The sequence below is a fragment of the Mastigoproctus giganteus genome, chromosome 10 (genome assembly GCF_048544385.1).
Source record: "Mastigoproctus giganteus isolate SK-2022 chromosome 10, ASM4854438v1, whole genome shotgun sequence".
Classification (NCBI taxonomy): domain Eukaryota; kingdom Metazoa; phylum Arthropoda; class Arachnida; order Uropygi; family Thelyphonidae; genus Mastigoproctus; species Mastigoproctus giganteus.
This window is the reverse complement of record NC_143584.1, coordinates 159352125-159928840: the sequence shown is the minus strand read 5'-3', so window position 1 is coordinate 159928840 and position 576716 is coordinate 159352125. Positions and strand designations below refer to the sequence as shown.

Here is a 576716-nt window from a genome sequence, read left to right as displayed (position 1 = left end):
TCTACTAATGTCACTTCCTGTGACTTTCCTGAACTCTTGGTTGACAGCATTCGACTTGGTCTGATTGAATCTACTTACCACTGTTCAGGGTGCCTTCTGGTTTCTTTCTCTCAAATTCTGCGGTCTGCCTGAACGTTTCCTGGCTGTAGTAGTACCATGTTTCCATTTGCTGACTACGTTGAGCACCATTAGTTTAGGGTGTTTCAATTTTGCCTCAATGAAAGTCGCTAAGTTCAAGCCCACGCGACGTATTCTGTATTTATACTTTTTTTAACTCACTTTTTTTCTAATCTGAACCCAGTTGCTTTTATACTTGTTTTTGACACATGGTGGGTATGGCTCATTTCTTTCAAAATCCCACTGGTTTCTGGATACTTTTGGCAACATAGTGTATATTTTAAGTAGGGTGGCTACAACCCTCCTTTACAAAATGAAAAGGTTATTGTGTGAATAGGATATATGACAAAGGCCTAAATCCTCTTTCAGGATGATAGAGGATATTTTCAAGTTTTAATTCGCCATCAGGGAAATATGGACGCTGCAGTAGATGGCAGATAATTGCAAACTGCAGTCATGGGGGAATGTATAAACAAAATTCCTTCCTCTGGGTTTTGTCGTTGATCGACAGTTTGGTGACGTAATATTTTACACCACTACAAAAAGAGCTGGCCAAGGTCGCCCGATGGCAATGTCAACCAGAATAGACGGCTATCTGGTTCCAACAGAAAGACGAAACCCTACGATGTCATGTCACCAACTGTCCCTTGAAGTTGCTACGGCCACAGGTGAAAACATTTCCAACTGGACTGTGTTAAGAAGATTCATTACACATCGTGGATCTTGAGATGTTAAGCTCAAGACTGGCATGTCGTATGGATTTACCTAAGCTTCGCCTCAAATTGACGCATAACAGCGTGGCAGATTGCAGTTCGTTCATCCAAAGTACACTCCGCCTTGTCGGGGTTGGTAAATCCTTCCACGATTACAGTTTTGCGATTATGCTGCCATCTACTGCAGCGTCACATTTTCCGGTTGGTGAATAAGGACTTGAAGATATGCCCTACCAACTGGACTTTGTTTCAACTCGTATCATGTTCACACAATAACGTTTTAGTTTTATAAAGGAGGTTTGTGGACACCCCGTAATTAAATAATAGAAATAAATTTATCAGTTAATGCACTGGTCGACAAAATTAACAGAACAACATGTTTTTTCATGAGTATTTTATTGTGAACAGTGTTGCCGAAGGCGAATATTTGATATAATAGTCATCCGGGCATGAAAATTCCGAATATCCAATAGAAATCGATCTACCACCTTACAGAGCCACACATTATGCAAATTATTCATGCTTATAAAAACACGGGTTGCGACCATATCACTTCATTCTCGTTTCGCTCAGTGGGTAGCCACATCTCCAGTACTCAGGATGGCAAGTCATCCTCTTTGAGATGGCAGACCCTTGGGCCAAATTGAAGCCAAGCAGGCGGAGGTGGCATGTTGGCTTAATGTGTTGTCTCGGCACTATGGAAGCAGTTTCAAGGGACAGAAACCACTACAAGAAGAGCTGGCCAAGGTCGCCGGAGGGCTACGTCAACCAGAACAGACGGCTATCTGGTTCCAACAGAAAGACGGAACCCTACGATGTCCTCTCATCAACTGTCCCTTGATGCGGCCACAGGTGAAAACATTTCCAACCGGACTGTGTTAAGAAGATTCAATTCAAATGGAGTCTATCTAAGGAAGCCAGTGGTCTATATCTCATTGAGCCCAAACCACCGCAGAACTCGTCAAAGCTGGTACCATAAACATGTGATTTGGAGCCTCACAAATGGGATATAGTTCTCCCTCTGACGAGTTCCGTTTTAGCTTACAAAAAAAATTGTTGTTTTATGGTCATCGTTGCTCTATGGTACACCACCATACCGAATTTTGTCCTTCTTCGTCGCAAGCTAAACGAATTACGCCACGTTTTCCATATTCCATTAATTTTGTCGAGTAAATTCGTCACTATTTAGCGCCCGCACATACACAAGCTAAATTTCTTCTGATTTCTTTTAATGCGCGTTAAAAGAAATCAGTAGTTGGAAATACCAACTAGAGATGGGTAAAAAATCACTCATCACTATCAATAGTAAACGATATAGGTGAGAAGTGTCTGCTACTACACAAAAGGTAATCGATGAGAGATTTTTCTAAACAGTTACACGTATATATACGTGTAACCGGTTACATGTGATACGCGTTAAATTTAACGTAAAAGGTAACTGATACTTTAAGGAGCAGTTACAATAGTCATGGAATCGCCATTAATACGAATATTTTCATCGACGAGTATGATAACCGAGCCGAACTAGATCCTGGCAAGATAAACCCACTCTGAAGGCCCCCCTCCGTACACTTAAGTGGAGGACTATTTAAAATCGGAAGCCTAGTGGGGGGAGGACCTAGTACAGAATATATCAAATGCTTTCCAAGTTAATTATCTTGTCATCAGAACCACCTGTTATGTCTGGCGCGCTCCACCAGCTGTCTGAGCTGGCTAATTCAGTGACGGTAACCATACTGCTACTAACCTCCAGGGTCCTCCGTTGCTCTTTAGCACACCTGTATTTTTGTGCTTTGTATTCCCAATGGCGCAAAGTAAAATTATAAAAAATGAGCTTATTTTCTAACCTTGGCAGGAAGGATTAAAGATTTGTGAGGAAGGAGTCAAATTTCATTTAAAGCAGCTCACTTACCAATCTCTTTCTATATGAATCTTCTAGTGCATTGTACTGGACATTTCTCTGTATGTATATTTTTAAATATAACTCGAACACGGGATATTCACAGGTGCGAGACCACAGAAATGACACTGGTCCCCCCACCCATCCCTCTTCGTTTGTCTGACCCGTACTTTGAAATGCTGTTAACCAACCTGCACTCGATTCTGAAGATAACGCCTAAGAGAAATCAAGACCGAAGGAGTCATATAGTGACATACGCTGTTACCAAAAGCATTGAAGACACTAACTCATCAAGATCATTTTATGCAAATTTTTGGTTATCAAATATTGTAGAAGGTAAAATGGGGAGAGGAGAGAAATTGGGAATCATTTACAATCGACAAGCCACTCAGAAACTAGTCATGAGATTAAAGATATTTAAAATTGCATCTAACTATCAAATTTCTTTGGATCCTTCCAGACTTATCACTGTGTGGGCCGATAATCCATAAGGGGAGTCCAAATTAAACATTTGGAACGATGGCTCTAGGATTCCAGTTTAAATACTAGTTTCGAATATCCAAAGAGAGTCAGGAACAGTATAGTTTTTGCTGTGCACAACATGGATACGTCCCTGCAGAAGACGCTCAAAGACTAAGTAGGAGTTGCTGTCTGTAACTTATGTCACCCAATATTCTTTAAATAGTAGTTTAAGACACGCATAAATTGTTTGCAAAATAAAGACAGAAACTATTCTAATGGGAAACATTTTATCTACAGATGACCAAGCCATTAACAAAGAACACAAATTATTTATAGAAAGCAACTTTCAGTTGAAATAAAATAGCAAAGATTACAACTTAAATATTTAACATTCTACATTTATCAATCAGAACATAAATTACTAAACGAATTATTTGGTAATTTATCTCCTACAAGATCTGTAGGGGATAAATTTTCTTACGTCAAGATCTGTTAGTGTGAAAAAAAGCGTGCGGGATGTGAAATATTACAGAGTTGCTGTTCACGAGCATGCAAAGTGGATCCACGTGCCTTTTTTTTTTTGTTTTTCTGGTTGGTTCATTTATTGGCATCTTTCAAAATGAATGACTAAGCAATCCATTTAGCTTGTTGCTTTGCCGGTTAATAGCAATCCTGAAAATGTTAATTGTGCTCTAACAAGAAAACTGTGTACTGTATTTAATGGAGTGAAATTTAGAATATCGGTAATAATGGCAGCCATGATTTTTATTACGTAGTTGCAGAGAGTAAATCATTCGAACAAAGAATCGGTTGACACAAAATATCGCTAAAGTACTTGTCGTTATAATTACAGAGTGGGCAGAGCAGTCAATTAGCTTTAATGTTTTCATTTTTTTCCCTCATAAATGTTCCATAATTCTTTACTGGAAACGAATTTCAGCATCTCTTGTTTCCATTTAAATGAAAAATGTAATGCGCTGTTGTTTACGTGAGGAGGGGAGGGAGGAGAAAGATTTATTTTCCATTAATGGAACGACGTAATAGATTCGGGGTGACATTCTGTACAAAATTAATATTCGGAAACGTTTTTTTTTCCTATTACTGCTAATGTACATTGTGTATACTGAGTAGTCAGTTTATTTGGTCCACGAACCTTCTATACAAAACTAAAACGTTATTGTGTGAATAAGGTACATAATACAAACTTTAGCAGGTGATAGAGGATATCTTCAAGTTTTATCGTTGGTGAATTCTGCCATGCTACAATTTTGATGCCATCTACTGCAGAGTGGCGATTTTTGTGTTGGGGAATAAAAACTTGAAGATATCCTCTATCAACTGGAAGTGGTTTCGGGTTTGTATCCTATTTCACGCACTATTTTTTTAGTCGGAGGTTTGTGGACACCTTGTATGTGTCTAGTATTTTCCTATCATTTTGAAAAATGTGACATTGCAGCAGTTTTCAGAAGAATGAAAAGATAAATGTCATCTTTGTAATCGAAAGATGAATGAATGCCTAATTTACAAATGGTATGGAAGTCTGGTTTTTAAATAATTGAAAAGCGAATGATTCAGAAGGTAGCTGGCTGCTTATAGCAGACTAGAAAAGTTTTAAACTGCACGGATGGCGTCCTTTTTTTGTAAAAAATGTAGAGACAGAGACAGAGAGAGAGAGAGAAATGCTATTAATAACATTGCTGTTCTCAAAGTTATTTAACTGAAAAGATGGAAACAACGTGATTGTACGTTCCTCATTGTACATAAAGGAATATAGCAGTGAACTAATTACCCTAAGGAATTAACTTTTTCTTTCTTTCTCTCTTCTTAAAGTGGTTACGAACTTTGTAAACAATGGCCATTTATCACAAATATTTCATTTTAGGTGAAGTAACAGTGAAAAATGGATTTTACTTTGTAAACTATGTGAATCGGTCTATTTGGGAAGGAACTTCGCACTTCTAATGTACTTGGCAAATATTTAGAATAAGTGGAAAATTAAATGCATTTAAAAAAGAGGAAAGTCTACATTTTCGTCTTCAAAATAAATGTATTAGGACCATAATTCAATGTTATAGTTACGACGTGGTGAGAAAAAATCCGTTAACTACTTTATTGTATTATATATTATTATTTAAACATTATAATATAAATATATATAATACACCGAGTTGGTTTTGCATAAACAACACCCCTTTGTGTAGGAGTGGGCTCGTCTGTGACGCTATTGAAAGCTGAAGGACGGGAACGGCTGATATAAGATTGTAGTTCGCACACGTGGCGATCAGTTTGTGTCTTCGAGGAAGACTGGGTCGGCATCCAGATCTTTCCGACTTCGAACGTGGAATGATCGTTGGGGCAAGGCGCGCAGGTGCCAATGTCTAGTTTTGTGACAGAGTAGCGTTATGTTCTGTTGTTGTCTCTGGCTTCTTGGTCGTAGACACAACAACAGAACATAACGCTACTCTGACGCAAACCACGAGTCATCACGGGTACTCATGCTCACTGCAAGACACAAGAAACTGCGCCTTGCATGAATACTTCAGCACCAACACTGGACCACTGACATGGAAATCTGTCGCCTGCTCTGAATCCCGCTTCCAACTCTATGCTGATTGGTGTATTCGTATTTGAAGAAAGCAACGTGAGGTCATGGAAGTGACCTGGATGCAGTATTGGTGTTCGGCAGGCCGGAGGCTATGGTTTGGAGACTGTTTTTGTGGCATGCACTGAGTCCTCCGATTACCATTAATCAACAGCGCGATGGGAACGTCAAATGAGAATGCTTGGAACCAGCTGGAAAAGGATATTCGATGCTATGATCATTCACCTGACAATGTATGGGTATTACTTGAACACATTGTGCAATGGATTGGTAGTACTGCCATAGGACACCCTGCAACACCATGTGGAGTCCATACCAAAAACGTGTAAGGGGAATAGGTAGACCCACGAGGAATTAGGTAGGTGTTGTTAAAGCAAAGCCGTGCAAACTCACTGCATATTATATATCATATGTATCAATAAATATTATCCTTTGGCTGCATTACACACTTTATCTTCGTCCATAGATACCAACCAATATTTGATAATAGGATGGGAATATTTTGGTCCACTCCTTTTTCAAGACAGCTATTTTTCGTCTGATCCTAAGCCAAAGTTCCAGTTCATCCAAAAGTCGTTCAGTGGGGTTAAGGTCATGGCTCTGGGCAGGCCAATGGAACTTCTGCATGCCCATATTTTAAAAATAAGTCGTTACAGACTGTGCAGTATGACATTTAAATGCTCAGAGACAGAAATGCGCTCCCATACTCTTAGTAGAGTGTAGAAAGAATGGAACTGTCCAGGATGTTAATGTGTCGCGTTGTATTAATTTTTCCAGGAACCACAATCAGTGGTCCAACCCCAAACAACGAAAAAAATCCTCAGATGGAGACATCACCACCGCTACACTTCCCAGTTGGAGAACACATTGAATAGTAAGGTTGTCTAGGCATCTGCGAGATCCCAACAAGGCCATCAGATTGGAAATCCGTGTGCTGTGATTACAGCTATTCAATATTCCAGGGCACAATCAGGACAATGGTTATTAACCAGAAAAATCTGATGTACTAATGATATGTATCGTCCATGCACTAATATCAGTTCCTGTAACCTCGCTGTGCTCCACAGTTCTCACAATATTCAATGGAGACTGACAGAATCCACGTATTTCTGCGCGCTCTCGTGTTTCTTTCCGTCAATTTCTGTGACCTCTCAGAACGTTTCTCAGCTGTAGAAGCACCTTGACCTTTCCATTTGGTGATTACGTCGGCCACCATTGATGTACGGTGTTGCATTTGCCGGAATGGCGCGGACAAATTGATTTCTGTGGCATCCTATGATAAACATCACTACGCTCAACCCTTTGACCTATCTGCTTGCCTCTATCGTGGACCAGTTACTTTTATACCTGTCCCTGACGCGTATCGTTCATTTTTACAAATTCCAGGGATGTTCAGATACTTTTGGAAATGCAGTGTACGTAAAGAGTGGACTTTGTAACGATGCTTATCTGCATTCGAACAGGAAATGATAAATTCCACTGATACAAAATTGATAATGATACTGTGATAGGTAAAAGCTTTAAAATTTGTCTATTAAGTTTACTGGAGTAATAAATATTTGACCTCCATAATTGTTTTCAATTTTTGGAAAGACATCACGAAAGGAATCTGTTCAGGAGATATAAAACCTTACATTTTTTATGCGTGCGAAGAGCCATTGTATATTTGCTGAAAAGATGGACTTTTTCCTCGTAATATATGATTTCAGAGGACCACACGCAGTTGCCAATAAAATGTACTACCTCGTTATCTGAAGGATACACGCGTTTCTGCAGGAAAATGAAATTCAGTTCTATCACATGATGCTTGTTATCCGGCACCTTCAGTATTCCCAGATGAGCTAAGTACCACAATGGGGCTATAAAATGAGATACCAATACTTCTACGTTTACACTAATGTTTCCCACTGAGTTCGTTTCTTTCTGTGTTTCGATATTTGACTCGCTTGAGTGTTCTGAAAATATTTCTTCTTCTACCTTTCAAGGTTCATTTAAAACTTACAGAAAAGAAAAGTAGTTGTATTAAATTGAATGATTTCACTAAATATTTCTGTTAAATGCATTCTGTGAACCCCAAAAATGTCTCCTTTAGACCCAGATGTTTACAAAGGCTACAGCTGAAGAATTTTAATTTGATATCTCAAAGATTTTTCTAGAGGAAAAAGTTCAATTCTTCCATTAAACCAAAGCACGAATTTATCAACAAGATTTGATATACACTGTCCGGTCAAAACATTATGGCCATCTCCGTGTTTTTGCAATTGGCCGTTCCTTCCTCCTGGTGGCACATGTGTCGCGGTGGGAACTAAATATAGCGGGCAAGGGACATGATCTGAGGGACTTCGAAAAAGGGATGATTGTCGAGTACTGGTTCAAAGATGGCAGTATTAAGGGAAACTGCGAATCTTGTGGGCTCTTTAAGGAGTTGTGCAGTTAAGATGTTCCAAAAGTGGATGGATTGTATCCTTGCCAATACCCCCTCGTCGATTGTCATGATGGAAGTAGGCTGTCCCGCTGCTTTGTGCGAGCCGATAAACCGGAATATAGTGGAACTGCTGACCATGGACTTTAACAGGGAACGACCACAGGTGTTTCCAAGAACTCCATCCGGCGAACCCTCCTTTGTATGAACCGCAGGAGTAGGCGCACGGTAAAGGAGACCCATGCTTACGGCTACCTATCGTCAACGATCCCTAAAACCTGCATCTGAAATGTGTCATTGGACCATTGACGACTGGAAAAAGTTGTCTTTTCCGATGAATCACTTTTCTTGTTATGCCGTGGGGCCGGTAGATGGAAGGTATGGCGACAAACTGCAGAGAGGAATCACTCCGATATCCTAATCCAAGAGAAAGAGACAGGTGGCAGTGTTTTGGTATGGACGATGCTTTCCTTTGACTCACTTGGAGCCCTCATACCCCTCGACTATACTGAATACTAAAAACTACCTATCCATTGTGGCTGATCAGGTAAATCCCTTCATGGTGACTGTCTTCCGAATGGCACAGGTGTGTTCCAGCAGGATAATGCGCTGTGCCACGTTGCCGGTATTGCTCGAGAGTAGTTCGCCGGATACAAAAGTGACTTCCAGGCGCTACCTTGGCCACAGAATTCGCCGAATATGAATCCCATAGAATCTGTCGATCCGCATAACTCAGATATTACGTGGATCAACAGATTCTGCGTTGGGATCCTTCACCACGAACTAAGGCAGATTCGCGGGACGCAATCCTGGCTACATGGTACAACATATCTCTTGCAGCTTTCAGAGCTCTAGTAGAAGCCTCGCCGTGTACCGGCGGTACTGGCGGAAAGAAGAAGACATACCCACTATTTAGGTAGGTGGTTAATGTTTTGACTGGACAGTGTATTTGTAACAAGAGGTAATTTCTCAATATCTTTAATAAGTAATTGTGTCGATCGTTAGTCTGTTCCTTTTCATGTTTAATTCTGTCTTTCACCCAATCACTCTGATGTGTAGTCACAATCAAAAGGAATTTATTTGTGTACTTCTGCAGCTAGAATTGGAAAATGTTACTTTTTAGACAAAAGCTATTTAGGGGAAGAGAACGTATATACGAGAAAGTACCTTTAGCTGCTTATCACATTAAAATATTTGCATTGTTACAATGGAATTGAATTTAATTCTGTGCCAGGGGGACAATTCTCCACAGGATGGGCGAAATCAATTAGCTCCTTGCCTAAACTCCCAAACACTTCTTGAGAAGGACCACCAACTAAAACACGCCTCCACACTTTCCAAACTTCCCAGGTAGGGAACATATTTACGAGGTGTTGTCGACTTTAATTTGTTGCAGCTCTCATTACAGTGATGATTTCAAAAAAAGTCCCTCGGCACCAATTCTATTTGATAAGCTTCATAAAGAACAGCTATAATGAGCAACACCAATTATCCAGTAGAACAATTAGCGAATTTGTCTCGTTAGATGTTCATAACAACTACAGTGAAAGTGTTGTTTGTATCACGGTTTTCAGTGTACCAATTAACTCAAGAAATTGCTGGATGAAAAGAATGTCAGTTAGGAACACGTGTTCGATATTTGAAATACATATTCTGTTCTCTTAATTTCACTGTAATTTCCAAATTTCATTCTCGTAGTACACATCTGTGGTCATACCAAAGTTCTCCAGTTTACCATTCTTAATTATGACATCTTTAGCTTTTGTTAAAATCAAAATATTCGATGCTCGTGTTTAGTTGTTCAGAATTTTAACTAGGGAAATAACGATGAGGATCGAGACCACATTCCCTGTCCCCCTTCACGAGAGCAATCAGCAGTATTTAGGGTGAGGCAAACTATTATAATAAAGTAAAAGAATGAAAGAAGTACAAACTGGTATTGATCGAACTTTTGTCAAAAACGACGCTAAGTTAAACAGTTAAATCCATCACGAATACCTTCGTGGATAGCAGAGTTTGAGAATCACCATCCTCCCCACAACGGGTGGAAAAGACCTGAGTTCGATTCCCATGGAGGACGTGAGGAATTTTTATGGGTCTTTTTCACAACGTGGTTGGGTTAGTCGATCTCAAGCAAGGAAAGTGGTTTTTCATCCAGCAAAACAGAAAATCGACCATAGAACACACGCAATTTACAGACAGTATACACGGAGCAATATGGCCTTAGTCGCTGATGCTCCTATAAAAAAACCCTACTGCAATAATCACAAATTAAATTTTATGAAATTATTTTTGATAATTTTATACTTTTACTATCCATAAAAAAAGGCAGAACACTATTAAAATGTTGGAAATTTTGAAGTTCATTTTGTCTTGGACGCATTTAATGTGTATTTATTTTACATTCCACCTAATTTGGATATCTCCGATTCTTTCAAGTGTTAAGATCAGGGGGAAATAAAGGGGTTGAATGTATCCACAACGTAAATGCAAATTAAAATCACACAGTTGAAGTCATCAACAAGAGTTGAATCGCCCAGCTGAAGTGGTTCTGCAAGCCATTTTATAATATCCGGAAAGAATACGTAATTATTCAACCGAAGAAACTGTAAATGACTGTAAAGATGATTGCTGAGATGTTCTCTGAAAAGACAAAAGGGTACAATTAGTATTGAACGTGGCCCGTTTCTTGTTTTGTTGGTTTTTATGGTTGATGGAACAAAAGTCACTCTGTTCGTTTTAATTACATTTACCACAGTTATATATTTGTAGTGGAACAAGTATCGAGAAACCAGTTTTTGATGACCAGTATGTTATGTAATAGAGATTGAATAAAGGAAGAAAAGAAGAGTTTCAGTTGACACTCCTTCGGCTTATTGGATTATTGTGAAATGATCAACTCTGGAAAGTTAAGATTGGATCTTAATTTTGTACATTTGAGCTATAATCACAGTTACTCCAAAATTGCTGTATTCGTATAAAAACAATCGAATGGAATATCCAAAAAGTAACTGCAATCGCTGTATCCGTGTAAAAACAATCTACATCTACTATTTCTATGACAAATGGATAGACCCTGTAATCAAATACTGACCACGCTATTGTAAATGTCTGTTTATTTTGTTCTTTTGTTTTGCAAAGCACTATCACCAAATAGTTCTGTCTTTCTCTTGAGGCCCTTAAGTAAATGTCCATGAAAGAAAGGGTGGAAGTTTAAATTCTACTTCTTAAAACAGACTCTAAGAAAAGGCGTACTTTTAAAGTGGGTATAAATCAGAAATAAAAAAAATGGAAAAGAGAAAAGGCAGAGAGAGCTCTAAACCTAAAAGAGTATCAAAAGCCCTTAGGTGAAATTTCGGATGTAAAGAAAATGGTTGGATCAAAGTGCAAGCACGAGAACTGGAAAGCTGTAGTTTTGTTTGTGACAAAAACCATACAATTTTCCCCCTTTTCTTTATCCAGACGACACAAGAGTAATCGAGGAAAGGTGTTGTTCTACCACGTACATTAACCTAAGAAGACTGTACGAAAGTCTGAATTGTACTTGTATTTTTACCTTCAACAAAAAGCGTTATTCTAAAACCTTGGCCCTTCGCCGAGTTGTGGCAGAAAGACACAGGAGATGGTATGCTGCGATGGAAACTCAGCTCTTATGTTAAAGAAAAGTTTTACAAGTTCAATTTCTACTGGAAAGGATGGAAAGTTCAAGAAATAATGTAATCGCACGAGCTACACAGTTGTTGTTTTTCTAGCCTTTTTTATAAATATTGTTTGAAATCTCAATATTTCACAACGTAAAATAAAATCTACTCACTGGAAATATAGTAAAAAATTAACCGTTTATTCGCCTAGGGAGAGGGGCTTTAAATAAACTGCAATAAACTTGAAGACATGTTACCTAAAGAAAGTTAACTTTCAGAGCTATCGTTCATCTTTTGATAGGATTGATTGGTTTAAGATGTAATTTAAACTTTGCAGAATCAAGAAAACACGCAACAATTTTCATGTAATGTCTGATATTGGTGAGTTGGGTATCATTTAACGCGTAAGACATGGGAACTGATTATTCAATCAAAAAAAGTATTCCACACTTGATCTCTGAGCTTCCAAGTTCATTCACAGACATCGACGATTTAGAGACTCTAGTATAAAGTCCCTATTCCTGAAGATTTCTGTATAAAGTTAGCCTTATGCCGTTTGTCTAGGTTTCCTCTTCTGTGCCCTAACATCGTTAACCTTGAAATTACGTTTTTCATGCATTTTAAGAGGGTTGTTTGACAAGTGAGGTTACTGATCTTTTTTTGGGGGGAGGAGAAGAAACCTTAACTTCCTTAGCAGAGAAACGTCGCCTGTATCAAGGGACAGAAGTTAAGCATATGTAACGTTTATTTTCTAAACCAAAATGGCTGTCCTACATGAGTGTGTGTGTTAAGCGCCAAATCAACTAAGGCTATGAGGCGACAGCATATTGTGTGTGTGTAAATTTGCCCGGATCTGTATTCCACGGTCGATTTTCCTGTTTACTGGACGAAAAACGTGAGCTTCTTGAAGAAACCATGCAAACCTCGCCTGAGACCGACTAATGTTTAGATGCAGTTGATTGGGAATGTCCCTGAATTTGTTGTCCTATGTGTGCGAACTAAAAAACTTGAATAACTTAAGGTGGAAATCGTACTTCCTCTTCCAGTCATAGATGGGAATCAAACTCAGACTCCTTCAAATGAGTGACAGAAGGCGAAACCAATATACTGTCACAGAAGACTACGATGATATAAAATGAATGAATGACAGAAAGAACGAGAAACAGAACTGTAACTTAAAAACCACGGGAAGGTTTGGAGTTATAGATGAAGTTTCTCATAGCTTATTAGGTTTTTATGGTAAAATTTCTGCCAACGTACAATCTCAACAGAGTCGTTAAACAAGGTGATAGAAAGAAAACTTCATAACTCACTTTCTAAAGAGGAAACTCAACCTCCCCCCCTCTTTCTTAACTCGCACTTTTCTGAAAAATAGATCATTATTACAAGAGACTATCAGGGCTTCACTTTACGCTTGCTTATTAAGCAAATATGGTTGTATAGAGTTAAATCATGCTTCATGCACGTGCTGCCCCTGGCAGAATTTATTTGTTACAGCGCATAATGGATTAGACTCGTGTTTTTATTTTGGTAAAACAGACAATTATCTCTGCGTTATGATCCACTTAAAAAAAGTTAATGAAGCGGTAACCACTAGAAAGTGATTTCACCATCCCTTAGCTTACGAGGCAGCTAACACAACCTGCAGTTCTTTACCTTGAGCTAATTTATCTTTTGTCCGGTGGTTGTGAGTTACTCTACCATAAATTAGCTACAAAATTAATCTAAAAATTTCATTATTAATAGTTTATTAAAATATAGTGTTCTCTAGCTACAATATTCATTAACACCACACTATATTTCTATCGAAAATATGGTAACGGTTACAGCTTTTTTCCCATGAGGGCAATTGCAAATTGAGTCATTATGAGATCAAATTCACTTGATTACGAATATCGAGCAATCAATTTTCTTTGTATTTCCTCTTAAGATAGAAAATTTCTTTCTTTTGCGTATCAACCAATTTAAAACGCAATGCTAACTCAATTGACTCCAAGATCCTAAAACTTTGGACTTTCTGACAACTGTGTATATATCTGTGGCTGGGAAAATCGGAACAGTTTAAGAGAAAGAGCTTCAGAAATACAGATGATCATAGTCCACGTAATAAATAAATGAGCAGAAAATATCCAGGGAATATTTAGCTAATTTTATTATGGGCACACTTTCTAACTCAATGGGATTTGTAATGAAACTTTATGGTTGTTTTGTCTGTTTTCGGGATGAAAATCGTAAAATTATGGGAGTTGTGTTTAAAATTTGAAACATGTGCTAAGGCTATGGGGAGTCCGCGTACTGCATTTGTAAAATGCGTGTAATCCATTGTTTATGTTTATTTTTAGGGATGAAAGTTGAGTTTCCAGTAGATAAAACTATATAACCCATCACCCGAAAGCGACCAATTCCACCACAAGTAAAAGCTTGTAGAACAATTGTGCGATAAAAGCTGTTCTCAAAACAACTTTTATTGCACCAGTTAATTCATAACTACTCATCAAATATAGGACTACATAATTTAACTTTAACTCTACAGATTATACGGAATGGTCTGGCTGTGGTAGTTCACTATTAACAAGCGTATTCTTTACTCAAGATGCAGCGTTCGCTTTAGATTCGTACGGTGTCTCTTTTTGGAGTACCCACTTTCTGTCGCATTTCTTTCTCTTAGAAATGCATTTTCTTTTCGCCATCCACTCATTGTACACTTTTGGGATGGTTGCTTTCGACACACCAATCATTTTCTTTATTTTGCTAATTGTGGTGCTTGCTAAACGTGCTCCAACAACAACAACTTTCTGAAAATCTCAGAGATCATCTGTTTTTCCCATGACAGAATCAACTATGAAGCCTCAGGAAAGCGTACAGTATTTATCTGGTACCAACGGACAACTTATATTTGCATACTGTACCTTTAATTATCTACTGATATATATATTTAATACAAGTTTATATATCTTTAATTACAAGTAATATACATATATATTACTTTTATTACTTGTAATAAGTAAAATTAAACGGGTACATTGAGCATTTTATTTCATCTTTAAAATATACTAGGGGCGTAAGAGCCTTAACAAATATATCAAGGGATAGGCTAACAAAAAGGATCGGTTTCTGACATATTTAATTATTTGAAACTAAAGAAAGTGCGATAATAAGATCATTTTCTATCATACAGTATCATTTTGATTTTGAAATATTAATATTGGGTTACAATACTCAATTGGGGTGGGTTACATTGCGTAGATTACATTTGAGTTGGATTATATTATATAGCAAAAGCACTAAATATATCCTTTGAACGAATTCATCACACCATCTACAAAGAACTGAACGTTAAAAAAATTAAGTATCCAAAGGTTCGAATGCAGACCAGAAGAGGGAGAAAGGGAATTGTGCAAAGGAACTTCTTGATTTTTCCCAAGATTCAAACAAGTTTGTTAGCCAATTGGTGATAGATGAAATTTTCATAGATTCCAGCTATAGATGAAATTTAAGTTCATTATTATGATGCAGAAACTAAACAATAGTTCAAGGAGTGGCATTGCGAAAAATCTATTCACCACAAGAAATTTTGAAGGTCTCCACCAGCTAACAAGGTGATGGTATCATGTTTCTGGGACTTTTTTTGTACTAAGTTGAACAAATAAGGGATAGGATTTATTGATGACTTTCAGATGGGTAAATCATGTCATATTTCAATTGTGTGAGCAAATATTATTCTTCTTTGCTATTGAAATTTCATTAATAGTTAAAGGTCGTATATCGTGCTAAACCCTTCAGAGTAATTTTCCATGCAAAACAAAGCTACCAATCACAGGCCTTCGACAACCAAGAACCCACTCAACGATTTAGATTGGTCACATATTCGTCACACGTACTCTATTTATCTTTCGGATTCTGCCAGTTTCCTGGACTAAAATAAAAAAATATTGAAAGGCGATAATTTCGAATAAATAATAATGTTATTCATACCACAGAGCCAAAGTCAGAGAGCCAGAGTCAGAGGACCAAAATAGTGCGTTAATGAGTCCTTTTGTACTAAGCTGAATAAAAGTTGATTAATTTTTAGTGTTTGCCTTTCATTCTTTCTATGGTAAGCCACAAACTTTTGAGATATTCCTCGTATATCACTGTCTATAAATGACAGCGATATATAAGTAAAAGTTTCAAGGGATTTCCCAATAATTGTCTTCGCTCTGTTTGGAAGAGTTCCATTTGCATCTGATGGATTTGGATGTAATCGCAATGGGGGCATGAGAATACACCCTATTATGGAAGAAATTTTCCATAATAGAAAATTTCAGACAAAAAATTGCCTAAACTTAAAAATAAGATAGATAGATGCACACCATTCTTTTTAATCGAAACGCCCTCTATATATGAATGTATATTATATCCGCGCATGCGTGAGTGAGTACGTTTTTAATTCTGATATCTTCATTTCGATCCGTTGACACGAGACATTTCATTAATGATTTGATCTAAAATTAAAACGAAAAGAGAGAGCGAGAGAGAGAGAGAGAGAGAATAAAACAGACAAGCAAAACAAATTCTGTATGCTTCGTGACCACAAGTTGCCTTAAGTAAACTTTAAAGTGAAAAATGCTTGCAGCAAATTAGCACAGTAGCTTATTTCGCTGTAATTTTTCCTGTTTTATTCCCCAGTTAAAATAGTATAAAAAATTACGAGCGAGTTAAGTTTGTTTTATTTTATTTTTTTCGGGAAGAAGAAGAGCAAATGTCTGTTTAACACACAAGAGATAAATCATTAGAAGAATCTAAGCAGAGTTTGAAAAGAAAGTTTTTTTATATCTTTTATTTAGAGTTTTTATTTTATTTTACCTTTTCAACGGTGGAGTTACAAGAAATTGCTAGCAACTGGTGTTGGAAATTGTCACGAGACAGTTCATTAATGATTTAGAAGAATAAAGTCTTAATTAACGTAGTGGCAACCAGTTCTGGTGGACAAAAAAACGTCCCATTACAGATAACGAACTTCAAACATTTTTAAAATTACAATTGCGAAGAAGTCCAACTGGAACTGTTAATTATCTAAGAAGAGGGTGCCTACATTGAACAATGGTCATTCTTTAAAGACAGTGCGTGGACTGCCATTTGAACCTAAAATATCTGAACGTACATACCAAAAAGAATAAAATAAATAAATCAAACGCTCAAACAAATTTCATACATTAAAGATCATTAATTTTAAATCAGAATTATTGATAGAATTTCATTCTGGCACTTTGCCATGTTTCAAAAGAATGGACCAGTGTTAAAAAATAAACTTTTTATACCAATGGCAAATAAAGAAATGATACATTAAATGAAAATTATTCATTCCACTGATTTCAAACACACGCATACTCAAAGTAATTTTGCCTTCGAGGAATAAATACGGAAGATTCAGTAGGCTTTTTTTTTTTCAATTCTCTAAAGTTTTGAGGAAAGAAATGGTAACAGAAGATCTAGCATTTCTTGATGTGAATAATTAACGCGAAATTAATAGGCATTGGTGAGGAAAAACTGAGGGCCCTACAAGAGAAGGGAGGATCTTCTTACACACAGCAAATTCATTAGAGAATTTATCTTCCACTTTTTATATCTCACCTATTTCTTTTTACCCTGATAAAGCTCGCCACCAGGAGCTCCAAATGAATCATGAATCACGTTAGGGGATCTATCCACACAAGTCATTAATCACACAAGCACACCATGCATTTAGAAAACAAAAAAGGAACACAAAAAATCTTATTCTTATATTTATACTCCCCTAAACACTGTCTCATTTCATTTCTTTTCAATATCAAAGATGTTTTTTCAAACCTAAGAAAGTGCAGCTAACCTCTTGAACGCCTGAACGCCACGAAATGACGGGACAGAAATATGAATCGTATTCCGTCACAGATTAAGAACTTGGCTTTGTAATTTTCTGGTCTTTAAACCCACAAATGTATACTCCTTTAAAAAAAACGTATTTTTCATAAATGATAGGCAATTACGAGGGTGATCCACGTTACGTGCACTTTTTTTCGGCCTCTTCATCTGATTAAGGATTGAGATAAATCACAAAAACCGGTATACCGATTTTAATCTGTGAAAGATATAAATGAATTTGTATATCGTGTTTCTATGTGCTCCTTGTCATTCGTAAACTGAAAATTATAAAATCGTTCATAAGGCTAGTGCATCTATTGTCTATGGCATGACGGTAGTCCAGAAACTTCTATCGACATAAGCAAAAGAGTATGACCACTATTGATAATGCCACAACAAACATTGCTGCCTGAATATGAAACGTATGGAAACTGGCGTAATAATTCCAGAAAAGACTGGAATTATTACGTTTCTTCTAAACATTCAAACTTTCTGAACTGAAGAAGACTGCGGACTGGAATGTCAGATTCCAAGACAAACTTTGTCTTGGTCAAGTCAAACAAGTCAAAGTCTGAAGAGGTTTGACTCTTCAGCCCTAATCAAAACTCATTGAAGAGGATAACAATGGCCTGCATCTCTAGGCTTCATGTGGCATGATGACAATATAACTGAACTGGTTCTGTAGTGGGTGGACTTAGTGGAACAGAAATCCCAAAGAGCTCGAGAGACGGCTAATGTTGTCATTTTACTATTTAGGCATTTCATTAAAGCTAGAATCCCATCGGTGTCGGCTAAGATAGCTCTCGCAGGGCCTTGTCTTGGTCTCATGTTGATAGCTTCCGTCTCTTGAATTTATGTCTTTAGATTAACGGAAGCTATCAGCATGACACCGAGTAAAAAATCCACCCTTAAACTTTTCGATTTTGACCAACGGGCTGTGGGAAATACTCCACAGCGTTTTGTATGGATTTCTCTATGATCTAGTAATCCCGGATATAGTAATCTATATCTCTAGGAGTAATCCCGGTAGCCACTGACCAAATGGCAGCATGAGCATTATTTTCTAATTTCTTTCTTTCTTAGCGCATTGAAAATTTGAACGTAATCATGATTAACGAGTTTTAGTTATCCAAACCATACATTGATTAATAAATGTATACATTAATTAGTGTGAGAGTGTGTGTATTAAGCACCAAGGCTGGCTAAAGCCATGAAAACAACTGTATGTATTCTTCGATCGGTTTGCCTCTTTCCTACATTAGAAACCCGAATTTCTGAGAAATAAAACCATGCAGACCTCGCCAAAGACCAACTAATTCGGCCGCGTTGTGAAGAAATCAGAAAAAAAATATTTCCTCCTGTCTTTCAAATGCTGAAGTGTTTGCTTATTTACGCTTTATATAATATTCACTAGGTCAAAAAATTATCCTTTTGCAATTGAAGTCAACAGATAATTAAATGTACGATATGTAAATGTAAGTTGCCATATGTTGTGATCATAAGTTCCTTGGTACCAGATATATACTGTACGCTTTCTTGTGGCTTCATAGTCAATGCAGTCATGGGAAAGACAGGTGAACTTTCCTATTTTCAGAAAGGTGTTATTGGAGTACGTTCAGCAGGAGTGACAATTGAGAAAACAAAGGAAATCACTGGTGTGTTGAAAGCAACCATCTCAAAAGTATACAAAGAGTGAAAGATGAAAGGAGAATATAGCTCTAAAATGAAGAAATGTGACAGAAAATCAAAACTCCAAGAACAACACTGCAGGAATTTAAACCGAATTGTGAGCCAAAATGGAAGGTCCACTGCGAAGTAGAAGACTGGAAAATTCAAATTAGCCAAGAAAGACCCATTTCCAACCGACCTATACAACAGAAGTTGAAAAAGCTGTTATTTCGTGATCGCGTGCCCATAGGTACGCAACATGCTTCTGTAAAAAAATCGAAAGATTCGACTGGAGTAGTGCCACCGACGACAAGACTGGACTCTGGGACAAGGGTAAAAAACATCATGCTGTCTGGCGAGTCTCGATTTACATTTTAATTTTTGCCCCAGTGGTAGGGTGAAAGTTTGGCCAGAATGTCTTGTGAGATCCAGAACGTCCAACAATTTTTTTTTTTAGGTCCTAGCCACTGAAGTATATAACTCACTAGTATATAATTCACTCTGGCAGGTCCTGCCAGAGTGAATTATATACTAGTGAATACCTGGTCTGCCTCCACGGGGCGAAAGTGGGACAACGTCGGGCCTCAGTAGGGGTCTGGCGGCTAAATGACCAGATGAACATCGGTACAAGGCATCACACATATACAAAGTCCATACACTTTTGAATCTCTGGCTTTTCCAGTCAACTGGTTCACCCACAATGTAAACTACGCGAAGATGGGGGAAACCCCTGGTGCCGCTTGACCCTAAACACACTTTACACTTTACTTTACACTTAAATAAAACTTTCATTCACCCCACACCTCGTATATCTACAAAAAAGATCAAAAACTACTCAGCCCTCATAGCAAGAGTCTCGCGAAAGGATTGGGGCTTAAGAAAAAGAACCCTGATCCTCTTTTACAAGGCTTTCTTCATTCCAGCCATCAGCTATGCAGCAGGGATCTGGTTTAAAAAAGCAACCACCGCAGTCAATAAAAGAAAGCTAGAAACGATACAGCGCAGCATCTTACTCACTGTCTCCAGAGCATGCTGCACGGTCAGCTCACATGCACTGCAGGCGCTTGTGGGGCTCCTACCCTTGGACCTGGAGATTGTCCGCTTTGGCATGCTATATCAACTATCAAGAGGGAACAGTGTAACTTGCATTGGCTTCACCACAGACCCGACCAACAACAGCAATGCAGAAAAGAAACGACTAACCAAATATCTTCAACAAACCTGGCAGTCCCGATGGGCGGACTCAACTAAAGGTGAGATAACCCGGAAGTTCATCCCGGACATTACCCAAGTGTATCCCGAACAGCCAAACTGGTTCTCACCGGGGCTCTACACCACCTTTCTTCTAACAGGGCATGGCTCTTTTAATGCCAAGCTGTCAACTTTTGGCATCAGGGATTCCCCATTATGCCACTGCGAAGAAAACCAAACATGGTCACACCTAATGCACGATTGTATCCTCTTTGAGGACATCAGATATCATTTCATCACAAAGATGCGCTTTAATCCGAAGGAACGGGAGCACCTTATATTACATGAGGAGCACTACAAGGCCCTCTCGTGCTTTGCACATGAGCTGTTTACCCGGCTAAGGGCAATGACCCAACCTCCCCAGGCCTGATGCAGGACCATGACCACGACCAAACTGGATGAGACCTTGATCCCATGACCAACGCCGGCATTCAACCGATCTGTGAACAAATCAGTAGAGACCTTGTCCCTGGATGTACCTCCTGGTGGTGCCAGTGTTGTGATGCTGTCCTGAACCTGCTGGCCTAGCCACCACTCTGCAGCCAGGCTGCAAACACGCCCTATTGGCGACCTGTGCCGGCTCCCTTGTCCGGCCCTTTCTATCCCACCCATACTGTTTCCTCCCCTTTTTTTGGTGTCAGCAGGGCATGGGCATGCCCTGCTGACACCAAATTGAGGCCTCCTACTCTATTGGCCTTATCCTTCCTCCTTTAACCCCCCAGTCTTCATTCTCCCCTCCCCTCTCTATCTTTACACAAGCGAATTCCCCCCCACACATAAATTCAATGAATCAAAATTAACTTACGCCCATATTTCGGTCTATCCTTATTCAAGCGACATCACCCTACACAATCGAGAGATATCACACATATATATATATATATATGTGTGACACATATATGTGTAAAAAAAAATTTTTTTTTTTTTTAAGGTCCTAGCCACTGAAATCTCAGGAAATTAGGTGGCAGGAATTGCCAGAGTGAACTAAAGACTATCGGGTACCTGGTCTGCCTCCACGGGGCGTAAGTGGGGCAACGTTGGGCCTCAGAAGAGGCCCAGCGGCTAAATGGCCAGAGGAATAACGGTACAAAACACCACACTTCCATAATCCATATACTTTTAAATCTCTCACCTTCCCAGTGAACTGGTACACCCACAATAAAAGCAACGCGGAGATGGGGGGAACCCCTGGTGCCGTTAGACACTGAAAACACTTACACTTACTTAAATAAATAGATAAGTTTTCTGTTTTTACTCTGGGACGATTTTCTGTTTATACTCTAAGGTCAGAGGAGTTCACAAGACAGAGAGAGAGAGAGAGAGAGAGAGAATATAAGAACATTATACTGTATTTAACAATTACGTGGCCGTGGACACGGTCACTTTGGACCAAAGGCGTGTATTTCTGTACCCTGGCGCTTGACAACTCGGCTACGGAGGTGTCCACCACACAAGCACCGGAGGTGGTATCATTGTAGGGGATACTCTTTGTACGGACTGGATCAGGTCACATCGTTAGAAGGTGGGGTTACCTCCAGGAATATCTCCCTGTCGTATCTGACCAATTTCGCTCTTCCCTGCTTCATGTTTATCAATATTGTGTGATGAATTATTTTAAAAAAACAACGCAACTATTCGCCGTGAAAAAATTATATCTGAATAGTTCGAGGAACATTTCCATGATTTCCAACATCTACCTGGCCGCCTAATTCTCCAGATCATAATCCAATTGACAGTGTCTAGGGGATATGTTGGAAAGGGTAGTTCGGCTTTGCAATTCTCTATCGACTACAATACAGTTGACCAACATCCTGATAGTCAAATATGGAGCCAGTCTTCCTCAGACACTTAGTGAAATTCATACCAGGAAGTTTATGGGCTATAATTCAGGGGGGGGGGGAAGGTGGTCTTACTAGATAGTGAATAAATGTTTCTAATTTTTGCTAGTAAGGAGAGAGTGGATTTTTCCTTTCCCTCCTCCACTTTCCTCCCTACGGAGGGAGTGGATATTTCCCATGAGTTATGAATGAGTGGAAAAGAAAACTTCCTATGAAATTTTTGTCCTTCCGTTTACGACAAGGGCGAAAGGAACTTTGATGGGCTCGTTTGGCCTCCACTGCGAGTTACTCCTTCTCCAATAAGGACAGCAAGGTCCCCTTCCGCTCTCCAAGAAAATTCTGTTTTTTCTGTACACGCATTTCAGAGACATAATAAAAGGCGGGTGTCTAAATAGTTGATCAGATAATTCCAAATGTGAATATTTGTCCTTGGTCCATATCTAAGTATTTCAGCTTCGCGTAGAAGATTAAAATCATTTTTATAAGAAAATTATTCACCTTTCCGATATTCATCGAACGGAGAGTTCTGAAAACTCCGAAGTTTGGAGTTTAAATAACCCAAAAAGAAATAAATTTAATACTTTCAATCCAATCAGGTTTCCTCGGAAAATGGGCACCTGCGAGATGACCTGATTGAAGTGTTTAAGTCCGAAATCGATTGAGCAAACTAAATGAGGTTGCAATCCTAACTCTTGCTCGGACGACACACACACACACACACACACATGAAGGGATATAGAAATTGATAAATTGATTGGTTAAAAATTGTTGGTGACGATTTACGTGTGTATTGCTTTTTTTGATGGTCACCAAGATCAGACAGAAAGACTATCAACGGATTATATCAAAATTAAGTGAATCCAATTAAGTAACCCTAACAGACATACATCAAATACTCGTATTAATTAATAAAGTTAACCACCATGTAGGGATTTCTAAAAGAAATTACAGCATATTTTTCGATGCCCAGGTCACGCTTCTGGTATGTGCCCTCTCCAAATATTCTTTTGCAAGCTCCCGATGTATTTAGGAAAAAGATAATCACAGAAAAAAACTGAAATAATTCGAAATTGATAAGAACTGATTTGAAAGTGGAAAAAAAACACATAAATCAGGTTTCAGACCACATCTGCGACTTCAATTTAATGTATTCCACGAGTTGGTATTTAATTTATATGTTTTATTTTTGTATCGAAGCAGCGCTGCGTGTAGTTTGAAGCCCTGGTTAAATACATTGGCCTCGTGGGATTTTCACTTCGATTTATCTGAGCCGTTATCAGAAAAGTTCTAATGTGTAGAAAATCCTTTTCATGCTGTGGTTCTCCTTAAAGATTGTAGCGTGCCTCGTGTGGAAATATTGCTCCTGGTTATTTTCGACGCTCCTTTTTTTTTTTTTTGTATGTCCTTCTGAAACGAAGATTTTCTCTTGATGTTTTCGGATACCTACACCGTATCCTAAAGCGAAAGCAATAAATTATTTGCGTCCGTCTTTATTATTATGCGCTCTTACTATTCCTTACGAATGTATATCCCCTACCACACTTTCGTACATTATAAAAGGGTAATAGGATTTAGTGTCCCTTGTTGGTGAAGCGTATTATCATAATAATAGCCCATTTATGGAATGAAGCTATAAATATTGTTTGAACCCTATAATCTCCGGATTAAATCCGCTGCAGCGATCGTTACCGTGAATAATATACTTGTAAATATATACTTTAACATCTGTCTCATTACAAGTTACAAAATGGCACGATTTTGTAACTTCCACAGACATAAAAGATTGGCTCTTTGGTGGGGTAATTCAAAACAAATAAAACACGCCAAATAACGTTTTTCTTGAACCTTCTGTGTTATTGTAGCTTGGACGGATTAATCCAATGAGAAAATATTTCTGTGCCTTATAAAACAGTAGGAGTTGATTGTTGAGTCAGCCAGTCTGACTCAAAGACTCCATTGCTGTTTGAGAGCCAAAAATAATCATTTTTTTATGCTGATAAGAATGCCGGTTATAATGATTAATAGTTGTTGGAATTTAGGTTTTATTTAGGAATAGGCAGTAGTATCACAAATATTTTTCTACATTTGTCTGTCATATTCTTCCTTGCCATAGCAACCAGTTACTGTGGTAACAGTGGGATGCACTGATAACCATGGTATAAAAAGACATCTTTCAAGTGGATAAGATACTCTAATCTAAAGAAATTGTGCGAGGCTACGAAATATGCAAATAGTTTCGGTATATAAAGTGTACGCGGTTAGACCAGAATTCATTTCAAATTTGCTTACCGAATAATGAATATATGGAAAGAAATAACACTTTCAGAAGGGATGATAGTTGGATGTCGTGTGGAGAAAATGGCTGCACGTACTATTGCTCAAGAATTAATGTTGCCCAGTCGACAACTGGCAGTTATTTGGAGAAACAGAAGTAAAATACCGGTGTAAGCCAGTTTTGTGATGGCTGGTTACCTCATCTCACCATCAGATCCTAGAGAATTACAGTTTACAACTGTAATTCAGTACAGCTACATGCCATGAATTTTCAGGGAAGGGCTGTAGCCAACAAGCCTTTGCACACCATCATATTGGTATGGTTCAAGGAATACTGAACAATCAATGGAAATTGGTCCTGTGAGCGACAAATCACGGGCTTCCAGTCTGATAGGAGTTTGGGTATGGAAGATGCCTGGAGAACGCAACTAATTGAGTATTGTCGTCCCAATGATGAAGTTTAGAGGAGATGATATGATCTTGGGAGTATTCCTTTGGTGTGGACTAAGTACGCTGGCCGCAGTTCATGGAACCACGAAGGCTGCGTTCTGCGTGGTGTCCTGAAAAATTCTCTTTGCGGCAATTTTATGAAAATTGTCCCTTATAATTTCTGAAGCGGCAACGCTCCATGTAACAAAGCATCAATAGTGAACGTGTGATATAAAGAGAATAACATCAAATTTTCAGTGGCCAGCGAAAAGCTCAGACCTCAACTCAATTAAATATTTTTCGAATGAAATGGAACGTAAATTTAGGATCGAATGAATTTCAGACGAAGTGAAACGAAGATGGCCCCTGGAACTTGTAAAAACGCCAAGGGATCTCGCAATTCTTTAAAGTTGGAGTGGAGCACAATACCACCAGCTTTCTATCAAAAATTAGTAGGTCTTCCACGAAGCGTTGAAGCCATCGTTACAGCCAAAAGTAGGTCAATATGCTATTAAGTTCTGTAAATAAATACGTTTTGTTATCACTTCAAATGTCCCTTTACCTTTTGGTAAGATAGTGTATACAGGGTCGCCGCATGCTGATATGCAGATTCCACCAAAGGTGTAGAAGAAGTCCATAAAAGATTTCTCTTCCTGACGGGAGTCGAATCCAATCCTTTTCCACACATGAGCAAGTAGTGACTTGACTCCATCCTGCTAGGACAGGGTGAAGACTGCCCTAGTGGATATGGAATTCGATTAGCTTCAAGGCGAGAAAAACTTATGGGCTACTCCCAAACGGTGGCTAAGTAACACTGCATTTTCCAGCAACATAGGAAACCGATCGTTGAATACACTCAATTTATTAAAAAAGGATTTAGATACTTCGATGGTTGATGTAGTATTTAAAATATCGTCCAAAAAAAGGAACGTCTAATCCCAATAATTTTCCATTTCTCTTTGAAGTAACCCAGCGTGGATATTGAAACAGCCCTTTATGAGTGTTCATAGTTAGGAATGATTTATAATCATGTTGTAACCAGTTGGTGTACTGTACTTGTGGTTAATGTAATGAAAAAACTGCTTTCCTTAAAGCGTTAAATAAATCAAAATAGTAAAAAGAAATCTATCACTATATGAAACTGAATTAAAGAATAATTTTATGGCCTCTGCAAACCCTTATCGATCCATCTACTCTGGAAAACAGTACAATAGAAGGTGCCCACAAACTACTCTGTACGTTAAAGAAAATATGATTGATTACACGCATGCTATCAGTACTGGGCTTCGAACGATTGCGTTCTTATATACCTCCTCTTTCCCACATAAATTGAATATTTATACTTCAACCTAAATTTATTTATATTTTCAACCGCTTAACTTTCTGGTAAGAAAGTTACCCGGATGACCTTCTTCTAAGACACGTTTTTTTTTCTGATAAATGACTTCGTGCCCACATGTTTTACATTTATAATCTTTATAATAACACTCGTGATGAAATGTGATTAGGCTTACCATAACAATAACAAACGTTGTTTTTCTTTAATTCCAATTTAGCGTTTGTGACATTTTTATTTCGTTTTTTAAGATCTCTCTATCCAGGAGAGGAAATATATTGAACATTGGTAGCCAAACTCATGCTAGCTAAACTTCGAAGAGTATTTTAAAGAATGTGTTTTATGCAGTTCTGTACATAAAACACGAATTAAGCCTTTGTATCCTTCTGATGCTATTAATGTTAATAAAATTGTCACATTTTTCTCGATCTTCATTGTCTTCTCCAATGAAATATTACTCCAGCCGTTCAGTAAAATGCCAGGAATGATAATCCTTAAAATCCTCGTTATCTTCTAAAATCCCACCTTCAGTAATTCCACGATAACCAAAAGGAGAAACATTACTTCGTGCTTTAATGAACAGATGCAAGCAAACTAAGAATCCACTCAAGATCACAATAATGCCATATTAACTGATGTTTTCTATTCTAAATAAATTAGCATTTATTAGTCATTTAAATCGTTAAACCCATTGTAACAGAAGAGAGTTAATAAGTAAGGATAATCAGTATAATTTCAAAAAAGATATAATTAAAGAATCCATTTTACTGTAATACCCTTTTATGCCTTTATTTCAACTTTTTGATTCGATAAAAGAATGTATTTTTTAAAATACATCTTTAGGCAATCTATAACATATTATACAATGCATTTTGAAATTCAGAAGGCTCAAGGTCAGATCTGTATGGGTGGTGAAGATGACTTATCAGCTTTTCAGTATTACAGTGAGCAGTGATGAACTCAGGATATTACTATATAAAATTATTTGTTCCCATCTAGATCTTCTTTGTATATCGTAATATAATTGTATTATACTTTGTTTTGAGCTGTACTTCCTTTTGTACGCCTACATATGTGCTTCCTTATGTTTAATTTATATCAACGTTCTCTGTTTATTATTATATTGTATTATCTCTGTTGACCCCTGGCCTGATGGCCGTGAAGGGCAATATTGCAATATATCTATTATAGTATTATTATTATTGCAATAACGATTTCTACTCAATGCTGTCACCCACGAAGAAGTTCGCTCGAAATATAATATAGAAAGTCCAGTGATTCTGTTGCTATGAGTATTTCCAGACTCTGGTTTTACGATCTGCTTAGTGTGTTTGCGATTTTCCTTGATCTCTGAAATAGAAAAAAAGAATTGGTAATAACCAGTCTTCAGAACTATATTTTTCAGAAACTTAATAAGACATTTCCAACATTGTTTCTAGAACTTTGTAGAAATATTTGTTGACTGAAGTGTCCAGTCAATATTAAAATGCACGATAAACTTGTTCTTGCCACTCGGGCAGAATTTTCCCATTAGCTTGAATGTGCGTTGATTTCACATCAAGAACAATATGACTATGAACCATCTGTTGCCGGTCCACAGATGGTTCATAGACGGAGATTCATGACGTTTCGGAGATGCATGAAAAATTGCAGGATGTGCTGAAAGGGATAAAAAAAAAAAAAGACTTTAGAAATGCTTCCACCAATAGCAGAATCACTGAACTCGCTGTATCAAGTTCCGAGGAAGGGGCTACTTCGAAAGTAACAGCATGGGACAGCCAAGTAAGAACACTCATTTTTAAATACAATTCGGAAAGGTTTTTTTATCATACCTTGTATACCTTATATGATGGAATTACAATTTGATTCAATTTCGATTTCCATCTAGATCTTTCCATACTTGTAAGAATATCTGATGAACCAGTTCCATGTCGCTTCTTTAACATCGACAGCTGCTCTCAAAAGGGGTGGTACCATGGTAATTATTTTCTCTATGGAATGATTAATTCTATAATGGACCAGCCGGATTTACTAAATACTGTCAAGTTCAGTTTCTCGACTGGTCAGTTCCAGTCTCACACCACGTTCCCTTCCGCCTCCTCTTTGTGGTACAAATTATGATAGGTAAGCAGACATCCTAAGGATCATATTAGCAAACAAACATACTAAGCTGGATTTCCTGACTGGTATGTTAGGAAACTTTCTCCTTTCAGAGAGAACTTTGAAACTAGCTGCAACAGATGCCATCTCTGCATTTTCTGTTTTCCAAAGCTGTTGAGATAATATTTTCATTTAAGGGGAAATATGCTCGGTAGTATGCTGCTTCTGTGCGACCAATTAGGAGCTGCATTTCCATGATTACACTGGCATTAAAGACATCTACAATTTGCACTTTACAGATTCCTCTTATAAATTAATACTATGCACACTTATTAAATTAAATAAAATTTTATTGCTCTGTAGCTGATTTTCACTTACCACTTGTATCAATAATATTTAGTTTGGCTAAAAAATAATTTCATGAACTTAGGAATTCCTTGAGCAGTATGGTGAGGATTATTAGTCAAGTTAGCTCTTGTTTATTTTGGTCAGTAGTTTTAAATGGCTTTATTAAAGATTTTCTGGGCGTAATTTGAATAGGGACGCCTATACTGGAGAGGGAGGAGACGCAAGCGATCTCTGACCACTCATTTTACACATTGAAAACAAAGTACTTTCTGTAAAACCTTACCAGGAAACATACTTCCTGAATGTGTTAATTTTTATAAGATCACATTTCTTTTAATACAAGATTTGATCAAAAATCTCTGGGGAGCGTTGAAAAAAATTAATTTAATTCAATGATAAATATTTATCATTGAACAAATTTATCATTGAACATTGTCACTGATCAAAATATTTTTGGAAATCTTTTTTGTCGATGCTTTTATGTGGTTCTGTCATGTCTGATTGGATTTCTTGAATCGACTCAAATTACTTTTCTTTCACGTGCTGTTTTAATTTTGGAGTAGAAGTCACATGGTGCAAATAAGAAGAATAAGGTGGTTGTGGCACAACGGAAATGTTTTTGTCGGTCAAAAATTGCCGGATGGTGCACTCACCATCTTGCAATATTTCACCGAATTATTTCTCCATTTTTCGGGTTGTTTTCAGTAGATTGCGTCTCACACACGATATAAAACTTCTTGGTAGCAGCTGCATTGACAGACACCTCGCGAAATGAATTCTGATAACATTATCTTCCCGTTGTCAAAACAAAAATCAATTGTTCACATGAAATTTTGATTACTGAGCCTTTTTTTTTTTTTTTTGGACTTTGAAACTATGGCTGACTTTTTAAGGTTTACATAAAAAACTTTAGGATGTTCATACGTTGTTCAAATTTTATCAATTTCAGTATTCATGATGAAACTTTCTGCTAGATTGGTTGGTAACAAGTTAAATTGGTGTGCGCACGCTCAAAATATGTTACTGTAAAGCCCTCTCACAATTTTATAGCTACCGCTATGCATTCGTGAATTATAACTCCTTCGCCGAAATTTTTGATCAAACCATGTAGATATTTCTTATAGTGGTCAATACGTGACATTCCACTACAAGGTACATTTAAAGTTTTCGAGAAATATATCATGATAAATCTCTTGGAGATGCGACATGGAAGATGCCATGTAATGTTTCATTCGCTTATCATGAAGTAGTTTGCAAGTTCTTATACGTTTTGTTCTGTGGTAGATTTTCTGTTTGCTGGACGAAAAACCCTAGTTTCCGGGAGAGAAAAAAAATGCTACCTTCGCCTGAAACCGATAAACTCAACCATGTCGTGAAAAAGGCCCATGAAAATTCCTCCCGTTATCGACGGGACTCGAACTCAAGTCTTTTACACCTGGTGTTGGGAAGACGGCGAATCTCCCAACGAGGGTCTGAGGGCTATGAGAACGCCGATACGTTGTACCTTCAAATCTTTGAAGGGCTTTCTGTTTTTCAGGATTGCATGAGACCAACTAGCTCGGCTGTGGTGTGCAAAAAAATCCCTATTAAATATTCTACCATGTTTTCCGAGAGTGAAAAAACTGCTACAGTAACGAGAAAAACCATAGGCGGCTCAAGGTCATTCGCACAATGAAGTGAACGGCTCTGAGCCGTCTATTTTTTTATATTTTCCTGTGAAAGGTTGTCGCTTCAAAGATGCTGAAGAAATGCAGGCTGCTGCGAAAAAAAGAGCTCCAGGTGGAACACAAAAATTATTTTAATTTTTCCAGCTGCTATGCAGTCGTTGGCAAAAATGTTCAAGAACGACTCTACTTTAAAAGAAACGTTGTTAAAGAACATTCACTCAAAAACAAAATCATTCCAAGAACGTTTTGAAAGTACTGAACGTATACATATTCTCAATTACTCCTCTATGATAAGACCATGTTCATTTCGGAACTGCAGTTCCCGAACCAAAATGGTCCACTTATCCTTTACTGGCTCTAGTAGTAATGGTAGACTCATTACATCTTAATCACTAGACGTTCTTCATTTATCCTCATTATACAAGCCACAAATTGTCATAAAAAGAGCATAGAAAATGTTTGTAATGCACATCCAACATCGTGACCACTTTGCCGATCTTTCCTAACTCTCAGTAATTTACACCAAGGCTTGCGGTGAAAATTTCCTTCATCTACTACTACTATTATGTAAATAAAAGCAAACGGCGTGCAATTACCCAGACATAGGCGCCTTTTAAAGAAGACGATATGTTTATGGGGTTGTACTTAAGTGTATGTAAAAATCGGATAATAAACAACCATTAGATGATCATCTCTTAGCAATACGCTTACCAACATTAACTACCCTAATTAATCGAACCTTTCAAATTCACGTGCTTCAGCACGACGCGTTCCCAGATAACCCATTAATCACCGGTTGTAACAGTGTCCGCGATACTTATAATAACTGAATAATCCATAAAGATGTGGTTTACGATGTCAGCCAGTCAGCTGAGAAACTAAACTGACTTTGTTCAGGTTGCTACTAGCACGTAACCTGGTTCTCTAGTGAACTACTTCTGCTTTTATTTGTTTATTTTTTGTGTACTTATTTATTTACTAAAGATAAACTGTATATTTGTGTTATATTCTGTAAGACAGATGTCGTCATAATATAAACGATCTTGTGATATTCGTTAACTTTAAAAATAAGGATTTAGTTTGGATTTTTTTTGCAATGTGGCCAAGTTAGTCGGTCTCGTGTGACCGATAAATTGTTTCTCCCGGAAACTAATTTTTCATTCAGCAAATAAGCAAGCCACCCATAGAATACATGAAACTTATAGACATAATATGCCCCCATGCCTTATGGTTGCCTAGTCTCAGAAATTATGGCTTTTTATCCGCACAACAAGAAAACAGATCACTGAAATAGTTTAAAATTACGCTCCTCTGTGTTATATTTCTCACTCGACCATCTGGGGACGTTGTTGTCCTCCAGTAACAGTGCTCAGGGTTAAGCTATTTAGAAACGACTACATATGTCCACGCAGTCAACCTAAAGTAATTAATATCGTTTTTAGTCGGATAACAACACCTCATCAAGAGAATCCGTCATTCATTAAAAACTCGAGACACTGCTGTGACTTCGGCCCTCCAAACTGTAAGGCTCGGCCTTACAGTTTGGAGGGCCGAAGGCAGTACGCTGACATCGAGCTTCTTTCCATATAGTTTATGTTGAACCCGGTTAACTTCCCTATGTATTAACTGTCCCTTGCAAAGGAGAACTATTTGGTTCACATTACTTTTGTCAAAAATTGGGTTTAAAATGAGCCAAATCACTGAATTTTTGGTAGCCAAGTACCAAGGCCAAACGATGAATTACTAATTTCAAAAATTAATAAATAAATAAATATAATGAATAATTCAAAACTACTTAAATCTGGAAAGTATAAAACTATGCATAATTGAAATTCTAATTTAATATCTTATAAACTAACTTTCGATCTTTACTTAATGCAAAGTAGCCTATAATTCTGCTATAATACAATTCACTGAAGACATCATTTGCAGTTGCAAAATATCAAGTTATTAGCAGTTCTTGAAACATCGTTGAACATATGCAAGTTTTTATGAGTTGTAGTTTCGAGAAACTTCTTTCCTCAGATGCTACATTGAGGATCAAGTTAGAAATACTCTAAGAGAAATTTAAGTATTAATCAGTAAATAATTTATGAACCATACACGGTAAAAACAGACCAGGATGTATTTAATTATACATTTGCAATTTAGATTCTGGGTTTTGTTTATTTATTAATTGATATCCTGATTAGAAGTCTGTATGGTTGACATTTCTTGGTTCTTAGCAGCAGCCCTTCTTGCTTCGTTCATTCCGTACGTTGTAGCCTGAGGATAGATAAATAAATGGATGTTCTCAAAAGCAATCCAACGAATGAACAGCAAAAAATGGACTGCTCTACTGGATGAAAAAAGGGGTAAAAATGAATAACATTGCATATCTATAAGAGAAAAGATGTAAAATTGAAGTTAAGCAGAGGTTCGGATCCAGTCCCCACGGAAAGAGCTTTTGTAGACTTTTTTCACACTTGTCGACTTAGTCAGTCTCCAGAGGCAGAAAGGGTCGCAGACTTTTCTTTTTCCCGTTGGAAGTTCTCATTTTTATTTCAGACGGTTGCAAAGGTTGAGCAGCTGGTGCTGAATGACAGAGGTGTGCAATTCATTTCATCGCAAATGCAGTGGGAATTAGTCGCGATGGGTTCCAAGATTGCTGACGCCTTTGCAGAAGCAATGTCGAATGCAATGTTCTCTCCAACTGTTAGTTTGTGTAATGCGGATGTCGAGAACTTTATTGATCGGTTGGTTACAAATACCCAATTCTGAGTGTACAATGAAGAAACCAATGCGTGAACGCCGCTTTGGTTCGTCTCAGGAAGTCATGAATGAAATGGAATCGGTGGTTTCAGGCAAAAAGTGGGAACTTCTATGATCAAGGCATTAAACAACTGATCCATAAATGGGAGAATTGTGTTACTAAAAATAGAGAGTACGTAGAAAAGGATTAAAGTTCCTGTGAAGTTTCATCTTTCTAGGGCTATTATTTCTAGGTAAGGGTACGAACTTTTTGATACCCCCTCGTTTAAATATATTAACTTCGAAAATATATGTTCATTACATGGTCGATACATGACCCCTTCTATCACTTGTCTCGGTCGCTTGTGTTTGATGTTGAAGCGGTGGTGGTTCTAAACGTCAGAATATAACCGCGAGTTATGTTGGTATCAGGTTCTTTAAAGTCTAACAGCAAAATGCCACGATGGTCTAAGAAAATGGTTGCCATAATCGTTCCTGCAGAAATCAGGAATCGATATTTTTTCGCAATTGGAAATTAAGTATGCTTTCAAAGATTAGACTACACTTCAACAGAGGTTTTTAATGTTCTGCTATGAATTTCTTGTGGACCCTGGTCCTTCATTCGGTACTTAAAAATATAAAAATAAATTCGTTTTGGACGCACTATCTCTTTCAATTGCCATTTCTTCCACTTCAAGGATTACACACACAACCATAACAAAGAGTAAACGAAAAAGTATGTCTTGTTATGAGCACGTTTGAAATAAAGCATATACGAGTTCGTTTCCTCCAACCTGTTGAGAACTTTCAAGCACATAGCGCGTTTAATTGATCTCTAGTAGTTAAGTTAATAACTAACTAATTATGTTTAATTATCAATAATTATGGAATTATGTTTTTAATTATCGATAACTACGGAACTGTTAATTCTGGAAACAGAGGAGAAATACAAGTTTCGGTTTTTTGACTAAGAGAAATAAGTCAAAGGAATTTTGAAATGATATTCAGTGCTTTATTCGTGGTCTTCAATAAATAAATTTTGTCAAGAGATAAAAGATTTCCGGTTTCAGCAGCTTTTCTCAATATCTAAAAATAGAAACACAATGAATACTTTTTTAATTACCCAACTTGATCGATGCGATGCAGATTTTTAATGTGTCCTCTATACGCTAGTTAAGAAACGTCTCGCTGAAGCGAAATCAATTATCCATCAAAAGCCAGAAGTTTCTCTCTATACAAATGCGAATGTACGATGAAAGAAATGGTGAACGAACTCATCAGAATACCAATGCAAGTTTAGTACATACTGAGATTATTTCATTACTCAGAGGAGTTAAGCGATTTTCAAAGTGCTTATGAGTAGGCAGTTAGCTTTAGTTTGCTCAAGAGACAGCTGTGACAATCGTATTTCAATGTGGAAATCAAAAATTCGTGGACATTAAAGGAACTGCGCTGATTTCAGTTTACTTTACCAAAGAACATAAACGAATTTATTAAAAAAAATCTGCGCAATAAAAAAAAATGTTCATTACAAAACTGTCATCATAAAAACGATTAGAAAATAAATGACGATGTTATTTTGCCATAGATTCCAGCTAAAACATCTTATTAAAATACTTTTTTTCATTAGATATGACTGTCCTCTAACACAGTGATGTGCAACGTGAGCAATCGTCTTAGAAGCGATAGAAAATCTGAAAAAGGAAGAATGAAAGGTTTCTGAATGAATTTGTACATAGCAATTATTAAAATGTAGAAAATGAACGTGCATTTTGAGAGCGAAATAAATGAATCTTGTTAATTAAAAACAATAAAAATCGCAGTGAGTTTCTTTCTGAAAACTTTTGCACAATACTATAATAACATGCTCACAGGAAAAAACTGTAAATAAGTAGCCATCCACCATGTTATCAAAAGTATTAGTATTCTAAAAATATTTCTTCCTTTTGCCTTCAATAGAGCAGGTGGCCGTGGCAAATTTCCCAACAGTTAGCAACTTTTCAATGAAAATAGCTCGCCATTCTTCGCACAAGAAATCTTTTAACGCGGCTTCTGAGGTCAGCCTCCATATTCGATTCTGCACACGCTATGCTCAATGAGTTTAAGATCAGAATTCTCAGCAGAAAATTCTAGTGGGTAGTAAGTTCTCTTCGAATCAGATCAGGAAGACAAGGAGCATTGTCTTTCTGAAACGTTCATTGCCATTCACTGTAAAATTCTATCAGAGCAACATTGTGTATAATATCACAGTAAGACAATCTGTTCATCATAGCTTCCACAGAAATCAGTGATCCAACACCATGAAAATCATCTCCACTGTAGCGTACTTTAGAGTTGTGAGGATACAGTTAGTACGGAAGCATTCTCTAGAATGTGGCCAGACTTGAATCCTTCCATCAACTAACTGCACACACTGTCAATTTCTTTTGCGGACATTGAATTTTGTGATCATGGATTTGAGGGCTGCAACTTGTCTATGAAAACATCCCGACATCCCGATTTCTAGCTTACGATAATCACACTGACAGACTCTTCCGTATGCTCTTGGACCTCCTGATTGATTTTCTTGCAGGTGTAGCAGCAATTCTCAGACCTCTGGTCTTTCGCCTTCCATAGCCATATTATCTCCCATACATTGGCCCGTCAGAACTTCAGAACCCCAAATCCGCCTTATACTAAATGTGGCACCAAGTGATCCGTTTTCTAATTTGCTGACATGGAATTTCGCTTGAAACTGAAAGATTCAAATCCAACTGTTACAATCTTTTTAAATTTTTTTGCTAAGGAAACATATGTGACATATATTTTATGGTTGTTTTGGACTTTGGGAGTTAAAATTTTATTTTTCGTAACGCTTTAAAACTAGTTAAAGCGAATGTCATGGTGGTTGTAAATCTAGGGGTGACTATATACAGATTATCGCATGGCGCGAGTATCTCTATACTTTTGATAGCATAGTTCATAAGAGAGTAAGAAAATAAAATGGCTTAAACATAAGAAATATTCGTGGCTATACGATATTCGTGCGTCGAATATTGTCCGCGCAAAAATGTTTACATAGAAAGGGTAAATCAGATTCCTTTAGGCTTATCGTAGTCAGCCATCCCAAAAGAATACCATTTCCTTCAGGAAGTTTTAAGCTGGTATGTATCGCTCACTAAATGTTTACTGTGTTCAAAGAAATGCAAGAGAATCCGTCAGCAGCTAAAACATTAGCGAATTCCATTACGTTTATCATAGTTCCATGATCACAGAATTGCTTGTACTTACAATTAGCGTTTCTGGATATTAAACAAAGTAAACAGAATTGAAGTGTATCCAGTATATATAAATATAGAGACAGAAACAAACTTATAAAATAGCCCTCCAAGGAGTGCTTCTAACTGCACTTGGGGAATTGGGAAATGTTGGTTTTCTGTCTGTTAAACTCGAGTACTTCAGAAAATGAAGCATTTTAGTCAGCATAATAGTAAATATTTATCGCATGGATGATGACAGAAGTGGGCAATTTGAAATTCTCTAGGGGGCTTCATCCGTTTATTTATTTTATAATATCCTCGAAATAATCTAAATCTCTTTTATTACGACTTTATGAACTCTTAGTTGGCTACAAAACAGCTTGTCGAGCATTTACAGATATTGAAGTAAATATAAGCTTCTTCGAGACATATCTTAATAAATGATATTGACTTAAAGTATTTCATCCAGGAAGCTGCTATGAAGTGGCATTCGAAATCAGTAATTTTCAGCAGTGCAATGAAAGTTTCTACTTTATGTGAGGAAAAAAATCTTGAAAATTGTAAGCAAATAAAATCTCAATATTTAACCATTTGTTCCACTTTCTGTCCATTTTGATTCCAGGAGAGTTAAACTTTTATTTTTTTAATAAGAGCAGAGACGTACTGCTTATAGTATTTAAAATATCTGAAGTCCCCAATAGAGGGAAGTCAAATTTTTTGGATCAAAACAAGTCCTTCGACGTTTCCCGGACGAAAGAATCTTTGAAAACGGATGCAATACCCCCTGTAGGATTCGACGGGATTGAAAGAATAGAGAGAAACTTTTTTTTATATACTTGTATTAAATAAACAAATAAAACACTTATGTCTTCTTGTCTTAAAATTGAAAAAAATATGTTCAATTTGCTGTATCAAATATGTGTGGTGTGGGTTCAATATAGGAACCCACATTTCACATATTTGATACAGCAAATGGAATCCCTGCATATGAAATTCATCCACTATCTTTCCAGAGTAATCCCATGTCTTACCACCGGATTTTATACCCGAATCTCTGCTCTTACTTCAAGCTTCAATCTTTGAAAACTCGGCGAACTATTGTGGATCTAAAGCAGTTTAAATCACATCTTCACTGGTTCAACCTACCTGCCTGACGTTCTGTGCCATATTTATCTTCACGTTCCAGTGGTAGCTACTAGACAGAGAACTATCTGGAACAGGTAAGCTGGTTGACGGATGTGTACAAGGTGGAAGTTGTTTTTTTTTAATGGTGTGTGGTGTCCTGCTACTGCCTACTTTCGGAGATTCTCTTCAGGATACTGGACTCATAATGTCATCACTTCCTTTGATTTCCTTGAATTGGACTTTTCCCGTCTGAATAGAACTACCATAAATTGTGTGTTATTCTTCTATTTATTTATTTATATACACTCTTTGTATCTTCATGTATTTTACTCCTCTGGGAACTTTCCTGTTATGTACATTATGTTAATAATAAATAAATAAACTGAACTAAATTTTCTCATAAACTGAAAACTTTTTGGTTAAGCTCTAATCTCGTTCGATTTATTTTTATCGGATAAAATACCCAGGACCAAAGCTGCAGGAGAATATTTAGCTTTCAGAACATTTCTCAAAAAAAAAAAAAGCAGCCATTATTTTAATTTAATATTTCCTGCAGAGATTTTACTGGAAGGGGTCTCAAACAGCATGAGATCTTGTGTACGAGTACAATGGATAAGTTGCTTGAGTTGGATAGTTTCGAGCTAGCGACAATATTGATGAGTCCTAACACTGGAACAATTCTTACCTGTACTAAAGAAGGTGAAAGGGTCTTACCACTTTCTTAGAAAGAGGTTATCTTAAAAAATTAAAGTTATCTTAATAAATTCAATTTCTGATTTCTAAGATCAGTTGTAATATTAGTTGTAAACAGCTTTTCAGCCGGTAATCATATAATTTATTTATAGGACTGCCTTCAAAAAATGCCTTTAAAGATTATAAAAAATGTTTAGAGTATCAGACAAGGTAAGAGACTTACCTGCTCAGCTTTCCTAAGCCAAAATTCGCTTTGAATTTATAACTTTTACAGGCTACTTCACGAATTAAGGTCAAACATATGTATTTTCTGGAGATAAAAGGAAGACCAAAGAAAATGGGACACCAAAATCCTTTATGTCATGCTTAAATTTCATGAAACGCCTTAAACACTATTTTATCGATTTTAGTAGCCAATGCAACGTTTTGTATGTTGAACTCGGTACATTCAATAGAATAAGCAGCTACCTTGAATTGCTATAGAAGCGGATAAAAAAAAAGGGAAAAAAATAGTTCACTGCAAAATCCTCAACATTTATCGGAAGTGATACTACATATGTAACAGAGAAAGAGACTGGTGCTGAATCTAAAGTAACGTGGCTGTATCGTGCATGGAGATAGATCCGTTGGATCAAGAAAGAGAACAAACATTGGAAGAATAACGAATCTGTAGTAAACGTTTACAGAATACAAAAAATTCTAGATGATTGCAGAATCCTTTTGGAATCATAAAAGGACTGGATATTTCATAACAGTCGCTACGTTTTATCTCTGCTCGTGTTGAACACTACAGCATTTCATTTTCAATGAAAGTCCCTCGGGGGATGAAACAATTAGCCTCGGAGTCAAATAAATGAGTATTAAAAGATATTCCTCTCGCAAAGTTCGCTTCCTTGCGTACCTCGAATTCTTCAATAAATAACAAAGAAAACCAACAGGTGTTATCCAGATTCGCTCAGGTATTTCGAAATGTACGAACGACTAACAGAAATTATGTTCCCGACTCTATAGGTTACTTTGCGAAGCAATTTTCTAAATGGGCTGTCTTGGAAAAAGAACTCGTAGTTATCATTCGTGATGCGCACTTCTCATCTTCAAATAAGGAAAAATTATCTTCCGCTGTTGTTAGGAATCAAATGACTACTAACAAAGAGATATTGGGGCAAGAGATTTCATTTAGAAGGAACATTTTCTCGTGTTCATCTGGAACAAAGAGCTATATTAGAAGCTTCGAGAAGAGATGGGGAGGTAAGATGACCAGCCATTTCCTTGAAACGGAAATTAATGTCTATTCACGAAGACCATCAGTGCATAAAGGAATATTAGCATTTGTAAGAGCTTTATTGTGATAAGTAAGGCTAGAAACAGCATGAAGTAATAACCACAAAAAAGGAGTGAATCTGATCGGAGTAAATTCTCAAGAGTGAAGCTTTTTGTTTTCCGGTAAAAGCTTAATGGTAGAATGAACACGGCCTCATCACTGTGGGATATGCAATAAGAGGATTCTAAAAATAATACTGGAATTTCTAGCACTTATGTTTAGATGCTCTCTCTTTCCCAAAGTATCAAGGCCTGGTTGTTACAATTCTACTCTACAACATCGTAAAATGGAGTGGGCACACTGATTTCACGTATATTTTGAAATATTGTCTTCTTTAAGCGTATTCTACTGTCGCAAAACGAACAGGAATATAAGTACAAGGGGAGGAGACAAAATAATGGAAACATCTGATATGAAGGTAATAGCTTTAAAATGGCTGTATAACGTATTTATGAACATGCAGTGATGATATTTTTCTTTCTTGGATGTAGTACTGTGAAGGAAATAAATAAAAGCTAATAATGTTTTTATTTAGAGTTGATCAACTCTAATTAATGTTTATTTAGAGTTTATATAAAAAGGTACATGAAGAAAATGGCCGACCTATTAACAACATCTTGCTATTCTTTAGGTCCTATCATCACCCTAAACGGGCGAATTATTGCCACTGATTATCTTGATATTCTGAGTAACCAGGTTCATCTCGTGGAGCAAACATTGTTCCGCACAAACGATGCCATGTTTCAAGATGATAATGCTCCAATACACACAGCCAGATGTGGCCAATCTTCGTTTGAGGAGCACGAAACAGAAGCTAAGGATCTTGCATGGCCTGTATAATCAGACTTAAACATCACTGAGCCACTCTGGACATATTTGGAGACGAAAGTGAGAAGTAGATTTCCTCCAAATTCACTACTCAATGAGCTTGAATGGTTCCGCCATTAAGAATGAGCCAATATTTCACTTAAGACAATTTATTTGGATCTATTGCACGTAGAATACAAGCTGTTTTAAAAGTAAAAGCATACTTTTAACTGTTATCACAGGTGTTTCCTTTATTTTGTCCACCCTCTGTATATATACCAGCTAATTTAGCGCTTTTATTTATTTGGAGTTGGAGCTTACATAGTAAAATATAGCTGCCTATATTTCCAAAAAAAGACAAACAGAAGTCTGAATGACATAAAACTGCCATACTGTAAAAGTAGTCAGATACAGCTCCTTGTACTCATCTCAAGTAATGCCTTATATTTTACAGTGGAATTGTAGAGGGACTTCGCAGCAATATTGATGATATCCATGACCTTATTCTTTGCTACTCTCCAGTGGATTTCTGCTTGCAAGAAATTTATTTAACTTCCCAAATTTCCACCTCCATAAAGAAGTATTCTATATATCGAAAAGATCACAATACATCAAATGCTGCCCATGGTGGTGGTGGTGGTGTGGCTATCTTGATCAACTCACAGATCCCGTCGAAACAGATTGTTCTTCAAACAGTAATCAAAGCTGTTGCTGTACATTTCATTACTCAGATTGCGATAACACTAGTTTCAATCTATCTTCCACCAAATTATACCTTCTCTTATCAAGATCTGGAAAATCTTCAAATGCAGTTACCTTCCCCTGTCTGTTTGTTGGTGGATTTCAGTGGTCACCACCCCCTATGGGGATCTTGTAAATTAGATACACATGGCCGACTGATTGAAACCTTTCTGGATAGGCAAAACCTTACTATTCTTAATACAGGTGAATCTACTCACATACAATTGCCAACTGGACAAACTTCTGCAATTGATCTCTCAATATGCCCCCCGGTACTGTTTCCAGTCTATAATAAGAACAATTCTGGAAATATTAAAACTTAATATTTCAAGCTTTTCAAGAGTAAATAAGCATAGATAAAAGCTTTAATTTAATGATTATTTTGTTAGCTATGTTACAGACTGTTTTTTAACGTTGTGAGTGAGAGTTGCATCGTTTTTTTTTAAAGAAAACTGGGGTGTTTATTTCAACCCCTCAATGCACCACAGAGTGCACCAATTTACAGATTCGATATACTAACGTCTCATGGTCTTATCTGCCTCGGGCGTATTCCAGGCATCAAATCATTCAATATAAATGCAATCTTTTCGGCGCAGACATTTTGTATCGATTGATTCACATAGCTCCAGTATAATTTCCTAGATTTATTTATTCATTCAGAGAAAAGCTGCAAAAGCTACCCACTTTTAAAAGCGTAATTCTTATCCTGTTAATTTTCCTTATTCTCGTCTAAAAACCTTTACATTCTCGTATTTTTTTTTTAAAGTTCACTTCAACAGGTTGTGGTAATTTCTGAAGATAGTATGGGATAACCTTAGGCATCCCGAAAAACTGCAAACTGGGGAAGAATTGGAGAACAGAAGTTCAACAACTGTTATAAATAAAGGAAATAAAGTATGACATGGCAGTTCACAAGCATTACAAATCTGTTCCACCAGTGAGAATAACCATACCCTCCGAAAAGTATCTGGATATACGTCGGTCCCTCTTTGACCACTATGACACAACCCACCCTCCTGGGTAGGCTTTCCACCAACGAACCGCAGAGGGTGTGGTAATTGTAGTAGGATTTTAGGAACATCAGCAACTGAGGCCATATTTCGCCGTATATATGTAATATGTGGGTAAATTTCGTGTGTTCTCTGGTCTCCGGGAGAGAAAAAAAAACATGCTACCTTCACCTGAGACCAACTAGCTTAGCCATGTTGAGAAAAGGGCCCATAAAAATTCCTCGCGTCATTGACGGGATTCGAACGCAGGTCTTTTCCACCTGGTGTGGGGAGGACGGTGATTATACCAACTGAGACCAGAGGGTATAGTCCATTCTCCATGCAGAATAGTGACCATTTAAGCTATTGATGTGGAACGTATTGGTCTGGCTTTCACCGATTCTCGTTCTTCCCATCGTTGTTCCATAGGGCTCATATAGGTACCCTGCGCCGGTAATTCCAACTTTTATACATTCTTACCCATAAGACATACTTCAGCAGTACTAGATACATCCTCCGTACTCACACGGTCAGAATTAGGTGTAGCGGTATTCGTCCCTCCACAAAACCGTCACAAAATTTGTCACTCCACAAATTTCCGCTGCTCTACGGACCAATTATTATTTTATCAAGCTAGATGAGGGCACTGATTTCAGTTGGTGAGGTTTGACTTATACGTGGCCGCTTTTCCATCAGAAACCGAGACTGAAAAGTTCAGTACATAGTGTGTTCGTACAGATCTAAACCCCTGTTGACGACTCAATTAAAATTGTTGGTTTATGTTATTCAGGGATGTCTGACAAAAGTGTATTACCCTTCTGAGAAACCTCTGGTATCGTGAAGTGAGCTTTCGCGGTCTCCTTCTGAGTTACTGGGCGTCATACTTCCATTTCATGATAACATCACTGACGGTCGACTTTGGATGAAGTAGGCCGTCAGCAATTACATTAGATGTATTTGGGTTTTAAAGAATATAAAAAAGCAGACCGCGATTATTTATAAACTAAAGCGTAGTAATAAAATTGACTAATCCGAAATACCAGTTATATCAGAAAATGCTGATAAAGAAAATATGGTGTCATTCTGATATACTGGATTCTATTAGCAATATGCAGAAATACAAGGCATGGAACAATAGGGTGACGAGTTACGCATTTAATGACTAAGCGCAAGAAGAGCGTGTCTGATAGCCGAAAACTGTTAAGTTATCAAGTCAGTCTGGTGTGATATAAACACTGGGAGCCTACAAATGCGCTTTAGGCCATGTGACAGCGATGAATATTACAAGCGTTTATGCAGCAGGAAAGCAGATGTGAATTATTATGGACAATTTAATTTTCCAACACAGACTGCAACTTGCAGATAGGTCACACGCTCAGTGACAGCGCATTTCTAGATCGATTAGATCAGAAGTGCTCAAAGTGAGGATCGCGGCGCGAGTTTGGCCCTCAATAAGGTTTAATCCTGACCGTAGAAGACCTTCTTCATTCGTTTTACTCAACCCTTTGATATTTTCTTCCCTTAGACATTGTCGTCAATATTATTTATGAAAATTAGGAAATAGATGGGACCCAAACTTGTTACACTCCCACCCAAAACTGACCATTTATGACAACCTTCCGTCTTCTATATTTTAGCCAGCCTGCGATCCAGCGTTGGATCTTACCAGTAACTCCAACTTCTTCCAGTTTATAGAGCAGCCTTCCGTGAGAGTTGTATCAAAAGCTTTAGTTGATGAGGTTTGGCTTATATGTGACCGCTTTCTCATGAAATACCAAGACTGGAAAGTTCAGTATGTGGTGTGTTTGCACAGGTCTCGATCCCCCCCCCCCCAATTGAACCCTTAATTAAAGTCCAAATATATCCCGACAAGAGGAGTCGGAGAAAATCCCTAATATGGCCCTTAGAATAAAACATTGGGCACCATCAGATTAGATGCTTCCCTCTTGTATCAACAGGTTGGAGATAACACGCGGGAGAACAATGTTGATATTGAGAATTAGCATTAGTAATGTAAAATGATGCAAGAAAGCAAGCTTATATAGCATTGATAAAAAAAGAGAAACAAAAACAATTCCCATTTCACCTATTCATTCCCTTCAATAATTTGTCTATTTCTTCCTTGAATTTATTTAAGCTAACTTTCTCAACAAACACATGGAAGATTGTTCCAGCAATCAACCACCCGCTGGCTAAAAGCTTTAGTTGGTGAGGTTTGGCTTATATTTGACCAATAATTTAAGTAAAAGGAGCATCAACAGGAAGGAATCATGGTGAATTAATGTGAGGATGTTCTGTATAATTAATGTATAATGAATAACAATTTATCAAATAGAAGGAGGGGTTTAAATTTTCGCAAGGTTCCCATCCACATCTTTGAGTTCAGTGAGGACAGCTAGAAGTAAATGAATTCAGTACAAGAATTCAGCTTTGAAAATCTGTAAAATTAATGTTTACGAGCAGACAGCTACAGTATATCTCTTAAAAACAAAATTCTTGGATGCATCACCCAACAATTTCACTGTCGTGTTATAAGGAACGATCATCCGATTTGGAATACCTGAAACTTTCAACTGTCTTTCTTCCACAGCGAAAACGACTGTACCACTCAAAATATTCATGAAGTAATGACAATGAATCAGAATAAGTTTGGCAGGGCTGGTTATGAGTGTCGGTTGTATTTTCTCTTCGCTTGAAGCAAAATTGAATGTTCACTCTTTACGTACCTTCTTGCATATCGACCGACAAATGCCAAGTGATGCATTGACGCAAGTGACAGTGCCTGTCCTCCAGAATGAATTACTTTATTCAAAACTTGTCTGGGATCGAAACCTGGGCTCAGTTTGTTTCTATATTAATGAATTCGGCAGTTCAAAAATCGATCCTGGAACTTTCAATACATAAGTTTGTAATACGAAACACACCTGTTTATGCTATACAAGTCGCTTTCTTTTAAACCAAGCAATGATAATTTTTAAAACCAATAAATACAAGAAAATGGTAAAATTACCTTTAAATAATCGAAGTTCTACTCAGAAGGCCATCAGAGACATTTTAGTGTGGCAGAACAAAGTTGATTAGTTGATACCAGCATTCTGGGCACGTGTGCAGGAAATAAATACCCATATCTCGTTTATGGCTTTGCATCTGTTAGTCTGAAAACGCAAATGTTGATATGCAGTAATTATATTTGACAATTGTACTCGATTGTTTGCTGAAATAAGAGATAATGTGTGAGGACATTACGTTGAGTAAATGCTGATGACATTTGATATATATTTGACGCTTGTTGTCTGTTCTCTGCCAATGCTTCTATCGAGTAGAAACATCAGCAGGTTGAAAGGGTGTTAAAAGCCAAATAATTATGTAATGTTTTCGAAAACACCAAGTTAATTACTGTTTCGATTTGGAAAACAAACTGTCCCCAAAAGTGCGCGTTCATCATCAGGCCTGGTTTATAAATAAGCAAGTGACTACAGGTACAAATGATTTTCACACTCGTTTTACACTGGGAGCGAGTTCCCCAAAAAGACTCAAAGCGAAATGACGCATATCAGAATGCATCTCCAACAAAGATCACTATGGAAAATGGTTTATCAGAATACCATTTTCCGTATTAAAAGTTGGAAATACCTGTTATTGGTTGTTGTAATAACATCAAAACATCTTATACCCTATATTGTGTACTATTTAAACAGCGATCTGAAAAAAAAAGTATATAAAACATACAACGTTAAAGAAAAATAATAAAATGTTTATTAACATTTTATTTCAAAGCAAGACGAACGACTCCATTAACTGAACAAGCATACTAAAAACAAGCGTAATATCGAAAACCTAATTTAATCCAATCTTGGTGAAATTAGGAACTGCAAAAAGTGTCCTCTTTAGTCTACTTTCATCAACTCATTGACTAATTCTTCACTGTGAGAAGCGAACAATTCGTTTTATTTCGACTGCCTCCATTATTTCAAAGCCAACTCACCTTCATAAAGTGGAAGTTTCTCGGAAAACGGCACAGTGTCATCATCTGTATGAATATAACCAACTTTATGAACATTCATTTTGAATATTGTAGATTCTGGGCATATTTTACTCCAACAAACATTGGCGCACTGCAGTGTTTTTCCTTTCCACAAATCTGCAGTGTTATCGATAGTCTTTAGAAGGTCACAATCCTTACGAAACTGGAACACAATTCTGATGAGGTGAATTAAAACAGCGCGGTATAATTTGGATGTAGCATCAATTGATGCTAACACTGCCAATCTCGATTGAGTCACAAAGATCGAACAAGGTAGCTAATGTATGCAGTGGGTTAAACTTCAGGCGCGTTAGCGATTAGTAATAATCCATGATTTATGAAATAAATAACGAGCAGAAAGAACAATTTTTATGCGCGAATATTCACCACAACATTGCCCATTCATTCCTTCAAACAGCGCACTGAAACAACCATTATATACAGTGATTCAGTCACAATACAGTATACGATATATGGATAGCCTATGTGATATGTATGAAAAAATAATGATCGCTGAATTGCTATTGGTCAGATTTTGATGAAATTAGGGGCGGCTCAGCAAATCGTTGTTAAAGAGTAAAGTATAAAATTTCATAAAATTACATCCACTGAGTCGAGTTATTATCCAAGTTTTCAAGGGGGGTTTTCGTCTAGCAAAACAGGCAAATCGAACCAGAGAACACAGGCAATTTACAGACACAATACACATGTGATAGTTGAAATAACTTGCTGAGTGACCCTTAATAGTTTCCTCTCCTGTTTTAAGCTTCTAATTTCCGAGTGAACTCGCTATGATAATTATTCACGACGAAAGCCGTAAATAGTCCACCTGGAGGTTCCCCATACCTACAATGAGGTACTGGAATGTATCTTTTGGCGAGGAACAAAAGTCAGCTCGTTCGTTGATGCCTGCTAACCATTTCGACTTTTGGATAATGCAGTAGTTGCAACTTTCGTTTGCCATAATGCAGTAGTTTGCGTAAAACGGGAAATGGTGGACTGAAAATCATAACTTCATCCTAACCAGCGAACATCTTAAGATTGCTTAGCACCTCAGTTTCAAGTTCGGAAGCAGCTACCACGAAAATCTACCTATTAACTTTGCGCCTAGGTCTCTGATATCCTAAATCCACCCTGATTTGTCCATAATGGAGCCCTTTGCAAATCCAAATTTTTCTTTGGAGCCTTTAATGCCTTTAATATAGTAATATGCGCTTAAAAACAAAATAAATAAAAAAAATAAAACAATAAATATTTTCGTGTTAGGAGTTCCCCGAACAGATGCTCATATAGTCATATCAAATGATTTTTATAATAATGTGTGCTCTCAATTTCATGTGTGCTATGATCAGTTTATGTTTTGCTGGATGAAAAACCCGAAAACTTGCGGAATTTAATCCGATAAAACCCAATACAAGAAACAAGTATTCGTAAGTTTCCACCGGTGTAACCCTAGTCCAAGACAGGTAATTGAGAAATAATGTGAAAAAAGGCGATAAAAATTCCCTCTATCTTTAGGAGATTCTTTAGTTTGACAATTAAAATCTTAAGTCCTTTCTTAAGAAATTAAGTGTGAAATTCATTTCAGTTACTTAAAAAAAAATTGACGAGATTCATTTGTAGGAAAACGTTTGAGAAAGAAAATGAAAGAGTAAGATTATCTAGTAGCAGAAATCCCCGCTCTTAACATGCGCACTACTTCCATCGTGTGTACATTTGATGTTCAATGCTGTCATTCTTCTATTCGGAATGGTGACAATTGAAATCACCACAGACAGCCCTAAGCGTGTTAAAGGAGGAGGTGCGATATGTCAGAGGAAATGGAATCATAGATGGCGTCGCCTTCAAGAGGCTTGTCTAAGGATAAAGAAGAAATAAACGCTTCTGAGACAAGAGTATTAGCCATAAATATTCATTTGTGTCACGAAACTTGTACATGGAAGAGTGGATAGACGAATGTACATAATCCACCGCAGTGCCGCTAAAGCTATTAGGATCACATCGATAATTTTAGCTAGAGAGAGAACAGAAATATCAGTGTCAGAAATATTATGAAACAGGAGGCTTTTAGGCAAAAATACTACTCGAAGAAACGAATAATATTAGATAACAAATCTTGTAGCAGTCCGTGATACTTTTTGAAAGTCCGGTAACAAACAAACAAAATATTTTGTAAACAGTTTCATGAATCTTGATTAAAAAAACAGTAAATACACACAAACAATTCAAGTTTTCTTCTTCCTCTCCACAATCCTTGATAAAATAAATAAACTTATATTCTTTCCGAATTCTAAACTATTCTCATTCTGCACTGAATCTTGAATCAGAGCGCTTTAGAATTGGAGATTGAAATGTTTGGATAGACAATTTCATTCAGGAATGCAAATTAACGTGAATTTTTAAAATGTACTTTTTTACTGGTAAATTTTCTCCTTCTCAAGTAAGGCCATACAGAGTCAGAGAATTTAATTTCACAGCCAGAATGATTACCCACACACAAACTACCTGGTAACTTCTTAAAATCGGAATTGCATATTAATTCCAGCAGGAAGAATAATGAACCTCTTAATAGATCTGATACTTTAAAAGAAATCCAAGAGAGTCCAGATGAAATACTTTAGTTGCACTCATTTAAAAAAAAACTGAATCACATAGATAGGCTAATTAACACTTTTATTTCACCCAAATTGTAGCCAATCAATGATACGCTATTCCCGGAAAAGACATAACTATAAAATCACAATGAGGAGAATCATGAGGCATGGAACAGGTTAAAAACGAAGAAATTGAAAGAAATAAAAAGATAATAATGACCTTGCCAAATTTCAAAATCTGAGCTTTCCAGAGATAAAACACAGAACGTGAAAATTAATCAGTATTTCAATGATTATTTATTATATTCATAATAGATGATTATGTTTACGTTGTCGGTTGCCTCTACTAATGCTAAAACTTCAGATTAGTCACTCCTGTACTGTAAAAGCTAATCACACTCTAGCCTTCGCTTCAACAAAATATCCAATCATTGATCAGGCCTCTTTGAAAGAGCTTACACACACTGTGGCCAAGTTAGTCGGTCTCGGGAGAGGACTGCATAGATTACACATTCCAGAAATTCTGGGTTTTTATCAAAAAATACTCAAACTAGTCAAAGAATATACTCAATTTAATGATGATATACTAAAGTCTCGTGGCTTTAGATTCCGTCAGTAAAGTAAAGCCACTGATGTTCTGCAGCAGAACAATACCTGTTCGTCAATGTGAAAAACAGTTGAGTTTTTCGAATCGAATTGTTTAGGCAAACGATTACACTTTTGTTTAATCAAAATATAATCTCCAGAAGTCACCAGAAAATACTTTGTTTATCCTGTGTGGAAAATATTTGATGCAACAGTGAAATATTTTTGAGACAAGATGTAAAAAAGTTAAAACATATTCTCTCAACTTGTGTTTTGTGACAACTGTAAAATAAATCTCAACAAATTTCTAAGACGTTAGCTTCTAGAATGATGGAAAGAGTTAGGAAAACTGAGGTGAATTTTATTTCTTAAAATAAAGCACGGGTGTGTGTTGGAGTAGAAAGCCTTGTAGGAGCTTTCAGGGTAAGTGTCTTCTTCATCGATCAATCGTAGAACGAAACCAAAGTGTGTTAGGGAATTGAGAAATGGAAGTCACCACTAGAGTGAACGGATTTTAAATTCACAAGAGTCGCTAAAAGCCATTTGAAATGTTTTAACATTACGAATCCTGTCTAACTCTGTTTAAATAAATGTTAAAAAATAAAAGGTTATTTTCTTCAGCGTGTCTTATAGGATTAATTTTCTTCTGTCTGATGGTCAAAGGAGTCTCTGTTTCTCTAAGGTATACTCTTACATTGTCTCTGGTGGGATCAGATCTTAGTCTGGAATAAATAAACATCATTCATGCAAATTTAGACAAAAGCCTCGAGCATGAGCAATATTTTATAGCTGTCATGTATCTACAACATTTACTTTAAATTTCTTATTGACAGCATTTAACATTCTCTCGTATTGTGGATATATTTTATCAGTAGGTTTATTAGATCTTTCGCAACAACGTCCTATCCTTAGGAAGAAATGGTTTTTTATTTGACTGCAATCGCAGGAACGAAGTAAATCTTGGTGCCTTTCTTTGCAATATGAGAACGTTGCATTTCGTAGTAAACTCTTTTGTAGCAAACTCCCATCTGAGAATTTTGCTAAATCATGTTCAGTAAACATCATCCATTGTTAGAATAAATAATTTTTGTTTATATTCCAGGGCGACCGCATTGGAACAGAGAAGTTTAAAATACACGACTGCGTGTGCGCGAGTTTTATCATGTAGTGTTCGTTTATGGTCCTGATAGTAATCACGTTGCCCAAGGGCGAATTGAAAAGTGATTACACTTAGTTCATAACCTCGGGGCTAGGTAGCACAGCAAGTTCCAACCAAATTCTACATGTTGCTAATAGTTTCTAGTCAGCACATGTACAGTGTGTCTCTGATTGTTCGTTTACAAGTTATAGTGTTTTAAACGAACATGCCGTTCAACTAAAGAGCAAAGTGATGACTGTTTCTGGGACACTATGGATGGTATACATACCAAATGTTTCGGACCACAATTAATTCAATCCGTACATTAGACATTGGATAGGCTTAAAAAATGAATCAAACAAGTAAGGCCTGATAATACAGCCATGCTTCTCAACACGAAAATGCGGGACCCCACTGCAGCCATTCAATTTTGGCAAGAGTTTCGCAGCTGGAATTCAAATTGTTTCGCATTCGCCCTGTTTACCAGATTTGGCCCCAAGCCCCATTTTAGTTATTTTTAGTAGGACAGAAATTTTTAGTAGGACATGGTTTGATTCAAGAAAACAAGTTTATAAAGCATCAGCCATAAAAAAAAAACAATTCCCTGATCACCTGTTAATCCCCTCCAGTAATATGTCTAATTCTTCCTTGAATTTATTCAAAAAACCCACTTACACAACAGATGGGAGTTTGTTCCAACAATCAATTACCGCTGGCTGAAGGCAAACTTCCGCACATCTGTCCTGCAACCATCCTTCCTCAATTTGAATTTATGTCTTCTGTCTCAGCAAGAGGATGGAGCCCATCAACATTAAGCTTGCTCAATCCATTCAAAGCCTTAAACACCTCAATCAGATCACCTTGCAGGTGCCTAGTCTCCAGACGCTGAAATTTGTGGAGCTGAAGCCTTTCTTGGTAAAAGTACCCCTTTGTTTCCCTCACCAATCTCGTTGCCCTTCTCTGCTCCCCTTCCAGCAGCAGATCTACAACCTTTCTGAAATGAGGCCTCCAGACCTCACACACCTTTTGTTCCCAAAGCGTAAAGAACATGGCGTCTTACAGGCAACAGATAATTGCGGTGAAGACCTTAAAGCAGCCGTGAAGAGACGGTTGGTGTCTTAACCAAAAGAATTTTACTTCAATGGTATACAAACCTTGTTAAACGCTGGACAAAACACCTTTTTTTTTTTTTTTTTTTTGTCTCTTTAATAAATGAAATAAATCGGCCTTAAATTAAAAAGACCAGCTTAATTTATTTTTTCGGTTATTTCACTTCTGACATTATCCAAAAATTTTAATAATGGAATGTATTTTGGAATTTTTTACCCTTTATGTTGATTTAATGCCTTTGCTATCACATATTTACATCTCACCTGCAATGCGTATGAAAATGTCCAATTTCGATTGCAAATGACAATTTACAAATAATAACTGTTTTGTAGAACTTAAATTGCCATATAAATATTTAATGTTTTGCCGTTTTCAAATAACAATGCTGCTAACCTTTTTCAAATTATGCAAATAGGTGACATTTTAATGAATTTTTAATGCTTCAACGGAAATATGGGAATCTGATTTTGTAATGAGTCGAAGTCCGATAATCACAGGAGACAGAGTAATCGATTCTCATTAGAGAAGTGATTTATTCTTAGATACTTAAAACTTTCACCTGTAATTCATAAACTGCTTAACTATTTTTTAAACATCGAGAGTGGATATTAAATAAAATAAAGTTTTGAATTCATCTCTAAAATCTATCAGCATGCGTCATAAACGATTTAATGGAAGGATTATTCTAAAAAATGTTTACCACGATTTAGACGGGATTGACATGTATAGACAATAAAGTTAATTATTATAATTATCTATTATAACAATACAAAAACGTTTGAAGAGGCCCCCAAGTGAAAAAGGCCATCATTATAAGATCAAATGTCTATAAATTGGATGTATTTTGTGGTCAATTCTCCTGTTTGTTGGACGCAAAAACCGAGTTGCAGGGATGAAAACCATGCTACCCTTGCCTGAGATAATTTCAGCAACGTTGTAAAAAAAAGGCCCATAAAATTCCTGACATCATTGACGAGATTCGAATTCAGGGCTTTTCTACCCGGTTTGGGGAGGACTGCGATAACATCAACTGTGCATCACGACCAGGAGTGTATGAGCGAATAATTTGTTACCGTTAAGGATAAAAAAAATCTCTGGAAGATGACCTTCACCCAGAACAAGCTCATATGGTTGTCATAGAAGAAAATGTTACCTGGAAAACAACATGATCAGAGCGGATCGGTGTATGATAGTTGATGTGACCAAGGGAACTGGAAAATAAGTCATCGGCTGCTTCCACCATGATGCATTATAGATTGCAGTATAGGATAGTCTGTGCAAATCCCAAATGTCTCAATGATGAACAGATATGTTGGGGTCGAGTCTGCAGCACCTGACGCGAGAGGAAGGAAATTACTTTTTAGTGGCATAAGGACTGTGTGACACGTTGTACGGGAACTTTGAACTACAGAGCAAGTGATGGTAGAAAAAATTCAATCATGGCAGAAGAAATTCAAGACTTAAATGTACTGGGAAGTTTATGTCCGTGCTGTTCTTTGATTTGCAGGAAATGCTGCTGCGCCATTTCATGTGTTGAGATAAAATATTAAAATTAAATAATTACACACGAATCCAGAAAAAATTATTTGAGAAATGCTATTAGGAAGAAAAGAACCAAATGTTTCATTGACGATATCAGTAAAATATGTGTCAATAATTATGGTTGTCAGTGATGGTTGCCACAGCGTGTGGTCGCGGACACACATACGCTATGACAACCATCTAGAAGCAATATTAGGAAGTTGTTGTAGGGAGAACGGCGATTCTATCAACTATGCTACCCACAAGGGCCATTAGAAAGTACAGTAATTGAACATCATACGTACAATCAGGACTTATGTTTTTTTGAAGGTGTAAATGGGATGAGGAAGGACATCGATTTCACACAGACGATGAAGGACCTCCACACGAACCTCTTTTGTAAGATTTGTATGGATTTGTATGGAGGTCCTTCAAAGGAAACCGTCAAACAATAGTGCAAATCCGGCAGTCTAAAGGCTTTGTGAACAGAGGAAAAAAAAAAAATGCTATTCAGATGGGATCGATGCCTTTTTTTAAATAAAGTGCCCTCGTGGTAATATAATAGTGTGAAATTTTTAAAAGGTATTGAAGAAATCAATCAGCATCCACTTGACCAGGCCTGATGTAGCCGAATGGTCAGGAACGCGAGTCCACTCAAAGAGTACGCTCTTTGAGTGGACCGAGGTTCGAGCCCGTGACTGTTAAATGCGATTAACGCTTGTATTGACGATTTCTTGTGAATTCCACAGAGCTGGTGGTCGTGCGGGAGTGTAAACAAGAAGGTTTTATTTATTTATTATTATTTTTTTCATCTCAGTGTGAGCGAGATGGAGTTTTGTACCCTACAATATACAAATTTAAAATATCAGACATGCTATTGATGTGTTATTTGTTTTTGCCGGACTAATTCGAATCGAATCTTTTCCACACGGGGGCGTGGAAGAAAAATTATAGCCGCTGTTCTACCGCGAGGGCTGGTTTCTTCACGGGTAGTAGCACAGTGGTATCGTTAACGCCCTCCTCCCCACACTGGGTGGAAAAGGCCCGGGTTCGAATCCCGTCGATGACGCGAGGAACTTTTAATGAGCTTTTTTCACTCCGTGGCCGAGTTAGTCGGGCTCAACTGGGATTTTTGGTCTAGCAAAACATGCAAACCGGCCAGAGAACACACGCAATTTTTAACTTTCCTGGTGACCCTAATGTAATAGTTTTTTATTATTGTTATTTTATTTTTTATTATTATTTTTTTTTTTTTGTAGATAGTTTACAGGGCATGCGAAGAGTAGCTGGGGCGAGGGTCATTATTATTATTATTATCAGCCATATAGTGCAAGGAAGCCTGAGGCTTTTGCTGCACCAGCCAAAAAAAAAAAAAAAACATTCTGAGTTACCTTGAGTGAGGGAGTCAGAAGTAGAAGGAAATCACCAAGGAAGAGAAAAATGATGATGATATCCAACTCAGGATCCTGGATGTACTAAGCCCATGCTCACCAGTGTGAGCCCCTGGGCCGTTATCAGAACTTTGGTGAAACGCTATGCATCTTCGTGGCATTCGTTCATCCGACGACGTGTTTAAGCCTTTATCCCAACCCGAGTGGAAGCGTTACTGATGAGAGGAGGATCATATTTCAGTGGGCACTGAGTGTATTTAAATAACGTCCTCCACTTATAGTCGGAGATATCGAAATTATGATCTGGAGGCGGAGAAGACATTTAATATTTCTCTCGATAGACATCTGACATCCTGACACAAATGGATATCGATTTTGGTCATCAGCTGCATTGACAGGGACATGCCTCACGTGGAGATAAGGTTCAATTGCTCCAATTGTTAAGTCTTTTATCCCACTGACATATTTTAATTTTTTGCGCAACTTTGTTCAAAAAAAGCAGATAATTTTGCACTAATTTCAAAGTTCCATTTTACTATTACAATTTTGTTGCAAAACTCAGAGCATGGAGTGGGCAGTGAAAATAATGATCATGTTTTCAGTGTACAAATTCAGAATCGAACAATAAGGAATAATCGTATTTTATTTCGGCACTTTTTAGGCGCGTTAGCATATATGCGTAATCCGGCCTTGTCAACACCACCATATTCGTCTTCGTCTTCTAGTGGATGGATTTTTATACACGTTTATAAAGATTTATCGAGCCTTCGTAAATTTCATTACAGTTGAACCAATATAGATTTGGCAATTATTATTTCTCTGTCCGTCCAACCTCTGTCCATATTCCAGCCTCGGACTATAATGTCATCATAGCAACAGCATGTCTTGCACAGTGGAAAGAACTATGGCACACCCAGACTAATAATAAACTTTTTCAGTTGAAACGGGAACCAAAATTTTGGCACTCGAGCATTCAGCCAGTGAGAAGGGAAGAAATGGTACTTGCACGGGCAAGAACAGGGCATACTCATCTGACTCATATCCATCTACTCACAGGTGATGATCCTCCTCAGTGTCGGCACTGCTCAGCACAACTAACAGTCAAACATATTCTTATTGACTGTCCACACAATCAACAGGACAGAACACCAGTCCTGCTTTCTTTAACAAATCTTCACCAACTGTGATCAGGCAAATATTAATGAACTTTTCAGTTTTCTGAAAAAAAACTGGAATATATCATCGATTCTGATTGAAGGCATTTCAATGAAATTGAAATGCCTTCAATTCTGAAATATTTCCTAACACATCTCTATGGACATGCGCACTATAGCCAGTGTAGTTTGTGCGCCATTAAACACCCATAACTTTTCATCCAGCAAAAAGAAAATCTTTTTGCAGACAGTATATACGAAGCAATATGGCCTTAGTCACTAATGCTCCTACAACGTCAACAATTGAAGGAGTGGATATTATGTTTGTTGTTAGCTGAAGGAATAAACGTACATTGAGGCGGATGCGCAGAAACGAAGTGTTCTGTTCCTGCATAAAAGTTGTTGCCTTTTGCTTTTTTTTTTTTTGGTTAAAAATCATGAATTATTACTATTTGCTAACGCGTCGAAATGTAAAGCATTGCATAGATTAACTAACTCGTTTATTCAACACTCGAGAGCAATTTATTTATTAGCAGGAAGAATCAATAAAAGCCGCATACGTTAAAAAAAAATAATTAATTAAATAAACAAACTATCAACGTCCTCTATTTTTTTGAGTTGGCTGACTCCAGATTATGGGTACACCTTGTCACCGCGTGGCGGGCATGGCCAAATTCGGGCCGGATTGAAGCAAAAGTAGTGTGGGTTTTTTAATAGACTAATTTTGGCTAGTTAAAAAAGATTATGTTAGTTTATGCCAGTAATTCGGGACAGATTCAAGCAAAAGAAGCCACTTTCTCCGGAGATGAACCATAATCTGGAGTTTTACCCCAGAGTTATTATTATTATTAGCCATATAGTGCAAGGAAGCCTGAGGCTTATGCTGCACCAGCCAAAAAAAAAAAATTTTCTGAATTACTCCGAGAGAGAGAAATAGAAGAGAATCACCAAGAAAGAGAAGAATGATGATATCCAGCTCAGGACACTGGGTGTGCCAAGCCCATACTCACCAGATGTCAGACTATGCTCAGAATTGGGTTACAGGCACTTATTGATCCCATATTAAAAAAAAAATATCGAGTTATGGCTGAATTGGTTAAACTATGATATAACATCATATTTTATAAACATAAGCCTCTTTTTAAACTAATACAATGTTTGAACAGCATTTATTCAAGTTATCTTTATCTAAATACTTGATATAAAAACAGTTCAGTTATCTAAGCTTTCAATTTCGCAAAGCTCTTCTACTTTGCGCAGTTGGTGCAGTAAAATACAGTATTACATTTGTGTTTTATTTTTTGGTGGGGGGAGGGGGGCTTTTAAAGCAAGCATTCTTTTTACAACATTCTGGCAACTTTCCAATTTCGTGGACAATGGGATTTAACAAGCCTTACTTAGTCCCTTATATCGAGGTTATACTATATTGAATTATCAAGTTAAAAAATAACAGAAATACGATTTATGAGATTAAATGGAATTAAATTTATCATAATGCATAGTTGCAAACTGATTGCATTCGTAATACGGTACTGTACAGGCTACTGGCGCCATCTGCCAACCAAAAACAATATTCAAAACAGGGAATGTGGGGGGGGAGTAATTCTCAAAGATGAAATAGCTAATTTACGTAATTGCGACATTTATGGGGTGTAAAATAAAGTTGCGCATTTTACCAATAAAAACAACTGAAGTGATCGATTTATGCGAAAAGACGAGCGAGTTCTTTTGTATATTAATTTTCACTATTGAAGGAAACACTTTCATCTGAACAAACTCAACCGAAGGTGGAAGTTTGTTTAAAGACAATTAATCTTATCAAACACGCACAGTTAGATGAAGAATGATTAAAACCAACTAATCGCATCATTATTCTGAATGAACACGTTCTTCAATCAATGCTCCACGTGAGCTAGACTGGCAAATTAGAATAATAGAAAGGAATAGAAATTCTACTCTGCGACAGCTCTGAAAGGCTAAATTAAAAGAGTCAGCTTTCGGGAGCCATTGTTTCTTTTATTCTTCCTTTTTTTAATTTAATGTCACGCGCCTACATGTGGTGCCTCAACAATAACTTATCGACTCGTTGCATAAATTTGCACCTGTTTACGATTAATACTGTTAATACAGGGGAGAGGGCTTTTGTTACGAAAAAAAGGAGACTTCTATGTCTACCTACCTCTACAAAAAAAGCACTTTATTTTCTCAATAATAAAGCCACTAAAGAAGAAATCGCGTTACTCGACATTTCATCGTCACTGTCCAGCAGTCAGGGTTTCGTATTAACAGGTTGGCAGTGTCCTCTAGCACCGCACACGTTGTGATATCAATGTGACACTTCTTATGAAGTCATCAAATTTTGCGTGTCACGAAGCTATCGATGAAAGATCAACGACATCTCTCCTATATTCTTCCAATAAAATAAAATAGAAACTGGGACAGATCAATAATTGCACCGCGATGTGGACAAGTAAAATAAATAGAACAAATGAATGAAGAGAGAGAAAAGAGGATTTGAAATCGATGCATCGCATCTGAGCCTCAGAAAGGCAGACCTTTTATTAAGAGTTTTTATTATTTAAACTACTTTACCAGATTCGGCATAACGTCTTTTCGAGGAACAGTTGTAGTAACTAAAATTGCGCCGATTTAGTGCTATTTGTTTTGAAATATTCTCCTGCATAAAAAAACTTTTAAGAGTCGAAAAAATAACTAGAAAGTGTGGAGTACGAGAAGAGCTGGTGTTGAGAAAGCACTTCCTATTTCAGATCCTGTAGAATATTCATTGAAGTGGTCTAATATTGTCTTGATAGAAACAGATGCCTATGAAGTTTTATAACAGAATAATCAGCCTTAACAGGGCAGCCAATGAATGACTTCGAACTGATTACAGAATTTGTCCACTGTATCGATTATACCTTCACAGGACGATGGTGTCATAGCTGCTTTACAACCTTATATTTCTTAATAAGCCGTTAACGAAAAACAAAACAAAAAAAAAGCTCTTTGATAATTTGATCCACCCTTAAGTAGTTAAACTCCTGTAAAGTTATAACGTAGTCCCGGCGTATAAATAAAAAAATATTTTGTAATTTAATTTTTGGGTCGTATATCTGAATACTTTAGAACTATATTTTATTACAATACTAATGCGCAAAGTCACTTGTATATTCATGGACAACCCCTTATTTATTTTAATCTCATCGGTACGTATATACGAAATTATTGTACAATCTTGACTCGCGTTTACTCAATACAAACACACACACACACACACAGAGGAATGCTTTGAGTCGAATTCACCTGCTGTGTACTCCATTTTCGGAGTTCTGTGGACAGATAAAAGAACTAAGTTGCTTAAAGAGAAAAATTCGTAACAGGTTAGGTAACCAATGATTTAAGATGGTAGTAATAAACGTTTCGCGATTTCTTACCTATTGACAGGGAACAAGCTTTTAGTCCTAAATATAGATGACCTCTAAAACTTCTTGGAAACTTTGGTGGCATAATGAAAATAAAGTACTTTCCCAGAGTGCAGAAAAAAAAGTTTGAAAAAGAATTTCCACTTACAAACCTCACTCTTTACCTGTGTGCACAGCCGAGACTTCTCTCTCCTTTCCTAATATTGGTACCGTGATGTCGACATTAGGTTCAGCTTGTGGTTCATTAATTTCGTTTTACACAGCACATCGTATAGGGAAAATATACAAAATCCGATTTTATTTTTAACATTTCTGAAAACATTTTTTTTTTATTTATTAAATTATATTTGAAAATGAAATGCACGAGCCATAATTCTTATGGGTTTTGGTATTTAACTATATAATATTGGTGTAAATACACCATAGTTAACCCATAAATTTGTACTAGATAAGTAGTATAGAAGGCATCGTTTTTAATTGTATCTTATATTGACCCATAAGAATTATGCCTTGTGCATTTCATTTTCAAATTACATTGAAAATTGGAGATCTCACCAATAACAAATTAAAGTTAAATGCTGAACATAGGAATATCTTAGCAGAAGTTCTAGTAAAGTTCTGCTCACAATGTCCGGAATAACATTTATGTCGTTAAATGTACAGGGTCTGAGAGCGGTTAACAAACAAAGGATGATATGGCAAATTATGATGAACATGGGGGTGAAGATTTGGTTTCTACAAGAAACCCACTTCGCAAGTTTAGCAGACATCCAGCAGTTTCAAAACAGATACCGGTTGTTAGGATTTTGGAGTTTCATCCGTAGGGGTGGGAATAGTAGTGGTTCCTCCAATTTTAGGGACTGTACGACTGGCGGGTAGGGATACAGAAGGTCGGGTTGTGGCAGTGGATTGGAGTTATGGGGGGCGCACAATTAGACTAATCTGTGTCTATAGTCCAAATTCAACTTTAGAAAGGAAAACTCTGTTTCAGGGACTGGGCAACTATATGAAGGGGATGCAGTGGGTTGTAATGGCAGGGGACTGGAACTGCGTTCCTGACTCCATTATGGACAAAATTCTGTGGGGGTACCCCTCATCATGGTATAGGGAGAGTTCGTGAATTAATCGAGATTTGTACTAAATGGGACTTGGTAGACGTCTGGAGGGAAAAAAATCCGGGGAAACGAGCGGCCACCAGAATAGCCAATAATATAGGAACTAGGATAGATCGCATTTATGTAACAAGTCAGTTGATGGATAAGATAACAATGATACGGCATGTTAAATTTGCGGGAGGTCGTGGAAGGGAGATTTATTTACGAACGTTAGTCTGGGAAAAGGCTATTGGAAGCTCAACCCAGCAATTCTGGAGAGAGAGAGGATTGGGACTTTACAACAGTTATTAAAAAGATAGTAGAGCAAGGTGGAAATGAGTGGGACATGTGGACGAAAATTAAAGAAAGTGCTAAATCATTTAATACTCAAAAATTAAGGAAAGAAACGAACAACGCAGACATAGACTAAAAGATCTCTTACAAGAAAAAAGAATTTACCAACGGTACGGGCATGAAAGGGCAACAGCAGAAGTACAAGCGGTTATTGACGGTATAATATTAGAAGAAGAGAAAAAAAGGCGCGAAAAATACAGCTGAAATTTAGGAAGGCTGATAGTCCTTCAGCTGCGTTTTACCAAAGAAGACTAAGGCTAAATAATTTAGCCAAAACGGTTCAGGAAATTAAAGACGATGATAACACACATTCAACAACGCTAACTATTATGAATAGTTTTGTAAATTACTGTACTATGAAAAAGACCTTGCTTTGCAGAAAAAAGAGAGAGACAACTCCATTTGGACTATTGGACAATTCACACCCGAGCAAAAAGCATTACAGGACAGGAAAATAATTATGGGGGATATAACTGTGGCTCTAAAATCGTGTAAATTACGACGCGTGCCGGGACCGGATGGTTTGGGGGTTGAATTTTATAAGAAATTTCGGAACCTGTTAGCGCCTATTCTTCTGGCCGTCTTTAACAATTTTTTTTCAGGAAGGGGTTGTACCCGAAGGCTTTTTAAATGCCTAAAATGCCTATACTACTTTCATTCCGAAGCATGGACGGGATTTAACGAAAATTGGTAACTGGAGACCTATAACGTTGGCTAATTGTGACTACAAGATATTTGCAAAGATTTTGACAGCTCAGTTAAAACGCGACGTAACCCAGGTAGTTAGAAGCACACAGTGCTACGGTATACCGGGGAGACGGATAGAATATAACCTTTGGCTATTAAAAGATATATTAGAATATCGGAAACGAAAGAGTTACAATTTAGCGTTAGTAGCAATCGACCTAGAAAAGGCTTTCGATAGAATAGACCACGACTACCTTTTCTCTATAATTAAAGATACGAACATATGATCTCAGTTGTTTACAGTCCTCAGAAATCTATATACACGTAGTAGCACACGACTTTTGATAAATGGAGAAATTTCGAAAAACATTAAAATTGATAGGGGAGTAAAACAAGGATGTCCGCTTAGTCCTTTGTTATTTACGTTAGCACTAGAACCACTACTGGGAAGAATAGACAGAACTGAGGCCATTCAGGGGATACTGTTGCCAAAGCCGGCAGAACAGTGTAAATGTATAGTGTATGCGGATAATCTTACTACCACTCTCACTACGAGTTATGCGGTGGAAGAATTTATGTTACTCGTTAGATCTTTTGGTAAGAAGTCGGGGTTAAACATAAACGAAGATAAAACTAGGATCAAATTGTTAGGGGAATGGGTACATCGGCCTTTACCACAACGAGAAGTGGAGTCGGATAAATCGATTCAAATATTGGGAGTTCCGTTTAGAGAGAGTCCCATGCTACCTGTAGGAGGGCTCACCACTAAAATACGGGAAAGTTTAAAAGAGTGGGAAGTTGGACAATTTTCTTTTGAGAACAAATCCGTTATTGTTAGAACCGTAATTCTTCCTATAATCTTATACACGGTGTTTATAACAGGAATCACAGCTAGGACAATGAGACGATTTTACGTTCTAACATTTCAGTTTGTATGGGGAGGAAAACGGCAAGAGATAGCCAAGAAATTTTTATTTTTACCGTGGGAAGATGGGAGAATAAGTATTCCAAAAATTAATTTGAGGTGTAGCTGTAAGAGACTGCTGGACGTGGCTAATATCGTGCAATCTAACCATTTAGTAGCGGTACTGATAAAATATTTTATGGGATTCAATACAGCCTTAATTAAAGGCGGCAATTATCTAGGGCCAAAAGCAGAGACAATTCCTATATATTACAAAAAAATTCGGGATATGTGCACGCAGTTAAGGGAGAAAGAGATCCTTTTAAGGGTGGTTTAAAACGACTCTACTGGGCACTGTTTAACTCAGAAAATCTAGAAAAGCCAAATTTAGGAAACCATAACATAATGCCCAGTTGTTTTTTTAAAAATCTAAAAATTGGCGGAAACTACCCATCGCGTATTGACTTTTCGTGGAGGGTTGGTTACGGAAACATACCAGTGAACGATATCACGTATAGATTTAGTCAGACAGGCAACAGATTATGCGAATTTTGTACCGAAATTGAGACAGTGTACCATTTATTTTATTACTGTCGATTCGCGCAGGAAGTTTGGAAGAGAATTTGTAGATTTTTGAGGATAAGACAGTTCACACTGGAGGAGGTAATTTACTTGCAATTCGATCATCCCTTGGGCAAGAAAAAAATGTTCACGATATTTTTAATTACAGAGGCAAAATATCATGTGTGGAAGCTTCGAAAACGGAAAAGGTTTGGGATCTTTAGGGGATCTCTTTGGGACTTGAAACAAACAATGTCTGCTTCCATGCAAAGGTTTTTCCAGTTGGAAAAATGGCGTTTAGGGTCTGATAAGTTTCTGAAAAGGTGGGGAGAGCCACCTCTTCTGTGCAGTTTGGTTGGAGATGAGGTTCATCTTAAGTACTGGTTTTAGTTATTTGGAGGAAAAAAAAAAAAAAAGAAGCACCTGGGTTTTTTTTCGTTTATTACAAAATTCAGTTTTCTTGATAAAAATGTAGATCGCTTAGGCTCTCATCAAAACAGTTCCATGATATAGGTTTAAATTTTATAACTCATTTGTTTGGATTAATATATCTGGTCAAATGGGTTATTTTTCACATTAAATTCACAAAAAGCTTTGAAATGATCGTCTGAATTAAGATTTTTCATGATTTAGGTTTGGAGTTTATAATTCATTTGTTTGGTTTAATAGATCTGGTCCAATGGTTTTTTTTTTTTCACATTAAATTCACAATAGCCTCAAAACGACCGTCTGGGTGGTGGTATCCTCTACTAGAGAAGTGTTATTTATTTGAAGTAGTGCAATACCGCTATATCCTTGTGAAGGCAACCAGAATATGAGATACAATTAAAACGATACCTTCTATACTACTTATGTAGTTCAAATTTATGGGTTAACTGTGGTGTATTTACACCAATATATAATTAAATTATATTGTACTAATGCATGCATACATTTTAAATATGTTTTTAGAAAAACGAAAGCTACGCGAATTGTAGTGAATGCTATGAAAATACAAAGAATAGAGTGAAGGGGGCTTCCCCCCCGTGCTCACTCTGCGGTTAGAAATCATTTGGAAAACGTGTACAAACTCACAGCCTAATATTATTACTAAATCTATTATTGGATATTTGCTTGTTACATGAAAATGGTATTAATCTGCAAATTAAACTGATATTGCAAGTGTCAAAATATCTATAGAAAACATTCGGTGTTTGTTATATCTGTTACTGTGATTTTTGGTTTTACAACAGCAAAAAAAACGTCATTAAGGTATTCATAAAAAAAGCCTTAGTTATACTAAAGCGACACCTACAATTATTATACTTTGTAGATTAATATAATATATTCATTTTCAGCACTTTCGATATCGAAATGGTGGAACTTCTGGACAGCTACTTAATGCTTAAATAATCTACTAGTGCATTTACTTATCAAAAAAAAAAAAAAAAAAGTCACTCCTCGGCTGCTAAGAAAAAGTACCGGAGTAGCGACACGGTTCTTCTCTTCGGAATTTTTTTGTAACATCGCGGCTACTCAGGCTGTAGTGATTCAATTTCTATAATATTCTAGTTCATTATGATTTTGTAGTGTATTATGTCTGTACATAAGTATGTTCATAGGCTGATTTGTACTGTGAAGGCTGAAAAACGTGGAATAACTCACAGGGAAAACCCTACTCCCTCCGTCTGAGTTCTCATAACTGTACCCCGATTGTAAAAGCATTTAAGAATTCCTGGTCTCCAAATAGATTTGAACCCAGACCTCCACAAATGAGTGACAAGTGGTTTAAACCACTACTTCTCACGGAGAACCCGTCCCTGTTTTTAAATTAAATAATTTGAAATAAAATTTCACAGAAGAAAACAGAACAGTATACACCCTCAGATTTCTGGCATGGTGCAGGCGTATAGCCAGTGACAATTGAACATCCTCCTGGGAGAAGGCGCACTACCTTGAAGGGAGAGCATAAATATCCATAATTACCACATTTTAGCATCAGCAAACCCCCGCGTGGTATACGCAGGTGAGACTTCAGTACTTCCTTACGCATTGGACCATTCCTTTTTGAGGGCATTCAGTCTGAAAGGTCTGTCACCTGCTTCCTTTTAGATCAGAGATATTGGAACATGCAGGAAACCATTGTCATTTTTGAGTCCTGGAAAGCCTGGAATCCAACTATTTACTCAAGATGGAACTTTAAGCGTCGGGAAAACAAAACTAAGGGTAGAAGTGGGTTATAAGTCTAATAATAGTGATTAGTATAACGAGTAACGGTAGACTTATATGAATGAACCAACAAATTATAATGTCTTATAATGGGAGATTTTAACTTTCCAGATATTTACTTACTTGTGGATTGGTTTCTCACACAATAGCAAGAAAAAAAGTTTGTAGATTTATTGGATGACTGTTTACTACATCAGCATGTTAGCGAAGCAAAGAGAAAGAAAGCAATACTCTTGATCTGCTTATCAGCAGCGATCCTTCATACATTACGAATCTGCAGAAAAAAAGGTCCACTAGGTAGCAGTGATCATGTGTTATTGACGTATGATTTACTTAAAGATGGAACTGCTGTCAAGCTGGAAGGGTTTTTGCTGTCGTAAAAGTGATTGCAGTGGCTTAAAACAGCTTTAAAATTCTGTGCATTGGAACCGACTGATGAAGTTATCAACAGCAAATTCTAAATGGGAAGTTGTTGATGTTATAGGGTTTTTGGTGCATCAGCAACTTAGGGGGTTACTGCGACGTATAAAATGTGACTGTAAATTGCATGTGTTCTTTGTTTGATTTGCTGGACTAGAAACCTGGGCTTCTGGGATGATCAAAAACCATGGTACCTTCGCCTTAGACCGACTAACTCGGCCAAGTTGTAAAAAAGGTCCATAAATTTTTCTTGCGTCATTGACAGGATTCGAACTGAGATCTTTTCTACCCGGTGAGGGGAAGACGGTAATTACGCGAACCATGGACATCGGACTGAAGATAAAAGGTCCAACGAGAAATTAGAATTTTAGGGACCTCATATATACGTAAACACGTGATATAAAGTATACTGCTCGATAAAATTAACAGAACAAAATATTTTTCATGATTACAGTATTTTATTGTGAATAGTGTCGCCGAAAGCGAATATTTGATATAATACGCATCCTGGCATACAAATTCCGAATATCCAATAGAAATCGATCTACCACCTTACAGAGGTGCACATTATGCAAATTATTCATGCCTATAAAAACACGGTTGGGACCACATCACTTTGTTTTTTGGCTCGCTCAGTTAGATGGCTACATCTCCAGTACGCAGGATGGCAAGTCATCATCGTTTAGATCAGTGGTTCTCAACGGGGGCCATGCTGTATTTCTGAGGGGCCAAATGTAAAATTGAGGCAATTTTACATGTGGGCCATGAAACTGTTAAGTGGGCCACGAAAAGTTCACTTCTAAAATAAAATTATTACTAATATTAAATAAAAAAAAAAAAAAAATAGTGAGATCCTTGAGGATCTCACTAAACTCAGGGACAATAATATTATCGTAATATTTTTTGTTAGGAACATAATTGTATATTGTGAATAAACAAAATATTATATGAGTAAAAATGCTATTATAAATAAAGATTGTAGTAAATAAACACCTTTTTTATTATTAATATTCCTTATATTATAAACAAATAATACATGTTATAAATAAAAAGTGCAGTTGATAAAGTACATATTTATTATAATTTTAAGTAAAATTAAATGCAACAAGGCATCATATCTTTAAGAGTATAATAATCTATAGAATATCAGTAAACATAACATGTCTATGGTGTGTTTACACCAATATTATATATTAATTATAAATATTACATTTATCATAATTAAACAATATGAGTGATTGGGCCACAGAAGTGAATGAAACTCAGAAGTGGGCCACGAAAAAAAAAATAAGAATAAGAACCACTGGTTTAGATGATTCTTTGAGATGGCGAACCGTTGGACAACTTAAAGCAGGACAGTCGCAGGCGGCGCATTGCTTAATGTATCGTCTCGGCACTGTAGAAACAGGAGACAGGAACCATTACAAGAGCGGACCAAGGTCGTCAGCCAAAACAGACAGCTATCTGGCTCTAACAGCAAGACCCTACGATGTCCTGTCATCAACTGTCTCTTGAGGTTGCTGCGGCCACGTGTAAAAACATTTCCAACCAGACTGTCTTATGTTAAGAAGGCTTAATTCAAGTAGACTCTAAGCAAGAAAGCCAGTTTGTTTCCTATTAACCTCAATGCTAGTCAAAACTGGTGCCATGCACATGTGACTTGGAAACTGACAAACGGGGTACAGTTCTGTTCTCTGTCCCATTTTAGCCTGCAAACAGATTCTAGACGTTATTTCATCTTGAGACAACGAGGAATGCGGTACCACTCCTCCAACATCAGAGAAAGGAGCACTGACGGTGGAGGCGGAGTTCTCGTGTGGGTAGGAATAATGTTTAACGCTGCACTCCTCTTCATGTTTTAATAGGGGTATCGTAAGTATTTTTAAGATGGCGCTGATCGCGATCGACCATCTGCACGCCCCTGCGTCATAGTTTTAAACTATGTCGTTGATAAGATCCTAAACTGGAAATCAGAAATCTGTACAAGAGGGTAATACAAAAGTCCTTTTACTAGTTTGTTCCTAATAAATAATATTTAACAAATTTATATAAATTTTTAATTATAAAGGGGGTTGAAATCTATTAGTAGTTTAGATCAATCAGGAGGTGAAGAACTTTCAGCAACAAAGTAACAGCATTTCCACATGAATTGTTAACAGAGTTCTACTTGGAAAAGGGCCTCAGCAAGTACGGTTAGAACTCAGATCATTCCAAACGACGAGTGACAATCCATTCAGACGAAAATAACCTCATGAGAATTAAAAAAAAAAAAAAATCAAAATAAACTATTCCACAGACCTTATCCGATCCCTACTTTCGATATTCACTGCCGAGTTTTAAGTTGGCTTTTTTCCAGATTAATGTTTTTAAAGTTAGTTAAGACTGCTTCTTTATCAAGGTTTCATCTTTTCTGTTTTTGTATCATTTCATGCTTGTCCAAAAATGCCATATCACATAGTATTACCTCTTCATCTAAGTTGATTCTCTAAATAAGTACAGCACAAGTAACTGTCCATTCTTTGCACTATTTTGACTATGTAGCGAACTAAGACCGACTTTCCTGAGCTCAGTGACAATAACGAAAGCAGATTACTGGAACAACGAAACATAATGGTTGAGCTTACTGGAATTAGAAGCGTCCGTAGCTATCACACATTAAATACTTTAGATAACGAAAGAGTAAATAGCACATTTTGATGTTCTACCAGATTTTATACGATTTCATAAAAACAAGCACGAAATCTAACTGATACCTAAATAATAATGATCATTCTCAAGTAATTCGTTCTTAATGACTGAATGTTAAAATGCGGGACCATTGATTTTAACAAACATGAAAAAATGGCAGAGCGATCAGATCTTTTGAAGTCTTCAATATACTGCGGTGGTTCTAAAGAACAGAGCAAGTGGAGAGGAAGGTGGATGCGCTGGATGAGGAGACGCATTCTGGCCCCAAAATGTTTCTTAATAATATAAGAAAAGAAAGGGGCGGGCCCTCAAACTAAACTTGAACCTGGGCACCCCTATAACATTGCACGTTCCTGCCTGTTTGGTTGATTTAAATCTTCCATTTTTTTCTCCCTCTTGTTTAATTGCTATAATTATTAATTTTAGGTTAAAGACCTTATTTAAATAAAGTGACTGTATTTTAGAATATTAGAGTAGGAAATGCAAGGCGAGATAATAAAAAATGCCTTTGTAACAACAGTAATTTCATGTCAAATGTAATACACAAAAAAAAAAATAAAATAAAATAAAAAAAAAAAGAAAGAAACCCGAAAACAAAAAGAAGTTATAGCAGTATATATAATATTACCTAGTTTATCTTAAAGTGGCCACACAAACTTTTATTCATTAACTTTAATTTAGAAAACGAAACGAAAAGAAAAGAAAGCCTACATGGTATAATTAACTAAAAAATATATATATATATAGTGAAGGTAGTACTTATCTGTACAAATAAATTAATATATCGGCCACCCGGAAAACAACAGATTGATGAATAATTGTAATTCTAAATTAATAACTCCATACACAGGGCAGACATTAAGAGTGGTGATAGCCGAAGGCGCTGACAATATTTAGGGACCATAGGGGAAACCTCACATTAGTGGTACTGATTAAGGAACTCATTACATATGATATTGAAGATGACACCGGCCCTATCCATACAATCCAAAATGCACATAACTATAACACTGTGTGCTTCTTTGAAAATTTTGCGATGTAGCACAGTGGTTGCGATCACTGTACATCTAAATGTAAAAAATGTTCATCATGAATCAGAATGTGAAAAACCTATTCATGGTTCAAGAGTATAAGAGGCGCGTCGAAAAGGTGTGTAAGACACAAAGTCTTACAAGTTAAATTAAATATAAAAATAATTAAAGAAAGAACGCTAGGTAGGGTGATATTGTAAACCTTACAAGAGAACACTTAAAGTCATAAAATTTAAGATAGTGGGTCTCACGTTAATGGAACTGAATTAAGTAGAGTTTGTACTTAATGTAGGGACATCAGAGGGAGAAATATGATCGGCGTCCACTCCCTAAGAGCAAGCGAAGATAGCTAGATGGAACAGTGGGTGGTCAGTGGATGGAGTTGCAAGGGACGGAGTGCTCTAGAGGTTACAGTAGGGGCCAGCGGGGAGCGGTCCTGGTTTACCGTTAACAGAGAAGGCTTGGTCAATTTTTGGGGCGAGGTAGGTCAAGTAAGTGGACACAGATGTTTTCTGGATGGTTAGGGAGAGATTCTGAGCTGCCGGAATTTCCGGTCACCTTTCTCCTATTGCAGGTCACGTGAAATAGGCAAGTGAGAATGGAGATGATGATGGGAAGATAGAAATGATTGGTTGAGGAAAGGAAGGGCGTTACGAAATTTTGAGAAATAAAAAGGGAAGAGCGCGCGAAGAGGAGAGGCGAAAAGAGGAAAGTTTTTTCGGGAGGTGAGGAAAGTTCTTTCAGAAAAGTGATGAAAGTTTTTTTTCGGAGGAGTGATGAAAGTTTTCTTTTGAGAGGTAGGCTAGGGAAACAACCCCTAGAAGTAATTCACCAGTAGGACCAATTATGGTGAGTCGTCTAAACTCTGAAAGTTAAGTAAAGTATGGTGAGTTGGCTAAACTCTGATAGTTAAGTAAAGTATAGATAGGGAACTTTCTCGAGATGGAAAGTAGAAGTCCTAAAACGCCCACCGAGAAATATATTTAGGAGGAAGGCGAGAGATGATGCTTACGAAAGTACACTGGGCAGCCCTGCAGTCTACACAGAGAAATAGAGTAAAAGGAAGCGACTCCTATTGAATGATCGGGCACAGCGAAAGAAAGTATGATACCAGGAAGGATCGGCAGAGTGGATAGTATCCCTGGCAGATGTTTACAGTTCCGAAGCTGAAGGAGAGAAATCTCAGACTGATGGTGGACTCCAATGCAGAGCGGAAAGACACAGGCGCAACATTTTGTTAGCGGAGGATTCAAATCCCAGAAGTAAGTTTCAAACAGTTTATGTACCTATATATATATATATTTGCAAAGGACTGTAGGAAGATTAGGAAATTTTAAATGAGATTGTGAGAGCACTTTCAGTAAACTCAGTGCATGTTCTGTAGTTGATTAAGGAAATATTTTGAACTAGTTTAACGTAGGATTGATTATAGTTATGGTATAATTACAGGCTAATTAATGGAGGGGAAAATAATAATTTTGGACGGGTAGAGCAGATAGAGTTGTATGTAAATTTATACAATGTTAATGAAGTAGAGAAGAGGCGCAATTAGTCGCCTAATGGTGAAATTTACTTGAGAGAATGAAGAAATATATAAACCGATGTACATTTCAATAACGGTAAATTGGTTGTGTTAGGGTGAGACTAGCCTAGAATAATTTGTGAAGTGGACATTAAATTCCAGAAGAATTGTAATAACCGTGAAGAAGAATGTAGGATTGTGCTAAATCAGTAGGAATAATAAACAAAAAAATGTCAATTGTATTTAAGAAAGAGTTAAGTTAAACTGATTGTAGGAGAGTGTTAGTAGTAGAGAGGCAAGAAAATGATGATGTATGGAAGACCTTAATGGCCAGAATCGTAGTATTAATGTAAAGTGAATAATGTGTAATGATTTGCTAAATAATCTATGTTTGTATATATGTAATAAACCAATTTTACATATATATATATATATATATATATATATATATATATATATATATATATATATGAGACGTGTCATACATATATATATATATATATTATAATATATATATATATATATATATATATATGAGACGTGTCAGTCATTTTGAACACAGAGCCTAGTGTCCGGGTGAGGAAATTAACATTACTGACCCCCCCCCCCCCGAATCTAGAATCTTCTGGGAGTTAAGAAGTCAGGTGCTACGTGGGAGTTGTGAAAAAAGGGGGGCAAGAAGAGTTCATTGAAGAATTGATTAAAATAAACCTCAAATAAAGCTTCAAATAAAAATAAACTAATAAGAAAATTAATATTAGATAAACAACACAACTCCAACCCCCACAGGTGTGTGAAAACACCAATCTCGTACAGTTTGGTGTTTTCACAAACTGTGGCCAAGGTACATAGTCTCGGACGAGGATTACATGGTTATTCCCAAAAAAACTTTTTTTTTTTTGTACAGCAAAACTCGTCATACCGGAGTACAATACATGCAGTTCACAAACGCTGTTACTTCATAGCCTTAATTTTAATTGCTTTGACGCAAAAAAAAAAAAAAAAAAAAAAAATTGCTGTAACAATCGCTCCTTTGATCTAGTCCTCAGCATCTCCTGAGAACTAGATCCAAGTCCTCATGGAATCAATAATATCTGGACGAATATTGAATAGTCCACTGGTTTAACCAGTGGACTATTCAATATTGAGTGGACAGAAATCACAGAGAAAGAAACCTAGTGACTACCCTACCTAGTAATGGGTAGACCCACCTTTCTCCCGGATAAGGGCAGTCACACAGCGAGGCATTGAGTCCACTAGTTCACGAAAGCATTCCACAGGTATTTCTATCCACGCTTGCTGCACCGCTGTCCATAATTCCATCGCATTCCTGGGTGAAAAACACGATGTTACAACGAACTGGTCAACAACTGGTGAAATAACGACGACGTAAACCAGGTGGAATACGTCGCTACAAGGCACAGTAACGAAGAGATTCCTCCCCGAGGTAACGTTTGCAATGACCAAAATCACAAGATCGGGTGCTCCCTCAGCCTTGAGATGTCCTTCTTGGTGACTGGCCATGGCTCCCTGAATGAAAAACTATACTAACTGGGGCTTCTAGCTACTCACTCTTTTGTGGAGCCAAAGAAAACTGGTACCATCTTCTTTTTGATTGAAACTTTACGAGGATCTCAGAGAAGATATCAACTTCGGAGAGGAATTCCCAACTTCACCCCAAACCAGGTGGACCAACTAATCCAGACTCCAGACAATCTTTCTTCCCTGCAGGCCTTTGCATCTGGCATTTTCAAAATAAAATTTTTTAATAATTATTTTATTTTATTTATTATTATTATTTTTTTGCTAAATTCGCCATATTTCTTCTTCTTATTATTTTTTATATATTTTATCTGCACCACTAGTTTTTTATTATTATTTTTTAAATTAATTAATTAATTATTTTATTATATTATTTTATTTATTTTTTTCCTGCACTTTTTTTTTTCGCAACCAGCACCACGGTGTTTTTTTTTTTTTTTTCTCTCCTCTTCTCTCTTCCCTCTGGAATGGGCCCCCAGAGGATTCTGGCCCACCTGCTGCAAACACCAAATGGGTCAGAGTCTCTTTTCAGATGTCATGTGTTTTTCTAGGACTGGCCCACCTTCTCGTGGTGTGGACGAGTACCCAAGTACCCAGAATCATCTGTACAGATGACTGTTGCATCTGGGTAGACAAGAGGCCTATACTAGACACATTTCTGGCTCTAGATACATTTATAGTGCTACTAATCTTCACAGAAATACGAGGCAGAGTTGAACAAACGTTCTAGGTGCCGCCCTTACATACACATGTCCATGTCCACATTCCTGGGTGGAGGATCCAAAGCTTGAACGGACCTTTCCACACCATCCCAAAGATGCTCCACAGGGTTCGTGTCCAGTGAACATGGAGGCCATTCCATGGTAGTAAAATATGCGAGATGCTCTTCGAGCCATATTCTAATCACCACAGATCTGTGGGGAGGCGTCTTGACGCATCTCAGAGATGCATCAAGACGTACCAGAAGTCCCATGTGCCAGTTGAACACGCCCTAGACCCTTACCGGCCGACCTGGCTAGCCGGGTGGGTAAAGTGCCTGCCTGGCAACCGAAAGGTCACGGGTTTGAATCCCGCCTCGGGCTTGGATCAAAGTACTGCAAAAACCTTGGGGGGTGCATTATGGCCACAGAAGCCTGAACATTACCTGAACAGTTCCTTGTTGATATGATGGGTGCATAGCTTCGTGCGGTTTCTGCCAGATACTCACCCTCCCGTCTGCTCAAAATAACTGGAGACGGGACTCGTCAGAACTGTAAACCTGTCTCCAATCACCTAATCATCCAGTGCCCACGTTCTTTCACCCAGTTGAGGCATAGAGTCCTGTGTCGTGGTATTAGCAACGGGACTCTGGTGGATCGGGAGCCCCCATAACCTATTGATCGCCTGATGGTCTTAGTGGAGATGTTTCTTACACCTCCCTCATTGAAGTCGGTGATTTGTGCCACTGTCGCTCTCCGGTTGGGTGAAACCACGCAAGACAGATGGCCACGTTCATCCACCACCTTTCTCCGCCCACAGCGCTGTCCATGATGAGATATTATTCCAGGAATGGCATATTCCCGTTACACTCTTGATGCCGACCGGGCTAGCCAGGTGGGTAAAGTACCTGCCTGGCAACCCAAAGGTAAAGTGTAAAGTGTTTAGGGTCAAACGGCACTAGGGGTTTCCCCCAAATCCCGCATTGCTTTCATTGTGGGTGAACCAGTTCGCTGGGAAATGCCAGAGATTTAAAAGTGTATGGATATTGTATAGGTGGATATTGGATATTGTTCATCTGGTCGTTTAGCCGCTGGACCCCTACTGAGGCCCAACGTTGCCCCACTTTTGCCCCGTGGAGGCAGACTAGGAAACACCAGTAGACTAAGATTCACTCTGGCAGGTCCTGCCGCTTAATTTCCTGAGATTTCGGCGGCTAGGACCTAAAAATAAAAAATAAAAAAAATAAAAAAGAGAAAAAAAATATATATATATATATTTCATTTTTGGTAAATTCGATGAGGAATAACGCTAAATTTTTGAAAGGCCGAGTGTATGGGCGAAAAACGTAATTTGGAGATGATTAAATCAATTCCGACGTGTAGGGCATTCGCTTGCATATGTGCAGGCAGAGTGGGTGGGGAGACTGAAGTTTGGGGGGAAAAGACAGAAGTATGGAGTCGAGAGAGAGGAGGCAACCCCAAGAAGGGAAAGTGGGAACGGCGCGAAGGGGGAGGAGACAGTAAGACCGTCTCCTCCCCTTTAATACCCATATCCCCCCCACCGGGGATATGGGTATTAAAGATGAAGGTGGCTAGGGTGCCCTCTTCAAGTCGCCAAATGGCGTTTGGCAGCTGTGCTGCGTTGTCTCTTTTCTTCAATGTTGAGTCGATTTCAGTCCAGTCGCTCATGGGGTAAGCCCCGTCCTTGTGTTTTTCACTTTCTTGTCTCAGGGTTTTCTCTGTAGTAACTCCATTGGATAGTATTTTATGGTCCTGTACAGTTTAACTTGTGGTGGTCTTTCGTCAGACACGATTTATGGTAATTAGCAGTTTTCTCCTCTCAAAGAGGTTCTGCGCATATTGAGAAAGTGCTCTGTATTCCTCTTCTGTGTCAGTGAAGTGGGATTCCAGTCCTTTCGGAAGGTAGTGTATTTTTGTGATCAGGATGCCTCTGAGATGTTCGTATTCTGGGCAGTCGTAGACCAAGTGGTTCCAGTTCTCGATCTCCCCAACTTTATCCAACAATTTCCTATAGAAATACAGAGGTCAAAATACCATTGTATGGGGCAATTGTAAGACTGCATTTGGAATACTGCATCCAAGTATGGAGACCTAATCTGAAAAAAAAAACAGGCATTGAGAGGGTCCAAAGATGGGGAAATTCACATAGTGAGATCGACAAAAGGGAAACCATACAGGGAAAGACTGATCATGCAGGCTACAAAGCTTGACAACCAGCCACTTAAAAACTCTGAGAGCAATTAGCAAAATGAATGAAGGTGAAATATTCACTGTTATAGAGAATTCCAGAACTAGGGACCATAAGTCAAATTACAGGGGTTAAGGTTTAGATTAGATTGTAGGAAGTTTTCTTTCAGCCAGCGAGTCATTGATTGCTGGAACAAGTTGTGCTTGCAGCTAGTTGAGGCTGACAGTTTGAATAAATTCAGAGGGCAACTGGACAGTTACCTATATGGGTAGGAAAGCATATAATTTGTATTTTCTTATCTACTTGGTGTTTTTTTTGGCAGCAAAAGCCTGTGGCTTCCTTGAACTATATGGTGAATACTATTACTATATTGAACAGATAATCTGATACAGTTGTATCCAATCCAAAGTAAATTAAATGTAGTTTGCCATATTTTGTATAATCCTCTCACTTTTGTGTAGCACAAATTTATTCATTTATGCAAACTAGTCTGCAATGAATAACTACACAGCATTGTTTACATTCAGTGAGGGTCCATGTCCTTTTTTGCATGTCTTGTACATTAGTCTTCGTCAAACTTATCACAAATTCTTACAATTTTTTAGCCATATTGGAGGTTTAGTTGTGAATTTAATCTGATAATGTATACCTTTATGTACCACACACATTCTGAGATCTCCAGTACCATTTCAAAGCTGCATTACATTGTTCACATGTCAAGCAAGTCTGTGCCATTTTGTGTTATGATCTAACTGATGGGTAACACACTGTCAGATGTCATTTGTTAAATACATGTCACCTGGAATATACACATTTGATGTTATACTGACATATGAAATATCAATAATTTATTTATTCACATAATAAATATATTTTAATAAAATGTGTATATATTTTTGAGACACTTTGTATATGTTTTAATAAATATATAAATTACTTAATTAACAAATAAGAAATTCCACACAGTTTGAGTTCTCAGTTTTATAAATTACTATTCATCTACATGAAAATAATCTCTGATAAACGGTAAAATTTACCACCTAAAATTACCATAAAAATTCAATTCATTATGCTGCTAAATTAATTCTAGCACTGGATATGTCGTTATACTGTATTTAGAAATTAGATAACACCAGTGATTTTTAACCAAGAAATAGTCATCATAATTCAAAAAGACTATAAGCTTTGTTTATTATTTAATGATATGTCTTAACGTGTATAGTCAAATTTAACAGACTTAAAATACTGGGAATCTCATTAACCTGTCAACAGTCATTTTGACCCCCCCCCCAACTATTTTACTCTGACTTTCACTCAAAAATATTCTCTTCACTTTGGAATGACTCACAGTGCTGTGCACAATAATTTTCTGCCAGTTTCTCTATTAAAAATTCAAGGAATCTCTTGAACTAATAGGGTGAAAATGTGTTACAAAGTTGGCAATATCAATGTTGATTTTTATGCAACAAATAACAGGATAACCATACTTACAAACTAATTTTGAATTGACTATAAGTTTAAAAAATATTTCAGATTTAGTTCAGTGCTATAACAGACTGATTCTGATCAGTACCAAAAATATCAGTACTTTTTGTCACACCATTTTTCACTTTATAAAACAAGATCTATAGCATACATCTCCTTTCTACAGATATACAAACTCCAACAATTTACTTGGAAAAGAGTGAAATGGAAGTTTTATTTTTAAAGAATAAAATTATTTCAACATTAATCTGTATCTATTTCATACACCTACTATTATGCTCTTATAGAGCACAGAAACAGAAGTTTATCGAACTGTTGTTATTCTTCTTTTTTTTTTTTTAGCCCTTTTTTGTAGCCCTGGCTATCTATATCACAGTTGACTAGTTGGCTATTGAGAACCATTTGGTGGGAGGGCATATCTCCATCCTTCCTTTAGTTTGTGTACAAGATCTGTTACATACTCAGAAAATTCTGGATAATCGGCAACATTTTTTTCTTCTGCAGAAGATGCATTGTGCAAATAAAGTTCATGTGCATAATAATTATTCCAATCAACTTTAAGTTTATGAACGTTGAAATGTGCCCACATCGTATATCTAAATTCACGTGTTCTAATAGAATATCCCATTATTGTTATATTTTCCATTGCAGGTTCATCGCTTTCTTCTGTTATATTTACTGATGGCCTTGGATACTGATTAAATACAGCTGTTTTCCATGTAAAAGGTGTTCTGGCATATGAATAACCTCCTATAACATTCTCTATTAAAGGAACAAGACTTACTCCTTCTGTACAAAGAGCAACATTAGAGGAATTAACAGGACATAACACAGGTTTTGGCAAACCTGCAGTTACTGCTATAGTTGGAAATAAATCTACCAGTTCAACAAATTGATCTGTTTCCAAAGAAACAGAACTACCTCTCAAAATTCTAGTGTCAAAATTATAAAAATACGTTGTATTTGAGTTTGCAGATTCTGCATGAGTCTTTGCATGAGGTATGTGTCTAAATTTGGCGTCATTACTTTGCTCTGTTCTCTCTGGAATATGTACAATTAGAGGAACACGAACAGCTACTTCAAAATTACTGTATTTAGCCCATTCTTCATGCTCCCCTAAAGACCAACCTGAAAGTTAACAAATAAAAAAACATAGATGAGAACTTTTCATTTTTTTTTTATTTAATATTTTTTCAAAAATAAAATATTGAAAGATTTCATATCTTTGGCAATTTTATATAAATATATATATAAATATATAAAAAAAAACTTAAATTTAAATTATATTTTCATGTTATCAATGCCAAGCTAGAATTATATCTGCACTGAAAAAAAATTTTTATGCAGGATTCATATAACTATAATACAGTTTCAAGAGAGGTAATGAAAAACTACAGGAATGAGTTTTATTCAACATTATAAAATTATAGTATTCACAAATGTCCAATAATTATCATGTATCATTTGTACAGCACTTTTCAGTTTACTGATTCTTGGAGCCTTCATAAATAAATTTTATATCTAGTATATACTATCACCAGATACTATGAAAGCAAATAATTCTTATTCAAATCAAGTCAAAACAAAATTGAAAAATTCAATATTAATATTCTGATTGAAGATCGATAACAACTATCAAAATAAATTAGAGGCCTGAGGGCTACACCATTTGCAAAATTTGCATTTTCGTTTGTTTTAATCATATGTTAATGATTTAACAGAGATGATAGTCACAGCTTAAGCCTGAATCAGAGAAAATCATATCCTGCCTGTATTAGTTTTACATTAAAGATATTTAGCATGACTGGCTGACTACTTCAGAGGGAACATCTGTAAGATCAGCATCAGGAATGGACTACAATATTTGAGGGCTACACTATTTTCAAACTTTGCATCTTTTGTTTATTTTCCACTCACAAAGATAATTAACATGGATTGTCAGAAACAAAGTCTGAACAACAAACCAACAGATAAGTATTAGTTTCACATTATAAAGATATTTGGTGACAAATGGCTGACTACTTCATGGGAAACAGCTATAAGATCACCATTAGGAAAGACCATTAACTCAGATCCATTTATTTGAGCACATGCCTATTTAAAAGTTATCAAATCAATTATTTCAAACTCAATACTGGAAAGATTGGTAGATTTTATATCTTTCAATCTTTCCAATGTAATTATTTAGGTTTGGTAATTATTATTCTTTTGGAATACATAATTACCAAAACTAATTTTGCACTTAAATACTATGTAAACTTCCAGTCCTTAGCCATGAAAGTTTATTTGTATTTTGTACTTACTAGCAAATACAATAAAAAATTGTTATAATACATTCTATGTAGGCAATGCAATCAAATATTGAAATCTTAATATTAATCTAAAATTTAGCACATTTTATGCTTTTCTTAAGTTTTTTTTTGCATGTAGTAAATATAATTGCATACAAATGGATTCCAGATCCCTTGCAGTCGTAAAGTAGACAGCATTGATATTCTATCTTACTTTTATGATTCCGACACCAACTTTTTGATTCTGGCCAGACAAGGTTGAGAAATATCCTATTGTATATTCCACAAAAGGAGCTTTTATGGGCTTTACTGCACACTGATGTGAGAGGTGCATGATTTTGGTTTTACTTCCAGAAACTCAGCAGTTTTCCTATTGCAAAATAAGAAAACTGACTATAAAAGTCATGCAATTTACAGAAAAAACCCACCCAGTGGGCCCCCAGAAAAGTATTCTCACTTGGGGCTCTGATAGTATAGTGAGAAATTCATTCTCTTGGTGAGTGCCTAAACATCAAAGGCCTTGAGCTACCAATACTATATATTCTGCCTGTAAATTGCATGCATTCTAGGCCAGAATGCATGTATAAGGGAGGACAACCTGAGTTTTTGGAAGGGACCCCCCTCCACTTTCATTCAGACTGGCTAGTTACAACCTAACTAGCCAGTCTGAGTGAAAGAAAACAACCTAACTAGCCAGTCAAGTGAAAAAAAAAAAAAAAAAAAAAACACCACTTTATGGCAAGATTCTCAATCTGTGGAATGAATCTGACAATTTCCAAATGATGCTGAACAACACAAACTATGTAACCATAGAGGCTACATTTTTTGTAAGTGAGAACATGAAGAAAATTATTGCAAAGCAAGCAATTTTGAATTGTAAAAGCTTGAACAAAAACAGTGAAATTGATCTGTTCAAAAACACACAGGTAAAAAATAAGAGCTCCTCACAAAATTAATCAGGAGTCTTCTTGGGGAAAAAAACATTCTTACCTTTAAATGTAGCCTACTATATTTAAGTACAATTACATAAGGCACTCATATACTTGCTTGTACACCAGACACCAATGACAGCAGTATGGTAAATAAATTTTATGAATTTAGAGTAATAGTGAAGTCATCAAATGCAAGCAATAGAGGAATGCTTGCATTTGAAGAACCCAAATGTAAAAAAAAAATGCAGTGAACTTTAAAATTCATGTTTTGCCATTCTGTATTTGAAATTGCCTTTTCATATTTGAAACAAAGACGAAGAATCGCTCTACTCTTAAATACAGAAGATTCTTTATGGGTGAAGATTTTGAAAGATGACATGATGACACAAACCTCACATAAATTAAAAATTTAAATAAGTATGAATTTAAAATAAGAATTCTGAATGGTATTTAATTCTAAAATTTGGCACCTCCGTAGCCAGGTGGGCAGGAGCAGTAGTGCGTAGCACACGCTTCTTGATTAGACGGGAGTTCGAGCCCGTGACCACCAAATATGGAGGATGTGGAAGGTCAGAGAATGACCACCGCATATCCCCAGCCTAGATAAAGGGTGAGGGTTGGCATCAGGAAGGGCATCCGGCTGTAAAAATTTCATGCCAAAACAATAAAAACGCTGACCTCATATATATGTAATGGGAAAAGGCAAGGAAAAAAAAAAAGGAATATCAGAAATATGGTGCTACTTAGACACAGGAATTGCAGAATTTGAATAAATAAATAAAGAAAATACAGAAAAGCAGTAAATACAGAAAAGGCAGAAAGAATGTAAGAGATCCTGTACATGTATCTACAAGTAAACCACTTGATAAAAAAAAAGGCATGTGAACAAACTACAGGATAAAGCTATTTTAAAAAAGTGAACTGATAAAAATTAAATGAATGTAAAATATCTCACCATGATCCCCAGTTAAAACAATCATTGTATTCTTAGCATGGCCTGTATTTTCCAGTGCTTCCAAGAGCTGACCAATGAGATCATCAACATATGTAGTACAAGCATAATAACCTTGTAAGACGTATTTCTGAAATTGAAACAATCTATATACAATAATTTTAGAGAGAAACTGAAAAAATTATATACATATTTAAAAACTCTAATATTAAAATTTTTAAACAATAAATTCCATACACCCACATGAGACCTTTACAAATAAATCTGAGGATTCAAACAGCTATAACACACATCATTACAATTACATGTCAGAGAGGAAAGGTTGTTGATGTAATTCTACTTGGCAATTTTTAACTACTGCCATTGACTGTTTACAAAAAAAAAATCAAATTACTAAATTAAAAGAAAGTGTGAAATACTGTGCTTTTGCAGTTAAATTTCTATTGGACAATACTGACAGGTAGAAACTGAAAATAACAGTCATGTTATTTTCAGTTTCTCCCATCCAGTAGTCATTAACTTTAGTGTTAGTAGGCATATTAAAATAACAAAATGTTTTATCTTCATTTATTTTATATGTGATCATGTGGATTTTACCTTTATTCTCTTCATGGCATTTCTGTGTATTATGAAAAAAGAAAAATTCGACTCTGAGAAAAGGTTTACATCTGCTAGTGCAATAATTTCCAATACCAGTCTTTTCTTAACAAAACAGAAGCTTTTATAATTATGATGTGTATTAACCTACTGACATAAACAGTACTTATGTACTTTTAAGTGAGGACAAACAAAGGTTTACACTAAAAAACAGTTTTTAACTAAGGCATTAATCTCCTATATCGAGAACCTATCACACCATGAATTGCCCCAGTGCTGTAAGACAAATATTAATTGCCCAGGTGCTGTAATAGCACCACTTTCCAAATGAAAACTATACAGTTGGACAAATAAAATTTTAGGAAAGAAAGCCTCAAACTATGAAAAATTCAACCTATGACATTGTTAGTTCAATTGCATCTTTACTACACAGTTGAATTTTTAAGACATATTGAAGGCATTATTATTACAGCATCTCATATTGTGAAATCCTCCACAATGAGTTACTGGCCTCTTATACTTCAAATAAATAACACTTCCCTATTAACAGAGGTCTACAGTTACTTTTCAGTTGAGTACTACCACCACCCAGATGGCACAGTTTTCAGTTTTGAAGCTATCTTGCCTCTCATCAGTGGGCAGGTAGGTATACAAAGATATAAGAGCTGGCTACCTAGTCGCGACTTATTTACACAATATAAAAGAGACCAAAAGGGGTACTTCTTAGACTAATAAAATTTTTGGGGAAAAACTATGAAAAATTCAACCTATGATATTGTAAGTTCAATTGCATCATTACTATGTAGTAATGATGCAATTGCAATAACTATATCACAGGTTGAATTTTTCATAGCTTGAGACTTTCTACCCTAAACTTCATCTTTCATATTGTGTAAATATGTCACAGAGTTGTTTGTTTGTTGTTTGTTATTTGGTTTTTAGGAGCATTAGCAACTAAGGCCATATTGCTCCGGGAATATGCGGTGGTCATTTCCTGACCTTTCCGCATCCTCCGTATTTGGTGGTGATGGGCTCGAACCCCGGTCTAATCAAGAAGCGTGTGCTATGCACTGCTGCTCCTTCCCACCTGGCTACAGAGGTGCCCTCACAGAGTTGTATCAGCTCTTATACCTCTAGGTACCTACCTGCCCACTAATGAGAGGCCAAACAGCTTTAAAATAATACTGTCTGGCTTGTAATACTCAACTGAGAATAAATAACAGCAAACTTCTAAAAGGGAAAGTGTTACTTATTTGAAGTACAAGAGGAAGGCAACTTGTAAAGGATTTCACAATATGAGATGTCATAATAATTATACCTATTGTACAAATTTCAATTCATCTTAAAAATTCAACTATATAGTAACGATGCCACTTCACTAACTATACAGTTATTAATTTCCAATGTAATACCATTACACAAGCATCCATTCCAAGGGTTAATGCACTGCTCAGTAGACAGGCAGGTGCCCACCAATGCAGGATTAAACAACCCAGTGACTTGCAAGAACTATATTGATGAGCAATTTGGAGAGTTCTTGTATTCTCATTGGTGAGATTGTAGGAACCCATCAATGTAGCACTTAACAAGTTTGTTTGTTTGTTTGTTTGTTTGTTTATTTGGTTTTTAGGAGCATTAGCAACTAAGGCCATATTGCTCCGGGGATATGCGGTGGTCATTCCCTGACCTTTCCGCATCCTCCGTATTTGGTGGTCACGGGCTCAAACCCCGGTCTAATCAAGAAGCGTGTGCTACGCACTGCTGCTCCTGCCCACCTGGCTACGGACTTAACAAGTAGTGATTAAGTGATGCATGTATGAGAAGACAAAATAACCTTCACAACAGCTATGTGGGTTGTGCCACCACATTACAAATGAAAAGCATTATATTTTTATATTTCCTTTTGGGAAGTGCACTATTTATTTGTAATGCAGCACTGAAACATTCACAGTGACAGCCACAAAATATCAAACAATAATGCCTTTATGAAAAGACATTCTTGTTGCTTTAGCTTACTTTTAAAAAATACATAAACAGGTAAAGCTCATGTTAGCAATTTAAAAATTTAGTTAATATCCTATATATGAGTATTTCTAAACTTCTTCTTATTGACATCCCCAACCCTCAAAATTTATTGGTGAATTCACTTCCCTTAAAACTATGTTTTTTTGCTCATGTCAAGATAACAAAATAAAACTTGAAAGTACTTATTAAAAATCTATAAAGCACAATGTCTAACATGTTTGCAGGAGAATTGAAATATTGGCTCTTTAAAAAAAAGTACTATTTTTTGTCACAAATATTTATAAAGCTGGTATCATCAATGGTATACTCAAGTTTGAAAGCTCTCTCACATGAGAATGTGAATGCAAAATATTTATTCATCTTATCAGCAACCAGTTCAGGATTATTGACACTATTACCAGAGATAAAGTGGACCAATATCGTTGATTTCTTTCTTTTACCTGTAATATGAAATCCTTGTTACTGAACTTCGCACCCTTTGCTAAGGATTTCTTTTAATCTGCCTTAGCTTTGCTAACCATCTGAGTAACTTTATTACAAATAATTTATATTTACTGTAGCATTCAGAATATGCTGATAATTTATAATCATCTCATGCACCTTTATTTTCTATAATCAATTCATGCATCTTTCTTCTGTGTCACTAAGATCAACAATTCTTTTGTCATTCATTTTGGTTTATACCTTAAATTATAGTTGTGTTGGAATTGTTCAAGGTAATTTGATAACTAACAGAATAACTTCTATAAATATTTCCCAATCATAATTTTTATTTGTTAAAGTTACTACCTGATCCAGCGGAAAAGATCTTATATGATGTCTAAGACCATTGTAATTCCTCCTTCTCTTGTGAAAACAAAAACCCTTTAAGAATTTACTTCTTTAAGAAGGTCCCACTTCAATACACAGTGATCACTGCTTGGCAGTGGTACCTTCATTTGAAGATTCCTATATATGAGGAACTCTGAACATTATCCTTTTCCTGCTCATAAAAAAGTCATCAGCAGGAGAAAATGAGAAAACAAAACCAAAACTGATTGAAAATTCGTTCAATTATAAACAAAAAAAAAAAAAAAAAAAAAAAGCCAGTCAGTCTTTAGGTAATCTGTTCTGCAGTATAGAATGATCCTTACAAGTGTTTTAAACATGTTGCAAAATGTACAAATTTAAATTTTGTATTAAAATCAGAAATACTTTTGAAATGTGACAGGCCAGGAAAAGCCAACATAGCAAAAGACTATGTAATTCTCCTTGCTCTTTATCAACAAAAACTAAAAACAGAATTCCAAATTTTTCTGAACTAGCCAAATCTTGAGGTATTGTGAAAAGAAAAAACAAATGTTTGGCCTGCCTTCTTGTATCCTGATGTTGAAGACTCTTTTGCAATGTTTCTTAGCAGCTAGAAGTGAGAAACCTAAATGGCCAAATCTAAAAGCACAATTTCATGACCTTGGGTTAGCCTAGGGACACAAAAACTATGAACCAGAACTGATTGGATGCAGCAATTCAAAGATTGACACATTATGCACTGTAAAGCAATAATTGCTGAAACAGATGTGCCAATGGAACCACTATTAGTGAGTGGATTTCAAACTATACTTTCATTATAAGTGGTTATCCTTTATTGGACATTTGTAATGCTGACTAAAGTCCATCTTAAAACTGTTTTAATATATTACCTTCCAAGGCTATGTTTCCAAGAGATATGAAGAGGGGTATAGCAAACAACACATTATGATTCTTCTTTGTATTAATATGGATGGCAATGACAAAATTAAGCCTCACCACAGAAAAATATACAAAGCCCCATTGTTTTAAAGAAGGAAATGTTTGGTTGATGCTTGACCACTGTACAGCACACTGTGTTCTCTTTGCATTGACTGCAGTGAAATCAGAGTTTTTGATGTGAAAACATCTATGGTGGCATTGGAGAAAACACCAATTGGTAACAAAATTTTCTTAAGAAAATGATGCAAATGACGTCACTTCCTATTAAGTTGCTGTTAGATTTCAAATTATGCAAATGACGTCACTTCCTAAAAATAACGAGTTAAAAAACAGAGAACAAAAAAAATGCAGACTTTAATAAAATCTGCTTCTCAAGATTTCAATCAACATCAACCTTCTAAGTAGTGTAAGTAAGAAAGTTTCGATTAAACTGTTTAAAAATTTAAACAGTTTTGATTCAAGAATGCAACAAAAAAACAATCACTTGAACAAACAACAATCACTTCTTGCTGTAGTTTTTGGTTATGACATCATACTAGTCTACAAATGGATTTCACTAACTGTAAAAATACCAAATCTAATTTCAATTGGATAAGAGTATTTCGAAGATGGCTAAAACTCCAGCTGAGCAAAATCAAGGAAAGTATGCAAGAATAAAAGCTTCAACGCCACTGAGGAAGCCTCCCACGTAGACAAAAGAACAAGTTCAGAAACATAGAGAATGAAAAAAAAAAAAAAAAAAAATGCAGAGTTTAATAAAATCTGCTTCTCGAGATTTTGAGAAGCAGATTTGATTAAACTCTGAAAAATGCATTTGGAGCCCGTTATTTCTAGAATTTCCAGCTGTAGACATAACGACTATGAAGTTTGTAATACTTGTTGAGCATCTCTCAAAAATGATTTCATTCCAACATTTTCGAAGAGCAACAGATTTCATTTATCCTGCTATTCCACCTCATCTGCCGTGATTGGATTTAGTGACAGAGGGGCTCATTTCTTCTCATAATACCATTCATGCAAATTAGAAGACTAAGATATGGTTTTGGCCAATACGGAATTTTGGGGCAAATTATAAATATTCCTGTAAATGTTAATTCAATGATCGATTATTTGCCTCACAGAATAGATGACAATTATTGCATTAACATGTAGGAGCTATACCTATTGAAGAAAGTTTAGTCACTCAATAACAAAGTCTTTTGTGGAGTGATGACAAATATTTATGAATAGCTCCTGGTGAACAAAATGTTCCACAAAGTTTACTTTTTGATGAACATGCTGAAGAATTGTCCTTTCCTAGAATTTACCTTGGTCAGTATCAAGAGTTTACAGATAATTTAAAAGTTCCACCATTTGTGATGACATCAAGTGAACTCCATCATTCAGATTGGTGTGGAGTGATGCCTTATCATCTTCTTTATATGGCCATGAAAATAATGAGACTACGAACTCGAGATTTGTTAACAATTGCTTTTAAATACATTGGAAAAGACACTAAGCTCACCAAAGAGCAAATTGAATCTCGAGAATATGCCAATAACTGCACTGAACTGAAAAGAATTTAGTGTTTTTGAAATCGATTTCTAATTCAACTTATTACTGAACACAACGTAACAGAGATCTGTTTGTGATGGTCAGACAACTGGCTAAACCTATGTTCTTCTTAACTATGAGTGCAAACAAAATCGGTTGGCCTAAATTGTTAAATATTTTATACAAATTAAAACAGGAGAGTTTGGATATCCCTGACGAGTGAACAGAAGCTCTTCATTTTATGGAAAAGACAACATTAATTAATGAAGATGCCATAACATGTACAATTCAATTTAATAAACTTGTGGATTGTATTTAAACTTTACTTCAGTCTAAGCATTTCGGTCTATTTCAACAATATTACATCGTCAATTATTTTCAACGGATGAAATTTAAACATCATGGCAGTCCACATGCTCACATTCTTTTGCGGCTTAATAATGCTCCATAAAGAACCTGTGGGAAACAGTATGAACGCAAAGATAGCTATAATAAATCAGCTCTTGTCCATTTCTACTACAAAAGCCTCTGGTAATATCAAACTCCAAACTGATAAACATAGTTTTTTAATTGTTTACAAGTTTTGAAGATCCATTTATGCCTTCGTGATCTACAATGATTTTAATTCCCATGCCAAAAGCAGACACTTGACGAGTCAAATATAATGCTGAATACAAGAAATTGTGGAAGAATTTAAAGGACAATGAATATATTAGCATCAATCACTTCTTTAAAGAAAATTGCATTAATTTGGAATCATATTATATCGATTTACTTCGAGCTGGTATTACTCGGCCAAAAGTCTTTCTGAAACAAGAACCTCATCAAAAATGGCATAACCCCTTCAATCCTTTCTGTTTAGCATTTTAAAGTCTAACATGGACATTCAATTCATGACAGAAGAATATTCTTGTGCTGCTTGTGTCATTGAATACATAAATAAGACCAATCGTGGGATTAACAATTTACAATGTAAAATTATTGAAATTATGAATGAATTTCCTGAGTTTGACATCGTTGAAATTACAAGAAAATTAAGCACTTTGCATGCTCAACTCTGTCGAATTTACTAGTCAAGAGGCCACTTGGTATTTGCTTCATCAGCCGATGGCTGAGAGTTCGGTTGTTGTAACTTATATAACTACTGTGTGACCTATCGAGCAACAGCATAATAGAAAATTTAACAAAGTAATGGAATGAGAAAACATGGGTGACAATTCTACTGACATTTGGAAAGAGAATTGGTTTGATAAGTACGAGAAAAGGATGATGAGGAACAAGTTCAAACAGGCAGGAATTAGCAACATCTTTGACCTTCCACTGATAAGTAGCAGGCTCATGCCCTCTACTTACTTACTCTACCAAATCAACGTTAGTGACAGCATTGACGTCATTTAGGAAGTGATGTAATTTATGTTATTTCCATTTCACATTTTCATCAAAGGTGTTTTCACATAAAATATCTTTTGTGTGTATGGGTACACACGGGCTTTTTTTTCCTACATGCAATACCTGAAAAATTCAGCTAATAGACCAAGTATAATTATAACTTACTTCTATAAGTGTTACAATCAATAAATTGATAACTAATTCAGTTCATGTGTTAAAGTAGTGAACACAAAAAAGGATATTACATAATCTAAGAGAACTAGCACCAAAATGTACAACCCATTGCAAACTGAGCACCAGATGTGATTGCTGCCATAACAATGGTAATGTTAACATGCACCTTATCATCATATACCTATCCCACAATATAAACAGAAGCACTTATTTAACTCTTAAACTGGGAGATTTGGTTAGCTGATCTCAGGTGGAAGGAGTTTACACCATGAATGATTCTGTGTTTTTAAGCACACACAACATGCAATTGTATATTATCTCTGTGAAAATATATTTCCACAGAGATAATACACAATTGCAGAATATGGACTAAGCTACTAATCTACCTAAACAACCACCACCAAAAACAATTATTAAAAGAGAGAGAAAAAAAAAAAAAAGTTTGGTTGAGACCAATCTACTAATCAAAGAAAAACTGAAAGACATTATATTTACGCTTCACATAGTTATGCTCATACCTGAAATTCATATGGCAGTGGCCCATATGGCATTGGAACAGAAAGATTTTTTACATCATCCCGAGATCTTATGTCCATCCAAGGATTCCAGGCTACACGTGGCAAATCATCAACATATTTGCTATGTGTAAGATTTATCTTATCAACTGGATAAAGATCTATCACAAGAAGAAAAACCAAATCTCAGTGGAAACTTTAATGAAAATTTTATGATAATATCTAAGAAAAAAAAATAATAATAAAACATTGGGAAACTGTAAACTCAATACAAAGACATAGTTTTTATAGCATCCTGAAATTTATACTGTAAAAACAGCTATTTAAATATTAAAACTTCAAATGCATTTCATAAAAACAAAACAAACAAACAAACAAAAACAACACTCCCACAGATTAAATCTGAACTTATGCTGTGAAATGTGGATATATATATATATATATATCCTACTGTGCTATTACAACTCAAATGAAAGTATGCACTAAAACGACAGACTGCTCAAGTCTGTCATTTCACAATTTAATGTTATTTTCTGTTTTGTTTTTTTTTTTTTGTTTTTTTGAATTGGGTACTTCTTATTTTTAACCTTAAAAAAATTCAATAATTTCTAATTAAACTAACACAATTGTAACCAAACGAACCTTCCATGATATAAACTAAGTACAGCTGTTAGAAACATATTAAAATATAAATATTATTACAAAGTTAATGAACCTCATCTAAGTAACACAAATTTAAAAAATGTGTTTAGTTCACACTTTAACTGAATGACAAAACCCCAGATAACTACACAATTTTTGAAGTTTTAATTGTGAGTCTATATACTCTTCAAAATGAATGAATTAAATTTTATTTAACAAACACGAGCAAAAATAAATTATAATATATCAGTTATTTTCCATCTGCAGCCTTCGAAAATTACAATGGTATTCACAAGCTGAGGAACAAACACATAAATGTAGCTACACTATCCTTCAATATGAATTGAGATACCTCAGACCTGTGAAGTGATGGTTAATTCCAGAGGTCTTATGACAGATAGATGGCAGTACCAGTTCATAACAGGATATAAAAGGGATGTACATTCAATGACAGGAAAGTGAAACACAAAAGGATCAAATTCTCTTAAAGAGATGTGTGATGGGTTGACACATAGCAGGCATGAGCATTTGCCAGATATATAAAAAAAAAAAAAAATAGGACACACAAAATCAATCTGTTTTTACATGATTTAAATTTGGTCAACTTGTTCTCATCAATGAAATGCAGCTGCCTATTGTAATCTTCTGAAAAATTATGTCTCAGCTGCATTGTGTAAATTCTTTGGAGCCATATTTACATACATGTATCAGCATGACAACACTCCATGTCACAAAACATGGTGAGTATAATGGTGGCTTGAGGAAATAATTATATGAACCTGCCATTTCTGGCCCAGAGTCCAGATATGAATCCAACTGAACATTTTTGGGATATTTTAGAACAACAATTAAAAGACAGAACAAGACATCCTGGTTCAAGCAGGGTCATGGTCTTACAGATAAGTTAAATTCAGACTCATACTATAAACTTGTATAGTGTCCCCAGAGGGTTATTGATATAATTAAAGTCCATGGCATCATACATGATATTAAAAATTTATTTACTAAAAAAATATATTTTTTCATTTGGTGTTCAATACACCTTCTTTATATGCCAAAATATTATTATACAGACTGCATTTCTTCACTGAAATGATTGTTTTCTCTCTTTGCAGTGATTTCAAGGCAACTGAAGATATTCCAGTTGTCAAGGAAAACTTCGCCACAACTGCCAAAGGTAGTGGGAAGTATTCAGTGTCCATCACAGGGGATCTAAATGCCTTTACTTTTATTCCTAAAAAATGTATAAAAATCATCTTGTCCAATTAAAAAATTGGCCCCTGCATTATTTTGTTTCTATTTATTTTTTCTCCTCATTATCTTAATTTTTTCACATGGAATATTACTGGAGCAAATTTATAGGTTGCTTTGCTAACTTCATGATGCTAAGTTTCTTATTTCCAAATTTTGATCAACGGCCTAAGGGATAAAAGAATAAATAGCACTAAAATAATGGAGTTAATAAAACAAATTAATCACATACATAGAAAAATTACTAAAAAATAGATAGCTGCATTGTTGATATGTTCTCTCTCTTTACTTGAATTTGAATTTTGACATTTAATGTTTAGATTCATTACACAAAAACTGGAAAAATCAAAAATCTGGCAAACTCCAGGTCTCAAAGTTGTTAGATTTCAGACATTACATCTATATAAATTTTCAATATAAAAAAATTGATTTTTCACAGTTGTGTTCATGTGAGAATGAAAATAAATGTGGCTTCAAAAAGTGAACAATTCTGAATTATTTCATACCTTTATTCCAAGAATAACAATGGTGGGAAAATAAATTTTTAAAATAGAATAAAAAAAAATCAAAATTGGAACAATTCGTACCTGCAAATGTTTTACTTTTAACACATCCAATAAAGGTTAATTAACCTTCAAGAGGATACTATTAACCTAATTTTTAATCTTGATGCCATTGATATTAAAAAAAACTAGAATTTTTTTTTTAAGTTTTAACATGAATATTATTAGTGGCAAATGATGTAAGAAGGCAAGTTTATACATATTACACTGTTGACTATTCCCAGAAGCAAAACAATGTAACATATGGATTACTACTAGAGTTTTTTTAAGATATGTGTGCTTACATTATTACATGGCTGATGTTATTGTGAGTTTATTTTATTTTCTAAGTTTAAGCTTTGCAAATAAAGTTGCAGAGCAAGTCCCAATTAATGATGTTAATTTTTATTTAGTGTATGGTCCCTTAAAATTAAGTATTATAAAGCCAACAAGGGGGTTAATTAAAAAAAAATCCAGCCTTTCAGGGAGTTCAAGGAGGTCTATTGAAATGCTGTATTTCGCTTCTTTTGTTTACCAAGCATTGTGGTTCCTGATAAGACGATCGGGCTAGAGAAGAAAATCCTTTTTCACACATGGTTATCTAATTAAAATGCAACTCGGCTTTCAATATAACAAATTTTATTAAAATCAAATACAGAAATTAAATGAAATTGTTATATGTTGGAAGTGACCATCTTGCTTGTGTAAACGTGCATTCATTTTCTTTTCGTATGTTTGATTCAAATCTATGAAGATTAGAAAAAATTCTGTACAACATGATGAACTGTTATCTTATTTGGTGCAGGGCTATTTGGATATTCATTGCTGAATGTCTCTTGGGCACTGCAAAAATAGTTTAGATTTTTTATGTTTTTTTTTTTTTTTTATGTAAACCCCAAACGAGAGGTATTAGAACCTATAGTACTTAGTACCATTGCCGACCGGGATAGCCGGGTGGGTAAGGTGCTTGCCTGGCAACCCAAAGGTCACGGGTTCGAATCCCGCCTCGGGCTTGGATCAAAGTACTGCACTGCAAAAACATTGGGAGTTGCATTATGGCCACAGAAGCCGATGCGCCAACAACTACCAAAAAAAAAAAAAAAAAACTTAGTACCGTGCTTGGGTTGGAGGTTGAGAAGACGAAAGAAGGTATTTGTTGACATTGGACTTGAACTTCTGTAGACTGTAATTTTCAGGAAATACGTATGAAGGAAGGTTGTTCCAGAAAACGACAATTGAATGAATAAATGAGGAAGATGAAAAGTTGGTTCTGTGAGTTTGAAGTTGGACAGTAAATGGATGTTGGCTGGTGGCGGCACGTGTTCGGACTGTTTTGAAAGAGAGAGCGGGAATTATAGAAGCCAATTCAGAAGAACAGTGCTCATGAAAGTATCTGTAGAAGAGGCATGCAGCAGAAACAGTACATCTATGAGACAGCGAGTGGAGAGACTCTGTTAGAGATGAATCATTAATTAACCTATCTGATCTCTTCTGAATGGAATCAAGAAGCCTGAGAGAGGTTTTGGGGGCACCAACCCAGATGTGGGAACAATATTCCATGGCAGGGTGGATTTGCGATTTATACAGAGTGAGCAGCTGTTTGGAAGAAAAGTAATGCCGAGAGCGAAAGAGAAAACCAAGTTTTTTAGATGCAGAGGCAGCAATATTTATAATGTGCTTGTGCCAAGAGAGATTAGAAGTCAGGGTAATCCCCAAAAGAGATATATCATTTTGCCTAGAAATCTCATACGCATAGGAGCAGAAGAATCCTTTTTGCGAGATATAAAACAAGACTGAGTTTTAGAAGGATTGAAATCAACTAAGTTGTCTTTGCCCCACTGGAGAATTACCTGGAGATCGGCATTTAAGGAATTGGTAGCAGATTTTTGAGAAGTTGAAGCTGATTGAGCAGGACAAGGTTTCTCAAAATGGAAAGTGGAATGCAATGTGCTATCATTGGCAAAACTATGGATAGGATTTCCAGTCAATGGAAGAAGGTCATTAATATACAAGAGGAAAAGAGTGGGGGAAAGAACTGAACCTTGGGGGATACCTGCATTAGTGGAGAAGTTAGAAGACAGAGTGCCATCTATCATCACCCTCAATGAGCGATCAGAGAGAAAACTGGATAACCAATTACTAAAAACAGTTGGCAAACCATAAGATGGAACAAGCATTTGACTCAGTCCCACATGAGCAGTTACTTTATAAGCTGGAACAAGTTGGAATTATAGAAAAATCTTTAGATGGATAGCAGGATGGCTTTAGGGCAGGAGGCAGAGAGTTGTGATAAATGATTATTCCTCAGATTGGGTTAATGTAAGAAGTGGGGTTCCCCAAGGATCAGCACTGGGACCGCTGTTGTTTTTGATTTTCTTAAATGACATTGATGAAGGGGTAGAGGGCATGATGTAACCTTATACCACCTAATACAAAATCAATGCCTCTGTATTACAGTATTTTTAATTCAGATTTGCCTTCAGAGATCAACTCTTAAAGTGATACTTCTCAAACTGTGGATTGCAACTCCCTTAGGGGTGGGAGTCATAATGATTGTCAAAAATTATGTACAAGTATTCCAAAACATCATTTATGTAGATAGGTAAAAACTGAAACCTAGGCTTGCTATTAAAAAGTGGTACAATATCAAAATTAATATATTCTGAAAAACATTTCTTAATTCACACTTTAATAAATTATACATTGATTACAAAAGTACTCTACTTAATCAATATTTGTGAATATAGTTGATGCACAACTTACCGTAATATTCTTTAGGGCATTTGAATGGTATATGAGGCTTATAGTAACCTACTGCTAAGAAAAATGGTTTGTCATTTTCTGTGTTACTCAAAAAATTTATTGCATAATTAGTACTTTCTATGTCTTCCAGATTTGCAGTTTTTGTAGGGCATATCAGGTTCTTGTGATGGCATCTGCCATCTGATGAATGACAACACTAAACATGATATCATAAAAAGAGCATTAAAATTAGTGAGAAGGATAAAATATCTTCTCTTAATTTGCTGAACTGATTAAGTTTATTATAAATACATGTATTTATTTGTACATTTCACATACATGGTTATCCAACAAATTATGGCAAAATCATTCCACAATATCTTGCTCAATAGAAAATATCCCTTCCTGGACATGAAAAATATACTGCCTATGAAACTTGATATAAATTAAATTCAAGGTCAGGAATATTATATAACAAATAATCATTTTCCATTGAGTTTTAAGATAACAATTATTTAATTATTCTCACAATCATACTTACATAAGTTTAAGTTTAAACAATTTGTATAAAGAGAGAAATTGTTAGGATGCAAGTTTCGTGAGGTCCAACTTATTCCTACAACAGACAGATGGATAACAATGATAAAACTGGTTATAGTGCTATCTAGCAAACCACTGGTGGATTTGGACATCTTGGGGTCTCTGGTGCTAATATATTTGTGGCCTAATATACAGTAGTATAGTCCTCAAATAAACAGTACTGGGTACACAGGATGAAGAGGGTGCCAATGGCTTCGACTGTGCGGTCACATTTATGAGTGCTCCTGATAAATAGTAAATTTTGTGCCAGATAACCATGGATTTATCAGTGACTCAATCTTAAAGAACTAAAGAAACTGGATCACCAGGTGACTTTGTAAAAATGCGTATTTAAACTTTGCATATGATAGCTTGTAGTTGTATGTAGAGCATATGCCTACAGCATATAATTCTGGACTTTAGCGTCCCGAGCTACTTCCCCCCCCCCCCTTGTTCAGCGGGCACTGTTCATAGACTGACTTACCAATGCAATATGCTGATATGGAAATTAATACTTGCTTGTTATCTCTGTCATTGATTTGCCAAACTGTATACAGTAATTTAAAATTTTCCTAGGTACATTTACAAGAACACCTTGCACAACAAAGAGGGTCTCCCTTTGCTGCCGTCACTGCCAAGTGCTTAAAACTCAGTTAAATTTGGCTGTGAGTTTGTGTATGCAGCCTTAACCAATATTAAACGTCCATATTTATAATTATAGATACACCAATAATGTACTTAGCAACAAGAGTGAGCATTTTTTCATCCTCTTCATTTGGTATTAATGCTATGTTAGCAACACGTGGTCACAACTCGAGTTGGGCCAGTGATCTCGACTGACTTTTGACCGATTTTCGGAACTTTGGTTCTCAGCTCCGGTAGATCGGAAACTTGCACGGAGCACATAAAACATAGCGAAAGGCCCCCTCTATTAAGGAATGGTTTTACCCTATTTGCACCAACAGCTTATGACCAAGCCGAAATCACTAAAAATTACTGAATTCTCGCCACGTATCAATTTTGATTTGTCTTGTGACTGGGTCTGCCGTTAAAAGCACCCTGTTCTAGAATTAGTGTGGCCTTTCAGCCACCACATCCGAACTTCACTTATTGACTGGGGATTGGTGCCCCCCCTGTGCTACTATAGGGTAGGACTGTGCTCTATTAACTCTGAGACATTCTGTGAACTGTATAGTGAACTAAAATGTGACTTGAAGATTCCCCTCCTTCCCTTAGACATTATATGGGCGGACTTCAGCTTCCCTGCTACTGCTCCTACATCAAAATAATTGTGATTTCTGTGATTGGCGCCCCTGAAAATCACAAGGAGAAGAAAATCTTGCTGCTCTAGAGCCCTTTTTAATCTGGGCTCTTTCCCCCCATGCGACCAGTGGAAATCAGCCCAAATCTTCAGCACAATGCCCTGTGGTCCCAAATCATCGCAGCTTCTTGCGGCGACCACCAAACATCATAATTTTCACTGTTCTAAAAGGATAAATAAAACAAGTCCCGATAATCCAGAACCTCGTCTTCCGAACTTTATGAAAATGCCTTCACAAGACTCAAACCGCTCAGAAGTAAGCATGGAAAACACCTCTGGAACTGTTCAGACTGTAGACATAACAGGTGATGTGGAAAGCCAAAAGCCCGATCCAGTTCCAAAAAAACACAACAAGAAGGTAGAAATCCCAAAACCTGAGAGAGAAACTAGATCTCAATCTGAATCCAAGGAACAAACTGGACAAAGGAGCCAGCAGCGCGACTGCATGGGGGAGGAGCATGCTCTGGACCCCCGCACTGCGAGTGGGGCCCATCCTGCAACAGGTGCTCACCCTTAGGATGGCATTAGAGACCTTGTTCAAAGAGCAAACGAACAGGGTTACAACAAATCTCCGCACTGAAATTGTCTCCTTATGGAGCAAATTGGAGACTATCCTCCTCTCTACACAATCGGAATATGACAAAGCAACTAACAAGTTGGAGGCCTACTTGGAGGGAAGGGCAAATCAAATGCTACCGCGTGCCCCTTCCTACGCACAAGCGCTGAGGACCACACCTTACCAGACGCCGACTGCAGACTCTAGTGCACAACCTGCCAAATGGAAAACACTCCTAAAGCAATCACATCTGGTTGTTCTACGCCCTGCGACACCGGACGAAACGCAATCCAGAGAAGAGCTCAAGACAAGTAATCACCAATCTAAGCAATGATCTCAAGACAACAAGGATAAAATCAGTTAGGAAGACCAGAAACACCGGCATACTAATAGAGACGGAGACAAAAGAAGAAGCAGAAAAGATCATCAATAACCCAAAAATCCCAGAACTAGGCCTTACTGCGACCTTGCCCAAGCGAAAAGGACTGTCCATAACAATATATGACTTAGAAAATGACCTGACACCAAACCAGTTGGAAGACAAGATCTACCAGAGAAATTTCTCTAACTCCCTACCTAACTCTGATGCCCAAAACCTGCTCACCCCAAAGTACTCCTACAAATCTAAAGATGCTAGATCCACCAACTGGATTGTGGAACTTACCCCTGTCACTTGGCAGGCCCTGAAAGGAGACAGACAAGGATCTTTGTAAACTGGAGCAGTCACCGCTTCTGCGACCACGTGGGTGTGCTCAAATGCTTCCGTTGTTGCAGATATGGCCACACTACACATACTTGCACACAAACGGCACCAATGTGTGGTCACTGCTCTGAAAAAGGCCATTATTATAACAACTGCCCAAATAAAAGCACACAATCAGTTTGTACAAATTGTAAAGGCCTAAAAATGGACTCTGCGCACTCCATAAGAGACAGCAAATGCTCGGTGTACCTTAAGGCTAAGAGTTTATACCAGGCAAGAATCGATTATGGGAACATGCCTTAAGGAGTACAACACCACTGAGATTAAGTTCATACAAAAAAACGCACAAAGGGCCAGGGCAGTGGCCGATCAGTTACAACTTAAAGCTGAAGAGGAGAATATTGACATCTTAATTTTGCAAGAACCATATGCCCACATGAAAATGGTCCGGAGGTATCCCCTGAAATACAAGATCATCCAGGCGGCAGATGAGACTCCCTGGGCAGCTATTGTCATCCGGAATCCAGACATCGCAGCTACTAGAATTACACACCTCTGCACTGTTTGGGCCGCATGTACCCACATTGTTACCGCCATGGGAGCCCTTTATGTTGTGGCCCTGTACTGCCGCCCAGGTGAGGACATCACCTTCACCATAAATTACCTTCACACGGTAATCAACACCTTTCCAAACTCGAGAATAATCATTGGCGCAGACGCCAACTGCAGGTCCCCGGTGTGGCACAGTCACACACCTGATCGACTGGCACACAGGACGGTCAAAAACTAGAGTTCCTGGCAAACGCATCAGTAACAGTATTACTTCCCACACAACCTGCCGACCTTCTGCAATACGTTGTGGGAGTCAACTATAGATGTCACCATGGCCTCCAGAAACATAGCCAGCAATATTACTGGGTGGTTGGTCCAAGATGCCTGGCCCACCTCCGACCACCATGCCATAACCTTCCAGCTTACCCGCTCACTAACTAGGAACCCGATACCAAGACAAATACAGCGCAGGTACACTATTCAGAATGCAAATTGGGCCACCTTCCAGACTGAAATCTCAGTCGCCTTACAGGAACATAATGCCGAACTCCAGACCACTAGCAACCCGGAACTCCTTCAGCGGAAGATAACAGCCCTCATCACTCAGACCTGTGAAGCTGCAATACCTAGGAAACACCCAGCCCCGGGTGCAGTGCCATGGTGGAACCGGGACCTGCAGCACCTTAGAAAGGAAACTCAGATCCGACACAAGGCTTTTCAAAGGGCCAGAAGATCTTGGCCAGCTGCAGACGTGGAGGCCTTATGGCAGCGGTACAGAGAAGCGACAAATGCATACACCACGCAGATACGTCACCGCAAACAGGAGACCTGGCAGGGATTGGTCACAACTACTGGCAATAACGATCCCTGGGGGGTGGTCAACAAGATCACCACAAACAAGCTCCCTCGGGGGGAGGTTGTCGCTACTACTAGAACTTCACAAGGTGCAATGACTACAAACTGGGAAAGCACCATAAACAATATTCTTGACGTGGTCTTTCAACCACCGGCTGAACCGCAGACTGACAATCAGAAAAAAATGTGCCAAAATAATGCGACCTACAATAACCAAGCAATGGTTATTGTAGGTCGCATTAATTAAAGCAAACTGCCCAGGGCCAGACCTGTTAGAACCAGAAATTATTAAAAAGACAGTGGAATATGCCCCTGACCTGATGCTAAATCTTTATAACAAATGCATCCAGGCAGGAACCTTTCCAACACCTTGGAAGGTTGCCAATGTCAAACTTATCCTAAAAAATCCTTCCAAGTATCCTAAAAAATCCTTCCAAGTCGTCGGGCGTTCGACACACCAAAGTGTGTCGAACGCCCCTGCAACAGAAAATACTTCTTGGTGATCTCTGTGGACTTTGCTGGAGCGTTCAACACACTTTGGTAGCCGAGCGTCCTGGCCAGACTTAGAGCGGCAAATCTTCCCAGCAACCTCTATCAGATCTTATAGAACTACCTATCCAACAGATTCATAGTAGTGAATGCGCCCTATCAGACCCTCTCTAAAAGCATCCACCGGGGCTGCCCGCAGGGTTCGGTCCTGGGACCATTCCTATGGAACGTCGTCTTGGACAGCTTCCTCGTCTCGGACCTTGGAGAAGTGGATGCTCAAGCATTTGCCGATGACCTCATTCTCTCTCTCTCTCTCTCTCTCTCTCTGTCTCGGCGAACTCAACGGCAAAACTGGAAGAATCTGCGTACCTGGCCTTGGAGCTACTGCAGAACTGAGCAAAACAGAATCACCTGAGAATATCACCAGAAAAAACCAACTCAGCCTTGCTGAAAAGGAACTTGGACCTACGACGGCCTCCTCAAATTAAGATAAACCAGATGACAATAAAATTCTCCAAACAACTCAAGTATCTAGGGGGTCATCCTAGACCACAACCCATCCTTCAAAGACCACCTACAAAACATCCAAACCAAAATTAGGAAATATGCTGCCCTCGTTGCTAGGGTGGCTTGAAGGGACTGGGGTCTTGGCTGGCGTACGCTACATACCTTCTACAAAGCCATATTCATACCTATCATCGCATATGCCTCTGGCATATGGTATACAAGGCTACTACCACAGTCAACCGACGTATCATCGACTCAACTCAAAGATCGATTCAACTATTTACTTCTCGTGCCTGCAGCACAGTGAGCACCCACGCTTTACAGATCCTGATCAGAGTTCTTCCCCTTGACCTGAAGATTGTGGGCAAAGGATTAATTTACCACCTAGCAAAGGGCACCTCAAGGACTTGTCTCGAACATACAACTGACCCAGCAAATAACCGCACCGCTGAAAAGAAGAGGCTCTACGCTCACCTGCTGCAGGTGTGCCAAGAGAGATGGACAAACTCCCATACAGGGGAGATAACCAGAAAGTTTATACCTGACGTCGGCAGGGTCTACCCTAAGTTCCCAACGTGGTTCTCACCTGGACTCCGTGCGGCATACCTTCTCACCGGACATGGCGCCATCAATGCCAAACTTTTCCTTTTGGGAAATTGAAGAGGACCCTACCTGTGTTTGCGGCGGTCTGTAGAGCTGGCAACATCTAATGTATGATTGCCAGCTTTATGATGACCTCCCAACATCCTAATAACAAAGATCCTATATTGTCCTAGAGGACGGGAGCACAACATACTGGACACAAAACAAGAGTACCTGGCATTCTCCTGCTATGCCCAAGAAGACGAGTGCTTGCTGCAATGGAGCACAACTGAACCCTATACATGACAACCAGGAATAACAACTGAACCTACTTAATAAAAGACAAGAACTGACTTGACTAAACTGGACAGGACCTGGTCCCATGAGTGATATCCCAAATGGGAACACCGATACTACTGAAGACTAACTGCAACTTGCTGCTGGCCATCTTGGCTCTCAAACCATGCTCCCTTGCATGGTCCTATCTTTTCCCCTCTCCCCCAGCAGGGGGAGTGGACAGTATTCTCCATCCCCTCACCTCCTTGCCACTCCTCTCTGCCTTGTGGGGCATGGGCCTGCCCCACTGATTATCTGGGGTCGCCTTCTCTATACGTCCCCATATTTCTGCCTTTTCCCCCCAGGGTTCTGTCTCCCCCCACTCTACCTAATACGCTAGTGTATACCCCACATAACTTAAAATTCAATGATTAATTCCGATTAATTGCATTCACACTAAACTCATTTGGCCTTTCTACTCAATTTTCTTAACCCCCACTAAGCAAAAATTTTATTTTATATTATTATATATATATATATATTTGTATTTTTTTTTAGGTCCTAGCCACTGAAATTTCAGGAAATTAGGTGGCAGGACCTGCCAGAGTAAATATTTCAATAGTAGTGTACCTGGTCTGCCACCATGAGGCATAGTGTGGACAACGTTGGCCCCTAGACCCCTGTTACGTTGTCCATAGTGTGGACAAAGTAGCAGGGGTCTAGCGGCTAAATGGCAAGAAGAGCAATGATACACAACACTACATTCATACAATATCCATACACTTTTAAATCTCTGGCCTTTACAGTGAACTGTTACACCCACAATGAAAGCAACACGGAGATGTGGAGACCCCTGGTGCCGTTAGACACGAACACACTATACAATATATACACAGGGTGAAGTGGGAAGTAAATTTCAATTATATATACGAGTGATTTAACTAATTAAGAAAATTAATACAAAAATTATGCATAATTAAAAGGAAATTAATATGTAATTAATTAAAAGACTAATAACACAATTTGTAATATTCAAAGAATGCATCATGATCACAATGCCATAAAGTCAATTAAAATAATATAATTATATTATAATATAATTAATATTTAATTAATATAAAAGGCATTCCAGAAATATGGTATGAAATTAAAAATTGATTACAAGAGAACTATTGTTCATATCTAGTTCTAAATATAAAGTACTACATATGTAAAGTACTACAAATGTTAAGTACAGTAAACCCCCGCTATTCGCGGTATCTGTATTCGCGGTCGCTGATTTAATATAAAATGAAACCTAAAAAAAATTGAATTTTAAATCGGCGTGAACATTTTACGTCAAAAAAAAAACATGGGCGTGGCTAAAATTATCTTTCCTGGTCAAAACAGCGCTCAGTGGGTGGGGGAGAGGGGTGACAAAATCGCGAGCGTGGATGTTTCTCGCTAATCTTTGTTCAGTATGTGCTATGCGCTTGTCATGGAAGAATTCGTGGTTTGCTTTTAATTTATATGCTTATAAATTGAATAAATTTATCAATTTATATATCAATTTATAAATTGATATGCTTACAAAAGCGAAAAATATACCGTTTTGCAGTGTGTTAGTGAAAACAGACTTTTTCGAGTGTGTTAATGGAAGAAATTGACGTTATTGTGGACAAATTCTTTTCTAACCCCTACAAAAATATCGCTGCGAATAACAAGGGATTTGTGAAAAGATCAAAGAAGGTGATGACATTAGCGAATAAAATTCAGTTATTAGACAAAATTTCTAATGGTGAAAGTGTCTCCTCAGTGGCAAAACATTATAAAATCAATGAGTCAACGGTACGATCAATCAAGAAATCGGAAGAAAAATCCGCCGTAGTGTCCGTGAAAATGCGCTAATTGCTTCAAAAATTTGCACTGTAACTCGTGATGTTAAATTAGAAAAAATGGAAAAAGCTTTAAATCTGTGGATAGAAGACCGAACTCAAAATAAAATTCCGTTAAGTTCACTCATCATTCGTGAAAAGGCAAAACTCCTTTATCAACACTTTAGTGAAACTGGTGATAGCACTGGCAGGATAAGTTTTTTAGCTTTAGCAAAGGCGCTGGTTTGAAAGATTTGTTTGAAATTTCTAATAAATATTACATTTAATATTAAATTGTTTCTTATTTTCATTTCGATGCCTTATGCTTGCATTTCACTATGTACTGTCTATGTACATAGTCATATTATGAAGGTACATATAATACATACATAGACAAAATTTTAGACTAGTTTTTCTTATATATTTCATACTTTGGAATGGAACCCCTTTATTACTATGGGAGCCATAACTCAGTATTCACGTTTTCGGTATTCGCGGCATTTCTCAGGAATGTAACCCCCGCAAATAGCGGGGGTTTACTGTATTACATATGGGAAACAGCAACTTAAGTATTACATATGGGAAACAGCAACTTAAGTATTACATATGGGAAACAGCAACCCCAGAGCAACGTATCAACTCTGTGGTACTACACTGACAGTGTAGAGAATGAAAAGGACCTGGGGATAATTGTGCAGGCAGATATGAAGTTCTCTGAGCAGTGCAAACGGGCTGCAAGAGTAGCTCATGGTGTCTTGTCAATGATATACAGGAATTTTTCTAGCAGGGATAAGGAGGTGATTATTCCCTTGTATAAGGCAATGGTCAGGCCACACCTTGAGTACTGTATACAGGTCTGGAGGGCTCATTTCAAGAAGGATGTAGAGCTGCTGGAACGAGTACAGAGAAGGGCAACAAGATTAGTGAATGGAACAAAGGGTTGCTCTTAGGAAGAAAGGCTTAAGTTTTACAAATTACAGTGTCTGGAGACTAGGCACTGGCGAGGTGATCTGATAGAGGTGTATAAAGCCTTGAATGGTTTGAGCATTCTCAATGCTGATGGGATTCTTTCTCTTGCTCAGAATAATCACCTGAGAGGGCATAAATTCAGAATAATCACCTGAGAAAAGACAAATGTAGGATAGATGTGTGGAAATTTGCCTTTAGCCAGCAGGTAGTTGGTTGGTGGAACAGACTTCCATCCCTTGTTGTGGAAGTTGATAGCCTAAATAAATTTAAGGGTCAGCTGGACAGGAATTTCAAACGAACGGAGGGGTGAAGTGGAAGTTTTTTTTTTTTTTGGCTGATGCTGCATAAGCTTGCTTTCTTGAATCATATGCCTCTACTAATGCTAATATCACAAGATGGTGAGACACTGTAGACACTGTTATACAAAATGAGCATTCTTTTAAAGTTACTTTAAAAGCATACCAATCAATCATTTTCCCTTAATCACCATGTTAATTACAATTAATGTAAAATGACTGATTGGTATGCCTGACCAAGTTCTGATGATTAAGCTGTACTACAAGAATTCTGAGTAGGTATCAGTTGCTTTATGGAAGTTTTATTTGAAAATACATGAGAGGTGGAAATAAACCATTGTCAGTCTGGATTATCCTGATTAGTTGTAAGATTTCAGGAGAAAAGATGTCTGATACACTAAGCAGGAGACCACCAACAGTTGGGCACTCATGAAGTTTCATGGCATGCAACTGCACAAACATGATGACATACCACCCATATTGTGCACCCAATAAAACACATTACTCATGACCAACCTTTGACCACAAACCACCTATTTGGCAAACATCTGTCAACATTAATGCAAAAGCAGCATCCCAAGATCCCCACACTTGTTTGTTATTTGGTTTTTTAGGAGCATTAGCAACTAAGGCCATATTGCTCCGGGATATGCGGTGGTCATTCCCTGACCTTTCCGCATCCTCCGTATTTGGTGGTGACGGGCTCGAACTCCGGTCTAATCAAGAAGCGTGTGTTATGCACTGCTGCTCCTTCCCACCTGGCTACGGAGGCGCCCCTCCCCACACTTGACATTAGCCAATATTTGGTTATGAGGATAACTCAAGTCACACAGAAGTAATAAAACATCTCAGCCAGTGAAAGGTATCTTATGTCAAGAAGTTGTAGGAATTACAAGATACATTACTTTCTATTGTGAATGGTAATACCAGGCTTGCATTCAAGTATGGTGAACACACTGAGCAATTACTGCTACAAATTTATTAAAACCATATGTCTCACTAGAAGTCCTCATACAATAAGAAGTGATTTTATTTCCTGGCAGTCGAACACTAGAAATAAGGAACTTTAGAAACTATATAGAATTTGCAGTAATTTCATTAAAAAAAAAAAAAAAAAAAAACCATCTTGCAGAAGCCTTCTGCCACAACGGAAGTGCTATTTAAACATCTGTTCATTGCCAAGTTAATAATTATTATGCCTGGTCGTGCAACCAAACAAATCTGCGATTGCTGCAGAAAAAATATATTAAAGTTTTTCTGATTTTTAAAGGTCCCTGTAAAAGAACACTGGGGGAGTGCTGTTCTTGGAGATTGATTCCAAAGATTAGTGCCATGGCTCGAGCTAGATACTTCTGCAGCCAGTGCAAAAGCAGCATCCCAAGTGCTGGGAAAAATAACGCAGAGAGATACAGCACAACAAGTGACCTAATCTCTCACTCCTGTGGCCTTGTCCGTCGAGGAGCCACGATTAGGCGAAACTGATAACCCAGAAAGTGGCAGGAAGCAAGACATTGAGACTGCAAGAAACAGCGACCCTGCAGAGCTTCAAGAGCAACCTTATGATACACCTTATGACAATGCTATGGCACTGGATCCAACACCCCCTGATGACCCTATCATGGACCGGGTCAAAACTTTCCGACCTTATGACTGGCTCCAGTGATCACAAAATTACAGCCCTCAGAGGAAAGATAATTACCATCTGATCAAAGATGGAATATTTATTGCTGAATATGCACATTGAATGCAAGAAGGCTGAAGCCAAATTAGAGGCTTATACGGAGGTACGAGGAAACCAAATGCAACAGCATCCTTGTTCATACGCAGATGCATTGAGGACTGCTAACAAGCCGAGTAATGAGGCCTCTGGCCCGACAACCAAAAGAAAAACACTAATAAAAAAAAATAAAAAAATTGAGTTATTCTAAAACCTATTGACAATGAAGAAATTAAGTCTGGCGAGGAAGTAAAGAATACATTCGTCAATAAACTGAAGGAGCACTTTAAAACTACAAGAATTAAATCGATCAGGAAGACCTGAAATGTTGGGATACTAATCAAAACTGAAATATCAAAAAAAAAAGAAGACATCATAAAAAATCCTGCCATCTCAACACTCGTCCTTACTGCAGAACAACCGAAGAAAAAAGGCCCCTCAGTAATCACATTTGATGTCAGCAAGGACTCCACACATATGTAAATCACTGAGGAACTATACTACCATAACCTGCAAGCGTCTCAACCTGACTCGGCCCCAGAAGAGCTTATTAAGCCAAAATTTCATAAAAAGTCTAAGTCAGATAATAATGTCAACTGGGTGGTGGATAATTGGGGGGGCCCAACTTGGAATACAATAAAAAATCAAGACAGAATATATATAGACTGGGGCAGCCATCATTTTAAAGGACACGTGGCTGTCCAAAAGTGTTTCAACTGCTGCAGGTTTGGCCACACCCCACGCACACCTGCACTCAGGCTGAGTCAACCTGTGGGCACTCTGCCCAGAAGGGACATCAGTATAAAGACTGCCCCAACAAAAACAGCGAGCCAAAAGCTCAAAACTTCCTCATAATCACTCAATAAGAGACAACAGTTGCCCAGTTTATCTGAGCATAAAGCGAGCACAACAAAGTGGAACCGATTATGGGCCTATGCCTTAAACAGTTCAACCCCCCAACGGATCAAATTCATCCAACTTAACGTGCAGCGGGCCAAGGAAAACTGCTAGCCTAGGAGGAACACACAGATTAACAGTAACCATGGGTAGAAGTGAAAGTGATTCTTGCACTGCTTCTATTGGGACACACAGCAGACTGAAAAGTGAGGTATTAGAGATAAGTCCTGCTGGTGGTCTTCATAAGACAATCAAATCCACAGACTGCATTAGGGTTACTAAAAGAAAAAACAGGTGCATATATACTTGCTTATATACACTTTTACTAATGCTCTGAATACATTAAACAAATCTGATGAATTTATAGTATTGGTTAAGTCATCAAATAGAGACATAGTAAGGATATGGGAAATGTGTTACTACTCAGACTTGAGGGCTGTGGAATTTGAATATGGTGAGTACAATGTGTACAGGAAGGTCAGTTATAACAGAAGATAGGATGGTTATGATCTTAGTTAAGAAGCAAACAGAATCTATGGCAGTTCATCCAGTTGAAGTAGGTGATCAAAGTAATGCTGAGTCAGTTTAGTGTGACATATGCACTGGGAAAATAAAAATGAGAGTAAAAGTATTAGTAATAGCAAATGATGCAAGAAATCAAGCTTATACAGCATCAGCCAAAAAAAAAACATCCCACATCACCTATCCATCCCCCCTCCAATAGTTCTCTAGTTCTTTGTGAATTTATTCAAACTATCCACTTCACCAATCAACTACCCACTGGCTGAAGGCCAATTTCTGCACAATTTATCCTGCAACAATCCTTCTTCAATTTGAATTTATACCTCCTCACGTGTATAGTCTGATGTATAGGTCAAATGACTGCGATGACTATAATGAACTGTATAAACAAATTAGCATTTTAACATTAGTAGGGGCATACGATGCAAGAAAGCAAGCTTATGCAGCATCAGCAAAAAAAACCCTCCCATTTCACCCCTCTATTCATTCCAAATGCCTGTCCAGCTCAGCCTTAAATTTAAGCACAGCAAAAGATGGAAGTTTGTTCCACCAATCAACTACCCGCTGACAAAGGCAAATTTCCACACATCTATTCTACAACTGTCTTTCCTCAATTTGAATCTGAGTCCCCTCAGGTTCTTAATCTGAGCAAGAGGAAGAATCCCATCAGCATTCAAGCTTGCTCAACCCATTCAAGGCCTTATACACTTCAATCAGATCACCTCGCAGGTGCCTACTCTCCAGGCACTGCAATTTGCAGAACTTAAATCTTTCTTGGTAAGAGCACTCCTTTGTTCCCCTCACCAATCTTGTTGCCCTTCTTTTTACTCATTCTAGCAACTCTACATCCTTCCTAAAATGATGCCTCCAGACCTGTACACAGTACTGTAGGTGTGGCCTGACCATTGCCTTGTATAATAGGATTATCACCTCCATCCCTGCTATATATCATTGACAAGACTCCATGACGTTCCCTGGCAGCCCGTCTGTACTGCTCAGCTAACTTCACATTTGACTGCACCATTACCCCCCCCAGGTCTTTTTCACTTTCCACTCCCCAGAATGCAGTACCACACAGATGGTACGTTTCTCTTTGGTTATTGCTACCCATATGCAGTACTTTGCATTTGTCAATGTTAAACTTCAGCTGCCACTTTTCAACCCATTTGCCCAACTTATCTAGACCCAGTTGGAGTAGCATACTGTCTTTACTGTCATTAACAATCCTGCCAACCTTTGTATCATCTGCAAACTTGGACATTAAACCTGATATACCTTCATCAATATCATTGATAAATATACAAAACAACAATGGGCCCAACACTGAACACTGGGGAACTCCACTAATAACATCTGTCCATGAAGAGCAGTGTCCATTGATTACCACTCTCTGTCGTCTCCCACTCAACCATCCCTTAATCCATTGTAGCAACTTACCCTTAACGCCATAAAAAAAAAAAAAAAGTAAAGTGCAGCCATTATCAACCCACTGCAGGATGGAAGCCTCCTAAACAATTCATGCTGAGGGAAATGGACCATAATCTGCCACGCTGGTCCAGTGGGGATTGGCAGATCGACCGTATTCAGCAGTCAGGGGCTTGAACCCCGGTCTACTCAAAGAGCGTGTGCTACTGCACTCCCGCTCCTGACCACTCGGCTACGGAGGCCATCTATACCTCTCCAATTTGTACAGCAGTCTTTGATGTCCAACAGTATCAAAAGCTTTCCTGAAATCCAAGTATATATCAAAATTATTTTTGGCATTCAGTTCCTTTGTGACCACATCATACACTGGAGTGCAAAACTTAAGGACCAACACTATTTCTAAAGGTTACAACCACAAAATCTTTACTTAAGGTACTCTTTTTTTTTAGCACTAGAAGGAAAGGGATGAACAATACTATCCTACTAGATATGAATGGCATAACTATTGATGATCCTGTTCAGGTTGCTGACAGACTAGTTAAATATTTTTCATCTACATTCAGCATGAAGACGTTTTTAGGGATGAGAACACTATAAATAGAACAAGTTATAACTGGGAGCTAAATGATTTTTTTATAACTAAGAAGAAAGTGGCAGAGAAATTGTTGAAGCTAAAAGTAAATAAGGCACTTGTGATCTATCCAGTTAAATTAAAGAAGCAAAAACAAAAAAGTGAACATTTGGCCATAATTATGAGAAATTTATTGGATTTAGGAGAGATTCCTATAGACTGGAGGTGTGAAAAATGTCTCTCCTATTCACAAAAGTGGATCAAAGAGTGACATAAGAAATTATTGACTTCTGTTTTGGGGAAAATAAGGGGTCACTTGTTAAAGAAATAATGCAGGACTATCTAAACAGGAATGCAGTTATACTGCAGTCACAACATGGATTTGTTAAGGGTCAACCGTGTCTGACCAATCTGACTCGATACTATGATGCAGTAACAAAGGAAGTAGATGCAAAAAAACAATTCTGATATCATATACTTAGATTTCAGTAAAGTTTTTGACACTGTTCCACACAAAAGGTGATGTACAAATTAGAGCAGTGTGGCACTGTAGCAAGTTACTACTATTGATAAAGGGATGGTTGAGGGCAAAAGACAGAGTGGTTATAAATGGGCACTGCTCTTCTTGGACTAATGTGGAGTCTCTCAGGGTTCAGTGCTGAGCCCCTTACTGTTTTTAGTATTTATTAACAATACTGATGAAGGCTTATCAAGACTATTACCTAAGTTTGCAGATGACAAAGATTGGCAGGGATTGGCAGATGATACAAAGATTGGTTAATGACAGGAATCAAGGCATACCACTGCAGAAAGACCTAGAAAAATTATGCAGATTGGCTGTGAAGTGGCAACTGTGGTTTACCACATAAAATATTTATATTTACTGCTTAGGGAGAGCAGTAATCCCAAATAACATTACAATTAGGTAGTACCATACTCAGTGTGGTGGAGAATAAAAGAGACCTAAGGGTAACTGTACAGTTCAACACAAAGTTCTCTGAGCAGTGCAGACAGGCTGCTAGAACAGTTCATGAGGTTCTGTCAATGATATATAAGAACTTTGTCTGCAGCAGGGACCAGGAGGTAGTTACTGTACAAAGCAATTTGATGTCATTGTATAAGGCAATGATTAGGCCACATCTTGAATACTACATGCAGGTCTAGAAGCATTATTTTAAGAAATGAAGTGGATCTTTGAAACGGGTGCAGAGAAGAGAACCCAGATTACAATGGCGGGGAGGGGGTACTCTTACCACAAAAGACTTTAGATCTGCAAGTTTCAGCACTCAGAAACTAGGCACTTGAAAGGAGCCCCTGATTGAAAAATTTAAGGCATTAAATGGAATGAGTAAACTTAATGATGATGATATTCATACTCTTTCTTGGACAATACACAAGGGAATATGAACTTAAATTGAAAAAGGACAGCTGCAGCATAAATGTGTGAAAATTGTTTTCAGCCAGAGAATAACTAATTGTAGGGGGGAAGTACTATCTGGTATTATGGGAGTGGGTTGTTTGAATAAATTTAAAGACAGACTGTATGTATTATTAAATACTACTGATCACAGACTTTACTGCAGATACACAAGGCTTACTGTCTCAACACTAGCCACTAGTTACATAACCAACTAGCAAAATAACACAGGAAAAAGTTAAGCTAATCTGGTCTATTAGGCAATAAACAATACGGAACTAACAACTGAAATTATATTTTAAGTTTGACAATTTGCAAGGATAGTATAATTACATCTTTCTGTTCTTCTGAAGGTGGATGATAAGGCTCCTGTGACCAGCTATATGGATAATCATCACAACTGTCTAGACTTCCTGAAAAACAGTAAAAAAATATATCCCAATTACCAGAAATTTCAGTTCTGTGTTAAAATACAAGTCCAGTTTTTTTATTTTTTTTTTTTTTATCTATCAACACTTCACTTACAATTTAAACAAATTCAAGTAGAATTCTTACAAATATGCATGTACAGTAGAGCCTCCCTAATTTAGACTAAAGGAGGTGGAAGAATTACTGAAAAGTCCAAGTTGTAGAATATAATTTGGACTTTTCACAATCTAGCAAAATATGTTGATCTGGACACAGATACCATGAAAAGAAAAAAAAAAAAAAATTTGATGGCAATATTTATATTTAAAGAAAAAATTTCAAATTAAATAAAACAAATAATGTTGTGTTAAACATTAATAGCTATAAATTTAATCAGGACAGTTTATCTCCAGTTGTATTGACTCCTTGAAAAAAATAGATGTGCCCTATTCAGTAAAGGTCTTATTGTATTCCCATGTTATAATGCTTTTCTTCATTTTTCTTAGATAGTAGAAATAAATTTTGAATTCATCTTCAGAATTAGCAAACTTAATAAGAATACTGAGGCAATTAAATTACCTTCATGTAATTTAAATTTTTATTTTTTGGTTTTCTTGCTCTTTTCTTCTTCTTATCCCACTTCACCTACACATTTTCATCTTGAAATGCAGTTGCACAGCAATCACATTTCAATCTTGCTGTATTCTAGCCATTCTCTAACATCACCCAAATTAATATCCTTTTCATCACTGTTGTGCAGCACATTTTGACACTTTTGATTTGATTCTGTCCTCTCTGACAGTATAGTGGTTTTGCCACATTACTAGTTAGAGAGGTATGGGCTCAAGTTCTATCACAGACTGGAGGAATTTCTAGGCCTCTTTAATTGGGGCTGTAGTTAACCACTCTCAGGCAGAAGGTGTGGGGTTCCCCCATGGGTTATTCTGGGTGGGGTGCCTCCGTAGCCAGGTGGGCAGGAGCAGCAGTGCATAGCACATGCTTCTTGATTAGACTGGGGTTCAAGCCCGTGACCACCAAATACGGAGGATGCGGAAAGGTCAGGGAATGACTATCACATATCCCCAGAGCAATATGGCCTTAGTTGCTAATGCTCCTAAAAACCAAATAACAAACATATTCTGGGTAGTTCAGCCTACACAAGATACAAATTGGCCCATGAAAACACACACACACACACACACACACACACACACACACACACACACACACACACACACACACACACACACAAAATGCCATAATATGGTATTAAATGGAATCCTATGACATGCCAAAAATCCAACAACATATTTTATTCCATCTAAATAAATATAAGAACATCATCATCATTTATAGCTTTTTTCTAGGCTACTGTGCACTACTCTACTTCATCCAACTTGCTATCCAATTGTAAATAGCACATTACCTTCTATATCCCCTAATTAAATGGAGGTATTCCATGCCCCAACTTCTTGTTTAGAGATATATACATATATTTTTTAATTTTTTTTCCTTGTGTGCAGGTAAAAACATTTCTTTGCAAGCAAAACTTGCTGTAGTTACAGCAATACATTCACATGGTAAAAAGCATTTAATTTCAATTTAATCATCTTCTGATAATTTACATATGTTCTTGTATAATTTTACATGCCTGCTTTGCAGAGGTACTGGCATCGTCTCAAAATTGCCACTAAATCTGCATGGACACACACAATTACAAAGGCGACAGTTTTCATTAAAAAAAATGCAGATTAATTAAATGATGCATGAGAACTGTGAGTAGCAGTATCAAATTTGGAATTAAATCTATAAAGATTATACAATGATAAGCAAAGCAAGCCCACTTAACCCATTAATTTAAAATGCAATTTCTTTTTCTTTATTAGTGTCAAAATGCAATTTCTTTTTCTTTATTAGTGTCAAAATTCATATCATTTTTAACACACAATGCAAACAAATTTAATGTTTGCATTGTGTGTTAAAAATGATATGAATTTATTAAAAAAAACAAACAGATTTAGATAAAGGACAAGGGTATAAAGTGTAATGATAAATACGTAATTTCATTCCTATAAATGAAGATCATTTTAGTGATTCAATTTGAGCTAGTTTTAGAATTAGGATATTTAACAACAGTACAACTGTCAGTGAGCATCTCCAGAGTTCTTCATTTTATATACAATAAGCTAATTTAAATCACATCATAAGTAATTCAATAGAAATCATACTACATTTATTATTACTATTATAAAGAATGTAAAGGGTGCTATGATCAATTGATAAAAATGCTTAAATTGGTCTATTAAGTGGACTGGCAATGGTTTGTTTAATCATTGGAATAAATATTATTAAACTTAAAACATTATAATGTTTTAACATTAACATTATAAATTTAACATTATATAATGTTAAATAGGAGCTTAGAGGGGAACAGGCATTCTGTGTGTTATTAAAACACTGATGGATCCAATATCTTTCTATTTTAGAAAATTTAGGAAAAGTCCGTTTGGCCTGCCTCCCTAAAATCCACTCATGCACACCTTCTTGATGGTAAGCCCTGTTATGTCACTTTGGTGGCAATGAATGTGTAGAGTAGGTCTCTTCAAGACGCCTGGTCAGTGTAAAGAGGAAAAGACCAAACCCTACAGCACATGACAACACGACAAAACAAATGGCCCTCAGTCCCCAATGGCTTTCACTCCCCCTCTTATGGCAGAGAGAGGATCAGAGTGGAAGCAAAGAGTGATAAGAATCTCTGGGTGCAATCAGGCTGCCATTCACAGAAACTGAACTTGGCCTATTACAATGTAAGGTCGCTCATCGGTGAAAATAGAATATTAGAGCTGGAAAAGGAATTAGAAAATGTGAACTGGAATATCATAGGCTTGGCTGAAACAAGAAGAAGAAATGAATCACTTATAAGCTTATCAAGTGGAAATCTGCTGTACACCAATGGAAACAGTGAAAAGAGTGAAGGTGGAGTTGTCTTTCTGGTCCATAAAGTTATAAAAAACAACATTTCGGAATTCAAGGGTACATAATCAAGGGTGCAAGACTACCACTCAGAATTTCTAAGGGGTACAAACTAAAGGTTATAATGATTTCTGCACCAACACTTAGCCATGATGATGAAGAGGATGAAAAAGAAATGTACACCGAAATTGAGAGACATCTAGATGAACAGAAAATTCACTACTCCATTATTATGGGGGACTTCAATGCTAAGGTTGGAAAGAGACAAAACAGGGCAGAAAGGGAAACTATAGGAAATTTTGGAATTGGTGAAAGAAATGAAAGAGGTGAAAGACTTGTGGAATTTTCAGAATCTCAAGGAATGTCAGTAATGAATACTTTTTTCAAGAAAAGGGTTAGCAGAAAGTGGACATGGAAGAGCCCAAATGGATTAACAACTAATGAAATCAACTTCATCCTTACTAATAGAAGATACTGTATATTGTGAATGATGTTCACATAATATCACAGCTAATGGAGAAAGAAAATGAATATAAAACACCATTATGCCTGGCATTTGTGGATTATGAAAAGGCATTTGACTCCATACAGTATAAGGCAATGTTTCAGACACTGGAAAGACAAAGCATAGATTTGAAGAAAATATATGAGAACGCCATCTCCTTTATCAGACTAGACAAAGACAATAGCAAATTTAAAATTGAGAAAGGAGTTCAACAAGGTGCCACAATATCTCTAAAGTTGTTTACTGTTGCCCTTGAAGAAGTTTTCACAAGATTGGACTGGTCGCAGAAAGAAGTCAATGTGAATGGAGAGTACCTAAACCATTTACAATTTGCAGATGACATTGTGATCATAAGCCACGATCCTAAAGAATTAGAGGAAAATCTTAATCAGTTATGCAGAGTTAGTAAAAATTTCTGACTAAAGATGAATATAACTAAAACAAAAGTAATGATGAATAAGTATGCCACAGAAAGGGAAATAATCACTGAAGGAGCATTAATTGAAAAGGTGGATTCATATACTTATCTAGGACAAGTCATTAGCTGTAACAATGATAAATGGCTGGAAGTCAAGAGAAGAATAAATTTCAGTTGGATAGCATTCAGGAAATATAGTCACATACTGAGGAGCAATATTTCAATTCATCTGAAACTTAAAATAAAGAACCAATGTATACTCCCCACCATGATTTACAGAAGAGAAACTTGGGCACTCACCAAAAGAATGGAAGAGAAGCTGAAAACTAAACAGCAAAGAATGGAATAAATAATATTAGGAATCAGACTGTTGGATAAGAAAAAAAACACATGGATTAGACAGCAAACACAAATAAATTACATTCTTATCAAAACTAAAGAACTGAAATGGTCTTGGGCGGGACACATAGCTCAAAGGCATGATGACAAATGGACTAAGAATATAACAGAAGAATGGTACCCAAGAGGAACTAAAAGAAAACCTGGAAGACAACAATGGAAATGGACAGATGAAATTCACAAGTTTGCAGGTAGTAAATGGATGGCCATTGCACAAAACAGAAGGAACTGGAAAGCTGCTGGAGAGGCGGTCATCCTACAGTGGATTGAAAATGGCTGATGATGATGATTTAGTTGTTGGTGACTCTATTGTCAGAGAAACAGGGAACATGCTTTGTAAAAAAGGATAGGTGGAACAGGACCAGGGTATGTCTGCCAGGGGCAAAGGTTGATGACGTTGTAGAGTGGATATCATCTTTTAAGGGCACAAAAGGTGATATAGTTGTACAAGCTGGCACTAATGATATCAAGAGTAGGAGACCGGCAGAATTACTTAACAAGTACAGGTCACTGTTGAAAAAAAAGCCATGAATTAGGGTTGAATTTGAGTGTCTGCAATTCTGCCCAGACACGATAGGAAGGAGTATATGATGAAAGCCTTGTCGATCAATTCGGCCCTGGAAAGACTGTGCAAGACTCAAGGGGTAGAATTTTTTTTCAGCCTGGACTGTACTTGTTAACAGGAGCGACTGCTTCTACAGGGATGGGATACACTTAAATAGAAAGGGTGCAAGAATATTTGTTGATGCTAACGAGGCAGTGTTAGGTGGTTCTGAAAACTGCTAGCTTGGGGGGGGAGACAAAGACTAATAGATTAACAGTAGCCACTGGCAGAGGGAAAAGGGATTCTTGCACTGCTTCTATTGGAATAAGCAGAAGCCTGAAAAACAAGATGCAGGATATTTCAGAGACTGTTGGGAGTCATTGCGGTACAAGTAAACACATGGGTTGTGTTAGGGTAGCTAAGAATAGAAACAGGTGCATGTATACTTGCATGTACACAAATGTTAGGAGTTTAGTAAATAAATTTGATGAATTTGAGGTATTGCTAAAAACATCAAAAGCAGATATTGTTGGGATATCAGAGACGTGGTGTCACACAGATATAAGGAAGGCAGAACTGGAATTTGAGAAGTTCAACGTCTACAAAAAGGATAGACAGGATAGGAAGGGAGGAGGGGTTATGCTATTAGTTAAACACATAAAATCCAAGGAAGTGAAGCCAGTCGACATCGCTGGACAGTGCAGTGTCGAATCAATCTGGTGTGACATAAGCATTGGGAGATCAAAATTGAGAGTAGGAGTGTGCTATAGGCCTAATGATGCTGATGAGTATAATAAGAAACTGTACAGGGAAATAGAATGGGCCAGTAAATCAGAGAGTCTTATAATGGGGGATTTTAATTTCCCAGATATTGACTGGAATTTGTGAGTTGGTCACTCACACACTAGCAAGGCTTTTGTGGATTTATTTGATGATTGTTTTCTAAATCAGCATGTTCAGGGGACAACTAGAGGGAGTAATATCTCTTGATCTGATTATCAGTAGTGATTCTTCATGAATTAATGGATGTCAGATGAACTAATCAGACATATGGCAGAGAAGAAAAATGCATGGGATACATACAAATTAACACGTGACAAAGAAGCCTATGATAGATACAAGTTGATCGGTAACCAAGTTACAAAGGAGGTTAGGCAGGCGAAGGCAGATTACGAGAAATCTTTGGCAAGGGATGCAAAAAAAAACAGTAAAGAATTCTTTACTTATGTAAACTCTAGAAGGAAGGGGATGAATCAGATTGGTCCACTTGATATTGATGGGTCAACTGTGATGATCCTGCTCAGGTAGATAACAAACTAAATGAATATTTTGCATCGACATTCACACACGAGGAGTTATTCAGCAAGGGAAATGCCAGAGGTGTATTCAACTCTGGCAGTAAGCTATATAATCTTATAATAACTGAGAGTAAAGTGGAGGAGAAATTGTTGAAGATAAACACAAGAAAGGCACCTGGGATGGATAGGATCTATCCAGTTATATTAAAAGAGGCAGCAAAGGAAGTAAGCAAACCCTTAGCCATAATTATGAGAGCTTCCTTGGACTCAGGGGAGGTACCCGTAGACTGGAGATGTGCAAATGTGACCCCAATTCACAAAGGAGGATCAAAGGCTGACACAAGTAATTATAGACCTGTGAGTTTAACTTCTGTTCCAGGAAAATTTATGGAGGCACTGGTTAAAGAAGCACTGCAGGATCATCTAGACAAGACTTCAGTTATAGCTCGGACACAGCATGGTTTTGTTAAGGGGAAATCTTGCCTGCCAATTTGATTGGATACTATGATGCAGTCACAAAAGAACTGGATGCAGGGAATAACTTTGATATTATATACTTGGATCTTAGAAAGGCTTTTGATACTGTTGCACATGGAAGACTGCTGCACAAATTGGAGCAGTGTAGCATTGGAGGCAAATTACTGCCATAGATAAAGGGGTGGTTGAGGGGGAGAAGACAGAGAGTGGTAATCAATGGACACTGCTCATCGTGGACTAATGTTATTAGTGGAGTCCCTCAGGGTTCAGTGTTGTATCCATTATTGTTTTCTGTATTTATAAATGATATTGATGATGGTATATCAAGCTTAATGTCCAAGTTTGCAGACGATACAAAGGTTGGCAGGGTTGTCAAGGACACTACTGACACTATGCTGTTGCAACAGGATCTGGAAAGGTTGAGCAGATGGGCTGAGAGGTGGCAAATGAAGTTTAACATTGACAAATGTAAAGTACTACATATGAGAAACAGCAACCCCAGAGCAATGTATCAACTCTGTGGTACTATACTGACAGTGGTAGAGAATTAAAAGGCTGTGGGGGTGGTTGTGCAGGCAGATATGAAGTTCTCTGAGCAGTGTAGACAGACTGCAAGAGTAGCTCATGGTGTATTGTCAATCATATATAGGAATTTTTCTAGCAGGGATAAGGAGGTGATTATTCCCTTGTATAAGGCAATGGTCAGGCCACACCTAGAGTACTGTATACAGGTCTGGAGGCCTCATTTCAAGAAGGATGCAGAGCTGCTGGAACGAGTACAGAGAAGGGCAACAAGATTAGTGAATGGAGCAAAGTGGTGCTCTTATGAAGAAAGGTTTATGTTTTGCAAATTACAGTGTCTGGAGACTAGGCACCAGCGAGGTGATCTGATAGAGGTGTATAAAGCCTTGAATGGTTTGAGCATGCTGAATGCTGATGGGATTCTTCCTCTTGCTCAGAATAATCACCTAAGAGGGCAAAAAATTCAAATTGAGGAAAGACATGTAGGATAGACGTGCAGAAATTTGCATTTAGCCAGCGGGTGGTTGGTTGGTGGAATAGACTTCCATCCCTTGTCATGGAAGTTGATAGCCTAAATAAGTTTAAGGCTCAGCTGGACAGGTATTTCGAACGAACAGAGGGATGAAGTGGAAGTGCTTTTTTTTTTTCTTCTTTTTTTTGGCTGATGCTGCATATGCTTGCTTTCTTGCATCAAATGCCTCTACTAATGCTAATGATAATGATGATGAATATTAAATAATAAATAAACAAAAAATATGTTAAAATATTATAACAAAAAAATAAACAAATAATATGATTTGAACTGGAGTATTCTGAGAAATAATAATGAACAGAGAGAGAGGAGGTAGATCAAAGCTGTCGTTAAAAAGTACTATTGAGGGAGTTCCATAAGTTTAAAAATCATGTTATTCATAAATGGCCACTAAATTCAACAAAAAAATTTTACTATTAGTGCATTTGCATCATAAATACATAGTTGAATTTTTTTAGACAAACCACAGTTTGCATATTAGTATCATTATTGGAACATCTCATAATATGAAATCCTTCATGAGTTGCCTTCTGTATACTTCAAATAAGTAAATCTTTCCCATTAGAGAAGACTATTATTACTTATTTTCAGTTGAGTACTTCCTCAGACAGCACTATTTAAAAGCCATTTGGCTTCTCATCAGTAAGCAGGTACGTACCCAGAGGTATAACGTGTGACAACCCAGTTGTGACTGAGGGCAGAAACACACTATTATTACTTCAAGTCATGTCACTGCTTAGTGTAAACTGTGAAGTTGGTCGTAGGAGACACATTACTGTAACGTTATATATGTGTTGTTCTCTTTGGGGAAAGCTGAAGCAAAATGAAGTGCTACAATTCATCTACTTCAGATTTTGAAGAAGATTTAGAAAATGCATGTGCTTAGCTTGAAAATATATGTGCTTATAGCTGAGAAAAGAAAAGAGAGTAAGCAATGGATACATGACATAAACTGGAAGAGAACAGAAAAAGGTGAATTCCATCATTTACTGCAGGACTTAGAAGAAGATGAAAATAATTTTAAGATGTAATTACAGATGAATAAAGAAGAATTTAATTTCCTATACAATCTAATTAAGGATGACATCCAAGGGCAAAACACACAATTTCAAAATTCAATCAGCGCTAAGGAAAAATTTGTTGTATGTTTAACGTAATTTTGAATAAGGATTTATTCTGTCAAAATACAAAACAAAATTTTTTATTAAATTTAATAACAACAAAAAACTACTTCTCAACACTAAAAATTTAAGTTGTAAGAAACTGTTATGAGTTGTACAAATTGAAATGATTGATTCGTTCGTCCCCTAAATTTGTTAACTGTAATACTGTTGGTCTATTTTCCTCCTTTGGCTATTTTTGAGTATCTATGTGACTGGACATTTATGGTGAATATGCTGAGTAGCTGGTCAAAGTGAAGGGTGCTTCGGAATAGGCACAGGAGCACCGTCCTTGATGTTGTTATTTGTTTTCGGATATTCTTACTTGGGCAAAACAGCATTACTTACTTGTAATTTAATTTTCTATTAGCATTTCCTCCATTTTTCTCTTGTCGTGCTATCACGTCTAATGAAATTTCTGTTCAGACAGAAATACAGTAAACCCCCGCTATTTGCGGGGGTTACGTTCCTGAGAAATGTCGCGAATACTGAGTTATGGCTTCCATAGAAATAAATGGGTTCCGTTCCAAAGTATGAAATATATAAGAAAAACTAGCCTAAAATTTTGTCTATGTATGTATTATATGTATCTTCATAATATGACTATGTACATAGACAGTACATAGTGAAATGCAAGTATATGGCATCGAAATGAAAATAAGAAACAATTTAATATTAAATGTAATATTTATTAGAAATTTCAAACCAGCGCCTTTGCTAGCAAAAAAACTTATCCCACCAGTGCTATCACCAGTTTCGCTAAAGTGTTGATAAAGGAGTTTTGCCTTTTCATGAATGATGAGTGAACTTAACGGAATTTTATTTTGAGTTCTGTCTTCTATCTACAGATTTAAAGCTTTTTCCATTTTTTCTAATTTAACATCACAAGTTACAGAGCAAATTTTTGAAGCAATTAGTGCGTTTTCACTGACACTACGGCAGATTTTTTCTTCCGATTTTTTGATTGATCGTACCGTTGACTCATTGATTTTATAATGTTTTGCCATTGAGGAGACACTTTCACCATTAGAAATTTTGTCTAATAACTCAATTTTATTCACTAATGTCATCACCTTCTTTCATATTTTCACATTTCTCTTGTTATTCGTAGCCATATTTTTGTACGGGTTAGAAAGAACTTGTCCACAATAAAGTCACTTTCTTCCGTTAACACACTCGAAAAAGTCTGTTTTACACACTGCAAAACGGTAGATTTATCACTTTTGTAAGCATATCAATTTATAAATTGATAAATTTATTCAATTTATAAGCGTATAAATTAAAAGCAATCGACAAAACCTTCCACGACAAGCGCATAACACATACTGAACAAGGATTAGCGAGAAACATCCACACTCACGATTTTGTCACCCCTCTCCCCCCACCCACTGTTATTATTATTATTATTATTTGGTTTTTAGGAGCATTAGCAACTAAGGCCATATTACTCCGGGATATGCGGTGGTCTTTCCCTGACCTTTCCGCATCCTCCGTATTTGGTGGTGACGGGCTCGAACCTCGGTCTAATCAAGAAGCATGTGCTACGCACTGCTGCTCCTTCCCACCTGGCTACGGAGGCGACCCCCACCCACTGAGCGCTGTTTTGACTGAGAAAGGTAATTTTAGCCACGCCCATGTTTTTTTATGGTGGAAAATATTCACAGTACTTTAAAATTCACATTTTTTTAGGTTTCATTTTATATTAAATCAGCGACCACGAATACAGATACCGCAAATAGCGTGGGTTTACTGTATCTTTTTTTTTTCTTTTTTTTTTTTTTTTTTTGTTAGTTGTTAGCACATCGGCTTCTGTGGCCATATTGCACCTGGGTTCCCAAGCAGGCACTTTACCCACCCGGCTAGCCCAGTTGGCACAGAAATATCTGAGCTCCTGAAAATGTCAGTCAGCCTTGAAGTGCAACATGTTATCTTGTGAATACAGCCAATGACAACAGTGCATCTCCAAGCAATAAATTAAATGAGAAATATAGCTCCCACACATTTGACGTTAGATATATATACATGTGAGTTCCCAGGATGTGATAATACTGTGTTTCCGTCTTTATTTACACAATATGAGAGATACCAAAAGGTGTATTTCTTAGATTAATAATATTTTAGGGCAAAAAGCCTCAACCTATGACATTAGTTAGTGCATTTGCATCATTACTACATAGGTGGGGTGCCTCCGTAGCCAGGTGGGCAGGAGCAGCAGTGCATAGCACACGTTTCTTGATTAGACCGGGGCTCGAGCCCGTGACCACCAAATACGGAGAATGTGGAAAGGTCAGGGAATGACCACCGCATATTGCCGGAGCAATATGGCCTTAGTTGCTAATGCTCCTAAAAACCAAATAACAACAACAACAACAATAACAATAACAACTACATAGGTGAATTTTTTAGAAAAACCAAAGTTTGTATATTGGCATCACTATTGGACCATTTCATAATGTGATATTCTTCACAAGCTGCTCCCCCTTACACTTTGGTGAAAAATGTTTTAAAATTGTGCAATTTTAAATGCTGTACTTTATTTTGGCACTTATTGGATACAAAAACAAAAAAAAAATACATTCAATAGCCACAGCTGTGTTAGCCAAAATATATTTTTCATTTACTTTGATTCCAACCCAAGTAGTGACACAGGCTGAAATTAAAACCAAATTCTAAGAAAATACTACAGAATGCCACTGCAAAAATCAGTTTCATACGTAAACATGCACTGCATTTGCACACTAACATGGTGGTTGCAAAAGAGTTTTAGATGCATCAGCAAATTGGACCACATTGCACTGTTTTGCATTATGTCTGTATAAGTGTGTGTGTTCACCAGTTGATTTCCAATGTTCAAGGTGAAAAATCCAGAATAACTCACAGGAGGAAATCCTATCCCCCAGAAGGGGATTGGTTAACTACAGCCTTGACTGAAGAGGACTTGAGAAATCCCTTCTGTCTATAATTACACTGTCATGGAGAACAGATTGATCTGGGTATTTTACAGTATTTTATAATATTTACAGATATTTACACTGATATTTTACAGCCATAATCCTCCAATTCTAACATAATCAATGATGCAGATGATCAAAATAATACTAAAGAATACTAAAATATCATTAGATTAATCAATATTAGTACAGATGTTTTTTTACCTTTAATTTTTTTTTATTGTCTAGGATCAACCAACTGCACCTACTGTACAGTAATTGAAATATAGCACATTAAAGCAACCACTAATTTCAACAAGTGTGGTGACGAATAATAGCAATAAATATTAGTCGATCAGTCAACTGCTCAAGAAGTATTACAAATGCTCCTGAACAATGAGAGCATCAAAAGAATAACTAATTCAGTAGTGACATGAAGGGACATGAGACTAAATATTTACACTGCTTACACGAAAAAAATGTTTAAAAATTTGTTAAAAGAAAAATATTTAAACATTCCTTTTGTTGTATATCATCTTATTTAATATTATTTTTATGGAAAAAATATATCATTCAAAATATAATACAAATATTATGCAAATTATAATAGAAATATCAAAATAAAATAACAGAAATGTTCTTTAGAATGCTAAAATGGAATGAAATAAGGCCTTACCAGGATGAAAAACTTTTCCTACACTCATTGTATAATATCCATGTTGTTTAAACAACTGAGGAAGAGTAGTAAAATTGTATCCTTCGGCTCTTTTGTACTTTCCATTTGTATATAAATGCGTTGTATCAGGCCTTCGACTAGTTAAAAATGAGAGGCGGCTTGGACCACAGAGAGCTTGCTACAAATAAATAATATATGCATTTGTTAAAATTCAATGAAATTTAATACACTGTATTATTCAAAAGATTTCTGATATTCTGTAGAATCAAACACCAAATACATACATATTTATTATAGATACTCAAGTAACAATTCAACTCTGGCCCCTAGTTTTAGGCCCCAGAAAGTCAGACAATGTAGTGATCCATGTATAAGTTGATATTAGAAAATGTACTTTGAGAGCACACAGCTGATGCTGCCCATTTTGTATATATTAGCATAATACAAAATAGGTGAAGTATGCAAAACTGTTTGATCCAAAACCTTTTTTGATAATGAATGACTGGAATATTGATATTAATGTATTTTATGAAATTAAAGGTAGTGTTTATCACTTATCTTACCATTAAATGATTAAACAACTGTGTGAAATTGTTTTAAAAATTCTTTTATTGGCAAAAACTTTGAAGAAGTAATTTTATTCAATTTAAAGCCAGCTTTGTGTGTCACTCATTTCTTATTATTTCATCCATACTTGCACTTTTAAGGAAAGAACTGATAAAATTGATTTTACATGATTACTAATGCTATCAACTTCACCTCCAATTAAAACAAAAGAACTTTAATATTAATTTCTGACTACTGTGAAACAACAAATGTAGGTAATAAAAGGTTAAGAAATACAAGACTGTCACCTGGATCTGTTCTATAAAACACTTCACAACAAAAAATTAGTAGATATGCAATAATCCATTCGTTGCACTCACTCTATAAAGAACTGAGAACAAGCTGGAATTTTCCCAGTAATATAAATTTTTCTCTGTATGTAGATACCAGACATGGCTCATATACAAAGCTATTCTGTATTTTATAAATTTGAAAACATCCTTTTTAAAAAGGTGCTGTTTAAACTTAGGAGTGAAAAAAAATGTTTTTGTTGGATCACGGAGGGGGAGAGAGTTAAATTTTGGATCATGGGAGAGAGTAAAGAAAAAACTGAGAAAATAAATACCATACTAACAACGCTAATTTTACACAAAAAAAATTATATTATACAGTACTATTATAGTACTTGACAAAAATATATAGTATGAGCCAAATACATAAAAGCTATTATGAAAAAATAACCTGCAATTCATTATGAAAGTAAATGTGCAGGTTTTTATTTAACATACAGCAAATGCCTAGTCTTATACATTCATAAATGCTGAAGGGCACAATATGGTCCTGGTATCCCTTGCACCAGAAATAATAATACCAATACCAATGGTGAAAGAATTTGATTCCCAATCCTTTTAATTTAAAAAAGTGACATCTTGTGGAGTTGCTGAAGTTGAGCAAAAATTCAGAAGATCAAGCTTTGATTTGTAAATTGAATTTGTGGCTTATAACATCAAAAGTTCATAAATCAGGAACGTATTTGTATATAATATAATACATTATGATATTAAACATACAACCCCAGGGGCTCACATCTGATGAGTATGGGCTTGGCACACCCAGGGTCCTGAGCTGGTTATCATCATTCTTCTCTTTCTTGGTGATTCCTTTCTACTTCTCTCTCTTTCTCAGGGTAACTCGGGAATTTTTTTTTTTTTTTTTTTTTTTGGCTGGTGCAGCATAAGCCTCAGGCTTCGTTGCACCATATAGCTGCTAATAATAATAAAAAGTTGCAATTCATTGATATCTAAATTGTACTATTCAAATCAGTTCATATTTATTGGCTTCCATAAATGCTTGTGAGCATGAGTTTACTTTATTTAAACAAAGCTAAACTATATATAAGAACTAAGGTGACCACTGGGGAAAAAAGAGGAAAGGAAGACGATGCAAACAAGAAAAAATTTCTGCTAGACTATAAGAACTGCACAGATTCTTTCTCTCATCTTTATTCCACTACTCGTCTTGCTCCATATGAAAATTATACAAAACTATGATACAAAAAAACTTTATTAATGCTATATTCTTTAGATATGGAAAACATATATTCATCAAATGACTTCTATGGTTCAGCTCTATATAATATATTTATATAGTTCTAAACGATAGCCTTGACTTACCTGAGCATATGCTTTATTAAATTTAATTCCTCTTGCAGCAATTTGATCAATATTTGGTGTCAAAATACCTTTATAGCCATAACTTCCCAATGCTGGTCTCAGATCGTCAACAATGATGAGCAAAACATTAAGAGGCTTTTTCTCTTCTAAAAATAAACAAGAAAAAATGTTCAATATTAACTATCATAAAGCTTAATTATCCAAAAAAAATTTAAACAAAAAAGCACTATTTTTAGATAATTAAACTATACATGATGATTACCTTATACAACTCATAAAATAAAAATTTGCAAATTACAGTATAGAAAATAAAGTACATGGACATATATTTACGATTCTTTTTTACCACCTTCTCAATGAAATTAGTATTAGTAGTGGCCAAGGATGCAAGGAAGAAAGCTTATACAGAATCAGTAAAAACAAAAAAAAAAAACACACACACCCAACTCATCTGTCTAATTCTTCCTCAAATTTATCCAAAATACCCACTTCTATGACATATGGTAGTTTGTTAAACCAATTACTCTCTAACTAAAAGCAATTTTTATACATCTATCCTGCAACCATCAAATTTATGTTCCTTTATATGTGTTGTCCAAGAAAGAGTATGGATGCCATTGATATTTAGTTTACTCAATCCATTTAAAGCCTTAAACACTTCAGCCAGGTTTCCTCACAGGTGCCCAATTTCCAAATGCTGAAATTTGCAAGACTGAAAATTTGAAGTCTTTTATGGTAAGTATCCTTTTGTGTCATCGGACTAATCTGGTTCCCCTCTCTCTCCAACCATTCCAAGAGATCCACATCCTTCTTAAAATGTGGCTTTCAGACCAGTAAGCAGTACACAAGATGTATCTTAACTGATGCCTTGTACAAGAGGATAATCACTTCCTTGTCACTGCTGATAAACTTACAGATTATATCAATGACAAAAGCCCATGAGCTGTCCTAGCAGCCTCTCAGCACTGTTCAGAAAACTTCATGGAATAATAAAATATCTATTAGAATTAATCAATATTAGTATAGATATATTTTAACTTTTACCATTTTTTTTTTTTTTTTTTTTGTTTATGATTAACCAACACATCGGCTGCACAGTAATTACAAAACAGCATGTTAAAGCAACTACTGATTTCAACAGGTGTGCTAACTAATAATATCAAATTCTCGAGAAACATTACAAATGCCAACCATTTGACAGATAGATAGTCCAGATAGATCAGTAGGATTACCTCTGGATTCCTTTTCTTTTGTTCTCCACTACCTTGAATCTGGTACTACCTAATTGATGTTATTCTGGGATTACAGCTGTCCATTTGCAGTGCAATGCATTTATCAATGTTAAATCTTAATTGCAACTTCCCAGTCCATCTGCCTAATTTTTCTAGACATTGTTACAGTAGTATGCCACGATTCTTGGTTAATGACAAGAATCGTAGTATGCCACGATTCTTGTCATTAACCACCCTGCCAACCTTTATATCAACTGAAAACTTAGACAATAAGCTTAACAGGCCTTCATCAGTATCATTAATAAATATTAAGTACCTCTTTTGCAGCTTCTTTTAATAAAATTAGACAGAACTCATAAGCTCTTGTTTACTTTTCATATGCAGTGAGCCAAAGTGTGCACATTAAAATGCACTATTTACAATTAAAAATGCCATTTACAATTAAGATATTCAGAAACCCCTCTACAAATACTGTAGAGGGGTTTCTGACATATACCAATAAAAAAATATTGTGGATCTGCTTATGCAGCAGCAACAGTATATTAGAAACCAGCATAAGTTGTGAATCAGAAGTTACAGACTTTCAACATGGAATAATGGTTTTATGCCACATTAATATTTTTTCTAGTGTGTGCAATTGCTACTTGTCTGATCCTCCCATATATATGCTATTTATATAGCTTGAACACTGTTGCATTAAAGGAATATTATAAAAATTTGGGTGAATCATAGAAGACAGAATGGCTATAAATGGCAATTGGTTTGTGTAATTCAATGTCATGGGGAGGGGAGGTCATTACAGGATTAAGTTGTTGTTGTTGTTATTTCGGTTTTTTTTAGGAGCATTAGCAACTAAAACCATATTGCTCCAGGGATATGCGGTGGTCATTCCCTGACCTTTCCGCATCCTCCGTATTTGTTGGTCACGGGCTCGAACCCCGGTCTAATCAAGAAGCGTGTGCTACACACTGCTGCTCCTGCCCATTTGGCTACTGAGAGGCCCAGGATCAAGTGTGGATTCCTTACTGCTCCTGATTTTCAATAACAATATCAAAAGTCTGCAGCCAAATTCTCTAGTTACACAAAAGTGAACAGGATAATTAAAACAGAGTAAACCTTACATTTTAACAAATTAAGATAGCTGTCTAAAGTTCATAATTAGGTAGAGTCCAGCCTAGGTTCTGTTTCACTAATTAAATTATTGTTCTAAATTAGCCACATGTAAGCATCTTTTTTAATATACTGTATTTCAAATAAGTTTTCTTTTTTGATTAATTAAGTTGATGCAAGTCATTATTTGAAAATATTTGAAAATACTTAATTCTGTCGAAGTAATAGCAAATGATGCTCCTACTTGGAAAATTTTTGAAATTTTTCTTCCAGATCCCTTCCCCCTCCAACAGAAGCCTATATATGAATATTTTGTCTGAGGCAGCCAAATTTATAAATCAACCCCTAGTTAAAAATAATAAAAGTAATTCATCCTAGTAGTTCATCCTATTAAGATAAGATTCAAACCCTGACAAGTGTTGTATAGAGGTTCAGAATTACCATTTTTGGAATTAAGTGGTTTCTAAACTTCTTGTGACAAAAGATACAAAGAAGAGGAACAATTTTGTTCTATAATTAACAGACTTTCCTAACTAATCTTGATTTTCCATATCAAATGGCACAAAGATCTTATTATACTATTTCATACTAGTTGTGAAATGGTAATGTCAAATCATGTAGATAAACCAATAAGTAAAAAAAAAAAAAAACAAATGAGTTAAAAATGGGGGCCAGAGCCAGCTTTGAATATCATGAGCACTGTGTGTATGGGATTCTTACAATTAAAAAAAATTTAATAATAAAACTTATAATAATAAGTTTTATTATAATAATTCTAAAAAAAATTAGAATTAAAAAATAAAAACTAAATTTTTTAGAGAACATGGGCCCAGTACTGTCACACTACTGGCAACACCAGCAAGCTGGTCCTGAATGGAATTATCTTCTCTCTCTTTTTAGCATAAACACAGGTATGCAGGTTTCAACTGAAAATGGGCAGGTGCAGACCAGATACAGGAAATTTTGCTTTCAAACAAAAAATAATTAGTTACTTAGCATTAGCATATGATGCAAGAAAGCAAGCTTATATACAGTGGTGTATAAAAAAACTGCATCACCTTAAAGTAACATTCGTAGTGAAACATATAAGATATTGTTTGATTACAGTCATTTTGTTTGTTGCAAAGCAAAGGTATTACATCAGATAATGCTTCTATTGCATCAAACAGTAATTGCAAGGTATTGCATCAGCTGTCTCAACAAATACGGTGTTGGAAGGGTATACACGCTCATTAGTATCCTGTCTGAGGAAGTGTAAGGCTCCATATGTCCAGCTGACACCAAGAAAAAAAAAGTGCAGCTGTTGCTCTGTCCCAGGAAGGGCTTTCTATGTGTTGTTTGTTTGTTTATTTGGTTTTTAGGAGCATTAGCAACTAAGGCCATATTGCTCCGGGATATGCGGTGGTCATTCCCTGACCTTTCCGCATCCGCCGTATTTGGTGGTGCAGGGCTCGAACCCTGGTCTAATCAAGAAGCGTGTGCTAAGCACTGCTGCTCCTTCCCACCTGGCTACGGAGGCGCCGCTTTCTACGTGTGCTATCACTGATAAAATAGGCTGCCACCAGTCAACAGTATCCCAGGTGCTGAAATTAAAGCATGAAACTAGTGATGTGAAGAGAAGACCTGGATCAGGCCATAAGAGAGTGACTACACTTTCCCAAGATCGATATTTGAAACAGCTATGCCTTCGCAAATGCCATGCTAGTGCTCCTGATCTAAAACTGGACTTTGAGATGGCCCTCAGGTGTTGAAACAAGTGCACAAACTATCCAAAGATGGCTTTCGGAATGTGGTCTGCATGCCTATCAGTCCAAGAAGAAGCCTTTGTTGACCCAACAAATGAGGAAAAAGCAACTTGTTTGGGCTCAAATGCATGTTTCGTGGACAATAGAGCAATGGGACACTGTCATCTTTTCTGACGAATCGAAATTCAACCTGCATGGCTCGGATGGGAAGTGATATGTCAGAAGACGAAAATCGGAGGCATACCATCCTGACTGCATAACACTGACTGTAAAGTTCCCGGTCAGATGGTCTGGGAATGCATAACACACAAAGGGATGGGGCAAATTAGGTTTATTAATGAAATGGTGAATGCAGAAACCTACGCTGCTATCTTGGAGGAGTGCCTGAAACCTGTTATTAGGGGTCACCACACAGATGTCCAAAACTATTTTTTAACAGGAGTCAGCATCTTGCCACACAGTAAAATTGGTAAGTTTTATGCTATTTAGATTTAATGATGAGTTTATCTTCTTGTCTCACAAGGCTTAAAACATACTTACACCAATGTTTTCCCTCGTTTTTCTCCCTTAAGGTGCAGTCATACTTCAGAAATGCTGGCATTACATGTGTTGGACTGGCCCGGCAACAGTCAAGATTTGAACCCTATTGAAAATTACTGGTATATAATGGCATCTAAAATTGCTCAAAAGAAGCCAACAAGTAAGAGTCGGCTGCAGGAGAGCATTGTAAGGGTGTGGTACCACAAAATTGGACAACCGTATATCCAGAAGTTGGTTAACTCTATGCCAGATCATTGCAGGGCTGTAATTGCAGCTCAAGGAGAAACAACAAAATATTGAGGACTAATTTTGCTGATTTACAGTACATAATACTATTACATTAACTTGTCATTTCAGTTAGTACATGTAATTGCAATAATATGTATGTTTTTTTTTCACTGAAACTATGCATTTTACCCTTTGGGAAGATATTTATGGCAATTAGGTATATCAGGTGGAGTCTTTTTATTAGATTTCATTCACAGAGATATATATCCCATCTAACAAATGCATTTCAAACATTTTTGCAACCCACAATGCATCGCAAAACAGATTATTCGCAAAATTCACAGCCAAAAAAAACAAAAAAACATCCCATTTCACCCATCCATTCACTCCAAAAGAAATTTGGACTTGCACAAACTTAGTGGTGAAACCACCACACTGCCAGGTCAGTCACTATGGGAGGGTGAGCCTCAAGGAGTCTGTTATCCCAATGCCTAGTTTGGTATCGTTTTTAAAGATCACTTGGGGGGGAATGAGGCTGGGGGGGCTAGAATCCAGTTTTTCATCTGCACAAACTTCCCACATAGTCTTACAGGTTAACAAGGTTATGCAAATTGCTGGAAATTAAAGTAAAAAACCACCCTACTGCCAGGTATGGTGGGGAGAATTGGTTGTTTAATTAAAGAGATTTAAATAATCGATTTGGATAAATTCAAGGAAGAATTTTACATATTATTAGATGGGATGGATAGACGAGGTGGGTATTGTTTTTTTCACTGACACTAACGTTCTAATGTGCGCTGCTTTGACCACTTGGACATTGCCAAAATTATGGGTATTGGCAAAATCCAAAGAAACAATGCTTCCTTGCATCATTTGCCACTACTACTACATAGTTCTGACCACTAATTTCCGCAGACTCTCTTAAAGCAAATGTTGCACTAGCATCGTTTCTTTGGATTTTGCCAATACCCATAATAACTAACAATAAAAAAATTGTCATATCAATTATAAAAAGGAAGTAAATTATTGTACAAAATTAAACATGCAAACTCACGAAATATATTTTCGATGAATGACAAGAAAACTATAGAAGCTGCCAAGGTCGATATGACTACTGCAACCACCAAAATACATATTACCATATTTCGCCGATAAAGTGCCTTCGCTGTTAGAATCATTTTAGGTGGAAAAATTTGTTCGCGAGTTTATGAAAATATAAAAATTAAAAAGTTCACCCTCGCATAAGCCCATTCCTAAGCACGCCTCTCAAGCACGCCTCCAGCAAAAAAGTTATCTGTCAACGATATGGACAAACACGTGTAAACGTAAACATTACGCTTGATATAACACGAAATGCAGATAAAAAAGTAAACAGATTTCGCTTTCACAAAAAACTCATTTGCATTATGATCGCAGCCACATTCACATCAACTGATTTTTCCTAAATTGCATATGCAAAAGTGAGCAGCAATATAAAACAAGTGTAAAAGTTGCAGCGCCTACTGACCCGGTAAATAAGTATTATAAGGTGTAAGGTCACTTAATTAGCCTTGACCCTTAGTACATTCGTAACCTAGTCGTAGTCTTTAAGGCAGTGGTTTTCAATCTGGGTGCCACGGCACCTTAGAGTGCCGCAACAACGTTCCAGGGGTAACACGTAATTTGGGTTAAGTTACTTAAACTTATTATTATTTTTTAAAATATATATGTTTATTTCATTATAAAAAGGTGTACAGTATCTTTTTAATTTTGTGGTGATTTATAATTGATGTTTATTTAGTACCTCTATATAAAGAATAAAATTATTATATAAGTACATTTAATTCGTATTATTAATTGTAATTTTGTTTATAATTATATTATTATAATAACTATCATATAACTTTTTTTAAAATATTAGATGTATATATAAAGAGAAAAATTCGGATCTAATAGGCAGAAAATTGAGTAGGGGTGCCACAAATAAAATAAATTACTTAAGGGTGCCGTTATTAAAAAAAGGTCGAAAACCACTGCTCTGAGGAGTAAAAAGCCCTGACCACGAAATAAAAAAAAAAAAATTCGAGTTAAAAAATTCTACAACGTTGATATGGGATTGGAGAAGTGGTATCATTCCTGTTCTATGTTTTTTGGAGCTTTCGCAAATGCGTAAAATGTCTTTTAGCTTAGGTTTGAGCGTCTGTCCGTCCACATGTAGCACTTCGTCTCCGATGAATTTTCATGAAATTTTATATTTCGCTGTTTTAAAAGATTTACCGATCGATTAAAACTGGACAAACAGAAATCTGACATTTTGATTCATATATACCTCGCGTTATTCAGTATAATCTCAGCAGAATATAAAGTTTAAGAAAGAAATTCTTGAATGATATAGCAATTACACATATGTCATTATGAGGATGATTTCAGGAACTTCGTTTACGCGCACTTGCCATCAAGATACCAGCATTTTCTGAAGTGGGAGAGACTAAAGCAGCGTTCCAAGGTATCATTATGCCTTAATTATCGTGTGGCAATAAATGAAAAAAAAAAAAAATCTATACTATGTTTAAATTTTCATACAACAATATATTATTATTATTAGCCATATAGTGCAAGGAAGCCTGAGGCTTATGCTGGACCAACCAAAAAAAAAAAAAAAAAAATTCTGAATCGCCCCGAGAGAAAGAGAGAGAAAACAAAAGTCAGAAGTAAAAGGGAATCACCAAGAAAGAGAAGAATGATGATATCCAGCTCAGGATCCTGGATGTGCCAAGCCCATACTCACCAGATGAGAGCCCCTGGGAGTTACCCTGAGAGAGAGAGAAGTAGAAGGGAATCACCAAGAAAGGAAAGAATGGTGATATCCAACTGAGGGCCCTGGATGTGCCAAGTCCATTCTCACCAGGTGTGAGTTCCTGGGGTTATTTTCATATTAGTTTCTATTTATTAGTTTATAAATGGAGGAATTACATCTATGTTTTCTATCATTATTAATTAAATAGTTTATATTTATACTCCAGCATGATCACTAAATCTAAGGAGCTTAAACAATAAATTTCGAAAATAATAATTTCTAAATTAAGAGTTTATTCATATTTTCGTTCTTTTTCCTGCTTTTAAACAAGGGCACGGGGAATATATACTATCCTAAAACGTATAATAATATTTTAATTATGAAAATTAAAATATTATTACTTTTTCTTTAAAATTTCCGCTTTTCTTTATATCTGTCAATCGCCAACTATAAAGGTAGTTCCAAGAGCGAAGCGGATAACTAAATGCCAATCATCCCGACTTTAATGGTAGGAAAGATTCATAAAGGCAATGATTAAAATTGCAATACAGAGTCATCTACATACGAGGGGTTTCCGAAAAGTAAGGTAACACATTTTTTCTCTCGATGATGTTTAATAATACGAAGTTGAAATTGCACACCAAGAAATAAGTGAACATGCACTACTTCTCCACAAAGTCTCCAGTTTTATTGATGCACTTGTCCCAACGATAGATCAGTTTATCAATACCAGTACTAAAAAAATCTGTGCCCACACGCAGTAGCCAACATCGCATCGCCTGATGAACGTCCTCATCCGTGGTGAAATGCTTTCCTGAAAGGTGTTTTTTCAGTGAGTCGAACAAATGGAAGTCTGAAGGCGCTAAGTCTGGGCTGTAGTGAGGATGTGACAGAATTTCCCAACGATTACGGCGTAACTACTCACGAGTGGTGTGGACAGTGTGTGGAGCTGCGTTGTCGTGCAATAAAATCACGTCGCTTGTCAGGAGTCCTGGTCGTTTGCGTCGAATGTTGTCTTTCAGTTTTTCCAAAATTGCACAGTAAAGCTTTGCATTGATTGTTCCTCCCTTCGGCAAGAAATCCACTAACAGAACGCCCTGGCGATCCTAGAACACTGTGGCCAAGACATCGGGCCTGCCCGCCCGATGTCGATCTTCAATGTCAACACGGCCCGCTTTAAATTCATTGCATTGACATATACTTTAAAGTTCATCCCTAACGTCACCTTTGCCACATTAGAATCCACTCAGAAATGGTTTCATCCTGGTCTGTACACTCTCTACTTATGCTCTGGTCATGCTCCCTTAATGCCAAACTTGCAACTTTCAACCTTGCTGAATCACCTCTCTGTTCTTGGTGACCCTGAAGACTGAGAACATATTTTATACCACTGCCATCAATGCCTAGATCTTTGGCAGAACCTTCTTTTCTCCACCAGTATTACTGTCCCCGGAAATGAACCGGGCTTCCTGAGCACCAGAGAAAATTTCCAGTCTCTGCAAAAATTTGCTCGTCATGCTTTTGATCGTCGGAGACGCCTTTTCACTCAACTATGGAATACCTCCTAGCCTTCCTAGTGGAGACCCCTGCTGGCACTGGCTTTTGGCCAGTGCGGGATCAGATATATATATATCTTTCCCCTCTTTGTTATTTTCTCTTTTGATTTTTTTCAATTTTATATTTTATTTATTTATTTTTATTTTTCTAAAATTTTATTATCTAGTTTTTATTATTTTCTTACACACATATATATATATACAGTGTATATATATATATTTTTTTTTTTTTTATTTATTTATTTATTTATTTTTATTATTTTTTTGTTTTGCTCTGAGGGCGGTCGCGATACATGCGTAGTTGTGGCCTACCTCTCCGTGTTGTAGACGGACACTGGGCAGGCTTTCCAGGTGATCGCCTGCCTGGTGACAAAACGGCCAGAAACAACAACAACATACACTGCACGAACATAATATTACACACATTTCTGGCCTTTTACGGTGCTTTCTGTAACCATCACAGTGTACAAAGGCGGAGATGAATTGACGTTCAGGTGCCGTCCTACATAAGATACTATACTATACATGCATTGACATATATAGTTTTCACTCTGTGGCTGAGTTAGTCGGTCTCAGGCGTGGATAGCAACGTTTCCCCCCCCCAAAAAAAAACTGGGGTTTTTCGTCCAGCAAACAGACAAATCGACTATAGAACACGTAATTAACAGACATAAGACACAGCACAGCAGATGAATTTAATTACTCGGGCGGCCTAAATATAATAGTTTGCATTGACATATAGTGGGGAGGAGAAGAAGAGAGGAACAGGGATCTTTATAAGCTGAAAAGGAAGTATTACCATCAGCAGATTTTAAAATGTAAGGTTAAAGCGTGACAAGATCTGTTGCATGATGTGGAGAATAGCGATTCTTGGGGATTCATTTTCAAGCTTACTAGGAATAAGTTCAATATAAGTAACTTGGTGTATACTGTGGTGGTGAATGGAGCGGAATCCTCTGATTGGCTAACAATGGTAAAGGCAATTTTCGTCCAGAAATTGTACAGAAGCTCTTTAGGAGAGATTGTCCAGAGGATGATAATGAATGGCAAAAAGAGGTCAGAAGGCCAAATGAAGAGTGTGTTGGGTAGTGGGGAGGGGAAATGATGTTGTTTAATACTGGTGAACTTGTGCAAGTCTGCTCGAAATAATATTTTAATAAGAGTCCAGGAATGGACTTGATTGAAAACAATTGTATTGTGAAAGCTGTAGATAATTTTCCTGTCGTATTTTTAAATATGTTTAACAAATGTGTTTTGGAAGGTGTGTTTCCAGATCTTTGGAAGATAGCTTTACTGAAGTTGTTGCTAAAGCCTTGGGAAAAATAAGAATGACCCAAAAGCCTTTCCCCCAATCTCGTTATTAGCGAATTTGGGGAAGGCATTTGAGCACCTGTTACTAATTAGACTGCTATCTTTATTTGAAAACAACAATTTATTGTTTCCTTACCAAAACGGTTTTAAGAAAAAGTTTTCAACCGACTGCTGGATTATAACAGACGGGCAGATAAAAAATATGTGTAGATGTGTTTATTGACTTTGAGAGCGCTTTCGATACTGTTTGGTACGAGAGCGTCCTCGAGGCTTTAAGGAGACTGGAGTGTCCTGATAGGTTATATAAAACAATTCAAAATTTTCTAAGCAGAAGGCAGATAGTTGTCAGATCACAACATTTAAGATATGAAGATAGTTTGAGTAGGGGCTGTCCCCTAGGATCGGTATTAGACCCAATATTTTGGAATTTGGTAATTATTTCTTGGTTGTCAATGAATCACAAGGATTGCCACAAAGTAGCTTTTGCGGACGATGTGGTCTTGGCAGTGCAGGGTAATTCCAGAAATGAGTTGGAACTAAAAATTAAGGGTATAATTGATACTCTGGTGTAAAAAAAAAAAAAAAAAAGAGTAAAGTGCAGCCATTACCAACCCACTGCAGGATGGTAGCCTCCTCAACAATTCATGCTGAGGGAAATGTACCATAATCTGCCACGCTGGTCCAGTGCGGGTTGGCAGATCGACCGTATTCAGCAGCCAGGGGCTTGAACGGCGGTCTAATTCAAAGAGCGTGTGCTACTGCACTCCCGCTCCTGCCCACTCGGCTACGGAGGCCGGTCTATTGGTCTACAAATAATAAATTGGTGGTTTCTTCGAGCAAGATTGTAATGATGTTGCTCAAAGGGAAACTTGATTATAGACGACCCCCAAGGATGCGCTTATTAATGGGAAGCAGGTACCATTGGTATCTCAAAATAGATGTTCAGGAATTCTGTTAGATGATAAATTATCTTTTTTCCCACACTTGGATTATTTAAGAAGTAAAGTTAAGAATTATACTGCATCTATTGTAAGATTGACAAGAACTGAGTGGGGATTAAATAAAGGAGTTCTAAGGCTTTATTATAAAGTTATTTTTATTCCAATTGTAACTTATACGGATTCGATATTGTATGGGAGAATATCCATTGTCAAATTTAGAAGTAAGTTGATGCCAATTCAAAGATCAATGTTGCTGTTAATGGTAAGAGCTTGCAGGACAGTGTCAACAAATGTGCTGCAAGTTATTGCAGGAGTATTACCGTTAGATTGTCAGTTGTTACACACAGCCTTTTTTTAACTATTTAAGGAAAAGAATATAGATATCATGTCTTGGAATAACTAATGATGTGACAGTAGGAATTAAAGAGGGAAAAAAGGAGATTGTTGGTAAACTCCTGGAAATATGGCATGACAGATGGGATGTAAGTGTAACAGGGAGGGGGGGGGGGTTACCAGATTATTTATTCCAAGAGTTTGTTTTACATACCAGAATAATTGGTTTTTTCCTAATATGTTGACGTCCTATACAGGGTGTTTCAGTTAAACGTTTCAGAACTTCTAAGAGGGGTAGGGTACATCCTGACAACTCGAAATCATATAGCAATGTGGGGTCGGAAATGCTTTCCTGAAGCGGTGTTGTACACAGAAGCACCATAAAGAAAAGAGACCGTAAGTGAGAAATCGTTTTAATAATACATGAAAAGAAGCAAAAGGTACATGGATTAAAGTAAGTGTTCGAAGTTTCTTCCACGGGCTACAATGCACGCCTCACATCTCCGACGCATGGACATCCGAACATTCTAAAATACTCCAGGCGAATTTCGAATTTCTTCGGCAGCTACTGCGATTCTTGCAACCAGCTCCTCAGCATTGTCAACAGGGGTGTCATAAACTAGCGATTTCAGATGACCGTGAAAATTCCTTCACAAGGGAAGGAATTTTCAACACGCATAACGACCATATCTGGGCGGTCGAGAACCCGCATGCAATACGACGTCGTGCAGCACAGATTCGATTTTCGGTCAATGTATGGGCCGGTATTATGGGAGATCACCTCATCGGACCTTACCTGTTACCGTGTCGTCTAACCGGACCTATCTACTTGATCTTTCTGCAGCAAGTATTGCCACAACTTTTGAGAGATGAACAGATTTCTGCATCGACGCAACAGACAATGGGTTCCAACACGATGGAGCCCCTGCCCATTATAGCGGAGATGTTCGTAACTACCTGGATGTCACATTTGGTCAACAGTGGATCGGACGTGGTGGTCCCGTGCGTTGGCCTGCTCGGTCACCCGACCTATCATGTCTTGATTTTTATTTCTGGGGTCATATGAAATCGCTAGTTTGTGACACCCCTGTTGACAATGCTGAGGAGCTGGTTGCAAGAATCGCAGTAGCTGCCGAAGAAATTCGAAATTCGCCTGGAGTATTCCAGAATGTTTGGATGTCCATGCGTCGGAGATGTGAGGCGTGCATTGTAGCCCGTGGAAGAAACTTCGAACACTTACTTTAATCCATGTACCTTTTGCTTCTTTTCATGTATTATTAAAACGATTTCTCACTTACGGTCTCTTTTCTTTATGGTGCTTCTGTGTACAACACCGCTTCAGGAAAGCATTTCCGACCCCACATTGCTATATGATTTCGAGTTGTCAGGATGTACCCTACCCCTCTTAGAAGATCTGAAACGTTTAACTGAAACACCCTGTATACTAACGGGACATGGATCCTTAAGGAGTAAGTTATATGATCTTGGTCTGGAAACCCAGCCAAATTGTAATTGTGGTCATAATTAGGAAAGTTGGGACCAAGTATTGTACGACTGTTCATTGTATGAGGAATATCGCCAATTGTTCAGGAATGAATTTGTTATATTTTGGAAGAGGATTTGAGTTTCATTACATAGAGACTAAGTCTAATTTTAATAAGTTTAGTAACTTTTGTAAGTTAGTATTTCGGAAGAGAAGAAGGTTGCAAGTGTTGGTGGATGTTTTTTAGGCTTTCTGTATACTGGTTGATGTTGTTGATTGTTGCTACTTCATGTGGTGTGACGGTTTAAGTTTTTGTTCTACTCTTAATAGTGTTAATATTGCTGTTTATATTATTATTATTATAATAATTGGGTTTTTTTTTAGGACCTCCGGGGTTAGGCCTCTAGGAGATGGGGAAAATGACGCCCATTGGAATTGTGCTACTTCCAATGGGTGTGGAGATGGTACTTAATACCAACAGAGCTGATCCAGGTCTGGCTACAGGTGCTAAGGGATGGGCACCAGGGGCAGTCATGCTTCAGTGTATGCCTCCTGGTGGCGATGAGGCTTTTCCCCCCCCCCTATTAGTAGTTCTTTTTTGGACATATGATATTGGATGGAGATGGGCGCTTGCCCGGGTGCTACCATATGCACATTAACATATGATGATGCATTGACATATACTACTACCAATTACTGACTTGAAACAATGAGAGAGAAATCAAACTGTTCGCTGACGACCTACCTTTGTTGAACAAGAGCGATCTTACAAGACCGTATGTGAAGTATATCGATCGGAAGCAGCACAGCCACTGGAGATGCACCATGGTTGTCCTTGGAAAATGGAAACTTAGACCATCAACTCCTAACTGTGATTTACTCCTATTAGAGGCAATTAATCTGGACCTGACCTCTCCAGACAATGACCATTGATAAGGCAAGGAAGACTCAAGAAACACCCGGAGGAGGCAAAATAAGACTAAATGCCAGCCTCCTTGAATGTATTTCTTGTCTGGGATAATGGATCCATTATCTGACAGTGACTGTTGACATTGGCGACCTGAACGGGTGCTCTAGCCCAGTTCACTTTTAATCCCCATCCCTTGGGCAGGGGAAGGGTACGGTTTTCCGTCCTATCCTTCCCCTCCTTGCTCCCCTCTTTTCTCCTGGAGGGGCTTTTCCAGACTGACCAGATTGGGGTTGTCTTCCCTATCATCCCTATGTTTTTAACTTGTCCCCCCCCTCCTTTAGACTCTACCCGTACTCTAACTTGTCACATCACTTTTTTTTTTACTTTATTTATTTTCATTTTTTTTATATTATTTTATTTTATTTTATTTATTTATTTTTCGGCCTTTGCCGCTGAAATCTTCGGAAATTAGGTGGCAGGGCCTGCCAGAGTATGTACTTAAGCGGTCCTTCTACTGCCTGACCTGCCTCCTCAGGGCTAAATGTGGGCAACGGGGGGTTCCACTAGGGCCCAATGGCTAAATGGTCAAAAGAACAACATAACACGACACTACACAACGCTAACACACACATTACACTTTTAAACCTCTGGCCTTGACAGAGTTCTGTGATACACAAACAAAGTACACAACACAGAGTTAGGAGGAACCCCTGGGGCCGTTGGGCATCGAACACTACACTTTACTTTTGCACCGAAAACACACCTGCTTCTTTATCACCATCTTTTCGCCACACACAGCAACCAGTTCACGTTGAATGTCACTTGATGAAGTCCCTTTTGCTTTCAAAAAGCGAATAACTGCACGAACACCTGTTTTGGACCACACTTCCATGGTAGCCGCCATTTTGCAACTGGAATCTGCTGTGAGGCAACAGTATCATAACACTACACTAGGGGTCTTTTTCAACGTTATTCACGGGTCTATCAGTACACCGCGTTTCATCATATGCCCTTTCACCATTATTAGGAAAAAAAAAGTGTTACTTTTTTTCGGAATTCGGTCGTAGAAATTTTCCCCAGGAAACGCAACACAGTTTTGTGATTGTAGCTAACCTACACTGAGTTTGCTTTGCATCAGCAACACTTAATACTACTCGGAGCCACCTCTTGCCCTCAGTGAAGCCCATACACATCTTGGCAAGGTCCACAAGGTGTTGAAGGGTATCCTGTGATAGTGCTACCCACACCTTGCATAATATGTCCAGTAATATCGGAACATTGTCATGTTGCTGGCCGTAGAAACGAATGTACTTTTCCAAACCAGTTTAATTGGGTTGAGATCCACTGAGTTTTTTTTTTTTTTTCGTGAAATAAAAAAAAAAAAAAAAAAAACAAGAGCGGTATTAGAACTTATAGTAGTTAGTACCGTGATTTGGTTGGAGGTTGAGAAGACGAAAGAAGATATTTGTTGACATTAGACTTGAACTTCTGTGGATTGTAATTTTCTGGAAATACGTATGAAGGAAGGTTGATCCAGAAAACGACAGTTGAATGAATAAACGAGGAAGATGAAAAGTTGGTTCTGTGAGCTTGAAGCTGGACAGTAAATGGATGTTCGCTGGTGCCGGCACGTGTTCGCACTGATTTGAAAGAGAGAGCAGGAATTATAGAAGCCAATACGGAAGAACAGTGCCCATGTAAGTATCTGTAGAAAAGGCATGCAGCAGAAACTACGTCTATGAGACAGCGAGTGGAGAGACTGTTAGAGATGAGTCATTAATTAACCTAACTGCACTCTTCTGAATAGAATCTATAAGCCTGAGAGAGGTTTTGGGGGCACCGCCCAGATGTGGAAACAATATTACATAGTAGGGCAGATTTCTGATTTTTACAAAGTGAACAGCTGTTTGGAAGAAATGTAACTCCGCGAGGGAAAGAGAAAATCAAGATTTTTAGATGCAGAGGAAGCAATGTACGTAATGTGCTTGTCCCAAGAGAGATTAGAAGTCAGGGTAATCCCGAAAAGAGATATATCGTTTTGCCTAGAAATCGGAGTGTCACTAAAGATAAGCATAGGAGCAGAAGAATCCTTTTTGCGAGATATAAGACAAGACTGAGTTTTAGAAGGATTGGAATCAACTAAGTTGTCTTTGCCCCACTGGAAAATTACCTGGAGATCGGCATTTAAGGAATTGGTAGTGGAGTTCGAGAAGTTGAAGCTGATTGAGCAGGGCAAGGTTTCTCAAAATGGAAAGTGGAATGCAATGTGCTATCATCGGCAAAACTATGGATAGGATTTCCAGTCAATGAAATAAGGTCATTTATATACAAGAGGAAAAGAGTGGGGGAAAGAACTGAACCTTGGGGGACACCGGCATTAGTGGAGAAGTTACAAAACAGAGAGCCATCTACCATCACCCTCAGTGAGCGATCAGAGAAAACTGGATAACCAATAATAATAAAAAAAAAACAATTGGCAACCATAAGATGGAAGCTTCTTTAGAACACCTTTATGCCAAACACGATTGAAAGCCCTTTGAGATGTCAAGAGCAACTGCTTGTTTCACCGAACTTTTCCATTGAATTTGTCCATAAATCGGTAGCATAAGCCAGAATATCACCAGTGGATCGACACTCACAGAATCCATACTGGCGATCGTTGATCAGACAGGTTTCTGGGTAGTTTAATAAGAGTTGGCTGTTAATTGATTTCTCATTTACTTTCGAAAGAGTAGAAGTAATTGCAATGGGACGATAATTGGATGGGAGGGATTTGTCACCCTTTTTAGGAATTGGCTTGATATGAGCAAATTTCCAAGTAGAAGGAAAAACACCTTTAGTATAAGAAAGTGAAAAAAGGCGGCAAAGAACAGGAGTAAGTTCAGAAGCACAGGTTTTGAGAACAAGTTGAGAAATACCACCAGGACCTGGAGCTTTCTGAGCATCAAGTTTCGTAAAAATCCTTCTGACATCCTTTTGAGGGAAGACCACAGGAGGCATTGAATGGAGCGTATTGGGAATGGTGGGACGCTTTTTTACCAAGAGAATTAATACATGAGTTGGAAGAAAATGGGATGCTACGAGGTCAGCTTTACCCTTGGCTGAAGACAATGGAACCATCTGGTTTTGACAGAGGTGGGAACAGAGACGGACAAAAGTTGCGGCCAATAGCTTTGGCAAGAGACCAGAATGATCGGCTACTATTAGGGAAAGACACAAGTTTTCTACTCTTACCGTGTTCAAAATATAGTTTGGACTGATTTATAACTGCTTTACAATTGTTGTGAGCTTTGTTCTGGGAAGAAAATTAACTGAAGAATTGGAAACAACCCAATTACGATATGCCACATTCTTCTCTCCAACAGCCTTAGCATATTTATTGGAAAACCAAGGTTTAGATAAAGGATGAGATTGTAAAGCTGAGCATGAAATAAAGGATTCCATTCCTACAAGAATCATTTCACTGACACGATCTGAGCAAACGTTGACATCAGAAGTTTTGAAACAGTAATCCGACAAAGGAAAAGAAATCTCGCAGGTCATCCCATTTTGAATTCTTGTAATGCCATACAACACGAGGTCGGGAACTGCCATGAGATAAAGGCTCCATTGAAAAAGAAACAATCACCAAGTTGTGATCTGAGGTGCCTAAAGGACCTCTCACTTCGACGGTGTACTGAGAGGGGTTGTTTGTATGTTTAAGACTGTCCGGTATTCTTGTAGGTAAATTGTACCCCACCCTCACTCTTCTCTCTCTTGGAGTCTACCTGTGGCATCTATATTGCCTTACTAGGGCAATCAGTTCAGACAATAACTCGAGCCCTTAGAAATCAGATGTTTTAGGGCCCTGAATTTCTGCAGCAACAGGTCGCATTGTGTTTTTAATGGAAAGGTCGCTTTTTGCACCTTTCCATCCCGCAAAGTCTATTTTCTAAGTTTATTTACCCTGGCGTGGTTTGAGACGTTTGCAGAGAGATTATAACAATTCAGGTACCAAGCTCGTGGCAGTGGAGAATGAAGACGACCTGGGGATAATCATGTATTCAGATATGAAGTTCTCTGAGTAGTGCAGACAGGCTAACAGGACAGCTTATGGTCAATGATATACAGGAATTTTCCCTAACCATTGCCATATACAAATATGGCAATGGTTAGGTAACATCTTCAGCAGTAGTAAATGAGGCTTCCAGTTTGGAAGCATCAAACGGGTGCTCTTACCAAAGAAGGCTTAAGTTCTGCAAATTGCAGAATCTGGAGATTAGGCATCTGCAAAGTCTTATTGAGTGTTTAAGCCCTTGAATGTATTGAGTAAGCTCAATTCTGATGGAATCCTTCCTCTTGCTCAGACTACACGAGGGAACATAAATTGAAATTGAGGAAGGATGGTTGCACGTTGGATATGCATCAATTTTCCTTCAGTCAGAGGGGTGGTTGATTGTTGGAACAAACTTCCAAATGCTGTAAAGGTTGATAGAATAAATTTAAGAAAACTAGATGGGATGGACAGGTGAAATTGGAAAAAGTGTTGACTTTTTTTCTTTTTTTTTTTGGTTGATGCTGTTTTTGGTAAGCTTGCTTTCTTGCAACATTTACCACAACCACCACTACTACTAATAATAATAGTAGTAGTAGTAGTGGTGGTGATTTCATTAATATTATTATTATTAATGAAATTTGTGAACCTTTAATAAGTATACTGATCAAAAGTACAATGAATTTTATGAATTTCAATGTACTTTCCAGTTTTTTTCAGTTAACTCAATTGAAGAAACTGCTTATAGCATTTTAAAGCAGGTAACACACATCCTTTTATTCTGAGTCAATATGAAAAAGATCTGTAGCCAATACTGAAAAATCGGATTGTATGAGGAACAATTAGTGTTCCTCACAATCTATACAATTATGTTACACATGCTAAACTAAGGCGATGAGGCACTGGTGTATTATATCTGTAATTGCACATATCCTATGATCAGTTTCCTGGATGAAAATCCCAAGTTTCTAGGAGGAAAAAACCATGCCACTCTCACTTTAGACAAATTGACTTAACCATGTTGTAAAAAAGCCCATAAAAATTCTTCACATCACTAATTGGATTCAAACTCAGACTTTTTTCTCACCATGTAGGGAGACAGTGATTATAACACCTCTACTACAACAAGGGCCGGTGTAAATAAATCTGTTCAGTTAGCATAATATTCAAATATGAAAAAAATTTGTCTGTATAATAATGCCAAGAGTATTGTAAATAAATTAGAATGAACTTGAGGTTTTGATTAGGCCAACTGATGCTGATATAACAAGACTAAAGATATGATGATATCAAGAGGTATGGGATGAAGAATTTCATTATGGTGAAAACAGGAGAGACAGTGAGGGTCAATATGAAGAGGAGGAATGTTTCTTAATCTGTGTGGTGCAAGATGAATTGCAGTAAAGGATGATTACAGACCAAACATGTTTGAGGAATATGACAAAAATCACTATTGGCAACTTGAATGGGCAGCCAAATATAACTGACTCATTATGGGAAAATTGGACTTGAAAGATTTTTGACCCATCTGGATGATTATTTATTCAAATATGTCAAAGTACAAGAGCAGTTAATATCCTCAACTTTGTTCTCACCATTTGACAAGGCAGTGACCAATAGTAGGTAGTGACCACAATGTCATAAAATAGGTAAGTATCCAAAGAAATTTCTATAGAAAAGAGGAGGGCATCAATTTCAAGAGAGGAGACTAAAAGATTGAGATATTTCTTGAGCTGTATTTACTGACAAGACAATTATGTGCTGTTGGATACAAATTTGCTGCACAAAGTATTCAAGAGATTTATCCTAGAATTTAGAAATGCATTTTTTTTTAGTGCAAAAGAAATATACCCAAGTGGATGACAAGACAGGTTAAGAGTATAAATGAGCAAAAGAAAAATGCATGGGACAGTTACAGACTACTGTAAGATACTAATTCAAAGAGTATTATGACGTGTATGAAGTTAAACCACTTATGGAGTAAGGCAGGCGAAAGCTGAATACATAAAATCACTAGCAAAGAGCTAAAAATGGAGACAAGGTGTTCTTTGCTTATGAGAATACAAAGAAAAGAAAGAATAAATCTGATAGGCCCTTACTTTATCAAAGTGTAAGAGCCATAGAAAGCCCAGCAGAAGTTGCAGAGTTGAACAAATATTTTGCAATGATCTTTCCAATTGAAAGACCTTTCAGACCCGCAAGGGAAGGAAAAGTAAAAGGTTGGAGAATACATAGGAAAAACTACTGGAGCTGAGCAAAGATAAGGCTCCAGGGTGGACGGTAAACTTAAAAAGGCTGTATACGATTGCATCATTTAACTGGGGATGATACTGAGATCATCATTAGACTCTGGGACTTCTCCTGGACTGGAAAAGCACTAATGTATTCCCCAATCTATAAAGGAGGTGTGATTAAGGCTACATTACAGGACTACCTTGATGGGAATAGTATCTTTAATGGATTACAGCAAGGGGGATTTTGAAAGAGAAAGCTTGCCCTGACCAACCTAGTTATTATGATGAATGCAAGAAACAATTTTGACAAAGGAAAAGTGTAAAGAATATTAGAGGATTCAGTCTTGCAACCCATTCCAGAATTTATACACTATATTTACAGATGTATCTGAGCACTTCTGGGATTGTGAAAAAATGAATCATTCCTGCCATTGATGTTTCAGGAATAGGTATAAAACAACTATGTTCACATTAGAAGCAAGAAAATCAACAAAATATAGCAGATGGGTTAGGCATTGAACTTAGTAAATTCCAATGGGGGTACACAAGAAGTGATATACAGGGTCCAGTCACATTATTATGACCACCTATCTAGTATCCAGAATATGCACCTTTCGCAGCATACACTGCAGCCAGCCACCATGGGAGGGGCTCAATAAGCAAGCGGAAGGTTGCTAAGGGTATCTGTGACCATGCAGACTGCAGTGCAGCACAGAGTTCCTGTAGGTTCCTTGGTGGAGGATCAATCCGTCTGATGTGTTGATCAAGATGGTTCCATATATTTTCAATTGGGTTAAGATCCGAGGAATTCAGTGGCCAAGGGAGTAGCTTGAAGTCTTCGTCGTGCTCCTCAAACCACTCACAGACAATTCTGGTGACATGGCAAGGTGCATTGTCTTGCTGATAAATACCATCACCCACATGGAACATGGTCAACATGTACAGGTGTACCTTGGGTGCCAATCGACAGGTAACCATTTGTGTTCAAGGTGCCCTCTAGAGGTATCAGCAGACCCAAGCCATGCCATGAAAACATTCCCCAGACCATAACGCCACCCCCAACCAGCCTGTCTTCTGCCAACAATCATGTACGGTGTCTGTTCTCAGAGGTTTCACGCCTAAAACACCACTGTCCATCCACTCGGTGGAGCAGAAACTGTGACTCATTGGAGAAGGCCACCCATTGCCACTTGGCCAGGGTCGGTATTGCTGTGCAAACTGACAGCGTTGTTTGCGATGAACGGCCGTCAGCATGGGTGCTGTCACCAAGCGTCTGCTCCGGAGCCCAATGCACAACAGGGTTCGCTGCACTGTCTCGTGTTGGAGACCTTTCTGGTGGCCACATGGTTCATATGGATGGCCAGTTGAGCAACAGTAGCACGCTGATCGGTCCTGACCAACCGTTTCAGCTGACGTTCACCTCTGGGATCAGTGGATGTTCAAGTGCAGTGGTGGTGAAAGTGTATCAATTCTTGATACACTTTCACCACTGCATTTCACAAAGTCTGCTGTTTCAGAAATGCTGGCATCCCTGGCCCAATAACCGATGATCATGCCTTTTTCCAGGTCTGATAGGTCGTGTGCTTTGCCCATAACAGAGGCTGTTACGGAGGCTGGATGCCAAACATCAAGCCTTATATGCTTGCAGTGTGTGAACTTGACATGTGAGCTGTATGATTTGCTAGGCATGTGTGATGTCTGAATTGGGAGAGTGGTCATAATATTGTGACTGGACTCTGTAAATATAAGGAGAATGCTGCATTGCATCAGATTTTATACAAGAACTACAGCATACAAATCAAACATTGTAACACGCAATGCACAGCCTCCACTTACCTGGTGCACAACTCATTATAATTGGTCCGCAGAATGTTGGAAAGCTACCTGCTGTGGAGTGCCAAATTATGATACATGATTTTCCAATACGATGGCTGTGTTTGGTTCAGGCAGAGGTGTTGTCATCAGTTGGTGACAGCACCTGTGCCAGACCCAAACAACCAACTAGGTTGTTTCTTGTAGTTTCAGCTTGGACCGCCATGGGCTGTCTTTAATGAAACAATAAATGTCACATGTTTCCGTACAATTCTGCTCCTCCTACAATGTTGCAACAGTAAGCAGAAGACCCTTCCTGTTTCAGCACAACAGTGCACCATGTATTATTGTACAGCCTGTAATAACTTGTTCAAAGACATGTGCATATAAAAACTCCACTAGCCTGCCCAGAGTCTCGACATTAACCTCAATGTACACCTTGAGATGAACTGGATTCAGGCCAGGCCAACATGCTTGTAATCAGTAGCTGAATTACCCACTGTCAAAAGGAGGAATGATTATAACAATTTAATGGCATCAATGGCAAATATTTTCGTGACAGTGAGATTCTTGTAACATTACCAGTATCAGTTTAATGTCAAAAATTTGTTTGTAGGGTACTGATAAGGATACAGTGCATAATTAAGGCAAAAGGGGGGGGGGGTGGCACATTAAATATTATATCAGTAAAAGGAAGGGGGGGGGTCATTTTTTGATACACACACAGGTGTCTAGTTACTTAGGCCAATAGAGGGTACATGTGACTACTGGGTCATTTTAATGCATGGGCGCACCTGGCAGACACGAGGGGCCTCACTTAGGGTAACGAATGCGACTAGGAGAGACCCAGAAAAAAAATTAAAACAAAATTTAAACTGAATAGGGGCCACATTTGGAAATTCGCCAGGGGGGCCCGAGAGTTCTGAAAACAGCCCTGTGTGACTACTGTGGAGTTTCACTATGTCTATTGCAACTTGCAGCTTCACTTGTTACCATCAGATTTCATGGGTGAAGAAAACTACCACATAATCTGGTCAAAATAATATGGTTCACTTATTATATCTATATGATATCTCTATAACTTCCAGAAATATTACACTATCCATAAATAATAATTTAGGTTTGTATTATTCCTTGTCATTCTACCATTACACTTGAACATCCATGAACATCCAGATTTAATGTAAATAATGTGAAAATAGTTGTACCTGTAAAACAGCAAGCTTTACATGCAAACTTCTCTCCTACACTGGTTCAAACACATTCCCAATATTACTATTAAAAAGATTTGCATACAAACTACCTCCTTGTAATGATAAAGATTTGGAGCAGACTTGCTTGAGGCTCAAGCAAGCAAGAATGTCACTCTTTCATTAATTTCTCTTCAACTTCATTGCTTAACTGCATTCTGTTAATCTTATTTTACTTTTTATATTATTGTACAGCTATCACTTTTAATACTTATTTCCCAGTGGTAAGCTATTTTTTGTTTTTGATTCACTAATTTTAGAGAAAAATGACTTGCCAAGTCATTGTTTTTCAAAATTAGTGAGTCTAAAAAGAAAAAAATAAAGATGAATTTGGGATGATAAAGGAAGAAATTTTAATATTTACTTGTTCAGCATTTTAGACAATGCAATCCAGTCACTGAAAGACAGGCGTGAGTTGTTCAAAAAACATAATGATTAATTCAAATTTCCATACAAGTTGAATTATGCCACAGAAATAAGGATCGATGAGCTGTATAAGAGTTTTTGGATTTAGTAATTCAGCTTACAGATGGTGATCAGAAAGATATCTCCAGCATTGACATATACAAAGAATTAAAATATTTGTGGAACCATTTCGAAGACAGGTATTCTTCACTGAAAATCTTGCAATTCATGTGCTCAAACAATTTAATGGCCTCATTGGCAAATATTTTCATGACAGTGAGATTCTTGTAACATTACCAATATCAGTGGCGATAGCGGAATGGAGCTTTTAAAAAATGAAGTTAATCACAATTTATCTCTATTCCACAATGCACAAGATAGTGATAGATTGACAATCTTATCAACCAAAATATACCACTGCCAAGGATTTAGACCTGGATGCTTGTATGAAATCAAAGATTTGTAGCTCTTAGGGCAGGGAAAAACTAATCTAAAAATTATCTATTTTTTTCATTCTCAGTAGGATTAGCATTCAGTTCCATCAAGACAGGAATTTTTTATGATCGCTGTCTGGTTTCTTCTAAACCCAGTTTTTCTTATGATATTGTATTTAAGGTTGTTTTTAACTTCATTCATGAAATGAAGTTTTCTTTAAAAGCTCCATCCTAAAATCATATCGACAACACCAAGTGACAGCATGTTTCTGAGTAGTGAAATGAAACTAAATAGGCAGAACAAAGCCAGGATGATAAATTATGTGACTGTATGGGTTTTCAGCAGAATGTGAGATATGAGAATAAGGCAACAGTCACTGTCTACATTCCCAGTGACTAATGAAATAATAATTATGTTCACATAATATTGGTACATTATAACTTGCATAAAAACATTTTGGAGATAATAACAATAAATAATATCTTTCATTAATAAAAAATGCAAAATAGACTAAAAAATAGAGGAAAAAAGTCACAAAATTATATAAATTATATTTTAATTTTCTAGAACTCTTCAAGAGATATAGCGGCTCTCATCAAAATATTAAATTATATAAAACACACATTATTTATCTGACAGTCCAACTTCTTTTATTTTATTTTGAAAAAATCTTTCCAAAATGTTGGCACACTTATAATATTCTGTATCTGGGCTATTGTAGGCTCGACAGTTATAAAAGATGCGTTGCATGTCAGCAGAAAACAGTCTTCTGTTGATATAGTATCGATTTTTTAAGCGATCTGTCATAGTCTTCAAGTCTGAAATGAATTATTATACATAAATAATCCAATTCAACTGAAATTTAAAGATTGATTAAAAATATAAATATTTATTAAACTATAGCAAAACCACTATTTTAAGTGGTTTTGCTATAGTTAATGACTATTATTATTGTAATTTTATTTTTTTTATGTAAACCCCAAACACGAGAGGTATTAGAACCTATAGTACTTAGTACCGTGCTTGGGTATTAACTTATTATTATCATTATTTTTTTCCTTATGGGATTTTTTCAACCATGTGACGAGTACTGATACCAGGGGCATGGAGTGATTGGTTATATGGTTACTATTATTATTATTACTGTTGGTCAAGGAACTCTCTGACTATCCTACCAGTGTTCAGAATCACATCCTTCTGGAATTCCATATAATTGTACTCTGGGAGACCTGATGATAGGTTGTTATGGAGGTTCTTTGGTGCCTCCCAGTGGTTAACACAGTGATCAGGATAGTCATTACTTGTTACACATGCCACATTTCTTTAATTTCCTGTCTTAAAAGTCTGTTTATTTCGTGATCTTTTCCTCATAGGTTTTCTGGAGGTTGCTGGTATTAGGTACCACTGTGCTGATCAGGTAGGTAGCCATTTCCTCGTTGTAGATGAGAGTAATGTCTGGTCTACTTTTTTAGAATCATCTTGTCCATTATTATGGCATGGCCCTAGTATAGTTTATGAACAGGGATCTCTAGTACGGCTTGAGGTTCATACTTGTAATGCGGTACACTTTCTTTGATCAACTGGTATTTTTGCACGAGCTTCTGATGTACAAAGGGTACTAGGAAAGTTTTGCAATACAGCTTTGTTTATTTAATTTTTTCAAAGTAATTTCCTCTACATTCGATACACCTCTCCATCCTCCGAAACCAATCTTTAAACCAGTTCTGCCAAGTTTCACTAGGGAGTAAAGCACACTCGTTGTCCCAAGCCCGTAGAAGGTCCTCATCACTGGAAAACCGCCTCCCTTTTAGCTTCATTTTCACATGCGGGAACAGTGCAAAGTCGCAGGGAGCAAGGTCTGGACTGTAGGGAGGGTGCTCGAGAAGTTTCAGTCCTGTCGTGGTCAAATATTCGGTGCAGGCTTTGGCGCGGTGAGCTGGAGCATTTTCGTGATGGAGGTACCAGGTGTCCATTCTTGACTTTGGCCGCAGGTTCTTCATAGATCCAATGACTTTAGGCAGGCATTGTTCAGTATACCACTTAGCTGTGACTGTCTTCTGCGTGTCCAAAACGACACGTTCCACAATTCCACTCGATTTGAAAAATACAGCTATCATTTTCTTCTTTACAGATCGGGATTTTCTGACAATTACGGGTGTGTCGTCATCATCAAAGACCCAAACTTTGTTTTGAGCGAGCCTTGGTCGGCAGATCGTAATAGTACAGCCAAGTCTCGTCACCTGTCACGATGTTGTTCACATATCGAGATTGTCCCTTATCAAACTTTTTTTAACATCTCCCAGCACCAAGTCACACGTCGTGTCATCTGCTCTTCAGTCAGTTGATGCAGCACCCAGAGAGAACAAAGCTTCTTCACGTGCAAATGATCTTGCAGAATCGAACAAATTGCTGGTGCATTTAGGCCCAAAGTATCCTCTATCTGTTGGTAGGTCACTCGCCTGTTTTCGTCAAGCATTTTCCTCACAGCAGTAATGTTTTCCTCCGTAACTGACGTTCGTGGCCTTCCCGGCCTCTCAGAATCCTCCAGAGCGAAATTTCCCCTTTGGAATTCTCTATGCCACCTGAATATCGTTGTACGATGTGGACAATCATCATCAGTGCAAGAGTCATTTCTTCTAAGCACTGGTCTATGGTTAAACCACGCACGAAATTATACTGCAAAACTGTCCTTATCTCATTTCGTGACCACGATGCCATCGCAAGCACTTTACACTCTCACTACTAATGAATAACTGAGCCCATCGACTTGGCGCGGCGGCTACTATGCACGTATGAACATGTCTCAACATGCAGCAACAAGCAGCTTCCTGTGATTCATTGTTGCGTCATATTGCAAAACTTTCCTAGTACCCTTTGTATTATCCTGGCTACCTGATCCTGTCTATGGATGTTTACCCTGCACCTCGCAGTGATGTGCTGAACTGTTTCTGGGGCCAGGTGTCATCATGATGTGTCATCTGTCACTTCAGTCCCTGGCAATGTATTTCTTGGTGTATATTACCTGGTGTTGGTTGAGAAACATGAATCCTTTGGCTTCAGGAAATAGTCTCCCACTTGTGAGCCAAGCATTGGAAGCCATCATATCTATGCAGTCTTGATGGAAGTCACTGTAGCATCTGACAAGGAGTGCCTTTCTTTGCCCACCTTCCTGTCTTTGTTTCTTCTGTCTGTGAGGGAGGGGATTGGGGTCTCTTTGCTGAGGCTGAGCAGTGTGTGCCATTTGTCTATCTTCATTATGGCTTGGTAGATTGGCACTGTTTACCTGGAAGTAATCTCTCAGGTTCTTAATCACTTTTTGTTGTTCAATGAGGTCTGTCAAACTTCTCCCTCCTTTCTGGGCTTTGGTCAGTCTCTCATTGTCCAACTTCAGGTGGTGTTGGTGGCTCTGGGCCATTATTATCCTGGTTGATCTCATAATCTCCTCCAGCTACTGCACTTCTTTCTGAACCCCCCATTCTGTCATCTTGTGTATCTCCTTTGTTTTCTTTAATTCTAGGTCTATCTGGGGGGGGGGGGAACACAGCCATTATGGCTAACATCACTGCTCCATAGATTGCCCCAGAACTCCTCAAGTGCCTTCTGGCTGGGGGAGGGATGGATCCATTGCCATCCTTCTCCTGTGTCCAATGTTCCTATAGAAGGCTCTCTGGTTTTCATCAAATATCCAATTGTCTGATTTCCTCTGGGCACTTTACCTTGCCAAGCGCAAGGAGGTTCTGCTTGAGAATGTCTGGACATTCTTCGATCCTCTGATTATAGGTCTGGTTTACTCTGGATGTTGTCTTCCTTTAGGATGGCCTTCACTTTTCTGGTCAGCTCCTTACTTCTGTTACTCCCTTCGTACTGGGTCAGTTAGCCCGTTTTCACTCTTAGCTCTTCTATCTTTGGCTGTAGCTTTCATTCCCAGACTGGTGGTTTGTGTTTTTGTGTTTCATTTTCTGTTGGCCTCCTGTTCCTCTTCCATTCATCCAATTTACTGTGCTGCAACAGCAGCACAGTAAATTGCTGTGCAGATGGAATCTATTACTTTGTTGTTGTTGTTGTTCAGGTAATTCAGTATTATTCCCCAATTGAGGGGGTCTGTAATTTGTCACAGGTTAGTTAGTTAGTTATTTGGTTTTTAGGAGCATTAGCAATTAAGGCCATATTGCTCTGGGATATGCTGTGGTCATTCCCTGACCTTTCCGCATCCTCCGTATTTGGTGGTGACGGGCTCAAACCTCGGTCTAATCAAGAAGCACTTGTCACAGGACTCTCTTTCATTGTAGTGTGGGTCTTTGCGGGGTCTATGCCCTCAAATTCTGATAGGGCCTTCTACCACTTATCTTCTATTCTAGATATTTTACCCTTGTCTGTTTCCACTTCAGCTACTTTTTGTTGCACTTGCTGTTCCTCCTCTAATTCAGGTTTGGTTATGTCTGTATTCTTTGTTCTTTGTAGTTGGTCACTCACATCCTACTTGATTTTTCCAAGACCGCAGGAGCTATCAAGTTCTTTATGACAATGGTCCATGTCCATTCTGCTATTCACTGCTCAGTGACCCAAACAATCAGGTACTGTTCCAACCACTTGGTGTGCAGTTTCATCTTGTATACTGTCTTATTGGTCTATAACTTGGTTACTTCACAGCATGCTTGCTTGATGAATACATTCATTTCAATGCTCCACTTCATGCAATGGCTTTTTCTTCCCTCCTGGGTGGTCATTAGTTCAACTGCCTTCCTCAGGAGACTGTCTCTTACTTTTCAAACCAACTCCACTGCCTAAAACCTGAATACTAGTGACTTTATCCTGAACCACACTCGATGCAGTACATTCAATATTTCTACTTGTCATCTTCATACTGCTGTGGCATTTCATCCAGTGGTGGTGGTTAGTAGCTATTGGTAGTTGGTAGTTCAGACATGTCAACCTTGGGGAGGTGGGTTCGATGAAGTGACTTTTGCAATCCCCCCCCATGTTATATATACAGGTAGGTCCCGTTTTACGATGGTCTATTTTACGACTTTTCACACTGTTTCAAAATATTATCTAAAAAAATTGAAAATAACAAAAAAATCGCAACTCAGTAACACATCACAGCAACACCTGTGAGTCCAAACACGCACTAGGCATTTCTTTTGTTTTTTGTGGTGCATTGTGGGTGGAATGATAGTGATGCCATGAGTTGTGCCATGTTGGTTTCATTGTGAATTTTTCCTCAACTGTTAACGGGTTACACAGTGTTATTATAGTGCTATTTCTCATTAATAATAATAATAATAATTTTTGTGTTACCATGAACTCTAAGCGTAGGGCAGTGTGCGGGGGGGGGGGGGGGGGGCAAAAAAGAACATAAAACACTAATAATTAAGGAGAAAATGGATGTGATTCATCGCATGGAGTCTGGTAAGTGTCGGTAAGATGTATGTAAGGCGTTGAGTTTAGTGCCTCCTACCATATCAAAGAATATGAACAATGTTGATAAAATAAAGTGCACACACACACACAGGAATAACAAGTGTGTCATCCTCCAGTACAACTTATTCACGCAGTGAGACAATGGAAAAAATGGATAAATTGTTAGTGTTGTGGGTTGACGATATATGAACCAAAATAACGTTCCTTTACACAGGCAGTAATTCTGGACAAGGCAAAGTCGTTATTTGATGAAATATGTGAGGAGTCTAGTAGCACTGAAACATTTACAGCCAGCAAAGGGTGGTTTTATTGGTTTAAAAACCATTCTAAAATTCACAGTGTGAAAGTGTCTGGTAAGGCTGCTAGTGCTGATGTTGCAGTGGCGGAAGAATATCCTTCCGATTTAAATGCTTAATAGAAGAAGGCAGCTACCACCCTGATTTAGTTTTTAATGCAGATGAAATGGGGCTTTATTGAAAAAAATTGTCAAGTAGGACATACATTGCCTGTGAGGAGAGGTCTTTCCCTGGTTTCAAGGCTGCAAAAGATCAGTTAACATTGCTTCTGGGTGGCAATGCATTGGGAACATTTAAACTCAAACCAATGTTGGTGTACCATTCAGAGACGCCTTGTGTAATGAAGGGCATGGTGAAGACACGACTTCCTGTGTTTTGGCACTCTAACAAAAAGGCATGGGTGACTCAGACAATTATTAGCAAATGGTACACCTCGTACTTTTGTCCAGAGGTTGCTCAGTTTTGTGCAGCAAATGGCTTACCTCCCAAAGTCATGTTGGTGTTGGACAATGCCTCAGGACACCCAGCCAACTTTCAAGAACTCCACAATGACCATTTGAAAGTTGAGGCTGTGTATTTGCCTCCCAACACAACTTCACTTTTGCAATTGATGGACCAGGGTGTAACTGTGACCTTTAAGGCATATTATTTGCGTACAACTTGCAAAGTGATTTTTGAGGCTGTGCAGTCTGATATAACTGTGAGGGATTACTGGAAGTCGTATAACATCCTGAATGCCATCACAAACATTGATTCTGCCTGGGAGGAAGTGTCACAGTCCAGCATGAATGGCGTCTGGTGTAAACTGTGGCCCGAAGCAGTGACTGATTCTGTAAGGATTGAGTCAGTTTCGGAAGTGGCTAAAGATGTTTCTGGCATGGCTAAGGATGTTGGCATTGACAATTTTGATCCAGATGATGTTGACCAGTTGCTGGAGAGCATGATGAGTCCCTTTTGAGGGAGGAATTGGAGGAACTGACTGTGCAACTTCAACAACATGAAGCTGACACGCCAGATGGAGTGGAAGAGTTGGAGCCAATCAGAACATTAAAAACAAAACATATTCAGAGTGCTCTTGCCAAAATTCATAGTGCATTTGACGAACTTTTGTGATAATGATCCTGATTGGGAATGTAGCCATGGCATCCAAAGAGGTGTCAACACGATGTTGAAGCCCTACTATGACATCTTGGAAGAAATAAAATCGTTATTAGTTTACCATTCAGAAAATCCGAGGGCATTAAAAGGTAACATAAAAATGAATTTACCTGTAATATGGAAAGCAAATAGAAAAGTGTGGGTTACCAAGGAATTATTTACTGATTGGTTTGTTAACCACTTGTGCTCTGAAGTAAAAAGGTATTGTCAAAAAAACAACTTTGAAGAAAAAGCTCTTTTGTTGTTAGACAATGCTCCGGGACATCCTACTGATCTTAACACGTTGGACACATGCATTCCTGTCAAAGTTGTGTTTCTTCCAGCAAACACAACTTCCCTGATTCAACCATTGGATCAGGGAGTAATACAATCATTTAAAGCTTATTATCTGCATCGAACATTAAGCAATTCAATTGAACTAGAGGATAAGGAGGAAATGACAGTTAAAACTTTTTGGAAAAACTACACCATTAAAAACACAATTGAAAACATTGATAGTTCTTGGAAAGAAGTCACTAAGAAATGCTTAAATGGAGTTGGGTGCAAAATATGGCCAGAAGTTGTACTAGAAGAAGAAAATAACATCCAAGAAATTAGAAATGAAGTTATCCAGATGGCTCAATCAATAGGTTTTGAAAATGTTGATGAAGAGGATGTTAGAAATTTATTGAATGCAGAAGATGATGGTTTTTCAGTGGAAGATTTAGAAAACCTTGTTAGCAACGAAGACAAAGAAAATGAAGACGAAGTTAAAGAAATTCCTGCCGAAAAAGTGTTAACAACAAAAGATTTAAAAAGGTGCTTAAATGACATTGAAAATGTTTTAAATTTTTTTAGTGAAAATGATCCTGATTTAGGAAGAAGTGTTATTGTTAAGCGATCAGTGTTAAATGCAATAATTCTGTATAGGCAATTGTTAAATGAAAGAGAAAAAAAGCATAAACAATCAACTTTAGACTCACGTTTTAAAATGTGATTTCACTCTGTATGTAAGTGATCTGTTTATTTAATAAAACTTTTCTTTGTTCGAAAAAAGCTTTTCATTTTCTTTACGTAGGAACTTCTTTAAGAAATACTATGGCCCTATTCTGGCCATAGTATTTCTTAAAGAAGTAATTTCGTGGAATGCATCCTATTCGTTAATCGAGGTATGACTGTATATATATTTTTTTATTATTATTATTATTATTATTTTAAACCATTATTATTGTTATTTTATGACGTTTCTTCATGTATTAAATTTTGAATCTTATTTAGCAGCAAAATAGGATTTATACTGTTCTGATAAATATATAGTTACAAGCACACACATTTAGTTAGTTTTATAAAATAAATTTTTGAATAAAATATAATTGTTCTAATCAGTACTAGTATTTACCACATATTGCAGTAAAAAACCATACTGTGTTTCCCTTTTCTTGCAGGTACCAATACAGCTGGATTTTGAATTTTTGTGAGCCATTGGCCTACCAATGGAAGCAAATTATTTCAACTAAAGGAAAACTTCCTACAATATAGTCTGTGATTCTTACTGCTTAGTTCCAATTTATGTTCTCTCATTTTACAGCATCATTTTATACCATTAAAATTTCTCCTCATTTTACTACTCCTCTCAGAGCTTTATAAACCTCAGCCAGATCTTCCCTCTAAGTTACTTAGAGAATTGGATTTTGTGGATTTCTATTTATGAATTCTTTCTGAAAGTGGCACTGTGTATGCCACAAAAATGCACACCAAAGTGGATCAATGATAAAGAGTGCAGGGTGCGGCATTCTAATTTTGGTATTCAATATGAGTTTCATTATTGCAGCTCATTAAGTCATATTTGTGTAGCAATGAGAGTCCCTTTGAGCACCTACTTTAGTACCAAAGTTACAAATGCAAATGGAGAAAATAGCATCAATCATATACATGTGTGTAGCATACATAACACACACATTCATTATATACATATTATAATTAGATAACAAATATAATGAATTACATTCCTGGCAATTAAACTCAAAGTTTGTCTCTTTGAGTTTAATTGTCAGGAATGTAAATAATTAAAAAATATCCTGTTAATAACATGCTTTTAGCTTTTCCTGTAAAGAGTTATGGCATTTTATAAGATAGAAATATTTTTTATTATTCAAGCCAAACGATAAACTGTCATACCCATTGGATACTTGATGTGATCATAATAATCAGGAGCTTCAGATTTCTCAACAGGCTTCTGAAATGGCCATGCACTATTATGGCTCTACAAAAATATAAAAAACAAACATATTAACATAAGCATATACAATGAGTGATCACTGAATTATGACCACCCCTATGAAAACTGAATGCGACCCGTTGACCACGTGAGGTACGAGTGCACAGTTAGTTGACCCAAGTAGCATAGATAAGGTGTCAGTGGTTCGGTAGGTAGTAAAATTCCGAGCGTGATGGGTAAAAGGAAGGATTTATCGGACTTTGATAAAGGACAGATTGTGGGTGCTCAACGAGCTGGTGCCTCGATTTCCAAAACGGCTGAACAGGTGGGGTGTTTGAGAGCCGCTGTAGTTAAAATGTACCAGGACTGGCATCAAAATGGTCAAACAATGACCCAACAGCAAAACTGCAAAGGTCAGCGAAAGGTTGATGTTAGAGGTGAGCGCCATGTCTGACGAGTCGTACAGGCAAACAGGTGCAGCACTGTTGAAGAGTTGACAACCCAATACAACATGGGCCAATCCAGAATCTGGCATGACCATGCATTGCACACTCGCACGTATGGGCTATACCAGCGAACAACCCCTACGGCATCATCTCCTAACCAAGGTTCATTGGCGTTTTTTTTTTTTTTTTTGTTAGTTGTTGATGCATCGGCTTCTGTGGCCATAATGCATCTCCCAAAGTTTTTGCATTTTACTCTGATCCAGTTCATTGGAATAAAAGACTCGCCTGGTGCAAAGAGCATGCAAGTTGGACGTTAGAAGACTGGAAGAAGGTGTGCTGGTCGGATGAGTCAATGCTTACAACAATATTCAATATTTCTACCTCCCGAATGCTTCTGAAATCTTGCTGAATCGATGCCACGTCAGATAGCTGCCGTACTGAGAGCAAAAGGAGGACCTACAAAGTACTAAGTAGGTGGTCATAATTCACTGATCACTCAGTGTATATATAGCAAATATTTCAATATACAGTTTTTGAAATTTATTTTTCTTAGAAATAATTTGATGTATCCAAAAGGGAGGAGAGTGGTCATATGTGCATTTTTAAATGTTATATATATATATATATATTTTTTTTTTTTTTTATAACAACAAATGAAAAAAGGGTGTTGAAACTTACTGTACTGCAGTACCATGGATGGGTTGATGGTTGTACACAAAATGAATTTGAAGTGGTTCGAAAGTAGAGAGTGCCCATAATTTTCATACCATACATGTATAAAAGGAATGTAGCAGAAACAGAATTAATGTTGCAAGGAGTGGGACAGAGGATCATTGATTAATGTGATGGTTCTCTTCTGGATAGAATTGAGTAGTTTTTGAAATGTTTGGGGGAATACTGCTCCAGATGTGGGAACAACATCTTATAGTACACCAAAACTGAGGTCCATACAGAATTAACAGAGAAACCCCTAATTTTTAGTATGCAGAAGGAGCAATGTTTCTAATATGCTTATGTCAAGAAAGATTGAAAGTTTAAATTGATTCAAGTGTTCCTATATTCCAATCTAGAAATCTGGATGTTATTGAAGGTAAGTATAGGCACAACAGATTCATTTTTTTTTGTAAGAAATAAAAGATTATTTTTTCAAGAGAAATACAATCTTCATCCCTCATTCGAGAATAATTTTCAGACTGGCACTGAACCAACTGGTAGCAAGTATTTAATTACTTTTGGTTGTTTGTGCAGATCAAGGTTTATCAAACTGGAAATAAAATTTAGTGTACTATTTTATTATATTATATTATCTATTTTATTATCTGCAAGTGATGGACTGGATTAACAGTCAACGAAAGAAGGTCACTGATGTACAAGAGCAAAACAACGTGAAAGAACATAACTTTAAAGCACTTCAGCAATGGTTGAAAAGTATAGACATAAAGCTGTCTACCAGCACACAAAAACTGGTTACCAAATTGCAAAACAAAATTGAAAAAGCAGAGCATGGGATGGAAGTTTTTATAGCAGGCCAGTTTGATGGTCTGTTAAACTTCTCTAATTCATTCTGCAAATGTCTGTTCCCCAAATGTAGATTTGCAGTGATTCAGTTTTGAATATAGTTGTTTAGAGGTATACACAGTCTTCTAAACAAAGAAGTAAATACACTAGAACATCTTAGGAGTTGAGACATTAGCAAAGGACTTCAATGGGAGAAGAGGTCATGACCAAGTTGTGATCTAAGACACCCAGAGAACAGCTGATATTAACTGTATACTTTGAAGGATTTATAATAAGGAAAAGATTAACAGTGTTAAGTGAATGGTTTGAGTTGTCCAACATTCTAACAGGTAAATGAACAATTTGTGTAAAGTCATTAGTGATAATAAAAATCTAGGTATCTTGACCAGTTGGGTCGATACAATTAGAGAACAGAAGCCAGCTAGAGGCTGAACATTAAAAATCAACTATGAAAATTACTTCACTATTAGGCAAGTCATTCTAGGAAATGTTAATAGTCACAAAAAATAGGTCAGAAAGTTCAGAGTGATTTGTGAAATTGGGAAAAATGATAAAGAGAGCAAATGAATGACAGAATGGAATAAAGAGATTTTGGGCAGAGAAAGTGAAAAAGAAAAGATTACTAATTAGGAAGCATCTGACAAGGAGTATAAAGCAGGAATTGCACATATACTATCTTTGCACAGAGAGGGTAATTACATCAAGTGAGTTATGATGCAGTGATGGCAATGCTTGACAAAGTTAAATGTTCTGAGTCACTGCAGTGATTAACCCTTGCTATTTCCACTTTTACCATCTGTAGTTGTTCAAATATTCCATCCACTGTGTACAGTTTTTCTGCCTAAGTAGAAAAAAGGTAAAGGTCACGGTGTACAGTTTTTCTGCTTGGGCAGAAAAACTGTACACCATGACCTTTCTCAAGTTATATGGAGGAGAACAAGACAACAGGTTTGTTCAATCAAGTGGAGTCCCTTGTTGCCAACTGCTCCGATGCTTGGCAGTAAGTCAAACTTAACATGTAGAGAATGGCACCAAATACCATTAATGCATATACTACCAATAAAAGAAAAAATAACAGTTTTGTTGGATTATGCTGGAAAAAGATGCTGATGTATTTAGATTATTTTGCTTAAAGTTAAGGTATACATCACAAATACACTTTTAGATTAGTATGGAGCTTAGGATCAGGTGGTGCCCTTAGTTTTTGAAAATTGTGCTTCCCATATGTGTCACAAATACACACACTGTTGGGAAAGTTGGGTGAGAGAGGAACGAAGAGAGGGGGGAGGGGGAAATCTACAACAGAAATGTTAAAAACTGTTTATGGTGATGAAACATTAAGTCACAGCAGTGTGTTTTAATTGGTATCAACAATTCAAAGATGGATGTGAGCATGTTTGTGTTAACCTAAGAAGTGTGTATCTGTCAAAATGAGGACAGAGTTATACAAATTCAGGAAATCGAGGTAAGAGATCATTGTTTGAACCCTCAGAATCATGGCTGTTGAGTTAGTTAGTTAGTTATTTGGTTTTTAGGAGCATTAGCAACTAAGGCCATATTGCTCCGGGATATGCGTTGGTTATTCCCTGACCTTTCCGCATCTCCGTATTTGGTGGTGACGGGCTCGAACCCCGGTGCTGTTGCGTTGGATGCGAATAAGGAGATGATGTAGCCGAGTGGTCAGGAGTGGCAGTGCAGTAGCACACGCTCTTGGAGTAGACCGGGGTTCAAGCCCCTGACTGCTAAATACGGTTGATCTGCCAACCCGCACTGGACCAGCGTGGCAGATTATGGTCCATTTCCCTCAGCATGAATTGTTGAGGAGGCTTCCATCCTGTAGTGGGTTGATAATGGCTGCAGTTAACTAAGGAGATGATTTCAAATTCTGCATGAAGATTTAGGGGAAAGGAAGATCTGTTCAAAATTTGTGCTGCACAGACTGAAAGATGGGCAGAAGCAACAAACAGTGGTCATTATGCTTCATTCAGACTTGTCAAGACAATCCTGATTTCTTCAACTGTATTGACATTGGAGATGAATTCTTGAGGTTGTCACAGACATTCTCTCAGATATGCCAAACAAGCTGTACTTGCTAGCTGGGAGTCTAAAACGCTGATGGAACTGACATTCGGGTGACACTCAAGTCAAGTGGACCCAATTTCGGCAAAGTCCGGACGGTCTGTGACAGCCAAATCTTCTGCTTGCACCTTCATAATGGTGGGACTGTAAGTAATCCTGAGTATAACCTCCATGCACAAGTACATGGTGGGTGCTCACCCAGGTGTGACCCAACGTAAGCAGGGGTCAAGGTGTGGGGCCCACACCACATGGAGGAATGCCACCCCTCTATGTTACCAGGCAGTACTAGGTGGTAGATGACTCTCATCAACCGGTGCAATCCCACCACTTTGCTTATTGGAGGCTTGAAGTGATGGACCCCCATGTTTAGTCTCTAGAGCTACGTTGAATACGTTGGCATTCGAGGTGAGCGGACGCGCTTAGACAGGGCTCCTCAGTTAAGTGGTTTACTTTTGGATAGTGCTTTTAAATATTTGATTTATTTAGATATTGTTGGATTATTTTGTTATAGGTTTTCCTGAAACTGTTTGATTTTAATAATATTATAGATATAATTTTTTAAAGTTACTTTCATTGATATTTATTTAATTTTATAATGGTAGTTACGAGATCTGCCTTAAACACGTCACAGGGTATCGTGACTCACACGGAAATAGCAGATGGCGATTTACGGGTGAGTCATGATTTAATCCATTGTGGGACCTGTGGAATGTTTTCCAAGGTCGACCTGGTGACTAATCCTACCTCACCTGGGGATTCTTTTCTTTGTGATCGACGTAAGGAGTGCACCGATCTTAAATTACAATTTGGTGCACTGATGGAACAATTTGAGTCCCTGAAAAAACAAGTGCTTGCCCTCGAAAATAATGCATCTGGGAGCTCGTCAGGGACTCAAAACTCCAGCAATCTACCAAGTGATGCACACCCGATTCGAACCTCAAAACAGAAAAACCAAGTGCAAACTACTCTGGTTAAAAAGGACATTGTTTTATTAGGAGACTCCATTGTCAGGGAAACGGGGAATATTTGTTGTAATAAAGATAGGTGGAGTAGAACCAGGGTATGTTTGCCGGGAGCAACTATTGATGATGTCACCAACAGATTGTCAGATTTTAAAGGGGGTAAAGAAAATATTATTATTCATGTGGGGACAAATGATATTAAACGTACACGATCTGACGATTTGTTGGAAAAATACAGGACCATGCTGAGGAAATGTCGCGAGCTAGGCCATAATGTCTATGTGTCTGCAATTCTGCCCAGACACGATAGGAGGGATTATATGTTAAGAGCCTTGTGGATTAATTCAAGACTTGAAGGAATCTGCAAGGCTTTAGGGGGTAAATTTCTATCAGCATGGCCCACACTTGTAGGTAGAAGGAATTTGTTTTGTAGAGACGGGATACACTTAAACAAAGGTGGTGCAAAAGTTTTTGCCAGTATTATCGAGGATACCTTAAAGGTTCAGGGAAACTGCTAGTTAGGGGAGATGTGGGTAATACTGACACGCGTTTATCTGATAATATTGGTCAATGTAACTCTTGCACATACTTTAAGAGTTCTTATCTGTTACCCCAACTGGACGTATTATCTAGATGTTCTGAGGGCAAAGACGTTTCAGTTGAGCGGGTAGCTAATATCAGGGAAGAGAGCCTAAAAAACTTCAAGGGTTGTGTTAGGGTTGTTAAATATACAAGAACAGTAAACCTTAATTGTTTATACAGTAACGTTAGAAGTGTCGTCAATGAAATGAGCGAATTCGAACTGCTGGTTAAAACAAGTAACGTGGACATAATAGGGCTTACAGAGACGTGGTGCCACCCGGAAATTGGGGATGATGAGTTTCAGTACGGCTTTTATAATGTATTTAGGAAGGATAGGTTAGATAGAAGGGGTGGTGGGGTAATGCTTCTTATCAGAAGCAGCCTGAGTGCGACGATAGCTTTCCCGGATTCAGACATTTCACATGCTAGTATAGAGTCTGTATGGTGTGAGATAGTTGGAAACAAAAGGTATAATGCGGGTAGGAGTAATCTACAGACCAGGTGATTGTGAAGATTATGACAAAAGCCTCTACAGGCAAATGGAATGGGCAAGTAAGCGTCAATGCCTTATTATGGGTGATTTCAATTTGCCTCTAATTGATTGGAGTAAATGGGAAGGAAACTCAACATGGGGAACAAAATTTTTAAATCAACTAGATGACTGTCATTTGTATCAACATGTCAGGGAAAGTACTAGAGAAAAGAATATCCTAGACCTCATCATCACACATGAATCAGATGACATAACAGGGCTGACAGTAGAGGAACCAGTAGCAGGAAGTGATCACGGAGTTCTACGGTGGATGATGACGAGAGAGGTAGCAGAAGTAAAAGGCAAAGGAATGGGTTTTAATTTCAGAAAAGGAAATTACGATGCCTTAAGGTACTACATGGCCTCTATTAACTGGGTACATATCGCGCAGAGAATGAATACAATTGAACTGTGGTACGCTTTTAAAACATTAATCACAGATGCCTTGAATGCGTATATACCATTAAAAAAATACTCCACGAGAAGGGTTCCGAGTTGGATGAATAGTGAAGTTGCCGCATTACTTGAGCAGAAAAAGGTGGCATGGAAAGGATACAGAGCAATAAAAAGTACTGAAGCCTATAGTAGCTACAAGGTGATGTGTAATAGAGCCACAGAAAAGGTTCGACAGGCAAAGGCAGTTTATGAGAAATCACTAGCAAACAGAGCAAAGAGGGGGGATAAAGAATTCTTCACATATATAAATGCCAAGAAGAGCAGGACAAACCAGATGGGACTTTTACGTAAGGGAAAGGGGATAGTAATAAATACACCAGCTGCCGTTGCAGATGAATTCAACAGTCATTTTGCATCGATATTTACAAATGAAAAGCCTTTTGTGGCAATGGGAAATTGTAGGAGCGAAATTAAAAAATATGTAATTAATGATATTGAAATTTTGCAAGATTATTTAATGAAAAAACTTTCGAGCCTACAGACCAGTAAGGCTCCTGGAGTTGATGGAATATACCCTATAATCTTAAGAGAGGCGGCAAGCGAGTGCATTGAAAACCATTGAGGCTAATTATGCGAGCATCACTAGACTCTGGGGAGATTTCCTTGGATTGGAAAAGTGCAAATGTATCTCCCGTACATAAGGGTGGCTCTAAAAGTGAAGCTGGAAATTATCGACCTGTCAGTCTGACTTCAGTAGTAGGGAAAATCATGGAGGCAATGATCAAGGGTGGAATTCGGGATCATTTGGATCGAATTGAAATTCTCAAGGATACACAGCATGGTTTTGTAAAGGGAAAATCATGTTTAACAAATCTGGTTCGCTATTTCGAAAGGGTCACTCACAAGCTGGATTTAGGAAATAATTTCGACATTGTTTATTTAGATTTCAGCAAAGCTTTTGACTCAGTCCCACATGAGCGGTTGCTTTATAAGCTGGAACAGGTTGGAATCACTGGGAAAATCCTTAGATGGATAGAAGGATGGCTTCAGGGCAGGAGGCAGAGGGTTGTGATAAATGGCTATTCCTCAGATTGGGTTGATGTAAGAAGTGGGGTTCCCCAAGGATCAGTATTAGGACCACTGTTGTTTTTAATTTTCATAAACGACATTGATGAAGGGATAGAGGGCGTGTGTCTAAATTTGCAGATGATGTTAAAATTGGTAGAGTAGTTAATGATCACTGTCAAGCTGAGCTTCTTCAGAGAGACCTAGATAGACTTCAAGAATGGTCAGAAAAATGGTAGCTGTGCTTTAATCCAACAAAGTGTAAGGTATTACACCTGGGAAACAGTAATCCCAAAAAAACTTATTCACTTGGTGGAGTTCAACTAAACCCAGTACTGGAGGAAAGGGACTTGGGTGTTACGATACGGTCAGACATGAAATTCGCTGAGCATTGTAAACAGGTTGCAAGGAAGGCCCATGGTGTCCTATCGATGATCTATCAAAGTTTTGCAAGTAGAGATAGGGATGTCATAATCCCGTTATATAAGGCTTATGTTAGACCACACTTGGAATACTGTGTTCAAGTATGGAGACCGCACCTAAACAAAGACATCGAGCTTCTTGAAAGGGTGCGAAGAAGGGTAACTCGTCTGGTGAGATCGGCAAAAGGACGTCCTTATGAAGAAAGACTTCGAATATGTGGGTTGCAGAGTTTGGAAACTAGACACCTTAGAGGAGATTTGATTGTGGTGTTTAAGGCTCTGAGAGGCATCAGTAAAATGAATGAGGACGAAATTTTCAAGATTATTAATGATGCTAGAACCAGGGGACATAAATTCAAGTTACGAGGGGAAATGTTTAGATTGGACTGCAGGAAGTTTTATTTTAGCCAGCGAGTTATAAATTACAGGAATAAGTTGCCTTCATGGGTGGTAGAGGCCGACAGTTTGGGGAAATTCAAAGGTCATCTGGATAGTACTTTCGAGTAAGGGAAGCACATAGGATGATAGGTTTAATTTCCTTTTTATTTTATTTTTTTTTATTTAATAATTATTATTATTTAGTTATTTATTTTATTTTATTATTTTATTTTGTTTTTATCATTGTTTTGTTCGGATTTTTTTTTTTTTTTGGCTGGTGCAGCATAAGCCATAGGCTTTCTTGCACCATGCGGCCGTTACTAATACTAATACTAAGTTCCGGTCAACCCTTCCCTATCTCTTCCATCATGCAGTATGATTGATGACTTTTGAGTTTATGATGAACATCGTGGTGAGATCCAATATTCCTTACATTTCGAGGGTACAGCTCTAAAATGGTGTTTGTAGATTGGCCGCTAGTTAGTACACCGGACCGGACCGAACCTATTGGTAAATCTCTAGGAGGCTTCCGGAACAGCTAGTGTATAATCTTGCTACCTCTACTCTGTTTGTTATTTGGTTTTTAGGAGCATTAGCAACTAAGGCCATATTGCTCTGGGATATGCAGTGGTCATTCCCTGACCTTTCCGCATCCTCCGTATTTGGTGATGATGGGCTCGAACCCCGGTCTAATCAAGAAGCGTGTGCTATGCACTGCTGCTCCTTCCCACCTGGCTACGGAGGCGCCTACCTCTACTCTGCCAGATAGTGACTGGAGGGAGTCCAAGTAGTGTGTATGCGGGGAGCATTGTCGAGGCCACGTTATGTCAAGGATCTGGGTATATTCTTACCACATGTACGCCATATCCAAAAATTTCATTACTTCATACAGCATATCCCACTCACTTTTTCTTACTATTGAATACACCATGAATTGTCAAACTAATAGAGAAAGCTTATCTGCGAAAAGATCTAAACCTCCCAAGCACTTCCTAATTCATTTCACAAATATACATGGTCTCAATTCTAATTTCAATGATGTCCATCTCCACTTGCAGTATGTCAAACCCCACGTATACTTTTTCTGACAGAATCTCAATTATCGGTTGATTCAACTACTGCTCATCCCAGATGCCCAAATTATTAGCTGTATTATTCCTTTAGCCTCAAAGATGGTACTTGGGCATATGCCCATTCTGATATTCCCTGTCAGAGACTTGGCAATTTGGGATTTCCTCTCTTTGATCTTCTCTGGCTTAAAATCTATCTACCTCATTGTGTCGAATTCATGTGTTGTATCTACCGTTCTCCCAACTCCATTAATCACTTGGAGCTCTTTGACTTCCTCTCTTTGCAACTTGACTTTCTCCAGTCCAATGTTCCTAATAGTGAGGTAATTTTAATGGCGATTTTAATGTTCACAATTCCAGTTGGCTTCCGTTTTCTAGTCACACCGACCCAGCTGGTCGAGATGCTGAGGCTTTTGCAATTACTAATGACCTTGATCTTTTCATTTACCTACAAGAATACCAGACAATCCTAATCATACAGTCAACACACTTGATCTTTTTCTCACAAACAACCCTTCTAAGTACACGGTCGAAGTGAGAGGTCCTTTAGGTACTTCAGATCACAACTTGGTGATTGTCTCTTCTCCAATGGAGCCTTTATCTTATGGCTATTCCCAACCTTGTGTTGTTTGGCATTACAAGAATGCAAAATGGGATGACCTGCGAGAATTCTTTTCTTCTTTTCCTTGGTCGGATTACTGTTTCAAAACTTCTGATGTCAACGTTTGCTCAGATCGTGTCAGTGAAATCATTCTTGCAGGAATGGAATCCTTTATCCCACACTCCACTTTAAAATCTCGTTCTTTATCTAAACCTTGGTTTTCCGATAAATGGGCTAAGGCTGTCCAAGAGAAGAATGTTGCATATCATAATTGGATTGTTTCTAATTCTTCACTTTCATTTTCTACACCAAAGCTCGCAACAATTGTAAAGCAGTTATTAATCAGTCCAAACTAGAGTTTCAACAGGCTAAGAGTAGAAAACTTGCTTCTTGCCCTAATGGTAGCCGAGCATTCTTGTCTCTTGCCAAAGCTATTGGCCGCAACTTTTGGCCATCTCTGCTTCCACCTCTGTCCAAACCAGATAGTTCTGTTGTCACTTCAGCCAAGGATAAAGCTGACCTGCTAGCATCCCATTTTTCTTCCAACTCATGTATTAATGATCTTGGTAACACACCTCCCACCATTCCCAACACACCCCATTCAATGCCTCTTGTGGTCTTCCGTCAAAAGGATGTCAGAAGAATTTTGACGAATCTTGATGCTACGAGAGCTCCTGGTTTGTTTGTTATTTGGTTTTTAGGAGCATTAGCAACTAAGGCCATATTGCTCCGGGGATATGCGGTGGTCATTCCCTGACCTTTCCGCATCCTCTGTATTTGATGGTCACAGGCTCGAACCCCGGTCTAATCAAGAAGCGTGTGCTACGCACTGCTGCTCCTGCCCACCTGGCTACGGACACGCCACGAAAGCTCCCGGTCCCGATGGTATAGCTCCAGTTGTTCTCAAAATCTGTGCTCCTGAACTTACTCATATTCTCTGCCACCTTTTTTCACTTTCTTATTCCAAAGGTGATTTTTCTTCTGCTTGGAAATTTGCTCATATGCAGCTAGTTCCTAAAAAGGGTGAAAAATCCCTCCCATCCAATTATCGTCCCATTGCAATTACTTCTACTCTTTCTAAAGTAATGGAGAAATCAATTAACCGCCAACTCTTAAACTACCTAGAAACCTTCTGTCTGATCAAAGATCACCAGTATGGATTCCGTCAGTGTCGATCCACTAGTCATATTCTGGCTTATGTTACCCATTTATGGACTAATTCAATGGAAAAGTTCAGTGAAATACAAGCAGTTGCTCTTGACATCTCAAAGGCTTTCAATCGTGTTTGACATAAAGGTCTTCCAAACAAGCTTCCATTTTATGGTTTGGCAACTGTTTTTAGTAATTGGTTATCCGGTTTTCTCTCTGATCGCTCACTGAGGGTGATGGTAGATGGCTCTCTGTCTTCCAACTTCTCCACTAATGCCGGTGTTCCCCAAGGTTCAGTTCTTTCCCCCACTCTTTTCCTCTTGTATATTAATGACCTTCTTCCATTGACTGGAAATCCTATCCATAGTTTTGCCGATGATAGCACATTGCATTCCACTTTCCATTTTGAGAAACCTTGCCCTGCTCAATCAGCTTCAACTTCTCGAAAATCTGCTACCAATTCCTTAAATGCCAATCTTCAGGTAATTCTCCAGTGGGGCAAAGACAACTTAGTTGATTCCAATCCTTCTAAAACTCAGTCTTGTCTTATATCTCGCAAAAAGGATTCTTCTGCTCCTATGCTTATCTTTGGTGACACTCCGATTTCTAGGCAAAATGATATATGTCTTTTGGGGATTACCCTGACTTCTAACCTCTCTTGGCACAAGCACATTACAAATATTGCTTTCTCTGCAGCATCTAAAAAACTTGGTTTTCTCTTTCACTCTTGGCGTTACTGTTCTTCCAAACAGCTGCTCACTCTGTATAAATTGCAAATCCCCCCCTGCCATGGAATATTGTTCCCACATCTGGGGTGGTGCACACAAAACCTCTCTCAGGCTTCTTGATTCCATTCAGAAGAGGGCAGTTAAGTTAATTAACGATTCATCTCTAACAGAGTCTCTCCACTCGCTGTCTCATAGACGTACTGTTTCTGCTGCATGCCTCTTCTACAGATACTTCCATGGGCACTGTTCTTCTGAATTGGCTTCTATAATTTCTGCTCTCTTTTTCAAAACAGTTCAAACACGTGCCGCCACCAGCCAACATCCATTTACTGTCCAACTTCAAACTCACCGAACCAACTTTTCATCTTCCTCGTTTATTCATTCAACTGCTGTTTTCTGGAACAACCTTCCTTCATACGTATTTCCTGAAAATTACAGTCTACAGAAGTTCTGGTCCAATGTCAACAAATATCTTCTTTTGTCTTCTCAATCTCCAACCCAAGCATGGTACTAAGTACTATAGGTTCTAATTCCTCTCGTGTTTGGGGTTTACATAAAAAAAAAAGTGTTTCAGTACAACCCAGACAGAAAGTGTCAGTGCATGCATTGGACTTCAAAATCATCACAAAAACCCAAAAAGTTTCATTTACAGATGTCCAGGATCAAGACAATGACAAATGGTATTATTAACAAAGAACTGTACCTGAAGGGAAGAGAGATAAATGATGCATTCTATGTACAGGTGCTTCAAAGACTACTGAAGCACATTTCCCAAGTGAGACTGCAATTTCGAGAGAAAGTCAGCTGGTTCTTGTTGCCCTCTGTTTGTTACATCTGCACTTGTTGTGAAGACATTTCTGATAAAACATGGCATTGAACAGATCAACCATCAACCCAACTTTCTCACTCTAGCACCAGTGGACTTCTTTCTCTTTTCCAAGCTGAAAACTGCACTCAAAGGAAAGAGATTCCAAGATATTGAGGTCATAAAGAAAAACATAGCCATTGAACTGAACAGTCTCTTTGGATGCCTTTGATGGCTCATTTCAGAAACTTTTCGAATAGTGTAATAAGTGCATTCAGACAGGTGGCAATTACTTTGAATAAAAATAAAACCATTTTTGAGTTCTTTAATTTTGTGTTCTTTTTATTGCACCAGTCCAGGAACTCTATTGCTGCACCTCGTATATAAATAAAATTAAATCTTTTATCTTGTATACAATCTTTAGTGCACAACTTTGTGAAATCTGCTTCATACTAGGGCACTAGTTACTGTTTTTTAATATATCAATGTGCATTTCTGCAATACAAAAATGCACAGAGATATGTTCATTTTCATATACTTCAACAAACAAAGGTTGGTGGGGTTGTTAACGATAGTAAAGACAGTATGCTACTCCAACTGGATCCAGATAAGTTGGGAATATGGGCTGAAAAGTGGCAACTGAAGTTTAACATTGACAAATGCAAAGTACTATATATAGGTAGCAATAACTGAAGAGAAACATACCAACTGTGCGGTATTACACTCAGGGAAGTGGAAAGTGAAAAAGACCTGGGGATAATTGTGCAGTAAAATATGAAGTTCGCTGAGCAGTGCAGAGGTGCTGCCAGGGCACGTCATAGAGTCTTGTCAATGATATATAGGAATTTTACTAGCAGGGACAGGGAGGTGATTATCCCGTTATACAAGGCAATGGTCAGGCCACACCTAGAATACTGTGTACAGGTCTGGAGGTCTCATTTTAGGAAGGATGTAGAGTTGCTAGAATGAGTACAAAGAAGGGCAACAAGAGTGGTGAGCGAAACTAAGGGGTACTCTTACCAAGAAAGGCTTAAGTTCAGCAAATTGCAGCACCTGTGAGGTGATATGATTGAGGTGTATAAGGTCTTGAATAGGTTGAGCATGCTGAATGCTGATGGGATTCTTCCTCTTGCTCAGATTAAGAACCTGAGGGGGGCACAGATTCAAATTGAGGAAAGACAGTTGTAGAATAGATGTGTGGAAATTTGCCTTTAGCCAGTGGGTAGTTGATTGGTGGAAGAGACTTCCATCTTTTATTGTGGAAATTGATAGCCTAAATAAATTTAAGGCTGAGCTGGACAGGCATTTTGAATGAATGGAGGGGTGAAATGGAAGGGGTTTTTTTTTGGCTGATGCTGCATAAGCTTGCTTTCTTGCATTGTATGCCTCTACTAATGCTAATGCTAATACAAAATATAGAGAATATAAGTAATATTTATAACTCTAAAAATCAACATGCTAATAATTTAATAATTCAGGTAAGCATACTAAAACATCAAGGAAAAAATATTACAGGAAACTCTTCCTTCAGTAAAATTCCCGAAACTGTAAACAGAATTAAAGACTGTAAAGTGCTGTTGAAATCCAGTGCTTTACAATCTAATTCTTTTTAATCCGACATATTTTACAAAAAAAAATCATTTTACAATCCAGAAATATTAAGAAGACAATCTGGCACTCATATCAAAGTGAAACAGTAAATTTCATAACAGCACAAACTGCTCTAACAAATTACAGCAGGAAAAATGCACACGACATACACAGTGATTATTGATCCATACAAACAACAGATTTAACTTTACACAACTAAGGTTTCTGCTACTGTTATAACTAGTCATAACAGTGGCACCATTATAACTTATTATGCAGCCCATCAGCTGCATGATAAGTTATAATGGTGGCAAAAGCAAACAGCAATCTCTGTTATTATATGCAAGAAACTGATAAAGACTGCATATACTTCATTACAATTATTCCTTAAGAAGAACAGTTGCTTCTTTTTTATCCTCCAATGTGAAAGCATTTTTTCCCCAAAACATCTTCATTGATATTCTATCTGATACTGCGATGTACTAGGCATACACTTAAAATTACATTATGTTACATAACAACATTTGCTGTGACTACTTATTGTCACTGTTTACATTAAACAAATTGAACTGTTATTTATATTTGTACCCACTAGCACAACTTTTCAGTTTTAATGCTGTTGGTTAGGTTTGTAATTAACAGCATTAAAACTAAAAAGGTAGTGCTAATGGTTACAAATATAAATAACAGTTATAGATAAGGTAAAGGTAGTTCTAGTAGTTAATATTCATTGGAGTGTGCTTCTCCAAAACTCTAGCCTCAACCACTAAGTATACTTCTCTAAAACTCAGAAAATAACTGTTAGAAAAATAAATTAAAATATACATGAAATGGGACACTTGACAAACTTAATACAATTAAGTACAAATGAACTGCTTTCATCTTATAAAGCCAGTAACTCACCTTAATTTGAGATAAAATATTTTTTAAAGACTGATATAACTGTTCTTGATCTACTGGTTCTTGTTTACTGCAAGGAAAAAAAAAAATTCTAACTTTGATTTAACAGTATTCTAAAGTATACCCTCAGATATATATGTTGAAATAATTAATAACACTTCACATTTTCTCTGCTAATAATATATTAGTAAACTGCCATACAGTGCAAGGAATTTGCAAGTTTTGCTACAGTAGCCAAAAAAATTAAAATAATAAAAAAGGGGCATGATGGCCCAGTGGTTATGACACTGGACTGTCAGCTTGATGGACCCAGGTTTGAGTTTCATCTTGATGGGACTGAAACCTGGTGTCCATCAAGCTGGGATATACTAATAACGGTAATAAAATAAAATAAAATAAAATAAATAATAATAATAACAACTTGTTCCATAGCTGCAGCATCAATTTACCACTGAAGCTGCAGTTATGGAGCAAACCTACAACAAGCACCATAACCTGTACACGGCCTACATTGATTATTGTAAGGCCTTTTGTGCCTGTAGCTGGCTAATAGAGACACTGAAGATCTACAAAGTAAGCCTGACATTGATATACTTCCTAGAAGCAACCATGGCAATATAGAGGACTATCATCAAGGTTGAGAACATATCTCCATCAGGAGAGGAATCTCACTAAGCCCATTATGGTTATGTCTAGCACTCAACCCACTGTCCACCATGCTCAATAACAGCAAGTATGGATATAATCTAAATAAAGGGAGGAAGAACCTGTACATCCTCTCTCATCTGATATACATGGATGACATCAAACACTATGCCACAATTGAGAATTAACTCTAACAACTACTCCAGATCCTGGAAGAGTTCAACACTGACATCAGGATGCAATATGGCCTAAACAAATGCAAGACACATCGATGCATCAAGGATATCCAGTCAGATGAACCTACCAGCTGAAGACCAGTGAAGAGATTGAAGCCATGATAGAGGAAGAGACCTGCAAATAACTGGGGATGATGCAGACTTGCCAGTTAGAACACAAGGAGATCAAGGCCTGCCTGACTAAGAAATTCCATCAGAGACCGAGAAGCCTGCTAAAAACTTATGCAGGCTAAAAACTTAACTGACATTAAACTTATGCAGTCCCAGTACTAACATACTCCTTTAAGATCATAGATTGGACCAACACACAGCTGGAGGAGATAATGAGATCAACCAAGATAATTATGACAAAGAGCTACCAAAACTACCTGAAGTTGGTGATCAAGAGACTGACCACAGCCCAGAAAGAAGAAAAGAGAGGACTGAATGATCTTATTGAACAAAAGAAGAAGGTGATTAAGAACATGTGGGATTATATTCAGAAAAACACAGCACCAATCTACCAAGCCATAAAAAAGATAGACAAATGGCACACAATGCTCAACCTTAACAAGTCACAGACCACCTCAATCAGCAAATAATACCAAATTATCTCAACAACAACAATGAAGCTACACTGGAAGTCATCCACACAGCCATATACTGTGCTGCTGTACTAGTCATTAAGACCAATGGAAGAGAAAAAAGAGACCAACAGCAGAAGAAATGGAAAAACAAGGAACTGCTAATATGGGAAAGAAGGCTACAACAGAAAATAGATGAACTAAGAGTCAAGATAGGCCAACTGACCTAGTACCAATGAGATAACAGGAGTAAGAAGCTAATTGGAAAAGTGAAGAGCATCCTTAAGAAAGAAAACATCCACAGCAAACATGAGACCAAAAAACACAGAAGAGGAAAGTACTTAGACACCTTGAAACAGAATCTTCTCACATTCAGCAAGAGACTACACCGATACAAGGAGAGTTCCCAAAAGAGAATGAACAACCGGATCTTTGATAAAAACCACAGAGCCTCCTACAGAACACAAGGAGATCAAGGCCTGCCTGACTAAGAAATTCCATCAGAGACCGAGTTCAGTTCCCAAAAGAGAATGAACAACCGGATCTTTGATAAAAACCACAGAGCCTCCTACAGAAGTATTAGACAAGAGAGAAAAGAAGGTAACTCACTACCTGGGCAGAAGACAATCAAGGAGTTCTGGGGCAACATATGAGGCAGTGAAATAAGACATAACAGCTGGGCACCCTGGAAAGAACTAGAACGAAAGAAAACCAAGAACATACAAGAGATGACAGAATGGAAGATTCATGAGGAAAAAGTACAACAGCTGATCAGGAAGTCACACAACTGATAAACTCCAAGGATAAATAATATTCACAACTACTGGTACAAGAAGTTCACTTGCACACACAAGCATCTAGCTGAGCAGTTCAACCAGATGATGAGTCACCCAGAAACAATCCCAGAGTTTCTTACTCAAGGAATCACTTATTTCCAGATTAAGGATCAAGATACAAGAAACCAAGCAATATACAGGCCAATCACCTAGTTCCCAACATGGACAAGATCCTGACGATGTGCATAGCCAAGAAGATATCAACTCACTCACAGATCCAGAACATCATGGTAGAGCACAGAAGGGATTCAAGCAAATGAGCAAAGGATGCAGGGAGCAATTAACCACTGATGCTTCAGATGTTACAGAGCAAGTCTACAAAAAGCACTGCAACCTGTACACAGCCTACATTAACTTTGAGGAAGTTTTTCACTGTGAGAGTGACTTTGTATATCTTTGGTGTCTCTGTTAGTCAACTATGAGGCATGGAGTTGAAGACCTTGCAGTAGCTGATGTAGGCCATGCCCACTGGGAGAGGAATCTTTCAGGAAGATGCCCTAAGCCCACTGTGGTTCTGTCTAGCACTCAAACCACTATTTACCAGGCTCAACAAGAGCAAGTATGGATATACTCTCAAGGAAAGAAGGAACAATCTGTACAATCTCTCCCACCTGATGTACATGGACATCAAGCTCTACAGGGCAACCAAGAAGCAACTTCAACAGCTATTCCAGATCACCAAAGAACTGAGCAATGACATCAGTATGGAATTTGGACTAGACAAATGTAAAGACCCACGGTGTGCATCAGGGAAAATTAATCAGCCAAAACTATCAGCTGCAGACTGGTAAAGAGATGAAAGCCATGATGGGTGAGAGACCTACAAATATCTGGGGATGATAAAGGCTCAGCAGTTAGAGCACAAGGAGATCAAGGCCTGCCTGACTGAAAAATACCATCAGAGGCTCAGAAGCCTGCTGAAAGCAAAGCTGAATGGAGGGAACACAGTTAAAAGCATAAACACCTATGCAGTCCCAGTGCTAACATACTCCTTCGGGATCACAGAATGGTCTAACACTGAGCTGGAAGAGATCATCAGAAAAGACTGACCATAGCTCAGAAAGAAGGAGGAAGAGGTTTGACAGACCTCATTGAGAAACAAAAGGAACATTAGAAAATGTTCCTAGTTTGATTAGGAACCCAGAGAGACAGATGAAACATGTTGACAATGCCATCTGGCCTCTGAAACAATTCAACGCATCATTGCAGGATGCAGATTATGCTCATAGATATGCCCAGGTCACTGGGATAATATATCAGAAGATAGCAGAGAAATACCAGTTGACCGTATTACAAGTACAAACTCCAAGCTATATTAGAAACTCTAACCCACAAGCTGCACTGTGAGGAACATACCATAATAACAGACAAGACACTCCCACACAACAGACTGGACATAACCCTCGTTGGCAAGAAGAAAAGGCTTCCAAATACCCCACACAAGAGACCCTAGCAGCGATAAGCCCTCCCAAAAAACATCTATAAGGAACTCCAGAAAGTTGTAATCCTGAACACCTGTAGGATAGTCAGAGAATACCTTGACAACAGTAACAGCCAGACATAACAACCACCCTGTGCACTTGGTAACAGTACCTATCATGAGGTGGAACTCTCCATGAAGGAGAAATAATAACATAATAATAATCAAATAAAAAATAAAAATAAATAATAATAACATTACAAAATAAACTATTTCTAAAATAAACCTGATATATTTCCTTTGTCATGTAGGTAAACATTCAGCTTACCTTAGAATTTACCCATGGAGGTAACTTATTCCTGTAATTAACAACTTGCTAGGAGAAAACTTCTTAAAATTTGAATTGTGACATTTGCATTGCTGCAAATGACACAAAGTTCAATCAGTGTGCTGATATCAAGCAGTTTTCAATTTCATGGACTAGACTTTACTTTTATGGCACTTGTCTATTGATCATTTAAGAATGACTGCATATGTGCATCATGACATCACTTTGACATGTATACATGTAAATGGCAGAAAACACATTAAGCATTTGCAAATGCTTTGCAAAAAGTGCTTTGATTAATGATAGTATACATTATAAAAATAAATCAAAATATGTATGGAAAAATTTTTTCTAAAAAAGCCAAATATAAAACTTATTGAAAATCCAAATCACTAAGGGTTGATTTGTTACATGTGAATAGATGAGCTGAAGCTAATATGTTCATTAAACAGTTTCATGAAATAAATTAATAATAAACTGGATAATGCAAATATGGATTTTTTTCACAATTTATTTTCCTGAGTTTGCAACTTTTAAACACTTTGCTGAACATGATTGTAATCCTTATTCATATCTTAGAGAATATTTTTCACTAGTTTAATAATGAGCGCAGTTTAAAACAGTTTGGTGTTTTATCAAATATCTTTAAGGATTTAAAGTAAGTATTCATGCAAGAACTTACATTTTCTTATCACATTTCCACCCTGCTTCCGCTGAAAATAAAATATTTTTAGTATTAAATTGTGCAAACGTTTAAATGCTAAATACATACAAATCACAGAAACTTTATACATGTATACAAAATGCAATATTAGTGTATATGTACTTGCTACCTGGGAGTCTAAAACGCTGATGGAACTGATATTCGGGTGACATTCAAGTCAAGTGGACCCAATTTCGGCGAAGTCCGGATGGTCTGTGACAGCTAAACCCTCTGCTTGTATCTTCACGATGGTGGGACTGTTAGTAATCCTGGGTATAACCTCCATGCACAAGTACATGGTGGGTGACCACCCAGGTGTGAACCAACATAAGCAGGGGTCGAGGTGTGGCTCCCACACCACATGGAGGAACGCCACCCCTCTATGTTACCAGGCAGTACTAGGTGGTAGATAACTAATCAACTGGTGAAATACCACCACTTTGCTTATTGGAGGCTTGAAGTGGTGGAACCCATGTTTAGTCTACAGAGCTAAGTTCCAGTCAACCCTTCCCTATCTCTTCCATCATGTAGTATGATTGATGACTTTTGAGGTTATGATGAACGTCGTGGCGAGATCCAATATTCCTTACATTTTGAGGGTACAGCTCTAAAATGGTGTTCGCAAGCCGGCCGGTAGTTAGTACACCGGACCGAACCTATTGGTAACTCTCTAGGAGGCTTCCGGATCAGCTAGAGTACAATCTTGCTACCTCTACTCTGCCAGATAGTGACTGGAGGGAGTCCAAGTAGTGTGTATGCGGGGAGCATTGTCGAGGCCACGTTATGTCAAGGATCTGGGTATATTCTTACCACATGTACGCCATATCCAAAAATTTCATTACTTCATGCAGCATGTCCTACCCACTTTTTCTTACTATTGAATACACCATGAATTGTCAAACTAATAGAGAAAGCTTATCTGCGAAAAGATCTAAATCTCCCAAGGACTTCCTAATTCATTTCACAAATATACGTGGTCTCAATTCTAATCTCAACGATGTCCATTTCCACTTGCAGTCTGCCAAACCCCATGTACGTTTTCTGACAGAATCTCAGTTATCGGTTGATTCAACTACTGCTCATCTTAGATGCCCAAATTATTCGCTGTATGATTCCTTTTGCCTCAAAGGTGGTACTTGTGCATATGTCCGTGCTGATATTCCCTGTCAGAGACTTGGCAATTTGGAATCTCCTCTCTTTGATCTTCTCTGGCTTAAAATCTCTCTACCTCATTTGTCAAATTTATCTGTTGTCTCTACCGTTCTCCCAATTCCACTAATCACTTGGAGCTCTTTGACTTCCTCTCTCTGCAACTTGACTTTCTCCAGTCCAACTTTCCTAACAGTGAGGTAATTTTCCTTGGTGATTTTAATGTTCACAACTCCAGCTGGCTTCCGTTTTCTAGTCACACCGACCCAGCAGGTCGAGATGCTGAGGCTTTTGCAATTACTAATGACCTAGCACAGATGGTGCATTTACCTACAAGAATACCGGACAATCCTAATCATACAGCCAATACGCTTGATCTTTTTCTCACAAACAACCCTTCTAAGTACACGGTCGAAGTGAGAGGTCCTTTAGGCACTTCAGATCACAACTTGGTGATTGTCTCTTCTCCAATGGAGCCTTTATCTTAAGGCTATTCCCAACCTCGTGTTGTTTGGCATTACAAGAATGCAAAATGGGATGACCTGCGAGACTTCTTTTCTTCTTTTCCTTGGTTGGATTACTGTTTAAAAACTTCTGATGTCAACGTTTGCTCAGATCGTGTCAGTGAAATTATTCTTGCAGGAATGGAATCCTTTATCCCACACTCCACTCTAAAATCTCGTCCTTTATCTAAACCTTGGTTTTCCAATAAATGTGCTAAGGCTGTCCAAGAGAAGAATGTTGCATATCATAATTGGCTTGTTTCTAATTCATCAGTTTCATTTTCTGCTAACACCAAAGCTCGCAACAATTGTAAAGCAGTTATTAATCAGTCCAAACTAGAGTTTGAACAGGCTAAGAGTAGAAAACTTGCTTCATGCCCTAATGGTAGCTGAGCGTTCTGGTCTCTTGCCAAAGCTATTGGCCGCAACTGTTGCCCATCTCTGCTCGCACCTCTGTCCAAACCAGATGGTTCTGTTGTCACTTCAGCCAAGGATAAAGCTGACCTCCTAGCATCCCATTTTTCTTCCAGCTCATGTATTAATGATCTTGGTAAAACACCTCCCACCATTCCCAACACGCTCCATTCAATGCCTCCTGTGGTCTTCCGTCAAAAGGATATCAGAAGGATTTTGATGAATCTTGATGCTAAGAAAGCTCCAGGTAATGATGGTATTTCTCCACTTGTTCTCAAAACCTGTGTTCCTGATTCTTTGCCGCCTTTTTTCACTTTCTTATTCCAAAGGTGTTTTTCCTTCTGCTTGGAAATTTGCTCATCTGCAGCCAGTTCCTAAAAAGGGTGACAAATCCCTCCCATCCAATTATCGTCCCATTCTACTCTTTCTAAAGTAATGGAGAAATCAATTAACCGCCAACTCTTAAACTATCTAGAAAGCTTCCGTCTGATCAACAATCGCCAGTATGGATTCTGTCAGTGTCGATCCACTGGTGATATTTTGGCTTATGTTACCCATTTATGGACTAATTCAATGGAAAGGTTCGGTGAAACACAAGTAGTTGTTCTTGACATCTCAAAGGCTTTTGATCGTGTTTGGCATAAAGGTCTTCTAAACAAGCTTCCATCTTATGGTTTGCCAACTGTTTTTTGTAATTGGTTATCCAGTTTTCTCTCTGATCGCTCATTGAGGGTGATGGTAGATGACTCTCTGTCTTCTAACTTCTCCACTAATGCCAGTGTCCCCCAAGGTTCAGTTCTTTCCCCCTCTCTTTTCCTCTTGCATATCAATGCCTTCTTCCATTGACTGGAAATCCTATCCATAGTTTTGCCGATGATAGCACATTGCATTCAACTTTCCATTTTGAGAAACCTTGTCCTGCTCAATCAGCTTCAACTTCTCGAAAATCTGCTACCAGTTCCTTAAATTCCGATCTTCAGGTAATTCTCCAGTGGGGCAAAGACAACTTAGTTGATTTTAACCTTTCTAAAACTCAGCCTTGTCTTATATCTCGCAAAAAGGATTCTTCTGCTCCTATGCTTATCTTTAGTGACACTTCGATTTCTAGGCAAAATGATATATCTCTTTTGGGGATTACCCTGACTTCTAATCTCTCTTGGCACAAGCACATTACAAATATTGCTCCCTCTGCATCTAAAAAACTTGGTTTTCTCTTTCGCTCTTGGCATTACTTTTTTTCAAACAGCTGTTCACTCTGTATAAATCACAAATCTGCCCTGCCATGGAATATTGTTCCCACATCTGGGGTGGTGCCCCCAAAACCTCTCTCAGGCTTCTTGATTCCATTCAGAAGAGGGTAGTTAGGTTAATTAATGATTCATCTCTAACAGAGTCTCTCTCCTCGCTTTCTCATAGACGCACTGTTTCTGCTGCATGCCTCTTCTACAGATACTTCCATGGGTACTGTTCTTCTGAATTGGCTTCTATAATTCCCGCTCTCACTTTCAAAACAGTCCGAACACGTGCCGCCACCAGACAACATCCATTTACTGTCCAACTTCAAACCCACAGAACCAAATTTTCATCTTCCTCATTTATTCATTCAACTGCTGTTTTCTGGAACAACCTTCCTTCATACATATTTCCTGAAAATTACAATCTACAGAAGTTCATGTCCAATGTCAACAAATATCTTCTTTCGTCTTCTCAACCTCCAACCCAAGCACAGTACTAAGTACTATAGGTTCTAATACCTCTCGTGTTTGGGTTTCACATAAAAAAAAAAAAAAAATACTGCATCAATGTACAGTAATGGGCTTTTTTTTTTTTTCTTTTAATTTGTGCTTAAGCAATTAAGGGCAGATGGTATAATAAGTACACATCATAAAAGTCCAGCTATCTGCCATCCATCCATCTGGAAAGCTCATGTAATTGGCATATTTGAAATATTATATATATATATATATATATAAAAAAAAAAAACAGAATAGTTTACTATTTTCCAACCTACTAACAGAGAATCTGTGAATTAAATAATTACAAAGATATAATAATAAAAACAATATTTTTTAGCAAACTAACAATTTCTCTTAAAAAAATTATTTTAGAAAGTTGAAAAATACTGTATTTACTATTTACATTTTATCAATAGGGACCACCAGAAGCACAGGAAGGAAAACTCAAAACGTCCAGGCAAAAAAAAAAAAAAAAAAAACCCGTTTCTTGAGGCTGCTAATTTGGCCATTAATTAAACTTAAAACTATGCACCTCTCATTTTGTTAAAATTCTGGTCTTCATTTATAGGTTGTAAGTAATAATTCAAGGATCCTGCATGCACAAATTCAGATTTACTTTGAGATTTGTTTTCACGTTTAAGAGAAATGGGAAGACAGACTGCTACGATTGCCATTCCAATCAGAATGGCAATTGTCTAACTGTGTGTTTGTTCTTGTTAGAAATTATTCCATCACTTGTCCATCCCCCTTCAATAATTTGTCCAGTTCTTCCTTGAATTTATTCAAATTGCCCACTTCCACAACAACAGATGGAAGTTTGTTTCAATGATCAATCAACTGCCACACATCTATCCTGCAAAGGAGGTGATTGTCCCTCTGTATAAGGCAATGGTCAGGCCACGCCTTGAGTACTGCGTACAGGTCTGGAGGCCTCATTTTAGGAAGGATGTAGATTTGCTTGAGCGTGTACAGAGAAGAGCAACACGATTGGTGAGGGGAATGAAGGGATCCTCTTACCAAGAGAGGCTTAAGTTCTGCAAATTGCAGTGGCTGGAGACTAGGCACCTGCGCGGTGATCTGATTGAGGTCTATAAGGCCTTGAATGGGTTGAGCACGCTGAATTCTGATGGGATCCTCCCACTTGTTCAGAATACGAACCTACGGGGACATAAGTTCAAATTAAGAAAGGACAGATGTAGAATAGATGTGCGGAAATTTGCCTTTAGCCAGCGGGTGGTTAATTGCTGGAACAAACTTCCATCTGTCGTTGTGGAAGTTGATAGGTTAAATAAATTTAAGGAGGAACTGGACAGGCATTTGGAGGGTATGGTGTGATTTTTTTTTTTTTTTTTTTGGCTGATGCTGCATAAGCTCCTACACTTGCTTTCTTGCATCATGTGCCACTACTACTACTACTACTACTACTACTAATCATCATTCCTCAATTTCAATTTATGACCCCTCACATGTGTAGTCTGGGAAAGAGGAAAAATGATTTCAGCATTGAACTTGCTCAATCCATTCAAAGCCTTAAACACCTCAATCAGATCACACCTCGCAGTTGCCTAGTCCCCAGATGCTGAAATCTACAGAACTGAAGCCTTTCTTGGTAAGACCGCCTTTTTGTTCTCTTCACTAATCTTGTTGCCTTTCTCTGCACTCATTACAACAGATCTACATCCTTCCTAAAATAAGGCCTCTAGACCTGAGTACACTATTCAAGATGCAACCTAATCATTGTCTTATGGCACCTCTGTAGCCAGGTGGGCAGGAGCAGCAGCAGTGCATAACACACGCTTCTTGATTAGACTGGGGTTCGAGCCCGTGACCACCAAATATGGAGGATGCGGAAAGGTCAGGAGATGACCACCGCATATCCCTGGAGCAATATGGCCTTAGTTGCTAATGCTCCTAAAAACCAAATAAAAACATTGTCTTATATAATGAGTAAATCACCTCCTTATAACTGCTACAAAAGTTCCTGTATATCACTGGCAAAACCCCATGAGCTGTCCTGGCAGCCTATATGCACTGTTCATAGAACATCACATCTGACTGCACAATTACCAGATCATTTTCATTTTCCACTACCCTGAGTCTAGTACCACACAGTTGGTATGTTAATCTGGGATTAACTAGGACTTACAATACCGTTCAAAATCTTAATACCGGTATTTAGGTATTTTTAATTTATGAAACCGGGATACAGGTATTCCAAAAACAAACGTTTTTTTCAATAAATTTTGATGATAATTAGGTGCAATAAAGTAAGGAAAAAAACAAGTACTGCAATTACTTGAATCCATGTCTTAAATAAACTTTTATTGCAATAATAAATATTCTGAAAAAAAATCATTAAAATACAGTTATTCTAAAAAAAAAAAAATACATATTTTTACTGCAAAGTTTAGTTATGTTCAAGCATCCACACTACCTGTCCGAATAAAGGGAGCTCTTAAGAAACATAAGCAATCAATAGTATGATTGTTTAAAATGGATCTAATTTTGGTACATATTTGATTAGTGGCAGAAAGGTGCCCCCGTAGCCAGGTGGGAAGGAGCAGCAGTGCGTAGCACACACTTCTTGATTAGACCGGGGTTCGAGCCCGTCACCACCAAATACGGAAAGGTCAGGGAATGACTACCGCATATTGACGGAGCAATATGGCCTTAGTTGCTAATGCTCCTAAAAAAAAACAAATAACAATAACAACAATAACAGCGGCAGAAAACGCCCTTTTGGATTCTATGCTGAATGGTGCTATTGTACTGAGATAATTGTAGATGATCTCAGACCATATTTTATAGGCTTTGAACTTTTTTTAGAAAAAAAAATAGTTACAAAGTATTTCATTAATTTCAGACTCAAGTTCATCTTTTAAAATCTCATTGGAGTCAGGCAATTTCTTATTTTGGAAAGAATTTGTGGAACACTGATGTTCTGTTCCATGTTGGTCTTTCATGGTTGAATTATGTTCATCATTTTCTGCAGGAGAAAGATGTTTTATTCAGCGAAGTATAATTTTCACTGTAGTGTCTTTGCTGAGCCTGGGAGAGAGCAAAGAGTGGTGATAAGGAATAAAGAAGAGAGCAAAGAGTGCAGTTAAGAAATTCTTCACATATATAAATGCAAAGAACAGAAGGACAAATCAGATTGGACCCTTATGTAATGGACGTGGGATAGTATTAGATACCATAGCTGAAGTTGCAGATGAACTCAACAGTTACTTTGCATCGATATTTACATAAAAAAAAAAACCTTTGTGTCAATGAGATATTATGGAGGTGAAGTTGAAAAAAAATGTAATTAATGATGTTGAAATTTCAAATGATTATTTAATGAGAACTTTTGCACCTACGGGCGAGTAAGGCTCCTGTGGTTGATGGCATATACCCTATAGGGAGGTGATTATTCCCTTGTATAAGGCAATGGTCAGGCCCCACCTTGAGTACTGTATACAGGTCTGGAGGCCTCATTTCAAGAAGGATGTAGAGCTGCTGGAACGAGTACAGAGAAGGGCAACAAGGTTAGTGAACGGAACAAAGGGTTGCTCTTATGAAGAAAGGTTTAAGTTTTACAAATTACTGTGTCTGGAGACTAGGCACTGGCGAGGTGATCTGATAGGGGTATACAAAGCCTTGAATGGTTTGAGCATGCTCAATGCTAATGGGATACTGCCTCTTGCTCAGAATAATCACCTGAGAGGGCATAAATTCAAACTGAGGAAAGACAGATGTAGGACAGATGTGCAGAAATTTGCCTTTAGCCAGTGGGTAGTTGGTTGGTGGAACAGACTTCCATCCCTTGTTGTGGAAGTTGATAGCCTAAATAAATTTAAGGCTCAGCTGGACAGGTATTTCGAACGAAAGGAGGGGTGAAGTGGAAGGGTTTTTTTTTTTTTTTTTTTTTTTTTTTTGGCTGATGCTGCATAAGCTTGCTTTCTTGCATCATATGCCTCTACTAATGTTATGCTAATCTTAAAGGAGGTGGCAAGTGAGCGCATTGACCCATTAAGGCTAGTTATGAGAGCATCACTGGACTCAGGAGAGATTCCGTTGGATTGGTGTAAATTGGAACGTAAAGGCGGTTCTAGGAGTGTAAAGGGAAATTACCGACCGGCCAGTCTAACTTCCGTAGTAGGGAAAAATCATAGAGGCAATGATCAAGGGTGGAATTCAGGATCATAGATGGAAATGGAATTCTGTAGGATACACACCATGGTTTTGTAAAAGGAAAATCATGTTTAATTAATCTGGTTAGCTATTTTGACAGGGTCACTCAAGAGCTGGACTTTGGGAATAATTTCGACATTGTTTATTTGTATTTCAGCAAAGCATTTGACTCAGTCCCGCATGAGTGGTTACTTTATAAGTTGGAGCAGGCTGGAATCATAGGGAAAATCCTTAAATGGACAGCAGGATGGCTTGAGGGCACCAGGCAGAGGGTTGTGATAAATGGTTATTCCTCAGATTGGGTTAATGCAAGAAGTGGGATCTCCCAAGGATCAGTATTGGGACCACTGTTGTTTTTGATTATCTTAAATGAACCCCAGGGGCTCACATCTGGTGAGTATGGGCTTGGCAAACCCAGGGTCCTGAGCTGGATATCATCATTCTTCTCTTTCTTGGTGATTCCTTTCTGCTTCTGACTCTCTCTCTCTCTCTCTCTCTCAGGGTAATTTGGGAATTTTTTTTTGGCTGGTGCAGTATAAGCCTCAGGCTTTCTTGCACAATACGGCTAATAATAATAATGAGGGATGGAGGGCGTGAGGTCTTGCAACTTGCAAATGATGTAAAGACCAGTAGAGTAGTTAATATCGCCACCAAGCAGAGCTTCTTCAGGGTGACCTAGATAGACTTCCGAGATGGTCAGAAAATTGGCAGCTATGCTTTAATTCAACAAAATGCAAGGTCTTACACCTGGGGAACAGCAACCCCAAAATAACTTATACACTTGGTGGAGTTGAACTAAAGTCAGTAGTGGAGGAATGGGACTTGGGAGTTATAATATGGTCATACATCAAGTTGTCCGAGAATTGTGGACAGGTTGCAATGTTGCATGGTGTCCTATCGATGATTTATTGAACATTTGCTAGTAGAGATCACATCATAATCACATAAAGGTGGTTTTATAACCTTTATGTGATTAAATTATAACAATTATTTTTTTAAAAATTAGTACCGAAAAACCGGTATTTTCTGTATCAATACCAGTATTTCAATACTAAAAAAAAATGACAGGGATCCTGGTATTGAAAGCCCTAATTGCTACCGACATGCAGTTAACATTTGTCAACGTTAAACTTCTCAGCCCAACTGCCTAGGATTTTTAGATCTTGTTGCAGTAGATTACCCTGATTGCTGTCATTAAACACCCTGCCAACCTTTGTTTCATCTGCAGACATATACATTAAGCCTGACATGCCTTCATCAATATCACTAATAAATATAGAAAACAGCAACGGGCCCAGCACTGAATCCTGGGGATCCCACTAATAATATTAGTCCATGAAGAGCAGTATTCATTAATAACCATCCCTTTGTCCATAGCAGTAGATTTCCCTCAATGTCACACTGTTCCAATTTGTACAGCATTGTTTTATGTACAACATTAAAAGCTTTCCTGAAATTCAAGTATATATCAAAATTATTTATTGCATTCGTCTGTTGTTCGCTGAATCATAGTATTCAATCAAATTAGTCAGAGAAGATTGTCTCATAACAAATCCCATGCTGTGAATGCAGTATAATTGCACTGTCTAGATGGTCGTGCATTACTTCTTTAACCAGTGACTTCATTATTTTTCCTGAAAGAGAAGTTAAGCTAATAGGTCTGTCTTTACTCGTGCCACCTTTTGATCCCCCATTGTGAACTGGGGGATTCACATAACTATATTCCATAGGGACCTTCCCGAGTCCAAAGATGCTCTCATAATTATGGCTAAGGGTTTGCTTGCCTCCCTTCATATAATTAGACGGATTCCATTCACCACCAACATCTTTTTTATGTTTAGCTTCAACAATTTCTCTTCCATTTTTGTCTGTTACCAGTCATTTAGTTCCCTGTTAGAGTTTGATAAACTTCTGGCATTCCCTTCCCAAAGAAGTCCTTGTGTGAATTGTAGATGCAAAATACCTATTCAGTTTGTCAGAAACCTAAGCATGATCATCAACAGTTAAAACCATTGATATCAAGTGGACCAATGTGGTTCAACCCCTTCCTTCAATTGTTAATATAATTAAAGGAGTCTTTGCTGCTTTACTTGGCATTCTTTGCTAGAGATTTCTCATAATCTGCCTTAAGTTGCCTAACCTCCTTTGTGACTTGATTATATACTAGTTTATATCTACCATAGGCTTCTGTATCTGAGAGATTACGGTGATAGATTAATTAGATATAAGGACCTGGGACTGAAGATATGTGTAGAGCCGAAGTGGCAAATGTAGAACCAAGAACATTAACCAAACTGAATGAAAAATTAAATTTCCCAAACAAATTTTGGAGAGGGGAGAGAACAACCATAAAGTTTATTGTAGGAAATAAAATAATAGGAGCAAATTATTAAATTATTATAAAAAAAGGCTATATAAATCACATTATTCTTGAGTGTCCAAGACTTCTTAGATTATATAGTTTTTCATTTTTGGAAACCCTAAATCGGGAAGGAAACACAGTTTTATTGGTTTTGGCATTTAAATCCGTTTTTTTTATTTAACATTTAAACATTTAGTTATGTTTCCTGGCTGGTTGGTAGCAACAAGAATTTTCCACTGGATAGTATATACCTTCCTGAGGGTATGATGCTCATTCTACCTGGGGGACTGCAATTATCTATTTCTACGGTTGTAATATCTCTATCTGGAGTTCTACTGTTGTTGTTATATCCTCTTTGTTTGGGAAAAAATATTATGCTTGAACATATTTAAGTATTCCATTCTGATGTTCACTCCTTTTCTATTAATAGTTTTTTCTGTTTAAGTTAAAAACTCTTTCCAAAAGAGGTCACAACAATGACAGCAGAACTCCAAGTAGAGATATTCCAATCTTAAAAACAGATAATTGCAATTCACCAAGAATACCACCTATACCAAAGACTTGCACAAACACCGTCCCACAAGAATTTGCTGCTATAGTCTATGACGTCTTGGCATAATTTCTGATGATTTATAAATTAATTTCTACATTAATTTAGAAATCATGTAAATTGTACATTCACAATTTCTTAGTATGAACCAGAGCTGTAATGCTCAATATGTTCAACGTTGATATCAATATTTGTAAAATAATAAGAGAAGTTTACCTCAATATAGTATGTAGAACACTTCCGTATGATACTCTCCAGAAATTAAAATGAAAAAATCGAAAAACTTACATTAGTTTAAAAAATAAAAATCAATTTAACGTAATTAAAAATAAGAAAATAAATTAAAAGAATTTAACGATAAAAATTGCAAAACGATTTTCCTTCCTGAAGCTGACAACACTTTGTCGTCATCACAGGAATGAAAAAATTTCGGGCATAAAACAACTAGTACTTGCCACATCGCGTAATATCATTAAACTTGCCTTAAAATCTCGATATACTAATAAACAAAAATACCTTTCTGAGGTTAGGAAGCTTTGTGATAAATTAAAAAAATTATCTAAATCCTAACGATGTTCTGTATTGAAGACCTCCATAGATTTGCGATGGGAAGCACAGACCTCAGATATAAAAAACAGACACATTAACAAATTACAAACATTATCGGGGGGGGGGGGTCAAGACACGTTTGGCCCTCTGCTGGGGGTAGCCTTCTGTTCTGCCTACCCTTGCTTCCTTCCCCTTTTCTTAACTTTCCTATCCAACTTGCTCCATTCTTCTAACTTGGCCTCTCTCCTTTCTTGCTTTGCAAGTGGGGAGAGCCCGTCAGGTGTTCCTTCTACCTTCCTCGCCTGGCTCCTCGTGCTGGTGGATAGATGCTGAAAGCCTCCTTCCATGGTGATCGAGCCTCCCAGTAACTAAGAGGCCAGTCAAACAACACACTACTCATACATAACCCACACTGACTGGCCTTGCAATGTTGTGCATACATCACAGAGTACTCAATGCGGATTTGTAGGGAACCACAGGAACCGCTTGACAAAAACACTATGTCCACTAATTACATCAGCATCAAACATTATTTCATTTGCATATTTATTGTTTGAGATCTTGTTCACATATATTATGCATTTGATTGAGGAAATTCAATGAAGTGTGGGAAAGTGGTGGGAGCAAATCCGGTTCTCAAATTCTTCAAATTTTTTAAAATATCATTTTTTTAAAACAAGTGTATGATTAAAGACTTATCATAAGACTTATTTTAAAGTTTTACTCTTAAATTTTCATTTAAAATTTATTCAAATAAAAAATATATTTAAATATATTTTTTTAAAAAATTTAAATAAAAAAAATTATTTTTGCTATACATGCTTAAAAGATATTCCAGGGTATCTATGTGTACATTTATATCTTATGAAAACATCTTCTAGATGTTGGCATGATTTTTCAATCCTGTCTGATGTTAATTTATAAAAAAATAAATATTATTCCTTCTCATATCCGCTACACAAGGAGGAATAATATATATATATATATATATATATATATATATTTTTTTTTTTTTTTTCTTATACTGGCAGAGTTTCTAGAAAAATTGGCTGGGATTGCCTATTATAGCAAAAAAAAAAACAACAAAAAAAAACAGATATATATATCCATTATACTGTCAAGATAATAAATATATTAAGAAGTGCCCAATTTTAAATCACTGACTGCCTTTACTCCAAACGTTTTTATGATATCATGGAGGAGTCAGATGCGCTAGCCAGTGTGACTTTTAGGGATGTGCCAGCTAGGGGATTAATGACCTATCTCTCTACAGTGTCTCTACACTTCTGTGTTATAGATCATTCAGTTTCTGCTACATGACTTTTCTATAGATACTTCTATGGGTACTGTTCTTCTGAATTGGCATTTCATTCCTCTACTCATTTCCAAACCAATCCAAACACATGATAACCAATCAGCATCCATTAACTGTCCAACTTCACACTCACAGAGACAACTTTTTCATATTTCTCATTTATCCTTTCTACTTCTGCTCTCTGGAATTCTTCCTTCACACGTATTTCCTGAAAATGACAGTCCCCAGAAATTCAAGTCTAATGTCAATAATTATCTTTTGTCTTCTTATCCTTCAACCCATATCCATGTTGTCTCTCCATTATTCATAAAAATAAATACATAAAAAAAAACAGTCCAAATTACTATTCCAAATTAGTGAGGTTTTACTGTATTGGGAAAATAAAAATATATGACAAAGGGCTTGTAATGAAAGTTTTAGGAAAAATAATATGGTTATTATGACAAAATATCACAAATGAAATACTAAAACAAGGGAACATTTAAAAGAAATAATATTCAGATGCATTAAAAAAAACTTACTGATGCCTGGAATGCTTTCAACTGGTATTTCTCTGACACCATCTTTAAAGCATGTTAATCCTGGATAAACTTTCTGCATCATTTCTTGCTGTCTCTCTATTAATTTTTTGATAACCTAAATGAAATATAATGAGATATAAATTTGTTGTTATTGTTACTGGTTCTATGGAGCATCAGCATTTTTGTCCATATTGCTCCAGTCTGTTATGTCTGTACATGAGTGTGTTCATGGACAGATTTTCATGTTGTGTGTGCTGAAAATCCAAGAATAACTCATGGGGAAAAATACTACCTCCTCCAACTGAGATCAGCTAACTACCTGACTGAAAGTACCTCTAAGAATCCCTCTAGTCTTCAAACTCATGAAGGGGCAAAAGTACTATAAGTATACTACTAAACTATTATAAGTAAAACCACTATGAAGGGGCAAAACTACTATAACTACTATAAGAAAGGGGCAAAACTACTATAATGATCAGTTAAATTTACATCCTTTACATTGAGGATGTAAATTTAACTAATCTTTCAAACTGTTACACATGAATAGATATTATTAAGTGGTGTATGAAAGCAATTTAAGACTCTTCCACCTATTTCAGTGAACTATGTAAGTTATGTTTGATTTATGCAAACAGAACTACTAATTTTTGTTGAAATATGCATTATGCTGCCTATTACATCAAATAGGCAGCCACAAGACTGAGAAGATAGGAATAGTAGACCACTTTGTGATCCACTATTCCTATGTATATATGGATGAAAATATTATTATCAGTGTATTAGGTGGTGGTGCTGAACTGTCAAATGTAATTACCATGGAAAAATTGAGAACACAATGCAAGGTAAAAACAGAATACCTGAAATAAAATAAAATTAAAGTTTAACATAAAAATAAATGATAGTAGCTAAAACCGTGGGTCCTAGGACTTCTTAACTACTTCATCAAGGGGGTCAGCAACATAAAGGGGCAAAACTATTATAAGTATACTATTAAATTATTATAAGTAAAACTACTACAAAACTACTATGAAGGGGCAAAAACTATAAGAAAGTGCTCGTCATGAGATGACAGTGCAAACTACCACATCAAATGTGTGAAAGTGTGATTTGATGAACACAAAATCGACTTCAAGTATCTGCCCTGGCAGCTCAATTCCCCAGTTTGTTATGTCAATGGTTCAATTTTCTTCATATCACTTTTCAACAGCTTTTTGGCTCTGTGCCATGCCATGAATGAGCAGTGATTTGGACAACGGTAACCCAATATGCTATTAACTCATGACTCTAATAAAGTGGGCAGGCAATTTTGTGTATATATTGTATTTATGATTTTTAAAATTTTGGTTTTAATAAATAAATGTTCTTGCAAAAGATCATCTGTTTTAAACTTGTTGATAAAAAAAATTCAAATTAAGTTGTTTTTGTATCACTCCACTTACATTCATGTCTATGGATTACAAGCATGAGCATTCACAAAGCTTATCCTGTCACAATGAACTTGATGCAGGAATAGAACTCTTAAACTTGAATAATTTATAGATTCAAAGCTTTGGGTACTCATTAAAGAATTATTTTTCATATATGACAGCCTGTAGACTAATCTGGTGGTGCCGCCACTAGTTTACAAATCTAGAAAGTAATTTTTGTGAGTACAGAATTTGCAATAGAATCTCTAGGATATCTCAATCTTGGACACTTAAAGCCTTGAGAAATGATCCCACTCTGTCACTATATCATATATCATCAAAATATAGGAATATATTCCAAAGCATTAACCTCAATTTGAGTAGTCCAAAAGTAGAAAACTACCTCATATCCAAATAATGCTTGTCTTCTGATCTCTCACTAAAGTCATATGCTGCAATGTCTCTCCCACCACATCTTGATTCTGATAATTCTATTGCTAATTCTTCTATAAAGCTGACCTACTATATGCTACGTTCTTTCAATCCTTGCAATGATTGTGGAAATTTTTTTTACTATTATACTGAAAACATTCAATGAGTCTCTTAAATTTGATAAGAAATAGATTTTTAAAAAATTTTGTATCAGATATAATCTTGACACACTCAATTCCCCTGATGGTATTCTCTGCTGAATTCCTCATTTTTTCTCATTTCAGTGAATTCATTCCAACAATGTACTAAAAATCATTGTATTGAATACAAGTAATATTCCAACAGGAATCCAGAGCACAGGTGTCAAATGCTCCAGTTTTTTGCTGCCACCTTGCAATCTCTTATTCTACAGTTTGGAAATTTGTCTATATCCAGTTGATTCTTAAGAAGGAAAACAAATACTTTCCTTCCAGTTATCATCCTATTGCCTTTATTTCAATTCTTTGTAAAATAATGGTGAAGTCATTTAATTACAGTCTCTTTAGACTAAACTTAAACCTTTCGTCTAATTAATGAGTGTTTTATTTATCACTGAACCATCAGTTTCTTGAGTTTCTCCTGACTCGAGCAACTCCAAATGGTATTCTCCTCTGAACTCTTAATTTTTCCCATTTGAATGAAATTTCAATCCAACTTCCTTGTCCACTATGCAATTTGTTTATGGGCAAGGAAATTGGTAAATGACAGTAATCAGGGTGTGTTTCTTCAACAAGACATAGATAAATTACTTGGATAGGGTGAGAAATGAGAGCTCTGATATAATATTGGAAAATGCAAAGTCTTGCATCTCACTAGCAGTAATCATAGAGTAACATACCACCTGTTTAGCAACAAACTAAAGACAGTTGATAATGAAAAGGACTTAAAAAGTAACTATACAATTTGATAAAAGCTACCAAAAGATAACAGCTATCATTTTTCCATTAGAGATAAAGAGGTTATTATTCCATTACATAAATAAATGGGTTAGGCTGAATCTTAAATATTAAATGTCTTGGAAAACACATTTTAGGAAAGGTATGGACCTCCTGCAGAGGGGGCAGGAAAGAGTGCTAAGGGTACAAAGGAATATTTTTATCAGGAAAGAGACTTGAGTTCTGTCAAGGTTACAGTGTTGAGAAACCGGGCATTTATGGGGCGACCTGACAGAGAGTTAATAACTTTAATAGGCCTGAGAACTGAATAAACTAAATTCTAAGAGCATCTTTAAACTACATCATGTGACATACACAAGGGGCATAAAATGCTGAGATGGCCAAAACAGTGACAACTAATAACAGGTTGTGGTATCTGCTGATCACATGTTTATGTATAGCATAATATATGTATTTCAAAGCTGCCAATTTTTTACTAACAAAATCCTACAAATTTGGTAACCATAAGCAGGAAGAAAGCAGACTTTTTTATGATTCATAGTTTGCCCCTGAAATTAAATTTCCCTGAAACATTTTATATTAAAATACAGTAATATGATTGTTTATAATACAGTATGCTTTCATACAATGGCTTATCTAGAATTTTTTAACATGTGGTTTTCTATGTGGAATGTCTGTTAGATATCACATGATTATGAACTGCTTCAAGAAAGATACTGTTGCAGATTTTGCTCTCTTCAGAAAGTTGTTTATGGCAGTGGCCATACTCTCTAAACTTTCTGTTAAGAGCCTTCCCAAAGTTTCATTGGAAAGAGATCTGAAGTGCATTTTTGCCTTTTTGTGTTTTTTAGCTTGCTGAATATCCCTCTCACACTTATCATTGCTATTAGAAATTGTTAAAATGCCAAGCATGACTTACTACATTTCATGTTTCCCTATGCACTTATCAGTTCCAACACCAAGGACCACTGCACATCAATTCCTTTTCCTTTCATAATAGCATCTGGTGTAGGATGTCACACTGAAACCAACAGAAATGATGTTGCAAAACACTTATTGGTTCATCTATTTCTTTATCTTTAATGATATGAAGTACGGGAAAATTCTCTAAGTTTGTTGATGATACAAAAGTGACAGAGCAGTTGATGACAGTATACTGAACGCTACTTCAACAGAACTTAGATAAATTATTTGGAGGGGCTGAGAAATGGCAGTTTAACACTGTAAAATACAAGGTCTTGAATCTTGGTAGTGTTAATCCTAGGGTACCGCTTGGGTACCACAAATTCAAGATTATAAATATTGAAAATGACTTCTGAGTAACTATACAATCTGATATGAAGTTTACTCAAGAGGTGGGTGCAAGCTGCTAGAGCAGCACGGGAGCTTCTGTTAATGATATAAAGGAACTTTGCCTGAGTGGCGATTATTCCATTATATGACAAGTGATCATTTAATTATGGACTTGTGCAAGATCTTATCTTAACTGTCATCATCTGAATCTACTGCAGATTTCTTCTTCTTGAAATACTCTCCCTTGAACTTTACACACGTTCGCCACTGTTGTATTAAATGCTTCTTGCAACCCAATTTTCAAAAGACTACGAAATGCTTTTATTGTGGCTCTGCGAGCATTGTTGTTGGACACGAAATGCTTGCCTTTTAGAGTTTTCTTCAGACACGGAAACAGGAAGAAATCACATGGGGCTAAGTCCAGTGAATAAGGGAATGTGGTAGAACCTTGGCACCTATGGCAGTGATCACTGACTGCACAATATTAGCCATATGGGGCCTGGCATTGTCTTGATGGAGAAACCATCTCATCCTGCAAAGTTCTTGATGTTTCTCAAGAATGGCATGATGAAGTTTGACTCTGAGAACCTCAGAGTATGGTTCCTTATTCATAGTTGTTCCACAAGGCACAACACAAGTAAACAAGAATGCCTTTCATGTCAAAAAACACAAGAACCATTTGTTTGTCCACCAAACAAGAAGCTCGAAATTTCTTAGGCCTTGGTGAATCAGAATACTTTCACTCACTTGATTGTTGTTTTGCCTCTTGATCACTGAAAAATCCAAGTTTCATCACAAGTCACTATTCGAATTAAGCAGTTCTGACCCTGTTTTTCAAAATGATCAATCATTTCTTTGCAAAAATCTACTCTACTGTTTTTATTCTGGAGTCAAATTGTGTGTAATCCAGCGGGCACAGATTTGCAACATATTCAGGTGATCTTTCACAATATTGTGAGCACTACTGTATGAAATGGACATTCTAACAGCTAATTCAAAAAGTGTAATTCACCTGTCTTCATCCAAGATTTCCTGGACTTTTGCAATTTCCTCAGGAGTTGTTGAGGAAGGCTGACCAGGTCTTGGATCATCTGCAACAGACTCAGGGCCTTCACTAAATCGCTTGTGCCATTTAAATATGGCTGTCCTACCAAGACACTCATTACCATATACGTCACTCATCTCTTTAACTGTTTCTAATGCATTTAAGCCCCATATGACACAATAATGAATCACATATCGCTGTTCAATCTGTATGTCCAACATGATACTTGCTTCAAAACGAGTGTCAGTGATGTGGCTAAAAAAACTCTTCAAGCAACACTAGCTCAACAAGTACTGGTGTGCACACACAGAGTCTGCTCAGAAGCTATCACAGAGAGCACCTATAGTGGCAGTTATAGAAAGTTTGTGCAATAAAAATAAAATCTTGCACCAGTCTGCGAATTAAATAATCACCCCTTGTATAAAGCAATAGTTAGGCTGTATCTGAAATATTGCATACAGGCTTGGAGAACTCACTTTAGAAAAGATATGGACCTGGTAGAGAGTCAGCCAGCAAGATTGGTTATGAGCCAGCAAGATTGGTTATGAGCACAAAGGGCATTCTTATCAAGAGGTACTTGAGTTTTGTAAGCTATACTGTTTGGAAATCAGACATCTATGGGGTGATTTGAGGTGTTTAAAATCTTGAAGGGTTAGTAAACTGAATGCTGGGAGAATTTTTACACCCAATCAGATGAAACATACAAGGGGGCATAAATTTAAATAGAGAGAGAATAACTGTAGACTAGATATCTAAAAATTTCCTTCAGTTAAAAGAGTGATTGACTGTTGGATTAAATCTCACCTACCACTAGTGAAACTTGGAAGATTATCTGTTTTTAAAAAGATGTTGAATAAATAAATACTTCCGAGAAATGAGTAAATGAAGTGAGAAAAATGACATTAGTTACTTTATTTTAATTTTTAATTTAATTTTTTTAAATTAATTTTTATTATTATATATTTTTTTTTTTGGCTGGTGCTACATAGGCTTAACGTGTATCACTTTCCAATACTAATACTGATTCTAGCTTTTCCACAAAAAAATTTCAAATTTGAGAAAGATGCACAACCAAATGATGAAATTTGTGCTACTGTGACATTTATAAGAACATAATTTTTCAATGCGAACTTGTGTGCAGTATAATCACAGGCAGTAACTCACTCAATGGAAAAATAACAGAATCTTTCCCTCTTATTTTATATTCATGACTGCATATCAGTAGAAATGCCTATATCAGAGTCACATGTCCCTTTTAAATTCTGTCTAGTTTGGTAACCTACTTCCCAAATGAAAGTGGAAGATTTAAAGACTGTTGGTATAACAAATTTACACATCATATTCTTTAATATTTATAAGAGTAAATGGATGTGACCTAAGTAAATGGATGTGAGGTACATTCAACCGAATAGATATGTTCACATTTTGAAACATTAAAACATTAAAATTAAAAGAAACAAGAAAATTGCTTTATTCACTCAAAAGAGAGGATCATGAACAGACTTTCCACACAAGCAAGGATCACATGCTTGAATTATCAGCTTGCTTGGCATATTCAGTATTAACTTTCTTTAGGCTATTCAAAGGTAGAATGTTGCATATTGTAATTGGCTTGTTTCCAATTCTTCAGTTTCATTTCCTGCCCAAAACAAAGCTTGCAACAATTGTAAAGAAGTTATCAATCGGTCCAAACTAGATTTTGAACAGGCTACAAGTAGAAAACTTGCTTCTTGCCCTAATGGTAGCCGAGCATTCTGGTCTCTTGCCAAAGCTAGTAGCCACAACTTTTGCTCATCTCTACTCCCACCTCTGTCAAAACCAGATGGTTCTGTTGTCACTTCAGCCAAGGATAAAGCTCACCTGCTAGCATCCCATTTTTCTTGCAACTCATGCATTAATGATCTTAGTAAAACACCTCCCACCATTCCCAACACGCTCCATTCAATGCCTCTTGTGGTCTTCCGTCAAAAGGATGTTAGAAAGATTTTGATGAAACTTGATGCTAAGAAAGCTCCAGGTCCTGATAGTATTTCTCCACTTGTTCTCAAAACCTGTGCTCCTGAACTTACTCCTGTCCTTTGCCGCCTGTTTTTCACTTTCTTATTCCAAAGGTGTTTTTCCTTCTGCTTGGAAATTTGCTCATATCCAACCAGTTCCTAAAAAGGGTGTCAAATCCCTCCCATCCAATTATCATCCCATTGCAATTACTTCTACTCTTTCTAAAGTAAAGGAGAAATCAATTAACCGCCAACTCTTAAAACTACCTAGAAACCTTCCGTCTGATCAACGATCGCCAGCATGAATTCCGCCAGTGTCGATCCACTGGTGATATTCTGGCTTATGTTATCCATTTATGGCAAAAATCGATGGAAAAGTTTGGTGAAACACAAGTAGTTGCTCTTGACATCTCAAAGGCTTCGATTGTGTTGGGCATAAAGGTCTTCTAAACAAGCTTGCATCTTATGGTTTGCCAACTGTTTTTAGTAATTGGTTATCCAGTTTTCTCTCTGATCGCTCACTGAGGGTGATGGTAGATGGCTCTCTGTTTCCTAACTTCTCCACTAATGCTGGTGTCCCCCAAGGTTCAGTTCTTTCCCCCACTCTTTTCCTCTTGTATATTAATGACCTTCTTCCATTGACTGGAAATCCTATCTACAGTTTTGCCGATGATAGCACATTGCATTCCACTTTCCATTTTGAGAACCCTTGTCCTGCTCAATCAGCTTCAACTTCTCGAATATCCACTACCAATTCCTTAAATGCCGATCTCCACATAATTCTCCAGTGGGGCAAAGAAAACTTAGTTGATTTCAATCCTTCTAAAACTCAGTCTTGTCTTATATCTCGCAAAAAGGATTCTTCTGCTCCTATGCTTATCTTTGGTGACACTCTGATTTCTAGGCAAGATGATATATCTCTTTTGGGGATTACCCTGACTTCTAATCCCTCTTGGGACAAGCACATTACAAACATTGTTTCCTCTGCATCTAAAAAACTTGGTTTTCTCTTTCACTCTCAGCATTACTTTTCTTCCAAACAGCTGTTCACGCTGTACAAATCACAAATCTGCCTTACCATGGAATATTGTTCCCAGATCTGGGGTGGTGCCCCCAAAACTCGGTCAGGCTTCTAGATTCCATTCAGAAGAGTGTAGTTAGGTTAATTAATGACTAATTTCTAACAGAGTCTCTTCACTTGCTGTCTCTTAGATGTACTGTTTCTGCTGCATGCCTTTTCTACAAATACTTCCATGGGCACCGTTCTTCTCAATTGGCTTCTATAATTCCCACTCTCTCTTTCAAAACAGTCCGAGCATGTGCCGCCACCAGCCAACATCCATTTACTGTCCAACTTCAAGCTCACAAAACCAACTTTTCATCTTCCTCGTTTATTCATTCAACTGGCGTTTTTTGGAACAACCTTCCTTCATACGTATTTCCTGTAAATTACAGTCTACAGAAGTTCAAGTCTAATATCAACAAATATCTTCTTTTGTCTTCTAAACCTCCAACCCAAGCACGGTACTAAGTACTATAGGTTCTAATGCCTCTCTTGTTTGGGGTTTTCATAAAAAAAAAAAAAAAAAACCTCAGTGGATCTCAACCCAATTAAGCAGGTTTGGAAAAGTACATTTGTTTCTACATATGGCAATTTTCCGGTATTACTGGACACATTATGCAACGCATGGGTAGCACTATCACAGGACACTCTGCATTACCTCGTGGGATGTGTATGGGCTGCACTGAGGGCAAGAGGTGGCTCCGAGAAGTATTAGGCAGGTGTTGCTAATGCAAAGCAAACTCAGCGTAGGTTAGTTACAATCACAAAACTGTGTTGTGTTCCCTGGGGAAAGTTTCTACTGTACAACTCCAAACTCACAGAACCAACTTTTCATCCTCCTCGTTTATTCATTCAACTGCCGATTTCTGGAACAACCTTCCTTCATACATATTTCCTGAAAATTACAGTCTACAGAAGTTCAAGTCTAATATCAACAAATATCTTCTTTTGTCTTCTCAACCTCCAACACAAGCACGGTACTAAGTACTATAGGTTCTAATACCTCTCATGTTTGGGATTTTCATAAAAAAAAAAAAAAAACTTTCATCAGAAGATTACGATTTTAAAATTCCTTTTCTTAAGAAACATTAATTTGTCCTCTTTCAAAACCAATTTTGGATCATGACCTGGATTTGTACACGAGTCAACAGCTACATAAGTAGCTAATGACTAATGATTGTTTGTTGTACTTTTCAATTTGATGACTTTGAAAAGTGCTCATACAGCTTTTATCACCACTTGTAACTGTAAACTGGGTGTCTAAACATTTCCTGTAGTCAAAGAATAACAATGTTGAATTAAATCTCATCTACATTATTGGAACTTGAAACTATAGATTTGTCAGAGGTTGCCACTTTTCTACCAAATCTATGTTGTTGTAGAGTTTTTAGGCATAAGAGCAACTTAGGCCATATTGCACCGAATAAGATATACAGTAGACTCTTGATTTTCTGGGATAGATGGTTAAAAATAAAATCCCGGTTAATCCAAAAATATCGAAAAACTTTCAGCAACGTACCTAAAAAATATGGCAATAGATAAAAAATTTAAAAAATTTACCACACAGCTTTTAAACTTTTGAATAATTTAAAGTTTTTGTTCAATTAAAAGCACAACTCTTTTGTGTTTACCCATCATTTTTGCGATTTCTAAACAAAAAAAAAATATTTACTATAAAAAAAAATTTTGATACTCTAATTAACACAAATAACGAAACAAAATTTGTCTTTTTGCGGTGCGACGAAACACAACAATCCCGGTAATGCACTAAAACAAACTAGACATTTGTTTTCTTTCTATTGTTTTTTTGAGCGACGGTTGTGGGGGCTTGAGGGATAATAGGTACAATCATCTCCCAATCACGACTTATAAAGACACTTCTTGTCGCTTCTTTAGAACTTTCAAAACATCTGTTTGTGCCTATTCTATTTAATACTTGAATTTTATGATTTCCGGTGGATATTTTCTTTTTTACCTTTGGAGTCTTGAAGTGTCCCAGTTAATAGTTGGAAGTTGATAGCCTAAATAAGTTTAAGGCTCAGCTGGACAGGTATTTCGAACGAACAGAGGGGTGAAATGGAAGTGGTTATTTTTTATTTATTTATTTATTTATTTTTTTTTTTTTGGCTGATGCTGCATAAGCTTGCTTTCTTGCATCAAATGCCTCTACTAATGCTAATCTAATCCCAGTAAATCGAGAGTCTGCTTATGTGTAAATTGCATGTTCTGTGGTTGATTTGCTGTTGATGGACAAATAACCCAAATTATCAGAAGAAAAATCATACTTCCTCACCTGAGACCAACTAACTTAGCCACATTGTGAAAAATCCATAAAAATTCGTGGTGTCAAACTCAGGTCTTTTCCACCTGGTGTGGGGAGGACAGCAATTCTACAAACTGTGCAACCCACAAGGCTACCAGTCTAGTTAAACATTTACCCAAAGACAGACAACATGTAAATATGTTTCAAACACTTTTTTTTTTTTTTTTAACTTCAGTGGCATGCATTAATTGAAACTATTTAAATGTATCATTTTTTTAGCACTTCTTTCTAGATAGCAGTAAATATCTACCAAATATTCATCCACTTTCACAGGAAAGCATACAGCCACCTTTTCAGCACACAAATTAAATTAAATTTGAATTAAACTATTACCAACAAGTGCCCATTCTCTTCTTTTAGTTTCCTTGCTACTCCTATCATGTTGTTGTTGTTGTTGTTGTGGTGTTTTCTGGCGCAAGAGCTACTTTGGCCATATTGCACCTTCCAAATTAATTGGGTTACTTATGATAACTGCACGGTGGACAGTTAGAAACGGTCATACATTTTTATTTGTTTTATATAGAAAAAGAATTCAGAGAGATTTGCTTCTTTACCTATTATGCTATTCAGAGAGAGAGAGGTTGCTGTAGATCTGAAATGAAACTAAAAGACATTCGTCGGGCATTGCTGAACAAGTTACATTCAAGAAGTATATGTTTTACTGTAAGTGGTTGCGAGCAGTGTGCACACTGCGGAGGATCATTTCCTATAAGCAAATAGAGATGTGTGAGGTGAGTGTGACCTATACGAGTTCTGGCTAAGATTACTTCTTTTCTATTTTTACGAAGGCTAGAAGTCCATAATTGTGGTTCCAGTTTTATTTGAAATAGCTTGTTATTTGTTTGCATTTTCCACAGAAGTGTCCATTGTTCCATAGATGTTCTCCGTATGTTATGTCTATAATCAGGATATGGGACTAGGTTATTTGTTGAGGATATGATGGAAGGATACTTAGCAGCACTGTCTGCACATTCGTTTCCTGGAATACCACTGTGGCTAGGGATCCATGAAAAGATAACAGTTTTCTGATGCTCATGAAAATGCATCAGCTTATGTTTTACGAGTTTTAATAAAGTATTTTTAGGTGGGGAAGTCCTTTTTAAAGCTAAAATAGCACTCTGTGAATCAGTATATATTATACTTTTATTTATTGACATTAGCGAGATGTTTTCCAGAGCAAGCTTAATGGCATGGAGTTCAGCAGTGTAGCTGCTGCATTCGGTCGGAAGTGAAATTGAGACGGTTGTATTAGGGAAGACGGCAGCTGCACCCACTCGACTGTCAGACTTCGAACCATCAGTATAGATCTTTGTAAAGTGGGGGTACTTTTGTGAGTGAGAAATGTGTAGTTGTTGGATGTTAATTTCTGCTATAGAGCCTTTACCCCATTGCTCAAAGTATTCATCAGAAGAAAGTGTGAAGTTAGTCCACGGGGGTATCCGGATCTTTTTTTCTCTGATGATATTATCAAGCTGAATATTCCAGCTTTCTGTTAGATTCTGCAGTCTGATACCAGAAGGGCGAATTGTTCTAGGTTTATTTGTATAATGGGTTTTCAATTGAGGATTATGCAACAGTGGCCAAACCGGATGAGTAGGCAGACTTTTAATTTTAGCTGAGTAGTTTATCAGCAACATCTTTCTTCTGATGCTAAGCGGAGGTTCGTGAGCCTCAACATAAAGACTTTGAACTGGCGATCTACATGCATCTAGGGCTATCCTAAGAGAAGAATGTTGGATGGGTGCAAGAAGGGCCAAGGTGCTCTCCCTAGCTGAGTCATAAACAGGTGCTCTGTAGTCTAACCGAGATCTAATTAGAGATTTATATAAGTGGAGTAGGGTATAACGATCGGCGCCCCAAGATGTACTGGAGATGACCCGGAGTATATTCATTTTCTTTGTGCAAGTGGTTCTTAGATACTTGATGTGCTCCTGGAAGTTTAACTTCTTATCAAAAATTAGCCCTACGAGGCAAATACTGTTCACAATTGGTAGTGGATGATCGGCCAAGTGCAGCTCGGGTTCAGGATGCATTGCACGCTTCGTGCAGAAATATATAGTTGTAGATTTGTGGCTTGACAGTTTGTATCCATTTTGCGCAATCCATAATTCAATGTTATTAATAGATATTTGTAGATGCCTCTCAATATAGTTCATATTCTGGGAATGGCAGGATATGGTAAGATCATCTGCATAGAGATACGAGTCAACGGTATTTGGAATGCTGTTTGTGATGTTGTTTATTCATATTGCAAACAGAGTGGCACTAAGAACAGAGTCTTGTGGGACTCCTTCTTCTTGAATGTATGTTTGAGATAAAACCTGCCTTTACCTCACTTGGAAAGATCTGTGCTGAAGGAAGCTTTGAATAAAATATGGTAAATGGCCTCTCATATGAATAGAATGGAGATCTCTTGGGATACCGTAGCGCCATGGGGTATCAAAGGCCTTCTCTATATCAAGGCATATCATGACAAGATGTTGATTTCTGATGAATGCATTTCTTATGTTGGATTCGGCTTTGGTCATGAAGTCTAGGGAAGATCTATTCTTTTGAAAGCCAAACTGATTATTACTGATTATGTTTTCGGATTCGAGGTACCAGGTGAGTCGACGGTGAACCATTTTTTCCAAAGTCTTACTCAGGCAGCTGGTTAGAGAAATTGGTCTATAGTTGTTAGGAATCGAATGGTCTTTTCCAGGTTTAGGTATGGCTATTACATAAGAATGTCGCCAGGAAGTAGGGAATATATGTTCTGAGAATATTCTATTGTAAAAGTTTAGCAATGAAATTAGTGATTTATGATTGAGGTGTTGAATCATTATATTTAGATTCCATCAGGGCCAGGAGAGCTGTTTCTTGAGGTATATATAGATTCTTTCAGTTCAGATATTGTGAGTGGTTGGTTATAGATAAAAGGACATGCAGTTTTGAAGTTTAGTTTCCTTTTCTCAGCTTCAGCTTTGATTTTTTGAAAAGATGGTTGATATGCAGTTGAGGCGGACAATTCACAGAACACCATTCCTAGGGCATTGGCAATTTCATCAACAGATGAGATCTCCTTCCCATTCCAATTAATAATAGGAGAAGGCAACTTATGATATTTACCATTTAGTTTCTTTATTTTTTCCCAGATTATTCGGGTATCAGTATCTTTGTTGATTGAGGAGGCAAATTTTATCCACGAGTCTTTTTTCGCCTTCCGCCGGATATAACGAGCTTTGGCTCTCGGTCTCTTGAAGTTAATAAGGTTGGCAGTGGTGGGATGTTTGCGGAAGGTGTTCCATGCTTTGTTTTTTGCTCTCTTCGCTTTATTACAATCACCATTCCACCAGTGATTGGTATGCCGATGGTTTCTTATTTGAGACTGTGGGATGGCGGCTTTTGCTGCTGTTAGTATCTGCATTGTGATATGATCGGTGACAGTGTCAATAGCAGAAGACTATGGTGTCATCATCAAAAGATACATGACTGGTAAATTTTGTCCAGTTTGCATTGGAAAATTTCCATTTTGTTTTTGTTTCAGTTTGTTTGGAATGGGTGGTTTGAATATTACAGATCAGCGGATAGTGGTCACTATTTAGAGGATTGTCATGTACTGCCCACTCTATAGTTGGGAAGAGGATCGGAGAGCAAATTGAGAGATCTATTGCACTGGTTGACCCAGTAGGAAAATGGATATAGGTCGGTAAGCCATTATTCAATAATGTCAAATTTTCTCGGTCAAGTAACATTTCAATGAGTTCACCACGTCCGTCTGAGACCAGAGATCCCCATAATGGATGATGCCCATTAAAATCTCCTAGTAAGTAAATAGGAGGTGGTAATTGAGAAATTAGATTTAACAGTTGCTGAATTGTACATGATTGATTCGGCGGAAGATACATTGAGGCTAGTGTCAGTATGATACCGATTACTATACGGGTAGCAACAGCTTCTAATGGTGTTTGCAATGGAATATGCCTGGAGGGGACTCCTGATTCCACTAGTATAGCTACTCCTCCATGGGGGCTATTAGTTTCAGATCGATCTTTTCTGAAGATAGTATAGTTTTTGACTGAAACGGATATTTTTGTTGTTAGATTTGTTTCTTGCAAGCATATGGCAACAGGATTGTAACGGTTAATTAATTCATAGATATCATCAATATTGCTGCAAAAACCTCTGCAATTCCATTGTATGATTTGTTCTATTATTTGGTTTTGTGAGCGGAAGAGGAGTCTGTTTGCTTTTTGTGAGAGGCTTGTTTATATCTGTCGTGTTTTGATTTTACTTTTCTTGAAAAATTTGGGCATCTTGAGTCATTGCCTTCTTCCATATCATCATCTGCATGTATTTCAAGCAGATCTTCTGAGTTGGTGGTATCATCGGTGTCCATGCTTCAGGAGTGAGATTGCTTCACCTCAACTGGATCTAATTTTTCCACTGCTTGACAATGGGGAAGTCTCTGGGATGGAACTGTCAGTGTCGTATTACTGCATTGATCGACTGCCTTTGATGGATGTTGGACTGAGAGGACTGATCGAGCCCAGTCTGAGATCGATGTATCTGGAGGGATGGACACTTCTGTCTGGTGACTATAAGTAGCAGAGGCATAAGTGCATTTTGGATTATTTAATCTTACTTGTTTTCTTGCCTCTCGGTAGGAAACTTTATTTTCAACTTTATACTTTTGTATCTTTTTCCCCAACTTCCAGAGGTCACAGTCTTTGGAGTATGCCGGATGGCTGCCCTTGCAATTTGGACTGTGGGGTTGGTGCCTTACATTCTGTTTGTGTGTGAGTTTTACACCCACAGTTTGCACACGTTGCGTCTCCACGGCATGCTGTCTGGGAATGGCCAAATTTCTGGCATTTAAAACATCTTAGGGGGTTCGGAATATATGGCTGAACGTGACAGTTTAAATATCCTGCCTTGACTGAAGCTGGTAAGTTTGGAGAACTGAAAGTTAATATTATACTCCGGGTAGGAACTAAACTGCCATCTTTTCTGATCATGATCCTCTTTGCCTGAGTGACTTTTTGTTCTTTAAGTTCCTGGGCTATTTCATCTTCAGGAACTTTTAATAGATCCCATTCAGTGATCACTCCCTTTGAAGAATTGAGGGTGTTATGTGGTGTGATTTGAGCTGGGATTCCACTCAAAGATGTCAAACTTAATAATAGTTCAGAGTGTCGAGGATTGGTGGTCTCTATTAATAAATCTCCAGATTAGAGACATTTCACCATTTTTGGTGAACCTGCGGCATGTTCGAGGCATCTCTGAATGATAAAGGGGAGAGCTTGCCCACAGGTTGTGTTGACAGAGAATGTATTATCAGGAATGCTGGTAATTCCTGTCTGCCAATGTCTTTCTTCATTCTCTTCGATAGAGAGAAGTCATGGTCAGTGTCATGAATGTCATTTGCTTGAGAGCTCTTCGGCTCTAAGCATGGAAAGTCACTTGTTTCCATCTCTGCTCCTTTTAGCCCCAGGGGTTGTCTTATCCGCCAGGTTACCTGCCCCGCCACGTGGAGGCAGGAGCGGTGCCACCAGTGACCAAGCAGTTGTTGAAGTAAATAAAGGATTAGTAATGAATATATAGAATGAAAAAGAAAGGTAGATTTCCTCTCTCGGTTCTTACTTTTGTCCTTTAAAGTACAGAACCTCTTCAAGTAAACAAAAGAACAGGTGACGCTAGAAAAGAATCAAAACTATAACACTTTGGGAGATCACTATATATTCGCAGGAAGAAAATCGCTTGGCACTCGGGGCCACTCCTATCATAACAAAGAAATTAACAATGTTAAGTGACAGAAAGTGTTTTAAAGGGGTTCCATATAATTTCAGGTTATTCAAATGATGCCCAATATTACACCCTATAAGTCACCTTCCAATAAAAACACTGAGCAAGCTAATTTTGATTTTGTGTTTTTTTTTTTGTTTTTTTTTTTAAATTAGGAAAGGTCACAAATGAGCAGTTTGAAATCAGTTTAATTACTGCCATCTACAGCAATTAAAAATGGCACATATTTCAAAGCCATCATTACATCTCTGTACAATTTCAAAATAATGTCTGCTGTTTTTGTTATTCTGCATCCACAGTTTTTTTGCGGCGCCTCCGTAGCCAGGTGGGCAGGAGCACCAGGGCGTAACACACGCTTCTTGATAAGACCGGGGTTCGAGCCCGTGCCCACCAAATAAGGAGGATGCGGAAAGGTTAGGGAATGACCACCGCATATCCCCGGAGCAATATGGCCTTAGTTGCTAATGCTCCTAAAAACCAAATAACAACAACAACAACAGTTTTTTGCTATTCCACTCATATTTTTGAATAACACATATGCATTGTTAGCAGGCAATTATGTGCTAGGATAAAGAATGCAAATAAACATCCAATATGTAGTAGTAGTAGTAGTGGCATGTGATGCAAGAAAGCAAGTGTATGAGCTTATGCAGCATCAGCCAAAAAAAAAAAAAAAATCACACCATTCCCTCCAAATGCCTGTCCAGTTCCTCCTTAAATTTATTCAACCTATCAACTTCCACAATGACAGATGGAAGTTTGTTCCAGCATTTAACCACCTGCTGGCTAAAGGCAAATTTCCACACATCTATTCTACATCTGTCCTTTCTTAATTTGAATTTATGCCCCCTTAGGTTCGTAATCTGAACAAGTAAAAGGATCCCATCAGAATTCAGTGTGCTCAACCCATTCAAGGGTTGAGCACGCTGAATTCTGATGGGATCCTTCCACTTGTTCAGATTACATGTATGACAGTATCATCTTCATTTGAAATGTTACATCTATTTCTGAATTTCCTTGACTCAGTAAATGCTGTTCTTATGCTTATTTATTTACAAATGACTAATCATTTGTAAATACTATATACAAAAAAATATGATAAATGCTTAATGTAACAGAAAACAAGGCAAAGTGTTAAACATATTCCAGATGAATTATCTGGAATTATCATAGAATGTAGGCTAGGACACTGTTACTGAATTACTAGTTACATTGTTGTTGAATTGGCTGTCAGCCAATTCAATAACAAAAATTTGCAGAATTTTTGCTGGAATTTAATAGAAACTGTAGTTTTACTATTTTTTCCTGCAAATAATGGAAAAAGTCTGTTACTATGGCAAGAAAAAGAAAGAGTCAAACTGAGTCAAAAAAGGAGTCTAAATCTGGAGAGTTTGCAGGTATGTATTTATCATTAATACCAACATAAAGAACTTTAAATGATAGTATTACATTACATTCAGTTCATGATAATGTGAAATTCAAGTGGTTTCTTATTAAATATATATATTTTTTCTCCTCATTCTGTAAATAGGCCTTCTGTGGGTGTAAATCACTATGAAAATTTAAACATATCTTACTTCACTGTTTAATTCTTTTCAGGTGATAATGTATCTCTCACCTTAAGATTTATAAGGGGATTTCATCTATTTTTGTCACTATGAAAATTTGGACATATCTTACTTCACTGTTTGAAAAGAAAACGAACACGATACTATTAAATTACAAACATTTATTATGTTTTTGTAATTTATTTATATATGATTTATTCAATTTTTACAGTAACATCAAAAATATTATTATTTAGGTTCAAAAAGTTGCATTCATCAAAACCAATATTTTTATGTTAAAAAAAAAAAAAAAAAAAAACTGTACAGTAATGAAATACTTTTATTTTTTCTTTTCCTTTTTTTTTTTTTTATTTTTAAGACTATCTGGGAAGTAAATCCCTGAGAATATGATGGAGAATTTACATGATGATTGTCCCTCATATAGTACAATTATGGATTTGTTTCCCAAAAAAGAGAAGAGGGCAAAGTGTACAAAGATTTGGAAATTTTTCCAGGAGTCACAGTTTTACATGTGACTGTAATTAGCATTAGCATTAAGAGAGGCATATGATACAAGAAAGCAAGCTTATGCAGCATCACCCAAAAAAAAAAAACCTCCCATTTCACCCCTCCATTCATTTCCAAATTGCCTGTCCAGTTCAGCCTTAAATTTATTTAGGCTATCAACTTCCACAACAAGAGATGAAAGTCTGTTCCACCAATCAACTACCCACTGGCTAAAGGCAAATTTCCATACATCTGTTCTACAACTGTCTTTTCTCAATTTGAATCTATGTCTCCTCGGGTTCTTAATCTGAGCAAGAGGAAGAATCCCATCAGCATTCTGCTTGCTCAACCCATTCAAGGCCTTATACACCTCAATCAGATCACCTTGCATGTGCCTACTCTCCAGGTGCTGCAATTTGCAGAACTTAAGCCTTTCTTGGTAAGAGCCCTTTGTTCCCCTCACCAATCTTAAATGAATGTCTGGATCATAATAATGAATCCACGTGTGGATGACACATGGATTCATTATTATGATCCAGAGACCAAACAAGAGTCCATAAGGTTATCATATAGGATTTCCTGACCAAAATAAATTTTGAAGGATACCAACATCTATCAATGTAATGGCATTAGTTTTTTGAGAAAAAGAAGTGATATTCATTGACTTCAGATAGATGAACTGAACCACAATATGTCATTATGGTTACCCCTGTGGGTCTTTATTACAAAATATAGTGTCATTCTGGAAAAATGCTGCATAGTAGGTAAAAATGTTATTGGGTTTGCAATTCTGTTCAGGTACAATAGGAGGATTCACACAGCAGTTTTTACAGGATTGATTAAAAGTGCTGGGGAGGAGATACTTATGTTTTAATATGGGTCTCTCTCTTTTTTTTTTTTTTCAATGGCTGGATTATTTTTAAGGTTGAAACACATTAAGATATGTGAAATAATTTTTCCATGCTATAACTAGTCCTTCAGCTTGAATAAAAGTTTTCACACTTCATTATTCTTATTTACTGTATTCATCTGTCAAGATGAAAAACCCACTAATGTATATATGAGTAGAATGGAAAACAATTTAGTAATCAGTGTAAGCAATATTCTAAAGTTTGTAAGAAATGGCAGTAACAAGTAACCATTACGTAAAACACACTTAAAAATATCACTGAGGTTTGCAAGGAAGTTAACCAATAACAAAATCACTTAACAATTAATATTCCTATAAAGGTTAGGATTTTTGTAAATGCCATCTAATATAAATAACTTTTAACAACAACATACATTAAAAGGATAAATAAATAAATGCAAATAAGAATGTTCTCATTTAAGAACTCACTTCTTTCTGTTTTCTTATGACTGATGTAAACTCTGTATAAATGATACGAGGGTTCAGCTCACAGCCCATTAATGTGGCACCTTCATAATCTTTAATATACCCTGTATATGCTGGCTTGGAAAGTTTTATGTCTTTTGAAAAACCCTACAAATGAAACATAATTAAGAACTACAAAATCTTGTAAGTAAAAATCTTTTTTGCTGTTTAAAAAGATAACATGGAGAAGAGATGTGGGGAACAAGGGGAGGAGGAAAATGGATATAATTACTTATATGATGATAGATAACAATGTGGGGAAAAGGCAGATAATGGATGTTTCTTTTATCTAGTGAGTTGTAAGTAACTTATACCAGTAACAGCTTGGAATAATTCAAAGCTCTGAATTGGAAACTATGTGAGGAGTAAAACACATAAGAAAGTGGTTTTTTTTTTTTTTTCCGGCTGGTGCAGTAAAAGCCTAGGACTTCTTTATACCATGCGGCTAATACCAATGCTAAGTTTGATTCATTTCTTTCACTTCAAAACTATTTTCAAATCAATCTAACTAATAACAATATTAATGAAGTAGTACAGATTTTGAAAATGGATGTCATGTAATGTAATATATGGTGATACTAACCAACCTGCAAAAATTTCCAAAGGAAAAAAAAAAATAATAATAATAAATAAATCAATTTCAAAAATTTATTTCATTTCACTAATGAATATAATATGGTATTTTTCACTGAAATTGCCCTTAATCTGGGATTGACAGAGCATCTCCCCTGAACCTAATTTCATTAATTGACAACAATTAAAATGAATGTTTAAAGTAAACCCCCCATGAATACTGTTCACAAATATTAGATATTTAGAGATAAACATCACTCATTCTAAATAAAAATTTAACTATAATAACCAAGGGGCAGTAGCAGTAGTGGCATGTGATGCAAGAAAGCAAAAAATTTACAAAACAATTCCCTCTAAACGTTTGTCCAGTTCCTCCTTAAATTTATTTAACCTATCAACTTCCACAATGACAGATGGAAGTTTGTTGCAGCAATTAACCACCCACTGGCTAAAGGCAAATTTCCACACATCTATTCTACTCAGTGTGGTCTAAAGGAGCATGGTCAATTATTGGACTCAGAGTTGAGAACTAAATTAAAATTAATACATGCAAAGTCTTTAAAGTAAGTACACCCAATGATATACTAAAATATATTAACACATGCACTGAGTTCTATGAATATAAAGCAAGAATGTCTAATACATTATCCACTATGGTAGTCAAATAGGCAAATAAAGAGTGTGAAACAAATAAATGTAGGCAGTTGAAAACTTATGAAGGTTTTACCAAGTAAGAGGGTTAATCCTGCACACACAATATAAGATACTTGAAATTTGTGATAGTTCTAAAAACAATGTTTGTTATTTGCCATAAGGTTTTAGAAGTAAACAGAAGGGATGCAGATGGTCTGCAAGGATGGACACGTAACTGGACCGTTCAGAGATGTGTCTAGGCATACCAGAGATCCCAATGTGTACCAGTAGAACATGCCCCAGACCATTACCAACCATCCACCTGCCTGAACAGTTCCTTGTTGACATGACAGGTGCATAGCTTTGTGCGGTTTCTGGCAGATACGCACCCTCCCGTCCTCTCAAAATAACTGGAAATGGGACTCTTTGGACCAAGAGACCTGTCTCCAATCATTCAAGGTCCAGTGCCGATGTTCTTTTGCCCAGTTGAGGCATAGAGTCCTGTGTTGTGGTGTTAGTAATAGAAGTAATGATCGCTTGATGGTCTTGGTGGAAACGTTTCTGGCACCTCCCTTGTTGAAGTTGCCAGTGATTTGCGCCACTGTCGCTCTCCAGTTGGCTGAAACAAATCGAGACAGACGTCGATGGCCACATTAATCCACCACCTTTCTCTGGGCACAGCGCTGTCCACGATGAGATGTTATTTTGGAAATGGTGTATTTATTCCTGACACACTCTTGATACTGTCATAGGGGGATAGTGCAATTTTTGTACCACCTCCACGATACCACTCCATCGGGCACCCAGTATCATCCATCTTTCAAAGTCGGTTAACTCATGACGTTTATCAGTACTGACATCAAATTACTGTCTGCATGATTGCAGTAATGCAGAAACCTATATACCTGCCAAGTGGTGGGTTTGTCCACTAGTGAGATGGGTGACAGCGTCACATTGCCTAGGAACCAGGTATCCCATGAATTCTGCCTTTTCAGTGTCTAATGTCCACATTATAGGTAATAATAATTTAAAGCAGATCTTTAAAACTACTGATCCTTCTTCCCACAATCTCTTCTACAAACTAAACTTAGTTTTAGTTTAATTTTATATAGGAAAAGAAATTTCTCACTGAAATTTCTTTTCAGTGAGTTGCTGATTACTGGAACAAGTTACTTCCATGGGTAGGTGAGGCTGACAGTTTGAATAAATTTTTCTCTCTCCTTTTTTATATATTTTTTTATATTTTTGATTTATTTATTATTATTTTGTTATGACTGTTGATTATTATTATTATTCTCTTGTTATAACTGTTGATTATTATTATTATTATTCTTTTGTTATAACTGTTGATTATTATTCTTTTATATTTTTATTTTATTTTGTTATATTATTATTATAATTTTTTGGCCTATGGGTTCCTTGCACTATATGACTAAAATTAATACTAATTTCTTCATCAGGTGAAGCTGAGAGCAAAAGAAGACTTGAGATATGCAACCTTCAACCAAGTGATCATGCATTTCATACAATTATGAATATCCTCAATTTAACCAACCTGAGAACTAAGCCCAGGGGTTAAAAAAAAAAAAAATTATTAATCATTAAACTTCAATCAAAAAATCATTAAATTTGTATTGCTTGAAAAATACACTGCACTCCACTACTTTCTACAATGAAAGTGACCATTTTGTTGCTTACATTATATACATATCAACTATCAATGAAACTTGTAAATGTCAGTTAACAATAAATGCACAAAGTTATAAGCTTACAAAATTGCGAAGCTACTTTTGAATTACCCAGTAGTTTTTAAAACAGAGAGTTTCATAATATGTGAAACTACATAATATGTGGTTCAGCTACATAATATGTGAGCCATACTTTCAAAATTGATTCAGAATCTGAAAACAATAACAAAAGTTCAGGCATCCAATTATGAATGGTTATGGAGCTATGGCTGTTTGAATTTTTAAAAAAATGGCTATAGAGTTTTCAGTGGTAAAAAAATAACAAAAATAATAAGCAAATTAGTAAATGTATGAAGTGCATTACATTTCAGTTACATTAGCAAATAGTAATAATTCATCATTAATAGCAAAAAAAAAAAAAAAAAAAAAGCAAAAATCATTGACTTTTATGCATGAACTGAGAAAATTTGGTTTCTGTGCATCTGCAACAGCCATTCATTCCTCTAACCAGCACATGATAACAAACATAATATCCAGTGCACCAGCTACAATATACAGTAAATGGAGAGTCTATGTGACATATATGAAAAAAATAAATATCAAGTGCTGGATTTCTGTTGGTCTGCTTTTAATGAAATTTGTAATGGTTTCACAAATATTTTTAAAGGCCAAAATATTAAATTTCATTATAAAACTGTCCACTGGGAGTCAAGATGTTACATACAGATGGATGGATGGATGGATGGGTGGGTGGGTGGGTGGGTGGACACATGAAGACAATATGCACATTATGCAATATGCTAACATGCCTAAAAATAAATAAGAACAAGCAAATGTGTAGCAAGTATGAAATAAACATTTACTAGGTACACAGCTGCTAATTCTTATTTATAATTTTATTATTTTTTACTACTGAACACTCCATAGTCATTTTTTTAATATTCAACCACATATTTATATAAACTGTTTTAATATTTGTCAGGTCCTGAATCAATCCTGAAAGTATGGTCCATATGTGAAGTTTACTGTATATAAAGTCCTGTAAGTAACATAAGTAATTAAAAACTTACCTGTTTTTTAAAATAACCAATAGCAAATTCATCTGCAAATGTGAGAAAATGAAGGATATTATTCTTTATGTGATAATCCTTTAAATGATTCATAAGATGTGTTCCATAGCCCTATTTAAAAAAAAAATAAAAAAGGGGGATAAAAAACAAGCATATTAATCACACATTCACATATATACTATTCAACTTCAGAGTGACATAATGTAAAACTCTTAAACACTCACCTTTACTTGCTCATTAGAAGTAACAGCACAAAACACAATTTCAGTGAATCCCTGCATTGGAAACATCCGAAAGCAGATCCCTCCAATAACTCGACCATCTTTAATTAGGGCAAGAGTTTTATGCTTTCTAACAGTTAGAATTACAAAAATAGGAACATAAGTGAAAGGTCTCATTACATCATTATATCTACAATACAGGGAGGTTTCTGGAGGACTGTGTTCAGATATAATGACACACAGTACGTTGCTTGCCAGCATTTTTGTGTGATTAGCTCTACTGACAGGCATGACAAACTGTGATCAATGGGCACTTGAGAGTGAGTGAGTTATAAATCAAAAAGAATATGATACCTTTTGCCACGAACCATAAGGGAAAACAGGAAACTTTTCAACAATATCAGTAGCACACTCTCTTGGAGCTATGTTGAGTGCATCAGGAATAAGCTCTTCAGGTAACTCAGGATCCCAAACCTTCACTTTAATACAGATTTTTTGGCTTTTGTTATTGTTATTTTTGTTTGATATTAGTGTGTATCAGCAAAACTTAATTCTTGGCAAAGTGTGTCATATTACTATTGCTACCCTTCTAATCCAATCCCTAAACAGGAGCAAATAGGTGGTAGATGACTCTCATCAACTGGTGCAATAACACCACTTTGCTTATTGGAGGCTTGAAGTGGTGGAACCCATGTTTAGTCCCCGGAGCTAAGTTTCGGTCAATCCTTCCCCATCTCTTCCATCACGCAGTATGACTGAGGACTTTTGAGGTTATGATGGACATCATGGCAAGATCCAATCTTCCTTATATTTTGAGGGTACAGCTCTAAAACAGTACCCTCGAAATGTAAGGAAGTATACTGGACCAAACCTATTGGTAACTCTCCAGGAGGAGTCTGGATCAGTTAGTGTATAATCTTGTTGCCTCTACTCTGCCAGATAGTGACTGGAGGGAGTCCGAGTAGTGTGTATGCGGGGGCATTGTCGAGGCCACGTTATATAAAGGATCTGAGTATATTCTTACCATGTGTACGCCATATCCAAAAATTTCATTACTTCATACAGCAAGTCCCACCCATTTCTTTCGTCTCAAAGGTGGTACTTGTGCATATGCCCATTCTGATATTCCCTGTCAGAGACTTGGCAATTTGGGATTTCCTCTCTTTGATCTTCTCTGGCTTAAAATCTCTCTACCTCATTGTGTCAAATTCATCTGTTGTCTCTACCGTTCTCCCAACTCCATTAATCACTTGGAGCTCTTTGACTTCCTCTCTTTGCAACTTGACTTTCTCCAGTCCAACTTTCCTAACAGTGAGGTAATTTTTCTTGGTGATTTTAATGTTCACAACTCCAGCTGGCTTCCGTTTTCTAGTCATACTGACCCAGCTAGTCAAGATGCTGAGACTTTTGCAATTACTAATGCCCTTGCACAGATTGTTCATTTACCTACAAGAATACTGGACAATCCTAACCATACAGCCAACACGCTTGATCTTTTCTAAGTACACGGTCGAAGTGAGAGGTCCATTAGGCACCTCAGATCACAACTTGCTGATTGTCTCTTCTCCAAAGAAGCCTTTATCTCGTTTCTCCAAAGAAGCCTTTATCTCATTTCTCCAAAGAAGCCTTTATTTCTTTTCTTCTTTTCCTTGGTTGGATTACTGTTTCAAAACTTCTGATGTCAGCATTTGCTCAAATCGTGTCAGTGAAATTATTCTTGCAGGAACGGAATCCTTTATCCCACACTCCACTTTAAAATCTCGTCCTTTATCTAAACCTTGGTTTTCCAATAAATGTGCTAAGGCTTTTCAGGAAAAGAACGTTGCATATCTTAATTGGCTTGTTTCTAATTCTTCAGTTTCATTTCTGCCTACACCAAAGCTCACAACAATTGTAAAGAAGTTATTAATCAGTCCAAACTAGAGTTTGAACAGGCTAAGAGTAGAAAACTTGCTTCTTTCCCTAATGGTAGCTGAGCATTCTGGTCTCTTGCCAAAGCTATTGGCCACAACTTTTGCCCATCTCTGCTCCCACCTCTGTCCAAACCATATAGTTCTGTTGTCACTTCAGCAAAGGATAAAGCTGACCTGTTAGCATCCCATTTTTCTTCCGACTCATGTATTAATGATCTTGGTAAAACACCTCCCACCATTCCCAACATGCTCCATTCAATGCCTCCTGTGCTCTTCTGTCAACAGGATGTCAGAAGGATTTTGACAATTCTTGATGAAAAAAAAAAAAGCTCCAGGTCCCGATGGTATTTCTCCACTTGTTCTCAAAACCTGTGCTCCTAAACTTACTCCTGTTCTTTGCGGTCTTTTTTCACTTTCTTATTCCAAAGATGTTTTTTCTTCTTGGAAGTTTGCTCATATCCAGCCAGTTCCTAAAAAGGGTGCCAAATCCGTCCCATCCAATTATCATCCCATTGCAATTACTTCTACTCTTTCTAAAGTAACGGAGAAATCAATTAACCGCCAACTCCTAAACTACCTAGAAACCTTCCATCTGATCAACGATCGCCAGTATGGATTCCATCAGTGTCGATCCACTGATGATATTCTGGCTTATGTTACCCATTTATGGACTAATTCAATGGAAAAGTTCAGTGAAACACAAGCAGTTGCTCTTGACACCTCAAAGGCTTTCAATCGTGTTTGACATAAAGGTCTTCTAAACAAACTTCCATCTTATGGTTTGCCAACTGTTTTTTGTAATTGGTTATCCAGTTTTCTGTTTTTTTCCCCCACTCTTTTCCTCTTGTATATTAATGACTTTCTTCCATTGGCTGGAAATCCTATCCATAGTTTTGCCGATGATAGCACATTGCAATCCCCCTGTCCTGCTCAATCAGCTTTACTTCTCGAAAATCTGCTACTATTTCCTTAAATGCCGATTTCCAGATAATTCTCCAGTGGGGCAAAGACAACTTAGTTGATTTCAATCCTTCTAAAACTCAGTCTTGTCTTATATCTCGCAAAAAGGATTCTTCTGCTCCTATGCTTATCTTTGGTGACACTCTGATTTCTAGGCAAGATGATATATCTCTTTTGAGGATTACCCTGTCTTCTAATCTCTCTTGGCACTAGCACATATATTGCTTCCTCTGCATCTAAAAAACTTGGTTTTCTCTTTTGCTCTTGGCGTTACTTTTCTTTCAAACAGCTGTTCACTCTTTACAAATCCGCCCTACCATGGAATATTGTTCCCACATCTGGGGTGGTGCCCACAAATCCTCTCTCAGGTTCTTGATTCTGTTCAGAAGAGGGCAGTTAGGTTAATTAATGACTCATCGCTGTCTCATAGACGTACTGTTTCTGCTGCATGTCTCTTCTACAGATATTTCCATGGACACTGTTCTTCTGAATTAGCTTCTATAATTCCCGCTCTCTCTCTTTCAAAACAGTCTTAACACGTGTCACCACCAGCCGACATCCATTTACTGTACAACTTCAAACTCACAGAACCAACTTTTCATCTTCCTCATTTATTCATTCAACTGCCGTTTCCTGGAACAACCTTCCTTCATACGTATTTCCTGAAAATTACAGTCTACAGAAGTTCAAGTCCAATGTCAACAAATATCTTCTTTCGTCTTCTCAAACTCCAACCAAAGCACGGTACTAAGTACTATAGGTTCTAATACCTCTCGTGTTTGGGGTTCACATAAAAAATAATAATAATAAGTAAATAAAAATAATAAGCCTTTCATGGCTACCTTTATTTCTATGGTTTATTACCTCAATTGTTGGTATCCCAGACCTTCATTTTTTCACATTAAAGTTAGGCTTTTTTTTTTTTTATCATTATTAATTTTTTCCCGATATTGAAGCACATCATTTTGATAGAAGTTTCAAAAATGTTTTAAAAGCCACTTGTGAGAAATTTTTTTCCTCTTAAAATTCACAGCACGAGCATCAGCATTTTGGCAGGGTATCATGTTCTTTTTGAACACACAGCTAGAATGGGAAGATGCTTAGGTGTCAATTATGATTAGCAAAAATCAACAAGAACAGACATCAGCTACATCATATGATGTGAGAGCCATGGCAAAGTTTTCTATAACAGTAAAAGAGCTGCCGCTCTTGATGTATCTGAGTATAATCCTCAAAAAAACCTCCTTGTATATATTTAAGAATATGCTTTTAAAAAAATATGGATTAGGATAGAGAATAATTTATTGAACAATTCATGAAAGTGTATAAATCTAAACTCTACCTGTAGGTAGAGTGAGAATTACTTTCTGGCCATGAAAATCTAAGAAGTTATCATGAACACAGCTTGAATTAACATTTAAATTCATACAGGTACCCTTTCTGTAAAAAAGTAAAATACCCTTTCTGTAGATCTCACCAAATGGGTTATCCATCTTTGAACCCTTTCAAGAAGTTCAATGTCTTTTTTTTTTTTTTTTTTTTTTGTGTTGTCTCTATACCTGAACACATTATTCCAAATGTGGTGTTACAATTTCCTTATATAGTGAATCATGACCTTCTCTATCTCTAAAAGCAAATGTTCATTAAACCATCGATAGGACATCATGGATCTTCTTTAATATCTATGTAAACTGCTCTGAGAACTTCATATCTGACCATATTGTAACTCCCAAAATACCTTTCTTACCTTTCTTCTTCTATTGTTTTTAATTCAACATCAAATATAAGTAGTATTATTAGTAAGGCCAAATGATTCAAGGAAATGAACTTTTTCTGCATCAGTCAAAAATAAATAAAATAATAATAATTTACATAAAACTTCATACCATTCCCATGAGGTAATTATCTAATGCTGCTTTAAACTTAACTAGACTTACTGCCTCCACCACATTGGGAGGCAGCTTATTCCAACATTCCACAACCTGCTGCCTATAGGTGAACGTCATGAAATCCAATCTTCTGTTATTCCCTGAGATTTTATATTTGTGTCCCCTGGTTCATGTCACCCCCCAACATGGGAGAACAGACCTTCCTCATTCATTTTACTCAATCCCTTCAGTGTCTTATATATCTCAATCAAATCTTCCCTTAGATGTCTAGTTGTTAAACTTTGCATTCCACACTTTCTAAGCTGTTCTTCATATGTACATTGCTTTGCACTCATCACCAATTTGGTTGCCCATCTCTGAATGCTCCAGAACTTCTGTCTTTTTTTTAGGTGTGGTCTCCACACCTGAATACAATATCCCAAATGTGGTGTAATGTATGCTTTGTAAAGTGAGATAAGTTGGAACATGAAGAAATATGTTGCAGTAGTTAGAGGTAAAGGCACAGGTTTTAACTTCAGAAGAGGTGACTATGACAGCTTAAGATGCTATATGGCATCAATGAATTGGGCGAATTGCCGAAGGAGGACAAAAAATTATGGAATACTTTAAAGCAAAAATCACAGAAGCCATGAACACATACATAGCAATAAGAAAATATTGCAGGAGGATACCAAAATGGATGATGGAGGAGCTGGCAGTCAAACAGAGCAGAAAAAGATAGAATGGGGCAGTTACAGAGCAATATAAAGTACTGAAGCCAACAACAGCTACAAGTTGTTTTGTAACAGTACCATGATAAGGTTAGAGGCCAAGGCTGCATGTGAGAAAGCACTGGTTAAGAGAGCAAAGAATGAGAACGAGGAATTTTTCATGTATGTGAATACAAGGAAGAAAAAAACAAATCAGATTGAACCCTTGATCAATCTGGGAGAAAACGAGTGCCATGTTTTTCTCCCAGAATGAAAACGGGAATAGGGGATGATGAGTTGAAAAACGGAAACGTGGTGCCACCCGGAAATAGGGGATGATGAGTTTTGGTACAGCTTGTATAATGTATTTAGGAAAGATAGGGTAGATAGAAGGAGTGGTGGGGTAATGCTTCTTATCAGAAGCAGCCTGTGTGCGATGATAGCTTTCCCGGCTTCAGACATTTCACATGCTAGTATAGAATCTGTATGGTGTGAGATAGTTGGAAACAAAGGTATAATACGAGTAGGAGTAATCTACAGACCAGGTGATTGTGAAGATTATGACGAAAAGAAAATGACAAATGGAATGGGCAAGTAAGCGTCAATGTCTTATTATGGGTGATTTCAATTGATTGGAGAAAATGGAAAAGAAACTCAACATGGGGAACTAAATTTTTACACCAACTAGATGACTGTTATTTGTATCAACATGTCAGGAAAAGTACTAGAGAAAAGAATATCCTAGACCTCATCATCACTCATGAATCAGACGACATAACAGGGCTGACAGTAGAGAAACCAGTAGCAAGAAGTGATCACAGAGTTCTACGGTGGATGATGAAAAGAGAGAGGTAGCAGTAGTAAAAGACAAAGGAATGGGTTATAATTTCAGAAAAGAAAATTACAATGCTTAAGGTGCTACATGGCCTCTATTAACTGGGTAGATATTGCACAGAGAATGAATTCAATTGAACTGTGGTATGCTTTTAAAACATTAATCACAGATGCCTTCAATGCATATTTACCATTAAAAAAATACTCCACAAGGAGGGTTCCAAGTTGGATGAATAGTGAAGTTGCCACATTACTTGGGCAGAAAAAGGTGGCATGGAAAAGTTGCAGAGCAATAAAAAGTACTGAAGCCTATAGCAGCTACAAGATGATCTGTAACAGAGCCACAGAAAAGGTTCGACAGGTAAAGGCTGTTTATGAGAAATCGTTAGCAAACAGAGCAAAGAGGGGGGGGGGATAAGGAATTCTTCACATATATAAATGCTAAGAAGAGCAGGACAAACCAGATCAGACCTTTACGTAAGGGAAAGGGGATAGTATTAAATACACCAGCTGCCATTGCAGATGAACTTAACAGTTATTTTGCATCGATATTTACAGAAGAAAAACCTTTTGTGGCAATGGGAAATTGTGGGAGTGAAGTTGAAAAATATGTAATTAATGATATTGAAATTTTGCAAGATTATTTAATGAAAAACTTTCAAGCGTACAGGCCAATAAGGCTCCTGGAGTTGATGGAACATACCCTATAATCTTAAGGGAGGCGGCAAGCAAGTGCATTGAACCATTGAGGCTAATTATGCGAGCATCACTAGACTCTGGGGAGATTCCATTGGATTGGAAAAGTGCCAATGTATCTCCCATACATAAGGGTGGTTCTAAGATAAAGTGGGAAATTATCGACCTATCAATCTGACTTCAGTGGTAGGGAAAATCATGGAGGCAATAATCAAGGGTGGAATTCAGGATCATTTGGATAGAATTGAAATTCTAAAGGATACTCAAGCATGGTTTTGTAAAGGGAAAATCATGTTTAACAAATCTGGTTCACTATTTTGAAAGGGTCACTCATGAGCTGGACTTAATGAATAATTTTGACATTGTTTATTTAGATTTCAGCAAAGCTTTTGACTCAGTCCCACATGAGCGGTTGCTTTATAAGCTGGAACAGGTTGGAATCACTGGGAAAATCCTTAGATGATGTTATATGCAAATGGGGCAGGAGGCAGAGGGTTGTGATAAATGGATATTCCTCAGATTGGGTTGATGTAAGAAGTGGGGTTCCCCAAGGATCAGTATTAGGACGACTGTTGTTTTTAATTTTCATAAACGACATTGATGAAGTGATAGAGGGTGTGATGTCTAAATTTGCAGATGATGTTAAAATTGGTAGAGTAGTTAATGATCACTGTCAAGCTGAGCTTCTTCAGAGAGACCTAGATAGACTTCAGGAATGGTCAGAAAAATGGCAGCTATGCTTTAATTCAACAAAGTGTAAGGTATTACACCTGGGCAACAGTAATCTCAAAATAACTTATTCACTTGGTGGAGTTCAACTAAACCCAGTACTGGAAGAAAGGGACTTAAGGTGTTAAGACACGGTCAAGGTGTTAAGACACGGTCTTAAAGGTGTTAAGACACGGTCAGACATGAAATTCTCTGAGCATTGTAAACAGGTTGCAAGGAAGGCCCATGGTGTCCTATTAATGATCTATCAAACTTTTGCAAGTAGAGATAGGGACATGATAATCCCATTATATAAGGCTTTTGTTAGACCACACTTGGAATACTGTGTTCAAGTTCTTGAAAGGGTGCAAAGATGGGTAACTTGCCTGGTGAGATCGGCAAAAGGGTGTCCTTATGAAGAAAGACTTCGAATATGTGGGTTGCAAAGTTTGGAAACTAGACACCTTAGAGGAGATTTGATTGAGGTGTTTAAGGCTCTGAGATGCATCAGTAAAATGAATGAGGGCGAAATTTTCAAGATTATAAATGATGCTAGAACTAGGGAACATAAATTCAAGTTATGGGGGAGATGTTTAGATTGGACTGCAGGAAGTTTTATTTTAGCCAGCGAGTTATAAATTACTGGAATAAGTTGCCTACATGGGTGGTAGAGGCTGACAGTTTTGGGGAAATTCAAAGGTCATCTGGATAGTACCTTCGGGTGAGGGAAACTTATAGAATGATAGGTTTAATTTCCTTTTCTTTTATTAATTATTAGGTTTTTTTTTTTTTTTTGTTTTTTTTTATCATTGTTTTATTCAGATTTTTTTTTTTTTTTTGGCTGGTGCAGCATAAACCATAGGCTTTCTTGCACCATGCGGCCATTACTAATACTAATACTAAAAAAAGTGGGGTAAGGCAAACAATGCACATGCAAGAAAAAAAAATCCAATTATTATTTTAACTGTACCAGGGTGTTTAATAGCCAATTTGCTTGCAGTGCAAACTGAAAAAGCTAGAATAACTTTTAATAACTAAATAAAATAAAGACTGGAATAACTTTTTTTACCTATTTTCTTCACCAGGATTTTCCTCTGTAAGATATGTTTCTGACAGTAATTTAGTTTCTAACACATAGCTTTGGTTTTGTTTACTGACAGTGTACTGTGAAGGATGGGTGAGAAGGAGTCAAATATCCCCAAAATTTGTTGTGATGTATATACATATATATGGGTGGCCTCTAGGTTTGTTTGAAAAAGAAAGTTCTAATTGATAAATGCAAATGCTAAAAGAAAGGCTGATGTCAAAATTCTGTACTTAACATCAGCATAATTGTACACCTAAAATGAGAATATGAAAACTCAGAGGATAAAACATAATGAAATAAACTCTACTGATCTCTCATTTTCTTTTGATGATTGTCTTCGTGGTCTATTTCATGCTTTTTAGTTAGGTTTTTTTAACTCTAAATCTCTCAATCAAGCACCTTTTAAGCAAATTTATAAAGGCAATGCCAAATTGGGCAAGTGATGAAAAAAAAAATTAATTAAAAAAAAATATGTTGGCATTCAACCAATAAAGTTAATCATGAAGACATCTTTGGACTCTGGGGAGATTCCTTTGGATTGGAGAAGTGCCAACATATCACCAATACATAAAGGCAGTTCTAGGAGTGAAGTCAGTAACTACAGACTGGCTAGTCTGACTTCAGTGGTAGGAAATATCTTAGAGGCAATGATTAAAAGTGCAATCCATGGACATTTATATACATATGGCATTCTGAAGGACACACAACATGATTTTGTTAAGGATAAATGATGCTTAACTAACTTAGTAGGCTATTTTGACAGTTACTCATGAGCTGGACGTAGAGAACAATTTTGAGATAGTTTATTTGGATTTAAGCAAAGCATTTGATTTGGTCCCTCATAAAAGGTTACTGTATAAGCTTGAACAGGTTGGGATTATTGGTTAGATTCTAAGATGGATTTCTGGGTGGCTGCAGGGCAGAAGGCAGAGGGTTGTGATTAATGGACATTCTTCAGATTGGTGTAATGTCAGGACTGCGGTCCCTCAACGAGTGGTTCTTCAACCACTGTTGTTTCTCATTTTCATAAATGACACCGACGAAAGGATAGACGGTATGATGTCAAAATTTGCAGATAACATAAAGATTGGCAGAGTCATTAATGATCAGTGCCAAGTATTATAATTCCTTCAGGATGACTTGAACAGACTTTAAATATGGTCTGCGAAGTGGCAGCTATGTTTTAATGCTGCTAAATGCAAGGCTGGAAAAAAACAAGCCACTCGGGGAATAAAAAGCCACAAATAAATTATGCACTTGGTGGGGTTGAGATATGAAAAAACTTCAGATATGAAGTTTTCTGAACAGTGTAAACAGGCAGCCAGGAAAGCCTAGTGTTCTATTGATGATTAATTGAATTCTATCCTGTAGAGATAGTGGAGGTCATACCCACTGCATAAGGCAACTGTAAGACCACATTTGGAATACTGTGTTCAAGTATGGAGACCTCATCTGAAAAAAGACATTGAGCTTCTTGAAAAGGTCCAAAGACAGGCAACTTGAATGGTGAGATTGAATGGTGAGATTGATAGAAGGATGACCATATGAGGAAAGGCTCCAAATATGTGGGCTAGAGTTGCCAACCAGGCACCTCAGAAGTGACCTGATTGAGGTTTATAAGTCTCTAAGAAGGATTAGTAAAATGAATGAAGGCAAGATTCTCACTGTTATAAAGAATTCCAGAACTAGAGGTCATAAATTCAAATTACAGCATTGAGGTTTAGATTAGATTGTAGGAAGTTTTCTTTTAGCCAGCAAGTCATTGATTGCTGGAACAAGTTGCCCTCACAGAGAGTAGAGGCTGACAGTTTGAATAAATTCAATGGTCAACTTGTACTATAGGGTGAATGCTATTACTATTATAATTCCCCCTGCCTCAGATCCACTTACTAAAGCAACACTGCATATCATGGCTTTTGCACTTTGCATGTTGCAATGCATAGAACAGGCAGATGGCATTCTTAATTTCTTAATTTCTTATGATTTGATATTATTATCATTCATTACATTATTATCCTCTACTTTTCAGCAACCGCTTTTTAGTTTCATTATCTTGCATATTTAAGTTATAAATTCTACCCTTTTATACAGGATATTCCAATTAAAATGTACTAGGGCAGCAGTTCTCAAACTTTCTGAGCCCACGTCTCCCTTGACCTGTAAAATTTTCCCGGCACCTCCCTTGAAATAAAACATCTATAATAGTGCAATTTCTTATTTTTAATATGTTAATACAATAATTATTAATATATGAAATAACCGGGATATTATTATATTATTCCTAAAAAATATTAATGTGACGTTTGTGCTTGCTTTTTATTGCATAATTCATCAAAGTTAGGCGTCATTTTTGAAATGGCGACACACTTCTTTTTTAACATTTAATTTTTATCTGTACTTAGATTTAATGACTGCCAATGCCAAAAATCCAACTTCACAAAGGTAAGAACTTGCAAATGGCAGTAGTATTAGCAAAGCTTCATTGCTACCTTCTGGGTATTCTTGTTTTGCTTAACACCAAAATTCATAATCAAAATAAACACCAAAATAACATGCGAAAATACCCAAAACAATCACTCATAATAACCAGATCCAAAGAATACTGTCAGGGAACATGATCCATTCTCTTTGTCAAAAATACCCCAAATATTTTCTATAATTAATTACATTAATAATACAAATCAAATAGTAATAGATATCTAATAGTAAAAAAAATCATTCTTAATACATTTTTAATATTTTCCATGGAAATGTTACATAAACTATTACATCATCCACAATGCCCCTGGTAAATTATGGCACCTCCCCAGGGTGTCGCAATGCACAGTTTGAGAACTGCTGCACTAGGGTCTATATCACTTAATTTTAGGTTTAGGCAATTTGTCACATGGACCTTTTGTCATATTTCAAAAATTTTTGAATTTGAAATTAAAATTGTACTGAGTACAAGCATTTAGATATTACTATTTCTAAACAAAAATCCTTCCTGCCTAATCCTCTGTTTTTTTTTCTCAATAGGAAAGTTGAATCTAATCCTCAGTTTAATCTAAAAGTATCATTGGTGTACATCTGAAAACAGGATAAATTATTCATTTGAAGAAAAATAAAAAATAATAACAGTTTTAGTATGTAGATGTTTGACACATACTGCCAAAGTCAAGTGTATCGAAGAGCGAACAATAGATACAACTGTTGTGCTTGTTTTTAGAATAAAATGAAGACAGGAGAAAACTTTCCCATTGAGAAAAAAAGTTGATTACAAAAATTTTAATTTATAAATATCAAAATCTAAATGTATGTTGTTTGTTTGTTTGTTATTTTAGGAGCATTAGCAACTAAGGCCATATTGCTCCGGGATATGCAGTGGTCATTCCCTGACCTTTCCACATACTCCGTATTTGGTGGTGACGGGCTCGAACCCCGGTCTAATCAAGAAGCGTGTGCTACGCACTGCTGCTCCTTCCCACCTGGCTACGGAAGCGCCTCTAAATGTATGTAATAATACTTAGTCCAATTTTAACAACAAATTCCAAAATTTCAGCGCACAATAAATATGACAAAAAAAGGTCCATACAACAAATAGCCTAAACCTAAAAACAAAAGAGGCCTCGGTGCCTTTTAATGTTGTGGGTAAGTACCCATAAGTTTTTCATATTATCCTTTTGTATACTAACTTTTGTACATTATATTTTATGCATTTTCTGTAGATCTATTGAGGTATATATCTTAATATGATTATCTTAACATGATTATCTTACTATAATCTCCATAATATTATAAAAATACTATATATATATATATATATATAAAAAACTAAGATTAAAACAAATAAAATACATGCCAGTAGCATGGAAAACCAGTAGATAGTGTCTGTCTCCTCTTTTTTAGTGATATTTCACATAATTCGGACCTGGTGCCATCAGAGGGGTGCTGCCAAATTTTCAATTAATTGGCATTTTATAAAATATATTTTTGTACTTTACATTTCGGCCTTTCTAAATTATTTTAGAATCGTTCCAAGAAGGTGGTACAAGCTATGTACCAAAACAAATAAAACAAATAAAATACATGCCAGTAGCATGGAAAACCAGTAGATAGTGTCTGTCTCCTCTTTTTTAGTGATATTTCACATAATTCGGACCTGGTGCCATCAGAGGAGTGCTGCTAAATTTTCAATTAATTGGCATTTTTTTTTGTATTGTATATTTCGGCCTTTCTAAATTATTTTAGAAGCGTTCCTTCTACAATACCCTTTGTGTCCTCCCCTTTTTGTTTTGTTTTATTATATATAGCTCATTTATATTTTTGCTTTACTGATTTGCCATGCTACTGGCATGTATTTTATTTGTTTTAATCTTAGTTATTATAAGTAGCAGGTAGTGGAATGTGCATTAATGCAGCCACTAGTGTTTGCAATACTAATTTTCTTTATCTTTCTCTTTTCCGTTCCTTTTATGATAATTAATTAGTTTAAGTTTTCATTCTATTATTCATGGTAGTAGTAGTAGTGAGTGATATACTAAATAAAATACATGCCAGTAGCATGGAAAACCAGTAGATAGTGTCTGTCTCCTCTTTTTTAGTGATATTTCACATAATTCGGACCTGGTGCCATCAGAGGGGTGCTGCCAAATTTTCAATTAATTGGCATTTTATAAAATATATTTTTGTACTTTACATTTCGGCCTTTCTAAATTATTTTAGAAGAGTTCCAAGAAGGTGGTACAAGCTATGCTTGTACCACCTTCTTGGAACAAGCATAGTGTTGCCATGTGAGCGCTAGTTTCTGTTCTATTATAATTTTTCACTGCATAAGGGCCATCATTATTCAAATCTATTGCATTCGCAGATCGATCAGTGTATTGGTTCATGTATGTGTGGATTTGTCTAATGTTCGAAATGCAGTAATTCCCTGATCATTATTGGCCTTGTGGTCATCCATTGAGATGGGACATAATGGTCAATCTATTTTATTTTATTTACTTTTGTTGGTCCATGTGTTGTGTCTGTCTCCTCTTTTTTAGTGATATTTCACATAATTCGGACCTGGTGCCATCAGAAGGGCACCCCTAAATATTTTCAATTAATTGGTATTTTATAAAATATATTTTGGTATTATACATTTTGGCATTTCTAAATTATTTTAGGAGCGTTCCTTCTACAATACCTTTTTGTTTTGTTTTATTATTTATGGTTCATTTATATTTTTGTTCTACTGGTTTGCCATGCTACTGGCATGTATTTTATTTGTTTTAATCTTAATTATTATAAGCAGCAGGTAGTGGAATGTGCATTAATGCAGCCACTAGTGTTTGCAATACTAATTTTCTTTATCTTTCTCTTTTCCATTTCTTTTATGATAATTTCCCTTTTTTAATTAGTTTGTTTTCGTTCTTTACATATATATATAAAGGGAGAGGGGGGAAAACGAGGAAGATAGTGAGTGATAGAAGGAGGACGGGAGATAAAAGATAACAAATAAAATATGCATAATAAGAGATAAATAATTACAAAATTAACAAAATAAGGATATTGACACACAACCTATAAAACCAGCTTCTCATCAGGTGTCAACGGCCAAGATTGCAAGCAAAAGAGCAACATGTGTCTTCATTTCTGATGTAAAACACAAGGCAAAGGGTAAAAAGCATAAAGATAAATAAAAATCAGAATAAAATTTTGTTATCAAAATAAATTATATTAAATTATAATAAAGTTAAACATAAGAAAGGCACCTGGGGTGGATTGGATCTATTCAATTATATTAAGGGAGGCTGCAAAGGAAGTAAGCAAACCCTCAGCCATAATTATAAGAACATTCTTGGATTCAAGGGAGATCCTGCAGACTGGAGATGTGCGAATAAATCCCCAATTCACAAAGTGGAATCAAAGGGTAACATGAGTAATTACAGACCTGTTAGTTTAACTTCTGTTCCAAGGAAAATAATGGAATCACTGGTAAATGATGTAATGCAGGATCATCTAGACAAGGCTGCAATTATACTTCAGACACGGCATGGGGTTTGTTAAGGGAAAATCTTGTCTGACCAATTTGAGTGGATACTATAATGTGGTCACAAAGGAAATGGATGCAAAATGTAATTTTGATATCATATACTTGGATTTCAGGAAAGCTTTTGATATTGTTGCACATAAAAGACTGCTGTACAAACTGGAGCAGTGCAACATTAAGGGCAAGTTGCTGCTATGGATAAAGGGATGGTTTGGTTTCCTTTTTTTTTTTTTTTTTTAGGAGCATTAGCAACTAAGGCCATATTGCTCCGGGATATGCGGTGGTCATTCCTTGGCCTTTCTGCATCCTCCGTATGTCGTGGTGACAGGCTCGAACCTCGGTCTAATCAAGAAGCGTGTGCTACACACTGCTGCTCCTTCCCACCTGGCTACAGAGGCACCATAAAGGGATGGTGAGTGGTAATCAATGGACATTGCTCTTTGTGGACTAATGTTATTAGTAGGGCCAACACATTAGTAGGGTGAATAATATTGATGAAGGCATATCAGGCTTAATGTCCAGTTTACAGATAATACAAAGGTTGGCAGGGTGGTTAATGACAGAAATGATGTATGCTACTTCAATGGGATCTAGAAAAGTTAGGCAGATGGGCTGAGAAATGGCAAATGAAGTTTAACATTGACAAATGTAAAGTTCTGGATATGGGTAGCAGTAACCCCCAAAGTAATGTACCAACTGGGTGTTACTATACTAAGGATAGTAGAAATTGAAGAAGATCTGAGGGTAATTGTGTAGTTAGATATAGTTTCTGTGAGCAATGCAGACAGGGTGATCTGGAAGCCTCATTTGAAGAAGAATGTAAAGCTGCTGGAACGAGTACAGAGAAGGGCATCGAGATTGGTGAGGGGAACAAAAGGATGCTATTACCAAGAAAGGCTTCAGTTCTGTAAATTGCAGTGTCTGGAGACTAAGTGCCTGTAAGGTGATCCAGTTGAGGTGTTTAAGGCTTTGAATGGATTGAGCAAGCTCAATGCTGATGGGATTCTTTCTCTTGCTTAGACTACACAAAGGGGATGCAAATTCAAATTGAGGAAGGATGGTTGCTGAATAGATGTGAGGAAGTTTGTTTTAGCCAGTGAGTGGTTGATTTCTGGAGAAAAAAAAACCTCTCAGTTCACCTATTCATCCCCTTCAATAGTTTGTCTAGGTCTAGCTTCAATAAATTCAAGGTAGAATTAGACAAACTATTGAAGGGGATGAATAGGTGAAATGAGAGGTGTCTCTTTTTTTGTTTGTTTGCTGATGCTGTATAAGCTTTCTTGATGCTTTCTTGCATCATTTGCCATTACTAATGCTAAATGAAAATGAAAATAAAATTTTTGTAAACAAAATAAAAAACTTACAAGCATTAAAAGGATTTTTTTTTTTGAAAATGGCTTATGAACTTTACAGTTGACACTATGAAGACAAGAAATTAAAACTGGAATTGGCAACAAAAATTTCTAGATACAAATATCTTATTAGTCTAATCCAAACTACAGTGAAGAGATATGAAAATAATAAAGTGCAAGTACACTTAAAATAGAGCAAGAGACTTGAGATAACACTTCAGCAATGTCACAAGCAAAATACCTGCAGAAAAAAGTGAAATATAGATATAAACCTAAACAATAGTGGCATCCGGAAATTAGTTAGGTTCAGTTAGAAAAAGTAAGGCTTAAAAAATTGTAAATGAAAATGGACTTCAGTGAAGTTAAAACTGCTAACACATAAATTTTTTAAGTAAATATGATGGTTTTTTGACAGCTTGAAGTGAAATTTTTCCACAAAGTAATCTCATTCTGTAACATTCTAGTTACAGAATGATATTACTTAAACTCTTCATGCTTCTTTGGATAAATTGCACATGGGCTGTAATACCGACACATCACAAGGGATATGATTTTTGAGTTAATACTTAATTAGATAATAAGATGCTGGTTTACTCAATTTTGAAGCTGGCACTTATCCCATTCAACTGTAAAATAATCTGACAATTATTTTGGACTGACTTTTGATGCTACCAAACGAAATTTTTTGAGGTGTGCCAGTACTGCAACTCACATGCAAAATATTAAGAGAAACATGGCAAATGAAGTGATGAAATTTTTAAGTATGCCATATACATGGAAAAAATATACCAAACATCAAAAAACATGGTTTTTAGGCAATGTCACTTGCATGCCTCTCTAGGATATTTGGTACTCACAACGATGATTATTACACCTGGCCTATTATCCTCCAATTCAAATATCCAATTTATAGAAATAATGTTTAAAAATTTCATACCATTTCACAAATTTAAAAACAGAAAATGCATTATTACACAATGAAAGTTACTATTACTTACGGGTCAAAGACAAGACGTGTAATGTATTCTTTTGGCATTCTTGGTAACTGATGGGAGAAGACATTTTGCAAACCAACAAGCCAAATAAGAGCTTGATCACTAACTCTCCTTGTAAGCGAGTTCCCTACAACATGAAATTCTATTACACCTCTTCTCTCCTCAGCTCGAGCAGCTTCATCACGGGCTGAATTTTCCGAGAATGTGCTTGCCTATGGAGATTTTTTAATTCAGTTCAAGATGTCCAAGTCAATTTCATGATTTTTATAAAAATGGTAACATTTTTGTTCTTTATATTTCATGTCTTTATATTTCATGTCAATTTCATGATTTTTATAAAAATGGTAACATTTTTGTTCTTTATAACATTCACTACTAACTTTAAAATTCTTAAAGCATAAAAGGCTCTGACAACAAGTCAATTACAGATATCCCCCATATATGTATAGCAGTACAGCCTAAATAATATGGGTAACACCATAGTTTACCCATAAATTTAACTACATAAGTAGTGTAATGGCATTGTTTGATTATATTTCATATTGTGGCTACCTTCGCAACGAGATACCAGGTATTGCACTACTTCGAATAAATAATGCTTCTCTAGTAGTGGAGACTACTGTTATTTATTCTCAGTGGGCACCATGACCCAGACGTGTTTCGGAGATTGTTGGCTCACTCATCAGTGGGTGGGCAGGTACCCTGATAATGCAGACATGCCATCATGGTTGTGAAGTTAATTCCACAATATGAGAGATGTCAAATTGTGAAGGTAGCCACAATAATCGATATAATCAAACGATGCCATTACACTACTTATGTAGTTAAATTTATGGGTAAACTATGGTGTATTTACACCAATATTACATTTAAACCCATAACATATTATGCCTTATGCATTTAGTCTTCAAAATATTATCATTATCTTCACAATTTGGCATTTCTCATATTGTGGAATTAACTTCACAACCGTGAAGTTAATTCCACAGGTACCCTGATAATGCAGACATGCCCACCCACCGATGAGTGAGCCAACAAGCTCTGAAACACATCTGGGTGGTAGTGCCCACTGAGAAAAAATAACAGTAGTCTCCTCTACTAGAGAAGCGCTATTTATTCAAATTAGTGCAATACCTGGTATCTCATTGTGAAGGTAGCAACAATATGAGAGATAATCAAACAATGCCTTTACACTACGCATCTATGCAGTTAAATTTATGGGTAAACTATGGTGTACAATGGTGTGAGCTATTATGCTTTTCTTCTCCAGAGTGATGGAAACAATCTTGTGATAATCCAGTGGATATTTTAAGCATTTGTAAAATATAGAAAAAAAAACAAAAGCTCTGAATTTCTTAAATTTCACTCTTACACAAGATATGCAAAAAAATACAATTTAGCATCTAACGAAAACCCACCAATACAAGGATGTTCCTGCACTACAGAAGTTATCATCCGTTTACTTATAAAAGGTCTATATTATTTAACCAGTTCCTTAACGCTCAAAAATATTCTACTTCTGAACCCACCTTAGATTTAAAGAAATTTAGAAATTTATATACTAACCAATAGGTTTTTAAATAGGGGCTATCCATTTTCCATTATTAATCAAATCAGATTACAAGCTAAAAATAAGTCAGAAAATACAATAGCTATTAATGAAACCAATAAAAAATACTTTATTTCTATTCCATACGTCGAACGGTGGTATAGGAAACCCAATAAACTCTTTAAAGATACAGAATTCAAAATTGTAGCCAGGCCTATGCAGGAGCTCCATAATATATTGAGAAATCACACAGTTCTTCCTTCTCTCTCGATACAAGTAAATGATCTTGTATACAATATACCATGTGGCCAGTGCGATTCATCGTATCAAGGGTCGACTCGGTGTACTCTTGACACGTGTGAAACAACATGCTGCTTCAATCTGCACATTGCCTGCAAAAAAAAGCCCACAGCAAAAACCCATGTAAAACAATGTTCTCCGATGTCCACAGATCTCAATCTACCACAGTAACAGATGTCGATGGTCAAGGATTTTTGGGAATGAAGTTTATCACCCATAATAGTAACTTTCATAGCTGGAATATAGTCTTTGGGTTTGAAGCTTTAATACTTGGTTTAAGTCTTGTCAAACAATATTTAAAGCAAATGTTTCTTTTAAAGCCTGCTGGTGTAAAAATCATTTCATTAATTTCCTTAGGCTATAAATTATCACTTCCTGTATGCATTCAAATATTCTATAATTACTGCTAACCAGATGCAAGGTACTGAATTTGGGTAACAGTAATCTCAGAATAACATACTATATGGCCAGCAACAAACTCAAGGTAGTTATAAGGAAAAAGCCCTATGGGTAATATTACAGTCCAGTATGTAGCTATGACGTCTGAGCAGTGTAGAGCTGATAGAAGAGATAATGGGGTTCTGCCTATAATATACAGGAACTTTGCCAGCAAGGAGGAGGTGATTATCTCATTGGATATATTCCATTGATTAGGCACATCTGGGATGTTGCATACAGGTTTGGAAATCTCATTTTAGGACGGACATTGATCTGTAGAAAAGGGTGCAGAGAAGAGCAAATAGATTAGTGGGGGGGGGGATTATAGTTTTACCAAAAAAAGACGAGAATTTTATAAATTGCAGCAACTGCACAGGTGACTAAGTATATACGGTGTTAAAAAGATTAAGTATACTATACACTGATGTCATCTTTACTCTTTCTCAGATGACTCACACAACTGGCACAAATTTAAATTGAAAAGGATGGTTGCAGAATACATATGCAGAAATTTGCATTCAGTTAAAACATCTGATTGTTGAAAAAATATTACTTTACACCTAGTGTTAGGAAAGTGGGTTTGGATAAATTTAAAAAAGGAATGGGCAAATTCGTTGTGTGTCTTTCATTTATTTATATTTTTAAGAATAATGATAGTGTATAAGTTTTGCTTCTTTGCATCATTTTGCCAGTATTAATATTTTTAGGCATCCACAAGACTTTTCTGTTACCAACACACTTATTGTTAACTAGACTGTTCAAACTTCTTTTTGGACATTTTTATGAGTTTAAAGTAAGCAAAATCTCACTTTAAATCGATGCTGCACTGTAACAAAACTGAAATTTTGATAAAACCTTTCCGGGGGGGGGAACATGTCAACCAGTAGTCATTTTGTGAGCCTTGATCACAGAATTTTTCTGCTAGGTTGCATCACTAAAAAAAAAAAAACCCCTGCAGTGTCTTATATATGTTTAATGACACCAAATTCAGCAATGTTAGCCCATAAACAGAATTTTAGCCCTATTCAAGAAGGAAAGGTGACAAGACCTTCAAAGTTATTTTACAATACTTGGGCTGAAAGAGGTATCTCGGTAAGTGAACCATGCTACAGATAACATATATTACAGCTTATCTGGGGGAACAAATACAGACATCGAGAAAGATATAACGAATCAACCAACATCAGGGGTACAAAGCTAAAGTGGTCACTAGTCTTTGAGACAAAATCCTTTGTCCTTAGTCTCTGTGTTGATGCAAATCCTCCTGGAAGAAGGTTATGGAGGGGCTGATTTATGTACACCAGGCCTCTGCAAACTTCCTTTGCAATTTTCTGTTGTGGATTAATGCTAGTAAGTTGAGATGGTGGTGGTGTGTGTTTGTGTGTGTCAGCTGAATGCTATTCAGAGATATAGTTGTGTGTTATGTCACTTCTTCAAAGCCACCCAACTTGAGAGCCCTGGATTGTTTCACATTAACCCCCCACTAGGCACCAGTGAGACTACTCAATGTAGGTTTTCAAAGACCTTGCCACCTTTCATTCTGCTTCTGGGCTAATGTTTATAAATAAATAAACAAAAATAAAAACAGCCCAAGTATTGTGATTTACTTGGGCTGAAAGAATACACACACACACACACACACACACACACATATATATATATATATATACACACAAATATATTTGATCAGTGTATTGAGTAGGGTTGCTGACCTGTCAAGTGTAATTACAATGGAATAAATTGAGAATGCCTGCAAGGTAAAATCAGATTACCTGAAATTAAATGAAACTAAGATTAACTTAAAAATAACATAAAAATAATAAAAAAAGGTACCTAAAGCTGTAGGTCCTAAGACTTTAACTACGTCATCAAGGGGATGGCAGCCAAAATTGTAGGAGTCACAGCGATAAGCAAGGTCTCTGTTTCTGTTATGAAGTATACGTACGAAATGTATGCATCATAGCCGACAGAGACCAAAAAGAAAGGAAGGAATAAAAAGAATATAATTCAAAAATAAATAAATAAGTAAAAGAAAAATGCTAAAATGAAACTAATAAATTCTGTCAAAAGAAAAAATGCTAAAAGAGTGAAAGTATGAAAGAAGGCAAAAGCCCGGTTTTAAATTTAAACAAAGTAAACTTAAGATGAAAGAATAAAGTTAGGTTTTTTTGACAACTTCTATGAACTATTAGCTCATTTCTTTGGTCTCCCATACAGCTCTACGTTTGCTACGCTCTGCTAATTTCACTGTCTCCAGTCTGATCCTACAATAAGTTGTCAAAAAGCCCTGACTTTATTCTTTCACTTAAGTTTACTTTGTTTAAATTTCAAACCAGGCTTTTGCCTTCTTTCATACTTTCACTCTTTTAGCATTTTTTCCTTTAACAGAATTGATCAGTTTCATTTTAGCATTTTACTTTTATTTATTTTTCAATTATATTTTTATTCCTTCCATTTTGGTCTTTGTCAGGTCGGCTATGATGTATACGTCCAAACATATACATCATAACAGAAACAGAGACCTTGCTTATTGCTTTGACTCCTACGATTTTGGCTGCCGATCCCTTGATGACGTAGTTAAAGTTCTAGGAACTACAGCTTTAGGTACCATTTTTATGTTATTTTTAAGTTAATCTTAATTTCATTTAATTTCAGGTAATCTGCTTTTACCTTGCGGGCATTCTCAATTTATTCCATTGTATTACACTTGACAAGTCAGCAACCCTACTCAATACACTGATAAAATACATTTGTCTATATTTCATTATGGTTGCTGAGTATTTCTGCTATAGCTAGTAGTGTCCCGGATCCATAATCTGATTAAATAAATTAATAACTTTTTCTTTTTTTTTTAGACATTCAGTTTTATCAATACACCCTATTATTTTTATTATATATATATATATATATATATATACACACACACACACACACACACATGCACACTTTTTTTACATTTTTCTGTCTTTTTTTTTGTTTCCTAGAAAGCTACTACTTCTTAAAACAATTGCAAAACTAACTCAACATTGTTTTATTTAGTTTTGGTCAAAATGGAACCATTCAGAGGCTTGCTGTTTGTTGTTTGTTATTTGGTTTTTAGGAGCATTAGCAACTAAGGCCATATTGCTTCAGGATATGCGGTGGTCATTCCCTGACCTTTCTGCATCCTCTGTATTTGGTGGTGACGGGCTCGAACCCCGGTCTAATCAAGAAGCGTCTGCTACGCACTGCTACTCCTTCCCACCTGGCTACAGAGGCGCCTTCAGAGGGTTGCAAGAAGCTTTCAAAGCAAAATGCCTCTGTTTTTAACAGTGGGCAGCATAAATTAATTTAAACAGCACAGTCGTGTGGTAGAAGAATCCAAGACAAGACAATATCCAGGAAAAAGGGGGAATCAAAATGGGAAGGAAGGAAGGTAAAAGGTAAAAAGGAAAGGAGAGGTGAAAAGGAAAGAGAAGGGAGAAGTTTAAAGTGGGGGCACAAGAACTAGTCAGGTGAAGGACGACATGTATAAACAAAATTTAAAGTGCACTAGCACTCATCATATTGTAAAACAGCAGCCCCCATAATAGGATGCATGCATGCACGTCCCTTTACTGCGATTAATATCATGACCTGCAGCAAAAATATGAAGCACCAAGCTATAATCACAGCTGGATATTATGTGAATGATGGTAAATACAGTTAAATGATAATATTTGCCAAAATGAATAGTTTTAATTTCTTTGGCCTATGTAGTTGTGTTGAAGGGAACATAAATCCTTCCAATGGTTTATGTTCCCTTTATGTTCCCCTATGTACCCTCCAAGGGTTAAAAATGTAAATGTATCTATGTACCCCTCCAAGGGTTAATAGAGAATCCAAAGATCAGAGACTGTTCTTAAGAAGTACCATGGGCTATTGCTGCATGAGAAACATAGTCAAAGAGGAGAAAGTTCTATGTTGCTAGGGACCTAAAACTTATTGACCATCATGCATCTGCCCATAAATCAAGTTGGTTGTAGAATATTCCAAAATGTCCATTTTATTATTTAAATAAGGCCAAGGCAAAGGGAGAGCTTAGTGTTCTAAATTTTTATGCTTTATAAAATTAATTACCTCTGGACCCAACATCTTCTGAGGATCAGTAATAGTTTGCATCACTTCAATTATAACATCCTCAGGAATATCACCTATAAAAAAAAATATATATATATAATATTGTTAGAATGAGAAAATATGTTTTAAATCAATATTTATCTACAAATATAGTGATGTTTGTAGTTTGATCACTATACAGGTGACTCCCGCTTAACGCTGATCATTCGTTCCGGAAAAACAGAGTGCTAAGTGAATCCGCGCTAAGTGAGCGCCGCTTTCCCATAAGGTAACATATGTATTTATGAGCTGGGGGTCGGTGCCATAGGCATTTCCTAATCAATAATAAACAGTAATGAAAAGATGCACAAATGTCGGTCAAAATATTTAATATTCAAATATTCTGCATTACATACGTATAATTATGTGGTAACTACTTGCGTATCAAACGTAAACTTAAAATTCGAAGTAAAATAATGAATTTAATTGATTTAATTTAATGGATGAATTTAATCATGAAAAATGTGTGGATTTTGAGTTGAACTTTGGCCCTCTTCCAAATAAACTAAAAGGGGTATTAATTTTAAATGGCCCGCAGTTTAATTACCACCCAACAATAAAGTCAACTGATCCTTCGCCGCTTTGAAACTTGGCATGTTTTTTCTTCTTTCAATATGAAACTTCTTTTAGGCATTCGTTTCCACAAAAGTCATGCTTCATCTATGTTAAAAACTTGTTGAGAAGTATAACACATAATACCCCTCTTCAATAATTTTAACAAGTTCTTTTTTGAAAGTTTCGGCTCCTTGATCTGCACTAGGCTTCTCCCTGGATTTTAAATCTATTCTACCAGCCCTTACCAGTTTTAAATGGTTCCACTTTTTTTTTTTTTTTAGGCGAGTTTTCTTCAGATCATCATATTGGCTAATCTCTTTCTCTCTCTCTTTTTTTTTTTTTTTTTAATATTTAACTTAACTGAATTCTGCATTGGAATATTATCTTCAATAAAATTAAAGTCTTTCCATTTCAATCCTAATAGAGGGCCTAGCCCTAGTTGCTTGCAGTGGAACAGCTATGTTTCCTGCTGCTAAAATTAATTCTTTATTTTTTTTTTTTTTATAATTGTTCTTACAGTTAAAGTTGCAAGTCCTAAATTATGGCACACATCCGCTTGTCGTTGACCGGAATCGATTCGCTTCAAAACGTCTTAATTTTCAGATTCAGGCTTTTTCTTACATTTATAGTCTTCTTACTGCGCCCAGACGTTGCTTTTTCATTCCTATCGGTCATTATTAGCTCTTCGAAAATGTAACTGTGTTGGTTGAATTAATTATGATACAATGTTCAAGTAAACTTTCCGTTACGCACGATGTCTAATACTGTACTGAGTGATGACTAGACTTCGGATAAATGCATATAACACAAATATTACAAGCAATATATTTGATCATTTCTTAAAATGTTGATCTCAGAACTACGTAACAAGTCACTTACTGCAATTAAATTTCACTGAGCGTGGGAAAATTTCTCAAGTCGGCGTGGGAAACATTTTAATGCTGTTTTGCTATTCATTTTCAAGCTATCGACTCCATCAAATGAAACGATATCGTTAAATATGTCAAAAATGTAATCTGTAAAAGAGCGTTATAGTGATCTGTGACAGCGTTATAGTCAGATACGGGTTATAATATAAAAGCAGCGTTATAGCGAATCAACGTAAAGCGAACCGCGTTATAATGGGGGCCTGCTGTACTGTAGAACTACAGATATAGTTCTACAGTATAGTGATGGGATCCTAAAAAGGATTGAATCCTGGGTCTGGGTAGTGGTACACACTTTAAAATAAAAGGTAATGCAGGAATACCTTGCATAGCGTGGTTTCGAACAGTGCAGGTTTCGCTATAGCACAGTTTACAAATTGAAAAAAAATTAACTGCATTACGCACCAATACATTTGATATGTATGTATGTATTATAATGCTAGCATGTCTTAAACTACCTAGAAACCATCCGTCTGATCAACGATCGCCAGTATGGATTCCGTCAGTGTCGATCCACTGGTGATATACTGGCTTATATTACCCATTTATGGACTAATACAATGGAAAAGTTCGGTGAAACACAAGCAGTTGCTCTAGACATCTCAAAGGCTTTTGATCGTGTTTGGCATAAAGGTCTTCTAAACAAGCTTCCATCTTATGGTTTGCCAACTGTTTTTTGTAATTGGTTATCCAGTTTTCTCTCTGATCGATCACTGAGGGTGATGGTAGATGGCTCTCTGTCTTCTAACTTCTCCACTAATGCCGATGTCTCCCAAGGTTCAGTTCTTTCCCCCACTCTTTTCCTCTTGTATATTAATGACCTTCTTCCATTGACTGGAAATCCTATCCATAGTTTTGCCAATGATAGCACATTGCATTCCACTTTCCATTTTAAGAAACCTTGTTCTGCTCAATCAGCTTCAACTTATCGAAAATCTGCTACCAACTCCTTAAATGCCGATCTCCAGGTAATTCTCCAGTGGGGCAAACACAACTTAGTTGATTTTAATCCTTCTAAAACTCAGTCTTTTCTTATATCTCACAAAAAGGATTCTTCTGCTCCTATGCTTATCTTTGGTGACACTCCGATTTCTAGGCAAAATGATATATCTCTTTTGGAGATTACCCAGACTTCTAATCTCTCTTGGCACAAGCACATTACAAATATTGCTTCCTCTGCATCTAAAGAACTTGGTTTTCTCTTTCGCTCTCAGCATTACTTTTTTTCCAAACAGCTGTTCACTCTGTACAAATTGCAAATCTGCCCTACCATGGAATACTGTTCCCACATCTGGTGGTGGTGCCCCCAAAACCTCTCTCAGGCTTCTTGATTCCGTTCAGAAGAGGACAGTTAGGTTAATTAATGTTTCATTTCTAACAGAGTCTATCCAATTGCTGTCTCGTAGACGAACTGTTTCTGCTGCATGCCTTTTCTACAAATACTTCCATGGGCACTGTTCTTCTGAATTGGCTTCTATAATTCCAGCTCACTCTTTCAAAACAGTCCAAACACGTGCCGGCACCAGCCAATATTCATTTACTGTCCAACTTCAAACCCACAGAACCAACTTTTCATCTTCCTCGTTTATTCATTCAACTGCCGTTTTCTGGAACAACCTTCCTTTGTACGTACAGTCAGTCCTCATATAACACGTGTTTACACTACACGAATTCGATCATACACGATTTATAAATAGGGGAACGATATCTTATATAACACGAACCGAATTTGCTTATGCAAGATTCGCCTTTGTGTTTACAAGAAATGGAAGTCGAGCGCGGAATCACCCCAACTGAATGCAACACGATAGGAATGAAGAGAAGATTCTGAAAATGTATTTGTTTTTTATATCAGTGAAGGGGAAACACATTTCACCATAATAACCTAAAAACCAACACAATTCCAGCTATCGATATTATGGAAAATGCAATTAGATCAAGTTTACTACCAGTTTATAACAGATTCCACTAGCAGAAACACAACTGGAAATTGTTTTTATTGTTTTATGGCAGTAACCCCCAGAAATGTGCTTTAGTAAAATGTGAGGTGTTAATAGTGTATCTCTGCCTTTACAGTGTTGTTTATTCAGTTGCTACACGTGCGCAGCTTTGTTTATGTGTATCAAGCGTGCCTCCGCGTTTTGTAATTGTGCTTTATTCCCTAAAAATGAGTCTTCTTCTTTATCTTCGCCTTCTTCCCACGTTTATATGGGGTCAGCATTTCCGTCCTTAATTCTTTTCCTCCATTCCTCCCTATCCTGGGATTCCTCTCTCTTTTAAATCCTCTGCCACCTTGTCCTTCCATCTCAGCTTAGGTCTCCCTCTCTTCCTCTTCCCTATCACCTCCAACTTTTCGCACCTCTTCCCCAAATACTCCTCACTTCTTTGTTTCACATGTCCAAGCCGCCTCAACCTAGATTCCTGCATTTTTTTACTCAGAGGCCCCACCTTAACTGTACCTCTGATTTATTCCCTAAAAATGAGTAAAACACTTAAAAGGTGTGAAAAGGAAACGTCCTGGTGAAGACACTGCAGATTCACAGAGAAAAACAAAAGCAATATCGATAAACAGAGGCGGACTGGATCAAAAATTCTTACCCGAGAAAACTCATAGTGGCCTCATACTATGGTTTATGGCCAAAATCACACTGGCCTCCGGCCCACTGGGGTTTCCCCGGTAAGGCTTATGGCCAGTCCGCCTCTGTCAATAGAGAAAAAATATGAAATTGTGAAACGCTTTGAGCGAAATGAAAGACCATGTGATATTGCACATGCTACAGACCTAAATGAGGCAACGCCGAGAATTAGAAAGAATGCAGAGAAAATAAAAACAACTTTCATAGCAGGAACAACTCAAAGTGTAATTAAAATCCATTAGATTAAGACACAGAATTGGAAGAGATGGAACGGCTGTCATCTGTTTGGATAGAAAATCAAACAAAAAAGTTTGCTTGCGATAAAAGCAAAAGCATTAGCAATATTTTATTACGTAATAGTCGTAATAAAATACTTAAGTAATTAAAATTCTTACATATTATGTATTTTATTACGTATAATAATAATCGTAATAAAATACATAAGTATTTTATTACGATTATTTATTGTGTTTGGTAATGTTTTGGTTACAAATGTGTGTTCAATCTTGGGTGGTCAGCACCTAACCCTATTTTTCCCATAGGGCCTGTTGTTTATATTGCACGATTTTGCATTGCACGAGGGTTTCTAGGAACACAACTATCATGCTATACGAGGACTGACTGTATTTCCAGAAAATTACAGTCTACAGAAGTTCAAATCTAATGTCAACAAATATCTTCGTTCATCTTCTCAACCTCCAACCCAACCATGGTACTAAATACTATAGGTTCCAATTTCTCTCGTGTTTGGGGTTTACATAAAAAAAAAAAAACATAGGCCAATGCATTATGGATTCAAGGCCACGCTGACTGTTGTCGCAACTCCCATTATATACGGACTCTGCTAGCTTTGGTAGATTAGTAAACACTCTAGATTCTGAGCGGCGAGGTTGTTGATTGTGCGTAAGCTGTACAAATATTTTTCGCCGTGTATTTTTATTAAAGATTATTTTTTAAAAACGTTAGACCTTTATATGCAAATATGAGTGGAAAGAAGAAATGTAATGGTGCCGAGTGTTCTTCTAGATCCAAACATCGAACGAGGCAGGGTAGCAAAATGACATTCGATGTTATAAAGAGATGTATGCAGATAAAAAGAAGAAAAAAAACTGTGCAAACTAAGCTGATCAGTTATTTTTCAAAATAAAAATACAGTACATACTTCACTTATATTCTTTTGGTATCTACATACTGCAATAAAAATCATTTGTACTGCATTTACTAGTATTTTTCATTTTTAGTATTTTAGTTTCTTTTTTTGCAAGAATTTCATGTGCATCAATTTATAGTAAACAAACACCTATATATTTTTGCAACTCGACCCATATAATCAAATTGTTGGAACACATTACATTAAAATACATACTAATAATACCTCGATCAGCGCGGTTTCGCATAGCGCGGTATTTTTTTGGCATGAATTAACCACGCTCTGCGAGGTATTCCTGTATACTTCTCCATTGGAGCATTGCTTTTTATTTAGATTAGTGGTGTAATACCCAAGAAACGTATGGTGAAATACCTCCTCAATATGAGATCAATGCTCTAAGTAGCAAAAACTTTATTAAAAACTATATAAACTATGCTTAAATGTGAATAACGAACAATGACTTTTTATAGTTTTCATAACTTGAGGGTTTTGCTCTGAACTTAATTATGTCTACTTTGCTTACTGCACCATCTCACATATTGTGGGATTTCACCATTGGGTTATTCAAGCTTTCGCAACATCTACCTGCCCGCTGACAAGGTTCCAAAGACGATTGAAACCCAGATCTGGGTAGACTTGTCGACCCTAAGATAAATTGGGTTTGATGGTTTGTAGTGGCCTCTTTTGTTTCAATGGGTGCTTTGTGCCTCGTGTCTGTTACTTTTCTGCCAACCTTTTGCTTTTGTCTACTAACTATTGGAAGCCTTTTTTGAGTTTGGAGTTCCTTTTCATCCCAAAATGAAAACCTAAGTCTGAGTAGACTTGAAAACATCTGAGTTAAGGTTGTGGTTCAATGGCTCGTAGTGGCCTCTTCTGTTTTAACTGGGCATTTTACACTCGTGTCTGTCTCTCTTTCCTTTGTATCAACTTTTTGCTTTGAAAAAAAAAAAAAAAAAAGATCCCTCTATCAGGGATCTTTTTTTTTTTTTTTTGAGATTTGGAATTCTTTTTTATCCTAAATTAAAACTTGTGTCTGGGCAGCAGCATATACTTTAAATAAAAAACATACTTCTCCACTGGAGCAGTGCTTTTTATTTATAGTGATGCAATACCAAGGCAATCAGTGGTGAAGTTCCTCCACAGTATGAGATCAATGCACTAAACAGCAAACTCAGTTTGCTCAAAGCTATGTACAGAAAGAGTTATGCCTGGCATATACAATGCTTTTGAATATTAATTTGTCCTTATTCAGACTTGAAATTTATTTTTAAAAAATTTATTTTAAAAAAAAATAATAGAAAATTTTGCAAAAAAGAAACAATATTCACAGTTTTTTGTGTTTTTTTATGCAATAATATTCTCTACTTCTATTTATTATCACTTCATTCAATTTCAATAACATTTGGATCTGACTTCCAGAGAATTCTGGCTTTTTGTTAAGCCCAAATCAGACAACACGGGCGGGAGACAGCAGCACTTACTGGAAGTTTCAAGACAATGCATATTTGAACATGTGACATTATTTAAATAAAGCACCCCTGAAAGGGTTATTAATGGAAAGAAAAGATAGAGCAATTCTTCCCTTTAGCTATCGGTTTACAACCTTTCAGAAAGAAACAACAGCAAGGGCGCTGACTCTATTTAAAAGTTACAGCTGACAGTTACAGGCTCCGCAAAAACGATAAGTGTTTGCCTTTTATTTACATGATTGTTGTTTTATATTGTACTTAATACGTAGTCATATAGTTATAGTTACGCTGGTTATTTTTTATTTTAATTTAGATAAAGAGTTTTTGTGGATTTTACTTACGATAGGTAAAACCGTTATTTTTGTTCGATTTTTGTAGCCATTGTTTTTGTATATAGGGAATTCAAAGTTTTTGTAGGGAATTCAAAGTTTTTAATTGAGGTAGCTAGGTAGCTCTAACGCATAATTATATAGTAATACGCTTCACTGTTTCTATTTCATAGTTTCTATTCAAATACTACTGACATTTAATTTATTGATTTTATTAATTTAAACTACCATGCCCCGAACTAGAGCAGCAAAGCAACGGGCACAAAGTGGCAGGAGTGTTGTGACTCGGGGGAGAACTGAGGGGGGCGATTCTCCAACGCGTCACAGCCTAACAAAATGTACAACTTGTGAAATGTTTGCCGAACTCTCTGGAACGGAACATGATATTGCCATGGGGGATGTCTTTGTGTGTGCGCGATGTAAGGAGTGTAAGGAAATCAGGCGACAACTCAGCGTTGTTATGGGCCTATATGAGAGTTTGAAGGACAGGGTGGATGCCCTCGAAGGAAATAAATTGAGGGGCCCATCAAGCTCTCAGCTGCCCACATCAACGCCAGAGCGTGCACTTGGCCATCACGCAACACAGCGGCAACCCCCAAGGCAGAATGCGCTGGTCCCTCAGGAACTATTAGTTGTTGGTGACTCTATTGTCAGGGAAACGGGGAACATGCTATGTAAAATGGATAGGTGGAACAGGACCAGGGTATGTCTGCCAGGGGCAAAGGTTGATGACGTTGTAGAGCGGATATCATCTTTCAAGGGCACAAAAGGTGATATAGTTGTACACGTTGGCACTAATGATATTAAGAGTAGGAGACCGGCAGAATTACTCAACAAGTACAGGTCACTGTTGAAAAAAAGCCGAGAATTAGGGTTGAATTTAAAAGTGTCTGCAATTCTGCCCAGACACGATAGGAGGGAGTATATGATGAGAGCCTTGTCGATCAATTCGGCCCTGGAAAGATTGTGCAAGGCTCAAGGGGTAGAATTTTTTTCAACCTGGACTGTACTTGTTAACAGGAGAGATTGCTTCTACAGGGATGGGATACACTTAAATAGAAAGGGTGCAAGAATATTTGCTGATGCTATCGAGGCAGTGTTAGGTGGGTCGGAAAACTGCTAGTTTGGGGGGATACAAAGACTAATAGTTTAACAGTAACCGCAGGCAGAGGTGAAGGTGATTCTTGCACAACTTCTATTAGAATAAGAAGCGACCTGGAGCGAGGGGTGTTGGGGGTTTCAGGGACGGATGGCAGTCATCCTGGAATAGTTGGGTATATGGGATGTGTTAGGGTAACGAGGAATAGGCATAGGAGCATGTATGCTTGCATGTATACCAATGCTAGAAGTATAGTAAATAAATTTGATGAATTTGAAGTGTTGGTCAAGACATCAAAGGCGGATATTGTTGGGATAGCAGAGACGTGGTGTCACAAAGATATAAGGAATGCAGAACTGGAATTTGGGGAGTACAATGTGTACAGAAAGGATAGACAGGACAGAAAGGGAGGAGGTGTTATGCTGTTAATTAAGAAAAACATAAAATCAAGAGAAGTGCATCCAGTTGATATAGATGGACAGTGCACTGTTGAGTCAGTTTGGTGTGACATAAGCACTGCAAAAGCAAAAATAAGAGTAGGAGTGTGTTATAGGCCTAATGACTCGAATGAGTACAATGAACAATTGTACAGAGAAATAGAGTGGGCCAGTAAATCAGAATGTCTTATAATGGGGGATTTTAACTTCCCAGATATTGACTGGAACTTGTGGGTTGGTCACTCACACACTAGTCAGACTTTTGTGGATTTATTGGATGATTGTTTTCTGCAGCAGCATGTTCGAGAGGCAACCAGAGAAAGTAATACTCTTGATCTGGTTATCAGCAGTGATCATTCGTGTATTAAGAATTTGCAGATAAAGGAACCACTAGGTGGCAGTGATCACAGTGTGCTGAAGTGGGATTTACTCAAAGAGGTAACTACCGTCAGGGGTAAAGGAAAGGGTTTTTGCTTCCGTAAAGGGGAGTACAGTGGTCTCAGACAGTTTTTAAATTCTGTACAGTGGGATCGACTGACGATGTTCCAAACAGTAAATTCTAAGTGGGAAGCATTCAAGGAATTAATCGTGGAAGCTACTAGACTTTTCATACCGATGAAGAAATATTGTTCAAGGTTTAGGCCTAAATGGTTATCAAATGAACTAATGAGACTCGTGACAGAGAAGAAAAATGCATGGGATGCATATAAATTATCAGGCGACGCAGAAGCCTGTAGCAGATATAAGCTAGTCTGTAATCAGGTCACAAAGGAGGTTCGGCAGGCAAAGGCGGATTACGAGAAATCTTTGGCAAAAGATGCTAAGAAAAACAGCAAGGATTTCTTTACTTATATAAACTCTAAAAGGAAGGGGCTGAATATGATTGGTCCACTTGACATCGATGGTTCGACTGTTGATGATCCTGCTCAGATAGCAAACAAACTGAATGAGTATTTTGCATCTACATTCACACGTGAGGAATCATTACAGTTTGAAAATGGAAGAAGGTTATCAAATTGTAGCAGTGTGCTTAATGATTTTGTAATAACTGAGAGCAAAGTGGAGGAGAAATTGTTGAAGTTAAACATAAGAAAGGCACCTGGGGCGGATGGGATCTATCCAGTTATATTAAAGGAGGCGGCAAAGCAACTAAGCAAACCCTTAGCCATAATTATGAGAGCATCCTTGGACTCAGGAGAGGTTCCCACGGACTGGAGATGTGCAAATGTATCCCCAATTCACAAAGGAGGTTCGAAGGGTGACACGAATAATTACAGACCAGTTAGTTTAACTTCTGTTCCGGGTAAAATAATGGAGTCACTGGTTAAAGATGCATTGCAGGATCATCTAGACAAGACTGCAGCAATAATTCAGACACAGCATGGGTTTGTTAAGGGAAAGTCTTGTCTGACAAATTTGATTGGTTATTATGATGTGGTCACAAAGGAACTGGATGCAAAAAATAATTTTGATATCATATACTTGGATTTCAGGAAAGCTTTTGACACTGTTGCGCATGGAAGACTACTGTACAAATTGGAGCAGAATGGTATTAAGGGTAAGTTGCTGCAATGGATAAAAAGATGGTTAAGTGGGAGAAGACAGAGGGTGGTAATCAATGGGTGCTGCTCTTCGTGGACTAATGTTATTAGTGGAGTCCCACAGGGTTCGGTGTTGGGGCCACTGTTGTTTTGTATATTCATCAATGATATTGATGAAGGTATATCAGGCTTAATGTCGAAGTTTGCAGATGACACGAAGGTTGGCAGGGTTGTTAATGACAGTAATGGCAGTGTGCTACTGCAACAGGATCTAGATAATTTGGGCAGATGGGCTAAGAAGTGGCAACTGAAGTTTAACCTTGACAAATGCAAAGTACTGCATGTGGGTAGAAGTAACCCCAGAGAAACGTACCAACTGTGTGGTACTACACTTAAGGTGGTAGAAAATGAAAAAGACCTGGGAGTAATTGTGCAGTCAGATATGAAGTTTTCTGAGCAATGTAGACAGGCTGCTAGGGCAGGTCATGGGGTTTTGTCAATGATATATAGGAATTTTGTTAGCAGGGAAAAGGAGGTGATTGTCCCTCTGTATAAGGCAATGGTCAGGCCACGTCTTGAGTACTGCGTACAGGTCTGGAGGCCTCATTTTAGGAAGGATGTAGATTTGCTTGAGCGTGTACAGAGAAGAGCAACACGATTGGTGAGGGGAATGAAGGGATCCTCTTACCAAGAGAGGCTTAAGTTCTGCAAATTGCAGTGGCTGGAGACTAGGCACCTGCGCGGTGATCTGATTGAGGTCTATAAGGCCTTGAATGGGTTGAGCACGCTGAATTCTGATGGGATCCTCCCACTTGTTCAGAATACGAACCTACGGGGACATAAGTTCAAATTAAGAAAGGATAGATGTAGAATAGATGTGCGGAAATTTGCCTTTAGCCAGCGGGTTGTTAATTTCTGGAACAAACTTCCATCTGTCGTTGTGGAAGTTGATAGGTTAAATAAATTTAAGGAGGAACTGGACAGGCAATTGGAGGGTATGGTGTGATTTTTTTTTTTTTTTTTTTTGGCTGATGCTGCATAAGCTCCTACACTGCTTTCTTGCATCAAGTGCCACTACTACTACTACTACTACTACTACTACTACTACTATTCAGTCACCTGGTTAGCTGCAGTTGGAAATTTAAATAGTTTTTTTTTTTTTTGTTTATTCTCAACAATTTGGAAACAGCTATACGTATATAAAATAAAGTGTGTGTGTGTGTGTGTGTGTGTGTGTGTGTGTGTGTGTGTGTGTGTGTGTGTGTGTGTGTGTGTGTGTGTGTGTGTGTGTGTGTGTGTGTGTATGTGTGTGTGTGTGTGTGTGTGTGTGTGTGTGTGTGTGTGAGAGAGAGAGAGAGAGAGAGAGAGAGAGAGAGATTTACCTTCTATTTTTCTTCTTTTAGCTTCTGGAAGATTACTTTCCTCTAGTGATCTCTTCTCACCTATAAATTAAAAAATAAATAAACTGATATTATTATTGTAACATTATCACTCATAAATGAGTCTTAATAAAATATTATGAAAATCATAAGCCATTCCCAAACTACTAGTTATATAAAGTTTATAAGCTATTACAGAGGCGACAAAGTAACAAATACTTAAATTCAAGAGGAAACATCGAACACTACACTGGTTAGTTTTAAAATGCAATATTCGAAGTCACTGGTGGCCAGTGACACCAGCATACACTGTTCCTATCAGTCAAAAGCTGTGGTATAACAACCAAAACATTATGGCAGGGCTGTGCAAAGGTACCTGGGGACCGGATGCAAAAGGAGTCTCTTATGTCCAAAAATTTGATGGCTCCCTCGATTGGGGGCCCTCATGCAGCACATCCAATGCATCCCCCATTTGCTCAGCCCTGCATTCTGATATCATATTTTTTTTTTTTTTTCAGAAAAAAAATTAATAAGTACTACAATAAAATTATTTTATTTTAAAGTCTAAAACTTAGCGCTTTACTTATTTTAAGGATGCCTTCGTAGCCAGGTGGGCAGGAGCAGCAGTGCATAGCACACGCTTCTTGATTAGACCGGGGTTTGAGCCCATGACCACCAAATACAGAGGATGCGGAAAGGTCAGGGAATGACCACCGAATATCCCCAGAGAAACATGTCCTTAGTTGCTAATGCTCCTAAATAACAAACAAACAAACTTATTTTAAGGGAGTTAACTTAGTACTAACATTTTAAATATTGTAACTGTGCAAGGTAGAATGAAATAGAACATTTTAAAATTAATCAATGCAGCATCTAGTGTTTCCTCTCAAATTCAAATTACAAAGGCTAAGGCTGATTAATCTTTTTTTGCGATTTAGATTAACAGAGTATGCCCAGGTATCTGTTGGCAATCACAGAGGTTATGGACTAGCAAACCCTCATGATCAGAAAAATCATGAATAGCAAATACTAAAGTAATGGGAAAAGAGAGGTTACAATCCTAGCAATTTAAAAATACAAAAATATAATGTTTAAACAGCAGAAATAGGAAAAATTAGTAATGTATATTATACAGTATGTATATATAGAATGATTATATTTAAAATGTATCACCTTTGATTGTAGAGGAGACAAACTATGAATCATCCACAGATGATTCATAGTTTGTCTCCTCTACAACCATAACTTATGAAAGCAATCTATGGGACATGATAATAAAGCTTTTTTGCAGCAGGCAATAATCCTATTAACAGTGATGGAAAATACAGATTGCCTATAACAACCTAATGAATACTACATGTGTTAAGTATGAGTACATACATTGCATTTAGAAATGAATAATGCTCTGATAACCCATGTCCTTGAGAAATCTCCACAACCAGATCACAAAGATTAAATTTCTGAGAGCAAGGTAGCTAAGCATTGGCAAAATGTTGGTAATGATGAAGTTGTTAGCATTAGTAGAGGCATATTATTTAGGCTATCAACTTCCACAACAAAGGATGGAAGTCTGTTCCACCAACCAACCACCTGCTGGCTAAAGGCAAACTTCCGCACATCATCCTACATCTGCCTTTTCTCAATTTGAATTTATGCCCTCTCAAATGATTATTCTAAGAAAGAGGAAGAATTCCATCAGCACTGAGCGTGCTCAAACCATTCAAGGCTTCATTCGAGGCCTCCAGACCTGTATACAGTACTCAAGGTGTGGCCTGACCATTGCCTTATATAAGGGGATAATCACCACCTTATCCCTGCTAGAAAAATTCCTGTATATCATTGACAAGACACTATGAGATACTCTTGCAGCCCGTCTGCACTGCTCAGAAAACTTCATATCTGCCGCACAATTACCCCCAGATCCTTTTCGTTCTCTACCACTGTCAGTGTAGTACCACAGAGTTGATATGTCACTCTGTGGCTGCTGCTTCCCATATGTAGTACTTTACATTTGTCAATGTTAAACTTCATTTGCCACCTCTCAGCCCATCTGCAAAACATTTCTAGATCCTGTTGCAGCAGCATACTGTCATTAGTGTCCTTAACAACCCTGCCAACCTTCGTATCATCTGCAAACTTGGACATTAAGCTTGATATACCATCATCAATATCATTTATAAATACAGAACACAACAATGGACCCAATACTGAACCCTGAGGGACTCCACTAATAACATTAGTCCACAATGAGCAGTGTCCATCGATTACCACTCTCTGTCTTCTCCCACTCAACCATCCCTTTATCCATAGCAGCAATTTGCCTCCAATGCCACACTGCTTCAATTTGTGCAGCAGTCTTCCATGTGCAACAGTATCAAAAGCCTTTCTAAGATCCAAATATATGATATCAAAGTTATTCCCCGCATCCAGTTCCTTTGTGACCACATCATAGTGTCCAATCAAATTGGTCAGGCAAGACTTTCCCTTAACAAAACCATGCTGTGTCCGTGCTATAACTGAAGTCTCATCTAGATGATCACTGGTGCTCATCTAGATGAGAACTGGAACAGAAGTTAAACTAACAGATCTGTAATTACTTGTGTCTCCCTTTGATCCTCCTTTGTGGATTGGGGTCACATTTGTACATCTCCAGTCCATGGGTACCTCCCCTGAGTCCAGGGAAGCTCTCATAATTATGGCTAAGGGTTTGCTTACTTCTTTTGCTGCCTCCTTTAATATAACTGGATAGATCCTGTCCCTCCCAGGTGCCTTTTTTATGTTTATCTTCAACAATTTCTCCTCCACTTTCCTCTCAGTTATTACAAAATCATCCAGCTCACTGCCAGAGTTTAACAAACCTCTGGCATTCCCCTCCCTGAATAACTCCTCATGGGTGAATATGGATGCAAAATACTCATTTAGTTTGTTAGCCACCTGAGCAGGATCATCAACAGTTGAACCATCAATATCCAGTGGACCAATCTGATTCACCCCTTTCCTGCGATAGGTTTACATAGGTAAAGAACTCTTTGTTGTTTTTCTTTGCATCCTTTGCCAAGGATTTCTCATAACCTGCCTAATCTCCTTTGTGACTTGGTTACAGACCAGCTTATATCTATCACAGGCTTCCATGTCACCCATTAATTTATATGTATCCCATGCATTTTTCTTCTCTGCCACATGTCTCATTAATTCATCTGACATCCATTTAGGCCTAAACCTTGAACAATATTTCTTAGTTGGTATGTAAAGCCTAGCTTCCAAGATAAATTCTTTGAATGCTTCCCGTTTTGAATTTGCTGTTGGTAACATCGTCAGTTGGTCCCACCGTATAGAATATAAATACTGTCTCAGACCACCGTAGTCACCTTTACGAAAGCAAAAACCCTTCCCTTTACCCCCGATGGTAGTTACCTCTTTGAGTAAATCCAACTAGCCGACCGGGCTAGCCGGGTGGGTAAAGTGCCTGCCTGACAACCCAAAGGTCGCGGGTTCGATTCCCGGCTCGGGCTTGGATCAAAGTACTGCAAAAACCTTGGGAAGTGCATTATGGCCACAGAAGCCAATGCGCCAACAACTACCAAAAAAAATAAAATAAATAAATACAACTTCAGCACACTGTGATCACTGCCACCTAGTGGTTCCTTTAACTGCAGATTCTAGATTATTATCAAACATGACCTGAAGAAACTGTTTTACTAGCAGTAACCACATTGTGTGCGTTGGGGCTCTAGCCTGCATAAAAATAGTTGTGCCCAAACATTCCCCCCCCCTTCTCTCTCTCTCTCTTAAAAAAAGCAGAAATTGTATGGTGGGATAAGGTTACAGTAAAAGTAAAGTTTATCCTGCTTTGGAGCCACATGCTCAAAGAATGGTCCAATTATGAAATTTGCTGCAAACCCAGAGAAAACACTAACATGGGAGCACTGTAGATTATCTTGATCAATAACATGTAGAGGTAATCTTTCCCACACCCAATAATTATGCGTATTCACACCAATGCTTGGCCAAAAATGAGCCTTACTGATTCATAAGATGCTCCAAGGCCATGCTTCACTCACTTCCATGCAAGCCAGAAACCAAAGAGTGAAATCAGGGCACTGTTGTAGATTGTGTAGAGTTAACAAATGCAGCACATGGATATTATAAAGAGATCACTACAGGAGGAAATGAAACACCTTTGCAGACCATTGTTCGTGGTACATCCAGTTGTCAAGACACTTTTCTGACACCAGCAGATGAGTGTGCTAGTGTGATTTGTATCGTATCGAAGGCCACATAAACTGCAATTTTGTCAACAAGCTGTCACAATTGGACATCATGTATCTTTGTCGGTACATATCTTTACTGGTATTTTTATTAAAAATAACTTATTTGTAAAATTTGTAAAATTTTACAAATAAGCCAGATATTTTAGCCAAATAAGCCATCTCCACCAATATTTTCATTTTTTTACTTGTAAAAAATTCTGACATGATAGAGAAAATTTCGAGTCACTTTTGAAACTTCCGTTAAAAATATAGTTCAGATTTCTTATCAGCAGTAAAACATCAGAGAACTTTTCTTAAAATGCAGAACAGCATAATCATTCATATAAATACAGCTTAATAATCAATCTCTATCCTAGTGTGTGAAGTTGACTGTATAACATGGACAACAATTCAGGTACATTGGTAATTTTTGTTATTTATTAACATTTGATCTATGAATATCATTCAATTAACTATTCACCCCAGGGGCTCACATCTGGTGAGTATGGGCTTGGCACACCCAGGGTCTTGAGCTGGATATCATTCTTCTCTTTCTTGGTGATTCCTTTCTATTTTTGACTCTTGCTTGCTCGCTCGCTCTCTCTCTCTCTCTCTCTCTCTCTCTCTCTCTCTCAGAGTAACTCGGGAATTTTTTCGGCTGGTGCAGCATAAGCCTCAGGCTTCCTTGCACCATATGGCTAATAATAATAATAATAATAACTATTAAATATTATCTATTAGTTAATAACTGATCTATTAATATTTATCTAGGTCAGGAAAAGACAGATTTACCTCCATATGAGGCATTTTTTAAACATTAAAATTCAGTAAACACGAAACAACTGAAAGCATGTGAATCAGGAATATTATCACTGGTATGGATGCCAATTAACCTGGAGTCAGGTATATGGAGTCTTTGAGACCCCACATGAATTTATTCATTTCATGCTCTTTGTCTACTTGATCCACACAGCTAATACTCCCAACATCTGTCAACAAAAATGATTTCTTTAATTTCTCCCTTGAAAATTCCAAATCACCATTTATTATGTAGAAAAATGCAGACTGAGTTTGAAATACTACTAGTCCATCTTTAGTTTATTCCTGACATAAAAAAGTGAGAGTTACACTCAGTAAGGCTTACCACAAATCACATAGCTCATTTTGGAAAGGAGCTATGTCGTTTTCTGGATTTTTTTCAGTATGTCAGGCAGAGCCTGTGCAAGCTTGTGGTAACCACACCTCATTAGCTCAGCTAAAGCAGCTGCATTCTCCCACATGTTTAATATGCAACAGAAAAGAAACAGATAATAACTGTTTCTTTCATGCAAATAAAACAAAGAAGTGCATGCTCCTCACAAATAATTGTTTTTTGAAAGCAAAATTATTATATATTGCATCTACCAACAAAATTTCAAGGAAATTCATCAACAACTGCATTACAAACTGCAAAAAACTAGTGTCAAACACAAAACACTACTTTGCACACTGGATAAAAAAAATTGCTTTATTCACACAGAATTGTTTTTTCAAAAAAAATATTGCCACAGCACCTTTCCTGGATGTGTATCTGACCTTTTAACAAACTCTCAAAAAAAAATCTCTATTGGCCGCCACATCATACACTTCCAAAATGAAGTGTCTAATCTGAAATCTTCACAATCCACTATTACCTTGTGAACAAGAAACTTTAGCTTTGTGAACTAGACAATACTACTACCATGATAAGAAAAAAAAAAAAAATTAAGAAATGGCGGCACATGGGCGAATTTATAAAACTGCATGGATACAGGGTCACTCGCACCTAGATGTATAACTAGATCCTGCGAGCCATAACAATCCTTTGTGCACCTGATTACAGGTTCAAATAATAATCTAGTCAAACAACCAGTGCATACAACTTCTACTGAATTAAGATCTATCATTACAAATACCCTCTCACTAAATAGCTATTCATACAGTGATTTGTTTCCTGATTAGACCAAATTTATAAGAAATGCATTTGTTCAATTTTCTTAATATCAGAGTTCATTTGACAGCAAACCTCTTGAAATCCTGTTACATACCACACTTTGGGAAACAATAATTTACAGAATATCAACTCACCAAATTCTTCTTAAATAAATAAAATCTGCTTGGTAAATGATGAGGCTGGGAATTTAAAGGGATACTGAAAATAAATATAACCCTGATCAGCAAAAGTGGTGTCCAAAAAAGAACCCACAAAAAAGCAAAACTGTGATCAGAGATGGTTATGATCAGTGAGGGATACTTGTACTGACCGACCAAATTTTTAAATTTTTTTTTATTATTATTATTAGTCACATAATGCAAGGAAGCCAGAAGCTTATGCTGCACCAGCCAAAAAAAATTTCAGTACCCTGAGAGAGTGAGAGAGAGAGAGAGAGAAGTAGGAGGAAATCACCAAAAAAGAGAAGAATGATGATATCCAGCTCAGGACCCTGAGTGTGCCAAGCTTATACTCACCAGATGTGAGCCCCTGGCTTTTATCTGTGTTCCTCAATGTAAATGTGCGTCTGGGTCTGGCAATTCCAATATGCACATAAAATTCAGCCTACACATTATCACTAATATGTGCATATGAAGGGCAGTCAATAAGCATTTACCCTCACATAGAAATATTTCAGTTAGGTATTTGATATTATGTATATACATTGCTAAGTCTCATAAGTTAATGTTAATTATTTATTTTTTTCTTTTTCTAGATCATTGATTACTGAACTAGAAGTAGTATGGTGAAAAAGTTTGAGGTCTGATCCATTATAAAATTTCTTCATTTGCAAGACAAAGAAGCAAAACAAATTCACAAGGAGGTGAAGCTGTATGTGGGGAGGACTGCCCAACATATGAGACTATGAAAATTGGAAAAGATGGTTAAGGTATGGGCAAAGCAGTGTGAACAATGACCAACAGAATGAAGAAGACCCATCTCATCCATAGTCCTCCCATTGTTACTAAAATGGAACAAGCTGGTCCTTGAAAACAGAAGTGTGACACCAGCCCCCCAAAAAACCAAGGTTCAATTGCCTCCCAACAAGGTCCTTACAGATTATCTCCTAAAAGGCAACAGCATCACTAGGGAGTACTACAGAAACCTCATTGGAAAGTTAAAGGAGAGGCTATGAAATTGAAGAGATGCAGTAAAATATCCAACGGTGTCCACTTCCTAGTCAACAGTGCTCCTGCTCACAAGGATGCTCTCACAGTGGACTTTGCAATCAGGTGTGGTTTTGAAAATCTGCAGTACCCACCTTATAGGTGGGTACTGGGGCTTAGAGGGGAACAGGTATCCTGTGTGTTATCAGACACTCAGCCTAAAACACTGATGGATCCAATATCTCTCTATTACAGAAGATTTGGGAGAAGTCCGGTTGGCCTGCCTCCCTAAAATCCACTCATGCACACCTTCTCGATGGTAAGCCCTGTTATGTCACTTAGGTGGCAACAAACGTGTAGAGTGGTTCTCTTCAAGACGCCTGGTCAGCGTGAAGAGGAAAAGACCAAACCCTCCAGCATATGACAGCACGACAAAAGAAATGGCCCTCAGTCCCCAGCAGCTTTCACTCTCCCTCTTAAGGCAGCGAGAGGATCAGAGTGGAAGCAAAAGGTGCTAAGAATCTCTGGGTACGACCAGGCTGCCATGCATGGAAACTGAACTTGGCCTGTTGTTATGTAAGATCACTCATCGGTGAAAACAGGATATTAGAGCTGGAAAAGGAATTAGAAAATGTGAATTGGAATATCATCGGTTTGGCTGAAACAAGAAGAAGAAATAAATCATAAGTTTATCAAGTGGAAATCTGCTGTATACCAATGGAAACAGTGAAAGGAGTGAAGGTGGAGTTGGGTTTCTGGTCCATAAAGATTTTAAAAACAACATTTTGGAATTCAAAAGTACATCACCAAGGGTGTCAAGACTAATACTCAAGATTTCTAAGAGGTACAAGGTAAAGATTATAATGATTTATGCACCAACATCGAGCCATGATGATGAAGAGGTTGAAGATATGTACACCGAAATTGAGAGTCTTCTAGATGAGCAGAAAACCCACTACACTATTATTATGGGGGACTTCAATGCTAAGGTTGGAAAAAGGCAAAACAGCACAGAAAGAGGAACTAGGAAATTTTGGAATTGGTGAAAGAAATAAAAGAGGTGAAAAGACTTGTGGAATTTGCAGAATCTCAAGGATTGTCAGTAATGAACACTTTTTTCAAGAAAAAGGTGAACAGAAAGTGGACATGGAAGAGTCCAAATGGATTAACAACTAATGAAATCGACTTCATCCTCACTAACAGAAGATATATTGTGAATGATGTTACCGTCCTGAATAAGGTAAATGTTGGACGTGATCGCAGAATGGTAAGATGTTTTTTTTTTTTTTTTTGATTTGGTAGTTGTTGGCGCATCGGCTTCTGTGGCCATATTGCACCTCCCAAGGTTTTTGCAGTACTTTGATCCAAGCCCGAGGCGGGAATCGAACCCGCGACCTTTGGGTTGCCGGGCAGGTACTTTACCCACTCAGCTAGCCCGGTCGGCATGGTAAGATGTACACTTGATATAGATGTAGGAAAGGAAAGGAAAAAAACTGACTCGAGTAAATAATACAAAGGTCTTTGAGATAACAGAGGAGGCGAAAAAGCAGTATGTACTGGAACTTAAGAACAAGTTTGAGCTTCTGCAGACTGCTCAGGACCAAGATATCAACGAGGAATACTACAACTTTCTGAAAGTGATAAAGCCCAAGAAACCTATAGGGAAAAAGAGATCCAAAGAAGAAAAAAAATTAGTCAAGAAACACTTGTCATGATGAACCGAAGATGACAAATGAAGAGCAAGAAAAACACTGACAGGGAGAAAATTGAGTATACTGAGTTATGTAAAGCCATTAGAAAGACTCAGAGAGGACATAAGAAGATTTAACACAAGAAAAGTAGAACAAACATTAAGGGAAAACAGAGGATTTAAATCAGCAGCCATGAGCAGTAATACAGAAAGACAAATGATACTGAAACTGAAGAATAGCGATGGTGTACTTATAAACAGCAGAGAAGGCATAATTCAAATAGCAGAAGACTACTATAGAGAATTATACAAGAAGCGAGGGGATGATGCCAGCAGTGGGGAAGATGGATTGGAAAGTAGCAACACATATGACATACCCAATATTCTTCCTGATGAGGTAGAACATGCATTGAAGAAAATGAAGAATCAGAAAGCCCCGGGGGAAGATGAAGTTACTGTAGAGTTGTTAAAATTGGGAGGAAGAGACATAACACAAAAACTGGCAAGGCTCTTCACAAAGTGCATTAGAAAAGGTGTGGCACCTAAGCAGTGGAATAATGCAATCATAGTTTTGCTGCATAAGAAAGGAGATAAGTCAGAAATTGGGAAATTATAGACCAATTAGCTTGTTATCCCACATCTACAAGTTGTTCACAAGGGTCATTACTAACAGATTAGAAAGAATACTTGAGGAGAATCAACCGAAAGAGCAAGCTGGCTTTAGGACAGGATTCTCAACTATGATCACCTTCACGTAATATCACAGCTAATGGAGAAAGCAAATGAATATAAAACACCATTATGCCTGGCATTTGTGGATTATGAAAAGGCATTTGACTCCATACAGCATAAGGCAATGTTTCGGGCACTAGAAAGACAAGGTATAGATACCCCACATATTATGATTTTGAAGAAAATATATGAGAGTGCTACCTCCTTTATTAGACTAGACAAAGACAGAGGAAATTCAAAATTGAGAAAGGAGTTCGACAAGGAGACAATATCTATGAAGCTGTTTACTGCTGACCTTGAGGAAGCTTTCAGAAGATTAGACTGGTCGCAGAAAGGAGTCAATGTGAATGGAGAGTACCTAAACCATTTACGATTTGCAGATGACATTGTGGTCATAAGCCACGATCCCAAAGAATTAGAGGAAAATCTTAATCAGTTATGCACAGTTAGTAAGGATTTTGGACTAAAGATGAATATGGCTAAAACAAAAGTAATGATGAACAAGTATGCCACAGAAAGGGAAATAATGATTGAAGGAGCAGTAATTGAAAAGGTGGAGTCATATACTTATCTGGGACAAGTTATTAGCTGTAATAATGATAAATGGCTGGAAGTCAAGAGAAGAATAAATTTTGGATGGACAGCATTCAGGAAATATAGTCACATACTGAAGAGCAATATCCCAGTTTGTAAACATAAAATAATGAACCAATGTATACACCCCACCATGACTTATGGAAGTGAAACTTGGGCACTCAACAAAAGAATGGAAGAGAAGCTGAGAACTACACAGCAAAGAATGGAACGAATTATATTGGGAATCAGACTGTTAGATAAGAAGAGAAACACATGGATCAGGCAGCAAACTCAAGTAAAGGACATTCTTATCAAAACTAAAGAACTAAAATGGTCTTGGGCAGGACACACAGCTCGAAGACATGATAGATGGACTAAGAAAATAACAGAATGGTACCCAAGAGGAGCTAGAAGAAAACCTGGAAGACAAAGGTGGAGATGGATAGATGAAATTCATGAGTTTTTGGGTAGTAAATGGATGGCCAGTGCTCAAAACAGAAGGAACTGGAAAGTTGCTGGAGAGGCCTTCATCCTGCAGTGGATTGAAAATGGCTGATGATGATGATCCACCTTATTCTCCAACCTTTCACAATTTTTTTCCCTTCCCCAAAATGAAAGAACCATTATGGGGTTGTGGATTTAAGACTGATGAGGAGATAATAAATGAAGTGGAAGCCTGGTTTTCTGCTCAAAGTGAGGAGTTCTATTCAAGAGGCCTGAAAGAGCTTAACCACAGATGAGAAAATTGTGTAGCTCTTAAAGGTAGCTACATAGAGAAGGATAAAACTTCCAGAATTTTTCAAATCCTTACCTGAAATACTGCTAGGTGATGGTAAACACTTACTGACTATCCCTTGTATATAAAAAATTAACTCACAGAAGCTGACAACACGTTACTTAATTTTAAGATAATTCATGATAATAGTAAACAGGTTCTCACACTAGTAGAGATCATCATTAGCCTAAAAGTAGTGCAGTTGCAAAAATGTTACTTTGCAACATAGAGATAAATCAGTCAGACAATATATACAAAAAATAATAATAATCAGATTTCTATTAATGTCCATCACATGAAATGGAAAAAAAAACAATAATAATCTCACTCCACTCCACTGCTTATCACATATTCAGTTTCTGTTGCATACCTTTTTTACAGATATTTGCATGAGCAATAGCATTAGCAGAGACATATGATACAAGAAAGCAAGCTTATACAGCTTCAGCCAAAAAAAAAAAAAAAAACTTTCCCATTTCACCCATTCCTTTCGCTCCAAAAGTCTGTCTAGTTCTTCCTTGAATTTATTTAAGCTGTCAACTTCCAAAACAAAACAAGATGAAGTTTATTCCAACAATCAACCACCCACTGGCTAAAAGCAAATTTCTGCTATCTATTCTACAACTGTCTTTTCTCGATTTGAATTTATGCCCCTTCAGGTGCGTAATCTGAACAAGAGGAAGAATCCCATCAGCATTGAACTTACTCAAACAATTCACGGCCTTATACACCTCAATCAGATCACCTCACATGTGTCTAGTCTCCAGGAGCAGCAGCGCCTCTGTAGCCAGGTGGGCAGGAGCAGCAGCGCGTAGCACATGCTTCTTGATCAGACTGGGGTTCGAGCCCATGACCACCAAATACGGAGGATGCGGAAAGGTCAGGAAATGACCACTATATATCCCCAAAGCAATATGGCCTTAGCTGCTAATGCTCCTAAAAATCAAATGACAACAACATCCAGATGCAGCAATTTGCAGAACTTAAGCCTTTGTTCCCCTTCCCAATCTCATTGCCCTTCGACAGCTCTATATTCTTCCTAAAATGAGGCCTACAGACCTGTATGCAGTACTCAAGGTCTGGCCTAACCACTGCCTTATACAAAGGAATAATCACCTCCTTATCCCTGCTAGCAAAATTCCTGTATATCATTGACAACATCCCATGAGCTGTCCTGGCAGCCTGTCTGCACTGCACAGAAAACTTCATGTCTGACTGCACAATTATTCCCAGGCCTGTTTCATTCTCCACTACACTGAGTGTAGTACCGCACGGTTGGTACGTTACTTTGGGTTTACTGCCAAACTAACATTTACAAAAAAAAAAAAAACCTAACTTGCCAAACTGACATTTCTTTACCTCTGATCCTTTCTATCTATCTTATTTGGAAAAAGGTCCCTTCTCATGTATTTCCTAAAAATTACAATCTACAGACATTCAATCTAGAAATGTCAACAAATAACTTCTGTCATTTTAAGCCATACATAGTAACAGAAAACTATAGGTGCAAATAACCTTTCATGTTTGAGATTGCTGTTAAAATATAAATAAGTAATTAAATATTTATTAAGTTTGAAAGATAGGGTGGATGCTCTAGAAGGAATTAAAATAGAAGATCCATCAAGCTCTCAGCTGCCTAACTCAATAGCAAAGGGTACACTTGTGAATCGGGCAACAACAGCAGCAATCCTCAAGGCAGAATATGCTGGTCCCACAGGAGGTAGTTATTGTCAGTGACTCTACTGTTCGGGATAAGAGAAATATATTGTACAAAAAGTACAGGTGGAATAGGCCCAGGTATGTCTGCCAAGGGGAAAAGTATATGATGCTGTAGAGCAGATATCAACTTTTAAGGGCACAAACGGTGACACATGTTGACACTAATGATATTAAGAGTAGATCTGAAGACTTACTTAACAAGTATAGGGCAATGTTGAGAAAAATTGTGAGTTAGGATTAAATTTGAAAGTGTCTGCAATTCTAATCAGATATGATAAGAGGGAACACGTTGAGAGCCTTGTCAAATAATTCAACCATCCCTTTATCCATTGCAGTAACCTGCCCTTAATGCCACACTACTCCAATTCATAGTCTTTTAGGTGCAACAGCATCAAAAGCTTTTCTGAAATCCAAGTATATGATATCAAAATTATTTTTTTGCATTCAGTTCCTTTGTTACTACATCATAATATCCAATCAGACTCGTAGCCAGGTGGGAAGGAGCAGCAGTGCGTAGCACACGCTTCTTGATTAGACCGGGGTTTGAGCCCGTCACCACCAAATACGGAGGATGAGGAAAGGTCAGGGAATGACCACCGCATATCATGGAGCAATATGGCCTAAGTTGCTAATGCTCCTAAAAACCAAATAACAACAACAACCAATCAGACTGGTCAGACAAAATCACCCCTTAAATCCATGCTGTGACTGCAGTATAATTGCACTCCTGTCTAGATGATCCTGCATTAAACCTAAATGGATGTCAGATGAACCGATGAGACTTGTGGCAGAGAAGAAAAGTGCATGGGATGCATATAAATTAGGAGATGATACAGAAACCTGTGGTAAATATAAACTAGCCTGTTATTTGTTATTTGGTTTTTAGGAGCATTAGCAACTAAGGTCATATTGCTCCGGGGATATGCGGTGGTCATTTCCTGACCTTTCCACATCCTCCGTATTTGGTGGTCACGGGGTCTAATCAAGAAGCGTGTGCTACACACTGCTGCTTCTGCCCTGGCTATGGAGGTGCCGACTAGCCTGTAATCAAGTCACAAGGAAATTAGGTAAGCTAAGGCAAAGAATGCAAAGAAAAGCAGCAAAGACTTCTTCACGTATATTAACAGCAGACAGAAGTTGAATCACATTAGTCCACTTGATGCAGACGGTTTAACTGTTGATGATCCTGCTCAGGTTGCTGACAAACTGAATAGGTATGTTGCATCTACATTCACACAAGGAATCCTTTAGTGAAGGGGATGCCAGAAGTTTATCAAACTCTAATGGGAAGCCAAATGATTTTGTGATAACTGAGAGGAAAGTGGAAGAGAAAAGGTGTGGTCTTAACAAGAAAGGCTTCAGCTCTGCAAACTGTAGCATCCGCAGACTAAACACCTGTGAGGTAATCTGATTGAAGTGTATAAGGCTTTGAATGGACTGAGCAAACTCAATGCTGATGGCATTCTTCCTCTTACTGAGACTACATACATTTTTTTTTTCTGGCTGATGGTTTATAAGCTTGCTTTCTTACCTTAATTGCCACTACTAAAAGTGATTAATTAAAAAAAAATTGCAATAGCTCCAAATGATTGTTTTTAGCTAAAACTGTTTATATGATGTATTTCAATTTCACACTTAGACAACTAAAGCCATGAAGCACCACATATATAAAAGTCATTGGAATTACCATGGTCATCAGATGTAGTTGTAGCCTTTGGAGTCCTAGGTACACTCAAAAGTCCTGGACTAAGATTGAAAGTTGTAAAGCCTTCACTAGAGCGATTTGGAGAGGTAGATACTGACAACTTCTCAAAGGTTTTTGCCTGTGTCTCACTATTAGCACAACCAGAAGCTGCTGAAAACAAAAAGTTACTTTTATTTTTAATAATAAAAGTACATCAAAATTTACTGTAATGAATATTTTTAATGTAACTCTTATCTATGGCATAATGCCAAAACTAATTTCATGCAGTGATAAATATTTTCAAAAATATTTTTGTATTGATATTTAATTTAATCTGAGGCTACTTTATTTGGGATTTTAAGTGATAAAATTTTTAATAAGTAATAATCACCTCTGAGTATCCCAAGAAATCAGAACTACTGCATGACTGTTTGGCAAGTTTGCCAATTATATCAGATAATATTTAACTTTCCAAAATGAAAGAGGTAGGGAAAAACTGTATTCTTTCATTACCAGGAATATAAGATATGAAGTCTAGGATGCTTTAAACCTGTAGACATATGATTGTCTGACAAGCCTCAGCAAAATGTCTTTTCCATTCTCTACCCCACATTTTAACAGCTGCCTATAGACAACTGTTAAAAAAAAAAAAAAGTGTTTAACAACTTAACATGACTAAATTATATATATAACAATGCAATGAGAAATAAGCTGTTAGATCTTTGTTAGTGATTTTAGTTATTCTAAAATACTCTACACTACTGAACTGAGCTAAGCTGGATAATGGCTTATGTTTTTCTGGGTCAGTTGATGCTGTACAACCAGGACACCCAATCAAAAACCTCTGACCAGGTGGGCTGGTTATACAGCATCTAATGATACAAAAAAACTGAATTTTCAAAAAAAAATTGAAAATTTTAATATTCCTCAAGTATGATAAAAGCCTCGCATTTACATCATTAATTATTTTTTCTCCAAAGGATAGCTGCAAAAAATGCTTTAGGGTTAATAAAAAAATTTATACTTAATAATCAGTAGTGTTAATTATCCATTGAGCTGTCAACCAAGAAGTGAATGAAAACTGTCTTAAACTCTGTAGGAATATTAACAAAAATTTACGTTTTATGTGTGTGAACCCTGGGGAACATGTATGTACATAAATTTATGTTTTCTAAAGTTGCTTTATATACGAATCAAAGAAATCATGTGTTAAACAAATTGTTTTGAAATCTTCCAGTAGATGCTGTCATCTCCTATTTGAGTTGTCAACTAATGTTTATTAGTTGGAATCACAATCTACAACTAAAATAACAGAGCCAAATTTAACAGACAGGAGAGCACAAAAATAGCTTTCAAAATCAACTGAGGAAGTTGCACTTATCAGCCATTATTGTCCAATTTGGTCTAAAAAAGCTGTAACTCCAATTGATTTCTAACAAAGATTCAGATTTAGAAATTTGTAAAATTTCTAAATCTGAATCACAGACGAATGGATTAAGGCAGGAAAAAAATTTTTTTTTTAGATTACAAGACTGCTGTTTCTAAATATAAGTTTTGATATTATTATCCAATATAGTGTCAGAATGTAGAATAATTTTTTAAAGTTTCTCATTTCCCACATAAACCTTAGTGGCAATTTTTGTATACCAACACACCTGCTGCTGTGACTTTAAAAACACACCTGGTTGAAAGTTATATATATATATATATATATATATTAAACTCTGCTAAACTATGCAGATAGTTCTATTCAAGATAATTCTTTATGGGCATCTCCATAGCCAGGTGGGAAGGAGCAGTAGTGCATAGCACATGCTTCATGATTAAACCGGGGTTCGAGCCCGTCACCACCAAATACGGAGGATGTGGAAAGGTCAGGGAATGACCACTGCATATCCCAGAGCAATATAGCCTTAGTTACTAATGCTCCTAAAAACCAAATAACAAACAAACAAAAGTCTTTATACTGCATAGGGTCTTGGAGAAATTACACTAAAAGCTTCTGTTTTATTTCTGAAGTCATGACAAGTTTCTCATGAAAAATTAGCAATCCTTGTTAATTTCATTATAGTTTCATATGTAGTAGCACTGCTAAGAGCTCTATTTAAGCCTAAATTTTTCAACAAGGATTAAAATTTGCTTTTTTCTGAATGCTTTTTATTTTTATTCATATGTGGTGTTACTGACCACAAAATTAATGAGAAATGCTCATAAATTCCAGGTATATATATATTTCTGCACAGTCAATTAAACTGCAGCCACTAATTGAACTAAAAATGGATTAACTGCTAATAGGTTAAAGGCTGTTGGATATTTTTGGGCATCATAATCAGTGGTAAGTATTACCACTGAAACAGAGTTAATAAGTTAAGAGCAGAAAACGTCTTATTAGCAGGTTACTGCAGAAATTCAATGTAAAATCTAGGCAAGTATTTTAGAGACGACGCTTGAATGTTCTGGGAAAGAACAGTAATATTTTAGGTCAAACAGGGAATGTCAGATTCAAATAGTCAAAAAGGCAAAATTATAGTGGTCGTGGAATATAACAAGAGCCTGTATTTAGGATCTGCTGATCTTGAAAAAGCATGCAAAAAAAAAAAAAAAAAAAACCTCGAAATCTGTTCTTTGGAAAATTTTGGGAAAATATGGCAAGGATAAACTTTTAAGCAGAATGTTTCCTCCCCCCTTCTTAAATGGCAGATCTGCAGTGAGGACTGAAGAAAACACTTAAAATGGTTTGAGGTTAAACTCAGTATAGCCACTTATTACCACTTCTTTTTATCATTTTTATGGGCCATTTAATAAAAGAATGTAAGTTACCGACAAAATTAGTGGTAGATGTAAAAACTGGATCATTATTATATGTGAATGATATTGTGCTGTAAAATATTACCTTGCAAATTTATCAAGTATTTCTGAATAAATCAGACAGAGGTTATAGAGAATTTGAAATGAAAATTAGAAAATTTAGAGTGCAGATTAAACAACCAAAAGTTGGAAAAATTCTGTGTAACACTGAGAGCAGTTTTTAATGATATGGAATATTAAAACATGGAAATAAATAATATAACTAATATAACAAGTAAAGCAAGAAATGTTGGGATGCCAGTTAAATTTTACCTCTATCTGTAATTCACATCAGAACAAACCTGAAAACAAAACATAAATATTTTATTTGTTCCAGATGAAAATAACTTCAGTTCAATCTACAAAATGTTAATATCCTATTTCCTTTCTCAAAAAACATATAATTCTAATTACAATGATTTTTATGATTGATGCATATGTACATAGCAGACACAAGGCTATTTCTTCATATAGTCCCTATCAACTGCAATTCACTTTTGTGAATGAAAAGTGCTGCACTGATTGACAAATTAAGTGAGACACTTCAAAATTACTACATCAAAATTAAAGGCATAACTACTGTCAGGAGTAAAGGGAAAGGGTTTTGCTTTCATAAGGTTGACTACAGGGATCTCAGAGAGTTTTTAAATACAGTGCAGTCAGACCAACTGATGATGTTACCAACAGCAAATTCTATATGAGGAGTATTCAGGAGAGTAATTAAAGTTACTAGGCTTTTCATAAAAACAAAGAAATAATGTTCAGGGCTCAGACCTAAATGGATGTCAGATGAATTATTGACACAAGTGGCAGAGAAAAAAAGTGCATGGGATGCATACAAATTATCAAGTGATACAGAAGCCTATGGTAGATATAAATTAGTCTGTAATCAAGTCACAAAGGAGGTTAGGCAAGCTAAGGCAGATTATGAGACGTGTCTGGCAAAGAAAACCATACAGACTTCAATGTGTATATCAACAGAAGAAGGGGTTGAATCACATTGGGCCATTTGATATCTATGGGTTAACTGTTGGTGATCCCACTCAGGTTGCAGACAAACTGAACAGGTATTTTGCATCTACATTCACACATAATCAATTCTTTAGGGAAGGCGATGCCAGAAATTTATCACACTCTAGCGAGGAGTTAATGACTTTGGGATAACTGAAAGGAAAGTAGAGGAGAAATTGGTGAAGATGGACATAAAAAAGGCACTTGGGGTGGATAGAACTATCAAATTATATTAGGGGAGGCAGCAAAGGAGGTAAGGAAATCCTTAGCCATAATTATGAGAGCATCCTTGGATTCAGGGATGGTCCCTGTGGACTAGAAATGTGTAAATGTATTCCCAATTCATAAAGGGAGATCAAAAGGCAAGATGAGCAATTACAGATTAGCTTAACATCTGTTCCAGAGAAAATGATGGAATCACTGGTTAAAGAAGTAATGCAGAACCATCTGGACAGGCATGCAATTATACTGCAATCACAGCATGGATTTGTTAGGGGACAGTCCTCTGTAACCAATCTGATAGGGTAATATGATGCAGTGAACAAGGAAATGGATGCAACAAATAATTTTATCATATACTCAGATTTCAGGAAGGCTTTTGATACTGTTGCACATAAAGGACTACTGTACAAAATTGGAGAAATGTGGCATTAAGGGCAAGTTACTGCTATGGATAAAGGGATGGTTAAGTGGAAGAATACAGAAAGCAGTTATCATTGGGAATTGCCCTTTGTGGACAAGTGTTATTAGTGAAGTTGCCCAGAGTTCAGTTCTGGGCCCATTGTTGTTTTCAATATTTATCAATGATAATGATGAAGATATATCAGGCTTAATGTCTAAGTTTGCAGATGACACAAAGGTTAGCAGGGTGGTTAACAATGGCCTCCACAGCCGAGTGGTCAGAGCATGTGTGCGGTAGCACATGCTCTTTGAGTAGACCGGGGTTCAAGCCCCTCACTGCTAAATATGGTCGATCTGCCAACCCGCACTGGACCAGCGTAGCAGATTATGGTCCATTTCCTTCAACACGAATCATTGAGGTGGCTTCCATCCTTTAGTGGATTGATCATACCTGCAATTTACCTTTTTAACAACTGTCATCAGGGTGATCTACTGCAACAAGATCTATGAAAATTGGGTTGATGGGCTGAGAAATGGTAGTTAAAGTTTAATATTGACAAATGCAAGGTATTGCATATAAGTAGCAGTAATTCCAGAGTAACTTATCAACTGTGTGGTACTACACTCAGGGTAGTGGAGAATGAAAAATACCTGGGGGTAATCATGTAGTCAGACAAATTTGTCAGACAAGACCTTCCCTTAACAAACCCATGCTGTGTCTGAATTATTGCTGCAGTCTTGTCTAGATGATCCTGCAATGCATCTTTAACCAGTGACTCCATTATTTTACCAGAACAGAAGTTAAACTAACTCGCCTGTAATTACTCATGTCACCCTTCGATCCCCCTTTGTGAATTGGGGATACATTTGCACATCTCCAGTCCGTGGGGACCTCCCCTGAGTCCAAGGATGCTCAATATATTTATCAATGATATTGATGAAGGTATATCAGGCTTAGCGTCGAAGTTTGCAGATGATACAAAGGTTGGCAGGGTTGTTAATGACAGTAATGGCAGTGTGCTATTGCAACATGATCTAGATATTTTTTTTTTGTTTTTTTTTATGAAAACCCCAAACACAAAAGGTGTCAAAACTTATAGTACTTAGTACTGTGCATGGGTTGAAGGAGAAGCATGGGGGGAGGGGGGATGCTGGAAACTTTGCTCTAGAGACTAAACATGGGTTTCACCACTTCAAGCCTCCAATAAGCAAAGTGGTGGTATTTCACCGGTTGATGAAAGTCATCTACCACCTATGGACAGATGGGCTAAGAAGTGGCAACTGAAGTTTAACCTTGACAAAAGCAAAGTACTGAATATGGGTAGAAGTAACCCTAGAGAAACATATCAACTGTGTTGGTACTACACTTAAGGTGGTAGAAAATGAAAAAGACCTGGGAGTAATTGTGCAGGCAGATATGAAGTTTTCTGAGCAATGCAGACAGGCTGCCAGGGCAGGTCATGGGGTTTTGTCAATGATATATATGAATTTTGCTAGCAGGGAGAAGGAGGCGATTGTCCCTCTGTATAAGGCAATGGTCAGGCCACGCCTTGAGTACTGCGTACAGGTCTGGAGGCCTCATTTTAGGAAAGATGTAGAGCTGCTGGAACAAGATTGGTGAGGGGAATGAAGGGATCCTCTTACCAAGAGAGGTTTAAGTTCTGCAAATTGCAGTGGCTGGAGACTAGGAACCTGCGCGTTGATCTGAATGAGGTGTATAAGGCCTTGAATGGGTTGAGCACGCTGAATTCTGATGGGATCCTTCCACTTGTTCAGATTATGAACCTAAGGAGGCATAGATTCAAATTAAGAAAAGACAGACTAGAATAGATGTGTGGAAATTTGCCTTTAGCCAGCAGGTGGTTAATTGCTGGAACAAACTTCCATCTGTCGTGGAAGTTGATAGGTTAAATAAATTTAAGGAGGAACTAGACAGGCATTTGGAGGGAATGGTGCAATTTTTTTTTTTTTTTTTTGGCTGATGCTGCATAAGCTCATACACTTGCTTTCTTGCATCACATGCCACTACTACTACATGAAATTCTCTAAATAGTATAGATATGCTGCCAAGATAGCTTATGGGATTTTGTCAATGATATACAGAAATTTCACTAGCAGGAATAAGGTGATTATCCCTTTATATAAGGCAATGGCTGGGTCACATATTGAGTACCACATACATGTCTTAAGGCCTCACTTTAGGAAGGATGTAGATCTGCTGGAACATGTGCAGAAATGGGCAACCAGACTGGTGAAAGGAACAAAAGGGTACTCTTAACTAGAAAGACTTCAGTTCTGCAAACTGCAGTTTCTCGAGACTAGGCACTTGCAGTGAGATCTGATTGAGGTTTTTAAAGCCTTGAATGGAAATGGAAACCTTGCACTTGCTGAGATTATACACGAGGGATCATAAATTCAAGTTGAGGAAGGATGGTTGTAGGATAGATGTGAGGAAGTTTGCCTTCAGCCAGCAGGTGGTTGTTTGTTGAAACAGGCTCCCATCAGTTGTGGAAGCAGATGGGTAGAATAAATTCAAGGAAGAAAGCTATGGATGGGTGAACTGTGTAGTGTGTTGGTTTTTTTTGGCTGATGCTACCTAAGCTTGCTTTCTTGGAGCATTTGCCATTAACTACTACTACTCGCTAAGGCTCAATATCAAGACCTAGAACCCATGACATTGAGACTTTTGCTTGCATTGTATTTCAAAGTTAATTCATTTAAAAAAGCATTATGGTTTGTGTAAATTCATATAGTTGTGTAGTTTTATATCACACTGGTAATAGTATTGTAAAACTCCTTGTCACAACATCAGAACCAATCATAAACTATCATCATGTCCTCATCCATAAAATGTTACTCATATAACTCATCCTTTAGCAGGGCAGAGGAATGGTCATCTGGGGGTGTGAGATTAAAACTATAAGCAGGATGGGGAAGAATGATTCACCCTATGGCTATGAATGCTTCTTGTGCACACATGCTGCAATGTACCAGTGCATTAATCATAGTACACTTTTCTATGAAGTTTCTAATCAGGATACCCTGTTTATCCTGAAACATGCCTTGACTTCTAAAACTACAGAAGGCTGCATTCTGAACTTTTCTAATGTCTTATGATTAATAAGAATATTACTTTACATTCTAACAACATCCTTGGGTTCTATCACACACATATTTTGCTGCCTAATGCTTATGGCTGCTTGTTTACCAATTTTTTCTGACATCACTGCAAACTGGAGGACTGTCACTTTGAGAAGTGTTGGCAATTTCAATTTCACTTGCCAATAATTTCCTTTAGAATTTCTGATGTATATAATTATGCATATTGTTTGGTTGCTGATATACAATAAAATGATGCTGTCATCTTGATGAATGTAAATTAATAAAGGCAATAACCCCTCAACTGTTTATACAGGCTTTCATTAGTCTGAGACAGAGATAAGAACCTCACATATAATTGGAATTTAACAGATGATAATGTCCTTCAAAACAGAACTGATGGGGTTGAAGAGCCCACATGGTTTCGCTAGAAAGACTTATCTCACAAAACATATCAGAATGCCCCAGGGAAAAAATTTAATTCTCCACTGCAGTGTCCAATGAGCTGATAAATTTATTTATTAGTTAGTTAGTTATTTGGTTTTTAGGAGCATTAGCAACAAAGGCCATATTGCTTCGGAATATGCGGTAGTCATTCCCTGACCTTTCCGCATCCTCCGTATTTGGTGGTGACGGGCTCGAACCCCGGTCTAATCAAGAAGCGTGTGCTACGCACTGCTGCTCCTTCCCACCTGGCTACGGAGGTGCCATTTATTTATTGGACAGTATAAAATGGTGCTGTCAGTGCATTGCAAAACAGTTAGCAATAACCACACCCTTAATAATATGCTTTTCTCATATTTCAAATGGATTCATCAAAACATTTAAGCATTTTTATTATTTAACCAGAGCGACAAGCTAATCAATAAAATATTTATCCATGCCCTTATAATTTTAGCATTAGCATTAGTAGAGGCATATGATGCAAGAAAGCAAGCTTATTCAGCATCAGCCAAAAAAAAAAAAAAAAACACACCACTCCCATTTCACCCCTCCGTTCGTTCGAAATACCTGTCCAGTTGAGCTTTAAATTTGTTTAGGCTATCAACTTCAACAACAAGCGATGGAAGTCGGTTCCACCAACCAACCACCCGCTGGCCAAAGGCAAATTTCCACACATCTATCCGACATCCGTCCTTCCTCAATTTGAATTTATGCCCTCTGAGGTGATTATTCTGAGCAAGATGAAGAATCCCATTGGCATTGAGCATGCTCAAACCATTCAAAGCCTTATACACCTCTATCAGATCACCTCGCCGGTGCCTAGTCTCCAGACTCTGTAATTTGCAAAACTTAAGCCTTTCTTCGTAAGAGCAACCCTTTGTTCCATTCACTAATCTTGTTGCCCTTCTCTGTACCTGTTCCAGCAGCTCTACATCCTTCTTGAAATGAGGCCTCCAGACCTGTATACAGTACTCAAGATGTGGCCTAACCATTGCCTTATACAAGGGAATAATCACCTCCTTGTCCCTGCTAGAAAAATTCCTGTATATCATTGACAAGACACCATGAGCTACTCTTGCAGCTCGTCTGCACTGCTCAGAGAACTTCATATCTGCCTGCACAATTAACCCCAGGTCCTTTTCATTCTCCACCACTGTCAGTGTAGTACCACAGAGTTGATACGTTGCTCTGTGGTTACTGTTTCCCATATGTAGTACTTTACATTTGTCAATGTTAAACTTCATTTGCCACCTCTCAGCACATCTGTTCAACCTTTCCAGATCCTGTTGCAGCAGCATAGCGTCAGTAGTGTCCTTATCAACCCTGCCAACCTTTTGTATCATCTGCAAACTTGGACATTAAACTTGATAATACCATCATCAATATCATTCATAAACACCGAAAACAACAACGGACCCAACACTGAACCCTGAGGAACTCCACTAATAACATTAGTCCACGTTCAGCAGTGTCCATTGATTACTACTCTCTGTCTTCTGCCACTCAACCATCCCCTTATCCATAGCAGCAATTTGCCTCCAATGCCACACTGCTCCAATTTGTGCAGCAGTCTTCCATGTGCAACAGTATCAAAAGCCTTTCTAAGATCCAAATATATAATATCAAAGTTATTCCCTGCATCCAGTTCTTTTGTGACTACATCATAGTATCCAATCAAATTGGTCAGGCAAGACCTGCCCTTAACAAAATCATGCTGTGTCCGAGCTATAACTGAAGTGCTGTCTAGATGATCCTGCAGTGCTTCTTTAACCAGTGACTCCATTAATTTTCCTGGAACAGAAGTTAAACTAACAGGTCTATAATTACTTGTGTCAGCCTTTGATCCTCCTTTGTGAATTGGGGTTACATTTGCACATCTCCAGTCTATGGGTACCTCCCCTGAGTCCAAAGAAGCTCTCATAATTATGGCTAGGGGTTTGCTTACTTCTTTTACTGCCTCCTTTAATATAACTGGATAGATCCCATCCACCCCAGGTGCCTTTTTTATGTTTATCCTCAACAATCTCTCCTCCACTTTCCTCTCAGTTATTACAAAATTATCTAGCTCAATGCCAATATTTACTTTACCTACGTCATTCTCCTTCCTGAATAACTCCTCATAGGTGAATGTAGATGCAAAATACTTGTATAGATTGTTAGCCACCTGAGCAGGATCCTCAACTGTTGAACCATCAATATCCAATGGACCAATCTGATTCATCCCTTTCCTTCTTGAGTTTAAATATGTAAAGAACTCTTTTCTGTTTTTCTTTGCATCCTTTGCCAAGGATTTTTCGTAGTCTGCCTTTGCCTGCCTAATCTCCTTTGTGACTTGGTTACAGACCAACTTATATCTATCATAGGCTTCCATGTCACCCATTAATTTGTATGTATCCCATGCATTTTTCTTCTCTGCCACATGTCTCATTAGTTCATCTGACAACCATTTAGGCCTAAACCTTGAACAATATTTCTTAGTTGGTATGTAAAGCCTGGTAGCTTCCAAGATTAGTTCCTTGAATGCTTCCCATTTTGAGTTTGCTGTTGGTAACATCATCAGTTGGTCCCACAGTATAGAATTTAAATACTGTCTCAGACCATCATAGTCGCCTTTACGAAAACAAAAACCCTTCCCTTTACCTCTGATGGTAGTTACCTCCTTGAGTAAATCCCACTTCAACACACTGTGATCACTGACACCTAGTGGTTCATTTATCTGCAGATTCTTAATGCATGAAGAATCACTACTGATAATCAGATCAAGAGTATTGCTCCCTCTTGTTGCCGCACGAACATGCTGATGTAGAAAACAATCATCCAATAAATCCACAAAAGCCTTGCTAGTGTGTGAGTGACCAACCCACAAATTCCAGTCAATATCTGGGAAATTAAAATCCCCCATTATAAGACTCTGATTTAGTTGTTTGTTGTTTGTTATTTGGTTTTTAGGAGCATTAGCAACTAAGGCCATATTGCTCCGGGATATGCGGTGGTCATTCCCTGACCTTTCCGCATTCTCCGTATTTGGTGGTGACGGGCTCGAACCCCGGTCTAATCAAGAAGCGTGTGCTATGTCTGATTTAGTGGCCCACTCTATTTCCCTGTACAATATCTTATTATACTCATCAGAGTCATTAGGCCTATAGCACACTCCTACTCTCAATTTTGATTTCCCTATGCTTATGTCACACCAAACTGACTCGACACTGCCCTGTCCATCGATGTCGACTGGCTTCACTTCCTTGGATTTTGTGTGTTTCTTAACTAATAGCATAACCCCTCCTCCCCTCCTGTCCTGTCCTGTCTATCCTTTCTATACACATTGTATTCCCCAAATTCCAGTTCCGCATTCCTTATATCTGTGTGACACCACGTCTCTGATATCCCAACAATATCTGCCTTTGATGTTTTGAGCAATACCTCAAATTCATCAAATTTATTTACCAAACTCCTAGCATTGGTGTACACGCAGGTATACATGCACCTGTTTCTATTCCTAGCTACCCTAACACAACCCATTTTAAATATATTCACATTATAGCACCTTGTTGTAATTATTAAAATCATCACATAATGCATTTATCAACCACTAGGAAGTCACATCCCACCTTGAAAAGATGTGGCAAATACTCTGCTAATATTAAACATTTCTAAAAGGAAACATTTTGTAATGACATGGCACTTAAAAATCATATTTTGCATGCTGTATACAGAATGAAAAGTTTCTGTATGTATGGATGTTGATAATGGATACTGCTTCAAACAAGTCTTCCTCCATGGTTAAGAATAATGACAAAAAATATAAAGGACTCAGAAGTAATTAAAAAACTACAATCACAAGGCTTTCATTAAACTAGTCTCACTTACTTCAGCACTTGTCTGATTTCACTGTCTCACATTGACCTTATATTTTTAAGTGACGCTGGATTAAGAACCTGAGAACTGTGATTGGTTACCTTCGGAAAACTGGAGTTTTCTAAAATCAGACACAAGCTTTTGGCATTCATTATGCATGCCAATAATAGTTTTAACCCTCAAACAGTCAGTGCGGGTGTGTGAGACCCATTAACATACCTTTTTATATATCACTGTCAATCTTATTGCTAGAGTTCACATAGTTTTGATACCTTTGTATGACATGTTTCTATTTCAATATAAATGTCAAGGATAAAAGGGAGGCATTCAAGGGAATAATCATAGAAGCCACTAGGCTTTTCATACCAACTAAGAAATATTCTTTGAGGATTAGACCTAAATGGATGTCAAATAAACTGATGACGCTTGTGACAGTGAAGAAAAATGTATGAGATGCATATACATTAGCAGGTGATACAGAAACCTATGGGAGATATGAACTAGTCTAAACAAAGTCACAAAGGAGGTTAAGTAAGCTAAAGCAGATTAAGAGAAGTCTCTGAAAAAAAAAAAAAAAAAGCAGCAAAGGCTTCTATACTTATATTAACAGTAGACAGAAGGGATTGAATCACACTGGGCCACAATATCAATGTCAATGACCCTACTCAGGTTGCTGGCAAACTGAATATATATTTTACATCTATGTTCACATATGAGGAAGGGAATGCCAGAAGTTTATCAAATTCTAACGGGGAGCTAAATGATTTTGTGTTAACTGAAAGGAAAGTGAAAGAGAAATTGTTGAAGCTAAACATAAAAAAGACGCCTATAGTGGATGAGATCTAATTATATAAAGGGAGGCAACAAAGGAGGTAAGCAAACTCAATCATAATTATGAGAGCATACTTGGATTCAGAGGTTCCTGTGGATTGGAGATGTACAAATTATCCTCAATTCACACAGGGCGAATCAAAAAGTGACATGAGTACTTACAGACCTTTAGCTTAATGTCTGTTCCAGGGAAAATAATAGAATCACTGATTAAAGGAGTAATGCAAAGGCAATCTATGCAGGAATGTAATTATACTGCAATCACAGCATGGATTTGTTAAGGGGCATTCTTGTCAGACCAATCTGATTGCATACTGTGGTGCGGTTTGCAAAAAAAAACAGAATGCAAAAAATAATTCTGATATGACATACTTCGATACTGTTGCACATAAAATACTGCTGGACAAACTGGAGCAATGCGACATTAAAGGCAAGTTACTGCTATGGATAAAGGGATGGTTGAGTGACAGAAGACAGAGATTGGTTATCAATGTGCACTGCTCTTTGTGGATTCCACTATGTTATTAGTGGAGCCCCCAGGGTTAAGTGGTGTCCATTGTTGTTTTCAATATTTATAAATGATATTGTTGAAGGTATATCAGGCTTAATGTCTAAATTTGCAGATGATACAAAGGTTGAAAAAGTAGTTAATTACAGTAATCAAGGTACGCTACTGCAATAAGATCTAGACAATTAGGCCAGTGGGCTGGGAGTGGCAGTTGAAGTTTAGCATTGACAAATGCATGCTCTCATATACTGCATATGGGTAGCAGTAATCCCAAATTAACTTACCACACTCAGTATAGTGGAAAATGAAATAGATCTGGCACAGGGGAATAATTGTGCAGTCAGATATGACATTCTTTGAGCAGTGCCAAAACAGCTCATGGGGGTTTTGTCAACAATATACACGAATTTTTTTTTTTTTTTTTGATTTGGTAGTTGTTGGCACATCGGCTTCTGTGGCCATATTGCACCTCCCAAGGTTTTTGCAGTACTTTGATCCAAGCCCGAGGCGGGAATCGAACCCGCGACCTTTGGGTTGCCGGGCAGGTACTTTACCCACTCGGCTAGCCCGGTCGGCACACGAATTTTGCTAGCAGAGATAAGGCCATTATACCTTTGTATGAGGACATAGTTAGCCCACATCTTGATTACTGTATACAGGTCTGGAGGCCTCGTTTTAGGAAGGATGTAGATATGCTGGAAAAGATGCAGAGAAGGGCAACGTGATTTTAGAAGAGAAGGGTGCTCTTACCAAGAAAGGCTTCAGTTCTGCAAACTGCAGCATCTGGAGACTAGACACCTGTGAAGAGATCTGATTGGTGTTTAAGACCTAAATGGATTGAGAAAGCTGCTGTCATTCTTTCTCTTGCTCAGATTACTGGATTGAAACTGAGGAAGGATCGTTGCAGAACAGATGTGCAGAAGTTTGCCTTCAACCAGAGGGTGGTTGATTGTTGAAACAAACTTTCATCTGCTGTTGTGGAAGTGGGCAGTTTGAATAAATTCATGAAAGAACTATACGAATTCCTGGAGGGGATGGATGGGTCAGGTGGGTAAATTTTATTTTATTTATTTATTTTTTTTGGCGAATGCTCTATAAGCTTGTTTTCTTATATCATTTGCCACTAGCAATAATAATACTAAATCATTACATTCAGAATAATTGCTTACATAGTTAACATTCAAATCTCACCTTAGCCAGTGAAACCCAACACAAATATTTGTGAAGTATAAAATTACTTTGAATGCATTTTGTCTGCTGTTTCTAACTGGCTATTTTTTTTTAGGAGGAAAAAAAAAAAAAAAAATTACACACACACACACATATATATATATATATATATATATATATATATATATATATATACAGGGTACCTCAGAAAGAAAAATCCAAACTTTAGTGGTTGATTCCTGGAGTTATTTTAAGCAGAAAACTTCATATATGTGGGTGTGATAAGGTTAGAAAATCTAGCTGGCTAAAGTTCTCAACTAACTGAATGGCTGGGATAGTGATGGTTTCAGGTAATCAAAAACCTATCGGAAAGAAATGCATACCTCATTGCAATATTAGACATCTCCAAAAGACTAGCTTATTTTCCAAAAAACTAAGGTATGTTATCCTACTAAGGTAATTGTACAAATATGGTCTGATTAATTGGTTCCCAACAATTTTGCATATTGTATTTATTGAAAACCAGAATTGGAAATTGATTTCAACTATTGCATTGGGATCGTCACCAGCCTATAAATGCTCATTACAAGTATTTTCGCTCCATTTCAAGTAAATGTCACTTCATCAGTATCTGCATGCATCAGGATTGTTGAGAATCCAACAAGAAAAGTTCACTCACGGCTCATATTCTTCTTTGAGGTGCTGTACTTGTTATGGATATAAACATTCATTGCTGAATGTTCATTCATTATGAATGGAAGAAAATTTCTCAGACTTGAAAACTATGGAATGCTAGTGAGACAATGTTTCCTTGCATATGGCTAAAGCCGTCACCAAATGAAATGAAATGAAAATTTTGACAAAGTAAAGTGAATAAAATGAAGGCTGCATAATGAAGAATAATTGAAAATACTGGGAAAGAATAGAAGAAACTGAACTGTTGGTTGAATAAGTGAAAATACTGGGAAAGAATAGAAGAAACTGAACTATTGATGACATGCTCATTACAAGTATTTTCGCTCCATTTCAAGTAAATGTCACTTCATCAATATCTGCATGCATCAGGATTGTTGAGAATCCAACAAGAAAAGTTCACTCATGGCTCATAATCTTCTTTGAGGTGCTGTACTTGTTATGGATATAAACATTCATTGCTGAATGTTCATTCATTATGAATGGAAGAAAATTTCTCAGACTTGAAAACTATGGAATGCTACTGAGACAATGTTTCCTTGCATATGGCTAAAGCTGTCACCAAATGAAATGAAAATTTTGACAAAGTAAAGTGAATAAAATGAAGGCTGCATAATGAAAATAAGTGAAAATACTGGGAAAGAATAGAAGAAACTGAACTGTTGGTTGAATAAGTGAAAATACTGGGAAAGAATAGAAGAAACTGAACTGTTGATGCACTCCCCCCCCCCAATTTTCTTCCATTCATTTATGTTTTTCATTTTTGGAAACCCTAAATCTGCTCGAGACATGCCGTCTCACTGGCTTTTAGCATTTTCTGTCCTTTCCTATCATTCTTTTTTCTATTTAGACAGACTTTATTCTACTACTCTTAATTTTTTTTTTTTTTTTTTAAGTCAAATTTTCAGTCTGATGGATGCTGACAAGAATACTGTTTATGTTTCACTCCTGACCCCTGAAAAAAAAGGGGATTATTGTTTGAAGTGGATGTCAGCATACTCCTCATTTAAAAACTTAAGCCAACATCTTTAAAGTAAAAACACACTGTTAAACACAGTCAACCGAATAACACAACTAAACACTGCAGTTTACTAGTTCCAACAAAGCTAGCAACTAAATCATGAAATGGCCTTGTCTCCTTGCTGGTCCCATTGATATGAAATTTTTTGTTTAAAATCACTTAGGGAATAAACTACCTGTAAGTTTGGCAGATGGTTCTCTTGGGATCCTGGGAGATCCTATATATACACAGGGTGGCTCATGAGTTTATGCTATAACTCCAGGTAATGATTCCTGAGGTCATTCAGAGTAAAGTATATCAACATGTGTTCAATTCTGAGTAGTTACTGAGCTATGGACATTTGAAATGTAGCTTGATATAAAGGAGTTTGGTGCTGGAAAAAAGTTTTAATGGGAAAAACTAGAGTAAGGTTCAAAACAATTACATTACCGAACACAGTACACTGGACAAACCAAATACACTATATGTTTACATAGTTTAATGTACAGTAATTGTTCAAAATGTCCATCCATTGTCAGCTTGAATACAACCATGCTTGTATGACTACTGTGTAATATTACAAATAAGTAGTGTAATTCACATGCCTTGTGACATCAGAAATTTTTTTGAACAGTGTTCATCCCTTGTCTGCTTTGTATTCATATGGCATGTTTTTCATACAACCTATACGTAGTACAAAAGGTGGTCAAAAAGTTCTGAGTATACAGCATATATAAAATATTATTAAATTACAAAATATGTTATTTTGATAGTTTAACATCTTATAAAAAATATATGAAAAAATTTAATATCAATGTCTTGTTGCAGTTTCTAAATTTTAATTTTTTATGTTGGTGGAGGAGAATGAATCAAGCTTCATTCAGTAATCAAATTTTTGACCAAAGAGGGCAGAAATGCTACGTAAACCATAAAAGAATGACTATAGTTTGGGAAAGCAGCAACCAGTTATGCTAATGTTGAAAATGGTCAGAAGAGGATGGAGTCAGTTAAAGATGATCCAGGGTCTAGTTGGCCATCTGAAGCAATCAATTCTGAAACAACTGACAATGTTGAAGAAAAAAATTTAGAAACCAGAATTAAAATGTCTGACTTGAAAAAGTACTTAACATTTCTCAAGGTAGCAATTTAACAATAATACATGAGCATCTGGGAATTTCAACAGTTTGTGCAAGATGGGTGCAGACATCAGTCACCGAAAAATATTTTCAAATTAATTCTTGCTAATCCAGATATATTTCTATCCCGCTTGGTGACCGATGATAAAACTCTGCTAAATTTTTATGATCCTGAATCAAAATTAGAAAGCATGTAGTGGAAGCACAAGGGATCTCCAAATCCTGAAAAGGTTTCAAACCCAGCCATCAGCTGGAAATGTTTTTCTCTCAATTTTCTGGGATATGATAGGATTACCGATCACTTTGAGTTATGATGTTTGATGTTTTGTTTTTAGGAGCATTAGCAACTAAAGCCATATTGCTCCGTGGATATGCGGTGGTCATTCCCTGACCATTCCACATCCTCCGTATTTGGTGGTCACATGCACCTTGGGATATGAAAAGTTAATTGATTACCTTACACCCAAAGCAACCCAAAGCTCTGTATAAATTGCAAATCTGCCCTGCCATGGAATATTGTTCCCACATCTGGGGTTGTGCCCCCAGAACCTCTCTCAGGCTTCTTGATTCCATTAAGAAGAGGGCAGTTAGGTTAATTAATGATTCATCTCTAACAAGAGTCTCTCTCCACTCGCTTTCTCATAGACATACTGTTTCTGCTGCATGCCTCTTCTACAGATACTTCCATGGGCACTGTTCTTCTGAATTGGCTTCTATAATTCCCGCTCTCTCTCTTTCAAAACAGTCTGAACACATGCCGCCACCAGCCAACATCCATTTACTGTCCAACTTCAAACCCACAGAACCAACTTTTCATCTTCCTTATTTATTCATTCAATTGCCGTTTTCTGGAACAACCTTCTTTCCTACGTATTTCCTGAAAATTACAATCTACAGAAGTTCAAGTCCATTGTCAACAAATATCTTCTTTCATCTTCTCAGCCTCCAACCCAAGCAAGGTACTAAGCATTATAGGTTCTAATACCCCTCGTGTTTGGGGTTCACATAAAAAAAAAAAAAAAAACCAATAACAGGAGAATATTATGACACCATAATGCTAAAGTTAAAAGCTGCAATTCGGGAATAAAGATGAGGAAAGTTGGGGCACTGGATTTTGTTTCTCCGCAATGTACACAAGGCACAGGCTAAAATTCGTGGATGTGAATTAGAATGATTAAACTACCCCTGTAGAGTCCAGATCTGACCCTAAAATTAGCATTAGTAGAGGCATATGATGCAAGAAAGCAAGCTTATGCAGCATCAGCCAGAAAAAAAAAAAAAAAAAAAACTTTCACTTCACCCCTCCGTTCGTTCGTTCGAAATACCTGTCCAGCTGAGCCTTAAATTTATTTAGGCTATAAACTTCCACAACAAGGGATAGAAGTCTGTTCCACCGGCCAACTGCCCGCTGGCTAAAGGCAAATTTCCGCACATCTATCCTACATCTGTCTTTCCTCAATTTGAATTTATGCCCTCTCGGGTGATTATTCTGAGCAAATGGCAGAATCCCATCAGCATTGAGCATGCTCAAACCATTCAAGTCTTTATACACCTCTATCAGATCACCTCGCCGGTGCCTAGTCTCTAGACACTGTAATTTGTAAAACTTAAGCCTTTCTTTGTAAGAGCAACCCTTTGTTCCATTCACTAACCTTGTTGTCCTTCTCTGTACTCGATCCAGCAGCTCTACATCTTTCTTGAAATGAGGCCACCAGACCTGTTTGTTGTTTGGTTTTTAGGAGCATTAGCAACTAAGGCCACATTGCTCCAGGGATATGCGGTAGTCATTCCCTGACCTTTCCGCATCCTCCGTATTTTGTGGTCACGGGCTCGAACCCCGGTCTAATCAAGAAGTGTGTACTACGCACTGCTTCTCCTGCCGACCTCACTACGGAGGCACCTACCCCCACCAGACCTATACAGTACTCAAGGTGTGGCCTGACCATTGCCTTATACAAGGGAATAATCACCTCCTTATCCCTGCTAGAAAAATTGCTGTATATCATTGAAAAGACACCATGAGCTACTCTTGCAGCCCATCTGCACTGCTCAGAGAACTTCATATCTGCCTGCACAATTACCCCCAGGTCCTTTTCATTCTCTACCACTGTCACTGTAGTACCACAGAGTTGATATGTTGCTCTGGGGTTGCTGTTTCCCATATGTAGTACTTTACATTTGTCAATGTTAAACTTCATTTGCCACCTCTCAGCCCATCTGCTCAACCTTTCCAGATCCTGTTGCAGCAGCATAGCGTCAGTAGTATCGTTAACAACCCTGCCAACTTTTGTATCGTCTGCAAACTTGGACATTAAGCTTGATATACCATCATCAATATTATTTATAAATACAGAAAACAATAATGGACCCAACACTGAACCCTGAAGGACTCCACTGATAACATTAGTCCACGATGAGCAGTGTCCATTGATTACCACTCTCTGTCTTCTCCCCCTCAACCACCCCTTTATCTATAGCAGTAATTTGCCTCCAATGCTACACTGCTCCAATTTGTGCAGCAGTCTTCCATGTGCAACAGTATCAAAAGCCTTTCTAAGATCCAAGTATATAATGTCAAAGTTATCCCCTGCATCCAGTTCTTTTGTGACTGCATCATAGTATCTAATAAAATTGGTCAGGCAAGGCTTCCCCTTAACAAAATCATGCTGTGTCCGAGCTATAACTGAAGTGCTGTCTAGATGATCCTGCAGTGCTTCTTTAACCAGTGACTCCATTAATTTTCCTGGAACAGAAGTTAAACTCACAGGTCTATAATTACTTGTGTCAACCTTTGAGCCTCCTTTGTGAATTGGGGTCACATTTGCACATCTCCAGTCTATGGATACCTCGCCTGAGTCCAAGGAAGCTCTCATAATTATGGCTAAGGGTTGGCTTACTTCCTTTGTTGCCTCCTTTAATATAACTGGATAGATCCCATCCACCCCAGGTGCCTTTCTTGTGTTTATCTTCAACAATTTCTCCTCCACTATACTCTCAGTTATTACAAGATTATCTAGCTTACTACATAAGTAAAGAACTCTTTGCTGTTTTTCTTTGCATCCCTTGCCAAAGATTTCTCGTAATCTGCCTTCGCCTGCCTAACCTCCTTTGTAACTTGGTTACAGATCAACTTATATCTATCATAGGCTTCTGTCACATGTTAATTTATACGTATCCGAAGCATTTTTCTTCTCTGCCATATTTCTCATTAGTTCATCTGACATCCATTTAGGCCTAAACCTTGAACAATATTTCTTAGTTGGTATGTAAAGCCTAGTAGCTTCCAAGATAAGTTCTTTGAATGCTTCCCATTTTGAATTTGCTGTTGGTAACATCATCAGTTGGTCCCACTGTATAAAATTTAAATACTGTCTCAGACCATCGTAGTCGCCTTTACGAAAGCAATAACCTTCCCTTTACCCCTGATGGTAGTTACCTCTTTGAGTAAATCTCACTTCAGCACACTGTGATCACTGCCACCTAGTGGTTCCTCTATCTGCAGATTCTTAATGCATGAAGAATCACTACTTATAATCAAATCAAGAGTATTACTTCCTCTAGTTGCCTCCCGAACATGCTGATGTAGAAAAAAATCATCCAATAAATCCACAAAAGCCTTGCTAGTGTGTGAGTGATCAACCCACAAATTCCAGTCAATATCTGGGAAATTAAAATCCCCCATTATAAGACACACTGATTTACTGGCCCACTCTATTTCCCTGTACAGTTTCTTATTATACCCATCAGAGTCATTAGGCCTATAACACACTCCTACTCTCAATTTTGATCTTCCAGTGCTTAGGTCACACCAAACTGACTCAACACTGCACTGTCCGGTGATGTCGACTGGCTTTACTTCCTTGAATTTTATGTGTTTCTTAACTAATAGCATAACCTCTCCTCCCTTCCTATCCTTTCTGTAGATGTTGTACTCCCCAAATTCCAGTTCTGCAATCCTTATATCTGTGTAACACCACGTCTCTGATATCCCAACAATATCAGCCTTTGATGCTTTACCTCGAATGCTTTACCTTTGATGCTTTGAGCAATACCTCGAATTCATCAAATTTATTTACCAAACTTCTAGCATTGGTGTACACACAAGTATACATGCACCTGTTCTTTTTCTTAGCTACTCTAACACAACCCATATGTTTACTTGTACCGCAATGACTCCAAGACAGATGTAGGATAGACGTGTGGAAATTTGCCTTTAGCGAGTGGTTGGTTGGTGGAACAGACTTCCATCCCTTGTCGTGGAAGTTGATAGCCTAAATAAGTTTAAGGCTCAGCTGGACAGGTATTTTGAACAAACAGAGGAGTGAAGTGGAAGTGGTTTTTTTTTTTTTTTTTTTTTTGGCTGATGCTGCATAAGCTTGCTTTCTTGCATCAAATTCCTCTACTAATGCTAATGCTAAAAGCAGTCTCTGAAATATCCTGCATCTTGTTTTCCAGGCTTCTGCTCATTCCAATAGAAGCATTGGAAGAATCACTTTCACCTCTGCCAGTGGCTACTGTTAATCTATTAGTCCTTGTATCCCCACAAGCTAGCAGTTTTCCTTCATGAATGAAACTCAATCTTCATGAAACTCAATTTTAAAGATGGTGAAGAGCTAAAAGCAGCTGTGGAAACTTGATGCCCAACCTAAAGGATTTTTTTTTTTTTTGAATAATTAAACTCTAAAACACAATAAGTGTAATGAACTTCATGATGAATATGCTGAATATTAAAATACAGAGAATTTTGTACTTGTTTTTTCTATGCTCCATTCTCAAAACTTTTTGTCTACACCTTGTTATCTAAAAGATTGAGATCTAGTGAATGCATTGGCCAATTCTGCATACCACCATAGCCTATCCATGGCAATATGCTTAACTGCTGAATGCATTATTGGCAGTGTAGGCATTACCACCACAAAACCCACACAAAGAATGCACACATGCATATTTCCCAAAGGAAAATGTAAATAGTTACATTACATTTTTAGTCACTTCTGTTATGACACAGCATGATCTGACTGCAGTGTTTACTATCTTGCATACTACTGGTGCACTGGCTTACATTAACCCGTCTATACCTACTACTCTCGTGTGCATATATGCTACATGAGAGTAGTCGGTATAGATGCTATACTTCAAATATCCATAGCTTCATAACCATTAAGAAAATGACCTAAGGAATCACATCTGAAGTTAAAACAAAGTCAGAGGGCTCTGTGTGTGTGTGTGTGTGTCAATACTGATGCACATAAATGCATAACTACACATACACTCACAAATATATAATCAGTATACATAGAAGTATATAAATTCATCAATACACACACACAAAAAGTCAATAAACATATATATACACACACAAATATACAGATAAATTCATTCTTAGTATATCTATGCATTTATGTGCATCAATACACATAACCCCAGGGGCTCACATCTGGTGAGTATGGGCTTGGCACACCCAGGGTCCTGAGCTGAATATCATTCTTCTCTTTCTTGGTGATCCCATTCTACTTCTCTCTCTCTCTCTCTCTCTCTCTCTCTGGGGGTGACTCAGAAATTTTTCTTTGGCTGGTGCAGCATAAGCCTCAGGCTTCCATGCAACCATATAGTTAATAATAATAATAATAGGTGAATGAGGATCAAAGTGTGTGTACCATATACACTAATTAATGCACAGTATTTATGTGTATGTTTATATATCTCTGAAGTTTTGTATCTTCTCCTCATAAAGAACTATATAATTTATTGAAAATAAATTATACCCTCTCAATGGTGTAATTTTTAACTTGCAACATTTGGCAATGGCATTTGTTAAATTAACATTGACAAAGAATGCAAGTGTCACTCCTAATACCTGTGTATCAATATTTCCATTCATCAAAAAAGTTGTAAATATAAGTGTTCTTGTGCATTCTTAATTGTATTTTTTTTTTAATTATTTTGTTTTTTGTATGTTCTAACAACTTTATATATTTTTATATTTCCACTTCTAGCCAACACTGCAGAGCTATATATAACTTATGAGCAATACACTTGGTTACCAAGGCTTCCTTGTCATCAATTTTTCAGCCAATTGCTGATGGGTAAAAGAGAAGGCATATGATCTCAGTTGTGAATAAATTAAATTAGTGTCTGAAGCATAATCTGATGGAAGAAATGAAAAACAAATTTTGCAGGTATGTTCTTCAAAGGATGTGAAAGAATTACATGGAATATCAAAAATTAGTTCTGAAAATTCCAGCAATGGGAAAATATTTGATGTGAAAAATTAAGCTGTTAGTGAACTACGTACCACAAATGAAGAACACTGTTAACACCAGTTGTTGCTTTATTACTTGACCTTTCATTTAACAGCATTATCGATAACAAATGGCATGGCTGTTATCAAGCATGACATTATGGTACAGTACATCCTGTTCTGAGTGATGATACTGAATTCAACAACCAGTACTCAATATATGCCTCTACGTGCTCACCATTGTTGTCTAGCAGATTCTCAAACCAAGTAGCAGAATGGTCAACTGCAGAACATATCAGGTCATGCCATCATTCAGGACTGCTAAGTCAGGAACATTGTCAAGATACACATCCACTTTCAGGTTTCAAGCCAAGTTTCAAGGCGCAAAGTCAGGCAACTGAGGCAACCATGCTGTGAGAAATGAACACCTGATTATCCCCTTGATGGTAAAATGCTGCTGCAGCAGCAGCTCTTGTACAGTAGTGCTCCACCTTGCATTAAACTGCTGTTTACAGGCATCCTTGATGTTGCAGTTGTGGAATGACAACAGTTGCTAACAAGTCTCAGTACCACTGAGAAGCAACTGAATATACAAGATTCTATAGGTCAGATTTCTTCAGAAAAATGATGGGCCAATGAGGAAGGTAGCCATTAAACTACATCATGGCTATACATATGACCTTAGGTCACTTTATATGTCCTTGGTATGTATAAAGTACTAAGGTCACACATACAGTCTACTGTTAGTAGAGGTGGGGAGTTCTATGGCCCAAATCCTGCAGTTCTGAGTTCTAAAAGTTCCACTGAAGTGGAAAATTGGCCACATCTCCCCAAAGGATGTGCCATGGCTAATGGTACTTAACTCAATTCATGACAAGAAATTAAAGCAAATGTCAATAGAGTTTTGGCATCACCCACTTACAACTGTTACTTGTGGTGGAGTTTGCATAAATAGAACCACAAAGTACCACAGATTTTTCCACAACTACAGGTAGCAATAACCCCATTTGCATCGTCTTCCTGGCTTCACTGCCAGGCTGCCTGTTTCGTTAACCCATAAAATCATTTATCTGAGACCAAATAATATCATTGGACCTCTATGCTTGCAACTGTAATTCTGAATCACTGCTTCTGCATTGCTTCCATCCTGGCAGCCATCAAAATTCACTCTGATAAGTGTGAGGCAGTGTTCACACTACAGTATCCTCATCTGCAGCATCTTATATCTGCCATTCCACACATGTGAGAATGGAGTGGGGTATATATGTTCATGGCACAATTTTCCCTGCTGGTGGTGATTTTTGTAACTAATTTAGTTTTTCATATAACTCTCTTCTTCAGCCTTTGACAAATGTACCTTCCAAATTTGGTTGTTCCTCCTTTAGACTGCACTTGAGATAGCTAAATATCTTCAGTTGCAGGGCTTCACCACATTGGCTCAGGAGTTATCTGTACATATAATTTTATCCACAGATAACCTTGTGTATTTCCCAGCTCAGAGAGACCGTTACTTTTCAAGGGTAGTGTGACAGATTTTCTAGTGAATCTATGAGAGCTACAGTCTGAAGTCAAGGATGCCAATGACAAATTGTTGAAAGGAGGAAATGTGTATACAGAAACTAACTGCTGTTAATTTAGAAAAATGGATTCACACAAGGTGGGTGGGGATTTTTAAATACATTTAGTGGACTTCACTTGAAAATTAAACCAGTATATGGGCTAACCTGTCTGTTGTTATGCCTTATATTAGTTAAGGTAATCATTGCATAGTGCCATCTGAGGTAGTCTCCAATGTTGCTTTGGCACTAGCACCACAACGGCCAACCCCTGCTGTAATTATTATGAGGGAGTTAAAATGCGAAATAATGTCAAATACTATAACCTTATCTGCTCTGATTAACTGCTATTGGGTAAATTCAATGAACTGTACACTGTTAAAAGTATGCTTTTAGCACTGCAATAATAGTTGCAATAAAGCTAGAAAGCCTATAAAATACAATAAGTAGGACAAAGTAAATGTCCTACTAAATGTAAAAGTAAATGTGAAGTTAGATCAACTGATTCAGAATCATGACTTGCTGGTGTCATTTCTTAATTTTATCAGGTATCTTGACAGGTGTTGTCAGATGGTAGTACCTTGCTATTGAGGTTCAGTCAAGAGGTGCAACTCGATTTCAGCTAGTTCAGATAAAATCAGTATTTCTATTTTTTTTTTTTTATGCAAAAATTACTTCTTTTTTGTACTTCTTTCTGATCGTGATTGAGAGGCCTATTTTTATTTTTTGCATAATTTATCGAAAAAAACAAATTCATTAATTTGTTGAAAGTCAAAAAATAAATTAGTATAAGTATTTAAAATATCTCCATAAAAATTTCTGATATAAAGAGAGAGGGGATTGAATGCATTGTCCAGGACATCAAAATACCTTGGGTTCCTACTGAGCTCTGTGCAGGTTGGAACCTGGTGACATTAACTTTACCATAGTGAAGTCAATGCCCAGATGTTTGCAGCATACTGGATGACCGAAGGAATGTATATAATGGTAGAAACAATGTCTGTCACAAGTAAATGTCACTACCTCTCTGCAGATCAAATCCTCTGGTCAGACTCATGTACAAATTCAGACTGCAAGACTGCATTCATATTTGATTAAAAACATGCAGGAGAAAAGTTCTGAAAGTGAAAATGAGAAAAAAAATGCAAACATACAGCATGTAAATGAATGAATCTGCAAAGCATTTGAAACAGCATGAGTGTACATGTCAATCCATGCAACAACCATCTCTCCCTAAACTAAGAGATTGTACATCTTCATAAACTTGCTTACCACCAAAATATTGCATCAATTGATTTAACATTAATTCACTCTACTATGCAGTGCTTCATTCTGGTTAGATGACAAATTTAATGAATGTTTTCTTTTTATGATATACTTATTTAGGGTAGAAAATGAATTTTCAGAAATCATATAACTCATAGTTTTTTGCAAAAATGAAAAAGAATTTGATCACTGATAGAGAAATAAGGTTACTGTGAAGAACTTTATCATGAAAATGATGCAAATTATATAATCATTCACTGGTAGAGATTAATATATAGAGGAACATGTAACACACTGGCAGGATATCACTCATCTCACCAAAGATGTAGCAAAGGCTACCACTGAACAATCTCCCCCCCCACTTGCTTTTATTCCTTTATCAATTCTCTCATAATATTACAGTTTGGCTGATATTTATTGAAATTCTAAGAGCATACTCATTAAAACCTGGGCAATGCATCATTAAATATGGACAAGTAATGGCAGGACAACACTAATGAAAAATAAATTGTTACTCATCAAAAGTTTACTTTTGGCAGGCATTTATTGTTCAGAGTACAAGAACTTTGAAAAAATTTCGGGACAAGAAATGATCTATACAAAAATTATTTCATGTACTGTTTGTTTTCATTCTGATATTATTAGGCTACAAGCTTTGAAACTTGTAGCCTAATAATAACAGACAGACTACAAAGAAAGCAAACAGTAGCTACCACCAGTCTGGAACTAGCAATTTTCCACCTCACGTGTTGAATTTGTCATGAAGTTACATCACCCTATTCAGAGAACTTTCTGCAATGTGATTCTGTAGTGTGCCTCTAGCTAACAATTTAGTGAAATAAAAGTCATCACATTTTTGGGCATATTATGGAAAATGAAAGAGAAACTGTCTAATGAAACTGCTTCTTAGCATAACTAGATAATAAATGCTTCCTAACATTTTTTCTGTTTTGTTGTTGTGGAGATGCTTTCTTCCCTCTAGCGAAGGAAGCAACAACTCACAGGTCAACCTAAAATTACTAATACTGTTTTCAACTGAATAACATCAAAAAGAGGTGTATCTGTTATTTGTTAAAAATGCAGGCACCGCTGTTATGAGTTTCAGAGCTAACTGGCAGCTCATTAGACAGCAGTGGCTTCAATTAGCAACCATGTTAAATGATGAATTAGCATATTGATTAGACACTCTTTTTGGTTAGAAACAATGCTTCCTTTGTGTATCATGAAACAAAGTGCTGCTGCTGTTTGGCTTCCAGGACAACTCCCCGTAATCAAAACAAAAAATTTCAAAGACTATATTTATATCACTGAGGAAGATGACAACTATCAGCTTTGTAAAGAACAACAATCAAGCCTAAACACGGCAATAAGCATCCATAGTCACCATAACATTTTTTCTGAATATTCTGATATCTTATAGAGTGACTATCCATTACTCTAAGGAGGGAAATGTTTAGCTTCCAGAACCATTAGTGATAATGAGCTATTGCTTTCTTTAAAACAGTGTATTTGCATTACTTACATTATATGTAATACTTACACTAAATATACACTTACATTTAAATATTTTTTTAATTTTTTTTGGTTTATCATATAGAGCAGTGTTTCCCAAACTGGTTTGTTTGTTATTTGGTTTTTAGGAGCATTAGCAACTAAGGCCATATTGCTCCAGGATATGCGATGGTCATTCCCTGACCTTTCCACATCCTCCTTATTTGGTCGTGACGGGCTCGAACACTGGTCTAATCAAGAAGCTACGCACTGCTGCTCCTTCCCACCTGGCTATGGACTGGGGTCCGCAAAACATTCAGAAGGGATATCAGGTAATGTGTGTTTTTATATATGTAGGGGTTTACAGATATCAGTAGTTTGGGAGCCACTGATATAGAGCATACAGTGTTACAAAGCCAACTGATGAAAAATTAACCAGAAGGGGTTACTGACAATGCTATCAAGATTTACATTAAAAAAAAAAAACTCATACAGACAGCAATTTTTATTTAGAGACAAGGAAAAACACACATAAATGAAGAGGGATTGTTGTTGTTGTTGTTAAATTTGTTGGTGCATCAGCAACTTAGGCTATAATGCACTGATTACTGTCTATTATCTTCTTAGTTTGTCTTACGCATGATACGGTTCATATATTGTGATATTTATTTATCAATTTTAGGAAGAGAAAAACGTCATCCATATCCTCACGATCTCCTAGAACACATTGTAATGATAACTGTCTGTGATGAAGAGGGATGCTCCATCTACAAATACATTTACAGTGAAGGCACTCCCTGAGTTACGCAATACTCAACTTTATGTAAGTTTTTGCTGGCCGGTGTAAACTTAAAAAAATCGTGGAAACGCATTTTGCATCCCACAGGAATAAATGGAGGTGGCAACTATCAACTTTGGAAAGAACAACAATCAAGCCTAAACATGGCAACATGCATCCATAGCTACCATGACATTTTTTCTGAATACAGTAAACCCCCGCAAATAGCGGGGGTTATGTTCCTGAGAAATGTCGCGAATACCGAAAACGCGAATACTGAATCATGGCTCCCATAGTAATAAAGGGGTTCCGTTCCAAAGTATGAAATATATAAGAAAAACTAGTCTAAAATTGTCTATGCATGTATTATATGTACCTTCATAACATGACTATGTACATAAACAATACATAGTGAAATGCAAGCATATGGCATCGAAATGAAAATAAGAAACAATTTAATAATAAATGTAATATTTACAGAAATTTCAAACAAATCTTTCAAACCAGCGCCTTTGCTAGCAAAAAACTTATCCCACCAGTGCTATCACCAGTTTTGCTAAAGTGTTGCTAAAGGAGTTTTGCCGTTTCACGAATGATGAGTGAACTTAACAGAATTTTATTTTGAGTTCGTCTTCTATCCACAGATTTAAAGCCTTTTCTGTTTTTTCTAATTTAACATCACGAGTTACAGAGGAAATTTTTGAAGCAATTAGCACGTTTTCCCAGACACTACGGTGGATTTTTTTTTCAGATTGTTTGATAGATCGTACCGTTGACTAATTGATTTTATAATGTTTTGCCATTGAGGAGACACTTTCACCATTAGAAATTTTGTCTAATAACTCAATTTTATTCACTAATGTCATCACCTTCTTTGATATTTTCACATTTCTCTTGTTATTCGTAGCCATATTTTTGTACGGGTTAGAAAGAACTTGTCCACAATAAAGTCACTTTCTTCTGTTAAAACACTCGAAAAAGTCTGTTTTACACTGCAAAACAGTAGATTTATCACTTTTGTAAGCATATCAATTTATAAATTGATAAATTTATTCAATTTATTAGCATATAAATTAAAAGCAAACGATGAAACCTTCCATGACAAGCTCATAACACAACTGAACAAGGATTAGCGAGAAACATCCACGCTTGCGATTTTGTCACCCCTCTCCCCCCACCACCCACTGAGCGCTGTTTTGACTGAGAAAGATAATTTTAGCCACGCCCATGTTTTTTTATGGCGGAAAATATTTACAGCGCTTTAAAAACAGATACTGCGAAGAGCGGGGGTTTACTGTATTCTCATAATTTTGTGGAATCACAAAATATTGTGTAATCTCACAATATTGTGAAAACATTGCAATGTGAACCCAATAATACATTGTTTTTTTTTGGTAATTCATTCCAAAACCTCGGAAGTTGAAATTTTCACTATACAACTAAGCATTTATCTCTCTAAAAGGTCATTTTTATAATAGAGCGCTACTGTTTCATCGTTATTATATGTTCCGTTATAAGAATCAATTTTGAACGCCTTTGTTGATATTTTTCTAAAGAACATTTCTGGATGTCACAACCATAAAACAATTCGCACTTTCCAGTTTATTGGGCTTTTCTGTTAGTGCAATCTATTATAAACAGGTAGTAAACTCTACCTTATTGCATTCGCAATAATACCGATAACTGGAATTGTGTGGGTTGTTATTACGGTGAAATGTGTTCCCCTTCACTGAAATCTTCAATCATATAAAAAACAAATTTTTGGAATCTTCTCTTCATTCCTATTTACTTATTACAATGATGAAGGAAAAGCAACCAATAGAAAGTGCAAGTGGTGGCAGTACTAGAAAACCAAACAAAATTGATTTAGAAATGAAGACAAAAATGATTAAGAATTAAGAAGCAGGACAAAGTTTGTCACCTATGCACGGGAATTTCAACAGTGCATACTATTTCAAAGGACAATGCATATATAAAAGAACATGTAAAAGGATCAATGCAGTTAATTAAGATCAACAGTGATTACAAAACAGTATTCAGGTGCTATCTCAAAGATAGAACAGCTATTAATAATACTGATGAAAAATCAGATTCAGAAGCAAGTGCCCCTGAGTCTAATGGCTATTCAAGCAAAAGCAAGAGGTAGTTATAAAGATATTAAGGATAAGTACGGCAAACCCAAAGTCAAGTTTATGGCAAGCAATGGGTGGTTTCATAGACTCAAGCATCGTGCTGGTTTCCACAACGTTAAAGTATGCAATGAAGTTGCCAGTGCCAATTCTGCAGCAGCAGAGGTATTTTGTGATATGTTGGGAAAAAAACCTAAATTTCCACAGCTCTCAACTTCTGCAGCAGCGTACTTATCAGCTGGAGACATTGATTCTGGCAACAATGCTCAAAATGTAAAACTTTCTGAAGTTTTGCCTGTCCCCTCCTTTTTTTTTGTAATTTTTCCTACGCCCGAGATAAAAAAAAAAAAAAAAAATTGAATAAATAATTCTATTTACATGTTCGTCAAACATTTCTTTTTTGCTTCAATCAAATCCAGCAAGCATAGTTTCGAGTGCTGCATAGGCATTTAGGGAAATTCCAACTTGCGCAGAGTTCCACGGACCACAACCCTTACGTAAGTTGGGGAGTGGCTGTATTCCAGTAGACTGACAGCTATAAGAGTAGGCATCATTAGTTCATCACAAAATGGTTTACCTCTTATAAGAATTGAGCCCTACTCATGATACAAAGTCAATAGTGGATTTATGAGCAAGTTTGATTGTTGGGATAGGATAGATTTCATCTAAGTCACCTTGCCAGGATATTTGTCACCTTGTCAGTCACCAGCATATTTTTCCTGGGAGGGACAGATATAATTTCACAAATAGATTTTTATTCCATCAGTTTGTTAATAACAGTGCACAAACAAAAGCCTGCTATACATTAGCAATTGTGATCTAATGTAAGGGTTACAAAATTTCATTATTTTAAAAGATATTCAGCAGACTGCACCAGTTTTAGGTTATTCTTCACATTTCAAATACAGAATGAATCTGAAAAAACGTCTTTGCAAATTTCATTATAGAACTGGCATCAGAAACTTGCATTAGATACTGTTTTTGAATTCAGCTCAAGAAGTCATGTTCATTTTAAAACTTTTAAAGCTTAGCTTTGTATTAAATGTTACACTTAAAGTCCTTTGGCACCTGCTTCTGAATAGCTAAAGGCAATCTGAAAGGAGTAGGTTTAGTTATGGATATGTGTGATTTTTCAAGATGGAAAATCATTAGAAATGAGAGAAATTACTCTGCAGTTTCAGGTTCAAGAACATTAGTCATAAAAATGTTATGATTAGCTTCCTAAAGAGGTAGTAATCATCCACACCTTTGGATGTCTGAATATGAAATTATAGCAATTTGTTTTTGTAGCATGGGAGGAATTAAAAAGAAGTAGAGCCCTCCAGATATACCAATTGACAGAACTCTCAAGATTCATTTCATATATATTTTTATTTTTTTGTAGAAAATATCACCATGAACTGAATAGTAATTTTCTAGCAAAGATAGTAATTTTCTAACAAACATTGGGTTATACTGGATGCTGCAATATCCAGATAAATTATATCTAGTTGACCACTAATATTGTTAAGGCTAATGATTTCAGTGGCAATAAACATCTCCAAAAAAAATCAGTATGTCAACAGTCCTATCTTTTCAGAGTGAACATGCTAATCAAAATTTGCAATGTGAGAGATGGCAAGTATTCTTTGGAACAATTTCAACAGTAATGATAAAGAGATTGGTTTCCAGTCTTTCATATTTGGGTTATTAATCTTAAGCACAAGAAACAATTTATACTTGGGCTGCTTTTGACAGGAGTCTCACATTAAAACATCATATAAAGTGTCTAGCAATTGGTTCATTAATATAATAACAGTTCACAAAGTTCTGAATAAGATCGGGCCTTGAGGCATCGGAAAGTGAAAGACCATATATAATCTTTTTAACAGCATCTCAACTGATTGTCATTGTAGAGATAGTTGATGAAATGGATTGTTCACCTAGAGCTATAATAATGAAGACTCCCCTATTCTTGTCCAAATGTAAATTTAAACCATTTTTGTGTATCTGGAAGTTGATTGGCATTTAACCCTCAAGTAGTTTGGAATATTTGAAAATTTTTGTGACAAAAATAAAGTCAATGTGTGATCCAATGAAATACTGACTGTCTGGAATGGTTTTTGAACTTTCATAGCTCAGGCTAAACAAGCTTTTGATCTGATCCATTTTGAAATTGGTTTTTTACAATTGAGTAAAAGTAAAAAAAAATTTCAAAAAATGTTCTGAGCAATTAAAAAGAAGACAATTTCATAGTTTTGTCATCACAATCAACAAATCTCAAGGTCAGGCTTTCAACAAAGTTGGAGTTTTTGCTCAGGGATACTTTTATGCAGAAGTTTCCATATCCAGATAATTTTTGTGCAATAACTAATTTTTTTTTGAAGGATGATAGTCATACATGTAAAAAATTATCAAATTGCATTTTTACCCAAGTCAGTCCCACTGACAACCTTAACTAGCAGCGAAGGGAGCAGAGGGAAAAGTTTTTGTAATTACTTAGATATTAATCTTTACTACTTCTCTGAAACAGTTTTGGTGACATATCTACCACAGGTATTCTAGTATCTGATATTTTCTGAATTGAAAATGGTGTTCTATTAACCTTCCATCACTTGCACCTTCAATTTAAAAAAGTGCTTGCATGACATCCGTGTGATATTCCTTTTTGTTTTAATTGTAAAAAATAAACATTTAGCTTTTCTACTGAACTGAAAATGGTTATTTATTACATACAATTTGTTAAACTCGTTTAAAAAATATTGAACAAAAATAAACAAGAGAAACTAATAATAATAAAGTTTTTGCTGTATGTTTTAGAATTTAAGGTCACTCATCCTACAGAGTGATACCCAGACACTTGTGGTGTCTGGCAGACAACAACACAATGTGAACATTTGCATTTTTGTCAGTGGTTTGCATTTTAGATGGAAAAACAAAAGCTTGAAAGCATTAGAAGTTACAACATCAAATGTGTGCAATTACCCTGCAGGAACCTACGTTCACTTGTCTCCAGCGTGAAGACCCCTGTCACACCTGTCTTACGCAGCAATGTGGTATATCGCATCACCTGTAGAGACTGTAACAGTTGCTACATAGGAGAAACATCAAGGCGTCTCCAGGATCGCCTCACGGAACACGACAGAGCAATCCGGCTTGCCGAAACTGACCAGTCCGCGGTCACGGAACATTTTTGGGCCACCAACCACGATCTTGACCCCAAACACGACTTTGAAATGGTGGACCACTCACGACACTTTCGCCACCGCCTATGACTAGAGTCACTCAACGTAGTAAACAGTCCAAAGGCATTAAATCGCCAGAAAGGCACATGTCTACATCCCACATCCTAGAGACAACCGTTTTATTGCTGGATGATCAGTGGTGTAGAAAGCAGCGCACGTCCATGCAACAACAATGACGCATGATTAACGTGCCTCACTCAGCTCGTTGTATTTTTGTATTTAATTTGTCAGTTGACAAAGAGACACGCATCTCGAAAGCTACTGATTTTGTTAGTATATATATTTGTATTAAACTGGATTATAACTAACTTACGTATATTATAAACTGTTAATGGGTACTTCATTGCTGTACATGTTAAGAGATATGTGAATGTCATCATCCAGACTTAAAACCTCGCTGATTATTGGTTGTACATGTTTTGCAAAAGTTTTTATCAGCTTCTTCCCTGAATTGTGACTGTTAACGACCACTATCCTTAGTTGATAGCTGACATTCAGGATTGTCTGAGTTTATCTGAACTTTCAGTCTGATGAAATTTTAACTGTTATTTCTAAGGTCAGTGACCATATCCACACAGAGCCTGGGGACTACCAGTCATTCTATTTAAAATAAAAAAAACTTGAAAACATTACTGCCTATTTTTTACTAATTGGTTCAATTTCTTCATTTCATCTGGTATTTATCCTAATGCTTTCAGGAGTTCATACTGAATTCCTATTTTCACAAATCATGGAGCTAAATCTGATCTCTGTAATTATTAACCCACAACCAGGATCTTTGAAACGACAATTCTCAAGGATCTGAGTCCATACACCCATCCTTTTACCCATGAATTTCAATGCATGTTTAAGCCCTACAGGTCAACCTGCTCTAATTTGTCCTATTTTTGCTCTTCACATGTGTTAATCTGGATAAGGGTCAATAAACTGATTGAGACATTGCCAAAGCTTTTGCCACTGTTCATCCTAAAGTTCTTCATTTTAAGTATAATCTTATAGTGTTACCACCTTTATTTGATTATATAATTCAATTGTTAATAACAATAACAGTTCAGCAAAGGTTGTTTTTGAAGAGGTTTCATCCATCACTGTTTTTCCTTTTGTGGAGTCCCAGTACTCTCCTCTGTGCCCTCTATTATTTATCATATATTTCATTGACCTCTCATTTGCTCTTAACTTTTGACATCAAATTGCAAATGTTTTCCAATGACTTTAAAGTCCACAAAGTTATTAATTCAATCTCCAATGCTCATATTTTAGTCTTGTCTCCAATTCGTCCCACAATAGCTCAGTGAAAACAATATTTAAATACAAGTGCAAGCTGTCAATTTTTTTACCCAGATGTCAGCTTAAACCTTTAATACTATTGAATTATCATGCAATCATGAAAAGGTTAGAGTTGCTATCACAACTCAAGACTTTTTCAGAGATTTTGATATTGCTATATGTTATGGTCGTCATCCAGTGGCTCACATAAATAATATTGTTTCCAAAGTTTTTCGGTTTCTTAGTCTCATTAAACATTACCCCTGCTACTGAGACTGCTATTGTGATCCTTTTTAAAGCAATTAATTTTACCTGTTGACTATTGTACCATTATTTGGTCTCTGTGCAAGAAATATCTTTCAGACTTAACTGAATGCACTGAAATCAAATTTCTTTCAAGAAACAAAAGTTCCACCACATTTCAGAGATTACAATGCCCTATACAACATGTTTCATTTAATTCCTCTTTGACATATCTTGCTTTTTCACTTTTAATTCTGTTCCTAATTTTGACTCTCCTAACTCTTATTCCGTGGCATGTTCCGCAAGCAAATTTCCATCTTCAGTACACATTCTCCTTATCTCTTTTAAGATTGAACTATTCATCTAAAAGTCCAGTATTTCATGGTATGAAACTAATTAATCTTCAGAACGTTTCTGTTCCCAAAAATTTGTTCAGGAAACTGACCCTTGGTGTAACTTAATTTTATTTTTAAAATTCTATCATTCACCTATTACATTCAATTAAGACTATGCACGGGTATTTAGCCTCTCAATTTTTACATTATTATTCATCTATCGTTATATGTTGTTCAAAGCTGTAAGCAGTTAAATATTATCGATTATTGCACATTCGTGTTAATTTTTATTTTGCATTTTTTTTCCATATAGGCAAACTACTGCTTATTACCATAATATTTGCATTATTCCAAATAAATAAATAAACAAACATGACCCAAAAGAAGTTGTGCAACTAAAGAGGACAATCCAAACAGACAGTGAAATGTCCTGCAAACAGCTTTCCTCTGCTGCTCATAATTTTATTATTTAAATGGGAGTTATTTATGCAGAGGGATGACATTCTGAGCAACATTTGTAGTCATCTTAACTGAGGCCCAACACTAAAACTTGATTATATTTTCTTATATGAGGATTAATATTTACATCAAAACCTTTGCATATTTTATGTTCTTATAACCATCCTGTAGACAAGATATAGGTTTTGAGGAGAACTTTTAGATATTGGATGAAAAACTATACTTATCAGCCAAAACAATCACCTAAGAGCATGTTGGGACCCCTTTCCCATTACAATCATTTGCTTTCAGCATGGCATCAACTCTGTGAGACAACGTAAGGTGTCCCAGGTATCCTGGACCAGCCATACAGAAGGATGTTTGAGTGCAGCAATGGAGTAAGGCACTGGTATGGACTGAAGAATGCTGAAATCTACTGCATCCCACAAATGGTTGATGGGAACATTTGTGGGCCAGGGGAGCACATGAAATGCAGGGATGCAATCCTCAAAACATTCCTGAACAATGCAAGGCTTGTGACATTGGGCACTGTCTTGTTGAAAGAGACAAGTGCCATCTGGATACATAGTCACCATGCAGGACTAAATTCAAATCAATGCTAAGGTAAGGTCTAACTGTGAGAGTGTTCAATGGGGATGAGGGAACTCAGTGGTGTCCATGAAAACATCCCAAAACCGTGATACCACTGCTGCTAGCCTGTTTTTTCAATTGTGCAGTCTAGCTGTAGCTGTTCACCAGCTTGCCATCAAATACACACATCCATCAGCATGATAGAGCTGGAACCTAATCATCAGACCAGGCAACACTTTTCCAGTCATCTAACATTCAGGAACAGTGCTCCCATGCGACTGCAAGCAGGGTGTCACTGATGGTCAGTCAACATGGGCACATGAACAGTTTGCCTACTCTGCAGGCCTATCTGCTGGAGAGTGTGCTTGGAAATGTTTCTCAGTGTGCACTGATTGCAGTCTGCCATTAATTTAGAGACTGAGTCATCTGCTGATTGTACAGCACATGCCCACCACCATTCATTGACTCAAATAATAGTGGTCTCCCCATCCTGGCATGTTGGAAGGTTGTGTGTCTCCCTTCAGACCACTCCCGCTACACCTTCACACTAATAACACCTACAAGTGATGCTGACCCCCGGCCTTCCTAGCACTACAAATCATTCCCTGTTTAACTCCATCAGGTCCTTCCCTTTCTCCATTGCACAGGCTTCGTACTGACAACCCAAAGCAGTACCCATGCCATCACTAAATGTGCCGGTCAGTGATGCCACTGCTAGGTGCTGTGAGAAGCATCCACTTGTGGAAACAGGGGTGGTCAATGTTTTGACCCATGACAAGTGTATTAAAAAAAGCAATCCTGGCATGTGTGCAACTTAAAAAAATAATTTTGGATTATCCATGTTTCTTAATTTTGTGCTTCTTTCCTCACCATTAGCCAGAAAGTATTCCCTAAATAATAATTACTTTCACTTAAATAAATTACTCTTTAAATAAAGGAGATAGTATATAATAATTACTCTCTCCTTTATTTAAAATTTTTAAGTTCAAGGTTTCATTACAAAATACTTAATCACTTTTATCTTTTGCTTCTGAATGGAGCAATAATGTTCAAGCAATGAACTTCCTTTAGCCACTTTGGGCTTCCCAAATTCCAAGAGGAGTTAATATCTGAAGAATTAAGTTCACTTCACCAAATGTAAGTATCAAACTAAGGTGGAACCACATGCTTATTCAAATTATAAGAACAAAACATGAACAAATGTTCTTCACAATTTGAAATAAGATTTATAATTTTTAAAAACTTGCTGTTCCTTATATGAACATGTAACAGCAATTTTCTTTCTACTAAAACCAGGCCCATAGCCAGAATTATATTTGCTCTATTTCCTCATAAGAATGGCAAGAAAAACAAAGGAAATGGTAGTCAGCAGAGTGTGTTACTGTTCTGTAGATTTTTAAATCTGCATATATATATATATATATATATAAAATAATATATGAACAGATAGCCATATCAAAAAAAAAAATAGTAACAGAAAAATGTCAGAAACCTTCTATACATAAGAAAAAAAAATATATCATTTTTAGCTTTTATAATAGCAATTCAGTTATCTAAAAAGATATTAATCCAACTATGCAACATATCCACTGTAAAATATAATTTCAGTTTTTTAATAATAAATGGCATAAGGATCTCTGTAGTTTTGCCAATGTTAGGCTAGATCATATCTCTACTTTATCAATTTGTGGAAACTAAAGCATGTGAGCACAAGAAAAATCAAGTGGTGCCATGGATTAAAACTGAACCAGTCTTTCTGCACAACCCTCCTCTGTAATGCAGATACTGTTAATTCTTCATTAAAATAAAACAATGCCCTACTTTTAGCTTTTGAGACCATTAATTCTAGAGTTTAAATGCATTCTAACAAGTGAATGTGTTAATCAGGTGCTATTTATTTACAGCTAATTCCTCCTTTCTATAAATACACTAGTTTATTGGCAGTCAGTTTCTTAGATCTAGTTCAAAGATCGGAAAATCTGTAGCTAAGGATTTTCCCACTAAGTTTCTCATTTGTGTGTGAATCAATTTAAATGAAAGTTGTTAATCACAGTTAGGAGTTAAACTAACTGGCAGATATGCATAAAGACTTATTATCATGTAAGAAGTTTATCAATCCAATTACATCCCAGAAAGTTTGACCAAGACTGCAAGAGAGTGCTTTTGCAGCTATGAACAAGTTTCCCAAGGTGAGTGATAAAGTGTAATTGTCACAGCTTCAACACTCCAAAACATTGTATAATCTTTCTACATTGTAATAATCTGTGTGCTTTACTACCAGCAGTTTGACAAAATATTAGGTTACAAAAATCTGACAAGGGTTACAATACTGTCATATCTATATTCTGTCTTAATATGTACTATAATATTACAGACCGTAATTTGATGACATATTAGATTCCCATTTTACCACTGAGCTCATTATTTACAACAATGTACTAATATAAAAATCAAGTCTTCTTAAAAAGAAAGATTTATTATCATGTAAGAAGTTATGAATCATAATCCACCTGTGTGTGTGTGTGTGGGAGGAGGCAAGGCTGGAAAGAGAATTAAAACTTTGGCTCCAACAAGTGAACGTGATAATCACATTGTTTATTTACAGCTAATGTAGTTGATGTGTTTATAAAATTGCATTCATAACAATAAGTACTGAAGCAAATTATGCATGTATGCTGACTACAGCTATTGTTACCAGATGCCAGATCAGTTTCTGCATAATTTACCTCCACATTTATAAGATTATGCAATTCATTTATTTCTGCAATTCTTGATAAATACATCAATTTCAAATGCAGTAATGTCATTCATTAAAATTAAATTACAAATCAAATTGCAATCTTAAGTTTTGTATTAATTCCTGTAAAACCTTACCAATGTGTGCGTGTATGTATGTAGGGATGGGGGGGACAAATATAAAATATATAGCACAGTAAAGCTGCTGTTATATGTATAAATCCTTTATTGAGACATACAAAATTAAAATATAACTAAAAGTCAAAACCCCTATACAGGTCTCCCTAGCAGAATTTACATGACAAAATTAAAACAATTAGATTCACAGCAATTGCAAAAAAATAAAATAAATAAAATAAACTAAACAATGAGTTCTTAATCTAAGCATTATAAATTGGAGATAATTTAACAATACAAGATACATTTTATCTAACAGATTGTGAATAGGACAAACATTATTTCCAAAAATCTAAATTAACTCCATTTCATGGCATGCATTAACATATTAACATGCTACTAAATTTCTTCAATTTATGTAATTTTGAGATTAACTTTTTTTTTTTTTTTTTTTTTTTTTTTTGATTTGGTAGTTGTTGGCGCATCGGCTTCTGTGGCCATATTGCACCTCCTAAGGTTTTTGCAGTACTTTGATCCAAGCCCGAGGCGGGAATCGAACCCGCGACCTTTGGGTTGCCGGGCAGGTACTTTACCCACTCGGCTAGCCCGGTCGGCTAGATTAACTTTGATTTAGTTCTAACAGCCAGGGGTCATACTTCCAGCAATCCACTTTTATATAATTATATGGATAAAAATATCAGACAGGTGTTGAAAACTTATTTAATTGAAAATTAAATAAAAGTATAACTGAGATATAACCCAAAGCATTTGCAAGATCGGATCTGGAGGCAGCGAATGGCAAAGAGAGACTTTTGATATTGTATCATTTCCAGATCCACTGTTTATATGCACTATTTAATTTCATCTGAATAAGAAAGAATTTGATCATCGATAAAGATTACGAATGCGCAATTATTTGTCTGGGAAAAGCCAACAAAATATGCTTATGAAATATGCCACAAATTCAAGGTCACAGTATTAAAAACTATAAATAATTATGTTTTCATTCACATTTATTCTTATTTTCTCTGTGTGTGTGTGGGGCAGCATTTACAGAAGCACACATATGTACACACAAATTTTCAATTTTATTTGTTTATCTCTATGTCTACATACATATAATGCATAAAGAGCATTTGTAAAATGTAAAAAACTGCTTTATAAAAGACTACAAAAACTTAAAAAACTAAAATTTAAAAGCGTTGTAAAAAGTTGTATAATGTAAGAGCTTCATAAAAAACTGTAGGGTAAAAATTATAGATGTAAAAAAACTAAAATGTAAAAATATTGTAAACAAATTTTAAAATGTAAAATTCACAAATGAATGTAACTGAAAATTTTGTTGATTAACGTAGCACTTCCCAGTTATAGAATGTGTCCACATTAATAAACTACAGGTAACCCACATTAAATTGCATTGCATGACACTACTTTACCATAATGCTCACTTTACTAATGTGTCCAATTCTTATATAAAATATGGAAGCATTTAACACTACACTGATTCATTTCTGACTGGATATTTGGAAGGCAAAGAAAATATTCCAAAATAATCTTTCAAAAATCAATAAAAACTTGCACTAAAATACCAACCCTAATTACAGAGTTTATTTTAATGAACATTATACATTAGGCAGCAACATATACAGAAGCACACAGCCTAACTTGACATCAGTTTGCCACAAGCTTGGTTTTACTTTTTTTTTTTATGATACTTTGTCTATATATATAAAGTTTAAAATTTTATTTAAAATTCTTATATATAATGCATAAAGAACATGTGAAAAATGTTTTTATGCATTATATATATTTGTAATAATTATACATTTATAAAAAAAAATTTGTAAAATGTACAAAAAATAAAAAATATCTAACAATTCAAAAAGGACAATATTGTTACCAAGCAATTTTTTTATGCCTAATTTGTATATTTGTTGAAGACTTAAAAAAAAAAAAAAAAAAAAACTGCAAAGGAAATTTATAGTTAAATTTCAAATTAACTATACTGCAAGCATGGCAAAAAAGTCACAGGAGCAAGTATGTTTTATTGCATTGCAACACAAGTATTTTTGGGAAAATAAGCAAGAAAGAGCTTAAAATTTCAGTCTTTATGATGACACTATATTGGATGATGAGAACACATCTTCAGTAAGAACAATCTATAACTTGGTGGAAGCGAGAGTGAATCTCCTTGTTCAGGGAATAGCACATTTGCACTGCTCAGGGAAATTGTTGCTTTGTCTTTCTTATTTTTATGATTTTATTTTATTTTTTTATTAGGGTATCTTGATACTCAAGTTAGCAAAATCACAACTTGCCAAGTATAACGCTAATTGTAGCATTAATTTGCCATATTAGTTTCATGGTATATTTAAGTGTTCCTTTTTCCAATATAGTCTTGGAGACATAACTGCATTTATCTTTATAGTAATTAAGCAATCATGTGGGGGGGGGGGGAACAATAATAATCATTATTTCCCAGCAACCTAACTTCATCATGGAGTGAAATAAATTAAAGCAGAAAACCAAAGCTTTACAGGGACATTATACATGGTGGGAGCCTCGTGCATTTTGTATGCCGAAATTGATTTTTTAATCATTATACTTTTACAATAAAAAGTACTCAATTCTGCACAACGAATTGAAGAAAATAATGGGCACATGTTACAATTCACACTGATATAACTGTAAAAATATTTTAATATTAAAGTTTTGGGTGGGAATAACCAGGATTTAAATAGAATATTCTTTGAATAACTTAAAAAAAAAAAATCAGCTCCATGTTGCAAGCAAGAAAGAAGAATGAATTTATTTTACAATGGAATTTGCACCTGGGTATTTTAATTTTACAAAAGTTAAATTAAATTATACATACAGTTATTTTGCTATCCCAATTTTCATCAACAAATACATTATGTTGTCAGTAATAGACATGTTGATACCACTGCTGTGATAAAAAATATTACCATGTTCCCAAGTGTGATTATGAATGCTTTGTTGAAGAATCACTATTAGCCAATTAATATCTATATCATGACTGCACAGCTGAACAAGTCAGTCATTGTAGAGATGAAAAAGATGTCTTTCAGGAATTGCTCGATGGATTGTCTACAAAAGTGGTTTTTCCCCCCACTTCTATTCTATACCCCTTAATTATTTAAATACAGTTTTGTCTTTTCAACTGTTGATAATTTTAGTGTGCTACTGCATATGTGGACATATATATTTGATTGGCAGATCAAATTCAGCTGTAATTAATCATTATGAAGGGCCAGTATTCAACACATTAAACTCCACCCTTTTTATTATATATATTTTTTTTCTTTAGTTTATTATGCAGCCATCATTCACTGAAAAGAAAGGAAAACAAATTAATACAATCCGATAGTGTGATCAAGTGATGTGCAACTTTTCTGGCTAATTTATATATAATATATATATAATTAATTTAAAATTTTATTTTCACACAAGGCTTACTTTTTTCTGCAGAAAAGTTCTGTGGTATATTTGAATGAATCTGCTTAAAGTCAGGATCCCAAATAGGAGAGTTTGCTCCATACACTTCCTCCTCCAACATAGATAAAAACCTATACCAAACAGTTCACTTTGAGAGAACATCCTTTTCTAATTCAGATATAAATAACATTAAGTTATGAAGACAAAACTAAAAATGTTAATTCAAGTTAAGGTTGGAAAATATGGATTTATAATTCTAACCATGCAAAAAAAAGATATATATAAAAATAATAATAACATGAAATCAAAGTATTTTCAGTATTGTAACACATTTTTGTCCTTATTTAATAGAGATTTTAATTTTAAGAGAAACTATGATAACAAAATTACCTCAGAATACATTATAAACTACGTTAGAATGTACAGAATGGTTTCAGTGGAGTCAAGGAAATAAAAAAGGGATTGCAGTATACACCTACCAGTCAAAAAAAAGTAATTATTAACAATCACTATTTATTAGTTTTCTTTTATTTTCTTTTTGAATGTTTGATTCCATAATAGAGAAGAACATACTTAGCTCCTTAATAAATTAAAACCTTTTGAAATATTTGAAAGAAAAAGTTAAAATTGGTGCACCAAACTACCTTTTTTCATGAATACAGTAAAATTCCATCATAGTTCTTTCAAAGTGTAGTATAAATGTAATTCCTTTTTGGAGGCTACAATTCATTTTTCATCACTATTTTGGTAGATAGCATAGATATTTATTTATGCTTTTTTTTTTGTTATTCTTTATGAAGCAATTATTTATGTGTAAACTAGAACTTGCACACTCAATATACTATGCTTTCTTTTTTGGCACCTTCAATCTATCTTTGCATGCTCTTAAAAAAAATTTTTTTAAATATTTTATTAAATTAAAAATACACATCTTGAGTATTGACATACACACATGCCAGCAGAGAGTATAAAGGTAGGTATATACTGTTAAAGTGCTAACATAACTGAAATTGTAATTGTGGAGAACAAAGAAGAAAAAGATGATAATATATAATTAGAAATAATTGATACCATATGTGTCCTGTGATTTCGGCACCTACAACAGAGGCCAGCTGTCGAAATCAAAGGAAACAACAGCAAGAAGTACAGCCTCCATTTCTGACATTAAATATATGCAGCAGCAGCAGCACGTGGTCCATGTGAGAATTCAGTATTGAAGATCAGGGTTAATTTTTTAAATTTAAGTGATATGCCATACATATATTTCATGGCTGATCTGACAGAGGCAGAATGCAAAGATTAATAAGATGTAGGATACTACTTATTGAGGTCAAATAGGTATATAATTGTAGATAAGGTTTTACTGCAGTGGAAGGTAATAAAAAGTATAGTGTAAATCTGTAAGAAGTATTTATGGTATATGATAGCGAACCTGTGTGTAAGAAACTGGAAGGAAATGATCAAAATTAAAATAAAATAAATTAAATTATGCTGGCTACTTAAATCACAGGACACAAGATTTGGATCCTACCCTGTGCAGCAGATTTCTCCAGCTAACAATCTTTTTAAAATTGTTTTAAAACAGTGAATAATGTATTTTTAGGAATGCTAAACTGTTTAGGATTGTTAGTCTCAGAATGCATGCAATTATCATGCATTGTAAAATCTTAATTGTCAGCAATTGGTATACCAATAAACATATAGTCTATAATACTGTATAATGAAATGAACTTCTAGTTGAAGTTAATTTTTATTGCACCAATGAGTGTGAGAACTGCTAATGGGTATCAGAAATTGCCAATGAGTGATTCTCATTAGCCTGCAAGCTCATCATTAGTTTAAATAAATTAGTGTTCTTTCATTTTGAAATGAAAATACTGTAATAAAAAAGTAAAAAACCAAGACAGTAGTGGAAATTTGAGTCATTAGAGAAGCTGTTCATTTTTCAAGGTCATTATAATGAATGTAAAATAGGGTCATTGAAAATCAACCAGGACCTACCAGTAAGTTGTTATAACATAAGGATATTAAAAAGGATTACTATAGAGAACTACAACTGTATTAAGATATACTAAAAGTATTCGGATTATCAAAATTTGATCACTAATGCAATTAAATTCCATTAAACTCTATATATATAGAACTAATCACATTTAGCATTTCCCTCCATGATGGGGATCCACATGAGATTTAATTATTCTCATAACAACAATTAATGCAAATGTTAAAAAAATTCTAGAAACAATGAAAAACCAACCAAAACTATTCAGTAAGCTGCCAGATGAACAGTCCTGACAAAAAAAAATCTGAAGACTTGTATTAACATTACCTAGGAAAATGTGTCAGAACCAGAGTACGCTTGTCCTGTGGCATTTTGTCCTTTTCAGCACGAAATTTATCTAGAAGTTGCCTTCTCATTGTTTGAAACACTGACCTCAGTAAAGTTCTTCCAAAAATCACTGTTGTCTCATAATGAGGCAAACTGTCACAAAATGCAGGGACATGACAGTAACACAGCCATCTGAAAAATAAATGCACCAAAAGTCTAAATATTAGTAAATATCCTAGAAATTAGAAATACAAAAATAAGACAAAGTTAAAATTCATATTTATTTTGCATCAGTATTCCACTGTACTGAGATAGGATACCATATTTAGTTTTGACTACTTTATTAATTTTTAAAACTTTTACATATAAGATAACCTGTCCATATACAACTCATGTCAGGTTTCTAAAACACATATGTAGTCAGTCAAGAGGTATTCCAATTCTGGCAGTAAGCTAGTTAAATTATTTATTATTATTTCTCAATCATTCACACTGGGACATCCATGGTCACTTTACTGATAATAATCTTGCTGTGACAGAAACAATGTCTGGGAGTTTCCACAGAAACAGCAGATGTTCTGCAGCTATGTTATCACTGTAATTTCCCAAATCTTGCTGTCTGCTACTTGTTTAGATTCTGGGTTAGATTCATTTTTGAAAACTGGAGAAATTTCTAAAGTCCTCTTCAATCGAGGCTGTAGTAAGCATACTTAGAGTCAGGGGAGTTCCCCCATGGACTGGAGGTATGCAAATGTATTTCCAATTCACAAAGGGGGTGCAAAGGGTGACACAAATTATAGACCAGTTAGTTTACCTTCTGTTCCGGGGAAAATAATGGAGTCACTTGTTAAAGAGGTGATACAGGATCACCTAGACAAGACTGCAGTAATAGTTCAGACACAGCATGGGTTTGTTAAGAGGAAGACTTGTTTAACCAATTTGATTGGAAATTTCAAATTAAATAATGGGAAGGGATTTTTTTTTTTTTTTGGTTGATGCTGTATAAGCTTGCAACATATGCCTCAACTAATGCTAATTAGTAATGGAGGCTTTCCCTGCATTATTCTGGGTTTTTCAGTCCACACAACATACAAATTTATGTGTAAACACACATTTCTACATTTTAACAGCACTGGTGCTGTTAAAATAATATTCTGAATTGAATTTTGGCGGCGCAGAGATGGGATTTCCTGGGCAAAGGTTTCACTTCATCTTTGCAGGATTCCATACTGTCCTACTTCCTTAGATTAATAATGGCTTCTGCTTATGAATTCTGATTTTTAATTTTTCATTTTGTACTTTCATAGTTTTATTTACTTTAACTGCTTGGCTGCAGATCGAACCTCTCAAGTATCACTTTGGCATTTCAGAACAACCTTCACATGTAGTATAAAAGTGTTTAATTAAAATGTCATTAGAAAATTTTTTTTTTTTTTTTGTCATATTCATATGTAAGGTTAATCACTTAATTCACATACTGGACACACTATTTTCATCTGTGAAGTCTTGCACTACTGATGAACCCACTCATAGAAGTATTTTGAATCTTTGAGAATGGTCATTGTGACCGCAGATTCTCAATATTCTTTATTATACCTGTGCCACTTAAATTGCAGTTTTCATCAAACATCTTTGTAAACTATTGACATTGTTTTCGGTCTCTGTAGCACTCATTCTACATAAAAAAATAAAATAAAATAAATAAAAATATTGCTCAGCCTTCAGATCTTCCATAATGCAACTCACAAAATGGTTTGCACTATTACATAACTTTGAAACTAGTTCCTAGTGTGCCTAACCACCTTATGAAATTGATATTTATGTTGCTAGTACAGCCACCAACAACCAACAGAATTCGTAATGTGAAATTTTAAGCAACAGCTCTGAAAGGATAACTACCTAATGTATTTATATGAAATGTTTCAGTATTATTCATGTATAGTAAATCTAACACGTAGAATGTCTAATTCTTGTATTGGGTTCTCATGGTTTCAGATGTGTTCTCTAGAGTAGTGCTACTCTACAATTTTGGCTGGCTGGGCACCTTTTTCATATTTTTAAGAAGTTGGAGGGTGCCTCAAAAAATTGAAAAAAATAAAATAAATAAAAAATAAATAAATAAGTCAAATTACCAAAAATAAGCATATGCATATATACAACTGGTGATCACTGAATTATGACCACCTACCTAATATCGTATAGAATCACCATTCACACTGATAACAGCTGCTATTCGCCTAGGCATCGACTCCACTAGATCTCTAAGACGTCTGTAATGGATCTGCAGCCATTGTGCTGCCTGCAAGGCTTTCCACAGTGTCGAAATAGATGATGGCTGCATGTCCATAAGTTTCACTTCCATTATTCAATTGGACTAAGGTCAGGCAATTTGGAGGCCAATCAAGGTGCGTGATATCTTGACTGTGTTCCTCAAACCACTTAACCATTGTGCAGGCATAAGACAGAGCGCATCATCGTGTTGGAAGATAATTTGTGTCCAGGAAAAATGCAGCGTGGCAGGGTGCATATGATCTCCTAAGAGTTGCCAGTATACCTCAACCAGTAAAATATTAGTCCATACGCACACCAGGGATCCTAGTTTTTGACAGCAAAATATGCCTCATTAAGCAACCATTACCACCTGCCTGGATAATGGGTACCATGCACAGTGGGTCCATGGACTCTTGTTGCTTGTAGCACATACATGGAGTCTGTTGGCATGTTGCACCAGGTATTTGGACTCATCTGACCAGCATTCGTTTCCAGTCCTCCATCATCCAACCAGCATTCGTTTCCAGTCCTCCATCATCCAACCAGCATATTGTTGATACAACATGCAAATTGTCATTGGCATTGATCAGCAGTGAAGAGGGTGTCTCTTGGGTCATCCGCTGTGGAACCCCATACTTCTGAGTGCGTGGCACATCATCTGGAATAGTTCTTGCATTCCCATACGGTATTGTAATATCAACTGTTGCAAAGTGACCTGCCGCTGAGGCCATACAATGCACTACATCCTTCACTTACCACAAACATCCACCTTACATAATCCTTCCCAGTTCTGTTGGTGGGAGATGGTTTGACCCATTCTACGTATTTTGTGCACCTTAACCACAGTGGACCATGAGCAACTGACAAGACATGCCATTTCTGATATGGCAGCACCCGACACAAGCTCCCACAATCATGTCCTTTTGAAACTCTGATATTTTTACTATGTCCCATAACTGCTTCTTTATCACTTACTTTGCAACAGTTGATACAGATTATGCCACATAGCTTGCAGTATAAAAAGTAAAACAGCTTCCTATGCCAGAGCAGTGGTAATTATCTGTCAACAGATGGGATGGTCGCAATTCAGTTATCACTGAGTATGTGTGTGCACTACTTCACTGTTTCTTACATTATTTTCTATTTTATATAATCATCTGTCCAACTAGCACGTTATGCAAATTTATAAGATTTGCATTGCTTGGGCAAATTTATAAGATTTTTTTTAGTATGAGTTTTACTATTTTCAATAATAGATGATTACTTTAATAGCACAAGCAAGGGAAAGAGAAATTTAAATGCTCAAAAATCATGCTTACATCTTCACTGATGCAGGCATGACTTTTGACTCCAAACACATTCTTAGAAAAGGTTGTTGCCAGTTTGTGGACCATCTAACTTCAAAGCCCCTACTCTAGGACTCTCCAGTTCAAGAGGAAGCATTAGAAAATCTGGTATTCTATATGCACTAAGAAAACTGTTATATATTTTTTATAATGGGGATTAATAATTAATTTGCAATTCTATATTATAAATTCACCAGTATATATTTTAAAAAGTCCATCACTGTATTAATATACCTGCTGACTTTTGACTTTCAAAAGCTGGAGATCAGGCAATTTGTAAGCAAAAGGAAAACAGGACATTGTGGGCAAAGAAAAGGCAAAAAAAATAGAAGGGTTTTCTGTAAGAAGGTGCTTCTCAAGAAAACAAGAGGGAAAAAAAGTTTTTTTAAAGTCCACACTGCATTAGAAATTAATTTTGCTGGAAAATATACTTTTAAACATTAGTTTACCTAACACTTTTCAATCCATGGATTTCTGTTAGACAGCAACTGATTTTGATTGCTTCAACAAATATACTATTGCAGACTGCCCTCTTTGGAAATATTGAGTCCAAATTTTGTTAATAACAATTGCACTGCTGTTCAGCCTTAGCTGTCAAGAGCATTTCACCAGAAACGGAACTAAACTCTGTGTTTTTTTTTTTTTTTTCCATTTAGTTAAGTCAGCACTGCTATGAGGAACTATTACAATTCCAAGAAGGAATTGGATAATCTGCTAATGTTTCAAGCTTCCTTGTGCACTTGTCAGTTCCCCAACCAAGGAACACCGTACATCAATTCTTTCATAACAGCATCTGGTATTAAACTACAATTAAAAAACACTTATTCTGCAATGCAGGAATACCTCACATAGCGCGGTTAATTTGTGTCAAAAAATACCGCGCTAGGTGAAACAGTGTTCATCGAGGTATTATTAGTGTGTATTTTAATGTAATGCGTTCCGAAAATTTGATTATATGGGTTGAGTTGCAAAAATATATAGGTGTCTGTTTACCATTTCAGTATGGTGAGGAATAGGAGAAGAGTTGGTGAATGGAGCAAATACTTGATGGATGAGAATGAGAACCTAATAACCAAGGATGAAGAGATAAGAGAAACGAAGAATTTTGAAAATCTGGTGAACGTGCAGGACAGCCAAAAGGGACAAAAGGTAGGTTGATCATAAAATAGGAGATGAAAGAAAAGATACGGATAGAGACCAGACAGACTCGGCATGGAATTATGTAGTGCAGGCATGGAAATACATCAAGACAGACAAGTATGCTGGTATACATGAAATAAACAGAGATGCTGAAAGCTACAGGCGAGGCAGGGATAGCATGGACATACAGACTGTTCCATAACATCTGAGATGAGAGACAGGTGCTGAAGGATTGGAAAGAGAGAGAGAGAGAGATAATCTTTTATTACCCTTCACGGCCATAAAGCCAGGGGCTTACAGTTTCCCTGAAAGAAGGTTTGATCATCCCACTGTTCAAGAAGGAGAATAGGAAAAAGTGTTCAAATTATAGAGGCATCACACTGACATCACATGTGAGTAAGCTGTATGAGAGAGAGAGTGTTAGAGTGAAAGATAAGAGGAACAATTGAAAATAAGATGGCCGAGGAACAGTATGGCTTTAGGTCTGGCAGATCGACGGCATTTTTGGACATAAATGCATTCGATGCCAGAGAGAGAGAGAGAGAGAGAAGGAGGTTTTGAGAAACTTGGAGATAGATAGAAGAATATGTACACCAATACAGTGAGCAAAGTAAGAACAGTGACAGGGTTGACTGAGAGCTTCGAAATAACATCAGGTTTGAGGCAAGGAAGAGGTTGTTGTTATTTGAATTTTAGGAGCATTAGCAACTAAGGCCATATATTGCTCCGGGGATATGCGGTTGTCATTTCCTGACCTTTCCGCATCCTGCGTATTTGGTGGTCATGGGCTCGAATCCCGGTCTGATCAAGAAGCGTGTGCTATGCACTGCTGCTCCTGCCCACTTGGCTATGGAGGCACCGAGGCAAGGAGGCGTCCTGTATGTAGAGTGGTGGAACGATTTGGACTGGACCAGAAGAAAGTCATGCTCTTCGCAGATGACCTCAGCATATGGGGAAAGACCGGGAAACGAGTGCAATGGCAAGTTGATATATGGGCTAGTATGGCCAATGAATTTGGACTGGCTTTCAGTCAGAAGAGTAAAGTAATGGTTCTAAACAGGAGCAGTGAGCCTGACAGATACATTACAATGGTAGAGAAAGAGCTAAAAATGGTTAATAACTTCATGTATCTAGGAAGCACCATTAAAAAGACTCGGGGGATAGACAAAGAAATAAGTAGAAGGATACAAGTAGGCATAAATTTATACAGGCAGACAAGAGATCTGATCTGGAACATACCACTGAAGTGTAAGAAGGTATCAGGCCTATTACATACCAATTCTGACCTATGCATCTGAAACTTGAACTATGAGGAAAAAGGATGAAAGCAGAATTCAGGGGGCAGAAATGAGATTTATGAGAAGCATAGCTGGAAAGACAAACGCGACAAAATCAGGAATGATGTGATTAGCGAGAGAATTCAGGTTGAAAAACTCCAGAATAGAATTGAAAGGTCCCATTTGAAATGGTTTAGACAAGTCAAGAAGATGAATGAGAGGCATTTGCCAAGAAGAATGTTTGATTTACAATTAAGGGAAAGACCAAGAATGAGGTGGCAGGACACGATAAAGACCGATGTCATTAAGAGAGGAGGAAACTGGAGTGAAATCAATTAAGGAGAGAAGTACACGGACAGGGCATGGTGGTGAGGCTTCGTACATCGACCTGCAGAATAGCGGAATGATGGCGGATGATACTGCATATCACATGGATTTTAAGGTGGTAGATGACTTTCAGCAACTGGTGAAATACCACCACTTTGCTTATTGGAGGCTTGAAGTAGTGAAACCCATGTTTAGTCTCTAGAGCAAAGTTTCCGGCATCCCCCCCATACTTCTCCTCCTTCAACTCATGCACAGTACTAAGTACTATAGGTTTTGATACCTTTCATGTTTGGGGTTTTCATAAAAAAAAAATTTATTACCTCCCTTGTTTTTCTCTATTACATAGTAAGGCTACTGAATTTTTACATTTGACACCTTTTATTAGGTTTGAGAAGAAATAATTACAAATAAAACATAGTATGTCAAAATGAAAAACAAGTAGTGAAATTAAAAATTTTAATTAAATGAAAGCTAATATAAATATGCAAAATATCAGATGTGACTAAATCAAAGAGCCAATTTTAAAGCTAAAGAAGGGATAGGATGACCTGAATTTCATCCTGTTTATTCTATACTTCAAAATGCCTTGCTTTTGTCTATTTGATTTATCAAAACTACCCTCCCTCACACACACAGCACTGATACTAAGTGTAATTTGTAGGGAATTACATAACAAATAGCATCTTGAATGAGAAATAATACTTTCTCCACAAAAGAAAATATATGAAATGGAATAATTTCTGTTTTATTCCAGAACAGGTGTTATGTACCTAATGTACTCAGATAAAACAATACCCACAAAAAATAACTGGAGGATTAACCTATAAAAATAAATAAAATACAAATGCAAAATGAATCAGAAAATGTGGGTACACTGCCACAGCCTAACAGAAAAACCAAACCTGCAATGTATAAACATTCATTTGATCTTAGTAGAACATTCACTGTTCTCTGATAAATATGAGCAAAGCCACAACCTAATGACAGTTTAGGGTCTCTATTGTCTATTCACATTTAAGAAAATTAGCCTGGAATAAAAGTAAAATTTTCCATAAAACTAAGATATTTTTAAAAAATTCCATGAAAACTAGAAGAGCTGACATATGCATGTGCATCTGAAAATTACAACATACAGAAATTCAAATTATTGCTGCTTTCAAACCCCCAATGCAGCTAATATTGGCCTGATTATATCAAAGAACTCAGACCTAATAAGTGAGGATTAAAGTAACACCAAAAATACAATACCAGATACAATAAAATAGCTGACTTAAAAATAAAAAGTAAATAGCAGTCGCAATAATTAGGTTATAGCAAGGAGTCCTACCTGGTATAATTAACCTTATATGCAGAAACATCTTCATTAGGAGAGTGCTGTTTTCGAGCGGATGGAGTTTCCAATTTCCAGTGGTTCAAACAGTGAAGAAAGAGTTTAGCTAATTCATACATTGTTTGCCATTCTTTCTTTGCTAAATGACCAAACTTGTAAACAACAAAATTTGTTACACCCTATAAAGCAACAGCACAGTATTAAAAAATAGGAAATTGCCATTAATTTAAAGCAAGACAATTAGAAAATTGAAGGAAAAAATGTGGTTACTCATAATAAATGACATCATTATACCACATGCAATTGTTAAATAAATTTAGTGAAATGGATATAAGCACACCAAAAAAAACTTAAATTTAGTTAAAAATTTAAAGTAGCATAATAGTGCCTTTCCTCAACAGCACAATATAAAAAATAGGAAATTATCATTAATTTAAAGCAAGACACACAGATACCTGATTAATTAAAATGGAAAAAATGTGGTTACTCATAATAAATGATATTAACATAAAAGAAAGACACTATTATACCACATACAATTGTTAAATAAATTTAGTGAATGGATACAAGCACACCATAAACTTAAATTTAGTTAACAATTTCAAGTGGCCTTTCCTCTGCATTAATCTTACTTACTAGAGAGAAAGCTGTCATGATTAACATAAACTTTAGCAAATCTACCAATTAGAAAGTTTGCCCTTTTAAAAAAAAAAAAAGTGCACGAGAGAGAGACTGTAAAAGCCCAAAATCCAATAAATCCTAGGTTTTACCAATGTGCACTTGTAAAAGTGTGAAACTCAGACAACTTTACCAAAGCGATTTGGTAAAAGCAAAACATATCAACCCTTTTCACCTTATTTCTGACTTTGACTACTCTGATATGGTAAAGGCTTACAATTACAAGTTTGTTTTGCTAAAATCAGTGGTTCTCAACCTTTTTGCCCCACAAATTCAAGTTTCAATGATTTCTTTCAAAATGTCTCATCAACAGAGAGAGAGTGTCATACAGTTATTGCTGTTTCTGATTTGATTCTGATGAGCAGAATCAAATCACAGAGGGATTTCATTCTGCTCATCACCACAATAATAGAATCCATATTTCAAATAGTCATTTTGATATAGTCAATTTTTTTTTGTTCTCTATGTGAAGCTGATTTGCTCACAGACTGACTTAGTGAATGGTCATGATTACATTCCCCACTTTTTCTGTCATATTGAGATGTTCTCGACTCATCTCAGAATTTTCTGTCCTCTCTGCAGAATCTAACTTTCTCTTTGTTCCTCTTATTAAAAATTTAAAATTATCCATGGCTGAACAGTGCAAAATAAAAATTAAAAATAGTTACACAGAAAAACCATCACATCACTCCAGCACAAATTCACAACACGAAGCATTTCCGAGACACTTATGAACTATACATCCGTATTTGCAAGAGGGTGGAAAACAGCTAAAAATTGGCTGTACATTCACTTTGGTATATTCAGTTGAGTAATTTTCGTAAACAACATGACTCAATGAATAATTACTATAAATGCCCAGTTTCTCTCCTCAGCTGGAGATGCCATAAAAGAGTATTTCAGTGGAACACTAATTACAAACAGCTACCTCTGGAGGGGAATACAGCTACTGTTCGTCAAGTGCAGTACATTAGTAACAGAGAATTTTTATTAATAACAGAACATGACAACCTTTCATAGACTAGACGTTATACTTAGGACAGCAAAAGCTGCTAAGGGGTAAACTAGACAAAAATATGCGTGAACTAACCAAGTAATTTATGTTTTATGTTTTCTAAACTTAGCCCATTCAATTTCTTTTTACAACTGTATTTATTACTCTAACTCTCTCTCTCTCTCTCTCTCGTGTGTGTGTGTGTGTGTCCCCTGTATAACACTGTAGTTATATAACACGGTTTTGCTCTAACACAGAAAATTGCGGCAAACCTCACATTACTTTTGAACTTTTATACAGTGAAATACCCTGCTGTTATGTTCGATGTAATTTTTCAACTTTTCCATTCTTTTTTGTGAATCCAAGCTGTTGACTTGCTAGTCGCTATGCAAAGAAAAAATTTATTGGGAAATCCTAATGTTAGGTTTTGTGCTATTGAACTTTTGCTTGTTTGAGACCATAAAAAATTGTGACTTCGAAGGTTATTTTGGTTTTTATTGATAGTGTATAAATTTTTTTCCGAGTAGATATTACTAAACTTTCTTAAGAACTGTATTGGGATAATTTCTTTTGTTGTGAATTAAATTCCAGCCCTAAATTATGACTAAGGAACTTAGTCATATTTTGGATAATGGCTGATTTATAAAAAAAAAATTATGTTTTTAAAAAAAACACCATTTAAAACTCTGTTTTAAATGGTTTTCCAAAACTGTTTCGGCAAACTCATGAAATTCTTTATGGTTATCCCTTCTTTTAACTGAAACAGAAAAATGACCATATATTTTCAAAACAAAATTTTCAATATCAATATCTAAATTACTGAAACCATATTTAGCTAAATTATGGATACTTTGAGCATGGCAGTTTGCTTTAATTATAAGTAACATGATAATGGACATCACAAGTCAACAGAACTACCTTTGCCTTGTGCCATTATAAAATGCTTTGAAATCATTTATTACTGTGCTTTTTAACTACAGGGTCTAATTTCTGAAAATGCTGATGAACTTGATTTTTGACCATGTATCAGGAACTGCATTTCTATACTTGTCCATGGTAGTGGATGAAAAGTAAATGGCCAAAACAACTCATGATAAAGAAATTTAGCACTTTCTAATACAGTATGGACAAGGTAGTCCCATTAGGACTACCTTGTCCCTAATGGGACTACTTTCTTCTACTACTATGGACAAATATAGAAATGCAGTTCCTGATACACGGTCAGGTGTAGTCCCCTGATGAAATCCTGGTCATGTATCAATAATTATTTCTGCTGACAACAGATCATGCATATTTGCATTACCTATATTCGACCATTTTCTAAATGTTTCCTCCCCCCCATATCTGATGACAGCTATAACATTTTCATTTTAATATTTATTTCCATTTTATTTGCATTATATTAATGTGCTAATTTTCCTTTACAGTTCCCCCATTTTACATTGGTTTGGTAATTCAGCCCATAATTTCCTTAATTTATCATAACCTCTAGGATTTTAACATTCTTTCATATATGTACTACACTTTTTCTACTTTCCTCACCCTGTTAGTTTCTGGCACTTTGTATAATTATCACATCCATTTTTGCATATTTATATATATATATATATATATATATATATATATAAAATAATATAATATATAAAAGATTGTATTAAAGAGTAAAAACAGAAAACATCAGAGAGTTAAATAAACTGGATATGGCAAATGTAATATATATATATATATATATAACTCAGTATACCGCAAGCCTATGTGGTGCGGTCAATTCACTAACTACAGATCCAGCCACGCACCAAGCCATCTCAATAGCACTACCCGCACTCTATTCTCTCTCTCTCTCTCTCTCTCTCTCTCTCTCTCTATATATATATATATATATATATATAGAGAGAGAGAGAGAGAGAGAGAGAGAAATAAAAAAACTGATGAGAAAAAAACACAAAAGACAAAGAAAATTAACATCCGCAATTCTATGGATTACCAAAGATCCACAAACCGGGTATTTCCCTCAGACCAATAGTGTCGTGCTGCAGTGCCCCAACGTATGAACTGTCCAAACATATCGCACGTCTCCTCTCACCTCTTATAGGTAATACCTCGGACACCGTTAAAAATAGCAGTGAATTCATCCACCTCACAACACTGTCATGGCATCATTTGATGTGGTTTCTTTATTCACTTCAATTCCCGTCCAACAGGCCGTGCACTGCGCCAGAAGGCTCCTCAAGAACGACTTAAGCCTCCAATCCAGGACATCACTATCCACTGATGACATCTGTACTGCCCTCAACCTATGCTTATCAAGCAGCATCTTCACTTTTGAGGTTTCACTCTACCAGCAGGTACATGGCACTGCTATGGGTGCCCCTGTCAGTTCCGTAGTAGCCAACATCGCCATGGAAGATCTAGAGGAGCAGATACACCAGAACCCACCTACACCTATTACAACATGGTGTAGATACGTTGACGATATTTTTACTGTAATACCACGTGGTTCTGAAACTGCACTGCTGGAATACCTCAACTCCCTATCTAATTTCATCAAGTTTACCATAGAATCAGAGGTGAACGGTACGCTCCCGTTCCTAGACGTCCCATCGCGTAGGCCCACATCTAGAGACCTCAGTATACCGCAAGCCTATGTGGTGCGGTCAATTCACTAACTACAGATCCAGCCACGCACCAAGCCATCTCAATAGCACTACCCGCACTCTATTCTCCAGGGCTTGGAGCCATTCCAGCACCGACACAATTAGGTGTAACAAGATCTCCCGTGTGAAGGCAGACCTAACCAAATGTGGTTATCCATCCCATATACTAAGCAGATGCCTATTACAGGCAGAAGAACTCGCATCCAACCCAAGAGCACCGAACCAAGTCGGTATATCGTCCGCCTACATTCCCTATTATCCAGGCGTGTCAGGACGGATCTCGAAGGTCCTTAGAAGTTACAACATCAAATGTGTGCAATTACCCTGCAGGAACCTACGTTCACTTGTCTCCAGCGTGAAGACCCCTGTCACACCTGTCTTACGCAGCAATGTGGTATATCGCATCACCTGTAGAGACTGTAACAGTTGCTACATAGGAGAAACATCAAGGCGTCTCCAGGATCGCCTCACGGAACACGACAGAGCAATCCGGCTTGCCGAAACTGACCAGTCCGCGGTCGCGGAACATTTTTGGGCCACCAACCACGATCTTGACCCCAAACACGACTTTGAAATGGTGGACCACTCACGACACTTTCGCCACCGCCTATGGCTACAGTCACTCAACATAGTAAACAGTCCAAAGGCATTAAATCGCCAGAAAGGCACACGTCTACATCCCACATCCTAGAGACAACCGTTTTATTGCTGGATGATCAGTGGTGTAGAAAGCAGCGCACGTCCGTGAAACAACAATGACGCATGATTAACGTGCCTCACTCAGCTCGTTGTATTTTTGTATTTAATTTGTCAGTTGACAAAGAGACACGCATCTCGAAAGCTACTGATTTTGTTAGTATATATTTGTATTAAACTGGATTATAACTAACTTACGTATATTATAAAATTAACATCAGTACGATACCTTTATCAACTATTAAAAATTAACTGTAACAATAGTCATAGATAATATGTGATAGAGGATGACAGAATCATCACGAGACATACTAACCATTTCAAGTATGTGAAAGTAGGGGAAGGGGATGCACTATAGAGATATGTTCAAAAGTCAGTTTTCTTAAATTCACTACAGAAATTGAGAAAGACCATGCCCTGCCTTTTTAGATGTTACAGTAAAAAGAATGAGCCCATGCTTAGGAAACTTTCTCAGATCAACATGCTTGTTTTTTTTTGGTTTTTAGGAGCATTAGCAACTAAGGCCATATTGCTCCAGGGATATGCGGTGGTCATTACCTGACCTTTCCACATCCTCTGTATTTGGTGGTCACGGGCTCGAACCCCAGTCTAATCAAGAAGCGTGTGCTACGCACTGCTGCTCCTGCCCACCTGGCCATGGAGGTGCCAGATCAACATGCATGGGTCAATACACCTGCTATAAGTCATTTCATGCACTCTCAAATCAACATAGTATACATCAGTATATACAGGCTGTTCCCACTTTACGAGTTCCTGGGTTTAAGAGTTCTTTTTTTTTTAAAATTAACTATCAACAGAATCAAAAATATGAACATTAATTCCAATAAATAAATTGTTAAAATTCATAAATATGGCATTTTTTTTTTTTTTTTATGAAATCCCCAAACACGAAAGGTATCAAAACCTATAGTACTTAGTACCGTGCATGGGTTGAAGGAGAAGTATGGGGGAGGGGGGGGGATGCCGGAAACTTTGCTCTAGAGACTAAACATGGGTTTCACCACCTCAAGCCTCCAATAAGCAAAATGGTGGTATTGCACCGGTTGATGAGAGTCATCTACCACCTATTGATTTCAAATCATTTGCATAACTATACAATACATTACTACTATGCACGAGTTTATTTGTTCAGGCAGAGACAAGGAGGGAGGTCCAACTCTTAAAGAATTTTGGAAAGAATTCCATATTTTAGATGCAATAAATAATAATAAAACGAGCCTGGGACAAAATTACAGAAGAACATGAAGGGTGTTTGGAATAAACTCTGTCATCAGTTTATTGATAATTTTGAAGGATTTCAAGAACCAGCAGAGATCGTACAAAATGAAACAGAAGCGGTCATTAATATTGCTAATGTCATTAAACTGCAATTACATCTTGAGGTGTCTACAACTAACATCACTGATCTGCTTCAAACGCAACAGAGAGCTCACAAATGAAGAGCTTGAAATGGCAAAATGTGAAAAGGCTGAGGAAGAAGATTCAACAACTGAAACTCCTGTTCATTTCTTCACTCTCGAGGGGCTTGACGAAGCTTTAACACATAGAAAAAGCAAGTGAGATTTAAGTTACCAAGGTTCGAATTTCAAGCACACTAGAAAAGGTGCAACAGATTTTAAAAAATACTTATGCATGCTATCATAAAATCTATAAAGAAAAGAGAAGACTGTCTTGGAAACAAACTACTAAGCATTTCTAAAGGCAATGACGTCTCCTTGTGCTTCCAACAAACCAAAAGAGTGCTCAGCCAACTATAATAGTGAAAAACCCTTCAACGAGTGTGCATTTAGTTGAAAATGATACAGAATAAACATTTGTATGACATAAATAATTTATTAAGCATAAACTGTTTTGTTGACCTTTATTTAACATTACAATGGTCAAATTTCATTGTTAAGAATGTAATCCTTGTTTTTAACATTACGTCTATGGGAAATGAATCCCTATTTTAAGAGTTTGCTTTATGAGCACATGCTAGGGATAAATTAACTCAAAATTGGGAACTACCTGTACATTAATTCACAGGTATGGTAGGATTGTCAGAATGAAATAGACAAATGGAACAAAATAAAAAAGGTTATACATTTTCAGAAATATGACTTCACTAAACATGCTTTGGATTGTTAGGAATTATTTTCAACCCATAAAAATCATTTCTTAAAAATCGTGCCGATATATCACCTACATTATCCCTCCCCCACCAAGATCATTTGTGACACTGAGTTTTGCTTGCATTCCTTTTTAGCCAAGTGTGGCACAGCAATTTGCAACACACTACATTCATACTCTGCAAATACGAGACAGAAAAATTACAGATAATGTACATCATTCTACTCCTCGCACAGGTTGAATCCCTATTTGGATATCAACCTTCATTATTGCCAGTCTCTAGAATTTCTTATCATCTGTCAATAGCTCTGAAAGCCTGTATTCTCCTTTAGACATTGGAGCCATTTCTCTTTTGGTTCTTCCTGGTGGTCTCTTCTCCAACTCTTCCTGTCAGTACTACATTAGGAAACTGTTGTTTCATTAGGTTCACATGTCCAAACCACTGAAGTTGTTTTTTGTACATTAGTTTATGTTGCATTCATAATTTAGATCATTTCTTACTTGTTCATTAGTTGTGTTCTCTCCAATTTGTTTTATTAATTTTCCTTAGACACTTCGTTTCAAATGCCATTTTGTCTTTCTTTCTTGCTTATTCTCCATGTCTCTGTTCCATAAGTTGCTGTGGGTATGATGACAGTTTCGTATAGCTTAATTTTTTAGACTATTTGAGATTTTATTGCTCCTTCACATTTTTTGAGTTTGTTCATCCAATGTAATGTTTGTCCATCCAATGTTCAGTCTATGATTAATTTGGTCACTATTACTTAGGTTTCCAGTTAAGAAGCCCAGGTATACATATTTTTGTACTTGTTCTATATGTTGATTTTGATTGTTTGTCTTCTATGGCTGAAGGATGCTAAAGGATGGTTGCACATCCCCTTGGCCTCTTGGGGGGGGAAGGGGACGTGCAAGCAGAATACATGAACCCACCAATGGGTTCACTGAGCCTCTCCATCCCAATTCCACTCTCACCTCCATGGGGTGGTCCCCTGGATCTGAGCAACCTAGAGGAAGGTTGGAATTCAATCCCAGCAGGAATATAGGTCAGGTGCAGACTAGAGAAGGAAGGACATGTAGGGTCTTCCCTTCTACATGCTATGAAGACAGGGCCTACATATCTGGTTACCAGTAGGTAGGCTGGTCAGAGTTTTGGTGGCGGAGGAACCTTAACAGGTCAACAGCAACAAACGTAGCTTCAGTTAGAGGAAGCTGTTACCAACAGGGAAAGCAATGGGAAACTATCTTGTAAACATATCCAAAGAAATCCAATGATGAGCGAGCAAGAGAAGACAAAGGTCTGTAAAAGACAAAGGTGGAGACAGCTCAGAGGAACTGACCAGTCACAAGACTGAATTACTGGATGGATGTCTTCTATGTTTTTTCTGATTTACATTACTTTGGTTTTATTTATATTTATTCCATAGTTGTTGCTTATTTTATTGATATTTGTTAGTATTTCTAGAAGTTTTTTTTTTTTTTTTTTTTGTTTCTGTTAATATCAAATCATTTGCAAATTTTATGTGGTTTAATTTTTGCCATTTATTATTGTGCCTCTTTTTTCTTCAACTGATTATTATTTCCTCTGGGTAGATATTAGATATGGGGATAAAGGCCATCCCTGCAAGACTCCTTTCTCTTTGAAATTTCTTGGTTTTAAAATTGTTGAATTTTACTACTGTGTTTTTTTTTATAGTAATTATTTACAAACATGATTATTTCTTGATCTAGTGGTTTTTTGTAGTTTCATTAAATATTCTCTGTTTACAGAGTCAAATGCCTGTTTGAAATAAATGAAGCACAGATAGATTTCTTCCGATTCCAACATTTTTCTGAAATGTTTAGTGTGAATATTTGGTCTATTGTTGATTTGTCCTTTCTAAATCCTGCTTGTTCTTCCCCTATTGTTTTTTCATATATTTTAAGTATCCTATTTTATAAGATATAAATATTTTATATTTATGGTTTAGAAGGGTAATGGGTCTATAAATTTGACAATTCTTTATCTCCTTTTTTTTGTAACCCCAACAATGTATCCCCTTTTAAAAACCCCTATCCCAATGATTCAAAGAAGTAGTGTTATTTACCACATACCATATAAGACCTGTAGCACAAGCTATATGATTGGTGAGGCCATCATCTGGAGACCACCTAAAAGTGGTCGTAAATATATTAAGAACGCTGATTAGTCCAAACAACAGTTTCTAAGGAATACTGACAGCAGTGATCAAAAACTCATGTATAAATAAGTTATCATTTATGCATTAGATTTTAGAACCTGCTGCTGCTGCTGGTTGGCATCGGTCTTCATCTGCAACAACAGGGTTGGTCTTAACATAATGGAGTTATATTAGACTGAACACAATGGCATTAATGGAATATGTATGTGTACCCTTACACATATATATTTTCTTTTCTCACTTCATACCCCTCCACTTGTCCTATTTTGTATATTTTTCTTAAAATACAGTGGATTCCAGTTATTTGGGCCACCGGTTAATCAGAGCGAATCTTAAAAAACAGAAACCAATCGAGAAAATAGACAGGGTTATACTTCGCTTAATTGGGACAGCATGCCATTTAATCAGGGCAGGAGACCACAGCACTGGAGATTACCCTATAATTGTCTCTGACAGCACCACGTGGTTCGGTCAAAATTCTGGAGGTCGCAACCATAAAACAATTAGCAGTCGCCTGTTTATTGGGCTTTTCTGTTAGTGAAATCTATCATAAACAGATAGTAAACTCGATCTTACGGAATTTGCGATAATACCGACAGCTGGAATTCTGTGGGTTATTATGGTGAAATGTGTTTACACTTCCATGAAATCTTCAATCATATAAAAAAATTAATTTTCAGAGCTTCTCTGCATTCCTATTTTTAATGCTTTGTAACTTGTTACTTCATTCTCACTTGCACGTATTGTGTTACTTGCAATTTGTGTGTGCCATGTTCTTTGTTATTTATTGATTGCTTGCTTATTTTTTTACTGTTTTAAATTTTAACCCCCACCCACAAATGTCAGTGAATAGAAATTGACTAATTTGTATGTGGATAATATTCCTCCTATTTTCGCTAATTAGAATCGCTGCTTAATAGAATTAAAATTGAATTCACAAACGTGATCACAATGACCGGTGCTTACTGCACATCGTATAGTGAACGATACTTTACTATGTTGAGTTCGTCGTAACGCGATTTGATTGTACCATGAACCAATTGTAAGGGGGGGGGGTTACATTGTATTTTTAACTATTTACGTGAAACTTCGGATAACTGGGGCAGCCGCTTAATCGGGCCAAAATGCACTAGTCCCGATGTGTCCCAAATAACCGGAATGGACTGTATTAGTTCTTTCTTTTACTCCCTATCCACTCATTCTCTTGATATACCTTTTGTGGCAATGGGAAATTGTGGGAGCGAAGTTAAAAAATATGTAATTAATGATATTTAAATTTCGCAAGATTACTTAATGAAAAAACTTTCGCGCCTACAGACCAGTAAGGCTCCTGGAGTTGATGGAATATACCCTATAATCTTAAGGGAGGCGGCAAGCGAGTGCATTGAACCATTGAGGCTAATTATGCGAGCATCACTAGACTCTGGGGAGATTCCCTTGGATTGGAAAAGTGCAAATGTATCTCCCATACATAAGGGTGGTTCTAAAAGTGAAGTTGGAAATTATCAACCTGTCAGTCTGACTTCAGCAGTAAGGAAAATCATGGAGGCAATGATTAAGGGTGGAATTCAGGATCATTCGGATCGAACTGAAATTCTCAAGGATACTCAGCATGGTTTTGTAAAGGGAAAATCATGTTTAACAAATCTGGTTCGCTATTTTGAAAGGGTCATTCACGAGCTGGATTTAGAGAATAATTTCGACATTGTTTATTTAGATTTCAGCAAAGCTTTTGACTCAGTCCCACATGAGCGGTTGCTTTATAAGCTGGAACAGGTTGGAATCACTGGGAAAATCCTTAGATGGATAGAAGGATGGCTTCAGGGCAGGAGGCAGAGGGTTGTGATAAATGGCTATTCCTCAGATTGGGTTGATGTAAGAAGTGGGGTTCCCTAAGGATCAGTATTAGGGCCACTGTTGTTTTTAATTTTCATAAACGACATTGATGAAGAGTTGAGGGCGTGATGTCTAAATTTGCAGATGATGTTAAAATTGGTAGAGTAGTTAATGATCACTGTCAAGCTGAGCTTCTTCAGAGAGACCTAGAAAGACTTCAGGAATGGTCAGAAAAATGGCAGCTATGCTTTAATTCAACAAAGTGTAAAGTATTACACCTGGGAAACAGTAATCCCAAAATAACTTATTCACTTGGTGGAGTTCAACTAAACCCAGTAGTGGAGGAAAGGGACTTGGGTGTTACAATACGGTCAGACATGAAATTCTCTGAGCATTGTAAACAGGTTGCAAGGAAGACCCATGGTGTCCTATCAATGATCTATCGAACTTTTGCAAGTAGAGATAGGGACGTGATAATCCCGTTATATAAGGCTTATGTTAGACCACACTTGGAATACTGTGTTCAAGTATGGAGACCGCACCTAAAGAAAGACATAGAGCTTCTTGAAAGGGTGCAAAGATGGGTAACTCGCCTGGTGAGATCGGCAAAAGGGCGTCCTTATGAAGAAAGACTTCGAAAACGTGGGTTGCAGAGTTTGGAAACTAGACACCTTAGAGGAGTTTGATTGAGGTGTTTAAGGCTCTGAGAGGCATCAGTAAAATGAATGAGGACGAAATTTTCAAGATTATAAATGATGATTATAAATGATAATTTTCAAGATTATAAAAAAAAGAACTAGGGGACATAAATTCAAGTTACGGGGGGAAATGTTTAGATTGGACTGCAGGAAGTTTTATTTTAGCCAGTGAGTTATAAATTACTGGAATAAGTTGCCTTCGTGGGTGGTAGAAGCCGACAGTTTGGGGAAATTCAAAGGTCATCTGGATAGTACTTTCGGGTAGGGGAAGCACATAGGATGATAGGTTTAATTTCCTTTTTCTTTTTATTAATTATTATTATTTTTTTTTTTTTGTTTTTATTATTGTTTTGTTCGGATTTTTTTTTTTTTTTTTTGGCTGGTGCAGCATAAGCCATAGGCTTTCTTGCACCGTGCGGCCATTACTAATACTAATATAGCTAAGATAGCCCATGTTTCCTACCACCCTCCTAGCTATGCATATACATGACCACTGCCTAAGTCAATTTTTCAAAATTGATAAAGGCATTATATTGATGCTGAAATTTACCTCTATGCATCTTTGTTTTTATTCACATCAAGTTTCATTTTATTTTATAATGTGTACATAAATGTATCTCATTTTTAATTCAGTATAATTTTTATCAAGTTTAATTCCCTATTTTGTTTGTAACTTTAGTGTAAAAATTATCTTAAAATTGGTTGATGTATGCAATTACATATGTATCCTATCTCAGACCTCAAAGGATCTTTCTAAAATAAGATGCTCAGAATCACGCTAATACCCAATTTTTACTAGTTAAATATTATTCTCACCTTAGCAATACTTGGTTTTTCAAATGGTGGGTTGCCTAAAGGGCTTTCTACAACTGGCCTTGTCATCTGTAAAATGCTTTTTCTCAAGAGCTGCAAAGAAATCAATCACTTGAAGAAAAAAGCTATACATATAAATAAAAATAAAGCATTTAACATTGTTTGAAAATCAATATAGAAGGGGGGAAAAAATCAAAATACCAGAAAGCCACTAAAAATATATATATATAATTTGTTAAATAGCAAAATCAAATATAAAAATAAAGTATTTAGGAATAAGTAAGAAAGCCACACAGCATGTTAATTGCTATTTTAGCATACCACTTCCTATTATTCACTGCAGATGAACGATATAATATCCCTAAATTGTCAGGGTTTCTTTTTCTAATGGCAACTATTCATGTAATTTCTTTTACAGTAGAATCTCACAAACTGTTATGAAGCACATATCATTCTCCTGCTAAAGGAGACGCTTTTCTACATAAAATATTCATTTATTGCAAAATCTAATTAATATGTATCATGAAGTTCACTTTTATCTGTGAACAATAAATTGTACTATTTTGTATGATTAATGCAATTACTGATTTCTGCATTTTTTTCCAATTCAAGTGCTGAAGAAGATATGATGGCACCGAAGATTTAAGAGAAAACACAGTTTCACAAAATATTTGCAGCAAGTCTGGCTTAGTTGACAGAAAATGCTAGGGACTGGTTGGATTCAAGTACAGTCCAATCTTTTTCTTAAAAAATAAGTGACAAAGGATATTTTTAATCTTGATTTATAAGCATATTTTATCATTTTCTCTCAGTTCCAACTATACCAATATGCTGCAATGTGCAGATGGCAATAAAAAAAACTGCTTTGATGCATAAATAGTTTGATGTATATTATTAAATTGTATAATATTGGTGTAAATACACCATAGTTTACCCATAAATTTAACTACATAAGTAGTGTAACAGCATTGTTTTGATTTTATCTCATATTGTGGCTACCTTCAACAACAAGATACCAGGTATTGCACTACTTCGAGTAAATAATGTTTCTCTAGTAGAGAAGACTACTGTTATTTATTCTCGGTGGGCACCACCACCCAAACGTGTTTCAGAGCTTGTTGGCTCACTCATCAGTGGTGGGCAGGTACCCTAATAATGCAGACATGCCATCACAGTTGTGAAGTTAATTTAACAATATGAGAGATGCAAAATGAAGATAATCATAATATTTTTAAGACTAAATTTCTTCACCATTTGGCATCTCTCATATTGTCGAATTAACTTCGAAACCGTGAGATGGCATGTCTACATTATTAGGGTACCCGCCCGCCCACTGATGAGCGAGCCAACAAGCTCCGAAACTTGTCTGGGTGATGGTGCCCACTGAGAATAAATAACAGTAGTCTCCTCTACTAGAAGCGTTATTTATTTGAAGTAATGATTTATTTGAGGTATCTCATTGTGAAGGTAGCCACAATATGAGATAAAATCAAAAACGATGCCGTTACACTACTTATGTAGTTAAATTTATGGGTAAACTATGGTGTATTCACACCAATATTATATAGTTAATTTTAACCCATAACGTATTATGCCTTGTGCATTTAGTCTTAAAAATTATTAAACTGTAATAAAATCTTTAGCAATTTGCACAGTGGTAATTTCATTTTAAAAATGGGTAGCTGATTTGCCCAAATCCTCTACAATAGAATAATTGTAGAGGATTTGGCATTGTCTCATTATACACTAATGTACATGTTAATTATTCACTTGATACATTATGAGATTTAATTACCAATGATTCCATAATACTGAATAATTTATCCAGGTTACCAAAAACTGAAATATTTTATTTAATCAGATTTCTCATTCAAGCCAATTACAGTACACTGATTTTCAATCAAATATTTATAGACAAATTTTTGTACTCCTGATGGGATTAAGCTTGAGTGGCTTTGTCACGGAAATTTACCTTAACAACATTGAATAATTACATTTAAATCCGTTTATTCCAAGCTTAACATTTTATGGTAGGTACCTTGAAGATATCCTGGTCATTTCTCATAAAGATATTGTAATTAATCTCGTGGATTCGTTTAACAAAATTCATATGAGACTTATGTTCACTTTAGAAGATGAAAAACTGGGAGAGAAATCTATAAATTTTCTTAATTTTACATTAACTAGGGTCAACGATAATATACAATTTAAAATATACCACAAACCAACAAACACAGGAAAATTTTTACATTATCCAAGTTATCACCCTTTTACTTATAAAAGAAGTATCATTTTTAATCAATTCTATAATGCTAACAAATATAGTTCTACAGAGGAATCTCTAAATAATGAACTTAAGGAACTCTACAAGATTTTTGAACAGGGGATATACATTAGGTACAATAGAGAATATTCAACAACAGGCAAAACAAAAATTAGAATCGGTTTCACTTAATAATAAAAACATTACACAAAAATATTTTATTAAAGTTCTTTATGTACAACGGTATAAACAATTCATAACTATTTTTAAAAACACGGAATTTAAATTTTTGCACAACCCATAAGTAAACTCCACACAGTATTGAAGATGAGGAAGAACACTACAGTTGTTAATATGGAGTGCCAACATAGTCTATAACATTGCATGTGGGGAATGTAACTCTTTATATTGGTTCTACCCAAAATTATCTTTCAATGCGACTACAACACCAGGCATCCGTAAGGGCAAAAAGAACAGGTGCATCTGAACTTTCCTTTCATGCCATCCATGAGAATCATGTTTCTTTTTAATGAGGCTAAAGTAATAAATACAAAACATGAATATACAAAACTCCTAAGAGCTGAAACACTTGAAATGAAGTTAAACCCTAAAGCTATAAATGTACGTAGACCATACACAATTTCGGAATTGTGGACTTTTACGCGCATGTGTAAATAACATTATTTACATTGGTTAATAAAAATAATCTCATCGCGGTACACTAAATTGAATTTTATTATTAGTTATGTTATTTGATTTTTAGGAGAATTAGCAACTAAGGCCATATTGCTCCAGGATATGCGGTGGTCATTCCCTGACCTTTCTGCATCCTCCGTATTTGGTGATGATGGGCTCGAACCCCGGTCTAATCAAGAAGCGTGTGCTATGCACTGCTGCTCCTTCCCACCTAGCTACGGAGGCACCGATTTTATTATTAGTAAAAAAGAGAGTGGAGTTGTTAAGTGTCACTTTACTTCTTGTGAGCACGGACCATCACGAAATAACTTTGTCCCTTATTAAGTTTAGTCTAAAATATTTTAGCAAATTTGACAATTGTCTTCAATTTCCTGTCCATTATTGCTGGGTGGTTTAGTTTTTTTTGGTGGGTAGATGTGCATAGACTTCGCTTTGCTCTTCCTTTTGGCAGTGAGTAAATTATGGAAATTGAATACAGGATTATTTTTAAGAAACCCGTATATATATTAACAATTTTAAATCATAACATCGTGTCATAAATTTAGTTTCATATACAGTAATACCCCGACTTACGCTACCCCGACTTACGCGAACTCGGAGTTACGCGGTTCCTGATTTTTTCGTTTGGCAACGCTGCCGCCAACTATCTTCAAGGTCGTTTTTCATATGTTATCGATATACGGTGCGACGGCGGAGAATGAGAGCGAAAGATGAACAAAATTCAACTTTGCTGCTTTTATGTTTTTTATGTCAGTGAAGGGGAAACACATTTCACCATAATAACGTAAAAACCAACACAATTCCAGCTATCGGTATAATCGCAAATGCAATTAGATCGAGTTTACTACCAGTTTATAACAGATTTCACTAGCAGAAACGCAACTAGATTTTTATTGTTTTATGGTAGTAACCCCTAGAAATGTGAGGTGTTAATAGCGTATCTCTGCCTTTATGGTGTTGTTTATTCAGTTGCTACATGCGCGCAGCTTTGTTTATGCGTATCAAGCATGCCTCCTCGTTTTGTAATTGTGCTTTATTCCCTAAAAATGAGTAAAATACTTAATTAAAAGGTGTGAAAAGGAAGCGTCCTGGTGAAGACACTGCAGATTCAGAGAGAAAAAGAAAAGCAATTATCGATAAACAGAGGCGGACTGGGTCAAAAATTTTTACCCGGGAAAATTTATAGTGGCCTCATACATACTATGGTTTATGGCCAAAATCACACTGGCCCACCGGGGTTTCCCCGGTAAGGCTTATGGCCAGTCCGCCTCTGTCGATAGAGAAAAAATATGAAATTGTGAAACGCTTTGAGCGAAATGAAAGACCATGTGATATTGCACGTGCTACAGGCCTAAATGAAACAACGGCGAAAAGCACATGGAACGAAGAACGCGTTACAGCTACAAAGTAAGGAATAAAAAAAAATATTAGCTTGCTACGAAGAAATTCTGCGTGAAAAAAAGAACGCGCTGTGTCGTCAGACGAATTTGTTAGATTTTATGAAGCCATCGACATCGAAATAACTTTTTAACGTAAGTCATTTGTTTTTTTAATACATATTTTGTATTAATATGTATAAAGAACTGCAATTTTATTAATATTTTTCTTCTAAACTAGTGTTTTTGTTAGTCCTTGGTCCCAATTAAGCAAAATTTATATGTATTTATATGCAAAGTTGTACCCCGACTTACGCGAATTCGACTTACGCGATTTTCGTCGGACCCACCTATCGCGTAACTTCGGGGTATTACTGTAATGTATTAATTTGATGTGAGTGTCAGGCCGAAGCAATTCCTATGAAAAGGTGTGAGTTAAATCTCTTATATTTTTCAAACAATAGAATAATCAACTCTGCTCCTTCTGGAAAAATTCCTGCCAATCATTTACTGAACTCCACGAGCTAGAAAACCTCTCTGCACTGTTGAAAGAACTTCATGTCAGACTAACAGTTACCCAAAGTCTTTTTTTCATTTAACTGTCTTCAGTTTAGTATAATCCCACAGTAATAAATTCTGGAATTACTTCCACCAAAATACAGTATCTTGAATTTATCAATGTTAAATCTCAATTGCCATTTTTTAGCCCATCTGTCTAATTTATTCAAGTCTTGTTGAAATAAGATACCCTATTAATGTCACTAATATGTTAATGTTAACATAAAATAGATTTCTAGGGGATTAATTATAAATTCATTGTGTTAAAGAACATGCTGTCTCTTACTCTGCAGTAGCCATAGTGCTTGATCAATGAACTGTGAAATAAATGTTGCCCTGTGGCTAATGCATAAAATAAAATCAGACAAACATTGTCTCATGGCAATTAGCATGTTAACCACCTTTCCCACCACTGCATAAGCAAAATTCTAAGTTAAATTTCTGATATATAATTAATAAGCATTAAAATACAGTAAAGGGATCAGACTTCAAACCCTGTGGGATTAGTCCACTCCATGAAGAGCAGTGGCCATTAACTTTTTCACAAGCAAGTTTCCCAACATCTAGGGCTCCCTGTAGTAAGTTTTCAATAGAAAACTATCACGGTGGCACTGATCTCATTTTGTGGGACCACAAGTTGCTTCAGTTTTATACCCAAAATAAATAGAAATTCTAACAAAAGAGGATAGTATTCATTTGTAACATGGTCTCAGACCCAATTGCATTTTGATGGTTACTACAATCTCACCATTATCACAAGCACTCCAACAGTGCTGTACTTGATAAAGAGATAAAAATAGACCCATTTGGTATTGGCAACTTCTTAATGAAGGCACATAAAAAGATTTTCTATATTTACCACTATTCCAAACAAATGATTTAGTTCCTCATGTTTGGTATCCCAATCTACAAACAATTTAACTCATAACAGAGAAATGCCAAGTGGTATATGAAACCTAATTCAAAATCAGCAACTTAAAAACCTTCATATCTATTTCAATAACTTAATACCAATACCAAAACAATTATTTATATCGGAACATGAAAAAAAAAAAAAAAAATACACACACACACACACACACACACACACACACACACACACACACACACTTTTGTTCACTGATAATTCTGCTTTAAGAAAACAATATAATGACAAAAGCAAACAAAACTTACCTTAAAGAGATAAAAATAGACCTGTTTGGTATCAGCATCTTCTTCTTTATGAACACACATAAAAAGATTTTCTATATCTACCACAATTCCAAGCAAGCGATTTAGTTCTTCTTCTGGTTCAGTATCCAAATGGGACACATGAGCACCTATAATGTAATTTCGTTTTAAGACCTATTATGCAATTCAGACATTCCTCTGGATCAATTACAAACTCTATATAATGGAATTTATGATTAAATAAAAAAAAATTGTCAACTTGAACATTTTTACATTTTTTTGGTTCTGCACTTCACAATCTAAGTCATAAGAATAAAGATGCAAATGATAAGATCTTAAATGTAAGATCTCGAATGTTTCATCTATTCAGTTTACACTTAATAAACTGAATAGATAAAACATGCCAAAGATACTATCAATCATAATGTTACTTGTATGGCAATTCTTACTTTTAATAAAGCAGGGATAAGTATTAACATTTCAACATTTCTATTCTACATAATAGGTTTTATCCGAACTGTTTCCTAATGTGTTTTTCTTCTAAAAAAATAAATAAATAATAACTCTTTCGATTTTATTTTTCTAAGGTCAAGTCACTTAAATAAATGATTATAACAAATAAATGAGGCATGAATGAATATTTGCACAAGCATATATAAAGTTGCATACTTAACTAGTACATGTATGGTCTTAGCTTTATGTCTAAACATGATTTACTGCACAAAATAATTAAAAAAAAAAAAAGATTATTGTATATTTCAAAACCTTGCTATTTTGTTTATTTTTTTGGCACTGTTTAGCATGTTCTGTGTCTAAACGATGATGGGGGTTTCTTTCTGTCATCCATTGCAAAAACAAAGTCCTTGGTGTTTTACTTTTTACCATAAAAAAGTCTGAGGTTTCCTTTTTTTTTTTTAACTAAGCACTCTTTATATTCAAAAAATTATGTGGAATGATGTTTCTGGGTTCTAAATCTGAACTTAAAAATTTACTACAGAAATGCATTTTCAACACTGATGTACAGATACTGTATGAGAGAGATTTCTTCAATCTCATACTCTTGTTCAAATAAAGTGCACCACCCCTTATAATTGTCGTCCAAATAACACAAGTATATGGCAATATTTCTTATAGATTGCATCAGATAAAATTGACACGCGTAGGTGATGACGTAATATTGCATCAGCTGTTACTTTCAGCTATATAAGCACGCTCTGCAAGAGTTGCAGTCATTCCTTGCTTGTGTCAGGATGGCAAGTTACGTGCAGTTGACGCCACTAAAAAAGAGTGTTATTGTTGCTTTACATGAGGAAGAATGTTCTTCTCATCATATGTTTGTTATTTGGTTTTTAGGAGCATTAGCAACTAAGGCCATATTGCTCCGGGATATGCGGTGGTCATTCCCTGACCTTTCCGCATCCTCCGTATTTGGTGGTGACGGGCTCGAACCCCGGTCTAATCAAGAAGCGTGTGCTACGCACTGCTGCTCCTTCCCACCTGGCTATGGAGGCGCCTCTTCCCATCATATTGCTCATGTCTTGTAATCAGTTGACAGCAAGTAGATTTTTTTTTCCAAACTCAAGAATACTGGTTCTGCTGATAGGAAAAAGGAACTGGGCACAAACAAGTCTCTATGCCAAAACAGGACCAAGTTTTGAAGCGCTTATGCCTTAAAAACCATAAAGCTTCTTCGTCTGAGCTGAAAAGAGAATGGGAAGAACATACAGGAGTGGTAGCAAGTGCAGCAACAGTCTGAAGACTGCCTCTTCAAAGATGGACTTTTAGCCCATCGTTCTAAGAAGAAGCCCCTCCTCACACAAAAAATGAAAATGGCCTGATTAATTTGGAGTTAGGAGCAGGGGTGGCTCATCTATAGGCATAGCAGCACCCCCAACTATTTAAATCTAGATATACAGTGAACAGTTATATGAATTTTTGTGAAGAACAATGCACTGCAATGAATATTTTTATTAACAGGACCCATATATAGTAAGCGCATCCTCTATTTCCAGTAATCATTTCAATAATAAAAACATGAAATCGTTTCCAACTTAAGTTTAATTAACCACAGGCTTCACTGTGCACCAGGCAGTGACACATTTTGCATTCCAGTGAATATCTGGTAGTTGGATGCCATTGGCAACCAACATATTGGCAACTTGCCAACATACATTTTTTACAGGCGAAACGAATCCAAGTCATTGTAAAGTGCACAGTGCAGATTTCATAGTTGACAATGATGGGTGTGTAGCTACAATGTCTGTCTTTTCGTTATTCACCCGAATTCCCATTGAGTAACTAAATAATATCAGTGTTAAGTCAATACTCAACATTCAACAGTGTAATTATGTGTAACAGCTTAATTGCAAATTAAGCTTGAACTTGGTAAGTTGAAGTTATATTATGAGGTGATGTGCAAGTAAAACATTATTTCTACAACACACGATTTTGTGAAATTTGATTCGATCGTGGCCTCCCTCCATGCTTCCCCATGAAGTAAATCGCGTGACAGTGAATAAACTTCAGCAACTTAGTTTTTCACAATTATCTCTCCAAGAAAAAAATGCGATTAAAGAAACCCACCCCACATCAAAGATTCAAATTTCTCAGGGGGAAGTAAGTAATAATAAGAAATATATTTGCAGTTTTAAAACTGAATGGTACCAAAGGCAAAGTTGGCTTTGTGGTTGTGAAGTTAAAAATGAATTGTTTTGTTTTCCATGTTTACTGTTCGGAGGTGACTTAACGTGGACAAAAAGTGGCTTTACAAACATAATCAGAAAGAAAAAAAAAAACAAAAAAAACTAAAACACGAGTTCGAAGAAACATATTGATAATGCGATTTCACTATCACTTTTAGGAAGTGTAAATATTAAAGAACAGCTTAGTGAGGCCTACAGACTTTCGATCTGTAAACATAACAGAAAAGTTACCAAGAATTGTGAGATATCTAAAATGTGTAAATTTTGTGGTCAGTTTGAAATTCCTTTCCGTGGACATGACGAAAAAGACGATTCTAAAAATTCAGGAGTATTCAGAGGATTAATAAATTTCACCTGTACATTAGATTTCAATTTAAAGAACCATTTAGAAAGTAATATAGCATTTAAAGGCATTTCAAAAACTATTCAGAATGATATTCTTGACTGTTTGAGGCAAATATGCCAGGATGAAATAAAAAGAGAAATTAAAGCAGCTTCATTCGTAGCTGTCATGGCTGATGACACAACAGATGCTTCAGAACATATACAAATGGTAATTTGTTCTGAGATATGAACTGAATGGGGACATTTGAGGGTTTTTTTTTCACTCCGGAAAACCAAATGGCAGACGGAATATCGAAGTGTATTCGAGATCAGTTAAACAATCCTCAAATGTCTGAGCAACTGAAACTGGTTGCTCAGACATTTGATGGTGCAAGTGTGATGAAAGGCAAGAAAGGGGGAGGGTTTAGGCTAAAATAAAAGAAGTATAAAAAATGCACATATTATTCACTGCTGTGCACACCAACTGAATCTGATGATGAGAAATGTAGCAAGTAGTACCTGAGATTCAAGAATGTTCTTTTTGAACCTCATGTCGATACCAACTTTTTTCTCGAGATCACCACAGCATCTCTCCGTTCTCAGAAAGCATATGGACAGCCGTGTTGCCCGACCTTCCCCTACAAGATGGAACTTCAATATATGAAGCTCCAAGAACAGCATTCATGAAAATTTTGAATCCTTAAAAAGTGCATGGAGGAACTACAAGCGACAACAAATGCACATAAGATTTCAGAAGCAACTGGAATTTTGCACATCTTGAGTAATGAAAAATTAGAGTTCTGGTTAGAACTTTTCCATCAGATAATGCCTCACATGGAAGTTATTTATAATCAAATGCAATCTCAAGAAATTGAGGCAGTTAAAATACATGGATATATAGGAAACTTTAAGAATGGCATTCTAAAAATCAGGAATTTAATGCACTGTGAAAATCCTTCAAAAACACTCATGATTGAAGCAAAGGAAGTATGCGACTATATAAGTGTTGGACTTAGGCAAGAGATATTCTTTTACAAAGCAATTAATTGCTGCTAAATTGTTTAACAAGGAGAACTTGATTATTTTTCGTACAAAAATGCCTACGGAAGAGGTCCGGGAGACTACTGAGGCATATCCCATGATTGAAAGAGAAAAACTTCTTACGGAATTACAAGCTGTCCATAGAAGACATGTTCTACACAATTATTATTGCAAATTAACTGACTTGCTGAAATTTCTCAGAAAATAATCTAGCTGAAGTTCTTGGTGAACTTACAAACTCATAAAAGTTCTTTTGACTATTCCGATGATTACTTCAGAGCTTTTAATGTCATTTGACATTAAAAAGAATAAAAACATTAAGGAGCACTATGAATCAGGAAAGTCTAAATGCTCAAGCAGTGAGCATTTAGACTTGGTCAACAGTGCAACAAACTTGAATGAAAAAGTTATAATTTATTTTCAACAAATAAAAACAGAAGATGGATTTTGTTTTTAAATAAAAGTTTAAGTCTGTTAATGGTAAATGTCTAGTTAATGTTCTGTAGTATTTATAACTTGTTTATTATTAATGTGTATGCTACATGTCTTATAACCAAGGCAATTTAATGTAACTTTAAGACACAGCACCCCCAAATGAGTCACGAGCCACCACTGGTAAGGAGCATGTCAAATGGACCCCTGAGCAATGGAAGTCAGCTATTTTCTCGGATAAGAAGAAATTCAACCTGCATGGCTCTGATGGGAGACAACCAATTCGCCGTAGACATGATGAAGAATACCATCCAGACTGTATAGTGTCTACAGTGAAATTACCTGCCAGCCAAATGATATGGGGGTGCATTTTGTATTGCAGAGTAAGTCACCTGCAGTTTATAAAAGGTTCCATAAATTCTAATGGATACATAGCTATACAGGAAGGCAAATTGCTGCGAACAATTAAAGATAATTTGAACCTGCCAAGTAAATGCATCTTTCAGAACAACTCTGCTCTTGTCATCGGAAAAAAGTGTAAGTAGGCACTTCTGTAGTTACTTTAGCTTGATATCAAACCTCTAATGCAGAAATGATTCTGCATTAGAGGCTTGATAGTAATGTGTTTACATTTGTTACAGGTGAAAAAAATGGTTGGAAGAAAAGTTCATTATAACTTAACTGGCCAGGAAACAGCCTGGACCTGAATCCTATAAAGAACTTTTGGCACAGTGTGGAATCTGCAGTTGCCGGAAAGAAACCAAAGACCCTTCGTGAACTTCAGGAAGCCATAATTTGTGTTTGGAACCACAAGCTATCAGTTGATTATCTTCAGAAATTCATCTTGTCAGTGCCTCGGTGTGCTGCTGTCATCAGGGCCAGAGGCGGTTCAACTAAATATTAGTTTACACCTGGTGAACTTTTCATTTTGTTTTTCATTTAAAATAATAAACAGAAGCAAACTGAGGGCTTTTGATAACATTTCAGTCATAATTGTAGTGTTTACCAAAACTGCTGTATAAAGGTTGCAAATGCTCATTTTGGAATATTTTGAGAGCACCTGTCAAATATTATTTAGCTTTGCCTTAACTATTGATAAATATCTTTTATTTATATTTCTATTTGTGATATACTTCTAGGTGATGTACTTTCTATTTATATTTCTAGGTGATGTACTTTCTTTGACCACCACCAGTGTATATACAAATAATAGTTTCATGCTTCTCTCAATACATATTATAAAATGAGAGATCTTTGACCACCACCAGTGTATATACAAATAATAGTTTCATGCTTCTCTCAATACATATTATAAAATGACAGATCTTTGACCACCACCAGTGTATATACAAATAATAGTTTCATGCTTCTCTCAATACATATTTATCCCTTCTACACGTTTAATAGTGTTTAATAGATTTATTTAAAGTACACTTAACATATAATTGCAAAAACATTCTTGCTTTTCTATTTTGAAAGGTAAAAACATGGCTCATGGCTAACATCAATTGAGTCAATTCTGCTTCTTACATATTTATTTTCCTTTCCATTAGGTTATTTTCCTATAGTTTAGTCTCTAGAGCAAAGTTTCCGGCATCCCCCTCCCCCCATACTTCTCCTTCAACCCATGCACGGTACTAAGTACTATAGGTTTACCTTTCGTGTTTGGGATTTTCATAAAAAAAAAAAAAAAATCCATTCATTTAGCCATTTTCAGTCTCACCCCAAACATGTCTAAGTACATATTTTTCTTTAGCAGTTTTCTACCACTTTCAAACAGCCTTCGGCAGTTACGAATAGCGTCACAAAACAGACGGAATATATTATGCAATAAGGATAAATGAAGTAGGACCAGTGCATAGCTACTGGAAGTTCAAAAGTTCCAGATATTGTATAATCCTGATATTTTTATAATTCTGTCAAGGCATGATAGGTATACAGTTGAGAGTCTTGTCAATTAACTGACTGTGCTTGTTAACAGAAGGGAATGTTTTTTTATTGAGGTGGCATGCAAATGAATAGAAAGTGTGCAAGAACATTTATTGATACTACCAGAGCAATGTTAGGTTGCTCAAAAACTGCAACTTGGGGCGAGGAACAGACTAATAGCACTGGCTGAAAAAATTTAAACTTTTCTCCCTCATAATAAAACATTACCCACATTTATTTTTTTTCTGTGCACAAAATGTACTCATGTTCTTTGTTGACATCATCCAAGTTTTTTTTTTGGGGGGGGGGGGGATAAGGATATGAATGTAGAATTTACAACCTAGTTCTTTATACATACTCAAGATTTGGTGAAGTTCCCCAGTTTTCTCATCTTTCATTACCTAAAAAGTTTTGAACTGAATACCTTGAACACATTCTACCCTGCTATTTTTTTTGTGTATGTTGAGAATGTCATCAAAAGAACTATCTATCATTAACCTCTTGTTCTGGGAACAAGATGAATACTTCCTATTTTACTTTCACATCACTAATCCAAGAAATTTTTGTTTCACATAATAAAAATCAAGTGTTTGTCTTTACTTTTACAAAATTTTTTATTAAACCTAATTTTATATGAAGAGAAGAAAATAAAATCTTTTCCCTATCAAATAATGATAGATGGGTGAAAGTTCTTCAATGAATATGCTGTTTTAAATAATCAATTCTCGACAACATAATGGGAACCCATTGCTCTACTGCTCCATTCACACAAGAAACAACAATTTTGTGCAACAACTTTCAAATTACAACAAATTTCACATAAAATTTCTTTTGAGGATATTCAAAATTTTCACAGGTTTCCTTCAAAAGGTTAATACAGTGGATTCCGGTTATTTGGGTCACCGGTTAATCGGGGCAGCCATTTATTTGGGGAAAATCTTAAACAGAACCCAATTGAGAAAATAGCCTGGGTTTACTTCACTTAATTGGGACAATATTTAATCGGGACAGGAGACACAGCATTAGAAATTACCCTACGATTGTCTCCGACCGTACCACGTGGTTCAGTTAGATTTCTGGAAGTCACAACCATAAAACAATTAGCAGTCACCTGTTTATTGGGCTTTTCTGTTAGTGCAATCTATCATAAACGGATAGTAAACTCGATCTTATTGAATTTGCGATAATACCAAAAGCTGGAATTCTGTGGGTTATTATGGTGAAATGTGTTTACACCTCTACTCCGTTCTCACTTGTGCGTATCATGTTACTTGAAATTTGTGTGCTGTGTTCTTTGTTATTGATTGCTTATCTTTTTACTGTTTTAAATTTTAACCTCCACCCACAAATGTCAGTGAACAGAAATGTTACTAGCTAATTTTATAACTAGCTAGCATTACAGTATGTATTAATTATTCCAATTATCACGTATATTCTTCCGATTTTCACGTATCATTTAATTTTTTAATTGGTAAGGTAATAAAGGGTAAATTTGTGCTTAATATTTCTTTATTTTTATAGCCTATGAATAATATTCCTCCTATTTTCGCTAATTAGAATCACTGTTTAATAGAATTAAAATTCAATTCACAAACGTCATTACAATGAACGGCGCTTACTACACCATATAGTGAACGGTACTTTACTATGGTGACTCCATCGTAACATGACTTGATTGTACAGTGAACCAATTGTAAAGCGTGGGGGGGGGCCCATTGTATTTTTTTTGTTTTTTTACGTGAAACTTCGGATAATTGGGGCAGCCGCTTAATTGGGCCAAAATGCACTAGTCCCGATGTGTCCCAAATAACCGGAATCAACTGTATATCCAATTGGTATGAATGGATATATATATATTTCCATTGTGCAATAGCACAGCCTTTAAGCAGAATCTTGACAAGTTCATTAAAGCCTCTAATCTTCCAAGTAATGCTTGTGACACAGAGCATCCATTAAGCCAACACCACTGCAGAAAGTGAAATTGCTTATCACAGAGAAAAGCTGTACTAAATCCTTCTGGCAACTGCAATATCCAGATATGCTCTATTCAGCTTGACTCTAGAAAGGTCTTGAATAGAATCATTTAGTTCCACTTGAGTAATTAAATGAAGCTGACTCTCTCTTAGGTTGGTATATACTCTGAGTTCGCTTTGCATTAGCAATACCTACTTAATATCTCATGGGGCCACCTTTCACCTGTAATATCTTGGCATGGACTCCACAAGGTGTTCGAGGTGTCCTATGGTACTGCTATCCATGTGCTGCAGTGTATCCAGCAATGCCCGCATCATGTCGGATGATTATAATGTCAAATGTCTTTTTCTAGTAGGTCCAAAACATGCTCAAGTATATTGAGATTGGGTGACCTCAGCAGCCATGGGAGGATGGAGAATTCTTTGCTCACAGCATATCTAGAATTGTCTAGATACACTGTCTTCGTGAAGAGGCAATCAGCAATGTCAGAAAAATTAACATTCTCTTTAGCTCCACGGTCACCAACCTTTCGGACCTCACGGACCACTAAACTCAAAAATTTGAATCCCGCGGACCACTACCATGATTTTTTCCATAAAAGTAATATTCTAAATATGAAATGGTACTTACACTTGTTTTTGCACTCCAAGTTATTTGCAAAAAATTGGATATCATTAATGTTAATATAATTAATAATATAATGGCCTTATAATGATAAAAAAAAGTATAATAAATAAACGCAAATATGTTTATTATGAAAAATGCAAAAAAACATTTAATTTCATTTTATTAAAAAAGAATTAACAGAAACAATTAATATTAACAATTATCAAATATCGAGTGCACCTCGACATAGAGGTGTATAAAGGATTAATTACAGCAAAATAATCAGTGTGACATTTGTTGCTGCTTGTTTGAAATAAGCTGTTGGATTCTTGGCTCCAATGACGTTACTGCAACACTGAGAGCTGTTTGTATTTCGAGCCGACAGCAGTACTTGTTTTTAATTGCCATAACTGATGAAAATGTCTTTTCACACATATATGTAGTTGAGAATGGAATTAAAATTTTGATGGCCTTTTCACTCAGCACTCGGTACTCGCTTTTTATGGAAAGCTAAAAATGAGATCTTGTTAGGGACTAGTGGAATTTACCTTTGAGACTGTCGTCAGATGATAGATCGATTAGGCTTTCTTTTATGTTCAAATTACTATCCTCGATTTTCGCTGAAAATGGATCAATTATCCACGTAATTCCGTGTCTGGGGTCCTCTTCCTTTAGGTAATAATGACCAAAAGAGTCGGCGAGCGATTGTAAGTGCAATCGAACAAGAGTTATTACCTGTCGGTTGACGTCCTCCTGTTTCATATAATCATCAAAATTTGGGAACATTTGCAGATCTTCTTCAGCCAACTGCTTTGCCACAGCAATATCTTCCTTTGAAATGCATCCATTTTGCCCCGCGATGTGAACACGTCTGTAAGCTGTCCTTGCAAGGATGTGTTCAGCTCGTTTAACAGAGAAAAAAATATCTACCAGGTATGCAAGCTTGGCTAGCCAATCATTGTCAGACAAGAGATCATGGAACCTCAAATTATTTTGCTGCTCAAAGAATAACTTGACTTCGTGGTGCAGGTCGAACAATCGGGTTAGTACTTTGCCCCACGACAGCCATCTCACCTCAGCGTGAAGAAGAACATGAGTATGCTGAGAGCCCATTTCTTCACAACGTGCCTGAAATATTTGAGAATTGAGCGCTTTGTGGTGAATTTCGTTTACAATTTTAATTACATCACAGAGTACTTCATGCAGTTCTGGAGATAATCTTTTTCGCCACAAGTTGCTCACGATGTATAATACAATAAGTAAACAAGATGTCTGGGTGTCCAACATCTTTCACTTTTGCAACAACTCCTGAGCGATGTTGAGTCATGTTTGCGGCACCGTCTGTGCATATCCCAACACATTTCTTCCATTCAATACTGTGTTTCAGGAAATAACCATTAAGTGCATTGAAAATTTCAGAGCCTGTTGTTCTACCCTACAAGATTAGTGAACAGAGGAGTTCTTCCTTTAATTCTCCTTGGCAATCAAACCTCACAAAACAAATAAGAACTGCCTTGTTAGTTATGTCTGTTGATTCGTCAAGTTGAATTGAATAAAACGTAGAATTTTTCATAAGTGCAATCACTTGATTTTCAATATCTTCGGCCATGTCTTCAATTCTGCGCTTCACAGTGTTAGCAGACATAGGAATTCCTTTCAGTTTCTGGACAGCCTGTTTCCCCAAAACCTCTTCACAGGCTTGTAACAAGCAAGGCTTAATTAATTCTTCTCCAATTGTATAGCTTTTTACATCTCGCAATTTGAAGTGGTATCAAATAAGATTTTACTAAGGACTTATCTTCAACAATCATTGTTGCTAATGAACTTTTTTCTTTTGAAAATTTTCGCACATCCTTTGGAAGTATTCATCTGACTTTTTAGCCAAATCTGGGTGTTTTGACTGCAAATGCCTGCCGATTTCGAAGGTTTCATGGCATCATTGGATAAATGCTCAGAACATATAATACAAAGTGGCTGTGGATCCAGTTCACTTCCAGGTTCTTGAATAAATCCAAACTTCAAGTAGTCCGCATCATATTTTCTTGAAACTTTGAACTTTTTCTTCTCTCCACCTCCAGTTATAATGTCCTTCCTGATGATGCCTTGCGGTGGCTGCAGAGGCTCTGATTCATTAATCAACTCATGACAATGCGATGTATTACCTAAGAAGTGCAAAATGCTTGCTTGTTTTTTCTCACTCATTGGGGTTATTTTATTATATAAAACCAAACAAGAAATAAGATAGTTATCCAACTCAAGCTCTTTGATGCCATTAAATATCACACTGTGCACAGTTAAAATAAAAATGTCACTTACCTAAGAACTTCGAACCGCACCGTGCCCAGGCTAGGCCATCGATAAGAAATAGCCTTCTATATTTTTTTACAATAAAAGCATCGCTAATACCGGATATTGCACTGGACCTTTTATAAACATGCAACGTAATAAGGCGAAAATTGCAAAAAAGTAGAATCAGAATATAACGAAACATTTTAATAAACACGAAAATTGAAAATATATTCAGATTAATCTACAGACCACCAAAATTCTCTCACGGACCACTAGTTGCCGACCACTGATCTAGCTGATGATTAATAGTGGTCAGAGGACCCAAGACATGCCACAAAAACAGACCCCAAACACGATTATACCACTGCCTCCAATACTGATGAACACCAAAAGTGCATCCAAGTGCCATGGCCTCATGTTGTGTTTAGCAAATGCTGATATGCCTATCATTATGACAGAATTAGAAACAGGATTAATTAGACCAGGAGACAGATTTCCACTTGTCAGTGGTCCAGTGTTGATGCTGACAGGTCCATGCAAGACAGCTTCTTGTGTCTTGCAGTGAACATAGCTACCTGCAATGGCCATCGAGTGCCACAGCCTATATGAACTATCGCCAAGGGCTCACATCTGGTGAGTATGGGCTTGGTACACCCAGGGTCCTGAACTGGATATCATCATTTCTCTCTCTCTCTCTCTCTCGGAATTTTTTTTTTTTTTTTTTTTGCATAAGCTTCAGGCTTCCTTGTAGTTAATAATAATGTACAGTGCACAGTTCTTGCTATTCCTACACTGTATTGGGTTGTTAGCTGGGCCATTGCACTGCACTGCTTCTGTGTTACAAGACACACACACAATTGTCACAGGTGTAGACCACATGTGGCTATCCCAAATGTGACCTTCCACCGTTGAACCAGTCAAGGTAGATTTGTGACACCACACAATGGAAGGCACTTAACACTTAACCATGTTTGCCATTGTCAAGATACCGGCACCTGTACATTTTGTCCCCACAAATCAATCCACATTCAAAGTAGGAAAGATCAATGGTGACCCATTCTTCCTGGCAGACACTCGAAAACTGATTGATACATGAGAACTACAATCTTATATCAGCCATCCCTAACTTTTAGCCTTCACCAGCATTACAGACTACTCCATTCCTACACAAGGGGGATGTTGCTAATGCAAAGCCAACTCAGTGTAATTCTTCATCCTTATCAGATATTTCCATTTGTTCATAATCTTCACAGGCTGGCATGTCTTCATGTTTACAGATGCTTAGAAATTAACACATCAGAATGAGCTACTGGCCACATTGCAGAAAGCAGGCTGAGGTATTCAATGGTTGGTATCAGTAAACAAAAGCACACGTCCGTAAAATGGCATTTTTGTTTCCACCATATCATTCACACTGCAAATGCCATAAATTTAATGTTTTCATTTAGCCATCCTTAAAGTGTCAATGCTCGAGGCATACAACAGATAGGTGGGGTCCAAGGTCTATCTTGATTTCCTATTCTGCAGTCAAAATACACATTTTAACCATTCTTGATCATAGCAGAAATTGTTCTTTTTGCTGTTCAATTACATATTTGCCATAAATAACAGAAACTGTCAGTTTTATTAATTAATTTCCTGTTGTGTTATTAACCCCTGGCCTTCTGGCCATAAAGGACTTGTATAACAGTAGTGTTCATTTTTCTCATAGTGCAAAAAGAGTACAGTCCATTCCGGTTATTTGGGACACATCGGCACTAGTGCATTTTGGTCCGATTAAGCGGCTGCCCCAATTACCCGAAGTTTCACATAAATAGTTAAAAATACAATGCACCCCCCCCCCTTTACAATTGGTTCACTGTACAATCAAATCACGTTATGACGAACTCACAATAGTAAAGTACCATTCACTATACAATGTGTAGTAAGCGCCGGTCATTGTGATCACGTTTGTCAAATAGTTCGTATGTACATATGAACTAGTTGACATTTCTATTCACTGACATTTGTGTGTGGGGGTTAAAATTTAAAACAGTAAAAAGATAAGCAATTAATAACAAAGAACACGAACACACAAATTGCAAGTAACATAATACACGCAAGTGAAACGGAGTAACAAGTTACAAAGCATTAAAAATAGAAATGAAGAGAAGATTCTGAAAATTAATTTTTTTATATGATTGAAGATTTCGTGGAAGTGTAAACACATTTCACCATAATAACCCACAGAATTCCAGCTGTCGGTATTATCGCAAATTCAGTAAGATCGAGTTTACTGTCTGTTTATGATAGATTTCACTAACAGAAAAGCCCAATAAAACAGGTGACTGCTAATTGTTTTATGGTTGTGACCTCCAGAATTTCGGCTGAACCAGGTAGTAATGCCGGAGACAATCGTAGGGTAAATCTCCAGTGCTGCGGTCTCCTGCCCCGATTAAACGGCATGCTGTCCCAATTAAGCGAAGTAAACCCTGGCTATTTTCTCGACTGGTTTCTGTTTTTTAAGATTTGCCCCAAATAAACGGCTGCCCCGATTAACCGGTGGCCCAAATAACTGAAATCCACTGTATTTATTTTCAGTTCTGATACAATATTTTATTTGTACATGTTACATTATAAAAGCACACAGAAACAAGTGACTACAAGTTGTATAATAAATATCAAATTTTTAATTTCACACATACAACTTAACATCATTCCATTTTGTAGCTTAGTACTATTTACATTATAACAACTGAACTAGCCAGAGCATATTTTGGCATGTCAACTTGACACACACTGATGAGTGCCACCTAAAATAATTAATAATTCTTAATGATGTAAGGCCAACAAGTACAGGAACTTCCCGACTTACATAAGGGTTCCATTCTGCAGAACGCTACGTAAGTCGGAATTTCCCCCATGCTTGTGCAGCACTCACAACTGTGCTCGCCGAATTGATTGAATCAAAAAAGAAATATTTGATGAACGTGTAAATAGAATTATTGTATTTATTCAATTTTTTAACTCGTGTGCAGGAAAAATTACAAAAAAAAAAAGAGAGGAGACAGGCATAACATCAGCAAGTTTTACCCCTAGAGCATCATTGACAGAATAGATGTTTGCAGCTGAAAAGTATGCCGCTGCGGAGGTTGAGGACTGTGGAGATTTAGAAGGAGTCAGCCGCTCAACCTTACAAAAGAACATTAATGGATGGCTGGGTGGTGACTTTCTTTTCATCGTAGATTTCTTTGTAGCAAGCAAGCATATCATTCACCCCTCAACTTTTAAGAATTGTTTGCTGTCGGGATCCATCTTCTCAAACCTCGCTATTGCCAATGCAATTTCACAAAATTGCCATTGCCATCTCTCTGGTGATGAAGCTTCTCGGCTCCTCATTTGGTTCATCTTGAACTTCGTCAGCATTTTCTTCTTTCACAATCGCTTCCTGCAAGTCAATAAGTTCTTTGTTAGATAATTCCTTTTCTTCCTCTTAACTCCTCCAAGTCTTTGGCAACAACCTCCAACTGAAGTAGCTCTGCAACCATTACAATCTTATCTGTAACCTCTTCATATGATTCATCTTTTTCAAACCCTTCGAAGCCTTTCACGTGCCATTGGCATATTTTCTTCCATGCACCATTTAAACAACTTTTAGTAATTTCCACTCAGGCCTTATTAATGTTTAAGATGGCATGGTAAATATTGTACGATTTCCAAAAGTCTCTTAACTTAATTTTTCTCATAGTTTACTGCAGACAATGACAGAGCATATGTTGTGCGTAAATAGCATGCTTTAAATTTGATATAACACCCTGATCCACAGATTGGATGACTGAAATAGTGTTTGGCGGTAAATTATTTGGTTTTTTAGGAGCATTAGCAACTAAGGCCATATTGCTCCGGGATATGCGGTGGTCATTCCGACCTTTCCACATTCTCCATATTTGGTGGTGACTGGCTCGAACCCCGGTCTAATCAAGAAGCGTAGGATGTCCAGGAGCACTATCTAATAGAAGCAAAATCTTGAAAGGAACGTCGTTGTCTTCACAATATTTTTCAACCTCTGGAACGAAGCAGCATTTAAACCAATCCTCAAAGAAAGATATTGTTATCCATGCTCTCTGGTTCGATTGGAAATGCACAGGTAGGGCGGCTTTATTGATGCCCTTAAATGTGCAAGGATTTCCAGAGTGGTACACAAGCAGTGGTTTTAATCTGTAATCTACAACTGCATTAGCCACAAGCAAGAGCGTGGCCCTATCTTTTGGCACCTTGAAACCTGGCATTGTATTTTCCTCTTTGGCAATGCATGTTCGATCCGGCATTTTTTTCCAATACAGAGCAGTCTCTCGTCAACATTAAAAATTTGCCGCATTGAATAGCCAGCCGCCTTCATCAATAATTTTTTCCAACACATCACAAGATTTCTCTATAGCTGCAGAATCAGCACTGGAGACTTCACCGCATACTTTAACGTTGTGGAAAACATGATACTTAAACTTATTAAACCACCCTGTGCTTGCCACAAAATTGGGTTGGGGTTTGCTATACTTATCCTTAATATCATTATAAATACTTGTTGCTTTTGCTTGAATGGTCATTAGACTCAGGGACACTCGCTTCTCAATCTGAGTTTCCATCCATATTATTAACAGCTATTCCATCTTGGATACAGCACTTGAACGCTGTTTTGTGATCACTGTTGTTCTTAAGTGTGTTGATCCTTTGACATGTTCTTTTATACCTGTGCTGTCCTTTAATAAAACAGTATTCACTGTTGAAGCCTAATTCCCTTGCAATAGTTTTGACAAGCTTTGTCCTACTTCATACTTCTTTATCATTTTCATTTCTAAATCAATTTTTTTTTTGTTTCCTGGCACTACCACCACTTGCACTTTTCATTGGTCGCTTTCCTTTCATCATTGTAATACGTAAATAGGAATGAAGAGAAGTTTCTGAAAATTGTTTTTTGTATGATTGAAGATTTCAGTGAAGAGGAACACATTTCACCATAATAGCATAAAAATCCACACAATTGCAATTATCGGTATTATCGCAAATGCAATAAGATCAAGTTTACTACCCGTTTATAATTAAATGCACTAATAGAAAAGCCCAATAAATCAGAAAGTGCAAATTGTTTTTACTGTTTTATAGTCATGACCTCCAGAAACGTGCTTAAGAAAAATATCATAAAGGTGTTCAAAATTGATTCTTATAACAGGAACATATGATAACGATGAAAGGGTAGTGCAATTTCCATTATAAATGTGACCTTTTAGAGAGATAAATAGCTTATCAATATAGGAAAATTTTCAACTGTCAAGGACTTGGAACGAATTACAAAAAAAAAAAAAAAAACCCAATGCGTTATTTAGTTCACATTACGATATTTTCATGATACCTCCATTTATTCCTACGGGATGCAAAATAAGTTTGCACTGGCCGGCAAAAGCTTATGTAAAGTCAAATTTCCGTAAGTCGAGTATTATGTAAGTTGGGGAGTTCCTGTATTGTCATTCTTCTAGAAAATGAAATTTTCAAGCGCAATGGTATTCATAAAGCTTTTAATATAAAATGAACTTTTTCAAAAATCTTATGTGACAGGAATATTTTGAAATCATTTTCAGAATCAAAAAATGTGTTAAGGTTTTATTTTATCAGAAAAAAAATGTTTAATGGTGTCATATCAATACATCACAGTGTAGTATTTTTATCACCAGAATTTTATCAAAGAAAATATCCTGATTAAAACAATTCATCTTAAAAAGAAGAAAATAATAATAAAATAATGCATACCTAGCACATGCCCACAGCTACGACAAGGATCACTCAAACTAGCTGGCTGTGCTACATCTAGCCTAGGAGGAGTTGGAGGTGGATTAGGGTTTTTCCAACCATTACATTTACAACCATCTTCAGCCTATAAGAAAACCCAATTTTAACAGCAAAATATAAAATGATCTTAAGTATAAAATAAATAAAGTTTGTTGTTTCTGTTATTTAGACAATAATAAGAGCAACAAAAATTTCTTTTCGATAATCAGGCAGTAATCTGTAGTATTTCATGTTTAATATAATTTTTTTCATGTTAAATATAACAAAAATTTAATATATAGGAAACATTTGCACAAAATTTAAGCACAAAAATTGTTGTTGTTTATACTCCGGCACGACCACCAGATCAGTAGAGTTTACAATAAATCAATACAAATTGTTAATCATATTTAGCAATCACATGCTCAAACCCCGGTCCACTCAAAGAGTGGATGCTGCCGCACTCGCGCTCCTGACCACTCAGCTACATCAGGCCTAACTTGAAGGAGTGAGTTATCATAGCATTCAAGAACAACAAAAAGTCCTTTGAGGTAAACCAATATCAAAACCCTTACCACAGCACCTCCGTAGCCAGGTGGGCAGGAGCAGCAGTGTTTAGCACATGCTTCTTGATTAGACTGAGGTTCGAGCCCATGACCACCGAATACGGAAAGGTCAGAGAATGACCACCACATATCCCTGGAGCAATATGGCCTTAGTTGCTAATGCTCCTAAAAACCAAATAACAAACCCTTACCACATCATTTGATAAAAATCAACATTTGGGCTCATCCAATATAAATTGTTTTAGGAACATTTTAAATGGCATTTTTTTTTATTTTGCAATAAACCTTTAACCTTCTGCGACTCACATTGCTGCCTAACATTCTACTGTTGGCATTCGTAGTGAGCAGACGTATTGCTTCTAGGTCTAAAGTGCAGGGAGAGCATGATGATTAGAGAAGTTAGATAATTGCTTTTAATTAATTTCTTTAATATATTGTAAAGTTTATTTTGATATAAGTTTTTTTTCCCTCCTGTAATAGTTTATAAATTTAATTTTTATAATATTATAAACTAAAATATTATAAAATTAAAAAATAATATTATAAAATTTATAATATTTTTATAATATTATAAAATTTATAATATTTTTATAATATTATAAAATTTATAATATTTTTATAATATTATAAAAATATTATAAATTTTATAATATTATCACAAAGTAACTTTTTTTAAAAGTTACTTTGTGATATTTAGCAAATTTAACAACGGTTGTGACAAGATCCACCTTAAACACTTGTCAGAGAGTATCATGACTAATACAGAAATAGTTGATGGCAATTTCCAGGTGAATCATGATTTCATCACATTTGGCAAACCTGTGATATGTATTCCAAGTTTGACATAGTGGATAATCAAAGCACACCTGGTGATTCTTTCTTTGTCACCATTGTACAAAGTGTACCAATCTAAAGTTAAAATTTGGTGCATTGCTAGAAAAATTTTGAGTCAGTGAAAAAAATGGGTGCTTGTTCTTGAGAAAAATGCAACTGAGAGCTCGTCAGGAACTCAAGACACTAGTAACCTACCAAGCAATGCACTCACGATACGGGGCCCCAGAATAACCAGTAGAATAACCAATTAAAACAGAATAACCAATGCAAATGCTCTGGTTCAAAATGATTTGTTATATTAGGAGATTCCATTGCCAGGAAAATTTTTTTTTTTTTTTTTTGGATAGGTGGACTAGAATAAGGGTGTCTGCTGGGAGCAACGATTAATGATTTCACCAACAGACTGTCAGATTTTAAGGAGTAAAAAAGAATATTATTCATGTGGAAACTAATAAAGATATTAACACACACACACACACACACACACACACACACACACACACACACACACACACACACACACACACTGATGATTTGTTAGACAAATATAGGACCATGCTGAAGAAATGCCACAAATTAGGCCAGAATGTCTATGTATCTGCAATTCTACCGAGGCGTGAGAGGAGGGATCATACACTGGAAGCCTTATGGATTAACTTGACTTGAAGGACTCTGCAAGCCTTTTGGAGGAAATTTTTTTACCAGCTTGGCGCACACACTTGTAGGTAAAAGGAATCTGTTTTCTAGAGACAGGATACATTTAAACAAAGGAGGTGCAAATGTTTTTGCCAGTATTATTGAAGATACCTTAGAGGTTCAGGGAAACTGCTAGTTTGGGGGGGGGGGCTAGTTAGTTAGTTATTTGGTTTTTAGGAGCATTAGCAACTAAGGCCATATTGCTCCAGGATATGCGGTGGTCATTCCCTGACCTTTCCGCATTCTCCGTATTTGGTGGTGACGGGCTCAAATCCCGGTCTAATCAAGAAGCATGTGCTACGCACTGCTGCTCCTTCCCACCTGGCTACAGAGGCGCTGGGGGGGGGGGGCAAAGGGTAATATAGATATGAGTTAATCTGATAATATTGGTCAAAGTAATGCTTGCACATACCTCAAGGATTCTTGTTTGTAACCGCAAGAGAACGCTACAAGATATTCTGAGGGCAAAAATGTTTCAAATCAGTCGGTAACTAATGCCAGGGAAGTAAGCTCAAATAACTTCAAGGGGTATGTATCAGGGTAGTTAACTATACAAGAACAATACATCTTAAATTGTTTATACAGCAATGTCAGAAGTGTCGTCAATAAAATGAGTGAATTTTGTAAACTCCAAAATTCACTCACTTGGGGTTTCCAAACCTGTATGCAGTATACAAAATGTGGGCTAACTATTATTTCATACAATGGAATAATTATCTTATCCATGCTGGCAAAATTTATATATCTGAATTAAAGAGCTATATGAGCTTAACCCCACTGGACAAAATGGCACAAAAACAAAAAAACTAACTCAGGGGCACTCCTGAAACAATCTTACCAAGTAAAGTTTTGCATTGTGGAATCACACTGTGAAATCAAAACAGGATTACAAATGTAAAAATATCATAAGCAGAACCATCTGTTTTCAAATTTTTATTAAAAACTTATTTGTACTCATATTTCAAATTACAAATATGGTAAATATTTTAGTTTCAAAATAATTTTATTCGTTGTATGAATTTTACATAAAACATATCCAATCATTTCTGAAAGAAAAAAAAAAAATCTGAATCTAAAAACCTGAAACCAATAATGTGGTCGAGCTCAAATCATGAATAAAGATAAAACTGACTTACCATAAAACATTTGTACACTACTCTAACGGATATCTTTCAAACTGAAGGCAACAATAACAGAATGCAAATATAACCATGTTTTTCAGTAAAGGACATGAACAGAGTTCTACCACAAGTACACAGGCGCCTCCGTAGCCAGGTGGAAAGGAGCAACAGTGTGTAGCACACGCTTCTTGATTAGACCGGGGTTAGAGCCCGTCACCACCAAATACGGAGGATGCGGAAAGGTCAGGGAATGACCACCGCATATCCCAGAGCAATATGGCCTTAGTTGCTGATGCTCCTAAAAACCAAATAACAAACAAACAAGACAAAAACAAGTACATAAGAACAGGATTTTAAACATTTTGAAGTTGCATCCAGAAAAAAAAAAAAAAAAGCCCATAAAAACAGATGTCCAAATACTTTGAGTTTCTTAGGTGGAAGAGCCAGTCCATTTATTGTGGGTGGGAGAAGGGGAAAAAATTGAGACAGATGTAGGTAGCCTTGGTAGGATTAATTTTGGGAGACCACAAATGAGAAAATAGCGCTTCACAAGCTCAACAGCATTATTAATGGATGTAATTGCAATTTTTAGATGCAAGTCTCTACTAAAGTTCAGAAGTTACCCAGATTTTATACTGTGTATGGCCACAATGACCATATTCACTGTAATGAAGTTGTAAATACTGACTGCCTTATTGTAGTTAATATTTTTATACAAGTGCAAAAGTTAGCAGTGGACAATGCATTTTTTTGTGGCAGCATATGGATCTTGTCTCACATGTATATCGATGTTTAAGTACATTTCACAAAAACTTGGTACTGTAAAGAATATATTTTTTTTAACATAAGTTTTAACTATAAAAGTTTTCCGATTAAAAAATAATGTAGTCCAAAAAGAATATCAATACTGGAGAATACTAGAATTTGGACCACTGTAATTCTAATAGATATTAAATTAAATTTTTCGGCATGGCTAGTATTATTTTTTTTTTTTTTTCTCTGTAGAGTTTCAAAGAATCTCTCAATAAGCTGAAGGGGGATATTACCATTGATACCCCAAGTAACTCCTGATAGGTGCCACAGAGTATATGATAGGAACTAAATTTTATTGTAATGTCTGCTGCACCACTTTTGGCATGAGCACCTGTAAATGATATATTTTTCTCCATTATAATGCCATTTGTTTTCAGTGTGTGAAAAATAGTCATTCTAAGCGCATGAAGTTGTAAAGGTACTCTGTAATCATCATGTAGTTAATCAATGGATGCAACTGAAAAATTATGCTAATAAACAAAGAATATCAACATGGAATGCAAGAAGTATTCTAATAACTTTACTTGCATTATAAACTTAGCAGCATCAAAAAGGCAACAAAAATCAGCAAACACCAAATCAAGTAAGTGCTTTATGATTAATTTCCCCAGTGGCAGGAAAATCTAGTCCTCTTTCTCCAGAAAGAGGACTAGATTTTCATTTAAGAATTCTTAAATGAAAGCAACATTATATATATATATAAACTCATTAAAAAAAAAATAAAGGTTTAAAACAGAATATTTGAGAAATCAAAACCTCTTGAATATTACTGCATCTCCACAATAACTGACAGAGCACCTCTAATTTTGTTGCTGCATCCACTTTTTTGCCCATGAAGCTGCTACACTGTCTGAGCATTGTAAATATAAGAACGTAAACTTAAAAAAAAATGTTCAACAAGAAATTTATATTAATATTATAAAAACATTTTCATAAATAAAAAATCTATATAATCTTTTTAAAAACAACATACTTTACAAGAAGAGTATATTGCTAATTTCTCAAGCTTTTTATTTCTTGGCCAGTTTTTCACTTGTGCTTTCTTATGGGCAATTCGCTGCAAATTGTTCTGCCTGTTAGATTCTCCACTTCCAACTTGAGTCTGTCCTTGAGTGGTAGAAGGAGCATCTTCTGATCCAACTGTACTGGCCATTTCTATATTAACAAAACTGATTTAAATAAAATTCATAAAAAAGTATACTGAATATTTTTTAAAAAAATTAGTTTCATTTTCGATTTTAAAAAAATTGAAACATCTAATTAAACAACTAAAGTGATTTCTAAAATGAACTCTTATTCTCCATATTGCACAGACAGTGTAGAGAATAAAAGCTTTGTGAATCAAGTCTAAATTTTTAATGGTCATTTTTACAAATGAATGCAACAATAGACATTAAAAATTTAGAAAGCACAATTCAAAGGATATATGCAAGTGGTTGTTTGTGATAGTATAAATTTATGCATTAATTCTTACAAATCTCTCTATGAATACAGATTTTGTATTCAATGTCAGTGAAATATCTCATTCAAATATTGTTCAGCTCTAGATCTATATATTCAAAAATAATTTTTTTAAAAACAATTTTCAATAATTACAATGCAGCAAAATATCACACAAACAAGGATGACATGTACTGTGTGAAACACTCAATATCTTAAGAAAACTAATGGCAAGAAATAGTTTATAATGGTGTACTTAAATTATATTCTTTATTCTAACACAATATTGGATAATAAGAACAATTTAGAAATGTCTTTTATCTGAAAAAAAAAAATTTATATGGGGGGAGATAATAGGAAGCAACAGCATATCTGGCATAGGGTTAAAATCCAAGTTTGTGCCAGAGGAAGGGGGAATGCCTAAATCAAAGTACAGTATTTATTATAATTATGTTTTAATGTGTGCACAAAAATCTCAAATTATTTTTTAATAATATAAACTGAGGAGAAATAGTAAACTTGTCCCCAGTTCTTCTGGATCACAAGCCAATGAACCCATAGATATTATTAATTTACTATATTTTCTGGCATATAGGTCAACCTCTTTTTTGCCCTTGAAAATTCATGCTTGATCATATGTGCAGCATCAACATAAGTTGAACCCCACTGCCTTCATCTTTCATATTTTGGTATATTATGGTGAATACCTGTATTAACAACCACTGTCCACTTTTTAATTGAACTATTTCTTATTAGGCAAGTCCACATATATACATACACATTTATTGTCTTCACCATGTCTGTTCATAATGACTCCTAGTGGGCAGATTTTATGAAATTATTTTCAGTTATGTTAAAAAGATTTGAAGAAACATCCCAATTTTAATTCAAATCAGATAAATCTTTTCCATACAGTTCGGTATAGAAAAAATAAATTCGTATATTAAACATGATTTATAGTTTTATCAAGTTTACCCCCAGGGGCTCCATCTGAAGAGTATGGGTTTGGCACTCCCAGGGTCCTGAGCTGGTATCATTCTTCTTTCTTGGCGATTCCCTTCTCTCTCTGTCTAATTCAGAATTTTTTTTTTTTTTTTTTTTTGCCTGGTGCAGCATAAGCCTCAGGCTTCCTTACACCATATGGCTAAGAATAATAATAATAGTGTTGTGTAAAGTTATAATCTTAGTAATTAATTGATAAGATCATAACTATACTTTTCACTTCTATTAAGGCACTTCTATCGAGGCAGTGTTAGGTGGGTCAGAAAACTGCTAGCTTGGGGGGGGGATACACAGACTAAAAGGTTAACAGTGGCCGCAGGCAGAAGCAAAAGTGATTCTTGCACTACTATTAGAATGGGGAGCAGCCTGGAAAACAAGGTAATCAAGATTTCCAGGACTGATGAGAGTCATAGTGGAACAAGTAAATACATAGGCCGTGTTAGAGTAACTAAGAGTAGGAACAGGTGCATGTATACTTGCATGTACACCAATGCTAGAAGTATAGTGAATAAATTTGATGAGCTTGAAGTGCTAGTCAAGACATCAAAGGCAGATATTGTTGGGTTAGCATTAGCATTAGTAGAGGCATATGATGCAAGAAAGCAAGCTTATTCAGCATCAGCCAAAAAAAAAAAAAAAAAAAACCCACTCCCATTTCACCCCTCTGTTCGTTCGAAATACCTGTCCAGTTGAGCTTTAAATTTGTTTAGGCTATCAACTTCTACAACAAGTGATGGAAGTCGGTTCCACCAACCAACCACCCGCTGGCCCAAGGCAAATTTCCGCACATCTATCCGACATCCGTCCTTCCTCAATTTGAATTTATGCCCTCTGAGGTGATTATTCTGAGCAAGATGAAGAATCCCATTGGCATTGAGCATGCTCAAACCATTCAAAGCCTTATACACCTCTATCAGATCACCTCGCCGGTGCCTAGTCTCCAGACTCTGTAATTTGCAAAACTTAAGCCTTTCTTCGTAAGAGCAACCCTTTGTTCCATTCACTAATCTTGTTGCCCTTCTCTGTACCCGTTCCAGCAGTTCTACATCCTTCTTGAAATGAGGCCTCCAGACCTGTATACAGTACTCAAGATGTGGCCTAACCATTGCTTTATACAAGGGAATAATCACCTCCTTATCCCTGCTAGAAAAATTCCTGTATATCATTGACAAGACACCATGAGCTACTCTTGCAGCTCGTCTGCACTGCTCAGAGAACTTCATATCTGCCTGCACAATTACCCCCAGGTCCTTTTCATTCTCCACCACTGTCAGTGTAGTACCGCAGAGTTGATACGTTGCTCTGGGGTTACTGTTTCCCATATGTAGTACTTTACATTTGTCAATGTTAAACTTCATTTGCCACCTCTAAGCCCATCTGTTCAACCTTTCCAGATCCTGTTGCAGCAGCATAGCGTCAGTAGTGTCCTTAACGACCCTGCCAACCTTTGTATCATCTGCAAACTTGGATATTAAACTTGATATCCCATCATCAATATCATTCATAAACACCGAAAACAACAACGGACCCAACACTGAACCTTGAGGAACTCCACTAATAACATTAGTCCACGTTGAGCAGTGTCCATTGATTACCACTCTCTGTCTTCTGCCACTCAACCAACCCCTTATCCATAGCAGCAATTTACCTCCAATGCCACACTGCTCCACTTTGTGCAGCAGTCTTCCATGTGCAACAGTATCAAAAGCCTTTCTAAGATCCAAATATATAATATCAAAGTTATTCCCTGCATCCAGTTCTTTTGTGACTACATCATAGTATCCAATCAAATTGGTCAGGCAAGACCTGCCTTTAACAAAACCATGCTGCGTCTGAGCTATAACTGAATTCTTGTCTAGATGATCCTGCAGTGCTTCTTTAACCAGTGCCTCCATTAATTTACCTGGAACAGAAGTTAAACTAACAGGTCTATAATTACTTGTGTCAGCCTTTGATCCTCCTTTGTGAATTGGGGTTACATTTGCACATCTCCAGTCTATGGGTACCTCCCCTGAGTCCAAAGAAGCTCTCATAATTATGGCTAGGGGTTTGCATACTTCCTTTGCTGCCTCCTTTAATATAACTGGATAGATCCCATCCACCCCAGGTGCCTTTTTTATGTTTATCCTCAACAATCTCTCCTCCACTTTCCTCTCAGTTATTACAAAATCATCCAGCTCACTGCCAATGTTTACTTTACCTACATCATTCTCCTTCCTGAATAACTCCTCATGCGTGAATGTAGATGCAAAATACTCGTTTAGATTGTTAGCCACCTGAGCAGGATCCTCAACTGTTGAACCATCAATATCCAGTGGACCAATCTGATTCATCCCTTTCCTTCTCGAGTTCAAATATGTAAAGAACTCTTTTCTGTTTTTCTTTGCATCCTTTGCCAAGGATTTTTCATAGTCTGCCTTTGCCTGCCTAATCTCCTTTGTGACTTGGTTATAGACCAACTTATATCTATCATAGGCTTCCATGTCACCCATTAATTTGTATGTATCCCATGCATTTTTCTTCTCTGCCACATGTCTCATTAATTCATCTGACAACCATTTAGGCCTAAACCTTGAACAATATTTCTTAGTTGGTATGTAAAGCCTGGTAGCCTCCAAGATTAGTTCCTTGAATGCTTCCCATTTTGAATTTGCTGTTGGTAACATCATCAGTTGGTCCCCACTGTATAGAATTTAAATACTGTCTCAGACCATCATAGTCGCCTTTACGAAAACAAAAACCCTTCCCTTTACCTCTGATGGTAGTTACCTCCTTGAGTAAATCCCACTTCAACACACTGTGATCACTGCCACCTAGTGGTTCATTTATCTACAGATTCTTAATGCATGAAGAATCACTACTGATAATCAGATCAAGAGTATTGCTCCCTCTTGTTGCCTCACGAACATGCTGATGTAGAAAACAATCATCCAATAAATCCACAAAAGCCTTGCTAGTGTGCGAGTGACCAACCCACAAATTCCAGTCAATATCTGGGAAATTAAAATCCCCCATTATAAGACTCTCTGATTTACTGGCCCACTCTATTTCCCTGTACAATATCTTATTATACTCATCAGAGTCATTAGGCCTATATCAGAGATGTGGTGTCACACAGATATAAGCAATGCAGAATTGGAATTTGGTGAGTACAATGTGTACAGGAAGGGAGGAGGGGTTATGTTGTTAATTAAGAAACACAAAATCTAAGGAAATGCATCCAATTGATTTTGATGGACAATGCAGTGTTGAGTCTGTTTGGTGTGAAATAACCACTGGGAAAGGAAAAATGAGAGTAGGTGTGTTTTATAGGCCTAACGAATCTGATGAGTATAATGAGCAATTGTACAGAGAAATAAGAGTGGGCCAGTAAATCAGAATGTCTTATAATGGGGAATTTTAACTTTCAAGATATTGACTGGAACTTGTGGGTTAGTCACTCGCACAGCAACATGTTCAAGAGGCAACCAGAGGGAGTAATACTCTTGATCTGATTATCAGCAGTGATTATTCATGCATTAAGAATTTGCAGATAAAGGAACCACTGGGTGACAGTGATCACAATGTATTGATGTGAGAATTACTTAAAGATGTAACTACCTACCATCAAGGCTAAAAGGAAGGGCTTTTGCTTTCATAAAGGTGATTACAGAAGTCTCAGACAGTTTTTAAATTCTGTACAGTGGAATCAACTGATGTTACCAATGTTGAATTCTAAATGGAAAGCCTTCAGGGACTTAATTTTGGAGGCTACTAGGCTTTTCATTCCAACTATGAAATACTGTTCAAGGTTTAGGCCTAAATAGATGTCAGATGAATTAATGAGGCTTGTGGCAGAGAAGAAGAATGTGTGGGATGCATATAAAGTATCAGGAGACACAGAAGCCTATGGCAGATATAAACTAGTCTGTAATCAAGTTACAAAGGAGGTTAGGCAGGCAAAAGCACATTAGAGAAATCTTTGGCAAGGGATGCAAAGAAAAACAGTAAAGAGTTCTTTACTTATGTAAACTCTAGAAGGATAGGGATGAATCAGATTGGACCACTTAACATTGATGCATTGACTATTGCTGATAAACAATGCGTATTTTGCATCTACATTCACACATGAGGAGTTATTCAATGAGGGGAGTGCCAGAAGTTTATTTTATTATTATTAACCATGTGGTGCAAGGAAGGCTGAGGCTTATGCTGCACCAGCCAAAAAAAAATTCCCACATTACCCTCAGAGAGAGAGAGAGAGAGAGAGAGAGAGAGAGAGAGAGAGAGAGAGAGAGAGAGAGGAGAGAGAGAGAGAGAGAGAGAGAGAGAGAGAGAGAAGGGAATCACCAAGAAAGCAAGAAAGAGAAGAATGATGATATCCAGCTCAGGACACTGGGTTTGCCAAGCCCATACTCACCAGATGTGAGCCCCTGGGGTATCAAACACTCACAGGGAGCTAAGTGATTTTGTAATAACTGAGAGCAAAGTGGAGGAGAAATTGTTGAAGTTAAACATAAGGAAGGCACCTGGGGTGGATGGGATCTATTCAGTTATATTAAAGGAGGCAGCAAAGGAAGTAAGCAAACCCTTAGCCGTAATTATGGGAGCTTTCTTGGACTCAGGGGAGGTCCCCGTGGACTGGACGTGTGCAGATGTATCACTAATTCACAAAGGGGGTTCAAAAGGTGACACAAGTAACAACAGACCTGTTAGTTTAACTTGTGTTCCGGAGAAAATAATGGGATCGCTGGTAAAACATTGCAGGATCATCTGGACAGGACCGCAGTAATAGTTAAGACACTGTGGATTTGTTAAAGGGAGGTGTTGTCTGAGCAATTTGATTGGATACTATGATGTGGTCACAAAGGAACTGAATGCCAAAAATAATTTTGATGTCATATACTTGGATTTCAGGAAAGCTCTTGATTCTGTTGCACATGGAAGACTGCTGCTGTACAAATTGGAGAGGTATGGCATTAAGGGTAAGTTACTAAAATGGATAAAGGGATAGCTGAGTGGGAGACTACAAAGAGTGGTAATCAATGGACACTGCTCTTTGTGGACAAATGTTATTAGCGGAGTTCCCCAGGGTTCAGTGTTGGTCCCATTGTTGTTTTGATTAACCCCAGGGGCTCACATCTGGTGAGTATGGGCTTGGCACACCCAGGGTCCTGAGCTAGACTCATTCTCACTCTCTCTCTCTCTCTCTCTCTCTCTCTCTCTCTCTCTCTCTCTCTCTCTCTCCTTATGCTGGTGCAGCATAAGCCTCGGGCTTCCTTGCACCATATAGCTGCTAATAATAATAACAATGATATTGATGAAGGTATATCAGGTTTAATGTCTAAGTTTGCAAATGATACAAAGGTTGTTAACGACAGTAAGCTACTCCAACTGGATATAGATAAGTTGGGAAAATGGGCTTGGAAAATGGAGAAGGGGAGTTTTTAGTGTAATCAAGGCCCTAATGAAACGAAATGATAGAGTGCTAGAATGGAAGGATAATGGTAAATATTTGCCTATAAGGAGAAAATCGTTGGGTTGTAATGAAGCTGTTTAGGGAACCAAGAAATCCAGTTCGAATATGCCGGTAGTGGCCATTTCATCAAATGCAGCATCACCAGGATGTATGCCACCCATGGATGCCAATGATCGTAATCATCCTGAAATCTGGAACCCTTGCTATATGAGAACATCTCAAACTCCAGAAGGAACTGCTAGTTGAAATTCCAACAAGTGTGGAAGGGTATCCCAAGTAAGTGAAATGACTTTAAATAGTTATATTAGGGTACAGAACAAACTATTAAAATTGTAAGAGTGGAACAGTAATGAGATGGATTATGATGACAGAAATTATAAAGTGTAGCATCCAAAGTAATAAGATCTCTACAACTAACAAATTGATTACAATTATATACATACACTTCATATATGTACCCAAAGAAGAACAAATAGCAGAGTATATGACGGATTATGTGAAAAAAAAAAAAAAAATCAATGAGAAGTAAGATATTCTTAGAACTAACCAAGTGTATGACTAATTAAAAGCATATGATTTATAAAGGGAAGTTCTTTGTGAAACAGATTAATTGTTATGATTAAAGGTCACCTGATCGAATATATTGATGTATACTTACCATTATACAAATGTTAATTGTACACATAATAGGTACTGTGTATGATATAAGAGTCAACCAAATGAGACTGAACATTGATAATCGAGAAGACTGTCTAATTAATGAATAAATAATTACTGCTATACTGTTGTTGATAATTGATTAACTTTAACCCTTCAAGTACGTGAGATCCTATGAAATTGTCAAATGTATAGATATGTATCTACATTGTAATCATTCATTAGTGTATTAAAATTGTTTTTTTTACTAAATTTATTGCTTATAGTTATTCACAGATACTGACACTTGCTTGTTGCTATAAACACAGATTGAATTAAATCTGAGGGGGAATACTTAACCCTCCTAGAGAAAGTAATCCCTGAACTAGCTTAGAATTCTGCAGTCAGATAGTGAAGAGGAAATAAGTCAGAAAGAAACCAAACCCCCACAGTTATAATTAATAAACAGGTAAAAAAAATAATGCATTCTATTCACACCCATTCCTAAGTCTTATGATATATTATTGTGGTAGTACAATAATTTTCCAATATTTTTTTTTTCTTTTTTTTTTGGTACATTAACAAAAAATGGCTGAAGTCCCCTAACATAAGTAATAACATTTTATAATTATTGTAAATATAGAGCATTAAGTAGTTGATTTAATGCTCCAATGCCCAAACAAATGCATTTATAAAGATGAATATTCAAAAAGGAGGAAGGAAAACCATCGTGAATATTGTGCATTTAACTTCATAACAAAGTTAAATGCATGATATTCATGATGGTTTTATGGATGTGACTTGGTGGCTATACAAACATGAATAACCAACTAAAATAAGAAAACTTAAGCAAAAATGTTACTGGAGGTTCTTCAAAATAACCTGTCCCCCCGCCCCTCACCTGCTGCTAACAAACATTTCAATGAAAAATTAAAAATAAGTATTGCCAATTTAACTCAAACTTCAAAATACTTTCACTTTACCTGTGGCAGAGTTTAGAAAGTATGGCTAAGGTAAAGAAAGCCAACAAGAGAACCACGGCAAACTTCAGGAAAATTACCAGACAAACTGGTTTGCTGCTACCACAGTTTCTCCCTGCATTCTCGGTAAACAGACTGATGTGTCATCAGTAGTGGCAGTACAAGTCGAGAACAATGTATTGACTGACATGTAGGCATTACAGACCATGTAACGATTAGTTTTTTCTCATTATTAAAAGCAGATTACTGGAGTTCCTGAGTGTTTTTGTTATTAAAAAAACCATATTACTCATTTCTTTGTACGTTTTTAAGGTTAGGTTTTCTAACCTAACTTTAAAGGATAGGTTAGGAAAAAGTTTATTTTTTGTTATATTTCATAACCTGACCCTTTAAGGTTAGGTTAGGAAATAGGAAAAGAAAGATACTCTCTCTATATATATAGAGGTATCATAACATCAGTCGATCACTTAATGCTATTGTTAGTCAAGCCGACGCGTCAATCAATATCTCATTCTCAACTTCTACTGCCACTACCGATAACAAGCACTGTCTGTATACTGAGAATGCAGGGAGAAACTGTGGTAGCAGCAAACCAGTTTGTCCGATAAGTTTCCCGTAGTTTGCTGTGGTTCTTGTGTTGGCTTCCTTTACATTCGGAAAAAGTATTTATTACTAATAGTCAAACAATGATATATTTCACAGATGTTTTTCTCCTCCACTTCTTCAGCGATTGTGATCTTCCTGTTACACCATAACAAAAGACCAAACTGGCAAAATTAGCATTAGTTAAACATATGATGCAAGAAAGCAAGCTTATACAGCACCAGCCAAAAAAAAAAAAAAAAAAAAACCCTGTCCATTTCACCCATTCAGTCAATGTGGTATTTGGTCAAATTGGCTTTCATTTCAAGTTTTTTTTTATCTAACCTGTGCAACAAACATTATAATAACTGAACCTTATCACTGCAATAAAATGTCATTCTTTTAGATAACTTGACTGCAATAATAATTTAATGTATAGTGCTTGGAATTTGTGCCAAGGTTAGATTTACTATACAATGGAAAAAGTTTAACATGAAAAAATATTCTAATCCTGACAAAATGCTATGTGATTTTATACATTTATTTTCTTTTAATGTGAAACAAAAAACGCTTAACATGAAAAGATTTCGCATCTCAGAAGAACAGAAAAATATACCGGCTGCCACGTTGTCACAAAATTTTTAGTGTTTATGACTTTATTACTCAACTTTCTATTGACTAGACAGTTATCTGATAATAAACAATATGTAGATAATACAGTACGAGGATTCCACTTGCCACACACCACCCTTATTTTAAACAAATGGAATTACCCGTCGGTGGGCAAAACATTTCATTTACAGTCTTGAAGTGAGTGATACATACTGTATAAAGTGGCAAATTTCGCGTTTAGTAAAAAATCCGTAAATTTATCATCATGAACTGTACAATGGAGTTGCTTAAAGCAGTAGATGTAGGGGATCCTTCGAAAACAGACATTTGTAAAAAGTTCAGAATCGCTAACTCTACGTTGTCGGCAATCAAAGAACAGAGACCAACACTGCGATGTTTGAGCCGGATAGGAAACGGATGAGAATGGCCAAACATGAAGATTTGGAGGATGCATTGCTTGTTTGGTTCGAACAAGCTAAGTCTCAGAATGCTCCAATATCAGGTCCTCTATTAATTAATGGAAAAAGCGAATGTGTTTGCAATTCAAATGGGGATTAAATTCACTACGAATCCAGGCTGGTTAGAACATTTCAAGAAAAGAACCAGCATAGTTTTTAAAAATGTTTGCGGTGAAACAAACCAAGTTTCACCGAGTATGACATCGGATTGGCTGCAGTCTACATTGCCCACAGTGCTTAAGGAATATAGCACGAGAAATATCTTTAACACCCACGAAACGGGGTTGTTCTATCGCTGCTTACCCGATAAAATTATCATTTAAGAGACAGAAGCGTTCTGGTGGCAAAAAGTCCAAAAAGAGGATAACGGTAATGGTGGCTTGCAATTCGGATGGATCTGAAAAGCTGCCCTTATTAGTTATTGGGAAGAGCATGAATCCACGCTGTTTTAAAAATGTAAAAAAAATACCAGTTGAGTACACAGCAAACAAGAAGGCGTGGATGAATGCGACGGCATTTACTGATTGGCTTTTGAATTTAGATAAGCGCTTTTTATGCGAAAAGTTGCCATGATTGTTGATAATTGTCCAGCTCACTCTGAAGTGAGATTAGAAGCTATAGAGTTCATATTTTTGCCTCCAAACACTACAAGCATTTTACAGCGTAATACAGAATTTAAAATTTTATTACCGAAAACAATTGCTAAGAAAACATTTGGTTGCAATTGAAGCAAAAGAATATTTCTCTGTCAACTTATTGGATGTATTGCATATGTTGCACACTGCTTGGAATCTTGTAACACCAAAGACTTTCGAAAATTGTTTTCGTCATGCGGGATTTTCCAAAATGACGAATTTAATACCTACTCAAGAGTCTCAAGACAATCAAGAAGCCAAACCGACATTCAGTGAAATGTTTGGGCATGTTTCAACTCTTTCAGAAAGTTGATACTAATTTGATAATACTAATTTGTGTACAGCGCCGACTTTAACAGATGGTGATAATTTGGATGTCGTACGGCCTACAGAAGTGGATCTCGTGGGTGAAGATAATAATGATAATGTAGACAATGACATCTATTTGTTATCTCATGTTCCTACTATATCAGAAATACGAAAATTGATAAAAAGTATGCACAGATATTTAGATGTACATATGAGTGGTGAAATGAACCAAATGATGGACGATATTGAACAATTTTAGATAAGATGATAAATAACACAGTGCAAAAAAAATATCAGAAATTTTTTACAAAAAATAATTAACATTTTTTTTAATTTTTACATATTGTATGTGCTTTTTTTTTTTTTTATCTGATGAAGTCAATGAACGTGTTAATAAATTGTTTGCAAAATGCCCTTTTGTAGTGTTATATAGTACATAAAATGTTAACTTGTTTAAACTTTATCTTAACACTTGACTATTATGACATCAAAAACATTGGAGTATTTTTTTTGTTTACTTCTTTTAACACTAAAAAATTTCTGTCCCCATGGTTTCGTGTTAAACGATTTCCACTGAATTCAAAATGTAATCCCAAGCTTTAATCTAAGAAGACACGTGTGCATACACATAACAATAATTAAATAAATACATGAGGAATAATTATTGATATCACCAGTAAAATTGTCAAGAAGCTTGATCAAAATGGTTTGTTATTCTAACCAACATGTGCAAAGCAGCAATGATATAAATGTAGCAAGGAATATTATGAACAGAATGTATATCTAAAGCTAGTAAAATATAAAATGAAATCTAAAGCACAAGACATTTTTTATATCTGCTTCAGGACCATTTTTCAGTTTATCTAAGACAGAAGAAGTCAAACTTTTCATGCAGTGAGATCCAGCAGCTACTAGAATCAACTACCCCCCCCCCACCACCACCAGTGGTCCATGCCTTGTGCCACTAAATGTTTTAACTACCACATATTTAGACACTTATAAGAATCAAATCCACCAACTTCACTCAAAAGTGCTACGGGCCTTCTGGGGCATGAAACTTGACCTCTGTAGGTAGCATAATAAAGAAACATCAAGAAATTTCTCTTCTACTACTTCGGCTCAATTATCAGTTACGGTATTGAAGTCTGGTCTGCAGCTCCTTTGTCCAGCCTTAAGATGCTTTAGGGTCTAGAATTCTGGGTACTGAAGTGGGTTCACAACATCAAGATCACAGCTCTGTAAAAATCTAAACTACAGCCCAGCCCAACACTCGGCATATGTGTGGAAGCTCATAATGGCACTCAATCTGTACTCCACAGTTCACGATTTCATCAACATCTGGGAATTCGTGGGCTGGAAAATCCAGGGTAAGAGCTATCAAACTCTCCAGTGCTCTGCTCAAACCTGTAAACACTTGCCATATGTGTGGAAGCTCAAAATGGCACACCATCTGTACTCCACAGTTCACGACTTCATCAACATCTGGGAATTCGTGGGCTGGAAAATCCAGGGTAAGAGCTCTCAGAAACTCTCCAGTGCTCTGCTCAAACCTGCAAAAGCTCTCCACCTTCAAGTGATACTTTCCCAACAGCATCATTGGTACACTGAGCTCCACCGATATTGATTTATGATCCAATGATTCAACCTACAGAGTAAAAAAGAGAAAATTGATATTCACATGGCATCAGCATTACTGCAACTGCCATTAGAACTAATACTGACTCCAAGTGAAAGATGTCCACACTCAATCTGTTTGATCAGGTTATATCCAGCCATAATCCATGGTACAGCCATATATCAGTATCTTAGAAGAACCAGTTCACACTGCACAATTTCCCTGGAGATGGGGGAACACCCTGGTTCCGTTAGACACAAATGCACAATCCCCCCCGCCGCCAAATCTTTAATTTTCTTCTACCTCAAGTGAAGTAGCACAAAGTTGATAAGTTACTCTGAGATTATTGCTATTCATAAGTAGTATCTAGCATTTGTCAATGTTAAACTTCAACTGCCATTTCTTAGCCCATCCACCTAAGTTTTCTAGATCTTGTTACTGTAGCAATATCTTCGTATGTCATTAACCACCCTGCCAACCTTTGTAATCAACTGCAAAGTTTGATACTAAGCCTGATATACCTTCATCAATATCATTAATAAAGAAAGAAAACAATAATGAGCCTAGCACTGAACCCTCAGGAACTCCCATGAAACAACAATTCATGCAAAGTAGTGTGCATTGATAACCACTCTGTCTTCTTCCACTTAACCATCCCTTTATCCATAGCAGTAACTTGCCCTAATGCTACATAGAACAGAAGCAAAGCTAACAAGTATGTAATTAATTACTCGTGTCACCCTTTGGTCTCCCATTGTGAATTGGGAATACATTCACATATCTCCAGTCCACAGGGATCTCTCCTGAACCCAAAGATGTTCTCATAATTATGGGTTAGGGTTTGCTTAGCTCCATTTCTGATAATAGATCCCATCCACCCCAGGTTCCTTTTTTATGTTTAACGTCAATTTCTCTTTCACTTTCCTCTCAGTGATCAAAATTTTATTAGCTCCCTGCTAGTTTACTAACCAGTCTGGCATCCCCCACCTAAAGAATTCCTATTGTGTGAACGTATATGCAAAATCAGCAACTTGAGCAGGATCATCAACAGTTAAAACATCAACATCAAGTGGGCCATGTTGTACATGCCCTTCCTTCTAGTGTTTACATAAGTGTTTGCTGTTTTTCTTTGCGTTCTTTGTTGTCCAAGATTTCTCAATCTGCCTTGGCTTAACTAACCTCCTTTGTGAATTGACTGCAAACTAGTTCATATCTACCACAGGCTTCTATATCACCTGATAATTTATATACATCCCATGCATTTTTCAGTGCTACTATAGCGTGCAGTCTACCGGACACTGTGGTGTGAGAATACACTATAGCATGTAGTCTACCGGACGCTAAAAATATGATATGAATAAATATTAATGAGATAGAAACACAACATTATGTGCTAAATGATTTTTAATAGGTAGTATTAAATACTATCATTTATGAATGATACACAAACAGGTTAAATAGTACATTTAAATTAATGACTTGCACTTCTTAACAATATACACTTCAAATATCATTTAAAAATGCCACAAATAAATCAGCCGCATCTTTTCTTAGCACTTTCCGGCAAAAGTGATCAAGGTGAGCAATGAAAAAAAAACTTACTGCTAATGCCTCTCATTTTCTTTAGAATACGTTTCGTAATCCATGACTGTTCAATCACTTGGGTATTTGCTCCTGTCGCTGGATCCACATAATTTTCTTGATGGTTCACTGTAAAATGGCAGTAACCCATGGCATTTAGACTGCTATATGCAGGCCATACATTGGAATGAATCACTGAACCAGGTTCACATTTCTGTTCAATGATGGGGATCAAAGTGCCTGCCTCTGTCACACCATCGCACATAAAATTACCAACAATCAGAGCCTTGCTTGAGACCAAAAACTCAAGGCCCATCAATTCTTGGTCCATAGTTCCTGTTTTGTACAACTGCATTACTTCGGAGAGAGGAGCTTGGACATCATTCAGTATTCTCCCATGATTATATTTACGCCAACCAGCAAATCTTGATTCATCGATTTAAATGGGGTTAAGCTCTGTGCCAACCATCCTACCTCATGCATTGTCAGAAACAGTGGCTCCACACACTTTTCTGCATATGCTATACCAGTCAGTTACAATATCGTAAGACTTTCCTCTCAGAGGAACTACCATGTCCATTGGCATTTCCAGTATGAAAAGGAATGACAGTTCTAAAATTTCACACAAACTCAGATTGCAGTGCAATTTGTTGTTCATATCTGTATAATGGAAGAATGCATTGCCTTTCCGGACAGAACGTGAAGAATTCATGTGGACAACAAAGTATAGGGATATTATTCTCCACCTCTGTCACGTTTTCTTTTTGCATGACGCTACCACATTGATGACAAGGCTTGGGGTACATCCAGAAGATGGTGTTCACATAGAAATGCAACTGCAGTGTCTTCTGTCAAGATGACACTTCAGTAGAACTCTTTCAACACCATTGCTGAGGGTAAAATTTTTAGACGTCTATTATCGAAGTTCAGGTAGATACTAACGTTTGTCTTCATTGATCCTCCTTTTATAAAGTCCTAACAATTCCCATATCCCAAAGGAATAAGTTGTCCTTGGCCGAAAATCGGAAACGCTGAATCGTTCAGTTTTTTTTCTTATTTTTAGTTGAAGGCAGACTGCATGCTGTAGTGTAAACGTGGCATCAAAAATTGATTGTAAATGAAATTTACAATTAAAAATTGATTTGATTGTAAATGAAAACCGGAGGCCCTAGCTAATGAGATCCGGGTTAAATCTGCCGTTATTTTGAGCCAGATAAAGAAAGTATCTCCAAATCTTAACTTTAGTCAAAGAAAAGCCTTGAATGAACTGAGAAGAGACAATGGAATTGTGGTTTTACCTGCGGACAAGGGCAGATCGACGGTTGTCCTAAACAAAGAAGACTATCACAAAAAAGCAATGGACCTTTTATAGAACAATAATACGTATAAAGTTACTCAGAGAAATCCGTTGGTTGGCCTAGAGCGGCACGTTAATAAACTGGTACAGGATTGGTTAAAGGCAGAGATTTCCAGGGAGACCTTTTGGTTCTTACATGCTACTGGATGTAAACTCCCTAGGTTTTATGGACTTCCAAAAACTCATAAGACAGAAGTCCCACTCAGACCTATTGTATCATTTATAGGAAGCCCCACATATGGTTTGTCAGGGTATTTGGCTAAATTGATTTCGCCTATAGTGGGCCAGTCCAACTATGTCATAAAAGACAGTAAAGAATTTGTGAATTTTGTGAAAGATTTGATTGTAAATGAAAACGAGAACATGATTTCTTTTGATGTGGTGTCACTATTCATATGCATTCCAATTAAACATGGAATATATTGTGTTAGAAAATCTTTGAGTAATGATGTCTCTTTGGGTAGTAGATCACTTTTAAATGTAGAGGATATTTGTTCTGGTGTGGAACTTTGTCTGGCCAGCACCACTATGGTGTACCAAGGTGTTATGTACAAACGGTACAGCCATGGGATCTCCTATTAGCGCCATCGTGGCCAATCTGGCCATGGAGGAGTTAGAGGACAGGGTTTTTAGGGGATGTCAGTTTCCCATAAAGAAATGGAAAAGGTATGTTGAGTATGTTGATGATACCTTCACCGTGGTCCAGAAGGGGAGAGAGGATGATGCACTCCATTGGCTTAATAGCTTCTCCCAATTTATACAATTTACCTCAGAGGTGGAGACAGGAGGTACCCTTCCTTTCTTGGATGTACTGGTCTCTAGGATAGGCCCTAGGCTCAAAACTTCTGTGTTTAAAAAACCTATGTGCAGAGGCCAGTACAAGCTGGGCAGCATAAGAATAGTGTAGTGAAAGCTCTACTAGATAGAGCAGGGTCACACTGCACCACCTCTGAGGACAAAGAATGTGAAATTAGACGAGTCACAGCAGACCTTAGAAAATGAGGATACCCCCAGAGGATCATAGACAGGTTTAGTAGAGGAATAGTCTAACCGTCAGGAACCGTTTGTTCCTGTGGCTACCGCATACATTCCTTACTATCCGGGTGTTACTGAGCATCTCACTAGAGTTTTGCGGGGTTATAAAACACTCTGTGTGCAGCTTCCCGGGCGGAGGTTGCACACAGTGTTGTCTCAGGTAAAAGACCCAATAGCAAAGGACCTGAGTAGTGGAGTAGTATACAGGATAAAATGCCCGGATTGTGGGGAATGTTATTGCGAGACAAAACGACGGCTCAAGGATCATCTGGGGGAGCATGCAAATGCTATAAAAACCGCTGATTACAATAAGTCTGCTGTGGCTGAACATTTTTGGGAGAAGCAGCATCAAATCTCTCCAGAGGATGCGGTTATCGTGGATCGAGCGCATGGGTTCTGGAACCGTAAATGGCTCGAGAGCCTACGAATCTGTTCATCCAACCACAATATTATGAATAGGGACAGAGGTATGCGTATGCATACTCTGTTTGAAACTATCATCCTAAGTACGGATGAACGGTTTTGCTTAACACGTTCCCGAGCTATTTCCGCTTCCAGTTCAGACCATGTGCCAACTGCACCACGTGTATAAGTACCGTGAGCCTGTTATATATGGACATGCTGCAGGAAGTTTTGTTACTGCTGAGGAAGGAAGCCGATGCTTCCGAAAGCTCCAGAGATTTTTATCGTTTTTATCGCTTTTAATCCGGTTTATTTTAGTGTATTTTATCTCAAGGATTTTATCACAGTTTTAATTTTTTTACATGTATATAATTTAATTTAATATAATAGCAGTTTTTGTAAATATTTATTTTATTTTAATAAGTAAATATTTTAGTTACAGTAAATACTTATTCTTATGGTTGGTGTGTGAGCTGATTTAATGCTAAAATATCAAAAATCATTCAGCACATAACTGTGTTTTTACCATAATACTGCACTACATAAAATTAGAGTAGCTAATATTTAAACTAATATTTAGTTGGTGCTACTAAACAGTGCAGTCTATATATTTATTCATATATCATATTTTTAGCATCCACTGTAGCGTCTGGTAGACTGCACGCTTTAGTGTCGGTAGCCATATGCTATAGTGTATTCTCATACTATAGTGTGCGGTCTACCACACCCTACAGTAGCGCCCATTTTTGTACACTGCCACGTGTCTTATTAGTTCATCTATCATCCATTTAAGTCTAATCTTAGTATTTCTTATTTAGTATGAAAAGCCTAATAGCTTCTATGATTATTTCCATGAATGCTTCCCACTTAGAATTTGTTGTTGGCAACAACATTAGTTTGTCCCACTGCATATAATTTAAAAACTGCCTGGGAGCATGGTAGTCACCTTTGCATCCCCCCTTAGAATTTGTTGTTGGCAACAACATTAGTTTGTCCCACTGCATATAATTTAAAAACTGCCTGGGAGCATGGTAGTCACCTTTGCATCCCCCCTTAGAATTTGTTGTTGGCAACAACATTAGTTTGTCCCACTGCATATAATTTAAAAACTGCCTGGGAGCATGGTAGTCACCTTTGCATTCCCCCGCATTGGTCCTGATGGCTTTCCTTTGTTCATGGTTAAAGTGTGCAGATCAATCCCAACAATGTGGAATCACTACAGGGTACAACCCATACCCAAAAGAAGAAACTCTAAGAACTTCAGAACAATCTCAGTGGGCTGCTCTCTATTAAAAGTGTTTGAAAAATGTTTTATCAGCACTGATAAACCAATGCTTCTCTCATAGGCCTAAACATCTCCATACTGTGATCTACATATACAAACCTACTAGACACCCTATTTAAAATTCAAACTGCTCTCAACAGTAAATCTCAGCTGGACATCATCTTCCTTGATATTTCATCTGCTTATGATAAGCTCTCAATTCCCGCTCTCATCTACATTCTGGAAAAATACTTTGGGCATTACAGGAAGCCTGTTAAAAACCATCAACCTCATCCTTACACCAAGACAACAAATCATCAGCCATAAATCCTCCCAACTGGAGCATGTTATAATGTGGGGAGTACTGCAGGGAGGTGTCTTGCGGCCCTCGCAAGGTACACTGATTTCTCATCATATGCAGATGACCTCAAATTATACATAAAATCCAAAGACCCTGAACAAACCCAGCTAATAAATCAGCAAGTCGCTGTCCTGATCAACAGCCTTGTAACCTCTATCTACTGCAGATAGGTCTGGAGCTAAATATATCGAAATCAGTCCAAATCACATTTACAAAAAAGAGAATCAAAACTGATATCAGAGCCTATCACAAGGCAGTGCAGATAAGGAAAGTGAAGTCTCACACCAACTTTGGCTTTGACTTGGGATGAGGGCCTCACTTTTCAACTATGAAAACAGACTTTCTCGGGGATTTGTGGGCAATTCGACAAGAGCTGATGGGATTACTCAACATCGATGTAGTTGGAGAATCCAGCAGTGCCTACAACCTATCGCACTATACGCATCACCAATCTGGTCTTCTGCCCCGATGTTGTACATAAACAGATTCCAGGAATATTCTTCTTATGTTTCAGATGCTTACCAGTGTGATTGATGCCCCCAATCTTCATGGAGTTATCGCTACTCCACGTGCTGGCGCAGTAATGACAATCCCTACTTACGTTTCATTCTACACTGTCCAACCTGTGCTGTCTGAAGAACTTCCTTCCAAACAACGCAGTCACCCCTTTCAATTCATTGGCAATAGACCCTGTAAAATACTGTGAAGGCAAGCAGTACAGAGTGAAGAGCCTCTCTGAAGCTTATAGCTTGCTTGAACTATAGAAGTATAAAGAAGCTTGAACTAGAAAGAAGCTAGGAACTTGAACTTTATAAATAAGATGGAATGACCAAAATATAAAATAACTATTGGACATTACCTTTATATGATATTGTGAATAATTACCTCTTATAATGTTGTCAATAATTACATTCTGTAAATAATACAGTAAATGATTTGCACTTTTGTAAACATGTTTTGTAAATACTGTATTGTAAAAATTGCCATTCCTACATTTTTGTACACCATTCTAGCTGGACGGATTTAATAATAATAATAATAATCCATGGTAGTCCAGATTTGTGATTTATACAGTCAACAACCGTTTGGAAGAAAAGTAATACTGAGAACAAAAGAGAAAATCCAGTTTTTTAGATGCAGAGGAAGAATATTTGTGATGTACTTATGCCAAGAGAGATTAGAAGTCAGGTAATCCCCAAGATCTTGCCTAGAAATCTAAATGTCATAGAAGATAAGCACAGGAGCAGAAGAATCCTTTTTGCAAGATATAAGACAGGCGTGTCATTCCATGTCAAGTGGCCTAGGGGTACCTGCTCAACCAGCTTCAATTTTGTTGAAACTTGGTATGGATGTTTAAACCGGTTTCAAATGAAACTGTGCAAAATTTCAGTTCAAAATATAGTATGCTCAAGGCACCAACACCTTTTTTGTGGAGGTCACTTGTGTTATACAGAATAAATCACAAAAAATTTTCAAAGTTTTAAGTGTTACTGTTGCACAATGGTGAGAGGTAGTGCTCTGAAAATTGGTATACTTAGTTAACTTTTGGCAGAGAATGCAAAACTTTTGGTGTCCAGGCTCAAAAACCTTCACATTTTTTACAATGTGGTCTAAAATTGGCACCAAAAATTTGTTACGACAAATTTAAGCAAGATCTTTGAAAGTCATAACTTTGAAACAAAAACCTTTGGTACCTTCTTTGGACATTCCACTTACCAACAGCATGAATTCGGCCTAACTAAATATCAGCTCTTATACTTGTTTTCTGGCCGCAATATTTTCCTTTAAAGATTGACTCAAAACTTAAAAGTCAAATTTTACCTATCTTAAGGGGCAAATATATTAATGTGGGACACCAATTCTCTCATTTTTTCCAACACTGGAAAGAGCAGAATTTCAGCTACAAGGATCATGGTTTATCTATTTTGTGTCTTTGCACTTAAGGCCTTAAAATTAAGCCTAAACATCAAGTAGTTTTATGTGCCATATTATTATTTTGTGAGATCTTTTTTGTTAAAGAACACTTCCTTAATCCTGCCTAATGTTTACAATAATCTAGAAATAGAGTACATTCCAGGATTCTGGAATATTCTAGAATATTTTTTAATTCCAAAAAAACTTATGAACATTCTAGAACTCTGGAATATTCTAGAATCATATAAAAAAAGTATAAATAGCTGATATTTGAACCATGCTGTTATTAAGTGTTTTATCTTCATGATGAAGAGTTTATTTTGTTCCTCTATTTTTTATTGTTTGACCGTAATAAAATTAAGTTTTCATTGCTTGCAGAAACATCACTTATTAGTCAGCACGAAAACCATGGAATCAGAAGATTTTGCTGGATATAAGCTGGACTCATGCACCATCAGTCATATGACTAATTCTAAATGTCATGTGCTATCCTATACACGCAAAACTGGATTAAAATTATTTAAAGAATTTGAATAACAACAGCTCAAAGGTCGACGTTGTGGATTAAAACTGGGTGAAGAAGACAATTTGTCTCCATCATGAAGCTTTGCTTTGCTTTTGACAAAATTTGAATTTTTGCAGCATTCATGTTGCGATCCTTTCCAGAAGAAAAATTATATGGTGAAAAAAAGTTTACAACCAATTGATATGTCAATGGCAGACTACCTGAAAGACCTAACAAAGGCAGACATAAAACCAGGCCAGAAGCTGTGCCCATCATGCCAAAAACAGTCTAACAGCCAAAAAGCAGCAAAAGGAACATCACCTTCATCTGGATCAGACCAGGATGACAAAATGCATGTGACTGAAAGCTCGAACACAATTTTGATGGCTATTGGTATTTCTCCCCTGAAATTTCAGCAAATGATTAAGAGAGATTCACAAGGCTATGCCAAAAGGAATGCAAGTCAAGTACAAGATGTAACTGCCAATAAAATTGCATCTATTGGTGGTGTGGATCCAAATGACATCATGGAGCCAAGTGCAAGTCATCGTGTGGAAACTGCTCTGATTACAATGAGTTGCTGAAAGAATTGAAAGAAAAGTTGATGGTATCAAGTCATTCATAAATACTTCAAATATTAACACTAGCCCTAGTTAGTTGGTCCATAAAGAAAACAATGGAAGAGTTTAGTGTCTCAGAAAGAATGGTCAAGAAATCTAGAAAACTTAAAGCAGAAGAAGGAATCATAGCCACACCTGGAAAAAAGCTTTCTGAGCAAGTAAAGCAAAAGGTGATGGAATTTTTTGAAGATGAATTTAGTCAGATATGCCCTGGAAAGAAAGATTACATTTCCATTAGAAATGGAGATGGAATAAAAATGAAAATGCAAAAGCTACTCAGCAACCTGAAGGAAATGTTTATAACTTATCGAGATGGAAATGGATCTGACATTGGATTTTTCTTTTGTGAACATCGACCCAAGTGGTGTGTCACAGTTGTGCACCAGGAACACATTCTGTATGCATATGCACAATCCATCAACATGTCAAGTTAATGCTAGCAGCAAGTCCTGTTGAATGGATTACAAGGTTCAACTGGTAACAGTCTGTGATTTGGAGTCAAAAGACTATGCTTCATCCGTGTGAAAAATGTCCAGGAATAGATGAATTAAAATAGTTTCTAGAGAATATTTTTGAAAATTATGAACCAAAAGATATTACTGAATTCAAGCAATGGATACACGCTGACAGAGATGCACTGGACACAAAGCAATTAACAACAAAAGATTTTATTGAAGAGTTGAGTACAAAGATATTTAACCTTTCTGTCATCATTACATTCTTAAACATCAAAGCTACCATTTGAAGTCAACAAAGGAAAGCCTAATGACAGGAGAATTGGTCATCTTGATGGCTTTTGCAGAAAATTATTCATTTGTTGTGCAAGATGCTGTTCAATGATTCCAATTGGAGAATAGCCAGGCTATATTGCATCCATTTGTCATTTATTACAAGGATGTTCAACTTCAGAATATAAGTTTCTACATAATCAGTGACTTGTCTTTGACATGACAATTGCAGTGCATGTTTTTCTAACCAACTTAACTGAATATTTGAAGTTTCATGACAGAAATCAGGCACATTTACTACTTCAGTGATGGTTCTGCAGCTTAATACAAGAATTTCATTAACTTGTGTCATCATTCAGAAGGATTTTGATATCAGTGCTCAATGGAATTCCTTTGGCACTAGCCATGGCAAGTCACCATATGATGGAATTGGTGGAACAATGAAATGATTGGCAGCACATGCAAGTCTCCAATGCCCAATTGAAAACCAAATCTTGATACCAAGAAACATGTTTGAATTTTGTGACAAGCATGTGACTGGAATAAAATTCTGTTTTGTTTCTAAAGAGGAAATTGAGCAAGTAAGGCCATTTCAAGAGAAAAGATTCATAGACTGTCATACTATTGCTGGAACAAAAGAGAATCACATTTCATTCCTATTGATGTAAGACAGATTTGTGTTTCCAGAGTATCAAATGGCACCATCATTTGTAGCTCATGTAGATGAATTACCAATGCTAAGAGTTTAGTAAATAAATTTGATGAATTTGAGGTATTGCTCAAAACATCAAAGGCAGATATTGTAGGGATTTCAGACGTGGTGTCACACAGATATAAGGAATGCAGAACTGGAATTTGAGGAGTACAATGTCTACAGATTTGCTGGACAGTGCAGTGTCGAGTCAGTTTGGTGTGACATAAGCATTGGGAGATCAAAATTGAGAGTAGGAGTGTGCTATAGGCCTAATGACTCTGATGAGTATAATAAGAAACTGTACGGGGAAACAGAGTGGGCCAGTAAATTAGAGAGTCTTATAATGGGAGATTTTAATTTCCCAGATATTGACTGGAATTTGGGGGCTGGTCACTCACACACTAGCAAGGCTTTTGTAGATTTATTGGATGATTGTTTTCTACATCAGCATGTTCGGGAGGCAACTAGAGGGAGTAATACTCTTGATTTGATTATCAGTAGTGATCCTTCATGCATTAAGAATCTGCAGATAAATGAACCACTAGGTGGCAGTGATCACAGTGTGCTGAAGTGGGATTTACTCAAAGAGGTAACTACCATTAGGGGTAAAGGGAAGGGTTATTGCTTTCGTAAAGGCGACTATGATGGACTGAGACAGTATTTAAATTCTATACAGTGGGACCAACTGATGATGTTACCAACAGCAAATTCAAAATGGGAAGCATTCAAAGAACTTATCTTGGAAGCTACTAGGATTTACATACCAACTAAGAAATATTGTTCAAGGTTTGGCCTAAGTGGATGTCAGATGAACTAATGAGACATATGGCTGAGAAGAAAAATGCATGGGATACATACAAATTAACACGTGACACAGAAGCCTATGATAGATACAAGTTGATCTGTAACCAAGTTACAAAGGAGGTTAGGCAGGCGAAGGCAGATGAGAAATCTTTGGCAAGGGATGCAAAGAAAAACAGCAAAGAGTTCTTTACTTATGTAAACTCTAGAAGGAAGGGGATGAATCAGATTGGTCCACTTGATATCGATGGGTCAACTGTTGATGATCCTGCTCAGGTAGCTAACAAACTGAATGAATATTTTGCATCGACATTCACACATGAGGAGTTATTCAGCGAGGGGAATGCCAGAGGTGTATTCAACTCTGGCAGTAAGCTAGAGAATCTTGTAATAACTCAGAGTAAAGTGGAGGAGAAATTGTTGAAGATAAATACAAGAAAGGCACCTGGGGTGGATGGGATCTATCCAGTTATATTAAAGGAGGCAGCAAAGGAAGTAAGCAAAACCTTAGCCATAATTATGAGAGCTTCCTTGGACTCAGGGGAAGTACCCATGGACTGGAGATGTGCAAATGTGACCCCAATTCACAAAGGAGGATCAAAGGGCGACACAAATAATTATAGACCTGTTAGTTTAACTTCTGTTCCTGGAAAATTAATGGAGGCACTGGTTAAAGAAGCACTGCAGGATCATCTAGACAAGACTTCAGTCATAGCTCACACACAGCATGGTTTTGTTAAGGGGAAGTCTTGCCTGACCAATTTGATTGGATACTATGATGCAGTCACAAAAGAACTGGATGCAGGGAATACTTTGATATTATATACTTGGATCTTTGGAAGGCTTTTGATGCTGTTGCACATGGAAGACTGCTGCACAAATTGGAGCAGTGTGGCATTGGAGGCAAATTGCTGCTAAGGATAAAGGGGTTATTGAGGGGGGGGGGGGGGGAAGACAGAGAGTGGTAATCAATGGACACTGCTCATCGTGGACTAATGTTATTAGTGGAGTCCCTCAGGGTTCATTATTGGGTCCATTCTTGTTTTCTGTATTTATAAATGGTATTGATATATCAAGCTTAATGTCCAAGTTTGCAGATGATACAAAGGTCGGCAGGGTTGTCAAGGACACTACTGACACTATGCTACTGCAACAGGGTCTGGAAAGGTTGAGCAGATGGGCTGAGAGGTGGCAAATGAAGTTTAACATTGACAAATGTAAAGTACTACATATGGGAAACAGCAACCCCAGAGCAATGTATCAACTCTGTGGTTCGTATCAACTCTGTGGTACGAACATACCTTATACAAGGTATACGGTATGTTCGTGTCAGACGGCACCTGGGATTTCTCCCATCTCCGCGTGTGTTTCGCTGTATTGAGGACAGTACACTGTCAAGCCAGAGACTTGAAAGTGTGTGGGTCGTGTCTGTGCAGTGTGATATGTTGTGCCCATTGTTTATCTGGCTTATTGGCCGCCAGGCCCCTAGTGGGGCCCGACGTTGCCCATACCCTGCCACGTGGAGACTAGCCGGGTGTATCCAGTATCACAACAATTTGCTCTGGCAGGTCCTGCCACCTAGTTTCCTGGGATTTCAGTGGCTAGGGCCTATTTAAAAAAAATAATAATAAATAAAATAAAATAAAATAAAAGTTTATGCATTTGACATTAATGCTTAATGGGATTGCTGTTAGGAAATCGCTGATTAGGGTTGAACACTAAAGAGATGTGTTAAAGGCCAAATAGGTCGGTCAAAATTTTGAAGTTATTAAATTTAGACATGTAACGCTAGATAAAAGCTGATAGTGTTAGATATCTTAGAGATTTGCACAAAACCGGTAGAATTTAGACGTTGGTTATAATTTGGCGGCATTATTAAGGGGTGTACTCGGTCGATTTAGTGAGAGAGAGAGGGGGGGGAGATTGAAGACTGGGGAGGAAACAGATAGAAGAATAGGGACGGATAGAGTAGGCATCCCCAAAGACGTCAGTGGAGACGAGCCCCACCAGGCGAAATATGGGGGGTAGGCAGGGAGGAGAGGAGACAGAGATCAGTCTCCTCCATTCCCTGCCTGGGGATGGGGTTTTAAAGGGAACCAGGTTAGAGTACCCAGTTCGGATCGCCAATGGTGTGTTGGCAGCAAAGCCGCAGAATGTCTTCGTCGGTGTCTTGTCCAAGGAGTGTCGAATCCGGTATGAAGGTCCAGCTGCCCATCCCGCTCTGAGGGTGGGATATGTTAGCTGGAAGTGGGGAACCTACCAGGTGAAGGGGGGGAGACGCACACATTCATTTCATTCGGAATGTGCATTCTCACTCTACTTGCATTCTTTTTTTTTTTTTATTTTTTTTATTTTTTTTTTTTTTTATACTTTTTTCTTATTTTATAATTTTTATTTTTTATTTTTTTTTTATTTATTTATTTTTTTTTATACTTTTTTCTTATTTTATATATATATATATTTTTTTTTTCACTCAACTCATTCATCTTTTTCTCACACACCAGGAGGGGATGCAATGATGGGTAGCGTAAATTTAAATACTAATTAAAACCAGGGTTAGTGTGTACTTAACTTAGCATTTGTGTTCTTTTCTCTCACGCTTGCACTTTTATTCATTCTTCTAGTTCTCATCTCATTTATTCGCCTCTTTCTTTCTGCACTGCACTCTCTGGGCACCGCAACTTACTGTTATTCTTCAGTTGTGGTGCAGGCCTAGCTGCAAGGTTTTTTTTTTTTTTTTTTTTTTTGCAGGCCAGGGGAGAATGCAGTGATAGTGTTTATGTGGTTTGTAAATGTTTGTTGGTACAGTATATATAAAGTAATGTAAGTTATTTTTAACTTTGTATTCTTTCGGCCAATTACATTTGCTCTTCTGCTCACTCCCATTCACTTTCTCTGCATGCATTCCCATCCCCCTCCCCTACATTGGTTTGGGGCCCCAGGTTCCTACACATGGCATGGTAGTCATGGGGAGTTTTGTTATGTCAGGTTTCTGTCAGGGTGCAGAATACTGCTATCCTAACAGTTTTTAAGTCATCATCTGGGCGTGGTGGGAAACTTGGGCAATTTTACTATTGATTATTGTTTAATTGCTGGGGGGGCTGAAATTGCTCTGCGCATTTCGAAAACTTTCTGTGTGAAAGTACTACACTGACAGTGGTAGAGAATGAAAGGGACCTGGGGGTGGTTGTGCAGGCAGATATGAAGTTTTCTGAGCAGTGCAGACGGGCTGCAAGAGTAGCTCATGGTGTATTGTCGATGATATATAGGAATTTTTCTAGCAGGGATAAGGAGGTGATTATTCCGTTGTATAAGGCAATGGTCAGACCACACCTAGAGTACTGTATACAGGTCTGGAGGCCTCATTTCAAGAAGGATGTAGAGATGCCGGAACGAGTACAGAGAAGGGCAACAAGATTAGTGAATGGAACAAAGGGGTGCTCTTACGAAGAAAGGCTTAAGTTTTGCAAATTACAGTGTCTGGAGACTAGGCACCGGCGAGGTGATCTGATAGAGGTGTATAAAGTTTTGAATGGTTTGAGCATGCTCAATGCTGATGGGATTTTTCCTCTTGCTCAGAATGATCACCTGAGAGGGCATAAATTCAAATTGAGAAAAAACAGATGTAGGATAGACATGAGGAAATTTGCCTTTAGCCAGAGGGTGGTTGGTTGGTGGAACCGACTTCCATCCCTTGTCGTGGAAGTTGATAGCTTAAATAAGTTTAAGGCTCAGCTGGACAGGTATCTCGAACGAACAGAGGGGTGAAGTGGAAGTGGTTATTTTTTATTTATTTATTTTTTTTTTTTATTTATTTATTTATTTATTTTATTATTTTTTTTTTCTGGCTGATGCTGCATAAGCTTGCTTTCTTGCATCAAATGCCTCTACTAATGCTAAATCAGACTAGTGAAACCAATATTCAATATATGCCAATTGTTAATTTACAACCTGGCCAATATATTGCCTGTATTTATGACAATAATTGGTAGGTTGGAAATTTGTGAAATTTCATTTGAAGAAAATGATGTATTGGTAAATTTCGTGCATTCTCATTTTTTTTTTTTTTTTTGTAGTTGTTGACGTATAGGCTTCTGTGGCCATAAAGCACCTCCCAAGGTTTTTTGCAGTACTTTGATCCAAGCCCGAGACGGGAATCGAACCCGCGACCTTTGGGTTGCCAGGCGATCACTTTACCCACCCAGCTAGCCCGGTCGGCTATGCATTCTCATGGAGCAGCTCACTCATTTCACTGACCTGCTAGATTCTTGAACAACAAATTACTGCCAATCTTCCAGCTCCAAAAACAACAATGGGATGACAATATAGCTTGCCTGAAGTCAATCAATGAAAAATTCCAGTCCATTACAAAGCAGTGATTAATATCTTCACACTCACTTATTTCAATTGTATTAAGTCTTAAATAAATTTTGTTGCAGTTATAACTTCTTTCAAGCTTAGAAACCAATAGAACATCATCTTTATGCTTGGAATCTCAAATAAAGACCAATTTTCAGGCTTGGAAACTTGCACTAAAGAAACCCATGCAATTTCTTTCTTGCCATTTGCACCCCCATTGTAAAAAATATAGATCTTTTGTGCATTAGCAATATATCCTTTCTCCCTAAACCAAAGGGCAGAGTAATTGCAGAAAATTTCACTCTTGTAAATGCAATAGTTCTGTCCTTATTGAGATGTGAAACTTCACCATCAAATAAGTATGCAAATATTATGTGGAAAATATAAAATGTTTAAGGCCATTTTTTAGGCCTTAAGTAGTTATTAATTAACTGTTATTTATATTTTAACCACTAGTTATATATCCTTTATTCAATATAAATAAGTTCATTCTGTTAGTTTATATTAATTGAAATGTGCAGCCAAATCTCCAGGGGTGGAGGACTTTAAAGAAATTTACTAAACTACTAATAATAATAAACAAATATAACATTCACTCCAGGCACACCAAGGGTCCTGAGCTGGACACACACACACACACACACACACACTCTCTCTCTCTTTGACTGGTGCAGCATAAGCCTCAAGCTTCCTTGCACCATATGGCTAATAATGATATTAATAATAATTTGTATTTCCTGCATTTATGACCATTCAATTCTCTATACTTTAATATTTGTAAAAATTTGTAAGCAGACTGAAAACTAACTTTTTGTGAGCACAGCCGAAACCAGCTAATATATACATTAATACATTTGCATTACTAATCAGTTGTGATAGTAGAACTTCCAACATCAGTAGGAGGGGAGGGTTTTGATATGACTACTGAAGCCCACCTGGGTAGCACAGTTGATAGAATCGCCCTCCTCCCCTACAGAGAAACATTTTATGGCTCCATTTCACAAGTAGTTTTGTTAGTTTTTCTCTCAAAAACTCTGGTTTTTCATCCAACAAAACAGAAATTCGACCTAAGAACACACGCAATTTATAGACAATATATGCAGAGCAACATGGCCTTAGTCGCCAATGCTCCTAAAAAAATAAAAAAATATATGATTACTGAAGACATTCAAGAATTACTGGTAGAAAAAGAGGCTGGCAAAGCAGATTTGGTGGAAATGGCACTGGAAGTAAAACCAAATGAATTCAGAGGATGATATACAGATGAAAATTCTAAACGTCCAAATTTTATGCTAAAAAGCATACAGGAAGGCATAAAGTTAGCCGAGCAATTAGAATCTCATTTTTTGAATGCAAATTCTTAAATGAAAGGAGCCAAAAGTTCAAAAGGTAGCTTCAAAAATGCTTAGTTCTATACAATGAAATTCAAAGATTTATCAAGCAAAAGCAAACAAAACCAGATTACTGATTTTTTTTAAAGGGGGGCAGAAGATACACAAAATCAAGAATGGTGTATTTTTGTTAGTTCTGTTAACATTTTATTAACAAAAGTGTATTTTTGTTAGCTTTTGGAACGTAACCCCCTTTTTGTACTTTTTCTTAGTCCCGTATAACATGGTTTTGCACAACACGACATTTTGTAGAAATCTAACTACTGTGTTATACGAAGGTTACTGTACTTCAATATTTTTAAATGCATTTGCTTTTCATTTATAGTGAATGATTTGAATTCACATTACCTACAATTATTATCATAAGTAATGTGGGAGGACATCCCAATGCAAGCAATGGAAATGAAGTTTGTGAAAAGAACAGGAGGAGAAAAAAATAAGAATCACGGCCATTTGAAAGTTGGAAAATAAAGATTTCAAGAAAAGATTGGGAGGAACAGACTGAAATGGTTTGGGCATGTAAAGAGAATGGAGGATGACTGCAAAACAGGATAATGGAAATGACAGGTAAAAAAAAAAAAACATCTCCTCAGCCTTGTTCAATGAAAATAGCAAAGATGGGGAGAAGTAATGAAGAGAAATGTGGAGGGAAGTTATTTGGGAGGAGCTAGAGAGAGAGGCAGAGAAGAGAGGAGAGGAGAGGAGAGGAGAGAGACACGAAAGGCAGAGATGTATATCTAAATGGAGAAAATTGGTTTCGTTATCAACCCAGCAAGAAGCTGGAATTACAAAGGAATGATGTATTTGACAAGCACATGTATCTACATTTAAACTTTTAAATCAAGACTGGACCTCATAGTATTACCATTACTGGTAGCAGTAGAAGTAGTGCTGGAGGTGGCAGCAGAGATGCCAAACTATGTAAGGAAGCAAGCTTGTTTTCCCTTAAATACAATACAGTAAACAACAGAATACGATCTTGCTACACAAGAAAGGGGCCTCAGAATGCAATCATCTACTATGACAAATGAAATAATAATAATAATAAAAACCACTTTTCAAGTTCAATTTTTTTCGAAGTATACAGAAGTGTACTGGATAATTTATTTAAAACAATTTTCTAATTTATTACACACAATTTCCAGCACCAACTTTTGTTATTTTAATTTATTACTTGAATAGACCGCCTATTATTTCAAAAAAAAATATTGTTTAATAAGGTTTAAATAATAATAATTATTATTATTAGAAAAAACTTGTCATGTAAATCAAGTGTGCGTGCTTGTACATTTCATATCTTTATGTTAATCACAATACGATTCGATACTCACCCTTCACAAACAAAAGCACGAAAATGGCATTATCTTATACATATCCCACGGTTAAGAGTTCCTCAGAAAAGTTTAATTTGGTGTGTTATCGAGAAAACAACAAATACATTTCAACAACCTTCAAACTAAAGAAAACTTGTTATTTCCATGACCAATTAGACTTAAGTTGTTCAAAGAACGCCATCTGGTAAAAAAAATAACAGGAAGGACGCATATACCGAAAATGGAAATCAGAGAATTCGCTATAAAAAAAAAGCAGAAAAAAAAAAAAAAAGGCAATGCCATATTCTACTACCAAGATGAAACCAGGACATGAATACACATGCAGGAGTCTGATAAGAGTCAAAGCAACTAAGGATACGGGGATGAGTATAATATGTCTGTAATAGTGTATTCTTCGGTTAATTGCTTGTTTGTGGGAGTGAAAACCCAACTTTTATCAAAGATATAAAACCAGGGGTGAAACTAAATATTCTGCCTTCCCGGAAGAATTTCCAATGCACCCCTCACCTAATATCCTTTAACCCAACTATCAGTACGCTTGAATAGATTGTGTGAGTCTGCACGGGCAGTACAGCGGTATCGTCACCGTTTCCTCCCCCACATTGGGTGGAAAAGGCCCGGGTTCGAATCCCGTCGGTGACTCGAATAACTCTTATGGGCTTTTTTTCACTCCACTAAGTTAGTCGCTCGCAGGGGTAGATAGCAAAGTTTTAATAGGAAAAAAACTAGGGGGATTTGTCCAGAAAAGCAGGCAAATCGACCAGAGAACACACGCAATTTACAGACACAATACATATGGATAGTTCACAGTTCCTTTCCAATTGACCGTAATATAATAGGTTTTTTTTTTTTTTGGTTTTTTTTGTACTCTTCCGAAATGACTTCTCCACCCATGGAAATACAAAATAAAAAGAAATTTAATGTAGTGGAAGTTACAAAGTGTGTTGAGCTAACAAAGCTCAAAGCTGAAAGAGAAATTACTTGCTTAACCTCTACTAATACAGACATATTCAAGAAGATAATCACAATCGGTCATATATTAGGCAGCTAAAGTTACCCAATAAACACACTACATTGATTACGACTTACCCACGCAAAACCCAGTCATCCCATTTTAAAAATATACACATGGTTACATTTTCAAAGAAAATAATAATACAAACTGATAAATGTTGTATGGAGAAACTGATAAATGTTGTATTGATAGAAAATAAAAGATTTAAGGTCAAAATGTATTTGCATCAAGGATGTATTGAAGAATTAAAAGAAACACTCACTCGTACAGAGCTTTTTGATCGCTATTTTACTTCTGTTTCAAAGAATAGGGCAGAATAGAAATTGACTTGGGTGAACAAGATTTAGGGGGTACAATCGTCCCCTAAACCATGGCGCAAATTAATAAAATTAATAAAATTTTAATAAAATTAAAAAACGAAAATCATCACATCGGCGAAAGAGGCGGCATCAATGTCCATATACCTGTCCATATATCTACAAACATTATAATTCCGCGTCTGCGCGGATAGCTGAAAAGATCGTCACCATATCCTCGCCACACCGGGAGGAAAGGCCCGGATGCAAATCTACTAAAAGAGATTCGAACGCGATGACGCGAGGGAAATTTTTTGGGCTTATTTCACTCCATGACTGAGTTAGTCGATCTCAGCGGTAGATACCAAGGTTTTCACCAAGACACTGGGTTTTCCTTCCAGCCAGCAAAACAAGCGAATCGGCCAGGGAACACACGCAATTTACAGACACTATACACATTGGTATATGTAATAAAAGAGAATGGTCACGGAGTGACTCAGATCCGATTTCTAGGGTCTTACACAAATACTGGGTGAAGTGGGAAGCATTAAAAGAACTTATCTTGGAAGCTACTAGGCTTTACATGCCAACTAGGTGATCTGATAGAGGTGTATAAAGCCTTGAATGGTTTAAGCATGCTCAATGCTGATGGGATTCTTCCTCTAGCTCAGAAAAATCACCTGAGAGGGCATAAATTCAAATTGAGGAAAGACAGATGTAGGATAGACGTGCGGAAATTTGCCTTTAGCCAGCGGGTGGTTGGTTGGTGGAACAGACTTCCATCCCTTGTGGTGGAGGTTGATAGCCTAAATAAGTTTAAGGCTCAGCTGGACAGGTATTTTGAACGAACAGAGGGGTGAAGTGGAAGTGGTTTTTCTTTTTTTCTTTTTTTTTTGGCTGATGCTGCATAAGCTTGCTTTCTTGCATCAAATGCCTCTACTAATGCTAAATGCTAATGCTAACTAAGAAATATTGTTCAAGGTTTAGGCATAAATGGATGTCAGATGAACTAATGAGACATATGGCAGAGAAGAAAAATGTTTCGGATACATATAAATTAACACGTGACAAAGAAGCCTATGATAGATATAACTTGATCTGTAACCAAGTTACAAAGGAGGTTAGGCAGGCGAAGGCAGATTACGAGAAATCTTTGGCAAGGAATGCAAAGAGTTCTTTACTTATGTAAACTCTAGAAGGAAAGGGAAGAATCAGATTGGTCCACTTGATATCGATGGTTCTACTGTTGATGATCCTGCTCAGGTAGCTAACAAACTAAATGAATATTTTGCATCGATATTCACACATGAGGAGTTATTCAGCGAGGGGAATGCCAGAGGTGTATTCAACTCTGGCAGTAAGCTAGATAATCTTCTCATAACTGAGAGTAAAATGGAGGAGAAATTGTTGAAGATAAACACAAGAAAGCCTCTTGGGGTGGATGGGATCGATCCAGTTATATTAAAGGATGCAGCAAAGGAAGTAAGCAAAGCCTTAGCCATGATTATGAGATCTTCCTTGGACTCAGGGGAGATACCCATAGACTGGAGATGTGCAAATGTAACCCCAATTCACAAAGGAGGATCAAAGGCTGACACAAGTAATTATAGACCTGTGAGTTTAACTTCTGTTCCTGGAAAATTAATGGAGGCACTGGTTAAAGAAGCACTGCAGGATCATCTAGACAAGACTTCAGTTGTAGTACGGACAGAGCATGGTTTTGTTAAGGGGAAGTCTTGCCTGACCAATTTGATTGGATACTATGATGCAGTCACAAAAGAACTGGATGTAGGTAATAACTTTAATTTTATATACTTGGATCTTAGAAAGGCTTTTGATACTGTTGCACACGGAAGACTGCTACACAAATTGGAGCAGTATGGCATTGGAGGCAAATTACAGCTATGGATAAAGGGGTGGTTGAGGGGGAGAAGACAGACAGTCTTCATCAACGGAGACTGCTCATCGTGGACTAATGTTATTAGTGCAGTCCCTCAGGGTTCAGTGTTGGGTCCATTATTGTTTTCTGTATTTATAAATGATATTGATAAGGTATATCAAACTTAATGTCCAAGTTTGCAGACGATACAAAAGTTGGCAGGGTTGTTAAGGACACTACTGACGCCATGCTGATGCAACAGGATCTGGAAAGGTTGAGCAGATGGGCTGAGAGGTGGCAAATTAAGTTTAACATTGATAAATGTAAAGTCCTACATATGGGAAACAGCAACGTATCAACTCTGTGGTACTATACTGAGAGTGGTAGAGAATAAAAAGATCCTGGCGGTAATTGTGCAGGCAGATATGAATTACTCTGGGCAGTGCAGACGGGCTGCAAGAGTAGCTCATGGTGTCTTATCAATGATATACAGGAATTTTTCTAGCAGGGATAAGGAGGTGAATATTCCCTTGAATAAGGCAATGGTCAGGCCACACCTTGAGTACTGTATACAGGTCTGAAGGCCTCATTTGAAGAAGGATGTAAAGCTCCTGGAACGAGTACAGAGAAGGGCATCAAAGTTAGTGAAGGGAACAAAGAGTTGCTCTTACGAAGAAAGGCTTATGTTTTGCAAATTACAGTGTATGGAGACTAGGCACCGGCGAGGTGATCTGATAGAGGTGTATAAAGCTTTGAATGGTTTGAGCATGATCAATGCTGATGAGATTCTGCCTCTTGCTCAGAATATTCACCTGAGAGGGCATGAATTGAAATTGAGGAAAGACAGGTGTAACATAGATGTGCAGAAATTTGCCTTTAGCCAGCGGGTCCCTTGTTGTGGAAGTTGATAGCTTAAATAAATTTAAGGCTCAGCTGGAGAGGTATTTGGAACGAATGGAGGGGTGAAGTGTAAGTTTTTTTTTTTTTTTTTTTCTGGCTGATGCTGCTTAAGCTTGCTTTCTTGCATCATATAACTCTACTAATGCTAATGCTAATGCTAAAAGTGCTTACAACGTCTTGGTAGAATTTTGCAATCTCTAGTCTAGAGAGTAAAAACACCCATCACCCCATTCTTAAACAGCGATATTGTATACCGGATCACTTTCCACGATTGTGGCAGCTGCGACATGGGGGAAAACTCCAGATGACTCCAAGAATGCCTTGCTGTACATTAGCATTAGTAGAGTCATATGATGCGAGAAAGGAAGCTTATGCAGCTTCAGCCAAAAAAAAAGAAAAAAGCACTCTCATTTCACCTCTCCGTTCAAAATACCTGTCCAGCTGAGCCTTAAATTTATTTAGGCTATCAACTTCCACAACAAGGGATGGAAGTCTGTTCCGCCCACCAACTACCCGCATGCTAAAGGCAAATTTCCGCACATCTAACCTACATCTGTCTTTCCTCAATTTGAATTTATGCCCTCTCAGGTGATTATTCTGAGCAAGAGGCAGAATCCCGTCAGCATTGAGCATGCTCAAACCATTCAAGTCTTTATACACCTCTATCAGATCACTTCGCCGGTGCCAATTTGCAAAACTTATGCCTTTCTTCGTAAGAGCAACCCTTTGTTCCAATCACTAATCTTGTTGCCCTTCTCTGTACTCGTTCCAAAAGCTCTACATCCTTCTTGAAATGAGGCCTCCAGACCTGTATACAGTACTCAAGGTGTGGCCTGACCATTGCCTTATTCAATGGAATAATCACCTCCTTATCCCTGCTAGAAAAATTCCTGTATATCATTGATAAGACACCATGAGCTACTCTTGCAGCCAGTCTTCACTGCTCACAAAACTTCATATCTGCCTGCAAAATTACCCCCAGGTCCTTTTCATTCTGTTCCACTGTCATTGTGGTACCACAGAGCTGATACGTTGCTCTGAGGTTACTGTTTCCCATATGTAGTACCTTACATTTGTCAATGTTAAACTTCATTTGCCACCTCTCTGCCCATCCGCTCGACATTTCCAGATTCTGTCGCAGCAGTATACTGTCAGTAGTGTCCTTAACAACCCTGCCAACCTTTGTATCGTCTGAAAATTTGGACATTAAGCTTGATATACCATCATCAAAACAATTGTTAAATACAGAAAACAACAATGTACCCAACAATGAACCTTAAGAACTCTACTAATAACATTAGTCCACGATGAGCAGTGTCCATTGATTACCACTCTCTGTCTTCTTACCCTCAACTATCCCTTTATCCAAAGCAGCAATTTACCTCCAAGTCCAATGACACACTGCTCCAATTTGTGCAGCAGTCTTCCTTGTGCAACAGTATCAAAAGCCTTTCTAAGATCCAAATATATAATATCAAAGTTATTTCCTGCATCCAGTTCTTTTGTGACTGCATCATAGTATCCAATCAAATTGGTCAGGCAACACTTCCCCTTAATAAAACCATACTGTGTCCGAAATATAATTGAAGTCTTGTCTAGATGATCCTGCAGCGCTTCTTTAACCAGTGCCTCCATTAATTTTCCTGGAACAGAAGTTAAACTCACAGGTCTATAATTACTTGTTTTTTTGGTTTTTGGTTTTTTTTTTTTTTTAGGAGCATTAGCAACTAAGGCCATATTGCTCCGGGATATGCGGTGGTCATTCCCTGACCTTTCCGCACCCTCCATATTTGGTGGTGACGGGCTCGAACCCCGGTCTAATCAAGAAGCGTGTGCTACGCACTGCTGCTCCTTCCCACCTGGCTACGGAGGCGCCTATAATTACTTGTGTCAACCTTTGTTCCTCCTTTGTGAATTGGGGTCACATTTGTACATCTCCAATCTAGGATACCTCCCCTGAGTCCAAAGAAGCTAAATATGATAGGTGAATCCGCCTAAGTGACTGTGCGCCTTCTGCAATCGCAGAATATTTATTGTCAATTCAACATGACCGCAATCCCAGCTGCGACAGTGAGGTGATTGACCAATCTCAGCACTATTGTTAAAGCACGACAAACGACATCCCATATACATGCCGGATACGAACAACAATCACCTGATCTGAAATAGTAAGCTTCTGAACACTCTCAAGTTCATGTGCGCGCTCTCCCAGCAATCTGAGCAGGCACTGCATATTTAGTTTATTCCCTTCCTGTTTTATGTTATGGTTACATTTCTGTGTGTATGTACTTAGCTGAAGAAGGGGTTCCTGACCTCAAAATCTTCTTTACCGTATTAAAATTAATTTAGTTACCATATCCACTGGTTCTACTGTATTCTTCTTTACATACAATAACTTACTTAATTTATTGAGTAACCCTATTGGGTAACTCATTTATTGGGTAACCCTAATATAATAGTTTGGTTGGTTTTTTTTCCTCATCTGTGCAAACTGCTCCTGTCAAACAGATTGACGATCCTATCTAAATGACTATCCAGAAAAAGGCACAAACTCTATTTACAGGTAGAGCTTTTGAAAAAAACAAAAATCTTGACTAGCAGGTAGGTGAAAGTCAAAGTTATCAGTAAACTGAAAAAGAGCCTAATGGAGGCAAAAGTAAAAGCACTCGTTTTGTGAAAAACAAGGGAATTTTCAACGAAACGTATTCAAAAGGTGACTTAAACTCAAACGTTTCCTTAAATTCTCTCAGAGATAGGTTATGATTCCCTCGAAGAGACAAAGAATCCCATCAGAATTCAGCGTGCTCAACCCATTTAACCTATACATCTCAATAAGATTACCGTGCAGATGCCTAGTCTCCAGCCGCTGCAATTTGTAGAATTTAACCATCTCTTGGTAAGAGGATCCCTTCATTCCTCTCACAAATCTTAATACAAAGTTTCTACCACCTTAAGTGTAGTACCACACATTTGGTACGTTTCTCAGGGGGTTTATGAAAATGTTTTTATTTCTAGCTCTTTCGCTTGCCCATAAGAAGTATTCTATGCTACAAGATGCCCAATACTTTTGTCAAGGCCTGTATATTTAGAATTTCACCACTCCCTCAGAGAAAGCTGCATTTCGCTTCAGTTTTCATTAGTTTCTGCCTGTGCCATCAACATCGCCCCAGGGGATGCGGCCTTGGAAACACTACACTACCCTTAAGTGTCCAGTCAACTAATGATGTCAGGTCGTTCTCCCGATCGTAATGGGCAAGCATCGAACGCGTAATATCTCCAAGAAGGGTGAAAGCAGAAGACTATTGTCAGCAGTAGGAAAATTAGCAGAACAAGAGACGTGATTTCTCGCGTAATCAGAATCCTCATCATCATCAGCCATTTTCAATCCACTGCAGGATGAAGGCCTCTCCAGCAACTTTCCAGTTCCTTCTGTTTTGAGCACAGGCCATCCATTTACTACTCAAAAACTCATGAATTTCATTTATCCATCTCCGCCTTTGTCTTCCAGGTTTTCTTCTAGCTCCTCTTGGGTACTATTCTGTTATTTTCTTAGTCCATCTGTCATCATGTCTTCGAGCTATGTGTCCTGCCCAAGACCATTTTAGTTCTTTAGTTTTGATAAGAATGTCCTTTACTTGAGTTTGCTGCCTAATCCATGTGTTTCTCTTCTTATCTAACAGTCTGATTCCCAATATAATTCGTTCCATTCTTCGCTGTGTAGTTCTCAGCTTCTGTTCCATTCTTTTGGTGAGTGCCCAAGTTTCACTTCCATAAGTCATGGTGGGGAGTATACATTGGTTCATTATTTTACGTTTCAGACAAACTGGGATATTGCTCTTCAGTATGTGACTATATTTCCTGAATGCTATCCATCCAAAATTTATTCTTCTCTTGACTTCCAGCCATTTATCATTATTACAGCTAATAACTTGTCCCAGATAAGTATATGACTCCACCTTTTCAATTACTGCTCCTTCAATCATTATTTCCCTTTCCGTGGCATACTTGTTCATCATTACTTTTGTTTTAGCCATATTCATCTTTAGTCCAAAATCCTTACTAACTGTGCATAACTGATTAAGATTTTCCTCTAATTCTTTGGGATCGTGGCTTATGACCACAATGTCATCTGCAAATCGTAAATGGTTTAGGTACTCTCCGTTCACATTAACTCCTTTCTGCGACCAGTCTAATCTTCTGAAAGCTTCTTCAAGGGCAGCAGTAAACAGCTTTGGAGATATTGTGTCTCCTTGTCGAACTCCTTTCTCGATTTTAAATTTGCTACCGTCTTTGTCTAGTCTAATAAAGGATGTAGCACTCTCATATATTTTCTTCAAAATCATAATATATGGAGTATCTATGCCTTGTCTTTCCAGTGCCTGAAACATTGCCTTATGCTGTATGGAGTCAAATGCCTTTTCATAATCCACAAATGCCAGGCATAATGGTGTTTTATATTCATTTGCTTTCTCCATTAGCTGTGATATTACGTGAAGGTGATCCATAGTTGAGAATCCTGTCCTAAAGCCAGCTTGCTCTTTCGGTTGATTCTCATCAAGTATTCTTTCTAAGATCAGAATCCTAGGAATCCTAAGATCAGAATCAGAATCCTATATACACATTAATTATCATTTCAACATTCCGTGCGTGGTAGTGAATCAATTTATGTCTGACAATTCCCCTGAAAACAACAGAAACTGCCCTATACAAATATTGGATCTTCATTCTCCACATAACATATCAATTTTTAGTACTGTCTAGTCGCAATAGGGAACAGATCTTAAAGTTTGTTCTATGCCCCACGTGGTTAACCCGTGAAACCAAACAGCTCATGATAACATAGGAAGGGGGGCACGGAGGTATATATATATGAAAAGGGGATAGCAAGAAAAGATAACTTTTGGGTGAGACTTGTTAGAAAGGAGAGATCAGTGAGAGATTTGGGTGACTTTTCGAGGGTTTGACAGCTAAGAAGAGAAGAAGGGAAAAATCAGAAGGGAGAAGATAGAAGAGAGTTCACAATGAATCTCTGGTCCAGAGCTACGGCCCCTGAGGTGGTGCACAATTATTCGGGTAAGTCAACCCTTTGTTGCTTAATAACAAACTGTACTAAATTGCCCAGAGTCGAACCTACCCTCCTCTTCTTGTATTGGCATTTAATGACATCTCTCCTCATGGACACATCTAGACAAATGTTGTATCAATTCTTAGTGCTCAGGTTTTAACATAAACCTTGTTTTGTTATTGATTTTGCCTTGTGACAATTCTCTGGTACACATAACTCACTGAACAAAGTGTTGAAAAGGGTACCATAATTTTGCGGTGCTTTGGAGCCCAAAGTATAGACACAACGTGAATCCTCGATGCTGCAAGCTTGCTCTCAGTGTCAATCTGAGTAAGTCTTGAGGGCACAGGATTTATTGTCCTAATATAAATTACTAGCGGATCATATGAAACCAAGGTTTTCTGGATGCAAATATTAGTGTCTGGTGTCGACAGAGGCCGTGTGGTTCACAGAGGACGTTGATTGACAAGCACACACTATAAGAGAAACACCTGTGGAACACTGGTGCTATATCGCGACCAGGATTTATTGTGCTATTGCGGGATGAAAATCCGCTTTTTGCGAATACCTGTGATGAATTCCAAGTGTTGTAACCTGAGATGAGGCGTGACAATAGGAGAAACTAGTGAACAGAAGACGAAATAAAGGGGATTACTGCTATATAGAAAGAAAAGAAAAACGTCCAGCACTAGTGGGTTAGAGGCTTTAATTTTTCTCTTTCAGCAATACACACAACACAAACGTCTTCAAGTACATGCATATCAGTTAATAGTTAGCAACTTGTAACATTTTTACCTAGAAAACTTATCAAAATTAAGAATAAAACGAGTTGCTATATGTTGAAACACGTTTTTAGAATTGTTGATCCCTAACGTTATAATTCTATTTCAGCTCAACGGAAAGGTTAGGTTAGGTAACCTAACTTAAGTCACACCGTTTTGGAAAATAGAGTCCTCCCAAATATAGATAGGCTTACCACAAATATTAACAGTGTCACCTAATTTTACATAGACACCAATAAAATTCAAAACGGAAGGACAGAGCTCACAGACAGAAGTCGAAGTCGATCTTTCAGCTCCGTTTTTCGGGACACAACAGACACAATCTGTTGTGTCCCGAATCTGGCAGACCGCATTTGGCTAAAATTGCAGGCTACCTTGGCTTTGGACCAGTCAGTTTTGGCAAACCTGATGAAGGCCCGTCTGTCCAGTTATTCTTTGAAACGGTAGTGTGTGGGAGAATTAGTGCTCTGGCAAGACAGGGAGCTGATTGCAGTTTTTAGATCGAAGTTTCGTTCTTTTCCTCAGTTTCTTGCCGAATTACACAAGAAAAAAGTTATAACATGTTTAAAAATGCCTTTTTAGCTCAGTTTGAAAAAACGGAACCCAGTTTGGAGGGCGCTGACTCTATTTAAAAGTTACAGCTGACAGTTACAGGCTCCGCAAAAACGATAAGTGTTTGCCTTTTATTTACATGATTGTTGTTTTATATTGTACTTAATACGTAGTCATATAGTTATAGTTACGCTGGTTATTTTTTATTTTAATTTAGATAAAGAGTTTTGTGGATTTTACTTACGATAGGTAAAACCGTTATTTTTGTTCGATTTTTGTAGCCATTGTTTTTGTATATAGGGAATTCAAAGTTTTTGTAGGGAATTCAAATTTTTTAATTGAGGTAGCTCTAACGCATAATTATATAGTAATACGCTTCACTGTTTCTATTTCATAGTTTCTATTCAAATACTACTGACATTTAATTTATTGATTTTATTAATTTAAACTACCATGCCCCGAACTAGAGCAGCAAAGCAACGGGCACAAAGTGGCAGGAGTGTTGTGACTCGGGGGAGAACTGAGGGGGGCGATTCTCCAACGCGTCACAGCCTAAAAAAATGTGCAACTTGTGAAATGTTTGCCGACTCTCTGGAACGGAACATGATATTGCCATGGGGGATGTCTTTGTGTGTGCGAGATGTAAGGAGTGTAAGGAAATCAGGCGACAACTCAGCGTTGTTATGGGCCTATATGAGAGTTTGAAGGACAGGGTGGATGCCCTCGAAGGAAATAAATTGAGGGGCCCATCAAGCTCTCAGCTGCCCACATCAACGCCAGAGCTTGCACTTGGTCATCACGCAACACAGCGGCAACCCCCAAGGCAGAATGCGCTGGTCCCACAGGAACTAGTAGTTGTTGGTGACTCTATTATCAGGGAAACGGGGAACATCCTTTGTAAAAAGGATAGGTGGAACAGGACCAGGGTATGTCTGCCAGGGGCAAAGGTTGATGACGTTGTAGAGCGGATATCATCTTTCAAGGGCACAAAAGGTGATATAGTTGTACACGTTGGCACTAATGATATTAAGAGTAGGAGACCGGCAGAATTACTCAACAAGTACAGGTCACTGTTGAAAAAAAGCCGAGAATTAGGGTTGAACTTAAAAGTGTCTGCAATTCTGCCCAGACACGATAGGAGGGAGTATATGATGAGAGCCTTGTCGATCAATTCGGCCCTGGAAAGATTGTGCAAGGCTCAAGGGGTAGAATTTTTTTCAGCCTGGACTGTACTTGTTAACAGGAGAGATTGCTTCTACAGGGATGGGATACACTTAAATAGAAAGGGTGCAAGAATATTTGCTGATGCTATCGAGGCAGTGTTAGGTGGGTCGGAAAACTGCTAGCTTGGGGGGATACAAAGACTAATAGTTTAACAGTAACCGCAGGCAGAGGTGAAGGTGATTCTTGCACAACTTCTATTAGAATAAGAAGCGACCTGGAGCGAGGGGTGTTGGGGGTTTCAGGGACGGATGGCAGTCATGCTGGAATAGTTGGGTATATGGGATGTGTTAGGGTAGCAAGGAATAGGCATAGGAGCATGTATGCTTGCATGTATACCAATGCTAGAAGTATAGTAAATAAATTTGATAAATTTGAAGTGTTGGTCAAGACATCAAAGGCGGATATTGTTGGGATAGCAGAGACGTGGTGTCACAAAGATATAAGGAATGCAGAACTGGAATTTGGGGAGTACAATGTGTACAGAAAGGATAGACAGGACAGAAAGGGAGGAGGTGTTATGCTGTTAATTAAGAAAAACATAAAATCAAAAGAAGTGCATCCAGTTGATATAGATGGACAGTGCACTGTTGAGTCAGTTTGGTGTGACATAAGCACTGCAAAAGCAAAGATAAGAGTAGGAGTGTGTTATAGGCCTAATGACTCGAATGATTACAATGAACAATTGTACAGAGAAATAGAGTGGGCCAGTAAATCAGAATGTCTTATAATGGGGGATTTTAACTTCCCAGATATTGACTGGAACTTGTGGGTTGGTCACTCACACACTAGTCAGACTTTTGCGGATTTATTGGATGATTGTTTTCTGCAGCAGCATGTTCGAGAGGCAACCAGAGAAAGTAATACTCTTGATCTGGTTATCAGCAGTGATCATTCGTGTATTAAGAATTTGCAGATAAAGGAACCACTAGGTGGCAGTGATCACAGTGTACTGATGTGGGATTTACTCAAAGAGGTAACTACCGTCAGGGGTAAAGGAAAGGGTTTTTGCTTCCGTAAAGGGGAGTACAGTGGTCTCAGACAGTTTTTAAATTCTGTACAGTGGGATCGACTGACGATGTTACAAACAGTAAATTCTAAGTGGGAAGCATTCAAGGAATTAATCGTGGAAGCTACTAGACTTTTCATACCGATGAAGAAATATTGTTCAAGGTTTAGGCCTAAATGGTTATCAAATGAACTAATGAGACTCGTGACAGAGAAGAAAAATGCATGGGATGCATATAAATTATCAGGTGACGCAGAAGCCTGTGGCAGATATAAGCTAGTCTGTAATCAGGTCACAAAGGAGGTTCGGCAGGCAAAGGCGGATTACGAGAAATCTTTGGCAAAAGATGCTAAGAAAAACAGCAAGGATTTCTTTACTTATATAAACTCTAAAAGGAAGGGGCTGAATATGATTGGTCCACTTGACATCGATGGTTCGACTGTTGATGATCCTGCTCAGATAGCAAACAAACTGAATGAGTATTTTGCATCTACATTCACACGTGAGGAATCATTACAGTTTGAAAATGGAAGAAGGTTATCAAATTGTAGCAGTGTGCTTAATGATTTTGTAATAACTGAGAGCAAAGTGGAGGAGAAATTGTTGAAGTTAAACATAAGAAAGGCACCTGGGGCGGATGGGATTTATCCAGTTATATTAAAGGAGGCGGCAAAGCAACTAAGCAAACCCTTAGCCATAATTATGAGAGCATCCTTGGATTCAGGGGAGGTTCCCACGGACTGGAGATGTGCAAATGTATCCCCAATTCACAAAGGAGGTTCGAAGGGTGACACGAATAATTACAGACCAGTTAGTTTAACTTCTGTTCCGGGTAAAATAATGGAGTCACTGGTTAAAGATGCATTGCAGGATCACCTAGACAAGACTGCAGCAATAATTCAGACACAGCATGGGTTTGTTAAGGGAAAGTCTTGTCTGACAAATTTGATTGGTTATTATGATGTGGTCACAAAGGAACTGGATGCAAAAAATAATTTTGATATCATATACTTGGATTTCAGGAAAGCTTTTGACACTGTTGCGCATGGAAGACTACTGTACAAATTGGAGCAGAATGGTATTAAAGGTAAGTTGCTACAATGGATAAAAGGATGGTTAAGTGGGAGAAGACAGAGGGTGGTAATCAATGGGTGCTGCTCTTCGTGGACTAATGTTATTAGTGGAGTCCCACAGGGTTCGGTGTTGGGTCCACTGTTGTTTTGTAAATTTATCAATGATATTGATGAAGGTATATCAGGCTTAATGTCGAAGTTTGCAGATGACACGAAGGTTGGCAGGGTTGTTAATGACAGTAATGGCAGTGTGCTACTGCAACAGGATCTAGATAATTTGGGCAGATGGGCTGAGAAGTGGCAACTGAAGTTTAACCTTGACAAATGCAAAGTACTGCATATGGGTAGAAGTAACCCCAGAGAAACGTACCAACTGTGTGGTACTACACTTAAGGTGGTAGAAAATGAAAAAGACCTGGGAGTAATTGTGCAGTCAGATATGAAGTTTTCTGAGCAATGTAGACAGGCTGCTAGGGCAGGTCATGGGGTTTTGTCAATGATATATAGGAATTTTGCTAGCAGGGAAAAGGAGGTGATTGTCCCTCTGTATAAGGCAATGGTCAGGCCACGCCTTGAGTACTGCGTACAGGTCTGGAGGCCTCATTTTAGGAAGGATGTAGATTTGCTTGAGCGTGTACAGAGAAGAGCAACACGATTGGTGAGGGGAATGAAGGGATCCTCTTACCAAGAGAGGCTTAAGTTCTGCAAATTGCAGTGGCTGGAGACTAGGCACCTGCGCGGTGATCTGATTGAGGTCTATAAGGCCTTGAATGGGTTGAGCACGCTGAATTCTGATGGGATCCTCCCACTTGTTCAGAATACGAACCTACGGGGACATAAGTTCAAATTAAGAAAGGATAGATGTAGAATAGATGTGCGGAAATTTGCCTTTACCCAGCGGGTGGTTAATTGCTGGAACAAACTTCCATCTGTCGTTGTGGAAGTTGATAGGTTAAATAAATTTAAGGAGGAACTGGACAGGCAATTGGAGGGTATGGTGTGATTTTTTTTTTTTTTTTTTTTTTGGCTGATGCTGCATAAGCTCCTACACTTGCTTTCTTGCATCAGGTGCCACTACTACTACTACTACTACTACTTACACCAATTCTCAAATGCTGTTCAAGCGCCTACAGAAAGTGGCAAGTTTTAGTGCCAGAGTTAAGAATTTAGCTAGATAGGCGTTTAAAACCCAAAGCGAATCACAAGAGACATTTATGATTTCGGATCAGGTGATGCTGGCCCATTTTCTGAGGGTTGTTTTCAAATAAAATCAGGATAATGGTACTTTCCCAGAATAACTTAACTTTCTTTCAGGCAGTCACAATTGCGAAACTTGAAGAGACGAACAATGAGCTTTTAGAAACGAAACATAAGCCAATTAATGTTATGTTAAGTCAGACTAACAGCAATGAAGCCTGTAGTCAGCAGGCAAATTATTTTAAAATATTAACCTTTGCAAGACCAAATATTAGACTTGCAACAATCAGTAAATGCATTAGTAAACGCAGACTGAGGGTACGTAAAACTGGGCGCGCCGCACCATTTTACGTATCCTGTCTCAAGAACATAGACACTATGGCCTCAGGCGTCAAGGTCAATGAACTCGCCGCTCTGGGAGACGCTATTTCAGTCCGTGTTATGCTGGTAAGCATGTATACCGAAATCCCGCCGACGGAGCAAGACTTGGGGAAAGATGCTAGGCTGATAGCGGCCGTCCTAGTAGCTACAGACCGATGCCAATTTCTTCTCCTCGTTGGTGTATGTACCATGCAGCGAGAGTACACTGCATTACCAAAAAAATGGGTTGTGCTATGTTAACAGGCAGGGTTACAATTTTAATGGAAATAGGGTTATTATTAACCCTATTTCCATTAAAACAGAATGTTTCCTTGTATAAGGCAATGGTCAGGCCACACCTTGGGTACTGTATACAGGTCTGGAGGCCTCATTTCAAGAAGGATGTAGAGCTTCTGGAATGAGTACAGAGATGGGCAACAAGATTAGTGAATGGAACAAAGGGTTGCTCTTACAAAGAGAGGCTTAAGTTTTGCAAATTAGTTGCAAATTTGCAAAACAATTGGGAGCAATATTGGGAAAAACAACACCAGATCTCCCCCAACAACGCTGTCATCCTTGACCGGGCGCATAGATTCTGGGACCGCAAGTGGCTGGAAAGTCTGTGGATTGGATCCTCTGGCAACAATAGCATGAACAGAGACAGGGGAGTTAGGCTTCACCCCCTTTTTGAGGCAGTGGTTTTGGACAGAGATAAACGTTTTAATTTTCCACGTCTCCAGACCACTTCCGGTTCTGGTACAAGTGAAAGGAATGCTGAGTATGCGCCTGGTCATCCACGTGTGCAGTGAATCTGGTACTTAAGGATGTGTCACTTAAGTCTCACTATTACTGAGGAAGGAGGTAGACACCTCCGAAAGCTCTAATAGTGTTTTTATCGCTTTTATATTTATATTTTAATGTATTTTAACTTATTTACTTATTTTATTTTTGTTATATTTCAGTTTTTTGTAAATAATTAAGTTTTTTGTAAATATTATTTTACAGTCTTTTTTATCATTTTATTTTATTTTCAATCAGTCATAAACGATTGGTGTGTGTGTTTAAAATTGGTAGTATGAATAATCCCAACCTCAGAGGCCTTATTGCAGATATAGTTAATGTTTATGGCCATACAGTTTTGCGGCACATCCGAAGGTTCCAAAGATACAGCATAGCTGAGTCCAAACAGCAACAGCACTTAAGGTTTGCCTACCGTTGCAGGGATCATAATCTTATGCCACATGGATTTAGGATCAAGGCACCATTTAAAGATGCCCGTTTGTCCAGGATTATCACATGGTATCAAAAGACGGTTTTGAATACAAGGATTCAGAAATTTCATGATGACTTGAGACATAGTAGATTGATTGCTATAGCATTAGGTGATATTATAGTAGATTGTCCCCCCTACACCTGATAGGTGTACGAGGTTTGTTTTGGAGAGGACGAATAGGATTACCTTTTCATATAAACAGAGACATATTAGGAAGTTTCACACGTTATTAGAGGAGCAGTCCACTGTATTTAGGGGTAGTGACAATTCCAACTTTATTCAGAATTTAAGTGGCAAATCGTTAACCCAAGAACAAGAGAGACTATTGGCTGTTGGACCTAAGTTTGCATTGCTACCCCCTAAACCTCCAATTACCGAAACATCTATGGGTATTGAGAGGGCAATTAGCAAATTACCTGAACATATTGCTAATCAAATTCTTGTTAAAGCTGTCGCCATCCTGGCCCAAGCAAAAACGGTTTCTCCGAATCTTACCCCGAAACAGAAGAAAGCACTAGAACTTAAACGGGACAAAGATATCATAATCCTACCAGCAGATAAAGGCAGATCAACGGTGGTATTAAACAAAGAAGATTACCACAAGAAAGTGTTAGACTTATTAGGTGATAGTGGTACTTATAAGATTATCCACAGAAACGCCTTGGCTAGCTTAGAACTGTGTGTAAATAAGATGCTACTTTCCTGGCTAAGAATGGAAAAGATTCCACAGGACAAGTATTGGTCCATGCATGCAACAGGGTGTCAACTGCCCAGATTTTATGGGTTACCTAAGACACACAAGGAGAATGTTCCATTACGGCCCATAGTTTCCTTCATTGGTAGCCCTACATATGCTTTATCAAAATATCTGGCGCAGCTGATTTCCCCGGTTGTGGGGCGGTCCGCGTTGGTCATTGGAGAGTGTGGAATTTGTGAACTTTGTAAGTAGTCAAGAAATAGGGGAGGACGAGATGATGATGTCATTATATGTTATATCATTATTTACGTGTATCCCCATAGCACATGGGGTAGAATGTGTGAGGTTGGCTTTACAAAAGGATAATACCTTAAGTGCTAGATCCCACCTAAACATAGAAGATATATGTGGTGCTGTTTAATTGTCTTTCTAGTACAACCTTGGTTTTCCACGGCACAGCCATGGGTTCTCCAATCAGCGCTATTGTTGCAAATCTGGCTATGGAGGAATTTGAGAATAGGGTTTTCGCGAGATTGGAGTTCCCTATGCGTAAGTGGAAGGCCAGTACACACATCATAGGACGGCACAGACTGTTCAACGTAAAAATAGTGTGGCCAGAGCACTTTAAAAAAAAAAGAGCACTATTGGGAAAAACAACACCAGATCTCCCCCAACAACGCTGTCATCCTTGACCGGGCGCATAGATTCTGGGACCGCAAGTGGCTGGAAAGTCTGTGGATTGGATCCTCTGGCAACAATAGCATGAACAGAGACAGGGGAGTTAGGCTTCACCCCCTTTTTGAGGCGGTGGTTTTGGACAGAGATAAACGTTTTAATTTTCCACGTCTCCAGACCACTTCCGGTTCTGGTACAAGTGAAAGGAATGCTGAGTATGCGCCTGGTCATCCATGTGTGCCGTGAACCTGGTACTTAAGGATGTGTCGCTTAAGTCTCACTATTATTGATGAATCACTATTACTGAGGAAGGAGGTAGACACCTCCAAAAGCTCTAATAGTGTTTTTATCATCTTTTTTATCGCTTTAATATTTATATTTTAATGTATTTTAACTTATTTACTTATTTTATTTTGGTTATATTTCAGTTTTTTGTAAATAATTAAAAGTTTTTTGTAAATATTATTTTACAGTCTTTTTTATCATTTTATTTTATTTCATTATTCAATCAGTCATAAACGGTTGGTGTGTGTGTTTAAAATTGGTAGTTTGCAAATTAGTGTCTGGACACTAGGCACTGCCGAGGTGATCTGATAGAGGTGTATAAAGCCTTGAATGGTGCTGATGGGATTCTGCCTCTTGCTCAGAATAATCACCTGAGAGGGTATAAATTCAAATTGAGGAAAGACAGACATAGGACAGATGTGCGGAAATTTGCCTTTAGCCAGTGGGTAATTGGTTGGTGTAACAGACTTCCATCCCTTGTTGTGGAATTTGATAGCCTAAATAAATTTAAGGCTTAGCTGGACAGGTATTTCAAATGAACGGAGGGGTGAAGTGGAAGTTTTGTTTTGGCTGATGCTGAATAAGCTTGCTTTCTTGCATCATATGCCTCTATTAAACCTAATACTAATAATCCAGTGAGGAAGCGGATAAGAATAGAGCATCTCCTGTGACTATATACAAGACTTTGACCTCGATCACTTGACAGATTATCACAAACTATCAGACTTGTATGAATACAGAGATGTTTTCGCTATATCTCCATCTCAGCTAGGTAATTCAAAGGTGTTTAAGCATATAGAATTAAATTGGACAACATACCAGTGAAGCAATCAGCCTATAGAATTCCTTTTTTATTGAGAGTCCAAAGGCAGGTGAATGAACTTCTAGTGTCAAACATTATTCAACCAAGTTATTCCCCATATTCAGCGCCAATTGTTTTAGTCAAAAAAAAAGACCAATCTTACTATCTTTGTATTGATTTTCGTAAATTGAATGCGAAAACGGTTGCAGATAACTATCCTATTCCGAACATGGAAAAAATTTTACAAGTTCTCGGACAGGCGAAATATTTCACTTCGCTGTATTTGCAATCAGGATTTCACCAGATTGAGGTACACTGGCAATCATCACAAAACTGCCTTCACCACTGGTGAATCCTTTTTGAATTTTTCTGAATGCTATTTGGTTTGAAAAACGCTCCCTCGTCATTTGCACGATGTCCTTGGTATTACAGGACTTGGGAAAGCAGTCAATTTTTGCTTACCTAGATGACATTATTGTCGCTTCTTCCGACCTTGCTTCACATCTTCTGAAATTGTGGAAAGTCTTCCAGCATTTAAGAGAATATGATCTGAAACTGAAGCCTAAGAAATTTGAATTTCTGAAAGAAGTTAAAATATCTTGACCACTTAAGTCAGTTCGGAAGGCATTCACCTGGCCCCATATAACATTGGTGTGATTCAAGATAGTCGTCTTCCAAGGACAGTTAAACAGGTCCGTTCTTTCCTTGGAATGGCAGGTTTCTACAGGAAATTCATTCCAAATTATGCTGAAATTGCCCATCCTCTCACGCAGCTTACCAAGAAAGAAACCCCTTTTGTTTGGGACTGTTCCACTCAGGCCTTTGACCGGCTGAAAACTGTTTTTACCCCTCCTCTGTTGGTTTACTTGGATTTCACTAAATCTTTTGTTGTTTCAGCTGACGCCTCATCCTATGCAATTGCTGCATATTTAGAATTACAAGTGAATGAAAATTCAAGGCAGCCAGTCGCGTACGCTTCTAGACTGTTGAAGAAATCGCAATTGAACTATAGTACGACAGAAAAGGAGGCTTTGGCTATTGTTTTCGCAGTAACAGTTCACACCTTTTCTGGTATCCAACCATTTCACACTGATAACAGATCATTAAACATTGAGTTATCTTCTTCATCTGAAAAATCTCTCACCCCATCTTGCACATTGGAACATGTTATTACAAGAGTATGACTACAAAATCGTTTACTGTCCGGGTAAAGTACATTCAAATGCAGATTTTCTCTCGAGTCCTGTGTTAGAGGCAGAGGAAAAACTGAAAAGGTCAAAGGTAACAAAAACAACTGAGTTAGTCGCTCCCATGTCGGCCGATGTAACTACGGAATCACTGGTTATGCCCCAGCAGCAAACCCGAACTTTGATTAAGGCCCTGCAGAGATCCCATGTTACAGAGGTTAACTGAACAGTTGGGAGTACACTCCAACAAGCCGTCAACGAAGATACCAAATTCCTTCTACTTGAATAAGGAAGGAATATTGTACCGCTATACTTCATCTGACCCTGGAGCCACATGTGATGGGCCAAATGAAGTTAGTTGTCCCAGCAGGATTGAAGGTAGAAGTGTTGAAATCATGCAATGATAATGTTCTCAGTGGAGGATATTTGGCACTACAGAAGACACTGGAGGAAATCAGAAAAGATTTTTTTTGGATAGGCATGTATAGTGACGTCAAGAACTATACTGAGTCATGCCCATCTTGTATGGAATGCAAAGGTTACAACCCGAAGGCCAAAAAGCAGCCCTGATGAGAGTTCCAGTGGAGCTCACCTTGGGTAAGAGTGACCCTGGACATTCTCAGACCTCTTCCGTTGACTTTGAGAGGAAATAAATATTTGTTAGCAGTGGATAATTTTACTCGTTATGCTGAGGTGATCCCGCTAGTCTCAAAAGGCAGAGGAAGTTGCTACAACTTTTATTAATGTGGTTACGAGATAGGAATACCTAAATACATTCTCACTAATGAAGGTACGAACTTTATGTCTTCCTTGGTCCAACAAGTGTGAAAAACTGAATATTCATCAGCTTCACACTTCGTCTTTTCACCCCCAGTGCAATGCTAAAGTTGAACGTTTGAATCGCACTTCAGCAAACATTTTGTCCCATGTGGTTAACAATGCCCAGTCAGATTGAGATCTGATGGTTCCACTAGCAGTCGTGTATCATGCTGCAACTCACAGGGCTACTCAGGAAACGCCTAACTTTTTAATCTATGGCAGAGACTTGGTGCTGCCATCTGATCTGTGGCATGCAAAAGTAAGGCAAACTTATTCATCATTGGAAAATTATTCGGAACAGATTAGAACTTATGAAATTGTTTCTGAACATTTAGAGGAAGCAGTGCAGAAGCAAGAACAATGCAGAGCAGCAGTAGCTGTGGATAAGAATATTTGTGTAGGAAGTCTTGTTTACCTTTTCACTCCTAAAATGAAAGTAGGGGCTACGAAAAAACTAGCTCATTTGATCACAGGTCCTTACCGGGTAATCAGTCAACCTTCATTGGTCAACTATGAAATACAGAGTATGAATACCCCGAAAGACAAGCAGATTGTACATGTTGATAGATTGATGAAGGTAGTAGATAGAAAAGTCTATCTCGAACTTAGAGTAGAAGAATCAGAAGGTAGTGAGACGTGTACAGAGACAGAGACAGTGCCTAAAGAAACATGGGTCTATGATGATCCCATGGTGGAAGAGGGTGACTGGATCCCATCTATAGACCCTAGACCTTTGATATGACAACCAACTTGAACAATAAGCTTGTCCATGTCAATTCCGTTGTCTTCTCTCCCAGATAGGAATCAGGATTGGGGTTCGACGAGTAGGCAGCCTGAGGATTCAATTGAAACCATTCAAGCGCCCACTCCCTCATGCGGTTATACTTTGTGTAGTCGTGTGACTAATACCCCATTTTTGTAGTAACCCTTATTCCCCCATCACAAAATGAAGCGATAATTCCCAAATCAGCTTCTGATAGAAGAGTGGAAACAGAACAGGGAAGCCTCTCTCGCGAAACGGAGACGCAGAGAAACGAACCTCCAGATCATAATATTGAAGAATAAAGAAGTGCAGATCAACCAAGTGGAATAGATAGGACTATTCAGTGGATGCTAGGTCCACTCGCCTCGAGATTGGATTCACAAAAGTGAAAAAGGCTTTGATTTGGCAGGTCTTATTAGATGCATGGAGAGATAAAAAAAAATCGTAAGAGTAAGATTTTGGGGTTATAAAAAAGTTTTAAGAGGAGGCTCATTGGTATGTTCCCTGTGTTGAGAGAGGGCAATTGTTTTATGAAGAAGTATACTAGTGACAATTTCTCTTCTTTATCTTTATAGGTTGGCTTTTGTGTACCGAAATAAGGATGATGCTCAGTCAGAAATGCTTGCTGAGAATGATGGATGGTGTTAGGAACATTTTTTATTTTATCAAGCCGATATCGAACTGTCAGGTGAAACACAGAGTATACGTGTGAGATGACCAAGCCCTATGTCTCTATGTAAAAGAATTCCACAGAACAGTTGTTCCATCATGCATTGTGGAAATTGCCTGAAGAAATGGGTGTCTAGAATTCTTCTTAAAAATGGCACTTTGATCCCGCCATGCATTTTATGCTAAAACAATCGTTAAAAGAAAATGGCACTTCGGCCATTTATGAGTGCCAGAGAGATGGCGAAAATTGTGACTGCAGTAAGGAACGCTGCAAAGGAAGTCTTGAATACTGTTACGAAGCTGAATGTGATCAACAGGCTTCATGTGTGTGAAGTGAAATGGCTTTATGGTTGTCTGTGAGAACATATTCTATACGTTGATTTGTTATATATTTTGCATAAAAATGTGTCCAGTTTCCATGTATAATTTTTACTCCTTGCACTGTGAAGAATTAAAGAAAAAAAAGACAGCATTTCAAAACAAAAAAAAAAAGGAACGCGTTAAAATATTGAAATAAAAATGGTTTCTGAATGGATCCAGAGATCAAAACAAGCTGAACGTAAAAAAAAAAAAAAAGATATGAGCAGTTAGATATTATTTCAGGAGAGAAAGAGAAAAAAAAAGCAAGATAACCAACTGACCTTACACCCATTCTTTAAAAAAACTTCAAGCAATATAAGATCCCCCTGCCTTTTTCCATTTGGAAAAATTAGGCATTAAAAATGAAACTAATGCTCATATATGTTTAATTTCAATAAATTATTTAATAACCTTTAATTTTTAACTAGTAAATAATATACATTGAACAATATATTATATTGTTAAATATAACATACCATAGTGCAGTGTTTCCCAAACTAGGGTCTGTAGACCAATTCCAGGGAGTCTGCGAAACAGTGGTCAACCCTACATATATATATATATATATATTGGTCAACCACCTGATATATCATATATGCATGTTATATATAGGGATCTACAATTTTTTTTTATTTTTGAAGGGGTCCATAGATCTCAGTAGTTTGAGAACCACTGCCATAGTGGAATATATATAGATAAAAATGGGATAAATAATGGCAATTTATAGCTTTTATGAAATTATCCTAGCTGTTATATGAAAATTTGTATGCTATAGTAGACATTTTTAGTACACTGTTTTATAGCTGGATGGTCTATATTTTCAAAACTTCAAAATGAGGGATAGGATAAAAAAAACATAAAAAAGTGGTACAGAGGGGAGTGTTATTTAAAAAAAATTAAAAATATATGCTTTTGATATAAAAAAATGAAATTTTCACAATCGTGTTCATAATAAAATAAATGTGGCATAAAAAATTGAGCAATTTTGAATTATTTTTTTGCTGACTTTTAAGGTTATAAATATTATTTTTACCAAATACATGTTTAATCATCAAGAAACATGCTGTGCATAGTTAACCTGTTAAACTGTGCATAGTTTAACATCACTAATACATAACCCCAGGGGCTCACATCTGGTGAGTATGGCACACCCAGGGTTCTGAGCTGGATGTCATCATTCTTCTCTTTCTTGGTGATTTCCTTCTACTTCTCTCTCTCTCTCAGGGTAACTCAGGATTTTTTTTTTTTTTTTTTGGCTGGTGTAGCATAAGCCTCAAGCTTCCTTGCACCATGTAGCTAATACAGGTATTCCAGAATTCTGTAGTATTTTGTATTTTTCTGTAACTAAATATCGTATAACTTTCAACAGTGGTGATCCAAAAGTGTTCAAACAAATTAATAGATTATTTTCTTGTGCTTATATATTTTCATTTCTTTTTTCCCCATTCAACAAATAATTTATATTCATTGTATGAGTTTCTTCACCTAATCTCCTAGTCAGATGTCAATAAAGAAACATTTTTACTTTTGTTCGTTTAATCTGATGTTAAACTAAATCCATATTATTATTGTATTATTATTATTATTATTATTATTATTATTATTATTATTATTATTAAGGAGAGAGGTAACCTTAGATGGCAACCTCCTTAATTACTGAACCTTCAACTTGTGTCAACCTCTGATGGTGTAGGTTTTCCTGCACAATTCTCTTCTGCTGTGAATCATTCACCTTTCAACAGTTTGTAATCTGTGATGAGTGGTTTAGTCTGTAGAACTCTTAAAGTAGGATGTTTAATTTTACAGATCCAGTATACTTTTATGTGCATACAGCTTTCATGAAAAATCTGAAACATGTGACATTAATAACTTATTAAAATATCATCTACATAAAAAAATGTTTTTCCACATGAGCATATACCAGTAATCTAGGCCATTTTCCACATTACAACACAAACCCACATGATTTTATAGTGCAAAGAATGAGCATAAAAATTATTTGTACAAAATTTAAATAGCATTACAAAATATTTTTAAATGATTTATAACAGAAAGACACTAGAGTACTATTGATTAATGGTTTGTTCTTAATCAGGGATATCATAGTTGGCAATGTTTGCTTGTTCAGACCATGTAGAATATCGTGCACCATCCATATCTGTAGCAACTCTGTTATCTGATCTGAGTGAATGATTTTGGCCACCAATTTGAGCATGGCATTCATTACAGATGCTCTCTTCCATAGCTCCTCCACACTCTGTAATACAATACACATGGCCATTGGGGCATTGGTACCACTGTCCTTGTTTGAGATTTAGAGCTCCCAAAATTTGGATCTTTTCAGTTGCTGTTATTCCTAAAATTGCAGATCCTTGACTCTCCCTTATCCTTTTAATGGCTAATTTTGCAGCCATTTCATCTTCTTCCCGGAAAGGTGAAAACTTACTTAATAAATGTAGGGTTTCCTTATAAATTACTTGTACTTCAGGTTTCATGATGCCTTCAGATTTTTTTTTTTCCAAAGTCAAGAAACTACTGAGGGTTTGCAATCGATGTAATTCCCAAGCAATATCTTCATGTTGTTGTTCACTGCATGTACTGAAATTATCTTTTATAAACTCTAACAGACGTTTAACAGTTAGAAATATAAAGTCATAGACTGGTTTATTTATAACAAAATAAGGCAATTCTTTACATTCAGGTTTATACCAAGAATGACCAATAATTGTTGAGAACTCCATCAAAATTTCTTCAAATTTCTCTAAAGCTACAATGTTGTTTTCTATGCTTTGCAAAGTATCAATATCAATGCATGTATTTTTAAAATCATTATCAAGAGAATGCAAGAAATCTCCTAATTCAGACAACTTCATAAATTTATGCCACTTAGCTACAAGACTGCGGTATTTGTTGTAATTACGATTTTTCTCACCATAAACTTTTTGCTTTACTTTTTCTATGTTTTGTAGAGATATTTTAGTAATATTGGCAAATCTTCGACTCCTTCGAATTGCAACCCTGCACAAAGGGCATTTTTTCATTTGTATTTCTGTTGTATTGCTTTCCATATATTGTGTCATTCCTCTCAGCTCAAAAATATGTCCACAGTCCTCTAGCTGAATAAAGCGAGCATCTTTTTCCTCTTCAAACCCAAAAAAAATGTTTGTAAGTTCATTAAAATTGCAAGTGTAACAGAGAGTTGGACAAGGTTCACCACATAATCCTACGCATGGATGACCACATTTTAACTGTTTTTTACATGGAAGATCACAGGGAAGACGATTACATGGTTCTCCACACAGAGTTGAGCATTTTATATGCTCACATTCCCAATCACATCTCTCTTTACAAACTTCACAAGGAACTCCACATTTCTTGGGACACTTACTATGTGAACATCGATTTTCACATTTTTGTTCACAGGGTGGACAACTCCATGCACATTTAACTGAGCAGGTGTGACCACATACAAGGAGTTTATTACAAGGTGATTCACATTTCACATGTAACCTACTTTGATAGCAGGCACTGCATTTCCCAGGACATCTGTGGCCACATTTCAATTCTTGATTACACAGAGCCTGGCAACTTAAAAGAAGCTGTGCAATTTTAAGAGAATCATCACACTTTATTTTTACTTCATGACCACAAGGTGACTCCCTTGTAATAATGATATCACATTTTGTAGAGCATTTCTCACCACACTTTCTGGAGCATAAATGACCACAGGGTAGAGATTTTGTACATTTCTCATAACACTTAAATTCTTCTGGATCCAAATGGCATGGCATGAATACTGAATGAAGGCAGCTAGGGACAGTCTTTTCAATAAGAAACTCACATTTACCACAAGGCATGTGGCATTTTTTTTTACATTTGTGATTAAAACTACATAATACCTTGTTACACTGTTTTTTGCATTTAAAGTTTTGATGTTCCAAATCATATGGATGACACAACCTTGTGCAAGTGTGGCCACATTCCAGTCGATATTCACAAGGCTGCATACAACCTCCCTCAGGAACATTTTCGAAATCTGTTCCTTTTGCAACATTAGATACATTATCAGGATGATTCTGGCATACAAGTTTCATAGTGGTGTCAACTGCATTTTGCTTCTCTAGTACAGTTAATATTTCTTTCCACAGGTTACTTTTTTCAGCCAAAAGCTCAAAGTTTCCAATACAAAAAAGACCTTTCTTGGCACGAGAAAGGGCAACACATACTCTATTAGAGGTTTTAAGAAAGCCAATTTGACCTTCTTCATTGCTTCGAACAAAAGAAATTAAAATTATATCATTTTCTTCACCTTGAAAATTGTCTACTAATGTGACATGAACTCCTTTGTAGATAGATTGTTTCATTAAAGATTTAAAAAGAAAAAGTTGTCCAGAGTAAGTGGTGAGCAAGGTAATCTGTGAAGGACTGTAACCTTGAAGCAAAAAATATCTGCACAATTCAACTAGAAATGTGGCTTCATGTCTATTACTGTGGCTTTTTGAGTCTACTTCAGATTGTTCAACATAGCCATGGTTAACAAAGAAGACATTCTTTTCCACACCTTTGATATTTTCATAGAGAGAAACAGATGTATGATTTTTAAGATCTGAATAGATATGTGGTACCAGAAGTTCAGCAATATTTGGTCTCATGCGGTGCTGAACTGATAACCTGTGGCAGTCCATTCCATTTTTAAGCATTCTTTCAAATAATGATATGTCTAAATGGTAATGCACTGATAAGTCATATACAATTGGAGAAGGTCGAAGTTGCTGATGGTCACCTATTAATATAAGATGTTGAGTATTTGCAGAGAGTACAGTTACAATATGTGCTTCAAGGACTTCAGCAGCCTCCTCTATGATAACAATTTTTGGTTGCACATTTTGTAAAATACTGCGATACTTTGCAGCACCAGTAGTAGTCATACCTATAACAAGGGCTTTAACGATTACTGATAAATCCATTTCGTGCTGAACTTCCCACATTTCTTTGTTAGCATCTTGAAAGCTTTTCTGTAGAGTTGAAAGCGAATCATATATATCACGAATGTACTGTGTTAGCCAGTAGCGATATAATCGCCATCTATCACTGATATTAAGCTTCCAAACATTTGCAATATTTTCACTTTCAACATGTGACATTACATCTTTTTGGCATAATTGTTTTCTGACAAATGCTTTGAAGCGTTTCTTTCCACCTTGTATCTGCCATTCACTATTAACATTGCTTTTCATTTCACACTCTGCACTGCCATCATCTTCCATAAACAAAACAGAATCTTCAGTAAATTGAAATTTATCATCCTCATCAATCTCTCTCATTCCTATTATATAGTCAATGTCTCCATCTTCCATCTCAACTTCTTCATTAATTGCTGGATCATGCTGTTTATTCATATCTGGATTGGCTCCATCTGGATAACAGTTAGCAAAGTTCTCATGTTTCTGTGAAACAATACTTTCAAGCTCATCATTCATATTAGCATTAAGACCCAACCATTCTGCAATCACTAATTTATCTAATGATTTGTTTAATGACTCATAATGATTAGGTGACATAGATTGCTGAAGTTGTCCTATTTTTAGAATACTTTTTGATGCAATTGCAATATTATGTTGTTCTCTGATTATGGCTTCTTTAATTTCTTTCAGTCTATTTTTGACATCAAAATATGCATGATGTATATGCTGAGGAACATTTCGTTTTTCCCTCTGGGCCTGTCGTAAAGAGTTCAACCGATATGGTTCAAGCACAGGATTTGAGCAACGCCCACCAATTCGGACCACCCTGCTTGTAAAAAGCAAAATACCTTCTAAGAATTGATCAAGGGCATGGTTAGTATAACATACAATGAGAATTGGTTCATTATTACCATTACTCCATTTTTCAGAGTTGTACAAAAGTGTCTGAACAATCCTTAATCCAATGTACGTTTTCCCAGTTCCAGGTGGTCCTTGAATAATTGAGAACTCTTTAGTTAAAGAAGATTTCAATGCTGCTGCCTGTGATTCATCCATACCTAATTCTTCTGCACTCAGCCATCTGTCTTCATTCAGAATTGGAATAGCTTGTCCATTATCCAAATTTGGAGAAAACTTCCACTGTGAATTCAAATTTTCTTTCTCATCAAATGCATTTTGTGTTTTTGGTTCTCTATTCAGTGGAATCATTAATGGTCGTAGATCATACATTATGCCATCATGTAAATACGAAGGAGGACTGATGTTTTTTTCAACATCAATAATATATTTCGTAAAAGGTAATTTCTCTTCAGTGATCTCTTGTAGAGAGGCTAATGTATGTCGATAAGCTTCAAAGAATGCTTGAGTCTCTACCATTAAAAAATTTTCTTCAGCTTTAGGAAGAACATTTTCCATTTCAAACTGCAGATAAACCAAACCCTTTTTTAAATTTTCGGGACTTCTCTTACTCACACATGCAAATAGTATAGTTTTAAAGTCATCTGAAGATAAACAAACTAATGATCCTGTCAGAAGTCTTTTACTTGTTTCCCACTGGATTCGAGGAAGGTACTTGTTATCAAAAAAAACACAATGCGGAAGTCCCCTTTCATGAAATTCTGGATATAAAATCTGGACGTCTTGATAAACCCGAATGTCTTTGAATTTCTTCAATGCTTTACCACCTTTTTTACTTTGCAAGTATTCTAATATTCCATCTCTAAGTGGTCGAACAAAGTCTTCTCTTAAGAGGCGAAACTGAACATCTAAGTAATGATCTGTATTCATATACTTACCTTGAATAATGTTAGGTCTCAGAAATGGGTGTATATCTTCATAGATATCTTTATGTGAGGGAAGAATAGATATAGTTCTAAAATCATTTGGAGGTTGTCTCATTTGTTGATTTTCATTGTGACATAGATATTTTGTCCCTTCTAGTGTATAGTGATCCATGAAATCATTTTTCTCTTTTTCTAACTCATCTATTTTTGTCAGAAAATCTAAAGGCAATTCTGGTTCCTTCTCATACAACTTTTCAAGCAATGATTTTAAACCTGGGAGAATGACTGTTGTTATCTCGCTTGCAGAAGCCGGAACAATTTGTTGAAATTCAAGAAGCAAGTTTATTAAGGAACTGATAGATTCTATATGACTTTGTGAATAACCCCTGGTCATAAAAGAAGCAATATATTTTTGCAAAGTAATAAATATGAATTTTTTGTTTGAGAACATAATCCTAACGAAATTGTTTACACTGGCTCTGTGAACTGACTGACAAGCTTTCTCAGCTACTATAAGAATTAGTGCCACTGAATCTTTTTTAACAGTATCTGCATTAAGAAGTTCTTTAAATCCACTTTTTGGTGTGTTCAGAGTCATCACAATTTCAGATGGATTCTTATCAGTTAATTCTTGAAGCTTTTGAAATCCCATTCGATATTTTCGACTTTCTGAACTCGCATGGTCTGAATACGAAATATTTTTATTTGGAGTCATTTTGATTCTGTTTCTTTTTGAAAAGAATTCTTTACTGGTAGAAATATCACTCTGAGCAATCTTTCTGTGACTGTTTATAGGTATCACATCTTCAGAATTTTCTTCAAGATTTGTATCATTATTCTTTTGATTGCTGTGTTTAGATATAGCACCATGGGGATACGAAATATTTTTATTTGGAGTCATTTTGATTCTGTTTCTTTTTGAAAAGAATTCTTTACTGGTAGAAATATCACTCTGAGCAATCTTTCTGTGACTGTTTATAGGTATCACATCTTCAGAATTTTCTTCAAGATTTGTATCATTATTCTTTTGATTGCGGTGTTTAGATATAGCACCATGGGGATACGAAATATTTTTATTTGGAGTCATTTTGATTCTGTTTCTTTTTGAAAAGAATTCTTTACTGGTAGAAATATCACTCTGAGCAATCTTTCTGTGACTGTTTATAGGTATCACATCTTCAGAATTTTCTTCAGGATTTGTATCATTATTCTTTTGATTGCTGTGTTTAGATATAGCACCATGGGGCTGGATGAAATCCTGATGTCCTTGTGATCCCTTATTTCTTTTGGTGACATGCTCTCTTTTAGTAACCTTTTGTTGTCTTCTCTGAAGATTTTGTTCACTATTACTACTGGTGTCACTTCCTTTTCTAATGTTCTGTTCTTTTTCTTTCTGTGTCTGACATTCCATTTGATAAAACTGTTCCAGGAGGCTGAAGGTAAAATTGATGTCAACATCACTGAAACAGGAAAAAAAAAAAAAAAAAAAAAAAAACACATTATATATAAAATGAAATTTTTAGCATTAGCATTTCAGTTAGTACAATATACATATAATAACTGAATTTGAATGAAATATACATAATAGCCGAATTTGGCTCAAAATTACAATTTAATCACAAGTTACAATGTCAACTGATTATATTTTTAATTGCTGTTAGTCTTCTCTTTTCTTTGGCACCTAGTACAGAAACAAGGTTTTTGGATATTCACTGGTTTTCCTAATCTAATCTAAAGGAAGGAATGGAAAGAGAAACAGGGGAATCAACTTCTATTTCAACTTCTATTAACTTCTATTCCAGGGGAAATAATGAAATCATTAGTTAAAGAAATAATGAAAGACCATCTGGAGAGGAATACAATTATACTGTAGTCACAACATGGATTTTTAAGGGGCAATCATGTCTGACCAATATGATTAGTTACTGTGTAGTAACAAAGGAACTGCATGCAAAACAATTTTTTTAACATCATATAGATAGATTTAATGGGAATTTTTCAGTGAGGCTACTAGGCTTATCATACCAACTAAGAAATACTGGTCAAGGTTTAGGCCTAAATGGATGTCAGATGAATTAATGAGGCTCATGGCAGAGAAGAAAAATGTATGGAATGGATATAAATTATGAAGCGACACAGAAGCCTAAAAGTCACAAAGGAGGTTAGGGAGGCAAAGGCAGATTCCGAGAAATCTTTGGCAAAGGATGCAATGAAAAACAGCAAAGAGTTCTTTACTTATGTAAACTCTAGAAGGAAAGGGATGAATCAGATTGGTCCACTTAACATAGATGGTTGACTATTGATGATCATGCTCAGGTAGCTGATAATCTGAATGAGTATTTTGCATCTACATTCACACGAGGAGTTATTCAAGGAGGGGAATGCCAGAAGTTTATCAAACTCTAACAGGGAGCTAAGTGGTTTTGTAATAACTGAGAGGAAAGTGGAGGAGAAATTGTTGAAGTTAAATATAAGGAAGGCACCTGGGGTGGTGGGATCTATCCAAATATATTAAAGTACGCAGCAAAGGAAGTAAGCAAACCCTTAGCCATAATTATGGGAGCTTCCTTAGACTCAGGGGAGGTCACCATGGACTGGAGGTTTGCAAATGTATCCCCCATTCACAAAGGGGGTTCACAAAAGGTGACAGAAGTAATTATAGACCTGTTAGCGTAACTTGTGTTCCGGGAAAAATAATGGAGTCACTGGTTAAAGAAGCATTGCATGATCATCTAGGCAAGACTGCAGTAGTACTTAAGACACAACATGGGTTTGTTAAAGGGAAGTCTTGTGGGACCAATTTGATTGGATACTATGATGTGGTCACAAAGGAACTGGATGCAAAAAAATAATTTTGATATCATATACTTGGATTTCAGGAAAGCTTTTGATACTGTTGCATATGGAAGACTACTGTACAAACTGGAGCGGTATGGCATTAAGGGCAAGTTTCTACAATGCATAAAGGGATGGTTGAGTGGGACACAGCAGAGAGTGGTAATTAATGAACACTGCTCTTCATGTACTAATCTTATTAGTGGAGTCCCCCAGGGTTCGGTGCTGAACCCATTGTTGTTTGTGTATTCATCAATGATATTGATGAGGGTATAACAGTCTTAATGTCCAAGTTTGCAGATGATACAAAGGTTGGCAGGGTTGTTAATGACAGTATGCTATTGGAAATGGATCTAGATATGTTGGGCAAATGGGCTGAGAAGTGGCAACTGAAGTTTTACATTGACAAATGCAAAGTACTGCATATGGGTAGCAGTAACCCAAGAGAAACGTACGAACTGTGTGGTACTACACTCAGGGAAGTGTAGTCAGATACGAAGTTCGCTGAGCAGTGCAGACAGGCTGCCAGAGTAGGTCATGGAGTCTTGTCAATGATATATAGGAATTTTGCTAGCAGAGAGAAAGAGGTGATTATCCTGTTGTACAAGGCAATGGTCAGGCCACACTTTGAATACTGTGAACAGGTCTGGAGGCCTCATTTTAGGAAGGATGTAAAGTTGCTAGAACAAGTACAAAGAAGGACAACAATATTGGTGAGGGGAACAAAGGGATGCTCTTACCAAGATAGGCTTAAGTTCTGCAAATTGCAGCACCTGGAGACTAGGCACATGCAAGGTGATCTGATTGAGGTGTATAAGGTCTTGAACGGGTTGAGTAAGCTCAATGCTGATAGGATTCTTCCTCTTGCTCAGATTAATAACCTCTGAGGGGGATAGATTCAAATTGAGGAAAGACAGTTGTAGAACAGATGTGTGGAAATTTGCCTTTAACCAGCAGGTAATTGATTGGTGGAACAGACTTCCATCTCTTGTTGTGTAAGTTGATAGCTTAAATAAATTTAAGGCTGAGTTGGATAAACAACTGAAGTGAATGGATGAGTGAAATGTGAGGTGTTTTTTTTTTTTTGGCTGATGCCACACAAGCTTGCTTTTTTTGCATCATATGTCTCTTCTAATGCTAATTTCAGAAAAGTTTTTGATACCGCTGCACATAAAATGCTACTATACAACTAGGAGAAGTGTGGTAATAAAGGGATGGTTGAATGGCAGAAGACAGAGTGGTTATCAGTGGATACTGCTCTTCTTCAACTAATGTTTTAACTGGAGGCCTCCATGGTTCATTGATGGGCTCACTGTTGTTTTCTACATTTATTAATGATAGTGATGAAGGCATATCAAGCTTAGTCTAAGTTTGTAAATGATACAAATATTGGCGGGGTAGTTAATCACAGTAATCATTGTGTATTACTGTAATAATATCTAGATAAATTAGGCAGGTACCAATTAAAATTTAATTGATAATGAAAAATGCAAGGTACTTCTTATGGAAAACAGTAACATCAGATGAACATACCAGCTGTGTAGTACCAAACTCAGGGCAGTGGACAATGAAAAAAAGACTTTGGCCGACTGCACAGTCGGATATGAAGTTCTCTGAGCAGTGCAAACAGACTGCCAGATCAGCTCATGGGTTTTGTCAAGGTTATACAGAAAATTTGCCTGAAGGGATAAGAAGGTGATTGTCCTATTGTGTAAGGCAATGGTCAGGCCACATCTTGAGTATTACATACCAGCCTGGAGATCTCATTTTAGGAAGGACATGCATCTGTTGAATTGGTTTCAAAGAAGAGCAAAAATATTGGGGACGGGAGTGAAAGGGTGCTTTTGCCAGGAAAGGCTTCAGTTTTGCAATTTCAGCATACTAGAGAGCAGGCACCTGTGAGGAGATCTAACAGAGTTGTTTCAGGCTTTGCATGGGGTTACCACCTTTACTTTCTTTAATATAACTGGACAGATACCATCAACCCCAGATGCCCCCCCCTTTTTTTTTTTTTTTTAGGTTTAACTTCAAGAGTTTCTCTTCCATTTTATTTTCAGCTATCATAAAATCATTTAGCATTCCCCATTAGAGTTTGATAAACTTCTGGCATCCACTTCCCCAGAGAATTCCTCATGTGTGAATGTAATGCAAAATACAGTAAACCCCTGCTATTTGTGGGGGTTACGTTGTTGTTGTTGTTGTTATTTGGAGCATTAGCAACTAAGGCCATATTACTCTGGGATATGCGGTGGTCATTCCCTGACCTTTCCGCATCTTCCGTATTTGGTGGTGACGGGCTCGAACCCCGGTCTAATCAAGAAGCGTGTGCTACGCACTGCTGCTCCTTCCCACCTGGCTACGGAGGCGCCTCCGGAGGTTACGTTCCTGAGAAATGTTCCGAATACCGAAAACGCGAATACTGAGTTATGGCTCCCATAGTAATAAAGGGGTTCCGTTCCAAAGTATGAAATATATAAGAAAAACTAGTCTAAAATTTTGTCTACGTATGTATTATATGTACCTTCATAATATGACCATCAGAAATGCAAGCAATGGCATCGAAATGAAAATAAGAAACAATTTAATATTAAATGTAATATTTATTAGAAATTTCAAACAAATCTTTCAAACCAGCGCCTTTGCTAGCAAAAAAACTTATCCCGCCAGTGCTATCACCAGTTTCGCTAAAGTGTTGATAAAGGAGTTTTGCTTTTTCACGAATGATGAGTGAATTTAACGGAATTTTATTTTGAGTTCAGTCTTCTATCCACAGGTTTAAAGCTTTTTCCATTTTTTCTAATTTAACATCATGAGTTACTTAAGCAATCACGGACACTACGGCGGATTTTTTGATTGATCGTACTGTTGACTCATTGATTTTATAATGTTTTGCCACTGAAGAGACACTTTCAACATTAAAAATTTTGTCTAATAACTCAATTTTATTCGCTAATGTCATCGCCTTCTTTGATATTTTCACATTTCCCTCGTTATTCGTAGCCATATTTTTGTACGGGTTAGAAAGAACTTGTCCACAATAAAGTCACTTTCTTCCGTTAACACGCTCGAAAAAGTGTGTTTTACACACTGCAAAACGGTAGATTTATCACTTTTGTAAGCATATCAATTTATAAATTGATAAATTTATTCAATTTATAAGTGTATAAATTAAAATCAAACGATGAAACCTTCCATGACAAGCGCATAACACATACTGAACAAGGATTAGCGAGAAACATCCACGCTCGCGATTTTGTCACCCCTCTCCCCCCCACCCACTGAGCACTGTTTTGACCAGGAAAGATAATTTTAGCCACGTCCATGTTTTTTTATGGCGGAAAATATTCACAGCGTTTTAAAATTCACATTTTTTTTTTTTTGGTTTCATTTTATATTAAATCAGCGATCGCGAATACAGATACTGCGAATAGCGGGGGTTTACTGTATTCATTCAGTTTGTCAGCTACCTGAGCAGGATCATCGAGTCAAACCATTGATATCAAGTAGACCAATCTCGTTCACCCCATTCCTTCTAGTGTTTACATAAGAAGTCTTTGCTGTTTTTGTTTGCAGCCTTTGCCAAAGATTTCTTGTAATCTGCCTTTGCTTACCTGACTTCTTTTGTGACTTGATTACAGACTAGTTTATATCTACCACACGCTTCTGTGTTGTCCAATAATTTACATGCATCCCATGCACTTTTCGTCTCTGCCACAAGTTTCCTCAGTTCATCTGACATACATTTAGGTCTAAGCCTGGAACTGTATTTCTCAGTTTTTGTGAAAAGCTGAGTAGATTATAGCTGATAGATGCTTTTACGATTACTTCCCCGATTACTCCCCATTTAGAATTTGCTGTTGGCAACATCATCAGTTGGCCCAACTGCATAGATCACAAAAGAAAAAGCTGTTCCTTTTACCCTTGACAGTAGTTATGCCTTTAAGTAAATCCCAAGTCAGTACACTGTGATCACTACTACCCAGTGGGTCTCCTACTATCCAGAATTGTTGCTTATAATCAGATCAAGAATATTGCTTCCTCTTGTTGCCTCTCTAACATTCTGCAGCAGAAACAGTTATCCAACAAATTCACAAAAGTTTTGCTAGTGTGTGCATGACCAACACACAAATTCTCATAAATATCTGGAAAGTTAAAATCCCGCATTATAAGACATTCTGATTTACTCGCCCACCCTGTTTCTTTGTATAAGTTGTTTGGTATAGTCATTATTAGGCCTGCAGCATACTCCTACTCTCATTTTCCCACTACTTATGTCACACCAAACTGACTTAACATTGCACTGGCCACCCATGTGAACTGGATGCACTGCCTTACCTTAGATTTTATGTGCTTCTTAACTAAGAGCATTACCCCTTCCCCCCTTCCTATCCTGTCTGTCCTTTCTGCATACATTGTGTACTCCCCATATTCAAATTCAGCATTTCTCATTTCTGAAGTGACATCATGTCTCTGATATCCCTACAATGTCTGCATTTGATGACTTAATCAGTACTTCAAATTCGTCAAACTTATTTGCAATGTTCATAACATTAGTGTAGATGCAAGTATACAATCACATGTTCTTAGCTTAATTAGACTAATACAACCCATGTATTTTATTTATTTTCTTATGACCCTAGCAGGGCTTGAAATCCCTGATACCTTGCATCACAGATTGCTGCATGTTCAAATAGAAGCAGTATTTTTGCTGTTCCATCCCTTCTGTCATTTTGCTACTCACCAGACTGTGGGTAATAATTTCTGCCTTTCTTAACATCTACTGCATTACTATCAAGATTGAGAGTCACTATCTCACTGTAAAGTTCTAGGCACTGACAAACATCTTGAAGATCTCCTTTAAAAATTAACTCCTCATTAACTCATCTATGCTCATGACAAAATGATGAAAAATGAGCCATTTAACAAAGTACACATTGCAAGCTTCAACATCAGGGCAATTTCTTACCATAGCCTACTAGAGTCAAGGCCATGCTGTGAAGACACTTGAATAGAGCTTCTCGATCAGATTTAAACTTTCAATTAGTTTTAGCAGTAATCCATCTTAATTTGGAAGAGTATGTATTCCAACACCAAACTGAACTTTAATATTGATGTAGTTTAATAAAAGTAAAGTCTGGTTTGATTTTATTTAATTGTAACATGAAACTTGGAAGTTAAGCCTAGTTTAATTTGTTTTCATATATGTTTAAGCCTAGTTTAATACGTTTTGTAAAAGTAGTACTGTATTTGAAACTGGTGTTGGAGTGCTACGTGCTTGGATGTACTTCTAATTACAGGAAACCTTATTGTGAGTGCATTTCATTTCCCAAATGATGAACTTAAAAAGAAGCGCCGTGTCAAAATTCACTATGAGAATTATACTGTCACAAAATATTCATGTGCGTGTGTGTGCGTGTGCACTTGTCATTTCCCTAAAGAGTTTGTAATCATGGAAGATAGTTTTGTAAATAATACAGTTACATTAATAATTGTTAAAAGAGATAGGACAAAACTCACTGCTAATGCATATCCAGTAATAACTGGAGAAATTGCCCCACATTTAACCAAGAATTTAGCAAAAAGAAGGTGCACTTGGAGTCGAATGGAAAGAACAGCAGCTGGCTAGTGCCAGTAAAAAATTATGGTTGCTTATGTTGAACAAGTCAACACCCCAAAAATTGTTTCTCTTAATGATATTGTATCCTATCTACAAAAAAGTGATTTTTCTTTGTCATGTTTTTGATAAAAATTATTTAATAATTATGAAAATAATTAATAAGGAATGTAAATCCAATGATTTATAGATACACTTAAATAGAAAGGCTGCAAGAATATTAGCATTTTCAGCATTAGTAGAGGCATATGATGCAAGAAAGCAAGCTTATTCAGCATCAGCCAAAAGAAAACCTCCCATTTCACCCCCCCCCCCCCTTTCATTCCAAATGCCTGTCCAGCTCAGCCTTAAATTTATTTAGGCTATCAACTTCCACAACAAAAGATGGAAGTCTGTTCCACCAATCAACTACCCACTAGCTAAAGGCAAATTTCCACACATCTATTCTACAACCGTCTTTCCTCAATTTGAATCTAGGCCCTCTCAGGTTCTTAATCTGAGCAAGATGAAGAATCCCATCAGCATTCAGCTTGATCAACCCATTCAAGGCCTTATACACCTCAATCAGATCACCTCACATGTGCCTACTCTCCAGTTTGCAGTTTGCAGAACTTAAGCCTTTCTTGGTAAGAGCACCCCTTTGTTCCCTTCACCAATCTTGTTGCCCTTCTTTGTACTTGTTCTAGCAACTCTACACATCCTTCCTAAACTTAGGCCTCCAGACCTGTACACAGTACTCTACGTGTGGCCTGACCATTGCCTTGCACAATGGGATAATCACCTCCCTGTCCCTGCTAGCAAAATTCCTATATATCATTGACAAGACTGATATACAGGTAACCCCCGCTATTCGCGAAATTACGTTCCTGAGAAATGCCGCGAATACTGAAAACGCGAATACTGAGTTATGGCTTCCATAGTAATAAAGGGGTTCCGTTCCAAAGTACAAAATATATAAGAAAAACTAGTCTAAAATTTTGTCTATGTATATTATATGTACCTTCATAATATGGCTATGTACATAGACAGTACATAGTGAAATGCAAGCATATGGCATCGAAAAGAAAATAAGAAACAATTTAATATTAAATGTAATATTTATTAGAAATTTCAAACAAATCTTTCAAACCAGTGACTTTGCTAGCAAAAAAACTTATCCCGCCAGTGCTATCACCAGTTTCGCTAAAGTGTTGATAAAGGAGTTTTGCCTTTTCACGAATGATGAGTGAACTTAACGGAATTTTATTTTGAGTTCGGTCTTCTATCCACAGATTTAAAGCATTTTCCATTTTTTCTAATTTAATATCACGAATTACAGAGTAAATTTTTGAAGCAATTAGCGCGTTTTCACGGACATATGGCGGATTTTTTTCCTTCCGATTTCTTAATTGATCGTACCGTTGACTCCTTGATTTTATAACGTTTTGCCACCGAGGAGACACTTTCACCTTTAGAAATTTTATCCAATAACTCAATTTTATTCGCTAGTCATCACCTTCTTTGATCTTTTCACATTCCTCTTGTTATTCGTAGCCATATTTTTGTACGGGTTAGAAAGAACTTGTCCACAATAAAGTCACTTTCTTCCATTACACTCGAAAAAGTCTGTTTTACACTGCAAAACTTTAGATTTATCACTTTTGGAATTTATAAATTGATAAATTTGTTCAATTTATAAGCATATAAATTAAAAGCAAACAATGAAACCTTCCATAACAAGCGCATAACACATACTGAACAAGGATTGGCGAGAAACATCCACGCTCACGATGTCACCCCTCTCCCCCACCCACTTGACCGGGAAAGATAATTTTAGCCACGCCCATGTTTTTTTTATGACGGAAAATGTTCACGGTGCTTTAAAATTCATATTTTTTTAGGTTTCATTTTATATTAAATCAGCGACCGTGAATACGCGAAACCGGGAATACAGATACCGCGAATAGCGGGGGTTTACTGTATAGGAATTTTGCTAACAGAGACAAGGATGTGATTATCCTGTTGTACAAGGCAATGGTCAGGCCACACCTTGAGGTACTATGTACAGGTCTGGAGGCCTCATTTTGGAAAGGATGTAGGGTTGCTAGGTTAGGTTAGCTGATGCTACTGGGAGAGCATTAGATGGGCAGTAAATTGCTAGCTTAGGGAATATGAATTAACAGATTAAAAATAGCCACAGGCAGATGTGAAAGTGATTCTTGCACCATTTCTATGGAATATGGAGCAGCCTGGAGGAAAGCAAGGTGCGAGTGATTTCAAGGCCTGCTGTGAGTTATCATGGAGCAGATAAATACATGAGCTATGATAGGGTAACTAAGAGTAAGAAAACAAGTGCATGGATACTTGCATGTACACCAATGCTAGGAGCATAGTTAATAAATTTGATGAGTTTGAAGTGCTGGTGAAGTCATCAAATTCAGACATTGTAGGGGTTATCAGAGACATGGTGTCACTCAAATGTAAGGGATGCAGAATTTGAATATGGGGAGTATAACATATACAGAAAGACAGACAGGATTTTGGGGAAGCTATGCAATTAGTTAAGAAGCACATAAAATCTAAGGCAGTGCAATGCTGGGTCAGTGTGACATGAAATTAGGAGTTTGTTACAGGCCTAATAACTCAATAATGCTAATGAGAATAAGTTAGAATTTTTTATGGAACAAATTCAGATGATATAAACACCAAAAAATTGAACAAAAGGCTTCTGACGCTTATCTTTTTGGTTTTAAAATGTACTTGTCAATCTCAACTTATAAAGAAAAAGCAATTAGAAAAATAAAATTTCTTACACTTCCCTATCAAAGAACATTGCAAAAGATAACTAAAAAATTAAATGTCACTGGTGATAATTTTGAGGTACAGTCACAGTATTAAAAAAAATAAATAAATGGTTTTCTAAAAGATAATGAGAAAATTTTTATACTCTGAATAGATGATTTTTTATTTAGACAATATTTTAACATTTAAAGCTGGAAGTTTAATTAGTGTGTGAGTGTCAATAGCTGAGTCAGCACGTTGTTTGTATCATCCATATTTTCCAAATATAAAGATGTTGTTGGTATCACCCTTGTATCATGCTTCACTTTACACTAACTATATTTCCATACTGTTAATTTGTTAAAAAATTAAGGGTAATTTTTTAACAAATTAACAGTATGGAAATATAGCAGTTGCAAGTCCATATGATAATGAAACTACACTGTAATTATTGTTTGATCCAGTACACATATTAAAATGTGTTAGGAAATAACTGGATTAACTTTAAACAAGGTAAGTGTTTTAATTTTCCTGATTTCCATTTCTCTGAAATAATATGAAATGCTAGTTTTAATCGTGTACAACATGTTTACAACTTAGAAAAAACTAGCAGTATCCTTTGCTAAAATTTTGCAATTGGTAGCAGATTTTTTTCTAGCTACAGTGGTACCTTGGTTTGCGAGCATAATTCATTCCGAAATGTGCTCGTAATCCAAAGCACTCATATATCAAAGCGAATTTCCCCATAAGAAATAATGGAAACCCAGATGATTTGTTCCAAAACTCAAAAATATTCATATACTGTAAAAATGATTAATACAAAATACATACATACATACCTTTTTATATTTTTAATATTTAAATTTAATATACATAAAGCAATCAAATTTATTAATTATTAGGTAGGAAGATTTTCACTGTCACTAAGGGAATCACTGCTATCTGTTCACTTTTTCTTTTTGTGCAATTTTAACAAGGAATCTATCCAATGACACTTGCTTTTGTCTCCTTTTGAGGATTTCACGGAAATATGACATTGCATTGTCGTTAAACAGATTCATCGCTCGCACTGCCACAGCCTTACTCGGGTGGTGCTTTTCTACAAAATTTTGCACTGTTTCCTACATTTTACACACCTCCCTAATCTCATTTGAAGAGAGGGATATCTCCATTTTTTTCTCCTCCTCCTCAGACGAGATCTCCTCCATAACCTCTTGCTGTTGCTCGCGATGCAGATCCATCAGTTCGTCGGTGGTAAACTCCTGGCCATGTTCCTCCACCAGCTCTTGAATGTCATCCTTATTCAACTCCAGTCCCATGGTCGTCCCCAAGGACACAATTTCATCGACTGGCAGCTCCTGTTCACGAGCAAACCCCTCGACGCAAATCAGACCACAGTTTTCTCCAAGCAGAATTGAGGGTTCTCTTGGTGACCCCATCTCAGGCTTTGTCGATTTTATGGAAATGATTTTTCCAAAACTCTCGGAGGGTAAGGTTAGTTCCTTTGGTCACCTCGAAGCAGCGCTGAAATAGTGCCTTGATGTAAAGCTTTTTAAAGTTCAAAATGACCTGCTGATCCATGGGCTGGAGTGATGGAGTAGTGTTGGGAGGAAGGAACTTGACCTTAATGAACTAGAATTCTTCCAGTAAGTTGTCTTCAAGGCCTGGAGGATGAGCAGGAGCATTATCCATAACCAGCAAGACTTTGAGTGGCAGTTTTTTTTCTAAAAGGTATTTCTTCGCTGCAGGACTGAAGACCTCGTTGATCCACTTAACGAACAAGATACGAGTGACCCAAGCCTTGCTGTTGGACCTCCACATAACGTTTAACTGGCTCTTCTGCACCTTGCATTTCTTGAAGGCTTGTGGATTCTCAGAATGATACACGAGCAGGGGCTTGACTTTGAAATCTTGCTTGCTTGCTTGCATGCGCTTGCATTAGCACACAGCAAGAGGGTGAGATGGTCTTTCATGGGCTTGTGACTGAGCATTGCATTCTCTTCTTCTGTAATGTAGTTCCTCTTTGGCATCTTTTTCCAAAAAAGCCCCATCTCATCGCAATTAAAAACTTGCTGCAGCAGGTAACACTTGGAAACCATGAGCTTCTGGAACTCGGTAATGAAAGCCTCAGCTGCCTTAGCATCCGAACTCGCAGCCTCTCCGTGCCTCATAACACTATGGATGCCACTTCTCCTCTTAAAGTTATCAAACCATCCCCTGCTCGCCTTGAAGCCTTCTTCGTTTTCTCTGGACATACCTGGCAGTTTACTGACGAGGTCGGCGTACAAGGCCTTTCCCTTCTCACAGATCAAGTTCTCGGTCACAGTATCACCTGCTAGTTGCTTCTTGTTTATCCACACCAAAAGCAACTTTTCTACATCTTACAGAATACATGGCCGTTGCTTTGATATTCTCGTGACTCCTTTTGCTACATCTAGTCCCCTTAGTTTTTCTTTCTTCTTTAATACTGTGCAAATCGTTGACATAGACTTCTTATAAAATCTTGCGATGGTGGCCACTTTCATACCTTGTTCGTGCTTCCTGATGATTTCCTTCTTAACTTCTACCATAATCATCTCCTTCTTCTTACCGCCTTCCTTTTCAACCCTTTTCTTCATTGGGGCCATTTTCATAGTGTATAGTTAATAAAGAACAGTCACTACATTTGAACACAAAATAAAAAAATGCTTTACACACATACACATCACAATGCTAGCACGAATGTTGACAACAGTGTTGACTGTATACAAATGAGGTATGCCGACTGAGACCGAGCATGGGAGACGATTACCCACAATCCCAATCAGCATGTGATCACGTGATGCTCGGCAGACAATTTTTAGGGAATAAAGCACAATTACAAAATGAGGAGGCACGCTTGATACACATAAACAAAGCTACGTGCGTGTAGCAACTGAATAAACAACACCGTAAAGGCAGAGATACACTATTAACACCTCACATTTTACTAAAGCACATTTCTAGGGGTTACTACCATAAAACAATAAAAACAATTTCCAGTTGCATTCCTGCTAATGGAATCTGTTATAAACTGGTAGTAAACTCGATCTAATTGCAATTGCGATTATACTGATAGCTGGAATTGTGTTGGTTTTTACGTTATTATGGTGAAATGTGTTTCCCCTTCACTGATATAAAAAACATAAATACATTTTCAGAATCTTCTCTTCATTCCTATCATGTTGCGTTCGGTTGGGGTGATTCTGAGTTGACTGCCATTTCTTGTAAACACAAAGGCGAATCGTGCATAAGCAAATTCGGTTCATGCTATATAAGATATCGTTCCCCTATTTATAAATCGTGTATGATCGAATTTGTGTAGTGTAAACACGTGTTATACAAGGACTGACTGTACTCGTATTGCAAGACCTCACTCGTTTATCAAGTTAATTTATTAAAAACTTTTGCTCATCTTGCAAAACACTCGCAGGCCAAGTTACTCGCAATCGAAGGTACCACTGTATCCTGAAGAAATGCAGTGCATGTTTGGTCATGAGCAGGTAAGCCAGTACACGTCAAATCATTTCTTATTTCTGTAAAATAAAACTATTCTTTCTTTCAAGGTAGGCAGCGCTAGTAGAGAAAATTGGCACGTTCTGTAAAATAAAACTATTTGGAATTTTTATATTTTCCCATGTTTCTGCACACCTAGGAAGAAATATCTTCAATTTCTAGCTGTAGCCATTGCGTTCAATAGGCCTAACTGATTTGGTCTCAAATTGAAATTTTCAAAATTGCAAAAATTGGAATTGAAAATTGAAAATTGCAAAAATTTCGCAATTGGTAGCGGAGTTTTTCTCTGGCTTTCCTAAAAAAACGTAGTACCCATGTAGTATCAATATACAGGGTGTCTCAAAAATACAAGGCATAACTTCAGGAATGAGTTCCTCATATGTAGACAATAAAAATATTTTATATCAACATAGTTCCAGAAATGCTTGGTTCCCGATTTATTAACCGGAATATCTTATCTCCTGCAGGTGATTTCCTTCACCACAAGGTACTACATTACATTTTAACCTCCATTCGCCGAATCCGCTACCGAGGCCGTAGCCTATCCGCGGTAATGTCAGAGAATGGGATTTTTCCTAACTTTTAGAATTCAATTTTGTTAATAAATAAATAAATAATAACCGAACAATAAACAATTCCTATCTGGCCACTTAGCCTCATGCAAGGATAATCAACTTTGATTTTCTATCCATTGATCCTAATTGGATGAGTTGACATCCCTGCCACTTGGAGGCGTGCCACTACTACCCAGCAATCTAAATCTTCTTTTAAAGACTTCCGAAACGTACTTATTAAAATAAGTAAATAACCTTTTATCAGTGAACATAACATGGAGTCTCTCTTTCTCCAGATAGCCAATTGATAGTTCCAATTCCATTCTCAAGTCAACATAATAATTGCAGTCAAGCATAACATGCTCAGATGTTTCAAGCTCTCCACATTTACACAACCCATTTTCTTTAAGTCCAAGCTGAAAGAGTCTTAATGCCAATCCATGTCCAGTTAACAAAAACGTAGAACAAAGACCAAACTGTTGCCACAACTTTCTTTTAACATCAATTATATTAATTCTCGGCAAAAACATAAAGGTCTGTCGTCCTTTTTCAGATGTTTCCCATTCCATTTGCCATCTAATTTTAACTTCTTCTAAAACTCTGTTCTTTTCATTTTTAACATCTGCTCTTGTATAAATTTTTCCTGGTTCTGGACAAGTTCTTATTCTTACTATTGTCTTCCTGATGTTTCGCTTAGTAAGATATCCAACTCCAGCTATTAATACTACATACTGGACTGGCAACCTACCTGATATTACCTGCAAGGCCTCTGTGGACACCGTCCGACATGCCCGAGTAATCCCTAGTAATGCAAATCTTTGTGCTTGTACTAGGTGTTTTTGAATAACCTTATTCCCAATCCTATGAACCCAAGCCCCGGCAGCATAACACATTATAGGTGAAAATAAACAATCATATAACAGATTGAGGCCTCTACCTTTTATACCCCAATCTCTTCTAATCACCCTCCGGAGCTTGGCATATAAGGTTTTAATTTTAACTTTTAAATACTTAACGTGTTCTGTAAAGAACAAACGTTCTTCAATCATTAAGCCTAAATATTTTGTTACTTGTGCATATCGAACGGCACTCCCCATCAGCCGTACAGTAGGAGCTCTATTCATGCTTAGTCTTCCCTTGAGCAACATCTGAACCGTCTTTTCCTTTGAGACCTGCAATTTATGTTTCCTTGTCCATATTTCTAATGTTCTCAAAGCTTCTTCTGCTTTGCTTTCTATGGAAGATCTGGAATTTCCCTGAACCATCACTACCAGATCGTCAGCATAAGCTATCTTTGTGACACCAGGCATTTCTTCATTTAAATATTCATCAAAGACCATGTTCCACGCAAAGGGGCCAATCACCGAGCCTTGTGGACATCCTTTATTAACTTTCCTAGTTATCTCTGTATATCTTGTTTTAACTACTACTTCCCTATTGGAAAAGTAGCTTCTAAATACATTATATAATTTTGTTGTACATACTTCTTTAATTCTAGACATGATGCCTCCCCAGCATAAGTGGTCAAAAGCACCCTTAAAATCAATAAATACACCCAAACAATACCGTTCCTCACTGTCCTCCACCGCTTGAAGCAATCTATATACCGCATCTTCAGTTGATGAGTCTTTCTTAAAACCATATTGGTTTTGTGATGACATATTTCTTGAATCATACCTCATCATAAGACGGTTCATACATAGTCTTTCATATATCTTGCCCAAAACAGAGAGGAGGGCAATTGGACGATATGTACTAGTTTCATTAAGCATACGATCTATTCCTTTTATAAGTAATTTTATCTGTGCTTTCTTCCACTCATCCGGAAAGGCACCCTCTTCTAAGCATCGATTATACAGATTTAAATATAATTCTGGAGCCATTTGAAAAGATCTTTTCATAACCAAAACTTCTATTTTATCTAGGCCCGGCGATTTACCATCCTTCGCCTGGCCCATGGCCGTTGTCAACTCTTCTAACGTAAACTGTTCTTCTGGTGTCACAACAATATTTTGACCATCTATTTCTAATTCACTGACTTCTTCATTTTCATCTGGAAAGAGATCGTCCAATATCCTGTTCACTGATTCTTCCCAAGTTAAAGTTTGACTATTTTCATTGCCAATAGTGCTCATTATTTCCGATAGGCTTCTTTTATTAGTTAATAATTTAAAAATAGAATTCCATGGATCCCTAGATCCTTGTTTGCTCACATATTCCCTCCACTTATTCTGTTTAGCTTTACAGATAGCTGTAACATATTCTTTACGACAAGCTTTATACATATTTTTATACACCTCACACAAATCTAAATCTCCAATTCTTCTTACAGCCTGGAACTTTCTTCTTAAACGAAAAGTCTCTCTCCTTTTTTTCAGATAATTCAGTACTCCACCAGAATACTGGCCTATTAACCTTATACCTTTTCTTCATACTACTAGAACATGCATCATTTAAAATAACAGTTAATTGTTTAACATAATCATTTGATGTCAGGCCCACCCAATTTATTTCATTAATTCTACTCAAAAACACCTGCTCAAACTTGGGCCACCTTGCAGTTTTATCCATAAATCTATCAATATCATTCAATATTCTCACTGAATCATTTATAACACAGGAGAAAGAGATGCTATTATGATCACTAGTAGTATGATGTTCTATCACTTTCCAATTTCTAATATTATTCACAATAGAGGTAGACGCCAAAGTTAAATCAATATATGACTGTCCATGTACCGTGGAATAAGTAGGAGCATGTCCTGTCACATTTAACACCTCCATACCTGAGGCAGCAATGAATTCCTCCAGCATCACTCCTCTTTCATTGGATACATCACTACCCCACAATGGAGAACAAGCATTAGAATCCAAGGCAACCACTACATTACAAGAGCCAACTAATTCATATAATTTATCTAAATACTTTATATGTTGTTCCATTCCTTCTGATGGCTGGCAATATACTGTAACAACATACAACTTGCCACATTTCCCTATAATTTCACAACAAACGTGTTTCTCATCACACAGTGATAACACTTGTGTTACAACCACTTCAGGATCTCTAATTACTATGGCCGTCATTGGATTATCACCTTTAGAAACAATTCTATATCTAATAGGATAACCTGCTACTTTACCTTTAATTACATATGGCTCCTGCAAGAGGGCCACCGAGAAATCTTCACATTCCATTATATGATTTATTTGCAATGCAACTGCCTTAGCTCTTTGTGCATTTAGTTGTAAAATTTTAATATACTTATCCATAATTAATTTTTCTTTTATGAATGTCTAAGGCCCTTTGATACTCAATACACTTTTTATCCACGGCAGCATGAGCAGTCTCTTCATTCTTCCCTTTACAATTACAACACTCAGGCTGTTTCCCTCTATTTGGACAATCTTTAAACAAATGTTCTTTGGAACAGTGACCACATCGCATCTCTCTCCTACAATACTTTGCAACATGGCCAAAAGCAAGGCATTTATAACATTGAGTAATTGAATATATCTCTTTAAATTTGTAGGCCATCCATCTCACAAATAATCTTACTCTATCCTTAACATTATTCCATAATATAGGAGATAACTGTAAAATCCAGTTATTCAACTGTGTATTCCTATTCCTATTTACAGTTAAAATCTCAATATTTTCTTTAAACTTCTTTTCACTTATATCACAGTCTTTAAAGTTTTTCACCCACAATTGCTGCAATAGTTCTTCTTTCTCTACATCTTTTTCCACATCAAATAATACGATTCTAGGATATACAGGTTTAGGCACAATATACTTTAATCCTAAGTCCTGAATTTTGGAACACGATTTCAACTTTATCAGATCATCATTTGTTTCACCACAAGGTACTGACAGAATCTGGTGGTTTTCCATTCCGACCATGTACTCAAATCAGGAGCAAGCGGATATGCACTTTATGTACAGTTTGGCGGGCGGCAATGCTCTGGAGGCTCGTTGTTTGTACCATGAAAGGTTCCCAGAACAAAGATTGTCCAGACAGGAAAACGTTTGAATGTATCCATCGCCGCCTTTGTGAACATGGGACCTTTACACCTCGCGCTGCCGACAGAGGTTGACCAAGACGATCGAGAGGCATGCCAGGAATTTGGCATCGTCTTCGTGAGTCCATGAGACGTCGATGTGAGGCCTGTATTCAGGCAGAAGGTGGACATTTTGAACAATTACTATAAGGTGATGTGAACAGTTAAGTGTCATAGGCAGACCTTCAAAACTCGGAAACCAAGCATTTCTGGAACTATGTTGATAAAAAAATATTTTTATTGTCTATATATGAGGAACCCATTCCAGAAGTTATGCCGTATATTTTTGAGACACCCTGTATACACGTAAATGTATCCAGGATATCAGTCTTTCAAAATGATCCTGAATACATTTGCGAGAAACATGAAAGGGCATGTTTCTCCTTTGCCACAAGGTACATTAGCATTAGCATTAGTAGAGGCATATGATGCAAGAAAGCAAGCTTATGCAGAATCATCCAAAATAAAAAGAAATTAAAAATAAAAAAAAAATAAAAAATAAAAACACTCCCATTTCACCCCTCCATTCGTTCAAAATACCTGTCCAGCTGAGCCTTAAATTTATTTAGGCTATCAACTTCCACAACAAGGGATGGAAGTCTGTTCCACCAACCAACTACCCTCTGGCTAAATGCAAATTTCCGCACATCTATCCTACATCTATCTTTCCTCAATTTGAATTTATGCCCTCTCAGGTGATTATTCTGAGCAAAAGGAAGAATCCCATCGGCATTGAGCATGCTCAAACCATTCAGGCTTTATACACCTCTATCAGATCACCTCGCAGGTGCCTGGTCTCCAGACACTGTAATTTGCAAAACTTTAGCCTTTCTTCGTAAGAGCAACCCTTTGTTCCATTCACTAATCTTGTTGCCCTTCTCTGTACTCGTTCCAGCAGCTCTACATCCTTCTTGAAATGAGGCCTCCAGACCTGTATACAGTATTCAAGGTGTGGCCTGACCATTGCCTTATACAAGGGAATAATCACCTCCTTATCCCTGCTAGAAAAATTCCTGTATATCATTGATAAGACACCATGAGCCGCTCTTGCAGCCAGTCTGCACTGCTCAGAGAACTCCATATCTGCCTGCACAATTACCCCCAGGTCCTTTTCATTCTTTATCACTGTCAGTGTAGTACCACAGAGTTAATACGTTGCTTGCTCTAGGGTTGCTGTTTCCCATATGTAGTACTTTACATTTGTCAATGTTAAACTTCATTTGCCACCTCTCAGCCCATCTGATCAACCTTTCCAGATCCTGTTGCAGCAGCATAGCGTCAGTAGTGTCCTTAACAACCCTGCCAACCTTTGTTTCGTCTGCAAACTTGGACATTAAGTTTGATATACCATCATCAATATTATTTATAAATACAGAAAACAATAATGTACCCAACACTGAAACCCTGAGGGACTCCACTAATATAACATTAGTCCACGATGAGCAGTGTCCATTGATTACTACTCTCTGTCTTCTCCCCCTCAACCATCCCTTTATCCATAGCAGCAATTTGCCTCCAATGCCACACAGCTCCAATTTGTGCAGCAGTCTTCCATGTGAACAGTATCAAAAGCCTTTCTAAGATCCAAATATATAATATCAAAGTTATTCCCTGCATCCAGTTCTTTTGTGACTGCATCATAGTATCCAATCAAATTGGTCAGGCAAGACTTTCCCTTAACAAAACCATGCTGTGTCCGAGCTATAACTGAAGTCTTGTCTAGATGATCCTTCAGTGATTCTTTAATCAGTGCCTCCATTAATTTTCCTGGAACAGAAATTAAACCCACAGGTCTATAATTACTTTTGCTGACAAGCACAAGTAATTACAGACCTGTGAGGATCAGCCTTTGATCCTCCTTTGTAAATTGGGGTCACATTAGCACATCTCCAGTCTATGGGTACCTCCCCTGAGTCCAAGGAAGCTCTCATAATTATGGCTAAGGGTTTGCTTACTTCCTTTGCTGCCTCCTTTAATATAACTGGATAGATCCCATCCACCCCAGGTGCCTTTCTTTTGTTTATCTTCAACAATTTCTCCTCCACTTTACTCTCAATATCTAGCTTATCTAGCTTAACAAGATTATCTAGCTTGTCTAGTGAACACCTCTGACATTCCCCTCCCTGAATAACTCCTCATGTGTGAATGTCGATGGAAAATATTCATTTAGTTTGTTAGCTACCTGAGCAGGATCATCAACAGTTGAATCATCAATATCCAGTGGATCAATCTGATTCATCCCTTTCCCTCTAGAGTTTACATAAGTAAAGAACTCTTTGCTGTTTTTCTTTGCATCCTTTGCCAAAGATTTCTCGTAATCTGCCTTCGCCTGTCTAACTTCCTTTGTAACTTGGTTACAGACCAGCTTATATCTATCATAGGCTTCTGTGTCACATGTTAATTTATATGTATCCCATGCATTTTTCTTCTCTGCCATATGTCTCATTAGTTCATCTGACATCCATTTTGGCCTAAACCTTGAACAATATTTCTTAGTTGGTATGTAAAGCCTAGTAGCTTCCAAGATAAGTTCTTTGAATGCTTCCCATTTTGAATTTGCTGTTGGTAACATAATCAGTTGGTCCCACTGTGTAGAATTTAAATACTGTCTAAGACCATCGTAGTTGCCTTTACGAAAGAAAAATCCCTTCCCTTTACCCCTAATGGTAGTTACCTCTTTGAGTAAATCCCACTTCAGCACACTGTGATCACTGCCACCTAGTGGTTCCTCTATCTGCAGATTCTTAATGAATGAAGAATCACTATTGATAATCAAATCAAGAGTATTACTCCCTCTAGTTGCCTCCCGAACATGCTGATGTAGAAAATAATCATCCAATAAATCCACAAAAGCCTTGCTAGTGTGTGAGTGAACAACCCACAAATTCCAGTCAATATCTGGGAAATTAAAATCCCCCATTATAAGACTCTCTGATTTACTGGCTCACTCTATTTCCCTGTACAGTTTCTTATTATACTCATCAGAGTCATTAGGCCTATAGCACACTCCTACTCTCAATTTTGATCTCCCAATGCTTATGTCACACCAAACTGACTCGACACTGTACTGTCCAGCGATGTCAACTGGCTTCTCTTCCTTGGATTTTATGTGTTTCTTAACTAATAACATAACCTCTCCTCCCTTCCTATCCTGTCTATCCTTTCTGTACACATTGTACCCCCCAAATTCCAGTTCTGCCTTACTTATATCTGTGTGATACCACATCTCTGATATCTCAACAATATCTGCCTTTGATGTTTTTAGCAATACCTCAAATTCATCAAATTTATTTACCAAACTCCTAGCATTGGTGTACACACAAGTATACATGCACCTGTTCCTATTCTTAGCTACCCTAACACAACCCATGTGTTTACTTGTACCGCAATGACTCCCAGCAGTCTCTGAAATATCCTGCATCTTGTTTTCCAGGCTGCTCCTCATTCCAATAGAAATTGGAATCAACAAGACCAGTCAGAGTAGCATTTTGACTGTGACATACTTCTAAATCCTTAAATTACTTACCTTAAATATCCTCAAAACAAATAAACTTGAAGTTGATAATGATAACAGTAAAATGATGAGTTCTGAACGTATTAAACATAATGAATGTTAAATGAGTGTATGAGTTATTGTGGACAATGTGGGGACATATAGTGAGCTGTGATGGAATCCTAATGATTAGTTCTTTCTTTTAAGGTAGACAGAGCTAGTAGAGAATTTCTTAATTGGCAGCAGAGTCCTATTATTATTTTATTTTTTTCCCGGAACAAAGGGCACAATTGTGCAAACATGCAAATTGTTAACTGGTTAAATAGTTAAAGTGGAAATTGATATTCTGAAAAAAATTCCTTATCAACTTGGACAACTGTTTCTTTAACAGTTGTCTAAGACGGAGCCACAGGAAGATGTTAATCTTCCTGTGGCTCCAGCTATGAAGTGAATGTTGAACTATTCTCTTTTGTAGTACAAAACTGGCCTGTTCCGTAAGATAAAATTATTTGGAATTTTTAAATTTTAATAACTTTGTGCACCTAGGAAGAAATATCTTCAATTTGAGACCATTTCCAGCCCGATCGGTTAAGCCTATTGTTCACACTGATGGAATAAAGAAAATGGCTTCATATTATAACTTAGAAAAAATTAAATAGTTTATATCCTAGTAATATTGAGTGGCAAAACATATCATTAACTCTCAAAATTTTTAATGACAATAATGTTCTTGCACTTAAGGAACTTCTGCTGGAGCTTACCAATTTAAATGGATGGAAAGATACTGCTAAATTCAGAACAATTATTTAGTGTTGGTTTAAAATTGTAAATGTAAAGACTCCTTTTAAAGCCACAAAAACTAAAGATCCAGCTCCACTCAAGGACAGAAATCAAGAACGACTGTTGTTTCTTGTGGATATGTATAATTGATTAAAAAGATGGGAGATTTTATATCATGACAATATATAATGGCCTTAGTTTCACAGATTTAAATCCCTTTCACATACAAGCTTTACATTATATTAAATGACAATATATTTAACTGCTTTAAACCACAGTACATTTTGTTGGGTAGGTCTCAAAATGAACCTTTAGAAAAATTATACACATGCTACTGTCAGTTATATGGAGAAAATTATCATATGTCACAGCAACAGTTATTAGAAGCAGACAAGAAAAAAAAAATAAATAATAATAATAAAAAAATAAGAATGAAAAATTTGCATTTTGCATTCTTTCTTATCCAAATCAAATTTTAAAACTGAAGATTTATCTCTGCCACCTGAAACGAATAATACTTGTATCAAAGAGACAGAAATGTATGAAATTAATACAGGCTATCAGATGTTGCGGTTGAAGATTTAGATTTATCTCTACCTGCATATGTAGCAGATCTGTGTGCGTGCGTGCGTGCGTGCGTGCGTGCGTGCGTGCGTGCGTGCGTGCGTGCGTGCGTGCGTGCGTGCGTGCGTGCGTGCGTGCGTGCGTGCGTGCGTGCGTGCGTGCGTGCGTGCGTGCGTGCGTGCGTGCGTGCGTGCGTGCGTGCGTGCGTGCGTGCGTGCGTGCGTGCGTGCGTGCGTGTGTGTGTGTGTGCCTCTCAATAGTATTTCAAACAAGAAAAAATGCTTTGCTTATAGAGCAAAACTGATTTGTGATGTTGATATGTTGGATTATGAGTTTCAAAAGTAATTTGCAATTATTAATGTATACAATAGGGGAAATGCCAAAAAAAATGCTTAAGTGTTCAAATAGTAATAATTTGTTTATAGTTTTCCAGATAATTCTTTCTCTTGAATATAAGTACAATTTCCTTCATTGTAATAATCAGCTTACAACACTGATGTATATTTGTAAATTGCAATTTGAAAAACTCATATCGTCAATAAAGAAGAGCAACCTCTCTTGAGATGTGGTCATTTGTTCATGAAATGAATTTCATTAGTTTTGAAAATTGCATTGGCAATTACATAATTTCCAATGCAATAACAAGGAAACTGCTTATTACATAATAAGCAGTTTGCTTAATTTGTTCACATTGTATTTTAAATTATGAGCTATAACACTGTATCTTAAAAAAAGAGTAACCTCTCTTGAGATGTTGTCATTCATTAAATGAATAATTTGTACTATACGTCAGTTTTTTCTGAATAATTATATTATAAACAAGAATGACAAAGATACAAGTAACTAAAAATCCAAGGGAATTGTGTGTGGAGGGGATCATTACTTTAACATTTATCTTGAAATTGCTTTGGAAGTTATATACTCGTCAGTTTGGTTAATGTGTTCACATTATATCTTAAATTAAGAGCTATATTTTTATGAATAAATCCGTTATTTTGCTGAAATCAATGTAAGTTCTGAAAATGTATACCATAAATAAAGATTTGGATATCATAACTGTCTATTTAGCTCAGATTTCATTCTGCATTACTTAATTTGAAGTTTGTAATGTAAGTGAAAGTTTACATTTACCTATCAGTGATTTCATTAACTGCAATGAATTTTTTTCTTTGCAGATCTGTAAAAGTTTTCTCAAATTTGGAAAAGGGCATCCTTTTTTAATTGTAAATGTTGAAATTATATTGCCTTAATATTCATTAGCCCATATAAGCTTTTCAAGTAACTTCTACTATTTCTGCCATCTTGATTTCATGCTATGGCCTGTACTTTAGTAAGTTATGTTTCTTACTGATAGAAGCCTTTGGTAAAATGAGCCCACTGATTCACTGGATCCCTTCACATGGTTACACTTCAAAAGAGAACTGCAATTTTAGAGCTAGTATGGATGAGTTCCATTAATGAAGAAAAAGAGTGAAGAGTGAAAACTTCACAGATGTAATTTGATTTATGCTGCCTGCTGTGTTTTGTTTTTTAATGCAAAGTAAAACTGAATCAAAGTTTTCGATGATTAAAAGGTTTCCTCGGTCTGAAAATTAATTATAAAGTTTTTAGTTTAAATGACAAGTAACATTATTTTGGCAGGAATACATAGTTTACAGGCGCAATATGGCCTATGTAGCCCTTGTGCCAGAAAATCCCACAATAACAACAACATAATTTACACTAACAGGAAATAGTATGTTCCTTTAAAGTGGCAGAATATAAAGTCAGTTGTTGGACCTAGCGTATTGCAAGCTAGTAAATAAATAAATTTTTCATAAGTAGCCTCGGAATCTTAATCCACAAATATGGATGCAGAATAGAAATCTTTTCGTTTTGTAAATATGTGGAATTTTATCTTGTTTCAGCGATACTCTTAATTTTAACAGATAGAGAAGACATTTCATACTGAGTCAAATTCTTTTATTCAAAAGTCTTTGCAAGTGGACACTAGAATTTTTTGAACAAAAAGTTTTATAAATTAATGAGTACTGAAATAGGGAATTTAATGCTGAAAAAGTCAGTTTCTGTAAAAAACTTACAAAACTTTTCTCTTTACTCATTCAATGTTTTAAAGGTGTTTTAATGTTAGAAAAGAAATTAGCAATAAGAGTAAAGTGCAGTGACCATTTAGTTTTTTTAGGATTAATTACACTGCCTAGTTAAAATTGTCTGGTAACAATTTTTTAAGAATTTTTTGAAAATAATAATCTGTTTCGGCAAAGGTAAAGAAAATCTGCACAAGAAGCATGTAAAAGTTCGATGAAATTTACCGTTAAAGTACTTTGCCGTAATGGCATTTGTATTGTTGCTCACTCAGTAAACAGACGGTGGGTGTTATTGGTCAGGAGTAGAAATTGAATCCCGTGGGAGATTGAAACCCTCCTGAAGTGGAGGGATAACCTGACCTTTTTTCTTTAGAATCACTGGTGGATTAGTGGATAAATTATTTATTAATAAAAAAAAAGGCGAAGGAAGCCCACACGAGAAGGACAGCAAACTTTGAAAAAGTTTACCGGTGAAACTACATTACGAACATTTTTTATGAAGCCAGAACTTCCAATATGACTCTGTTTGTGATTCAATTAGTTAATTCAATTAGTGATTCTAAAGAAAAAAGGTCAGGTTACCCCCCCTCCACTTTGGCAGAGTTTCAACTTCTACTCCAGACTGATAACACCCACCCCCTTTTTACCGAGCGAGCAACAATACAAATGCCGTTATGGCAAATTACTTTTACCGGTAAATTTCAATGAACTTTTTGCATGCTTCTCGTGCAGGCTTTCTTTACCTTAGCCTCTGTTTCTTTTCTAGTTGTGCAAATTATTTAGAATGTTCTCTTTTGTGAAACAGTCAAAATCCAACAGAAACAACAAATTTATGGATCTGTGTATTTAGAAAGAGGGGAATTAGGAGCACAGCGACTAAGACCAAGTTTAGAAAGGGAAATCCCAGTACAGATAAATTTTTGGTTACCTCAGAACTACTCTCTTCTAGATAGTTCAGAGGACCTGTCATTTGTAAATTACTGCTAATTCTTTTATCCTGTAACTTAGTAACCAGTAGAAGCCTGTTGATTCTTTCTTTTATTTTCTTTGGCATCCAATATAGAAACAGGTTTTTGGATATTCAGTTGTTTTCCTAGTCTAATTTAAATGGAGGAATTGAAAGAGAAATGGAAACAATATTGTTATGTACAGTATATTAATTATTATAAGACGATACGAAGGTTGGCAGGGTTGTTAAGGACATAATGACAGTACGCTGCTACAATAGGATCTAGAAAAGTTGAGCAGATGGGCTGAGAGGTGGCAAACGAAGTTTAACATTGACAAATGTAAAGTACTACATATGGGAAGCAGTAACCCCAGAGTGACATATCAACTCTGTGGAACTAGACTGACAGTGGTAGAGACCGAAAAGGACCTGGGGATAATTGTGCAAGCAAATATGAAGTTTACTGAGCAGTGCAGATGGTCTGCAAGAGTAGCTCATAGTGTCCTGTCAATGATATATATAGGAATTTTTCTAGCAGGGATAAGGAGGTGATTATCCCCTTGTATAAGGCAATGATCAGACCAAACCTTGAGTACTGTTTACAGGTCTGGAGGCTTCATTTTAAAAAGGATGTAGAGCTGTTGGAATGAGTACAGAGAAGGGCAACAAGATTAGTCAATGGAACAAAGGGTTGCTCTTACGAAGAAAGGCTTAAATTTTGCAAATTACAGTGTCTGGAGACTAGGCACCTGCGAGGTGATCTGATTGATGTGCATAAAGCCTTGAATGGTTTGAGCATGCTCAATGCTGATGGGATTCTTCCTCTTGCTCAGAATAATCACCTGAGAGGGTATAAATTCAAATTGAGGAAAGACAGATGTAGGATAGATGTGCGGAAGTTTGCCTTTAGCCAGCGGGTGGTTGGTTCAGGAACAGACTTCCATCCTTTATTGTGGAAGTTGATAGACTAAATAAATTTAAGGCTGAGCTGGACAGGTATTTGGAACGAATGGAGGGGTGAAGTGGAAGTTTTTTTTTTTTTTTTTTTGGCTGATGCTGCATAAGCTTGCTTTCTTGCATCATATGCTTCTACTTGTGCTAATGCTATTATTAGTACTAAATTTTCAGACAACAGTGATGCAGAGACTAGCGTCATACAACCACTGGTGAAACACCAGAATGCTGCCATTAAACTTCAGATTCTTCTCCTCAATTAAATACTTTAATGAAAGGGAAGAGTCTCACAATTATACAAATGGGGGAAACAGTACTACTATACACTATTATACTTATTAATTATATTTAGTCACTGTTTTTACTTGTGGCACTATTTACTGCACAATGCTATGAAGGAATTTACAGATAAACATGTTTAAAGGCTTTTACAAAAAATAAATGATTTTCTTCATCATGACTGCACTACAATAAATTTTCACTTTACAAGTTTTATCAAGTAATTTTATCAAGTAATTAAGTTTTATCAAATTTTCAGTTTTATCAAGTAATCAATTCTTGTTTAATTCTTTCCAATTTAGGATAACACAATTTTTCCTGTGATTCAGGACAGTGGAACATGGTAAGCTTGGTAAGCAGGACATAGGGGTGCCAAAATTCAAATATTTTATATACGGGTATAATAATATTTAATAAAAGTATCTCAAGGGTGCCAAATACATTTCTGCCTAGGGGTGCCAAAAACTGTAGGGCTGCATCTGCTATGACTTTCACATTTAAAGTCATTGAACCACCTATCTCTTCCATCAGGCAGTATGACTGCTGTCTTTTAAGGCTATGATGGACATCATGGCAAGTTCCAATCTTCCTTACATTTCTAGGGTACAGCACTAACACAGTGTCCACAGGTCACAACTAGACAGTCCACTGGACTAAACCACTTATAACCCTCTAGGAGGCATCCAGATCAGCTAGTGTACAATCTAGCTGTCTCTAATCTGCCAGAGAGTGAGTGGAGGGAGTTGAGTAGTATATGAGAGCATTGTCAAGGCCACATTACATCAATGAACTGAGTATGTTTTTGCTGTGCAAATGCCATATCCGAAAATTTCATTACCGCATACATCATATCTCCCCTTTTCTTTACTGCTGAATATTAGCATTAGCCATTAGTAGAGGCATTTGATGCAAGAAAGCAAGCTTATGCAGCATCAGCCAAAAAAAAAAAAAAAAAAACCCACTTCCACTTCACCCCTCTGTTCGTTCAAAATACCTGTCCAGCTGAGCCTTAAACTTATTTAGGCTATCAACCTCCACGACAAGGGATGGAAGTCTGTTCCACCAACCAACCACCCGCTGGCTAAAGGCAAATTTCCGCACGTCTATCCTAAATCTGTCTTTCCTCAATTTGAATTTATGCCCTCTCAGGTGATTATTCTGAGCTAGAGGAAGAATCGCATCAGCATTGAGCATGCTCAAACCATTCAAGGCTTTATACACCTCTATCAGATCACCTCGCTGGTGCCTAGTCTCCAGACACTGTAATTTGCAAAACTTAAGCCTTTCTTCTTGCTTCCTCTTTCCTCTTTCTTGTTGCCCTTCTCTGTACTCGTTCCAGTAGCTCTACATCCTTCTTGAAATGAGGCCTCTAGACCTGTATACAGTACTCTAGGTGTGGCCTGACCATTGCCTTATACAAGGGAATAATCACCTCCTTATCCCTGCTGGAAAAATTCCTGTATATCATTGACAATACTCCATGAACTGCAATTGCGATTGCGAATCTAATTGCAATTGCGCAGTTCTCTGTGCAGTGCAGCCCGTCTGCACTGCACAGAGAACCATTTGTCATTTGTCAATGTTACATTTGTCAATGTTAAACTTCATTTGCCACCTCTCAGCCCATCTGCTCAACCTTTCCAGATCCTGTTGCAGCAGCATAGTGTCAGTAGTGTCCTTGACAACCCTGCCAACCTTTGTATCGTCTGCAAACTTGGACATTAAGCTTGATATACTCATCAATATCATTTATAAATACAGAAAACAATAATGGACCCAACACTGAAACCCTGAGGGACTCCACTAATAACATTAGTTCACAATGAGCAGTGTCCATTGATTACCACTCTCTGTCTTCTCCCCCTCAACCACCCCTTTATCCATAGCTGCAATTTGCCTCCAATGTCACACTGCTCCAATTTGTGTAGCAGTCTTCCATGTGCAACAGTATCAAAAGCCTTTCTAAGATCCAAGTATATAATATCAAAGCTATTCCCTGCATCCAGTTCTTTTGTGACTGCATCATAGTATCCAATCAAATTGGTCAGGCAAGACTTCCCCTTAACAAAACCATGCTGTGTCCGAGTTATAACTGAAGTCTTGTCTAAATGATACTGCAGTGCTTCTTTAACCAGTGCCTCCATTAATTTTCCTTGAACAGAAGTTAAGCTCACAGGTCTATAATTACTTGTGTCAGCCTTTGATCCTCCTTTGTGAATTGGGGTCACATTTGCACATTTCCAGTCTATGGGTACCTCCCCTGAGTCCAAGGAAGCTCTCATAATTATGGCTAAGGGTTTGCTTACTTCCTTTGCTGCCTCCTTTAATATAACTGGATAGATCCCATCCACCCCGGGTGCCTTTCTTGTGTTTATCTTCAACAATTTCTCCTCCACTTTACTCCCACTTATTTCAAGATTCTGTAGCTTACTGCTAGAGTTGAATACACCTCTGGCATTCCCCTCGCTGAATAACTCCTCATGTGTGAATATCGATGCAAAATATTCATTTAGTTTGTTAGCTACCTGAGCAAGATCATCAACAGTTGACCCATCAATATCAAGTGGACCAATCTGATTCATCCCCTTCCTTCTAGAGTTTACATAAGTAAAGAACTCTTTGCTGTTTTTCTTTGCATCCCTTGCCAAGGATTTCTCGTAATCTGCCTTCGCCTGCCTAACCTCCTTTGTAACTTGGTTGCATATCAACTTGTATCTATCATAGGCTTCTGTGTCATGTGTTAATTTGTAAGTATCCCATGCATTTTTCTTCTCTGCCATATGCCTCATTAATTCATATGACATCCATTTTGGCCTAAACCTTGAACAATATTTCTTAGTTGGTATGTAAAGCCTAGTAGCTTCCAAGATAAGTTCTTTGAATGCTTCCCATTTTGAATTTGCTGTTGGTAACATCATCAGTTGGTCCCACTGTATAGAATTTAAATACTGTCTGAGTCCATCGTAGTTGCCTTTACGGAAGCAATAACCCTTCCCTTTACCCCTAATGGTAGTTACCTCTTTGAGTAAATCCCACTTCAGCACACTATGATCACTGCCACCTAGTGGTTCATTTATCTGCAGATTCTTAATGCATGAAGAATCACTGCTGATAATCAAATCAGGAGTATTACTCCCTCTAGTTGCCTCCCGAACATGCTGATGTAGAAAACAATCCAATAAATCCACAAAAGCCCTGCTAGTGTGTGAGTGACCAGCCCCCAAATTCCAGTCAATATCTGGGAAATTAAAATCTCCCATTATAAGACTCTCTGATTTACTGGCCCACTCTATTTCCCTGTAGAGTTTCTTATTATACTCATCAGAGTCATTAGGCCTATAGCACACTCCTACTCTCAATTTTGATCTCCCAATGCTTATGTCACACCAAACTGACTCAACACTGCACTGTCCAGTGATGTCGACTGGCTTCACTTCCTTGGTTTTTATGTGTTTCTTAACTAATAGCATAACTCCTCCCCCCCTTCCTATCCTGTCTATCCTTTCTGTAGACGTTGTACTTCCCAAATTCCAGTTCTGCATCCCTTATATCTGTGTGACACCACGTCTCTGATATCCCAACAATATCTGCCTTTGATGTTTTGAGCAATACCTCAAATTCATCAAATTTATTTACTAAACTCCTAGCATTGGTGTACACGCAAGTATACCTGCACCTGTTTCTATTCTTAGCTACCCTAACACAACCCATGTGTTTACTTGTACTGCAATGGCTCCCAGCAGTCTCTGAAATATCATGCATCTTGTTTTTCAGGCTTCTGCTCATTCTAATAGAAGCAGTGCAAGAATCTCTTTCACCTCTGCCAGTGGCTACTGTCAATCTATTGGTCTTTGTCTCCCCCCCAAGTTAGCAGTTTTCCGACCCACCTAACACTGCCTCGATAGCATCAGCAAATATTCTTGCACCCTTTCTATTTAAGTGTATCCCATCCTTGTAGAAGCAATCTCTCCTGTTAACAAGTACAGTCCAGGCTGAAAAAAATTACAGGCAACCCCAGTATAACACAGTACTTCTACAACATGGTTTCGCTTTAACACGATTGACAAATTGCAACAATCCTCATATAACACGGTACTTATATAACATGGTTTCGCTCTAACACGTTAGAGAATTGCAGCAAACCTTGCATAACAGTGTTTTTGAGCTTTTGTGCAAAATAAACTCTGCTATTATGTTGGATGTATTGGTTTTTATTTGATCGTTTATAAATTTTTTCAGGTATGTATTGGTAAACTTTGTGCTTAAGAACCGTACTGGAAAAATTTCTTTGTTGTGAATTAAATTCCAGCCCTAAATTATGCCTAAAGAACTTAAGCATAATTTGGGTAACTGCAAATTTATTTAAAGAATAGTTTTTAAATTGTTTTGTTCCAGTTATGGAAAACTATTTAAAACGGAAAAATCTAGATTTAAAAGTTTTATTACTATTGGATAACATGCCAGGCCATTCAATATGTTGAAGTAATGTTCCAATCACCTAATACAACTTCTTTAATTCAGCCATTAGATCAAAGCATTATATCTTCCATTAAAACTCACTACATCAGAAAATCATTACGACAGATTTTGTAAAAAATTGATTCCGAATCTACTGAAGTGATGCAGGCATGGAAACATTTCTCAATTGTGGCCTGTATCAGAATCATAGCTTTACTGCTCAAAGAAGTAAAGCCATCAACACATGTGTGTTGGAAAAATGTATGGCCAGAGTCAGTTCATTCAGGAAATATGGTCGTACCGGCAGAAAATGGAATCAGTGCGATAGTACAACGTGGTAGGAAGGGAAGGTTTGATGATATGACTACTGAAGACGTCCAAGAAGTATGGTAGAAAAAGAGGCTGGCAAATCAGATTTGGTGGAAATGGCATTGGAGGTAAACCAAATCAATTCAGAGAATGATAGCGCAGATGAAAATTCTGAAGTTTCAAATTTTAAAAAGCATACAGGAAGGCATAACTTAGCCGAGCAATTAGAATCTTATTTTCTGAATGCAGATCCTTTGACTGAAAGGAACACAAAGTTCAAAAGGGAGCTTCAAAATTGCTTAGCTCCATACCATGCAATTTACAAAGATCTATCAAGCAAAAGAAAACAATCCCAAACTACTGATTTTTTAAAGAGAGCAGAAGATACACCATCAAGATTTAACTTTCTTGCTGCAGAAGAAAGTTAAAAAGGTTGAAGATATTTCGCAACAGAGAAAATGTTCTTATTTTAATTGCGCTTAGCAGGAATAAAGAGGAAGAAAAATTAAATGAATGTACATTACCTGACATATATGTATCACAGTTTGTAAGACATTTGTTCAGTTATTACTATTTTTAATAAAAATTAAGTTTCCAATAGTAATAACTGAACAAATGTCTTACAAACTGTGATACATATATGTCAGATAATGTATGTTAATTTAATTTTTTTTTTTTTGCTGCTGGTGCAACAAAAGCCTCAGGCTTCCTTGCACCATATGGCTAATATAATTGGAACTGAGACCACATATTTCTGAAGTCTCTCTCTCTCTCTCTCTCTCACACACACACAGACACACACACACACACACACACACACACCCCTAGGTGTGACAAGCCCGGGTTAAATAGTCAAGCTTACAGAACAAACTTATTTGTGAAAAGAACTAAGCCTCAAAAACACTTCCACCCATTCATTTCAGAAATATGTGGTCTCAGTTCCAATCTCAATTATATCCATTTACACTTACAGTCTGCCAAGCTCCACTTATTTCTGAGAGAATCCCAATTATCAGTTGCTTCAACCACTGATCATCTCAGTTGCCCTGATTATTTTCTGTACGTTTCCTTTCACTTCAGAAGTGGTATCTGTGCATTGTTTGCTTTTATATTCCCTGTCAGAGATTTAGTAATTTGCAATCTCCATTTTTTGATCTTTCAATTCCACTAATCACTAGGAACTCTTTTAACTTCCTCTCTTTGAAGCTCGACTTTCTGCAGTTCAACTTTGCTAACAGTAGGATAATTTTCCTTGGTGATTTTAATGTTCACAACTCCAGTTGGCTTCAGTTTCCTAGTCACATGGACCTGGTGATCCATGTTGAGATGCTGGGGCTTTTGCAGTTACTAATGACCGCATACAAATTGCTCATTTACCCATCAAAATACCAGACCTAATCACACAGATAGTGCTTTTGATCTGTTTCTCATGGACCATCCTTCCAACTGCATGATCAAAGTGAGTGGTCATTTAGGTGCCTCAGATCACAACTTGGTGTTGGTCTCTTCTCCAATGAAGCCTTTCCTCTCATGGCCATTCTTAGCATTAAAAGAGTGAAAAATGGATGATCTGGAGGATTTTTGTTTTTCTTTTCCTTGGTTGGATTATTGTTTTAAATTTTCTAATGTCAGTGTTTGCTTAGATTGAGTTAGGGAAATTATTCTTGTAGGGATGAAATCCTTTATTCCACACTCCACATTAAAATCTCATCCTTTATCTAAAGCTTGTTTTTCCAATAAATGTGCTAAGTCTGTTCAAGATATGTTGCATATCACAACTAGCTTGCATCCAAACCTCCAGGTTCATTTTCTGCCAACAGTAAAGCTTGCAACAATTGTAAAGCAATGATTAATCAGCCCAAACTAGATTTTGAATGGATAAGAGTAGAAAACTTTCTTCTTGTCACAATGGTAGTCAAACATTCTAGTCTCTTGTCAATGCAACTGGCCACAAATTTTGCCCATGTGTACTCCCATTTTTATTAAAACATGATGGTTCTATTACCACATTAGCTAAAGATAAAGCCAACCTGCTAGGATCCTACTTTTCTTCTAAATCTTGTATTGATAACCTTGGTAAACCTCCTCTCACCTCTTACCATTCCTAGTATACTCCACTCACTGCCTACTGTGGTCTTCCATCAAAAGGATGTCAGAAGAATTTTGAACAATCTTGATGCCAAGAAAGCTCCAGTTCCTGATGGTATTTTTCCACTTGTAACTCTGTTAGTGGTCGGTAACATAGTGGGTTATAAATGTAAACCTTTAGTCGTTTATCACTCAGGAAACCTGCGGGCTTTTAAGGGCATTGACAAGAAATCGTTCATGTACACTTCGGGGCTAACTCAAAGGTCTGGGTGACAATAACTATTTTCGAAGAATGGTTTCCAATTGTGTGGTCTCTGAAGTTTGAAAAATATTGCATATAAATGTCAGTGCCTTTTAAATTATTAATGCTCATTGACGGTGCTCCCGGTCATCCTAAATATCTAGATGATTTGCACAACAACGTCAAGGTGGTATACTTCCCTCCAAATACAACAGCTCTGATTCAACCAATGGATCAGGCAGTTATATGTGCATTCAAAGCTTATTACATACGGACAACATTTTCTAAGGATGTAAATGCAACAGAGCAAGGGAAGATGGATCTTCGTAAATTTTAGATGTTTAACATCCTTGTTGGAACACAACATTTCAAGATCCTGGAATGATGTGACAACAACTTGTATGAGCAGAATTTGGAAAAAACTTCTAAATAAAAACTTCAAAGAGTTCATATCATGTACTACCTCTCTGACCTCTACTCAGCTTACAACACCCTCTGATTAATGTCTTATCATTAATCATAGGGTGTTGGAAGCATAAGTAACTTGCTGTGCTTATTCATAAACATTTTAATTATTAACATTTTATATTAATAATTAAAAAAATAAAACAATTATTTCAAAAACTAACTTATGTTTATGAATAAGCACAAGTTAGTTATGCTTATTCAGGTTTGTTTTAAGTTACAATCAGTTCATCACCTGAAGTGTACAGACTGATTCTTTGTGTGGTTTAGACTAAATGTACAATTTGGTTTTGATTCCCTAAGTAGCCCTTATAAAGCCTACACATACGAAATTCATATAAGTTTTTACAATAACGTGCATTTTTTTTTTTTTTTTTTTGTTTTTTATGTTTTCTTCTCATATGTGCCACCCCAGCTACTTCACTACTGTCCCCAGATAAAGTTTTTAATTGTTATGGTATATAACTATTTTTCTTTATTCTCCTGGGTGTGGCTTTTGTGATTTTGGCATAATAAGGATATAGTTGCAATATTTTATTAGTCATTCCCGAGTTACGTAAAATACAACTTACGTAAGAAGTCATGGAACGTAATAGTAATAGAGGCATGTGATGCAATAAAGCAAGCATATGAGCTTATGTAGCATCATCCAAAAAAAAAAAAAAAATTCACACAACCGTTCCCTCTAAAAGTTTGTCCAGTTCCTCCTTGAATTTATTTAAGCTATCAGCTTCCGCAATGACAGATGGAGGTTTGTCCAAGCAATTAACCACCTGCTGGCTAAAGGCAAATTTCCACACATATCTATTCTACAGCTGTCTTTCCTCACTTTGAATTTATGCCCCTTTAGGTTCATAATCCGAGCAACCCATTGCAACCATAAGCAGTGTGCTCAACCCTTCAAGGTCTTATACACCTCAATCAGATCACCTCGCAGGTGCCTAGTCTCCAGCTGCTGCAATTTGCAGAATTTAATCCTCTTGATAAGAGGACACCTTCGTTCCCCTCACCAATCTTGTTGCCCTTCTCTGTACATGCTCAAGCAAATCTACATCCTTCCTAAATTGAAGCCTCCAGACCTGCACACAGTACTCAAGGCATGGGCTGGCCATTGCCTTATACAAAGGAATAATCACATATCTCTTACATATGTCAGGGACAAACTGTACATATCAAAATATGGCAATTCACACTATTTATTAACTCTGGTTTTCAACTGGGGTGCTGCGGCACCTAAGGGTGCTGCAACAACATTCCAGGGGTGCCACGTAATTTGGGTTTAAATTACTTAAACTGAATATTATTTTTTAATTTATATGTTTATTTCATTATAAAAAGGTGTACAGTTTCTTTTTAATTTTGTGGTGATCTATAATTGATGTTTACTAAGTACCTCTATATAAAGAATAAAATTATATACTGTATATATATATATATATATATATATCATTTGTATTCTGAAATGTAATTTTTATAATTGTATTATTGTATAACTATCATATAACATTTTTTAATTTTATATATATATACACACACAGATAATCGGATCTAACAGGCAGAAAATTGAGTAGGGGTGCCGTTATTAAAACAAGGTTGAAAACCACTGTATTAACTATTTTGTATAAGACACTATTTTGTATGTTAATAATTAAAAAAATAAAACTCTTATTTCAAAAACTAACTTATGTTTATGAATAAGCACAAGTTAGTTATTCTTATTCATTTAATTCATTCTGTTTATGAATGAACACAAATTTGCAGCCACATAATATAGTCTCATTTCCCCAACACAGTATAGATGAATTCTCCATTTATGCATAACTAAATTGATGAGATGAAGTCCTATTTATAATAATTATTATATTTTTTCACTTTGTGGATAATTTCAAATTTTGAATGATTTAAAATTTTTTTTTCCCCTAGCTTTTCATAGCCATCTAGCAACACTAATGACAAAATTTACTGTAATGCAAAATGCACATATGCATCAGCTGAGAATTAAAGTGACTGTAATGCCAAAAGTTGCAGGATTGATGTGTGTTCAAATATGATCTTATTTGCCGAAGATTATGACAAAAATAAGTTTCTGTTGATATTCTAACTGCTACAATAAGATCAAAGTAGTTTACAATCTGAGAGGGACCACAAGAATACTGTCATATTTTATGGTATCATGTGAAACTTAGAACTGCATTTGACCGTTTGGCTATGTATGCCTTATGGTTATGTGGTAATGATTCGTTACATACAGAAAACAAGAATACCAGTTATTGTTTTAACCAGAATCACATTAAATCAAGACATGAGTACTGGAAGGTTGAAAATACTGAGTTCAGCACTCACTGGCACTTGCCCCTTGAAGAGAAGGGAGGGACACTACCCATCTTTCCTTTTACAATTTCACTTCACTTTATTCCCAACTTCCCATACCTTATTGGAGAATAGGATATTTTTAGCTGTTTCGGGTTAGTTATATCTTATTGTATCATTGCAGGCCATTGTTTTATGTTTTACCAATCAGTTTATTTTTGTTGGATTGAATTTTAATTAAACCTCCAGATAACAACATCTCTTAACTTCTAATGGGTTTTGAGGCAGGATGTTAGGTTTTGTTTTTTAACTGTGCTCATTAAAGCAAATCTTCAGGGCTGGTTTACAACTTACAGAATTCCTAGATAAACTCACTAATCTGGTTTGGGAACTGTTTTTCAGTTCACTTAGCCTTTAGCTTGCAATGAGATACTTTCAGATTTACCCCTCAAGAAATCACAAGAACTGATTTTTTTTTTTTTGTTTAATTTTAAATTTCGAAAATCTAACACTGTGATACAACACAGTGTTAGATTGAAATTATATTTAATTTAAAAAGAGAGATTAACAGATCAGTAATTTTTTTGATTTTTTTTTTTTTTTTTGGCTCTTCAGTGGTTAGGAAATGACAGATACTCATGGGGCACCTTCAGTGAGTTACCTTCAGTACAGAAGGTAACCCATGGGTTACCCTCAATGTGGGTTGTATCTTCAATAATTTTGCAGTTCATTGGTTTGGTGTGGTTCAAGTTTTTGAATAAATAATTTAATACAGTAGTATCAAAAATTATGCTAACTCATATGTTTTTATTAGTTTATTATTTTTTCTAAGTAACATTATTTGCTAAATTATCAGATATATATATGTACTGTATTTTTGTTGTGAAATTTGAATTTTGCACTTCACTACTCCACTAATGATATCTTTAAATGCATACATTCATCTAAAAGATTTAAAACTATTATTAACCCTCCCTTCTTGCATTGCCAAACTGCAAACAAATAGGGGGAAAAAGATCCTTCTTTTATTTCCAAATTAACTCTGATTATGATGATGTTGTTATTATATAGTATCTAGGCCATGTTACACTTCTGATTATGAAGTCTGCACTCAGTGCCACAAAATTAGAAATTGAATTTACACTAAACATGAAATCTTTCGGTAAACAAAACTGAAATGAAGAGCATCATTAACAGATTCCCAAAAATTACAGCTTAAAAAAATATTAACTTTTTAGATTGCATTCCTAGTGAGAGATTCAGAATTACTGTATAATTTAAGTAACATATGGGCACCTCCGTAGCCAGGTGGGAAGGAGCAGCAGTGCGTAGCACACGCTTCTTGATTAGACCGGAGTTCGAGCCCGTCACCACCAAATACGGAGGATGCGGAAAGGTCAGGGAATGACCACCGCATATCCCAGAGCAATATGGCCTTAGTTGCTAATGCTTCTAAAAAAAACCAAATAACAATAATAAGTAACATATGGTCATACATTTAAAATAGTCTGGTTTTTTTTCAAATGTTACTGTTAATTGAAATTATTTTTACAAAGTGTATATTCATATCCAGACCCATTTAAAGTAATAAAGATATAAATGTGGATATAAAGATTTGATTTGAATTTTTATGGTACATGGACAGCTTACGCCAGTGGTTTTCAACCAGGGTGCAGCAACAACATTCCAGGTGTGCCACGTAATTTGAGTTTAAGTTACATAAACTTATTATTTTTTTAAATTTATATGTTTATTTCATTATAAAAAGGTGTACAGTATCTTTTTAATTTTGTGGTGATCTATAATTGATGTTTACTTAGTACCTCTATTTTATTAAAGAATAAAATTATTATATACTGTTAAATTATTATATATAATTTGTATTATGAAATTTAATTTTTATAATTATATTATTGTAATAACTATCATATATATTTTTTTTAATATTAGATAATATGAGTGTATATATATACGCACACACAATGGGAGAGAATCGGATCTAACAAGCAGAAAATTGAGTAGGGTTGCCGCAAAATAAAATAAATTAAATTACTTAGGGGTGCCGTTTTTAAAAAAAAGGTTGAAAACCACTGACTTAGGGCATGAACCAAGCCCAAGGATATAAAATAATAGCATTAGTAGAGGCATATGATTAGGGCGACCATATACTTTTGGACCAAAAATGGGACAAAATGTGTTCCAGAGAAGAAAATCTGGGATAAAACCGAGACAATACGATTGTTTAAAAGAAGGAAATTCGAGATAAAATCAGCACAAAGTTAGTGTTCACGTCTTTTTAATTATATGCACGTAAACTGCACGTAGTTGTTCTAATCCTGTTCTAAAGTGTATTTTCGTTTTTTTGTTTATATGGCTGAAAATAAAAAATATTTTATTAATTATTATATTTAAGTTAAGCCTTCTCCAGCAGATTTTTAAATAATAGATACTTAATGAAAATATTTGCTCTGAGGGTAGCTAGAGAAAAGTTCGCAGCCTGCCAGGCGCCCATAGGATGCTGTTTGATTTAGATAGTTCTGTCTGGTTGTGTAATAGATAGCACTGCTGCATTGCAGATTTAGTCCAGCATGATAATTTATTTATTCCATATTTATTGTTTGCGTAAGATTCTACATTTGTGAATAATTCTATTATTAAGTAATTCGGAAGCCATAAATTCCTTAGGAAGTTAGCATTAATTAATCTCTATGGAATAGAAAAATACAGTTGAAATAAAAATTTTTAACTGGGACATATACTAAACATGCCGGGACAACAGTATAAAATACGGGATTGTTCCAGCTAAACCAGGACTATGGTCACCCTACATATGATGCAAGACAGCAAGCTTATATAGCATCAGCCATTTAAAAAAGAAAAAAAAAACCCTTGCCATTTCACCCACCCATCCATTTATTCCAAACATTTCTCTAGTTCAGCCTTGAATTTGTTTAAGCTGTTGACTTCCACAATGACGGATGGAGGTTTGTTCAGGCAATCAACCACTCGCTGATCAAGGCAAATTTCCGCCATCTGTTCTGCAGCTGTGTTTCCTCAGTTTGAATTTGTGCCTCCTCAGGTATGGAATATGAGCAGGAGGAAGAACCCCATCAGCATTGAGCTTGCTCAGGCCATTTAAGGCCCTATGCGCCTCGGTCAGATTACCTTTCAGGAGCCTGGTCTCCGGATGCTGTAGTTTGCACACCTTGGGCCTTTCTTGATGACAGCATTTCTTTCTTTCACTCATTAGTCTTGTTGCCCTTCTCTGTTCTCGTTCCAGCAGCTCTGCATCTTTCCGGAAGTGGGGCCTCCGGATCTGTGTACGGCGCTCGAGGTGTGGCCTGACCATTGCCTTGTACAAGGGAATGATCGCCTCCTTATCCCTGCTGGAAACGTTCCTGTGTATCGTTGACAAGACACCATGCGCTACTCTACATCATCTTTTTTCTACATCAGCATGTTTGGTAGGCAACTAGAGGGAGTAATACTATTGATCTGACTATCAGTAGTGATTCTTCATGCATTAAGAATCTGCAGATAAAGGAACCACTAGGTGGCAGTGATCACAGTGTGCTGAAGTGGAATTTACTCAAAGAGGTAATTAACATCAGGGATAAAGTGAAGGGTTTTTGCTTTCTCTACGGTGAGTCTCAGACAGTATTTAAATTCTATACGGTGGGATACTGATGATATTACCAACAGCAAATTAATGGGAAGCATTCCAAGAATTAATCTTGGAAGCTACTAGGCTTTACATACCAACTAAGAAATATTGTTCAAGGTTTAGGCCTAAATGGATGTCAGATGAACTAATGAGACATATGGTAGAGAAGAAAAATGCATGGGATACATATAAATTATTGGGTGATATGGAAGCCTATGATAGATATAAGCTGGTCTGTAACCAAGTCACTAAGGAGAGTAGGCAGGCAAAGGCAAATTATGAGAAATCTTTGGCAAACAATGCAGAGAAAAATAACACAGTTATTTTTTGGATATTTTTTTTTGGATATTTTACATCATCTTTTTTCTACATCAGCATGTTTGGTAGGCAACTAGAGGGAGTAATACTATTGATCTAATACTATAGTTGAAAAATCAATATCCATTGGATATTGATTTTTCAACTGTTGATGATCCTGTTCAGGAAAATTAATGGAGGCACTGGTGAAAGAAGCACTGCAGGATCATCTAGACAAGACTTCAGTTATAGCTCGGACACAGCATGGTTTTGTTAAGGGAAAGTCTTGCCCGACCAATTTGATCGGATACTATGATGTGGTCACAGAGGAACTGTATGCAGGGAATAACTTTGATATCATATATTTGGATCTTAGAAAGGCTTTTGATACTGTTGCATATGGAAGACTGCTGAACAAATTGGAGGCAAATTGCTGCTATGAATAAAGCAATGGTGGAGTGGGAGAAGACACAAGTGGTAATCAATGGACACTGCTCATCGTGAACTAATGTTAATAGTGGAGTCCCTCAGGGTTCAGTGTTGGGTCCACTGTTGTTTTCTGTATTTATAAATGATATTGATGATGGTATATCAAGCTTAATGTCCAAGTTTGCAGACAATACAAAAGTTGGTAGGGTTGTTAAGGACACTAATGACAGTACGCTGCTGCTGCATCAGGATCTAGAAAAGTTGAGCAGATGGGCTGAGAGGTGGCAAATGAAGTTTAACATTGACAAATGTAAAGTACTACATATGGGAAGCAGTAACTTCCGAGTAACATATCAATTCTGTGGTACTGCCTTGACATTGGTAGAGAACGAAAAGGACCTGGGGGTAATTGTGCATGCAGATATGAGGTTTTCTGAGCAGTGCAGGCGGTCTGCAAGAGTAGCTCATGGTGTCTTGTCAGTGATGTGCAGGGGGTTTTTCTGGCAGGGATAAGGAGGTGATTAACCATTGTATGGGGCGATGTCGGGCCGCACCTTGAGTGCTGTATGCAGGTTTGGAGGCCTCATTTTGGGAGGTATGTGGAGCTGTTGGAATGAGTGCAGAGAGGGGCAACATGATTGGTGAATAGAACAAAGGGTTGCTCTTGGGAAGAGGGGCTTAAGTTTTGCAAAGTGCAGTGTCTGGGGACTGGGCACTTGTGAGGTGGTCTGATTGAGGTGTATAGGGCCTTGAATGGTTTGAGCGTGCTCAATGCTGATTTGATTTTTCCTCTTGCTCAAAATAATCACCTGAGAGGGCATGGGTTCAAGTTGGGGAAGGGCAGTTGTGGGATAGAAGTGTGGAAGTTTGCCTTTAGCAAATGGGTGGTTGGTTGGTGGAGCGGAGTTCTGTCCTTTGTTGTGGAGGTTGATAAGACTAAATGAATTTAAGCCTGAGCTGGACAGGTATTTGGAATCAACAGAGGGGTGAAATGGGAGAAGGGTTTTTTTTTTTTTTTTTTTTTTTTGGGTGATGCTGCATAAGTTTGCTTCCTTGCATCATATGCCTCTACTAATGCTAATATACCTTAATCAATATCATTGATAAATACAGAAAACAACAATGAGCCCAACACGGACCCTGGGGGATACCAATAATAACATTAGTCCACAAGGAGCAGTGTCCATTGATTAATACTCTGTCTTCTCCCACTCAACCATCTCTTTATCCATAACAGCAATTTGCCCTTAATGCCATACTGCTCCAACTTATACAGTAGTTTTCCATGTGTACCAGTATCAAAAGCTAATAAGAAACCATATTAAGTAAATAAATTAATATAATTAAGAAAGGATCATTTCTAGTTTGAAATTGGTGCTGGACGTTGCATGGGGGGAATACAGGTGGATGCAATTTCCCCACATCCCCATTATGAACAGCAATTGTAGTTTTGGTTGATTAAGCAAGGTGCATGAGTTATATACACCTCATAGGTCGATACAGTAGGTGAATGGGAGAGATTTAATTCTTGCCATACCTAACAGCAGTGTAGCAGATGAAAGAGTTTTCTGCATCTGGATTTCTAATCCAAAAAAAGAAGAAACAGCTGAGCCTGGAAACTGTTGACATTTTTTTCCTGCACAGCAATTTACCAAAAACTGCTGTGCAGTTTTAATATAATCAAGTTGCCTCTAATATATATAATAAAGTTGCCTCTATTGCAAAGGCTCTCGAGATCTGATGTTATTTATTTTGCCAACACATACCTACCATATGAACTTTCTCGATAAGGACAGGACCTCACTCCACTAATAAAACTGCAGCCATTATCAACCCACTGCAGGATGGAAGCCTCCTCAACAATTCATGTTGAGGGAAATGGACCATAATCTGCCATGCTGGTTCAGTGCGGGTTGACAGATTGACCGTATTTAGCAGTCTGGAGCTTGAACCCCGGTCTACTCAAGGAGCGTGTGCTACTGCACTTCCGCTCTTGACCACTCGGCTATGGAGGACTCTAATAGTTTGACATTATTTTATTATTAATGTAATATAGTAGAGTTCTCTGCATTATACAAATTGAGGCACTTTTCCTGTGATAATCTGTGTATTAATATTATTAACTATTTTAACTTAAAGCTTTCTATTGCATTATTACTGATGTGTAGAAAATTTAATACAAATTTTCTTAGTGCTTTTTTTTTTTGTTTTGTGGGTTGCCAGTTGGATTAGGGTGCAGTTCTAGCTACTGCAAGAGCAGAGCTAATGTGGTGGACTGGTATAGGACTCTGCCTTGTTGGGTCTCAGTTACACGTCTAATCATCCATTGTAGCAGGGATTGTGAATGGTATCTTAGGGATTGTATCCCTGATTATATAAAACAGGACCTTGTTAACACAAAAAAAGATTAACATTAACCTGGTGGGATTCATTGACAAAATAACTTTAAATTTACCCCCAGGGGCTCACATCTGGTGAGTATAAGATTGTCACACCCAGGGTCCTGAGCTGGATATCATCATTCTTCTCTTTCTTGGTGATTCCCTTCTATTTCTGACTCTCTCTCTCTCTCTCTCTCTCTCTCTCTCTCTCTCTCTCTCTCTCTCTCTCAGGGATAACTCAAATTTTTTTTTGGCCTGGTGCAGCAAAAGCCTCAGGCTTCCTTGCACCATATGGCTAATTATAATAATAATAATAATAATAATAATAAAAACCTGAGCTTACTCCTGTTCTGTGTCACCTTTTTTCACTTTCTTATTCCACTGGTGTTCTTCCTTCAGCTTGGAAATTTACTCATATCCAGCAAGGTCATATTTGCTCATATCTAAAAAGGACGACAAATCCCATCCATTCAATTACTGTCACTTTGCACTTACTTCTACTCTTTCTAAAGTAATAGAGAAATCCAGTAACCACCACCTCTTAAACTATCTTGAAACTTCCATCTGTTCAATGATCGTGGTTGACTTAATCAACAATGTGGATTAAGTAAGTGTCAGTCTATTGGTAATATATATTGGCTTATGTTACCCATCTATGGAAAAATTCAATGGGATCTTCTAAATAAGCTTTCATCTTATCAATTGCCAACTGATTTTTTTGTAATTGGAAATCCAGTTAGCTCCGACTGCTCACTGCAGGTGACGACGGTAGGTGGCTGACCGTCTTCTAACTTCTCCACTAATTATGGTGTTCCCCAAGGTTCAGTTTTTTTTTCCCCTCACTCTTTTCCTCTTGTACATTAATTACTTTTTTTTCCACTGATTGAAAATTCTATCCATACTTTTGATCACGAAATGTAATGTCCATTTCTAGAACTGCTGCCCTACATTACAGTAGGGCAGCAGTTCCCAACCTTTTTTTGCTCACGAACCCCTTTCAACATATTCTTATTGTGAACACTAATCCTATATTCTCTGAGATCATATAATAGTTCTGAATTTTTATTATAAAATATTTCCAGTACAGTAAACTCCCGCTATTCGCGGTATCTGTATTTGCGTATTCGTGATCACTGATTTAATATAAAATGAAACCTAAAAAAATTATGTGAATTTTAAAGTGCCGTGAACATTTTCCGTCATAAAAAAACATGGGCGTGGCTAAAATTATCTTTCCCGGTCAAAACAGCGCTCAGTGGGTGGGGAGAGAGGGGTGACAAAATCGCGAGCGTGGATGTTTCTCGCTAATCCTTGTTCAGTATGTGTTATGCGCATGTCATGGAAGGTTTCGTCGTTTGCTTTTAATTTATAGGTTAAAACTTTTGTAAGCATATCAATTTATAAATTGATATGCTTACAAAAGTGATAAATCTACCGTTTTGCAGTGTAAAACAGACTTTTTCGAGTGTGTTAATGGAAGAAAGTGACTTTATTGTGGACAAGTTCTTTCTAACCCGTACAAAAATATGGCTACGAATAACAAGGGAAATGTGAAAAGATCAAAGAAGGTGATGACATTAGTGAATAAAATTGAGTTATTAGACAAAATTTCTAATGGTGATAGTGTCTCCTCAGTGACAAAACATTATAAAATCAATGAGTCAATGGTACAATCAATCAAGAAATCGGAAGAAAAAATCCGCCATAGTGTCCATGAAAACGCGCTAATTGCTTCAAAAATTTGCTCTGTAACTCGTGATGTTAAATTAGAAAAAATGGAAAAGGCTTTAAATCTGTGGATAGAAGACCGAACTCAAAATAAAATTCCATTAAGTTCACTCGTCATTCGTGAAAAGGCAAAACTCCTTTATCAACACTTTAGTGAAACTGGTGATAGCACTGGCGGGAAAAGTTTTTTAGCTAGTAAAGGTGCTGCTGGTTTGAAATTTCTAATAAATATTACATTTAATATTAAATTGTTTCTTATTTTCATTTCGATGCCATATGCTTGCATTTCACTATGTTCTGTCTATGTACATAGTCATATTATGAAGGTACATATAATACATACATAGACAAAATTTTAGACTAGTTTTTCTTATATATTTCATACTTTGGAATGGAACCCCTTTATTACTATGGGAGCCAATAACTCAGTATTCGCGTTTTCGGTATTCACGGCATTTCTCAGGAACGTAACCCCCGTGAATAGCGGGGGTTTACTGTATTACATTTTTATAAGCGATATTGCATAATAATATAAAATTATTAATAAATATCTACACATAACAATAGTCTTTGAGAATGAAAAAAAAATTTAGTATGGAAAACATATTTATTTAACACCATATAATGTAAGATAGTAAAGTAATTATAAAGAATTGTGGGAGATGTGGTTTCTTTTGTTGGCAATTCTTTACTTTATACAGTGGATTCCAGTTATTTGAGCCACTGGTTAATCAGGACAAATCTTAAAAAACAGAACCCAATCGAGAAAATAGCCAGAATTTGCTTCGCTTAATTGGGACAACATGCCATTTAATTGAGGCAGGAGAGGGCAGGACTGGAGATTGTCTCCGACCGTACCACGTAATTCGGCCGGATTTCTGGAGGTCACAACCATAAAACAAAAACAATTAGCAGTCACCTGTTTATTGGGCTTTTCTGTTGGTGCAATATATCATAAACAGATAGTAAACTCGATCTCATTGAATTTGCAATAATACCAACGGCTGGAATTCTGCAAGTTATTATAGTGAAATGTGTTTACATTTCCATGGAATCTTCAATCATATAAAAATATTAATTTTTTGAATCTTCTCTTCATTCCTATTTTAAAGCTTCCTAACTTGTTACTCCATTCTCACGTATTAATAATTCCGATTATCACGTATATCCTTCCGATTTTCATGTATCATTTAATTTTTTAATTGGTAAGGTAATAAAGGGTAAATTTGTGCTTAATATATCTTTACTTTTATAGCCTGTGGATAATATTCCTCCTATTTTCGCTAATTAGAATTGTTGTTTAATAGAATTAAAATTCAATTCACAAATATGATCACAATGACCAGTGCTTACTACACATCATATAGTGAATGGTACTTTACTATGGTGAATCCACTGTAAAGTGATTTGATTGTACAGTGAACCAATTGTAAAGCGAGGGTCCATTGTATTTTTAACTATTTATGTGAAACTTCGGATAATTGGGGCAGCTGGTTAATCAGGCCAAAATGCACTAGTCCCGATGTGTCCCAAATAACCGGAATCGACTATATTTAATTTTATTTTACTTTATTCTATCTTTGTTTATTATTAGTTATAACTCTCTAACTAATAATAAAGTTATAATTTTTATAACTTTATAAAAATTTATAAAGCACAGATTTCTATATTTTACCACAGCCGAATGGTGCAATGCATATTGGCATGTCCGCACCCAACCTCACCCTCACACTAATATCCTGTCGAATGTGTTCGCTATGTAAGGTGAGGATTGTGACCCAAACCACAACGAATAAAAATTTTGATCTGAACCACATAAATTTATATAAAACTATTTTGTAGTTACAAAAATATACCTATGTAAATCTAAGCAGATGCCATTACAGAACTTTTAGTGCACACCTCCCCTGGAACACCTTCGTGAACCCCTTAGGGGTTAGAAAACCACTGGTTGGGCACTGCTGCAGTAGGGGAAACCTTGCCTTGCACGTACAGCTTCAACTTCTCTAATATTCATTATCAATTCCTTAAATGCAGATCTCCAGATATTTCTCCAATGGGGCCAAGATAACTTAGTTAATTTGAGTTCTAAAACACAATCCTATCTTATATCTCACAAAAGGGTCTCTTCTGTTCCTATGCTTATCTTTGACGACATGCATCTTTCTATGAATCACATCAGATTTCTAGACAAGGTCACATATCTCTATTAGGGATTATTCTGACTTCTAATCTCTTTTGGCATAAGCACATCACAAATATTACATCCTCTGAATCTAAATAAGTGGATTTTATCCTTCGTGTGCTCTCTCTCTCTCTCTCTCTCTCTCTCTCTCTCTCTCTCTCTCTCTCTCTCTCTCTCTCGGCATTACTTTTCTTCTAACAGCTACTCACTCCGTATAAATCTCAAATTCGTCCCTACAATGAAATTCTGTTTCCACATCTGGGGCAATGCCCATATAACCTCCCTCAGCCTTCTAGACCCCATTCAAAAGAGGGCAGTTAGGTTAATTAATCACTCATCTCTTACAAAGCCTCTCTGTTTCTCTGTCTCACAGATGTTCTATTTCTGTTACATGCCAAGGGCACTGTTATTCTGAATAGGCTTCTATAATTCCCCTTTCTCTTCAAAAAAACCAGTCCGAATAAGTGCTGCAATCATTCAGCATCCTTTTACTGTCCAACTTCAGACTTGCAGAACCAACTTTATTCTTCCTCATTTCATTTTTATAATCGTCTCTTCATTCCTATTTTTAAAGCTTCATAACTTGTTACTCCGTACTCACTTGCACGTATCGTGTTACTTGCAATTTGTGTTTGCCGTGTTCTTTGTTATTGATTGCTTATGTTTTTACTGTTTTAAATTTTAACCCCAACCCACAAATGTCAGTGAACAGAAATGTCAACTAGTTAGTATGTACATATTACAGTACGTATTACTTCAACTTCCGTTTTCTAGAACATCTTCTCTTCATATGTATTTCACAAAAATTAAAATCTACAGAAATTAAAGTCTAATGTCAACAAGTACCTTCTTTCATAATCTCATCTTTAACTTACACATGATACTAAAGTACTATAGGTTCTAACACCTTTTGTCCTTGAGGTTTTCATTAAAAAGAAAAAAAAACCTCAAAACTTCCTCATGATGCTGACAAAGACTTTTGTACCACATTTGTTCAAACATGTTCCATCTCTATAAAACAGGTTCCTTATACCAATAAGTGTGGGCCAATCATAAATATTTTCCCAAAAAGCTTGTTGAGTCTCTCAATTCTAGAATTAATCCACAGCATAAAACTACTCCTGTTGTGCTTGGAGAGAATTACAGACACGTACACATTCTGACCCAACTTGCAGAATTTTTTTATCATGGGTTCTGTATTTATTCAAAAAAACTGTCTGTCCATGTGAAAATAATGTCCCTGGATAATAAAGTGCTCTTTACCTCTCCACTCCTGCCCCACTAAAATCTTAGTTAATTTCAATTAATTTACCAGCTGTTATTACAATTATCAATTTTTCCCTCGTGGCAGCCATGCTCTAGTTCTAGTCCACCTATCCTGAATGCAAAAAATATTTCCTGTTTTCCTGGCAATAGAGTTGCTCAGTAATACAATTTTCCCATATGTAAGCAACAGAATCTCTGATCTGAAGTAAATGTTCTTCCCTTAATTGATTGCTAGCCTTTATTTTCATTGACTCGCTTTTAGCAATCACCATGAATAATTCAAGGTGCTCTGCTACTGGATTATGCACTTGGATTATTCACCCATGCTAGCTCAACTAACACTTTGAAAAGTGAAAAATAAAAAGTCAGTTCAGTGGTACTTGATTGAGGGTGACCACCTGTCCTAAAAATGCCATATCATGAAACTGGGTTGAAATATCCCACGACTGGCCAGAGACATTCTTTCTTGAGTTTGGGAATTATACGTCTTATTCTTCTTGTAAGCAGACATCTAATTAAGGCGCCTCCGTAGCCAGGTGGGCACGAGCAGCAGTGCGTAGCACACGCTTCTTGATTAGACTGGGGTTCGAGCCCGTGACTATCAAATATAGAGGATGCGGAAAGGTCAGGGAATGACCACCACATATCCCTCCCGAGCAATATAGCCTTAGTTGCTAATGTTCCTAAAAACCAAATAACAAATAACATCTAATTAAAATTAAAAAATTTGTAAAAACCAAAGCAAGAACAATATAATGATGATGTCAAACTAAGGCAAACACGCAATATAGTTTCCAGACAGACGTCCTTGGAAAAGTAACACATATGCAGAAATTAACTATCTGCCAGCGAAATCAACCAGTCTGTTGCCAAACAACCCTAATCACATTGAGGTTCTTCTCATCAGAGTAGGACTATATCTGTCCCCCCCCCACCCGTACTCGTTTGCTAACCGTTGTTACTGCTGTTACTACTTTATGTTTACTGGTAGTGAATAAACTACAATTAATCTAGTTTTAAGCTAGATTTTGCAGGTGTATTTTTCAGTTGTGTAATCATTTGACAATTGAGTTTTTACCATTACAGTAGCTTACGGGACAACGTGATTCCTTCAACGAAGCCTAAGAGAATGTGTATTTTTCATAACGAATGATTAGTAAAATATGTGTGGTTGAAACAACTTCCTGACAATAACTCAAGGACATTTTGCAAGGTATGCAATGTTATTTACTATATCTCATGGAGAAGAAAATGATATTAAAAAGCATGCTTCAGGAAAATAGTACCAACAACTCCATAATCAGGTCGGCCAAAATCGGTTATTATCTACGTTTATAACAACTCCGAGACACAGGAATGGCAATAAAGTTATGGCTGCTGAGCTGGCTCAAATAGCTCATGCTGTACAGCGTGAGCATTCCTACAGATCACTTGACTGTGGAATGAAATTAAATGCTTTTATATTTAATGATAAAATATCCAAAAAATATCTTGTGACCGTACAAAAGCTGAAGTAATCGTAATGAAGCTTTAGCACCAGATTATGTAAAGAAAATCATAAATACACTAAATCTGAATATGCTTGACGGTGTGCTAGCACTCTTTCTTTTTATTCTGTGGCAAGTGATGTTCCAAACTATGGCCATACCAAACTGTGACCAATTGCATTAAGGTACTGGACTCCAAAACATGGTGTCCAACACTATCTGAATAAATTTAATTATTGGATAAACACCTGCTCAATAAATTCAATCGATTTTGACCTGGAAAATTCATTAAGCATTGAAAATATTTCAGTCTTACTCCACAGACAATGCTAGTGTTAATTTTGCAAAGCACAATGCAGTTTTCCAGAAATTAAAACTACTAAGCCCAAATATCAACATGCTAATTGTCTTGCACATGTTTTGCACAACTGTACTGAACAAGCTGATAACAAACTACAGACTGATACTGAAAGTCTTGTAAAGATATTTGATCAATTTTCTTCTGCGAAATGCATTGAAGAGCTAAAAATAATATTCGACCTTCTTGGTGAAGATTACAAGAATTTATTCCATCATGTGGGAACTAGATGACCAACTTTATACCCTGCAATCAAAAGGCTTGCTAAATGTTGGTCTACTGTTAAATCTTATTTCCTATCATTAGGAGGGGACAATTGTCCTTGCCAGATTTGGAAGTGTTTGGAGATATATGAGAGTGGTGAGGTAGCTGGAGAGGAAATGTGTGTGTAATACCAGAAATACTGTCTTTCTCAGAAATGCACTTTTACCTTTCCAATGTACCATAAAAAACTTAGACAATATTACAGTACCAGAGCTGTATTCCCCGATGGAAAAATCGAGAAACAAAATTAGCTAAAGAAAAGAAGACATATTTATTGGGAAAGAAATGGGGCAGACACTGTTAAACTTGATGAAAAAAAATTCTATTTCTATTAAGAAAGATTTTTTCACCTTTTACAACCAATCTCTCAAATACTTGGAAAAGTGGTTTGATTTCCCTGACAATAACTACCTGTATGAAATCCATTTTTATCGCTGAAAAAGGAACCATACATATTCTGACTTCAAAGAAACTGTTGTAGTTTTGAACTTGAAGACATCTGTCAACTTGGATGAATTGCTAAAAAATATATACAAAGAATTTTGTATAATAAAACCAAGGTGACAGTTGTCTTCAACGACAAAAACACGCAAACTCTTTCTGTTGGTGACAAATAGTTCAGGTGGAAGAGAGTGGACTTCCAAGTGTTGCACAATTACTCTTATTTGTACTATCTATTCCTATGTGCAATGCTTACATGGAGTGAGTTTTCTCAATTATGAACTTCTACTGGAGGAATGAACACATCAACAAACAACATTCATTTCAAAATTGTAAATAATAAAGAGAGTAAATCTGAAACACACACATATATATAAATATACAGTATATATACTAACTTTCTACTTTTTTCTGCCATTTTGAACTGTAGTAACCTATCAGATGTATATATCCACTGTAAGTCTTTTTGGAATTATAAATCTAAAATGAATTTTACAAAAAAAAAATCTGTAAATAATAAAGTACACAATAAAATTACAGTACATGTCAAGATTTTTAAAAATGGTTAATTTCCATTACATTATATAAGAAAAGCAGCTGATTAGCAAATTGCAACTAGGTAAAAACTGTGGCTAGCACTGGTACATTCTGTAACTAATATACAAGTAACCCTCATATAACACGGTAGTTAGGTTCCTATAAAATGTCATGTTGTCACTAAGAAAAAGGACAAAAAGGAGAGTTACATTCCAAAAGCTAACAAAAATTCACTATTTCATTAACAAAACTAACAAAAATATTGTTAGTTTTGTTCTATTCTAGATTTCTGTATCTGCTGCTCTCATTAAAAAATAAGCAATCTGGGTTTTTTGCTTTTGCAAATTTAATCGTATGGAACTAAGCATTTTTGAAGCTCCCTTTTGAACTTTGGTCTCCTTTCATTCAAGAATCTCCAAAAATAAGATTCCAATTGCTCGGCTAACTTTATGCCTTCCCATATGCTTTTTAGTGTAAAATTTGGAAGTTTAGAATTTTCATTTGCACTATCATCCTCTGAATTGATTTGGTTTTCCTTCCGATGCCATTGTGAATCTGTAAAGCTTCTGAAATGTAAGAGAGCTCATGCAGGATGTCCATCATTAGTGCTAAATGGTTAAGAAATTCCAGATTTAAAAGTTGCTTTAACAATCCCAAATAAAAATAAATTTTCTATTTATACTCCAGGGCGACCACACAGTCAGAGGAGTTTACAAGGTAGCGAGAATACAAGAAACTGCACCGTATTCAGCAGTCAAGGCTTGAACCCGGGTCACTCAAGGCACATATATTTATGCCCTCGCGCACCTGATCACTGGGCTACGGCGGCCTCTGATTCAAAATGTTTGCACAATGCAGGATAATTCCGTTAACTCACAATTACCATTTGCAAGCTACAAGCTGCTCTTCATAGCCCGAACACACGACCGATCTTTGTAGCTTCCACATCAAGTTCTTTAGCAATCATCCTTAATTCGCGCTAGTTTTTTGGAGATTGGTAATAGTTTTTTTTTTTTAAATTATTGCCTGTATGCCATTATATTTTAGAACATTTTCTATGCAGTGAAAGGCTCGACAAAGTTTCAAAATCTGTCAACATTTCATCTTCGTAAAGTTTTTATAATATCTTAGTTTCCTCAATATCCCCCCATACATTGCTACTGTCACTAGTTCTCTGAATACTACAAAATATCGGAATCACTCAGATATTCAACTACTGTGACCATATAAACATAGACAGGAGAAATTTACTGGAAGACATGGATCACTCACTTCTCCGAAAAACATACACCCATTTGTCGGAGTAAAGGGGAACCACAACAGAGGTTGACCAGAAGCTATTATCCATTGCGGTAATCTTCTTAATCCTCTGACTGTCTATGGAAAGCATATTGACTAGCGCGACTTCTCGGAATGTGGCTGCATAAGTTTTACGGCCACCGCTAACGTTGTGGAACGGTAATCCCTTTCACCCTTAATTCGCTCTTTCTAATTACGTACCTAAAGGCCAGAGGTGAGAAAAATACATACAAAGTTGTCTCTCCTAATCTGTTTGTTACATGGAAATAATTTTCGTTCTACAGAAACTACTATATTTTAAATGTAATTACCAAGGGGAATTTAAAAAAATTCGGTATAAAGAAGTTGGTTAAACAGAGGTCCGACAGTAATTAAATCAAAAATGAAGAAATTTTAAAATACATAACCGATCGATTGAGCCATTAAAATGTTGGGAATGGGGCCCCCGTTCGTCCAACCGTAGTTTCGGCTCTGGATACTCAATAATTGCGCATTTAGGATTTCATTTATAAAATAAATGATCGTCTCAACAATGGGCTCGCAAATTTTCAAAAAAATAATATTGGGCTCTCACGAGCCCACTATAGCTCACCACTGGTTATAGCTTGGACACAGCATGCCTATCAAAAGGCTTGCCTGACCAATTTGATTGGATACCATGATGCAGTCACAAAAGAACTGGATGCAGGGAATAACTTTGATATTATATATTTGGATCTTAGAAAGGCTTTTGATACTGTTGCACAAGGAAGACTGCTGCACAAATTGGAGCAGTGTAGCATTGGAGGCAAATTGCTGCTATGGATAAAGGGGTGGTTGAGGGGGAGAAGACAGAGAATGGTAAACAATGGACACTGCTCATCATGGACTAATGTTATTAGTGGAGTCCCTCAGGGTTCAGTGTTGGGTCCATTATTGTTTTCTGTATTTATAAATAATATTGATGATGGTATATCAAGCTTAATGTCCAAGTTTGCAGACGATACAAAGGTTGGCAGGGTTCTTAAGGACACTACTGACACTATGCTGCTTCAACAGGTGCTGGAAAGGTTGAGCAGATGGGCTGAGAGGTGGCAAATAAAGTTTAACATTGACAAATGTAAAGTACTACATATGGGAAACAGCAACCCTAGAGCAATATCAACTCTGTGGTACTACACTGACAGTGATAAAGAATGAAAAGGACCTGGGGGTAATTGTGCAGGCAGATATAGAGTTCTCTGAGCAGTGCAGACTGGCTGCAAGAGCGGCTCATGGTGTCTTATCAATGATATACAGGAATTTTTCTAGAAGGGATAAGGAGGTGATTATTCCCTTGTATAAGGCAATGGTCAGGCCACACCTTGAGTACTGTATACAGGTCTGGAGGCCTCATTTCAAGAAGGATGTAGAGCTGCTGGAACGAGTGCAGAGGAGTGCAACAAGATTAGTGAATGGAACAAAGGGTTGCTCTTACGAAGAAAGGCTTAAGTTTTGCAAATTACAGAGCCTGGAGCCTAGGCACCGGCGAGGTGATCTGATAGAAGTTTATAAAGCCCTGAATGGTTTGAGCATGCTCAATGCTGATGGGATTCTGCCTCTTGCTCAGAATAATCACCTGAGAGGGCATAAATTCAAATTGAGGAAAGACAGATGTAGGATAGATGTGCGGAAATTTGCCTTTAGCCAGCAGGTAGTTGGTTGGTGGAACAGACTTCCATCCCTTGTTGTGGAAGTTGATAGCCTAAATAAATTTCAGGCTCAGCTGGACAAGTATTTCGAACGTACGGAGGGATGAAGTGGAAGTTTTTTTTTTTTCTTTTTGGCTGATTCTGCATAAGCTTGCTTTCTTGCTGTTGTTGTTATTTGGTTTTTAGGAGCATTAGCAACTAAGGCCATATTGCTCCGGGGATATGCGGTGGTCATTCCCTGACTTTTCCGTATCCTCCTTATTTGGTGGTCATGGGCTTGAACCCCGGTCTAATCAAGAAGTGTGTGCTATGCACTGCCGCTCCTGCCTACAGAGGCACCATTTGCTTTCTTGCATCAAATGCCTCTACTAATGCTAACTGAAAAGCAGAGATAATCAATTAGTGAAATCCATAATAGGTTAAAATTTTTCTTAAGATTCTATATAATGAAACAATCTTCATTGCATATTATTATAAAACCATTGAATTTTAGTTGCAGCTGCTAAATATGGCATGAATTTAGTATGTGCTATCAAAATTTACTTTGTGTTTAAATGAAGGAAAATATTGACAATGTCTTTAATTCTACATCACTTGCATGGCATATCACAAATGTCAATTTTTCTAAATCTGGAAGTAGGATCGTATCTCCCATGTAATAAAGAATGAAGGCAGAAATCCACATACATTAGGACTAATCTGCTAATACTGTTTCATAAAAAAAACAAAAAATATGAGTAAAATAAGAAGCTAAAAGTTATTATTATAAGAAATGAATTTTATTAAGCCTTTAGTAAAACAAGTATTCGAGAAAAATAAAATACCTTAACAAAAGTAATAAAAAATTATATTATCGTAGGTAATATAATTTTTTATTATCTATATAAAAATTAATTTTTGCAACACGAACACATATTATAGCACCTTCATGTGGTGCTATAATATAATATAATATAATTGTAGTTCATTATTTTTGATAAATACTAAATTTGCTTGACACATTTCACTAAGCACTTTAACATAACTGATTTGTTTAGTGCTCTAATAACTATAACTTGCTACTTTGCTTACGCAACATGTACACAGCCTGCTCATGATTGTTGCTTTCTCCTCCAGAAAGCAACAATCATGAGCAGTACAGTGCATTTCCATCTCAAACCACAGTTGAGAGATATTTTCCATTGAGAATGAGATGTGCCTTTATGGGCTATTCACAGTCTGGCCAAGTTAGTTGCTATTAATCCATTTTACACATATGTACATATATAGTGGACACTGCTTATTGTGATTACACTGGAACACAGCTATTGTTATGTGAGTTAGTTATTCTTATCAATTATGATAACAATAACCAATGAAACAAGAATGCAGCTGTTCAGCATTATTGAAGCAAAGCAGAAATGTATACATCAAAAGATGGAAGTGGACAGAAAGAAAACAAAGTCAAGCAATACAAAATACTTTAATTTGACTGTATGCTACTTTTTAAAGAAAGTCATCAATGAGCTGGATATCATCATTCTTCTCTTTCTTGGTGATTCCCTTCTCTCCCTCTCTCAGGGTAATTCAGATTTTTTTTTTTTTTTTGGCTGGTGCAGCATAAGCCTCAGGCTTCCTTGCACCACATGGCTAATAATAATAATAATGTGCGTGATGGCTCAGTGGTAACGACACTGGACTACCAGCCTGATGGACCCGGGTTCGAGTACCGCTTTGGCGGAAGCGAACGCGGCTCCATCACGCTCAGAGACCAGTATAATAATAATAGTAATAAATTAGAATAATAATAATAAATAAATTAATAGTAATAACAAAAATTAATAAAATAAATAAACATCGTGAAAGTTGCTCCAAGGGACCTTCCTACCCCAAGGTTGGAGTGGCAGCTAAGGCAGGTTGTAGCGCCATTTGGCATCACGCGCGAGAACTACCACTGGACATAAGCCGAAGCTAAACAGATTCACCTCCAATAATGGATGATGTCGCAGAGAAATATTAATCATACTGCATTGAGTGTGGTGCAGGATAAAGTCACTCGCGTTCAGGCTTTACGCAGAGGGGTCGGTTCGAAAAATCACAGATGGTCTCCCGAGGAAGACAATGGAGCAAGTGGCGCTGTCCCCCATATGGCTACCACAAGAGAAGGGCAAGACCATCCAGCCCCCACCAACTGGAAGTGCTTCCTGCGCAACTGTGCTAGTGACCACCCAGGAAGGGAGAAATGCCAACGCATGAAGTGAAGCATCGAAATGGATACGTACATCATGCAAGCATACTACGAAATCACGAAGCTGGAGACCGATATGACAACTTACAGGGCGAGACTACATACCAAGTGGCTGGAACGATTCTCCAATATTCAAGTCACCGAACAGCGAATAGCGGACCATCGTCACGAAGCACCTAATAGTCCCTGCAATCTTGGAAAAAACCAAGAAGGACGTGAGCGATCAACTACAAAGGATAAAGAATATGGAACCAGAGGAGGAAGAACATACCACCACTGAACCAGAGGCAGAAGAGCAAGAGTAAATACAATCCACAGCAACTGAAGTGGAAACAGACAAGGAGACAAGGTCATGATATCCAGAATAGAGGACAAGTGGAAGAAGGCCCTAACAGAATTTGAAGGAATGGACCCCACAAAGACTCACGTGATACTGAACAGAGGCCGAATAGAACCTTGTGGAGAATCACAGACCAGCTGAATCGGCACATAATACCGCATTACCTCGACAGCAATAATAACTGGAGGCCATCCACACAGCCGTGAATTGTGCTGCGGTAGCAGCCACGAGGATTAATGGAAGAGAAGCGAGAAACCAGCAGCACAAGAACCAAAAACAGAAGGAACCACCAGCTTGGGAAAGAAGACTTCAGCAGAAGATAGAAGAATTAGGAGTCAAGATAGGCCAATTGACCCAGTACCGACGGGGAAATAGGAATAAGAAATTAATTGGAAAAGTGAAGAGCATCATCAAGAGAGACAGCAAACATGAGACAAAAAATCAGAGAATAGGAGAGTACTTGGACACATTGAAGCAGAACCCCCTTGCACTCAGCAAGAAATTATACCAACACAAAGAGAGCTCCAAGAGGAAAATAAACAACTGAATCTTCGATGAAGACCAAAGAGGTTTCTACAGGAATCTCGGAGAAGACGGGAAACAAGGGAACGGACCATCCAAGAAGAAGACGATTGAGGATTTCTGGGGAAACATACGGAGCAGGGAAGTAAAACATAACAGCCAAGCCACCTGGATAGAACTAGAACACGAGAAAACTAAGGACGTACAAGAAATGAGAGGATGGAAGATTCAGGAAGAAGAAGTAAAACAGACGATCAAGAACTCTCACAATTGGTGAACTCCAGGAATAGATAATGTTCACAACTACTGGTACAAGAAGCTCACTTGCACACACAAGCCACTGGCAGAGCAGTTCACCTAAATGATAAGGCACCCAGAGACGATCCCAAAGTTTCTCACTCAAGGAATCACATATCTGAAGATACAAGAAACCTGCCAAAATATAGGCCAATCACCTGCCTCCCAACAATGTACAAGATACTGACCAGCTGCATAACCAGGAAGATAACAGACCACTTGGAGAGCCAGAGCATAATGGCCGAACAGCAGAAAGGATGCAAGCGGCTGAGCAAAGAATGCAAGGAGCAATTAACCATAGATGCTGCAGTTATGGAGCAAGCATACAAGAAGCGCCTCAACATGTACACAGCCTACATCGATTACTGCAAGGCCTTCGACTCTGTGCCTCATAGCTGGCTAATAGAGGCGCTGAAAATCTACAAAGTCAATCTGATAGTGACAAACTTCCTAGGAGAAACGATGGTGAAATGGAGTACCACCATTAAGATCGAAAACATCATAACCAGGCCAATCCCCATCAGGAAAGGAATCTTTCAGGGAGATGCCCTGAGTCCAACTGTCTAGCACTTAACCCGCTATCTACTATGCTCAACAGTAGCAAGTACGGATATAACCTTAAGAAGGAAGGAAGAACCTGTACACCCTCACCCACCTGACGTACATGGATGACATCAAGCTCTAAGCGAGAACTGAGAAGCACCTTCAGCAGCTACTCCAGATCACCGAAGAATTTAGCAAGGATATTAGGATGGAATTTGGTCTAGACAAATGCAAGATCCACGGATTGCGTCAAGGAAAATTAGTCAACTGAAACTACCAGCTGCAGAGTGGTAAAGAGATCAAAGCCATGGCAGAGGGAGAGGCCTACAAATACTTGGGCTCAGCAGTTACAGCACAAGGAAATCAAGGCCTGCCTGACTGAAAAATACCATCAGAGACTCAGAAGCCTGCTGAAAGCAAAGCTGAATGGAGGGAACACAGTTAAAGTCATAAACACCTATGTGCAGTCCCAGTGCTAACATACTCCTTCGTGGTCATAGATTGGACTAACACTGAGCTGAAGGATATCATGAGAAAGACAAGGACAATGATGGCCAAGAGCTGCCAACACAACCCAAAATCTGCCGTGGAGAGACTGACAATTGCCCAGGAAGAAGGAGGAAGGGGCCTGATAGACCTCATTGAGCAACAGAAGACAGCGATCGTTAACCCGAAGGATTACTTCCAGAAACACACAGCAGCACTCCACCAGGCCATGAGGAAGATACACTAGTGGTACACCCCACTCAACCTAAGCGAGGAGTCCCCCCCCCAACCAGGAGGTACAAACAAAGCTAGAAAGATGGGCAGAGAAGACACTCCATGGCAGACACTACAATGATCTTCATCAGGATCACATAGATAAAATTGCTTCCAATGCATGGCTCACAAGTGGGACACTCTTCCCCAAGACTGAAGGATTAATGCTCACCATCCAAGAAAAGGTAATCAACACCAGGAACTATAGAAAATACATCGCCAAGGAGCCTGGAGTGTTAGATGACACATATCGATGATGCCATCTGGCCTTAGAAACGATCCAACACATCACTGCAGGATGCAAGGTGATCACCCAGGCTGAGATCACCTTGCATCCTGCATCCTTACACTCATAGACACAACCAGGTAGCCAGGATAATACATCAGAAGCTAGCAAGGAAATACCAGTTGGTCGAAGAAAGTGTACCATACTACAAGTATGAACCCCAGGCAGTGCTAGAGACCCCCACCCACAAGCTGTACTGGGACTGCGCCATAATAACGGATAGGACAATCCCGCACAACAGACCGGACATAGCCCTTGTGGACAAGAAGGAAAAGGCTACCTATCTGATTAACATAGCAGTACCCAACACTGGCAACCTGTAGAAAACCCATGGGGAAAAAATCAGGAAGTACATGAACCTAAGACAGGAGATCAAAGAGATGTGGCATATGCAACAACCATCCCAATCATCGTGTCAACCACAGGTATGGTGCCAGAGACCCTACATAACAGCCTAGCAGCAATAGACCTACAAGTGAACGCCTACAAGGAACTCCAGAAAGTTGCAATCCTGAACACCTGTAGGATAGTCAGAGAGTTCCTCGACCAACAGTAACATCAGACATAACAACAACAACCACCCTGTGTACTTGGTAGCAATACCTGTCACGAGGTGGAAGCCCCAATCAGAGAGAAATAATAATAATAAAACTATCATGTTTATGGAAATACATAAAAACTATTAAAAAACAAAGAAAAATTAAAACGAAGAAATAGAAACGGGTTAATGCTCCACTGTAAAACAGATCTGTAGGAGTACAAATACAGTGCTTTCTTTCACAAAGTAATGATACTGGCAACCATACAAACTGTATGAAGCAATAGCAGTAACTGGACACGCAATGTGTAGGAGTTCAAATACAAATCAATACGGTACATAATCACTTCCACTGCACATATGTAAACTGTGATTAGGCAAAAAAAGCAATAATAAAAACCAAAGCACCCAATACAATAAATGGTATTTTTTCTATGTATTAGTATACATTTGATCACTCATAAAAGTGATAACATTAAACAAATAAAAGTCTGTACATTTCAGTGGTCAGAAATATGGAAGTCACAAAGGAATAACAAACTGCTCCAAATCAAAGAAGAACCAGCATTATGGATTTCCAGCTTCAGACAAAACAGACAAGAAGAAGTTGTACTAGCAAGACTAAGGATAGGGCATACACACCTAACCCATATGTTTCTTCTCATGGGGGATGACCCACCTCAATGCACACATTATACATTATCACTTACAGTCTAGCATATACTTTTAGATTGTCCTCACTATTGCCATTTCAGAAAAAGTACTTTCTACTCTTAATCACAACTGCAAGAACCATTATTGCTTACCCACATGACTGGAAACAGTGCTAACTAACCTAGATGAAATCTATACCTTTCTGAAACAAATACATATATATGAATTCCTCTGGTGCCAAAATGGAACAAATTATATTACTTTAGAATAATGATAATAGGATCTGGCACATTTTGGCCTCAGCTGCCTTTGTGCCCTTAAACATTACTACCATTACCAATTCAACAAATGTTAACATTATCTGTAATTACAGATAACATTATCTGTAACCATAATAAGTGGCATGCACTATACATGTTTAATTTGAGTTGGCTCTGTGGGGTATGTTTGTATACATTTTGTAGGTCGTTTTAAATAATGTGTCCATTTATGTATGAATTGTCTAGAAATATTCTAGTAGTTGCTGACATGGCATATCTGGGTTTCTAAGACAGTCACAAAATATTTTTGAAAACTGAAAGAAAAACTCACACCTGTTAGCTCCAGCTGTCCAATCTGGGCTTACAAAAGTTGAACCAATTCTCTGGATTTCTGATTTCTAAGTTGATGAAATTGAATCAGGTGACACGTAACCCCAGGGGCTCACATCTGGTGAGTATGCGCTTGGCACACCCAGGGTTCTGAGCTGGATATCACCATTCTTCTCTTTCTTGGTGATTCCCTTCTACCTTTGACACACACTCTCTCTCTCTCTCTCTCTCTCTCTCTCTCTCTCTCTCTCTCTCTCTCTCTCTCTCAGGGTAACTCGAGAATTTTTTTTTGGCTGGTGCAGCACAAGCTCCAGGCTTCCTTGCACCATGTAGCTAATAATAATAATAAATAGGTGCAGAGGATATTTTGGACATGTACAAGTGAAGGGAAAAAATATGCAAGAATTACAAACTGCTCACTAAAAACACTGCTCTTGAGTTGAAACAGGAAAAAAATGCTTTTTGAAATCACTATGAAAGTAAACAATGCTAATAGTAGTAGTAGTAGTAGTAGTAGTAGTAGTAGTGACATGTGATGCAAGAAAGCAAATGTATGAGCTTATGCAGCATCAGCCAAAAAAAAAAAAAAAAAAATCACACCATTCCCTCCAAATGCCTGTCCAGTTCCTCCTTAAATTTATTCAACCTATCAACTTCCACAACGACAGATGAAAGTTTGTTCCAGCAATTAACCACCCGCTGGCTAAAGGCAAATTTCCGCACATCTATTCTACATCTGTCCTTCCTAATTTGAATTTATGCCCCCTTAGGTTCATAATCTGAACAAGTGGAAGGATCCCATCAGAATTCAGCGTGCTCAACCCATTCAAGGCCTTATACACCTCAATCAGATCACCGCGCATGTGCCTAGTCTCCAGCCACTGCAATTTGCAAAACTTGAGTTTCTCTTGATAAGAGGATCCCTTCATTCCCCTACCAATCTTGTTGCCCTTCTCTGTACACGCTCAAGTAAATCTACATGCTTCCTAAAATGAGGCCTCCAGACCTGTACGCAGTACTCAAGGCGTGGCCTGACCATTGCCTTATACAGAGGGATTATCACCTCCTTTTCCCTGCTAGCAAAATTCCTATATATCATTGACAAAACCCCATGACCTGCCCTGGCAGCCTGTCTGCATTGCTCAGAAAACTTCATATCTGACTACACAATTATTCCCAGGTCTTTTTCATTTTCTACCACCTTAAGTGTAGTACCACACAGTTGGTACGTTTCTCTGGGGTTACTTCTACCCATATGCAGTACTTTGCATTTGTCAAGGTTAAACTTCAGTTGCCACTTCTTAGCCCATCTACCCAAATTATCTAGATCCTGTTCCAGTAGCACACTGCCATTACTGTCATTAACAATCCTGCCAACCTTTGTATCATCTGCAAACTTCAACACTAAGCCTGATATACCTTCATCAATATCATTGATAAATATACAAAACAACAGTGGACCCAACACCGAACCCTGTGGGACTCCACTAATAACATTAGTCCAAGAAGAGCAGCACCCATTGATTACCACCCTCTGTCTTCTCTCACTTAACCATCCTTTTATCCATTGTAGCAACTTACCCTTAATACCATTCTGCTCCAATTTGTACAATAGTCTTCCATGCACAACAGTGTCAAAAGCTTTCCTGAAATCCAAATATGTGATATCAAAATTATTTTTTGCATCCAGTTCCTTTGTAACCACATCATAATATCCTATCAAATTTGTCAGACAAGACTTTCCCTTAACAAACCCATGCTGTGTCTGAATTATTGCTGCAGTCTTGTCTAGATGATCCTGCAATGCATCTTTAACCAGCGACTCCATTATTTTACCCGGAACAGAAGTTAAACTAACTGGTCTGTAATTATTCATGTCACCCTTCGATCCCCCTTTGTGAATTGGGGATACATTTGCACATCTCCAGTCTGTGGGAACCTCCCCTGAGTCCAAGGATGCTCTCATAATTATGGCTAAGGGTTTGCTTAGTTGCTTTGCCGCCTCCTTTAATATAACTGGATAGATCCCATCCACCCCAGGTGCTTTTCTTACGTTTAACTTCAACAGTTTCTCTTCCACTTTGCTCTCAGTTATTACAAAATCATTAAGTATCCTGCTACAATTTGATAACCTTCTGCCATTTTCAAACCTTAATAATTCCTCACATGTGAATGTAGATGCAAAATACTCATTCAGTTTGTTTGCTATCTGAGCAGGATCATCAACAGTCGAACCATCGATGTCAAGTGGACCAATCAGATTCATCCTCTTCCTTTTAGAGTTTATATAAGTAAAGAAATCCTTGCTGTTTTTCTTAGCATCCTTTGCCAAAGATTTCTCGTAATCTGCCTTCGCCTGCCTAACCTACTTTGTGACCTGATTACAGACTAGCTTATATCTGCCATAGGCTTCTGAGTCGCTTGATAATTTATATGAATCCCATGCATTTTTCTTCTCTGTTACGAGTCTCATTAGTTCATTTGACAACCATTTAGGCCTAAACCTTGAACAATATTTCTTAATAGGTATGAACCTTTTAGTAACATCCACGATTAATTCCTTGAATGCTTCCCACTTAGAATTTACTGTTGGTAACATCGTCAGTTGATCCCACTGTACAGAATTTAAACTGTCGGAGACTACTGTACTCACCTTTACGGAAACAAAAACCCTTTCCTTTACCCCTGATGGTAATTAAATCTGTAAGTAAATCCCACATCAGTACACTGTGATCACTGCCACCTAGTGGTTCTTTTATCTGCAAATTCTTAATACATGAATGATCACTGCTGATAAACAGATCAAGAGTATTACTTTCTCTGGTTGCCTCTCGAACATGCTGCTGCAGAAAACAATCATCCAATAAATCCACAAAAGTCTGACTAGTGTGTGAGTGACCAACACAGAAGTTCCAGTCAATATCTGGGAAGTTAAAATCCCCCATTATAAGACATTCCGATTTACTAGCCCACTCTATTTCTCTGTACAATTGTTCATTTTGCAATTCAATGTTCAATAAGCCTACTTTGACTCCTTTTTCATGTATGTGCTTTTGCATTGCTGGATTTGTGAACCAAAAGATAAATAATTGATACAATTAAAATATAAAATGGAATAAAAAAGGATTTGATCTGCTAGGACCCCATCTGTCAGAAACCAGAAGGTACTACTAGTGTTCAAAATGACCAAAGGGCAGCATTTCAAAACCTCTAAACCTGCCAAAGGACTCAGTTCAAAGGTTGTGGTCCTATGCTATGCAAACTACCTGCAAACAAAGTACTTATCCCTCATGGAATCAGAAGACAATAAAGAAAGTAAAGCAGAAAACAGAGCTCCTTCAATGACCTCTCCAACTCGGCAACCTTTATCTCTTGGCCTTTTAGTTCACAAATCCAGTAACACAAAAGCATGTATATCAAAAGAAACAATCATCTCAATAGCACTGTGTATTTTCTTAGTTATTTCAAAAATCATTTCTTTCTATTTCACTGCAGGGCAGTTTTTAGTGAACATTACATACATAGAGAATAATGCTGCATCAAAAAAGTAGCAATAAGCTTTTTTTTTTTCTTTTTTTTTTTTAACTTTTACATTTTTTTTATAATTCTGATTTGATTTTTGACAATAATTGCATGTGTTGAACAGTGAAGTAAAAATAATAAATTAAATTTTAAAAGAATTTATGTAAAAAAAAAAAATCATAAAACTTCAAAAATCCTCAAAGAAACTTGCTTCACAGAGCCAGCTGTGATTGGAAACTTGCTATGCACAACCCCCACACACACACATTCAAGAACTCATACATGAAAGAGTTAAGCAAAGGGTTGTATGGTTCTCCCTTCCAGAAACTCAGGTCTAGTAACAGGTACAAATGGGGCCTGAGTCCACATATTATTATTATTATTATTAATAGCCATATGGTGCAAGGAAGCCTGAGGCTTATGCTACACCAAGAAAAAAAAATTTATAAGTTGGCAGTAAAGTTGACACATAAAGGCATTCCTTCTTCCAAGAAATCCATGCACAACTGCTTTAAATGATTGTCAAGCTATCAGTTCAATATCCTGTAGCTTTGTTTCATATACACCATCTTTGAGGAGTTTCTTAATTTGAACCCCAGTGAAAATTCCTTCTTTCAGTTTTGCATCTGTTAAATTGGAAAATGCTTCTCTTAGGTAGCAGAATCCACCTCCTTCTTAATCCTTAACAAAATTCTTCATTAATCCAACCTTTATATGCAAAGGTGGAAGAACCTTTTTTTGGTTCAACCAGTAGAACACTTTATATTACTTCAGCCTGGTAAAAATTCTTTCCTCTTTTTCCCTCTGATGCATAATATAACATTTTTCTATTGCACAATTATCCCACAAACAGAAAACAACAGTACTTCCCACAGACCAGTGAAAAATCCAATTACCTTCAGATCATCACAGACATTCCAAGCAGTCATGGTACTTTCTTGCACTGAGGATCTTGGATACTTTTATGTTTTATCAAGTCAAAAACGTGAAGTAAAGGAACTTATAGGAATATATTTCCACTGGGATAGGAATATATTTCCACTAAAATTAACTTTAAAAGCAGCCAAACTACTTTTAAAGTTAATTTTAAGGCATCAATAATTATATGCCATTCATAAGACTGTATTCAATACCCAGTTTGTTCAGAACAGAAATACATACTATGCTATTTTCCATAATAACAAAATATTTTGAAAACACTTCATGAAGTTTCTGATATACTGTAATTTCTGCTGTAGTTCCTGCTTCAAGTAACTTCCACTGTTATAACCTAAGACCTAACCAAGGAGTTCTGCTTGCACTTTAGAAAAGTTTAAATCACAAACTAAGTCATTCAACTCTTTTTGCTTAATTAAGAGTGGCATGTTATAGTTTTCTGGTTGGTAGTCCAAATGTGTTGAAGTGGATGGTTCAGCATATTAGCATTAGCATTAGTAGAGGCATATGATGCAAGAAAGCAAACTTATATAGCATCAGAAAAAAAAAAAAAAAAAAAAAAAAAAGAAGCTCCCTTCCCATTTCATCCATCCATTCACTCCAGAAATCTGTCTAGTTCAGCCTTGAATTTATTTAAGCTGCCAACTTCCACAACGACAGATGGAAGTTTGTTCCAGCAATCAACCACCTGCTGGTTAATCTGGATATTCTGCAACATAAGAATCCTTTCCTTACTATTTCATCACTACTTCTTTTGTCACACTCTGCTATGGATCTGGTATCAGCAGGTGGTTGATTGCTGGATATTCTGCAACATAAGAATCCTTTCTTTACTATTTCATCACTACTACCTTTGTCACATGATGCTGGGGATCTAGTATCAGCATGTGTTCATTATGTGCAACAGACTGTATTGGAGATGATTGTTAGGATATTTGATGCAGCGTTTGCTTTTTTTCTGGACACCCCTGATATTTCTGTCATGCAAAAATAGCAATCGTCAATGTGGTTGCACAGTTCCCACCATACCATAGCAACAGCAGAAGACATACGTTCAATTTTCCCAGTTAATCACACACATCCTTCAATTTCTGGTACAGATAAGACAGCACACATGTGGAGCAAAGCCTAGGATTTATCCTGATCACCAATCTTGCAACCAAAGTATAAAGAATATGCACATTTAATAATAATGTAGATTTTCATCCACTGAGTATTTTTTTTTTTTTTTTGTAAATCATCCACACACAGATATTAACTGGGTGAGTCAGACACTTTCTTTGCTTTTGCTTAAACATTTTAACAATACAATGCTAAGAAAAACAGAAGAAATGCATAATATGTAATAAATATGCAGTTAAATTACATATCTATTGCACATGCAAACATTATTATGTGCAGGTAATACAACAGATCACTGTCATATATACTTCCCTAAATTGTAGTAAGAAATACATATTATGGGTAACAAAAACCTATTTATATAGAAATTGTAATGTGAAATTTGAAGCATTATTTTTTAAATCTTCACATAAAAGTTGCCTGGAAACAGCTGATATATTAGTGCAATCGGCCAGTGTAATCCACCTAACTGACATGTCACATGGGTGATAAATGGTCTCATACCTCCATGGCTACTTGAGGAAGAGTCAAAAGTCCAACTGATGAAGTGTGGTATTCACACTCTTCAGTTAGCAATTTGGGATTGGCTGAACAAAGAACCTGGAAAGAAATTTCTGGCAAAAATTCAATAGGCCATTGTCAAACTACGAACCCCAAGATGAGTACATGGGCTGTCTCAATCACTGGATATTGTGACTCGCTGGGGTTCAACGTATGCGATGATTGATCAGCTTCTCATTATTCGATCTTACTGTGAACAAGTTGCTGCTGCTGGAATAAAAGAACTCAAGTTAACAAAAGCTGAATGGGACCAAATAGAGAACCTGTGAATCTCTTGGCAAAGCCAAATGAAACAATCACAAATCTTCAAGCTGCCAGTGTAACCCAAGGAGTGATTCATGAAAGAAAGAATGTCAAAAACTGTCAATTTTTGCAAAATAAAGTTCACTAGGAATTCAATTCTATCCTCCATGCAGAAACAAGTCTGGGTTGCTGTTGTTGTTGTTGTTGGTTTAGCGATTTATTAGGTGCAACTGCAACTATGGCCATAGTGTGCCAACCAAGTCTGGGAAAAAAAGTTTTTGACAACATTCATTTCCTTTCTGGAGTTTATGTTGATCCCCGGTATTGGATTCTTCTTAGCTCAATACAGAAGAAGAGCTCTTTATATTGCTCAACAAAACAAAAACTATTGCTACTTTTGAATTAAATGAAAGAGACTGAAGAGGAAGAATCACAACAAAATGAATCTTCAACAATCAAATTCGAGCATCCACCTGAAGTAACAAATTTCAACTATCAGAGGGAAATAAAATAATTCAACAAGCACCAATTCTTCAGATGACTTCAAAAAGGAATAAGCAGGCAAGATGAGTTTCTCAGATTCACAGTTTGAATGAAGCAGTATTCGAAAGACATTTTTAGGAAGATTTTGATGCAGTGAAAGCTTTGGGTGGGCTCAGTAGTCTGTATTTGAGGCCATTTACAGTTACCAACAGTGTATGCAGGATGCTTGTAGAGCTGCTTTGAGCATGTCAACAATTCAGGCCAGTGTTGCACAATTTTTTTTTTTTTCCCCAGCTTTGAAATTAATATTTGAATGACATGTGACAATCAGTGAGGGATAACTTGCTTTTGGCAATTCTTTTTTTTTTTTACAGAATAAATTATAATGACATTTATTCTGTAAAATTAATATAAATAAGGTTTCGGTTTAAAAATGTGTACTTCCTTTTTTATATATTTAAAAATTTGGGTAGGAGCATGGAGAGGGGCTGGTGCAGTCACGATTGATGCCAAAGCAGAGCAATTCAAAAATTGCACCACTAAAGTCCTGTTTCAAAGAACCTTTGATTTCCATGTTACCCTGATCACCCGCTGATGGACTATCTGTCTTGTACAGTGTGGCAGCTTTGTCTCCTCCACCCTGTTTATTTTTTGTAATAATAGTGTATTGATTTTTTGAATGGTGATTTCAGTAGGAAAAAGCAGTTTACTGCTTTTTACTTGAAGCACATTGTAATTCAGAACTTAATTCTCTTAAGTTCATTAATTAAAAATTAATGAACTTTTTACAAAAATATAAAAATAAATAAACATTGAACTTTTACAGACAAAAAAAAAAAAAAAAAATCAATAAAATAAATGATACCACAGAGGTCAAGTCAGATGAGCATACTTGTCATTGGTTTAATATCAAATAGCAAAGTAAAATTGCTTTCCTAAAATTAAGCAGAATTTAAGTAAAACTGGCTAAAATTTTAATTACTTAAAATTATTATTTTTTAATATTTCCAATATTAATAATTTTTTTTCACCTGTTCACAAAATTATATAAATTTCACCCATGTTGCATTGTTCAAGAAACTAAAAGATGCAATTATCGTTTATAATTAAATCCTGCATAAAATAAAATGTGTTACCTATACTTGAATGGGTTCAGCACGCTGAATTCTGATGGGATCCTTCCACTTGTTCAGATTATGAACCTAAGGGGGCATAAATTCAAATTACGAAAGGACAGAGGTAGAATAGATGTGCGGAAATTTGCCTTTAGCCAGCGGGTGGTTAATTGCTGGAACAAACTTCCATCTGTCGTTGTAGAAATTGATAGGTTGAATAAATTTAAGGAGGAACTGGACAGGCATTTGGAGGGAATGGTGTGATTTTTTTTTTTTTTTTGGCTGATGCTGCATAAAGCTCATACATTTGCTTTCTTGCATCACATGCCACTACTATTTTTATAGTATGAAACAGAGCTACAATGCTCAATACGTTCTACGTTGATATCAATATTTGTAAAAGAATACGAGAAATTTACCTCAATATGATACGTAAACGGTATGATACTCTCCAGAAATTAAAACGAAAACAATTTTTTAAAAAACTGAAAATCTTACATTACAGTAACAAAATAATTAACAGTGATTAAAAATCAAATGAACACAATTAAAAATCAAATGATTTTTAATTGTGATCCTAAATAATGGTTTAAGATGGCGATGATTTTTAGGAAAGAAAATCGTTTTGCATTTTTTCCGTTAAATTAATTTTTTACTTAATTTTTCTTAACTGCGTTAAACTGATTTTTAATAGTGTTCATTTGAGTTTTAATTATTGTTAATTATTTCTTACTGTAATGTAAGATTTTCTATTTTTTAAAATTCTTTTTGTTTTAATTTCTGGAGCGTATCATACGGAAGTGTTTTACGTATCATATTGAGGTTTACAAATATACGCTTTTATATACGTTTTTATATACGCTGTGAGAGAAACCAAGATGCGTTGACGTTTTCCGATGCGCACTTACTCATGTGGTTCAAAAAGAAATTATTTAGGATGGTATATCGAGAAAATTATCGGAACGATTTCAAGTAATTTGTCATAAATATTCGCAACCAGCAAATACTACAAAGACTAAGTGCAAAACTTCAAACGGCAGTCTTAAAAAAAATAGGCCGGTGAACTTAGAACTGAACCACTAATTCGACTTAATAAAAAAAAGTTAAGTTCAATTTAAATTCAATTTAAGTTCAATTAAATCTCTTGATACATCGACTAGCAAAGGAGAATAATTACCTCTAACCATTAGCAATCTTGCAAAAACAACTGTTTTGCTTCAAGTGATAGCAAAATACTATATTATCCGACGCAACAATTTCCAAAACAAAACCGAAACCATGATCATTACACCCTAGTCACGTGATATTTACCCAATCATTTGACTTTACGTTCTGTACTAAAAATATCTACACGAATTCTCCAAAATTCACTAGCACTTTTAAGACAACTCACCCAACGACACTGCAACTGACAACGCTTCTGACTTACGAAAAATAAAATGGTCTGGAGTTGCTGATACTGTTTCTCACAGAAACTCTCTTGTGTAACTGTTATTAGTAATTATCAGACAACAGAATAATACCTATACGAGCATGCTATAGCCTACTGTAATCATATACATACGATGCTTTGGAAGTCAACATAATAATTAGTGCTTTCTAATACTGTAGTAGTAGTAGTATGGAAAGCTATTTTATTTAATCGCATTTAATTCACTCAATTTTGAAGTACAGTAATTCAAAACTGAGTAAATTAAATTATATTTTATTAAATATAAAATTAGTATTATTATAAATATAAAATTAGTAATTGAAATTATATCATATTTTATTTATTTATATTTAATTTACTTAATTTTGAAGTGTGCAACTTCACTCCGTTACGACAGTATTGTTAGTGGGATTGGTATAAAGCAAAATAGACAGAACATGTGTGTGGAGTGGGGTTGATAATTAAATGATGGATGAAAGACTTCCAGTCGTAAATTTTAGAGAAAGAAACGACACCAGAGTTGTAACTACGTTAACAGTAGTTACTGGCTGCAGCTCATCAGCTGGTTGATTCTTGTAGGGTTCTAGGCGCATCCCCCCAGGGGCTCACATCTGGTGAGTATGGGCTTGGCACACCCAGGGACCTGAGCTGGATATCATCATTGTTCTCTTTCTTGATGATTCCTCTCTCTCTCTCTCTCTCTCTCTCTCTCTCTCTCTCTCTCTCTCTCTCTCTCAGGGTAACTAGGGAATTTTTCTTTTGGCTGGTGCAGCATAAGCTTCAGGCTTCCTTGCAGCATATGGTTAATAATAATAATAATCAGCAAATTATTATATTGCGCTGTAATAACACACACACACATATATATATATATATATATATATATATATATATATATGCTGTTTGCACTTGCTGCTTGCTGGGCGAAAAACCCAAGTTCCCCGGGAGAAAAAACCATGCAACCCGCGCCTAAGACCGACTAACTCAACCAAGTTGTGAAAAAGACCCATAAAAATTCACGTCACCCACGGGATTCGAACTGAGGCCTTTTCCACCCGGTGTAGAGAGATATAAATACTAAAGTAAAAGCAAGGACTGAAGAAATTTCTAAAGTGAAATACTCTAAAAATACCTTTGGGGAAGATGCCACTTTTATTTTAGTGATCGCAAGATGATAGAGTCAAATTAGAGAAGAAATAAAATATTTGCCTAATAATATATTGATGGAAATTAGTATACATCATATATTAAAAGAAACGTGCGATACTTTTAAAAAGTAGAATCAGAAATTCAACTGCTGAGGCACCATCTCCTTCTAGGGAAGCTACAAGGAATAATTACGAGCAAGGAAAGAACGCAGCATTTTGATAATTCCACAACCCAGCCAGAAGGTGCCGAGCTGCAGTAGCCCCGAAACCATGAAAGGCAGCAAGCAGGTACATTCCTGACAAGTACAGCACCCAAAGGCGTGAAAAATGAATGTGAAACACGCGGTCATGAGCGGCCGTTCCCAGAATGGTCTTCTGAACAGCGCCGCTAGTGAAAAAAAAAAAAAGAAAAAAAGTATATAATAATTTTAAGTTACACGTCAAAATAAAGAAACCAACAAAATAAATATGTTGACTAAAATGATTTATAAGAAAGAAGAACTAAAATTGGTGAAATTTTGAAAAGTACAATAAATATGCCAGGCAGAAAAAACAGCATGAAAAACCAGGCAAAAGTGATGGAAGAAACGAAGTCGGAAATACTAAGAGCGCGATCACCCGCTAACTTCAAAATGCGAGCCTGGAATAGACTATAAAAGACCATTACATCTGACATCATAATGCAGAGGTAAACAGAAATTATAGTTTGAAGATATTTTTGACGTTAAAACGTTTTTACTGGCGTTATTCCAAAAAATTTGTAACGAAAAACCGTCATGTGGAAAGCGTTACGGAAGTGACGTCATCCTCAGCTTCCGCCAGAAGCAGATTATTGTAACTTGTACTGTTGGAATCATACTTGCATGATGGCAACAATAATTTATTTTCTACTGGACCAAATCAAATAAAATTTTGCACAGAGCTCCATCTTAGCTCTATACTAGAGGAAAAACTTTCAAACCTCTGAAAATTACAGTAGTTTTTCTAGGACAGTGGAAAATATGAACGGGTGGACAAGAAACTTTGCTCACGTAACAAACGGGATAATGTGGACGTATAGCATATCGTTGGAAAGCTAAGGAATTGAGAAAAAGAAATATAAAGGTTTTAAGATATAAGAAAAAAAAAAAAAAAAAAAACTTTCTGAAACTGGGAAATGCGTTAATTCTAAAACGCAGCTGGTTTCAAGTCACCTGGTGTTTTCAGATTGAATGTAATTTTTGTCTTTACAATTAAACTCTGAGGCTGGAAAACAGTTCTGCACATTTATGAAAATATTCTTCAACTTGGAAATATCATCAGATCTTTCGATAAATAGCGCCCTGACCAAGATAATTTTAGTTCTTTAGTTTTGATAAGAATGTCCTTTACTTTAGTTTGCTGCCTAATCCACATGTTTCTCTTCTTATCTAACAGTCTGATCCCCAGTATAATTCCTTCCCTTCTTCGCTGTGTCGTTCTCAGCTTCTCTCCCATTCTTTTGGTGAGTGCCCAAGTTTCACTTCCATAAGTCATTGTGGGTAGTATACATTGGTTCATTATTTTACGTTTCAGACAAATTGGGATATTGCTACTCAGTATGTGACTATATTTCCGAATGCTATCCATCCAAAATGTATTCTTAAATGTAATTAAATTCTAAAATGACTCTTAAATGTAAAACACGTTAAATATGCTAGCGTGCAGGACACATTATGTACATGGTACAGAATTTTTTTGAATAAAAATACAAAATAAATAACAATCTGCCCTGTGAGAAAAAGAACGGAACACAGGAATAACTAAAAAAAAAATTCAGAATTGTAAAATTCAAGACTAGTAGAGGCAGTATGTCTCCTTTAAAAACTAAAGTTATCACATGTTGTAATATAAATTTAGAAAATAGACAAAAGGTATCTAGGATTAAGACCACAGTGATGCTATTATTACTCACTCACTTGGGTCAAAATGGTTTAAAATCAATTTCCATTAAAAGATATTTATAGTATAACGAAGTAATCAGCCACAGAAAGAGTTTCATTACTTTGCTGTCTGGAAAATTAGACCTGGAAGAACTTTTTATTTTATTTTCTTAGGAGCATCGGCAACTAAGACCATATTGATCCGTATATACTGCGGGTAAGTTGCGTGTATTCTGGGGTTGATTTTGTTTTCTGGACCGAAAACAGAGTTTCGGGGAAAAAACCATACAATTCTCTCCTGAGACCGACTAATTCAGTCACGTTGTGAAAGAGACTGATAAATATTCCTCACGTCATCGACGGAACTCGAACTTAGGTCTTTTGGAACGGATGTAGAAAAGGGCTAAAAGATTGATGAAGCGACCAAACGGTTCTCTTAGCTAGAAAGACATCAGTTTCTGCAGACTTCAGCGTTTGGATACAAGGCACCAAGGCTGGAAGATCTGATTGACGTGTTCAACGACTTGAATGGATTGAGTAAGCAAAATGTAGATGGCATTCTCCTCTTGCTGAGACTGCAAGCGGAAGGCGGCACAAAGATAAGTTGAGAAAAGTTGGTTGCTGGATGGATTTGTGGAAGTTTGCCTCCAGCCAGCGGGTGGTTGAATTTTGCAACAAGCTTCCGTCTATTGTGGAAGTCGATGTTTTAAATATATTCAAGGAAGAACTAGACAAATTCTTGGAGGGTATCGATGGATTAGGTGTTAAGTTTGTTTGTTTGTTTTTTTCGCTGATGCTATATAAGCTTGCTTTCTTTCATCATTTGTTATACTACTTCTCCTAATTCTATACGTGGCCCCGACTGATCATGCTACCAACAGCAAATGAGAATCATTCAAAAAATTAATCTTGGAAGCTACTAGGCTTTTCATACCGACTAAAATATATTGTTCAAGGTTTAGGCCTAAACAGATGTCAAATGAACTAATGAGACATGTGGCAGAGAAGAAAATTGCATGGGGTACATATACATTAACAGGTGACACGGAAGCCAATCATAGATAGAAGCTGGTCTGTAATCAAGTCACAAAGGAGGTTAGGCAGGCAAAAGCAGATTACAAGAAATCTTTGGCAAAGGATGCAAAGAAAAACAGCAAAGAGTTCTTTATTTATGTAAACTCTAGAAGGAAGGGAATGAATCAGATTGGTCCACTTGACATCGATGGTTTGACTGCTGATAATCCTGCTCAAGAAGCTAACAAACAAAATGAGTATTTTGCATCTACATTCACACGTCAGGAGTTATTCAGGGAGAGGAATGCCAGAGGTGTATTAAATTCTAGCAGTGAGCTAGATGATTTTGTAATAACTGAGAACAAAGTGGAGGAGAAATTGTTGAAGATAAAAATAAGAAAGGCACCTGGAGTGGACGGGATCTCTCCAATTATATTAAAGGAGGCAACAAGGGAAGTAAGCAAACCCTTAGCCATAATTATGAGAGCTTCCTTGAACTGGAGAGGTACCCATGGACTGGAGATATGCAAATGTGACCTCAATTCACAAAGGACGATCAATGGGCTACACAAGTAATTACAGACCTGTTAGTTTATCTTCTGTTTCAGAGAAATTAATGGAGACACTGGCTAAAGAAGCTCTGCAGGATCATCTACACAAGACTTGAGTTATACGCAGTGGTAAGAATCAAAATTTTTTAAAATCCGGTTCTCTATCACCTTACTCCTCCTTTTTAAGGCAAAAAAGAAAAATAAAACATAGACCAAAAGTAGTGTAGCTCGGATGGCGTTCGGTGCGAAACAGCTTTTAGGGACCGGTTTGGCGTACTCGGGTAATTCTAGGAACAGGTTCACGCGGACAGGCCGAATCCTACCACTGGTTATAGCTTGGACACAGCATGGGTTCGTTAATGGGAAGGCTGTCTACGCGGTAGCATAGTGGCATCGTTCCCATCCTCCCCGACACCGTGTGGAAAATCACGGGCTCGAATCCAATTGATGACGTGAGGAATTTTAATGGGCTTTTTTTCACTTCTTGGCTGAGTTAATTGGTCTCAGGCGTAGATAGCAAGGTTATTTTTCCTACGACAACTCGGGTTTTTCGTCCAACAGAAGAGGCAAATCGACATAGAACATGCGCAAGTAACAGACATAAGACACCCAGCACGGCAGGGCAGATAAATTTAATTATTCGGTTGGCCTAAAAAAAAAAATAAATAAATAATAATAAGGGGAAGTCTTGACTGACCAATTTGATTGGATTCCTTAGCTGATGCTGTATAAGCTTTCTTTCTTATATCATATGCCTTGACTAATGCTAATATTAATTCTGACTAATACTAATGCTAATACCAGAATTGGAAATTTTCTAGACTTGCACCATTACGAAAGCTACTTGTTTCTGTAAAAAAATTCGAAAGATTTCACTGAAGTTGGGGAAACACTTACCAGCGGTATCGTGCCGTGCGGTATGTTCATACGGTACAGACTGAGTCTGATGATGCCATTAGAAGGTTCTATACCTCTAATAATTACCCGTCTTTCTTATCGAGCCAACTCCACCCTGTAATATTTCATTTTTACCAGACTGTAATGAATTCTAGTCAAGACGAAAACGCCACCATCACGCCAACATTTTTTTTGAATGGGTTGAGGAACATTTTCAAGATTTCCAAAATCGTGCCCTCCTAATTTGATATGAATCTAATTGAGAATATTTGGGATCTTTTTTATTATTATTATTATTATTATTATTATTATTATTATTATTATTATTATTATTATTATTATTATTAGCTATATTGTGCAAGGAAGCCTGAGGCTTATGCTGCACCAGCCAAAAAAAAATTCCCAAGTTACCCTGAGAGAGAGAGAGAGAGAGAGAGAGAGAGAGAGAGAGAGAGAGAGAAGGGAAGGGAAGGGAATCATCAAGAAAGAGAAGAATGATGACATCCAGCTCAGGACCCTGGGTGTGCCAAGCCCATACTCACCAGATGTGAGTTTAAGGGCGGTTCGTCTTCACAGTTCTCGGGGGAGTACAATACAGCAGCTGATAAATATCCTGATGGAAGTATGATGAAATATGCGCTGAACTCCTTCAAATACTGATCAAATTTATGTTTCGACATGTAGGGCTGTATTTCGGGCAGAAAATGGCCTTAATATATAATAATTAAAGGTGTTTGATTTTTATTTGGCTAGTGAGTCTACACCGAAAGTGCAGATTTAATGAGACACCTGGTTCCTGGGCACCACGACGCTGTCAACCCTCTCATTAGTGGACGAATCCACCGCTTGGCAGGTATATAGGTAAAATGCACTTATATAGACGGTAAGTCGATGTCAGTATGGATAAACGTTGTTATTTCACCGACTTTGAAAGTGTGATGATAGTGGTTGTCCTACGTTGTTTCTAACGCAGAAGTGGTACAGAAATTGGACTATCTCCGTTCGACAGTAGCAAGAGTGAATCGAAATTATGCCATTTCTAGAATAACATCTTATCATGGACAGTGCTGCGGGCGGAGAAAGGTGGTGGACGTACGTGGCCACGACATCTGTCACGCATTGTTTCAGCCAACCGGAAAGCGACAGTGGAGCAAATTACACCGACACCCAGACCATCAGGCGATCGTTAGCCGCCAACCCACCACAGTTCTTTTGCTAACACCATGACACAGGCCTTTACGCCTCAACTGGGCGAAAGAACAGCGGCAGTGGACCTTAGACGATTAGAGACGGATCTTCTAGTCCGATGAGTTCCATTTCCAGTTATTTCGAACAGAAGGCAGTGTGCATAACTGGGGGAAAGCGGACGAAGCTATGCACCCACCATGTCAACAAGGAACTGTTCAAGCAGGTGGACTGTCGGTAATTGTCTGGTGCATATTCAACTGGCAGACATTGGGACCTCAGGTACGTCTAGAAACATCTCGGAACGGTCCAGGTTACGTGTCCATCCGTGAAGACCATCTGCATCCCTTCATGGTCATCGTGCTCCCAGAGGGCAATGGTCTCTTCCAGCGTGGTAATGCGTCTCCCCGCAGAGCCCCGGTGACTAAAACATGGTTCGAAGAGCATTCCGCAGATTTTACCACCATGGAATGGCCTCTCCGTTCACCGGACGTGAACCCTCTGGAACATCTTTGGGAAGCTGTGGAAATTTCCGTCCACTAGCATAGATGGAAATACTTTGAAACGCTTTCGTGAACTAGTTGACTCAATGCCTTGCCGTGTGGCTGCCCTTATCCTTTTGAAAGATGAGCCGGTCTGCGCAAGTAGCACAGTGGTATCGTCACCGTCCTCTCTGCACCGGGTGGAAAAGGCCTGGGTTCGAATCCCGTCGATGACGCGAGGAACGTTAATGAGCTGTTTTCACTCCGTGGGTGAGTTAGTCCGTCTCAGGCGTAGATATCAATGTTTTTTCCTCAGAAACTGGGGTTTTTTCGTCCAGAAAAACAGGAAAATCGACCAGAGAACACAAGCAATTTACAGATACGAATAGCGCTTAATGTAATAGTTTACGGTTAACCCTAATATAATAATTTTTTTTTGTCGAAAGGTAAGCCTACCTGTTACTAGGTAGGTATCCCATGATTTCTGTCTACTTATTGTAAAACACGTGCACTATATACAATATATACACTGAGTGAACACTGAATTATGACCACCTACCTAATACTTCGTAGGTCCTCCTTTTTCCTTCAGTACAGCAGCAATCTGACGTGGCATTGATTCAACAAGATGTCGGAAGCGTTCGGAAGATATGTCCAACCAAGCTGCGTGTAATGTGGTCAGCAATGCAGGTATGTAGGTGAATGGTGTGTCCAGACGCCTGATATGCCTTTCCATAGTGTCCCACAAGTGCTCTATGGGATTGATATCGGGGGAGTTCGGAGGCCAGTCGATATGCTGTAATTCAGAATTGTGTTCCTCAAACCTTCCTGCACAACAAGTGTCCGTTGGCTCGGCGCATTGTCATCTTTGAAGACACCATCTCCATTCGGAAAAAGTGTAACATAGCGGGATGTATACACAGTGAGCAAGCAGTTGACGATAGCGGAGACCACTGATACGTTGTTCCACATGCACCAGGGGTCCAAGTTCCTGCCAGTGAAGCATGGCCCACACCATACAACCGCCTCCACAGGCCTGCACTTTTGACGCCATGGACGATGGATCAAGAGCCATGGAGTTGATGCCAAATCCGTATACGACCATCCACGGTGTGTAGAGTAAATAACTTGACTCATCCGATCAGCACACCTTCTTCCAGTCTTCCAACGTCAAACTTGCATGCTATTTGTACAAGGCTATTCTTTTACGCCGATGAATCTTGGTTAGCAGAGGATGCCGTTGGGGTCTTCTGCTGGTATAACCCATGAGTGCGATGCATGGTCATGCTAGAGATTGTTTCGGGTTGGCCCATGTTGTATTGGGTAGTCAATTTTTCAACAGTGTGCACCTCTTCACCTGTTTTTATTTTATTTATTATTATATATATATATATTTTTTTTTTTATATTTTTATTTATTTATTTATCATTATTATTTTTTTTATTTATTTAGTTTTTATTTATTATTATTATTTTTTTTTTTTTTTTTGGCTCTCCCTGGGAAGCTCAGGCTAACCCCAGGGTCGGCCAGCCAGAGTTCTCTTCCCACTTACCTGGTCCGGCCCCCAGTGCCAGTGACGGTAACTAGCAGTCTGTGGTACATGAACATACACTAAGATATGCTATCTGGCCTTGACAGTACTGTCTTACTTCACAAGAGATTCAAATTGGGAGTTGTGCGAAAGCACCGGTGCCGCCTGTCAAAAAAACACTATGTCAAAAACACTATGTACGAGTGGTCGAAGCCGGCACTGATCTGTAAAATTAACCTTTCGCTGAGTTTGCAGTTTTGCCGTCGGGTCGTTGTTTGACCATTTTGACGCCAGTCCTGGTACAGTTTAACAACGACGGCTCTCGAACACTCCACCAGTTCAGCCGTTTGGGAAATCAAGGCACCTAATATATATCCTTTATCAATGTCCGATAAATCCTTCCTTTTGCCCATCACGCTGGGAATTGTACTACCATCTGAACCGCTGACACCTTTAGCATTAGTAGAGGCATATGATGCAAAAAAGCAAGCTTATGCAGCATCAGCCAAATCTATGTAGATTGACTAGTTCCGCACTCTCGTACCATACTTGGTCAACGGGTCGCATTCAGATTGAATTTTCATAAGGGTGGTCATAATTCAGTGATCTCTTAGTGTACAATCTTTATATTCCAATGTGTTTTGCCCTTAACTGTGGACCCTGTGGGTAGCAATTGGTACAATCACCGTCCTTCCCATACTGGATGAAAAAACATCAGGTCAAATTCCGCCAAATGATTATATTAATTTTTTTTTCTTTTTCGTGACATGGCTGATTTAGCTAGTCTCAGGAAAGAGTAACATGGTTTTTCCTTCTGGAAACCTTTTCTGTTTCGTCCAGGAAACAGCAAATCGAAGATAGAACACATGCATTTTATAGACATATAAGGCGCAATGAGATGTAGATTTTCATTATTATTATTATTATTATTATTATTATTAACCATATGATGGAAAGAAGCCTAAGGCTTAGGCTGCACCAGCCAAAAAAAAATTTCCCAAGAAGTTACCCTGAGAGAGAGAGAGAGAGAGAGAGAGAGAGAGAGAGAGAGAGAGAGAGAGAGAAGTAGAAAGAAATCACCAAGAAAGAGAAGAATGATGATATCCAGCTCAGGACCCAGGGTGTTCCAAGCCTATACTCACCAGATGTGAGTCCCTGGGGATAATTCTTCCATTAATAGTGGATATGATGCCTCAGTCCCCAGCAGCTTTCACTCTCCCTCTTACGGCAGCGAGAGGATCAGAGTGGAAGCAGAGGGTGCTAAGAATCTCTGGGTACGACCAGGCTGCCATGCACGGAAACTGAACTTGGCCTGTTATAACGTAAGAACACTCATCGGTGAAGACAGGATATTAGAGCTGGAAAAGGAATTAGAAAATGTGAATTGGAATATCATCGGTTTGGCTGAAACAAGAAGAAGAAATGAATCACTTATAAGTTTATCAAGTGGAAATCTGCTGTACACCAATGGAAACAGTGAAAGGAGTGAAGGTGGAATTGGGTTTCTGGTCCATAAAGATTTTAAAAACAACATTTTGGAATTCAAAAGTACATCACCAAGAGTGTCAAGACTAATACTCAAGATTTCTAAGAGATACAAGCTAAAGATTATAATGATTTATGCACCAACATCGAGCCATGATGATGAAGAGGTTGAAGAAATGTACACTGAAATTGAGAGTCTTCTAGATGAGCAGAAAACCCACTACACTATTATTATGGGAGACTTCAATGCTAAGGTTGGAAAAAGACAAAACAGCACAGAAAGGGGAACTATAGGAAATTTTGGAATTGGTGAAAGAAATGAAAGAGGTGAAAGACTTGTGGAATTTGCAGAATCTCAAGGACTGTCAGTAATGAACACTTTTTTCAAGAAAAGGGTGAACAGAAAGTGGACATGGAAGAGTCCAAATGGATTAACAACTAATGAAATCGACTTCATCCTCACTAACAGAAGATATATTGTGAATGATGTTACCGTCCTGAATAAGGTAAGTGTTGGAAGTGATCACAGAATGGTAAGATGTACACTTGATATAGATGTAGGAAAGGAAAGGAAAAAACTGACTCGAGTAAATAATACAAAGGTCTTTGAAATAACAGAGGAGGAGAAAAAGCAGTATGTACTGGAACTTAAGAACAAGTTTGAGCTTCTGCAGACCTCTCAGGACCAAGATATCGACGAGGAATATTACAACTTTCTGAAAGTGATAAAGCCCAAGAAACCTATAGGGAAACAGAAATCCAAAGAAGAAAAAATTAGTCAAGAAACACTTGTCATGATGAACCAAAGACGACAAATGAAGAGCAAGAAAAAACACTGACAGGGAGAAAATTGAGTATACTGAGTTATGCAAAGCCATTAGAAAGAGACTCAGAGAGGACATAAGAAGATTTAACACAAGAAAAGTAGAACAAGCATTAAGGGAAAACAAAGGATTTAAATCAGCAGCCAGAGCAGTAATACAGAAAGACAAATGATACTGAAACTGAAGAATAGTGATGGTGTACTTATAAACAGCAGAGAAGGCATAATTCAAATAGCAGAAGACTACTATAGAGAATTATACAAGGAGCAGGGGAATGATGCCAGCAGTGGGGAAGATGGATTGCAAAGTAGCAACACATACGACATACCCAATATTCTTCCTGATGAGGTAGAGCATGCATTGAAGAAAATGAAGAATCAGAAAGCCCCGGGGGAAGATGAAGTTACTGTAGAGTTGTTAAAATTGGGAGGAAGAGACATAACACAAAAACTGGCAAGGCTCTTCACAAAGTGCATTAGAAAAGGTGTGACGCCTAAGCAGTGGAATAATGCAATCATAGTTTTGCTGCATAAGAAAGGAGATAAATCAGAAATTGGAAATTATAGACCAATTAGCTTGTTATCCCATATCTACAAGTTGTTCACAAGGGTCATTACTAACAGATTAGAAAGAATACTGGATGAGAATCAACCGAAAGAGCAAGCTGGCTTTAGGACAGGATTCTCAACTATGGATCACCTTCATGTAATATCACAGCTAATGGAGAAAGCAAATGAATATAAAACACCATTATGCCTGGCATTTGTGGATTATGAAAAGGCATTTGACTCCATACAGCATAAGGCAATGTTTCGGGCACTGGAAAGACAAGGCATTGATACCCCATATATTATGATTTTGAAGAAAATATACGAGAGTGCTACATCCTTTATTAGACTAGACAAAGACAGTAGGAAATTTAAAATTGAGAAAGGAGTTCGACAAGGAGAGACAATATCTCCGAAGCTGTTTACTGCTGTCCTTGAGGAAGCTTTCAGAAGATTAGACTGGTCGCAGAAAGGAGTCAGTGTGAACGGAGAGTACCTAAACCATTTACGATTTGCAGATGACATTGTGGTCATAAGCCATGATGCCAAAGAATTAGAGGAAAATCTTAATCAGTTATGCACAGCTAGTAAGGATTTTGGACTAAAGATGAATATGACTAAAACAAAAGTAATGATGAACAAGTATACCACAGAAAGGGAAATAATGATTGAAGGAGCAGTAATTGAAAAGGTGGAGTCATATACTTATCTGGGACAAGTCATTAGCTGTAATAATGATAAATGGCTGGAAGTCAAGAGAAGAATAAATTTTGGATGGATAGCATTCAGGAAATATAGTCACATACTGAAGAGCAATATTCCAGTTTGTCTGAAACGTAAAATAATGAACCAATGTATACTCCCCATCATGACTTATGGAAGTGAAACTTGGGCACTCACCAAAAGAATGGAAGAGAAGCTGAGAACTACACAGCGAAGAATGGAACGAATCATATTGGGAATAAGACTGTTAGATAAGAAGAGAAACACATGGATTAGGCAACAAACTCAAGTAAAGGACATTCTTCTCAAAACTAAAGAACTAAAATGGTCTTGGGCAGGACACATAGCTCGAAGACATGATGACAGATGGACTAAGAAAATAACAGAATGGTATCCAAGAGGAGCTAGAAGAAAACCTGGAAGACAAAGGCGGAGATGGATAGATGAAATTCATGAGTTTGTGGGTAGTAAATGGATGTCCAGTGCTCAAAACAGAAGGAACTGGAAAGTTGCTGGAGAGGCCTTCATCCTGCAGTGGATTGAAAATGGCTGATGATGATGATGATGATGATGATGCCAGAAAGCAAGCTTATATAGCATCAGCCAAAAAAAAAAAAAAAAAATTCCCATTTCACCCATCCATTTACTTCAAATATTTGTCTAGTTCTGCTTTGAATTTATTTAAGTTGTTGACCCCCGCTACAACAGATGAAAGTTTGTTCCAACTATCAACCCACCGTTGGCTAAAGGCAAATTTCTGCACATTTATTGTACAATTGTCTTTCCTCAATTTTAATTTATGTTCACTGAGGTGGGGATGTTGAGCAAGAATAAGAATTTCATCAGCATTGAACTTGCTCAAACCATTGCCTAGTTTTGGACGCTGAAATTTTCAGAACATAAGCCTTTCTTGGTAATAGCAATCCTTTGTTCTACGCACCAATCTCGTTGCCCTTCTCTGTATTTGTTCCAACAGCTCTACATCCTTCCTAAAACGAGGCCTGCAGACCTGTATGCAGTACTCAAAGTGTGGCCTGACAATTAATCCTAAATCGTACAACAGCCTGTTTCAACGTTTTTAGTAAAAAACTTGGACCGCTACTGTTCTAATTTAAAGGCCAATTTTGTTAAATATTAAATATCTCCAGTATAAATATTTGTGGTTGTTTTCGACTAAATATTAGCTTAGTTTAGAGTAGTTCTTATTTAATCTGTGAGTCGGATTTGCTTAATTATATTAAATGAAATTCGATTTTCTTATTTAAATAACATAAAATGGGATTTCCCGAATTAAATAAATTTTAATTAACCGATCAATAATTTCTCGCCCTATTGTCAATTATTGAAACTATTTAGGTTGTTTTGGTTTGTTGTATGGAATTCAGCCTTAAATTTTCCGTCATTTGTAACACCATTAGAGAAATATGGAAACTGCTGAATGTGAGTATTATATAATCGTCAATTTTTGCTACGTATTTTGGTCACTGTATAAAAGGGGAAAGATGGGTATTATGGACATCTTGATTGTGATTACATTTTAGGCAGTATACTGTCATTTATTCTTTGAATAATGCTTCCGTAGCCGAGTGGGCAGGAGCGGGAGTGCAGTAGTATCACGCTCTTTGAGTAGACCGGGGCTTGAACCCCGGTCTACTCTAAGAGCGTGATATTAACAAAACAACGAAGTTGTGCAGTGAGCTTTCGGGTTACAGATATAATTGTTATTTTATACTGTACTACGTCGGTTTAGTACAAAAGGTGTGCGGTGGGGGAGGCTGGCCTATAGATGTTTGGATTTTGTGTTACATTATGGAAAGAAAAAATAAATTTCCTCGACACTCATGCTTCTCTGAATATTAGTTTTGCCTTGAGCCCTCGGTTTACAATCATTTGATTTACGTACATCTGAATTTTTTTTATCTTCTAGTCCCTGTTCAAAAGAGAGGAGCGGGTTGATTAATGACCCTTTTCAATTTTTTTTTTTTTGCTTTTCTTGGCTATGCCCGTGGGCAATATCCAAATAAATGTGAAAATAATGAACAAAACAGGCTGTACAAATTGGAGCAGAATGGTATTAAGGATAAATTGCTACAATGGATAAAAGGATGGTTGAGTGGGAGAAGACAGAGGGTGGTAATCAATGGGTGCTGCTCTTCATGGACTAATTAGTGGAGTCTCACAGGGTTTGGTGTTGGATCCACTGTTGTTTTGTATATTTATCAATGATATTGATGAAGGTATATCAGGCTTAGTGTCGAAGTTTGCATATGATACAAAGGTTGGCAGGGTTGTTAATGACAGTAATGGCAGTGTACTACTGCAACAGGACCTAGAAAATTTGGGCAAGATGGGCTGAGAAGTGGCAACTGAAGTTTAACCTTGACAAATGCAAAGTACTGCATATGGGTAGAAGTAACTCCAGAGAAACGTACCAACTGTGTGGTACTACACTAAAGGTGGTAGAAAATGAAAAAGACCTGGGAGTAATTGTGCAGTCAGATATAAAGTTTTCTGAGCAATGCAGACAGGCTGCCAGGGCAGGTCATGGGTTTTTGTCAATGATATAAGGAATTTTGCTAGCAGGGAAAACGGAGGTGATTGTCCCTCTGTATAAGGCACTGGTCAGGCCACGCCTTGAGTACTGTGTACAGGTTTGGAGGCCTCGTTTTAAGAAGGATGTAGATTTGATTGAGTGTGTACAGAGAAGGACAACAAGATTGGTGAGGGGAATGAAAGGATCCTCTTACCAAGAGAGGCTTAAGTTCTGCAAATTGCAATGGCTGGAGACACAGGCACCTGCACATGATCTGATTGAGGTATATAAGGCCTTGAATGGGTTGAGCATGCTGAATTCTGATGGGATTTTTCCACTTTTTCAGATTATGAACCCAAGGAGGCATAAATTCAAATTAAGAAAGGACAGATGTAGAATAGATGTGCGGAAATTTGCCTTTAGCCGGCGGGTGGTTAATTGATGGAACAAACTTCCATCTGTCGTGAAAGTTGATAAGTTAAATTAATTCAAGGAGGAACTGAACAAACATTTAGAGGGAATGGTTGTGTGAAATTTTTTTTTTTTTTTTGGCTGATGCTGCATAAGCTCATACACTTTCTTTCTTGCATCACATGCCTACTACTACATGCGCCCCAACTAGTCAGCATGTATTCATTGCCCAGCCCTGACTCACGGAAGAACATTTTCCTCATTTAACTTTTACCTGTGTTCATTGGAATTTAACCCTTCCTTTACATGCAATTTCAGAATATTACTTATTTTATTATTTTATAATGCGAACAAGTATCTTATTTCTTTTCAGTTATCTACCCATATACAGTATAGTAGTACTATAGGTTCTTACACCTTGTGTTTGGGGTCATCATAAAAAAACAAAAACAAAAATCCTCTTGTGCAAATTAGAACCTTTCTTTATCACTGGAACCTTCGGTAAAAACTAAGAATATTGTTCTCCCATGTGACATGTAGTATGCTGATATAAAAAGCAGTCATCTAATCTATCAAGAAATATATTACTTCTGTAAGAGCATGCAAGTGCAGAAGTTTCTGTGTCCCACTCCACTTGCTCGCATAAATTGCCATCAGTCCTGTTCGTAGGGTTATGTACACTGCTGTTCAAAAAGAAAGTGCATCACCCCTTAAAATTGTAATTGTCATCCGAATAACTTAAGTATATGGCAATATTTTTTACAGACTGTATCAGATAAGATTGACACGCGTAGGTGATGATGTAATATTGCATCAGCTGTTACTTTTGGCTATATAAGCACGCTCTGCAAGAGTTACAGCCATTCCTTGTTTGTGTCAGGATGGTAAGTTACTTGCAGTTGACGCCACGAAGAAAGAGTGCTATTTTTGCTTTGGAAGGATATTCTTCCTGTCATATTGCTTGAGGAAGGATATTCTTCCTGTCATATTGCTTATAGAGTGTCTAGTAATCAGTCGACAGTGAGTAGATTTCTTTCCAAACTCAAGAATACTGGTTCTGCTGATAGGAAATAAGGAACTGGACGCAAGCAAGTCTCTACACCAAAACAGGACCGCATTTTGAAGCGCTTATAGCTTAAAAACTGTAAAGCTTCTTCATCTGAGCTGAAAAGAGAATGGGAAGAACATACGGTCATGGTAGCAAGTGCAGTAACAGTCAGAAGATGCCTCTTCAAAAATGGACTTGTAGCCCGCTGTCCTAAGAAGACGCTCCTCATCACACAAAAAATGAAAATGGCCTGATTAATTTGGTGTAAGGAGCATATCAAATGGAACCCCGAGCAGTGGAAGTCAGGTATTTTCTTGGATGAGAAGAAATTCAACCTGCATGGCTCTGATGGGAGACAAATGATTTGCCGTAGACATGGGTGAAGAATACCATCCAGACTATGTGTCTATAGTGAAATTCCCTACCAATCAAATGATATGGGGGTGCATTTCATATCGCGGAGTAGGCACCTGCAGTTTATAAAAGGTTTTGTAAGTGCTAATGGATACCTGGCTATATTGGAAGACAAATTGCTGCCAACCATTGGAGACCATTTCAACCTGCTAACTAACTGCATGTTTCAGGACGACTCTGCTCCTTGTCATCGGGCGAAAAGTGTAAGTAGGCACTTCTGTAGTTACTTTAGCTTTACTTCTGCATTAGAGATTCAACAGTAATGTGTTTACATTTGTTACAGGTGAAAAATTATTGTAAGAACGGTCCATTACAATTCTTAGCTGGCCAGGAAACAGCCCGGACTTGAATTCTATAGAGAACTGTTGGCATTGTGTGGAATCTGCAGTTGCCAGAAAGAAACCAAAGACCCTTCGTGAACTTCAGGAAGCCATAATTCGTGTTTGGAACCATGAACTATCAGTTGATTATCTTCAGAAATTGATCTTGTTAATGCCTCGAAGGTGTGCTGCTGCTGCTGCTGTTGTCATTAGGACCAGAGGCGGTTCAACTAAATATTAGTTTGCACCTAGTGAACATTTCATTTTGTTTTCCATTTAAAATGATAAACTAAAGCAAATTGATGGTTTCTGATAACATTTCAGTCATAATTGTCGTGTTTACCAAAACTGTTGTATAAAGATTGCAAATGCTCATTTTGGAATATTTTGAAAGCACCTGTCGAATGTTACTTAGCTTTGCCTTAATATTAATAAATATATTTTGTGTATATTTCTATTTGTGATTAATGTAATTAATGTAGTCATTAATGTAATATGCCATCGTGAAAAAGGGTTAGAAATGTTTAATTCCTAGGTGATGCACTTTCTTTGAACACCAGTGTATGCATACAGTGAGCACTAGTTATAATGATCATGTTTGCAAATTGAATTTCGATTCTAATAAGGGAAAATCGACGAATATAATTTAGAGGCTATAAAGATATAAAGCACAAATTTACACTTTATTACCAATTAAATGATCCATGAAAATCGGAAGAATATCCACAGGTTGGCAAAATAAATTTATACTTATAATTAATATACATATTAATTAAAAATAACACTCTGTAATATGATTATAATTTTAAATAGTCACTTATTTTATATTGCTTTAAATTATCAATACAAAGTCTGTTTACAGATTTTTCAATATTGTATAACAGTCTATATTCATGATCACATGCACCAGTTTCTTTCAACCCTCTCCTCAGGGTGGCTGTAGCTTCAAGAGTTTGCCGTTTTGTAACTGGAATTCATTCAGGTTCATCTTCATTTTCCTTCTCCTTTTCGAAATTATCAGTAACAGACTGGGCAAGTTCTGTAAAAGCTGTAGTAACTACCTGTTTATAACAGATTGTACAAACAAGAAGGCTCAATAAACTGAAAATTGCAAATTGTTTTATGGTTGTGACCTCCAGAAATGTACTTCAGAAAAATATCAGAGGCATTCAAAATTGATTCTTATAACTGACAATGTGATTCTAATAAACAATGAAAGTGTAGTTCATGTTATTGATTTGAATTGGTTCATTGAGATTTGATTCTCTAAAGTGGCTGATTTTAATAACCAGTGATCACTATAACCTCAACTAGTGACATGTTATCACTAGAACAAAATACACCATTTGAAATAATAAAATTGTATTGTACATGTAAAATTATTTTACACATGCAATAAAATGATAAAAATATGAAACTTATAAAAAAAAAAACTTAATTTTACATAAGGAATATTTAAAAACATAGTTATTTTTTTCATTCTTTCTGGAAAACATACTGCCCTCCAAAAAACTAATTCAAATATTGGCTAAATTCCATTGTTGTTTGTTTGTTATTTGGTTTTTAGGAGCATTAGCAACTAAGGCCATATTGCTCCGGGGATATGTGGTGGTCATTCCCTGACCTTTTCGCATCCTCCGTATTTGGTGGTCACGGGCTCGAACCCTGGTCTAATCAAGAAACGTGTGCTATGCACTGCTGCTCCTGGCTACGGAGGCACCCTAAATTCCATTATTTGGGTACCGCTTGTCTCTGCGCAGTGGGCGTGGTCGTAAAACAGAGTGATTGTACAGTCCAGTTATGCGATTGGGTGATTGTTGGGAAGACGTTCTCTCTCTGATTGTTTGCATCGTCGTCAAGGAGGGGAGTGCTTAGTTTAGGTAGGGTGTTTATCCCCCCATCCCACTGTTTTAAAATTCGAAAATGAGTTCCCTATTTAAAATATTGGCACCTGCCAATGTTCCTGTCTGTTTGTCGAAATATGGAAGTACCCAAGATCTGAAGTTTACCCAAATATTTGAATAATAAAAAGAAATAATCAAAAAATGAAAATATAATAAACATTTCATTTTTTGTAGCATAGTTTTTATATAATATTAACTGTAACCGATAAAAATACTTTTACTGTTAACCTGTCTCTAATTACACAAAGGATTGTTCTTCCTCTATGCACATTAGGTCACTTTGACCACACGTGCATGAATTTGAAAAATGAGCAAAAAAAAAAAAATCAAAATGTTTCACTTTTTTTAATGCCACTTTTATTTTCAGTTTTTCCTGAATACAACTGAAAAATCCATTTTTATATTAAAAACATTTTTGATTAATTTTTGAAATCAAAACTCCCTTCAGACCTGCCAGTGAGTGAAATGCAAACAAACAACTCATGCACTTCAATAAATGCATATAATTGAATGCCAGCCTGTCAATAACGGGAGTATTTGCTGCATGAAATTTGAACTGCATGTTTGATTTCAGACAACTTCAAAGTCATGAAGTCAGAGGGCATTTCTGAATGGAGAAAAGTGTGCATCAGTGATGCCAGCTCACTACCAGAAGTCGTACGTGACACATGACACTCAGCATGTGCAAAATTAGGTTTAACTTAATTCCTGAATTTTACTTGAATAAGAGATTTGTGGAATTTTCATTGGAGAAATCAAAGAAAACATTTTCAATGACAGCTATTAGGAGTTACAGCTGTGTGGGCTGAGTAGACTAAGAGCGTGAATTACTGAAATATTGTCTACGATTTGATTGATCCCACATGACAGGCAAAGAATATTTTTATTTTCTCTCTGTTGTAAACTGTTTTGATTTCAATAGTGAAAAATTTATTATAAAAAGTAAATTTTGTCACTCTTGTGGCTTGCTACCTACATGTTTATCATGCAATCCCAACTATTTGAATGGCCCTGATTACCATATTCATCACACTCATTTTGTCTGTGTCCCCAATATTACTTGCAGTGTGTCGTGTATATTAAGATGCTTATGTTTGACATGGATGCTTATGTTTGAGCATCCTTGAAGCTGGCTGATGTGCAAAGCTATAGCTTCATATTTTGCCTCTAGGCTCTAGCAATAATTTTCTAAATTCTTTTGCAGGCCAGGTAGAACCTTGTCGAAGGCTAGATCTACCTTCTGCTTGTTCTAGAGCCCATGAACATCAGGAACTTAACCATTTCAAATTCTATTTCACATTGGTAACCCTGATTTTGGGCTTACATACAGGTGCCCTACCATTGAATCCAATTCTCTACAGCTTGCTACAGATTGTTGCACACTAACAGATGTTTCTGTAGCCTTTGGATCTACTCCATGATGTTTTTTGCAGACAACATACATGAATATTTTTCAATATTTTGTTGAGGTTGTCCAGACCTTTATAATTGTGATATCATGTGTGGTCTTTCATCTTTGAGTAGCATCTACCACAGTGGATTTTGGGAAGCCCAGATCAGTTGCAGTTACATGCACAGAAAGATTACAGATGTGGTAGCCAACTGCCATCACACTTTGAGTCTGTATGTTCCAATCCATGACCCATTCTGTCTTCTGACATGCTACTGCATGGGCAAACCCATACGAGTTACATTGGGAGTCTCTGCATTTATGTATGGGACCTTTATGCATGGGCATTTCTGGCAACATTACACAATATTCATGGGGGAGGGTGAATACTTTTGGTTATTAAGGTGTATGTATTAGTAGTAGAGCTTTTAACTTTCATTAATCTATATTAAGATGCATTATTGTAAATCACTGTTTTAGTTGCATAAAAGAACCTGAATTTGCCACCATTTTTTTTTTTTTTCTCTTTTAGTAGAAAACTATACCAAAGGACAAGTAATAAACTATGAAGACGAGCAAGTATGTCAGTTTCCTAATCTTCCAGATAATGCGATCCATATGAAAGTAAAAGTTGGTAGCAAACTTCGCAATTTACTTGGATTTGCTATAAAGTCATTTAGAGTAAGTTTTTATTTTTGAAAAAAAAAGCATTATATTATATGCACAAATTATATATAATTTGTGCATATAATATATTTTATATACTGTAAAATTACAGTATATAAAATATATCACATAAAATAAATCACATTACTATGCATTATTTTTAACAAAAATTTCTTTAGGACAGAATTATTTTCAGAAATATATTTTTATATTTCTGAAACATAACTTTGCAAGTTATGTTTCAGAAATATAAAAATATAACTTTGCGTGCAGGGTTTGTTTGAACAAAAGTACTTATGTAAAATTCATTATTATCCCACTTTATTCAATATCCAATTTACAAACTTTCAGAATATGCAATTTATGAACTTTCAAATGCTGCAGTGACTTGGCGCATTACGGTCTTAGCTGCCGATGCGCCATAAAAAAATCAAATCAAATCAAATCAAAATTCAATGCTGCAAACAAGAACTTTTGATGATACAAATTGATTTACAAATCTTTTAAGAACTTTTGCAATTAAAGTCTTGTCATATTTTGAAAATAAAATAAATGAGAATAAAAAACTCTTTCAACATTTATGCATATTACTATAAAAGCCCAAATTCCAGTAAACACTAGGATTTACCAGTTCACATTGGTAAAAGCCTGAACTATCAGTACTTTTTACTTTACTTCACTTCTGACTTTTACCACACTAAAGTTAGTTTTTTTAGAAAAGTTTTCTTCATAAATTTTACTATAGAAACAGAACCATAAACAGATATGATTGGATACCTTATTCACTTTATTCAAAATGTAGTGAATATGTTATCCAGGCAATGTTGCAAGATCACATATACAGCAGACTCTCGATTAACCGGGACACTTCAAGACTCCAAATTAAAAAAATAATAATAATAATCAACCAGAAATCAAAAAATTCAAGTAATAACTAGAATAGGTATAAACAGGTATTTTGGAAGTTGTAAATAAGCGGCATTATAAGTCATCATTGGGAGATTAGTGTACCTATTATCTTGCAATCCCCACTGTCTTCACACCTGCCACTCAAAAAAAAAAAAGAAAAAAAAAAGTGAGACCAATTGTTTAGTTTGTTTTAGTGCGTCACATCGATTGTTGTGTTCCGTCGCACTGCAAAAGGACAAATTTTTTTTTTATTGTTTTTTTTTTTTTTTTTTTTTTTGTTTAGAAATCGGGAAAATTATGGGCAAATGCAAATGAGTTGTGTTTTCAGTTAAACAAAAACTTGAAATTATTCAAAAGTTTGAAAACGGTGCATCTGTTAAATCTCTAAGGAATCATTATAATAAGGATGTATCAAAAGGGCCAAACATTAACAAGTATCACCCGGAATTCAGATTTGTCAATAATAATATAGTAGCAGTGTCTTCTAACTTCTCCACTAATACTGGTGTCTCCCAAGGTTCAGTTCTTTCCCCCACTCTTTTCCTCTTGTATATTATTAACCTTCTTACATTGACTGGAAATCCTACCCATAGGTTTGCCAATGAAAGCACATTGCATTCCACTTTCCATTTTGAGAAACCTTTCCCTATTCAATCAGCTTCAACTTCTCGAAAATCTGCTACCAATTCCTTAAATGCTGATCTTCAGGTAATTCTCCAGTGGGGCAAAGACAACTTAGTTGATTTCAACCCTTCTAAAACTCAGTCTTGTCTTATATCGCGCAAAAAGGATTCTTCTGTTCCTATGCTTATCTTTAGTGACACTCCGATTTCTAGGCAAAATGATATATCTCTTTTGGGGATTACCCTGACTTCTAATCTCTCTTGGCACAAGCACATTACAAATATTGCTTCCTCTGCATCTAAAAAACTTGGTTTTCTCTTTCGCTCTCGGCGTTACTTTTCTTCCAAACAGCTTCTCACTCTGTATAAATCGCAAATCCGCCCTGCCATGGAATATTGTTCCCACATCTGGGGTGGTGCCCCCAAAACCTCTCTCAGGCTTCTTGATTCCATTCAGAAGAGGGAAGTTAGGTTAATTAATGATTCATTTCTAACAGAGTCTCATAGATGTACTGTTTTTGCTGCATGCCTCTTCTACAGATACTTCCATGGGCACTGTTCTTCTGAATTGGCTTCTATAATTCCAGCTCTCTCTTTCAAAACAGTCTGAACACGTGCCGTCACCAGCCAACATCCATTTACTGTCCAGCTTCAAACTCACAGAACCAACTTTTCATCTTCCTCGTTTATTTATTCAACTTCCATTTTCTGGAACAACCTTCCTTCATACGTATTTCCTGAAAATTACAGTCTACAGAAGTTCAAGTACAAAGTCAACAAATATCTTCTTTCGTCTTCTCAACCTCCAACCCAAGCACGGTACTAAGTACTATAGGTTCTAATACTCTCGTGTTTGGGGTTTACATAAAAAAAAAAAAAAAAAAATGTTATTAGTCATTCCAGAGTTACATAAAGCTCGATGAAGTAAGAAGTCCTGGAACATATCTCTTACGTATGCCGGGGACTTTTGTATTTTTGGATTAACTGGAAAATCGAGAGAGTACTGTATATAAACCCCTATCAGGGATTCCTCTGAGGTGCATGCCTGCATTACCGTGCAATAGTTTCGGAAGTGCCTCACAGTATTCTGGAATGCATTTGAACATGGCAGCACCTGGTTTCCAGCATGCCATAGACTCCTCAAGGCCATGGGGCCTTGAGGAGTCCATGGGCCCACTCATACAACGGGTTAGGTTCCAGACCCCCGCTAAAAAGTGGAACATAGCCTTTTTTTCACTTGTGAATGCATATAAAAGCTTAATAACATGTTTAAACTATCATATATTAAGTGAGCAACAGAGCAACAAAAACGATACAAAAATCAAATGAATATACAGTACACACGTTGCTTATGTTAATATTTTCGCTCTTAGCTTATAGTGATTGATGAATGTAAATTTGAAAAAATGAATATATTTATTGTAGGAAGGATGAAGGAGATGGCACATTTTCATCATCTTACTCATTAACGAATCTTATTTGTTTTGACAATGGAAACTTGGTTGAAGCTCTTGCAGGAGTTTTTGTTGCTGTTGAAGATTGTTCAAGGCTAGCTGTTGTTGTCGAAGGTTGCAATGGTACTTTTGTAAAGTGGGAAAATAATGAACTTTGCCTCATGAATTTCCATCTCCTTTCTCTTAGAATTTCTTTATAGCATGCAACATTGTCTAGAAGTCTTGCATTCACTCTAGAACTTCTTTTGAAATTTGGATCATTTCTCTCAAAAGCTGCCATCCCTGTTTCTATATAGTTGATAGCTTCTTCCAATTCCTCAGTGGTCATTTCTCTAGGGATAGCAGGAATATCATCAGGATGGGACTCCTCTTCATGAAACATCCTTCTTTGCTCTTCAATCAGAATATCTTCATCCATTAGGGTCTCATCATGAGAGACAAGCAATTCTACCACATCTTCAGGCTCGACTTCCAGTTCTAATTCCCTTGCCATTTCCACAACATTTGTAGTGACGTCCTTCACTGAATTCTCAAAGCCTTCAAATTGTCTATAAGTTTGGGAATTAGCTTCTTCTAAGCACTTTTCAGTGTTGTTTCTTTAACTTCCTCCCATGCATCTGGCACACTATGGCCATAGATGCTGATATGCCGAATAAATCCCCAACCAACCAACCAATCCCAAGCATCCCTAATAGTTTTTATGCCATCCAAAATCATGAAACCTTTTCAAAATGCTTTTAATTTATTTTGTTTATGCCCAGCTACTGTATCACTGTCTAAGGCATTTATAGCCATAGCAAAAGTTCTTAAGTAATACGATTTAAACGTTGCAATTACATCGTGGTCCATAGGCTGTAGCAATGAAGTCGTATTTGCAGGTAGAAAAATAACATTTATCTCCTTGTACAAACCAATTAGAGCTCTAGGATGGCCAGGGGCATTGTCTCCACGAAGTAAAATCTTAAAAGGAAATTTCTTTTCCTTGCAATAAGTCTCAACTGTAGGCTTAAAATAGTCCGTGAACCAATTTGAGAAAAGATCTCCGGTCATCCAAGCTTTTGAATTAGATTTATAATAAACAGGGAGGCTAGCTTTTTGCATAATTCTTTAGGGCCCTAGGATTTTCTGAGTGATAAATCATCATAGGTGATAAATCATCATCACTTGCAATCACCAGCTGCATTAGCTCCTAACAAGAGAGTTATCCTGCCTTTTGCAGCTTTGAAGCCAGACATTGACTTCTCCGCTTAAAGCAATAAAAGTCCTAGATGGCATCTTCTTTCAATATAGGGCCGTTTTGTCCATGTTGAAAATCTGCTGCTTAGTATATCCATCATTTTCGATGACCTTAGAAGGATCACATGGATTCTGCAGTTACTGTATCAGCACTAGCTGCTTCACTCTGCACATTGATGTTGTGGAGATGGCTTCTTTCCTTAAACCTATTAAACCAGCCTCTGCTAGCTTCGAATTTATCTTCAGCAGCTTCCTCACCTCTCTCAGCCTTCATAGCATTGAAGAGATTTAGGGCCTTGTCCTGGATGATGGCTTGGCTTAAAGGCACGTGACTGGTTTGATCTTCAATCCAGATCAGTAAAAGTTTTTCCATGTCAGCAATAAGGCTATCACGTTTTCTTATAACTTTAGTGTTCACTGGTGTAGCACTTCTAATTTCCTTCAACACTTTCTCCTTAGCATTCACAATTATACTAACTGTTTGGTGAGCCAAACTTAGAGCCTATCTCAGCCATAGACATACTTTGCTCACTTAGTTTAATCATTTCTAACTTGTCATTTAAAGCAAGAGGCTTACAACTCCTTTTTTTATTACTAGTACTACACTTAGATGCCATTGTAATTAGCACAAAAATATTATATATAATACAATATAATAACTAAAAAGTTTGAAAGTTTGGAAAATTACCAGAATACAAAAAAAAGAGTGGACAAGTACTGTAAACAAACTGAATCGACAATAAAATGGCACGCGACGTCATTCTCGGAACCTCTGCTGAGCGTGTCGTGTGTAAAAACACCAAAAAAGTGGAACAAGCACCAAACATGGATATAATTGGAAACTGCTGTATTAGTGAAACGCTATAAAGTGGGGCCCTACTGTATTCACATATTTCTATTACTGGAATAAGAATTGTGCTTTATATTTGTTAGGAATCATGTGTGCACAAAACTTAGAACACAGCACAAACATTCAAATAAATTATTTTTCGAGAAAAATGTACCTGATAAGAGGTCGCATTGTCTTTGTGTTGGTAAAGGATGTATACGAAGTGTATAAGGATTATTTTCTGAATGTTGACACTGTGGTTTATAATATTTGTTAAAACTATCAAGAATGGGTTTCATAAAGCTAATTTTGTATTTGAAAATCTATTTAATCTAACAGATTTCATTATCAGCTATTAAATAAGTGTCAGTAAAGCCATTTGATGGAAGGAAATGAACTTTTTCTGTACTAGTCAAAAATGAATAAATAAAATAATAGTAATAATAAAAATGCAAAAAAAAACAAATCCCACTATCCCATTCCCACAAGATAATCATGCATTTCTGCTTTAAACTTACTGATTGCCTCCACTGTTAGGAGGCAGCAGCAGCTTATTCTATTGTTCAGCAACCTACTGCCCATAGGTGAACTTTTTCAGATCCAAACTTCTGTTATTCTCCGAGATTTTATATTTGTGCCCACTAGTTTGTCTCACCCCCATGAGGGAGAACAAACCTTCCTCCTTCGTTTTACTCAATCCCTTTGGTGCATTATACACCCCAATCAGATCTCCTCTTAGATGTCTGGATGTCAAACTCTGCAGTCCACACATTTTAAGCTGTTTCCTCATATGTGCATTACTTTACACTTGTTATCAATCTGTTATCAATTGAGCATGGTACAAAACCCTGCCTACACCTGTGGAATGCCAGAGACAGCCCACTGCATTACCTTTACCTGTCCGATTTACTAAGGCCTGCAAATGCCTCTTCAAACTCTCATGGTGGTATGTGCACCAGAACAGGCACCTCTACTTAACAAATGAAGGAAAACTTTGCAGCATTCATTGAATTCGCAGAACGTGTATTCAAATGGCAATGACGTCTGATGGCTCACCCGAACTAGGTTCCTAGAATTCCTGACAAGAGGAATCTACTGACAATGACTACCAAACTTGGAAGACACTCCAGACCATGACAGTTAACTGTGTAGGATTGTGTAATCCTACACCAATATGGGGTAAGATTACACAATCTGACTCAGTCATGCTGAGTGGGAAACAGGCCATGGCCTAGTAGGCTCCCTAACAGTGAATCACACACTAACCCTTAGAGGGTAGGATATCAACCCCTCTGGGGACCCACCACTAGGTGGACTTGCTGACCCCTTTCCAGAGTGGGATTGACTCGCTGTCCATCACTACAACCTGTATTCTTTTACTACTCTCATCACTTAGTTTTCTAGGGAATGCCTTCTCCTATTCCCCCACCCAATACTTCTCCCACTATCACCAACTCCTTTTGCTTACTACTTGGAGCCCCCCCCCCAGCTACCCTCGGACCCCAGTCAAGAGTCATCAATAGTTGAACCTGGCATGCCTACCCGAACTAGGTTCCTGCCTCGACATGACCAGCCTGCGGGTTCCACCATATCCTAGAATTCCTGACAAGAGGAACCCACTGACAATGACTACCAAACTCGGGAGAACATGCAACAGAGAAAATGTTCTCATTTTAATTGCGCTTAGCAGGAATAAAGAGGAAGAAAAATTAAATGAATGTACATTACCTGACATATATGTATCACAGTTTGTAAGACATTTGTTCAGTTATTACTATTTTTAATGAAAATTAAGTTTCCAATAGTAATAACTGAACAAATGTCTTACAAACTGTGATACATATATGTCAGATAATGTATGTTAATTTATTTTTTTTTTTGCTGCTGGTGCAACAAAAGCCTCAGGCTTCCTTGCACCCTATGGCTATTATAATTGGAGACCACATATTTCTGAAGTCTCTCTCTCTCTCTCTCTCTCTCTCTCTCTCTCTCTCTCTCTCTCTCTCTCTCTCTCTCTCTCTCTCTCTCTCTCTCTCTCTCTCTCTCTCTCACACACACACACACACACACACAACCCTAGGTGTGAAAAGCCCGGGTTAAATAGTCAAACTTTAGAACAAACTTATCTGTGAAAAGAACTAAGCCTCAAAAACACTTCCACACATTCATTTCAGAAATATGTGGTCTCAGTTCCAATCTCAATTATGTCCATTTACACTTACAGTCTGCCGAGCTCCACTTATTTCTGAGAGAATCCCAATTATCAGTTGCTTCAACCACTGCTCATCTCAGTTGCCCTGATTATTTTCTGTATGTTTCCTTTCACTTCAGAAGTGGTATCTGTGCATTGTTTGCTTTTATATTCCCTGTCAGAGATTTAGTAATTTGCAATCTCCATTTTTTTATCTTTCAATTCCACTAATCACTAGGAACTCTTAACTTCCTCTCTTTGAAGCTCGACTTTCTGCAGTTCAACTTTGCTAACAGTAGGATAATTTTCCTTGGTGATTTTAATGTTCACAACTCCAGTTGGCTTCAGTTTCCTAGTCACATGGACCTGGTGATCCATGTTGAGATGCTGAGGCTTTTGCAGTTACTAATGACCTCATACAAATTGCTCATTTACCCATCAAAATACAAGACCTAATCACACAGATAATGCTTTTGATCTGTTTCTCATGGACCATCCTTCCAACTACATGATCAAAGTGAGTGGTCATTTAGGTGCCTCAGATCACAACTTGGTGTTGGTCTCTTCTCCAATGAAGCCTTTCTCTCATGGCCATTCTTAGCATTAAAAGAGTGAAAAATGGATGATCTGGAGGATTTTTGTTTTTCTTTTCCTTGGTTGGATTATTGTTTTAAATTTTCTAATGTCAGTGTTTGCTTAGATTGAGTTAAGGAAATTATTCTTGTAGGGATGAAATCCTTTATTCCACACTCCACATTAAAATCTCATCCTTTATCTAAAGCTTGTTTTTCCAATAAATGTGCTAAGTCTGTTCAAGATGTGTTGCATATCACAACTGGGCGCCTCCGTAGCCAGGTGGGAAGGAGCAGCAGTGCATAGCACACACTTCTTGATTAGACCGGGGTTCGAGCCCGTCACCACCAAATACGGAGGATGCGGAAAGGTCAGGGAATGACCACCGCATATCCCGGAGCAATATGGCCTTAGTTGCTAATGCTCCTAAAAAAAAAAAAAAAAAAAAAACCAAAAAAAAAAAATATCACAACTAGCTTGCATCCAAACCTCCAGGTTCATTTTCTGCCAACAGTAAAGCTTGCAACAATTGTAAAGCAATTATTAATCAGCCCAAACTAGATTTTGAATGGATAAGAGTAGAAAACTTTCTTCTTGTCACAATGGTAGTCAAACATTCTAGTCTCTTGTCAATGCAACTGGCCACAACTTTTGCCCATGTGTACTCCCACTTTTGTTAAAACATGATGGTTCTATTACCACATTAGCTAAAGATAAAGCCAACCTGCTAGGATCCTACTTTTCTTCTAAATCTTGTATTGATAACCTTGGTAAACCTCCTCTCACCTCTTACCATTCCTAGTATACTCCACTCACTGCCTACTGTGGTCTTCCATCAAAAGGATGTCAGAAGAATTTTGAACAATCTTGATGCCAAGAAAGCTCCAGTTCCTGATGGTATTTTTCCACTTGTTCTCAAAACCTGAGCTTACTCCTGTTCTGTGTCACCTTTTTTGCACTTTCTTATTCCACTGGTGTTTTTCCTTCAGCTTGGAAATTTGCTCATATCCAGCAAGGTCATATTTGCCCATATCTAAAAAGGACGACAAATCCCATCCATTCAATTACTGTCTCTTTGCACTTACTTCTACTCTTTCTAAAGTAATAGAGAAATCCAGTAACCACCACCTCTTAAACTATCTTGAAACTTCCATCTGTTCAATGATCGTGGCTGACTTAATCAACAACGTGGATTAAGTAAGTGTCAGTCTATTGGTAATATATATTGGCTTATGTTACCCATCTATGGAAAAATTCAATGGGATCTTCTAAATAAGCTTTCATCTTATCAATTGCCAACTGATTTTTTTGTAATTGTAAATCCAGTTAGCTGACTGCTCACTGCAGGTGACGGTAGGTGGCTGACTGTCTTCTAACTTCTCCACTAATTATGGTGTTCCCCAAGGTTCAGTTTTTTTTTCCCCTCACTTTTCCTCTTGTACATTAATTACTTTTACATTAATTAATTACATTACAGTAGGGCAGCAGTTCCCAACCTTTTTTTGCTCACGAACCCCTTTCAACATATTCTTATTGTGAACACTAACCCTATATTCTCTGAGATCGTATAATAGTTCTGAATTTTTATTATAAAATATTTCCAGTACAGTAAACCCCCGCTATTCACGGTATCTGTATTCGCGTATTCGTCATCACTGATTTAATATAAAATGAAACTTAAAAAAATGATGTGAATTTTAAAGTGCCGTGAACATTTTCCGTCATAAAAAAACATGGGCGTGGCTAAAATTATCTTTTCCGGTCAAAACAGCGCTCAGTGGGTGGGGGGAGAGGGGTGACAAAATCACGAGCGTGGATGTTTCTCGCTAATCCTTGTTCAGTATGTATTATGCGCTTGTCATGGAAGGTTTCGTCGTTTGCTTTTAATTTATATGCTTAAAAATTGAATAAATTTATAAATTGATATGCTTACAAAAGTGATAAATCTACCGTTTTACAGTGTTAAACAGACTTTTTCGAGTGTGTTAATGGAAGAAAGTGACTTTATTGTGGACAAGTTCTTTCTAACCCATACAAAAATATACTAATAACAAGGGAAATATGAAAAGATCAAAGAAGGTGATAACATTAGCGAATAAAATTGAATTATTAGACAAAATTTCTAATGGTGAAAGTGTCTCGTCAGCAGCAAAACATTATAAAATCAATGAGTCAACCGTACGATCAATCAAAAAATCGGGGGGAAAAATCTGCCGTAGTGTCTGTGAAAACGCGCTAATTGTTTCAAAAATTTGCTCTGTAACTTGTGATGTTAAATTAGAAAAAATGGAAAAGGCTTTAAATCTGTGGGTTGAAGACTGAACTCAAAATAAAATTCCATTACGTTCATTCATCATTTGTGAAAATGCAAAACTCCTTTATCAACACTTTAGCGAAACTGGTGATAGCACTGGTGGGATAAGTTTTTTAGCTAGCAAAGACGCTGGTTTGAAATTTTGTTTGAAATTTCTAATAAATATTACATTTAATATTAAATTGTTTCTTATTTTCATTTCGATGCCTTATGCTTGCATTTCACTATGTACTGTCAATGTACATAGTCATATTATGAAGGTACATATAATACATTTATAGACAAAATTTTAGACTAGTTTTTCTTATATATTTCATACTTTGGAATGGAACCCCTTTATTACTATGGGAGCCATAACTCAGTATTCGCGTTTTCGGTATCCGTGGCATTTCTCAGGAACGTAACCCCCTCGAATAGTGGGGGTTTACTGTATATGCAAAACACTCATTACCTTGACTATGTCCATCCATATATATAATGTAACTTGTCTCCTATTGGATGGATTTTAATAAAATTTTATATTTGACTCTTTTATAAAGATTTGTTGAACTTTGAGAAAAAATTTAATTAAAACTGGACTAACTAAATCATGGTGGAGGGATTTTTGTGGAATTTTATATTTCGCTTTTTTAGAACAATTTGTTGATCTTTCCCAAATTTAATTAAAATCAAACAAACAGAAATCCAGCAGTTATTTCTTTTATTTTCATAGCTTATCACATAAGCAAGCTATCCACATACCCATATATTGTAGCTAAAGCACTGGAAAATGTTGATTGTTGTTGCCATGTGCCAGCTTGGAGGAATGAATAGACAATATGGCAGATGCAGAGAAACAAAATGTTCTTGGTTCATGCATTAAAAGTCATCGCTTTTTTTTTTTTATGTACTGTATATATATAAATCATGATTTATTGCTATTTCCTAATATGCCTGAAATGTAATGCACTGTGTACATTAACTTTTTCTAGTTTTGTTAACAGGCAACAGCCATTGTGAAGGTCCACAAAGCAGTGTAGAAGAGTTAAACTGCATCAAAGCTATTTGAAGTGTACCACAGTGTGGTGTGGGATAATATATGAGAGAATTTTTGGTGCATACATTTTGCAGTTTAAAATTAATTCAGAAAAATACCCTGCTATGCTTCAAAATTTTGTTTTTCCTGAAGTCGTGCATTGCCCAGATATGCAGGAAATATATTTATGGAAAATGGTGATCCACCACACTTCACTATTCCTGTGCAAAAATGACTTTACATTGATTTTTATAATGGATGGATTAACAGACATGAACAGAAAGCCAGGAACTGTTGAACTAGAGGGAAAGTGACCAAAAGTGTTCCTGTGAACTTTTTCACAATTGGTGGAAAATATAATAGAGAAGAGTTGACAGTGCTGGATGAAATTTTAATAATTTTGAAGCAAATTGTCCCATAGTACTCCAACAATACATTTTTAAAAGTAGGTAATGACTTTTCAGTCACTCTGTAATATATCACTGCCTATCGTTATGCATGAAAAAGCATTACTTAGTGTTATTAATTTTGAATTTGCATCAAAGGATTGAACAATGATGGACTTTGACTGTGTAACCAGTGATTCTGTCCTGTGCACTTGACAGAATCACTGGTTACCAGCACTTCATCTCTTCTCTCATTCAAGCACCACTTGAAAGTTTATTGTCAGAGTAGTGACAAGAAAGATTGATGTCAGTAGTTCTTTTGGTGGGGGGAGGCCGTAGTTCATTGGTCTAGAGTTGGAGGGAATATGTTTTTTGTCTGAGTTATTTTGGTTTTTTTCAGCTTTCATAATGTGCAGACTGGCTTATGAATGCACACTTAGATATACTGTAGAACCCGGATAAGAAGTTTTCCAAGGGACTGGAAGTTTAGAACTTCTTAGAAAGGAAAATGACCTAAGGGTGTGAAATATTAACTATACAAATAAAAATGAAAAGATACATAAGTTAAAGAGATTTTTAAGTACTATTTCAGAATTTATAAATGTTTTACTCTACCTATGGGAAACATTTTTAAACTGAAGATTTCTAATTGCTTAACATTCTGTTCATTAAACTCATTAAGTTGGAAGAATGAGTTCCTTTTTTGGAGTTTCAACGTACCTTAAAAGGTCTACAAGAAGACAGAGCACTCCGGGGGCTCGCCGGATATCATCATTCTTCTTTTTCTTGGTGATTCCTTTCTATCTATCTATCTATCTATCTATCTATCTATCTATCTATCTATCTATCTCTCTCTCTCTCTCTCTCTCTCTCTCTCTCTCTCTCTCTCTCTCTCTCTCTCTCTCTCTCTCTCTCTCTCTCAGGGAATTTTTTTTTCATATAGCTGCTAATAATAATAACAATCCACCAAGTAATTCAGAACTGTTCACAACCATCAGAACGTAATGCGGTCTACGTATCTGATTATGAATATCAATGAACTCAATTGCAATATGTCACTTCCAGTATATGAAAATGTTCATACTAAAAAGGTTTTAGTGCGGAAAGCCTCAGACTACGGAAAATTCACTAATCAAACAATTTAGAGCACAGCATCATTTTAGTTTAACCCACCAAAGATGAAATGGCATCATTTCTGTTATATCTCATATTGTTTAATTAATAATTAACAGAGCAGCAATGGCTCAATACATTCTATGTTATAAGTAAATTAGTTTAGAAATGGAAGATTTACCTCTATGATGTCTTGTAGAACACTTGTGCTGATACTCTCTGTAGTTGAATAATTATACAAATAAATTACATGTATTCTGCTCCCTCGTAGACAAGATCAGCGATCCAATGTGCCCCGGAATCAGAGACCCGCAATCCCCAAGCCTGATCCCAAAATACATTGAATCACAGCCCCAATCTTTGAGCGAGAGAATGCAATATGTCCGTATTTTAAAAACAATTTAAATGATTTGAGACCAAATAAATACATAAAGTAAGTAAAAGTAAAGTGCAGCCGTTATCAACCCACTGCAGGATGGAAGCCTCCTCAACAATTCATGTTGAGGGAAATGGACCATAATCTGCCACGCTGGTCCAGTGCGGGTTGGCAGATCGACCGTATTCAGGGGTTTGAACCCCGGTCTACTCAAAGAGCGTATGCTGCTACACTCCCGCTCCTGCCCAATCGGCTATACTCTTAATACTTTTAAAACTAATATTTAAACATTAAAAAAATTAAGAATCCTATGAAACATTAAGAGACTGAAGAATTTTGTACTTCCCTGAAGCGGATGGGGCTTTTCGACTAGGGTCATGATCATAGGAAAGTGAAACCACAGGTACTGTGTGAGAATTTTATAGCATGAAGATTAGTTGCGATCCTGGTGCATGCGCATGAAGGACCACGAATCTGAGATGGAGTAGGGGTGACATACATTGACTGAATTTTGATGTAATTTAATTTCAAGTGTCTCCGAAATTAATAGTTTGGTGTAATCATGTTGGATGCTGAGAATTTTTGCTTCATTGAATAGAAAGGTGTAGCCTTCACTGATTGCATGGAATGAGAGTTCCAAAGCTGAGGAGCGGGATGAGAGGACAGATGTTGAATGTTGTTTCATTCTCATATTGAGACAACGAGTGGATCTCTGGTATGAGGAGTTGCAAACCTTGCAAGATATGTTGTAGACTAAGTCATTTAATTGGAATGTGGAAGAGGATTGGACTTCATGGTTTTTTAGGGCAGCATGTAGTTTCGTTGTAGGTTTTGCAATTATTTTGAATTGTGTCTTTGAAAATACTATTTAGTTGTTTGAACCATTGTTCAGTATACAGTAAAGCAATAAAATATTTTTTTATGTTATTGTTGATAACAGGATTATGCAATACCACTCCTGTATTGCATACTCCCAATTCCTCTCCTGATTATATTGTTTAATATTTTTTAATATTAAAAATTATCTAATTTCTATATTTAAAAAATGTATTAAGTGGGAAAACATCATTATAATTATACACTGTGTATTCTTTATCAAACTTTTTATGCGGCAAAATAATACATTACAACATGCAGAGTAGAAATTGGGACTTAAGAAACCAAACTTAGTAGGGAAAACTTCTTATGTGGGAATTTCTTATCCGGGTTCTACTGTATATGATTGAGTACTGTATACAGGTCTGGAGTCCTCATTTTAGAAAGGATGTAGAGCTGCTGGAACAAGTACAGAGAAGGACAGCGAGATTGGTGAATGGAACAAAGGGTTGCATTTACAAAGAAAGGTTTAAGTTCTGCAAATTGCAGTGTCTGGAGACTAGGCACCTGTGAGGAGGTCTGATTCAGATGTATAAGGCCTTGAATGGTTTGAGCAAGCTCAGTGGTGATGGGATTCTTCCTCTTGCCCTGATTAGTCACCTGAGAGGACATAAATTCAAATTGAGGAGACAGTTGTAGAATAAATGTGTGAAAATTTTCCTTTATCCAGAAGGTGGTTGATGATTGCTAGAACAAACTTCCATCTGTTGTTGTGGAAGTTGACAGCTTAAATAAATTCAAGGCAGAACTAGACAAACATCTGGAGTTAATGGATAGGGGAAATGGGAAGAAGTTTTTTTTTTTTTTGATTGATGCTTTTTTGCATGATATGCCTCTATTAATACTAATATATAATAGACTGGAGTATGACCCAAGACTGATGATTCATAAAACCAACACAAGTGATCTGTATATGGTTTTTTTTTTTTTTTTTAATAGAAGTTGTTGACATAATGAATGTTTTCTTTTCTACTGGTTATCACTGATAAAATAAAAAAAAATAAATGGGAAAATATCTGTAGAGCTCTTTTTTTTTTTTTCAAAACATAACAGGTCCAATGATAAATTCTGTTAGGAGATACAGTCAGTCCTCATATAACACATGTTTACATTACACGAATTCAATCATACACGATTTATAAATAGGGGAACGATATCGTATATAACACGACCGAATCCGCTTATGCACGATTCGCCTTTGTGTTTACAAGAAATGGTAGTCGAACGCGGAATCACTCCAACTGAATGCAACACGATAGGAATGAAGAGAAGATTCTGAAAATGTATTTGTTTTTTATATCGGTGAAGAGGAAAAACATTTCCCCATAATAACGTAAAAACCCACACAATTCCAGCTATCGGTATTATCACAAATGCAGTTAGATCAAGTTTACTACCAGTAACAGGTTCCCAGATTCCACTAGCAGAAATGCAACTGGAAATTGTTTTTATTATTTTATGGTAGTAATCCCCAGGAATGTGCTTTAGTAATATATGAGCTAGTGAGGTGTTAATAGTGTCTTTGCCTTTATGGTATTGTTTATTCAGTTGCTACATGCATGCAGCTTTGTTTATGTGTATCAAGCATGCCTCCTCATTTTGTAATTGTGCTTTATTCCCTAAAAATTAGTAAAATACTTAAAAGGTATGAAAAGGAAGCATCCTGGTGAAGACACTACAGATTCAGAGAGAAAAAGAAAAGCAATATGGATAGACAGAGGCAGACTGGGTCAAAATTTCTCACATGGGAAAATTTGTGTAGCGGCCTCATACTAGCGTTTATGGCCAAAATCACACCAGCCTCCATCCTCTTCTGGCCTCCGGCCCACCAGGGTTTCCCCGATAAGGCTTATGGCCAGTCCGCCCCTGTCGATACAGAAAAAATATGAAATTGTGAAACACTTTGAGCGAAATGAAGACCATGTGATATTGCACATGCTATAGGCCTAAATGAGGCAATGCCAAGAATTAGAAAGAATGCAGAGAAAATAAAAACAACTTTCATAGCAGGAACAACTCAAACTCAGGAACGTCTGTTTGGATAGAAGATCAAACAAAGCACAAGTTTGCTTACGATAGAAGCAAAAGCATTAGCAATATTTTATTATGTAATAGTAGCAATAAAATACATATTTTATGACGATTATTTATTGTGTTTGGAAATGTTTTGGTTACAAATGTGTGTTCAATCTTGCGTGGTCGGCACCTAACCCTATTTTTCTCATAGGGCCTGTTATTTATATTGCATGATTTTGCATTGCACGAGGGTTTCTAGGAAAACAACTATCGTGCTATACAAGGACTGACTGTATTCTATTTTTTTTTTTTTTTATAGTAGTTTGACAAATCTCTATTTTACCTCAAAAGTTTAAAAAAAAAAAATTGTGTTGTTGTTCTCGTGATGTCTACTTCTAAAACACGTTTTTTTGCCCTTCCTAAATAAATTTTCTATACTGGATATGTTATTTTTTGAAAAAAAGCTCTTGATCTGTTGTGGTTTATTATCATATAGTGCAAGGCACATGCTTTTGTTGCACTGGCAAAAAATAAAATAAAATAAAATAAAAAGAGAATTTATTATAAAACAAAATAATGTTAAGTAAAAATTATAAATAAATAAAATAATAATAATAATATAATCATAATAAATAAATGAAAAAGTAGATAAGAAAATAGACTGTGCTCCTTTCCTCATGTAAGTAATTATCCAGCTGATCTTTGAATTTCTCTAAGCTATCAGCTTCAACTGCCTGTGGAAGCTTCTCCAGTAATCAACAACTCTGGCAAAAAGAAAACTTCCAGCAGTCCAGTCTAAGCTTCTTCTTCCATAATTTGAATTTGTGATCCTTAGTTCTGGGTTCCTTTATAACTGTGAAAATTTTGCCTTCATTCATTTTAATATCCCCTCTCAATACCTTGTAGACTTCAATCAGGTCCCCTACTTAAAAAAAAAAAAAAAATTGTCTTGTTTACAAGCTCTGTAGCCCCACAATCGAAGTCTTCCCTTATACTGTCACCCTTTTGCAAATACAGGCATACCTCGATTAACGAATAGGATGCGTTCCACGAAATTACTTCGTTAAGCGAAACTTCGTTTTCAGAGGTAAAAATACTATGGCCAGAATAGGGATACGTTCCTACGTAAAGAAAATGAAAAGCTTTTTTTCGAACAAAGAAAAGTTTTATTAAATAAACAGTCAACTTACATACAAAGTGAAATCACATTTTAAAATATGAGGTTAAAGTTGATTGTTTATGCTTTTTTTCTCTTTCATTTAACAATTGCCTATACGGAGTTATTGCATTTAACACTGATCGCTTAACTATAACACTTCTTCCTAAATCGGGATCATTTTCACTAAAAAAATTTAAAACGTTTTCAATGTCATTTAAGCACCTTTTTAAATCTTTGGTTGTTAACACTTTTTCGGCAGGAACTTCTTTAACTTCGCCTTCATTATCTTTGTCTTCGTTGCTAACAAGGTTTTCTAAATCTTCCACTGAAAAACCATCATCTTCTGCATTCAATAAATTTCTAACATCCTCTTCATCGACATTTTCGAAACCTATTGATTGAGCCATCTGGATAACTTCATTTCTAATTTCTTGGATGTTATTTTCTTCTTCTAGTACAACTTCTGGCCATATTTTGCGCCAAACTCCATTTAAGCATTTCTTAGTGACTTCTTCCAAGAACTATCAATGTTTTCAATTGCGTTTTTAATGGTGTAGTTTTTCCAAAAAGTTTTAACTGTCATTTCCACTTTATCCTCTAGTTCAGTTAAATTGCTTAAAGTTCGACGCAGATAATAAACTTTAAATGATGCTATTACTCCCTGATCCAATGGTTGAATCAGGGAAGTTGTGTTTGCTGGAAGAAACACAACTTTGACAGGAATGCATGTGTCCAACGTGTTAAGATCAGTAGGATGTCCCGGAGCATTGTCTAACAACAAAAGAGCTTTTTCTTCAAAGTTGTTTTTTTGACAATACCGTTTTACTCCAGGACAAAAGTGGTTAACAAACCAATCAGTAAATAACTCCTTGGTAACCCACGCTTTTCTATTTGCTTTCCATATTACAGGTAAATTCATTTTTATGTTACCTTTTAACGCCCTCGGATTTTCTGAATGGTAAACTAATAGCAATTTTAATTTATAATCACCAGAGGCATTTGATCCAAAGAGTAACGTTAAACGGTCTTTGGCTGCTTTCAACCCAGCAGCTGATTTTTCTTCAATAGAAATGAAGCTTTTTGTTGGTAGCCGTTTCCAGAACAAACCGCTTTCGTCAACATTGAACACCAAATTTGGTGGAAAATTTTCACGTTCAATTATTTCCTTTAGTTTTTCTGGAAACTTATTTGCAGCTTCAACATCTGCACTTGCAGCTTCTCCTGTTAATTTTACACTATGAATCCTGGCCCGTTTTTTAAATTTCTCGAACCAACCACGAGAAGCCCCAAAGGTTTCCGTAATTTCTTCAGTTTGTTTAGATTTCAGGTGATTAAACAAAAATAATGCTTTTTCTTGAATCACCATTTGACTTAAAGGCATATGACGTTGTGACATATCATCTATCCACAAACTTAACATTTTCTCCATTTTTTCTAAAATTGGATTCCTTAAGCGAGTTAATTTTGCCGCTGTAACATCTGTACAATTCTGAGCAGACTGTTTTATTTTTTCTGATTGACTTAGTATGGTTGTTAAAGTTGATTGCGCTAATCCTAAAGAATGTGCCACATCGGATTTTCTTTCGCCGCTTTTAACACGTCGTACGATATTTAGTTTAGTTTCCAAAGAAATTGCTTTTCTTTTCTTTGATTCTGACATTTTAATTAACTAAAACAAAAATATTTCTATTAAAATTTACAAAATCTACGTTATGTAATGCTATAAAGAACCTACGTCGATTATTGCAATGCGCCACACTGAAACGTCAATCATGTAAACAACAACTAAATTACGCGATTGACGCGCAAAACTGTTATAACAGACATGCCCGCAGCTCGGGAGCACTCGGGAATACGTAACGAGTCGCCGTCAGTCACCAATCGGATGATTGTCGGGCGTTGGCCTTAAATTGGAATATTTTTTTATGTTAAATGGGGCTTGAAATTGCGGACTTCGTTATATCGAGGCTTCGTTATCAGAGGTAACGTTAACTGAGGTATGCCTGTATGTCGGTTGCCCATCTTTGGATCCTTTCAAGAAGTTCGAAGATGGACAGTTTCCAATTGCAGTCTTACGACTACCTTATTTAGTAGCTTATGACCTCCCTATCTCTGGAGGCTATTGTTCAATAAATCATCGATAGGGCATCATGGGATTTCCAGGCTGTGTACATGCACGGCCTGGAAATGCTATGATGAAAGAAGCACTGTTTGTCTGTGATCACTAACCACCCTCCAAATCCTTACATCATATGCAAATTTTGAGTCACGTCCTCTATCCCCTTGTTTGTGTCATTTATGAAAATTGGAAATGCAATGGTCCAGGAACCAAGCCCTGAGGAATCCCACTTCTAATGTTACACAAATCAAAAGATATCCATTATTCATAACTCTCTGCATCCTGGCCTGTAGCCAACTTAGAATCTTTCCCACAATCCAGCCATTTCAGCTTATACAATAACCTCTCTTGAGAGACTGAGTCAAATGCCTTTCTAAATTCTAAATACACTGTTGAAATTTTCTTACATCCAGCTCATAGGTAACAGGTCAGGTAAATGCAATTTTCCATTAACAAAACCATGCTCTGTGTTCTTCAGAATGTTCCTGCCTCTTGTGGCTCAACCATAAAGAATTCTCATTAATTTCTTCCAAAGGGATTTTTCATTTCCTGGGAGAAATTAATGAGAAATATTTGTGTAAGTGCCTTGCTGTTTAACTTTGGTTATAGTTACTATCTCCATGTGCCCACTCACTTTACTAAAATTAACACACTTGCTAATGGGTTATGTTACATAAACTTTGCCTCTACAGTTTATAATAAAATAGCTTATCTTGTAAATGGATGAGAAAATTTTTAATGAATGCAGTATCCTGTTACTGTTATGTTCATTGCTATTGACGCTGTGAATGAAGTGGTTAGAATTTTTTCTTTTTTTTCTTTAATTGCTTAGTTTGTAATTTATTTGTACAACATAACTTATTCTATGAATCTATGGCTGTTTCACTAACATATGTTTGATTTCTTATAGGATGATAGCAGAAGGCACCTTCTTTTTTCCAGCTCAGGTCATGCTATTAATAAGGCAATTACTTGTGTGGAGATCATAAAGCGGAAATTTAAAGTAAGTTTTAGCTATCCGTAGTAGGACCTTGCTTATCCAAAAGCTGGCTAGCCAAGGTTTAAAACAAAAAAGTGGTTCAGTTTGAACTCTAGAATGCACAACTAACACTTTCCTCTATGGATTAACCAGTAGCTTGAATTAATTTATTTTGTTGACAGCACTCCTAACATAGCATTCCTGCATAAACAATTTAAAGTGCATTTGCTTGTTATTCACTTTCCTTTTCTTTTAATTAATGAAGTATTATGCTGTTGACAGCCTGTTGTGCATTGGTTTCATTGCGTCTTTTCACATAATTAACTGATGATATCAGTCATGTGTGGACCTTTGGATCATTGTTTACATTGGAGGCCTGTTACTCAACCCCTCAACAGTACAAGAGTGACCTTAACCCATGCCGTTAACCAGTTGCATACTTGTGCAGCCTAGGTTTCCCCCATTATCAGTTAAGCATCACCCTGTACTTTTCAACTAAATCCTCAGTATTTGCACTTTGATGTTATTATTATACATGTATAACTAGAACCATATTAATTCTCTTTAACACTGGTGGCTGGGTAGTTAGACTACAGACAGGCAGGTTGCACCAGGCAGGTATATTCTGGTTTTATTTTTCCTATCTTTAATAAAAAAAAATATATTCTTGGTTTATACCATAATTGCAAAATATATTCATGGTTTGTTTCACAGTTGTGTAATACCAAGCGATTATTAGTGTGATATTAAGCAATTCAAAGTGATCTCTGTAGTGTGTGCAAAGAAAATAGATTCTTTTTGGTTTTAAATGCAGTTTTCCTTATTTAGTTATATAGCATACCTCTTTTGTACTGTAAAGTGTGTTAGTTGTCTGATGGCACCAGGGGTTTCCCCCAGCTCCACATTGTATTCTTTGTGGGTGACCCAGAACTCTGTGGAGGCCAGAGATTTAAAACGTGTGTGGGGAGTGGTCTGTTGTGCAGCATTATGTTCTGTTGTTTCTCTGACCATTTAGCCGTTGGGACCCACCATTGCCCACACCTTGCCACGAGGAGGTAGGTCAGGCACCCAGTAGATTATTTAAGTACTCTAGCAGGCTCACTACCTAATTTCCAAGGATTTCAGTGGCTTATCAAACTGTAACAGGGAGCTAAATGATTTTGTAATAACTGAGAGCAAAGTGGAGAAGAAATTGTTGAAGTTAAACATAAGAGCACCTGGGGTGGTTGGGATCAATCCAGTTACATTATAGGAGGCTGCAAAGGAAGAAAGAAAACCATCAGTCATAATTATGAGAGCATCGTTGGATTCAGGGGTGGGCCCCCACAGACTGGAGATGTGCAAATGTGTCCTCGGTTCACAAAGGGGGTGTCAAAGGGTGACGAGTAATTACAGACCTGTTAGTTTAACTTTTGTTCCGGGGAAAATAATGGAGTCACTGGTTAAAGAAGCATTGCAGGATCACCTAGACAAGACTGCAGTTATAGTGCAGACACAGCATGGGTTTGTTAAGGGAAAGTGTTGTCTGACCAATTTGATTGGATACTATGACATGGTTACAAAGGAACGGGATGCAAAAGAAAATTTTGATATCATATACTTGGATTTCAGGAAAGATTTGATACTGTTGCACATGGAAGACTACTGTACAAATTGGAGCAGTATGAGCAAGTTGCTACAATGGATAAAAGGATAGTTGAGTGGGAAAAGACAGTGGTAATCAGTGGGCACTGCTCTTCATGAACTAAAGTTATTAGTGGAGTCCCCCGGCGTTTGGTGTTGGGCCCATTGTTGTTTTGTATCTTTATCAATATTGATGAAGGTATATCAGGCTTAATGTCTAAGTTTGCAGACAATATGAAGGTTGGCAGGGTTGTTAATGATGGTAATGACAGCACACTACTCCAACAGGATCTAGAAAAGTTGGGCTGAGAGCTGGCAATGGAAGTTTAACATTGACAAATGCAAAGTATTGTGTATGGTAGCAGTAACCCTAGAATAATGTACCAACTGTGTGGTACTATACTCAGGGTAGTAGAGAATGGAAAAGCCCTGGGGTTAATTGTGCAGTCAGATATGAAGTTTTCTGAGCAGTGCAGACAGGCTGGCAGCGCAGGTCATGGGTTCTTGTCAATGATCTACAGAAATTTTGCTAGCAGGGATGAGGCGATTATCCCCTTGTATAAGGCAGTGGTCAGGCCACACATTTAATACTGTGTACAGGTCTTGAATCTTCATTTTAGGAAGGATATAGAGTTACTGGAAGGAGTAATGCGATTGAGAGGGGAACAAAGGTTTGCTCTTACCCAGAGAGGCTTAACTTTTGCAAATTGCTGTCTAGAGACTAGGTACCTGCAAGGTGATCTGATTGAGATGTATAAGGCCTTGAATGGTTTGAGCAAGCTCAGTGCTGATGGGATTCTTCCTCTTGCTCAGATTACACACCTGAGGGAGCATAAATTCAAATTTAAGAAAGACAGTTGTAGAAAGACGTGTGGAAATTTGATTTTAACTAGCAAGTGGTTGATTCCTTGAACAAACTTCCATCGGTTTTTGTGAAATTGGTAGCTTAAATAAAATCAAAGAAGAACTGGACAGACTTTTGAAGCAAATGCTAATGTTGTTAGTGGAGTTACAAAATGTTCAGCTCTGGGTCTTTATTTGCTTTCTATATTTATTAATATTGATGAAGGTATGTCAGGCTTAATGTCTAGGTTTGCAGGGTGGTTAATGACAGTAATCAGGGTAAGATAACTGCATCAAGATCTGGAACAATTCATCAGATGGGCTGAGAAATGGCAGTTGAAGTTTAACATTGACAAACAAGATACAATTCGATAATTGTAGATTACTTAAAATACAATTTATAATTGACTTAATATGATAGCATAGCTTAATTTATTATGGTGCTCACCTTTTTTTATAATCTGCAATTTTTTTTACCCATGCACGGTATTTAGTACCGTGCATGGGTTGAAGGAGAAGTATGGGGGGAGAGGGATGCCGGAAACTTTGCTCTAGAGACTAAACATGGGTTTCACCACTTCAAGCCTCCAATAAGCAAAGTGGTGGTATTTCACCGGTTGATGAAAGTCATCTACCACCTGCAATTGATGTTTGAATAGGGTGGATGATAATTTTAATTTAAATTAGGAGTAAGTAAGTTGGAATTTAAAAACAGAAGTTAAAATATGCGCAAGGAAGTAGAAGTGCACGTCTTCGTCCTTGGTTGTCAATATTAAAGTTGAAAATAAATGGTTAATACTGGAGGCCAATAGCCATAACAAGTGGCTTTCGTTATCCACATCTTCAGTTGGCAATGATGGGTTGAGAGTGAACGTATGTATTTAAGAAAGCTAAGTTCCCATGATGCTCCTGGTTACATGTGGAAATCTCAGGTGCATGAGATTCCAAGCCTGTGCAATGTTGTAAGGTAGTTTGGTATTTAATACTTGGAGATTGGAATGGCGGCGATACCATTCTATGACTAGGGCTTCATATTGGAAGATTTTAAAACTGGATTTTAATTTGATAATTGGAATGGCTGAGTCTACTAAGGGGGTGTGATTGTGAGATTGAACTTGTGATGCTAGTTCTGTATTGGTTTGGCCTGTCTTGAAACTATTGTAGTGGTAGTACGGGCGTGTGTTTGATGTTTTAATTGAACCATATTTTGAAGTTGTGCTACCAATGTAACATGCATTGCAGTTAGGTTGACATTTTATTAGGTAAATAATATTGTTCATAACTTATAATAAACTTGGCTCGTTATTTAATTCATACAAAGACACACAAAAATATATCAGCAATATGAACAATATTATTTACCTAATAAAATGTCAACCTAACTGCAATGCATGTTACATTGGTAGCACAACTTCAAAATATGGTTCAATTAAAACATCAAACACACACGCGTACTACCACTACAATAGTTTTAAGACAGGCCAAACCAACACAGAACTAGCATCACATGTTCAATCTCACAATCACACCCCCTTAGTAGACTCAGCCATTCCCATCATCAAATTAAAATCCAGTTTTAAAATCTTCCAATATGAAGCCCTGGTCATAGAATGGTATCGCCGCCATTCCAGTCTCCAAGTATTAAATACCAAACTACCTTACAACATTGCACAGGCTTGGAATCTCATGCACCTGAGATTTCCACATGTAACCAGGAGCATCATGAGAACTTAGCTTTCTTAAATACACACGTTCACTCTCAACCCATCATTGCCAACTGAAGACGTGGATAATGAAAGCCACTTGTTATGGCTATTGGGCCTCCAGTATTAACTATTTATTTTCAACTTTAATATTGACAACCAAGGACGAAGACGTGCACTTCTACTTCCTTGTGCATATTTTAACTTCTGTTTTTAAACCCCAACTTACTTACTCCTAATTTAAATTAAAATTATCATCCACCCTATTCAAACATCAATTGCAGATTATAAAAAAAGGTGAGCACCATAATAAATTAAGCTATGCTATCATATTAAGTCAAACAAGATACTTCATAATGGGTAGCAGTAATCTCAGAAATAAGGTACCAACTGTGTGGTATTGTAGTTGTTAATTTCACAAATACACATGCTCTCAGTTCCAGTCTCAATGATATCCATTTCCACTTACAATCTGCCACACCACACCCCATGTACTTTTTCTGACAGAATCCTATCTGTTGATTCAAGAGGTTGCTTCAACCTCTGCTCATCTCAGTGGTCCTTAATCACTGTATGTCTACTCTGATATTCCCTGTTAAAGACTCAGTAATTGAAATCTGTTTTCACCTTCTCTCCCTTAAAATTTCTATACCCCATTCTGTTAAATTCGTATGTTGCCTCATTGTTCTCCCCACTCCACTAATCACTTGGAACTCACTGACTTCCCCTCTTTTAGCCCTGACCTTCTCCAGTACAACTTTCTTAATAGTGAGGCAATTTTCCTTGGCGATTTTAATGTTCACAACTCCAGCCGGCTTCCATTTCCTAGTCACATGGACCAAGATGGTCATAATGCTGAGGCTTTTTTAATTACCAGTGATCTCACAAGGATTGAAAAAGCCTCAACATTTGATCAGCTAAGGCTTTTTCAATCAGTGAAGCAAACAACCTTTCCAAGTTTGTGGTGAGTGAGCCTGAGATTACAACCTGGTGATTGTGTCTTCTCCAGTGGAGCCTTTTTCTCATGGCTATTTCTCAACCTCATATTGTTTGGCATTACAAGAATGCAAAATGGGATGATCTGTGAGATTTATTTTCTTCTTTTCCTTGGTCTGATTAGTGTTTCAAATCTTCTGATATGAACATTTGCTCACATCATGTCAGTGATATTATTCTTGTGGGGATGAAATCCTTTACTCCACACTTTGCCTTAAAATCTTGTCCTTTTTTTTTTTAAACCTTGTTTTTCCAATAAATGTGCTAAGGATGTTCAAGACAAGAATATGCATATTGCAATTGGCATATCGCCAAAAATGAATCTCTAGATTCATTTTTTGCCTACATGAAAGCTTGCAGCAATTGCAAAGCAGGCATTAATCAGTCCAAACTAGATTTTGAACAGGCTAATAGTAGAAAACTTTTTTGTCCAAATGGTAGTCAAGCATTCTAGCCATAGCTGTTGGGCACAACTTTTGTCCATCTCTATTCCCACCTCTGTCAAAACCGAATGTTTTTTTTTGCCTCCTCAGCTGTAGATAAGCTGATCTCTGCTGGCATCCTACTTTTTTTTCTAACTGTTGTATTGATGATCTTGGTAAACCACCTTCTAACATTCCCAGCACACTCCTTTCAATTCATTCTGCGGTCTTCCATCAGAAGGATGCCAGAAACATTTTGAACAGATTTGATGCCAAGACAGGACCTGGTCTTGATGGTATTTCTCTACTTATTCTCAAAGCTTGTGCTCCTGAGCTTACTCATGCTTAAAAAAAAGGTGACAAGGTGTAAATACCAATCTCACTTTAATGTACTAAATACAAGGGGCATTTGAAAAGTTCATGGCCTGAGTATGAAGGATTTATTTGAGGAGTCTGGTAATATGCTACTCTTAAGTATACAGTCAGTCCTTGTATAGCACAATAGTTGTGTTCCTAGAAACCCTCGTACAATGCAAAATCTTGCAATATAAACAACAGGCCCTATGGGAAAAATAGGGTTAGGTGCCGACCACGCAAGATTGAACACACATTTGTAACCAAAACATTACCAAACACAATAAATAATCGTAATAAAATACGTAAGTATTTTATTACGACTATTATGTAATAAAATATTGTTAATGCTTTTGCTTCTGTCATAAGCAAACTTGTTTTTTGTTTGATTTTCTATCCAAACAGATGACAGCCGTCCCATTTCTTCCAATTTTTTATGTCTTAATCTAATGGATTTTAATTACACTTTGAGTTGTTCCTGCTATGAAAGTTGTTTTTATTTTCTCTGCATTCTTTGTAATTCTCGGCGTTGCCTCATTTAGGTCTGTAGCACGTGCAATATCACATGGTCTTTCATTTCACTCAAAGCATTTCACAATTTCATATTTTTTCTCTATCGACAGAGGCGAACTGGCCATAAGCCTTACCGGGGAAACCCCGGTGGGCCGGAGGCCACTATTAATTTTCCCAGGTAAGAATTTTTGATGCAGTCTGCCTCTGTTTATCGATATTGCTTTTCTTTTCCTCTCCGAATCTGCAGTGTCTTCACCAGGACGCTTACTTTTCACACCTTTTAAGTATTTTACTCATTTTTAGGGAATAAAGCACAATTACAAAACGAGGAGGCATGCTTGATATACATAAACAAAGCTGCGCGCGTGTAGCAACTGAATAAACAACACCGTAAAGGCAGAGATACACTATTAACACCTCACATTTTACTAAAGCACATTTCTAGGGGTTACTACCATAAAACAATAAAAACAATTTCCAGTTGCATTTCTGCTAGTTGGAATCTGTTATAAACTGGTAGTAAACTCGATCTAATTGCATTTGCGATTATACCGATAGCCGGAATTGTGTTGGTTTTTACGTTATTATGGTGAAATGTGTTTTCCCTTCACTGATATAAAAAAACATAAATACATTTTCAGAATCTTCTCTTCATTCCTATCGTGTTGCGTTCGGTTGGGGTGATTCTGCGTTCGACTGCCATTTCTTGTAAACACAAAGGCGAATCGTGCATAAGCAAATTCGGTTCATGCTATATAAGATATCGTTCCCCTATTTATAAATCGTGTATGCTCGAATTCGTGTAGTGTAAACATGTGTTATACGAGGACTGACTGTAGTCCCATTTGGAATCAAACCTTTGCCAGTGATGATGCAGTGCTTTGATTTCATCTGTGAAGATGTTTTTTTTTTTTTTTTTTTTTTCCTTTTGAGCCTGCAGCAACGTATCCACTGTAGCAGTGTCATCGCTGTTGGTGGGAAAATCTATGCCAGTCGGGTATTTTTCATATTTCAGTGAAGTTGTGGTGAAAGTCCAATGGTGCTAGATCTGGAGAATATAGTGGATGATGCAAAATTTTAAAGCCAAACATGCGGTACAGCCACAGGAATGACTATTGAGCAGGTACACTGTCCTGGTAGAAAAAGACTTCCTTGTTGGGTTTCCATAGCGTTTGTTTTTGTTTACACATAAATGCCTCACAGGTCTGTGTAATATGCTCTGTGACTGTCTGGGCTTTCAGAAGGCAATCCACTAGCACCACTGCTAGCAAGGTGATAGCATCATCTTGCCAGCAGAAGGAATCGACTTGGTTTTCTTTAGAGAGGAAGAAGAGCTGTTTCCACTGTTTGGGCTGTCTTGTGCCCTAGAAAGTATGATAATTTGATTTATTCATAAATCGGAAACCAACTTATTATTATCTAGCTGTTTTTAATGTGCAGAGTTTTAAAATATGTAGCGAGTTGCTCTATTTTCTTGAGGATACCATGAACTTCAGCTGTATGAACAATTGGGTTGGAGGTTAGGAAAGACAGTAACCTGTGATATAAAGCAAATAGCTGGCCTCCTCCTTCGTTAATTACATTCAAAAAAATTCAAACAGCCTGCTAGGCAGATGAACTTAAGTTTAATTTGATGCTTTTGCTCTTGTGGGATTGAGGATATTAATTTTATTATAGCATGACAATGTAACTTTATACTGTTATTATTGATTAATTTTTCTTTTTGTGATATGATACTTTTTTTTTTTTTTTTTTTTAACTTTCAGAATGTTCATCAAATAACAAAAATTGGATACAGCAGGTAAGAAATCATAATGTATATTACATTAATTTTGCATATAATGCAGTATACTAACTGCATTTCTGTGGACATGTAATTATGCACATTTGTAACTATACAAGTTTATTGGGTTGTTAAGTTCATAGCCTAGCATAGAAGGAGTTATTATCTGATATTGATTTTACAGTATTTACCACTAATTCATTTTTTGATGTAGAGTACAGCATCAGTTATCCAGAATAATTGATGTCAAACCTCTTCCGGATAGCCAAATTTTCTGGATAATTGAACCAGAAAATTTTCTGGTAAGATCAAATTAGATTAATTAAATTTTAAAAAAAATTATAAACCAATCTCAGAAAACAAACATCCATCCAGGAATTTTTTTTGATTTTTATACAAAACAGGAAAATTAGAAAGATTTTTAAATGCTCTTGGTTTTTTCGACTTACCAATAACAAGCACGGACAGTCTGTACGCGCCAGTGGCATTTTCACACATAGCAATTGTAACTCACTCTTTTCTCATCTTAAAACTTAGTGCAGGCATTTCTTTTTTAGTGGCTAGGGTTTTTCTCAGTAATGCTTTCCATAATAAGCCCATCTCATCAACATTATAAATGTTTTCTTTCTCATAATTTGCTATAACTAAAGCATTGGTCCTTGAGGTTGTCACAGACATTCTCTCAGATATGCCAGACAAGCTGTACTTGCTACCTGGGAGTCTAAAACGCTGATGGAACTGATATTCGGGTGACACTCAAGTCAAGTGGACCCAATTTCGGCGAAGTCCGGACGGTCAGTGACAGCCAAATCCTCTGCTTGCACCTTCACGATGGTGGGACTGTTAGTAATCCTGGGAATAACCTCCATGCATAAGTACATGGTGGGTGACCACCAGGTGTGAACCAACGTAAGCAGGGGTCGACGAGGTGTGGTGCCCACACCACATGGAGGAATGCCGCCTCTCTATGTTACCAAGCAGTACTAGGTGGTAGATGACTCATCAACCGGTGAAATACCACCACTTTGCTTATTGGAGGCTTGAAGTGGTGGAACCCATGTTTAGTCTCTAGAGCTAAGTTCCGGTCAACCCTTCCCTATCTCTTCTATCATGTAGTATGATTGATGACTTTTGAGGTTATGATGAACATCGTGGTGAGATCCAATATTCCTTACATTTCGAGGGTACAGCTCTAAAACGGTGTTCGCAGGCCGGCCGCTAGTTAGTACACCGGACCAAACCTATTGGTCCGGTGTACTACCTCTACTCTGCCAGATAGTGACTGGAGGGAGTCCGAGTAGTGTGTATGCAGGGAGCATTGTCGAGGCCACGTTATGTCAAGGATCTGGGTATATTCTTACCACATGTACGCCATATCCAAAAATTTCATTACTTCATACAGCATGTCCCACCCACTTTTTCTTACTATTGAATACACCATGAATTGTCAAACTAATAGAGCAAGCTTATCTGCGAAAAGATCTAAACCTCCCAAGGACTTCCTAATTCATTTCACAAATATACGTGGTCTCAATTCTAATCTCAATGATGTCCATTTCCACTTGCAGTCTTCCAAACCCCATGTACTTTTTCTGACAGAATCTCAGTTATTGGTTGATTCAACCACTGCTCATCTCAATTGCCCTAATTATTCGCTGTATAATTACTTTCGCTCAAAGGTGGTACTTGTGCATATGTCCGTTCTGATATTCCCTGTCAGAGACTTGGCAATTTGGAATCTCCTCTCTTTGATCTTCTCTGGCTTAAAATCTCTCTACCTCATTGTGTCAAATTCATCTGTTGTCTCTACCATTCTCCCAACTCCACTAATCACTTGGAGCTCATTGACTTCATCTCTTTGCAATTTGACTTTCTCCAGTCCAACTTTCCTAACAGTGAGGTAATTTTCCTTGGTGATTTTAATGTTCACAACTCCAGCTGGCTTCCGTTTTCTAGTCACACCGACCCAGCAGGTCGAGATGCTGAGGCTTTTGCAATTACTAATGACCTAGCACAGATTGTTCATTTACCTACAAGAATACCGGACAATCCTAATCATACAGCCAATACACTTGATCTTTTTCTCACAAACAACCCTTCTAAGTACACGGTTGAAGTGAGAGGTCCTCTAGGCACTTCAGATCACAACTTGGTGATTGTCTCTTCTCCAATGGAACCTTTATCTCATGGCTATTCCCAACCTCGTGTTGTTTGGCATTACAAGAATGCAAAATGGGATGACCTGCGAGAATTCTTTTCTTCTTTTCCTTGGTCGGATTACTGTTTCAAAACTTCTGATGTCAACGTTTGCTCAGATCGTGTGAGTGAAATTATTCTTGCAGGAATGGAATCCTTTATCCCACATTCCACTTTAAAATCTCGTCCTTTATCTAAACCTTGGTTTTCCAATAAATGTGCTAAGGCTGTCCAAGAGAAGAATGTTGCATATCGTAATTGGCTTGTTTCTAATTCTTCAGTTTCATTTTCTGCCTACACCAAAGCTCACAACAATTGTAAAGCAGTTATTAATCAGTCCAAACTAGAGTTTGAACAGGCTAAGAGTAGAAAACTTGCTTCTTGCCCCAATGGTAGCCGAGCATTCTGGTCTCTTGCCAAAGCTATTGGCCGCAACGTTTGCCCATCTCTACTCCCACCTCTGTCCAAACCAGATGGTTCTGTTGTCACTTCAGCCAAGGATAAAGCAGACCTGCTAGCATCCCATTTTTCTTCCAGCTCATGTATTAATGATCTTGGTAAAACACCTCCCACCATTCCCAACATGCTCCATTCAATGCCTCCTGTGGTCTTCCGTCAAAAGGATATCAGAAGGATTTTGATGAATCTTGATGCTAAGAAAGCTCCAGGTCCTGATGGTATTTCTCCACTTGTTCTCAAAACCTATGCTCCTGAACTTACTCCTATTCTTTGCCGCCTTTTTTCACTTTCTTATTCCAAAGGTGTCATATCCAGCCAGTTCCTAAAAAGGGTGACAAATCCCTCCCATCCAATTATCGTCCCATTGCAATTACTTCTACTCTTTCTAAAGTAATGGAGAAATCAATTAACCGCCAACTCTTAAACTACCTAGAAACCTTCCGTCTGATCAACGATCGCCAGTATGGATTCCGTCAGTGTCGATCCACTGGTGATATTCTGGCTTATGTTACCCATTTATGGATTAATTCAATGGAAAGGTTCGGTGAAACACAAGTAGTTGCTCTTGACATTTCAAAGGCTTTTGATCGTGTTTGGCATAAAGGTCTTCTAAACAAGCTTCCATCTTATGGTTTGCCAACTGTTTTTAGTAATTGGTTATCCAGTTTTCTCTCTGATTGCTCACTGAGGGTGATGGTAGATGGCTCTCTGTCTTCTAACTTCTCCACTAATGCCGGTGTCCCCCAGGGTTCAGTTCTTTCCCCCACTCTTTTCCTCTTGTATATCAATGACCTTCTTCCATTGAATGGAAATCCTGTCCATAGTTTTGCCGATGATAGCACATTGCATTCAACTTTCCATTTTGAGAAACCTTGTCCTGCTCAATCAGCTTCAACTTCGCGAAAATCTGCTACCAATTCCTTAAATGCCGATCTTCAGGTAATTCTCCAGCGGGGCAAAGACAACTTAGTTGATTTCAACCCTTCTAAAACTCAAGTCTTGTCTTATATCTCGCAAAAAGGATTCTTCTGCTCCTATGCTTATCTTTAGTGACACTCCGATTTCTAGGCAAAATGATATATCTCTTTTGGGGATTACCCTGACTTCTAATCTCTCTTGGCACAAGCACATCACAAATATTGCTTCCTCTGCATCTAAAAAAACTTGGTTTTCTCTTTCGCTCTCGGCGTTACTTTTCTTCCAAACAGCTGCTCACTCTGTATAAATCGCAAATCCGCCCTGCCATGGAATATTGTTCCCACATCTGGGGTGGTGCCCCCAAAACTTCTCTCAGGCTTCTTGATTCCATTCAGAAGAGGGCAGTTAGGTTAATTAATGATTCATCTCTAACAGAGTCTCTCCACTCGCTTTCTCATAGACGCACTGTTTGTGCTGCATGCCTCTTCTACAGATACTTCCATGGGCACTGTTCTTCTGAATTGGCTTCTATAATTCCCTCTCTCTCTTTCAAAACAGTCCGAACACGTGCCACCACCAGCCAACATCCATTTACTGTCCAACTTCAAACCCACAGAACCAACTTTTCATCTTCCTCATTTATTCATTCAACTGCCGTTTTCTGGAACAACATTCCTTCATACGTATTTCCTGAGAATTACAATCTACAGAAGTTCAAGTCCAATGTCAACAAATATCTTCTTTTGTCTTCTCAACCTCCAACCCAAGCACGGTACTAAGTACTATAGGTTCTAATACCTCTCGTGTTTGGGGTTCACATAAAAAAAAAAACAAAAAAACTTACTTTTCAAAGGACACCGCTGCCAATTCATCTGTGGAAACTTTCTCGCCCTGAACGTATACCGTGTCTCAGTTTAAAGTTTTTCAGCCAACCTGTGCTTGCCTTAAAATTTTCATTACCTATTAATTTTCAGTTAAAATCCAATGCTTTTTATTATTATTATTATTATTATTATTAATAGCCATATGTTGCAAGGAAGCCTGAGGCTTATGCAACACCGGCCAAAAAAAAAAAAAAAAAAATTTTCCCTATTACCCTGAGAGAGAAGTAGAAAGGAATCACCAAGAAAGAGAAGAACGATGATATCCAGATGTGAGCCCTTGGGGATATTCACACAACATTGGGCCAGACGCTGGTTCATCTAAACTTTGCTCTGAAAAAAACAAAAAAATAAAGTGAGTGCACTCTCTAAAGTGGCATTTTCAGGTTTCGACATCTTTTTCCTGCTAGAATCTCCTTCACTATCCATAATCGACACAAATTCTGTTATAGCATTGGAATTTTTCTTGATGTTGTAAATTGTTGAAGTCCCCACATTAAACTCTTTGGAGAGATTTCCTAAATTTTCACCTTTTCTAATTCTATTAATAATTTCTGTGTTTTTGTTGCAACGTTAAAACTACACTTTTTCTTTTCGTTCACATTTTACTGTAAAAAATTTAGAAAAATAATAAATCGCACAGGAGCTGAACTAATCTGAAATTTACTCATGGTTTCCAAGAAAACCCAGTAGTCTCTGTGATATTTTTCTAAAGCACATTTCTGAATCACAGAATTCCAGAGGTCACAACCATGAAACAATAAAAACAATTTGCAGTTTTCAGTTTATTGGGCTTTTTGTTTGTACAATCTGTTATAAACAGGTAGTAAACTTGATCTTTCGCTTATTATAATCAAAATTCAGTTTGCAAACATGATCACTATAACTGGAGCTTACTGTACTACCATTAATAAAAAAAAGAAGAAAGATCAGCCTTTCAAATTATTCTGGATAACCAACATTCTACTGTATATCAAAATCAAAAAAACAAATTAAGTCATTTAATTGTCATCATTGAAGGTCAGCAGTTGGAAGTCTACTTTTTCCTTCTTGCAATGTTATTTCCAAAGCTGGATATGATTGTGTCATTTATTACCCAACTCTCAAAAGCCTTCTGCAAGACTTTTTTCAGTATATATTGTGCCAACTTGAGCTTCTTTGTCCAAACCAAAATGCACTTCAACTTTTTTTTTCAGCCTAAGGAATAAAATACCATGTGGTTGTGAAAGTGGTAGTACTGTGGACACACTGGACCAATACTTTTGGTTTTGGTTTTTAACAACAGTAGTAGTTTGCTCTCGCAAAAGCCATATTTTGTATTGAAGCTCAAATTGGAACTTTGATACACGCTTTGAAAATTCATTCACATTCTCACCCATACAGAATTATCATTGCAAACCTAGCGTATTTATTTTTTTGCTCTTGTATAAAATGATATGGATCTGGCAAGCACAGATTCTTGATATTTGTAAATGTTCTTTCACAACTGAATTAATACTACTGTATGATTTGGACATTTTACTGTTTAGTTGATGAATCATGATTCATCAGCCTCTTCATCCATGATTTCACTGCTGTCGCCTCATAGCATGGCCAGAAACCTGTTCAAGAAAAGTTAACCCCTGGCGCTATGAGAGTTGTTTGATAAGTTTTGTAGCCTAGCATGAAAGTCTCATGCAGTCTGTTCTGAGGTGGCTGAAGTCTTTGACTACCTAAGCTGCAAAGTTGCATACCACAGATTCTCAACTTGAATTGTGTGTATGCCACTTGAAAATTGTAACTATGTTCCATGAATGTCTGTCATTTCTGTTACAGTATTTACACATTAACCTCATTGAACAGGGCAATACGAAGAAGATCATGACCCTGGGTGCCAAGTGATTATTAGTGACCAAGCATTTCAAAGCAATCATAGAACTTTTGCAAGGTAAATGATTGTTTTATTTATTTATTTGTTCTCAATAGTGTTTTATTTCACAATCTAGAGTAGCTCTTTTGCACTACAAGAAGTTGGCAAAGGCTCAAAAAGGAACTCTCTGTTCTGTTTCTTTTTTCTTATAATACCTACCCAACTAACCCAGCCTTTTGATCACATGACACTACTCTGGGGGTTGTTAAGTTTATAGCCTGGCATTGGAGTTATTATCTGATATTTATTTTACTGTAAGAAAAAGGCCTCCATAGCTGAGTGCTCAGGAGCAGAAGTGCAATAGCACACACTCTTTGAGGAGACCAGAGTTCAAGCCCCTGACTGCTAAATACGGTCAATCTGCCAACCCGCACTGGACCAATTCATTTTTTAATGTATATCAAAATCAAAAAACAAATTAGGTGTAACTGGGATCATGAATATGGAGCAATGATTCCAAATTCATGATTTTGGTTTTGTAATTGATTTCTTGAAGGTCTTGAAAAAAGAAGTGTGTGGCTATTACCACCGTGTCATCCAGTCTAAATTTCCTTCCAGAGAAGTTGGTTTTTAGTTTCAAGAATAGGTGGAAATCAGAGCATAAATCTAGCAAGTATGGTTAGCGGGACAATTCATATCCAGCATGATATTTTACAGCCATGGCAACAGCCGATATGTGAAGGTGTATTTATCCTACTGAAACAAAACACCTTTTAATCATCTCTCCTAGCCTCTTTAATTTGATTACATCTCTAAATTTAGTTACTAAGTTGGCATGGCATTGTCCATTTACTGTTTTTTTTTTTTTTTTTTTTTTTTTACTTTGATTATTATCTATTTCAAATCATAAAAGACAGATGCCATGACCTTGCCTGCCAATGGGACTGACTTTGCCTTCTTTGGAGTTGATGAATCAACCTGCTTCCATTGTTTTGATTGCAGTTTTGACTCTGGTTGGTGTTGGTGGCCACAAATCCATGTTTCATTCCTAGTTATATATTTGGCCAGAAAGTTTTCAGGCTACTTGATAACAAGAAAAACATTTCTTTGTAGTGTTGAATTGAAGGTGTTTCTTGATTGATTGTCAGAAAGATTAAGATTAGGATTTATCATGCAGAAATCTTTGAATGTTTTCTGCAGCGGTTGTTGTTGGACATCCACTTGTTATTTATCTTTGATGCGTGTTCTTCCATGTTTAAATTCAGACACCTAATTTTTGATAGTTGCATATGATGGGGCAGGTTCTCATAATGTATTTATCATGTCTTCCTGAATATCCTTTCTCAATAACCTCTTTTTATAAGGATGTTTCATTATGGCTTGATGTTCAACTTTTCCCATTTATGCAGGCTCAAAGTTCAGTGACCTAAAAAGTTGTATATTATGAACTATAACTTTATTAGTAAATAAATAAGAGGAGTTTACCTCAATATAGTACGTGGAACACTTCCGTATGATACCCTCCAGAAATTAAAACGGAAAAAACGAAAAAATCGACAACTTACCGGTACATTAAAGTAAAATATAAATAATTAAAGTAAAATATAAATAATTAAATAATCAATTTAACACAATTCAAAATCAATTCAAAACAATTAAAATTCAAATTAACTCAATTAAAAGAATCTAACGAAAATATTCAAAACGATTTTTGAAAATCGTTTTGAATATTTTCGTTAGATTCTTTTAATTGAGTTAATTTGAATTTTAATTGTTTTGAATTGATTTTGAATTGTGTTAAATTGATTATTTAATTATTTATATTTTACTTTAATTATTTATATTTTACTTTAATGTACCGGTAAGTTGTCGATTTTTTCCGTTTTAATTTCTGGAAGGTATCATACGGAAGTGTTCCACGTACTATATTGAGGTAAACTCCTCTTATTTATTTACTAATATTATTATCAACGTAGAACATATTGAGTATTACAGCTCTGATTCATACTATCGAACTATAACTTTGCATGCATTCATATAAAGGTTCTAATTATTTAAAAATATAAATATATATATGCACCAAAAACACATTTACCTTCTAAGAGAGGCTAAGGCACCTCCGTAGCCAGGTGGGCAGGAGCAGCAGTGCATAGCACACGCTTCTTGATTAGACTGGGGTTCGAGCCCGTGACCACCAAATACGGAGGATGCAGAAAGGTCAGGAAATGACCGACGCATATCCCTGGAGCAATATGGCCTTAGTTGCTAATGCTCCTAAAAACCAAATAACAAACAAACAAGAGAGGCTAAAAACTAATCAAATAACCCCCTTGAAGGGAGCCAAGTGGATCCTCAATTTTTCTCCAATGTAGCCTACATGCTCACTGTGTCATGATACTTTAACACTTATAATGGGATTATAACACTTCAAATCCAAAAAAAAAATAATAAGAAGAAGAACAGAAGTACATAAACAAGACCATGCACAATTTCTCATAATCTGTTCCCTGACAAACACAACCTAATTAGAAACCTCTCTCTGTTTCTTATTTAGAAATGTTTAGGAATTCTGCTCATCTTGGAGCAGCAGAAGTTTCTAGACATTTCTGTATAAGAAATGTCATCTTGCTCTCTCTATAAGGAGGTCTCCTGAATGTAAAATGATTTCATTCAGATGTTGTAGAGATGACAACTCAAAGGCATATAGATGTTCTACTTACTTTTTCCTTCATCCTTTTTATGACATTTTCATCAGAGTTACTTCTTGTGCCACAACAAATATCTCTAAGGGAGTGGATTTAGTATATCATGGCCTAAGTTGAAAATTCAAAATAAAATCTAAGGGAATTAGGAGACTGGAACCTATTGAATGTGTCTGAGGAAGAAACAGTGCAAGAATGAAAGGCCATATATGAGAATTATGACCAAAAAAGATGGAGCACTTATATCTACTCATAATGTTATAATTACCTTCAGTTTACCAACCCTAACAACAACAGGTAAAGCAGGTTATCTCTTGTGCTGTATTCTACTGTATTTACTAAACCCCATAAAGTTTGGTGAATATGGTTTAGCAGCTTGTGAATGGCCAAAAATTTATCCACTCACAACAACATATAAGGGAGATGCTATATGTCATAATTGTCAGCTAAAGGACTACTTTAACTGACAATTATTACAAATATGCTGGTAATGCTCAATCACCATTTTGTGCAAGTGGTAAAGGGCTCCCATACAGTATACTCAAAAGACTGTGACTTGTTGAAATTGGGAAAGAAAATTCAGAAGTACAGAATTGAAGTTTTATACCAGGAGGCAAGAAAACAACTCCCCCTCATCAGTGTGCATCAGTTACCCAAAAACATCAAACAGTAACAACACAGAAACAATGGTTCTTCGAATATGTTACTTCTGACTGGGTGAAATCTCTATTGGCAGACTGACAACAAGGGACATCAGTTCAGATTAATAATCCCATCCACCCCTGCTTCGTCTCAAAAATATTGTTAAAATGAAAAGCTTCTTCAACACAGGTGGACATCAGTGATACAACCGATCAGGATGAGCCACTTGAAATATATACCAGCAGAACTTTTCAGGCATAGTATATTAGCAATAGCCACATGGTGCAAAGATGCCTATGGCTTATGCTGCACCAGCCAAACATAAAAAAAAGTATAATAATAAAATAAAATAACAAATAGATAAAATAAAATAATAATAATAATAAGAAGAAGAAAATTAAAATAATAATAATAATTAATAAGAGAAAAGGAAATAGACAACCTATGCATTTCCCTCCTCCTGTAGGTAATCCAGCTAACCTTTGAATTTCCCAAAACTGTCAGCTTCTACCACCCATTTAGGTAACTTATTCCAGTAATTTATAACCCGCTGGCTAAAATAAAACTTCCTGCAATCCAGTCTAAACATTGCCTCCCCTCCGTAACTTGAAATTATGGCCCCTTGTTCTAGAATAATTTATAACTGTTAAAATTTTGTCACCCCAATCAAGTCTCCTCTAAGGTGCCTAGTTTCCAAGCCTGCAACCCACATATTTGAAGTCTTTCCTCATATGGATATGGATGCCCTTTTGCCGATCTCTTCTGGTGAGTTACCCGTCTTCCTTTAGGTGCAGTCTCCGTACTTGAACACAGTATTCCAAGTGTGGTCTAACAATAGCCTTATATAATGGGATTATGACGTCCTTATCTCTACTAGCAATTGTTCAATAAATCAACAATAGGACAGCGGCGCCTCCGTAGCCAGGTGGGAAGGAGCAGCAGTGCATAGCAAACGCTTCTTGATTAGACCGGGGTTCGAGCCCGTCACCACCAAATACGGAGAATGCGGAAAGGTCAGGGAATGACCACCGCATATCCCGGAGCAATATGGCCTTAGTTGCTAATGCTCCTAAAAACCAAATAACAAACAAACAATAGGACACCTCGGGCCTTCCTTGCAACTAGTCTACAGTGCTCGGAGAACTTCATGACTGTATCGTAATACCAAAGGTCCTTTCCTCCACTACCAGCTTTAGTTCAACTCTGTCAGGTGTATAAGTTACTTTGGGGTTACTGTTCCCCAGGTGCAATACCTTACACTTTGCTGGATTAAAGCATAGCTGCCATTTCTCTGACCATTCCTGAAATCTATCTATGTCACTCTGAAGAAGCTCTGCTTGGCGTTGTTCATTATATTAACTACTCTACCAATCTTTACATCATCTGCAAATTTAGACATGTCCTCTATCCCTTCATTGATGTTATTTATGAAAATCAAAAACAAGTGGTCCTAATACTAATCCTTGGGGTACCCTACTTCTTATGTCAACCCAATCTGAGGAATAACCATTTATCACAACCCTCTGCCTCCTGCCCTGAAGCCATCCAACTACTCGTCTAAGGATTTTCCCTGTGATTCCAACCTGTTCCAGCTTATAAAGTAACTGCTCATGTTGGACTGAGTCAAATGCTTTGCTGAAATCCAAATAAACAATGTCAAAATTATTCCCAAAGTCCAGCTTTTGAGTGACTCTGTGAAAATAGCTAACCAGATTAGTTAAACATGATTTTCCATTTACAAAACCATGCTGAGTATCCTTTAGAATTCCATTTCTATGTAAATGATCTTGAATTCCACCCTTGGTCATTGTCTCCATGATTTTCCCTACTACTGAAGTTAGACTGAACGGCTGGTAATTTCCCACTTCACTCTTAGAACCGCCCTTATGTATTGGAGGCACTTTTCCAATCCAACGGAATCACTCCTGAGTCCAGTGATGCTCTCATAATTAGCCTCAATGGTTCAATGCACTCCTTAAGATTATATGGTATATATCATCAACCCCAGCAGCCTTACTGGCCTATAGGCTCTAAAGTTTTTTCATTAAATAATCATGTGAAATTTCAGTTTCGTTAATTACATATTTTTCAACTTCACTCCCAGAATTTCTCATTGATATAGAGGATTTTTCTTTTATAAATATCAATGAAAAGTAACTGTTGAGTTCATCTGCAACATCAGCTGGGGTATCTAATACTGTTCCATGTCCATTACATAAAGGTCCGATCTGGTTTGTCCTTCTCTTCTTTCCATTTTTATGTGTGAAGAATTCGTTATTCTCCCTCTCTGCCAGCAATTTCCCATAATCTGCCTTTTCCAGCCTAACCTTTTCTGTGGTGCTATTACAGATCAATTTGTAGCTTCAGTACTTTTTATTGCTCTGTAACTTTTTCATGCCGTCTTTTTCTGCTCAAGTAGCCTGGCAACTTCATTATTCATCCAACTTGGGAGCATTTTTTAATGGTATGTAAGCATTCAAGGCTTCTGTGATTAATATTTTAAAGTTATAATTCAATTGTATTTGCTCTCTGTGATATATCTACCCAGTTAAAAAATAGAGACTATGTAGCATCTTAAGCCATTGTAATTTCCTTTCCTGAAATTATAACCCATTCCTTTTCCTTTAACTGTTGCTACCTCTCTCTCTCTCTCTCTTCCTCGTCCACTGTAGAACTCTGTGATCACTTCCTGCTACTGGTTCCTGTTACTCTCAGCCCTATTATGTCATCTGGTTCATGGGTGATGATGGAGGTCTAGAGTATTCTTTTCCTGACATGTTGATACAAATAGCAATCATCTAGTTGATTTAAAAATTTTGTCCTCCATGTGGAGTTTCCTTCCCATTTGCTCCAATCAATTAGAGGCAAATTAAAATCACTCATATGACATTCATGTTTACTTGTCCATTCAATTTGCATGTAGACTCTCATCATAATCTTCACAATTACCTGGCCTGTAGATTACTTCCACTCTCAATATACCTTTGCTTCCAACTATCTCACACCATACAGATTCTATAAAAAGGTAAAGTGCAGCCATTATCAACCCACTGCAGGATGGAAGCCTCCTCAACAATTCATGCTAAGGGAAATGGACCATAATCTGCCACGCTGGTCCAGTGTAGGTTGGCAGATCGACCGTATTCAGCAGTCAGGGGCTTGAACCCCGGTCTACTCAAAGAGCGTGTGCTACTGCACTCCCGCTCCTGACCACTCGGCTACGGAGGCCTCCAGATTCTATAGTAGCATGCAAAACGTCTGAATCTGGGAAAGCTTTCATTGCGCTCAGGCTGCTTTTGATAAGAAGCTTAACCCTGTCACCCCTTCTATCTGTCCTTCCTAAATACATTATACATGTACTGAAACTCATCTTCCCCCTGTTTCTGGGCGGCACCTTTTCTGTAAGCTCTATTATGTCAGCGTTACTTGTCCTAACCAGCAGTTTGAATTCACCCATTTTATTGACGACATTACTGTATAAAAAATTAAGGCTTAAGTGTTCTTGTATAGTTAACTACTTTGACACACCCCTTAAATTTATTTAAGCTCGCTTTCCTAGCATTAGCTGTCTGCTCATTTGAAAAATTTCTGCTTTCAGAACATCTTGCTAATATGTTCTGTTTCAGTAACAAACTAGAACTCTTGAGGTATGTGCAAACGTTAATTTGACCAATATTATCAGATAAACGCGTATCTATATTACCCTTGTCTCCCCAAACTAGCAGTTTCCCTGAACCTTTAAGGTATCCTCAATAATACCGGCAAAAACTCTTGCACTACCTTTGTTTAAATGTATCCTGTCTCTACAAAACAGATTCCTTCTACCTATAAGTGTGGGCCAAGCTGATAGAAATTTCTCCCCAAAAGCCTTGCAAAATCCTATAAGTCTTGAGTTAATCCACAAGGCTTTCGGCATATAATCCCTCCTGTCGTGCCTGGGCAGAATTGCAGAAACATAGACATTGTGACCTAACTCGTGGCATTTCTTCAGTATGGTCCTGTATTTGTCTAACAAATCGTCAGATTGTGTATGCATAATGTCAAAAGTTCCCACATGAATAATAATATTCTCTTTATCCCCTTAAAATCTGACAGTCTAATAGTTGCTCCCGGCAGACACCCTGAATAATAAACCCACTAAACCTGAAATTTCCTGTTCCAAATATTTCAACTTGTAGAACCAGAGTCTCTCTCTCTGTGCATGTAAAAATAACCTTTTGTTTCCTTAACTATCTCATTATCTAATAGACAAAAGAGAAGGTTACTCTATTGAATAAAGCAGTGATTGAGCCACATCTTGAGTATTTCATATAAGCTTGAAAACTTCAATTTAGGGTGGGGGGGGGGCAATGTAGACTTGCTGGAAAGAGTTTAGGGATGGATATGGAGATAGTTAAGGGAACAAAAGGTTATTTTTACATGCACAGAGAGAGAGAGAGAGACACTCTGGTTCTACAAGTTGAAATAGGCGCTTCCGTAGCCAGGTGGGAAGGAGCAGCAGTGCGTAGCACATGCTTCTTGATTAGACTGGGGTTCGAGCCCGTCACCACCAAATACGAATTCACAGAGCAATATGGCCTTAGTTGCTAATGCTCCTAAAAACCAAATAACAAACAACAACAAGTTGAAATATGTGGAACAGGAAATTTTAGGTTTAGTGGGAGTGCTTTTTGCACAAGGGGACACTGATTTAAATTAAAGAACAATAATAATCAACCAGATATGAGGAGAATTGTATCTTTACACAAACAGTAATTGGCTGAATAATTACAAGTATGGACATGATGCAAGGAATCCTGACATAGGTACCATCAACCTTTATTCACAAGCAGGCTTATTCTTGCATAAAGTGCACCGAAGCCCCTAAAATGTAATGATTAAAATTTCTATCAGAGTGACACATCCATGTCAGATTTAGTATTCCCTTAAAGTACATAGCAATAAGCAAACTAATGCTCTTGCCTAGTTTGCTAGTACAGAACAAAACATCAACAGAAGTTCATCCAATCAGAATCAAGTTTATAATCCAGTCCGTTAATGCAGAAGGGAGTGATGTGTAATATAGAATGCCCAGTGTTATATGATTGTCTATTATTATCTGAAAATGTAACATATTTGTGTATGAAATTAAGTTGGCAATGAAGGATTAAAGTTTGGCATAGTCAAGGAAGAGAAATTGTTTCTTGTGTAATAGCGTTTTGTGAAAAGGAAGCCGAAAATGAAACTCCTGTGATTTGCAAAACAATTGAACAAACCTCTGTAATGACTGGATTGTCTAAACAATCCAGTCATTACAGAGCTGTGTATTAAATGAGAAATGAAAGGTGGAAGTTTGAAACTGACAAGTGTTTTAAATCTAAAGTGCATGTTCATCCCATAACTAAAATCACAATTTTGATAAATGTATAATATTTTATGTGAAATCAAGAATTTCCAATGGGCAATTCTTCAAAAGTTGAAAGAGAAAACATTTAATGGAAGTTTCTCAAGTGTTATAAAGAAGGATTATAAGAAGATAAATGGAGTAAATGTAGATCTGATCATTTCATTTTAAAAGAAAAAAGTGATATTGTAAGTTGGCAAATAAGATATATAAGAGCTATTCATTAATACAGAGAAACTTTACATGAATGAAATGTATCTTAATACGTTCATTACCACCTATGTTAAAGAGAAAGACAAAGTAAAAGTCTAGAATTCTAGAATTCAAACACTTACTTTTGGACTGAGATCTGTAAATCAGAACAAAACTCAAATTTTATCGAAAGTTTATTCTATGTACATAAACTAGCTTCCAGTTGGTTCAATAATTGTTATTAATGAAACCATAAATGCAGCAACAGTCTATTGTGGCATTTTGAACAATTCTGTCTTACCTGCAGTAATAATTCAGACACAGCATGGGTTTGTTAAGGGAAAGTCTTGTCTGGCAAATTTGATTAGATACTATAATGTGGTTACAAAGGAACTAGATGCAAAAAATAACTTTGATATCATATACTTGTATTTCAGGAAAGCTTTTGATACTGTTGCACATGGGAGACTAATGTACAAATTGGAGCAGTATGGTATTAAGTGCAAGTTGCTACAATGGATAAAAGGTTGGTAAGTGGGAGAAGACAGATAGTGGTAATCAATGGACACTGCTCTTTGCTTATGTTATTAGTTGAGTCCTCCAAGGTTCAGTGTTGGGCTCACTGTTGTTTTGTATATTTATCAATGATATTGATTAAGGTATATCAGGCTTAATATCCAAGTTTGCAGATGATACTAAGGTTGGCAGGGTTGTTAATGACAGTAATGGGCAGTGTACTACTGCAACAGGATCTAGAAAAGTTGGGCAGATGGGCTGAGAGATGGCAACTGAAGTTTCACATTCACAAATGCAAAGTTCTGTATATGAGTAGAAGTAACTCCAGAGAAATGTACCAACTGTGTGGTACTACACTCAGTCTGCTAGAAAATTAGTATTAGTATTAGTAACGGCCGCATGGTGCAAGAAAGCCTATGGCTTATGCTGCACCGGCCAAAAAAAAAAAAAAAAAAAAAAAAATCCGAACAAAACAATGATAAAAACAAAAAATAAATAACTAAATAAATAAATAAAATAAATAACTAAATAATAATAATTAATAAATAAAAAAAAATAAAAAATAAATAAAAAGGAAATTAAACCTATCATCCTATGCGCTTCCCTTACCCGAAAGTACTATCCAGATGACCTTTGAATTTCCCCAAACTGTCGGCCTCTACCACCCATGAAAGCAACTTATTCCAGTAATTTATAACTCGCTGGCTAAAATAAAACTTCCTGCAGTCCAATCTAAACATTTCCCCCCGTAACTTGAATTTATGTCCCCTAGTTCTAGCATCATTTATAATCTTGAAAATTTTGTCCTCATTCATTTTACTGATGCCTCTCAGAGCCTTAAACACCTCAATCAAATCTCCTCTAAGGTGTCTAGTTTCCAAACTCTGCAACCCACATATTCGAAGTCTTTCTTCATAAGGACGCCCTTTTGCCGATCTCACCAGGCGAGTTACCCTTCTTTGCACCCTTTCAAGAAGCTCGATGTCTTTCTTTAGGTGCGGTCTCCATACTTGAACACAGTATTCCAAGTGTGGTCTAACATAAGCCTTATATAATGGGATTATCACGTCCCTATCTCTACTTGCAAAAGTTCGATAGATCATCGATAGGACACCATGGGCCTTCCTTGCAACCTGTTTACAATGCTCAGAGAATTTCATGTCTGACCGTATCGTAACACCCAAGTCCCTTTCCTCCAGTACTGGGTTTAGTTGAACTCCACCAAGTGAATAAGTTTTTTTGGGATTACTGTTTCCCAGGTGTAATACCTTACACTTTGTTGGATTAAAGCACAGCTGCCATTTTTCTGACCATTCCTGATGTCTATCTAGGTCTCTCTGAAGAAGCTCAGCTTGACAGTGATCATTAACTACTCTACCAATTTTAACATCATCTGCAAATTTAGACATCACACCCTCTATCACTTCATCAATGTCGTTTATGAAAATTAAAAACAAGTCATCCTAATACTGATCCTTGGGGAACCCCACTTCTTACATCAACCCAATCTGAGGAATATCCATTTATCACAACCCTCTGCCTCCTGCCCCATTTGCATATAACATCATCTAAGGATTTTCCCAGTGATTCCAACCTGTTCCAGCTTATAAAGCAACCGCTCATGTGGGACTGAGTCAAAAGCTTTGCTGAAATCTAAATAACAATGTCAAAATTATTCATTAAGTCCAGCTCATGAGTGACCCTTTCAAAATAGCGAACCAGATTTGTTAAACATGGTTTTCCCTTTACAAAACCATGCTTGAGTATCCTTTAGAATTTCAATTCTATTCAAATGATCCTGAATTCCACCCTTGATCATTGCCTCCATGATTTTCCCTACCACTGAAGTCAGATTGACAGGTCGATAATTTCCCACTTCATCTTAGAACCACCCTTATGTATGGGAGATACATTGGCACTTTTCCAATCCAATGGAATCTCCCTAGAGTCTAGTGATGCTCGCATAATTAGCCTCAATGGTTCAATGCACTCAGTTGCCGCCTCCCTTAAGATTATAGGGTATATTCCATCAACTCCAGGAGCCTTATTGGCCTGTATATGCCCTTCTCTGGGCAACAAATGAAAAAGACCTGGGAGTAATTGGCAGTCAGATATGAAGTTTTCTGAGCAGTGCAGCCAGAGCAGGTCATGGGGTATTGTCAGTGATATACAGGAATTTTGCTAGTAGGGATAAGGAGGTAATTATCCCTTTGTATAAGAAAATGGTTAGGCCATGCCTAACCATTTTCTTGCATCATATGCCTCTACTACTACCTGCATTGTGAGAATTCTTTTTAGAGGGGTTGTATTGATATCAGTGTGTCACAAAGCATAGTCGGTACAACCATGGTTTGAGATGAATAATGTGGTGAACCTGCTAGAGCCAAGATCAGAATCCAGAAAGCCTTTGAGATATTTTGGAACAACAGCTGAGAGCTAGAACAAGGCATCCTAGTTCAAGCAGAGAACTATCTGCAGCCTCAAAGGGGTGTAGCAAGGTTCCAGTTGGCACCTCCGTAGCCGGGTGGGCAGGAGCAGCAGTGCGTAGCACACGCTTCTTGATTAGACCGGGGTTCGAGCCCATGACCACCAAATACTGAGGATGCAGAAAGGTCAGGGAATGACCACCTTATATCCTCGGAGCAATATGGCCTTAGTTGCTAATGCTCCTAAAAACCAAATAACAACAACAACAAGGTTCCAGTTTCCATATATCAGAGGTTTGTAAAAGTACTCCAGAGGATGTCATTAAAACTCATGGAGGTCGTACCTACCCAATATTAAAAATTTATTATTATTTTTTTAACAATGTTTTTTGTTCTTCCAGTATATTAGTATTAGTAGCAGCAAATGATGCAAAAAAGCAAGCTTACACAACATCAGTAAAAAAAAACCTTCCCACATCATTCCATACCGACCAATAGTTTATCTAGTTCTTCCTTGAATTTATTCAAATGATCCACTTCCACAACAACAGATGGAAGTTTGTTTTGTGCAAACACTGAGACAACTGCTAACTAAAGACAAACTTCTGCACATCTATCCTGCAACCATCCTTCCTCAATTTGAATTTATGTCCCTCATTGTGTATAATCTGAGCAAGGGGAAGGATTCCATTAGCATCGAGCTTGCTCAAACCATCCAAAGCCTTAAACATCTTGATCAGATTACTTTGCGAGTGCCTAATCTCCAGAAGCTGCAATTTGCAGAACTGAAGCCTTTCTTGGTAGGAGCACCCCTTTGTTCCTTTCACCAATCTTGTTGCCCTTCTCTGCACCCATTCCAGTAGCTTTACATCCTTCCTCCAGACTTGTATGCAGTACTCAAAATTTGGCCTGACCATTGCCTTATACATTGGGATAATCACCTCCTTATCCCTGCTGGCAAAATCCCTGTCCGTCATTGGCAAAACATTAGCTGTTCTGGCAGCCAGTCTGTACTGTTAATGACCCTAAGTCATTTTCATTTTCCATTACCCTGAGTGTAGTTCCACACAGGTCTAATGTTCATTTGGGATAACTGTTGCCCATATGAAGTACCTTACATTTATCAATTTTAACATTGATAAATGCAATTGAAATTGCCATTTCTCAGCCCATATGCCTAATTTTTCTAGATAGTTTTTAGAGGGCGTTATGTATTATTATTGTCTTAAAACTTTTGAGAGGTTTTACACCGAATTCCAATTGTATTAATATAAATTTGGAATGGAACGACAGAATATTTTCAGACACCTTTGTGTCAAAACCTAGAGAATGGTTTCTGAATTACTATGGCTTTTGGCAACTTTCTCAACTTTTTCAGCTTTCCCATGGTCTACTTTAGTAGACCATGGGGCACCACACCATATTCCCTAATTTAGACAAATCACCAGAAAAAATATGCATACATATTTTTTACATTTTACTGTGTATAAATATTACATTAGTTTAGCTTAAAAGCAATCCAGAAAATGAACTATATAATATTTCACTCAGACAATGCTTGTAATAATACACAAACGATGTACTATTGTCTGTGTATTATTACAATTATGCTTGTAATACACAGACAATGCTTGTAAATAAATTATATAAAAATTTATTCCTCAGCATGGCATTCCAAGTGATGAGTATCCACAGAGCACCAGTTGAGAAAAACACTGATGTAGAGTGCACTTTTGAATGCAAAATGTACGAAATGCACATTTTAACAGATTATTACATTGCTAAACTATGCTTGAAGTTTCATTCCTAAGCATGTTTACCTGATAACATGCACATAATTTTCTTTTATAACCTCCTCCATATAAATGTTATTATTGTCTTAGCATAGTGAAATGATAGTTCAATGATTTTATCCAAAACAGATTGGCAAAGGTAGTGAAAGTTTACTTTTGCAGGACTGAAGAAATATGGGAACCAAAATTGGAAGAACTAGACAAATTGAAAGTCTCAAGAGAAGTTCCTGCCATTTATATTCTTTTATGCAAAGATCCATTAGATTCAAGTGTAGATGGGTAAGAATAATGTATTATGAAGAACTTAATTTTCTTATCCTGATAGTATTCTTTTTAACAGTTCCTCTGTTGATGATGCAAAAAATAACTTTCAGACATATTCTCTTTCCATATAAGAGTAATTATAAAATAAGAGCCATTATTAACTTGGCAAAGTTAAACCAAAATAGTTTATATATGAATTGAAATGGCTTCTGCATATACAAGTTGATTCTGCATATACAAATTAAGCTAATATTTCATGTTTCTTGCAATAATACAAATGTTCTAGAGACATTTTTTAGATTAAAGCATCGTTAAGTTATAAAATTGTGTGATAAAATTCTGCTCAGCCATAATGTTGGCCACTAAACATAATAAAAGATAAGATAATTTTTCAACGTTCAAATGTTTACAGTTCGTGTTGTCTGTTTAATCATCCAATTATGTTTAATCACATATTAACATTATACTGGATGCAATTTATATTTTTTCATAGGCCTTGAGCATTTTTATGTACTAAGAGGACCTCTTTAGCCTTCATAAAAATAATCCTCATAAAATAGGGTATTACATTTTATATGTATTTGTCTCCTTTTCTAAAACTGCATTTAGGTATTCCTAAGGCTCTTTCAGCCTGATTTTTTGCCTCCATTTTGATATCATTTTTAATCATGGATGGTGTTCTATTGTTTTGGCCAATTCTAACTTACTATATCATAGCCATTTACTAATTATGTCCCAGTGGTGGATCCAGAAAAATATTGACAGGAGCATCACCATTTTATGCACTAGAATGGCGATCACATTAGCATCAGTGTTGCCAACTCTAGTCAGTTGAAAATAGCTGAGCCAAAATGCAAAAATAGATAAAATCCTATGTTTAACAACGAAAAAAAAAAAAAAAAAACTTTTTTGTAGCTAAAGGGAATTTAAACGATCAGTGTATATTTTCCGAAAAACAACAGGGGGGCCATGTGCCCTGGTGCCCCTACCCTGAATCTGCCACTGATTATGTCTGATGATAATGTCCTAAATTTCTTCAATCTAAAGCTCAATCCTCCAGAACCCATTGCATGATATTTTCACTAGCAAAACAAACCACTTCCTTTGAATATTGCAGTTCTCCTAAATAGACTGAAATCATCACTTAACTTGTTAGGTTACATTTTGTTTCTCAAAGATAGATGTAATCAAAATTAAATTGATAATACAGTCGGTCCTCGTATAACACGTGTTTTGCATTACACGAATTCGATCATACACGATTTATAAATAGGGGAACGTTATCTTATATAACACGAACCGAATTCGCTTATACACGATTCGCCTTTGTGTTTTACAAGAAATGGCAGTCGAATGCGGAATCACCCCCAACTGAACGCAACACGATAGGAACGAAGAAGATTCTGAAAATGTATTTATGTGTTTTATATCAGTGAAGGGGAAACACATTTCACCATAATAACGTAAAAACCAACACAATTTTCAGCTATCGATATAATCGCAAAATGCAATTAGATGGAGTTTACTACCAGTTTATAACAGATTCCACTAGCAGAAACTCAACTGGAAATTGTTTTTTATTGTTTTATGGTAGTAACCCCCAGAAATGTACTTTAGTAAAATGTGAGGTGTTAATTAATAGTGTATCTCGGCCTTTACGGTGTTATTCATTCAATTGCTACACGCGCGCAGCTTTGTTTATGTGTATCAAGCGTGCCTCCTCATTGTGTAATTGTGCTTTATTCCCTAAAAATGAGTAAAATACTTAAAAGGTGTGAAAAGGAAGCGTCCTGGCTAAGACACTGCAGATTCAGAGAGAAAAAAAAAAAAAGCAATATCGATAAACAGAGGCGGACTGGGTCAAAAATTCTTACCTGGGAAAATTTATAGTGGCCTCATACTACAGTTTATGGCCAAAATCACACCGGCCTCCGGCCCACCGTGGTTTCCCCCGTAAGGCTTATGGCCAGTCCGCTTCTGTCGATAGAGAAAAAATATGAAATTGTGAAACGTTTTGAGCGAAATGAAAGACCACGTGATATTGCACGTGCTACAGACCTAAATGAGGCAACGCCGAGAATTACAAAGAATGCGGAGAAAATAAAAACAACTTTCATAGCGGGAACAACTCAGTGTAATTAAAATCCATTAGATTAAGACACAAAGAATTGGAAGAGATGGAACGGCTGTCATCTGTTTGGATAGAAAAATCGAACAAAAAGCAAGTTTGCTTACGATAGAAGCAAAAGCATTAGCAATATTTTATTACGACTTACGTATTATAATTTATACTTACGTATCATAAAATACATAAGTATTTTATTACGACTATTTTATTTAATATAATAAATTTTTTACGAATAAAATACGTATTTTATTCGTAAAAAATACTTTTTTAGTATTAAAAAATACTAAAAATACTTTATTATAATATAATATTATTTTTATTACGTATTTTAATCGTTATAAAATACGTAAGCATTTTATAACGATTAAAATTACCCAATTATTTATTGTGTTTGGTAATGTTTTGGTTCCAAATGTGTGTTCAATCTTGGGTGGTCGGCACCTAACCCTACTTTTCCCATAGGGCCTGTTGTTTATATTGCACGATTTTGCATTGCACGAGGGTTTCTAGGAACGCAACTATCGTGCTATACGAGGACAGACTGTATATTCTTTAAATATATTAACATTTACTCCTTAATGGTTTTTGTTTCTTTACAAATATGGACTCTGCAGCCCTCCAATCTAAAATGCTGTGCTTCCACTGAGTCTTGAATTCTGGGCAAATCTTTCTAGAACAAAGATGAAAAATGGTTGAAAGAACTTTAATCAGCTTGAACAATATATAATAATAATAATAGACCCTATCTTACAGATTTAGTATTAGATTTTTACAGTTGCATTGCTTTATAGTTTTGAAATTATGTGACTGTACGGCGTACTGGTACCTTTATCAACAGTGACGTGTGACATTTGGATGCAGTGCACTTCGAAATTTGTAATATTCCTTAAATTTTTTTTTTCACGTTTACCTACTATTCAAATAAGCTTAAAATTATTTAACTAAATTTGCATTTTTCACTGTCTATTGTTAAAATATTTTCTATATAAAACTGTATAACCATTTTTATAATTCTAAATTACTGTCGGACTGTTTAACGAAGACCTTTTATAACGAATTATTTTGAATTCCCCTTGGAAGTTACATTTAAAATACTTTCCGTTGAGTGAGAAAATTTTCACTTAGCGAACAGATTAGGAGAGAATTAATTCGGTATGCACTGTTCGCACTTCTGGCAATTAGCGCTGCTGTGCGAATTAAGAGAGCTAAAGGGATTGCCATTCTACAACTTAGTAGTACCTGGTAAAACCTATCCGACCACCTGTCCCACATACGGAGACTCTTGCTGGTCAGCAGTGAGCAGATCAAGGGGTATTCCCAATGGGCTCTGGTCCACCTTCTACAGCAGTGGTGTCCAAACTTTTCCCCTACAGGGGCCATATTAAAAAAAAAAATTCGAAGTTAGATTTCTTTAGTGTGTTACATTTTCCATATCTTGTTGCATGTAAAATTGAAAATATTCGAAAATTTTATTAAGTACAATACACAATTACATTTACTGAACAAAACATTTAATGAGATCTGTTGTTTCGCAGAAGTGCGTTATATACATTTTTCCGTAAATTTTCCCTATCTCTGTTTACATGGTCGCAGTACACGAATATCCGAATGACACCGACATTTTGGACAGGTTCAAAAAAAAGAAAAGAAAAATTTCAGATTTAAAAACTAGTGACAATATCGATGACAAGAGAAGGAAAATGAGGACAACAAAGGTATTGAACCTTCTAAACATGAAATGTTGGCTTTCGGTGAAAATAAAGTTAAAAATTTTCAATTAAGTTACAGTTAAACGAAAGAGATACAATTCGGGGATTTCTGGAAAATCTAATTGAAAAGAAGCATTTGATGGATGCTCTGAGTACGATACCAATTTCATCGAGTGAATGTGAACAATGATTTTCCCAAATGAATCTGATCGTCAGCCCAACCAGAGTTTCTTTGATGACAAAAACAGTTTCTTCACTACTGTTTCTTAAAATTGTAGGCCCACCGCTGACCCGCTTTGATCCAGCAAAATATGTCGATTCGTGGCTGCTTCGGAAACATCATTCAGCAACAGACAAACAAGAAAAGAAGTCAGCATAGTGTGTTGGATGACAACTCAATAAAAATTTGGAATATTCTACAAAAACTTTATTATGAAATTATTTTTACTTATTATTTTTAGGGACCATAGTCTAATGAAGGACCCTTATAATGTCACTCAGTTGTCTATCTGTCTGTCACAGCATTGTATCTCTGGAACCACTCAACCTATTGACTTGAAATTTTGCATGGGTTTGTAGATCATGTGGGCCAGCATAACGCCATATTGATTGTTGACAAAAATTTGTCTGAGAAGGGGGGGGGGGCAAAATGTTGTCGACAACCTTAGCTTATTATACACTGTTTTAAACCTACTCATTGGCAACGAGTAGGTTTAAAATATAATTTTAAAATATTTTAAAAATTAAAAATGGTCGCGCCAGACAGGAAAATGTAATTTTCGTGTCTCCCCCCGTTTCCGTTGCTAATGGAGCTAAAAATTTAAAAATCACATTAGCTATGTGCTATTCGATGCTTATCAAGGGAAAACTATTCTGATTGAAATCTATCATTTACTTTTTGTGTTAAAATTAAAAAAACAATTTTCCCTATCTCTGTTTACATGGTCGCAGTACATGAATATCCGAGTGACACCGACATTTTGGACAGTTTCAAAAAAAAGAAGCCATTCACAAAAAAATAAAGGCAAGAAAAGTCCTTGTCATTCACAACAACTGGAAAGACTCAACTAGACGTTTTCGTTAGATCTTAATTTTAGGCCAGGCCTGGGTACTAGAAACTTTTTCAGTTACTATAAAGCTCTATTGGAGATACTACACTAACGACCATTCGTGACTAAGGACCCTTCATCCTCAGTGCCGGGCACTCAGTAGTTGACCGATTTATTTATTTTTTTTATTATATATACTTGAATAATAAATTTATGCTCAACAAACTGTGTTAATATACTAAATTTGTTGTCCTTGTTCCCAAAAAAGTAACAATATCAGAAAAAAAAAATTTTTTTTAGAGTACTTTTCATATCCTTTAGCTTTTCAATTTTTACTGATAGCAAAGAATGAGTGCTGGCACCTATTTTTTTAAAAAAAAAAAGCAAAAAAAAAAAATATATATATATATATATGTATATAAATAAATAAATTTGCTATTAGATATTTACTTCCCTTACAGAACTGAGGAGTGCACAGAAAACAATGACTGAAAAGGAAAAAGATTTCTGTTAGCAAGAAAATATACCATGTAATTTCAAAATTATAAAGCAATGTAACTGTAAATACTCTAATCTTCTTATACTACTGATGAAATCCAAAGATAAGGGAACATAATGTTATAGCTGTTATTATTATATATACAGAGTCCAGTCGCAATATTATGACAACCCCCCCCCCCCCAATGTAAACATCACACACACGCCTAGTGAATCATACAGCGCATGTGTCAAGTACGACATCCGTGAACACAGTAACAGCCTCTGTCATGGGCTGTTACTAGTGAATCATACAGCGCACGTGTCAAGTACGACATCCGTGAACACATTAACAGCCTCTGTCATGGGCAAAGCACACGATCTATCAGACCTAGAAAAAGGCATGATCATCGGCTATAGGGACGTGTGTCAGCATTTCCAAAACAGCAGATTTTGTGAAATGCTCACGTGTTGCAGTGGTGAAAGTGTATCAAGACTGGATGAATGGGACAGTTTTGACAACTCAACATTCCAATTGTGGAGCCCAATGTGCCATTGATCCCAGAGGTGAACGTCGACTGAAATAGTTGGTCAGGACCGATTAGTGCGCTACTGTTGCTCAACTGGCCATCCAAATGAACTGTGAGGCCACCAGAAAGGTCTCTAACATGACAGTGCAGCGAACCCTGTTGTGCAATGCTGACGGCCGTTCATCGCAAATAATGCTGTCAGTTTGCACAGCAATACTGACACTGGACCCTGGCCAAGTGGCAATGGGTAGCCTTCTCAGATGAGTCACGGTTACTGCTACACCGAGTTGATGGACAGTGGCATATTAGAAGCTTAAGTTCTGCAAATTACAGTGGCTGGAGACTAGGCACCTGCGCTGTGATCTGATTGAGATGTATAAGGCCTTCAATGGGTTGAGCACGCTGAATTCTGATGGAATCCTTCCACTTGTTCAGATTACGAACCTAAGGGAGCATAAATTCAAATTAAGAAAAGACAGATGTAGAATAGATGTGCAGAAATTTGCCTTTAGCCAGCGGGTGGTTAATTGCTGGAACAAACTTCCATCTGTCGTTGTGGAAGTTGATAGGTTGAATAAATTTAAGGAGGAACTTTACAGGCATTTGGAGGGAATGGTGTGTTTTTTTTTTTTTTTTTGGCTGATGCTGCGCTGCATAAACTCATACACTTGCTTTCTTGCATCACATGCCACTACTACTACTACTACAACATAGGTCCATAAGACGTACTATATAATATTGGTGTAAATATACCATAGTTTAACTACATGTAGTAGTGTAAAGGCATTGTTTGATTTTATCTCATATTGTGGCTACCTTCACAATGAGGTACCAGGTATTGCACCACTTCGAATAAACAATGCTTCCCTAATAGAGGAGACACCCACCGATGAATGAGCCAGCAAGCTCTGAAACGCGTCTGGGTGGTGGTGGTGCCCAGTGAGAATAAATAACAGTAGTTTCCTCTATTAGAGAAGCTTTGTTTATTCAAACTAGTGCAATACCTGGGATCTCGTTCTGAAGGTAGCCACAATATGAGATAAAATCAAGCGATGCATTTATGTAGTTAAACTTATGGGTAAACTATGGTGTATTTACACTAATATTATATAGTTAATTTCAACCCATAACATATTATGCCTTGTGCATTTAGTCTTCAAAATAAGACATGTACATATGAATCAAACTCGTCTTTTCAGTGACTGACAACAAAACAGTTGATTTAAAAGGCCTAAAGGGTGGCAAACACCCTTGACGTGCCCCTGGTGAAAAGCATCATTTCATCTGTATCTCATATTGTGCTCGTCCTTCATGAGTTACCACTAACAGGCATACCTCGGTTAACGTTACCTCTGATAACGAAGCTTCGATATAACGAAGTCGGCAATTTCAAGCCCCATTTAACATAAAAAAAAAATTCCAGTTTAATCACCTGAAATCTAAACAAACTGAAGAAATTACGGAAACCTTTGGGGCTTCTCGTGGTTGGTTCGAGAAATTTAAAAAACGGGCCAGGATTCATAGTGTAAAATTAACAGGAGAAGCTGCAAATAAGTTTCCAGAAAAACTAAAGGAAATAATTGAACGTGAAAATTTTCCACCAAATTCGGTGTTCAGCGTTGACGAAAACGGTTTGTTCTGGAAACGGCTACCAACAAAAAGCTTCATTTCTATTGAAGAAAAATCAGCTGCTGGGTTCAAAGCAGCCAAAGACCGTTTAACGTTACTCTTTGGATCAAATGCCTCTGGCGATTATAAATTAAAATTGTTATTAGTTTACCATTCAGAAAATCCGAGGGCATTAAAAGGTAACATAAAAATGAATTTACCTGTAATATGGAAAGCAAATAGAAAAGCTTGGGTTACCAAGAGTTATTTACTGATTGGTTTGTTAACCACTTTTGTCCTGAAGTAAAACGGTATTGTCAAAAAAACAACTTTGAAGAAAAAGCTCTTTTGTTGTTAGACAATGCTCCGGGACATCCTACTGATCTTCACACATTGGACACATGCATTCCTGTCAAAGTTGTGTTTCTTCCAGCAAACACAACTTCCCTGATTCAGCCATTGGATCAGGGAGTAATAGCATCATTTCAAGCTTATTATCTGCGTCGAACATTAAGCAATTTAACTGAACTAGAGGATAAAGAGGAAATTACAGTTAAAACTTTTTGGAAAAACTACACCATTAAAAACGCAATTGAAAACATTGATAGTTCTTGGAAAGAAGTCACTAAGAAATGCTTAAATGGAGTCTGGCGCAAAATATGGCCGGAAGTTGTACTAGAAGAAGAAAATAACATCCAAGAAATTAGAAATGAAGTTATCCAGATGGCTCAATCAATAGGTTTCGAAAATGTCGATGAAGAGGATGTTAGAAATTTATTGAATGCAGAAGATGATGGTTTTTCAGTGGAAGATTTAGAAAAACCTTGTTAGCAACGAAGACGAAGTTAAAGAAGTTCCTGCCGAAAAAGTGTTAACAACCAAAGATTTAAAAAGGTGCTTAAATGACATTGAAAACGTTTTAAATTTTTTTAGTGAAAATGATCCTGATTTAGGAAGAAGTTTTATTGTTAAGCGATCAGTGTTAAATGCAATAACTCCGTATAGGCAATTGTTAAATGAAAGAGAAAAAAAAGCATAAGCAATCAACTTTAGACTCATATTTTAAAATGAGATTTCACTTTGTATGTAAGTTGACTGTTTATTTAATAAAACTTTTCTTTGTTCGAAAAAAAAGCTTTTCATTTTCTTTAAGTGGGAACGTATCTCTATTCTGGCCATAGTATTTTTACCTCTGAAAACGAAGTTTCGCTTAACGAAGTAATTTCGTGGAACGCATCCTATTCGTTATTCGAGGTATGCCTGTATTTTCAGTGGGCACCATCACCCAGACAGCACCATTTCAAAGGTAGTTGGCTTTTCATCGGTGGGTGCTTTAGCATTAGTAGAGGCATACAATGCAAGAAAGCAAGCTTATGCAGCATCAGCCAAAAAAAAAATTTCACCCCTCCATTCGTTTCAAATTCTTGTTCAGCTCAGCCTTAAATTTATTTAGGCTGTCAACTTCCACAACAAAAGATAGAAGTCTGTTCCACCAATCAACCACCTTCTGGCTAAAGGCAAATTTCCACACATCTATTCTACAACTCTTTCCTCAGTTTGAATCTGTGACCCCTCAGGTTCTTAATCTGAGCAAGAGGAAGAATCCCAACAGCATTCAGCTTGCTCAAGCTATTCAAGGCCTTATACACCTCAATCAGATCACCTCGCAGGTGCCTACTCTCCAATCACTGCAATTTGCAGAACTTAAGCCTTTCTTGGTAAGAGCACCCCTTTTTTTCCCCTCACCAATCTTGTTGCCCTTCTTTGTACTTGTTCTAGCCACTCTACATCCTTCCTAAAATGAGGCCTCCAGACCTGTACACAGTACTCTAGGTGTGGCCTGACCATTGCCTTGTACAATGGGATAATCACCTCCCTGTCCCTGCTAGCAAAATTCTTGTATATCATTGACAAGACTCCATGAGTTGCCCTGGCAGCCAGTCTGCACTGCTCAGAAAACTTCATATTTGACTGCACAATTACCCCCAGGTCTTTTTCACTTCCTTGAGTGTAGTACCACACAGTTGGTACGTTTCTCTGGGGTTACTTCTACCCATATGTAGTACTTTGCATTTGTCAAGGTTAAACTTAAGTTGCCACTTCTTAGCCCATATGCCCAAATTATCTAGATCCTGTTGCAGTAGCACACTGCCATTACTGTCATTAACAACCTTGCCAACCTTTGTATCATCTTCAAACTTCGACATTAATCCTGATATACCTTCATAAATATCATTGATGAATACACAAAACAGCAGTGGGCCCAGCTCCAAACCCTGGGGAACTCCACTAATAACATTTGCCCACAAAGAGCAGTGTCCATTGATTACCACTCTGTCGTCTCCCACTCAACCATCCTTTTATCCGTTGTAGCAACTTACCCTTAATGTCATACCTCTCCAATTTGTATAGCAGTCTTCCATGTGCAACAGTATCAAAAGCTTTCCTGAAATCCAAGTATATATCAAAATTATTTTTTACATTCAGTTCCTTTGTGAGCATATCGTAGTATCCAATCAAATTGGTCAGACCAGACCTCCCTTTAACAAACCCATGCTGTATCTTAACTATTACTGCAGCATTGTCTAGATCAGTGGTTCGCAGAGTAATCTGAATATATTTGCAATTTTCACCTTATTACGTTGCATGTTTATAAAAGGCCCAGTGCAATATCCGGTATTAACGATGCTTTTATTGTAAAAAAATATAGAAAGCTATTTCTATTTCTTGTCGATGGCCTAGCCTGGGCACGGTGCAGTTCGCAGTTCTTAGGTAAGTGACCAGTGATATTTTTATTTTAACTGTGTGTGCACAGTGTGAATTAATGGCATCAAAGAGCTTGAGTTTGATAACTGTCTTATTTCTTGTTTGGTTTTAGATTCAAATAAAATAACCCCAATGAGTGAGAAAAAACAAGCAAGCATTTTGTGCTTCTTAGGTAATACATCGCGTTGTTATGAGTTGATTAATGAATCAGAACCTCCACAGCCACCGCAAGGCATCATCAGGAAAGACATTAGAACTGGAGGCGAAGAGAAGAAAAAGTTCAAAGTTTCAAGAAAATATGATGCGGACAACTTGAAGTTTGGATTTATTCAAGAACCTGGAAGTGAACTGGATCCATGGCCGCTTTGTATTATATGTTCTGAGCGTTTATCCAATGATGCCATGAAACCTTCGAAACTCAGCAGGCACTTGCAGTCAAAACACACCCAGATTTAGCTAAAAAGCCGGATGAATACTTCCAAAGGATGCGTGAAAATTTGCAAAAGCAAAAAAGTTCATTAGCAACAATAATTGTTGAAGATAAGTCCTTAGTAAAATTTTATTTGATAGCACTTCAAATTGCGAGACGTAAAAAGCCATATACAATTGGAGAAGAATTAATTAAGCCTTGCTTGTTACAAGCCTGTGAAGAGGTTTTGGGGAAACAGGCTGTCCAGAAACTGAAAGGAATTCCTATGTCCGCTAACACTGAAACGCATAATTGAAGACATGGCCAAAGATATTGAAAATCAAGTGATTGCACTTGTGAAAAATTCTACGTTTTATTCAATTCAACTTGACAAATCAACAGACATAACTCACAAGGCAGTTCTTTGTTTTGTGAGGTTTGATTGCCAAGAAGAATTAAAGGAAGAACTCCTCTGTTCGCTAATCTTGTTGGGTAGAACAATAGGCTCTGAAATTTTCAATGCACTTAATGGTTATTTCCTCAAACACAGTATTGAATGGAAGAAATGTGTTGGGATATGTACGGATGGTGCCGCAAGCATGACTCGACATCGTTCAGGAGTTGTTGCAAAAGTGAAAGATGTTGGACACCCAGACATCTTGTTTACTTATTGTATTATACATCATGAGCAACTTGTGGCGAAAAAATTATCTCCAGAACTGCACTCTGATGTAATTAAAATTGTAAACGAAATTCGCCACAAAGTGCTCAATTCTCGAATATTTGAGCACTTTGTGAAGAAATGGGCTCTCAGCATACTCATGTTTTTCGTGCTGAGGTGAGATGGCTGTCAAGGGGCAAAATACTAACCCGATTGTTCGACCTGCGCCACGAAGTCAAGTTATTCTCCCAGCAGCAAAATAATTCGAAGTTCCATGATCTCTTGTCCAACAGTGATTGGCTAGCCAAGCTTGCATACCTGGCAGATATTTTTTCTCTGTTAAACGAGCTGAACACATCCTTGCAAGGACAGCTTACAGACGTGTTCACACTGCGAGGCAAAATGGATGCATTTCAAAGGAAGATATTGCTGTGGCAAACGCATTTGGCTGAAGAAGATTGCAAATATTCCCAAATTTTGATGATTATATGAAACAGGAGGATGTCAACCGACAGGTAATAACTCTTGTTCGGTTGCACTTACAGTCGCTCACTGACTCTTTTGGTCGTTATTACCCAAAGGAAGAGGACCCCAGACACGGAAATATTTGGATAATAGATCCATTTTCAGCGAAAATCGAGGATAGTAATTTGAACATGAAAGAAAAAGAAAGCCTAATCGATCTATCATCCGACGACAGTCTCAAAGGTAAATTCCACTCGTTCCTAACAACATCTAATTTTTGGCTTTCCGTAAAAAGTGAGTGCTGAGTGAAAAGGGCATCAAAATTTTAATTCCATTTGCAACTACATATGTGTGAAAAGACATTATCATCAGTTACAGCAATTAAAAACAAGTACCACTGTCAGCTAGAAATACAAACGGCTCTCCATATTGCAGTAACGTCATTGGAACCAAGAATCCAACAGCTTATTTCAAACAAGCAGCAACAAATGTCACGCTGGATATTTTGCTTTATATAATTAATCCTTTATACACCTCTATATCAAGGTGCACTGATATTTGATAATTGTTAATATTAATTGTTTCTGTTAATTCTTTTTTTAATAAAATGAAATTTAAAATGTTTTTTTGCATTTTTCATAATGAATATATCTGCGTTTATTTATTATACTTTTTTTTTATCATTATAAGGCCATTATATTATTAATTATATTAACATTAATGATATCCAATTTTTTGCAAATAACTTGGAGTGCAAAAACAAGTGTAAGTACCATTTCATATTTAGAATGTTACTTTTATGGAAAAAATCATGGTAGTGGTCCGCAGGATTCAAAATTTTGAGTTCAGTGGTACGTGAGGTGCGAAAGGTTGGCGACCGTGGGTCTAGATGATCCTGCAATGCTTTTTTAACTAGTGACTCCATTATTTTCCCCGGAACACAAGTTAAACTAACAGGTCTATGGTGTATGTACACTGATTATTTTATAGATATAGAATCTTAAAATATTATTCCTTGTTGCATTTAGTTTATTTAAATAAATACGTTACATATGGTACCATTGGTCATGTTAGATAAATATAGTGCGTGACCAAGCTTACTACGTATTTTAGTATTTGTTACTTATTACCACATAACTCGCATCTCTCTTCTCCCATTGGCTGATAAATATCATTAGGAGGAAAATTATTTTAATGTATAGAAAGAGTATTTTCCATTCATTCAATAATGTAATGCTAATTATAGCTTTACAGATATGTAAGCTGGTTAAAGAGCACCTGAATGAACTGATAACTAATTTTAAATTACTTTAGAGCAGAGAGAGAGAGAGAGAGTATGCCCAGTATGTGAATATTGCTAGAAAATTGCATGCAAAATTTTACCTTGGTTATATGGACTTAAATCTGATTTTGTGTGAAATTTAGAGAAGAAAGGAACCATGGAGCTGCTTCAGCTTTTCTCTCATTTTTAATACTACTTTTCCAAGTTAAAAGACAAAAGATTAAAAAATTTTATCAAATACATGTTATGATGCTCTTTTATTTGATCCCATGGTCAGTCCTGTGTAGCAGGGGATCTCACTTATAACACTTTTCTGCTTATAGTGCTCTTCAAGACCAGTCCCAGCAAAAGCCTCTAACAGGAGTTTACTGAATGTACTTTAGTATAGTTTTGCATAATATTTTCATTTTAGTAGGTGATTTCCACGGTTAATCTTCTCCATAAATAGTGATTTACACACACGAAACTAAATAAATAATTCCACAAGACAAGGATAAAATTTTGCAATTGTAATTAAATATTTTTTCATTCAGCTGTACTCAACACTGGGTTATATGTAGCACAGTGTAATTAGCAATAGCAGTTCACACTTGTTATAAGTTTACTGAAAGAAATGCAAAAAAAAAGAGAAATAACATCCATTTCTGCATGAATTACAAGTGTAAATAGCAAATAATATTCGGTGACATACTTTCATATACTTTCATGGCATACTTTCAGTACAATTATACATAACAAACAACATAATGGTTATTTTAATATATTAACTTATAGTTTGTATATATCAAACTGCATGGTAGTAACGACAGCAACAGTGAAACTAAGTTATCTTTTCATCACACGCAAGAAATTTATTGAGTTTCTCCACAGTGCAATTTGTTATCTTCGTTTATTAATTAAATTGACACGTTAACTGTCTATTCAAATGTCTGTCACAACAAACTAGATTACTTATATTTTAAATGATAACTGCAAAAATTCTAAACTGGTGTGGCCACTTCAAACTTGTTTAAATTGAAATTAATGTATTTGGGCCGCTGAATTTAAGTGATCAGTTTTTGCTATACTGGTAGATCTTTGTGTGTCATCTTTTTTTTTCTTTCTTTCCTTGTCAGAGGTGCTATTTTTTAAATATCTTAAAAATGCTGTGTAAATTGAAGTGGTACTTTTTTTTTTCTTTTTTTTTTTTTTAATATATAACAGATATCAAGCTCCAGGATCTTTTGATGCATTTTGGGCAGTAAAAGCACATGAAGAAAAGCAGTCATTTATTCACAAGCGGAAAAGTCGTCCTCAGAATAGGGCCCATGATTGTGTCAGTTCTCGTGATAGGCAAGACATATTTTATAAACGACAGCATAAACAGAAACATACAGATGATAAAAAGCCTCCATTGTGAAGATAAATAATAATAATTTAATATATAACTGTTCCTATAAAAGAACCTTGTATATATGTAATATATAAAAATTTTATTAGTATCTGTGGTGTTTATTTAGTATTTATTAGTAGTGGCAATATAAAGCAAGGTAGCAAAGTCTTATAACAGCACCAAAAAAAAAAAAAAAAAATTGCTCATTGCTTCCGATAATTTATTCAAACTATCCA

General features: G+C 36.9%; 5 protein-coding genes across 7 annotated transcripts; 2 read left to right on the top strand and 3 right to left on the bottom strand.

The window, feature by feature from the left end:
- Positions 1-76778: 76778 nt before the first annotated feature.
- Positions 76779-131281, bottom strand: Ids (iduronate 2-sulfatase). Its single transcript, XM_090384105.1, has 8 exons — positions 131006-131281; positions 125097-125242; positions 122878-123055; positions 110369-110448; positions 93970-94165; positions 88775-88932; positions 80814-80940; positions 76779-77763 (listed from the first exon to the last, which is right to left on the bottom strand). The coding sequence occupies exons 1-8, from the start codon at positions 131127-131129 to the stop codon at positions 77024-77026; spliced, it is 1749 nt and encodes a 582-aa protein (XP_090240231.1). The 5' UTR covers positions 131130-131281; the 3' UTR covers positions 76779-77023.
- An 18773-nt stretch (positions 131282-150054) lies between these two features.
- Positions 150055-390406, bottom strand: Gcn5 (Gcn5 acetyltransferase). 3 transcript variants are annotated; one of them, XM_090383703.1, is made up of 20 exons: positions 390282-390406; positions 359185-359380; positions 354164-354287; positions 337089-337234; positions 331026-331115; positions 318344-318525; positions 310656-310847; positions 308348-308457; positions 265248-265415; positions 250705-250764; positions 239142-239215; positions 232760-232968; positions 215624-215750; positions 215400-215510; positions 211400-211543; positions 191729-191843; positions 178436-178466; positions 173729-173795; positions 158463-158547; positions 150055-150248 (listed from the first exon to the last, which is right to left on the bottom strand). In XM_090383703.1, the coding sequence occupies exons 2-20, from the start codon at positions 359362-359364 to the stop codon at positions 150055-150057; spliced, it is 2409 nt and encodes an 802-aa protein (XP_090239829.1). In that variant the 5' UTR covers positions 359365-359380; positions 390282-390406. The 3 variants fall into 3 exon arrangements, with proteins under 3 accessions (XP_090239829.1, XP_090239828.1, XP_090239830.1); XM_090383702.1 differs by having other exon boundaries at positions 359185-359366; XM_090383704.1 differs by having other exon boundaries at positions 265248-265412; positions 359185-359366.
- A 21107-nt stretch (positions 390407-411513) lies between these two features.
- Positions 411514-412113, top strand: LOC150079417 (uncharacterized). The gene has a single exon (XM_090383060.1). It carries the CDS (start codon positions 411514-411516, stop codon positions 412111-412113), a length of 600 nt encoding a protein of 199 aa, XP_090239186.1.
- Positions 412114-415250: 3137 nt separating this feature from the next.
- LOC150079416 (NFX1-type zinc finger-containing protein 1-like) lies at positions 415251-492480 on the bottom strand. Its single transcript, XM_090383059.1, has 3 exons — positions 492385-492480; positions 473146-473227; positions 415251-421371 (listed from the first exon to the last, which is right to left on the bottom strand). The coding sequence occupies exons 2-3, from the start codon at positions 473163-473165 to the stop codon at positions 415251-415253; spliced, it is 6141 nt and encodes a 2046-aa protein (XP_090239185.1). The 5' UTR covers positions 473166-473227; positions 492385-492480.
- Positions 492481-506068: 13588 nt separating this feature from the next.
- On the top strand, positions 506069-576507 carry Rpp25 (ribonuclease P protein subunit Rpp25). The gene is made up of 6 exons (XM_090383058.1): positions 506069-506152; positions 513265-513413; positions 533498-533590; positions 541787-541821; positions 561923-562039; positions 576312-576507. The coding sequence occupies exons 1-6, from the start codon at positions 506137-506139 to the stop codon at positions 576505-576507; spliced, it is 606 nt and encodes a 201-aa protein (XP_090239184.1). The 5' UTR covers positions 506069-506136.
- Positions 576508-576716: the final 209 nt, after the last annotated feature.

What these genes read in the sequence shown, in the direction of transcription:
- Ids (XM_090384105.1), bottom strand. Translation starts at nt 131,129, where the DNA reads ATGATTCTAACAGCGAAGGCACTTTATCGGCGAAATATGGTAATATGT. An exon ending in TTAATAAAGCATATGCTCAG is followed by an intron (nt 123,056 to 125,096) that starts GTAAGTCAAGGC and finishes ATTTATTTGTAG; the next exon opens with CAAGCTCTCTGTGGTCCAAG. An exon ending in CTTCAGAAGAACAGAAAGAT is followed by an intron (nt 94,166 to 110,368) that starts GTAATTATACTA and finishes TATCATGTTTAG; the next exon opens with TGTTGTCATTCATCAGATGG.
- Gcn5 (XM_090383703.1), bottom strand. Translation starts at nt 359,364, where the DNA reads ATGGCCAGTACAGTTGGATCAGAAGATGCTCCTTCTACCACTCAAGGA. An exon ending in AAAAACCAAGTATTGCTAAG is followed by an intron (nt 318,526 to 331,025) that starts GTGAGAATAATA and finishes GTTGCTTTATAG; the next exon opens with GGTGTAACAAATTTTGTTGT. An exon ending in TGAAAGCATTCCAGGCATCA is followed by an intron (nt 178,467 to 191,728) that starts GTAAGTTTTTTT and finishes TTTTATTTTCAG; the next exon opens with CGGAAGCAGGGTGGAAATGT.
- LOC150079417 (XM_090383060.1), top strand. Translation starts at nt 411,514, where the DNA reads ATGGTTCCACTAGCAGTCGTGTATCATGCTGCAACTCACAGGGCTACT.
- LOC150079416 (XM_090383059.1), bottom strand. Translation starts at nt 473,165, where the DNA reads ATGGCAGAAAAAAGTAGAAA. An exon ending in ATGGCAGAAAAAAGTAGAAA is followed by an intron (nt 421,372 to 473,145) that starts GTTAGTATATAT and finishes TTCCTGTTTCAG; the next exon opens with TGATGTTGACATCAATTTTA.
- Rpp25 (XM_090383058.1), top strand. An exon ending in TCATAAAGCGGAAATTTAAA is followed by an intron (nt 533,591 to 541,786) that starts GTAAGTTTTAGC and finishes TTTAACTTTCAG; the next exon opens with AATGTTCATCAAATAACAAA. An exon ending in ACAAAAATTGGATACAGCAG is followed by an intron (nt 541,822 to 561,922) that starts GTAAGAAATCAT and finishes TTACTTTTGCAG; the next exon opens with GACTGAAGAAATATGGGAAC.